The 502,481-nt window shown below is 30.8% G+C and overlaps 32 protein-coding genes and 5 long non-coding RNA genes across 88 annotated transcripts; 18 read left to right on the top strand and 19 right to left on the bottom strand.

The window, feature by feature from the left end:
• Positions 1-4,594: 4,594 nt before the first annotated feature.
• LOC116778149 (fork head domain-containing protein crocodile-like) lies at positions 4,595-8,956 on the top strand. 2 transcript variants are annotated; one of them, XR_004354109.2, is made up of 3 exons: positions 4,595-5,841; positions 6,001-6,178; positions 7,871-8,956. XR_004354109.2 is itself a non-coding variant. In XM_032672060.2 (2 exons), the coding sequence occupies exon 1, from the start codon at positions 4,820-4,822 to the stop codon at positions 5,825-5,827; it is 1,008 nt and encodes a 335-aa protein (XP_032527951.1). In that variant the 5' UTR covers positions 4,595-4,819; the 3' UTR covers positions 5,828-5,841; positions 7,871-8,956. The 2 variants fall into 2 exon arrangements, 1 of the variants encoding a protein (XP_032527951.1); XM_032672060.2 differs by lacking the exon at positions 6,001-6,178.
• Positions 8,957-24,165: 15,209 nt separating this feature from the next.
• Positions 24,166-27,022, bottom strand: LOC116777637 (uncharacterized). Its single transcript, XM_032671300.2, has 3 exons — positions 26,908-27,022; positions 25,627-25,895; positions 24,166-25,466 (listed from the first exon to the last, which is right to left on the bottom strand). The coding sequence occupies exons 1-3, from the start codon at positions 26,942-26,944 to the stop codon at positions 25,167-25,169; spliced, it is 606 nt and encodes a 201-aa protein (XP_032527191.2). The 5' UTR covers positions 26,945-27,022; the 3' UTR covers positions 24,166-25,166.
• Positions 27,023-33,732: 6,710 nt separating this feature from the next.
• Positions 33,733-63,441, top strand: LOC116777694 (intraflagellar transport protein 122 homolog). Of its 4 annotated transcripts, none has more exons than XM_061526423.1 (24): positions 33,733-34,036; positions 34,142-34,372; positions 34,691-34,901; positions 35,213-35,360; positions 35,465-35,619; positions 36,152-36,349; positions 37,496-37,633; positions 37,997-38,125; positions 39,058-39,222; positions 39,683-39,823; positions 40,194-40,291; positions 42,599-42,752; positions 43,493-43,651; positions 44,593-44,753; positions 45,122-45,250; positions 45,932-46,077; positions 46,731-46,881; positions 47,253-47,441; positions 48,035-48,143; positions 48,385-48,544; positions 49,577-49,752; positions 49,913-50,065; positions 60,569-60,747; positions 62,937-63,441. In XM_061526423.1, exons 1-23 carry the CDS (start codon positions 33,975-33,977, stop codon positions 60,740-60,742), a joined length of 3,537 nt encoding a protein of 1,178 aa, XP_061382407.1. In that variant the 5' UTR covers positions 33,733-33,974; the 3' UTR covers positions 60,743-60,747; positions 62,937-63,441. The 4 variants fall into 4 exon arrangements, with proteins under 4 accessions (XP_061382407.1, XP_061382406.1, XP_061382408.1 ...); XM_061526422.1 differs by lacking the exon at positions 62,937-63,441 and adding an exon at positions 61,041-62,370 and having other exon boundaries at positions 33,734-34,036; XM_061526424.1 differs by lacking the exon at positions 62,937-63,441 and having other exon boundaries at positions 33,734-34,036; positions 47,256-47,441; positions 60,569-62,370.
• A 6,968-nt stretch (positions 63,442-70,409) lies between these two features.
• On the top strand, positions 70,410-82,075 carry LOC116777813 (protein scabrous). Its single transcript, XM_032671542.2, has 6 exons — positions 70,410-70,636; positions 75,017-75,182; positions 75,617-75,784; positions 79,337-79,789; positions 79,957-80,157; positions 80,623-82,075. Exons 1-6 carry the CDS (start codon positions 70,470-70,472, stop codon positions 81,334-81,336), a joined length of 1,869 nt encoding a protein of 622 aa, XP_032527433.1. The 5' UTR covers positions 70,410-70,469; the 3' UTR covers positions 81,337-82,075.
• A 41-nt stretch (positions 82,076-82,116) lies between these two features.
• LOC116777691 (trypsin alpha-like) lies at positions 82,117-91,712 on the bottom strand. Of its 2 annotated transcripts, XM_032671369.2 has the most exons (8): positions 91,551-91,707; positions 91,277-91,416; positions 90,719-90,852; positions 89,857-90,018; positions 86,894-86,987; positions 86,485-86,607; positions 83,323-83,519; positions 82,117-83,120 (listed from the first exon to the last, which is right to left on the bottom strand). In XM_032671369.2, the coding sequence occupies exons 1-8, from the start codon at positions 91,573-91,575 to the stop codon at positions 82,685-82,687; spliced, it is 1,311 nt and encodes a 436-aa protein (XP_032527260.2). In that variant the 5' UTR covers positions 91,576-91,707; the 3' UTR covers positions 82,117-82,684. The 2 variants fall into 2 exon arrangements, with proteins under 2 accessions (XP_032527260.2, XP_061382327.1); XM_061526343.1 differs by lacking the exon at positions 82,117-83,120 and having other exon boundaries at positions 83,357-83,440; positions 91,551-91,712.
• A 958-nt stretch (positions 91,713-92,670) lies between these two features.
• Positions 92,671-109,939, bottom strand: LOC116777324 (solute carrier family 15 member 1-like). The gene is made up of 15 exons (XM_032670806.2): positions 109,803-109,939; positions 109,583-109,724; positions 105,968-106,054; positions 105,369-105,453; positions 105,088-105,277; positions 104,883-104,965; positions 98,549-98,728; positions 97,671-97,907; positions 96,616-96,861; positions 96,283-96,386; positions 96,056-96,202; positions 94,978-95,221; positions 94,484-94,591; positions 94,230-94,373; positions 92,671-92,985 (listed from the first exon to the last, which is right to left on the bottom strand). The coding sequence occupies exons 1-15, from the start codon at positions 109,882-109,884 to the stop codon at positions 92,803-92,805; spliced, it is 2,262 nt and encodes a 753-aa protein (XP_032526697.2). The 5' UTR covers positions 109,885-109,939; the 3' UTR covers positions 92,671-92,802.
• Positions 109,940-113,744: 3,805 nt separating this feature from the next.
• Positions 113,745-120,248, bottom strand: LOC116777325 (ribosome quality control complex subunit TCF25). Of its 2 annotated transcripts, XR_009753389.1 has the most exons (15): positions 120,080-120,244; positions 119,276-119,400; positions 118,903-119,055; positions 118,638-118,834; positions 118,478-118,557; positions 118,290-118,401; positions 118,143-118,209; positions 117,665-117,775; positions 117,172-117,487; positions 116,949-117,093; positions 116,682-116,823; positions 116,340-116,453; positions 115,554-115,726; positions 115,166-115,252; positions 114,546-114,684 (listed from the first exon to the last, which is right to left on the bottom strand). XR_009753389.1 is itself a non-coding variant. In XM_032670807.2 (14 exons), the coding sequence occupies exons 2-14, from the start codon at positions 119,396-119,398 to the stop codon at positions 114,384-114,386; spliced, it is 2,034 nt and encodes a 677-aa protein (XP_032526698.2). In that variant the 5' UTR covers positions 119,399-119,400; positions 120,080-120,248; the 3' UTR covers positions 113,745-114,383. The 2 variants fall into 2 exon arrangements, 1 of the variants encoding a protein (XP_032526698.2); XM_032670807.2 differs by lacking the exon at positions 115,166-115,252 and having other exon boundaries at positions 113,745-114,684; positions 120,080-120,248.
• A 1,101-nt stretch (positions 120,249-121,349) lies between these two features.
• Positions 121,350-126,726, top strand: LOC116778117 (sulfhydryl oxidase 1-like). 2 transcript variants are annotated; one of them, XM_032671998.2, is made up of 3 exons: positions 121,350-123,242; positions 126,003-126,057; positions 126,500-126,726. In XM_032671998.2, exons 1-2 carry the CDS (start codon positions 121,558-121,560, stop codon positions 126,046-126,048), a joined length of 1,731 nt encoding a protein of 576 aa, XP_032527889.1. In that variant the 5' UTR covers positions 121,350-121,557; the 3' UTR covers positions 126,049-126,057; positions 126,500-126,726. The 2 variants fall into 2 exon arrangements, with proteins under 2 accessions (XP_032527889.1, XP_032527890.1); XM_032671999.2 differs by lacking the exon at positions 126,003-126,057 and having other exon boundaries at positions 121,351-123,242.
• A 159-nt stretch (positions 126,727-126,885) lies between these two features.
• Positions 126,886-139,804, bottom strand: LOC116778118 (flotillin-1). 2 transcript variants are annotated; one of them, XM_032672002.2, is made up of 11 exons: positions 139,600-139,804; positions 138,353-138,519; positions 138,016-138,195; positions 137,815-137,898; positions 136,298-136,516; positions 135,651-135,811; positions 134,382-134,490; positions 133,787-133,912; positions 130,548-130,718; positions 129,250-129,328; positions 126,886-128,863 (listed from the first exon to the last, which is right to left on the bottom strand). In XM_032672002.2, exons 1-10 carry the CDS (start codon positions 139,649-139,651, stop codon positions 129,260-129,262), a joined length of 1,338 nt encoding a protein of 445 aa, XP_032527893.1. In that variant the 5' UTR covers positions 139,652-139,804; the 3' UTR covers positions 126,886-128,863; positions 129,250-129,259. The 2 variants fall into 2 exon arrangements, with proteins under 2 accessions (XP_032527893.1, XP_032527894.1); XM_032672003.2 differs by lacking the exon at positions 129,250-129,328 and having other exon boundaries at positions 139,600-139,803.
• Positions 139,805-160,123: 20,319 nt separating this feature from the next.
• On the top strand, positions 160,124-182,617 carry LOC116778021 (uncharacterized). Of its 3 annotated transcripts, none has more exons than XR_004354098.2 (7): positions 160,124-160,375; positions 164,202-164,318; positions 168,093-168,138; positions 168,349-168,435; positions 168,714-168,773; positions 179,896-180,028; positions 182,477-182,617. It is a non-coding gene; the product is annotated as an uncharacterized LOC116778021 (long non-coding RNA). The 3 variants fall into 3 exon arrangements; XR_009753380.1 differs by lacking the exon at positions 160,124-160,375 and adding an exon at positions 160,480-160,756; XR_004354099.2 differs by lacking the exon at positions 179,896-180,028 and having other exon boundaries at positions 160,125-160,375.
• Positions 182,618-184,076: 1,459 nt separating this feature from the next.
• LOC116777996 (RING finger and SPRY domain-containing protein 1-like) lies at positions 184,077-199,416 on the bottom strand. Of its 4 annotated transcripts, none has more exons than XM_032671834.2 (11): positions 199,226-199,416; positions 198,433-198,571; positions 196,413-196,594; positions 194,348-194,528; positions 191,247-191,417; positions 189,415-189,622; positions 188,933-189,192; positions 188,183-188,400; positions 187,891-188,035; positions 187,351-187,466; positions 184,077-187,214 (listed from the first exon to the last, which is right to left on the bottom strand). In XM_032671834.2, exons 3-11 carry the CDS (start codon positions 196,589-196,591, stop codon positions 187,127-187,129), a joined length of 1,566 nt encoding a protein of 521 aa, XP_032527725.1. In that variant the 5' UTR covers positions 196,592-196,594; positions 198,433-198,571; positions 199,226-199,416; the 3' UTR covers positions 184,077-187,126. The 4 variants fall into 4 exon arrangements, with proteins under 4 accessions (XP_032527725.1, XP_061382008.1, XP_032527724.1 ...); XM_061526024.1 differs by having other exon boundaries at positions 198,433-198,557; XM_032671833.2 differs by lacking the exon at positions 198,433-198,571 and having other exon boundaries at positions 199,226-199,415.
• On the top strand, positions 198,937-202,778 carry LOC116777998 (transmembrane protein 9B-like). Of its 2 annotated transcripts, XM_061526025.1 has the most exons (7): positions 198,937-199,036; positions 199,872-199,910; positions 199,995-200,122; positions 200,190-200,311; positions 200,448-200,562; positions 201,247-201,375; positions 201,529-202,778. In XM_061526025.1, exons 3-7 carry the CDS (start codon positions 200,072-200,074, stop codon positions 201,568-201,570), a joined length of 459 nt encoding a protein of 152 aa, XP_061382009.1. In that variant the 5' UTR covers positions 198,937-199,036; positions 199,872-199,910; positions 199,995-200,071; the 3' UTR covers positions 201,571-202,778. The 2 variants fall into 2 exon arrangements, with proteins under 2 accessions (XP_061382009.1, XP_032527727.1); XM_032671836.2 differs by lacking the exon at positions 198,937-199,036 and having other exon boundaries at positions 199,581-199,910.
• On the bottom strand, positions 200,710-204,694 carry LOC116777997 (uncharacterized protein CG1161-like). Its single transcript, XM_032671835.2, has 5 exons — positions 204,539-204,694; positions 204,200-204,315; positions 203,631-203,745; positions 203,087-203,212; positions 200,710-202,664 (listed from the first exon to the last, which is right to left on the bottom strand). The coding sequence occupies exons 1-5, from the start codon at positions 204,593-204,595 to the stop codon at positions 202,518-202,520; spliced, it is 561 nt and encodes a 186-aa protein (XP_032527726.1). The 5' UTR covers positions 204,596-204,694; the 3' UTR covers positions 200,710-202,517.
• A 19,819-nt stretch (positions 204,695-224,513) lies between these two features.
• LOC116777469 (inhibitory POU protein) lies at positions 224,514-253,945 on the top strand. Its single transcript, XM_061526471.1, has 4 exons — positions 224,514-224,524; positions 224,937-225,120; positions 245,986-246,168; positions 250,682-253,945. The coding sequence occupies exons 1-4, from the start codon at positions 224,514-224,516 to the stop codon at positions 251,402-251,404; spliced, it is 1,101 nt and encodes a 366-aa protein (XP_061382455.1). The 3' UTR covers positions 251,405-253,945.
• Positions 253,946-264,583: 10,638 nt separating this feature from the next.
• LOC116777182 (laminin subunit gamma-1) lies at positions 264,584-276,825 on the bottom strand. Its single transcript, XM_032670577.2, has 29 exons — positions 276,648-276,825; positions 274,592-274,710; positions 274,374-274,522; positions 274,180-274,297; positions 273,914-274,097; positions 273,608-273,813; positions 273,433-273,536; positions 271,594-271,779; positions 271,291-271,516; positions 270,870-271,084; positions 270,547-270,761; positions 270,000-270,363; positions 269,741-269,926; positions 269,408-269,605; positions 269,134-269,303; positions 268,835-268,959; positions 268,602-268,757; positions 268,378-268,498; positions 268,099-268,283; positions 267,858-267,975; positions 267,515-267,756; positions 267,242-267,446; positions 266,880-267,117; positions 266,392-266,594; positions 266,222-266,303; positions 266,058-266,146; positions 265,860-265,989; positions 265,685-265,778; positions 264,584-265,583 (listed from the first exon to the last, which is right to left on the bottom strand). The coding sequence occupies exons 1-29, from the start codon at positions 276,774-276,776 to the stop codon at positions 265,433-265,435; spliced, it is 4,908 nt and encodes a 1,635-aa protein (XP_032526468.1). The 5' UTR covers positions 276,777-276,825; the 3' UTR covers positions 264,584-265,432.
• A 3,333-nt stretch (positions 276,826-280,158) lies between these two features.
• On the top strand, positions 280,159-293,205 carry LOC116777916 (transmembrane channel-like protein). The gene is made up of 15 exons (XM_032671722.2): positions 280,159-280,178; positions 281,056-281,127; positions 284,510-284,672; positions 284,749-284,917; positions 286,791-286,929; positions 286,998-287,102; positions 287,181-287,369; positions 287,506-287,738; positions 287,813-288,004; positions 288,078-288,326; positions 288,413-289,787; positions 289,870-290,466; positions 290,535-290,754; positions 290,819-292,177; positions 292,441-293,205. Exons 1-14 carry the CDS (start codon positions 280,167-280,169, stop codon positions 291,478-291,480), a joined length of 4,377 nt encoding a protein of 1,458 aa, XP_032527613.2. The 5' UTR covers positions 280,159-280,166; the 3' UTR covers positions 291,481-292,177; positions 292,441-293,205.
• A 518-nt stretch (positions 293,206-293,723) lies between these two features.
• On the top strand, positions 293,724-316,784 carry LOC116778116 (laminin subunit alpha). The gene is made up of 62 exons (XM_032671997.2): positions 293,724-293,948; positions 295,546-295,692; positions 297,921-298,048; positions 298,565-298,673; positions 298,812-298,982; positions 299,059-299,275; positions 299,420-299,629; positions 299,718-299,911; positions 300,150-300,225; positions 300,379-300,516; positions 301,320-301,431; positions 301,506-301,681; positions 301,827-302,003; positions 302,080-302,202; positions 302,281-302,439; positions 302,791-303,044; positions 303,122-303,258; positions 303,328-303,466; positions 303,549-303,737; positions 303,814-304,182; positions 304,261-304,413; positions 304,512-304,686; positions 304,773-304,933; positions 305,048-305,207; positions 305,316-305,549; positions 305,665-305,827; positions 305,910-306,072; positions 306,155-306,277; positions 306,356-306,533; positions 306,610-306,913; positions 307,118-307,346; positions 307,461-307,588; positions 307,669-307,793; positions 307,890-308,063; positions 308,166-308,367; positions 308,568-308,647; positions 308,716-308,824; positions 308,942-309,056; positions 309,161-309,322; positions 309,400-309,619; positions 309,693-309,802; positions 309,920-310,041; positions 310,126-310,399; positions 310,487-310,648; positions 310,962-311,149; positions 311,226-311,422; positions 311,496-311,629; positions 311,704-311,901; positions 312,098-312,246; positions 312,348-312,626; positions 312,701-312,914; positions 312,998-313,321; positions 313,400-313,583; positions 313,655-313,793; positions 314,155-314,387; positions 314,457-314,534; positions 314,610-314,840; positions 314,926-315,098; positions 315,261-315,500; positions 315,616-315,777; positions 315,858-316,089; positions 316,332-316,784. The coding sequence occupies exons 1-62, from the start codon at positions 293,754-293,756 to the stop codon at positions 316,592-316,594; spliced, it is 11,064 nt and encodes a 3,687-aa protein (XP_032527888.2). The 5' UTR covers positions 293,724-293,753; the 3' UTR covers positions 316,595-316,784.
• A 1,813-nt stretch (positions 316,785-318,597) lies between these two features.
• LOC116777578 (deformed epidermal autoregulatory factor 1) lies at positions 318,598-325,904 on the bottom strand. 6 transcript variants are annotated; one of them, XM_032671203.2, is made up of 6 exons: positions 324,853-325,899; positions 324,511-324,588; positions 324,249-324,446; positions 322,469-322,701; positions 321,487-321,688; positions 318,598-321,391 (listed from the first exon to the last, which is right to left on the bottom strand). In XM_032671203.2, the coding sequence occupies exons 1-5, from the start codon at positions 325,571-325,573 to the stop codon at positions 321,497-321,499; spliced, it is 1,422 nt and encodes a 473-aa protein (XP_032527094.1). In that variant the 5' UTR covers positions 325,574-325,899; the 3' UTR covers positions 318,598-321,391; positions 321,487-321,496. The 6 variants fall into 6 exon arrangements, 4 of the variants coding, with proteins under 4 accessions (XP_032527094.1, XP_032527095.1, XP_032527096.1 ...); XM_032671204.2 differs by having other exon boundaries at positions 324,249-324,437; positions 324,853-325,898; XM_032671205.2 differs by having other exon boundaries at positions 324,511-324,567; positions 324,853-325,898.
• An 811-nt stretch (positions 325,905-326,715) lies between these two features.
• LOC116777493 (uncharacterized) lies at positions 326,716-333,102 on the top strand. 7 transcript variants are annotated; one of them, XM_032671062.2, is made up of 11 exons: positions 326,716-327,041; positions 327,241-327,360; positions 327,434-327,651; positions 327,741-327,850; positions 328,423-328,525; positions 328,597-328,817; positions 328,891-329,092; positions 329,872-329,976; positions 330,704-330,817; positions 331,011-331,199; positions 331,998-333,102. In XM_032671062.2, exons 1-11 carry the CDS (start codon positions 326,964-326,966, stop codon positions 332,017-332,019), a joined length of 1,482 nt encoding a protein of 493 aa, XP_032526953.2. In that variant the 5' UTR covers positions 326,716-326,963; the 3' UTR covers positions 332,020-333,102. The 7 variants fall into 7 exon arrangements, with proteins under 7 accessions (XP_032526953.2, XP_032526952.2, XP_032526951.2 ...); XM_032671061.2 differs by having other exon boundaries at positions 327,741-327,859; XM_032671060.2 differs by having other exon boundaries at positions 326,717-327,041; positions 327,741-327,949; positions 329,905-329,976; positions 331,998-333,101.
• A 145-nt stretch (positions 333,103-333,247) lies between these two features.
• LOC116777494 (enkurin) lies at positions 333,248-339,708 on the bottom strand. Of its 2 annotated transcripts, XM_061526433.1 has the most exons (5): positions 339,571-339,708; positions 334,843-334,915; positions 334,449-334,739; positions 333,893-334,109; positions 333,248-333,821 (listed from the first exon to the last, which is right to left on the bottom strand). In XM_061526433.1, exons 1-5 carry the CDS (start codon positions 339,629-339,631, stop codon positions 333,651-333,653), a joined length of 813 nt encoding a protein of 270 aa, XP_061382417.1. In that variant the 5' UTR covers positions 339,632-339,708; the 3' UTR covers positions 333,248-333,650. The 2 variants fall into 2 exon arrangements, with proteins under 2 accessions (XP_061382417.1, XP_032526955.1); XM_032671064.2 differs by lacking the exon at positions 339,571-339,708 and having other exon boundaries at positions 334,843-335,111.
• On the top strand, positions 339,608-345,798 carry LOC116777345 (pyruvate dehydrogenase phosphatase regulatory subunit, mitochondrial). The gene is made up of 16 exons (XM_032670844.2): positions 339,608-339,855; positions 340,303-340,515; positions 340,586-340,749; positions 340,826-340,959; positions 341,038-341,140; positions 341,212-341,313; positions 341,467-341,639; positions 342,485-342,677; positions 342,749-342,898; positions 342,983-343,143; positions 343,214-343,362; positions 343,434-343,731; positions 343,812-343,991; positions 344,211-344,411; positions 344,624-344,730; positions 345,029-345,798. Exons 1-16 carry the CDS (start codon positions 339,608-339,610, stop codon positions 345,156-345,158), a joined length of 2,706 nt encoding a protein of 901 aa, XP_032526735.1. The 3' UTR covers positions 345,159-345,798.
• On the bottom strand, positions 345,632-348,258 carry LOC116778008 (uncharacterized). The gene is made up of 2 exons (XM_061526434.1): positions 347,351-348,258; positions 345,632-347,143 (listed from the first exon to the last, which is right to left on the bottom strand). Exons 1-2 carry the CDS (start codon positions 348,080-348,082, stop codon positions 347,066-347,068), a joined length of 810 nt encoding a protein of 269 aa, XP_061382418.1. The 5' UTR covers positions 348,083-348,258; the 3' UTR covers positions 345,632-347,065.
• Positions 348,259-348,458: 200 nt separating this feature from the next.
• Positions 348,459-358,678, top strand: LOC133319975 (uncharacterized). 21 transcript variants are annotated; one of them, XR_009753439.1, is made up of 13 exons: positions 348,461-348,902; positions 349,319-349,432; positions 350,191-350,376; positions 350,966-351,194; positions 352,007-352,120; positions 352,880-353,065; positions 353,140-353,883; positions 354,696-354,809; positions 355,569-355,754; positions 355,829-356,156; positions 356,247-356,326; positions 356,417-356,453; positions 356,656-357,454. It is a non-coding gene; the product is annotated as an uncharacterized LOC133319975 (long non-coding RNA). The 21 variants fall into 21 exon arrangements; XR_009753444.1 differs by having other exon boundaries at positions 348,462-348,902; positions 355,829-355,970; XR_009753438.1 differs by lacking the exons at positions 356,247-356,326; positions 356,417-356,453 and adding an exon at positions 358,664-358,678 and having other exon boundaries at positions 348,459-348,902; positions 356,656-358,446.
• LOC133319977 (uncharacterized) lies at positions 351,042-351,629 on the bottom strand. The gene is made up of 2 exons (XR_009753459.1): positions 351,497-351,629; positions 351,042-351,101 (listed from the first exon to the last, which is right to left on the bottom strand). It is a non-coding gene; the product is annotated as an uncharacterized LOC133319977 (long non-coding RNA).
• Positions 353,645-354,318, bottom strand: LOC133319976 (uncharacterized). The gene is made up of 2 exons (XR_009753458.1): positions 354,186-354,318; positions 353,645-353,792 (listed from the first exon to the last, which is right to left on the bottom strand). It is a non-coding gene; the product is annotated as an uncharacterized LOC133319976 (long non-coding RNA).
• Positions 358,679-359,013: 335 nt separating the features above from the next.
• On the top strand, positions 359,014-366,310 carry LOC116777597 (solute carrier family 35 member C2). The gene is made up of 5 exons (XM_032671231.2): positions 359,014-359,420; positions 360,122-360,409; positions 361,547-361,799; positions 362,428-362,594; positions 362,944-366,310. Exons 1-5 carry the CDS (start codon positions 359,235-359,237, stop codon positions 363,259-363,261), a joined length of 1,212 nt encoding a protein of 403 aa, XP_032527122.1. The 5' UTR covers positions 359,014-359,234; the 3' UTR covers positions 363,262-366,310.
• A 259-nt stretch (positions 366,311-366,569) lies between these two features.
• On the bottom strand, positions 366,570-368,382 carry LOC116778162 (KIF-binding protein-like). The gene has a single exon (XM_032672076.2). The coding sequence runs from the start codon at positions 368,308-368,310 to the stop codon at positions 366,649-366,651; it is 1,662 nt and encodes a 553-aa protein (XP_032527967.1). The 5' UTR covers positions 368,311-368,382; the 3' UTR covers positions 366,570-366,648.
• A 2,663-nt stretch (positions 368,383-371,045) lies between these two features.
• On the top strand, positions 371,046-384,379 carry LOC116777302 (muscle M-line assembly protein unc-89-like). 2 transcript variants are annotated; one of them, XM_032670772.2, is made up of 11 exons: positions 371,052-371,246; positions 375,604-376,753; positions 376,848-377,026; positions 378,845-379,132; positions 379,598-379,665; positions 380,007-380,150; positions 380,228-380,427; positions 381,029-381,332; positions 382,887-383,225; positions 383,307-383,598; positions 383,678-384,379. In XM_032670772.2, the coding sequence occupies exons 2-11, from the start codon at positions 375,778-375,780 to the stop codon at positions 383,759-383,761; spliced, it is 2,874 nt and encodes a 957-aa protein (XP_032526663.1). In that variant the 5' UTR covers positions 371,052-371,246; positions 375,604-375,777; the 3' UTR covers positions 383,762-384,379. The 2 variants fall into 2 exon arrangements, with proteins under 2 accessions (XP_061382288.1, XP_032526663.1); XM_061526304.1 differs by having other exon boundaries at positions 371,046-371,246; positions 383,307-384,379.
• On the bottom strand, positions 384,365-418,487 carry LOC116777301 (titin homolog). Of its 2 annotated transcripts, none has more exons than XM_032670770.2 (30): positions 418,360-418,487; positions 410,645-410,759; positions 409,492-409,665; positions 408,107-408,287; positions 407,742-407,866; positions 407,283-407,461; positions 406,633-406,791; positions 406,419-406,561; positions 405,890-406,270; positions 400,284-405,821; positions 399,625-400,188; positions 398,850-399,533; positions 397,566-398,168; positions 391,030-397,434; positions 390,697-390,948; positions 390,145-390,621; positions 389,661-389,833; positions 389,341-389,434; positions 388,522-389,155; positions 388,129-388,295; positions 387,517-387,726; positions 387,026-387,329; positions 386,825-386,957; positions 386,565-386,733; positions 386,435-386,474; positions 386,220-386,352; positions 385,985-386,141; positions 385,676-385,798; positions 384,924-385,392; positions 384,365-384,787 (listed from the first exon to the last, which is right to left on the bottom strand). In XM_032670770.2, exons 1-29 carry the CDS (start codon positions 418,470-418,472, stop codon positions 384,965-384,967), a joined length of 18,858 nt encoding a protein of 6,285 aa, XP_032526661.2. In that variant the 5' UTR covers positions 418,473-418,487; the 3' UTR covers positions 384,365-384,787; positions 384,924-384,964. The 2 variants fall into 2 exon arrangements, with proteins under 2 accessions (XP_032526661.2, XP_032526662.2); XM_032670771.2 differs by lacking the exon at positions 418,360-418,487 and adding an exon at positions 417,042-417,154.
• Positions 418,488-418,592: 105 nt separating this feature from the next.
• On the top strand, positions 418,593-427,586 carry LOC133319950 (uncharacterized). The gene is made up of 3 exons (XR_009753411.1): positions 418,593-418,872; positions 424,268-424,427; positions 427,368-427,586. It is a non-coding gene; the product is annotated as an uncharacterized LOC133319950 (long non-coding RNA).
• On the bottom strand, positions 421,339-427,400 carry LOC116777461 (mitogen-activated protein kinase kinase kinase 12-like). The gene is made up of 7 exons (XM_032671016.2): positions 427,054-427,400; positions 425,992-426,168; positions 425,713-425,914; positions 425,300-425,638; positions 425,091-425,228; positions 424,824-424,991; positions 421,339-424,410 (listed from the first exon to the last, which is right to left on the bottom strand). Exons 1-7 carry the CDS (start codon positions 427,235-427,237, stop codon positions 424,029-424,031), a joined length of 1,590 nt encoding a protein of 529 aa, XP_032526907.1. The 5' UTR covers positions 427,238-427,400; the 3' UTR covers positions 421,339-424,028.
• A 578-nt stretch (positions 427,587-428,164) lies between the features above and the next one.
• LOC116777363 (peroxisomal membrane protein PEX16) lies at positions 428,165-430,012 on the top strand. Its single transcript, XM_032670870.2, has one exon. It carries the CDS (start codon positions 428,387-428,389, stop codon positions 429,374-429,376), a length of 990 nt encoding a protein of 329 aa, XP_032526761.1. The 5' UTR covers positions 428,165-428,386; the 3' UTR covers positions 429,377-430,012.
• On the bottom strand, positions 430,002-439,575 carry LOC116777361 (ADP-ribosylation factor GTPase-activating protein 1). Its single transcript, XM_032670869.2, has 9 exons — positions 439,359-439,575; positions 439,120-439,287; positions 438,880-438,993; positions 436,832-436,986; positions 436,640-436,766; positions 436,424-436,546; positions 434,347-434,480; positions 433,493-433,660; positions 430,002-431,682 (listed from the first exon to the last, which is right to left on the bottom strand). The coding sequence occupies exons 1-8, from the start codon at positions 439,416-439,418 to the stop codon at positions 433,498-433,500; spliced, it is 1,044 nt and encodes a 347-aa protein (XP_032526760.1). The 5' UTR covers positions 439,419-439,575; the 3' UTR covers positions 430,002-431,682; positions 433,493-433,497.
• Positions 439,576-440,112: 537 nt separating this feature from the next.
• Positions 440,113-452,991, top strand: LOC116777304 (tyrosine-protein phosphatase non-receptor type 61F-like). Of its 2 annotated transcripts, none has more exons than XM_032670775.2 (9): positions 440,113-440,491; positions 440,944-441,105; positions 443,370-443,632; positions 444,991-445,216; positions 445,353-445,502; positions 445,787-445,928; positions 446,757-446,952; positions 449,294-449,407; positions 451,048-452,991. In XM_032670775.2, the coding sequence occupies exons 1-9, from the start codon at positions 440,420-440,422 to the stop codon at positions 451,091-451,093; spliced, it is 1,371 nt and encodes a 456-aa protein (XP_032526666.1). In that variant the 5' UTR covers positions 440,113-440,419; the 3' UTR covers positions 451,094-452,991. The 2 variants fall into 2 exon arrangements, with proteins under 2 accessions (XP_032526666.1, XP_061382145.1); XM_061526161.1 differs by having other exon boundaries at positions 440,120-440,260; positions 440,334-440,491; positions 449,294-452,991.
• A 1,381-nt stretch (positions 452,992-454,372) lies between these two features.
• On the bottom strand, positions 454,373-467,191 carry LOC116777424 (longitudinals lacking protein, isoforms H/M/V-like). 2 transcript variants are annotated; one of them, XM_032670959.2, is made up of 10 exons: positions 467,080-467,191; positions 465,951-466,045; positions 465,801-465,866; positions 465,507-465,674; positions 465,153-465,284; positions 464,899-465,065; positions 464,568-464,712; positions 463,802-463,871; positions 457,725-457,900; positions 454,373-456,997 (listed from the first exon to the last, which is right to left on the bottom strand). In XM_032670959.2, the coding sequence occupies exons 4-10, from the start codon at positions 465,672-465,674 to the stop codon at positions 456,605-456,607; spliced, it is 1,251 nt and encodes a 416-aa protein (XP_032526850.2). In that variant the 5' UTR covers positions 465,801-465,866; positions 465,951-466,045; positions 467,080-467,191; the 3' UTR covers positions 454,373-456,604. The 2 variants fall into 2 exon arrangements, with proteins under 2 accessions (XP_032526850.2, XP_032526849.1); XM_032670958.2 differs by lacking the exons at positions 454,373-456,997; positions 457,725-457,900 and adding an exon at positions 458,494-462,356.
• Positions 467,192-467,952: 761 nt separating this feature from the next.
• Positions 467,953-474,134, top strand: LOC116777463 (uncharacterized). Of its 2 annotated transcripts, XM_061526582.1 has the most exons (6): positions 467,953-468,165; positions 469,062-469,154; positions 469,771-470,511; positions 471,500-471,647; positions 471,728-471,880; positions 472,651-474,134. In XM_061526582.1, the coding sequence occupies exons 3-6, from the start codon at positions 469,784-469,786 to the stop codon at positions 472,765-472,767; spliced, it is 1,146 nt and encodes a 381-aa protein (XP_061382566.1). In that variant the 5' UTR covers positions 467,953-468,165; positions 469,062-469,154; positions 469,771-469,783; the 3' UTR covers positions 472,768-474,134. The 2 variants fall into 2 exon arrangements, with proteins under 2 accessions (XP_061382566.1, XP_032526908.1); XM_032671017.2 differs by lacking the exon at positions 469,062-469,154 and having other exon boundaries at positions 467,959-468,165.
• A 1,279-nt stretch (positions 474,135-475,413) lies between these two features.
• Positions 475,414-490,118, bottom strand: LOC116777344 (plexin domain-containing protein 2). Its single transcript, XM_032670843.2, has 12 exons — positions 489,681-490,118; positions 487,719-487,931; positions 482,223-482,348; positions 481,393-481,463; positions 481,129-481,257; positions 480,635-480,827; positions 479,644-479,850; positions 478,804-478,955; positions 478,586-478,658; positions 478,330-478,464; positions 477,715-477,896; positions 475,414-476,965 (listed from the first exon to the last, which is right to left on the bottom strand). Exons 1-12 carry the CDS (start codon positions 489,763-489,765, stop codon positions 476,897-476,899), a joined length of 1,635 nt encoding a protein of 544 aa, XP_032526734.2. The 5' UTR covers positions 489,766-490,118; the 3' UTR covers positions 475,414-476,896.
• Between the last annotated feature and the right edge of the window lie 12,363 nt (positions 490,119-502,481).

The raw sequence follows: 502,481 nt of genomic DNA, 5'->3' as shown, positions 1-502,481 counted from the left end.
ATTGAATTATTTGTCGCAATAAGTCTTTTCAAGTGCTAAGTGTAAATTTTATGGTCGATTACATTAGGTAGGTACCTAAAATGCAACGTAATTAAAGGTGCCAAAAATATGTAAAGTTATATGTATGTAATCTTTATATAGCTATACGAGATGGACAAAAAAATATGTGATATGAAACCCATAGAAGACAAACTACCTGTACCTAATACCTATCTCCTACATATTATATAAATTAAAACTGGTTTCACTTCAAAACTTATCCCTTAAACTAAATAGTTTAATTTTTATTTAATCATCTTTGTACCTACACAATGTTGCATTCGTAAGAAATCGTAGGTACATTTATCCTTGCACTCGCGAAAGTTTTCTCGAGTGCATTGATTTTTATTCAATAATAGGGTTCCTTCATTATTTCATTATTTATGTTAGCATATATTTATTTATTAATAATATAATCCAATGTAAAGCACAAATATCTACATATTTATCTTGTGTGAAAAAAAATTATTGATAACCTAACTAAGTACCTTTGATGGCATTCATAGTGTCTGTCGTTTTCATATCCTCTAGTTGTGTTGGAAAATGAGAGGAAAACGTTCCTGAAACTCCACTGTTAAATATTGTGAAGCGACGTTGAATTTTTAGTGGGTTAGAACTTAGAACCTAACGTACCAATCCACCTCCCCGTTGAAGAGTATTCGTCTTATTCTCAAAATGTATAGATATAAATATTAGCTCAATTTTAAAATTGAATAGCCCATGTGCATATATGTACCTATCCCCGGCAGTAACCGTTTGAGTCAAGAATCAATATAACAAGAATAAGCCAATAATCATAATGGGCGGTTAATATATTTTTTTTTTTTTGTAATCTGGTGTTTCTGTGTATTCTTGTATTATAAATAACACCTTTCCCAACATATGTAACAATTATTCTTCACCACAGTAGATATAGTTTAAAGCATCTCGTTATACTTACGAACGAAATGTAGTACCTACCTAATCAGAAACTTTAACACTTCCACTTAATAAATGAATATTTAAAGTAATGATAGACTGGCTTCTGGAATGTGATCGAGAGAATAGACGAAAATTTAATAAGCTACAGCAGAACAATGTACCTACTAATTAAATAAAAAATACCAAGTAAAGTTCTGCATCAAAAATATGAAAAAGCAGACGGTAGGGTCTAGACATATACGTAAAAAAGAAACCTGATAATCGGTAGCTAAAATTTTCGCGAAGTCTTAACTATTATATATTTAAAATAAAGAGAAATGAAGGTCTTTCTTGTCTACTATTGATAACGGTTTAAGTAGAATAATCGAAATATCAGGAAAATATAATAAAAAAGCGTTGACTATCGGAAAAATATAACTTCATTTTAAAACAGTTTACAATAATAAATCACATTTGATTGAAGGTAGGGTATTTATATATGGATAATGGAAATTATATTATACAAATTAATAGAACATACTTCGCGTATTTTAAGAACGTAAAGTAGGTAGGTACCTACCTGTATAGGAAGAAAACACGGTGACTGATTTTTGACGATGATAATTAGGTTTATGTAAAGTTAGGATATTTCATACAAGAATTATAGCTGTATATTATTTTGGTTAACTTCTGAATCATTTTCGACATCACAGAAGTTGATGTATACTTTCAAAATAACATTCTGACGGTTAGAAATATAAAAATCTAAGTTTATAATTTAGAAAAAAAACGAAACAAACATAATAATAGTAGAGATAAAGTGAAAGGAACTCGGTAGAGCAGCCCAGGCCATGTGACGGCTGTTATAGCGCGTATTTTTTCACAGTACCTATACCTGGCATCTATATTTTCAATCATTCGAGTAAGTCCTCTGCAGCGTTTGTGTGATTTGATCGGTGATTTAAATTAATATTATGCTCGATTGTCAACATTTGAATATCTAATATGGCGCTTCCGTGCTTTAATAGGAAGATTAAATAAAAATGTATTATTGTATCTTACCTACCTCGTATTTGTCATTATAATTCACATAGTCAAATTGTTAAGAACTAAATAGAGATTTTAAAAACCTTAATCGGGTATTTTTTTTAACATTTTCAGTATCTAAAAAAAGTTTCACAGGTATCACTATCACGGTAGTTGTGTTTCGTTATTACATATATTATCACTTTAATAAATATTATATTTAACAAGCAGGGTAGGTATCATATATTATTAAGCAAGCCGCTGTAATCGGTAATTCACATGATAAGAATGGTTTAACGATAATGAAAAAAAAAATCTTAAGCTTCTAGTAAAATAAGGCGGTAGGTGGATAATTTGTCTAAAGGTTATGTTTTGTAAATTTGCCCTATTAATAACTGGTGTACCTACTTATAATCGTATTTGTGTTATTGTAGGTACGTGTTAATTGTAATACAGATAATCGATATCAGCGATTTTTAAACGCTAGTCCGTATTTAAATTCTTAAATGTTTGGTTCTACTTTCTATTTCCAACCAATATTACATCTAAAATAAATACCAACCCCGTAAAGATAGAGATCACAACATTTAATTCGTCCCGGAGCTGTAGCTTCAAAATCAATTAAATCCTATCTTACATAAAGTAGCTGCAATGGGAAATTACTGACTGTATTAGAATAAGTGTTTATTCAACTTCAATGAAAAAAGTTTCTGATAGGTCAATATGTGAAAATGAAATAAACTAAAGCAAACTAAAATATGTATTCGTCCTTCATTTATGTTATTCCCTTGTTTTTACTTTATCTGATACCTACTACAAATTTTACTAATATACGACCTTAACTGTTGCTATAAAATTAATAAGTAAAAAAATATAATTCAATCCTATTTAAAACATTTTAAATATTTTTAAGATAAAGTTACAAAAAATCATGACATTCTTTGTTGAAGGTAAAAATAATGGCGAATAATCCGACAAACGGAAATGCGCTAATCTGACGACGGTATTAACGTTTTTAAGTAATACGATGAATGTTAAATTTTTTGTTAGCTTTAAAACCTCCCGCACGTTGGCTTGTGTCAACTTAGATTTCCGGTGACCACCAATAATTAACTTAGTTTGTCTTGTATTATGTTGGTTTGCTCTTAGAGTTTTAATTAAAGATAAAAGTATTTTTATATAACATACCTACTAATGATTTCGGTTCAATTTTATTTCAATTGTAGGTATATAAAGCAAACTTGTCCAGTATATTTCTAAATTCATGTAGACATAAAATTCAATAAGACAAAAAAATATCCTGAGCTGAAATGAGTCGAATTACCTACAAAACGTAATTTTCTAAAATCCATTGTCATTTTCATATAACTAAAATGAACTTAATAATCTTTATCAAATTCATAGAATATAAGTATACTTATACATATTGCTGAGATTGAGTGAAGATATTATACATAAAGTATAAAAATGTATGTAAAAAAACGTGCTCATTAGTATAGATTTAGAAGTCGATAAAAAAAATCTTGTTATCGTAGATTACGAGAACTACGACTGAACTCTTAATGATGACGAAAAATAAAAACGGTCTCGTATAAAATAAGAAACGTAAATTATGTCACATGATCATACATGGGAAAATCAAAACAGTAGGTATAAACTAAATTTTTTATATTATTTAATAATAATATTATCAACTATCACACTTAGTTCTTTCAAGATTTTATATTTAATTGGTTTGCTAAGTCTACAAATATAAGAGCTATTAAAGGTTAAATAATTTATTGTTTATATAAATAACTTCATGGAAGAATAAAATAAACAATTTCCCATTTACATCCATCGGTCGTTACTATAATAATTATTTAAAAAAATCGAATACAAAAAAAAAATCTAAAGTAGGAATTTGAGCAAGTACGAACACAAGTGAGTACAAAATATTATAATAAGAAGGCAAAAATCTATTTTCTTTTCCTGTAGTTGAGAATTTTTCTTTTATTAGTCATCTACCTACCTAGCCACTGTGTTTTCCAATTGGACAAAAAAATTTAATTTTAGTTTCGTAAACTTCATTAAAATCCAAGCACTCGTATAGGTAAGACTTATAACATAGGTCCCTAGCTATCTACTGCAAAGGATCGGGCCATTTCCATTATATATTTATTAATCTATTTTATTTATTCATTTAACATTTGGAGTCACATGGTTAATTCATTTGTATTTATCCATATTTCTTATTTTGGATCGTTAATAATATAAATGATTACAAAAAATTAATGTATTTCCATAATTATGATAAACAATTGAATAAATACCTACTAATTTAATACGATAACAAATAAAAATATAGTGACGTAATGAGGTTTTAATTTAATAATGTTACCTCTTAAATTGCTAAATAGAATCGTCCGTCGAGATGGGCATGGTGGCAATAAGAATAATTGACATTTGTATCGAACAAAGGGTATTAAGGGCTCGACCGAAGGGGAGGATAAATTTCGAAAAGCAGTATTAAAACGAGTTTGCGCCGCCTTCAACAAAACCCTGCCTGGATAACATCCCACCTAACGAACATTGTCAATGACAGAGAGAGACAGTCCTATAGATGAAAGCTGCTGTCGAAACGAGACGAACATCACAGAAAGGAGGGCGGATCCTTGTGCGTTACGTCTCTCGTACAGTCGTCGCCCACACCCGCTCATTCGCTTTTCGTTTAGCGCTCGCTATGTAAACGTGTCTTGTTGTGAATCTAAACAAAATCAGTCAGTCGTCGTTTTGTATCCGTGAGAGAAGTGCGTCCAAGTGTCGCGGTTGAGTTTGAACATGTCGTGGCAGTGAACATACGATTCTTACCAAAATGCACGCTTTATTTGGAGAACAAAGCCATTACGCATACCGCAGCGGAGCTGCAGGAGGCTATTCTGCTGGAGTCACTCCTTACGCTTACGATCAATACAGATATGGATACGGACCGCCCTATCTTCACCCGCATCAACAGCATGTCGGAACACCGAAAGATATGGTCAAACCTCCCTATTCGTATATTGCACTGATAGCAATGGCGATTCAAAATGCACCCGATAGGCGAATAACCCTCAATGGTATATACCAATTCATCATGGAACGTTTTCCTTATTATAGAGAAAATAAACAAGGGTGGCAAAACTCAATACGACACAACTTGAGTCTTAACGAATGTTTTGTTAAGGTTGCAAGGGATGATAAAAAACCCGGCAAAGGAAGTTATTGGACGTTGGATCCAGATTCTTATAACATGTTTGATAACGGATCTTATTTGAGACGACGTCGCCGTTTCAAAAAAAAGGATGCGCTTAAAGAAAAAGAAGAAGCTTTGAAACGCCAGCAACAATTACAACAAGCGCAAGAACTGGCGGCACAGGAAGCTCTTAGCGCTGCTGATGCTTTAGGACAAGCGCGAGACGTCAAGCCAGACGTAAAGCCTAGAATATTTGAATGTAGACCAAAACGAGAACCCGGTGCGGATTGCACGCGGTATGACAAATTAAGTGAGCCTATAGACGAGTTTAGCGAGCCTCGATTACCGCCCTCCGCAGTTTACTGTTCGCCACAGCCATATTCTTTAGCAGCCGAGGAGTTTCGAGCAGCTACAAGCGGCTGGTATTCTGCACCCGAACCATCCGCTGACCAGCTTCCGCCAGCTTTTCGGGACCTCTTCGAACCGCCTAGTTGCCAGTTGGCGGGATACCGCGGCAGTTCACCGGCTCCCGACGCTTACCGCGCTTCACCTCCACCTCACCACCACTACCGTTCGCCAGCTCCATCCTACTACCATCATCAAGCTTGCGTAGCCGCCGCACCCGCCTCTGCTCATAAATCCTACTGAGACACCATCCTCAGGTGAGAGAATATTTTAATATACACCGCAAGCGCTTTGCGAAATATTCTTCTCTAGTTTTGTGACGCGAATGCCGCTGTGCGAGATACGTTCGACTACGACCCTGGCGGCCGCAGGGTAGGCGACGGACGGGTTGTTTCGTGACGTGGTTGTGGTTACAGGAGATCGACATCATATGGCGCCGAACGGATTTAGCCGTATTCGTCAGTTCCAGAGCGGATAAATATAGCCTCCTAGCCGGAGATGCTACAGAACCAATACAAGTGGCGGCGTGTCGATAACTACTGTTTACAGATCGTCGGTCAGCCCTGCCGCCTCCTGCTCCGTTCACACCTCTAGGTATGTCTTAACTTTACATGTGTTCCATTTAAGTCATAACTCTGAGTGCTTGTACGAGGAACCGTTATTGCAGCGAGCCGCATCATCTATGGACAAACCGATGTTTGGTTTCTATTCTTATTTAATTATTGTTTTTTTTATTGAATTGTTTGAGGTTTGGGTATTTGTGGTTGAGTCAAGGATCAGTGGAAAATATCCTTACTGTAGAACGTTAAGGTTTTTGAAATTATAATGTACATTTTCTTTTAATATTTGTAATTAGGGGAAAGGTGTGAAGTGTAAGTAAAATAAATTTAATATCATTAATTATCGACCTTGATTATATTTTAATGTAACTAATACCAAAGTATTTTAATCGGTGTAATAAAAATGTGCAAACGTTGACTCAAGTTAACATCTATTAATTTTAAATCTTTTCAATTCTGTTCGAGCCATAGACCATCTGGTGGCCAATTGTACTCATAAATAAATGAAACGACACCCAAATAGTGTCACTTGTTTGTGTTCTTATGCAGAGTCATTTTAATAAATTAGTTACTATGTTAAAGTTTAGAAACGTCCAACTTTCGATAAATATTAATAGTGATAGTTAGGTTGTTCATAATGAAAAAAGATTAAGATATCTGGTTTATAGGTTACTGCCTAAGAAAAATACTGTTTGACCTGAGAGCAATACAAATATGTAATACGTTGTCGTTTGTTCACGAGTCTACATATAAAATTATTCAAATATCTTAATTTAATATTCAATTAAACACCTATTTAAGACTGAGTAGTTTATAGTTCAAACTTAGACAGCATTACGCTTTTATTTCCTTTGGTGGCATTTTATGTTCACTTACCTAATAAACCTATTTGATGATGCACAAAACAGTGCTTACACTATTCAGTATTTGCCCAATCACTTAAAAGTAAACTACATGAAACAGTCGTAAAATTTTATGGCAAACGTTTACTAACATATAAAATAATGTTTTTATAAAAGGCAGTTAAATCTGCCGGCAAAAATAATATTTGGACTATATTTATTGCCACACATCTCTTAAACTACCTATAACTTACTTGTTACACGGTCTTTAATAAGATTCCCGATCTATTTTAATATGTATATTAAGTAGAAGCTATAGTAAAGCCAAACCAATATATAACATGTAGTTAGTGTTACAAATGAAACGTGGAAATATTTTATATCAACTTGTTGGATCTTGCTTCGTAACAAAAACAGTGTGGGTAATCCATTTACAATCACAGATGTAACAGTATTGTCGGGTATCAGCTATTGCTTATTTTGGATGATTGTATGAATTTTTATTCAAAATTAAAATGCTAGGTAGGTTTGGTTTAAATCAATTTCGTAAATATTCTTACTGTTCTCTGTCTTATGTTACAATTATATCTATTATATAATGTTTTTTTTCCATCCATAATTATTTTATAGACCACGTCTAACTAGAAATTAGCAGAAAATGCAAAACTTTGTCTCTCAGCTGATTGCTTCCACAAGAGTTTGATAAGATAAGTCTTTATGATCACAAAAAAAATCGTGAAAACATTTTCGTCAGTCAAAGAAACCTGCTTTCGATGGGTCGGTAGAGCTAAATTGTTGTATAGTCTTATCTATACTTGTTTCTTTTCACTTCTTTTTATCATCATCAACGTTTTCAAATAAATATATTTTATTTTTTGTCCTAGGTGACGGGAACGAAGAAAGCGGGAGGCGAATAGCAGGGAAACGAATTGTTCCGATAACCATCAAATAAATTGATACGAATACTTACAATATTTACTATTATTAATTAACACGTCTGATTAATAGTATTAATTTGTAGTGAAATGAACATGAATTATAGTAGTAGAGTTATCACAAAATTGTTCATTTTTCATAGAGATTCATAAAGGTCTTATAAAATTTTATAAAACAAAGTAGTCTGAATATTTGCAATATAGATACAATTTAAAATGTTTTAAAATTCTCAGTTAAATAATGTGAAAGCAAGGATTCTATTTTCATCACATGCTAGTGAAAGACCACATAGAATATTATGTAGCCCATACTTTAATGTATTTATGAGTTTTTATGTATATATTTAATTTAGAATTACATAGCTGTAAGGTAGGTTAGAGCATAGTAGACTAAATATCGTTTCTAGTCTTTACTTTGATACTTTCAGTTAAGATGTACGAATTATATAAGGTTCTAGCTATGAGGGTTCTTAGATTTGTTAATTGTTTTTCACATTTTAAGTGAAAATGTTAATAAATTTGGTAAACTAAGTATCATACAACCTTCAAAATCTTGAATAGAAAATTATTTTAGGTATATATAGTTCTTGTGCACACTCTTATTTTCATTTTGAATAATATTTGTATGGACGCATGAAAATTGTGAGAGATTGGATTAATTGTTTGAACACTTGTGGACAGTCTTTATGAATTATTGATAAACCAATTAGTATAATATATTACTTTGAAACAATTGTCATAGCCTTCTGTGAATCTGTTTTATGGCACTTTATGTACTATAGTAATTTAGAATAAAATAGCATAAATACTTGTAAGAGAAATAAATTCCGAATATATTAGAAATATTTAGAATAATTTTCGATCGCCTAATATTTAAAATATAACCAAACTATTTATTACATGCGTTCTATACAGATCATTTAGAATGTTTCATAAATAGAAATTGTTTCTGATGTAAAAATATGAATGTTCATCAAGCATTGATAATGTAGTTTTTTTTTTTAATAATAAAGTAGAGAAGTAGGTTCCATTTTAATAAAGGAAATACATATATCGAAAAACTATTTTTATTTAACGACTTTTCACGATGGCGTAGTCATATACCTACAGCACCAGAACCTACAGCACATTTAGAAAACTACTAGTTTTTGCCCTCGACTTCGTCCTCGTTAGTTTCAAAATTAGAAGTGTATAGATGATCGGACAAACACTCTTCCTCCTTAAAGAAAGTAGATAAAAAGATTTTGGATTTAATCAACTTATTTTATTTTCAATCTTTTCTTTTCCCTTGTTCTAAGCTATCTCTCCGCCAAACCCGTATAGCCGTTATTAAGTTATAAATGGTGTAAATAACAAGAATTTCTTTTATATAAAAAGATTAATATAATGAAATTTTAAAATTACATCATTTCATTCTTCAGCGACCCAAGTAACAATTTTATTGCTGCTTTAAGTGATTGATTATAATAAGGTAAGTTTTTTAATGAAAAAAATAAACATAAATAAAATTTTGATAAATTTAATTTTCACTAGTCTTTCATTATATAAATATGAGATGGTACGAGTAATGCACGTTTTAATGTATCCGGTCATACAGGTTGCCAAAAGTTTTCAGCCCAACTATTACATATAGGTCGATAAGGTTAAAAAGAAACAAATAATATATTACTTAATAGAATTAAATTTTTTTTGTAACATTCTTTATTATAATTAAAATTACAAATATTTTATATATAAAAAAATACCTATGTTTAATATTTTGTCTTACTAGACACTTAAATATATTTATATAGAATATGTAAGAAGGGTTTACAAAATAATAGGTCTCAACTTTTTTATTACAGTTTAATGTTAATATGAATTTGTCTTTTTCATACTTTTCTTGATATTCATTTCTCCACTCTAGATGGTAATGATATAATAGAGATACACAAACTTAACAAATCAATAATTTCTAAAAGCTTTTTATAATTTAAAACCGGTTTTCTATGGCAAAAAAAGAAAATCGAGCACAGTGAAAGTTTTGATTTAGAGATCTGCAAGTTAAGAAATAACTTTTCATTTATTTATTTATTTATAGTATCAACTCGAAAAATTATAAAAGTTAAATATTTTAGCCAACGAGGTATATCAAAGTAGTATAATATGGGGCCTGAGTAGATTTCACAATAAGCACTTCCACGATACTAATAAGCTGCTATATTTTAAAACAGTATATCCCACATTATAAAGAGACCTCGTCATCATCGGACATCGCAATCATTTCGATACATCGAGTAGTGGCACTTCACATCGATTTAGACCTCGCATTCCGATGCTAACTAAAAAATACAAGTGGCGATTCAAGGAGCCGAGGTACCTACATCACAACTATATAGGGCCACCACCATTTTTGTAGAACCGAGAATCTGGCTTATTTAATATGCGGTACCTGGTCCACGCAAGGCTCATAAGCGCTGGTGACTGAGATATTCAAGAGGGTCGTTTTGTCCGTTGTATGTTGACGTCTACCACCCACATCTTCATTGACATCTTGGACCTTACGTCAAAACTTATGATAAACTCTTATATTCAAGCTTTAAGGTATTATTATCCTATTGGAGTTGTAAGTACCGGTGACCCACCGGATTGTACCTACATAAAACAAGCCATTTGTTCCAAAAATATCTATAACTTTTAATAAAGATTATAAACACTTTATATATAAACCATTGTAGCACACTTTTCTTAAGCTTAAATCTAATGTAAAGATTGAAAATTAGAGTTTAGGATAAACCATTTTTTTTATTAATGTTAATTATAAGTAAAACCAAGAGGTGCTTACTTTGGCAGTATGCGTTACTGTAACGGTCAATGAACTGGTGCCCTGTTTATTGTTTTTCTGCAACGAATATGTTGATATTGGCACACTCACTATTTGTTTTAAATGGTAAGTCAGTCGGTCAGGTAAGATTATTTTACGTCACCTTGGCACATCTAGGAAAAATGGAGAGGTATTTGTACTTTTAAAATTAGAAACGGAAGTACAAATTTTTCATACATCTGTATTAATGTAATAAATACCATTTATCTCATTAAAATGTAAGAATATAAAAGATATTTTGTTTTCTTAGAATAAGCAAGTGTCTAAATTAAATAAACAACAAAGCCCAATGATCGTGTCTACAAACGTAACAGTAAACCTACGCACTCTACCGCTTTAGTTTACGACAATGTTGATGGTAATTTATTTTTTTCATGTGAAAACAATGTGTGAGTATGTAACCACTGGTAATTTATTGTATAGCACTTATTCAATTTATTTCAATGTTGTTTTCAACCTTGAATAAACTTCAAAGTGTTTGCGATACTAAAATCAGGAAATTAAATTAATTTCTTCGAACTAAATGTTAAATAATAGGAATAACTGAATGAAACTTTAATTGAGCTGGTATTGCAAGCAAAAATCATAAAACTAACTTAAAAAGGGAACAATTTGATATTATGAATTTAGATTTAATTTTCCGACGTAGCAAGAATGTGAAGATAAACAATCAGTACGTATGAATCAGCCAGCGTTTTGTGGAGGATCGAAGGTCAACAACCACCTCATCTGTATGGATTATCTCTGTCTTAACGCGATAATTTAATCCTTTGTTTATCCAATGCCTCTAATAGTCTCGGTGCACCGGAATGGAAAGCATCTGAGCGCAGTCATGTATCATACGTATAAGAAAATAATCCACGCTGTGAGTTACGACTGACGGTACAGTGATCATCACCAATATTTAAAGCGTTGAAATTTGGATCCTTACTAAAATTAAAAAGTAAAAACTTAAGTTTGGTTTTCTGTTTCATGTGAGATACGTGCTTTAAAAAAATATTTAATTGCTAGTGTTTATTCTATAAGCAGCTTGCCACTTGCCACTTATACCTATAAGGTTTGTGTAATTCACATTAATTTATAGTCAGGTAAAGTATAACACCTACTTTACTTTTAACAAGTTACAAAAAGATATAAGCTCATTTATCTTGTCCTCAAACAAATTATCACTTTTCAACATCATAATGTTTTAATCGTATTTGAGTTTTTGAAAGTTGTCAACGTTGTGTGATAATTATGTAGTTCCCATAGTTTCTTTTGGTGAAAAAATTTCATACAAAATGGTAAAGTTCTTGAAGATTATTTTCATTAAATTCTAAATTTTTTATTTCTATAACAAATTATTAATACCTAAATCTACTATTACCTACTAAGTATATATTTTTAGTGACGGATGGCACAAAAAAATAATAAAAAAATATTTTTCAGGAAAACCATAGGTATATCCGATGTTCTGTAATGGTTTTGGATAATTAAAATGTATATTTAATAGATACGAATTGAAAATCGAATCGAGTGACATAAAATAGAAAAGGGGCCCTAGAAAATAGTTAATGCGCCCCACTCCTATTTCCTGTAACCCCATGGATACGCCTCTATCGACTCCCATGGCTCCCCTATATTATGTCATTTCATGCTTACGATCGATCTTATACCAAAAGTTAAATTCACCTCTGTTTCCTGTTATAAAGCAACTGAAATATCAAACGCTTCAGATGATATGATATACGAATTGACTTCAGGGGTGATATTATTTTTCATAAAAGGTAAGTGCCTACGTAGTTATGTTATGGTTTAAGTACTTAGAAAATTTAAGTAAATGATTTTAGTTTTAAAATGTATTTCGAACGTTAAGACCCATAGGAATTAGAAATAAAATATTTCAAAATAATTTAAGCCCTCAACGTACAAAGTATTATTATGTCCGTAAAATATACTTTTTTATAATCGAATCAAGAGAAACATGTCATAAGAAAATTAATATCTCCCTAAATAACAAGTCATGAACATTATTATAAGTTGTTTGGGAAACTAGATTGGATTTGCCGGGAATAAGAAGTCTAATTGATATTTAATAATATGTGATCAACTTATTGAAATTATATTTTTTTTTAGAAATTAAAACCCTAAATTAGAAGACAACTAGATCCACAGAAAACGAATTAAGAACCAACTGTGTATTAATATTTTTTTTGTTAAGCAAAGCTGCTATTATATATTGGAATAATCACAGAAATTTTATTAGGAAATAACTAAAATGATTTAATATTAAGCCGTAAATTATTATTTTTAATAGTTTTTTATTGAACTTGCTGTAAACCATGTCAATATATACAAAAATGATATCAAAACATGATATGAATGATAGAACAGCAGACAGAATTCTTTTCTTTATTAATACAGATCTTCATTAGCAAAGTTTCTCTTCACTGCGTATAAGTCCGTCGTTCGTAGATTAAAACTTTAAAAGCTTATCGGAAATCCGAGAAACTACGTTACCACCCGCAGCCGATTCGAAAAAGCAATTTGATTTGACGGTTATCTCACCTCCTGCGTTTATATTGAAACTTAGATAAATATTTACTTTATCGAGTCTAATTTGGCACGAAACGGGCCACCGTCGTGCTTTGGATGCCTTCCTTTTGGCTGACGATGCTAATAGATAAAGAACAATGTCTATTTTCCATAATTGTTTTCCTTATTCCAGTTAGGAAATTTAAAAATTAAATTTAAAAAAATTTATTAAATTAAAAAAAAAACCATGGCAAAGAATTTATCAGATATTTTTTATTGGTACACAACATATGAAAGATCTAAATATCCTATTTTGTATTTGGGAGGTTGATTCCCGCGTTGGGTACCACCGCACACATTTTCGTTTGGTTCTAGTTTACGTTTTACTACTAAGCACTTGTTGAATAAATAAATAAAGACGATTTAAAATAAACTTCACCATTAATCTTGGACTTTGTATCGTTTACGGAACCGTGAGATCTTTGTACGACATTGATTTTTCAATAGGTATGAGTATGTATGTGGTTCAACGAGTGTATAATTTGTTTATATAAATATCTTTTTTATTTCAGGGCCATAGATAGTTCGTCACGTAACAATGAATGTTATTGATATATATTTTTTTCATATTTATTAGCAGTTCTTTATAAAATTTGTGTAATTATAAAATGTGTGTATCCTTTGAACAGGATTCAATGTGTTACGTTTTAAATTAGAAGAAATGTAAGAAAAATATATTGCTAAAATATCATACAATCGAACGATATTTACATAAAACTATACATCCGTAACCTTTCATATAAATCAAACAATTGGGTAAAGAAAATTGACTCGACGATGTATTGTGTTAACAGATTTATACTTCCTCGCTAATAAATCTGATAGATCGTTGGTATTACGCAATAGCTGTTTTAATATCGATTCATTCATCGAATTCAAACCGAGCGGCACAATTAGGTGTTTCCCGGGAATGGCCGGGACGCCCGCCTGCAAACTGTCATTACAAAAATAGTGGCCCCAGAAAGGGTAGGCCAAGACATGGCACATATGGACCTGAGCACGGCGCTCGTTATTTTAATTTCTTTCTACTCCTCTTCGAAACTCTTAACTGCTAAGCGATTGTGTAATGCTTCAAACGTTCCGTTTGTCTAATGGCGATCAGTTCGTTTATCCTCATTCTTTGTTTATGTGGATTTTGCTATTTAAACTTATTAAACAGAAACGATAATTTAATTTTTTTACTATAAAATTTATTAACTACCAATTAACTAGATACTTATTTGACTTTTACATTTGAGTTCATAAATCTAAAAACTTGTTTCGATTTATGATAACGTCGTTATCGAATAAAGAACGACAAAACTTTATCCGATGTGTAACAATAAATCTTTACTTCAACATGAACACAAATTAGACACGAGTGACAAATAGAGGCGGCAGAAATAGAAACGCTGACAGTGAAACAAACGTCGATCAGCCCGACCAGCCCGACCTAATGGTTTCACATTCCATTTTTCATGTTAATTTAAAAATAGTACTCCGCTTTTATAACATTATTGTAAGCAGAACAGTTTTATGGATCAGACAAATACAGGTAATACCGTGTGATTTATTTGTGTTCGATGGAACGGAGCACTTTAACCTAGTTTTGTGGTTTAAAAAATCATGTTATTTGCTATTTTAGTAGTTTTACTACTGGATTTTAGATATAAGTTATTTATTTGCACGTTTCCACCCTTACTTCATAAAGGATTTTTAAATTACTCGGCAATAAAATAAGACTTTTCGTTCGTTTGCATTTCATGTTCACTCTTAGCTGGTAAAGTAATTATTGCATTTTGTGATAGGTACGTACTTATAACTACATTATTATTTGACAGATATTCAAGAACTTACATTCCATAATGATTTGTCACCAAATACAGAAACTGGTAACTCCGGTAAATTAATTTTGAAAATGTTTGTTGAAGGGTGGACCTGAGGTATTTAAAGAACAATTAGTCGGCTGCTTCTCAGCCCTTAGGGCAAATATTAGCCTATTCCCGCCAACCCTCTTTCGGAACAATGCCGCTCTGGGCGTTCGTTGGAAATGGTTTATAACTTAATGTTTGCTCGCTCTCCCCTATGTACCTACCAATATATAACATTCCCTTCCTGACATCGCCGGCAATTATCTTGTTTGAGAGGGAAAAAGTTGTTTGGAAAAAAGACAGTTGTTTTGGGATCACAGTGTTCTGTGAAACCAGTTGAGTGAAGAGCATATTGCTGAATTCAGATGCTAAGTATAAATTTCTCAGCGATATCTGTAGCCTCTGCACGAAACCATCAAGTTTTGGTTTTGTTATATTACTAATTAATATAAATAAAGAGTACGTCATATTTGTATATATTTGTTTTAAATCCGTACAAAAGTATAAACCAAATAAACAGACAAACACCTAATATTGTACTTACCACTTAAAATTAAGTATAAAAATATTTTATCATATTGTGATGAAACTGAAAGAGTTAAATGAAAATGAAATGAGTTAATTTACGATATTCCTCAATTATTACAGAGAAGTAAAAAGTCAAAATAATGATATATTAGCCTGGCATTAAAAATTAGAGTTATTGTTCAAATCTCTAACGCAGTTTGGGTCATGAAAAGTTTCGATTACTTACATTAATGTTTTGATAGGTAGTATATATAATTTTTCATTAGAATTCACACACAACATATTAAGGCAATATTTAAATTCTTAGTTAATATAGGATATTTGTGTGAGCGTTAGCCACATCATTCAGTTGCGGATTGACTTTATGAAAACCGCAATTTTGTAGCGGAAGGTGACCACCAAAGCTTACGTCGCTGGCGGTCCCATCTATACTTACAAAAATACCGAATGTAATTAAATGTAGATAACTTGCGCTTTATAGACGGCTGCGCGCGCGCCTGTGTTTGTTTAGTTTGTTATAGACGTGTTTTTACGCAATCTGGAAGTCGTAAATCGTATACACCGAATTATGTCGTTTACCGAAGTGAAGATACCTACACCTCTCTGTTTTTATAATTCTCAATGACATTTGTAATGGATTTGGTTTGTGATTGATCATTCAATCTAAGTCAGTCATTCTTATATATAGCATACGTTGATATACAATTGTTACTAAATTTCGCAGTTCAGCACCAATGTTACTTTAAAACAATTGCTTCGAAAAAATATTTAGCAAACACTTCAGCGTGTGTGATATTGGTTTTAGATAATTACTTAAATTGCGGTGTGCTGTTGCCGCGCTTTTCAAAACAAACATGTACCCGGCTCCCGAGTAACCGCTAACGACTGTTCAATTTACCACTACACTTCGTTTTTGTTTACACATTCAAACACCCAGTTAAACATATGTTTAAGTAACAATATTATAGGAAGATATTTATTATATTATGAGTTGTATATCTTTTTTACACCCAGTAAATGTCCAAACCTCAACAATTGAAAATTAATTGGTCATAAGGGAGCAACATCGAAATGCGCAACAATTGTCAGGATCGGCTAATCTTCTGGTTGAATGAAATCCGCAGCGAAGGCTAATGTGGCGAATAATCCACCTCGCGCTTCACTGTGCCCCGGGCTGCAGCCAGCCAGTACAATGGCCAGCTCAATATAATCCGCAAAAACTAACAATATTACAATTACTCACACACAATAGTTGATGGCCGACTTCAGTCTCGCATTGTCCGCCTTAAAACATAGATACAAACATAAAAATGAAGTAACAAAACTACGAATACCCCAGTTTTTTAAGTCTTGAGGTATGTTACGATTTAATTCAATATTGTAAGAATAATGTACCGATTTTAAGCTTTTGTTGGTGGTCTTTCAGGTAGCTTTGGTCGCGTCGTGAGAGTCTTGTCATTCTTTTTCTTATAATATATCTTTTTATTAAACAATAATTTGATGATAAAATACTTTAATGTTACATAATCTGTAACTAACCAATTAAAATCATGCGTCATTTTGTCAACAAAAATAATTTTAAATTATGATATAATTAGATTTTTTTGACCTGAATATCTTTTGATATACATATATGGAAGAGATTATGTATAAGATATTTTGCAATACATTAAATATTTAATTGATAGTAGTTTGAATGAAATTTTTATTCATACATATTAAACAGTAATTTTAATATAAATTTCGGATATAGATCCAAATTGTTCATGTCAACGAGGTGGAGTTGTCAAAAAAATTGCAAAAAATTCAAACTAACATGTCATTTTGACACCATTCATCCCGTCCGCTCGACGAACCTTTTTATTTAAGAATTAAGTAACATACAAACATTAAAGTATTCTATAACAAGACAATAAAGTTCAAATTTCTAAAACATCTATTGGTGAGATTTTTTCTTGACTGTGTTTCTTAATGAATCCCCATGGACACCATTCATGTCATTTGAAAAGTAAACAATCAGTTTTGCTTATTAAAAATATAAATATTTTTACACTATCTACACATGAATTCCAGGATGGTTTGTGTATGTTTGGTAAGGATTTAACAAGAATTGTAATTATAATAATTACAATTATTTTATGTGAAATTAAAATTTATTTATTTTAATTGTATTGAAATATATAGTTTTCAATAAATTAATTAAAAACTTATTTAAATAAATCGGTGTATGTAGCCCTACGACAAGTGTCGTTCCAGTCGGTGGTAGGTCGTGGCGTTCCACAATACAGGAATTATAGCAGGTTTGTTCGTCCTGTTCGCATTGTTAGTAATTCACGGTTTGTTCAAAGCACATGCAACTGCGGATCAATGCTCACGCATCGCCGGCACGTCGTTATCGCGCCTCGCCATAACTCGCAACCCCTTTCGTTTTTATTTTCGCTGCGATTTTAATACGAAACTGTCTGCGGATCAACATATTTTACACAGCCGCTATTGTAATGATGTACAATTGAGTCTGCTATCAATAAATGAGATGGGGATGAGCTGTCTATTCAGTTTGATCTTATAGAATAATAACTAGGCGGTACTATATTCGTTTTATATTCATATTATCTTCTTATTTTATTATCACAAATGGATGATTTAGTTATAGTTATATACCTTTTTATGAATAAGTTACCTACTCCGACTTACTTCACGGATAAAAATATTATCTAATATCTCAGCTTACGCTATCTTATACTTGGACTTGAAAAATACTAGGATAAATATAAGCAAAATATTCTTTAATTGATAATAATTATTTATACAACATTTAATCCGTGAATAAAAATTCAGCGAATTCGCAATATGCCCGTCATCGTCTTGCATTGATCAAAAGACTATCACGACTACTTAATTTATGACAACTGACTTAAAGGCTACCAATCTGTGGAAAAAAAACGATTTGGCTCGATTTCAAGTGAATCGAATCGACGTCTGACTAAGAATACGTTTTATTTAGACGTATCCTTTTTATTGAGCTATTACGAGGAAGTGCGAGCGGTTTGCGTTGACATCTTAAGCGACTCAAAAGCGCGACCGGAACCTGAAATAATAACTTCAAAGGCGTTGTAATTAATCGAGCGACTCGTCAGAATAAAAATCAAATTTTGCCATCTGAAGTCTTCCATATATTGATTGACGTCAAAGCATACAAGTCAGAGTGGCACTTTAATTTTAAATTTTCACAATATATATGTTTCGTTTATTATAATTAAAATTTACTGCAAGAAGCAAAAGAAAAATACATATATATATTTCTTTTTATGTGTACCTATTCGATAGTGACAAATAAAACGGAATAGAGGTGGTACTCAAATCAATCCTTTGAATTTAATTTTATTCGGAAACGGTCTTTGGTTTTTCTCTCTTTTCATTATTTTTATAGTAGAAATGTCTTTTACATTTAATCGATACGCCATCGGCTCTAAACAAACAGCTGCAATTTGGATTATACTCCACGCCTAATTTCGGTCGGTAGACTTATTTTAACATTAAATACACACACACAAATAACCCTTACGTAAACAAGTCTCCCCTAATATAGAAATCGGTGAAAAGAACAGCTTATCTATTTCAAAGTTTATTGAAATAGCGCCTCAACAGTACGCATTTAAAGTAATTTTTCTTTGAGATTTGAATATAGAAATGCAATTAATTAATTTTGATAATTATTATAATCTATCGCAAAATATAAAATAAAATGGATTAATACCTTCGTTCCATGGGACAACATTAAAAGCTATATCCGAAATTTGAGATAACTCAGGACTTAACATATCTAAAACAACAAAAGATAAATATTGGTATTGTATAAAACCGCAGCGGTACAATGTGGCAAGCACATGGATGGTCCTTTACAATGTTTAACATTTGACGAGCCTTAAGTTTTTAACCCACTCGTTAAAACGCTTTCATTAATATTTGTTAACCTTGAATGAGAACAATTATATTAATATTATTGTATAATTAAACACATTTCTATGCCAATGCCTGCTGCGACTAAACGTGTAACGACCTTATTGAAATAGATGGATATTTAATGCGAGAATTATAGCTATTTGCACGTATTTATAAAGTTATACATGAACAAAAAAAAAATAACTTCAATAAAAACATTAACATTTCTCATACCTATATTACACAGTTTTGGATTTGAAACTTAGGAAGGATTTCCTAGACGTCACGTATAATATACAAAACAAACAGAACGGTGTCGACTCGCTCTCTGGCGACATAAGTTTATTTGTTTAACTACTTTCAGATAAATAATATATTTATTTATTTGATACCCTAGATATATTGACAAATTGCTAAGTTTATAAATCTCTTCTGTTTTTTGAACTGATTTTAAAAACATTGGTACTAAAAGTTGGTATGACAATTAGAAAATATTTGTGTAATGTAATAGAAAATATGTTATGAAATATTATTAATATGCCTTAAAAATATTTACATATAAATATTTTATTATGAAATATTCATTCAATATTGTATCTTAATGTTCATATTGAATTAAGAATCGAGTGGATCGGAGAGAGGTGAAGTGCGGTCGATGATTATCGCCTTTTCTTGGCTCAAGATTTGGTAAATTATTATATTCAATAGCATAGAGTTAGAATCAAGTATAATATAAACTTAATAGGTATCAAGTAACAAAGTTTTATTATAAAGTTTCAAAAGTCTTCCATGATATTTAACATATTAAAGAAGTAAATGTGAAAGACTATATTATACTAGCTGAATATATAAGGGCCGAACGTTTATAAAGTGGCTGTAATCAGACTTTCTTTGTTATGAAAGTAAAAAGTTCCTTGGCATTACTACCACTTGAAAGCAGCTCTCATTTAGAAAACGGACAAAAATTTCATAATAATTTTGTATTGAAACCTAAAAAGTGAACCTAAATTATATTTTAAACTTTTATACTTTAATAATTTTCATATTATAATTCTTTCTAATTTTTTATTATCTTTTAAATTATTAAGAATAACGTAACATTGTTGTCTCTTATGACTTGCGTTATGCCACAGAAGAGGAGCTTCTAACTATAAATCAGTAATTAGCCGCGACACTGCAATAACATAGCCACGTGCGCCGGCGCCGCTCTCCCTCAATATGCATCGTATACTTTAGTGTCTTAAACTTGGATCAGATCATAATCTTTAATTAAAATAATTACTTTCTGGCATTACGATCATAAACAGTTACTTTTTATTATTAATTAAGTCTTAATCCTATTGTACTTTCAAACTGAACTAGATGGCATCTGCATTTAATTCTTACATGAAATCTCAAATATTAGAATAGACCTATACAAAAAAGAGTTAAAGTTTCTATAATATAATTAGACAACTATTAAATTCCACGTTCCCATCGCTTTACTTTAAACATTTCATGAATGGTAGGCGTGCTTCATTTTAAGGTTCCACGATTATATCAGACAATCCGTAGCGCAAACACAGTCACAGTATTCAAGCCGTCTGCGACCACGACGTAGGTGTCGAGGAGCCCACACTGAATTCAATGGCCCAATAACAATGATCATCACTTGTCGCCTACTAAATCTGGTCAGTTTTGACATGTCGTCATGTTTTTATTAACGCCCGCTGTCAGTAATTCCTCGGTGATCTTAGAGACGAGGGACTGTCCAATTTGCGACAATGGCCTGTACTTCTAATTCCTATTGTAGTCATGAATTAACAAATAGGTGTTATTGCGACGCACCACAACAATAAAGATTAAGATTTATTTTTACAAATGACTTTTGTGTTCCGGTTATAAAAAAATATCTATGTATGCTCCTCCTAATCTTGACTTCCCCTTATCTTACATAATTAGTAACTCATTCATGCTTATACATTATTACAAATTTCATTTCATGAATTTGATTTTATATTTTTTTAGCTTAGTGCTTAGTTTTAAATAAATGTTATTATAAATATAAATATTTATAATTATAAAACTAAGCAGAAATACATTTATCACCTTGATGTTATTTTATAATCGATTTTAGATTTGATAAAAGTTAATTATTAATTTCTTAGTTATAAAATTCTCTTTAATTATATGAATACTCGTAACTATATAAATTTTTATATGGAACCTTTTATGTTCTTAATTTTAAATGTTTACTCAGCCGATAGGGGATGACTACACGTTTCGTGGCAGTTTCTGATCTACAAAACGGCCAATAAAATCCTCCTTTGTTGTGCTCTATAAAAATAAAAATATATATTTGCTTAGGCATACTCTAAGTCCCTAAAATATAAGGAATTTATTATTTTATTTCAAACGAATAAGGTTTATATTTTAACAAATGGTAAGAAAAGTAGCAAATTATGAATTGAATGTGAATGACGTGAAGTACTACCAAAATTATTGTGAACAGACCCCCCGGATGTGTTAAAGGAATCAACAATTGACAAATGAAGTGAACAAAAGTGTTTTATATACTTATATACATTTAATTTATATGAATATTTTTCTTTTTTGTGTTTATATATCTCGGTTCGTAATATTTTTAGACAATAATAAGGTTTAGGTTAAAAAATAATCATGAAATATTTTTTGATTGCAAACCATATATAGACGGGAAAGTTATAAATACGCATATCGAGTTTTAGAACTCATATTATTTGAAGTAACACAGTATATAATAGCTATTACTTAGAAGTCGTAACACGCATGGGTAGGCTTTGAGGTAGTTTTTCAAGGAAACAGCGCATGCGTTTTCCAGCCGACATTATTGAACGGTTTCCTTCCCTTGTTCTAAGGTAAAGTATTATTGTACCTATATATGGCAGCCAATCGTGTACTGTGTATATAGTCGATTTTAACTACCTTCAATGTTTATACTAAATTATAACTAAGCTTTTGGGAGTTTAATTAAAGTTACCTTTCTCCATATACTTTATTGTCTAGGTTCTGTAGTTGGTTCAAGACCTATAACAAAAAACGAAGTAGCAACAAATAGTAGCAAGTCTAAAGTTATTTCATATAGTTATGTATTTAATGTATTTCAGGCAACTGACAAGCATACAAGGTTCAAGGTAATTTAATAAAATAACAGCTGTCAAAGGTGCTTTGTCATGGAATCTACATGTCCGTCACTAGCCGTCGCAAGACACAATTAAAGAGTAAATGTAAAGTAAATACTCCACATTTATTGTCGATTTGATCCACGTCATTCGTAATAGAGTACCTACCGATGGTATGTTTGGGACAATTTGATACTTATTGTACTCATGTTAAGGTTGTTTTATAAATGGTCGCAATGTCGCTGCGTCACGCCACGGCCCACGTAAAACTCTATCAAAATGAGTTGTTGCTAAATATTTTTAACTTAGGGATACTGCTTCCTTATATCTGCGACAAAATTACTTCATATGGAATTCTGAATTATCTGACGTATTTGACTGAACGAACGAAATAAATGTAAGTTTTATATATTTATTCAAAAGCCTTTTCTAGATAAGTAAACAAAAAGCCTCGTCCATTTCATAATACCCTATAAAATAGAACAATATTTAATCGGGCTGAAGAAGTATTGAGTATAATTAGTTATCGATTCTTCGCTAAGTGGATTCCTTAAGGCGAAGTTGAGTTGAGCCGCCGATGACCGCAGGCAATTTCCCCCGGTATATTGATAATACGATATCCAATAAATGCTTTCCAAATTTTACCTCGGCTTCGTAAGGATTATACTCTTCTTAAAAAGCTGATTAATTTTACAAATAATATCAATAACAACGTGATTGAAAATGTAGCTGAAGCGTTATAAAAATTTTGAGGACGACTTAATTCTACTTAGCGATTTATGTTATATTATAAACTACCAGGAAAGAAATTCAATAATTTGTTGTATTGAATAATTACAGAAAATTATCTAAAATATAGAATAGGTACAAGATACTTTAGAAGACTATAAATATTGGTGGAATTATTTTCGCCCTCTTAGATAAATACATATAAAGCTAGTCTTTATTTTTCATACCTATAACAAGCATTAGACATAGACTTGCTAAACAATAACTCAATAGCACCTTATCCTATTTTTGTATGTGTCGTTTACAACTGTCTGCGTTTTGAATATCATATTCCATATTTCTACTTTACAACGACATAGCCACTATAGGATAATTATATTGACCGTCAATTTAATCCTTATATTTCCTGAAAGCAGATTAAATAATATAGTATTATATTTATATTTTAAAAAATCATTATTTATATAAATATATAAATTATTATTTTTGTAAGCAAAGTCATAATAAGAAAATCTTTTAAAATTATTATTAGAAATAAATTTTTCTTAGTATATTTTGATTTAGTTAAAAAAGTCTTACAAAAAGGGATAAAAAATCCTATACAACAAATGATTTTAATGTAATGTATAATGTAATATTTAATATATGTACTGTAACAGAGTCGCTTATTCTAGTTTATCTTATTACATCCAAGGCACTATTATTATTAAAATAAAATAAACTGGCTTTTTTTAACGAAGTTAAAAGACAAAATTTTGATATTGGTACTTCTCTTTTTAATCGCCATTTTAGTGTGTTCTAAAATATAATTCATTTCGAGTAGGTACATAATTTAAGGGTATATATATTTATATATAATTCTCTTATATGATATTAACATTTCTTACAAACTTAAATAAAGTATTTTAAGCTTGTCGAGTCATATTATAATCAATACCACTAGAATCAACAGCGACGTGACCTGACAATAGCCTCGAAGGTTATATACGTCACAGATGGACACGACATCAGCATGTGTCCTATTGTTTAACGTTTGCTGTAAATTCGTCGTAACAGAAAAAATCCTACACCGCCCTGCACCCATATGGCTTACAATAACAAATTCTTAACCAAAAGTAAACCAATGTATCCCCGCGTTCCGTTTTTAGTGAGTGTCTGTAGGCAGGCGAAATGGTATAAAGCCGTTTGAGTGCTTTTGTTTCCTCCAGGTTTGGAGAGCTACGACTAAGTTCGTTTCATTCGCTGAGTTTAAATAAACAATTAAAAATTAAATGTGTGCTAGGCTATAATTGTGTTAAAAGATTTAAGTTAGTGTTATCTAAGCGCACATTAATAATAAGTAGATAGCTTTTTGAAATAAAATAAAAAATTGAATCCCAACGAAAACATTACAAAAAGATAATTTATATTTTAACAGTGAAATATTAAATAATATTATTTAATACAGTTAATATAAAGGATTCGACCTTCCTATTTGACTTTAAATTTATTTTTAAAATAAACTATGCAAAACATCGTTTCCGAAACATGACCTGAAATTTAAGAAGTTTGTTTTTAGGTTTCCACTTATTTTCCATATATATAAAATACTTGATATTTAAAATTTTGTAAAATCGTTTTTATTGTTCTACATCCGAGTCAAAGCCGCCACCATCAAAATGACCAGTTTGATACATATCACTGCGATATCTTTTATACTGTTTGTTTTTCCGTGTTATTGCCCTTGGATGTAGTTTATTTGAATAATTAGCTTTTATTGCCTCTATAGTCTTATTTGAAAGAGTAAAATTTTGTGGAAAATTGAATTTGAACATTTTATTCATTCGTTTCTCCCCAAGTGATTCATACTCCTCCATCATTTCAACTAAATTATAAATTTCCATGGCCAACTTTTGAATTTCCGCTAAATGTGGCACGTGCTGAAAAATACACAATACACATTTATAGTATACATAACTAAAATCATCGCCGTCTTATTTTGAAATAATGGTTTAAAAATATATCGATATTTTTATGTTGAATTTTTAAAGATAAATCTTAAAGAAAATAAATCATAGTCAGACCTAATTCGTTACTTACTTTGTAAGGATAATGGTAATTTTTATTATAATCAATCGCTATCGTAAACACACGAATCATTCTAGCGTATTTGCTTCTAATCATATATATCATTTGGCCGACATCATATGCGAACGAATATGTATAGTATTCTTTCAAGTGATCAATACGCATTACGTTTCGTATAGCATCACTCACAAGGTCTCTGTCACTAGTTAATATTTTCATTTTCATCCGATAACTTTGATACCAATCATAGTGATAGTAATTATGACCAAAGTTTGAAATATCTGGAAATTATTCAATTCTTTTGAGTACCTTATGTCACTTGCGAATATAACCTGATTTTTAATTATTGTGAGGCTTTATAGTCAACACAACTTTTTCTAAATAAATCCATATAAATTTTATCAGCACAGATTAAACAAATAAATAATGTCTATGATATATAGATATCTATCATAGGCATTATTAGTCATACTTCCTAAAGGGATAACAGTATTTTCCGTTTTCAATAGAGTACAAAATTTATTACTGTTGGACATAATTCGTAATCAATCCTATTATGGACTAGTTTATTATATTTATGGAATGTCCATATAACATGATATAGATTTTAGTTGCACAATTAATACTATGAATTTAATGATTTTAATTTTAATTTCTGGATAGCTATAGATAGATGAAATTAAACTCTATAATGTCTATTCTAGAAAACCGTTGAATAGTTTGCACTTCAATTTAAAACTTTCTACGTCTATCTAAAAATTACTTCTATCAAAATCATACTTCTGTTTCCTATTGGGAATTGTATCAATAAACTGATGTCTATGAAATGGTAACACCTCTGTCCAAATGAACAATAATGATTTTTCTGGTTTATTCTTTGTCTTAAAATTTTGCTACGTTTTTAAAGTCCAGCAAAGGATGTTGGTCAGAACACAATGTAATGTCAATACATACATATGTACATATATAATTAGTGGGACGTACTATGTGCATCAAAATTGATTACTTGTCATTATAAAACTAAAAGTACATTTCTTTTGTTAACTGATTTGTATCTTATATTCAATTTTGAGTAGGTATATATTAAGCTATTTGAGGTCTTCTGTTCAGAGTTCCTGAACTGAATCAATGATAAGTTAATTAAGCATATAATTGGCCATCGTTAGTTTCCTTAAAGTAATGTCATAAAAAATATTTTTGAGTAATTTAATTATTGCATTTGTGATATGCTCTCTCCAACACATTACTTTCCACTCGAGAATAAAAATCAGTTCTTATATAACGGATACTTACATAGCAATATAAGAACAAATAATATCAGATTCGCCATCGCTGAGTATGTACGTTTCTTCAAAAAAATTTTTACATCGAGAAACAAATGCACTTAATTAATTAAAATTTTAATTACTCGAGTTTATAGTTGGCTATTACATTATAACGAAGTACTTACCTGCATGTTGATAGTCATGATACCTCTATATGATTTAATGTCGGGATTACAATTTTTATATTTATTTATTCCTACGATCACAGTTATTCTAATAAGTTGTCATCAAAATTAACACTTATAAATTGCTTCGCAATATTAATTAATTTATTTCTAAAATACCATTTAAATAAATGTTGCTTTATTTTTTACCTTTTTTGTATATTGATAAGCAGGGACTTATCTCAATTATTTAGAAATGATGACGTTGTCGTTGATGATGTTTTCATATTTAAAGTTTATGTTTATGAATCGAGTAACACATTTCAACTTATTACAGTCTTAAACACAATGAAACTTTACAAAAATATAATTAGGTACCTTAGGAAATAAAGTTTCAAAAGAGGTCAGCTTTAATTTTGAATTTGATTCATATTATGGGATAGCACTAAAATGTTTTTTTTATTTCTCTAAATGTGCGATGCCCAAACAGGAGAATGAAATTTGTAAATAAAAATAAGCTAATATTAGGAGGTAAAGAAAGATGAAGATAGAGGAGTAAGAAATTAGAACTTCTGTTACTGTTCTGGTCATTCCGGACCATACATCTACCGTTCTTTTTGATTCTAAACAGTAACCATGATCTTCACACAACACTCTGTTGTTAAAGTTGATTATTTTATTTATAAAGTAATTACTTTAATTAATTGAAATAATCCACAATAAGGTCTAGGTCTAACGTTTGCACATATAAGTGTGAATGTAAAGTACTTCACAGGTAAATGACATCGTACAGATACACCAATATAGCTATGCTGGCCCCCTTTATTGAATAGTTAAATACGTTGCGGTTAGAAGCCAGGGGTTGTTGTTATGTTGTGAGAGGCGGAGAGCATTCTGAGCCGCCCCCTGATGCCACTCTGTCCCTTTCTGACTCTTGGAGAAACATTGTATTGATTTGGGGCTACGAGTCCATATAGTAAGCTTCGGGATGAACTTTTAACCACAACAGATAATTGAATTGTTTATTTTTTCTTAAATTAACTCTCTACTTTATTTTTAACAAAATAAATATAAAAGCCAGATATATATTTAAAGAAGATGTATTTCTTCAAAATAATTTCGAAATCAATCTGCATCCCATTTTTAAAAACACATATGTTTATTAAATAAAACGATTTTTTTCGGATAAGTACTCACGTTTTTTATTATTTTATATCTCCATAATCCCGACATTTCGGTTCCTTTACAGTGACCGTGGTTCGTGATCACGGGCGTACGAGATGGAAGTGCAGACATAATACTTATGTTAATATTTTTGACATCTTTTAATGAAGATAATAATTAAAATTTTGGTCCACACTTTATAGGACAATTTCAATTCATAAATTCAGCTAGCCGTTTTCCGAGTTAAATTTCAAGCGGCCCATGTTCATGTGATATTCACCCTTAAAAAAGCGGACCACCATTTACATTTTAATTAAAGCCGGAGGGGATGCACCGGATAATTTCCAAATGGATTGTGTTTTGGGACACGGAACGTGAGAGATAATGTTAACCGTGCATATTATTAAACCTGGTTACTTTTTTTTAACCAACAGATATAGGAGTTGTAGGAAGTTTAATTTCTTATTAGAATGTTTTATACAATTCAATTGGTTTCATAAATCAAGAAGCGAACTCTTAAAACCTTTATTAACTTAACAGTTTACTAAATTTTCTCGATGCTGACAGTGGTTATACCAAGGTGTTACTTGCCAAAATGTATATTCCTAATTTAACGAAAAATATGCAAAAAATTTTGTTTTTTTGCAAGCGTCGTATACATACTGTTACGATTTGCTAGAAATAAAGAATCTTGATGGCCAGAATGACGAACGAACGGCCGAATAACAAAATGATCCTATTAGGGTTCTGTTCTTTCCTTTTTTTTTATAGACTCCTTAAAGTAACGATTAAGAGGAGTACAGAATCGTAAACAACTCTTGAAAATAACAAATCTTTTTCATATATATTAATTAAATAAATTATTTCGATAGGGATTGGGGGAGAATTAAAATAAATGCAATAAATTTTTCTTAATTGAATAAAAGTTTAAACTATTTTGATCCCGACCATGTTAAATCTACATTTCATCGAAGATAACGCATAAAGTTAAAAGAAGATATTGAGAAAAGTCCATTATTATTATCAGATTATAAATTTTTTTGTTTAACTTTTTGTTTCATAATAGTTAAAATATTATAATTAGGTGACATACGTTTGTCAAACATTTTGAACCTAATCCAACAGATACCTACATAATTTTTCATTTATGTTTATAGTTATTTTTTTATAATGAATAAGTCTATTGTAAAGTAAAATATGCAATTAGAGATGAGGAGATTAACACTTGAATCTTAAAAGATTTAGCAGATTGTCTTAGAGAGAAATAATCTAGTCTTAAAACTGGCTACCTGCCTATTCCGCATCCGGCGACGGCGACACGCTGTCTGTCGTATGATGGGAAAAAAGGTGCCGGCGGAAACTTGGAAGCAAACTACAAACGTCTTTCGAAAGACAAAACCCATTAAAGATGGCTTTGAAAAGTTTGAATATGTATCTTATGTTGATATAATCAAAATCGTTCTGAGGATCGTTTGAATCTTTGCAACTTTTAATTTATGGATAAACGGAACGATGGGGCGGACAGTAGCGTTTCAAATGTCACACATCATTAATTAAAGTTTTAATAGTTGACGTTTTTTCGGTTAGGACAGATTTATCAACAAATATATACCGTATGCAAGCCACGTAAGATCCATAACTGATGCATTTTTGTTGGAGAAAATTATTCTCAAATCTTTCATCATATAATTAATTTCCTTACTTATGTCATGCACATTTGCAACCAATAGACAATTTGACCTGAGAATAAAATCAAATGGCCGGAAGTGAAAAAAAATTGCGTCAACAAACACAAATATTTTTCTGTGTTTGTTCAGTCAAAATTTAAACATGTAATTATAGTTAGGTACATTAAATAATTTTCAGCAGTAAGGTGAAACTAATTGGAAATTAAACAGATAAATAGAAATAATAATAAAAAATAATATTTTTAATACTAGAAATATATCGCCGAAACAGTTGATGATAACTAGAGAAAAAATCAAACTGTATCAAAAAGACTAAACTGATTCATTAGCATGTATGTTTCTCGTAATATTTTTATGGTAAGATTTGAAGTAAAGCGTTATTTGACCAAAAAATGATTTATTTTAAATTCGATACAAAATTTATTTTAAAGCGCTAGAACGTCGAAACAGTTTAGTATTCTTACGGTAAAATAAAACGTAAATCAAAACTTAAGCACATATATAACTTAGACTTACGTTTATCCAATAATAATAATAAAGTAATTTCCCAAAGCAGACGACTCTTCTTGGCAATGAGGTATAGCTTTTACTAGAATTAGAATGTAACTTCGCCCGCGGTTACACTTAGAATGAAATGTATAAAGTGTGTTCAAATAATAGATATTATGCGAAGCGATCTTCAGCGACATCCATAATCTGTGCCACGTGACATACAACTGTTATGACATGATCGAGGAAACCAAACGAAGTGAAGGGATAATTGCAGCCTATATCTGATAGTGATGTTTTATTTACATTACTACAAAGTTTAATCAAAACGATTGTAAGCAGTTTTTCCGTAAAAGAGCAAGAAATATTTCACAAACTTTCTTTGATTAATATTATTTATAAATTTTTTATTACTCCGAAAAAAAATACAGTAATCGTATCGCCTAATAAAATATTTAAAGCAATTCAACAACAGCTAAATATTTTGCGTCTACTGAATCTTCATTAAGTTGTCTTTTTAAGAACAACCACAACAATTTTAGAAACTTTTATATAAGTAGGATCTTGAAATCTTTTCAAAATTAACATTCGGTATGACTAAAGCAACTAGATCTTAGATGTACCGCTTATAGTCTGAGTCCTAGGTACTGATACCACAGATTTTATTAAGCATAAACTGTACATTTAAAAAAAATACTTAAAAACTAGAGATATGAACAACATTACCAACAACTCAAGACCAACATTTATTATAAAATAAGATAACTATTTACATTTTCTTAACACGTAATGCGTAGGTACTGGTATGAAAATAAGCAATTATTCTGATTAAGATTCTTTAGTAAGGTTTCATTTTCTTGCTGTTATGAAAGTCTTAGTAAATAATAATATAACTAAGGGCAAAAATATTAAGTAGTTTCAGTCATACTAATTGTTGGGTCGATTAACATGGGAAATTGGAATTAGATTCCTTTCTGTATCTGCCATTAAGCAGACGGTGCATCTGATGGCGAGTGGTCGCCGTTGCTTAAGGATATTGCATTGTGATGCACTCACGATGTCAAACAATTCTACAAAACATTTTCTACAGTACTGACAATAGGAGGCACAAAAGGAGCCAGCGTCCTTCCAGAGGCTTAAGTCTTGTATATCGTCTGCGACCGTAGATTCACCGATAATAAGAACTGCTTCAAGTCGTATGAAGTCCAATGGAAGAAATGGGTATAGTAGGGTACCAAACCACAGGTGAGACCAATACTCCGTGTGGGGATGAACATGTCGGTTATATTGCCTTGCTATTCTCAAGATCCCCAGTTTTTTCTCGTCTTTACTCTATAAATGACTTCGAAATTGAACGTTATACGAAATTCCCTATACTCTTAATACTCTTTGGAATGCCATGGAATGTTGGAGCTAAATTAAACGGCATAACTTAGGTGTTTGGCGCACAGACTTAGCTTCAAAGAATAGAACTGGACTACATTTTTCCGACCAATTTATAAAACCTCATCAATACTGTCATCCGCGTAGCAATGTATGTTGTCGGTTTATAACATGTCGTTGATATTTGAGACAAACAATGTTGTCGATAGCGATTTCGGGCGTGAATCGTTAACAATGATCTCTATTCTGATATTAAAAAGAATGCTAGGTTCAAACTGCACAATTCCTCGAGTAGACATTAAGATGGTTACCCCGGTAGACGAGCGTTGTACTTAACGTGAACCAAGGTGTAAACTTCGACATCACTTTCAACAGCAAGGAGGTACTCGCGATAGACCTGTACTTGGATGGATCTGTCGGATCAGTTTATTGTGTAACGAGCAAATGTTTGCTACCTTCCACGAAGACGGAAGTAGTCTTTAGGTATGGGAGATTAAGTATAGTTGAGTTAAAAAGAAAATAAACACTGGTTTACACGTCTTTAAAACTATATCAAGAATTTCATCCGGACCGCTGCACTTCTTAACATCGTGAGAGTTTAAGGTAATACGCATGGGGCTTCGTGTAACACACACAGCCCTCATAGTGTGCATTCGCCGAGGGATGTTCGGAAAAACTTCTCTCTCGCAATAAAAGTTGAATTCGATGATATGAGAGTGCAAAGAAGTTCAGTTTTAACTCCGAATAATGCCCCAGCAAGACATCAGGTTTGTACAACAGTTGTGAAGAAGGCATACAGTAATTTCCTTCTACTTCTTTGTGGAGAAAACCGAAAGAAAAGGTTTCTCTAGTATAGCTCAATAGTAATCTGTCAATTCTTTAGACGTGCACCTACTTTTGTTCTGGCATGAATACATACGGATGCTTTGTAGCTGATACAGCAACCCAGTCTTGATATTTCAGCTTTTTCCAACTTGATGCTTATACATTGCTATTTGGCATTATCAAAGCGATAAATGTCAGTTTCTAGAAATATGATGATTCAATCGCTGTTAATAGTTGTAACGAAAACTTCTATATAATAAACCATAGTCATTAACTAGAGACTAACAAGTTGTCGGGTTAGGTTAGTTGTTGTTGTATGTGACAAATTACAAACCTAAAAATGAAAAATAAAAAGCTTTATCGTTTTAATGCTTCCTATCTGTATGTCATAAATTATTTATCGTTGACAAATAAGTATAATAATACCAACCAATTAATGCTACATGGTTAACTCAATCTAATGAGATGAAGAAAAATTTAGGAAATTAATAGTTATGCTTTTGGCTGTAGAATATAAAAATTGAAAAGGGGTGGTTTTAAGGTGAAAATGAATTTTCACCATGTAGCTTTCTTTAAACTTATACAAGCATGGGCGAAATGAATTAATTTATGGAGATATATTTTACACAAAAGAATGTGTAAGGAAATTATTAGTTTTAAGTATTTCATTTTAATAATTTTAAATTAAAGTACTGACATACGTTATTTTACAATTTGCATTTAGTATACATGGTAAAAGTTGAAACGATTGTAGATTTAATTTCAAACTGAAAATTTCAATTACTTTCGAATGATACAAACTATACACTGGAACCACTGCGTGTGGATACAAAAACAAAACTTATTTTTAGAAGTAAAATAAAATTATTATAGATACTTTTATTTCTATTTATGTTTCTAGTGACACATCATTCTAAGTTATAAAAAATACTTTAGTAAAAAAATATCAGAAATTAGAGTTAATATTATTTCTTTTCGGAAAAAGACTGTGACTGAACCTTTTACGCTCAGTTTTTTGTCTGCCTGGTTTGACTGTTGTCTATGGTGTCTCTACTCTTTTGACTAGCGAATGTCAAATTATAAATGTCAATGTCTTCTATTACAATTTAAATTTGAATAATTTTTGTTGTTTATATAAAAAAGGATATAAAAATGTGTTTGCATCATTTCTTTTGCATTGAACACTCGTTAAATGCTTATTGGTGCAAGATTTTTACTTAGAAGATTACGTTTCAGTTATAACCATAGATATTTGTTTGTGCTTTATTTGTTTACACTTTTTAAGAAGCCGTTGCCAACCAAATTATACACTTTTCTATGAATGTTCAGTACTCTTTAATTATATTTTTTAAAAATACGATTGAAATCAGAATATAATCAAAATGAGAACTGTTCCGAAGTGGGTAAATAAAATTCATGAAGCTGATAAAATTGAGTTTTCGAGGTGTGCAGCGAAATTATTTTACTCAGTTAATTTAAATTAAATCTTTCCAAAGAACCACTAATAAAGCAATTTTATTATCTTAATATTTGTAAGTCGTTATTTCAGTGTACACGCAATATGCTTCAGTCCAGATGGCACTCAATTAGTAGTAGGTGCTGGAGAAAAGGTCATGGTTTATGACCCAAGAGATGGTTCACTGTTACAACTTCTGCAGGCCCATAAAGGAATGGTTCATACTGTAGCTTATTGCAGTGATGGCAAAAAGTTTGCTAGTGGTAGTGCAGACAAAAATGTAATCATATGGACATCTAAAATGGAAGGTGTTCTTAAATATTCGTAAGTGTCCTATAAATTGTAATTGATTGAAACCTGGGTTTTTTGGATAGCTTTACATTTTTAGACCTTATTTTTAATCTTATTAATTATTTACTAATACTTAAATGTTTATACAAGGTATTTTTTATTAAATAGAATTTAAATAATATATCATATTATGATAGAACACTTGTATTAATTATGGTTTAGCAAAAGCATTCAATCTAATAATTACCAATATCTCGGGAATGAAAAAAAAGGAAACACAAAAACATTATGATTATTAAATATTGACATTTATCTTATATTAATTTGTTTTAAAATAATACTTGATTTCAGACACAGTGAAGCAATCCAATGTGTAGCATATAATCCGGTCACTTATCACTTAGCTTCATGCGCACTCTCTGATTTTGCATTCTGGTCAGCCGATGTCAAAGCTGTTCAGAAATATCGAGTGGCAGGTCGGATTACTAGTTGTGCTTGGGCAGCAACAGGTCAATACCTAGCTATTGGACTTGCTAGTGGCATAGTTTCAATTCGCAATAAGGTAATAATTAAGCGGATAGTGGTCATTCTACAATTAACAAAATCATAGTATGTCATAGTTAAAAAAAAATTGTTAAATTAGTTTTAACACTCAATGTAGTTTTCTCAAAAATAATTTTGTTGTGATAAATAAAAAATGCTATTAATACTATCTACTATACATGTGATACTACTAAAGAAATTTTTATTGTCTGTGCATTTTTACAATATCCTAAGAAATAGTAATTTTTTAGGAAACTTTTTCAACATTGAAGTGATTTGAATAGCCTCTATTAACTTATATAAAATTGACTCTTAAACATTTGATTACAGGTTGGTGATGAAATTACCAGAATAACAAGAGATGCTGCAGTGTGGGCTGTAGCATTCTATAAGAACACATTATTGGTTACAGACTGGAATGATACCCTATCATTTTATGATATGATGGGACAACCTCTTTTGAAAGAAAGAAATATAGGTTTGACTGAAATATATGTTATTTTATATATGTCAATTACAATTTTTATAAGCTAAATTATTTGATTTGTATAATATCTTATTCTAACATAACATTATTAACAGAAATTTCGGCTGTTTCAATGACAATTTTGGGTGCCTTGATATTAGTTGGTGGCTTGGGGGGTTGGGCCATACTTACCTCAGAAGGAGTATCAATATTAAATACATCACTGGACTGGGTATGGTCTATTGCACCATCACCAATTACAAACACTATGGTAACTATCATTTTATTTATTTTGATGCATTGTTTTGCAAATAATCATAGGTTTTTAGTTTTTACTTCTTTGGTTTAGTGTTTGTAACTAAAAATGTTTTAAATATAACTTAATTTAGTTTCATAAATTAGATTTATTTTTGAAATGACAAGTCTTTTAAGACATCAGAGGTGATAATTTACCAATTAAAATGAATGATAAATCATTTCAAAGTCTAAAACTGATAGTGAAATGGTTTTAATATTATAAAAAGTCATACTACACATAGGTTCACTTTGTCTTTTCTTATAAATTAAATTTCGGATTTCAGTTTCCAACAAAAACTGTAGACTAGAAATTAAAAGTCACAATGAATGCTTTATGTATTACTTAGCACTAAAATATGTTTTTTTATGAAGAGTGCATTCCTCATATTATAGGAAACAACTCCTATTTAGGAATCTTAACAAATTGTAATATAATAAAAACTTTATAATAATCATACTCCACAAGTTTCTGATACATTGTAAAAATCCTGCAACACTTATTACAGGCAGTTGCATGTCAAGACGGAACTCTCTGGTGTTACCAAGTTGTCTTCAACACAGTTCATGGGCTATTTCGAGAGAGATATGCTTATAGAGAAAATATGACAGATGTTATTATACAGCACCTAACAACGGGCAATAAGGTTCGGATTAAATGTCATGATAGAGTGCAAAAGATTGCTATTTACAAACATCGTTTGGCGGTAAGTATCACTCAAATATAATTATTTTGGTACCAACCATATATGTGTTACTTTGCTACCATAATACTTTAACCCACTGATGACTTTTGTTGAAATAAAATACTTTGTGTCGTCCTAATCTGAAATGTGCATATTTTAATATGCAAAAAATAAGAAAAATATTATCAATACTATATATGTAGTATATACAATTGTGTAGAACTGTTATATTTGATTAGAAATAAATTATGAGAACTCTCCAATAAGATGCTAAATTTTATGAAATTGTCATATTATGTATTTATTAAAAACTAGGTACCAGCCCCTGCTTCGCAAGGGCTCTTTACAAAAAATACAAAATAGCCTATTTAATTTTGAGAATTAACAAACTTATATTATAATAACTTTCACATGAAACACCCGATTTAAATTATTTAAAAAGTAATTTACAGATACTGATGTAGGCTTCAAAACGAAGTAATATATTTTGATAAGACTTAATGCCGTATTTATGTAAAAGGCTTTCAAATACACGCTTTAGGAATGCCAATTTTTAGAAGTTGTAAAATGAATATATAGTATGTTATCTTTAAGTTATAGACATATGCCACCGCGGACTTTTCTGTAGACTTATATAAAATACACAATTCCACCATATATCATTTTGTTATATCTCAAAGACTTTAGGTAGCGTCTTCGTTAAAAACTCTCGGACGGCTCATGTTTTCCCGACATCTTCAACAAATATCATTAATGTATACACAAGTAAATACAAAAACTAAACAAATTATATAATAAAACCTTCCTCGAGGATGACGCTATTGAGTGGTGATACCTGTTTGACCATCGGAGCAGTAGTTTTTCCGTTTATCGCGAATAGACAGACAGACAGACGCGGCGAGGGACTTTGTTTAATAATATGTATTGAAGTCTGTCACAATGTCTTCTTGCTATTTTTATGTTATACATTCTGTAGTTAAACCTTAAGTAATAATATATTAGGTGATTTATAAAAGATTGTGTGTATTGCAGTTACAAATGAAATACAATTAAAATTCTTCCCCTAGTACACATGGAAAACAAGTTAACATATATTTGAATGGTACCTATTCAACCCAAAAAATACATTTTGTTGGTTTTAATAAATCCTTTATAAATGTGTTGCAGGTTCAACTCCCCGAAAGGGTAGTGGTTTATGAACAAGGTGATCCTGAGGGCATGTTATATCGCGTCAAGGAGAAGTTGGTTCAGAAATCTGAATGTTCGTTGTTGGTAGCCACCAGCGAATCCCTGTTACTATGTCAGGTAGACATCTATTTATATAATATCATTACCTTCTCGCCACAAAACGAGTTACAGCATTGTATACTGATGATATATAATTTTAATTATTTTGCTACTCTTTTAGCGACTTGGTCTGTTGTGAGAACGAGAATATGATTAATTCTAAAACATAAATACATGGCCCGATTTAAGCTTCAAGGTTTTACTTTTGTACGGTGTCCATGATAATAAAAAAAAGTTGTGTGATTTTTACATTTCTCTAAATAGCTGATGCGTATTTTGTTTTAAATCAAGAACACCAGTTGCATGAACCATCGTTTAGTCCATTATTTATTCTTTTTTTTTATAAATTTAACTGATTAAGTATTTTTCATTATATCGCAGGACACAAAACTGGTAATGATCGGTTTGAAGATACCAAAATCATGGACCGTCCCATCACCGATACGTTACGTCAAAGTTACTAGTTTATACTTTGAAGAAGTATTACTCTTAGGATTGCTTAATGGACAGGTATATATATACAATATAATAAATATTTTTATAATTTTAAATAAGCAATATTTGTTACTATAACTTTGGGTATATTTTAAGTGTACCGGGGCCATTTGAAATGCCAGTCAAATATGCTTGCGTAAATTCCAAACTGATAATATTATTAGTTGTTTTATTAAGTATATAAAAAAATTGTATTTAATTTTTGCTCTAAGCGAATTTTGTTTTATAATTAACATTGCTTATTAGAAATCACAAAGAAGCTATGCTTTCATAATGCCTAAGCGATGGTGATAATATATATAAAAAAATGCAATTATTTTAATATCACAAATGGACCCTAAATTTCTATTTGACTCTTATATAATCAGTATGAATGGAAAAAATGAAATTTATTTGTACTTGGTTTTTTAATTAATTACAAAATTGTGATTCTTGTTGTTTTTGGCCCCTCTATGTAATATAGTTTCCATTGCACTGTCCTGTCTTTGCTAAAAATGATATGTACATATTTTTTATGGTAATCATTAATGATTAAATTAGAAACTATTTGTTAATAAATATAAGCACTGCGATTATCCCATCAGAAGCATTGCGCTAAGCATTTGTAAATAAGCATGAAATTTATATGACCTCATATTTCCAGATCTCCACCGTTTGTGCTTTCAATTGTAAATTATGTTAAAATTTATCGTTTCAATATTAACCACTACGAATTGCGTACTTATGACATAAAATACACATTGCCACAATAATAAAAAAATTGGTAATTCTTTTTTGATGTAAATTACCAAAATAAAAGTCTATTGGCGAATAAATCTAAACTTGTATAAATGGTGCAGGAACATCAATAAAAACGTCCAGCAAAGCGCAATAAATTATTGCAATTGTACATTTGATGATAATAAATTAAAAAGCTTTCTATATATTAACGTACAAGATATACGCAGATATGGCAGGTGGAGCCTAACAAAGGTACGGCTAGGATGGTTGTGCAGACTGCGGGTAGTGTCCGTTGTTTGGACGTGAGCGCCTCACGTGGCCGGCTAGCTGTCGTGGATGAGAACTCAGTCTGCCGCGTGTACAGCCTCCCAGCTGGGGATCTCCAATATACGGTAGAATAAACTCAATACTATAATTAAGCTTTTGAATAAATTAGCTTAGATGCATGACTTATAATTTATCTTGATATTCACTGTAACCAACGCGAACCAAGGAATTACAGTTGTATTATGTACGACGTTACGTGACGCACACTTTAAATGTAGGTGCCGGTTAGTTACCATATCTATTGTTTAAAAAGTTTCGAGCCTAATGTCCAAGTCTATCCTGATGAAGTCGCATGGAAAACACTGTATACACTATTTTTACCTCTCTCTACAGATAAACCGTATAGTAATTTTTGAATTATCCCCTCCTATATGACAATAAGTAATCGTCTACTTTTGAATTTAAGGCGTTAATAGGATCTTGTTCCTTATTCGTCATAAGTTAGTATCAGCTGTTATATCTTACAGATCCCCAATCATCGTCTTGTGTGTATATTACTTATAGTATTAATAATTATTCAATCAGGAGGAGAACGTGTCATCAGCTTCGTGGAATTCATGGTGCGAGGAACTTCTCTGTCTCTCTGGTAACGGCTTGTTGTCAATCAAGGCGGGACAATTTCCACCAGCAACACAACCACTGGCCGGCTCCGTTGTCGGCTTCCAGGTATGATGCGATAATTCCATTCAGTGTAACAAAGAATTTACATTTACTTGTTTAGAATATGTATAGATTCACCCTTAAAACTTCCTTGATCGTGTAGTGTAATCCTAATTTATTAATATTTTTATATAAATATTAACTTAATTAATAAAGGTCATATCAGAACACACGAAATCGTAGCTAATAATATTTTAATGTATAGTTACTTCTAACACATTGATCTACAAATCAATAAATATGTTGTTAGTTTATATTTGTGAATCTTATTATATAAGGTACCATATTTAAAAAAAACTGTTTTTTAACAGCGTACTGAAAATGGGATTTTTATTAATTCATTATCCATATCATATACTATTTTTTTAATTTTCAGGGTGGTCGTGTTTTTTGTCTGCAAGCCAATTTGATGCAGACTATCAATGTTCCTCTATCTCACGCTGTCCATCAGTACGTACAACAAAAGATGTTCAAGTAAGCATTTTTAACTTATTTTAAATGAATAAAAAATTTATCATATAATATAAAATAAGAAATAAATATTTATATCATTCCTACAAAAATATCTAAAGCGTAAGCTTTTGAATAAAACTAATATTTTCGGATTTACTGCGTGTTTTTTAAATTATTTTAGCAACTTATTATGCCACATACTCCCTTTTTCACCTTATCTTTGCGAGATCACGCTTGCTGCAAAGTAACCGAAACGTGAGTTGGTAAAAGAATAAAAATACGCGCAGTAAATCGGAAAATATTAGTTTGATTTAAATGAATACTCGTGAAAGTCTTAGATCGCATTTAGTTTTTGAAGTTAAAATAAATCATTGTCAGTGTAAAAATTTTCACATTTAATAAATTAAGAAATACGTTAAGTATAAAATGTTAGTATCAAATAAAAACTTTACGTTTATTCAAATTAATGCAAATATTCCGATTATTAATCAAATACATAAAAGTACTCAAACGCCAGAAGGATTCCGGTTTATCTTCAGATAATTTTCTTGATATCTTATGTAATATCAAATAAATAAATCTAAAATAACTTATTTTGTATGAACTACATTAAAAAAGTAATAATAATACGCTACTAAGTAAAAAATATATTTTTACACAGCCAACTGGAAATAGTAAAATACATATTTTTAAATTTAAAGAAAAAAAAAGGTGTTATTTCAAAACAACACCACTCGGTGTAGAACGACCTGAATAAGTTTCAATAATACTCAAAATAATTATTTATATGTTTAATGAATTAGCAGCTATAGATATAACAGAGTTATAACAAACATTTATGAACGACATTGAGTAAAGATTTGTTTCCTTCATCTAGGGAAATCGGAAATGATAATTTTTGACGACTGACAATCTTATTAAATGTATCAAAACGAATTTAAACTTGAAGTAATATTTTTAAATGTTGGCAAATATGACATTTAATGTCAAAATCTTCAAAATGAATTTTAAATAAACTCAGATACGAAGTATATTTTATACATATCAATCCAAAACCTATGTCTCGGAATAAAACAGACAGAAAGCTTGTAAATCTTATATAAATATTATAAAAATCATCATTTGCAATAACTACACCATTTATAAATGATGCTGGTACCTGCAACGTTGTTCGGATATGCCCAATAAAAAAAACACATAATGTTCATTCAGTCGGCACAGAAGAGAAATTGCGTCGACCAACCAAGCAGTTATATTTAACAATAAGGTCCTTAAAAGGTTCTCAGGTAACAGGAATTTGAAGAGTTAGTGTCAATAAAGTATAAGTGAAATAAATTTTCCTTATGTTACTTCATTTTATTATAACACATCGAAAATAATAAGGTTTTGCTGCTCGCAAATGCTAGTCATCTCCTGGGATATTTACCCATCGGGGGTATATACGCTCATATGAGCGGTGAGATATCCTCAGATGCACTGCCCACATAGCTCAGAAGCTAAATAGTAATTGCGCAGGCACATTTCCTTAATCATTCGTGGGATAACGTCAGGTCAATGTTGTATTATCATATGGATTTAGAATGATAACGATAAAGAGAACGGGCTCGTATAAATTAGTAAATCCAATAAAGAAGTAAATAATAAGTCTTCGAATCTTATTGAGTCTTTTAACTAATGGGTGGAATCTATTAACAATTGATCAAATTGTTTTATAAGTTGAAAGAACCCAGTATTTGTACAATTCCGAATTCAATAATGGCTCTATTGTTATTATTTTAAAATTCACTACTTTAATGCAGGAGTACCACCAAAATCCATATTTTAAAACCTCTGTTGACATAAAAAAATATTCTAGTCATTTTGTACTCCATTTAAATGATACTAACAAATTTAAGAACATCGACACACATAGAATGAATGATCAATCAATAATCGTTATTTATTTTTACACAATTTAAAAATAAATAAACGTGAAGTAGAACATTCACGCTTATAATTAATCAGACATAGTTACAGAGATTACTTTCCTAGAAACAATCTACACTGGACACATTATTTTGTAGCTCAATATTCTAGTTGTATAAGAAGTAATTTATGTTAATATAACATTAATAAGCACTTTCTACAAATGTTATCTTAGGAGTGAAGTCAAACATGAGAATATTTATATAGTTTCAATTTCTAGTATGAAGATAAATGTGTGTTTTTGTATTTTATTATCTTATACATGGCGCCACAAAAAGAGGGGTCCAACGTCGACGATATTCTTCCCGGTACAAGATTTAATTTAAGTTAAAAATAAAGTTAATTGTAATTTGTACATTACAGCGAAGCGTATGCAGTCGCTTGTATGGGAGTGACAGCATTGGACTGGGAGCGTCTTGGAACCGCTGCCTTAGAAGAGCTCTCCTTCGAAGTGGCTCGCAAGGCCTTCCAGAGGAGCGAGAATATTGTCTTATTATCGCTCATTGATCACTTACAGGTTATACTCTGTGAATTATTATTCCACCATTATTATTATAATTCCACTATTTATTGTTAAATAAAACAATTATGTTATACATTTTATTTCATATCTTTATTATAAGGAGAATTTATTTTAAGCTTTACTGATATTAAGCTGTCGTCATGTGTTCTACTCAGTATAATTTAGGATTCTATTATATAGGGTATTTAAAAATTCAATAAAAACGCTAGTAAATAGTTTTTGAGCAGAAACAACTACAATGTATTTAAATGAAACTAATATATTTCGGATAAACTACGCGTGATTTATTTTTGTAAAAAAGTACATACTCTCGACGTTTCGGTTACTTTGCAGCAACCGTGATCACGGGCAGACGAGATGTGAGTGTCTGTCAGTTGGTCCTGTTATTTAACTATGTAGTTATGTAGAACTCGCGAAAATCTTGGGTCTAACTACAGTGTAATTTCTCTAAAAAGGTTCTTAAAGTAATCAAAATTCACAATTAATTAGTATGAGTAAAACTGAAGTAGACCTTTGTAATAAAGAAATATATTTGTTTTATTAACTCTTAAATTCATTCTTCATTTGCTTGTACTTTAAAAGCAATGTAGAAAATATATTAAAATCGGTAAAAACATAATATAAATGTCTATGTATTTTTCTATTCTTTAAATATTGGAGAACCTAAATAAATAGTTTCAAAAAATATTGTTATACATTATCATATTTAACTGTAATTTTAATTATATTTTAAGGAACGCTTGGAGAGCGGTGAGAAGAGGCAGGTTATAATAGGCGAGGTGTTGGCTTACCGCGGACGATACAACGAGGCGGCGAGGGCGTTCCAAACAGCTGCGAGGAATGACAAGGCACTGGCGCTCTATCTAGACCTTCGCATGTTTAATAAGGCACAAGTATGTAGTATAATACATAGATATCGGTTGAAAAGCAACAAAAATATCTTATGATTTTTTTTAGATACGCGTATCTGTGTATCTACGCGTATCTAATCAGTTTACTTATATACTAATTACTATAAATAGCACTTCATTAGGGATCTCTCTCATTTTTTCGCATTTGTATATATATGTTAGTTTAGCATAATATTAAAAGCTCTATATTACGTTTATGAAAAATATAAATAGCAGTCTCATAATTTAGAGTCGCAGTTTACCACAACTCTAAGTAGAATTTTAAATTGTTAAAAATAAGAATCCTTTTTTATTGAAGGAATGCTTCTCATAAAAGTGTCAGATGGTATGATATACATAGTTTAGATGTTGATTTTCTATGACCCTAGTGACATCAATTAAATTAATACTGATCTGTTCCTGATATACGTTAAATATGAATTTAAGTCCATTGAAATTTTTTTTCTTTTTATAAATTCATACCTCTCATTGTTGTTTTTTTGTATTAATTATACTCTTTAACGGCCATGATCAAACATGTTTGTATGATATATATTAATATTTAAAATAAAATAAATCCTTGCATATTTCTTCGATATCATTATAACTATGTATTCATAAAAAATATCTTTATGATATAACCCACTGACACTGACATTGGCAGCTTTTAATTTAGTTTTTGTTCAGAGCCATAAAACATTTAGAAAAATAATTTATTTTGGGTTATTTTTTTAATTAATAACCCAAATTTAATATTTAAAAATGCAAGTCTGTGCCGTAAAAAGGACTAACATATGAATTATTTAAAAAAATATTTGATAAAGAGATCCTTTTATTAGTAACATTTATAAATCGAAAAAAATATCGAATCACTATCTCATACATGAGTACTTCAATGTTTAATCATAAATTTGAAAATTAAAACAAATTTACGAATATTTTAGGAATATGTAGGCGAGGGCGAGGGTGTGACCAAACTAGCACGTCAAAGGGCGGAGTGGGCTCGAAGAGTCAATGAACCCAGAGCAGCGGCGGAGATGTACCTCGCGGCAGGAGATGTGCGCAGTGCTGCCACCATACTAGCAGAGAGCGGCCGACGGGATATGTTAGTGTTATATTTATGTTAGTTTAGCAGTAGAATACATGTGGTATACTGTATGTCGCAAACATTAACGATAATACCTTATTATAAAGTCGACTGGACTGGTGTAGTGGAATCTTGCTTACTTATTAGGCTACATCGATCTTAAAAAGTGCTTACATCCCTTAAAGTGAATTCATAAAACAATCCCCTTACTTCATATTATAATAGCTACAATTCTCATCATTTCGTACAGACCACAAAAGGACTTCAGCGACCGACAATGGACGACTTTTTTTTGTACCTTATAATGAATTTTAAAGATTCTTAAATAACTTGATTATATTATTTGCTAATGAATTTCAGATTTTTTGTTGTTGTTGTTTTTGCAGGCTAATAGAACTAGCTCGCAAAATGGACAAAGGTTCCAGTGAATCTTTACGTCATCTGGCAGAGGCGCTCGTAACTGCTGGTGAATACCCCACAGCTGGAGATGTCTATCACCGACTAGGAGATTACAAGTGAGATGTTATTAAATTACCAATATTATATTTTTTTTCATATTAACTGTATAGTGCTTGACTATTATTCCACCCCTTGGAAGGTGAAAATGAAGTCGTAGGTGGTGAACGCGCTATCTCAGTGTCAGCCTATTCACCCTTTTTTTTGAAGACACTTAAATTATAACTCGAAGGCAACACAGAAGCAGGCAAACTGTTTCAATGCCAAACTATTCATTAACATAAATATTACATATTTATATCCATTAAAAAATTGATTTTTCCATATATACACCAAACACAAGAAATATAATACCAGATATTTCAAATACTTTACAGTAATGGCCTTAAAGAAAATACATGTTTAAAGTGTATCTCTTTTACAACATTACTTACAAAATAAAATTTTAGATTGTGGTTTTCTTGTTATCTATAAAAAAATGCATTATCTTGTCGAAGTATTAGCAGAAGTAATAAATATATACATAGATACGTACAAAAATAGCTGAAATAAAATAACTTTGTTATTGCTTCAACATACCGATTACTGAAATTTGTTCGTTGTTTTTAATTTAGACAACATTATTATAACTTTTTTTTATTAAATTGCACGCGGGTGAAGTCGTGTCCAAGCACAAGCACAAAGCCAGCACTGACACTACCTCTAAGAGCTAGTCTTATATAAGTGTATTGTTTATAAAGGAAAATGGCTCAGTTAGCTGTGACAGCTGGCGATTGGGTACGTGCGTTCTCTTTGGCACGCGAGCACGAGGAATGCAGGCGTGATGTTTATCTGCCTCATGCGCACCGTATGGCCAGAGAGAACAAATTTGTTGAAGCCCAAAAAGGTAACTTTAAGCCGTTAAAAATTACCATTGATACTGCATTTTATACAATTTAAGGCAAAAACACTGCCTTTCTGTTTAAACCATTACGAACTAACTCACTCGGTCATAAAAAAATATTGAATCGCTTAACTACATAATTTATTTAAACTTAACTACATAATTTATTTAAATTGATTTAGGAGAGATGTGTTTTGTTTCGATTGATATTTAGTATTTGGCTCAAAATGATCTCTAAAATGAAATTAGACACTTCCGTTTTTTTAACGTTATTAGGTAGAACGATAACTTACTGCTTAATTTATCACATGAGTAAGAAGCCACAAAGATCTGAGAAGTTTATTCTTTGCAATACATCGTATAGAGATCCCCATAAAACAAATGAGTGAAGAATAATAAATAAAAACAAGGAGATTCTTGAACCTCTTGGACTAAGAAAAATTGGACAAATTCGATCACCATACATCTATCATTTGTCATATCAATTCTACAGACTTTTATTTTACTTTACGGAACACTAAGTCCTAAGAGAGTGAAACATCTTCAACTGATATAACACAAATTTAATTCACAATTTTTTGTAATAAATAATAATTTGTATGCTAATGATGGCTAAAATTAAAGATTCACTTATAACATTTTTAATTTTCTTGCAGCATATCATATGGCGGGTGAAACAGAAACAGCTATGCGTGTTTTCAGTATTCTTGTAAATAATGCTGTGGCAGAGGAAAGATTCAATGATGCCGGATACTTACATTACTTGCTAGCAACACAGTGCTTAGAATCAGCAACTGCAGCACAGAAGTTTGTATAGTTTTAACAAATAAAAAATTATGCAATTCCATATTAAATTTAATAATCATTCTACTTTGATACACAACAATAATGTAGTTAATAGAAGTTAAAACTTAAATGCCACTAATACTAATTTATTTTATTCTAGAGCAGTTGACACAAAATCGTACATAAAAATTAATATATAGTAGGATAATATTTAGTAGGATTTCTTACAATTAAAATGAAATATTTCTTCATTTTTGAAATTTTAATAGAAAAGGATGTACTTATACCTTGTAGCCAGTAGAACAGCTCACTCGACAAGCTGGCTCGGACACAATCCTTAACGTGACCTGCACACATCTCTTAATGAGGATTCTAAATTAATGTAACTTTAGCAGGGATAGAGCTACATTGCTGCATCAGTACGCTCACAACGAGCGTCTGTCCCGTGTGTATAACGCATACGACTCGGTACATCATTGTGTTCACGAGCCCTTTTCGTTGTCTCAACCGGACGTCCTATTGAACGCCGCCAGGTACGTCCTCGCACTCTTGGAGGAAGCCCCGCCCGGACTCTCCATGTTGTATCCTTTTATCAATTTGATTTTGTTAGGCGCGTTACAAATATTCAAGTTATAAGAATTACCTATGGCTTGAGGACACTTCCCGCTTTAGGGCACTTCGTTCTCCGGTTTCTCGTTCATTATTTCTCGATCATTCTTTGCAATCGATGCCTAAATTAAATAACCAAAGAGTTTACCTCTGTTTTGGTATGGTTTTGTATGCAGAAACTTTTGTTAAGATTCATTAAACAATTTTCAGTATCGTATATGTAATCTTGTCGTATATGTATATGGTATGTCATACTTAGTAGCATTTTAAAGCTATTACCACTTTATATGAATCTATGTCACTTTCATTTAAAAATTTAATTCTTTACAATGCAAAGATGTCTTAATATACATAAAAATTTTTAGATTAAAAACTAAACGAGACAACAATCATTATAAGTGAACTGTTTAAAAAAAATTGTTGAGCCAAAAATAAAGTCTCATTGCAAATTTCAATTTACTAGTTTAACTGGTTTAATCTATGTCTCTAGTTACTTAGCTAACCTTAAGCGATAGATCGATATTTATATAACATTTTGTCATTACTTCCTTGACTCCCACTCCAGTTGTTTATACTTATGCTTGGCGAAACAAGCTAAAGTGCTCAATGCAAACACGCTGGCTCGTCAGATGCTCAATAAGATACACGGTCTTCAAGTGCCACCCAAGTTTCAGGTACATTATTTATATATGATCTATTATATAAGTGACCATTTGTTTTCAATGTACATCTTTTTTATTTTATATTATTTAATATATACATTGGTATTTTTAATAACCAATACGTTTATTTTTTAAATATCTGTCTAAGCGTTTTCGTTTTACAGTTGATGAAACTCGCTCACTATATCTAGCCCTAACGAACGAAATTTTATAAGTGCTTTAAATTCTTTTCGCAATATTATGTTTTTTTTAGGAAGGAGTCGAGTTACTAATGCTGAACAGCGGAGCTAGTAGCTCGTCTGAATCAGAAGACATTTTGCCACTATGTTGGCGGTGTCGTAGCCACGTGCCAGCGCTGGCTACCACTTGTCCAAGATGCAGACATGTGTTGGCCCATTCGCTGGCAACTCACGGTTGGTAAACTAACATAGTGGTATACATTGGTTTAAGTTTTACTATATTTTGTGTAGTAAACAACCGATTAAAAGAAAGTTTTTTTTACAATTTATTCACAATAATACGACATGGTGCTAGTTATGGGGACGATCCTTGAAGGAAGTAGATAGAAAAATTTTAATAATAGCTAACATATTTTTTGTCTCTCTAAATTATGTTGATTTAGTGATCATACCAAATATATCTATGGTCCATACTTAGAAATTAAATAGATACAAAGAAATAATACATATTATGAAAATTGTTATTCGAAATACTTATCGTAGAAATAAAATATGTGAATTTTTTTATGTAAAAGTGAATTCTAAAAATTCTTATTTTTTTTATTTTTATAATGGTTTTTGATCATACATAGGTACATATTTACATACTTACATATATTAAGTATCAATACGTAAATTTTGTAGTCGACTCTTTTGCGAAATTGATTTTTATGTAATTATATTATTTTTGAGTTTTATTTTTAAAATAAATTAAAAAGTAACAAAAAATGTTATTCCTATCCTATAAAGTGTCCCTCTTGCCAAATATAAAAAGACCCATCGTAATCAGATGTTATTGTAAAGAAAAATTACACAGTATTGATAGACTTTAAACAAGATATCCCTAAGGCTATTAAAATATAATGCCTGAAGCTTTCCTTTAAAAATCATGAAAAATACAAGGTCATGTCTGAAGTAATAAACAGCATATGATTTCAAATGGGATCGTTAATCAATAAGGGAGTAAACTGAAAAAACAAATTACCTTTAGGTGTAAAAAAGCCAATGATGATAATATTAATGGAATTCTATGTTGTAATTTTAAATACTTAAACTTTAAAATAGGTTTCTTAAATATTTTAGTACAATAGGTCAACTTTATAAAATGTTTTCGCTAAGTTTTATCGTTTTTTTTTTATATATATCTCTATTTACATTTTTTTTAAATTATAAGCTATATTGACCTATTAACTTAGGAAATTGATTAATATAGTAATTATTTGTTAGAGGTGCTGCCGCTAGTTCAGTTCGAGCCGGCTGAAGGAATCACGTTTGAAGAGGCGATGGATCTTATAGAACGCACTCCGATACCGGAGATTGAAGGAGCTAATGAAGGCGCTGACATACTTAAGATAGATAACGACATAGACTACGCTGATCCGTTCCTTGATAAGGTCGATGAGGTACGGAGGTATTAGCAGACGTCCTTTGTTCAAATCAAGTATCTCTCATGACTCCCTAATTACAATTCGTAGTATATATACATTGCGTGACGAGATTCTTTATATTTTACTGGCGTTGTAACATTTAAAAAAATTACATCTTCTTTCTCTTCTGCCCTAGGAGGACAAAGGCGTAGTAGTTTGCAGTCGTTTAGCTCTACTGAGATTGAATCCAGCCAGTCTAGTGATAGTGAACCGTCCCCCTCTTAAACCAGTCTTTTACCGTAACATGTTGCCCGAACTGCCAGTCACCACCTGCCCAGCCTGCTATAATGTGAGTACATATGTAATACAAATCACAAAAACAAGGCCATTTAAAGGAAATCTATTTTTTAAATTTCAGTAACAATTAGACAACTATTAAAAAGTTGTATGTATGTTGCTGTGACATATAATTTGGACACTATTTTAAAAAGCTGTACTACAAAAAATTACAAAGTCAATCAAATCAATGTTATGCATATTATAAATTCTTCAATTCTATAATTACCTTTATTTAATAGTACAATGAATGCTTTTAGGAAGTTTAAATCGTTCCAGCGGTAGATTTAATTTGCGTTAAATATCTCGCAGTTGTTTATTACATGAATAGCTGTTATTTTGGGCATCATATTTAATTTTGCAAACAACCTCCTCAGCTTTTTAAATTATAGACACGACTTTGTCCTCGTCAATTTCTGTTACTATTTAGACAATTTTGTTTTTTAGTTTTTAAAAGAATATAATTATTTTAAATTTCTTCTGCTTAAATTACATTTTTAGTTTTGTTTTCTTGTGACAGAAGAATATATTGGTTTTCTCCGCAACCCGATTTTAACAACGTGACATATAGTTGACCGTGCGAAAAGCAGTCTTGACTTAAATCGATTTCTACGTGTTTAAATGTTTGCCCCTGTGATTTATTAATCGTAACGGCGAAAGATAGCTTATCGGCAAATTGAATTCTTTTAAAATTAAAAGCTAAATCATTTGAAATCATTGTGATGCGAGATAAGCACTGTTTGACCAACTGCTGGACCAGTCGAAACTATTGCAACGATCACGTTATTGCGTAGTAATTTGATTTTAAGTCCCTTTACATAAATTTGGTGGGTTAAGATTTTTAAGTAAAATTATTGCAGCCACCTATTTTTAACTTGAGAGAATATGGGGGAAGGCCACTTGGGCTTAAAGAATTAAGAAACTCCTGTGGGTAATGGACCGCATCTTCACATTATCAATAGATGTGTAGGTAATGTCTCCTGGAAGTCTACTTTTAGGTCGTTAATTTCGTCCAAGCTACTGTTTCTCGCCTCCAATATTGCCATTTGACACATCCATTAATGATCTTTATTTTCTATTTCTTTGATTTCAAGGTAAACTTTCGATATTAAGTCCACAATGTTACTCACTCTTTATCCTAAATCGCGATCAATTTCAATTTTATTTTCAAAGTGAGGTACCTTCCCGTCTCCTACTAAAAGTAATTTGAAGAAAAAGTTATACTACCTCCCCCCAAATGTGCTCTCATATTTGTAGTTTATTTTAAGATTTTAACAAACTTCTATAATGGGGAACTTAAAAGACAAGACTTTACAATGTCTGCTCTGGTTCCCCTTACTATTACTGGTAAAATTGTCGAAAGTCCCCAGCAAACATAACAGTAATCCCACCCATGATTTTATCTCATAGCTTCTAATATCTCTAAGAATCCTATCTAGAGCCTCTACATGAGGTCTATGGATTATGGTACAGTCGCCCTAGTTTATTAAACTGACATCTTGAAAAACTTTTCCCAAAGGACCATTTTTATGTATAGACCACACGCTATCCTTCTATAAAGAAACAGTTAGGAGCAGTTTAAATGTGGAATGGGATTTTGCGTCCACCTGCTAATAAAGTTGTAGCGATCCCTGACGACGCTACTGCCAAAGCTAGCATTTCCTGAGACCTTACTGTTGCTTATATAAGATTAGTAATTAAGGTCTTGCCGCTTTCATCGGGAGCATCCAAAAAAATACTTTTCCTTCACTAAAACGAACACTTCGCATAACACAACTATACGCGGTCACCTGGTCATTAACTAATTTTGGTTCATTTTGAGTAATATAGTCACTTGATTCATTTAGATCATACGGTTTTCGAAATGCTTCTTCTAAAGAATCCAGATGATTAAGTAAATTAATCCTTTTCGGTACAGGAAGCCCAAAAATCGGTTAGTGATTTATCGTAAATCTCATGAATTATATCTTTAATTATGATTATTCCATGATTGTATATATCATCATTATATGCTTATGTCATATCCTGACTCTCATTACGGATTCTGTTTAATATATCTTCACATCCCCGCTTTGATCCAGAGGGTGTCCTGCTAAGTATTTTTCCGATATTTAGCCTCGGGCATACGGGTACGCGACCCCAGATCCTCGACCACCACTTTCATACCTTTATCCTCAGTCCATGAAGGTGGTGTCCTGTACCTCCCCCCATTCCCCTTCCTAACCTCTTTCCCCCATTCTCTATCTTTTTCTTTCCTGGTTTTACCCATAAAACGGGGTTTTGGAAGTCAGACGTCAGTCGCTCCGTTAAAACCACTCCTCGCCACTCAAATGGTTGACAACGTTAATGGACTGGGCACGGCTAGGGCATCGTCGATAAACGACGCGCAGGCACATCGCCCTACACCTGCGATAAGTGGGCAAGGGATACCGTGTCAAGTACGGGCACGGCTAAAGACGTCAGTACCCCAACGGAAACTCCGCTTTGCAATGTGGAATATTGGCTCTCTAACCGGACAATGCAGAGAACTCGCAGATGTACTCATGAGACGTCGGATCCAGTGTGCGTTCCTCCAGGAAACTCGCTGGAAGGGCAATAAGATTCGGAACATCGGACAGGTCGCCGCAATGCAGAGGGGAAAATATTCTCAGAAACTGTATTGCGTCTGACTTAGCCGTCGTGAACACGTTCTTCCAAAAGACTCCGCAGCACCTCAACTCAACCCAAATAGATTATCTGCTGACCAGACGTTGTCATATCGACAAGGTGACTAACTGTAAAGTCATTCCTGGTGTAAGCCTGACGGCCCATCAACATCATCTTCTTGTCATGGACTATGCCGTTACCCCGAAAAAGAAAGTAGCCGAGAAACGTAAGCCTCGGATCAGGCGGTGGTTGCTGAATAGAACGATGCAGACCAGCTTTCGGGCAGAGGTTGAGAGTCAAAATCTGTCGACTAATACCGAAACTGCCCAGGAAGTTTGGAATCGAGCCCAGTCAGTAATTATCACAGCAGGTAAACGAGTTCTAGGCCTTTCTAAGGGAGGACGGGTCATTGACAAGGATACATGGTGGTGGAATGACGAAGTGCAGGAGGTGATTCGTGAAAAGAAGACAGACACATAGCAGCGAAACGTGCCAGTGAAAGGGCTGTTGCCAGAGCCCGAAGTGATAGGTTATCACCGTTATATGATACACTTGAAACTGCGGAGAGGCAGAAGCTCATTTACAAATTGGCACGAGCTCGGGATAAGGCGATGCAAGATATCGTAAAATGTCTTTGCGTCAAAGATTCCCAGGGCACGCTGCTGTGTAATCATGCCTCTGTGAAGGAGTGATGGAGATACTACTTCAAGGAGTTGCTAAATACTTAGCACCCATGCAGTCTTCTAACCGAACCACCTCTTAATCTTGAACTTATTGCCCCGATGACACTTGACGAAATTCGGAATTGTCTTCGACGCATGAAGAATCGGAAAGCGGTGGGACCTGACGATATTCCGATCGAAGCGTAGAAATCATTGGGCTCTCTTGGTGTGCTTATACTGACGGACCTTTTCAACCGCGTCTCGAACACTGGGACTATGCCACATCAGTGACATTATAGTTATATTACCCCTATATACAAAGACAGGGGCAGTGTTCAATATTGTGGTAGTTTTAGGGGCGTTAAGATCATGAGTCACACCATGAAGCTCTTTGAGCGCATGATCGACCTCAGGCTCCGCCGACAGTGTACTGTCTCAGAATGTCAAAATGGATTTCAGCCAGGATCGGGCACCTTGGACGCCATCAGAACTCTGATAGAGGTATACAGGGAAAAAAGGAGAGCTCTGCATGTCGCATTCCTAGATCTGCAGAAGGCCTTTGCGTGCCTCGTCAATGTATCTGGTAGGCATTGCGATTCAAAGGGATCCCTGAGGCCTATATTGACATCATCAGAGACATGTACCGCGATTCCGTTTCAATGGTTAGGACTGCTGTTGGCGATACAAAAACCTTTCCGATCTCAGTAGGGGTTCACCAAGGCTCGGCTCGTAGTCCCTTGTTGTTCAATTAGTGCTGGACACTGTCTCGGCTAACATCCAGGACCAGCCTCCATGGCTGATGATGTATGCCGATGACATAGCGCTCATTGATGAGAGCAGTTTGACGCTGGAGCTAAGAGTGAACCTCTGGAAGGGTACGCTTGAAAACGGCGGTCTTAAACTAAATGTGACGAAGACCAAGTATATGGCTTGCGGAAGCCCGGACTTTTGCACTATCCATATAGGTCCTGAACCAGCCGTTAAGTCGGAAAAGTTCAGGTATCTTGGATCTATTCTGCATGAGTCCGGAAGCATCGATCACGATGTCCAAGCCCAGATCAGCGCTGCCCGGGCGAAATGGCGTGAGGTCACAGGTGTGGTCTGCGACCGCAGAATACCGCCCAAGCTCAAGGGACTAATATACAAGAGCATAATCCTACCGGATCTCTTGTATGGCAACGAATGTTGGCCAGCACTGTCAAGGCACACTCAGGCTTCACGTCACGGAGATGAAGATGCTGAGGTGGATGTGTGGCATTACGCGGGCTGACCGTATACGTAACACATTTATCCGAGGTAGTCTTGGAGTCCGTGACGTAGCGGATAAGCTTCAAGAGAGTCGCCTGAGATGGTATGGCTACGTTGCATGACGGCCTGAGAACTACGTCGGAAAAATTTGTCTTGATATGTCGGTCCCTGGAGCAAGACCCCCAGGACGCCCAAGAAAGCGATGGCTGGACATCGTGAAGCAAGATGGGTGGACTGAATGAATGGACTTACCACCAAGGATGCCAAAGACCGTGCAAAGTGAAGGAGTTTGAGCAGGAAGGCAGACCCTGGCTAATGCTGGGATAAATTGCCAGGAAGAAGAAGAAGATCCTCGGTTTGTGTTTCAGAAATAAAATGCCTAGGGTACTTTTTAAAACAAATGTTTTCTTACATATATGGTGACGCAGGATTATGAAATCCGCAAGCACCATGTATCACATTTTTTATGACAATATTGTGAAGAATGGGATCTAATTGTTTGTTTGGTATTTAAGCCGATATTATTGCATCTATAGAATCTGGTTGTACTTTGTTAGCCAGCCACAATAAAATGTGGGCGTGACATGACAGAATGAGTTTATATTGATTTGTGTTTACCTCCACCGTCCTACCATTCTCTTATGTAACTTAGGAGTTAACTAGTTTTAGGACGAGAAACATAACCGATTATCATATATTTTACATGTTCTCGATTATCTCGTATGTCTAATCAATCGCGCCCTGCCCATTTTAGCGCTCATTTGCTTCAGGCGGTGACTGTGAAAAATAATGCCTATAATAATGATTTTCAAAAATTTTACGATTTAAGATATATTACTTTCAAAGTACACAGTACAGTATCAATACTCTTTGAAAATTAAGAAGGGACGAACACTTTTCTTTCAGCTTCCAGAGAACGGAGTTGTGATAACGTAACCGAATAGTTATGTTAAAAATTATAATAAAAACAATAATTTAGAAACCATAACCACTAGTCAAATTATAAAATATAGATTTAGATAAAATAATGTATAAATAATAGATAAAATAGATAGACAAAAACTGAAAAAGCGCGTTTTTCTTCGTTGTAGCAAAGTCAACTAATTGTGAGAACTCATTATCTTACAGTTCTGTATATAATACAAACTAATTAAATGCAAAGATATTTTTCAATCAAAATTACCTAGATGGAAGTATCGAATATTATTATAACTTTATAAACTACCAAATGATTTTACGTTATTTATTTTAATCTTCATCCCTCATTTCTAGAATATAAAATTGTAAGAGAAATTTTTTCCTTCACAACGGCTTATACCAGGAAAATACACTTGACAAAGAAAATATTTTCCTCTTCATATAATTTATGTCGGAATTTTTAATTTTATAGTTGGAAGCCAGGAAAAAAATTGTTTAAACTAATGTTAAGTTATACATATCTTCACGGCATTTTATTTTATAAATTTTAATTTCGTGTCGATATGTTTAAATTACTATTTTTCAATACGTAAAGCCGAGTTTATTGTATTTTATCTTTTCAAATCTATTCTATTTATTTCTCGTACAATTTGCATTTATGTATGACGAACGATGACAAAAATGTCTTGATAGTAACAATTTTCAAAATCTCTTTAACGGATGTGATTTGAATGTTATTATTTTATCTTTATTTTTTAAATCGTACACTCATAAATAAGTTAATTTTACTTAGACATAATATACGTTTATTATGAAATTAGGGCAAATTTAAAACATTACAGTGCTTTGTTAAATTCTTAACATGCTAGGTTTTGACTTTAAACGGAACAGTACCTCATTTTTTAATCATAAAACCCGAACCAATCATTTCTCTTGTTAATCGATTTTTTAATTCTGTGCCGCGTTATTCGTTATTGAAAGCGTGCATATTTTAATCATTAATGTGGCACAGCGTCCGAAAGATTTAATTAGTGTCGATTTTGAAATGTTTATTATAGTATATAATAGATTGAAATCCTTAATACGCTGAGATATCATATATGGTTCAGTATACCTTTAATCAATATAATTAAAAACAAAATTGAAAGTCATAAAAAGTGAAAAAATATAAAAATCTTATAGACTAAGATAAATTTTCTCTTTTACGTCACCGACAGAAAATCTTACAATCTACATGCTTTATTGCCAATAAGGAAAAAACTCAAGATTTGAACAAGACAAAACCCTAAATATTTTTGGTGGTGCCAAAGGTGTCTACGCGATAAAAGAGGAGAATATCCTAAAACTATGATTCTCTCAGGGGCACAGTTTAGCAATATTCACGACATTTGTTTTGGATTTAATAAATTTTCGATAACACCTTTTTTAAAACTACAGCAAAATGCGATAGTGTCAACTCATCCGTCTCAGATTCTAAAGAACACATTACTAACATTACAATCACAACTAATTCTATTTTATCAATAATAAGAAATATAGATCCCTCAAAAGGTTGTAGGAGTGATAAAATTCCTCCGATATTCTATATTCCCTGCACTGAAAATTTTGTTGTACCCTTGTCAATTATATTTCATAAATCTCTTAACGTGTTTGCTTCCTTTCCTTCCAAGTGGAAAGAGGCTTTGATAACACCACTTCATAAAAAAGGATTAAAAAACAATATAAAAAAAATATAGACCTATATCTACCCTTAATGCAATAAGCAAAATCTTCGAAAAAGCAGTAATCAACCAAATTGCAGCTGCTATTCATAAATCAATTCCGCTCGAGCAACATTATGTTTTATAGTCAATGGATAAAAAGCATCAAGTTGACGCATTTAATATTGACTTCGAAAAAGCTTTCGACCGTGTAGACCACATTATATTACTGCAGAAGCTACAAGCTCTTGGCATACGTGGTGACTTGCACAGATGATTTTGTTCCTATGTAACACAACTAATGCAAGCAGGTTTTGGGAGGTGAATGCAGTGATTTCGTTTCTGCAAGCTCTGGTGTACCTCAAGGTTCAATACTAGGGCCACTGCTATATAATGTATGTATATGTTTATGATATACATACGCCATATTATACATATTCTATACAGCAATCCCAATTTCTCATGTTTGACATGACACCTAAATTTTTTAAAGATAAAATCTCTTCTCGATGGCCACTTAGTTCAACGGGACCTGGATATTTTGTGAAAAATATTGCGATAGGTAATAAATATTGCGATAGCAATATAATTATAATTAATATATTAAAGTACGCTCACATAACCTTTTCTCGCAAAATAAATAAATTTAATTATGTATACAAAATTAATAACATTGAAATTCCGAAAATCAATTTAATGAATGAGCAGATACAAATCGGAACTGATAAAGCTTTTAGACAATTGGGATAATAAAATTTTATACTTTGCATATGTTAAAAACTTGTTAGAATACGCATGCACAGTTTGGTCACCGCAGTACAAAAGTTATTAGGAAAGAGTAGAAAACATTTATGTAAACAAAATTTTCGGAGTTGGTTACAAGGACCATAAGATATTCGATGACTATACTGAGCTTTGCCGTCATTACCACATGAATACGTTAGAGACACGTCGCAAACACTATGATATGATGATGCTTTATTCGATTTTGTCCAACAAAGTAGACTGCAACGAACTGTTATCCTCGTTACAATTTCGCATACCAAATCGAAGTACTCGTCGGACAGCATTATTTAATACACTGCCGATGAGCACAAAATATGAAAGCAACTGATTAGTAAATCGTTTAGCCACTACCTATAATGACTTATTTTCTTACTTAGATATAATCAATATTAAGAAAACAGAATTTAAAAAGGCTTTAAAAAAAAGCTTCATCTTAATTTATTATTAAAACTCACAAACCTACACCCGTAAACTCCCACAGACACTCACACATTCGCACACACATAACAAACAGTTGCTAATTAGTATTGTGATCCGTGATTAATTGATTCTCAAGTTACGTTTAAATTTATACTTTTACTGTAACTGTGTAATCCTGTATTGATCTTAGTATTGTTTATAACGTCATTATTATAAGCACTGTTGGATTAATGAAATAAATAAATGTAACGTAATACCTGTTTAATATATATACACATAAAAAATAATATTAATATAAAAATAATATATACACATAAAAAATAATATTTCTTCATAGCATTCAATTATTCTATTTTTAAGTCTAAATATATTTAATTTATTACTTGTGTCAAATTAATACAAAATAACAGAATTAAAAAAAAATATTGTGTTTATTTAAGGATGTGTTTAAAAATATACTTTTGAGGATTTTTTTTATTAAAATATTTATCTGAATGTAACTTACTAACAATTAAAGGTGCACACGATATATGTTCGTCAGCTTGCAAGTTTGGTAAAATGTTCAAAGGCAGTGAAAGTGATATTATATACGGACTACAATAACTACGATTTAAAGAACAAATGTTTACCGTGCCTTTCTTGTGCTTTAGGGTGCTGATAGGCACCTTTAGGGTGCTGGTAAGGCTGCAACTTTTTTGTAACGCTTCTCTTATGTTTGAAGAGGCACGTGTCAACTGCTCTCGGTATACTATACGAATAGGAGCAATGTAGTATACAATATGAACGGCCGTAAGAGTACCTTTTGTTTATATTGAATTTAATAATTTACTCTTGGTAAAAATAAAAAACAGCATTTTAAAGGCGTTTCATGCGGGTCACTCCAAGCTATACATAGTTTGAATAACAAATTACGCAAGCTCGTTCTATTCGTTTATTAAATTTATATTCTTGAAAAAACACTTTTGCTAACAATTGTATAATGTAAAAAATATAAGATTTTTATACTTTTTCAATTTTTATGACTTCCAATTTTGTTTTTAATTATATTAATTAAAGGTATACTGTACCATATAGGATATCTCTGTGTATTAGGAACTTTTGTCTGTGTATAAACTAAAATATTTCTTTAAAAGTGAAATAACAATATTTGGTTAAATTTATCGCTTCTTAAATTATAAACATAATTAATCATAATATTTTGTGACTATTAAAGGTAAAATTAGTAGACGTATAATATTTACATTTTCTTAGCGTCTTTATATAATATTTTATATAGGTTTTAGAATTTGTATTCGTATGATAAATTGCATTAAATTAAATAAGTTAAATGAAAAACGACAAAGGTGGAAAACAGAGATGAGAGAGTTTATAATTTTCTGAGTGATTATGGTTTAAGACGTTTTATACTTGATTTTATTCTGATTGCAAATCAATTAAGAATATAAATTTTATGAACAATATTGTGTTATTAGGTGATATGTCTTAATTTACAGTATTATGGACCAAAAATGATAAACAATATAAATTATAAAAAACGGAAAAATATTAATCGAGATACAATTTTTTCACTTCAGATGCAAGCCGGATATAATGAATGATATATTTATTATTTGATTGTTCTAAATAAATCTATATTTAGTCTAAGTTAATATTGATGTGTCTACTAAGTTTTTGTTTATTTAGATATTTGATGTTTAATGTTTGCTTCGCCCGCATGTGATTCAAAGGAAATAAATGTTTTATGTTTTGTACATCACCTGCTGAAATCAACAGTAAATACTTAAATAGGTAGATAGATTTCATTTGATTACAGAGTACTTTTGTACACTAAAAAATGCTTATTATTAAGTAAATAAGCTTTTAAATTAAGTTAGTGTTCAACGTTTGTTCTAAGTAAAATGTTTTCAACGATTATTGCAATTGGCGAAAGAAGTTAAATAACAGCTTGCGGTTTAACACTTTAGTTTAATGATTTCGAAACTGTATTTATTACAACCACAACCGCACAGATGGCTAAGAATTAGTCGTATATGTCATCTCGTTACCCTTACAGAGATACTTAATGCCAAAATCAACCAACATTTAAAATTAAAACAAAGAAATATAAATTGGTATTATCACAATTTATTGTTACAGCTATTCTACATGGAAGATTACGAGGTCCAAATCATCTCCAAGGGGCACTGTCCCTTTTGTAGACACAGTGCTGAAGTTGCATCAAATGAAGACGGTATAAACGACTCGATATTTAACGATTCGGGAACGTCTAGCCCTAACAGTGCCAGCAATGAGCAATCATCATGGCACTAGTTATGGTAGGTATTTCATTTGAAGAAATTGTGTTTAATAAGCCACGTAAAGTGACCATTTCATTCGCCACAATAACATTTTTAATAAAAGTCGTCACATCCTTGATCTAATATTTATATTCATTAGGTGTCTTTCAACTCATTACAATGTACGTATAATGTGTTAGAGACCGGTATTATAACGAACACATAAAAAAAATTATTCCCTAAAATTAAACATCCCACTATTTACGGCGAAGGCTTTCTGTCTCGTAATCAATAACGATCTAAAAAATAACCCCAAAACTGTTTATTTATAGTTCACTGCGGCGCGATGTAACTGACCACCTGTCACTACGGCCCAATCGTTTTTACTTCCTATACAGTTTTAGATATTTAGTAAGATAGGGTAACTTTAATTTAAATATATTATAATCGCAGCACTATATATGTCTTCTGTAATTTTACACATATGTTACAAATAGTAGCCAAAGTGCTGTTTCGGCAATCAAGCTGCCTGAATAAAAATATATCAAAATTAACTCAAAAAAGTTAACGTACGTTTTATAGGTGTAAAGCTACAGCTATCACAAGCCCTCAAATATAATAACGTTTGTAGAACATAATTAAAGAGCAAATTATAATCGTAATAAAAAAATATTTCCATTGTATAACGACATCAGATCAAACAACGAATTTTTGTTAAGATATGTACTTTATTTTATAGTTAAGTAAAAAAAAATTATGCTTGCTACCAAACGAAACGGAAATATTTAACAAATAACTAGCTCAAGCAAATACTAGAAATAGGTTCACAAACAAACTATTTTGTTAGTTTTTGTCTTATGTCACTTTAAATATTAAGCTAAATTATACTATTACACCTTCTATCTGATGTCTGAATTGACTTGAAATATAAATTTTAATGTAAACAATATAATAAAAATGCGCATTGTTGTGTATGGCTCTTCGTTTTTCTTTATTTTTATTAACGGTCATAATTAATGGGCACTCCTAGTGAGAATTTAACTGATTTTTGTTTCTTAAAAAGTGATTTTGATGCAACTAATTTTACTTGCCGAGAGAGTGTTTGTATTACTCCAAACAAAAATTGCCCGACTAATTATGCATACAATCATTGCATTTCCTTAAAAATCCAACCAACTTATGTATATAAAATAAATATAATGTAGCCTTCATTACGTGACGTAATAATCAGATTATATTGTCTTTTCAACGATACGTCGGCAGATGGTCGCACATTCGACTCGATTACAACAGCTGTCTCGGCTGCTTAGGATGATTGCTTAAATAAAACTAGAGAAATCTGTGCCTTTAATATTATCTTAATATAATATAATATGATTTCTAAATATGAAATGTTATTGTAAGTTATACATTTTTCATAAAAATATTACCATGTTTCAAATCTAAAAACGGATCGTCTATTTTTAAATAATCTTTTAATACTGTATAAATCTTGAATGAAGTTAGTGATTAAGTAAAATACAAAAATGTTCATGTTAAAGGTTTTTTTTTACATTTTATGATTTGTACATATTGAAAATTGTAATTTAAGTAATTCGATTTAATTCTAATTAATAATATTGTAACACTTGTGATATGAACCACCGTCCTTATAAATAAAAAGACGACACGATTTTGCAATTGGTTTTATTTTGATATATTGTAGTTCTCTTTGTTAGTATTCTTCGGTGATTTAAATTAAATAAGAGGTGAATATATCGTGTCTTGCTATCTATTAATTCCCATATAATATAAGTAAGAAAGTAAGTTCACAACACTAACACAATACAACCTTTAAATTTCCCGACATCGAACGATTTAGCAAAAAGTAATTATAAAATAATATTTCTTGACGCTTGATACGAATAATTTAAACTCTAGTCACCACCTTAAAAGTCAAAAAGAAAGTCGGAATTATACCCACAAATATTTACCGCACAACTTAATATCCATACGTTAATATATACATACAAACTAAACATATAGGTAGTGGTGTGACCTTCAACTTAATAAAATATAAATCATCATTCATACATTTACATTTTATTTACCAAGAAGTCCTTGCTACGGGTACTGGATTAAATTTATGATCAAACTCAAGTCGTTAATTGTAACCATTACTTGAATCACTTAAATTCTTTATAAATGTTTTGAAGATATACCTATTATATATGTATTAATACTGATAGCTGGTATTCATCGAACAAGAATATCGATGTGCTGCAGGTGAAGACTCCGACTGTTCGTTTTTGGCGAATCAAAGGCGGGCAGGTGCGTACGCGCAGGTGTCGCCGTGATCTCGGCCGATATCGATATACAGGTTGCGCTACTTTGATAAGACTAGGTCTTAAGATCATCGCTGGCATCTTTAATAGTCATATGAAAATATAAATTATATTCTTTTTATATATATTATGTTCCTTTTTATATAATTTAAATCAAAATACTAATATAGTTAATACCAGAAAATATATTCTATTAATGTACTTAAATTAAATGTGCACGGAAAAATATAATGAAAATTATTTTTGTATACAAAATCTCAACTTGATGGAAAAAACGACACCCTGTTGTAAAAAAAATGACTCGTGTGCTACTTTGTTAACGTGCACGAGATAGGACAGATGCGTTCAGCATATGCGCTCGCGCCACCGTCGCACCTCCAGATACTTCGGAAGAGGCGGCTAAAAGAAGCCATTTAAAATTTGTAAATAAGGCATAACCCACAATACTCCTAAAATACATTTTTTTTCTTAAAATTTCCATACTTTTTATTGAGACATTTATTTGAAGGTACTTCTGCACAATGTATTTTAATATTTGAAAAGAGAAAATTTTAGTTTTACCTGTGTTAACTGTTTTTAATTAGATTATAAAGTATTAGATTCGATTTTATTACAAAATTTCGTAAATAAGTTTATGTCGTGAACTAAAATAGATCGTAATAATATTCTGTTTATTAATAGTTCTTAGCTGGCAGTTACTTCGCTGTTTTTAAAAAACTATTTAATATGAAAATTATTCATGAACAATTTTGACATCTGTTTTTAATGGAATATGATACAGTGCCAAGGTAAATTTGCTATCTAGATGCTGTTTATTTTAATTTAATATTGAACGAATCAGTGAGCTGAAGTTTAAAAGTCTGTTTATACTGGTTTCCAATAATATTAACTTGTAAATTCAAAATAAAATATATGTTAAATTTCAGAAGTTATAAACAGTTATATGTCTGATAAAGTCACTTTCTTCATGTAAAAAAATATGTCGGATAAATGGTAAATGTTTAGAAGTGGTGTCCCTACAACTTCTATTTGAAATCAAAAAAATATATAATATTTTATTATTTTTTCGTTGTTTTAAGATAAAAATAAGACTACAATTTTTACACATTTTTAGGCCAGTATAAAATCGAAACATCCTAAAATTATATCCGAATACTGAAATAATATTTATTCTAAAAATGATTTCGTTCTTCGTAATGAACAATAAAAAACAAAACAAAATGAACTATTGAGAAACAAAACAATATGGCAACTTCACAAATTATTATAATATTTGAAAAAAAAAATTTTTCTCATATTCTCTACTATGTAAGTGTAGGTGTATCTTTTTTTAAAATTCTAATCTAGGTTCTTTAATCTTAAAACATTTGATTTATCATTTGATAAAGTAATTAACGCATATTTCCAATTTCCAAACATGGACCATATATGTAGTACGTACATGTACATGACGTATAGAAATTATCTTGTAACAAATGTAGTCACAACATCCATGACGAAATTGTTAAATGTAATATTTATGACAAAGATATTAATCTCCGTATGACCCACCAGTTTTAATAGATAGTAATTCCTAAAGTTATCTATATTTTCAAGAATAATAAGGGGCACACAAAGAAGTCTGGAAGATGATTTTCTGTGATTACCGGGGATCGGGAGAGCTATGAAGGTTGTCTGAGACATACTCGGACATAATTGAGCTCTTAGTAAAAGCCGTCCTTTTATACGGAAACCAGCATAGAGAAAGAAGGAATCACAACTCAGAATCGCGTTTTACTCTTAAAATATTCAACTACTTTTATGTTTTCAGTAATGAATAACCGGTTATATAGCAGTTTTTTGAAACTTTGTATTGTTAGTAAGATGCAAACGAAGTCGCGGGCAACAGCTGGTACTTCATATTAATAATGAAAGCGTATTTTTGTCATTTAGACCTTTTATCTAAATTGTCATAAATATTATAAGTGTCAAGAATAAACTTAAATTTTTACTGGTGTACTTTGAAGAGAGACTACAATATTGTAAAGCAATTAAAATTGAGTTTTCAAAATACTTTTGAGCGCTACTGTATATGTCTTTATTAAGTCATTTTATATTAAATTTTGAAGGTACATTATTTAAAGTTTATGTTGGAGATATACGCATAGAAAATAATATAGTTTGTATCATTTAGGATACATGCACATAACTCTCAAATTGTACTGATTTCTGATATAAAATTAAATTAACTATTTGATTATTACTTAACAGCGAGATCTATCATGCGCCGCATCGCATGGTGAACTAGTGGTTGTAAGGAAACCAAAAAACTGTTCTCAGGTAGACGTATACAGTTGTGCTTATTTTTTAGTAGGAGCGTGTCTTGCAGCTGTCACTAATAACAATGTGTTTGGGCCTTAATATCCACGCGCACGAGGCTCCCACTAATCTATTACTTTTGAATTTAAAAACAGCTGCACGCTTATGAACATTCAAAACAATTTTGAAGCACTTTAACAATTATTTAAATAAAGTTTGACTTCAAAATGTTCTGTTCGCTAAACGTTTCAAGGCTGAAAACTTGTTTGGCCTGATTAACTCATTACTACTGTTTAGTAACATGTGTACGAGCTACAATTTATTAGATATTATTTTCATTCAACAACTTAACTACTACGTTAACTATCAAAAGTTATATTAAGCAATACAAGTTGCATTGGAAATTTTGCGGACACATTCCTCTTTAATTGATTGACGCGATAGTACAACACCAGCGAAACACTGTTATAATTAATTAGATTTAAAAAGTTTTATATATATAATGTATGGGAATGTAATTATTACAATGATTAATCGTATTTTTGAAATGGATTTTTTTTTTAAATTGAACTGTATTTAGAAATCTCGATTGAAAATGCATAAATAATAAAATAATGATTTGCAAAATTTTACAAATAATGATAAAGAAGATGAACTAGGAATGTAATTCTTCCAGGTAGAAAGAGTTCCTATTGTTTTACTAACCTTGACGGTTTTATTTGCATTATAAAATAGCATTTAGATTAAGAACACACAAAAAATGTCCAATCTAATATCACAACAAACAATGTACATGATTGCTGAGTCTTTTTAATTTTTGCGTATGGATGGCAAAACAAGTTTTTCGTATTCCTCAAACTCTGTGAAAATGAAATTTTATTGGAGACTCTTCATAGTAATTCCGAACGAATTTTTATCTTCATATATACAAATCTTATTCCTTGAAATTTCATCACGACTGCATCTGAAAATATGTGATATATCTAGGAGTTTCTTTTTTAATACTTTATTGCATGACGCAAGTAGGAAACCCTGGCAATAAATAAATATTTTTCCGTCTACTGTGTACTGAAAGCATCTAAAACAAACTTATAGTGAATGTTTCATATTTACACATATATCTAGTTTGTACAGAAAAAAGCGAAGGAAAATAAAGGCATAATCAAATGCATCTTTTAAATTTATACTGGTTACTAAATCTCAGTAATATGCGTTATATAGTCATATTTGTTTAGTTATAACTATTATGTCGAAAAATAACTAACTTCTATGTTAAATATCCCAAAAATCAAAGATATCAAAATACTTTTGACCTATTTCTTTTAGATAAAACGTTTTGTTAACTTGTATTAGCATCATCATAAACAAGTAAAAATAATATTACTAAAACAAAAATAGTAATCTACAAAACAAATAATGCTTCTTCAAAATGCGATTCGGAATTCTAAACAGAAATCCTGTTTATCTCGAAAGCTATATTCGTTTCGAATATTAATTGGAAATATTAATTATATACCGACATGAATCACGTGTTTTAATTTTCATCGAATCGTAATAAAATATTACGAAAGCTATATCACCTATATCGCCTACATATGCTTCCATGTTTTAATCCGCTTTATATTATTAAAAAGCTTATCTTGGCTAATGTAACTAAAAAAACAATTATTGTAAGTATCAATTAGTATCAATGGTTTTATTCATATAAATTGTGTGATATTTCTTCTTGAAAAAAAATGGTCTTCTTTGTTCGTATCCCTTTATTTATGTTTTTAAAACTTTCATAAAAATAGGCTCATGACATTGTTATGAACAATTGTAAAATGTAATTCAATACATTTTTGATAACCTTAATTTTACAAATTATTTTTTATATCAACATTTTGATAAATAAACGAGATTTTATTCCCTGGCAAGTTCACCTGTTCCTTTATAGTTTCCATCTGTTGCAACATTTGAGATGTTGGGATTACAACTCTTTTATGTGTTCCTCTAATGTATTAATTTAAAACACAATTAAATAAATAATAATTCATTATATTGTTTTGCAAATTTTCTTTCGTCTTAAATATATAAAAGATCTCAATTGCAGTTATTTATGAATTAACAGAATTACTGCTATAACAATAAGAATGAATTTTTTAAAATAATGATTAATGTAAATAAAATTTTCACCAATCAAAAACAAATTATAGACAATTATTATATAACAAATTTTTATTTTTAGTGACCACTGTTTATATATTTTGATAACACTTTCTTTATATCTATAAACTCATTTTAAGGTGTGATAATTCATATTTAACTAATCTCTAAGAATTGTTTTCAGAGTAAAGAGATGTAACTAAAAGTTAAAAGAGTTTAAAATTTAAATTTATTTAAGCATGACGCAGTACATATAGTTAGTCATCGCAGCCGAAAAGATTCTCAAAGGTATTAGGTGAAAATAGCGTAAAAGCTTTAGCTTTAAGTTTATATCACATTGGTTTTATATAAACACTGTGAAAACATACAAAACAAGATTCTGGCTATCCTGCCTGTTTGTGGGACAAAAATTAGAAAGCTAATATTTTCCCTTCCGAATTTATGCTATTGAGTTGTCTTTTATGATAGTGAGTGAATTTTTTTAAAACGCTTACAGCACACATTATTGTTATTGGTAAAAATACTTAAATATTAATTTAAAAGGACTTAACGATTATTGTCTTTGCAATAAGACTCACTTTCATGCGTAGAAAGAATGTAAATAATATTTGTAAAACATTTACTTCGTTGTTTTCAGAAAGGTTTTTAGTACTTGGTTTTACTTGCCTAACAAAGACAAATATAATCAGAGTAATTCAGCACTAATGCCAACAGTGGAAGAAGCAACGTATGCAAAGATACAAACGTATTCGAACAAACCTTTCTTCAACTGGCATATAGGATTTCACAAACAAACGTGTTCTCGCGTAAATTTCTCACTATCAAAATTATCAGGACAGAAGAGAAAAAATTACAAATTAATGTGAAAAACGCAGTTCAACTTACCATTACTAAAAATAATTTAGGCCAATCTTCAAATATAGTAAAGTGAATTAAGTATTTTTTGGTGCAATGATTCGACAGAGAGTCGGTGTCACGACCCATTTTTCGGGAAAGTAGAAGACAATTTACATTAAAATACATATACTTTTAAATTGATATTGATTATAGATACATAATAATCAAACTAAAAAGGTAATAGAATTCAATATAAATCTAAAAATAGCGTTGTGTTTGTTAAGACAAAGACTTGATGCTGGTACTGAATTAAAATAATATCAATGCTTTGAAGTGAAACACATACATAAAATAAAACAGGTAGCTAGGTAGGATCACTTGCATAATAAATGACAACCCAACGTATTATTTCTCACAACTGTTTGATACATCAACCAAACCCGTTATGACTTTTAGAATACTGCAATTATTATTTGTTTAAATAAAAGCTCTTATCGAAGGCCAGGAAATGTATTTATCATAATTATTCCTACCATAATAATTTAAGTTCAGATTGCAGGCGGTATTTTTACAAGGGCTGCAGTTTTTAAGTGGGAACCACCATACAATTTACAAAATCGCTGCAAATATGTTGCACCGAAACGTAACATTCAACAGAATATCTGTGGTACCGACGAACTTTCTTTTCATGACTCTAACAATGAGAACAAAGTTTAATAATACTTCCGAGGATAATGATATATATCTTGAGTTTCTTAAACCTAACTTGAAAACTAATTAATTAAGTCTTATATCACTCTTTATCTTATTTTTTATGAACGTATAATATTTAGTGAGAATTAATGCGCCTATTTCCTGGAATATTTAAGATATTTTAAAAATATACATCAATTACGGCCTCCAAATATACCTCAATAAGTTAAACTTACGGTTTCGTCGGTACGTAATATATAATTAGTTATAGTCTCACAATGACTTCTTTAAACAATTACTAATGATCTGTGAGTTTAAAGTTAAATGCAAAAACAGTGCATATTTTACAGGTTGCCTACCATATTGTTTTCGCATTTAAACCAATGAGGTGGAACATTAAGGCCGCATATTCACAAGTTTAAAAGGTTTCATATCATATTGCTTCTCGTAACTTAAGCTCGATGAGAATTTTAATCAACATTTTAAGGAATAATGAAATAAAATTATTAATTAATATTGATCATAAAATATGTAATAAAACAAATGAGATGAAAATTTATAAACACGCATCTTTAACTGTGTACAATAAGTATAATATAATATATAACTATATTATTTATAATCGAATGTTTATGGATACATTAAAAATAAACTGGTCTTGTTAATAGATGAAACAATTAACACGGAAGATTCTAGACTGTATATATAAAAATATTTAGAGGCTAATCCTCTTTATAATTTTATATCTTATCTTTAAGGAGAAGCGGCCAGCGGCCAAATCTGGAAGCCGTTACTTTTTTATACACATTACTGATATGGGATAACTAAAAATTTTTGATTTTATTCCTTATCATTTAATAAATCCTTTTTGTAGTAGTAACAATAGTTTGTATAGTTTAACACAAACAATTATATTCTACAATATAAAGTTTAAATGATTACATATATCGAGTTCTGACCTGATTTACACTTTCCTAGAACTGGCAACTTCACTTTAGAAGTAACTTCAAAATTTATCAAATTAGCCTCCTCTAGCGTGCGCTACAATTCAATATTAAACCTGTGGGATATTATGAACCTTCGTCAATATTTCGATTTTTACAAATATTTACATAAATTTATAAAGCATTAAATAAATTATTAATAAAGTAAAAAAAAACACTCACGGACCACTTCAACGGACTTTAAACTTTTTTCGCCCTTTTTATGAATTGACAGGTACAACCAAAACCTTTTTTTTTAATGGTGGACAACAGCTCATGATATAGGTGTAGGTACAAACTCATTGCGGGTTTCGGTTCAGAACAACTGTTGAACGCATCTGCGCTTACTTAACACACCCTGCACTCTGTATAATAAAGCTGAGGGCTCCGACAAGCCGCGGCTCATTCCTGTCGTGACCACGGAGCGACGCAGACGTTCGGTTCGCGAAATTAAATATATCCGCCGCTCAATTTGGTTGCCATGGAGTTCGTTAAACTTTGGGCGCTAATTATTTGTTTGTGTTCGGTGAACGCTCGCGAAATTGACATTAAAAATGAATTGCTATCCCTGACCGAACAATTCAAGGCTCTGAAGACCGTGCATCTGGCTGATGTTTCCCGCCTCAAAGAAGAGATTAAGGAACTCAAGTAAGTTTTTTAAATTCATATTAACTTTTACATTCAAGTCTTTTATTTTATTTTCCAGCTTTATTATTGATACTTTTGTATGAAATAGATTTGGATTTTCATAAATTTATACAACCAAGTTAAAATTGAGTAAATCTCGATCAGTTGGGTTTTTAAAAGGTAAATTTTATATTTATAAGAATAATATCGTACTACTCTGCATAGAGCGCGATTAATTAATAGCCCATGCGAAATTTATAAGTTTTTTGGCCGATAGCGATAATATACTCTACTAAAACTAAGTCAAGTAAACTTTAAATGATTTCTCCAGCGCCATTTGGTTTAAGTCATCGAAATTATTAGAATGAAAGTTGTTGAAGTTTTATTTTAAGCTACAAAAAAAATAATTATTTAAACCAACTTCGTTTATTTATCCTATTGACTGTAACGTATATTTTCCATGTCGAATCTTAATTTAAGTGTATAATTAAATTTGGCTTTAATATAGTTTACAACCATAACGAAGTACAATATCAAAAGCATTTCAAAGATTTATCCTATAATTCAAGCCGGTCAAGTTATGTTTCGAAAGTAAAACTCCCCCCTTTGTCATTTTTTTACGAACTAATAATGACCCAACTTTAGTTACAATTTCTTGAAGCAGCTATGAAGGTGTCATTTAAACTAACTTTTGGAATATCACAAGTTTTCATAGAATAATGTTCAGACGTTTCAAGTGGTGAAAAGCACTAAGAAAATGAGAGCCTCTTACTAAAAACCAGGTCATTTGATTGGCTTAGTTTTTTAAGACGGAAATTGACGAATCTTAACAAATATGATAGCATTTACAAAACCTAAAGTTGTAATATAGCTATGTAATGTATTCCCGAACATTCTGTATACTTACTTACTTTAATATTGTTTGTGTATAAAAAAGCTTTTATGCGAACTCGTAATTATATTATGTAAACGAAACACAATAAGTTTACTGCTTAAAACCTCTTTAAACATTTACCGCAAAATAAATCTGCTGAGAATTGATAACAACACACATTTTCGCATCTATAAAAAAGTGTGTTTCAAATTCAAATAAAATAACTACTTCACTTATATAATTTGCTTTATTTAAAAAATAATAAAGAAAACAATTTTATAAAAACAAAATAACATACATACAATATATTTTATTTATACATACATCAAATGTATCAACTACCATATAAAACAAAATAGATGAAAAAATATCGTGATTTCAAACCAGGTGCATATTTTAATCAATGTTAATATCGATTGTATAACATACGGTTTTTCGAACACCTGCCTAAGTTGACGCAGCAACTTCGAATCGAGCGCAGCCTTCTTGCAAATTCCGACCTTATATAAAGTATACTATACTTGCCTAGTTATACGAAGATACGCGAGACAGACTTCCCAGTTTTAATCTGCGAGATCCTGAACTCGGCCTTATAACAAGTTTTGTTTAAAAAAATATTCCAAAGGATTAGTAACCGAATGGCTTTGCGTACTGGAATATAATGCCAGCTGTTTAATTAAGTTTTGTTGATCGATTTTCGCTAGGTTTATTTTTATCTGGACTTAAACATGAGTCTTGCGAAGATCATAGTATTATCATTTTCCCTCTAGGGGTACAATTTCTTCTTGTTTGCAGGGACACCTGCTCGGATCAGTAATAAAAAGATTGTGCTATTTGCTCATGTTTTCATAAGTGCAAGTAAATTATATCTATTGAGTAAAATATGTTTATTTTCATATAATTCAAGGATTAAAAAAATTCTATAATAAGTTCTGAACGTTTTGTTATAAATAGATTTTTTAAATAATGACCAATGAAAAAATAATTCGTACTAAAGTTTTGTACAAATATATTTATTTTAAGGAATAAAAGATTTTAGACCAGCAATGTTTCTGGTGAAAAAATATGTATAAAAGTAATTTGGTTTAGTAACAATATTTTAATAATAAAACATGACATTGCAGACTCGAAAAGTTTATATCTTAAGTAAAGAACATTCTGCCTTTATCTCGATTTCAATCAAAAAAGTTGATATATCGTCTTTGACTCAAGAATTGTAAATAAATTGACACGTTCATTATAATTGCTTGAACTTTATATATGTAACACTTTAAATGCTAATGAATGCTTTTAATACTATGAAATAAATAGTAGGTGAATTTCTTGTGATTACTCAATTTATCTTTATTCATATCGATGGAAAATTAACCTTTTTAATATAAAAAAGTTTCTATGCTGTTATACGCTATGAGGGCGAAACGAGATGGGGGTTACTTTTTTAGTCAGTGATGGGGGTGAACATCTGGCTGTATTATGTTTATTTATATTCCGACCGGAAGTAATGTGCTGCCAGCCCACATCCGGATACCCACAACTACAAAAGCGGCAAAATCTTAAAACAAAAGTATATTTAGATAGACATTACAACTCCGTCACTTAACAAAAATAATCAAAAAAATTTAAATCATCCTTATTACTACTGTAGGAATAATTTGGGGTTTTGATATTTATCTTATTATAAAAGTAACAAATTTTGATTCGTTGTAATTAGATTTTATTTAAAAAAAAAAATTAATGAAACCTCAATTTCTATTATTCCTAAATTTTACTATAGTAATAAAGGAAAACTTTGTGATTCATACTTCATGTCTAACAATGATTGTGAAATTAAAAATGAGAAATTTTATTCCGAAAGATCTTGAGAAATACAAGTAGTTTTATATCAATATTTAGTTAAAAATGGATCGAAAAATCGAGTGTTTAAGATCTATTAACAATCCTTGTATTGTGTACGCCGCTCAATATTTTATGAGTTATAAATAATTTCACTTTACTCTGATATTTTTTCTTCACACTATAGAAAGATATCTTAGATAAATTCCATCCCGTTACTTACAATATTTACATGAGTAAACATGTCTTATTTCAAACAGCCACTACGTCTTCTACTTCTGCAAAGTTGAAACATTCATAAACAAATCAATTAAATACCTAGCAATATTTGATCATGACTGCTATCCTCCAAAGCTTGCAATAGATATCTACTCGCCGTAGTAAATACAAAATTGATTAAAATCGATAATTGCACCACCTTTTATTACTGTTTATTCAATAATAAACAAGATAATACTTGTTCTCTGTATATTGAAAAAAAGGCACTATTTTATGAATACTTAATTGTCTCGCACACTCAAAGTACTAAATATCTCAAAAGTATAATTTTGAAGAGGCTTATTTATTAATTTGATAAACAATATATACCTTAGTTTTTTTTTTGTAAAATATAAGCATGGACGTATTTTATAAATTTACAATTATATTGCAAGATCCAACAACGTAAGTCTAGCTGAAAAGCATATTATGATAAACATTTCTTTCTCTCAAACTGAAATATTTGTAATTAATCGTCAATAAATACTCTGAGCTTTCTCTAGGACGTTATGATAAGAAATAAATTCATAGGTGTGGCGCGCTTGTTAAATAACAATCAGAAAGTATATCATTCGATCGTTTTATCAAACTTTATCATAAAACACACAGAGATAAGCTAAGTTAAGGAACCCGGCTGCTCTAATTGTATTACATTAATGTTATAGAAAGTAAATATTTTCGTTATAAAACACTTTTCACGATTTAATGTCACTGCGAGTAAGAAACGAACATTAAAACTAAAATATTATATGTTAAATAATATGAATCGTCGGTTAAAAACGTTCCCTTTTTTAATGTATACTGAGAGTATCGTGGTGTTTAATTATATTTAATATTAATGCATAGCAAAGGGGTGCAGAGGAGATACGGTTGGTGCGCTCTTGCGTAAAACATCCTGTTCGCTTAAACCTTTGATACAAAGCAAACTCATAATGGTTGATTAAAGACTTCTAGCGAATGCGTATGGTTTTTATGCAATTTCTGGTGAAATATGCAATCAACAATGTTATTAGCATGTGATTAATAAAATAATGAATTTTTTATACAAACTGGGTCTCCTCCTTAATGAACAATATTTTATACAAATTTTATCAAACATTATTTGAAAAATATATTCTTTTTTTTAGTTGATAATAATCGATATTTTTACAATGAAAAGTTAATTTGGTATTCCAATAATGCTTTTGCAATGTATATGTATGTGTACATATATTTTATAAGACAATGTAGAAAAATGATCGAAAGTAAGTTTAAATGCTTATAAACTTTAGTGATGAATTTATGATATATAAGATACACATGTTAAACAAACTAACATTTTGTTCTCTTGATTAAGACAAAATTAAGGATTTGCTCCTCAAAATCGTTCACAAAACTTTATTAAAAGTCAAATAGAATTCTTGTTCGATTCTAAATGGATGTACATCTTTCAACAGGAAGCACGCTGCTAATACGTTCACTGAGAACTACACTCGCAATGAACAAGCAACTCTGCAATGGGCGAAGAGTTCCATGAGGGAACTTCGAATTGAAATGCGTGAACTAAGTCAAAGTATTAACAGCTCGGTACTGCTGCGACAATTGCAAAACATCCGCAACGAGGTACGTATCATCATAATTTTACAACTAAATGACTGTTACTCTGTGGGAATACATTTATCAGTTCACTTCACATTTAGAAATTCAGCGAAGCGTCAAATGCACTCGAAATACACAAATACAAAAAGTCTGCTTTATTGGGTTGAATTCACCAGAATTGCTGGCTTATTACATGATATTCGTCAGAAATTGGAGCCGAACTAAAAAATTTAATTTAGTTTAAATAATTGAATGTTTGTTGTTAAACTTTTCGAGAGGTACATATATTGTAGTATCGGAATGCAATTTAAAAAATCTTACTAAGAATTTATTACCTGCCATTGTATTGTCATCCGACCTGGATAGTTAAATGGAATGTATATTACCTAGCTTAAATTTTACCTTATGATTTTTGGATTCTAATTGACTTTATAATTTCATTAAAAAAAAATTAACAGTTAAAACGGGCATTGTCTGAGAACACGGACCTGGCTCAGTTAGCTCGTACTCAGGAGGCGCGAGTGGACAAATTGGATAGCGAAGTCGGCCGGCTCAAATACGACAGCCAAGAAATAAGAGGCATGGTCGCTGAGATACGCAGTCAAGTCGCGAAACTCTCAAAGGAGGTAAGTACTTGCCGTTGAAATTGGTGATAATCCTTATTAACTGGCATAAGTTTATATAAAAAATTGATATTTGATTTCAAATAAAACTTGATCTTCAAATAATAATAATAATTTTGTGAACTTTATTAAAAAAAACTTGCAAACACAAATTAATTGTAAAATATTTACAAGCAATTTACATTTATAAAGAGAAGGCGTAAATTTATGTATTTATATATTTTTACAATTGTTAGAATCTCTAAAATATTTCTAATTTAATATCTCTAAAATGATTTTTTCATTCATGAATTAAAAGTCTAATAAAAATTATAAAGGAATTATAGCAAGAGTCGTAATCGTATTAGTTAATATTTAAATAAACTTTTCATTCCCCGTAGAGAAGAATATCTTGTTATTTGGCTGTTCTGAAACACAACACAATCTGTAGTTACATTACTAATGAATGCTTCTTAAACTTCAAGAATGAAACAAAACGTGAATAGTGTGTTATACACATGCATAAGTGTGTTAAAGGACACATTTAGTGTTCATATATTATATTACAATATTATAAAGTTTCCAGAGTTAAATGCGTTAATGTAATGTAATGTTAGTATGTTGGTTAAAGGAGCTTATGTACGTATGTATCTCCTTTGATCTGTTTAAGTACACAGTACACAAGTAGATTCTTATACGATAGTTAATATAATAAAAATAGTAATACATAATAAAATATTTCATTATTGCTTTGCAAAATATTTGTACCATTAAAGTTCATTGCCGTATTTGATGTGCTTATATTTTATTAATCCATGTGAGGTTGGATATTAAAGGTTTTAACATTTTATTGAGTTCATACAAGGAGTTTTATATGAATACATACAATAACGTATGAACTTTGGTTTAAAATATGATAAAAATGGAATTCTCGGCTACATAACATTATTAATTGCCCACGGTAGATCCCAATAACAGGTGCTGACCCTCTTCACGCTTAGTAAACATAACCGTCGTTAACCGTTGCTCCTGCGACTTTTTACCATTCTATACGTACTGGGACTTTACTTCATGCAGGTCTTTAAAACACTGCTTACCGTTCTTAAAGGTAAAGATTGTAGGTTTTTGAAATATCTCCTCAATCTGAATACCGTGCACCTGCGTTGTTCGTTACGAGGAAATTCCATTGAGCTGGTTTACAATAGTATGATGGGAAAAAATGGACGATCAAACACGTCAGATGAAAGGGCGCGTCACATGAAATGCCTTTGTCGATTTTAAACGCTTTACACAATGTAACGGCGAATATATTTTAAAAGAAGGTTGTATTCTTGAAATCGAATATTTGTTTGTTGATAATGACCTTTCGGTGGAAATTGATGTGCTCTTTTATTATTCCTCTGCCTTACTAAGTGTAATTTGCATTACATTTCTAAAGAACCTCATTAATATATAAAAAAAAATGTAAAATCGAACCGGGGCAACAGAAATGACAACTATGGTGTAAAATTTTAGTTTAATTATTAGTAATATAAAACCTTAAACATTTGAGACACGTGAGAAATCATTTAACCAGTTTATAAGAAACTGCTTAGTGCTCAATCGATCCCTTTAATGCTCACAAAAACCCTGTGGACCGCACACAGTACGAAACAATTTACACGAAAGTTGATCCCGGCCCGTCGTTAATCAAGCTGCTGTGATTCAGTTTTTGTCTCACGGTCTAACTAAATATGTAGTTTTATATGCAATAAAACTTATATACATATGTAAAATATTTATTACAATTACTGTTTCTATTGTCAAAAAAAATATAATATTGCTTACTTACATTGGATAATAGCTACAAATTCAGAGTATTGTTATTTGCACACTATGCATTTGTTGGTCTCTTCCTTAAATTTTCAATACGTAAAAATTAAAATAACTGTATCGGTGCCGGTATACTATACCTTAAAAAAAATAGACCTTTGTGGCGTATGTGCAAATATGAATGTTGGAGAAAGGAAACAGCACCATGCTTAGTGATTGCCTTTCAAATCAATGCATTGATACTAATTAAGTTCCGTTGCATCAAATTACGGAAGCTCAATCACAAGCTAATACCGAAGTGCCTTTCTCAATAAATAGAAGAAATACGTTTCAAAGAAAGATTAAAATAAAAAACATTTTTTTAATATCAGCTTTCATTGTGATTATGAGTTATTATATCTATTTATAAATTGTATATACTTCGATCAAGAATTTCTAACGTAATAAAACAATGGACAACAATATATGATGGCTTCATGTTTATCTAACCTCCACACAATCCCTATTCAAAAGATACACCTTATCAATCTGATCGTGGGAAAAGTTTACTCGTAGGTAGGTATATCAAATTACCTGTATATAAATCCATATTGTCGTAAACTTAAAATGGTTGAACAAGATTGAGAGCATATCAAATGTAGATTACAATTTCATCGAGTGAATATTTAACCCGTGGTAATGTTTCGATTTTTAACATCTGATAAAGTTATACGGAATTTATTTAAAAGAGATTGACGATTTTAAATACAATAGTCTTATAATTAAAAAATAAATAAATAACTATCATCTATTCCGGTATGACATACTGAGATGTGGGATTCGAAAACTGGTTTTGCTTCCGTATCATGAATAAGTTTTCATTTCACAGAAATGTTTTTATATAAGAATTTTAAAGTATAAAAACGAAGCATGGCTCTACAATATAACTAATACGAAACTTTCAAATAAAAATATTTTTATTTAAATACTATCTTCTGTTAAGTTATGGATAATATTATCAATTATAAAAAATAAGCAATATAACAATAGTTTGTTATGTCAAAGCAGCTACCTACCCACGTACGAGTACACAAGTTACTCATTATTGCTTAGGACTAACTATATCCGGGTCAGAGTTAACTTGCAATTAACACTCTTTGTCTTGACTGCACGTGCAATCATAACTCGCTACGTGAAACCTATTCAAAACAAGTAACGTATACAATTTATGAAGTACGGCTAATAATTTCAGCTTTTGCATATATGCAAGCAAAACTTTGACAATGTTGTTTAATAAAACACGGTTTTTCCACATTCTTGTTCTATTTTTTTTTATCATCGTTCACTACGTCATGTTTCTAGCTCACATCGTATTTGCATACGTAATTTTATAGTCACATCCCGAATCCATATAACATGAAAAAAATATAATAACATTTACCTTGCTTTAAGCATACTTAGATAACCTTATATAATAATATTTAAGGTGCATTTTGTAAAAGACGAAGTGCAGTTTCATAGTGACATTCGCCATTACTACAACGGTTGAGATTTACTACTCTCTTCTCCATAATGTATTGTATAAGTCCTAGGATTATAAATGGTGAATTTAAACAGAATAAAGAAATTGTCTTAATATAAAAAATAATATTTCCCAAACTTGCAATGAAGTTAACATAATGTTAACACAATATTACTTGATTACAGTTTTATTATTAAACAGTAATTTACATGACACGTCATGTCGTATCAGAGACATAACTCAAACGTATCTTTTGGTTATAGATTAAATTGAAGACACTCAATGAAGATAGCTTCAATGATGTCCTAGAGCCATACGAAAAACATGCTTCAGACTCGCATCCTAAGCATGGACACAAAATACGCCACAACAAAATGGTGCACGCCCAAATATCCCGTTTGGCCCGCAGCCAAAATCAGTTGGATGAATACCAACAGCACTTGCAGACTCAACTCCTCGATGTGCTTCGTCGCCTCGACCGCATTGAAGAAGCTAACTGGAATCTGGTCTCAACTCGAGTAGATTACCTTGCAACTGAAACTAACACAATCAAAAATGAACTGAACAATGTAACCCAACGAGTGGCCGACTTTGATAAAGTCCATGCCTCTATGCTTGAACTGCGCGAGGACGTTGAAAGCATTGAGAACAAAGCTGACAAAACAATTCCCGAGTTTAGAAAAGAGATATCTAAACTGGATCTTAGCTTCGCCCAGGTACGTTTTTACTCATTTCTAGTTTATTTAATTAATTAGTTTATATATTTTAGTTACTTTTTGAGCACACAAAGGATCTGCATATCTCACAAGATGCCTTGGTCAGATAAAATCATACTCTTATTGCTTTGTTATATTTCTGATTTTTATTTTTTTTATTTATATAGCTCAACGCTCAATCTTCTTATCTAAAAGAGGACCAAGAGAATCTCCGTCAATCTGTTAAGGCCATCGCAGTCAGCGTGAGCAACACCATTGATCGTGCCGAAATGGATCGTCTCGTTATCAAAGCTCTCAATGACTCTGTGATCGGTCTCGAAAATATAAGCAAGCAACACTACTACCGCCTTAACGATCACATTCTCAAGGTAAAAAAAATGCATCTTAAATATTTGTCAAGATTATCAATACAAATAATAATAATTAAAATATGATATTTTCATTAATTATAAGTTTAGCAAAAAAAGAATTCTTTGTGACATTTGAATAAGTTTTTTTATATTTTACAACATGCATCTCAACCATAGCTTATGAAATTTAGCCTTAAATATACAAATGTAATATTTATTTTAATAGACATGTACATTCCGATCGAACCAGTCTCTTTTTGCAATTAACATTTTCAAATCACTGCTTCAATATCACAATTTACTTTCTCAATGCATCTGTTATATAAATACAATCATAATATACAGATTCTTGAACTTACCACCGCCAAAGGAAATATAAATGACTTGTAACCATTTTGAATATAAAATATAGAGTATTTATGAATAAACCTTTTTCATACGTCCGTGTGACATACCACCACTTTCATATTGTGTTTGTTATAGAGTGAAGCCAATAAGACAACAATGATTAGTCAATATATTCCGCTCCCTGAACTTATTGATGAAGTTAAAGAGCTTCAACCCCTGGAACGTGAGTATGAAAATCTGGTTGTTCAATTACCTAAGGATTGCTCAAGCGTGACTGGACCTGACCAAGTTTATTTAATAAACCCTGGCCATTCTCCGATTGAGACCTTTTGTACCAATGGAAGTACCCTTATTCAACGACGTTACAACGGATCCGTAGAATTTAATAGGAAATTTGCTCAATACGTGCAAGGTTTTGGTAACGCAGCCTCCGAATTTTGGCTTGGCTTGGAATCGATGCACCAATTGACCGCTGATAACTGCTCTTCTATGAGGATCGAGATGACCGATATTTATGGAAGCTCTTGGCATGCTGAATATGATCATTTCTCCGTTGGAAGCGCTGATACTGGATATGTTTTGACTGTGAGCGGTTTCAGAGGCAATGCTAGTGACGCTTTTGAGTACCAAAACCATATGGAATTTTCTGCCATCGACCACGACAGAGACATCTCGAATACTCATTGCGCTGCCAACTATGAAGGAGGTTGGTGGTTCTCTCATTGCCAGCACGTGAATATCAATGGCAAGTACACTCTTGGTTTGACCTGGTTTGACTCTCTAAGGAATGAGTGGATAGCGGTTGCAACCAGTGAGATGCGCCTATTCCGTAACAAACGCTGTACTTAAATTACAAGATACTGCGTTTTCAATTCATATTATTTAAACATCTACATTTAAATTATTGTAACTATTATTATGAGTAATCATGCCAAAGATATCCTAGTAATCAATTAAAATATATAATCTTTAAAAGTTCATTGTAGTGCATAGATTTTTGCTTAATATACTCTATAGGTGTCTATTATAGTATATTAATCTCCCTGACTAGGTAATCAAATTATTAAATATTTCGGTTATTAAGATTTAAAAGTAATTTGTTGTAAAAGAAACTGTCTTAGTTTGCGACAACAAGTATTGAATGAAGTGCTTGTAATAATTTTGTAACGCTATAAAAATGTTAATTTTAAGATTTCTTAGCATCACATCGCAATTATTGTAGGATATAATATTATTTATTTTTCAATTTTGTAAATATATAGTTTAAGTTAAAACGCTAATTTACTTGTATATAATTTCATAATAAGATTTCTTAATTTTTATTAAATGATTTTTGTTAATATTTCCTTATTTGCAAAATTAGCTACAGTAATCAATTTAATCTAAAATTCATTAAGTAGAATATTTTTTTACAGTATGATATTATGTTATTGTTCTCTGATATAGCAATTTGTTAAAATGTATAATGCACCATAGCTTTTTCAAAATCACTGAGTTTTTAATAAGGTAACATATTATCATCAGTTTTGTAATTTAGTTATACGATTGTTTATCGATTACCATAGTACCAAGGGATTTAAACCAAATAAAGTAGCTCGTGAAAAGTATAGTGTTTTATTACCCATTTTTAAAAAACAAATAAAAAATTGCTACATCACATTAATTTTTTACTTTCTTTTTATTCTTAGTACTTTTTAACGGTCAGTAAACTATTTTTTGAAGAATTTTAATTCTTATCAAAATAAAATATTGTGAGGTATATAAAGTAAATAAATTTAATAATAAGTATTCTTTTTATTTATTCAAAGTTAAATAACTATATATATATATATATGTGTGTGTGTGTGTGTGTGTGTGTAGGTATTGATTCGACAAAAATTTGGTTAATACAGTTTATTATACATATGTTAAATTAACTTCTTAATGTAATTAATTCCTCAATAATAATTATAATATTTAACATAAACTATATATATCACTGAGTCTGTAAGCAAATTAATATGAAATTGATTCAAAGGTATTAATTTTCAAACTATTTGGTGTGGTCAATAATTAATGTTGTAACTGCGGCGAACTACTGAGAACCATTATGTGCGGTTTGTGAATAAAGCCGCGATTTAAAGTAATATTCATTAAAATATTTCAACTAATTGATATTATTTTTTATGAAAAAATTTTTTTATTAACAGAACATTTCTTAATTCTTTTCATCTTCATTAGAACTACTGAAGTCATCGTAATTGGAAGCTATTTCTAATAAAGACTTATTACTGAAGAAAGGAAGTGGTTTTCCCGTATATGAAAGAAGTTTCATTTTTTCTATAAGATGTTTTGTATTATTTCCTTCTTTTGCTGAATTTTGGATTTCTTTATACATTGTCAGCTTTTTTTCTTTATATTGTCTGTTAAAAATAAAATCTCTTAAATCAAAAATCTGCCCTCGGAGGTTACTTAGACTTTGGTCTAGATTAATTAGTTGTAGCTCCCTGTTTCTGTGATAGTGGCGTTTTGGTTTCACTATTCTTGATTTTGTAAACCATTCCAAGAGAACCCATGATTTAGTTGCGTCGAATAGTGGCTTAAAATCTTTTTTAGCAATCTTTCGTATTTTTGCCACGTTTTGAGTTATCCAACTAAAACAAAAGCAAATAATATATAATTTTTTAGTTAACGACTTCGCTTAAATTAATTTAATAGTTCCTTATATAAACTGGTCTTACATAAAGCAATCAATAGTTATTAATAAATAAATCGTAAATTTATAGTGATGATCTCATATAAAAACATTTCTAATATACAAAAGCTTTTGAAAAAATAAAATAAAGTCATATTCACTTTATGTAATATTTGATGTCAGTATATACGAGAGGGAGATCGTTCTGATAACCACATCCAAAGCCCCAAGACAAGATGGCCGCCAATTTTCCCTTCACCACTAACGGGGCCCCGGGCACTGCCAGACAGGGAAAAGTTGGATGATCCTCACGAGCCATGCCAGTACAAAACATACCTCTGCGGACTGGAGTCTCGTGCTGATGAAAATCGGATACAATGTCATTAAAATCATGTCATCGTTGTCATATTTACGGTTAAAACCTTAAGGTTTGACCGATAATACAGCTATATAAAATGTATTTTTGCTATCCTAGGAAGAATTTTCCTTTTTTATATGAAAATATTTTATCTTCAACATTATTTTGATTTATTCACATTTATTTTTAATTTGAAATGCAGAAACTAACATAAACAAATTTAAAGAAAATAATATAAAAAATCTTTGTGAAAATGTTTATTAAAAATATGTAGTGATAAGTTTTATGTAAGTTTTTTAATATGATAAAAGTAGTGTAACAACGACAATAAACAGATTTATTTGTACTTTTTCAAACTCTAATATGACTAAAGTATAATAAGTTCAAGATGTTTTTATACAAAATGTGTACAGTAAGCATTTTCCACCCACAACAACTATATTTAAAACTAACTTTTGCCCGCGACCGTCCATATTTTTAAGTAAGAAAAAGCGTTTTGAGTACGTTCGTGAATGTAGCGTGGACGGGCAGTAAAAGAAAAGGGTAAAATAACTAAACGGCCCATATTCACAGTATCAGTATCTTGGTGTATCGTGTCGCGACGGTGCACGTATTCTTCAGCTGCAGCTGCCTTTGATTAGACGAATATAAACTAATGTTTCGGTTTTACTTTTTGCGTACATGTCAACAATAAACTGATTAAATAAGCCACGAAAACGTTGAAAGTATACAAATCTATTCCGTCTCACTTGGAAGTGGTAACAATAAAATTGTAGGCTTGACACCATTTTATTACAATTAGGTGCGACTGTGCGCGGATCGGTTTTGTATACAGGAAAATTATAACCATCTTTCCCTCGACAGTATATCAAAGGATATTGCAAACTGTCGTTAACTCTGTGGGTTTCGAAAATACGTTGCAAACGATTGTCTCTGAAACGTATAACGATATCAGGCCTATCACATTCCTGGTCAATCAATACTATAGCAACTTCATTAGTGGATGGAACGTTATAACGCCCAGAGTGTTTCTGAGTTGGACGCCTATCGGCATTTACTACAATTTTATAATTGTTATCACCATCTTGAGAAGAGCTTCTAATGCCGATTCAAAACTGCACATATACGAATTAACCTGATGCAACATGTTCTGAAGTTGTGAAATAAGTTCAGTATTGAAATTCGGAAAATATTGATTTCTTATAGTCGACTGTTCGTTGTAGTCGGATACAAAATATATTTGGAATAATTAAATGAAAACTATTAATAATTTGGAATTTGAACGATTTTTATACACTAGCAAAACAACTAAACCTATTTTATAATATAACAACAAAAGGAATTAAAATAAACTATTTAAAGACTAAAAGTCGCGCTGATAAGCACGGTTTATAAGATCAATTATTGTCTGTCAATAAGGTCTAACGCTCTGAACGCATCAACAGCACGATTCAGTATTCACACGCGATGTCTTCTTAGCGTATTTCATGTATAAGTTTGGTGTTTCTATACCGATTTCTATGACTCTTTTTTTATTGATTAGGTAATAATGATATATTTTTTTAAATTAAGGATGAGAGACAATTAAGAGAGAGAGTATTATAAACGTAACAAATATATTCAGAAAGCTCCGAACTGCTAAGTTATCGGGAGTTAAACGTGTTATTGTTAGTCAACCATAAAAGATATATGTACATATGCTGTTCTGGGATATTTTGATATAGAATATTTCCGTGGTTGTACATGCTTTGTATGTAGCTTTAACCATTGAGGCTGCACGCGCGACGGAAGCTAAAAAACGAAGACATTTCTCCCGTTTTCCCAATATTTTCCTTCACCGCTCTGCTCCGTTTAATTGTAGCGTCAGGAAAAGTAAACTATAACCTGCCCGGGAGTATGAAGAATAATAATGTACCAAGTTTTGTTAAAATTTGTCGAGTAGTTTTTGTTTCTATAAGGAACATACAGACAGACAGACAGACAAAAAAATTTACTGATTGGATTTTTTGCATCAGTATCGATCACTAATCACCACTAATAGTTATTTAGAAAATATATTTCATGTACAGTATTGACCTCTCTACAGATTTATTATAAGTATCATCATCATCATCATCAGCCTATAGGCGCCCACTGCTGAGCAAAGGCCTCTTCTCACATGGAGAAGGTTAGAGCATTAATTTCCACGCTTGCTCAAGACGGGTTGGCGAATTCAATCTTATAATTTGAAATTAGACCAGGTTTCCTCACGATGTTTTCCTTCACCGTCCGTCAGTGGTGTCTAAATACTCTTAGAAAGTATATATGACTCGGAAAAGATCACATTGGTACTTGCCAGGTTTCGAACCTGCGCCTTCACGTATGAGAGGCGAGCCTTTTAACCTCCAGACCACCACGACTTTTTTTATAAGTATAGATGTTGTTAATTTTAGTATAGGTACGTTATTTTTTTTCCTCCGAGGCGACCCAAAAATTATAATAGGCGAAATAAACACACATACTGCAACAATCGAAAAGTTATAAGATAGGTTTTGTAACTTCTTTACCATAAATTTTATACGGCAAATTTGTAACTGCTAAGCATACTTGACTATTTGTCAGTTTAAAATGGATAACCAACCTTACTTTTGACTAAACTTGGTATGTAAAGCAATTAACGTCAAGTCTCATATTACTTGCCGTTTCATGCATCTAAATGGTTTTGAATATTTAATGTGCCTGCTACTGTTAAGGGCTACATTTATTTTAGGATCTAGTTTATATAATTCACTTCATATATATCTCTTAATAGATGTTTTTTTTTAACTTTTTTGTTCGTCATGCTTCGGTTTTACATATGACGACAAGTATTGATTTAACAGTAAAGTTACTAGCAATTTACAGTGAATATATTTTAAAATTGCTTCTTTATTATTCCTTGAATAGAAGATATCCATGACCTAAAATAACTAAAAAATTAACTCACCTTTCTGTATCCCTGGCAATAATAATTAGGTGAAGTAATAGTTAATGAAATAGTTCTCAGCATAGGGTCCAACATCTCGCCTGGATAATATTGTGACCCGCGTGGCAGACACAACTCTTTTCCCTGCATTAAAAAGTTTTAATATTTAAATAGCTGCAGCTCTTAAACTTTCCCCATAGGTCTGGAAGTAAATTTGTAACCTGAGTGGTGCTATCAAACAAACTATTATGTTTTATTAAGAACGGATCATAAAAAAATCTACAACGATAATTTTTCTTATTTCCAGCTTAGGTAACTTAATATAAGTATTAAATAATCTGTAAACTTCTGAGAATTTTAACTGCTATAAATCTACTATAGATCTTATAAGCGTCTAGGCAGTGGTAATTAGATACTTTAGATTACTCACAGTTAGATCGCATCTACCCCATCCAGTAACAAAAGCAGTGCTATTCACGATATTCACATAAGGTGCGACCAGTGAAATGCTCTTTACGTTGGATCTGAAAATATACTTGGTTATTGATATGATAATTAACAGTTTATCATGTACTTCTAAAATCTATCAAACAGTTCACCCGATTGTTAATGTATGTTCGGGTTTAATTAACAATTTTATATAAAAAATACATATCTTACCTATAACAAAAAAGTTGAATCTTTTTTGTGTGAAATGTTCTTAGCTACTACTTATATACATATCTTACATAAAGTTAAAGTGAATAGTCTACAACCTATTGCAAAGAAGCAAGTGTACAATATGAAATAAACCAAAAAAAAACTATGCGAAACTACATAAATTCCCAAATAAAAATTTTAATAACCGTAATACAATATTGATAAAATGATCAAATGAAATAATGAAGAAAGGAAATTTCAACCTTTTTAAAATAAAATGAAAATAATAATCTATGAAGTAATAACTATTGTAAAAAATAACATCAGTTAAAAATAAACAATTTTATATCAAAACAAAATCCCTCTCTTATTTTTTTCTAATAACGAGAGAAAAACAGCAAACAAATAAGCAATTTAAATTGTTATCGTCTTATTTATATAAACTATGTTTAAGCATTTTTTTATTTAAGCGATACACAAGTATTTCATTTTTTTACGAGCTAGGGTTTGATTAACAATATAAACACGGTAAGTACAGAAAACACAAATATTTAATTTATTATGATCGCAGGTAATATCGCTCGTATGTCTTACTCAAAACCGACCTAGCAGCTTTTTATACACAATAATCCGATTACAAGGACATTCCCAAACATTCTCGTTTATATTTTTAATTGTTAACCAAAGGAATTTTCGAGTAAATGTATAGCTTCTCTTAGATCACTTTTCTGTTTATTTTAAAAACTCATTTTATCCTGACTGTGACAAAAGTTCCTAACGTTTCTACACGGATATACGCATTTACATTACATGAACATATTGATTTTAATATAATATTTAAAAACATTTCTTAATCAGGTACTTAATTTCGAAAATTATTCGCTAGTTTATCCCGACTTTTTGTTGCCCGGGTAACTTTTTCAATAATATTCACTAATAACATCCAAAGCCTATTATTTTATTATAAGTTGCTAATACTGTTATTTTACTAAAAAGTATTTCCAGCAAAACATGAACTTTTATCTTTTTATTTGTACAAACTTGCCACTATCTACTGAATATAGCTTAGGTAAGCAAGAGTTAAATAATGGTATATCGGAAACATTTTTGTTGGATTTATTATATTTATAATAAAAGTAGGTTACACATCGGTCTACTGTTAATAATATTCCTGTCTCCATGCCTGTCAGAAAAGCATTGAAATGTTGATATATTTTTAGTAAATTGATTATATTTAAAAAATTTCCAACTGTTTTATCTCAAAAAAGTTTAATACAAAATTTGTAAGTCCGGAACCATAATTAAGCACTAGTATTAATTTCCTATTTATTGAAATAACTTACAAAAAGATTAGGACTTCAACGTAGCAAGTTAGTAGTTGGGTTGATCATAACCATCTTTGGCAACCTCACAGTTGTGAACTTTAGATACTCACTTGTTTTCAAAATTTACTTTTGTAATTGAAATACTTTTCATATTTTTTTAACTTGGTGTTTGTTAAATGAACATGTATTTTTAATGTCACAAGAGTGTTTTTCAGGAAAACACGTCATATACAAAAATGTTAAAATATTATTAAATATTGTAAGAATATCCTCACTATACGAAATCCAGAGAGACACTCCAATTAACTTTTCATAAGCATGAATAACCTATGAAATAGTAATATTTGATGACATTCCCGCAATATTACTTTTTACGTTGTTTTATTTCATTTCAATCAAAATTACTGGCTATATTCTGATAAAAACATTAATTAATAAAAAAAAAATATTGGAAAAAGAGTCCTTTATTTTAAAAGTTTTTTACTCTAATATGTACCTAACGTCCAGAATATCTAAAAGTTTCTAATACGTATCTATATGATTAAAGAAAAGTAATTACTTTTTATAAATCATATCTCTTACTTTTACAGAAATCTCTGATACAATTTTCGTAATTGAAAAGTATTTCTGATGAAACATTTTCCAATAACAGCTTATAAATTGAAGAAATATTTTATTACAGTTTTTTATAATAATATCTGACTGTAACGGTCAAGTGGGAGGTGGATATTCCCCCCAGCCACCCCTTTGTCTGGTGCTAAGAGGCAATATTCGTAAATTTTAATTTGTTCAATGTTTCATTTACTTTAAACTACTCGCACTCCGCGACTTTTCGCATTTTTTTTAACATAGCGTAAGATTTCATTTCGCAAACGTGCATATTATATGCATAAGTAGCCTTATGAATTTTTCTATCATAAAGTTATCGCATTGTTAAATTACCTCCAGGCTCCGGCCTATCTTAAATAACCCCACATAATCACATTTACCAATAAACAAAATTTAATAAAATAATATTGTTTATTAATACACAGTTAGCTACCTAAAAACGAAAGGAAACGGTATGTACTCACTATGGGGAAAAAAGTTATTTTAAAACACAAACAGACACCTGAAAATTTATTTATAAAAATCGAAACTCCCACCTTCCAATAATCATTTTATCATAAACGTTTTATTATTTTATGTTGCAGATTGAAAATAAATTAAAAGCTTTTAAATTTCAGATTATATTACAATCTTTCCAATGATCCTTATTTTGCAACAATAAATTAAAAAATATATATATTCAGAACAAAAACATTTTTGCATGTTTTAAGTATATATATTTATATAAATACTCAATAAGATTATTCCAATATTCAAAATTACATATTAAATACTTAAGTCTTCTACAAGTAAAGATTTAAAAAAATTAATAAACGCTTACTTGAAAATAATATCTTCATAAAAGCGGATAATAGCGAGATCTCCGACAAGCGTGTATTTGTCAAAGTCCTGATGTATAATCACTAATATGACTGTCAACAGTATAGTGCCCCTGTCTGCATAGTTTTCCCCCATTACAACTCTTAACTCGTTCACTGGCACTCTACAATATTAGGACCGAATTCAGGTCTATTAAACCTTATATGAGAATAGATTTGCTACATAAATATTTTAAACGGTTTTGTGTTTAAATACTCGCCATGTAGTTTTTGATGTTTAAATAAATTATATAGTTTTGTAATAAAGGAATAAGAAATGTAATCATTAAATAAAGTTTTCAATATTCTAATTTAATTTAACTGAAAGTTTCACAATTCGTAATTAATAAATTTGTTGTACATCCGTATGAACACACAGTACATAGAAAATGCAACATCATGTTGCCACGTGTGCATGGAACAGGAAAAATTCAGCATAATTTATGAATTGTAAACGGGAAGTAGATTTGTTTCTTGTATACTAGCTACGAGTTTGTAAAAAAAGTCTTTGTCTACTTATCATACCATAAAGGTTATAGGAAAAATAGTCACCGGGTCTAATAAAAAAAAAATTAAATTGTAAATATTATGATTAAACATAAGTCAAAATTCGCTTAAGTTTAGTTGATTTATTTAGACTTAAGAAGTATTTTTAGTAAATAATATTAGTAAAATATATTCATTCGATAAAGGTACTTTATTAAGCGAACTTTCATAATAAGTTGGTAAAGTTAGTAATTCTATATTCCACGATCTTTGTGCAAAGTTCCTAACTTTACTTATTAATCAAGGTTTTTGCAAGTACTTTAAACTACTTTCACTCACCCGTATAAAGGATGAGCAACGGTTAGGATCAAATTTTTCGTAATTAAGGTCCCAGTTAAATAATGTGAGTAAAGTCTACGAATGCTTACAATGTACGGATGTTCCCTTATATTGACTCGTGTTCCCTTAAAAATCTGTAACATGATTGTTTTGTATTGAAATAAATAAAATAAATAGTCTTCATTTAAAATTTCCTTATATTATGCTTCCTATTACGGCTAATCACTTAAACATACATTGTAAACCAATTTTTGTGAGTATTCTTTAATCACAATACATATCACTAAATGATAGCAGTGATTAATAACTGCTCGTTGTTCAAGAATTGATGATCAGAAATCAGTGGTATTATAAACAAAAAGGATTGTTCACGTTGAGTTATAATTGCATTTATTTATTCAGGCCTCGTTTGAACTTGTTCCAAAAATTTAAATGCATATTCTGGCCAGTACTCTTGTTTTTATTTATAAATATTATTCCCGTTCAATTTGCACATAACTCCCTCATATTGCCGGGGGGAGGGAGGTTTAAACATATATCAAATATTAAGATTGTTACCTTTCTATTCAATATAGGGACGTCACCAGTCATTGGATAACCAGTCACTTCAAATAATGATTCCGAAGATTCATCAGTCGTATTCGACGACCAATAATTCTCCTCGATTTCCTGGCTTTCACATTTAGACGTCAAAAGAACTGCAAAATTTTTAATTTCGTCGAATAAATACATATTTTGTACACATGAATATCATAATATTTGATATCAGAGTTACTAATATGATATCAATTAAATTATAATTTAATTTGATATAATGGATTTAATTACGTACGCAGAATTAATAAAATTGTGTTCATAGCTGATTGAATAATTAAATTATTCGTTGTTATAAATCTATATGGCTTTATACATGTCAAAATAAATGGACTATGGATGTATCAGCAAATTTTCATTTGATATAATCCAAAATCGTATTATGGCAAGAGATCGTTACAGTTTCTGTTACTCTACAAAAAATATATATAGACTTCTTTTAGAGTGCTCCTGAAATTCTTAAAAATTATTATTTTATTGAAATAAATATGAATTATTGTACCTTCTCAGAATACCTATAGCTGCCAATATTAGTAATGCCAATTAAATATATGAAATGTTACGAAGAAACCAACTAAAGCAAAAGAATTAAGACGTACGTGTTGAAAGACTCAAAATTATATTTATGAAATTTTTTTTCTACTGCTCAATTTTAGATTTTATATATGAACATCGAACGCCTTTAACCAAAAATTTTTACGTATTAAATTCATTGATGAATTCAATGTAAAAAAAATTATTCAAGAGTGTTATGTATTGAATATGAAAAGATAGTTATAGTTGAAAATAATAAAATATAGTATGCAATCACTATCATTTAGGATCAACAAGCTGCAAATCAAACAACTTGAATTCAGTGAATTCAAGTTGTAGTTTGCACTAAGCCGGATGGTATAGGAATTTTCTGAGAATAAATAAATGAGCCGAGTGCTTATGACTTCGACTGAATGTACGTCAAAGGTGACTCTATCAATATTTCTTGTTGTGAAAATTCTAGTTGTCTCTTAAAAATACATAAGAATTTAAAATTTATAAAATACAAATAAAGAATGAAAGATATTACCATTTTTTTTTAATGTAAAACTACGTTTAATATTATTTAGTTCGTGTCATCCATCAAACATCAGTACTATGAGATCTCATGTCTTGAAGATTTAATTTCATCATTTTAAACATGCAAAAAAAATGTTTCATGGCTAAATATATATTGTGACCTCACTATTGAAAAAAGTTGTATCGCTACAAAGCGATAGTACAATTCATTTCGAAAAGCACGCTCGAAATATTAATAAAAATTTGTATTATTCTTTTCGCCATAACGTAATATGGAATAAAATAAATATATTTCGTATGTTTATTAAAAATTTATTTATTTCTGTTTTTAAGTCTAATGAATACTTTGTTTTATTCGAAAGTACAAACAAAATTCATCTAAAAACTACTGTGATAAACAAAATATTCTTAAAATCAAAATTGTCAAGTGTGAGTTGTTAATCTTTCGCAAGAGTTGTTGCTTTGATGTCGCTGGTGCTGGGTGTTGCCACGTGTATAAGGCCATGAGAAGGCCACGCAGCAGCTTCTGTTTTCTCCATGAGCCCCAAACAAGATGCTGCACTACTTCCAGGAGCACTGTACGCTGTACTTCTTGTAGACATAGAGTGTATTGATATTACCTAAAAAGAAATACAAAGTATGCAATTTTAATGTAATTAATGAGAATAAGAAAGCTGCTTCTTTCCACGTAATAAGAAGTTACGTCGTTAAAGTAAAAATTCTCCCACTCACAAGTACCTTTTTATTATCTACTAAACTTTGCGACGCATGATTCAATTAAGTATATTGAATAACTATTTACTATGCGAATCGTTTGTAAAAAAAAGTAAAAATAAATCAACAAACATTAATGAAGAAACATAAAAGCTGAGTAAATTAGAACTTAAAAAAAGATTTTATTTATTTTGATTCGAAAAATTGATTACATATCTAGTAAATGTAACCGAAATTTTGAAATTAATGTTTTTCTACAACAATTTATTAAAACAAGCTACTCTTGCTGCTTTGATAGTGTATGACTAGTTAAAATATATATATAAAATACTTTATAACGTTTTTATGTTATTTTCTTTTAAAGTTTAATGAATAAATTTAAAAAAAATTTTGTTTAAATTCTGTACTTTTGCACCTAATTTTGCAACTACCAACTGCAAAAAAAAATTAATTTAAGTACAAATTTTATAAAATCCTTGGTTATATTTTATGTAACTTTACATGGTAGTGATATATGTATATATATATACACATATGTATAGGTAACAGAATGGAAAATGAAAATAATTTTAACATATAATCAGTATTACAGTAATGTTTTTTATTGCGGAGAACATGAGAACGAAATCGTAGCTAAAGGTTTCACGTAATAAAGATTTCAAGCGTTCAGAGGTGCCCTCTGCGTTCAGTAACCAGACATTTTAAAATCATAAAATAGAATACAGGGTAATTACAATTTGGGTTGTGGCATTTATACTCAGCTTGCTTTTGAACGAAAGGACACTGATTACGTTACGTACATTTACTTTTCATTTCTATTTACAGTTTTATAATAATAAAGTATGAGAAACCTAAATAAAATAAAATATCAATCTTAGTTGTTTTCTTGTATATATTATACGAGTGGTAGTTAATCTTGATTTAATATTTCCGTGATTTAAAAACTAAGTATGTACATTTAGAATTTATCAAATATGCGTGAAGCTTAATATTTATTCAATTAAAATAAATGTAGACAAAAGACGAAGTATATGCAATCTAATAGAGAAAATCAAAATGCACATTTAAAAGTTTTAGTAATGAGATGAAACTTAAAGTAAAAATTGAGACTAGCTGTCCCTATTATAGGATAGTGAAAAAACTAATCAACCCTGGAATGCTTTTGTAATAAAGGGCGGCTCTCAGTGGAGGATCCGTCTTCTTCCATTGTTCTAGAACAATAGCCTTGTGCCATCCATAGGAATATCAACATAGCGCCCGTTAGCACGCCTGCATATACAAAGAATTCGGTAGCCTGCAAAAGATAAGTAAACGATTCAAACTCTTCGATTTCCACAAAATTAACTTTCTCTTGATATATTATATAAATTGATAGATATATTTGTATCTTTAGAACTCACATACCCTTGATTCAAAAACTTTTGTTTGAGCCACTAGAATGACAATTAGATTACCAATAGCCACTGACATATACCAAGTTGCGATTGTAATCGTCTTCATACTTTTCGGAGCCTTTAAAAAAAGCCTTTAATGTCATATTCTTATAAAACGTAGCTTAATTTATGAGTCGGTCTCGAAGTTTTGAAAATATTAAACCATTTTAAATGAAATCAGAGTTTTATAACGTCTACATTTTGTAAAGCTTTTATAAATGTTGTTGTTTATAAACCTAAGATGAGCTGTATGATAAATAAATTTCGAGGAATAATTTATTACAGCAAAAGCCTTTGAAAGCACGTTTTCTCAATGGCTTTGAAAACATCTAACTAAAAGCAGACGTGCCTTTGATTCAGGCTAAAATAAAGTAATTTTCCTTGCGAAGCAAAAGGTAATCAGTATTTTTCATGGTAATAAGTAATTTCTTAGTTGGAAAAATAATTTTAAATTTAAAAACATACTTGTGTAAAAGAAAACTCAAGACCGGAAACCGCGAACATGATCTCCGCCATAGACACAAGCAAGTATTGGGGAACGATCCACGCCAGGTGCAGTTCATTAGGAGGATTTGGTGCATGGAGCACAGCTGTATCCAACCGGCCTAGTCGCTCCCTCAGACATAAAACATAAACTCCTCCGGTTCGCAAATAGCCTTCACCCGCACCCGATACTTCACCCCCTGTACTATCAGCACGCCAAGTAAACCTAAAACATAAAAATTAGTACAATTACATATTTTTAACTATAAATATTCCTGTTGGACAACTATAGAAATACTAATTAATACTTAAGTTATATTTATTGTGTAAAAAGGGCAGTATTGGTGTTTATTTAAACGTCTTGAAAAGTTTTTAGTTACCCCGATTAACAATTAATACTGTATGGAGTTTTAATATAAAACCATTTTTTGGCTAAAAGATTTTGAAATATTAATGTGACACATTGAACATATTTTTTAAAAGTAGTATGAGATAATAATGTTTTCTTAGCACATACAGATTGTTTGATCATATCAAAATATACGTAATTTAAAAATATATATATATTATTTTAAAGAACAATTTTTATTGTTACTGTTACAATTCGTTATTATTTGTAGTGTTCTTAAAGTGTAAGCACCGCATTAATCTTGAAATTCAATAAATGTGCAATGAACACACATGAATGAAGCGAGACTAGAAATAATAAAAAGGATGGCTTGTTTTTACAATCGATTAATAATTGAAAATATAGATTTTTTATTAGTATTTAATTGCATAATCGTAGTAACAAATACGTAATGTACATAGCACCAACACATTTCATCGCTATTAAAATGAAACGATAACAAGAAATTTTAAAGATTTTTTTTTAAATATTTAGCCTTCAAATAAAGGCCAGTGAAGGTTTAAATACATTTCTCTTTTGCCGAGCCATCAAAAGAAATTTCGTTAGTAACCACAGCTTGTCGACTAATAAATAATATTACAGGTTCGTAAAGAGTCGCTTAAATGAGTTATCTTGACTTCTGATACTGTAATGCATTTAAAAATTACTTACTTTCCTGTTTGAAGGCACATGTAAGCCGACTCTCCGATGTGATCGATAGGGGAGTCTGATACGTAATAAATATCATTCAAACGTTTTTCCGTTTCAACGCATATCGAAACATTCTTATTAGGACCTGTATCTCCAACATACACGACCCTTAAATTTGATTTAGTTTTATTGGTTTAAACCGTCATATATAAAAATATTATTATAACACATTCATTCAAAGGGTGTACTTTAATTTCGGTTTCCCTGTCATTGATTTTATGTACGGTCCGGGATCCATAAAATATAAGGATATTTCATCATCTGAATTCTGACCGACAATTATTGGCATAAACTACAAGAGAAAAAAAAACACATTAAACGTTATAGAAAAAGCTGGAAATACATATGAAATTTCTTAAGATGAAGTGGTGAACTTAATTTTAAGACATTAGTTGCTCTTTCAGACTTCGCAAGTTTCATATGATAAACTGTTTATTTTCTCAAAAGACATTTTTATTATTACCATCAATAATGTTAGTAGGAAATTACTATCGTGAATAAAACCTTCTCTTACTAGTTACCATTTCGGAAACGGTCTTTAATTTAGTTTCAAAATTATGTTTCTTCATTATTCTGCCGGCACAATCACGAGGGCAGGACACTACAATACCATAAGTCCGACTTGGTAGCGGTGTCATCAGCGCTGTACCGTGAATATCAACACGAGCCATACCCTCTCCACTGACGGCGATATCAACAGGACAATCGAGAGTGTTCATAATGATTATCCCAGTCTGCTGGTGTCCTGGTACTTGAAGTGTAGAACGCTATAAATTTCAAGCAACAAAATATTATATTATATTATTACTCTACTTACTTTAGTAAATATTAACTATACATATTTTATTAGTAATTATATCTAATTTTAAACAGTTTTCCACCGTTAAAATACCTCCTGTATCAAAATCAAAAATGTAACTTTTGTTGCATATAGCATTTCTATAAAACAAGGGATTCGTTCCAGTACCATCCTAATATTGATTATAAAATATGACAACATTGCACAACTGAACTCAGATGACCGGATATTTAAACTTCAGTTGCATCATACGAGTGTCCGATAGCCACGAGCGTTGGAATTTGATGAAATCCACGTATAAATACACACATATGTATATAAATTGTATTTAAACAGCAAGATCTAGCAAAATCGTTTTTAAATGTTGCCTCAATGTTCTGTTATAATATTTTATATGAATAACTTAACTTCAAAAATTCTTTTTACTCAATAAATTATATTATATACACTAACCGTTTTTTTAGAATCTAATATTAAACTTAAAGCTTCCCTTCCATTTATTTTCGGTACACTCTACTAAAAATATATAAAATACCAACCTCAACTTTTTATTTATAGTGCAACTTATTTGTAAACCTTTTAGTCATTCATAACAAAATTAGGAATATGGAGTGTATATAAGTATATAATATTGCATAAAATTAATGACATATTTGTTCAACATCACGTAATTTTGATGGAATATTGACTTCATTTCATACTTTTATAACTTTTACTGACAGCCTGATTCTTAAAATAGGCATAAAGTAAAAAAAAAAGTATTAATATACAACGAACCTCAATACTTATTTGCAAAATACCAGCACACACAAAGGCCATTGCAGCCAGAATGCCGCCAGCAAACATCTTATGTAAAGGCCCCAGATCTGGCAATAAGGGCCAGGCTCCACCGGGACATACGGGGATCATCAGTAACACCATGGCAGGGTTCATTACTTGCAATTGATCAGGCATCAGAGTTATTCCGAGTACTTCGCTTTTTAATCTCGAAGCTTGGAAAGTCCAACGCGAACCCTTGTGAAACATTGTTTGTTTCAGAACATTTGTCTCTTCCTTATTATTTATATGTTAATGTAAAGGGTAGATACACATTAATATATTAATATTATTTATTGCATATATCTATTACATATATTATATCTTATATTTAATCCATAATAGTTAAAATTATTAAATTATAAGGTTTATATTAAAATTATTCCTGTAATACGCTCTTTAAAAATGGTTTGATATAATTTCCTTGTATACTTATTACAAAAAAGGCAGATATTTTTTGTTTGTAACACATTTAATTACTGTTCTGCAGAAGTAATTTACTTTATCAACTTTGTACAGAATTCCATATGCAAGACAGTAATTTATGAAAGCTTGTCTGATTTGCAATATAAAGAGCATTTGTTTCCCCCTTTTTTTAGATAGCTGCAGTCCGACAGAAGTTTTAGAACGCCGATCTTGGTTTTGTAATTATGTACCACCAAAATAAATCCTTTTTTTAATATGTCCACCTACTTTAATTATTACCTGTGAGTTATATTCTCGATTTTAGAAACTCTATTTCTATCATGAGTACTCTTTCTGCCTTTTTCAAAAAAAGCTATTACAATTGTTTTGAAAATATGGAAGCGTAATTAAAAAAAAAAGTTCAGCGCACTTACTTGTTGATCAAATAAAGACCAATAAATTGGCACAGGGAGATATAAATACAAAATAGAGAACACCACCTTCATATCAGAAACTAGCTTGGCACCATACTTATCGATAGAATAATCCAACCAATGCTTGTGAGGGGGACCATCTATATTTTTATCGTATCTTAAACGCCTTTTGAAAGCGTACTGAAATGAAAAGTATCATATATACCAAATAATTTTAAATAAGTTTATAATTCCAACGTATATTAAAACAGTTAATACTTTTTATTTCTATGATTAAATAAAATTTCATAATAATAGCAATAGCTCATTGTGTTAATAGTGGATATAAATTATCTTATTAAATTCACATCAATTAAATATTAATATTAAATAATAATTGAAAAAATTACCACTACATGCGATGTTATTGTGAATTCTATTTAATAATTTCAGAAATTGCAATGCGGTTAATGTATACGTTGAAACAGTATCGAATTATAATTTCATTTGAAACAATCTTCCTACGCGAAAGAGATAATTAATAAATGCCTTACAAGTATAACTACTACATAAAAAACAATTAAATAAAAATGGAGAGCATTTGTGTAAGCAATTTGTGGGTCTTAAATTTTATATCTTACATACTGCAACACCAGATTTTTCATTCAAGATGTATATCGCTTAAGTAATAATTTATTGTACAATGTATATTTTTAAAGTTTCAAATATAACTTTTATGGTATTTGATCATGACTTCGTAATGAGTTCAGGGAGACCATTTGTTTATAATTGTGAAATAGAATGATACCATTTTCCTATTGTACTGAAGTGATGGATGTATACCAGCACTGTTTCCAATTCAAAAATTTGACTCATCAATAATATGTACAATAAAATTTATAATAGAATGAATCGTCTTCGATTTTTTTTAGGTAAGTTACTGACTTTTCGTTAAATTTAAATAGGCCGTAGGCCAACTCTTTGTTGATAGAATTTGCTTGAAGTAGATGATCGATATAAAATTACTGTACTGTACATTCATATCTCGTATATACTATACCTCATTACTTTCGCTCATTCGCACCGACACAAAATAATATCCTGTAGCGATTCCTATCTTCTGCCAAACATTTTCAATAATTTCAAAGCAGAACTTCTACACTCACTTTTCGATTCCCTCAATAACTTTTTCTTTCTTCAGCTTTAACTATTATATACGACGTAAACACAACATAGCAAAAACTTTTGTATATACGAGTATATTAATTATTACCTTAAAAACAACTTTAGGAATATAATTGCCACAATGAGAAAGTTTATTCACAAGTATCAGGCAGTTATATGAATATTTATTACGAATCAGGACATCGAGAAAATTGATTCATCTACTTATAGATAAAAAAAAATGCTTTTTAATAAAAAATATAATATATTAGATATTAAAGTAATATTTGAAAAACTAATATTTTACGATCTTTATATTAATTTTTTCGTTTAGTTCATTTCTTTTCATTCTTACTGTTAGTTAATTTATCTCGGAGTATACGAATCTTTACATAATTCATATTTTTTCTTTCGATTAATTACTGAAATATAAACGGTGAATAAAACAATAAATGAAAGATAGAAACTTTACTTTCGGAGCTATCTCCATTAAAATATTATGTTACAGTAAACTGTACAGTACAGTTAAATGAAGCTAGTATTTTCGGATTATTACGCGCTTTTTGTTATTTTTAAAAACTACATACTCCCGACGTTCCGGTTACTTTACAGCAACCCTGATCGCGGGCAGACGAGATGTGGAAGGTTCATTTAAATGAATACTTGTGAAAGTATCAGATCTCATTATGTTATAGAGTATAAATTTTATTTGCTGGTGCGAGAGTCATAACATACACAAATATTTTCTTTCTTTAAACTAGCTTCAAAGAAAATTTTTTAAATATAAAAGGAAATATAATTTTTTAGAGCAGTCTCATAACTTCTATTCCCTTCACAGTTTAGGAAAATTTCGATTCAGTTTCGTTTTAATATTACGGCTTCTTTAATAAAGAATGGTATGATTTCTACTTACGCAACCTCGTACACTGGGAGAACTATCAAATGCAATTGCAGTGAAGACGGATATACTGAAGCGACACAAACAGAAATACAACCTTCACCATCTGCTATCAACCATTTCGTTTAATATAAAATGAAAAATTTATGACTTTTATCCTAAGAGTATTTACATTTTATTAAAATGTGGCTTAGTTCTATCTATAATAAAAAAAAATATACAGCAAAATTTATAACTAGAGCAATTTTAAAGTAGTTAAAAAATAAACATATATAATATTTTTGACGTCATAAAGCTGTTCTTGTTCGTTATATAATCATCACCGCCGCTTGCTATTATTTATTTAGAGACGAAACTGCCCGTTTTCAAATTTCACAAAAGCCCCAAGAAGTGTAAATATGTTAGATACTTAATCTCATCATAACGCAAATTGAAAATTTATAGACAAACCTACCAATATTGATTTTTTGAAGCTACCTCTGCTATCTATATTTATGAAAACTAGGTATTCAAAAATAATCGGTGTAAGAATGTAAACAGGAGTTATTTAAACTTGATTCAAGGGCCGTGCATTTAAACGTCTGCTTAGTCGCTCTTGGAATACTAGAGGCACGTATACACTAAGATGTGATGAGAGGTATCTAGTCCTATTAACATAAGTTAGTCTACGTGTTCTCTACGAAGATATAATGTTATATATTTAGTATACAGTGTGAGGCTATTTTAAGAATTTAAAGGACAAACAGTGGCCCATATATTATGCTAGCTCAGTATGTAACGATACAACTGTCCTTCCATTTTCTAGTATAATTGTCGCGAAAAAACCTTTTTTCCTTGACTTCTTCCTTTCTTTATCTTAGTTGGCCGATTCCGAAAGGGAACACCCTGTCTTTTGGTTCCGAATTGGTAGCAATACATCCAGCTTTCAACACCTGTGACGATTTCAAATACAACATTTCAGTCACCGCCGTTGAATTGATCTAACATTTGCCGACACCTATCCATGCGAAGGTGTTTCTAAAGGTCCATTATAGTATGGGGAATCCATCTGGTACAAAGCTTCCTGACGCCTGAATGTACTTGTAATATTTTTTGAACTTGACTCATACCAATCCCTAAACTTGCCCGTTTCTTCTGATAGGTCACTCTCTTATCTTCCTCTATAATGCGTCGCACAGCACTGATGTTATCTTCAGTAGTCGCTATTAAAGGACGTCCCTCACGCGGATCAACATTGAGATTGCTGGGTTCACGCTTAAACTCGTTAAACGAATTGTAAATCACTATTTACATGCCCCATCTTGTGCAATGGCACGAGATGGGGCTTCATTAAGAATTGCTAATCTCAGCCTATCATAGCTTTATTGTTGAGTAAGGCCGCAACAAAACTCATAATAAATTATTGACCAAAAATTTTCTCGCGTGAGGTAAATTTTAGATTTGCCAACAATCACAAAAACAAATGATAAATGAATGCAATTTACTACATTAGGTTACCAAACAGCCCTAAAATTGAAATTAAAAAAAAATTGTAACAAAAGTTTTTAACTGCCCATTCTAAATATTTTCAGTGTTACCAATGTATAAAATATAATCAACATCGTTTCGACTATTTTTAATAAATGCAACGTTGGTAGATCGCTACTTTCAAATTTAAGTAATTAGAAGCATTAGTGGAAATAACAATTTATTCTTTAGTTTATTATCCCCAATCTAACTAAGTTTAAGTATTGAACTTTAGACAATTTACTAAATAAATCTTAAAACTTCATATTACCATTAAATTGCATAATTGTCACTGAGATGTCTCTACAAGACTGTCCATTTGGAAAAGTATAGCACGTGTATTACCATTACTACTTAATGAGCATTGCGCTACTTTAAAAGTGTGGCCTAAAATTTATCACTACAGATATGATTCCCACTCAATTAATATGAAAGCATTGAGCGTTAAATTTTCCTGGGAGAAATTATAATCCCCTACGCTCAAGCCTTACCCCACAATAAAGCTTGCGTGGGTATATAATTCTAGTGGCCGTCAGAGTTGTTTTTCAATCTAAATCTCTAGTCCAGATACAATAATTCAATATATCAAAGAATATAATTACCCTTAAACCTTTATTTTAAGAAGTCTCTCGTTAAATTATTTATTTTGCGCCTAGATATAAAATCAAGTCTTATATGGTTTTTATCAGAAGTCAGTTCTTCATGCTTATAATAATAGACATTTTAAATGTGACATTTTCATTTTTTTCTGTTAATTTCCGTAGTAAGAAAAAATCAAGAGAGATACGTTACGTTTTAAAATATAAAATCGGATATATTATTTTCAAGTCACAGCATATTTGATATATTATAAACCTCATTTCTACAATTCGTGAAAAGATTTCGTGAAAAGAAAAGAATTTGTAATTCTTTCGGAGAGTTCGATTTAAAAAAAGTCAAGAAAGACCCGACAAGTAAAGTTTTAACAAATACAAAAATTCTTCATAAATAAACATAGTTCTAAACTTAATTCAGATATCAAATCACTCGTACCATCGTGTGCAAACCCACCGAAATTGTATGGGTTACCTAAAGTCCATAAACAAGATATTCCCTTACGTCCAACATATAATCTGGCTAAATATCTTTCAAAGATATTATCACCATTCCGGGTCCATACAAAGTCATTTGTTAGGGATTCGTACCAGTTCGTCAATGTTATAAAACACCTAAAATTTCGATGTTTCGATGTACAGTCATTATTCACTAATCTACCTGTTCTTGTATTGTATTCGAGATTGTAAGAGGTAAGTTAAAGGATAACAATATGCCTATAGAATATGCAGAACTATTAAAGCATTGCCTAACATCTGGCTACCTCATGTGGAAGGATGAATTCTACATACAAGTAAATGGAATTGTAATGGGTTCGCCGGTCTCCCCCGTTGTTGCTGATATAGTACAGCGTTTCCTAAAATGACCACGTCCCAGTGACACAGGAGTTAGATGAGCTCGCGATCTATCAGAAAATCACAATTTGACCTCAGTAAAAATATCACGGATATCGAGTATTCGCACTTTTTTAATTTTTTTAAAAATCGCTACCTTTTGTTGGATTTTCTGCTATTGTTGCCTGGAATGGCTTCAGTTTGTATTTTTTTTATTGTTCTGACATTTTGTATAGCTTTTCCAAATATTAAAATTATTATTTTACCGAGAAATACTTTAATTTCAAACAAAATAAATTGTTTTACTGTGACTCGTGACCTTGTGAAAAGACAAACATTAACTTTGACTAGCTGGTGTGAAAAAAAAACTATGCGACACCGAGTTTGCAAATAATTTTAAAAAGTGGTCTACTTTATGCTGATTCAGGAATGGTAGAACGCTAGTTAGTTTTTGGCAAAAACTTGGCATTTCATTTTTTTTTCTCATTAGATCCCTATCAGTACTAAGTGCGGAATAAAACAATAAAATTGTTATTGTTGTCGCCTTTGCCGGCATCCAGATTCCAGAGCGGTATGGCAGAAAATTAAGAAATCGATGGCGGTAGATGATGAATAACAGGACTGACTGACAGACATTCACATCTCGTCTGCCCGTCATCACGGTGGATGAAAAGTGACAGAAACGTCGGGATTATGTAGTTTTAAAATAATAAAATTCGCATAGTAAATCCGACAAAAATATTAGTTTTATGAAAAGAATTCGTGAAAAGATTTAATTAAAAATTAATCGTATTTTGTTAAAAAATATACACTGTAATTGTAGTGTTTCTTTGTTATATTTTACCTGTAAAACGTGATTTTTGGAAGCAAAGATGACTGACATTTCTCATTTTGAAAATCAATACCACACTAAATATATGATTTTAAAGATATAAAATTTTAAATGTTTACTTTCATAGAAGCCTTCTTTTAATATTGTAGGGAAAAAGACTGCACATTCTTAACATGAAAAGTTAAAATGGAGCTTAAATAAAATTAACAATGTAACTCAATATTTCGTACTTAAAAATTGGGATGAATTTTGAATAATAAAAATATATACAAAAAACGCGAGGTATTGGCTGCAAAAATTCAAACATGTTTGTTTTTTTAATTTTTGTTTAACGTATAAAAGTTAAACAAAATAGATTTTAATTAGCTCTTCATGAAGCAGTATTGTCTTTCTTTTGAATTCACTACGCTTCGGTACACCTTTACAGACTAGACAACATTTTTTGACTCAATAACTAATGATTTTTGTCTTTTATTTACAAATAATGTAACGTATACTCTTAAATTTCCACATAATTTTAATACTTACCCAGGCACAAGAAACAAATTTTATGGTAATATTATCCCGTGGTTTTTTTATTCTATACCATGGTTTTCCCATCACAAATATAACTGGAAAAAAAAACAATATAAATATATATATATATGTATATATATATATAACACCAAAGTAATAATAATGACATGGAATATATTATAAATTACATAAAGATTTATGTATATAAATTATTTACTGATCGATAAGAGAACTAAAACAGCCGGAAAACCAAATCCAAGAGCGTAACAAGCATCGTCCCCAAAGCACATGTAGCTTCTGCGAAGAGCCGGAGTCACCACCATTCCCATAAAACCTCCAAAGTTAACGGTGCAGTAAAAAGTTGAGAAAAAACGCTGCAACCTTTCCGTATCTTTAGGCAAGCGAAACTAAAAGTATTTAATAAATATAATAAAAGTATAATTGTAAATAAACATTAACTATCATAAATGGTTTGTATTCCATTTCTCCTCTGAGTACCTGATCGCCACCAAATGCCGCAACACATGGTTTAATGCCACCAGTCCCAGTTGCTATAAGAGCCAAACCGATCATAGATGTTGACCTTCAACATTACAGATTCAGTGGTGAAAACATTTAGTTAACAGTCTCCATAAAATATACGTTTCTGTACTATGCTTTTATTTAAAATATTCAGAAATCCTGCAGTTTTTTTAATTCTTATGTGGCTTGAAAAAAATTACAGTTTATATAATAGATGCGTATTTCTAACTAAAATTCACACCAACAAAATAATTGCTTATCTTAACAGAGAATTAATTGGTTTTCATACTAGATCACAAATAGTTTTTAAAATAAATAAACATGTTAAAACAACAAACAACATAAACGGAACATGGATATAAATATTCCATTTTTTTTTTTTTGTATAAAAGTGCTATTATACGTCAGCAAACGATTTCATTGAATTTGTTTGTAGTTGATTTTTATACTGATACCATACAAGCTCTAGCGTCTACGGTAAAAAGTGAAACATAGATTGAAAAGAGTGCATTTTTTTAAATCGGAGTTATAAGTATCTACAGAATCCATAAGAATGAGTAATAAAAACTACTTACGTTGACGGAAGACAAAGCGGCGGGATCGCAGAACAGCATATTAATATTGTACCAATAAAATAAATTACAGAAAAATAAAGTATTACCCTGAAAATAAACAATTTTTTATAAGCTTACTGTTAGAAAAATTACAAAACTTTTTCATTTTTGTTTAATTTCATGGCAAAATCTAAAAATAAAGTCATTAAATAAAACAGGCTATTAGACACCTATCCTTACATTAATTTCAAAATAATATTTTTTGTGTTAGATACTGTATGAAGGGTACAGAATAAGTTACACAGCTCGTAATCTTATAATGCTTTCATATTGGCAACAATTAGGTAATATGATCATGTAGATCTGGATTGATGTGGAAGTTAAAAAGAGGTCCGTTAAACTGAAACTACAATGACACAATTCTAAAGAATTTGAGGTCCTTTGATTCGTCTTTGCAAGGATCTCAGCACTTAGTGCTTTTCATGTTACGATGATGACGCTAAAAGACATTCACAATAAATATAATATAATAAGCAAAATAGTCTCATTGTGTCCCGGTTCTGTTGTGGGTTTACAATCTATTACCAACAAAAAACAGGGCTAAAAGATAGAGTTGCATATTCATATGAAAGCAGATAAAAAATATAATATAATCTTCTTTTGAGAACTGAAGTTATTTTATTATTACAACTTATTGTCAATACTCTTTGTTGTGCAATACAGGCACTATTTATACATTATCAGTGAATCATTTATACATTATCAGTATTACCATCGAAAAACAGGAATTATAAAGATTTCTTCGTTTTATCTAAAATTATAGTCAGTAAGTCTCACTTTTATTTTAATTGGTTAAAATAAAGTTTAATAACAATGAAGCATGATTCAACTTTTTTTTAAATGTAGGATTTTTGTAAATCTGACTAATAAAACGAGTTTGAGTGAAACCGATCCGTCATGATATATAGATCCACGTTATACGAAGACTCGATACTGAGATGAAATGGTTTTATTTACATCGTTACTGAAAATAACGTGAAACCAGTCGAACTTGTTATATTATTGGCCAAAAAAAGTAAGCAACGGCTGGCTAAAACCGTAAAAATGTCATTAAGAGCCGATAAAAAATTATTTGAGGGTGAATTACAAACAAAAGATCACAGATAAATGATATGTTATTAAAACATATGTACAGACAAAATTTACATTTATCCATTAAAAAAATTATATTGAATATGCTTAACAACAATAATAATGAAAGGAAACGAATAAGCTAGATATGATATTCTTTAATCCTAATATATATAATTTCACGTCCTACGGTATGGAAACCCAACAAAAATTCAGAATTGATATGTAAAAAAATTGATATCCAATATTTCCGCATGCATTTATTTAAATAAAACTAAGGTTTTTGGATATCACTTCGTAAGTGTTTACCATGAATAGTCAGAAAGTAAATTAACATGTTTTTCTTTTATCTTGTTATGGTTTTTGGTTATAAATTTAAATTTTGGAAATATAACTATGATATTTATATCAAATATTATGGAATCATTTATTATAAGAAATATTTTTTTTAATTAATATAAACACAGTCACTGCACATAATTCTAATTAATGAAATATTTTCATTAAGACAAAAGCTAGATCAAATTTAATAAATACATACCTCTTCATCATTAATTGATGAGCGGATGATACGGCTTTGTATAATTATCAATAGTATTCGGAGTATGATTTTGATTATCTGTTCAAACGTACTCATATTAGAAGCACTTTACGCGATATATATAATATGTTGTACATAATAAAATGTCTAGTATGTAATCAAATATAAATAACAATGTATATTTTTATTAGTCTTACTAAAATAAATTAATAAAATAGAAGTGAAATCCTAATCAGTCCATGATGTTATTGAGAGTCGCTAAAATTTTTCTGTAAACGTTTAAAATATTTATAATTAGTGACATCACAAATAAATTTTACGATACAGACATTAACTTCGAGAACAGGTGCTTTGCTGACAAATTTTTCTAAAACAATTAAGCTAAGGACAAGATCGTTCATTGATCAAAGGCCAATTCTCAAGTAACTATTAAATTGGTTCAGCATACGTAATAATACTCCGAAACTAATAAATTATATTATGAAATAATCTCTGCAATTTTGCAAAGGCTCAAAGCAGCATCCATATTCTTAACACAATACAAGTCTATAACAGGATTATCTGCATGTTCCTGGTAGTTAGTAATTATTAAGCTGGAATAGGTTGAGCGTACCTAATGTAATGAGAATTATCAATACTAAACTACGTTAGTATTAAATATAAGTTATTTTAATTATATAATGACAACTATATTACATATTTAATTTATTAAAATTTCAATAACTTCTTGGAGGACCATTTGATAATTAAAATAAACTAAAAGTGTTGTATATCTAAAATAAATTTATTTGAGCCTTTAATAGTAGAGTTAGTGTCTTTTAGTGAAAAACGTAAATTAGCATTCTTTCAAACCTGTCAAATCAGAACTCGCTTAGTTTATAGCGTTTTAATCAACTATGAATAAAATAAAGCATAGCATATTCAAAAACACAATGAATGAAATAAAAATCGCGTATTGGCGTGGCGATTCAATTATACTACTAACACCCATTAGTAATTATCAATAGTATTTACTAAACAAAAAATCTTTCTTAATCATAGTATTTTCAGTTCAACGAATCGCAGAGTTGTGACTTACCGAACGACTTAAAGAAAGTTATGGTCAAAAAGATTCTGGGATCGATAAGAGCAATGAAAAATCAGAGCTAAGGAAGCGACATTAACGTTATTGCAGACTGATATTAATTTACTATCATCCAAATTAACCACAAATGGCTCTTAGCATTTCAAGCCCTTGACTTAGTCTTAGCTTACTAAGCTGGAAACCCGGCTTATTACTTAGCTAGAATTAATGTACATACACCATGTGAACAAAGAATGCACAAGTAGGTTTAGTAGTAGAATTCAAGATAAAATGCTAATATAATTATTAAGTTTATAAAAAAGTAGTGCAAATCATTAATATTCGACGGAAAACTCCTTAAATATTGAATTTTTTTTTGGTTTATTATTATAATATATTTTTTAAATGGTATATGTCATTCACACTTTTCCATGAAAAATCTTGAATCAATATCGACTCAAGCAACAATAATGGGAATTATCAACTTTATTTAAAAACCGATATATAATATTAAAAATATAAAATCTGTACGAAAAAAACTCAACAAAAAACTTGCAGAATGTCAAGCATTTTTTAATGAAATACCTTTCTTAGTTATAATTCAATATCAATTTTTAATCTAAGTTTATGAAACGTTAGTCTTCATTTTTATACGCAAGACGACTAATTGGACAATTTCTTTTGACTAGCAGCTATCTTACAATGTTCTTTTAACTTTTTAAGGTTTTTCTTTGATCTTAGCTAGCATACTAAAAGGTTAAAAATATTTTTTTTGAAAAAATTTTTTACCTTAGGCAAAATATTTATATTTGCAATGGTATATATTATATACCATAATGCACGGTAATTTTTCAACAACAAATTACAAAAATCAGTAATAAACACCTCTACCTATACTAACCGATATCTACCAATAAAATTATCTGCCAATACGGCTCCCATCAGCGGCATGGTATAACACATCATAATAAATATATGGTATACCACAGTAGCGGCATTCTCATGAAGACATAAAATGTTTCGTAAATATAATGATAATATAGCTGTAAGAATAAAAGACATTACACGAACTACAAAATACAACATGTCCAGTTTCATATGCATGAAATGCTTTCACTTACTTCTTAAACCACAAAAAGAAAATCTTTCACAAAACTCAGTAGCTATTATACAAAAGATAGACGTTGGTTGACCATATAACATAATTTATAATCTATTTTTAATCCTACTAATAACATTAAGATCTTATAAACGATTTCAATATGAAATCCAATTTTAACGACGCAACTGACTTTTCAGTCTACTTTTTAAACTAGTTTTGACGAAGAATAGAATTGGATTCTTGAAAGAGCTCAATTCCTTGTAAAGTTTTAAGAAAACGATAATGATTCTGAAAAAATAACCTTTTAAATTCCTTTTGATAATTTCTTGTTTAACTTTTTATATTTCGGGCTGTGTTTATTTAAAATTAAAAAAAATTCATTTTCATGTCATGTTATCTTATGTGTCCTCTTTTTATTTATTTTTTTTACTAACAATTTTTTTAATAAACATTGGATTATGATGATATCACTTTTTATTTACTTATGCAAGTTTCTATTACCAAGCATTAAAATACATAATAAATCTTCACCTAACTTATATCCTAAACCACTTTGATAACATTGTATAAAGCTTGTGTAAACGGAACTATGGATGTGTAATATTACATGAAGCGACGTGAAATATCCGAGAACAGCCGCAATATAGCCTATCAATAACTTTTTTTGTGAATTCGTTGACAGGCAAACAGCTTTTTTATAATTTTATGACCCAATTTTTGAAAGACGTGTTGGGTGTAACATTGTAGTATTAAACATTTTACTCACAAAAATTTATGCATGAAAAAAAGGAATACAATAAGTGGTTTCAATTACATGTCATAAAATTGCATAGATACATATAAATAGAATAATTTTTAATGTATTATTGTTCCCGATAGTTCAAATTATAGTACGTTAAACATATATAGCCCTTTAATGATGTGCGTGTAGTGTCTTAGGAGCATCAGAAAATCCCACTAATATACCTTTATTACTAACAAATTAATAACTAATGTCAACACTAAATCATTCAACTCAATACCAAACATATCAGCGGTAACCACAAGTAACATATTTTTCAGCAAAAATTTTCCTTTTCTACTTCGGAATCAGAAAATTTCTCCTCATGTACAGACAAGCGACACTTACTAACGACACGTCTATCACCGTCAATCGGGGGCATTCGACGGATGAAACGACTCAATTGATCAATTCTCAACAACATGTAATGTCAAGGTTGAGCCATTAATTAACGTAAAGTCTCGCTTTTCATTAGAAATTTAAGCTTTTGAATAATTTATAATCAGTTGGTTATTTATACATTTTAATTATTTTGATCTTATTGTTATAATAATACATATTTTTTCATTTTTTATTGACTTAGGATCTTAAATAATATACTGTACGTGTACTATTAGTCCAAATCAATTTATTGAATATTTCATAAGTCTTTTATTAAAATCAAATAATAGCGTGGCTTTATGAAACCACAATGCAAGTAGTTTTTATTCGAAAAATAGGCTTATCAAAAAAATAATTACAATAAGTGATTTAGGTGTTCTTAATCGTAATGTTTTGAAGATAAGTTTGAATGTGTAACATTAAATTTTAATTTCAATTACTTGTTGATTGATGAAATATCTAATGAATACAACCATTCCATTGATAAATGCTTATATTTTTAAACTGAGCACTTGACAAAGTCAGGCCGCCTACGGGTTCCGGTATGTTGTCTAATAAATCCATATAGACGATATCTCTGAACAGCTGCCTTGTGACTTGTGCCGAATACGATAAATCCAGATTTTCGTTTTCTCGTGTGATTGATGATTGAGAATAGCAATATATAATGACGGATGCTCCACTGGCCTTCCACAGTCAGTAAAGGACCTAGTTAGTAGTCTATCCATCAGTGAAAGACAGCCGAAATAAATGTGTCACTCCAGAGTGGTCCTATCGTTCCGCTTTGTGTACACATGAGAGGACCCGATGACAATCCCTAGGAGGATCCAGGGTCTCCCGCAGTCTCCGAATCTAGCCTTCCATGGTACAATAAATCTGACTGCACCACTTGGTCTTTTTAGGAGATTTTAATGTAAAACATCAAGACTGACTGTTTCCATGTGGACAGGCTGACTACACTGGGAAAGAAGAGGGAAATTTCGATTTGTCTGGTAAAAGAAGCTGCAAGAATAACGGATGTGGAATATCATATAGCCAATATTCTGAATTTTCTGCAGACAACAGACTCAGATAGATACATAATTGAAGTCTCGTCCCGTTGAGAATCTCTGGCAACTATCTGGATAAGTCTGTATCGACTTATCCTCCACCCGATCACAAGCTCCCCGGTGAAAACCGAATGTGGCCGCTTAAATCAGAATTTTGTTGTTTGTTTAGGTTTCCATCCTACCTTTGATGGCAAATTTTCTTCTCTACTGGAGATCCATCCAGATGGGCGAACCCCTCATGGCATGCTTATGGAAGACGATGATTTTGTCAGTGACTGACACAACGGGTTTCGCTGAAATCTGTTAACTGGAGAGTTGCTGATACGCTCCACACATTTATGGGGGAGAGCTCTACAGAACCTTCGTGAAGATTTCAATTTCACCTGATATTCAAAAACATTTGAGTGTCTGGCACGATATTCGTAGTAGCATTGGTCAGGTTTCTAATTTGTATGAATGCCTGGATTTCAGACTTTCTTATTTCTACGAGTCGTTGTTAATGGCTTCTCGTCGGAATCTGTATTTTCTGCAGAGGTCTGTTCTCTTATCAAGTCTTATTTTACGGCATTTAACGATCTGCTATATCAGATGGTTTTGGTTGCGAAATTGACATCACAACTGTGGAGTAGCATCAATCCAGATACCGATCTGTATCTGGCCACCGGGCCAGACGGGAACAAATAGTTTGAAAGAGAAGCCTTGTTAGATCGTCTTAATTTCATTTTTAATGTAGTCTCCGAATAAAGCGATACCAATCATGTTAAATTTAATTATAAGTAAATAATTTTATATGCCATATTAAAAACTGTTTACGAACAATATAATCTACGTCAAAAACTATCTAGACGTCTTATAATGGAAAACACTTGGTTTCCCTGCCGAAAGTAATGAGGAGTTGTTGGTGAGACCAGAGCATTGCAAGGACGAAATCGTCGTGGACAGCATTAAAAGCACTATCGTAATATGTGGTGTGCACACCATAGATGCAAATAAGCACTGCATACCCTACCCATATCACAATTAAACCTATATTGAGATCTAAGATTTTCGCGAGTATTCATTTAAACCTATATTGTTTAATTCTTATTTACATACTTTTAGTCATACATTACGAAATACAAATGTTTACAGACATTTTAAATGATATTTGATTCACGATTTGTTAAAAGTGCCATCTATAAAGTATATGAAACGAAACATTTTGTATCTGCCGCTGCTAAATGCTAGCGCCGCTATGCAGCCAGAGCGGCGGTTGGCACAACTACTCTGTGCTTATTTTCCATACAAATGATCTCAAGGAGGATCTACACATCCCATGTTGTATGCAGAAAATGTTTGCATTTGTGTGTGTAAAACTTACGCATGTGTGGTATTCGAGAGGCACTGCTTCCTTTTTTTTCGTTTAAAATTTCGTAGATAGTCCGTTTATTATCAAATGAAACGGGACTCTCTGATTGGTTGGTAAACGTTCATATGTTTTTTTCAATAATTAAGCAGTTTTAAGATATTTCGTCATTGCTCAAAGATCTTACTATTCTTTATATTAACACAGGACAAAAGAAATAAACTGAATAGTTTTTCTTTATTATAAGTTATGTTTATTAATCATCGAGTTAAACCAGTCTAAATTACAGGTGAACCAACACAAAATTTCATTAAAATTACAGCAAGATATTAAATTATTAACTTAGATGATTGCAAAAAATAAATCATTGAAAAAAAATATCACAAATAAAATAAACAAAATAGGTAATATCAACATATATATATTTAATTAAGATAAAAGACATAGTTCTAGGACATCCAATAGTACATCAAGTGACTATAGCTAACCTCTTTTCCCACTGTCAAACAGTCACTGTGTATTTAATACTCAATCCCAATACATTGAGGAGAAATAAAAAAAGTTCAACATTTATTTAATTCTCTTCAATAGCAATCCATTCACTAACTTAATCCTACGAAAACAGTATACGTTTCAGGCGATTATGATGCTACATCAGTGATGAGTAAAATACTTGAACTTTTAAGATATCAATAGCAACCAATAATTAGAATATCAAATAGAAAACAGAAATATTACTGAAGACTTTGGAAGATAGAATCGCCTAACAACTTAGGCCCATCTGTCAGTAAACTCCAGCGCAATCTCAGCGACAAAATCTATCGAAAGGACATACGTTGACAGCAGATGTTTCCCATCTCGCACCGATCCTATTAACTCAGTGAGAGAAATGCCCTTGCGTCCTTTTTATTTTCATAGACCTCAAAAGAACATATGAAGCGTAACGTGAAACACGATCTACGACATCAAATTCCAATAAATATTAATCTTTGAAACTACTGTTAAATAGATTATATATTTCGACACGTATTTATCGACGTTAATTTAATCGGATGTGTCACGTCCGTCGTCGTCGATGTCGTCGGAGTCATCGATATCGTCGGAGTCATCAATGTCGTCGGATTCGTCAGTGTCGTCGGAGTCGATGTTGGCAGAGTCTACGAAGACGCGCACAGCATTCACGATCTCTGGGTTATCGTTATTGTCGTCGTCGTCCAAATCAAAGTCGTCGTCTGAATCCGTCTGGCCGACGCCCTCGTCGTCGCCATCGTCGGAGTCAGCTGCTCTGTTCTCTTGCGGTAGACGGTAATCTAGTATGGATGGCCGGAAACGGTGGTTCAGATGTCTGAAAAATATTATCTAAGTATTTAGACTGTCCCAAAAGATTTTTTCTTTACATTTATTATTTACATATGATTAAATTAAATTTATGGACCACAATAACTCACAAAATGCATTTTTTATACTAATAATTATTTACATGAACTAAGTAATGCACTAAAGACGTAATGACTTCATACATTTCCGTCATTTTACTCACAAATTGTAATAACTATTAAACTAATATGATTCACATAGTTAACAGTGTCTAAACATACTTTAAGAACAAAATCGGAATACAATTATTAAATTAGTTTTTAAAAAATAAGGATAGAAGGATAATAATAAAAAATATGAGGAATAACTATATAATGTAAATCTCTGCGAAAGGACTATGTCATTGTATAACCAAATGGGGATGGCCATAAGGTTTCTGTTATTGTTAACTAGTTGATGAAAAAAAATACTTTATCAGACGATCTTTTCTGTCATTTAAAAATTCTTACCTTACTTTATATTTCCAAAATTACCTGATTCGTTAAAGTCAGGTAACTTTAGAAATAAATCCCAAAGAACGCCGAATATGTCAGAATCTGTAATTTGAGAAAATTAAAAATAAAAGAAATTAATACATATATATATATATACATATACATATATGAATACTATGTACATAAAATAAGGACTAATTAAACAAACATATAAAGTGAAATGACAGAAATGTTCGTATGTCATCACTTTTCACTAAAACCATATTATAAAAAAATCTACTAGGTAAATATTGAACATAATCAAATTAACTATGGATACATTGAAAAGCAAAAAACAAAACATTTATAGCTTATACAGTTTTTCAACAGTTATGATGTTATAATAACTATACTATATACGTACTCATCCTCGGGCGGTATGTCGTAGTTCGGTAACAGGGATGTGAAGAAGTCGGTGAGTATAGCGTTACCGAGGTTGATGTGTGTGTGCGGTATGAGAGTGTAGCCGTAACGGTTGACGCCGTCGCGAGGCGGGACAGGGTCGTAGCAGCGTGTAGCCGCTACACGTGGCACCGCCTACGAGCATACGTACTACGTGAAGCTATCTTATATACAATAACACCTTTATTTTGTTATATACCAATTAATAATTTTAATCGAATCATTTATATTTTCATTGTAAGCTGGCATCATTATTATGTTTCGTGTAATAATGCAATAATAAACTGTAAGCCCGTTTAGGGGACATTGAGAAACGCAAAAGACTTTAAGAAACACAAACTCTGATCGATCGGACTTTATTGTTTTATTTATTTTGTTCTCAATTGTGTTATGACCAAAATTTTCAATTATATTGGGATATTTTTGATATTCGTATATAGAAAATTATTTGCAAAGACGACGCCCTTTATCATGAATTCTAGGATTACAATCGTAGAGTTGTATAAATATTGAAACAACTAAATAGACATTTAAGATATCGACCTACAAGAAAGTGTTTTTTCATAAAGACTAGTTTTCAGTCTCAATTTAACATTGATAGGATTATTGCCTTCTAAAAAAATATCTTGAAATATTAAATAAGCTTTATGACAACGTATCAAGGAACAAAACTTATACATTTAAGGTCTTCTAATATAAGTAAGAAGTAGATTAATAATAGTAATTTTAATATGATTTCTCAACCAACCCCATCAACCAGAAGGTTGGAGAGTGTCTTGATGACACTGAGGTGACGATAAACTTGCTCCGGCCAGCCGCGGAATAGAACTTGACGCACCTGTTGCAGACCCTGGGTTTGCTCCTGTTAATAATTCATTATTTATCAGACAATCATATGTAGTATGTAACATAAAGATTATCCAATGATTAGAAACTCGTGACGTACAAGTATTTATCTTACACTTTTATGATTAAACGGACGGATGAAATGGGATATCACGGACTTATTTTAGAGTGACAAAGATTTAAAGGCCTTAAACATAATTAACATCAGGATATCTTGCTTTACATCGGGTCATAGAGGTCTTACCTTGATGGATGAGTCAACGTCATATCTATCAGCCAATTCGTTGGCGTTCCGTATTAGCCACTCCATAACTGGCGGTTCACGCCAGCGAGCTCCGGTGAAGGTGGCATAAAGAAGTATAAGGTCTTTGAGGTTCTTACATGTCCTATAATAGAAATAATACATGCATTTCGTTGGTAATATGAAAATAGTTTCAAATACAATTAATTGACCAAAGCGATCCATATAATCTTACTGACAGCACACAGTCTCATAAAAAAAAGTAATTACGTGGAAAAAGCGTAGCTGTTAAAGAGCGGATGAGCTCGTAGACGTTCATCGGGAGTGTAGTTGGCACTGTGCAGTATTTGCATTAAGGCCCACGGGAACCCTGCCATGGCCTTTTGTAGTAGCTCATCGGCTTTCTTGATACTTTCTGCAAAGAGGATAAAAAGACTCATCCGCATAACCCAACTATCCTAAATTTGTTTTGAATCTTCATAGTACAACTTACGCTTGTTCTTGGTAAGGACATGGAAATACGCAAGGGCGTATGAGAACTGAATATTAAACATGAATCCAGCCTCCCTTTCCTTGTTCAGATAATCTATGGCATCTATAAGCCATTGGTGTTCCCTAGCCCTGAGAGCAACAGTGTCAATAATGAAGATGACCGCCAAAGGATCGGAAGGGTCCAAGTTTAGCATCAGCTTTGCTATTTCAAGAGCTGTGCGATGGCAAGCCTTATTTGTAAGAAGATGTAAGTACTTTAGCAAAGCAATGTGGAACGGTCTGTTTTCCAAATATTTGTATTCGAGACGTACTCGCATCTGTAACAGAATATTTTTTTTGTTACTCTGCACCAACAAACTTTTCATAAAATATGTCTTCTCCTTTTTAATGCTAACATTGTAATTTTTAACGGACACACAAATACGTTAAACAGTTGTTGAATTTTAACGAGACTAAAATATGGCAATAATTTAATAATAATAAGTAATACTTACATCGGTGACATTGAATGATGGATGTGCAACAAACTGCATGTATGCTATTACTTGTTCCACGATTTTATTACCAGCAGAGTAATCTTCTAAGCGGAACATCACATCGGAAGCCTGAAATTGAGTAGTTATATCTATTCTATTAAAATATTTAAATGAAATTAATATCATTCGGATATACTACGCGAGCTTTATTTTTTGTTAAAAACTACATACTCCCGACGATTCGGTAACTTTTCAGCAACCATGATCACGGGCAGACGAGTTGTGCGCTTCTGTCACCTTTTAGGTTATTTAAGATAAAAAGGCTGCAACGCGGTTTACTACACATATTGTTTTAACACAATATATATTTCTCTCCGAGAGCAACTCTGATGTTCACACGGACGGAGTCGAGGCAAAATGTAGTACATAATACGACATATATATATATATATATATATATATATATATATATATATATTTATTTATTTAATCCTACCTCCAGCAATCCTTCAACATGCATGTTTTTCAAAGATGTCTCAAATGGTGTCATGAGGTGGGTAGCCCTGTTAGTAATTCATAAACATTAACTATATATCTTCATTTCATTAGGTATTTCTATTACTTAATAAACACATTTCAGTACCTCTGTGTAAGCATCACCATGAATTCTTTGTGAACACGTTGGTATTCCCTGCTGTGATCATAAACGAAATAGCTAATGCCATGATCACGGCGGTCAACAGACATTGACAAACCTGAAGACAACATGTTAATAAACAAAAGAAATATCCATTACTAATATACTAAGTATAATAAAACAACAAAACTGACCCAATTTCTTGAAATTAAATTCCTGAGGAATTATAGAATACTTCTGGATACGTTTCAAATTAGGTTGTCGGCCATGAACACTACAAGTTAAATTTAATGTCATAAGTGGTGAATGATACAAAGTTATTTAAACTTATTAATTAAATATAAGTTCATTTACACGCGTCGTGGTGTCTCCTCAGGTGTCTCGGGCCCAAACATTTTCAATAGTTCATTGGAGACATTAAGATGTTTATATTTGACCGAGAAAAGAATATGTAGTAAGTCTGGCTTAAATTTTGACTCCGATGAAGCCTCCAGCTCAGGTTCACCAAGCAGTGCATTGACTTCCATTAAGGATTTATCAATCTCATCCAACTAAAAAAATGTATGTTTGAAAAGTATTTAAAACCTTTATATTATAAGACCTATGTCTTAATGCTTACCTTGCCACCATTAAAAGAATTCTGTGGTGATCGTTTTATTTTATCTTGCCTCTTCTTCTTTTTCTTTTTTTTCTTTTTCATATCTTCAGCTCCAGAGTTATTTCCACTAACCAGTGGTGATTCATGATCTTCAGAACTTGAACTCAACAACAACTACAAAAAAGAGGCATATTTAGCCAATACATCTAATTCTAAATGACTTTAAACTAATTCGCAAATACCTTTAAAAATATTTCAAATAATAAAATATTCGCCAAGCGACACAATGCATGATTTGAAAATTCTAATTATACTTGAACTTAAAAATATTGAATAGAATATTGTTATTCATTCGCTAGAGCAACTTTTGTAAATTAATAAATATTTAACTTACCCCTGCATAAGCACTACGTGCAGAATTTTTTGCATAAAGGGGTTCATACTCTTCATCAGAACTTTCATTTGGAGGAGGGAGAGCTGTTGCACCATAAAGCTTACGTACATTGCGCAGGGACATGACTAAAAGTAAATTTCTATTATAGGTATTTAGCATTTTGATATACATCATCATTGCAAGAAACTATTTATAATTAACCCATTAATTATAACAAAACCAAGTCATAATTAGAAAAATAAAGGATTAAATTCACAATTAATCTTCTTGAAAAGCAATGCATAAAATGAGAATTAAGGCTCTGTACCACTTTGCTTAAATGAAAATTTTTTTTAGCAACTACATGTAAATTGGAAAGGATATTTTAAAAAGAAGAGTGTTCTGACATCAAGTATATTCTAGAAGCTTTGTCCTTAGGAACCTAGATTCAACTATATTTTTATCTGTGCCCTGCTTTCTAGTGAGCATGGCACATATTATTGATTTACCCTTTGATGCATCCAATTGATATATATAAGTTTCTTCTTGTCAAATAATTATGTTCTGATACTCATATTAAATTGTGCAAGCTATATACTAATATTTATTATTTGAAATTTTTGTTATGATTAGACATCTACTTACAATATGCTTAACTTGAAACAAAAATTTTACTAGGTTAAGGTTGTAGTTCATTTTGCCTCACTCAAACAATCATAAAAATAAATGCATCTGAATATTAAGATTCATAGAAAGATCTATTCGTTTTATGCTAAATACAAAATAATAATGTATTCATAAGTTATTATTATAATATTTACTTACCTGAAAAATTAACTTTGTAAAAGAATATACGAAACTAAACAATACACTTTTATTAATTTTAATCAATTAAAGAATAAATTGCAATTAGACTAAAAATATCCACATAAGGACGTAGTTCTCGGATTGCTGAGTGCAGCAAACAGCAATAGACAAACAACTACCTACAGTCTACGTCAACGCAGACCGGGGAGTATTCATTATTTGGTAGATATAATATACCTAATCTACTCTGTGGATGCCTCAAAGCGATCAATAGTATGGGCCAACCTAGGACTTACTTAATCTGTAGATTAAAAAAGACTTTGTATACAAATAGATTTATTTTAAAATCGTGGTAGGCGGAATATATTTCTTCAAAATTCTTTATAATTTAATAAAAGTATATTAGTGTCTCAAGAGTGTTTTCCAAGATGTTACAAGAGTGTTTTCCAAGATGTTCGAAGAGTGTTGTCCAAGATGTTCCAAGAGTGTTTTCCATAGATACGTACTATTCAAAGGAGAAAAAAGTTCATTGATGTCTTTTCAGTCTATAAGGAAGAGGTACTGAAACAAACTCTTCCGTTGTGACAAAATAAGTCAAAGGTACATCCGTCCAAAATATATACAATTATCTTACATTTTTACGGTTTGAAGTAAATATATGAAACGGCGTTTTATGATTACAAAGAATTACTACTTCTTAGTCCAATTAATTGTAGTAACTTTGATACTAATATTGGTTTAATAAAATTTAGAAATATTGTTAAAGATATAACATAAAGAAGTGCTGTTAGGGATGTCAAACGATAGAAAATCTAATTCTAGAAACGATTGCTGTTTTAAATTTAATTAACGTTTTATGTAGAGAAAATTAAAAAATATATATTTTTAATAACTAAAAATAATACTTTGATTGATAAATAAATGTAGATTTAGGAGTTTAGTTTATTTTTTTGTCATGGTTTTGCAACAAAAGTTTAAATAATGCTTGCATAACATAAATTGTATGTATTTCGAATATAAAGTTACACAAAAAAAATAAAAATTAATGTTTTTCTAATCGTGAAATTATTTTTTTTAATGATTGATAACCAAATAATAAAAAATATATGTTGAAGATACATTTTATTACTTTTTTATTGATTTGTAATTTTTTTTATGATATTGTTACCAATTATGGTAAAACTGTAAAGTACTGTAAAGTATGGTTTCTGAACGGTACTTTAAATGTTGGCAAAATATGCAAATGTCATGTAAATTCGTTAGTCTATTACTGACTTTGACATTTCTTTAAAAGTTTAAATAGTTTTACTAAGTAATGAGTTTATCAGGCGAGTACCTACGCACTCACCGCGAAGAATACTTTTATACCGTAATTCAACATCGTTATGACTTATGACGTATTTTTCCTGACGACTTTACGCGGATCAAATCAAGTAATTAAAATTGCTCACTTAAGGCCATACAATATATGATTAAAGTAGGATACATTTACAATAATGATCCGTTGGCAATATATTGTGATAAGTTTATGTATTTCCTACAATCTAGTAAACAGTGCCGTTATAGTCAGTGATGATGTTGATGAACAAGGATTATACAGTAAGTCCGACCATGTCGTGATATTAACGAATAAAAATTTTGATAAAAAAATTTATGGCCAAAAAAATGCTTTTATAGTACAGTTTTATAATAGTTACTGTGGCCATTGTAGAGCATTCGCACCAAAATTTAAGGCTTTAGCTAAAGAGATAAGGGCTTGGAGTGAAGTTATTAAGCTTGCAGTTCTAGATTGTTCTGTTGAAGAAAATAACGAGATATGCCGGCAGTTCGAGGTCATGGCTTATCCTTCTTTACGTTATTTACACGAAAACTATGTGAAGGGTAATTCCAATGTAGGTGAGAAGTTTCAATCTGCTGAAAGTGCTGCAAAATTAAAAGATCAAATGATATTCAAAATACAAAATGAACAGCAAGCTGGACAATTAAAACATGCCCCTTCTTTGGATATTGATTCTCCAGCCAACATTCAAACAATGCCCACTCCATCTGGAGTTACATACACATTTTTAATTTTTGAATCTCCCAATTCAACTATTGGCTCAGAAATAGTTTTGGATACCAGTGACTATACTAATATATTGATCAAAAGAGTATCTGATTCCAGTAAGTTGGCAGAAAGTATTGGTGTTAAAACTTTTCCTGCGGTGGCAGTTGTTGGACCTTCAAGAACTCCCAATATTCTCAACCCTGGAACTCCAACAAAATCTAATATACTCAAAACTATTAATACATATTTAAGGTCACAGAATTTTGTATTTCCTAAGCACCTTGAATTTGAAGATGTAGATGAATTGAATGCTTTAAAAAATAAGGATTTAAGTTCCATGTCTGCAGATGCTGTTTTCTATAGTGATCTGGAAAAAACTTTAAAAACTAGTTTGCATACTGAAATTACGAGGCATAAAGTTCTAGATGGTGAACCACTTGAGGCCCTATTGGATTTTTTAAATGTTTTAATAACAGCCTTCCCCTTTAGAGCCAATATGGAAGAGTATATACTTGAATTACACAACAAACTTAGCTCAAAAAGTTCATGGAACGGAAATGAAGTATATGAATTAGTAAAAAAGTTAGAAGCTTCTCATGCACCAGTTTTCTCAACCAATGCAGATTATATACGATGCAAGGGTAGTCAAAGTAAATATCGAGGCTATACTTGTGGATTATGGACTTTGTTCCATGTTCTAACTGTAAATGCAGCAAGAAAACCAGGATATGAAGCCCCACATGTTTTAAGAGCTATGCATGGTTATGTCAAACATTTCTTTGGTTGTACTGAATGTTCCCAACACTTCCAGGCCATGGCAGCTAGAAATAGGTTGTTTGATGTCAAAGAAAACGATAAAGCAGTTCTCTGGTTATGGATTTCTCACAATGAAGTCAACTTGAGATTGGCAGGAGATGTAACCGAAGACCCTGCTCATCCAAAAATACAGTATCCAAGTGTCACTAACTGTCCAGACTGTAGACTTTCACGAGGAGCTTGGAATTTGCCTGCAGTTTTTGAATATTTGCAAAAAATATATGGTGCTAACAACATTCATGATGCAAGATCAATAGCCTCAGCAGCCGCCTCTCCTGGGCCATTCTCCGACCTGGACATTGGAATGTTAAGCCTCTTGTACTTATTATCTTTCTTTTTGCTTATTTTAGTTATAAAATTTTATATAACTAGACATTTAGTTAGAAAACGTAGATACAAGCATGCATGGGGTAAAGTATAACAGCCATTTTTATTTGTTTACTTTATATTCAAATGGTTCTTCAATAGTAATGGTAACATTACTTTACTATTACTGCTAGTAAGATTTGATTGTGGACTCCATTTAAAAGATTTCCAACAACCAATATTTTTTTAAGTCGCATGTCAGTATTTCAATTTTGAAAATAATACTACTTCTTTAAATCGGTTCCACATTCAGTGCAAGTATTGCTTGATGTATTTTGTGTGTAGAATTTTTATTCCATTTTTTAAAAAAATATATCTCTTTCGGGAAGAAAGTAATGCGAGAATTCAAAAAGTAATTGTAATTTTCATTGCAATTGGTAATGCAGCTACCGTTGTAACGATAAATAGGAAACTAAATACACATAAGTATACGTACAAGTCAAAAATAAAAACATTAAAATTTTAACATACACTGGAAAATAAATACTAGCACGATCTACTACTACCGATACTAAAAACGAATCATTCTAAATATTTGCCTTTGCTATGAAATAAAAACCGTGCAAAACTTGGTCCTTCATAGCATTAAAATACATATAAAGCCCTTCTGTGAATGCCTTGATAACTCAAGAAAAATAAATTTTGAAGATAGTAAGTAGCTTATAGGTAAAAATGAAAGTATTTCAACATTCATATATAAAATGCTAATAGTTCAAGAGAATAGTGAAAGTCTACAAACTGTTTTATTTATAGCCTTATTAATATGTTCACGTTATAGATAAATAGTTTCATTTGCTTGCCTTAATACTGGAATGAGGCTAAAAACAGATTAAAGTACAACGTAAGCAACGAATCAATTGAAGTGTACTGTTATATTAATAGATGAAAGAAATTTTATATTTACAGGTTTATATTGGTTTAAGAGGGTAGCGAAAATAGAAAGTTAAAAAATAAAATAATAATCATCGCCTTTTCTTTAGAAAGGGTCGTACTACACAATGTTCTAAACGAAGGATGATCTCTTTTTCGTAAAAAGGATAATTCGTTTATCTCTTAGTGTGAAAGGACGTGGCTTCCTGCCATTTGCGGGCTTAGATAATTTAAACATCGCAACGGATATTAATGTAGCTTCAATCATGAGTAATTCGTGAGTAATTCGTGAGAAAATTTTATGTAAAATTCACCTATTTTATTAATTTTCTATGTTAATCCGAGAAAGTTGTAAAAAAATTGAAAGTTGTAAAAACCGTATTTTTAGCTTTTACATAGCGGAGCACTTTGGCCAAATTTTATGAGATTTATCAAAATAATGTTGTACGAAATAGCAGGTAGCAGGTATATCCTAAGAAGTTTTGCGAACAGGTTTCAGATAGTATACTTATTACATCGCAAAGATTTTTATCTCATACATTTTGGAAAAGCATATTGGTCTTTTTACGTAATATTAATAAAAAATAATATTATTGAGGATGTTTATACCATATTATGAATCACTTCACCTTGAAACGACTATATTATCAATGTTGAGTTCGTGTGTACTGTGAAGACGGAGCTGGTCTCTAGTAATTATATAGTTGTTAAGTGGCGGTGTCTATTAATAGAATATCGTTGTTGTTATGTAAGTGTTCGAAATATACGAATGAAAATTAATAATTCTCGGTCACAAAAAGACAATCATGAACATATTTTAGAAAACGAGGAATTTAAGTTTAAGCGATTTCTTCTTATAATCGGATTCGAGTCTTCCAAACGGAATAAAGATAACCAAAATTTTTAAACGACTAGTTACCTAAACATCATATAATTTAAAGAGTTTAAGAACATTTCTTGTATACTTTATAATTTTGTGAACCAGGCTGTGATCGGCATTAGATCAGTTACGATCGGGGACACAGCCAAACGTTAAAAAGGTGAGGTAACATCTAAGAGGTCGTTACTAAAATCAAAAACAAATCCCAAAAAATTAAAATCATAGACGCTTTAGTTAGATCGTTGAAGAGCTATCAAAATTTATATAAAACTTTGATAATGTTATTGTTATTTACAAAAGAAACAACAAGATTACAAAAGTTATTTAAATTAGTTTTCTATTTCAAGTAGAAAGATCAATCACATTTTGCATCTTAACTGCCGCTACATTTTTCCTAACTGTTTCGATTCCGTAACGGTTCTGTGTTGATAGCAATTTTTAGTGTACAGTAGATTCAACAGCTACGTCATTATAATACTAGGTTGTTTTAGTTAATAGTACATTTATATTAAATAAGCGATTTATATACAACGATAAACAATTTAACTTTTATACAACTTTTATAGCTAATTATTACAATAATTATTACTACATAAGACGCGTTTTTCATAGAATTTTTAAAATTTTAAAATGTATTATGTATAATTACGATTTAAAATAATTATTTTTATATAAAACGCCACCTCTGGTCAATGATCGTATTATATTGTTAAATAAGTAATTCTTAGAAATAAATTTACATAACATAATTATATCGGTACTTTTAGTAACAACGATTTTAAATTATTATTATCTTAATGACTGTTAACTGCTCATTAAACAAGTTTTGTTTATCTCTGACTTTCCTTTTAGAGTTGCTATTTCTAAATAATATATTATAACAAAACTCTAACATAATATTTAGATTATTATGTGGCATCGATTAGAATATTAATCAATATTTTTTGTATATATTCAAGCAGTTTCATGTTGATCCATCGCATCTGGAGTGAAAAATCGTCTTTTTAGTAGGCAAAGGTCAGTCAAAATTATTTTACGAGATTTTCGGTGGCGGTTATCGGTATGTGATAAATCGATTTTACCAATTTTTAACGCTCCGACTTGTTGATAAAACTTGCCAGCATTAGCAAATGCTAAGTGAAAGTGGCGAATTAGTTTTATTACAATGTTTTGTAAGTAATAAGTGGATCACCAATTAGCGTTTAAATTTGTTGCACTTTTAAGTTGGTTATGGTTGAGGTCCAGGTCGGCTTTGTTCATTGCGCTTCGTAGGTGTATTTTATTGCTGTTATCGTGAAATTAATTTCGTAAAATTGATTGTTGCAAACTTTATAGTTTTAGTATCTTAAATATACAATTCTGTAATAGTTTATAAGATTATATAATTAAAAATCACCTATTTATTTTATTCAAATGAATGGTAAGAAATAACTTCAAAATCATTATTTTTTTATTTCAGGTACATGTCGTAACACTTATGAAGTAACAGATAATCGTCGAACCAGTTAACGAGATGCCTTATATTACAAACGAATAATGTTATTTATATTATAAAATATTTTATAATTCTGATCGAATCTCGTATAAGTTATGTAATGTGAAACAACTTTTATTAACACCTACAGTGCCTAATAGATCTTGTTAAAGCTCTAATAGATTATTATTTTAATAAATCATTGTTTGATATTGTGTTTCATTTTTATTTTATGATAACAACACCCACTCGCCAGTCGCCACTTTTCTATAAAATAAATGATATATCGAATGAACAGATTGGAATAGAACTAAGATATAAACGACGATGTAATGTAAAAGCTTTACTTTGGGAGGAAATAAAACAAGAAATATAATTTGAAATTTTAATGAATATATATTAATAAAAACCACGTCAAATACACAGATACCAAAAAAATGTGATCCACACGAAAGATTCAATAACACTCTGAGTGCTCGTACTTAAAGTTATATTTTTACTATACTTTGGCAAAACCACAAGTAAATTCAAACCTAAGAAATTGGTATTTTTTCTATCAGTCACTGTCCTAAACCAGATAAGGAGCCAGAATTAGAAATTGTAAAAACGATATACGCTACAAATATATAATTAATTTCAAGTGATACATTTTTTAATAAATGTCATCTAAATTAATATAAAGGTAATTTGCATTATTAAAATTTAATTTTGTCAAAAAAATTGGTTTCTAAAACACATTTTTTTATGTTAAGGCTTCATTCGCATTGGAATCGTGTTCTAAAACACATTGGTAATACTGACTGCAGAGTAAATTCAAACATCACAGGTCACGAACCGTACACGCATTGAGGACAGTGAAAGATCTAAAAAGAATTTACATATGTATGTCCTATTTTAATAGAATTATTAACTAAATAATATACATATTTAGCAAAATTATACAAAAAAGCAACTAATATAATTGTGCTAGACAAACTAAACTTATCGTTTAATACACAGCACCCGCAAAATTTCAATAAACAATTACTAAAGAAAAACTGGAACTATCTTAATACTAATACATTTATATATCTCTTATAAATACGGGTAAAATGGAAAAAACCTAATCCTTACCAAATAATAATAGAAGGTATTAAATATTGCTTGTTATAAATATAGCACAGAGCCAGCGAGACGCTGAAACAAATAATGCTATTCTGTTGATTACAAGTTATATCAACTTTATGACTTGTGCGTTGAACGGTGATAACATGTCAGCGGCGTTGATAACACAATCTATCAGGGGATTTCGCCAACCTTATAGAACTGACAGCAGGAACGCACATGTTATATTAAAGATAATTTCACTTCACATCAACAGATCACAAGAAAGCCTATTAACACGTTTTAATGTACCGTCAAAATAATTATTTACTAGAAATATGTATAGTGAGGGCATGAACAGACAGACATCGATATAAAAATAGACATCAATATCGGCTTAACCGACTTTAATATAACATATTTACTTACAATTGTTGTGTAATACGAAAAAACTAATCAAAGAAAAACGCTATAAGGATAAGACGACATGAACTTCATCGGACGACGAAGTTACGCTATCCCTTAAGTCTTAAGTTGGTTTTTATTTACTTCAATAAATATATTTTAACGACAAAATATAATTTTGTTGGATCTATGACACTGCGGAGTGGACTACAGATCTATATCTCCGTTACAGCTGTTTGGTGTCTTCAATGGGTCATTTGTAAAACGTCATTGACTTTAACGGCGCGGTACTAAACGACGCATGTGGCCTTGATTATATTATATTATAGCTCTATGATCCATCCTCGCGTCTTAAAATGTTATTTTAAATACATATCATATGTCCGTTTTAGTCTGGCAGATAACGATGCGAATTCGACACAATTTACTTATGACCCACAGCTATAATATCTAAATTACAATTATAATTTTAACTGTACTCATGAACACCAAATATTTTTCATATACCCTAAGACAGTAGCTAAATAAAAAAATATAGGTATTATTTTATTAGTATAACAGTCGTTTGTAAACTACTTCGAGAATATTTAAGCGATTGGTCGAATTTCATACATTAGATCAACGCTCCGATTTGTCGCAAAGCTATATAAAATACTATAAATAAGGGATGGCACGCAGTTTAAACAAACAATAACTGTAACACTGTCTTGTATGCAAGATATGTGAACAGTATTAATACAGAAACTAAATAAACATCAATATATATATGTTTTTATTACTGTAAATAATTTTGGCAAAGATCTTAAAACACTGCTGGAGACTACCACCAGGTAAATTGCGGCTTTACACGGCGCGAAGACCCTGCAGAGGAGAGACGTGTGTTACACTTAGAGAGATATTGAGATTAAAAAATCTGTTTCATACATGACGTATATACATGGACTCAAAATCAGTGAAAAGTATTCAAAAACTTTAATTGTAAAAAGTTGTTGCTCAGCTGATTAGGAAATACTTTTATAACAATGAATACACGGAAAAGACTGAAATTAAACATACAGAATAAAATAAATATCATAAGCGTAGGATGAAGATAAAAAAAATTGTGCATGTTTATGAAAAGAAAAAACATTATGTTATAAAATATAAGAATGATAACTATTTGCGAAACATCACAGCGAGATGCAAATGAACATAAACGTATAATAACAAAGACATAGTTTCCAAATAACTTCTACTACGATACTCGCCTCTGTTGATCTATCGTAATTTCCTCGCCGAATCACCTCGTGCTGTGGGCGTTGGGATCGTCGAGACTTCCGCCACCGTCTAGCGTGGTACACGGTGAGTTAGTGTGATTAGTGAATAAAGCGTCCGTGGTAAGGTTAGTACTTAGTATAACTAGCAAAAGTGCAGCATAATGTATGGAGAGAATTAATGTTTTGTTGTACATAATATTGTACATAATACTACATTTATAGAAGATAAAGTTTGCAGATATGAAAATGATGAGTGAAAAAAACACAGAAGCGATAAAAAAAACGGCTGAAAATTAATAGTATTTGGATAATTAGGTAATACATAATTAAGATGGGTAAAGATTCCATGTGTAATATTATATACATATATACGTATATTTTATGACTATATGTACTATATACACAAGATTTACAACATTGAACCCAACTTGACCTGTATGACATATAACCCTTGATGAAAAAGAAATATACATATATGTATGTATTATAATATTATATTATTTTGCGTGTTTGTAAAGGTCGGTGCGAGCACGACCGGCACCATATGATAACGTTATCAACGACGAGCGTCATCTAAACGTTCCAGAGAAATTTTTCCTCTTAAACATTGAAACAGAACACCTCGTTTATGATATAATTACTTAGAACCGAAAATATTCAATAAGCATTAAATATAATCGATCAAATATAGAACCAAAGAAGAATGAGATTGTTCATAGTTCTTAATCTTTACATGAGTATACATAGGTATATATACTTACATAATATAATATACACATAATATTAAAGGTTGCAATAAATACCAAAGATGCATTGTGAATGGATATACATTATACATATGTACCTATATTCATATTTTTTTTTTCCCAATATTAAAAATACGCAACCATGTAGTATGTCACAGAAGATAACATGAAAAAAATATGTGTCCGTATTAATTTCATTCAAAATAAAACAGTTGAAAGTATGCGTTGTATTATGAAACACAAAAACATGAATCGAACAACGTAATTATATAAAGCCAACTAAACATATGAAGCGTTTGATAGTAATGGTATGTGGTTATAACTGTGGAGTCAATATTAATTTACAATAAAAATGTTATTGTATTAGTATATGCACCTAACAATACATTCGATACGCTCACCACAAGCTTCCATTGGCAACAAATCACGTTAGATTAATGAATGTCATACTGTTCGTATGTCAATAGTTATGGTGACACAGGGTAGGGTTGGTGAAGGTATTGTCATGTTCGTATTGTTATTTCGGCTGGTGTGTGGCGTTACCTTGATCTTAGCGATGTCGACGCCGGTGACTCCCTTCACAAGGTCCGGTATACACTGTACGATGCTGAGCACCTCCCCGGTCAGTTTGGCCGCTCCGACCTCACCGCCGCCGCACGACACCATAGTCACCTTGCGAGCCTGAGACAACGGCGCCGCAACCTCCGCTGCCACCTACCAACAATTATAACAATTGAACTCTTGGATAACAATATAACTGTTTATATATTAAAAACAATATTTAAATTTCTAATACTCTATATATGTAATTAACTCTCGTTAAAAATAATATCTGTTTGTTCTCATGATATGACATCTTGAATTTCGCCGACAAAATTATGACGAGTTTTTTTATCGTATAACTTGTAGGTACGTCAAGTTAATGGCCTAAGTTTTATATTATTTATTCATGCTTTAATAATTTATATTAAAAACCAAAAATTGTCATACATTAAGATGCATGGTTACATAATGTTATGTCAACACACATCACCATTCACAGTGCACGAACAATTAAACATAATCGTGGGTTATAATTCTCGGTCACGGCTCGTGTTTACATTTACACAGCATGAACTAGTTAATAATAATTAGTTGTTTGAATTTAAACGGATAATAACATTCAACATGGCTCATAAAAACGAAAAGAAATATTAAAACATAATGTTTATTTAACGCTTACTTGTGTATTTCAATATTCGCGTTAATGTATTAATGTAATTATGTAACTATAGCATCGATATTTTAAGTATATTATTTGTGTAATATTCAATGCAAAGAATCCCGTAGGATCGAGAGACGAATTCCGAGAATCTAGTAAATAAAATACAATAAAACGATTTTCTAGATTGACTACTAGTTATGTTTCACTCATAGTAATAAAATAAGTCATAATATAACTATACCATTGATTTTTTGATAAACATATACGTACATATTCTTTGAAACAGCCGTCATAAATTCTTAAGTAAATTGCATTCGAAATGATATATTTTTTTGCTTGTAAAGAAAGATTGAATTTGATAAGAATTTATAACTAAACGTATCATTAAATATATATATATATATATAAAATAAAATATATAAGAAATAATTTATTTTAAAGTATAGATTGATAAAAAAAAATATCGATAGAATTCATCGTTTTGTAGGTAATTTAAATCGTGTTTAACATATGTAAGCTCTGTGTGTTTATCACGAATATGTTCTTATCACTTATGGAAAGACAGTATTAAACATGTTAGATACACTTAATCCGTGTATTAAATTATATTAAAAAAATAATTATATCCGTCTACTATAACAAATATACATATGTTACATCTTTTAATTGACATTCCATTACGTATTTATTCACGTTAAAGTATAAGTAAAGTCGGCGACCATTGTAAGCAAGGTTTTAGAAAAAAAAACATTTAACAGCGTATCTTATTAGCGTAACAAAAGTATTTATTTCATCACATAAATATATAATAAATATATTTGTATAGTTCTGAATATGCCACGTATTGATGTATTCATTTGGAATCATTCTTATTGAATCGATTATTTACGATTTTTCATAATTACATATAATAAAGCATCAAAGAAATAGAAATACGAGACAAAATTGTATTCACTAATATTACGGGGTCAAAGATTCGTTGTTTTCGATCCCAGCGTTATCTTAACGACTACTGATAACAAAATGTACGAGTGATTGAAGAGTAAGAGTTATCTGAAGGGGGATTAAAATTAGTTTTATATAGAAACAAACTAATAATAATAACATTTTATAGATATGGAAATAGACTATCTATATACAGGAAGGAAAGATACTCTTATAGGGAAGAAAATACTACGGTAAAATTAACGACGCCTTTGAGTCGACCATCATTTAACAATAGCATTACACTGAACGTGATGCTATCAACTTTTGTTTCTCGTATGTTCTGGTGTGTTCTAATTTTAAATATGAAACATATTTAAGCAATCACATATTGCACAATTATTGAAATGTATAAAGATCTTAATATATATATGATAGCAAAAAACATATACATTTTTTAATGTATTGTTTTAAAAATTATTATGTATGTAGTAATTTAGACACGATCACAGTAGAATATATTTTCAAATATTAAGCTCCTTATTTTCTATGTGGGTAATATTTTTTTACATATTTCTGTCTAAGGTAAATAGTATGAGTTATCATTTTTATTATACGATTTAATAAACACCAATATGATCAATTACAATGTTGAAAAAGAGAAATATTATCTGATATAAGGTCAACGATGTTTGTATTTTCAAAACAACCGATAAAGCAACAAAATCGCCTTTTGATGGCAAGGTTGACCGATTGCGCGGCAAAAAGTTGCGAACCACATTGTAATTACCTTATATAAATAAATAACTACAGAACTTATGTTATATAGTTAAAAAAATCTGAATATAAAAAGTACATAGTATTTAATGTGGTTTTAGACAGATTTAGAAACGAGTGACTCTTCCAATAATACCAATGTTGTAGTTCTTTACACTGAAAACTCGGCCTTAATCATACTTACTTTATTCTGTAAATCGCTTACTAAGAAATAGTTTTCATAACGATGAATAAATTTATATGAAAACAATTATCAGATATAGCTGCAAGGAATTTTAAAATTTTAACAATCAATGGATAGACTTTCATTAAAATTATTCATGTATTGTATTTGTGTTCATTAATTCAATTGAAACTTCTTATGCGATTTACTATAAGATGCGTTAAAAGTTTGACACTCCAGGGAGGGGGGGGGGGGTAATAAAAAGAGACAGAGATAGAAGGAACGCGTAGCGCTCGAACGCATGCGAGCCATCTATTGGTCTTAAAGAAAAACTAAAAATTCCTTAAAAATAATTTTCCACCCCTTCCTGTTTACGTTCCAACATTACGAAGTTTCACTTCTTCCGCGCGAAGGGACTCCACGCAATATTAATTTTTTTTTGTTACGTGAGCCGTCACTCCAGCTGCTCTGAGAAGCCTCATTCATTGCAAGCGATTTCATTGATTATATAGATCACACGTTACAATATATCATCAACTAACAACTCTCTTATATATAATAATAACTCGATGCTAAACATATACATACACTTTCGCCTTACAGGTGCAATTGTATGAAAGTTCCATGTAAGTACTATGAATACTCTTTATTGATTTTAGATTTACAGATTTGCGTGTGTGTGTTTGTATGTGTATGTGTGTGTGTTTTGCGTACCTTGGGTAATGTCTCCAGCATCATATCAATCATAGCAGCCGAGCCGTACTCCTTCCAGGCTTCCGCTTTTTTCGCCATTTGCTCAGCATCAGCTGCAGCCTTTGCCTTAATAGCGTACGCTTCAGCCTTTAAAAAACATTATTATTTATATTTTATAATAAAAGTAGAGACGCAGACAATGATTTTTAACGAATTTACTAAGTCGTAACCGTAATATGTTTTGTATGAATGTATTAAAGAAAAATAATACAGTGATAATAACACATCTTTTATCGGAAACATTGATATCAAGTAATTTTAGAAATTAAACATTTTTCATATTCATTTGAAAATATATATACTTTAAAGAAGTAAAGAGTTATTATTATTAATAAAAAATATTAAAATATAAGAATTGATTACGTTTTACAATAAGTTTTATATAATTTAGCTGAGGTAACTTTGAAACAAAGTTAGAATTCTTATTAAAAAAATACAACTGATTGGTGAATTTCATATTATAAGAAACAAGTCAGTATATTACACAGTAAACGTCTTTGTTAAACTACGTCAGATATTACAATATAATTATTAATAATATATAATATTAGCTGACCTCCCCACGAACTTTGACAGCTTCAGCTTCGGCTTCAGCTTCCAAAACCGTCTTCAACCGATGAGCTTCTGCCAGTTTTTCCAATCTAAATTTCTCGGCTTCTGCTGGTCTGCAATGTAAGAAAGAAAATTTCAATTAAGGCATACACTATAATGGAAATTGCACTGATAAAAAAAGTTGTCATTTCTATAAGTATAATAAAATCCCTTTTTCACTATTACAGATTGCTGTATTCCTGAGATATTGATCCCAGGACTCCTAGACCTTATTTATTTTCTTACGGACGAAGAATATATAATAGGTTAGTATTAGTGACTACAGTAAACATATACATATCTGCTACCTTATACTAACCGCCATTCTCAGGTACCAGGTGCTACAGGTAAGTAAAAATTGTACTCCCTTTGCTTATTGTCTGAGGTCTGGTTTTTACGCATGTTGTAGGAAATATTGTAAACAATTAAAAATGAATACAGCCAGATGTCTTATGTTGACAGAATTTAATGCCAGACACATTAAATATCGAAAGCAAAAAACGCAATCTTACTTATATTCTGATACTTGATTTTCAAATTAAATGGAAATTTTTCCCAGATACCGTGATTTTTTCCGTATACCAAAACGTAGCTGTATTGTAATGTATAAAATATGAATGAATGAATAGTATTCGTACATTTTATACGATAGTGTACAATTAAAAAACACGCATCATATCTCGTTTCTTTCCTTTTATAAACTAACGGAAACTTATTATAATATTATTAATATATCAGTAAAAATATTTTCCTCATTGTCACAGAATAATCTTAGTGTATGTGACAGACTTATGTGTATGTGAGGAGAAAATTGTATAATAAACAGTGTTCACAATGTTATATTTGCCAGTTGTCCCTTCATATATACCACTAATATTATAAATAAATAACTACTAATATTATAAAAGCGAAAGTTTGTAAGGACGTAAGGATGTTTTTTATTCTTTCACGCAAAAACTACTTAACGTATTATGGATGAAATTCTATACTAAGGTAGCTTACAATTAGACATAATTATGCCTGAAATATAAATTACCCCGAAATGAATTGTACTTCTAACGGGAAAAAGGTTTAATAATTGTATTGTGTTAAGTGATTTAGACTGTAAATGTCGCTTCCATTTGGTTAGCATATCTATTATTTTAACACATTATGCATTTCTCTCTGAACCTAATTCCAAAGCCCAGGTAGACAAAGACAATGACAAGGACTAGTATATCCATATAAATGTAACCTGCGTATGGTTGCCTCCAATTCTCTTTCACGTCGCTGGACCTCCCACTTCTGAACACTGATCTCTTGTGTACGTTCCACTACAGCTATCTGCATTTGTTCTTCTTTTATGCGCTGCTTCGTCTTAGCGGCTTGCAACTCGTAGGCCATTTCGGCTTCAGCCTGAAATTTTTTTTATAAATCATTTAAAGGATCTATTTTAAATATGCGTGTGGTGCGTTTAATAAAATTTAATCTGTTACACTAACTGTTCAGTGACATCAAATACAGGGAAGCAGAGAAATGTATTAGATTAACGGTGTTGTTCGTATATCGTTACAACGGAATTCTGACGAAGCAGAGACTTATAGTCAGTATTAAAACTAATATGTAATGAGCTTTATTACCAAATTAAATGATTGTATATCGCGTCAAATTTTCATTAATTTTGCTTGTATTAACGGGTTTTGGTAGAAACTATTTTTAAGTAACCAGATAACTCTAAAACAGCATTCAAACTGATTTTAGCGAAAACTATATATCTTGCAAACAAATACCGGACAAAAGAGTGAAGATCACCAATTTCAAAACATCCGATAGCTTAATAACCATAACTCCAATTAAATAATAGATAATTTAAAGGACAATAACATGACAAATGCTATTTACCTTTTTAGTTTGTACTTCAACGTCATAAGCCGCTTTCTTTAGTTCAAAATCTCTCTGCGCCTTTGCTATTTCGGTATCGTTGAGAAATCTCGCCGCCATTCTTTGTTCTTCTGCCATAGCTTCTTTGATTTTCGCCTCCGCCTGAGCCTCTGCCTCTCCTATACGTGCATCTCGCTTTACTTCTGCTGTACGGGCCATACCCAACGCTTTTAGGTAGCCCTTAGAAAAAAAAAATATTTTGTCACTAACTGTTGCATAAACACATATCAATGTGCTGTGGCATCCCTTTTACTGGGCAAAACAATAAAGATACAATTAATTTTACGACCAAACAAATTTAGCTTTAGTGTAATTCAACACATATTATATAACCATTTTGTTTTACACTTCATCATTACAGCTCAAGTATACAATGCACTTGGAAAATATGCACATGAAAAAGCTACAGATTAATTTTAATATAATCAATTAATATTGAAAACTTCCAAATATGAACACAGTGCAATGTTAGTGTACAAACATATAAACAAGTGGACAAAAGCCTAATTAACACGCTGTGTCAAGGTGAGGCGGTCCCTGAGCGTTATTACCTCGTAAACATAGGCGGGGCCATGATTGCCTATCGGCTTTCAGTGAGCCTTGGAGCTAAAGGTCAAATGAAAATATACATATTGGAAGGTCTCTTTATAAATTAATAAAAACAGATAGACGAATATTCTTTTATTTATTTACATATATATTTTTATAAATCTTTATAGTATATTGTATTTATCGGATTTATGAATAAGCTTATTAACTTTTCAGGGAAAACGCGTGACTCACAAACATTGCGGAAACAGTCAATTGCCTACAATTCCGATAGCTTGTACGAACATACAAACGATAAATATATTGCACAGCAGTATATACGTACATATAAACCAAGATAGGCATCGATTACCATACATCAATATTTACTCACCTTTCCTAAACACTAAATAATGAAAGCCCTTACACAAAAAACATCATTATATAATAACCAATTTGTATGTCATACAAAATATTGATTATTATATACACCGAGTTCAGCAGAGAATGTTATTATTCTGTGTTTAAATTGGTTGATTTATTCATATAACACAAGCTAATGAAGTGCATTAATTCTGTTCACATACCTTAGCTCCCTGTTCAAGTAGGAAACAATAGATTCATTAAATACATGCATCCTATTTAGATGAGACATTATGTATGTACGACGAAATGTTAAATGTGTTAAGAATTTAGAATAAAATTACTGTTGCAAAACAATATGGGTGAGCTTTAATACATTGTGATATTACCAATATTATTCTTCAAAACATTACAATGATTGAAAGTGCAACGTTTTTAATAATAAATTTTATACATACCTTATTTATAGATATTTATATTTAAAAGTCACAAAGTATATACACAAAAAATGACTATCTATATGTAACTATTATCAAAATGACAAAAGTAATTACAAGGTAATCATGATATCTTATAAATTAACATACCTCCTCATCTCTGATGTCTTTCAGTGTGTATGAAACAACCGTAATTCCCATATTTATTAGATCACTAGAGGCCACTTCAAAGACCTGAAAGAAATTAGACATAATCCCATCCAACCTTACTTTTGTCATAGCATGGTACATAAAATGGATTTATCATAAGAATAATATTTAAATCTGAAAATTAATATATGGTATTTGTACCTTTTTTGAAAACACTTTCCTGTCCTTGTATATTTCTTCAACAGTCATAGACCCCATAATAGCCCTCTGATGGCCTTCAAGAGTAACAAGAGCTATATGTTGAATTTCTTGTTCTGATTTCCCAAGAAATTGTTCACAGGCTGAGAGTAACATTTCAGCATTTTGACCTTGAATCTTAACCTAAAACGAATATCATTATTTAAACATTTGTTCATTTTTAATCATTAATCCAATTTGCTTAATTATTCTTGTAGTTCATAGTCCCATTAAAGTAGCTTGATAGGACCAATTTAACATTTAATGGAACGAGATGATGTAATGCCTGAGTCATTTGTACCTGTGCTATTCCTGTGACAGATATTGGTACACCCTGGCTTGTGTACACAGTGGGTGACTCAACCTGGAGTGTCATAGTGTTCAGTGATATCCGCTGGACACGCTGTAGGGCGGGCCACACAAATGCTCGACCGCCCGGTACCAAAAGAGGCTTTGAGTAGCAACATCCTGATTACAAAACACAAAATTGTATATAAAATTATAAATTTTATTTTATATCGATAATACTGATTGAAAATGTCAATTACAACATTTATACATATATGAGACATTCTATCATGCTATGCTTGTTAGTTAATAATAAAGTATAGAAACACTCGCAGCCAGGATAATATATTAATTTGCAATGTATGTATATATATTCACAGCTCATAAATTAATAAAGTAAAATAGATACTTTCCAAGATATCTTAGAAAAATATTAAATTTTAGATTACACTTTTATTTTATACAGTATTCTCCTTGCTTTACCATTACCAGTTTAAGTAATTTAAATAAAGAATGTGTTAGATGTGCTCTCTTTTACAGAAACATTGAAGTGTGGGGGCAGTCAATATTAAAATTTATACAAGAATATGATCTCGAAGAGTATATGTATAAACTTTTCATAAGGCTGGACTGAGGCTTGAATATTGAGGAAAATACATTGGTTATTTTATCAACAACTGTAAATTGTATACATAATAATGCTATAAACACAAGAGAAAATAAGAGCACTTTCTTGATTTTATAACTGAAATATTATTTTTAATAAAGATTCTCATTGCAAAATGTCATATAGGCAGTAAATATCTTCTGTAATAGTTTGAAATTGGGCTAAGCTCAAAATATTAAAATATTTTTATTCAAATTAAACATATACATTATTATAGCACAAAGTACAAAAATACCTTTTATCTATATATTAGCTCAGCATATTACTAACATAAGCAATGTTTTATACAGAAAAATTATCATAATTTTAAAACCTTTATCCTGAAATATGGTACACATACAGTAAAAACTGATTTGTAATATTCTCTTATTCATGATATCATTCTTATGATTTATTTATAATATTTTTACACCGCAAGTAATTCTTATTAGGAAAAGTGGTCATTGGGAATGAAGAACAACTATTACAATAAAAAAGGGTGCTGAAATTGCTTCAAAATTATTCGCAAAACACATTTCAATTAAAAATTGCTATTATTTATGTTGTTTTCTGATACAAACTTATGTAGTAATTAGTATTTAAAGTCAGCTTACCAGATACCACTAAAGCTTCGTTTGGACCACAAGTAACAAAACCCCAGGTCATTTTTGTAGATAAATTTTCACTAGTATATATATTAAACAATTTATGTATATTTATTTATTTTTATAATTTCAGTAAATGAAATAAATAAAACTACGAAGTACATACACAATCAAAACATGAATTGGCTTCCCTGAATGGCAGGGTAACCACAGATTGTCACAGATTATATTACAGCTTGGTGATATCATGTGCTACAGACTAGCAATATTTGTTAGCTGTCTTTAAAACTACGCTAAAAATAAGATTCTTTTTATATATCTAAATCTTCTACAGAACTTACTTTATAAATATAAATATCTATTATACAGTATATAAATTATGATGAAAAAACATTTCATAAAAGGCAATTCACATTTACATAAAAGTGTATAAAAATTAAGACAATATAAGGGCATCTTTTTATGGTTTATTTTAAATTCGAATATAGATTCGAATATTAAATAAATATATTACAAAATTTAAATCTTAGTCCGAGAAATTCTTAAATTTATACCTAACTCTTTATAAACAAATGGTACAGGCTATATAATATCAGGGTTGAGAGGGAAAATCGATAAAAAAAGGAGCAAATTGTTAAAACAAGTGTTTGTATGTGTTAGTCTATTGTAAAAAAAAAACATTTAGTGAATGCAACTCATAAGAATCAAGTCCATGGATAAATCTGGTTCCCAAATTAAAAAAAAAGCCTCGAATATGTTAGTATCTATGTGCTTATAGTAATAAATAAAAACAAAGACTCTAGGCATGTCTGTATGTGCGTTTGTGGTATGTATGCCATATCATATATAAGATATCAATTATTATTTTTAATTTGGAATTAAGTAAATGAACAATTTTATTATTTTTAATATATTTCATGTTTTTAAATACCTATTTTTTAAATATGTCACTTTATTTTTTTCCATCCAGCGTATGTCAAATCATAGCCGCCCATGGATGAGATGTCAATATGAAAATCGTTTGGCAGAGCTGCTAAAGAGAGTAAATGGTGAAATAAATATTTTTTTAAATTTACTTATTTAAGAACTAGTGTTATTATGAATTCCGCATTCCAAAAGGCCAATTGAAATTAAAATTTATGATTGTCTACTAATTTCCAAATTTCACTCTCATTCTCAATTTATTAAATAAAGATCAATAATCCGATATTAACCCCCGTTGGAATAATGTTCCATATTTTTTTTATTTTTCATAGCAGACATTATACCTATACATATAAAAAATCATTTTTTTTATATAAATTACTTATATTTAGTCACAAAACATATTTTTAAAAAGAACGAACAATCTCCTCTGTATTTAAATAATTCATATTAAGTACACTGGTAATAGTTACGAATTCTACTACTTAATATTATAAGCGCACAAGCTTGTTTTAATGGAGAAATGGCGGATTTGGTTTTCTTACCATTTCACACAATCGTTATTGTATGAATTTTAATAAGCTTGCCAGTGATACATCTCAAACATCAGAATAAAATAATCCGTGTTGTTCCTGCCAGAAAAATGTTTGCATTCACTCATTCATCATCACACTACATACGAGGCCTTTCGATTTTTATTGTTATTCCGTTGTTTAATAATCTGCGTTCAAACTATGATGTGTGAAGATTTATGAATGAAAAATTATTAACTCTCCGTATGTAGTGTGATGATTGATGCAAACTTGGGGTAGACATATTGCTGTGACATGAACGATAGATGGCGCTGCCACTTAGTAACTGAAACGAATAGTTAGCAAAGTATAGATAGATATATAAAAATGTATGTTCATCTTATTTGTTCCTTCCTAAAATTGGGGAAAAACTAATACAGTTTTTAAATCTTTGATGTCTGTGCCACTTACAGATCAACAACTTTATTGGAATGCGAAAAGGTAACTAAGTTACCTTTAGATAAGACTTATCTATTGACTTGATGACAATCCTTTAACTCGTTCCCGTTTCAAACAATGTCTTAGTTATCGTATTAATTAAAAAAAGAAAAATTCAGAATCTTATATGGCTAATAAATTACTACTAGTAAATAGGAATCTACAATTTGCCATATTTTACAAGTTGTCAAAAATATGCACATTTTATTTTGAGAATGTATTTTTTTTGTATGTAGGTTTTCTTCATAAGTAGGTACATAATCAATAATAATACAAAGGTTGAAATGTTAAGCAGCAGAAGTTCAATAAGTGTACATAATTAAAAAATATTTATAATTTAAATTAATACCTATTTGATTTTAAAATAAATATTGTTGTTTGTTTTTTTGTAAAGAAAAATAAATTGCTCCCGATGGATGTTCGTTTTTGATCTGCATGTAGGTATCGAAACTTTTGTTAAATGGATTGATTATTTCATAAAATAAGCTGAAAATCGATGAGTTTAACGATATGTATTTTAGATATTGGCGAGATAATAATAATCTTAATGTAAAATAAGTAGGTATACGGTTTTTTTTAATCGATGTCTATGAGGGGGTGAATCATCGGAATGTTAAGTCTACATTCTAATAAGGTAAGATGCTATAACAGAACATTAACAACTAACAGTTTGTATTGAATTAATATACACGATGGAATTATGTTAAATAAAAGAAACAGAAACGGATAAAAACGACATGAAACCGATTTTACTAAAGAATTTTAAGTACATATTGGACAATAAGTATTGTATTTACATTTTCCGACTGCATGAATTTTATTAGTCATTTTACAACTTTTTCTATATAACCAAATTTAGATTTCTAAAACCGTGTCAAGAATTCTAACTCCTCAATACCTTAGAGTAATGATTAATTAAATTTCTGTTGCGAAAAACAGCACTATTCTCAAGTCTCAACAATTCTAAAGAAAATAATTTATATTTATCCCTGACTAGAATTTCAATTTAATAAATATCAATTTCGGAGAGGTATCACCAGTTCTAAATACGATTCATGAGTGACTAGACGCAAGTTTCGATCGCCGTTTAATTTAATAGAACACAATATTGTAATATCGCTGTTGCATCGCAATTCCGTAAGCTCCGACTAGAAATTGTATTTTGATTAGAAATCTAGTTTGGTCTAGTTATTTCTTATTTCTCTACATATATTTTAAAATCATTGGAGAATATCCATTTTCATCAAAGGGACAGATATGAAATTAAGATATTTATTTCCTCGGAAGAGTTTATATTCAGTACGAGATTACTTGTAGTCTGTTTATAAAATGGAGCAGGACCCGTGAATATTTCTTTCTCTTTCTTTAATTTTTTATTCATTATCCTATGTCTACTAATTATTGAGTTTATGACAGACGGAAAGATACAAAGTTTATATATGAAAAATCTAGGATTGAAAAAATAAGGGAGGCCAATAAATGGAAATATGAAAACATTTCAAAATTATACATGGGCACAGTACAACAATTTCATCTTTTTTGGATTAGTTGGATTACTTTCAATTAATATTTAGAATATAAAAGATTTATAATCAAATTTAAACATTTATTATGTAATATAAACAATTGTATAAATGTGCTGAAATCAAACAATTTCAAATTAAAATTCTGTATATTTTCAGAATCTTTATTGGTTCCATCAAAGTTATTAAACTCACAGCGGTCGAAACTGAAATGTAAAAGGAAAATATAAGTAGAATGCAGATGTTTAATTTAATATTTCTATCGAACCTTTGAATTATACAGTCTTCTTTCAGAACAGTTTAATGTCAAAGGAATTGCGAGCAATATAATATTGCATCCACTAATTGCTTTGAAATTGATGTTTATTATCAATTTGCTAGTATTCAATCCTAGCCGTGTTTGGCGTACACGTATACCTATTAATCTTCTAGTCTAGTCTATGGATTACAGACTTTAGAATGTATGCGGATTGAAAGACGGAGATTATATGCGATTAGTTAATAGCGAAGTGTACGTTCGACGAAATTGAATATGGATTAAGTATCAGTTACTACGTAGGCTCTTCCTGTTAAAGCTTTGAATAGAACATATTGCTAGTAAGTCTGTTCGGATAATTATGGCAGTTAAGTGATTTACTGAGAAATCCAATAAGTATTTACGTACATGATATTTCATTAGCACATTTCAACACCCGTTGATTTAAGTTTGCTCAAAATATTTAAGATATTATTTCTGGTAATAAATTAATAATTATATTTGGTCACTCAATATCGTGCACAAGAATTTGATACCTATCAGATTAATTTCTTGTGTTCTTATTACTCTGCACTCTGCATTATAATGAATAGTGTTGAAGAAAAAGGTTAATTTAAATTTCAGCTCAACAATAAATAAATATACTATATAGATATGAAATAAACGTCTTGGGTTCAAATAATGGAAAATTTTAAATACTTTTGAGAATTTTATTTTTGAAATAAATTAAAGTATCATATTGATCTAATAATAATAATAAAATTAATCATAGTAACAAAAGAATTTCATATATATGTATTTACTCGTTGAATAGAACTAAAAATATAGATATAATACTTATTGAAATACACAGCCATTGTGAAAATCTGTTTGCCACACCCTTAAATTATAAAAATGAGATATATAAATTACACATAATTTGGTATTTTGTCTAAGCCTTAGGAATTCTCATTTAATTTTATATGATAATATACCTTACAGTAATAGAACATTACTTAGTACATATTACACAGCAGAATTGAATTCAGTTGGTAAAAGTACTTTAATAAAAAAAAAAAAATTAAGTATTATTTGATTATTCTCCAGCTTTTTATACTGTTTAATGAGCCCCAAGCGAAATAAAAATGTCCTAGAATTAGATTTTGTAGCACGTGATCTATTTATTTGTTTAATAAAACATCTAAGCCAAATCAACGAAACAACATTTATAATAATGATTTATTCCGATATGATATATTTCTCATGACATCGGGAACATTTCTGTGAGTGGAAGATAGGTTTTCGCAATGTAATAATTATCAGGCCCACGAATCGATGCGAAGGGGGCTGCTTGAAGACGCGAGGAGGTGGTTTAGAGCGGTGGTTGAGGGGGACGGGAGGTAGTCGCGACGGCCGACAAGGGACGCCGCGGCAGCGCGCATGTCGCCGCCCGTATCGACCGGGCCGGATGTGCATTGCCGTCGGAGAGATCAGCCGACCCACCTACACACGGAACTCTTAGATTGCGTTCGATTCGAATGCCATTCGTTATAGCGGTCACCGCTACCTCCAGATGGCCGGCCTCAATTTAACGCGACTCTCGTTTGAGCCTCGAGCACGTGTACTCGTTTGCCACCTCATCCTTCTCCTTCATAACTTGATCCACTAGCTGATTTTCTGGATGACCGAGCTGACCGAAGTTTAAATCGAAGTAGGTCATCCATTTTCTTATTACGCTATAATAATTTGCGCTGACGCTTGATGTTTTTGTAGCAACTTCGCTGTCTATTTTCTTTTTGCCAGTTTTTTGCCTGTTGCATTATTTGTAGTTAAAAAGAACGCGTCAGCTGTTATAATAAAAATGCATAATTTAATTAATTTATTTTCTGTGAAGGGAAATTACGGTTACAGTTTGATTTTTTCTTATCTTTTTATTAAAAGGACAAAATGGATTTATTTTATAATTGTGTGACTAGTCCAAAATATAATTAGGGGTGTTAAATGCTAAAAAAATAACCATGTTAAATTAGATACGAATTAAAAATTTCAAGTGTATGATAATATAATTTATTCTTAACGTTATTCTAAAATGCAAGGTTACAAAATTTTAAATTCAATACGTGTTTTGTCTGTACCGGAAAAGTATGGGTATATCTATATCCGATGTTAGGTCAACGACTTCTTTTGGAAGCAGGCTTCAGCAAACTGATCATTTGTAATCATGAATACTTGTATACTTTTCCAAAGTAAACCGGCTAATAAGAGTAATGTATGGAGTATTTTTAGAATATTCAAATAGGTTCTAATAAGGCTCTTACTTAGGCATAATTTTATAACACTATAAAATTACTGTTAAATCTTACACAAATAACATAAAATAAAAATCAAAAAGAAGGCAGCTAATTTTGTTATATTCATCGATTCTCATGTCTCTAGCAAACGGATAGCTATACAGATGCTGAATAAAAACAATGCGTAACATGTATCAATGTTCTGTGCCCGTTGTAGGTATGAGTCTATACTGTCAACGTAAACACTGATCGTTTTAAGGTTTTTCATTCAGACGTCGTATAATAAATTCCTATCGCCGATGATTTATGAATGAAACACATTGAAATTGTCGGAATTGAGGTTATAAATGCAAACTTGTACTAAGAATATTGATCTGCTTTGTTGGGTGTTAACGTTATTTTATATCCCAATTATTGTGATATGGAATTATGGCTGGTTCCATTATTATATAGTAATTCAGTTAGATACAAACAGTGTCAATACTGTTACGCGTAATAATTAGTTAATACAATAATACAATATGTGAATAATTAAACACGTTTTCTGCTGTAATGAGACTGCTTAATTGCATTTGTGCAGATGTTAAATGCATTTATTTAATATATTTCTGTAGGGATATCTAAGTTTGTAACTCGAAGCGTTATTCCGAAGACAAATATAAATAGTTATTAATAATAGTGGTATTCGTTTGTAGTTATTTTTATCAATGTTCTTACATAAATGTTGTATTGAAGCAATATTTGTAATGGTCGTAAATACAGGGTGCTTATTAAGTTTTTGTTTCTTTTTTTTTTCTAAATCTAGGTGTCACCATTCGTTCGCTTTTATTGTTCGGAATGGAAGTTGATTTCTTATAAAGAATAATAAAATCGTAGCGAATGCTTATCACTATTAAGAAAAGAAAAATATATACTATTTACTTATCAATAACACAACGTATTATGAAATGATTAGACTTTAGAGTATTTTCAGTTACTATTTATTGCATAGCCTTTTAACGTACAATCTTCAATTTGGCGATTTTGCCGTTTTCATGAGTATTCGTCTTATCTATTGCGTTTTTTCTTTTAGAAATATCCTACACACCTTGTTCTAATAAAAAAACAGAGAGAGACCTATTCCCAATACAATATTTTAACAAGATAACTAGTTCACACTGTTAACTTATGATAATATTAGATTTATATAACTATATCTAATTAACACTGTCTTAAATAAAATTGCACATATTAAAAAAAAAAAGATGATAAATAATTTGGTGCCAGTTTCAGAGAAGAATACGAAAGATTATACGTACCTATTATATATGCGGTTAGAAATTAAATATCTTCTTTGTTTTATGAGTTGTAGGGTACTTACCTAAATAAAAATTTTAGAGTACTGTATATTTGTTTGAAAGCTTAAATATACTTATTGTCAACGGTATATTTTTACCCATATAAAAGTACAATAGTACAATTTGGTTTCAAAACAATTGTTAAGCAATTTTTTAGGGGAACATTTTTCTTCGTTAAAAGTATTTTAGTGTTAATAAATATATGTATATATACTTGTACATATATACACACAAATGGGGGAAGTTATTATGTATGTTACAAAAACTAATTACTTTCACTATATTATTTCACTCACCGGACACATAGGAGACATGTTTTCTTAATTTTGAATTTCACTTCAGCTAATATTACCTACGAAAAAGCTTTAGTGTTTTAAACTAATACATATCGAGTCTTGTGTGATATTTTTTCTATTCCATAAATCATTTTACTCTAATATAGCATAAAACTGTGAAGAACTAGTAAAATATTCACTCTTATTATTGATCATAATAAAAAAAATATATAAATAAAAAATACTATTTTGGATTTGTTGAATTTGGATAAAAAGCAAAAATATTTAACATTTCAACATTTTCAATTTTTTTAATTACTACACATATTTATTTAAAACTCATCATTTTACCTCTTCCTGGTCCCGTTTATCAATTCTTTACCAACCAGAAAGAAGTTTATTATTTAAAGTAAATACATTAATTATATATATTCTATAAAAAATATTGCTAACTTTATAATTTTGCGATTTGGGGTCAATGGCATAAAGGCTATGGGGAGTGGTCAACCCAAATTGCAAAAGGCAAAGGAAGATTTGGCCCCGGAATGCGGGACAACGTCGGTACTTATAATAAGAATTTAGCTCTTAAAATTTTACTTCCAAGAACACGTCACGCAAGAAAGCTTCTGAAATACAAAAACGTATGCAACATACGTACGTTAGGGATTATACTAAATGAAACATTTGTTCACCATGACTGAAATTAACATTTTATGTATATCGTAATAATTTTGTTTATAGTTATGACACACAGCTATCTTCTCGCCACGATCTTCTTTATTGTGGTAATTAATATATATAAAAGAAATAATTACCAAATAACACTTATGATTTGTGCTATACACGATTCAATTTGTTTTGTTTAAAAGAGGTACTAATGTATTTATGCAGTTATACTTAAAAATTTTGGCCCAGTAACGACTGCACTGTATTTCATAATGAAGTTTAATTTAACCTCAGATTTTACAAACGAACAGACAAGAAGTCGTATGAAGTAATTGAAGTATATGTTGGTATAATGTTATTTATATATATATTTTTTTTTTATTACAACAGACTAAAAAAAACTTCATTATAAAAAGTCTTAAGTTAAGATATTAGCTTAAAAGTTATGCTTAGATTACATTCAAAAGTTTAAATAAAAATCAATACTCCAAGACACATCAAAGCCTTTTTTGAAGCATTTAAGAGTCTAGCAACCTCAACTTTTTCTATTATGAGAAAAAAGGTTTCAAAAAGTAAGCCCTGTTATTAATAACAAAATCCACATTTGAAATAGACCAAAAGCAGACCCATGTTCCAAAATTACAGAACATAATAAAATTATGTAAGAAAATGTTCAAAACATAATTATGTTATACTAAGCAGTTAAACTTTAAGCGAAACCATAAAAACTCAGTTTTATGATTCTCACATTGCAAAAGAAAGTAACAGTTGTTATAAAGGTAAGCTACGTATTTAAGTACAAGGCTATTGTTTTCATTAAATTGTCGATAACAATCGTGCCAGAACTTTCATTGGCACGTTAGTTTTAGAATACCAGTATCAATAGCGTGACTTATAAGTTGATGCAGACTTAATGCACCAGACGTTTCTTCGGTAGTCGAGATGCGCAAAAGCGCAGGCGATGCGGGCGTTTCTTTTTTTGTCTCCCGCGGATTCCAATGCCCCATGTACATTGTACAACCTGTAAGTCCGGCAGTTTGCCGAGCGTTGACCGTGCCTTGCCACAAAACGGAAAGCCGTTGGACAACCTGTGGACGCTTTCGAAGGCTCCTGACACCCGTAAACCATTTACGATCGACCAACTACCATGTTTGACTTATCATCCATTTTGTATGACAATATTTCATTTATACTCACTACTTATTATTTAAAATAAAACACAATTATTAAAATCTCTCAACAATATATTTAAGCAGGATTGTTGTAATAAATAATGTAAGTATAAGAGTACAAAAATGTCTTGCTTTTGCTATGATAAGATAAAAATATATCTTTACTTTATCTTCAAACGTATAATTTGTATTGGTATAATTTAAAATTTGTCATTTAACGGTCAGCTTATTTCTCTTCTATGTGTGAATTGGATTTGAATTGAATTGTTCAAATACTATTACAATCATACTATATTCTTAAAATTTATCAAACACATCGTCCTGATAGTATAAAGATATATTTTAAGAGATAGACAAACGGTAATGAAGTTCAATTGCGAACACACCATTGCCTAGTTCGATCACCTTTCTCTTTATAGAACTAATAAGGGCTCCGTACACAATTCCTTGTTATTTAGAGTTATACATATGTAAAATTATAAACAATATATATACTATATATATTTGTATATATTTCCAAAGCATATCTGCCGCTAAGTTGAGCACAGTTATTAAATATTTCCAAATTTAAGAATATTTCAATCGATTGATTAGTTATTTGATTAAATTAAAATTAAATGTATTTCAAAAGATGCTGATTATTTTTAACTTATTTGCCGATCGCTTCAAAAGCCGACTTGAGAGTTGTAATTTATTAAATTTCAAGAAAACTGTTTTGTTATATATATGTATATAAAATACTATTCATTAGTCAAACAATGCAGCTTGGTAAACATGAATAAAAAAACTATGCTCTTAGTTCAATAAATGAACAACGTAACTTTGTAATAAAAAAGAGCAACTTTCTTTTCAGACCTATTGTAAAACTTTCATTTGTCTGTGTCCCAGTAAAGCTGTATTTTAAGTAAATATTATAATAAAGCCAGACCAATTTCTAAGTAATGGTTTTGTTATTGCAGTACATTTAAAAACCTTGACAATATCGCGTTTCTTGAAGCTAGAAATTATACCTTTTTATATTTTAATGTAAATAGAATTAAAATAATTTTGATATAACACTTTAGGATCAAAAATTGCCAGTCATGGAACACTAATATATAGTACTTAATATAAAGATTTTCGTGTTATATTATTCACTGTCCTGTCATTATAAACCTAAGTAATCTAATCTATTATGTCACTGTACTAATATAATAATGTATTGAAACAAATTAAAAGTATTTAAGAAAGATATGTTTTCAAATCTTATAAAAAACTGCATATTGTATTAATTATATTCTCAAGATATTGGAACTTTTTGGAAGATTTTATAACGATATTAGCCTTATTGATATCAAAAGTTAACATTTGGTTCATTGATCTCAATAAAATGCGCGCTCGCTGAATGCTTGCGAAGATAGATTCACATGTACCTAGAATTCTATAATTGGTGTTCGCTTAAACATGGGTAATCGATGATTAGTTATTAGTAAAGTAATATTTTTAGCCAACAATAATTCCAAACTAAGTTTTGACTACGACATTGATATATCTTATATTTTCTAATAAATGAACCTCAGTAGCATTGACTTAAATTTTTTTTATCATAGCTCTGGATACATTCTAATGGTGATTTAAAAATAGCTGAAAATCACTTTCCGTTCGATAACTACGAGTAGTTTTATTTAATAATACAAACAATGAGTAGGTCTAAATGATGAATTAAAATAATTATTTCGATGGGACAGGAAGGGCATAATCGGATTGCGGTTTGAAAGAGATAGCTGTTAGTGAAGGCGGGTATGCGCGCGCGCCGTTCATTGATGCGCAGGCGCCGCAGAGGGCCGACGGGGGGGAGGCGAGGAATGCGGCCGCGTCGAGCAATGACCGCGCCAGGGTCGCTTCCTTTACGAGAAACGCGGGCCGTCGTACTACAAGCGGCACCGTGCCCGCTCCCCCGCGATACTACATGGTCCTCACCGACGCGCGCTTTTCGACCCGCAATCCGTTAGAAAAATTAAGTGCGCCGCATTCCGCAATCGACTGTCTCTATCGCACGCGCAGTACTCGCTCTACTCGTCCCGTCTCACGTTATATAGCGTTGTTTCTAATCCAAAACAGAATCGTTCAAGACTACGCTATGACGCTCAAATGGTACGCTAAGCGGCCTAAAACATTTTGTAACGGTTGCAAATTTTAAACTGTGTAGCTATACATTTTTATCCTTATCTTAGTTTACCGGTCGAGGAGATAGTACTGTCAGCATGTATTTACATAGTACTGGTCTACAATACTTTTCTATAACTAGTAATAGGTTATAAAATAAAATAAGCATAATATTACATATAGAAATAGTGTTTGAATCAATAAATTTTAATATTACTGTTACCTAATTTGTCGTATACGTTTACTAGATTTCAATATCACATTTAATACTTAAGAAGAAATGACTGTGTTTATAAGCTCACTTGAAAATAAATAAATAAATATGCTGACAGCCTTAAATACTGATTTATAGTGACCTATTTATCTTATTTAAAAAAGTAATAGATATAAAGAATAATTGCCTGTGCAATAATAAACTACATAAATACTTACAATATCTACATCATTATTTTCTATATTATAAGAAATATATAGATTAGAAATTGTTTAAATAGCCTAAAATATTTCTTTTCATATAATAATTATAATATTTATAATATTTTGTGTTCTATTTAATTGTAAATGCTAGCAACATTCATAAAAACAAAATCATCAAACTGTTCCACTCTTTGGCGCCAACCAACTTCAATGGCTGCAGTAATAAAATACATAGTGCATATTATAAGTGGTTAAGGATCAGGATTCATAATAGGCGTTAAGAGTTCACTGCCATGAGGCATCGCTTGATCAAAACGCTACGTGGCGAACCGGACGCTGGCGGCGGCGTCCTGCATACTCGCCACAATGTATAGACAACATTAGCATCTTATATGTATGTAGGTTGTTTGTATGTTGTGTCCCTGACGCCTGCGACCGCTGCGACCGATGCGCCCGATGTAAACACCGAGCAAGGTCGACCGCCTCTACGCTATTATATTTGCTGCTAGCTACTTTATTGGTTTTCAACTACACTTTAAAGGCTTTTAGAGAAAGTTCCCATCTTACAGTTCTACATTCTTAGAATACTTTTGCTGTTGTTGATTTTTTATTTACATCGACTACATTTTGAACATAAAATTTTGACTATACCCATAACGCTCCTTGAATGACCCTATATTTAATTAATTATCGAAATAAATTTGTAACAATTTAAAATTATTTCACGAATTTTATAAATTATAGACGTTTAGGCCATACGATTGAATTGTATTAAGAAAAGGATCGTCCCATCTATTTCAGAAATATTGATGGAGAAAATTTTTTTATACTTACATAATACTCATAAGTCTTAAATAAAGCGTCAAAATTAGTGTAATAAAAATCGAATTTGTATTTGTTGACTGGAGGCTCACTTTTATTCAAAGGTAACAGTAAAGACTTGTTATTTTTACACAAGTTGTCCGTCTCCTTCGCACGGGCAACGTAAAACTGTAAAGATAAAACATTCATAAAGTCTTATTATTATTAGTTTCCAAGATGTAGGCTTGTACAAAACAAGTGAATTCTTTTAAACAACTTAAATTGAGGACAACAATATGTGTTTTTTTTACCAGACTGTGGCGAAGAAAAATAAAAAGGGTTTTGTTTTTAATCACTATATATGCATATACGTTTTTGTATGTATATATGACAGTATGTTTGTAATCAATATTGTAGCCAAGGTATATAAAGAGAGTGAGCGAAACATATATTTTTAACATACGTTCCTTAAATACTTATTCGCCATATTGCTGTCTACAATAAAGGCTTAAATTGAGTTCTTTTTATCTTCTTGCTGGTTCGTACGGTAATATGTATCTATTAGCATATATGTTAAATAATATATATATAAAACAGCGCTTTTTACAAAGTTTTCATAAACTTTATTTTGCGGCCATTGCGCACTGCAAACTTTGAATATAAGTATACCATCTTTAGAAAGTTTAAATATGACTGTTACATAACATTTATCCGTAAAGCAACTTTCGTCTGGTGTTTGAAATCTATTATTATTCCATTTTATTTCGTTTTCTTCCTTGAATGTATGTTTGTATGTATGTATGTATGTAATTTAAATTTGTTTAGTTTATTTTGTCCTAAAATAACCCATATAATTTGAAATGAATTATTTCTGCAATGCAATTTATAGACGGTTATCACTATATCAGTGTGGACTAAAAATCAATATCTTTATTTATTTATTGTTTTGGAATAGCTTCTTACATACGTACGGGAAGAGAAGTTCCTGATGTATTTTATACACATTCATTGTGTAGAAATAATAATAAAGTTGCGAGAAACACTTGTTTACTTAATTTTTCACACTACTCTAATTCGTGACTTTTTCATTAACAGTACGCTACACCAAGCTTCACATTCTATTAGTTAAATATCACAAATGGCCATGTTTAGGTAAATTATTCTAATTTTAACGATTTTTTAAATTTAGAAGTCATAGACAGACAGACAGACAGACAGAAAAAGCGAACTTCCTCGAATAAGTTAGGAAATACACGATGCAAGTATAATATATATCTATGATATGATTTTTATACCACCCTTCAGCTTATTAGATAATAATTACATTACCCGTGTATAAATACACTAAATAACGAACTCTTTATTGGTATAAGATGTCGATAAAAGTCAATATAGGCGCATACGAGTCATAAATAATTGCTACCACAAAAAAGGTCAATGTAACAGTCTTGAAAATGTAGCTTGTTTTCGAATCACTTGTGTAATTTCTTTTCGCCTGTATTAACTGGGACATATATGAGGGTAATTTGTTGTATTACAGCTACTAAACGTTTTGAAAGCTCTAGTGTAGGGGTTGGAGTGTTATCAAGTCTATCAACCTTTTTGCTGTTATTAATACGTGGTATCAGTGATTTTAAGCTTGTGGACTCCAAGGGAACTGTTTGCATTACTATAAAATCGTATATTATACATTATCAAGCCAGCATCAATACGGCCTCATTATTTTAATACAATGTTTCGCCATTATTGTCGAATCTTTTATTTAAACTTGAACATTACACTATCTTATAAGTTTTCTTATTACGGGTATTAACATAGTTTTATTAATATTATGTCATTGAAAATACTTATTTCAGCCAATTATTGGTTAGCATTTCCATGTGAAAATTTCTACAAGACACTCCTGCCTAAATTATCTCGGTGCAAGCAACCAATATTATAGGGCTCTGTTCCCACGCTCAACTCTCTTGTCTCAAAAACGTGCACATGCAAAGCCATGGACTGCTCGTATATATACTTATGTCATCGTGAGTGTAATTTATAATTTTTTTAAGGTAGTTTCAAAACATATGTAAAGACTAAATATATAGTACTACCGCGTGATGTGTTCAATAAGACAAGATTCGATTTTAGGCTTAAACATTTCAAAAGAATTTAGTTATATTTGTAGTTACAATAGTTTGAATAACTAAAATATATAGAAGATTAATTCGTATTATAGACTAAGTCCTAATTCATTAATTTATAGATACATACAAGCAATTTCGGTTGACGATATTAACGTTTTGACAGGTCGGTTCGGATTTAGCAACCGGAAACTCTCAATTTATATTGACTACTATGGCTCGTGCTGTTTGCAGACCTATATTAAACCCACTCGATGTTAAGTCCTTATTACTGTATAAGCTAATTTGCGGCTTTCAGCTAATAGCCAAAAATACGTTAAATGCAAATTAAACTTTATATTATAGATACTGTTTTGGATTTCGACAGTTTTTAATATTGTATGTGTTCTTTAAACGGATAAAGGCCATATTTAAAACAACCAACCAACCAATATTGAAGGTGTGTATATAACATTATCCATTTATCTTGATTATAGTACATTAACTATATAGTTTACTGGCCAACCTCTAAATTGCTTTGATGATTGTCTTAACTGTGATAAAGGATCCTGTTACACACAGCCTACTACTAGTATACCTATTTGAGGAATTGATATAATAACAACACAGGTGAATTGAGATCATACTTTACTATAACTAACTAGGTGAGAAACGAAAATAAATCCTTGTATTACTACGCAAACCGCCTGTTTATATTGGCCATGTATTATTTAAATAAAAATATTATAGTAATTTCTTCAATAAATTTAGTTTATAACTATAAAATATAAAGGCAGTAACAATTTGATGTTACTAGCTAACATGCCCAATAACTTCTCTGTTATACAATTCGTTTTACATTTTGGAAAGAACTCATTGACTTTTAATGTATTAATTGTTTATTTATATTGTTTTCACAACACACGAAATAATATAATGAAAAGGGATCAAATATCCATAACATTCGTTAAGAAAATACACCTAATATAAACAGTGTACATTAAAACCATTAGGGGAGTGGTTGTATCGGGAATGTTGTATGACCAGTCCCGTCGATGTTCAGTAATCAGTGTAAAATATTTATACTTTACATAGTAGCACTTATATAATTTGTTATTAACCTTAGTATGGATTTATTATAGCCAACTTATGATAGATATATCAGAAATATAACTTCAAATTGAGCAAAAGAAACAGGAATAACGAAGTATAAAGAGGGCTTAAAAATATATTGAGTTTCCGTTGCATTTATACTTATTATTATTATATTATAATAAATCTAAAAATTGAACAGGTTTTTCCTTGCAACCATGAAACTTTAATTTGTTCTCATTTTATTATAAACATGATAAAGGCTGTAGAATAGCTTAGCAAAGCGACAGGAATATTAGTGGCCCTAAAATATTAGGTATCATTCTAAAAGTGCGTCGGAGAAAAATGTTGCGTGGACAGACAATAAGGCTGGTATCAGTGATTTTTTTAACTACATATATGAAATTCTTGACATTTATAATTAAAATTGCAACCTTCTGTCGATTTTGTTATTTTACCACACATTCCGTTGTATAGATTTGGAATAAAATAATTGCTTAAAAATGTAACGCATAATTTTATTTTAAACATTTTGAATAGTTGTGTAGGTATTGTAATCTTTAAGAATTTGCCATGGTTAACAGTTAACCTTTTCTGATACTGTTTATTCTAAAACTATCGTCTCCAAATTGTTTTTCTTTGTCATTCTTGCAGACAAAGTGAGGTTGAAATAGTATTTTATAAAATTGTCAGGTAAATAGTATTTCCCTATTCATAGTTTATGTCTAGGAAAGAGTCAATTTTACTAAATCCAGTCCTTTGATATCTTTTATCTTTTGAGTCAGTATTTCCATATTTGTTGTTTATTCCTGTGAAAGACTTGTGAATTTAGATATCGAGTCTTTTAAAATGCTTTATGTGAAGGCTTGTAAGTTTAATATCTCTTGAATTTGACTTTTCTATCTATATTGTCTGATGTGTTTTACATAAAATATTCCGAATATGTATTTTCTACAAAGATTTTTGTATATTCAATGAGTTTGCAGTTTTGTGCTTGTCTTTCATCTAGTTTAATCACAATTCCCAGTTTCGATCGTTGTTCCAAAGGTAGGGTCTATAAAACGTTTCTTATTCATAACGTCACGATGTACAACTTACTTTTAATTTATTAATTCAGTAATCAATATCTTACAATTGAGTCTCTTATCAGCATGAAGAGGTCACCAAGGAAGCATGAGAGAATTGGATCCAACGACGTGTATCGTTAAGTCCTTGCGAGGCGAGTTGATTGATGTTTACAAATCCTGTTTCATTATTTTAATTACTTTCTATCTAGTGAAACAATACGTCTATTATTTATTAGTGATTCTTCGGAATAAATTTTCTTATTCTAAGCGATCGGGATCTGCCGTATACGGTAGGTATTTTAATAGTATTTTTATCATATAGTCTTTTAAGTTTGTTATAAATTTAAAGTATTACATTCCTATGTTAAAAATATATTTTGCAAACAATTTGTAAAAATTTCCACCATAGATACCATTCGCTTGCCAGGATAGCAAACAGTTCGCTTAACTGTTTTGTGTTAAATTCACATCCAAATTCAAAACTGTCTACTTCACATGTCTTTGGCATTGGCTTCCTTTCTTCGAAATTTCAAACCGTTACAAATTGAGAGCCTTAGTAGACTGCCAGCACAACGGAGCGTTCTCAAATTAATATGTGACGCGACGTAATAATTAGCATTCCATTAGTATGTGCCACTAGCTGTTTTCGCCTGACAGGACTGTTTAACTGGACTTGAACAAAATGGAGGCTCCTTTAATTTGAACCGTAGTTTTAAAGGTCTCAAGTAATTTAAGACTAATTCGGCATAACTTGTTAAACTAATAAAATATTAACAATAAGAAAACTAGCGTAAGAAAAGCAAGTAATCGGTATTTTAACAACGACCTCTTACCCGTCATCTCTTATTTCATTCTGTCTCACTATTATTATCATTATTAATTATAAAATGTATTGACAGTTAGCTCTACGTCATTAAATAATTAAATTTTTAATGGTTTTGTTTACCTCTTTTACCAGGTCAATAATTCTTAGACAACTTAGTTAATTCAGTAAAACTAATAAATATTAGATTTCATTGGGTACAATTGTAATTTTAAAACATCCTTTTTTTAAATTATAATAATAATGTTTAGTCTCTAAGCGGGTTAGGTTTGTTTGTCTATTAACATTTCGGGCTTAAGAGGCCGTTCCTCTTTATAACTCCAATAATATTGTAGATAGGTAATATTTGTAAAGTTGATGAGAAAAGATTTACCGAATGAGTTTGTTTATGGAGATTGCCTGATGGTAACTGCATTTAAATTCTATCCAAAAATTGTAGACCTCCAATAGAAAAGAAAAAAAAAATTATGAGACATTGTTATGGATGCCATCAAGCTACTTAGTACTTTTATTAAAAATCCTTTTTTTAGCGCTACTTTTTAAGGAAATAAGTAATTTATCGTAACGATTACCTTTATTTTATACTTTCAAATTGTACTTCAGGATATATAGTATTATTAATATCTAATCGAAGGTGAAGAGCCATTTGAATTGAGTAAATATAAGAACGCGTGACGACAATTCAAATATTGGTAAAAATAAAATTTGGTATGTGAAAAGTGAGTATCTCACTGTCATAGCCCAGATAAAAGTTTAGTGCGGATGAAGACCCAGGTAAAGCTAGTTTCAATATAAATTCATTGCGAGAGTTTACGATCGAAAACAGGTTTCTGGTAAAATTTTTATTTGACTATGTACCGAAAGAATGCGGTTCCCATGAAATACACACCATTCATCTCCAGTGTGTAACTCCAAACACTCAAGTCAAAAATATTTTATTTAATCGTGGATGCCGATAAAGATTCTTTTTATTTTATACAGAATTGACAGACAGTAGATAAGATTTTATTTGTTATTTTGGTTATTGTCGGTGACGTGAAGGTGTTGGCGAAAGTCGTCAAAGCGGGGACACTAGGTCCATTGTCTGTGCTGAGTCACTGTCGGCGCTCGCGCAGCTATTTCTGTGCGTTCTGCGTAGGCGATGTACGCTTATATCTCTTGCCTTTCAGACCGCATAGAGACTACGCGTTATGATAAAATAAAGTGTACAATATGCACCAAAATACCGCTATAAAGTTTAACACGTTTAATATTTGGAATACCAAAAACTATACTTTATTCTGAAGTTCTTAAAATACGCTAGTCTTATATAGACGAAAAAAACATGTTTTTTAAGAAACTAATGTACTTTCTATGTCATAAGTTATTTCTTCAAAAGCTTTGACCTATTATAGACAGTACCTTTGTAATAAAATAATCTATTGAGATGTGGAATACTACACTAATAGGATCTGTATTACATAATTTTGAAAAACGTTCCTTGCATTCTTATTAAAGTTCCCCCAGTTTTAATCTATGTACGTACGTGCTCATTGCAACGTTCACTTTATTCTTGCTATTATGAATCACCGGGATAAAACCCGTGTATTATGCCTTGAACAAATGTCAGACACACGTCGATTGCAAATAATTAAAGCTCAATCACTCTCTGTTTGTTTTATTTGATATCACTGAAAAGCTCACACTTTAAGTAACTGGTGGTAAGAGTTTATCATGAAAGAGTACGGTCAATTTATACCTGGTTATATTGATTGCATTTTGCTATTAAAATAATAAACCGTTTCCTTCTTTTAGTTAATTTGTATTTCCAAAACATATTATAATAAGTTTTGATACTAATTCCGTTCTAAGTAAAAAAATTTAGAGAACCAAAAATTTTTATTAATTTCAACAACAAGTATGGACACTTCGCGGTATTATTTAGGGTATTAAGTCTTAACAGTTAACCTAATGGCCGTAAAGGACGGTACAGGTGTCTACATCTTTTGCCCGCATGATTGTTGACACGTCGCATCGCTTCTAACATGTGAGTGCGGCGCGACAGGCGCGGCAGGCGCGGCCGTTTAACGGACCGACAACCGCTGGACGTTTCGATTCTGTGCATGCACGTTTATAGTACAATATAATTGCTGTGAAATATGGCGTTGTATCGATTTGCACCTATCCTTTCGCACAAATATAATTTTGTTGAAAGTGATATTTTTTGTTGGATTCGTCTGGATGTTTAGATCATACATATTATTTTGCATAGTTTTAATACTTTAATGAGTGCAATATATATCTATGAATTGACATTTAATAAATAATAATCATTAAAATTGTTTCTGTAAGCAATGGCATAAAAGTTTTGAGAAGTACTTATATTTCATTTCTAACATTCGAAAAATAGTCAGGCGTTCTGTGAAAGGCGATGGCAGATTCTGGGGACATGGTCGCAAAAACGTTTGGTACTATTCATTAGAGTATGACCGTACCTTGACAGCAGTACCGAGTACCGAGTTGTGGCATGCCGCGGCGACGAGGGCGAGAGCGGTCGATGAGCCCGACCTAGAGGGCAGCACCGAGCTGAGAAGTGTGGGGAGACGCTCCCTCGACCCCGCGTCCGCTATACCGCCCCGTTTACTTGCGCATACTGTAAAGCCGCGCCGCGCGCTCACTAATGCGTCATACGGCTATCTATCTAGACGTGTATCCGTACGCTCCGAAACAATACCTCGCGCGCGCCATGTGAACTACTGTGTTGACTTAACTATTATATATACTGAAATAATAAAGACGTGAACGCTCAATAAAATCTTTTGCTTGAATATTGACATCATGGACAGTGAAAAATGGTGCCTGTGCAGAGACATTACTAGTGGTTGCCGAGGTAGACCCACGTGTTCAGTACGGCTGAAATTGAGTAAGTTTAAGATGGCTTATTTTAAATATGACTCGTTACTGACGTAGGACGTCTAGCGAGATAGTTTTGGGTGCGTTATTTTAGCTGCGCCCGGCGGGCCCCAGCGCCGGTCGCCCGGAATGCGGCCTCCGCCCCGCCGCGCGACGCGTTGCCGGCGCCGAGCGCTCGCGTAGCGTAATAAATAAAGGCGGGGCACCGTTGCGTGCGCGCGCACCATCCCGCGCCCTTCATCCTCAGGTCATTGACTCGTACTCCCTCGCTACCGTCGCCATCACCGGTACTACTGCTTAGTGCCTAGTGCCGCCGCTGACGCTTCCCAACTCCACGATCTCGAAACCGATCCCACCACGCTCTTGGCCTCACAACTTTGACAGGGTCTCGGTACGTACTACGTATTACCAATGTCAATGCCGTTATCTTCGCGTCGCCACAGTGTGTGTACTTAACAGCGTGCGTGAGACATCTCGATGACGGCAGCGCTCAATTAAGAAGGTACTTGCTTGTACATGTTGCAGAAAGGTTGTTGACCCCAATGTTCATAAGTAACACCTGGCCTTTATTATAACTATGTACCTTATATAGGAAGGCTAAATAAGATGACGTTATAATATGTTTTTGTTTTACAATATAAGTACAGTATATATTTCTCTTATGTATTATCCTCTTAAAATTAACATGGTTTACTACAGTTGATGTAATTAGGTGAACAGACAAGAAGGTTTAAAATAATCATCCTAAAATCATCAAGCAATTCTTCCTGAATCAATACATTAAAAAAAATTACTTGTATTCATTTCAATTTGTTATTATAAGGAAATTCCGTTATATTTTATAGTACAACATAGCCCGCTTTATGAAACTAAAAATAAAGCGTGAACTTCCCGGTTGAATGGCGTCGTTGGAGCGACGAGCGCGGAGAGCGGTGGCAGCCATTGCCCTCGCCCGGTTTGTTTACAACTTGCGGGTCGGGAGTGGCGCATTAGTAACTGCACTCTGCACACCACTAATAGGGTATAAAATCGCTATCACGCATTGGGAGAGTGCGCTGCGCCCGCGCCATCTGCGCGCGCTTTATTAAAATAAACTACCACTGACAGATAGATAGCTCTACAAAAACGAATGTTGGTGTGGCGGCTAGGTAGTAGGTACAATGCGTCCCTCCGTTGTTTCGAAAATGTGTCTAGTGTTAGGTCAGTTATTGTAAGTTACCGTGCGGCCTTTCGCTACGTGCCAATGACTAGTTCTTCTAAAATAGGCCCAAATTAACAACAAAGATTTACTTGTTTTCTTTTAAGTATTATTATCTTGATGTAATGCATTTATAAATACAAAATTAGTGACTTAAAGTGTAAAATATTCGCTTTTATTTAAATATACACATCAACATTCCGGGATAGATATGTTAGTATAAAGATTCTCTACTCTTGAAATAAAGTTAGAACAATTTCATATTTAAATTTTATAAATAGTTGCATATTTTTTTCCATTTAGAATTAAAGAAGTTTAAAATATTCTTCACATTAGATCATTAAAGAAAAAGTAATTGTAAACAATAACAAGTTATAACGTATAAAAAATCTGTAAGAGGGCGTAGACACCGCTGTAATCGACTATCGTGTCCGGGGGCGATGTTGGCTGGGAGGGCAACAAGTTGCCCGTTCTATAGGATGCGTGCGCACGTTTTAACGATGAGGTCTCTTTCTCATCCGAAGAGACACATTGAGGCGGTGGCTTGAGTATAGTATATTGAATTTAAGAGGACAAAAGCTCACTGATATAGCTCGTAGGTCAGACTGTAATTGACCGTGTTCACTTTCATATTTTTTTCATCGCTATATTTAAACTTCTGTATTGTTACAAAAAATAAATATAACTGTATTTCTTTAAACTTTGATTATTAAGATTTTGGAAATAAAGAGCATTTTCAAAGATAATCATTATAGAGGATAAAGACGAAAGACACTATATCTATGATTACGGATGTGTGTGAAGTGGAGTGCATCACTGCGACACACGCAACTAACGGCATGTGAAGAAAGCTCATCTCTTCGCACTAGTGAATAGGAATATTTAATTAATTTAACAATAAGGAAAATATGAGATAGAGGTTTCATGTCCTTCCAACTTGTAACAATTAGGAACATATATTTTTTAAATATATGCTTTCTATCTCGTTGTTATTCAGAGAGCAAAAAATTAAACTGGTAATGGAATTCAGGGCGCCTACAAAATTCTTCCTAATTTATATGAATTGGAAGCATCCGACTTGATATATGTGTATATACAGAAGAGCTGTCACAGTTGTTTCTAAATATATTAACTACATATTATATCACTATAGAAAATTGCAAATAAAATTATTCTTTTGTTCCATAAAATTTACGCTTAGTCGCTAAAATTATTTCTGTCACGGTTATTAAATTGCTTGGTTCTAGTTTCACTTTCGGAACTATTTCAGTTATATACTTATAATCATTCCATACTTGATGTCTGATGACTTACAAAATTGTGATCTGAAATCTAAATCAAGCGCGATTGTTAGAAGAAATAAGATGTAATACATATTAATATATCACACTACATTCATAATAATTACCCTGATTTGATGTCTAGTTAATTAAGCTCTTGTATGCTTAACACAGGTAACCAACCATTCCATTTTGAATATGGTTTGATATTTACTGAGAATCACGGAAAATTACGTGACTTGGAACTGTACACAGACAGTTGCCCGTCTTAAGTTCTGTGACCATTTGAAGCCACCTCCGGTACATTGTAACGTGTGGAACAGACATTGCATAATATTTAAATAAAAAAGTATTTACTATCCATTTGAACATATCTTTATGGTACAAGAGAATAAAAATTAAAAAAAAAAAACACATTTTGAACAAACATTTGTAAATGTTCTACTGATCGTGCAAAACTATTTTTTTGAGAATAATCGGGTGAAAATAGTAATTAATCGATTTTATGGTATTCGTTGTGGATGCAAAAACTGTACGAAAAGTCACGCAGCGGTCTCGTTCCGTTACATCAAGTAGAGCGGCTCTGCACGCTACTACTATGGTTGACGTGACTGAACCCGAACCAGACGCAACGCATCGCTTTTATGTCTGTGCAACGGTTATTTATTACGACGTCATAAATTTCATACGCTTCAAAATCTATATTATATTCAGTATCAAAGATACTACATATAATAAGTTGATACATAGCTATATTTTCGGATTACATTTAGAGAATTAGAAATAAAATAATTAAACCAAATATAGTATTATGTCCTAAAATATATTTTTATTTAAATGACGTGTTCAACTTGTAAAAATGTTCAAAATCTTAGCTGTATTTTAATAATTCTAATATAGAAACGTTCTGTTACGTAAAGCGATATAATAAACCTATATAAAGCAAAACATTCGTTTCATACAGCTTGCCCGTTTTTTGTTCAAAAGCCAGTATTTTTTATAAAGCCGAGGACTTTAGGTTACCAAGCAAACGTGCACAGGTAGTCAAGACCCTTCCTCAAAAGTCATCCCCTCTCAGAGGCTAGAAAAAATGGGCCTACATTATGCAATACTATTATACTTTTTGTCATCCTTTACGTGTGCAGGCGTTGGAGCGTGATGAACTACTAATTTTACAAAAGAAAATCATTTCTTGTGAAAAGATGGCGTAATAACATATATTGAAATCAGTACGTATTTAAGAAGTATGTTAATTTATTTACTAATTCATCCTCTTTTCTTTATATTTAAAATTATTTTAATGAAAGTTTTGATAACAGTATTATAATTAATCACTTATCTATTTCTTCAATTTACAGACATGGCCTTCTGTGAGTTAACGTTGATCTTGAGGTGAAGTTCGGGAAAGAAGAATCAGCGACGCAGACTTTGGTGACAAAATGAACTCAAAACAACGAATTTGATCTGATTTACAGGTGAGAATTATTGTTTAATACACTTTTTATAGGCGCTTATAAAGTGAAATTGTACTAACATTTATTTATTATGGTTTTTATCGTAAAAGATTACTTAAATTTCCTTAGCGTCGGAATTATATTGATGCAACTATTCATCATTAACTATATTATTTATGGACATAAAATAATTCGGATCTTTATTTCGGCGTAACACAGCTTCTTAAAATTTGTATTGGAAACTTGAAATAATACAATTGTGAACGTTTCTGTTTATAAATTTGGACACATGCCAACACAGTTCCTCGTTCAATAACTACGTAGAAACTACCACATAGCAACTGCTTCGAGCAGTTTGATTACAATGGATTCAATCTTATTTATAATGGAGTCTTTAAAAAAATTACGATCGGATATTATGTGATTAGTATAAAGTAAAATTAAATATTGAGAGTTATTTACTTCTTTAGTGATTTAAATGCTTTATGGTATCATATATATAAAAAAAAATGTAAGCTCCTCTTCCAATGAGATAAAGTACCGTGTAACTATTAATCAATAATTTACTATTTATACATAACGAAAAACATGAATCACCGCTATAATTGTGATTGTAACTTACAATAATATTTTGGCAATGTGACTACTGTTGTTTAATGGTTAATCTTGATTTGGCTTTCCTACACTGGTGATAAGAGTGACGCCGCGCTGTTTCGCTAGCCCCGGTTGATAAGTATCGTGACGATGTCGTTTGTTGTATGCATTTATTTGTTTTCATCATTCAGCTCAGCTCTCGATACTTTCATAACGTTTAATCTACACCTTTTTTTTACTTTATTATTCATTTTCATAAGAATATTGCTGGTGTTATAAAATACAATTAAGTTAATTGAAATCTGTAATAGAATTTTAATATTTTTAATTGCTTTTGTTTTGGTCATGAAAAATTTCCTCAAAATTATAATAGTGTACAACACTATTAAAGTAAGATTAAATTAAAAGTTAATCTTGTTTTTATTTAAAATAAACATGATACACATTACACCTCGTGTCGTATCATATGACATCGTAGACGGTACAACGATACGTAATAAAGCTTCGATGACAAATAAATATATGAACACAAGAGTAAAATTTAATGATAACCGATAAGCCATTGACGCCGATAGTTATTTGAAATTTAGGATTCACTATAGAATTGTGTGTATGGCAGCCATGAGAGCACATAAGCACTGATTGAGGAGAAGTTCAGATAGACCCTGCCTGATAAAGTCCAAAGAAATCCTAATTGATTCAAACGATCAGATCACACTCCAAATCCTGCTATAGAACAGTTTTTACACGTACATTTTTAATTGTATCCATTCCGATAATAGCATTTTATCCAGAAAGGATAAAAAAAGAACCTTAAATTTTATTTTTATAAAGCTATTTAATTTTATCAACAAAACGGAGGTCACATAGGGCAGAACATCGCTCGGTTATGACGATAAAGTCAGACTACAATAACAGTTTCGACTGATACGGGACAACATTTGATTATTAGGTATCTTAATGGTTTATTAATAAAATAGTTCAAATAAATTTTTATTGTTGTTTTTAAAATAATCGCTTCCTTCTAGAAGGCTTCATATTTTTATTGATGTTTTTTGGTAACTGAAATACATCCAAACATATGTGCAGTAATATATGGAAGAATATAATTGAAAGCATCGTCTATTGCACTAGACTACACAGATTATGGTTTTCGGATATGGAATTTTTCTTAGTTGTATTCGTATACAAAGTACGGGTATTAAACATACCCGTAAAGATGAAGTTGATAGTTCATTCGAGGTTTTAATTATAATGAAAATTATTATTGATTAACGACCCTATAAATAGGTACAAAGTGTCGTTATTGTTTTCCGTTACCTCCTATAGAATGACGTTTGGTTTTACAAAAAATACCGTTATTAATAAAAATAAAACTCTTCTCTTTCTTTTACGAGACAAGTAACAATTGCTTATTAAACTAGAAATTATTTTTCAAATCTCAGCACATTTCATGTTATTTTTATTTTATCGAATCTGATACAGTGAAAGAAAATATATTTTGTGGAATGCTATCGGTTATTTATTATCTATTGGTTTTTGTGGCGCTATCGTTAACGTTAATTCGTTAACTAAATTAAAAAATACTTTCAATAATATATATTAGTAAGTGAAGTGAATTATATAATAATTAGTAATGAAGTATTCACTTTCGTAACTTTATAGCGGTTGTAAAGTTTTCGCTGTCGTCAATCGTGCCGCATGAAACGTTTCTTTTACAACCCCGGCCATTTAATCTCTGAACCGACAAGTTGAATGGCGCTGGTTGTAAGAGTTGGCGAAAAAAAAGTGCCATTGAACCTACAGTGAATGCACCGCGGCCGTTACCTTTATCCGAGGTCAGGTCGGATCGCGAATGAATAAGCACTCGTTACTAACAATTACCAATGGTTTGAGTTATGTGGACGATTTTTTTATTTTTCACGCAAGTAACAGACCGTTTCGTTCTCTGACGAGCTATGATCGCTATGCTCGCGATGAATGGTATTTTGTATGACGTTGAATGTACTAATAAAAATCGCACTCCTCCGTGTCAATGTACTTTCGGAAATCATCAACCCATTCATGAATGATCCGTGAATCTATATTGTTATTTCCAGTGACTTTACGTCTTCCGTTTTAAAAACATACACTAAGACTCGCCACTTTATTAACATTCAATAACGTTGATAGCACTTGAGACGTAAATTAATTTTTGGTAATTAAATTCCCGGCATCAGACTTCGAACATCAGGCGAACTGACTGGCGAATAGGAGAAGGCCGCGAGTGCGCATGCTCCAGTCGATCGATTTCTGTATATGGGAAGCTTTTACTGTGCATGCGTCAAAGCTACCAAGCGAACGAAACGCAACCCTATGATATATGTCACTCGAGATGTCTTTAGATTGCAAGCACGTTAACAGGTTGGTGCAAATAGAGTAATTGTGATTTTACTATTACTACGTTTAAAGGCCTCGTGAACGAGTACGTTAGGTTGGTGCTCTCGCTTTCTTTCATCAGAACTATATTGTATAACAATATATACATATTCAATAGTAGAAACCATAAATCTGTGTGTATAGTGATTGTAGTGACATATGTTATGAATGGCTAATTATTATTTGTTGATGCTTGTTTAAATTCTTCAGCTCATCGTCCCTATTACCTGAAATATAAATCACATAGTAAAGAAATAAATAAATTTTTATTCAATGCAATTCTAACAAATGTTACTATCTACATATCCTTGTTAAGTCAAAAAGTTTGATACAAGAATGAGCACTATTGTGTCAATCTGATACTTTTTGAAAAAATCTTTGACTCTTTTCTAAGTAGGTATAATTAAATTATTAAAAAAAATTTAAAATAAAATTTTACCTCATGTCACTGGTATTTTCTAATATATTATATAAAACCTGGTCCGATGCACATGACTGTATCATTGGAAATATTTTTTTAATTAAAGATATGATGACTCCTACGCCGCATTAATAGTAAAGAGTCCTGTAATGTGTTAACTGTCTGTATTACAAAGTACAGCTAGCATTTACATATTACATTACTTATTGGGTATCACAATGAATTGTCAGCCATTTTATGTGACTTCTATCAATCCTTGCAAATACAGACAACTAAACGAATTGGGCTTAACAAGTGTTGTTAATCGTTAATTTTTGTCGTACATTCCTGGGATTTTATTTAAGATTTTTCTTTAATTTCAGGTACATTCTTCTGGAATGATGACACAGTTGATATAGGACTGGATTGGTAAGTTTTATTATGCTTTCTTCATTGTAGTAAACCTGTATCATTAGTTTAAGTTGCTGCATCATGCGAATTGTTATTATATTTCACTGTGTGATATGCTGTCCATGCGAAAGAATATGCTGTGCCAAATGTTGCCATAAACAGTAATAGCGTACAAAAAGTTGGTGAAATTAATCACAGAGTTTAATAAGATTTTCTGTATTGTTGCAGTTAAAAACGCTCGACTGATAGTGCAGAACAGCACAAAATTCGTCATCCCCTGACAATCGATCGAAAAATTACCCTCAATTTTATCAGGTAATTAAATTAAGATAAAACCATAATTCCAATATAATAATAAGTTTCTTATTTTTACGTGTAATGCAAAGCTAATTTTATCTTTAAGCGTTAATTATTGCTCCGCGATTATCTAATGATAATTTCCATCAGGAAACTGGAGATTTTTATGAAATATCCAATGTTTCTTGAACCGTTGGGGGTACCGAAAAAACGAAGGCAATGCGATGATTTTATCTAATCCTAGTTTGTGTAATTTGAAAAAACTTTTGTATAGACTTTGTAATAAATTTTGACAGCATGGTGGGAAGCAGCAGAACTACAGAGCCCATGACTTACGGAGAGAGAACACTATTAAGGTAGGTGTTTGGAATGAGAAAAAATGTCTGAGTTTTAGTGAAAAGTTGTAAAACTTTTTCTCTCCCCTTTATTATGTTTATTTTATTTTTGTTTTGTTACCAATTATGTTGTATAGTTGATGTAATGCCGGCGACATTTTGTGCTACCGCGATTTATTCAGTACATAACATTAAACAATTTTTTAAAAATACCAACTGACTTTAACGTTTTAAATTCTTCTTTAAATTATTTACAATCATTGGAATATATGGAATTACTAATATTATGAACACACCTCTTAGGGCTGCTTCGTTTACAACACAATGTATTGCATGAGAGCATGTTATTTTTATTTCATTGTATCGTACAAATGTTTTGTACACTATATGTAGTACTAGTATTATTATTTCATATTGTATTCCCCGGTATTTTAATTTTTTATTCACTGTTTTTCTTCCTGTTTATTGTGTTACTGTCTATTTTTGTAATTAATCCCAACAACACACGGCAGTGTGCCAGCGAAGTTAGCGCAGGCGATATACAAAATTCTGATTATATTACTGAGACTATTACGCATAAAATGAAAACGATTTTAGATTTAAAAGCTACGTTGAAGTTTACGTATTGATTTTCGTTTTCAATATAAACTTGGTCACCCATCTGATTCTTTAAACATTTAGATATCAAAAATATTAAATAATTTTAGTGGAAATCATTGATTAATCAAATTACTGTTCTGTTCGTAAACATATTGTTTAAAATATAATAACACTTATTTCCTTTCTTTTTTTATATGGGATTTTATATACAGAAAAGAAAGTCGTTCTAGTACGTATCATTTAAACCTCGAGTACGGCTGAACTTATTTTCATGGTTTTGTATTTATTGTCCTTGCAGTACTTCCAAATAGCAGAATAACTAGTTCAAATATTAGAAAATAAAAAAAAATATTGAAACTGCCAAACATTTAATATAACATCCCAAAGATATACCAATTCTCCTCAAATTAAGGAACTTTTTGTAATAAGATTTCAAATCGATAACATTTGTATATCGTCAATTTAATGAAGTGCTCGTATTAAATTTTTAAAAAACGAGAATAGATACGGACAGTATTAAAAAAGGCCTCACATATATAGGAAGTGCCAATTTTTTTGCGCAGACATACAGAAATTTATAGGAAAATTATACATTTAGTTCATCTAATGTGTATCTCGACGATTATTGAATTTTACGCGGAACGAAGTTCGCCGCGTCCCCTAAGTTACTTAATAATATTAGAACACGTCACTAAACTTTGTATTTTCAAATAAAACCGTAAAATCGAGTTCCATATTGATTTTATCAAAATAGATGATATTAAAATATATTTTTTATATCTTTTTTTTATAAAGGAATCCTTTATCACATTTTTTCATACATGTAATATATAATAAATATATAAAGTCCAAACTGAATATATAAAATGTATGTATTAAAATACTGTTATGATGAATTGAATGCAATATTAGTCTTAAATTAAGATATTTTTTTGTTCTGTTCATGAGTGAATCTGAAAGGAATACTTTATAGAGAATTAATAAAAAAATATAAAATTTATTTTATAAACTCTTTATCTAAAATAAAAAATATATTTGTTTTCATATTGTGTAATTAGTTTGCGTGCGCGGTAATAATGTGTTAATTATTGTTGTATAATATAATCAGGATTTAGCCTTTAAAATATGGATATTTAATTTATTTGCTTAATTTTTTTTTTTATCATCCCCTTCACATTTTATCATTTATATAATATATGTACGTTTTAGTGACAAGCTCATAAACACGTTCCTTTATTATTATTTTTTTGACAAATTCTACCGTATAAGGGTTTGTCAAATATCGCTAGATAAAAATATGAGATGATAATGAAAAATTAACAACGAAAAGTTTAGCGACACTTAAAACCTTTAACTGCAATGATGGCAGTAGAATTATAATACGAAATAACCTTTTTGATTTTTTGATCAATTTAAAATAAAACCAAATTTATTTACAGAAAATAACAGAATTCACACTCCATAGTTCAAAGTCACACTGGAAGTTAACGGACAATAGCTATTTATTTAGTAATATACTTATAAAGCGAAACTAAAAGAAGTTATTAAGAAATACCTCAAAAACTCTTCACACCTGTTCCTTTAATTTTCACCCATAATTTATTTTTATGTAATAAAGAATTTCTCTTACAAAACTACATAATCAATAATGCTTATTAAGTCACATAATCTCATAAATTATTATAAAACAAAAAATGGCTAATGATGTTTACTTTAAAAAGCATGTCTCTGTTAATGCTTGTTTTGCGAAAATGTGTGATATAAAATTGAACTACCATTTTTGACGGACGTTATGAATCAATTTAGAAAACAGTGAATATTGTCAAAAGAAATGTAATTTTCTTAGAATAAATTGTATTATTTTGTTTCCATTCTCATAACGTACTTACTAATGTGAATAGCAATAAAATGTTAATCTTTACAATATCTTCTTAGAGGGCAAAAATATTTGGTCTTTATATGCTGAAGCATTGGTCAAAATCGATCGACAAAGTTATTTCACCTTTTGCTTCGGTCACTTAGGTTCGGTTACTTCGGTCACCAGTTCAAATAAATGCATACCTGATCAATTCCGCAACTCCACACATCCTCACCTCAATACACCTATTGCGATATATTACGTCTTGCAAAATCATTGAATTTGTTTGCAATAAATCTAGCATTAAACTGAAATTAGAAAAAGTAGCTCGTAGACTACAATCACGTTTTTTTTTTTGCTTTCTTAGTAGATAATTTATTACACTATAACACGTGATTTGTTGTATCTTAAAAGGCTCTTGATCGTAATAAAGACAAAAAGTTATTCCTTTTTGGACTGCCATGAAATTAAAATTAAATCTAAGCTATCGTTTGAGCCTTACCATAACACAAACACAAGAAAGGCATTCCGCCTATGTTTGTAAGCAAATCCATTATAATAAAAATAAACAAAACTATTTCAGTAGGCAAACTGTTATAACAAACGACTTATCTAATTTTGCATAATATAACTCTATAGCTTTGTTCTGCCGAGAGACTTTAAAATTTATCGATTTAGAATATAATATGTTCTTGATATGATTTTTTATTTTGTCTCCGAAGAATTTTATCTAAAATCTGCATCTCAAGTCGTCTTTTGTCGGAAACCTTGATGCTCGTTGCCACATAGTCTGGTAGATATAAAAGTCATGGCAAATGGTGTGTCCTAAGTAATAACTGCAGCGATAAGCCGATAAATTGGTCATGAAGGTTCCATATATATGCAGATAGCCCATTTTCTATCTCGGAGTTATAATACCGGCAAAAAAATGAGAAACAGACATAAAAATGTATATTACTTGGAGAGTAATGGGACATCTCATTGATATCAATGCCATTACACAAGTACAATATTCCAATATTAAGCTTAAAGCCACTACCTACTGCTATCATCTTTCTAGAGAGTTATTATCTCCCTGGACAGCTGATTTATTCACAAGGTAATCCCACTTTATTAACTGGAAGAGCAGTGAATAAATATATCAGAAACGTAACTCCCTTTAACAAGCTTCCATATCGGGTAGATAGTTTATTGTTTAGTGTAGACACAAGTTCGAGCGCTCAACCATATATCGGTAAACCGAGTTGATTGTAATTACATCACACTGGGGGAGATTCTCGTTCAGTTGAATTGTCAGGCTATTAAACTCTTGTGATATTAATAACATATCGAACAATCTTTAGTCATAGAGTAGGTATAAAAGAAAAAGTTTAAAAGATGTTTGTCTCCATATGAATGATAACTTCACCTCCTGTCGGATGTTCGGCAATAAAAAGATCTTTCACTTGAATCCGTTTAATACTAATGTAGTCTTTTTCCGTGATTTAGTTAGTTAGCTTAACAATTAAGGCTCGTTACAGCCGCTTGTTAATTTTACCCCTGCGGAAGATATAAAAATTCTATAATGACTACAGATATAATAGCTAAAACGGTACAGAAAACCGCTGCCGTTATAGGAACCGGTAAACTTAGAAGTGTGCTAATTAGAGGGAATACGTTCAAAATGAGCAACAGTAGCTGTATATAATAACATTGGTTTCAAGTCCTCCAAACAGATAAATATTTTCATGAACGAAATAGTCGACACAGTACTTAAGTGTTAGAGAGTAGTAAAATGAAGTCATGGCCTCCAAACATATATTTGAAATTGTAGAATATTATACATATTCCATCTGAACGAATGCAGTAGTACTTATTACTAAACATCTTAGATTTAATTCTAGAAAGAAGTACTACGTTCTCTTAATAAAGAATTGTCCATTTTGTTCAACTTTATTATTTAAAGTTGCAGATTAGGAAGAACTCTAATTTGATTCCAAAGTTAGGTCAGTTTTACAATATTTACACATCCTTAACTTGATTAAATAATGATTTTAGACTGAAATATTTCAAAAGGTTCTTTAGTAAGTGAATGATGAATAGTCGTGCTATCCAAATATATACATATTTAAACAGGGTTTGTACGTTGTCTAGACGTCTGTAAACAGAATTATAGATTATCGTGAATTAACAGATGAATGGTCTATGAAGCAATGTCAATGACGTCTGTAATTAGGTCATACGAGTGCGCCATTCATGTGAATTCTCTTACGTAATTTTAACGTTTACAATTTTTGCTTTAAAAATGTCGTTACTCAAGTTTCTTAAATGCATCGTACTATCATCTTTTGATTATTTTTTCTTAAAAAATTAGTATTAATTGATTTTCAATAATATTTGATTAAATCTCATGAAATGAAAATATTAATATAATATTATATTGTGATTATTATTTTTCTTAAACGTTAGATCACGGTTGAGGCGAAGGTCTAATTAACTATTCATTCGTGACTTTAGATCACCCGAAAGTTACTATCAGTAAAAACATATTTATTATTTTTTCTACAACAGTGGTTTATGAATATTTAAAAATAAAAAAAATAACCTAATAATAAAGGATTAAATAAGTTTTCCTCTTAACATCAGCTCACCTTTGAAGTTCCGTTAGAACAAATGAAACACTACAATGAGGTTATTTAATAAATTTGATTTATTATTTAATGTATAATAAATAATATTCTGTTATTATTATTCACGAACAAAAACTCGTTTAAAATTCCGAATATCCGACGTCGCAATAATTAATAATTATATATTGAAGAAAAAATTTTAAAACTACGCTGTTATAATTTTTCTCACACAAATATATATTTCACTAAACCCCTTTAGTTCGTACCTTGGCTTAATGGTGATGCTTGAAAAAATAAGTGGCCATCAGTATTGAATACATTGCCGTCTTTGGATAAGCCCTTATGCAAAACACCAAATGGATCATTTGAAGAAAAGAGCTGGAAACATCGATGTCACTAGTTATAAAAGCTTTGACCCAAATTAATCAATAAGAAATTGACAGTAAAATTTTAAAGTATTATTTCAAATTATTTGAATAATTTGTACCCTCAATTAAAATTTTTAAAAACAAAATTACTTTAGGCCTTTCGGTGAATATACGGAACGAACTGGTAAAAAGACATATTTTTTTATTTCTAAATTAACTCATAACGTTATTTAATTATTAAATAAACGGACGTTTCAATTTAATTTATATTTAGACATTTTCACATTTTGCGGTAGTATCCTTTCGAAGTTGCGACACTTATATCACATTGTTGTATAAAAAATATTAAAAAATTATTTTATACTACTTGAATAAATATTATAGTGGAAAAAACGATCTATTTGATGAAAGTTTAGATATGACTAATTATGCAATGTAATATACAAAACAATATTAAATATCTATCAATATTAAATATATATCTATATCTATTTATCGCATTCATATTTAATATCACAACAAAACATATTACGATAAACAGATACGCGAGTGTGCGTAACAGTGAGTAACGAATAGTAGATTTGATAAATACAGCACATCTGACGTACGTATGTACATAAAAAAAAAAATAAACCGTTGCAACAGGATTGTATAACTTAAGGGTTTTCAATCACTTCTCTTTCCTTTTCAAGATACGCTACAAAATTATATTCATAAATTAATTTCTCTTCCTTACACTTTATTTATTCATAATATTATGAAATTTACAAATTTTATATCAGAGTAATTTTCCAAGCTCCATAGATTAGATACTAAAAGTATTTTTTAATTGAACAACTTATTTTCTAACGTTTTACATAAATTTTTCATAATTTGTTACGTAAAATTTTATCGAGACGTTAAACTATAAATATAAATCTGATAACATCATTTTTTTCTAAGTAATTTTCAAAAGACTGGTTATGCACCTTTATTTATATGATCTACACAGGAGAGTTTTAAAATTGTAGTATTTCAATAAAAAAAATATAAATGTAAATTCTCAACATAGTCGCATTTAACCTATCCTGAGCTAAGAAGAGCTCTTAAATATTTGAAGTTATAATTCGTAACATCATTGAAGTGACCAAAGGAAATATTTTGGTTTACGGAAGCTAGGTCAAAGCTATCATATATGAAAGTGTTTCTATTTCACCACCCGACACTGTAACTCAATAAGTGTTATACATAATCTGTAGTACTATTTTGTTTACAAACAAAAATCTGATATCATTATAAATACCTCACAGAAATGCTTATATCCCTTAAAATTACTATTTATTATATTTATCGCGGACAATGAGATACAATATCTATTGTTAACTTATGTGCATCTTTAAAAAAAAATATTGCTGTGGTTGCTTCTGTAGTATTTTTTTTGTAAATAGAAATTATAAAAAAATATTATTCTATACATATTGAATAAATTTTCTTTATATAAATTGTGTCTATATTTGTTATGTAAACGTGTAATATATATATATATATATATAATATATTAAGTAGCAAGCTTGCTGGAGTCAAACGCTGTTGTCGTTGCATCATATATACCACCGAATGTTGCTCTTTACCTCATGAAAGACCTAGGTCGTGAGATGTCCACGACATCCAAATTCTCACTACCTTGTCTTTCATGCGGACTGAGCATAACTCTTCGGACCCCTGATTGCAGAAGATATCAAGATGGTCTAAGCGCATATTACCTGTTTTGTTTATTTCATTTGGTTAAGATATATATTCAAAAGTTATCATATTTTGTGATGTACATAATTGAATATTATATTATGTATTCGACATATTCTATTATTACTGGTCGTAATCAGACGCTTATATATAAATGTAAATATTTAAGACATAGGTATATAGTATATACACAAGTATATTACAAATGCTGCCCAAGAAAACATAAGTTAAATAAGTAGATATGTAAAATGATTGGTTACCTTTAACGATAGGAGTTTATAGAAGAGAGCTTGCTTAATCTTTCACACAGCGTAGACATCGCAGCTGAAATGTTACCTCCGTCAGAGTGTCACTTGAACAATTTTCCCTTATGTGAACCGTTTGAATGTTTATACAATATTAAGTATTACTGAGTAGTTTAAAGAGGCCTTAGTAAATAAATTAAATATGGGTTTAATACATCAATTTTAAGTTCATAATCATAACTCATCTCTTGATATATACTGTATTGAATTTATTTATTACATTAGATTATATTTACATTTTAGAGGAATTTTATTTTTATGTACTAATATGTACTTTTAATTAGGAAACAACATGAGCTCGTTCTCATGAAAACACAACTTAATGCTGTGTATAAATAATTCCTTATTACATAAATAACATTAGCAGAGTGCAGTGTTAAGTTATAATTCTGGAAACAATAATTTAAAAAAAATGCTAGTACGTGAACATGGAATCAAATAGAAATGTATTAAAAGGATAGCAACAAGATTAATTAGAATTGGCAGTCAAATACGTAGGAACACGAAGAGGGGAGCAAAAAAATTGTGCTGTCAACTCGTTATCCACTTCGGAACGAATATTTTAACACGATGACATTCTTACAAATATATACGACTATACATAAAAATTAAATACATACTAGCATACTTCTTACAACTTAATACATAATTTTTTTATACCACTTAACGTTTGAATTGATATTCTTAAAAAAAAAAGTTTAAACTTCAATAACCCTAACAGAATCACCATATGATTCTTCAAGTTGACCCTATATTTCTGACACTCAAACCAGCTCAATCCGGAATCACAACCTGTGGTCCTTAAATTTTTTTATCTTTCAAGTATTCTAATAAAGCACAAGTAAAGGAAAAAACAAAAAGTATTTATATATAAAAATTTAATTCAATTCTTGGTTTCCGCTTACTTCCTTCCTAAGTTTTAAATGTTTTAAAATAAAAGCTTTTCTGGTAGTAAGTAGAGTAACTGTAACGTATATCTAAAACCAGTTGGAATTTTCCCATAGTAAACTTGAATTTTCAACTCTCCAGTTAATCTTGGTTAGCCGAACGTTCGTTATGTTTTAAGATGACTACGTAATTCAAGTCGAACTTGCATCCGTTTGGATTTTTTTCGTTGTCACGTATTGTATAGGGGTGATTTTAAAGATCAAAAACCTAGTCGATTGTTAAATAGAATAATAAGATACGTCTGGAAAATCCTCTGTAAGACCAGTCCGTTCAGACATGGATTACTGTTAAACTAATGTTTTGCAATTGAATTGACTGTGGATAGTTGAAAGCTTTTAAAAGAGTATTTCAAACATACATTTTGCTTCAGGTTTTTAGATCTAGAATTGTCAAATAGTATTTAGTTGTGACTAAAATAAACACCCCATCTGACGCAAGTTGACGTTAAAATCCTTAAAAGCTTTTAGTGCTGAGCCATGTCTCTGTCAATTCTAAAGCTGATCAGACCCGAAAAGCTATTCGTGTTGTATGAAATAGTATGCTTCGTAACAGACTTAAAACCCTTTTTTAGTGCTTAGTTTTGTGGCCGTAAATACAATTAATTTTTTTTTTACATTATTTTAAAAACCACCTTTATGACACCAATTTTTATATAGAAAGGTAGATATGCTAGTTTCTTTTCCAAACATTTTATTCTTAATGACAATATTAGTCGCAGATATTGCTTTACTTTAAAATTTAAATCAAAACTTTCGTTTTCAGGCGACGTAAAAGAATTTATAGCGACTTTTTAATTAGTTGAAAATCAAGTAAATATGAATTTTATCTTACCAGCTTTTGTAGAATAGTGAAAAATTATTAATGATTTATGTCTTATTTATGTGTTTTCAGGACTGTGCTTAGATCTTTATGAATTTTCGTCGTCCTTACCTTAAACTTCCATTACCATAGAAGTTAATTAATGTTAAAAAGTCTAGACATGTGTAGTTAACAACACAATATATCTTAGCTCACCCTTATGTAAATTTTGCTCATGTGTTACCACTCATAATTTTATATTAGTTGCTATTCCTTAATAAATTTCTTATAAAATAAGTAACTACTTATCTATTTGTAAATATATATTTTTTAGATGTTCATTACATTTTATAAATCTCAACCTAAATGAAATTATAGAAATCATTTTCCATTTCCAATGTTTACGGGAAAAAATGCAGACAAGAAATAATTCAATATCACCGCAGCTCGTCGGTAAAACAGAATTGAATATCGCTGGAATAAATCAAATAAGAAACTGCAAATACTTATCTCAGAGACAACTTCCTCCGTCTTTAATCAAGATTCGAATTGCAGACGTGATTATATCAAGTTTATTATTTTTATAGGAAATAAAGCGAATTAACATTAAAGCAATATATAAATAGCAAATCACAATCCATTTAGGATTCATAGTCATAACCATATAGCAAAATCTATTTTATAAAAGTTTTAAATATTCTCGTGGATGCTGAATATATCAACGATGAAGAACACAGACGCACCCCAGTTATGGTGGGTGTTTTGTAGACAAAAGGGCGAGGGGGGGAGTAACGGATTCATGGATCAATAGCTCGTCTGAACTTTGGTCGTCGTTAACAGAAGTTACGACCAGTTGGAATTGTTTGAATTCCCCTTGTTACATAAAATTTAAATCAGCATTTAATAAGTTTTGTTTTTGTGAATTGCACATTCTTTACAGAATAAGTATTTTTAGTATTTTTAGCGTCGTACGTAGCCTTAATGTGTTTCTATAACGTTAACAGATTCGAACATTTTTCTTACATACAACAGCTTAGGAGACTGAACGCCTTGCCTTTTTGATGTTTATCGTAGCGCTGGTTCAGTGATCGATTCAGAATATACTACGTCGTTCGTTACCATCGTTTTATTTATAAACCGGTTGATCTGTTTACATTTATAATGATAACGTGACGTAACCTTAGGAACGTTAAAGCAAATACGCTAATAATACTTCATATCTGTATAAGTTCTAGGTTTAAATTAAACACGCTAGGTACTACTAATTATTTGTTTGTATTGCGAATGCTTCAAACTTCTACTATTATTTGCTGTTTCATTATAGCTTGGCTGTATTTAATTACGTTATATGTATTTCCGTGGCTAGTTTTAGTAGTTAGTTTTCGGTTTCCATTATTTTAAACCATTTCCATTTTGATTTGCAAGAAATGTTGAATATAAAGAAGAACCACATATCTCGTACTATTTAAACATGATTGGACAATGAATAGCTTTCAAAGTCCGAGCTTAAAACAATTAACGTATTCGATAATCCTTTAAGTGCTTGGTAATTTGGTGATTAGTAAACATTCCAGAGCTTTCTATTGTTCAATTGCAACCACAAAAGCCTTTGCATTCTCAATGATAAGACCGGCTTGATTACAAAATCATATAGAAACACTAACTCTTTTTAAATGTCTTTAGTCTATTTTATCCTAAAACCGATTACAGTTTATACAGAGAATTTAAATTGTTTTGTAAAAAATATACATAGAAATATTTTTAAATATAAATAAATGGAAAATAATCTTAATAATTTAAGAATGAGAAACATTACTCTGTTTGTTTTCATTTGATAAGCATATATATTTACTACATGACTTTTTTAAAATATTTATACAAAAAATACTATACCTAACTATAATTTAAACATGTACTTTTTATTTTTTTAAATAGCATCTACAATTACACGAGAATAATTGCAAATCGCCAACCTGCCACGAGGTTAATGAAGACCGAAGATGAGGGATTTAATATTCAAGAAATAAAAATATTGTACTTTAATTAATCAAAGCCAACTACAACAATGGTTAGTTCACACTTTCCTTCTAAATCCAGTTATTACCTGTTAAACACTGTAACAATATCAATAATCAGTCTACACTCGACTTTTAGAAGTACAATCATTGACTAAAGTAACCAAGTAAATAAAGTTCTATTATTGATTAATCGGTATATTTGTAGACTGCAACTGTATTTTTTCGTTTTCCGTCCAGAAATTCTGTATGAAACATGGATTTGCTTCAGACATCTGTCGCCTACATCCAACATTTTATTTCTCTCGACAGTTGAGGGATGACAGAATTCGTTATACAGCGAACCTGACCTGACTCATATATATACATGCTGTACATACACTCAGCTTGGTCTAAAATTTAAACAATCGTCTATTCATTCTAATATACTAATATACTTTTTACGAATTATTATGTATCTGAAAGAAATCTTCTGATCTCATCTTAATGGACAATTGGCAAAGTTATAAAATATTGGTAATACTTCTATTGGTTATTTTTTATTAAAATAATAATATAAAAAATAAACAATAGAAGTAAATGATATAACATTATAATTATATGGATAATCGGATTTCCTTACACCTCGGAAGTGATTAAAAAATAATATAGTTTGACATTTCGTGCCATTGACTGTTATGTTGAATATTTTTAAAATTTGTAATTATAATGTGATTTAAATAAATATATTTCAATTTAATCAATAAAATACTATTTCTTTGTTTTGTGACTAATTATATGAATTTCTTGTTGTTATTTGTTTTAAGGATGGTTCGACCTGCCTTATCTACGACACTGCTCTTCTCATTATAAAGTATTCTGTAATACTAAGATTGGGTATACGAAGAATAAGTGTTGGAAGACTAAATGCGGTCTTGTCATCAAAGTCGGTTTGTTATAGATCATTATGTAGCTATCACAGCCAGCTTTGATGAGCATGACTTCATTTGTATCAACCTGATAAACAACAACATCATCTAGACTGGACAAAGGTATTAGTTCTCTAATCTAACCCGTCAAAGCGGATGTGAAATGTCCTACGTCCTTCATATCACAGCCACTTTGATGTGGTCGGTTTAAGGAGACCATTAGCAGATCGACGATGGATATAATACACAAAAATGGTCTATGGCCCATTCGTAAAAATGACTGTGTAATGTTGTATAGTCATATCACAGCCATTTTTGACGAGTTGGGCTGTGTGACCGATCTCCGCAAGGGCAAGCTGTGGCGTCAGAAGACAGTGCAGACGAGTGTCGCTCTCGAAGTGGTTGTCGTATGTCTTACACCCATATCACAGCCAGCTTTGATGAGCGACAAATGTCTTATAGTCGTCAACCACCATGGACCAGAGCTGTTCGGGTGACTAGGAAGACGACAAAGAGGTTGTGAAATGTCTCCTAATCATATCACAGCCAGCTTTGTTGACTTCCTTTTGCCAGTTGACAGCGATTTTCCTGTTGCCATATCTAATAACAAGATCTATAACTACATTGGACTATCGTTTTAACCTTAAAATTTGACTGACTCTTCGAGCCGTTGAAGATTTGTATATTCAAACAACAATGATTTCGTAGTTATTAATTAATGACATTAAATTAAATACATTGAAATTTACCATAACATGGAAGCATTTGTTGTAATAAAATTAATTTAATAGATCGTATGTCCATCTCATGTTTTGTCTAAAATTTATGTTGCACGTTAGATACTTAATATATGTTTGTTTCGACCTTCTGGTCAAATAATGGTATTTTTTTCGTACTGGATTGTAATAACATTTTTATATTTAATGTACCCTCTTTAGATTTGGTCCATTTGCAAAAGAAGATATTTTGGCGCCTGCAACACGAGAGGAAAATATTGTTTAAAGTATAGGCTATAAATATTATCATCTAATGGTTTGCTAGTATTTACGCCCTGCATAACAAGTTTAATATTTATTTTGTTACTTTATGCGGTAATTTATAATACGAATAATACCCTGAATTTGATCAATTGGAAATCTTATGAATTTTTATGTTGATAAAGTGGTTATATGATTGCTAATTATAATGCGCGAGGCTTAAGCTGGGCTTTGCATTTGTGTGAGTGTACACAGATAGTATAGATGTTATGTCAAACTTGTGCGTGCCACGTGCTTTTCTAGGTTTGGACCAGTTTATATAATGCTTTTACTCCGCCCCGCACCTTTTGTACTGGTTGCAGAGTGACTTGATTTAATATTTAGAAAAATTTGATACTATGTTTAACATTATTATTTATTAATTATATGTTTTCATAATATTCATACTATTTACAACTGGCTTTTAACAAGTTTTTCTTATTTTTAATCTGTATCTATTTAAAACATAATAAAATTAAATTCTAAAAGTTTTTTGTCTAACTCTACTTTTACTTTCACTCACACAAATGCAAAGCTCAGCTTAAGCCTGGTGGACTATACATTCTTATGGTTTCAGGTAACTCTGAGGAGAAACTGGCGCCCGATCGTCAATTTTGTGGTTGATATAAAAAAATAAAAACAGCCCCAAAATATATACGTACTTTTATTTACAAAAACCTTTACCTCTTTTCTAAATAAATATGGATTTTAAAAATCATTTGATTTTATTTTCAAGATATTTCTATTCTTTTGTGAGGGAAGTCATATTGCAATCCTAGACTTTTTTATTATTAACGTGTGAATCGTGATATTAATTAATTTTCCTCTAATTAATTTAATAAATCTTTTAATACTAATAAAGTTAAGTCAGATCACCAAACACGACAATCAATTAATTCTTATTATCAGTCGCAATAAAAAAGTGCGCTTGTGTAAAGTACTTGTAACATATATTCCAAGACTTAGTAGATGACAATGTACACGTATCTAGTTCAACATAATTTAATGTTCAAGTAAATTGTGCGAACTGTGCAAGTTCCATATGACCATAAAAATAATTGCATTTTAAAAGATTCCCTTTTGAGATAATGATAGAACTTTGTTGAGACTAAACACAAGAATTTAATTTTTATAAAAAATTTTTTCTTTCTACGCACTTTAAAGATAAAATTAAAATTTTGACTGAATTTTCCTAAAATACTTTTCTTATACAGCCCATTTACCACCAAGGCCGCGACACGCCAAAGTCAATAGGATCGGGGTATCGTCGAAAACTTGTTGGAAAGAACGAAGTCGATTTAAATTTTAAAATATTGATTATTGGTAGTATCTTACATCTAAATCATAAGAATACAAATAATAAGATTGAGACACTTACATAAAAAGACTTACCGTAAATCTCTGATTATCTCCCACTGATAAAGTACCTTATACAGTTTTTTTTTATGGGGACGAGGCTTTCTATAAAGCTTACTATACTTTGATTTTAGCATTCAATTATAAAACAGAGATAAATCACATAGCAATATAAAAGTTAATAAATTTTATTCTCGTAATGAAAGTCGTTCATACTTAATTGTATGTAGACGTTATATACTCGCAATATGAAGAAAAATCTCATCTCAGTGGATTATAGTTAATAGTTCAAATTCTATTTGATATTTATGAATATTATAGAAACAGGTAACAATTTTTATATATGTATATTAAAGTCGCTACTTAGTAACACATTTTTTTATTTTTATTTGTACAAACTAAGGAAAATCTGTATTTGAATCATTCCTTGAGTAAAAATTGTAATATTTCGAAAATAAGCAATATCACTATTATAATCCATTGCGTGTAAACATTTGAATGGTAGTCGATTTAAAGGTGTAAATTGTTGTTTTAGGCGATTGCAGTCAATACACTTGTTCCATACAATGTTCTGGTGTTAGATTACTATGACAACTTCACGTAAGATTTATAATTACCGTTTGAGTAATTTATTTGTGTTTTCGTGATTGATTAAAACAATATATTATTAGAAGTTAATTAAAAAGAATAAAATTTTAAACGAAGCAACTTTATACATACTTCTGACACACATTATTTTTCTTAATTTATGATTTTAGACATGATTCTTTAAATGTACTTTAAGTAATATTTTTCATTATTAGGATTATGAATGAAAAGAGTTATTGCAGAAGAGTTTTAGAATACTTTATTCAAAAATATAACATTTATTAGGCAAAACATTGTTAATAAAATAAATTGCAGTAAACATTTGAGCATTATGCAAATCATTCTTAAATAGATATTCATTGTCGGTCGGTAGAGATAGTTTTTAACTCAAAGAGAGAAAACTTAAAGATACTAATATCGAACCTTAAAAGAATACACGATAGTTTAATTTTTTTTTAACATAATATGCCACATTGATATATGATAAACAAGCTAAACAATAACTACCGAAAATGTATAATTAAGAATTAATTTTAACATATACACCAATAAATGACACTGATTCAAATTTCAAGGAAGTCCTTACATTACTATTAAATCTACTACATATGTAGGTATATTATTTAATCATACACATGGAAACAACGAGAAGTAAATGCAGGAAAACATTGATATGGTGTGTTTATATATCATGGAATCGATAACTAACGTATTTTTTTTTTATTACAAACATTTATAACATCAAAAAGAGTTCATCATATATCCAGTATTCAGAAAAAAACCGAACTTATGTTAAGCACAACCTGAATCACCATCAAATTAGAGCTTCAGCTTCAAAAGGACAGCGCGTCTAGAAAAAAAAATTAACGCAAAGTACGCTCCGGATATGTTTAAAAGAAAATCTAATAAGCTTTTCATATATTTAGACTTTGTGAAACGAATTAAAGTAAAAGAAAATGACGGTTCATCAATTGAAACAATTACATGAATAACCTATCAAATATCCAGTCTAACCTAGTTACAATCAAGTTGTGACTAGAAAAAAAAATACCGAAATACAATATATAATTCCCAAATTAGAGTATTTAAGACTTAATTACAATCACAGTCACTCGTAACATACGACGAAGCCATACAGCTCGTTAAACATCATATAACTTATACTTTTATATTATTAGAACAAGAATTTAAAATCATCTTTCATTACATCAATGTTGTATACATTCATCGAACGGACGCGGAAATTGAGGGAGGGAAGAAGACTTGCTTAACTTTTAACATGTAATTTAGAACATTTAAATAATAGTCAATATAATTTACTAAATCTTACGAGAAACATTTATTTATATTATTAATTGATGAAAGGAGATCAGTTGTGATAGAATTGATAAAAAAATAATAGTGTTTTCAAATTATTCTTAAATCATGACCAATAATTACGTGAGCTGTGCCTGAACTACTAATAATAAAATTCGAATTTCGAAAATGTATGAGATCAAAATAAAAGTCCCTGTACATTAAAAACCGGTATTTGTAATTTGTGACCGATCTGTATTTGGCACTCAATATCTAATTAAATTGTAGGTTACAGTTTAAACACATGCTACTTTGATAAAGAGGAAACAAATCATGTATCTTTAAACGCTTAGGATTACGTATTTTTTTATTATACATTCACTGACACTTGAGATAAAAATCTAAAAGAAATCAAACAGTGTGTTTGATTTCTTTATCATAAATTCGGAAACTGGATGTACTTTCTATTCGGGGTGTAATATTATAAGTTTGAAGACGTATATTCAGCAACACTCAAGAAATATATATATATTTTTAAATAGTTGTAAATTACATTGTTTATTACAAGGTCTGGTCGAACTACTAGGAACAGAAAATATATTTTTTAATTTTTTTTTATGTTTAATAGGACATAAATATTCATAGATTTCTTTACATAATACTGCCTGATACTGATAAACTTAATACTTAAAATAGTTTTGGATGAAATCAGGTTTATATGAATATTAGATCAGAAAAAGTTTCGGTCCAATCTTTTGGAACATGTCACAAAATAATAAAAAAAAAAAAAAAACGTACCTTTAATATATATACTGACTATACTTAGTATAAAAGAGATAGGAGTTTGTTTGAACTATGAAATATAATTTTGTATGAACATAAAAATATTTTTCTTGTCTGATGTAAACTTTATTTTCTAATAAAAAGAGGGGCATAATTCCTTCAATACCCTGTATGGAATAGTAGAGTTTGATCTAGTATTTCAATAATATATACAAGTGTTATTGATTAATAAGCGTTAAGAAATATATGGATCTTCGATAATATTATGTTGTTAATAAAATAAAATTATCTATTTTGTTGCATTGGCAAACGATACATTATGTTGAAAAAGCCATTTATGTGTGACTCGTTTAAGCCAATATAGATATGTATCATCTAAATAAAATTAGCTGTCAAAGATGTAGAACGCATCATAATTAAGATTCTTACTATCTACGTACTGTGAAGGATAAACAATACATATTATCCAAACGAAATGCAATTTAAAGCTTAATTTCAAATAAAAATAAATGTAGACACATTCCATCTGATTCAAGAAACTTTAAGGAGTCTTTAAGACGTCAACTTTAAAATCCTATAATTAAAACTGAGATTTTTTTTTATTAATGTAAGGTATAGTCTTGTAATAGAATTGAATTCTACTTTATGTAAACATCGTGTAATATATATATTGAAAAGGGAATGCACAAAAATACATTTAATTCATATAAAGAGTAGAATCATTTTTACGTTTGTCAGATGGTCCGAGGACCAAGGTGCAGTCGCTGGGACGATCAAGCTCAGCGATGATATCTATAGGAGATGGAGACGATTTGGACATGGATAAGGACGATTTAGATGTGGATGAATGAGGACGTGTGGATGAACTGCTTCGAGGGTCTGATAATACGCTGCGATGCTCCGAAGAACTGCTTCTGGGTTCCGAAGAGCTGGAAAGCATCGATAAATATCGAGCCCTGGACGTACCTGGCTGGCCTACATAAGCGCTGGCAATAAAGGCCATCAATTCTTCAGTATAAGTCGTGGGATTTGGTATAGGAATGGACAAAGGAGGTATGTACGGTCGCGGGTTAGAGTGCATTAGGTGCTTAGATTTACTGTTCTTCTTAGTAGCCTTTTTTTTGTTCTTGCGTTGGGATTGATCGACTCTGTTCTGATGGGTTTTTCTCGATGCCTTGCCCAGTCTGAAGGGGCGGTTCAACGGTCATGTGTCTTGCCTCTTGATACTGATGATGTCGGCGCGGCACAGCGGACAGTCCTTCAGCTGGGACGTACACACGGAGCAGAAGCCGCTGGGAATAATATTTGTTAATGTTTTTGGTAATAATATGTTATTGATTCACTGGCTAGTGTTAGTGCATATTTTGTTAAATAAATCGTATTAGTTTATATGTAGGAGCAATAAATTTTTAACTATGCATAGCTTACCGATGTCCACATGGTTCCAAAACGCAAGATGCTGTCTCGTCAAAGCAGAGCTGGCACGAATCCTCTCGAACGCTTGAACATCTCAGTTGTTCGAGGTATATACGTCTCGGTATCACCTTAAACGGATCAAATATTTATCAAACATATAAGATAAAATAATAACGATTCATATTTAAAAGGCATAAACCGATTTTTTTTTTAATATATTGCCGTCCCGTAAGCCCTTCGCATGGTTTTCGTTTCACAAGTATTCATCAATCGACTCTTACAATACTATCAACAAAGTCATCATATGCACTCGTTTCAGAATTAAAAAATAAACCCTAACAATAATTCACTTTTAATAATGAAGTTAAGAAACACATGAAAGAAGTTTTAACAAAAAATAAACTTTTCATTTAAGATCACCGACTCCGTTAAATGCCAGAACAATAAGCAAAACGCACTAATATATAAATTTAGTCTAAACAGTTACACATACAATAATTAATATACAGTGGAATTGAGAACTTCGTTTCTAGAAGTCGCTTAAAGATTTACCTTCTTTTCGTCGTCAGTAAGATGTGCGTGATCATTGAAAGCGGAGAATTTCCTATCAGTTGGTGGATATTTGAATTTTTCTAATCCAAAATTGAACATACACTGCTGGTATGCCATGAAACTTGCGGCCGCGAAAAAACCATACCTAAAATTTATAAGAACACATGTGTACAACTTACAAGTATGCTGAATACTGAAGGGAAATTATCTAAATATACAAGCACCATCATATACAATGAAAAATATTTTTATTTGATATGAAAATCTTAATGAAAATTAGTAAAATACTCACCGCGTTGTATCAAATATCTCCTTGCAGGGGTATAGTTTTCGGCCGTTGAGGGAGAAAACGACCTCCTTGCGGTTCAGATCGATCAAGCAACCGAGTATGTCTCCAGGCTTCCAAGCCGGCAACTGTGAGATTGGCACAGGCTTGGCGTTGTACCACACTAACCTACGACAACCGTCGTAGGACAACGAGTACAGATCGTCACCGATACCGTAGCCCTCCTGTAGTTATATGAAATTAAATTACGCACTACTTTACAAAACTAACCTAACAATCTAACCTAACAGGTCACTCATCCCCTTCAGCTGTACTACAAACACTGCTGTGTTAAGAATTAAGACGTTGATCTACTATGTTAATTTTTTGTTTTTGTAAGTTACTTGCACAATGTACCTATAATCAGTATAGTTGGATTAAGATTGTTTATTTAATATTTCATAATCTCATAACATTTTCAATGAACCAAGCTTGTTAACACCAGTATTGTAAACATATATGGATAGTTTAATGTAGGAACTTTTATATTAAATTGAAGGGAGTTTTTCTAACGATTTAGACATCTCATTCTACTAAGTTTGCGTTTTAAAAGCTGTGATATTGTGAAACGAGAAACTCAAATGATACGTACATCCTACACTCAATGACGTTAGTATATAGATTTAATTCAACCATGATTTTTGTTCCCAAGTCATATAAAATCAATTAACATGGGAAAAACATATTTTATTTAGTAATAAATTATTATTAACTTACATCATTTAAGTAGTGGCTGTTCTTGGTCGCCCATCCGATCTGCATCACCCCGGAGGTGATGATCGTCGCCTCGTAGTACCAACAACCGTTGTCGACTTGGAAGGTGCATCTCACACTCTCGAAGGAATACGAGTCGCACCTCGCCTCAAGGCCGTTGCTCGACATCTGCAGGTACTCGCTGACGTCATGACAGTTCAGGAGCGCGTTGATCTGGGACATGTCCTCCAACATGTAGGACAACGTCCGACCCTCGATGGTAACTGTTGACAAAGTATCGTCACAATAACAATACATCTTATATGAAAGCTTATTTATTATGATCGCTGATAATTTCTTTCTTACTGGTTTAGTGATTATCAATTTGATATTATAATTGTTTTCTAAGAAAACTTCGTTAAAGTGACCGAGTGAAAAATTTTAACTGCATCTATTCAGCAGTTCAAATTGTTACAATACTATTAGTGAAATTTGACTCAACTCACAAAGGTTATCTAAAGCCCAGTTGGCACAGAAGCCAACCTGCCTCCATACGAAGTTGTCGCTGTGGTTGTGTTTTTCAAGCTTCAGTAAAGGATGTTCCTCGTTTTTCTCCAGACGGCTCTTAATTATCAATTTGTTTTCTGTCGTGTGAGCAAATTTCTCGAGCGCTATCAGAGCGAAAAGAACAATGCGCGGTTCTTCTTCGTTTGTCTGCAAATATTGTTATAATTAATTGCTACCAAGTATGATTTGCTTTAACATACTATTCGACTTGGTAACGCTTCGTAAATTTTAGCAAAATTATTATTAGCGTTTTGTTAAAAAAAAAATCTTGTTCTTATGAAAAAAGTTGGCTAAGTATACATATTTTTAAACTCATTTCCCTAGGAGTGAAACGATTCAAACATACAAAAATACAAAAGACGAATATTTTACAAATCTTGAGATATTTCTGTTATAATATTAAATCTGCCACCTTGCATCTTAGCCAATTATTTTATATAATGTAGGCGACGGAACAAATAAAAGTTTACGTTATATAAAAAATTTTACCAACAACCTCCAGTAAACAAATTCGCTTAAAATTACAAAACATATATTTATTATATTATTTAGTGAATAGACCGAATTTTTGTGAAAATAAAAAAAATACTTGTGTATTCAAAACGAAAGAAGAATATTTTCATCTGCAGTTATAAAAATCATTTCTGAAGTACGTAATGTGCGTTATATTATTTAGAATTAAAATTATCAATATTAAATTTAAATAATATTACTGAATAGTTTTAACACATTTTTTTATTTGCATTTATCAAACTGACTTATTTTCATATTATATTATATAAAAAACTAATTTTCTCTTTTTTTTTTCCTTAAAAAAATCAAGAACTGGTCAAGAGCTGGTCAATGAATCAGGAGAATATTGGAGTAGAAGAAAATAACTTAGTAATGAGATTAACGTTTGACACAGAAGGTAACCCCTCTTTGCTTAGAATAAACTTAAGGCTATTCCTGCAGTCTTATTATTCAAAGTAGGTAAATGCAATCAAATAAGATCTCCGCGGAACGTTTGTGACTATTTTTTATTATCATTTGTGTAATAGAAGCTGCAATCCAATTAACTATAGATCCTGTCTTTAAAAATTATGAAGTGCTATTTAAATATATTGATTTGTATATATATCAATAACAGTAACATATCGATTAAAAATAATTTTTCTTCAACATTAGTTGATGATAATAGCACAATCGGATACTTGGGCTTGTTTTTTTCGTGAAGCTGATTATTACAAACATTTCGTTATATCAGAAGTATCCACAGGCTGCCGTAAATTGATATTTTTGTTAATAGTCTACTTTCGTGCGGTACAAATTCACCCAAATTTAATATCTATAAAATGTCTCTTCATTCAATTATCATTATAGCCGACCTTATCGGTTGGAGTAACTGGCGTTTTTAATTTTTATTGATTGTAAAATCTAAGTATATAAAGCAATTAAAAAAATATGTCTGTTAACTTCGAGAATAACGTAAAGTTACTTTTGAAAAAAAATTTATATGTTTAACAAAACTCAAACAGTTTGACCCTGTCGATTATTCCACATAGTAGGACTAAATTAAGATAAAAAAAAACTTTAGTACCTTTATGAGCAGCATAGTTATATGCAATTAGAATTACCAAAGTTATAAATAAACCATGCGATATCAATAACTTTCATTATTTTTCTATTGTTTTATAAGAAACTCATTTGAAAGACTATTGTTATTTATATTTAATGGTTGCAAGTGAATATTATAATATAAGTTTCAAATGAAAAGTATGAATAAGCTTACCAGGAAAGCCAGTAGATATTGGAGTGTGTCCTCAGTAAGGATGGCCACACTGTTGGGGCCAACCAGTTTCTCGGCGATGCAGCCCAATATCACGCAAATATTACGCTCCGTACGGATGTTTAGATCCTCGGAGGTAGCGCGTTCGTGTGATAAATCGAATAGTTGAGTCACCTTTATACAATAAAAATAACTTATTACATAAAAAAGTTATAATAACAGTAATATTAAAAAAGATAAATATAGTCGATGCAAATAATTAAATTATTTTCCGTCATTTAAATTGCAGTGGAAATTACCATTAGCGAGTTCGTTTAAAACAGATTTTTTCAACAAATTCACATAGCTTATAGATTAAATACAGGGTATGGGTAATGGAAGTATAGACTGTTAAAGATTATATTCTCAATTTTCAATGTATTCTGTTTTTTTATTTTATTATATTTGGAACACCCATTTTTTATGTAGTTAGATGATGTAGTTTATGAGTTTGTCGAGAAGAGACAGACGGACGGATGAAGAGTAGCAGCGTGAGTTATTGTTACTGTTCCGGTCCACCCAGAAATATGAAGGTCCATTAACTCGCAACAAGATGAGTCAGTAAAATTATTCAAAATATAATAAAAAAATATTAATAATTTCCCCACCATTCTTATGTGAGAAATACTGGAGGTCAAAGGTAAAAAAAATCGTTTTAGTAGTAATAAGCATAAACCAGTAGCCTAAAACGACTTGCACAAGGGGGCCGTTCAAGTATTACGTAAGCATAAATCTGCTTACGTAATACTATTTTTTACCCCCCCATCCCCCTTGTCAGCAAAAGTAAACAAAGCTCTTACCCCCTCCCCCCATGCTTACGTAAACATTTTCAATTATTGTATTTTTTTTTTTAATATTATAATAATTATAATTTTAAAAATAAGAAAATAGATTTAGGATAAAGATTAGATTTTATTGATACGGTATTCAATATAGAGTAAGGTCCAAAAATATTATAATCTTACAAATAACAAACTTATTTATTTTTGGTACACGCATGAAATTAACAATCTTCAGTCCATGATACCCGTATCCATGATTCTAAGTTTTCGATGACATTGGATTGCTTGGATTGCTGCTCAGTATTGTGAGTCTGCTCCCTTTCATCCAATTTTGGAATGTCTACGTCGTTATCATCGAGCCATTCAACATCATGGTGCTCTAAATTTTGAATAATGCACATCAGTTCACTAGCACGACGAGCAGCGACTCTTACACGTCTTACTTTCCTATCAGTGTGCGTGTTTACTTTTTTATGGATCTCCTCGATGTGACCATTTAGTGACTTGACGGAAGCATGATATAGAACTTGAACGAAGTCAATAGTCTACTCGCTATAGTATCCGAACGAAACAATACACTGACAGAGAAAATTACGACAAGTGAATAGCGCGCGGTAATTCCCCTTCTTGGTTTTAAAACGAGTGCCTAAACGTCTGCATTTTTTACGGGAATCCCCGAAAATGCTTTTCGTTTTCAAGCTAAGACAATGTGAGGGTTCCCATTCGGTAAAAAAGTAAATAACTACCGATGACGTAATCATCGTCTAGATTCCCCTACCCCCCATGTCATCCAAAATAAGCAAAGCAAAGAAGTCCCCGCCCCCCCCCATAGTGCTTACGTAATACTTGAACGGCCCCAAGTCTTTGGAACAGAACCTATGATAAAAAAAAATGCGAGGATTAATTATAATTTAGACTTAAAATACGTTGGTCGCTTTTAGAATACAATAGCAAAAATGCTTTTTGTTATAACTAATGTTTATTTATATTTTTAGTACAAATTACAATGATCGATAGAAAAAAATGAACATACATATATATATAACAAATCGGGAGGTGTATGTATATATGTGGAGTACTCGTGCATACTTACAGCTTCTTGAATATTTTTATCTTAGAAAAGGTGGCTCATAGGAAAGAAATATTAAAATTACTGTTTTGTTGAAGATCGCGAAAACCTCATTTATTTGTCTTTGAATCTTGAGTCAATATTTTTCCTTACACGCAATGAAAAGAACTTAATTTTTTTATTTAAATTGTGTTTTGAAAAATTTTATTGATTTTCAGTTAGTTGTGAATATATACACCTTCAAGTGTCTGGATCAATACAGTCACATAATATCCATACATAGAGAAAATCCACTGAATCCCTTGTTACGAGTTGCGTAAACGAAAACAGAGTTAACGTTTAAAAAAGTAAAACTTAAGATTTCTACATTTTATTTTATGAAGTATTGCAATCGATATAAAGTGTAACTTATTAAACTGTCGGAAAATCTCTCACACCCTCATCCGGTCCAAACGACGCCGCCCGGCGAATTACGGCGGCACTAAATACATTTTGATTTTGCTATATCACCCAAGGTAATAATTTAATTTACTTCGTGTACAGGGAAAAAAATAATATTCATGAAGTACTCGAGTATATAATTAAATTTTTGAAAGTAATAAAATATATTCATTAAGTTTTCCTTAATAGGCTGTCTCGTTCTTTTCGGTAGTCCTATATGAGATAGACAATTCAACAATTAGTTTTTTTTATTTCCATAAGGATCCAACTAGCTTTTACTATGCCATCGCATAATATTTGTTTATTGCCATCACATTAGAAACCACTAACATCATTAATGGTTTCTTACTATATTATGGGTATATTATAAATATAAAACTTTCTCACGAATCATTCTATATTTTGAAATGAATCGCAGTTAAATCTGTTGTGTAGTTTTAAAGATCTAATCATACATAGGAACAGAAAACCAGAAGAAAAACCGTTTAGTATGTAGTGTTACTATACCTACTCGTAATTATAAATGATAAAAGTCACTGGAACAGGTTCTGAAAATGTGATAATATTGTTTTATAGAAAAGTGTTCGTCACAAAGCCTCTATATTATTATCACCGTATAAAACATTAATTGAAACAACTAAAAATTATATTAGTCATACACAAATATATAATTTATCTAGGTTTTAGATAAAACGAGACGACGGAAGACGGATACAGACGTATATATAAGGCACGACATAGTTTTGTTCTGTATATGTTCTTTGTTGACTAACCTTGATGACGGATTCCTTGGATGGAAGCGGGCAGTCATCTAGAAGTATGGATATAGCCGTGGGTCCGAATGGATCCTCGAGCGGTATAACGTTCACCATGGAGGAGACCATCTGTATCCAACCCTCTTCCTTGTCAGCTATGACGTGCAACTTAACGAGCGACACTGGCGACTCCTCGTCACTAAAACGTTTATAACAAAACTAATATTCATCCCTATACTTATATAAATTAACATTTTCTATTGAGTATATAACATCTTATTATTATTTAAGTTAAGAACTTAATGTTACAGAAAAATTCTAGACAAAAAGCGATGCGTTTAATTTATGTATATTCATCCATTCACAGTTAAGATTGGAGGAATATTAGTAAATGGATAATTCCATAAGGTCAGATACAAATTATAAATTTATATTGCGACGCCATATATTAAAATTCGCTTTCTATTTATAAATAAGATTGGTTAAGTCGCAATGTATTTGATAGAATAAACGAGAAACAGCAATAAAGCAATGCCAATTCTTCATATTATTTGTAAAGTAAATCAAATTTCCAAAACTTGGTGAAATCAAGTTTTTATAAGTGTTTTATAAATACTATTAGTTTATGACAACGACTCCGTCCGCGTAAACATCAGAGTTACGCTCAGAGAGAAATGTACCTATATTGTGTGAAATCAATACATCTAACAACCTACGTTGTAGTCTTTTCATTTTAAATAAACTAGATACCGACTGCAGCGCCAACTGCCGGGTGGATTTGAGTAACTAAACCATCTGAGGCACCACCCAAATGCATACAAAGTATCATTTAAATCGGTCCAGTGGAGTTCAGTGACATACACACGTACAGTTTAATTATGTATATTTATATAAAGATCTGCTTCTGATACTCTCAACTTCTTATGTAATTTTATTTTATTAGCCAAGATAAATCCCTATATAATTAATACAAACATTATTATCGCATATATTATATAAATAAGAAAAATAAAGACATAAAATTTTCATCGCATTGGGAATATAACCATTGCAAAAGCATATTTTTTTTTATATATCTATAGCGATTGACAAATGAACTCCTTTGCCAATGTGCGGTCAAACGTCTTCAATTCTCTAGGTATACAAAAATAAAAACTTACTAATAGACAATTGAAGCTAAGGATAAAAAACAATATTGAATATTAAAACATTATCATGAATATGACAGTTGCATTTGCTCCGCTATGCGGCACGTCTTTATACTTTAAAAGTTACGCACAGATTACAAAATCGATTTTAATAATGTCAAAGTCCACGAATACGGAGTTTGTATTAATTTCAATTATAACTTTGCAAAGTAATAATATATAACAGTATAATGCAATAAGGACATTTATTTCCGATTTATATATCTATAAAGGACAGCTGGAATCGATCTGTATTTCTTTATTATGCAATAATTTTTCCAAACATAATAAATTCTAGCCCAAAAATTGTACGATTGTTACAAATGCTACAAGATTAAATCGCATGACACATAGAGGACATAAGTCAGGACTAAAAATACTTTATTGATTAAATTATACCACAAAAGCACTTTAAAACTATTAAAAATAAACCACTATGACTCGCTACGACAACATTTGTAGGTTATAATAGATTTTAAAGAACCTGTCACAAAGATTTCTAGATAGAAAATATTTATATATTATAATTTAGGCTTTATTTTCTTAAATTTATCGAGGTTCGAAACTAAACTGTTTTGTGTAATAATATTTACTAACTTGTAAAAATTTTCGCTAAAGCGAGTTAGTCGAACTCAAGACTAAAGATCTACTGCGTTAATTTATGTATATACTTTGTACTTATTTAAAGTATTGAAATAGAAATAAAAGACAAAATTACTAATCATGAAACTTTAATTAAAAATAAAATTAAAATTAAATGTAAACAGAATTGGATATAATTATGTATTCCAAGATTAAAAGATTTTACAGCCAAAAATTATAACCAAGTAATTTATATATTTTTAGAATTCATAATTTCCTTAAATCTGTATCAAAAAAAATATTCAGGTACTTACGTATCCGTTCGCGAAGCTGCCACTGTAAGCATATCAAGGACGAGTTGATCTACAACCTTTGGATCAACGAATTTGGTTTGCCGAGTCTGCGTCTCAGTAACGGAGCCATTCGTCTCTTGCAGATCAGGAACATGGGCCGCCTCTTCTTGGACCTCCTTGCTACAGCAACACCCCCCCATTGTCTGAAATAACAAAAACTTCTTTAAAAAAAGCCATATAACAATAGCTAGCTAGAGTAATATGCTCTCAAACTAGCTGCAAAGAACTAATTGCTTTGAAAGTGTAACTTTAGCAAAGTATTAAACGGATAAACTTCTCAAGTATGATATGAGCCACTGAGTTCTTTTCTTGTTATGTTACAGCGTAAGTCATTCCAGTTGCAAATTGTATTGTCAATTGTATAATGTCTGTATCACAATCAACATAAAGAAACTTTAGTCATTCTCTTCAGGACTCTATATCATTATATCTGTAAAGATACTTCGTCTCTTTGCACAATTTTCATCCCTTGTAACATATATATATATTATCACATATGTTTTAGCAATCCATGGCAAATATCTTTAATAAAATGGTTTTTTATGTCACCTTTTAAAATTTAAAATAGGGGTATATTCAGGCATACATAGTTGTGATGAGGAATAACTTCTTATATAATGTTCTGTATCCAATGTTCAAAATATTTTTCTAGAAATCTATATTAGATTTATTTTGATAAACTCTTCTTTAAAGACTTACAAGCATTTTTTATATAGTGTAACATTCACTAATATTTATTGTAAGACTGGTAAAATTTAGTTTTTGGTGATTATTTGAAAAAAAAACAAACTGAAATTTGATCCAATGGTTTTGTTTAGCATTTTCAGTTCTTATAGTTCACAATAGTACACATTTAAATAAAAATCTTGCCTTATTTTGTTATTACTTGCAGGCTACCACTTACCATATAGACCATGAACACTTATCAAAAATCCTGTAACTTCTTGTCACTACAATTCATGATAAATAAGAAATCAATCAAAATTGTTAAAAAAATGTTCATTTGTAAAAAGTGCCCACAAAGCCAAAACCCCCTGTATTGTCACTCATATTGATATGATGATTACAAGTTACCTCTGTTGAATCATGTCCTTTTCTCAGTCTTCAATATTTACTGTGATTATTTCCACACCAATTTTATGCATATATTATGCTATTTACGGGTTCAAGTGAGGATATTGGACATATTCCCCAAAATAGCTATTTATCATTATAGCATTTGTACAATAAAATTTTTGGTGATCCATTAGAGCAAAAACTAATCAAAGGATAACACTTTTGTATTGATATGATATTGCATGTCATTATGCTGATTGTAAGATGTCTTATTCAACAGTTGAATTCATCGCACCAACAATTACAAGATAAATTTGGGTTAATTTGTTGTTCATACCTAATAATGCATTAAATTTATTTTCAATAGATAATAAGTATGAAATTATTATTATCATTGCAGGCTAAATTAACTTCTTACATAGATTGCAGTCTTGTCTGTATTTCTTAGTAAGGATAATGATTTCATCTCTAAAAATTTTAAAGGTTTTTAGGTGATGTTGACCCTTGACCTTTAATATTATCTCAAATGGTGATAGTAGCAAGATCTCATCCCTTTATATGTATGACTCTTTAAACATTGTTAATATTATTGGGTCTAATTTCAACTTAATTAGCACAACAGATAAACCATGCATTTAAAATAAAAAAAAAGGCCTTAAAAATACCCAAACCCAATAGAAAGTCAATAAAATTACCTTGAATTTCATTTCATTTCATTTCTATCACAAGATTTGATAACTACATAAATATTAAAATGATGGATAGGACATTGCAGGTGAAAAATCAATACTGATGTGAATATAAGTGTAAACCAATATTCCTCAAAAATAAACAACTCTACTAGTGAAATTGACAAGTTAGTAAACAATAATAACAACAACAACAACATTAACATTTAAAAAAACAAATTTGTTGCAATAATTACCAATTATGTAAGATGTTTCACAGGAGCACCAAAATTGTGAAGTGCATAATATGAACACTAAATCAATACAGCATTAACTTTTTAGTCTCAGGGATCTGTATCTAGGATCCTGCATTTAAGGGTTGCTACAATAATATACCTAAGATAAAAACATTTCAATATTTTATAAAAATATGTTTATAGTAAGCAGATAAATCATTATTTATTAATTATTTTAAAAGTAGTTTATTTTTAGTGTAAATAAAATGTTAATTTTGTATGTAACATGGTTAAGAAATCTCGTATATATAATTTTGTTTTTATAACTATTGTCGTCCAATTTTAAATAATCTTAAATAATTCTATACTTTTGACATTAAAATGGGTTTAATGTTATAATTTGTGCAATTACATTTAAATAAAAGATTAAAATGTTATATCTGTGTTACTAGTAACAGATAATAAATTATTGCATACATGTCAAAAGTGAATGACATATTTCATATAAACTAGCCAAAACAGTTTTAAATACTTAATTTTATATAATTACAAATACTTTCACGGTGTTTTATAGAGTTTGCTGTTTCGTTAAACATTTTGAATTAACCATTTAGTTATTTATTAGGTATTTAGTAGAAAAACTTGTGTTCTGATAAACATCAAACAATGTAGTCCGCGCTGTAAATATAGATACTAATATTTATAGTAATTGAAGAATAAAAATTTACAAAGTTTACACTGTAAAATTTTTTTAATAGGTTCTGGTTGCAAATGACAAAATAATGTGTTTTCTATTATAGTCTTTGTTACTTACCCGAAGATTTAACTCATTTCTTTTAATGAATTTTAACTTTAGCACAACACTATAGCTTTAAAGAACCTGTCTATACTTTGTTTTTATCAAACATCGTACTAAACGCCATACGTTTAAGAGTTTGGATCAAAGTCGTTCATGTCGCTTCGGAGTTCGGTGTTTAACCACAGACTACGGTTCAACTTTAGCGTACCATACAACTATGCAAGACCGCATTTAGGCCAAATTATACTTCATTTGAACCACTAACGCCACCTATACCTTGTTCCTTAAACTTATATTACAAAAAATGGTACCAAAGACTTACTTCGTCTATGATACAATGTAAATTGTAATCATTCCGGTAAATTTTAAAACTCTCCATAATAATATTATTTTCACAAAAAATAATGTAAATAATTTAGGTTTGTAATAATTTAAACATGTATAATTTTTGGTTACTTCATGTAGGCCTAGTTGTAAATATATTATATTGTAGTAGATATTTTTCTAGTTATAACTAGAAAATAATTTCCGTAATGAAATATATATATTTTTAAATTATTTGTGGAGTTTGGTAAACATTTGGTTAAACAGGTTCCAGGATTTTAGAATAGTGTTATATTATATTCCGATAATAAAATAACTTTATTTTAAACATAAATAGATACCTTCCAGTGTGAAAAATATTTTAATATAGCTAAGAGTAAGGAGATCTGTCATTTAATTTATTGACGTGTTATTGTTTACATTCGAGTGCCCTGTAAGGAGGTTTTTTTAATTCTTGCAGTTTTTATTAAGTACTGAAAAAAGTGAATGAGATATTAATTGAATTTAGATAGAGAGAGCTACACTCACACTTGCACCATGTCTCTTAAATTCCTATTTGTGCTTTTGGTTCTGAGTGTGGCTGTTAGGGTGAGTAAACATAAAGATAAATAGATAGATAGAAAAGATGTTTAAATTTTGTTTTACTGAATTACAGTCACAATTTTACGAGAATAAAAGATGTCGTTGTATTTGTCCTACACCAGCTTCAGTCAGCCTCAATAATAGCTCAAAATCGGACAGAACACTATATATTGCTTATGTTCCACCAAGCAAGTGGTAAGTTTCTTTAATTAAGTAAACTAATTATTAAGAAAAGCATAATTTATTAGTGTCTCTAGAAATTTAATATTTTAAATTTTTTAATAGCATTGTTTACCTAAAATCAAAGCTATCAACATTCTTTTCATTGTAGTAATTGTGACGGTGTTATCTTACCAAAGGTAACTGATGAGATAAAAGATAATGCACAAATGTTTTGCCCAAGATGTGACTGTCGATATGAAACACGAAATACTACAATTATCATGGTGAGTACATGCAACTATAATTGAATAAATGACCCATTTATCAAATTTTTGCAATTATGCTATTTTTTAATAGTTCAAAATAAAATGTTAGAAAGAGAAACAAGAGTCATGGTACATAATATACAAAGTTGATAAAAATACAAAACATTTACATATAAACAACTTTATTTCCATTTCTATGTTTTTAGAATCAATATCATAATTAGACCATGAGCAAAACTAGCAATTAAACCATGAGGAACTACGTAGTGCAGTTTTAAAATCAAATTTCCTACATTTGCACTTTCAAAGATAGGTTAATTACTCAATAAACTAACTTTATAACATAAAATGTAATTATTGTAACATAATTTGCTGAAATAAAATCACAATAATTATTAAAGGGTTTGAAAGTCCTAAGTGTCAAGTCTTATATTTTTTTCAAAGACACCATCATCATGATTTTGTAAAACTGTCTCACAATTGGAATGGAAAATATATAGGTTATTTGTTTTATGAGAAACTACATATTTTTATCATCTAGTAATACCACCAGTAGTGTACTGGTAATTTTTATTTAACCAATATCCTTTCCAAAAATAAGTTTTTTTTTCTAAATGGGGCATAAAATTATCCTATGCATTAATCAGCTAAGTAATCTCTGTATGCAAAGTTCATTTATATAAAACAAAATTTTGGTTCTAGGTTGTGGTTATATTAGTAGTTTGGATGGTGATGCTATTAGTAGGTTATTATATTTTTCTGGTGTTCCTGGAATTTTTAATAAGTAGGAAACAAACACAACATAATCAAAATAAGGGAGATATTGAGGAGGTGAGTAGAAAGCGATGAATATTTTTTTATTTTTAATTTATATTGTAAAATATTTCTCACTATCTAAGGAGTAAAATGCTGAAGTCTAACTCAAATCATTGTTACACAGTAACATTAGGACACTAAATAGACATTTTGTTTGTTTTCTTGCAGTCTGAAAATTTATTAATGATGGTTGTGGATCCTGATGAGTAAGTTAAAGAAAAGACTCATTAACTACTATATGGTGATTTATTTATTTAATGCTTACAAGATTAAATATTAATAAGATTCGTGAGTTTTTTAGTGATAAATGGCTGATTATTTATTTCTATTGATGTGTAATTGTTGGTGTCTTTGTTTTTATGTAATATTAAAGCTATAGGTCTAAGTGATTATAAATGAATAATCAAAAAGATCAGTGAAATTTATGACACTTAGAACTGTTTGGTTATTAATTTATTTATTAATATATTGTATGTTTAAATAACATCTATATATGATACTCAGTAAAGATAATGTTGTAGAGAAAGTATTTTAGTTTATTAAGGAATTAAAAATTCTTCTTAATTCGAATTTATTATGGCTAAACCACGGCTCTCAAACTATTTCACAAAATAATTTACTATAATGTTTCTATTTTACAATGTTTTATATGGAATCCTAATGTTTTATAAACTAAGTTAATTTGTAGATCTCAAAATGTTTCTTATTTTAACATGAAACATGTATATGTGGAATATAACATTTACATTTATTACATCTCAATGAACAATAACAGTTCCAGTGATTACCAAGCAATTTTTTTTGGCTTTTGCAATGCTATATAAGCTAAGGTGTATAATATGAACATGTAATATGTTTGTATAAAATCTTGATGAACATTCAAATTTACATAGCTTATTTCATTAATGGGCCCACATTGATTGACCAACCTAAATGAAGTTGTACCAATAAGGGACTTAGAGAGAGTGTCAATTGTAATTATCAGTTGAGTGATGATAATTGGTGTAAATTGGAATTGATAAACATTGTATTAATAAAGTAAATAATATAAATAATGACTGCATGATAAATAAATATTTCATTTATAAGTAAACAAAAAATGACAAATGTTATTCAGATTTCGGGTTGGTTAATCGACTCGTCACCATAGCTCTTTCCTAATTGAGCATAGTGTGCCTATCATAAATGTTACGGCGCTGTTCCCTGACCTGGCGCTTCCATTTGTCTTGCTGATGTGTGACGCGGTTCAGAACATTTCCTCGGGTACCCATGTGATGTGATGGCTCACTGATTGTACTTTCATCCTTAAAAGTAGTTAACATTATAAAATGGTGTAATCAAATAGTGATTTCAATGTTAATAAAGAAAATCATTAAAAACAATATGAAAACCATGACAATAAAAAGGTATACCATGAACCGATTGTTTCATTTTGCATAATGCCCATTGTATTCATATATAAATAATAAATCCTAAGAAGAACTCGGGCAATCAAATTTTTATTAAATGAACAATATGGCAACAATTACATTAGTATTCCTCATAATTAATGATTTTGAATCTCTTCAAAGAAGCATTTAAAGAGGAGAATCACATTATATATATATATTTCAGATAAATATGGATTTTTTTGTAAGTCTAATAGGTAATGTATAAAGTGAAATTTTCAAATAACTTTGTTAAATGTTGAAAACACTGTAGAATAATCAGAATTCTAAAATCTTACATCCTCATTAGTGTGCTCTTGGTATGAAGCTTTTGCACGTTTGTTGATGAGGGGATCCAGACATATGAGGAATCCCATGTATGCCACAAGAAGCATAATAACCCAAATTACAATTATGACTACAACCTAAAAAGGATTTAACAGAGATATAAATTAATGTCTTTACTCATCTTAACCGCTATTTCAGCTCAAAACATTTTAGGTACAAAAATAACATAAGATTAAGCAATAAAAGTGTTAGTATTATTTATTATATACCCAACCTGAAAAAGAAACAAGATTAACTTTTACAATTATGTAACACTAAATGTAATAACTAATATAAAATAAATAACATTTGGAGGCAAGCAATATTTTAAGGACCCCCTAATAAAACAAACTAGTTCAAAACAATAAAAAATAAAGTTGAAAATATTTCCTAAAGTTTTACTATAACTAATAAATACTAGTAAAATAAAAATCGATTTTATATATTTATAAGTTTAAATAGTATGAATGATACAACTTAGACTTAACATTGCCAGTGTAAACTCTTTAATTTTACCTTTATAATTGTGGTGTTCCTGTTTTCATATTTGCATTCACAGCGGGGACAAAATTCTTGCTCACGGCCTTTGATTAATTCACCTACTCGTGGAAGAATAACGCCATCACAGTTACTGTAATGAAATGTATATTCTATGGCACTCTATTGAATTTTAAATATTGGATGTTTATAACTTGTATAATTTGTTCTCTATATATAGAAATTCATCATGGAGATTATACAAATAGTAGTAATTTATAAAATCTAAGAAATTAATTGAAAATGAAAATAATTAGTATTACAACAACTTGGTCTCAGTTATGGTTTGTTAAAATTTTATTTCTAGGGTTTTACTGTGTGGAGGTAATTAATACATATAAAAGTTTAATAACAGAGTTAGATTAAAAATGTCTATATAGTGTGGTAAAAAGAATTGTTATTAATAAAAATGCTTTAGAAATAGTCTACATTAATAAACAGTAAGGCAACAGTTTAAATGAATGATTGGTGGTGACTTGTCCATTATTAAATGATTGAACCATTGCAGTTACTCTGCACCAAAGTGCAATGTAATACACTTTGCTAACCATTTATTGGGTGGGACATTGCCAATGTATAACTTCCGGTCTGAACCCACTGTGTTGTTGAGGACAGCGGCTGGACTGGGGCACACACATTTGCATCTTTTATCTTCATACGAAGCCTGTAATTAAATAAGGAATTTTTAAATTGAAAGATCCTTTACAATAATTGTACCATGAAAATGGTCGTTTATCATATTCAATATCGATATGTATATGACAAATATTAAAAAAATATTTTTTTATACTAAGGGTGTAACAAAAAAAAAATGTAATATATAAACAAAATGGATGTATTAAGAAAACATGTTTAAATCTGGTTAAGGTCGTCATAGTCATACTTACCGAGACTAAAGTTGAACATGTTATAACAAAGACGACATAAAACAATTTAATAATCATATCCGAATCTGATTTTATAATATTGTAAAATGTTCTATATAACTTGTACTTCACTAACGTTCCAGTTATCAAGTACAATTTATATAGCTGTTTTGTTAAAATGACAATTGCGTGTTGCCAGAATTCAAAATTCAGTGTATCTAGTATTTTTAATAATCATAGCAAATAAAAAAAAACACAAATCAAATGAAAAACTACAATAAAATATTGTTTTAATTTATATAAAAAATATTATTTTATTTCGTACCTTTTCTGTTTTAGTTTTTGATGGTCTTCAAGAGATGGCGCCATGTGTATCTTCCCACTTACAAATTAGCTAGGTACGTAATATTTAAAGTATTTTATTTAGTTTGTACACACTACACTTTAAACTCAAACAAACTATGTTGTTGTTACGTTGATATTAATAAATTCATGTCAGGTTGTTTATTGCTTACAGAAGCAAAGCAGTCGTTTAATATATTTATATCTTTACAAATAAATTAACTCGCTATTAGATACTAATAAAAATATATATGATCTTAAAATAATGCATTTAGGTCTATAAAATTATTTTTGTATGCCATAATTTTTCCTAAAAATTTGCACTTGCATCTGTTACATTGCGTATATCCAATGTCATTACTTATAGTTATGAGTGATGTTGCTTTGAAAAGAAGCATTGATCATATGACAAATGACGTAAAATAAATAAATAATTTATTGAAAGTTTTTAAGTTATACTCCCGTCTCGTCAAGTTTGCTGATACGAAACTTTTATAGCACTAATTTACGTTGAGATTAACGCAAAATCAAATTGTTCTTAAATATTTCTTAAATCTTTTGATTACACTTATAAAAACCATCTGTTATTATTGAATTTAAAGCTATATAATTTTAACCTATCTTTTCTAGTGAGTCAGTTTATATGTTCAACTTATTTAGTATTTATACATTGTAAACACTATACAAAGGAAGTGGTCACACAGGGGCAGGTCAGTACTGTTCAAACTCGGGTTCGTGTTTGGAAATATGACAATGTTTCAGTCTACACTGATGTGAACGTACCTTTAGTACATCGGCGCAGTGCTAAAATATAACTTTTTCTAATATTTTAATATTTTACCTCCAAAAAAACAGTAGATTTATATATTAGATAGATCTAAGTGATTATAAAAAATGTATTACACATAAATAAAAGATATCTTATAAAAATAATACCTGATGGTGCTGTGTACGAGGAAAAGGAATTTTAGTAACAAAAATATACAAATAAATATAAATAATTTACCCATTTTTTTTATTTATTATGTATTGTTTTGTGTTAGCTCTATTTAAAGATTATTTAAGTATATAAAAAATTCTTTACAGTTGATGTTAGTTGGTACAGCAACATTTTAGAGCTATCACAAACCGTTATTGTTCCCACAGGGGCGGGCGTGCGAAATTCAGCTCAAAGACTACCTACCTACACCTTCAAAGTTTATTGCGCACAAATTGTATGCATTATTTATTTAATTTAAAAGCGAAGAAACCCGAGCGCGATCATACGGCTCCTCGCTGAAATGAGATGGCGAAAGAATGCAAAATATAAATAAGTAGAGAGTATAGAAGTAAGATACTGAAAACGTTTTCTATCATACAAGTCAGAGGTATTGTTGTGATATACCAAATATACATCCTAAAAGATAGACCTATCTATAATGTATAAATTCAGATCCTATGAAAATTATATAAAAAAGGGTAATCGTAAGTACCTATCAGTACTACATTTCCTGTCACACGTTTTACATCTTTTTTTTTATTAAGTTTAATATTAAGAATAGTAAAAACCACTTCTTATATAATATATCATCAACATCAAATTGTTAAAAGTCCAACTTTACAATAAAAGAATATACGCTGTCTAGATGGATTACTTAGTTATTTAGAGACCATACGCAATTTGAACAAATTGAGTTTGAAGGGCCTACTTTAAATTGTGAGGCAACTTGTTTGGTTTTATGATTTTAAATTTATTATTGATAGAATTGTTGCTCGAATGATACACATTATTTTTAGTTACTTTTAATTTGGTATCAATAAAATATTCGGAACGTATTTTTATTATGTTTTTTTTTTCATATATAATATAAAATAAATAAATAATATATTGAAAACATGGAATTTCAAACCTTTAATGAACTTTCCTTCCCAGATTTTTACTTGTTTTTTATAATATTCAACTTCAGTACATTAAACTGATAGTATTTATAAATGTATTAAATTAAGCATGGATACAAACAATATTATAATTTACAATTTTTCATCACCTGTCACATTTTATTTATGTTTAAGAACGTATATTTATTTTATTTTCAAATGATTGTTCAGTTAAGTTACACTTGAATTATAGGTATTTAAGTTCTTTGATTAATCACGCTAAACTAAAAATGATTTACTCCTTTTTAAAGTTTGAAGTAATTAATAAATCATTGAAATGTACAAAATAAATTTTACCTTTGATAATTTTTGTGAATTGTGAAAAGTGTTTCTTTTTTCTAACATTTTCTCTTTCTAAAGATAAGAGATGTAACACAGATATTATTTATTTAAAAATTTATTTTTAAAATTTTATAAAAGTTTTATATGCAAAAATGTTCCAGTATTCGAATCGCTTTTCTCGAAATGTATAAGTAGACGAAAACATTGTAAGTTATTTGGCATTCTTCGAAGTTTACGCAATCCAACCACGTTTGCGAATGGGATGGCCAGATGACAAAATGTCGTATAAAATACAAAGAGTACGGCGACTGCTTTGCATGTTTCATGCACTATGCGAAATATGTGTTTAGGAGTATTATATACAAGATCATGAACGTGACAGACGCCGCATTTTCATACTTTTTATCTTTTAAAATTCGTCTGAAGTACTGACGAAAATGTTACACAAATATACAAAAAATGTTTTTTGTCTGTTGTTCCAAGATGTTCTCATTATTTTTGTTTTATATTACACAATACACGATATCACTGTGTTACTCGGGTGATTAAGTTCCTATCTCGTTGAAAAATAACTTATATGTATTTATACCTGGATTCAACAGAAATTTTTACAGATATGACAATATAGAGAGATGATTTTCTTGTTATAGGCAAATTTAATACTTCTTTTATCGAATTTCGAGAAAGAATGACCTTTATAAGCTAAAATACGAAAACTAAATAAAGCTAAAGCTTTTAAATTGGCACAGGCACTGCCGGCTATATATTTTTATAGTTATGAAGTTGTTTGATGAATTCTCTCCTACCTGTACTATCCAAATTTTGCCAAATGTTCTGGTTATCCAATAGAGGTCGTTACGTCAGAGCATATCGATAAAATTCATGAAACGAGACTGGACGTGTTGGCTACAGTTATAAAATATAAACGAGGCCGTCGATCTCCAAATATAGTTTAATCCTCTTGTACAATAAAAACTGTTTCGTAATTTCCTTTTTTAAGAGAAATCTAAGTCTCTTTCACTCATCTTCCTACATCTTCAAACCGTCTTATTTTCAAATGTATGTATATTTATTAAACAAAATTCTACTAACTGGGACACCTAAATATGTTGTTTTCCATCCAATAAATATTTTAATTAATGAAAAGCTTTTAAATCATAGTCCAATGACACTTTTTAAAGCTATTTTATATCACAATCCATCGCTTTGCTAAGGTGGCTTTCACGAATAAAGTGAACAATATTATAAATCATTAAATTCAAATACTCATACGCCTACACATCCAAACCCGCAAATTTAACAATGAAAATAATGTTAGGTCTATTAATTCCCTCGACAGCCTATTAACAAGGGTAGAGAGCGTATTAAAATGATAAATGATTCTAATCATCATTTCTATTTAACAAATGTAAATTGAACTTTTCTTCCCCTCAAATCGTGTAGATCGAAGGGCGTTGAAGGAGTATATTTGTAGACTAATGCAGTTCTTAATCGACTGGTTTGTTTTTACCCTACGGTTGTCGCTTCATGCGTTAACTTTAACAAATTACAGTGGCAATGAGAGTTGAGTTGCGCAACAGAGTTTCGTCTGGAGGTAGAGAAGATGAATTGTTCTTTTGACCCTTTTCAGAAATATTATAGCCATTAACAAGAAGTTACTCAATGGAGCTTTTAAGGTAAAATGTGCTATCAAAATTACTGTCACTTTTCCAACTTTTGCGTTATAAAGTCCCGATTAGTTTTCAACGTTAAGAACTTAAGGAAAGTTTTATTTAAAAAACTCACTTTTACGGTTTTAATAAAATATAAAAGTAAGTATTGTGTGAGAGGTAGCAAATTATGTAAAATAAAAAATTGAAAGAGTATAAATCTGATTGATATAAGCGGATAAATATATCACTATTGAAGAAACGTTATTTCAGCAGTTTATCTTAGGAGAAGTGATTGAAGTTGGTAAAAGTAAATTTTAGTAATTTCATAGTTAGTTCCACCAGTAATATATATCATAAATTAATTGCTATGGCTTTTGACACAAAACCAATGAAACCATTTAATACAGATTTTGGAACATTACTTTAATTATGTACGAATAGTGACCAATATAAATTAAACTTTAACTAAGTTTCTAGTAAATTTTTGGTCCTGAAATTGCCATTTCTCATTATATATTGTTTGAAAAGTCATTCGATGTTTTTAGTATGAACGTTTTTTACTTAGGTTTTACTTAGGATGATTTGTCAGAAGCTGTAATCCACACAGACGTTCTCTTGACAAACGCTAATAAAGGCAACCGCTAAAAACGGAAATTCAAAAGTTGTTCTCCCGAAAGGGTTACCATTATTAAAATTAAAATTAGATTACGTTTTTCGGTTAATGCTGTTGTTTTGCGGGTTAATTATCTTGAGGGAGTGAGGTGGGTGATTAACAGCGTACGATCTAATTCGATAGCTACTCTAATATTAACAAGTATCGCGTTGAAACAGTTTTTGGTACGTTTTTGATTGCAGTTTAGTCCCGATGATAATTACTTTTGGGAAAGGGTTATGCGAAAGCCTTATCTACAGGTTGCTTGAAGTAAAAAAACATATTTATTTTTTGAGATGTACAGATGTAACTGAACATTATTGATTCTTAATTAAATATATAAAAGAATTTTCGTCCTCTCAATTGTGACACATTTTTTGTTTTAAATTCCAGTCACATTATACATGGAGTGGGACCAATCACTTCTGAATATTAAAAAAATATATATTTTAGATTTAATGTAATGTCATTCATCCCAAATAAAATTTCTGAAATTTAAATATAAATTATCTTATTCACTGACATTTTGATTTATAAATTAAAAACATTTTAAAATTCAACTTCATATATAGAGTCACCGTTAAGTATATAAAGTAACACAATCATGCTGTAGGTAATCGCACGGTTACTGTTATTGTGATTATGTGAGGGGGCAAGTTAACCGGGTTGGCTGTGACAATGTTTCATCTTTGTACATTAATAATTATATTACTTACAACTTGCATGCTCTTGATAATGACTTCGTCTAAGACTCTAGGCGTATAAAGTATTTTAAATCTACCTTACACAAGAATGTAACTTTCTGATGAGATGCTTTATTATTGGTTCAAGTGGAAAAATTAGACCTACAAAATAGTTTAAATTAATGTATGGTTGCACATTAAAATCGGTATATTGATACCGTTCTGAAAATAATTAAAGCTGTTTTGTTATAAATAAAATCTTTCCTTGGACGTGTGCTTATTTAAAAAAACAAATAGACAAAAATAATTGCTATTGTAATGTCCATAATATTGAATTACATACAAGCTATGTACGTATAATATATATGAATAATGATATTGTTTAAATGAGAATTCTAAAATGTAAAATAATTTATTGTAACTGAAACTATCTGTGGATTATTTAAAAACAATTTTATTTTTCTACAATTGAATAAAGATTTATTTTTTGAATTCCATAGGATCTATCTTTCCACGGTTTCATGTTGTTTGTTTTAAATTAAATATTTTTATATGCTAGACAAAAATTTCGCTGGTGGATCCCACAATATTCATCTACATTTTGCGTCGATAGTACTAGTACTTATGAATAAGATAATCTATATCACTTTGGTACGATTATCAGCAGAGCTTGTTTGAAATTTCATATACATACTTCCTTTTAAATTTTGGTACATAAATAATTGTTACATTAGTCTTTTAAATATTTTGTCTGTTACAGTAATTGAAAATAATACAATATATAAAGTATTGTTAGCAGTAAGCTTTATAGTATTTTCGCTCCCAAGGTTATAATGGACATGGTGGAAACTTGATGTTACAGGCGGCAATAAATACAGCCATCACTATAGAATCTCAAAAATCCCACCTCGAAGGACCATTCGTGGGACAAAAAATCTAAATTTAAATGTACCCACTTATACCCTAATTATTTGTAACATCTAGATATCAAAACTGCAATTAAAAAACTAAATTATTAGTAGATAGTGGTCTAAGAAAAAATAAATCGTATAGCATCTTTTCTTTATCGTTACTCTACGGAGCCGAACTAAATCCGAGCACTTAGGCTGGTCTTTGATGGGATCAGGTGTAGATTTGAAAAGGGAGATATTACACTTTTAACTGGTGTAAATCCACCGTTTGTTCTATAACTTGACAAATGATGACAGTATGAGCTGATTCTACTTATCGTAGGAAGACATGTTTTCAAGAAATGTTTTAGAATAAATGAATTATACTAAGACAACCGTATCATATGTACGGGAACCATAAGATTCCCCTCTATAGCACCATCTAATCGGCATCCTATGGTCTCTATAAAATCACATTAGGGCCCACTGTATACGCCTCGGGGCGGCTGAGGGCTGATTTGAGTGAACTATACAATTTTATCTAGATGTGGTTTAAGAAAGTGAATTTAAAACTATAAAAATTCAAAGGTATTTGTTTTGAAATGTTAACTATGTAATATACGTAAGAATTTTTTTGTATTAAATATTCCGTTCTAATTGTAGAAATGTTTAATTTAATTTTTAATTCCAATTTCATGGAATAATTAAAAGACGTTTTGGAATTCCAAAATAATTAAGTTTCGAATAAAATGTCAGATTAAAAGTAAATAAACATTGAAATTTATTATTAAATTCCGCTTCTAGTGAATTTTATTTTGCGTCAGAACCTTCTGAGCACGCTTTTGTAGATTAAAAATGTAATTAATTTTTTATTGCCTCCTCTATTGGCTTGTGCAAATATTGTTTTTATATTTGGCCTCCAAATGGCCCTGGGCTTATTACTAGGATTATAAAGTTTGTTCTATCTTGAGGCTTCCGTTCAATACCTTAATTCCAAATATTTTATTTTTACATATAGTAATATTATCGGATAAATTAACTTAATCACCTACAATGATAAAATAAACAATAATATAATTTAACGTATTTTTTATGTATTCATTATTTCTTTTTACTGAGATGAAAAGAAGTATAAACATTTTGACAATATATTTTTAAGCTATTTCACAAAGCTACAAGAAATAAAAAAAACAGTATTGTGTCTCAGTTTATTTTCATATGTATACAGTTTGTATATTAATAGCTAAAAAATAATTTACGATCCAAGCAAAGAATAACCTGAAAAGAAAAAATAATAATAATAAAGTTAAATGAGTAATAAGGTGAATTAACAATTTGTAGTAGTGTCAGGTGCTATTAAAAATATATTTATAATAATAAAATTAAGTAAATGTAAATAAATAAAGAACTATAGATACAAACCAAATTGTCTTTAGCTGTAAAAGAAAACTTTGAAATAAACTTTATCACTTAGAAACAAGAATCATTTTATCATAAACAAGAAATATATCACATGTAAAAAAGGGTAATCCTGAAAAATACAGAGATAACCTTGAACTTCAAACATGTGGTATGCATTTATTTGTTATAAAATATGAATTAAATAATATTATAAAAAAATCTATTTTGTCTTAAAAAGATAATGGTTTAAAATGCATTTATTCGAGCAAACGTCACCCGCTGTAGCAAAAATAATAAGATTAGGGACACAAGTGGAAATTGAATTAGGGAAGACTTGACCCATTGACAGAAGCCGATAGTAGTTGACAGGCAAAAAGTATTCTTGCATGTACTATAGTAAGGTTAAGTATTGAATAAATTAAACAATCATTGAAAGTCATCCAAAAATGTGTCCTAGGTTGCCCAAGTAAAGTCCAATATGGAATGACTCTTCCTAAGTCTAAAAAGAGGGTGACTATCGAGATCAATGCTTATTTGTATCTAATAGCAAAAAAACCAACAGATGCAAGCATTTTACGGGTAAAATAATGTACTTAGTCGGATTTGGACTACCTCCCTTTGATCTCGGCTTTGCACTCGGGTGTTGGTAGCCTTTTGTCAGGTGAAGTTAGATAACTTTCTGTATTGGCTTACGATATCGGTCTCGGTGTGTTAATAATGAAGTGTGACATAATGCTATTTGTGCAAATATATCGGAGGAAAGGATTTAGCCACACAATCTTGTTTTACTATTGACCTGAGCTTTTTAAAGATAAAAGATTTAGAAATATCGGAATTTCAGTAAAGAAAACCTAAAATCACGCTATAATATATTTGTAGTTATAGCCACAATAATAAATTTTTTGACTGACACTATTCTTGTTGACTAATGTCAAGTAATGTAGTATTATGAACTCGTTATTACTTTACTTAGGCAAAGTAAAAAATCATTTATTTTATACAAACAATCGACATTATCCCCTCAAATAGTCCATGATCCCAATGGTAACGAGATGTATTATAACATTCGATTATACACCCCAAAATTTTTCTAACACTGTCTATAGAACATGCCTAGTGCCTGTGGTAATAAAACTTATATTCGTATATGTAATATTTTGGAGCTGAAAGTAGTTGCGTATCAAATGCCTTGTCAGAATATTTGTAAGAACTGCAGGGTGATAATTGAGCAGTAATTCCAAACTTTAATGCAACTGTATAAGGGCTTTTTTACACTAGCCCCATTCTTCTCGAGCTTTGAGCTCGTGTGATGTAGTGTGTATGGTTTGCTGGTCCATTTATCGCGTCGGACCCTTGCTAAGCACATGGGCGGAATGTTGTCGGTGTTCAAATCTAATTTTATTGTTATTTTAATTCCATTTGCCGAACCCTGCATTATAGGGAGCATTTTTTGCCCATAATTATAATTTGTATTGTTGATGTTTATTACTTTTTGATCGTCTATTATCGTTGGCCTTTTCGTTTTCGCATTAACTGTCGCCCTAAATAATTAGACATCTACACTCAATATTATTATGTAGTATTCTAAATCATACTTATAAATCTTCTTCAACTGTAAAGCCCAGCTATTTAGAAAAGGTTGGTGCATAGGGGATATTTTCAGATATAGCAAGGGAAAAGCGTATAGTCATTCATGTCTATGAACAATTATTTTTAGATAGATTTTGTGAACTTTTCGGTATAACTTATGCAAGCACCTTTTTTGGCGAAACAATATCAATTTCATCACACATAGGACTACTGATTTTATTACCCCCATCTTCGTAATATATATACAAATATTATAAATAACAAGTTAACTAAATATTTTTAAATTTCTAGATCTGTTACATTTAAACGGCTGGACTACTTGAGTAGTATTTCTTATTTGGATGTAATTTAAGTTATTAAGGAGTTACATAATACGTTACTTAACGCATAATTAAATAAATTACAGATTTCAGTATCAGAAAAATCAATTTAAATCTGATGTAATAATAAGCGACCGTCCACGAGCGGTTCTTAGCGTCTTCGGCAAAAACTCCCACTTTTCTCACAGCTATGGAACTTTGTCACATTGTTTTTATTTTAAATAAATAAATCCTCGAGCTCTAAAAGATCACTGTGACATTTCCTTCCTATACTCAATAGAAATACGTATGTTAGCATATTAGCCTCCATAATCTATACATCAATAACTTCACAAAAATTTCACTAATTTAAACGATGACAATTAGTAGGTACATTTGATATAATTCAAAACATGTTAAGACAGTTGAAAATATATTTTCGGGATTATGACCACATCTTCATATACACAGTCAAAACTTAAAGTTGCTCTCTACAAGTCACAAGAGGTATTTACAATATCTCGTGCTCCTGCTCGGAGTGTTATTAAATTTTAAGTAACCCTTATATCTGAGGAAAAAGTTGGAATTCTTTAAGTTGCCACACGATTCAAGTGATGTAAAATTATTAAGTTTATTTATTTCTAGCAAAACTATATGTTCATGTAGTCTAAAATCGAAACGTTTTGCTATTTTCTATGGTATATTTAAAATCTTTCCGATTTTTAAAAACACCATGTAGGAAATGACGTTTTCAACCGATATATACGAATATGTACACATTAGCGTGAGTCTTCAAAATATATATATATATATTTTAATAATTGGTTGTAGTATTTTCAGCTCATTTTTTTACTAATTATATTGTTTAGTAAATAGATTCCTATGTTTCTGTATATTTTTTTCTAAAATCCTTGCATTTCCCACAGATATATGATCCAATAATCTAAAAGATTTCTAAAGTTGTCGGCTAGAAAACGCCTCTCGTCATTAAGGCCCCACCTCTTATTCCTCCTGATATACTTCATGTATGTTAATATTATAATAATAAGGCGTGGCTGGTCTAAAAGATTTTATTTCTTTGGCTAGAGATTGTTTCACTTTACATTTATGATTAATATAAGACTCACATTTTTCACCTCTTTGTATCAGAACAAAAGTTTACGTCCATTTAAAAAAGTTTGAAATCCCAATGGCTCGTTTTAGTTGCTTTCTAGTCTGGCGATAATATACCTCTGTTTTATTTTGAATTTAAGTATCGAAAAAATATTTAAATTAACTTATTATCCTTTCTTCTTTGAAGTTATCGATTTCTATGAATTATAATTATATTAAGAATAGACCAAAAAATTTTCAATATTTCTTGACAATAGTATCTTTTTTGTTCCTTTTATTAATAATTTGTATTATAATAATTGAATTCCAAAATTTTAATAAGTGTCCGCTAGTGTTTAAGGTTTTGCTTTTATGTAAGTTCAACTCAAAAGACCGATTGATATGTATTAATAAAATTATATTTAATAAAATTATATTATAAGCGTCTTTTCACTTGTGCCTTGTAGTAAAATTCGAAGCTACTGGCATGCCACGTCTCTACGCAATTTGTCAGAAGTCCGATGTAAGCCGCAACATATAAAACTTAGAACTAGAAACAGGATAAAACCTTAATGTGGCTTTTTGAAAAATCAACAATATTCCATTAAGTTTGTAGATAAACTTAAGAACTAAACAACAAAGGGTTTCATATTTACCTCAGAAAGAGTGTTGAATCATAATGTACACAATAGAAAATGTATTCTTATAAAACAAATTATAATTGAATCTTTAAAACAGTTATTCGAAAATTGAGGTGTTGTTGATGACAGTCCCCCGACATAATTTTCACATTACGTCTTATTTATTGCTGAAACTTGTCGGACCCTCATTTGATAAAAAAAAAACATTTTCACAACTTCTCGCGGACCAACGTGGGACTGACAAGAATTTTATTCGCTTGTGAAAGTTGCCGTGCGAAATAGTATCATAAAGTGACGTAATGGACAAAAGAGGCTCTAACGATGCGCTGGCTGCGAGACCGGCTTAATCTCGTAAATAAAATATTAAGAAGAAATCACTGAGACCGAGGAGGGGAAATTTGTACAACTTTATACAATGGATATTATATAATTGCAACAATAAGATGCTCGCCTTTTCCGTAACAAATTTGAAATTATACTTTATAGTATTTATAAATTGTCCCCCGACGGTACTGTCGTTTATTTAGTTATTTTATTTTTGTTATTAATTAACAATACTATATTACTGTTAGCAATGTAGGTATTATTATATAATAAATTTAGAGATATTCAACAAAAAACTTTTAAAAACGATGCCGCGAAAACTGAACAGTCAACATACCTCCGTAAGTAACTTATACATTATTATAGGTATTCTGGTGCTTAAAGCTAATCTATAGAGTTCTTTAAAAATTTCCCGCAGGTTTTTTCCTCATGAATTATTCTCAAGCTTTTTTCTTTACAAAGAAATAATTAAACCCAACGGATAACAATTCGGTTAAACTGTCCTCTTATATGGTATTCCCTTTAGACTCCATTCGATTTGAATTTTAATGCGCACGAGTCTGATATCTTTGATATTAAAATGATTGCTAAGGACAGGCTATTTTCTTCACTTAATTGACAATTATAATAGAATTACAGTTAGATATTAAACATTTTAAAAGTTTTTTTCAACCACCACTGTAACACAAAAACAGGTATTGTAACTTTATAGCCTTGGGTGATACATGAAATTATAGTCTATTATTACATTAAAAGGGCAGACAATTTCATTTAAAATATATATATATTATTAAAAATTTTATAGAGTGCCGTATTGATCCAGAAGGGTCGACCTTCTTATCCTAGCTTTCATAAAAAATGTTGTAGTATCGTAATAATAGTCAAATGAATTAAACTAGAAGAATAGCTGTCAAAGAATGAAAAAATAAGATATTTCGTCCATTAACGTGATTTTCACTAATATTATTCGAATTATATAAATATATTTATAAATAAACTTGTAAATAATGCGTCAAGGTAACTGTTTCTATTTTAAGTTTAAACGTAATGCAACAGTCGTTATAAAAAGATTATACTTCTTCATTTGTAGCTATTTCAACGAAATGCGAGAACTTTTACAAGTTAAAGAAGTTCGTTTCAATCCAAAACATTTAAAAAGAGTAATAACAGTTCTCAGACATGAATAAAAAATGTTATAGTATCGTAATATTGAAGTAATATAGGAACGTTTACTTGCAGTTTCAAAACGAAATTATACACATACTAATATTGTTACAGCTAGAATCGTAATTTTTTTATATTTTCACGTTGACACTTTCGTAGCAATCCATAAAAATATCATACTTGTATAACCAATGAAAATACTTAACGTAATTACAACCAACATCACTTGGCATTGCCTCGGTGTGGTCAAATATGAAGTTTTGATGAAGAATCGGAGTTCAAAGTTAAATGGGAGACATGTATGGATTGTAACGGTTCACGGCTTACACGTGCCATTGAATATGACCCTCGATTCAGACAGAAATATACTGTCAAGTCGATAATTGTCCATTTTAATTCTTTTACATGTACATTATAATTGCTTATTATATTAATAATCAACGCCTTGCTTTTCACATGAACAGTAATATATTGTGCATATTTAAAAAAATAATTTTATGGTTTAATTTTTGTATTTCCTTATAAAATACTGTGTTCATTTTATATAACTTTTGTCTTGTATCGAATGTGTAATATTAGTACATGGCTAAACTAATCTATTTGCAGTAGGTCAGACACGCGCGGCAACACGCGTACTATCTCTCGAGACCAACTGACATTCATTTCACGTTTTATTTGATGTACTCTATTAGCCATTTACCTCGAAACCATCAATCGATGTTGGAACTATAAATTATATTGCTCTTTTATTTACTGCTTTGAAGAAAATTTAAAAGAAAAAATAAAAAAAAACAAAAATTTTCAATATATCATATTCAAGATAATCACGAATGTTGCATATTGGAAAAATGATATATTTTTCTATTTTTAATTTCAGCTAGACAAGGATCATTCAAAATCACAAATATCCGAGAAAGAGTCTGCTATATGACCACATAAATTGAATATGTAATAGATTAGACAACTTAAAGGTTTCCGCTATCATAATTAGCCTACGTTACATTAAAAAGTGAAATGATTCACGAAAACATTACACATACGATTAAGATATCAAGGTATTTATGAACATTTATGCAGCCGTGACTATATATATTGGAATAGAAATGACTTGTATTAACAGGATTCAGGAATATCTTTGAGACGTAAAGAATCGATACTCATTGAAGTTCGCCCTGTATCGTGTATGGGCATAGATCAAATCCTGCCCATCGCAAAACATAATGGCTTTGATAAACCATAGTATGTCAATATGTATATATATATACCACAATAATTTCCCAAGATTATTGACAAAATTTGTCTATAGAGATGGTCTATATATTTAAATGAATATTTCTGGCAGCCGTGTCATATCTATACCTCGTTTATATTGAACATAAATATAACTATGATATGTCTGTGACCACAGTGTGTGACGTCAAGGCGTCTCGTCAGCAACCTATTCCTAAAAAATCATTGCTTATAGATTTTCTTACAGTTATTCAATAACAAGGTATCCTGATAAAGACCCTCACCTCATTTTCATTGATATGGGAAAAATTGTGATAAACTGTATTTTTCTAATGTTTATTAAGTAAAATATTGATTCAGATTTAAAAAATAAGAAGAGTTTTTGCTTCTTTCCTTCTTCTTCATATTTTTTTTATAAGTGATAACATGCAAAACAACAAGTCTCTCATTAACTTTTTAAAATATTTATAACTATGATTTAAAAAAAATCTAACAAAGATTGCGAACACTGCGCTAATTTTAACTATACACGAAGATTCAGTTTAGAAGTTTTATAATTATTATAAGTTTATATTAAAATTTCCGTCGTTTCATGTTACCCCCAAATATCTTCACAGTAAGTGAATAAATTCGTTACAAGTGTCCCAATCGAGTACTAAAATGATTGTAACCCTCGCACGCGCCGGTCACGTGTCTAGTAATCATACAAATTGAGACACGCTCGCTTAACTTGTAGAGGAAAACTATTAAAAACAACATAACTTAAATACTTATTTATAACTAACATTTACTTCAATCCCTGAACTCAATGCCTAGTGAAAAGTAGGTTCTGTGGAAAACTTTGTAGAATATTTTTAGAAGATTGCTTTTAGCAAAATGGACTTTCTAAATACATATGTATATTGCCAAAAGTGTCTTCTTTATAAATATACTGGGACAAAACTGTTTGGTTCTTTATCTGTTTCCACTGTTTGTTCCTATTATTAACCTGGTTTTAACATATGTGCTTGAAAAAAGTGAAGCGTTGTAAAATTCAGACCAAGTAGAAATATGAAATGTAAGATTTTTGTTTATAATGTAATACAAAAATTATCCGAAAATATTACAAGAGTGAAAGTAAATATAATGAAGTATTGTATCTATTAGGTTTTCTGATGAGCTTCAGATAAAACATCAATCGCAGCGGTTGTAGAACAAAAAAAAATCGTGTCAAATTTCATTTATGTTGAGAAGGTATAACTTTTAATGTCACATTTGTGTTTAGTACGGAACATCCAGACAGAGACAAATAAAAATATAGTCAATGATTTAAAAACATAAAATCCGTGTATAATATACTTAACATTAATAACGTATGATCAATATTTAAATATGTTTTTTGTTGACGGATTCCAACGAGTCGGTTAGCGCTTCAAAAGAAAAGCGAAATGACATAATATTTATGTTAAAATAAATGTTAATCGGGCTTAACGGTTCGTCTGATATGAATTGCCCTATGAAATAATTTACGTAAATGTTAATGTATTTTCATAACGGTTAGGCATAATTCGTGGTCAGTTCACGGTTGTTTGTGCGTCCGGTACACAGTGCACGTGCACGTGCACGTGTCGCACGGTATCTCAGATCGCACGGCCGGCTCCTTGTATAACCGTTTACTTAAACATTTTTAGATTATCACCTCTTAACTTATTGTTTTTTAATAACTAAATTCAAATAAATATAATGTTTTCTATAAATGTCGTTTGCTAAGCTTTTAAACATTCTTACGGTATTATTTAAAACTTAATTGTTGTGACTATACGGGAAGGGTGGTGGGGGGGGGGGTTGGTGAAACTACGTGTATCGTTTTATATGGTAATATCTGGATTTTTTTATTGAATTGAATTTTTTTATTGGATTGAATTATTTGAGATAATATTACGTATGTTGTATTTCATTGGAAGATTTAATGACCATACTTGTTACATGCTAGATTTTACCCACGTCTTCATTTAAACACTTCGCTACACGTTTTATTTTAACTATCAGTTTCCGTTAACTTGTGCTTATATAAGCAGCGCTACAATAGGTTTATCAATTCGTTTGTGTGTTACGTTGTGCTTTACACGATTAATTAAAACTATCTCTATTTAAATATTACAAGATTATAAATTTGTTCTTACTTTTACATAAACCTTTTTTACGTATCCAGATCTTACATAACTTTAGTTTACATAATATTTTATTTATCTGATTGTTATTTGAACAAATTACGTAAATATATAAATACGAAATTTTTAAATCTTTTAACGAGAATCTGACACGTATCGCCTGTATACATAGAAATATCATTTCCAGCGAGGATGTTCAATTTCGCGCAACATAGAAAATCACTTTACTGTCAAATACAAAAGTGAGATATATATGAGATTAGGTCTCGCTTTTAATACAACGTTAATTAAGGTTTTAATTGAGGGAACGCGAATAACATATTTTCCCGTTTTCATGAGTTACGTACGGATAACAAAATTTTTTCACAATATAAAAATAAAACATACGTAAAACAACATTAAAATACCAAATACTTGAAAAATAAATGGCGAAGGAATAACAATTATAAAACTTTAACTTATGGTAAATAAATGAATTAGTGAGTAATGTTCGTTCCTTTGGTAAAATTCATAAATACTGTAATGTCTTGTATCGGTAATACTTAAAAATAAAATAGATATTGGGATAAAATTAATAATTCGTTTTTCAAATATTGCAAATGCTAATATTAACTATGAAATATAATAATAGCGTCATATGAATAAAAGTACTAGTAATAACATTTATATGTAAAATAACAGTATCTAAGCTTACAAAAAACTCGACGTATTTTTGACTTTGTAGGATGGTAATTAAAGATGGTCCATCGCTTGATGGGAAATATTTGCATACAATTTCTTCCTTATAAAATTTCATTTAAATTTTGGGAAGTTTTTTGCAATGAAATAAAAGGACTGACTCTGCTTAAAAAAGAAAAATCTCTTATACGATTTGAATCATATGTTGGATATTCAAAAAGAATGATACAGAGAGAAATCTGTGTGGTAAAGATAAATGTAAATGTTTGACTTGTTTCTTATTTAGGCAAGTAAGTAAACTATCTTTCTATTACATAGGGAGGGACTAGAGCTATAACATTGCATATACATATATTTTGACTATTTTTAATACTCCTATATTAATTTATTTTTTATTTAGTACCTACTTGATAATCTATGCCTTTTTTTGGTACAGTACACCGTCAGTCGTGAAAGCTCTTCTGATTCCGGCGTGGGGAGGCCACATCCGGAATCAGGAAGCTTCACCCTATGTAAACGTACGACTACTTTATGTTATGTAGGTTTACGTTTGGTTTCGTTTATGTATTTTCATCAATGTAACTGACGTGTAAAGCAGTATAAAGTTACAAATGCATCACATATTTCTGCTCAAAACGATCATATTGTATTAACAATGATGTATCGAAATTTACGAACATTACTGAAGCAAATAAATTTTATACAAGACTCCTACTACCTACAACCACGAAGAAAATGGACTAAACAAATTAAACACAACAAAACTATAGCGAATTACAAGCAATTTACGAGCTTGAAAAACTCTGAATAGCATCTTTATGTATCAAGGAGTGACAAATAGGTATTTTTTGGTTATTATTTTTTTAATCACAAAATTATAAACCAACAACTAAATACCGATTACTATAATTTTTTCTACGGTAATAAGTGTTTAGAATGGATATATTCAATTGATCAATCAAGGCAACACTCCTCAAATATATCTCTTAAAACAATGATGTATCACCTGACATACCATACATCATACAGACAAACAATGTAGTCAGGGCGAAGAAGAATCGTGAGCGAGAGACTTGTCAAGTTTTTATTTTAAAGCCACATAAGTACATACATATTGGTTAATTAAAAGTAAGACGATACATTAAAAAGCTTTCTTTATTTACAATACATATAAAATTTCATTATATGAATTGCTTGTTGTCAATTTTTTTTCTTAACACTGTCGGTGTCGATGTGACAAATTATATATAAATAAACAGACTGTGTTTGTTAGTTTTTATGAAACATCAATGCATCCGTCAGTCTACTTCTAGTAGTGGTTTCGCGCCGATATGTGAGACCCTAAAAAGGGTATGCGATTGTAGTTTGGTTTTTAGTACGAACTGAAAGCGATTTCTCTGTACTCTCTAACATTTAAAGATAGAAACTAATCGTTCTGCTTAAAACTTAAAGTTACATTTAAGACATAGATGAATCAATGAACATTAAATATTTGATAGTAATAAAGTAATAAGTAATTTTACTAAATAAGTAATTTCACTTGCATGTTTTTATATTAGAAGCTTAAACTACTTTGTGTTCGATGGCGTTTTGACTGTTATTTTTGAAACGAACAGTACTATTTGTTTACATGTACGGCTCACATACACGCTAAAACCCTTAGTTTGACACGAATATTATGAAGTCCCGAAGGAACCACAGCGAGCGATAAAAGCGTCATGCATAATGTACGCCAGTCCGAAATCGAAAAATTAAACTCCCGCCATCTGGCGGCGGGGCGGGTAATTACGGAGGGTTGCGTTGTTTTGACATGTACCCAGTTTGCAGGGTTATGATCTTCGCTAATTACGCATCGCATCATCACTGTTAGCTCTCCCGACGGAATCACTTTAAAACCCTTTTAGTTTTTTTGTTCCGATTACTAATTGTGTGCATGAATAATAATGAAATGAGAAATATGATGTACCTATTTCATTTGCAAAAAAAACCCTTTATCTTGTTTAAGATACCTTCTGTTATGATTATTAAACATTATGCTTTCATGTAAATATTTTTTATCGAGCTTATTTCATTTTATCTCTTCATTTATTTGGAGATATTAAACAATTTAAAAACGCTTGCAAAAATTTACATGCGAAGAGAAACACGATTCTTTGCAACATATCACGCTGCTTGTTTTCCATTGCCTTACAATTTATTTACTAGTCAGAACCAACATTTACTCATCTCCACTTGTGTGAATCACTTGAACTTTTACATTTTTGAAAGACGGTATACGAGTTCATTTATTAAAGATAATTTCACAGTGTGTACCGTAACTACGATAATGTCAACTCGGAAGCTTTGACAATATGTTGAATATAAAAGTAATTAAATTAATGAGTGGATATCTCAGGGTAGCTTGATTAAAATGACAGTTTTATAACAAGTCAATGGCACAGACGACAATGATGAAAAGTACGTCAGCGTTATTCGAATCATACCAATATATTCTCGCGTACATTACATTGTACGTACAAACTCATAACTAGTGTATTAATGTACATTCATTAACGGATTGATTACTTCATTTGAACGTCAAATCGTATGAAAGGATAAAAAATATATGTATTAAAAATATATGATATATACATTATACATAGCTGTTTACAAAATTTGAACCGATAATTGAAACATCAACATAGAGCTGTTGAGGTGACGTGTACTTAATAAAATATTGATGGATATATGACAACCGTCTTGGGCAACGTTCAATTGTTTGTGATATTTGATAGTGTTCCTATCTAATTATTACTTAATTTATTAAAGTCATAGTTGACAATTCTAATTGTGAAAATCATGTTCTCTAAGATTTTTTTGTTTTTTTTTTTTTGTAATTGAAATATTATTCCACAAAATCAGATGCCTATAACTGTTGTTAAAAATATAAATATACGATATATAATAAATAAAATATAAATATAAAAATATTTGCAAAATTTACAAACCGCCCGAAAAGAACGGAGCGAAATGACGTTTACGTAATTGTTCTGAAATTCAATACAGGTAGATTAAGGGTTAATTAGGATTGTGCCAATTGCGTCACCGGCGATCCGTCAACCTTTCCGAATTAGAAGCGTGAAAAGGTAACAGACAACAGAAGTGAATGGACCAATTAAATAATTCAGTTAATCGTGAAGCCGCCGCCGGCGACGTAAACATGCGTGCGAGATAGGGGGTGTTCGGAGTAGGGAAGAGAGAGAGAGAGACGGGGGAGGACGAGAAGGGGGTGCCGTGGCAGAGTAGCAGGGGTTGGTAGTGGGGAGAGGGCGTGGCCGGTGACGTCACGAGGCAACCGGATCAGTCGGTTATCACCCGGCGCGAGGAACGGTCGCGGCGACGCGTCGCCTTTTCACCCCCGAAGTACGATAAAGTCGCCAAAATTTTCGACAGGCAGTATCACTCACCCTCCAAGGTGTTGAAGTTGGAGGACGACCCTTGGGGGTCATGTGCCATGTACTCGCCGGACAAGATGAAGTCTGGCGGGGCACTCATGGCACCCCCGGGCTGTTTCCCGGGTCGGTACAGCCCCACGTACCGCAGTTCAGACCCTCGGCGCTGCGTGCCGAATCCTTCCGTGAGTATCTTACTATCATGTTACTATAGTAACATTCATACCAAAAAAACATCCCGCCACTACCATTATTACATCAATCTACGTTCTGAAAGCACTCCGTCACACATTTCACACACACTAATGATAAACAAATTTTTTTTCAGGATAATATTTGTATGCTAAGCGTTTATATTTTATGTATTGCTAGCTTGCGTTCGCGACTTCACATGGAGCTCCATTAATAATGTGTCTGTCTTAGCGAATTTCTCCTAAATATCAAGCTCTCGGTGTCAACAGACCCTCTGAAAGAAACTTAGTGAACAAATAACTAATACATCACAATACGTCGAAATAAATTAAAGTGATCAAGAGGAAAACAAATATGTTTATAAAAACATTAAAACAGTTACTACTATCTCGGTCACTGCCAAGACTATGATTAGATGAACCGGCGTCGGATGAGCTCCAACGTTTTTAAAGAAACTCTTCCGTGATTACAATGTAAATGTAAAAAAGAGTCTTGTATTATAAATCGGTCTTGTTTTGACTTATAACAATAAACAAAAATTAACACACAAATATTATGAAAAGGAAAAATCTTACTTCTTCAAAAGGATCTAATATGTACTTTATTTGTCTTTTTTTCTGCATAAGGAATTAATATTGACACTATGGGTTTTACACCAGCTGTTTGTATGGGTTATAACCAAGTCTACAATTATGCACTTTGATTACGCGCTATCTACGTAGCCGGCGGCTATGATTCGTAGCGGCGTAGTAGTGTAGCAGTTCTACGGACGGCTTTTATTTGTAATTCACATAAAAGTATATAATTTAAGTCATTAGGACGAACGGGCAGAAATATAAGAAGGTTTTAATAGGGAAAGAATCGGAAATTCTTACAGCAAACAGTAAAAGAAAACTATTTATAGCATCACAATTTTTTTTTAAATACAAAAATTAAATGTTAAGACTGAAAATAAATACTTTATTAAAAACAATAAATTTTTGAATTCATTAATTGTGTAAGATAAATAAATAAATCAATAATAAAAAAAAGGTTATTAAAATACACATGAGACGTCGAGAGCTTGGTAACTATTATTTATTTTTATTTTACAGCTTTTGTTACAGAAGTCATCCCTGCGTGGTGAAGATTACAAGCTTATAAGAAAAAACCCTTAACTTAAAAAAGAAAATGTTGTAGGGAACTAACAATATTCATTAAGAATTCGGTTCTTTTTTAAGTCGTCTCGTATCCTCGACTCTAGTATCATTTGTTAGCAATCGCCTATTCGTCCTCATTTATCTTATAAGATGAGAGTGTTAGTGAACTTCGTATCAAACTATACTCTATTACTTAAAAGTTACCACCACAAATACCTCGTTAGATGTCGCACAACTTTGATGCATTCTCTGATTTAAAACTTATTTAGGAATAAATACATAGACGTAGATATTTCACTTTATATATTTTTTATTATTACGTAAATTATAGTAATTGTCTTAATATAAAACTTACCTAATACTTCAATTGTCAAATAAATAAATAGATTTTTGATACTACTATATTTTAACTAAATTATCATGGTCCTTGCTAACAAGAATTTCTCATAAAATTTCTCGTTATAATTGAAAGTGCTATTACATATAAATAATTTAATGTTTAAATTTGGGAAGAAATTAAATACTAAATTAAAAAAATATTTATATGTATTTATTTTCTATAAATACTAAAGTTATTTTATTTTAATTAATATCTCTTGATATGATAATAACTAAAGTGAAAATTAAGTAAAGAAGAGGTCAAAGTACATTTTTAAATTCTTTATTCCAAATTTCTTTCGATATACATTTCGTCATAATGTTTTGAATTTTGTAAAAACTTAATGTGTTCATGTAATATTATGACATTAACGTTTCTGTCTCTAAAAATACCTACCTACTACTTACGATAAATTTGTATTACACAGACTATTCATTTATAGTATATATATATATATATGTATATATATATATATATATATATACATATATATACTATACCATTAAATAATTTTCTTTCGTTGCTAGTTTTTTTAAATTCTGAAAATTTTATACAATTTTTATTTTTTTATTTCTGTCACTGGTAGACATAATCTTCGGGATGAATGAATCTATCATATATAACATATTAAATAACTTGGTTTTACTTTCAATTCGTCTATTTTGAAGATAACAAACATGACGGGATTTATATTTACTTTTAGTATTTTATTATATTTCATAAATAAATTTATAAACATGGATACATTTTCTAAAATCCCAGCTTTTCATTTCGGACAATTCAGAAAAAGTAGGTACTTTCAAAATCGGTGCAATCGTTTCAGAGATAGGCCGTAACAAAGAGATAGACAAAAAATCGAAAACATATTACCTTGACGCGTTCCCTTATTTAAATATTTACTAAGAAATAAACCGATAAATATATTTCCTGAATATGGTTCAACTTTTATATATTTTAATTACGTAATATACCTATATTATTTTTAAAATGTTACGTAGATTATAATAACCAGGTAACTAGCTATTGATTATAATTCAATACATATATATTCATATTAACGCACACATACATAAATACGTAACATATGTAATTTAATTAAAAAACGAATATCTGACAACTACAAACAGACTATTAAATTTGATGTTTATTTGTAAATACATAACATATACGTATTTCATTCCGCGTATTACGAGTCTAAAACGTTTGATGATTTTGAATGATTAATAAATCCGCTTTATCGGTTGTCGTCGCTGATACGTGTTTTAATGCCTCATTACACATCACAAAGGTTCTACTTTCTTTATGACGACGCGTTTATTCAGTCGTTGTCTTATTAGTGCATATAAACGTTTTTAATGGCATCATAATTTATGTAACAGCTTTATTGCATTGCTTATTCATATTTTTCATGTTACAATATAATTAAGATATATATCTTTATAATATTTAATTTCTTTCTTCGAGTGGGACGTGTTAGTATCTAGATTTCTCTGGTTTTCAGAGGTAGGTAGGTAACTTCGGTTTGTACGGCGGGAGTTTTATTAAAAGGATTTTCTTGAATCGCGAGACGTTTGTGAACGTGGAACGTTTCTTTTAAGAAAATAATATTTATTCTTTGTAATATGAATTCAAGTAGTTTATATTGAATCAAGTAACGAGATCGAATTTATAGCGATATTTTGTTAAAATCATAGCTACAATTTTTTCTTTATTTTTTAATTCGATTCTTTTACGAATGTTCACGTCGGTGAAATTGTAACCCTACTATAGATATATAATAACGTTAACGATATTTTTACGGCTAAATAAAGTGTAATAATCATCAGTCGTTAAGTTTTAAAGTGGAACTCTTATATAAGTAATGGAATTTTATTTGGGGGTGTACATTTTCTCCTGTTAACAATTCTTACTTATTGTTGTAATGATGTTTGCCGTCGTCAATAATAATTGAATTCGAGGCGAGTGAACAAACAGTTGTAACGAAAACCAACATCCTAATATATGCTTTGGTAGTGTTCACGATCATTACTTATACTCATTTTCATACAAACGAATTCAATAGAGGTGAAGTCGATTACTCCCGAGTCAATAAACTCTGGTAGACTTACAATATTATTCAGGTAAAAAGCTGGATCGGTCATAGTAAACGATACTTAACAGCCCATTGGCGTGACCGAACTAATATGTATGTGCTGCGGACGCGGAACGAAGGCCGCACTCACATTCCCATATCGATACATAGAAGTAATATACAGTCGATATATACATTACAATATTAATTGGTGTTTAATTTATATTTGTAATGTGAATAATATATATTCAGAGTTTCCTTAATACACTATTTAAAATCACATAAGTTAATTATCATTGTAAGCCAAAGTTAAGCGGGAATTAACACGTGAGCGAACCGTCTGTTAAACAAATGAAACAACACGTCTACTTACTATACCTAACAAACTGTACGGGTCTATATAACAAATCACTCATGTAGGCTCGGGGTTTTATTGCATTTCTGTTCTACGTAGGTTATAACTTTCTCGTTTTCGCAAACGGCATAATTTGTTGGGTGGAGTGAGACAGGTAGAGTCTGCCATTGCTATCTTATTTTATTCATGGAAGCGAGAAACATACCGTGCGACGAGACAGGCTTATGTTAGCCGCTTTGCGAAAGGCAAGGACGGGCGATGCCTCTCATGACCGGCTGCAAACAAAACAACGATGAGGGTGAGCGGCCACGGACGATTGTTATTCGACTTATATAGTAACGTCTACGTTCATAAAAGGAGGAATGATAATAGTAATAAAATAATATACAAAAATGCATCCATTGGAAGGTCTTTTGCTGAACTATTTATTTTGATAGGTATTTTAAGCCGACTCCTGAAATCGCATCTCTGATTTAAAGGATTTCATGAAACCAACCTTACCTTCAAATTACTTTTAAAGATTGTAGAACATTTTTTTAATGTGTTTTTAGAACTCTTTTACTTTATATTCTTTTTTATAAACAATAGTTAATGTTTCTGTAATAAGAGTGCAAAATTAATAAGTTTCGACTATTAAAAAGAGAAACCCGATCAAATATTGAAGAACCTACTTATTATAAGTTTTTTCATAATTATAGGTATTTATTTAATCTATATATAAAAAGAATAATCCAGGTAGTGAATCATAAATTTAATATATGTGTTTTTAATAATAACGTGCGGAAATGTGTAACATTTGATATTATAAATATTTTTTTAAAAACTCATTTTTTTTATTACATTATTAATTATGAAGAATATATCAAAACTGTTCGATATTAGAAAAATAGAAATCGCTACAAGTAACGTCGGTCTAGTTATTTTCATCGCGGACCCCGTTCTCGCAAGTTACAATCTATTCTGAACCCTATTTTTGTAAAAGCAATACGGTGATACAACATAAAGGGGAAATAATAAAAATATTCTTACAGAAAGACATGGACTATAAATTATTCATGATATTTAGTTCCATATTTGAAAGAAAACTGACTTTACGATGTTTTTAAGGATACAAAGCCGGGATAAAATTATACCGTCCATAGAACATTTCGGTACGGAAAGAAAATTGTTGAATTAAAACTGATTTTTGAAAATTTATAAATAATTAAATAGAAATATAACCATGATTAATAATAATGTATAAACATAACTAACAGCGAACGGCCAAAGAAAATTGTAGGGGAGACAGGTCATTGATTTTTTTTTATATAACTTTATAATAATTTTACAACTGTAATTCTATGGAAGTACAAGAATAACTTGGTCTCATATAATAAATAAAGTCAGTTCCATACGAACAACAGCAATGTTTCCATCCAGTATTATAAACTTATTAGACAGAACGCGATTCTGGATGGGCACCCAACAATCTAACAATTCGGTTAGCATTGCACACTCAATTATGAGTTAACTGCACCACGAGTTAACTCGGAATGTGTCGCTAACTACGGGTTAAATATTAAACAGGCTGCCGTATTGTGCGGCGGCGGTATAGAGGAACGAATATGAGCTCAAACTGTTTGTGTTACGTTCTCTATTGTATCACGGCTCTTTCAACTAATTCTGAACTTTTGAACTTTTCTGTGCCGCTTCGAAGATAGAGCAAAAAAAATGTAACAGTAGCGTGGATGAAGTTGGTTCGGAATCCTCAAAGTATTTTCAATGAAGTCGGTGTATTTTGGTACTAAAATGATATTGTGATTTGGATTTTCCTTTTTCATTCGCGTGTATTTTTATTTTTTGCCATTTTAGATTCGTTACAGTCACTGCTTCGGTGTATACTATAAAACAATAAAGATCGTACATTGAACATTCATCATCAAAATAGTGGACAATACCTACTCTTGTGTTTATTGTAAACTATTTTCTATACAAAAGGTAGAAATTTTGTTTTATTTAAATTCGTTTGAAATAGAAGGCAATTGTTGCGGTTATTGAATGAAAATAAAAAGAGCTCTAATTGAAACAAACTTGCAGTTGATTTAAAAATTTTCAACATTTATAAATATTCAATTGGGGATCCTTACTATTACCGTTAACGACTGAGCTAGTTTTCGAATAATGTTCCGTATAAAATGTTTTCCTTTGTGTTGTTCATTCATTTAGCGTATCCGATAAGATCATTTAAATTCATGACACTGAATAACAATGTATCTAATCAGACATGTTTTTATATATGATAGCGGGAGGCTGATAGTTTTAAATGTAATTTGCTAAAAACCGTAGTAGATATAAAGCTGTTACTTCATTACTGATTCCCAGTGAAACTGGCGTGTTCACTAATATCCGACTATTGGCTGGGCTCGGTGATGCTCTCTCGCTATTGTGCCGGATTTGAAGCATTTGTAATGCGTTTTCCATTAAGCTATATGGTAGAATTATTTTTAAATTTGACTAGAGCTTAGTTCGCCGAATCCATTTATGGTCTGAAAATTTTAGAAGCTAGGTGATTACTGATTGGAAATTATTGTTAAACTTATTCTCGTTTAATAAAACGAGTACGTACCTACATTGTCTATCGACTGCCTTAAAATATCGTATTGATATTCTCTAAGGCTGCTTTTAGGAAAGTATAACAATGGTGACGTCAGAGATTTAAGTCGGAGATGTTATTAATATTATTATAAATTTATAAAATCTAATTGTTCAATAAAAGTAATTTATACAAGCATACTTAGGTAGGCACCTACTTCGTTGTATTGATAAACAATAAACAGATTTGTATGATGTTGAACTCAAACAAATATACCTACCTATTGAAATATATCATTACAATTCTCTAACATATTTATTGTTTATGAAACCTTATAATTATAAAAAATTGGTATAAATATAATTTATAATTGTAACCTAAACCATCATAGCATTGTTAAACTTTAGCAGATATTAAATACATTAATAACCAGATCAGTATAACATTGCAACCGGCTAAGAACAAACTGAAAGTAACATTTCAAATTTTCCTCAACAGAGTAGTTCCCAAAACCTATTAAGCTCTAAGATGTTGGTATTTTAATAACTGAGAGCACGTCGACGGTGCTTCGTAAACTTGGAATTAACTTGGTGCCCACGGGAGGGATATGCACTCTGCCATGAATATAGCTCCTACTTCTATTGTTACTTGTTATAATAAGGTTTTACGTACCTACTTTAACACTATACCAACGTGCATTCCTTCCCGCGGGAGAACGTTGTCGAAATTATTGAACATATAATTCTAGTACAGTCACATGATTTATTCATTATTCGATTTAATTCTAGTGACAGAATAAAGTTTATATTACATACCTACGTAAGTTACAAGAAAATATAAAGCTAAAAGTGAAAACTGTAAATGTGAGGGAATAATTCAACGTGTATCGGAATCACGAGGGCAGTTCAGATGAATATTATCATATCTATGTTTTACGACTGAATTTATGTGTATTATTATTTTTACGATGTACACTCGGAGCAGCGTCGTTACTTTACAGACCGTACCGACTTTCAGTTCGATTCGTTTTCATAGCTCTTATAAACTATTAATATAACAACGAATACAATACAGATAATAAAACATTAGAATAAAAAAATAGTAATATCTTAATATTATTATTCCAGCGTTTATATATACTTTTGAGTGACTATGATGAAAAAATGATTAAACTATTTTTTATTTATTTAAACTAATAAAACTCTGTGGAAAAATTCAAATGTTCTAGAAAAGCTCGGCTTTAAGTCTAAAAAATCATATACCTAGTATATGGAGTTTACTATTATTAGAGGTGGAAACTTTTCCTTATAAAATTTATTACGACCCGGTCAACCCTGTATTGATTGCTAACTAACCCTGAATTTAGTTGTCGGGTAATTTCGACTTATTATAGTTGTTTCACGAAATAACATGTGACGATTTCCAAGCTGTCTGTGTCATACATGGTATCAGTGAGTGCAAATTATTTATTTCCTAAAACATAGCATGCGCTATTAATATTTTCATTTTTTTTTAAAGCTTATAGTTTTGTAGAAATATGGAATTTTCTTTGGATTAAGTTATGAAATAATAAATTGTTTCGTTCGAACGTTTTTGGATTTCGCACTATGATTTGATTTTATGTAGATATAAGACGGAGAGGAGGAAATATGTTTCATATTATCACCCTTTTCGTTTACTGGTTCACAGTAAGGCGGCAGAGCCTCCCACAGCCCCTCGGGTTGTGTTCTTTGAGGGAAGGAAGACTTCTTCACTTAGATCGGCAACCCTTTTGCAATTATTTGCAGTCAATTCATTCAACGTTCGCATATTACCATATACTTTCAAAAATATTTCAAAAGACAAGTATATTAATAAAGGTTTTATATTAATATTTTGTGTATTATCTATTTATTTTTCTCTCGAGTTTGAGATGATTATATTAAATAATAACTAGTAAATTGTTAATTAATGAAGTGTATGTAGTAAATAGCCACATGTCATATATTATGATGATATTATGATTGTGTTGCTTGACCGTTTACTTTGCAAAAATATTATTAACATTTTAAATATCTTTAACTGTGTATGATCCCCTCTACAGTAGGTGCACATTGTGTAAATTGCCACTAAATAAAAAATAAAAATGTTAATAAAAAAAAAAGTTTATAAAAAAAGGTTTAACTTAATTTTTTTTACGAGTGGAATGATTTGATTTGGTGTAACATTTTAGCGCTGCGGGAAACATACTACATTAAAGTTATCAGGTTAGAGTTTTATATTTGCGGTATTCCAATTTAACACTGTAGGTGTAAAATTGTTAGACGTTAATTTCTACAAGGTATACATAATACATGTTGTATAACCAATATTCACGTACCCATATCTGACATTTTAAAAGAAAAATATAATCAAATAATACATATTTTGACATTTATAGTTTTTATTGAAGGTGATATGAAAAATCATAGGGTAGTTGTAATTAGTAACACGTGCACCACAGTACTCGCTACTTGGGAACGATTTGGGGACAGCGTTGTTTCCGGTCACCATCACGCGATTTTCACCGATTCCACTTATAGAGATTGTCAACATTTTTTTATAATTGTTCCATACTAAATAATAACATTTTGATTAACAATGAATCGAATAAAACATATTTATTTGATCACAGTGTATGTTTTGTTATAATGTGTCTTGTGTATTGTTATATATGTCAAGACTAACGACACGACCGCGATCACGGCGGGCTAAAGTTCAGCGACAATGTGTCAATAAGGCCAATAAACTTGTCAAAAGTTCCTCAAGACTGAACACAATTTATCGATTTAAGACGTCCTCTGCTACCCTAAATGTCACTTTACAGCCAATATTGATAGTCGGTTACAGGAACCTTACTGATTTCCCCCATATCAGCTTTAGAAGCTTTTTTGTTACATCCCAAGTTATAAAGCAACCTTAGTCCATTACTTTAAAGTCGAGAATGGCGAACTAACAGCATAGGGAAATGGAAACGTGAATTCGACCAAACTGTAGCGACATCTAAGGAAATATTTTTTTTGGCACAAAGTTCTGGGTTTTCTCTCGTTCAAGGGCTTATACGGATTTTCTTTTCCTCTCTTTTCAAGCAGCCTTTTCATAAATGTCGGAGATCGATTTGGTTTAAAGATTTGTTATATAAATCCTGTTTTATCCGTGTTTGTGATACGTATTCATAAACGAGTAGAGTAGCTGCGTTATCAAAAGACAAATTAGTAAGACGATTTGTTTACTTTCATTACATTAATTCTATGTTTTCTCGTTCAATAACCGACAGATTTTTATTTATTTCAATTATTAAAAGTTTCAATTATCTTGGTTTATAATTTCATTGGTGGATATCTAAAGTTTTATGGAATATAAATATTTTATTTGTTTTGAATAATATAGCATCCGTGTAACTTGAGTCTGTAATAAACCGAGGTATTTCAGTGAGCAGCGGAATAGCCTCCAGTCTTTGAAATTTGTTGGCAGTACGGATGTGGTCTGCACCTCGCAATAAAACTTTAATACAATTTGCCGACCGTTGACGACCGCTGCACTTTACGTGCACCGTAGCGGAAGCGTGTACTTAAACAAGATGGCGCCGGTCACGTGACCACGGATTCACCCTGGCTTCCGGCGCTCATTCACAAACATGTCAAGTGTATTGCGGGTAGTTTGATAATTATCAGCGTCATTACATCAACCCCTTATGTTTTTTATGAATTCAATATTATAGTGGTGCATCTGTTATGATTTTTACTTTCCTGTGTTACATTCGAATGTTACTTTTTGACCTATTATACTAAATTATTATAATTGAAATTATTACATATAGTCTAAATATGACAAAGATATTTAATATTGCTTATAACTATATTGACATAAAATCATAAAATGAAGATTCTTCTTTATATTCTAAAGACACACAATTTGTTTGATCTGTTGCCCAACAGACGATTAAATGAAAGATACATTGAAATAATATTTTTTATTATAACTTCATAATTATGTAAAGTGAAAAGAAGGTGTTATTTAGTCAATGAATAGCCAATACTCATATCAACACATGTTTATGTACACAACATTGTATGTAAAGTACTAAAATTGAATATGAAATTTATGTTAAAAATTAATTTACGTTTTAAACGCGTTTATAACGTTAAACGTTTGTTTGTATTGTATTTTTGTCACTTGTCTTATTGAAAGTTACTGAAAGAAATTTGGATTTAATCGGCCATGGTGATCAAGTGAGTAACTAGTTAGATTAGAGCTCAATAGTATTTTTTTAATTTGATTTAAATATAAAATGTATTATATGTATGTATTATTTCACGTTGTATCATAAAAATGTATCCTACAAATTACACGCCTAAAAACACCCTCTTACACATCTCAAGTTTGGCTGGTAGAGAATGATATTTTAGCATCAAGCCCTCCTTTTGTGCATTTATCAATAAAATATGAAATAAAGAAAAAATTCAATAAATAATGTATTTTCAAAGTCGCGAGCAAATATCTATTATACTCGTAAAATAATTGATATAGGTTATTTAATTTTAATAAAATAATTACATACTAAAAAAATACACGCAAAATTGAAATTAAGACATTATTAAATAATTATTTTTTTTGTTAAACATTCTCTTATTATAGTAAACTATATTTCCAGCTGAAGCTTCGACATAATAGAACCTATTCATATTATTTTAAGCCACGTCAGTGGTTTGTCTTGTAGGGTGAAAAATCAATAAGCCGACTGTATATGTCACGACTACTTTGGAGGTTCACAGATTATAGTAATTCGAGTTTGAATGTCCTATACGGATTTCAGAACGTATTTATTATTTAATTAATTTCAAAACCTGATACATATCAAGCAGTTTCGTGTCAAATTTCATTATCTCTAAAAAACACAAAGATTTTGATTTCTTTTGCAATTATGTATTGGTTTTTATCAAGAATATTATTTTTCATAGGATAGTACTTTTACTATATCTATCTATCTATCTATCTATCTATCTCTCTATCTATCTAACTTATACCATCTCTTTAGATGGTGTGAAAAACTGTACAAACTCTTGAATATTTAGTGAAGTGATTTATATTCAAAACTTTATTTGATCTTTTTATAGAATACGTTATGTTACTGTGACGATTACGTATGATAGGTTCTGGAATACTTAAATATACAAAAGCTCTCGAACGTCGGTACGGATAGGATGAAATTGGATATGTATACTATTTTAGTCATAGTTAATATAAATTATATTAATAGATTTTGTATTATGTGTCTTCCTATAGATAAAATAATAGATAATGTATGTGCTAAAGGAGAAATGGTATTATTCATACAAAAATTACCAAATATATAACATTGAAGTTCTCTTCAATACCTTTCTTTTGTAATGCCGATAATTTCCCTAAATCATTTGTTTTGTTATACTTCAAAACAATGTTAAGTACATTACAGTTTACAAAGTTGATCAGTTTTCAGCAACTCATAGTTATCATTCATAAGGTAACAACCGCCATTTATACAAATGCTTCATCACAATCAGAATATTTTAGTTACAAATAAAATAAATTACAGTTCGGAAAGGTATGCTAAAAATTTCCAGCGGTCTGGAGCCAATAATAACATAAAATTAATCACCTTTCCGATCGACCGGTAACCCCCTGTCACCCCTCAGAGGACACAATAAAAAGCCGTCAAAACGCTCTGAGTCCGGCTGTCAGTCCGTCTGTGTCAATCAAGTAGACAAGCGTAAAGCGCAGAACGCTACGCAACGTCAAATATCTGACTCCGCCCTATATTGATCAGGCCCGCCCAGTTGCGCTGAATTTCGTGGTGCGCGTTTTGCACAATCTACTCTTCCATAAGCTTCCAAGTTAGGAGGTGGCTGGTATTTAGGGTTCTCTAAAAACCTTTAACTGAATGGATTTTGTTGTATACAAACATGTTGAGGACATAAGATTTACTGTTAAGATCTACTGTTACCGGGAGATCATTTCAAACGATGTTGATGATTAAATTATTTTTATAGTAATAAAGCGTTTATAACATAAAAGAGATAATCAAAAATAAAAGACAAATTTAGTAGTATTTTGTAAGATGATAAAATGTCTAGAGAAGTTTTATTTACTCTGAAATCTTAATGTTAATGAAATGTCTTTTTAGTTTAAACTATGTAACAGCAAAATACTAAGAGAGACGTATACAAATACTTTCCCTAAAATACAACACGATTCTGAATTAATTTATAAATAATCAGGAGTGAAAATGGCTTCAGTGTTTGAAGTACCTACAGTAATGAGTTTCTTTCGGTAATTTTCTTAATTCAAGGAATGGGGAAGTTGCGCCACCTGGCGGTGATGTTAAAATCTTGCTTTCCTAAGTAACAAACCCATTGGCAATAACAATTAACTCTTAACGGTTATTGTTAGAGCCAACCGCTAATGCAGAGTGTTATTCGCCGTCGGGATCTTCTAGAAGCTTTACTGAGACAGTAATTTTATACATTAATAAATAATTGCCATCATACCACCAATTTTAAACGTGCAATAATAAGATAATAACATTAAGACGATGCTTACTAAAAGATCTTACAAAACAATTTATTTAAATTTATATAATAAAAAATTATTTAATTAGTTACTGTTACTTAATACTTGTATATAGCAAAGAAATAGATATCGTGGTGTGCTAGAAGGTTAAAAACATTTCAGTATCCCTATATACAAAAACAGAGTTTAAATACAAGAGAGAATTATTTAGAGAAAATAGGTATAAACTACAGCGGGTAACACATCAAGAACACATATTATAATAAATTCACACAAAGACATAGCCTTATTTGTGGCTATCACAAATGTAATTACACCGCTTTAAATAAAGCCTTCTTCGTATAAATGCATAACTAATGATTTCAGCAATTTCCGAACATTAACACTCAGATATACTTTGTAGGCGCATGAATGAAATACATTGATATCTATTTTGAAATAATAACGACATAAATACCACGTCGTAATTAACTTACGAACGACAGCATGCTTTGTCTTCTATTTGTAATTCTTCTTGTTTCTTTTTCTACTTCATTTAAGTATTGCCAGTGCATACCTAGTCTATTTAATAGGATTTTTCCATTATGTTAAGCCGTTCTTAGTTAATTTTTAAGTAAAAGAAAATACTGCATAATGATAATTTCACCCGTGTTTTTTTTATGTGTTTTTCTGCGAGAACTGGTACAAAGTTAGACAATAAAACTACTAAGTTTTTAGTAATTTTATTAGTAATAGAATCTCATGGAGATTGATTCATAGTTTGTTTAATTTCCAGCAGGATAATGGATATTATCTTCAAACTTTAATAATAATATATCTTTTAACCATGATATCGGGCTATGTCATTTAACAAAATTATAACGTTAAGTATTTTGTGACAGGTAGGTACTTAATAATTTTAGATGTATACATTTATCAGACCCTCTCCCAAAAACGCGTTTTAAAACGACCGATAGAGTGCACGTAATTATCAATTCACAAAATCCAGCTCGCATCCGAGTCTTTTACAAGCCCCCTCCAATCCCTCTAAGCTCCGATGACGCCCCTAAACAACTCTCTCCGAACATTAAATACAATATCTTTAAATTGCTTCTAAGTACCGCCACCCTCATTGGGTATTTTTATCGTGATTACCATAATCTCTATTTAGTTGTCTCGTTCGCTCTTTTGTAATTGCCGAATTTTCCTCTCATTTTATCATAGCTTTAAACTTGTACGTTAAATTTAAGGCTCATTCTTATGATTTACGTAAGATTGTTCGCAGCTCTTAGGCGCATGACATGATTATGTAAGTGTAATTGTGGGAATTAGTGGGAGTGTTTTGTACATATATTTTTGAAAAGTTTTAAACTTTCTGCTTCGTGTGAAATTGTTCAGGTGTTCAAAATACTCCTGCATGTGAATTAAATTGTCTGTCGCCAATAACAAGTAATTACACTGTAATGCTGAAGGAGGGTAGTGAAACTAAAGAATAAGTCCTGATAGTTTCACGACAAGCAACACCATTATATGTACAGACAAAATATTAAATGAAATAATTACAGTGCATTACGTACAGAAAAGTAGATAATTGAAATTCAGTAAAATTATTTAGTTTTGAGGTATTTAAAAAAAATATATTATCATTAATGATAATGCGGTTTATTATTTTAACTAGTTGTAATAAAAATATTTATAGTTAAATATCAGAAATACTTTAAACCAACGTTAAAAATTTTAAAAATCAGGTGGAGGGGAGGCGACTGGGGTGAACCCTACCTTATTTAGTCACGCCATTTAACAGGCGCGGCAAAGGGCTAAGAATTAATTATTAACACTGGTAGGAACGGAGTCGTGGAAGATGTCACAGGGTACTGGACTCTGTCGTGTTTCAAGTTTATCGGGTACAAAATTTAAATATCACTCGTTTACTTTATAAGCTATATTAATATTAAATATAAATGGAATAATTCAAATAAGCAACGCGCTATGATTGAGTGCGTTGATTTAAATAATGATATTAATATATTGACGTGATATTAAATTTTATTTACCTGATATTAAGAATATGTTTTGTTTATAATAAGTACTCGTCGGTGTTTTCATGTCTATACGACTAGATTTTTAGCGGAGGTTTATTTGTACTTTATATAGGGAAAAATCTTCGAAACTGCGTAAAACATTGCATCCATACATTTGCGTTTCTTATTTATGGATAGGATGCTTATATGTAACAGTAATACGAGATTCAAAGACACATCGAGAGACCAGAAAATCATCAACACACATGAACAAAATTTACGAACTGATAAATAAGACGAATCTCTAGAAATAATTACGTAAATTGAGATTGAAAATGTGTAATCAATAATGAAGTTTGTACCCATAATGTTTTACATTGAAATCATTTATTTCAAACTGCAATTAATTGGAACAATTACCCGAATGGAAAATAGTGATGATTTAAAGCGACTAAAGTAAGTTAAATCACCACGTGTTCCAGTGCATTTATTTTAATAAACCTGCATTTCCCACAAATAGGATTCTTTAAGAGGATTTAAAGCGGACTCACCGTTGATAACTATCCAATATATTTGTTTATGGTTAAATTCATTATTCTTTATCTCAAAAAATATATATCGTCAAAATATGATTTGAACTTTCTTATGAAAGTGCGATAAATAAAATATAGTTAAAAAAAAAAAACTAAAAAAACATGCTTTTCTAATTAATCCAACTAAAGAGTAAAAAATATTTTTTAACATTAACAATAACAGTGGGTGAAAAATACATACATACATACATACACGTGAAGCTAAATAAAAGCATGTAATTTATTTTAATTTCAGGAAGTCCATACATTCTAAGCCGATTATTTTAATGCAACTGTTACATCATAAATATCAAGCCTTTTCTCTACGAATAATATTTGCGGACCTAGATGGTATGCATTCGCAGACCGCGTTAGTCCAATCTCTCTGTGTTACGTATGGGATGTGGAAGAAATTATTATGGTGGCCATGTAAATAAGTATAACGGGATTTTCTTATAGAAAGTAATTAAAGTAAAGTTCTAAGATGTAAGGTATAAACAAATAAGCAAATATACAGGTATAAGATTAGTTAAAAAAAAAATAGTATGAAAGATATGGTATAAAGCGCCCCATACTTTTCTCATAACAATACTAATAATGTTCGCCCACTGTTATTGTTAATGTTAAAAATTATTTTTTACCTTTTAGTTGGGTTAATTAGAAAAGCATGTTTTTTAGTTTTTTTTTTTAACTATATTATATTTTTTACTTTTTAGTTCAATTTGCCTTCAACGCGGACGTGTTAATCTTCTAGACGACGAATGTTTGATTTTACTATCAAATAGCTACATTAATTTTTAATCTATTGACATTTAAAGCTGTGTTTACAGAGTTGCGTCTCGAATTCGTGTAAGTTCTAAGGTTTTTTTTTGTTGTTAGCATAAATAGGTACACTTGCGATCAATGTAGTAGTGTAACGATTTATGTAATAAGTTAGTATCAGCTCAGTCACTTAGAAATTAAATATAAAATTCTCCTTATCAAAAGTTTTTGATTTTTGGCTGTTGATAATGCAGCTATGTAGCTTACCAACAAATACAATAGCGCTTTAGCGAGCATGCTCTATCTCTTTTACTCTCATGTAAAGGATCTATGACATGATATGACGATCCTGGCAACCCTAATTATGAAATTGATATAATTTTTACGAGGTATTAATTTGCCACCGGTCCTTGATAAGCCTACAAAATTTGAGCGAAGTCGGTCCGATTAAAATGGGTCAAAATCGAGTTGGAAGAAGTCGGTAACAAACATACATACATACATACACGTGAAGCTAAAGAAAAGCATGTAAGAAGAGGGAACGCACTGATATTAATTGTATATTCATGTTAATATTAGCTATTGAAGAAGTTATGATTTATTAACTCTTATTTATTCCTTAGAAATTAAGGATACTTTATTATTCTAAAACGAATTAGAAGTAAGAATCGAGTGATTTTAACTTAACAACAAAAAATTTCAATCAAGATTTTTGCTGTAATTGTATTCTGCTAGATCTGATGTTTGTCATTTCTTTACTAATAATGAATAACTGCATAATTTGAAAGTAATTTTTAAAGGAATGCGTTAAACTTCGACTGCGGACCATTATGCTAACATAAAGTTAAACAAAATTATGTAAATCAACAAGTTCAAATTTAAAACATTCTTCAAATATTTTTCGGTTGAATATAAATATTTTATATTTTTTTTATAGGAATACCTAATATGACGTTTTGAATATATATTGTAGTACTTGATACTTTTAACTGAATACAGATATTAAGATTAAAAAATGTATTTGCATGAATGAACTTTGTCCTCTAAGATAGCTGAGATTTTTCTTTTGCAGAGTCGAATACTGGAGGATGCATCATTAATGTGCAACTCGTGGTCACCGCGTCACAATGTAAGTTTTATTAATTCAAACATTTTAATAAATTACTCTATTAGATCACTACTCTCTATAGCCTTGCGAAAAAAGCTTGCGGTTATCTTTGGCCAAAGATAAATTTGTTATTTAGTTTAATATGCTAAGCGAGTTTTATAACAGGTATGTATTAATAGAAGGTACGTAGTTTTTACTCTTATCATTTGCTTTAGTTATTGTAGATTATATAATATGGAAATACATATCACGATGGCAGGCACACCGACACAACATCTAATAATTATTAATTTAAATAATAAATAATCACTAAGTAGCAGTTAAAAGCACCTTGACGTAATATTAAATTTCCATCTAAACATTTTGTTGCGTAAAAAAATCGATTCATAACTCCATAAACGAAAAAATAAATTAATATATCAAAACAAATACCTATTCAAAATCATTTATATGTCATATATTACATAAAGTCTTGATAGTGATATCAAAATACGCCTCACTTTTGATGGTTGGTTGGTTGTTTGAAATGTGGCCTTCATCCGTGCAAAAACGTGCACAGTACATTCTGCCAGTGTCGTGTAGAATGGAGGAGACACGTTCCGGGATTAACTTATGAATGCAATAAAATTTAACAGCCTCGATTGGAGTCACAATTAGGAACTTTGTTAGCAGACCTTAAATAACACAAATTCAGTTAGATGCAAACATAGACGATATATACTGTATAAAAAATTTAAAACTAATACTAATATTCTCAGTTTTGATTCAGGTGCTATTAAACCCGCGTGTCGCTGTCAAATCGAATAAGAAATGAATACAACACACCGTAGATTGACATTTGGATTTTTCGATTATAAAAAAGGAAAGGTAAAATGTTAATTAATATACTCGCCAATATCGTGATATGTCAGAAAAATCAAAGCACTGATTTTTAAATTAATGTGAAACTGATTGTATTATTTCAATTAAATCTTAATGCGTCTATAATTGATAACTAGTTATCGACCTATTGGTATTTCAGACGGTTCATTACTCAAGGTTAGACCGTATATCTCGATCTTTAATGAAATTAAGTTACGTTTGTACTTCTTATAGTTTTTATTCTTTTTTTTTCACTTTTAATCTATAATTTTTTTTAAAGAAATTATTTAATGTAGTTGTTAAATTGTAGTTTTGATTTTGAAGAAAAGCACTTTCGTTTATTCAAAGTCATTGAAAGAAATATTAATCAACCAAAATAACCATTTTTTTTTTATTAGTTTTTGGTCTGAAAAATGTATTTATTTTTGAGACCAAAAACTATTCTGTTATAATTTAAAACTAAACTACAAAATTCCTAACAATTTTCATGGAGTATTTCTGCCAGAAACCTAATAAATCTTAATTAAACTTACTATAGCATTATCTAAATACAATTGTTTTACAAAAATCTTAAGCCGCGGAAACGACTAGTGATAATATTTAATTCAATCAGCGACCACTCATGCGTTCGTGTGCAGTGTAATCGGGCAGGGGTCGCACACCCCGCTTTTAGTTCTCTATGACACTTGATACCCACATTACGCGGCTCAGATGTATCTGGGGATGAGAAGATGTCGCCAGTTAACCCTAAAATGAGAACGTTGATGAGTAATAATAGTAATGGATTATTTCAGTGCTATAGGGATTGTTTGGATGTGCCTTTGTTCCTAGTTTATGTCTATGCTTTACAGCCTGAGTTGTAAATTGAGCAGTCACTTTGTTCCATTATGTGTAACGTTTAATGGACGAAACAATTATTCACAAACAGTTGATTGTTAGGCTTTGATTTGCTAAATAAGTTGGCTTCCAGATATTACACCAATATTTGATACATTTACATTTTCTCATCTATTTTATTAACATTAGTTTTATATCTTTCCTTGTACTTAAATCATTATAAAATTTATAAAATTATTATTACAATATCAATAATAGGATATTGTTTTTTTTGATAAAGCGTGATATTGTACACCAGTATTGAATGTAGTGTGATTATTATAAATGATTAAATCTTATAGTTTTCATTAAAATGATGTATTTTTTTTAAATATTTTTTTCATTTGTAAACAATAGTAAGTAAGAAAGTCTCACGTTAAGTAAAAAGGTAAGCAATGTACTTTAAATATATGATTCCCCGGGCACTTGAGAACAAATTACAACATTCATATAGAAGCGGGGTCAATTTGTTTAGCAATTACAATTTGAGAAGGGCATGCAGAATCACTTCAGTAACACGATGCTAATGTTTCGAGATTCGTGAAGGGTGTTGGGACAATTTTTATTCCCACGCTTAATTGTTGTATTTTATATCTCTTTTTCAGTGTGCTGTTCATTTAAATCCGATCTTATTATAATAATTACTTAATTAAAAAAAAATGTATTCTAAAATTGTTTATATTTTTGAAAATCTGAAGATTTATGTTTCTATTTAAAATGGTTTATGACAGACTAATAATGCGTTAAGTATTGCCCCATGTAATGCCTTAAAAAAATATTTGTCCAATGTTCATATTACACGGTATCTAAAATAAAATCATGATAAAAATCGAAAAAAAGAAAACAAGATATCTATTTACTTACATGTCTATGTGCGGAGAAGGCAATATAAAACCGTCTATTCAGATGCAAGGTTCGTCTTAAAACGGGATGGTAAAATAAAACCTGCAAACGGGTGTACCACCGGTAAATCGAAAAAAGGAACTATTACTTTAAAAGTGGTCCCTGGTTTTCTAAACTGCCTATTTGAAAGTCGGATCGCGCGCTAGGTATCTGTCGAGGAAAGAAGAGATCATGGAACCGAGTAACGAGTTACAAAGTAACTGGAGGTCAGAGTCACTCATAAATAATTTAAAGTAATCCGGGAAAAACCCCTGTCCGCGGGCCGACGGTTGAGCCGCCATGACTATTTGATGTGGCCAGCGTATTACGTCACGCGAATTAGTGTTGCCTCTTTGAACTAGCTACTTTAGTGTTGTACTTTATAGAAAATTTGTTTAATCTTCAGCTTAATCTCTGTGTACTTTGATGTTTTTGGAGTATGATATTATCTAAGAATTCACTTAGAGCATGTAGCATTTTGTCACATAGTTTTGAAGAAAGGTAAGTGTAAAACATAAAAAAATATTACAGTAACTATAATTATCTAAGCATTCATATATTATATAAGTAGTTTTAATTTAAAAATAAGACCTAATTCTGAAAGATATTTGTCAGAGGCCCCCAATTATTCTTTATTTTAGTCAATACTGAACTCTTAATTGTAACAGATATAACAATAATGATAATAAAAAGTAACGACATTATTATTGACAGGGTGACATATTCAGCGGTCTGAACGACGGGTTGCTGAGCAGGGCGGAGGCGTTGGCTGCGGTAGACATCGGCAAGCATCAGTCGGGACCTCAACCGGGCCCTCCGCTACCACAGCTGAAGCATGATATGGTGTATCACCACGGAGTGGGAGGTCCACCACCCCATAATGCAAGACCACATCAGGTACTATCGAATTCCTCTCGTAAGTTTCAAATTATAATTTTCTCAGAAAGTCGGAAAGCAAGAAATAAAAATGTGTAAGGTAAAAAATTAATAAACTGTCAAAATATTTATATGCTAAATTACGATTCTGATGTAATTAATGAAAAGTAAGAAATACACATGTACCTACTGTCTTTCCAACGTAGATAACGAATTCATCGTCTCAATATTAATACATTTGTTACATTTTGTTGTGATAAAATATTTTAACAAGGTCAAGGCTACAGAAAACAATAAAATTTATACTAAATTTTCGTGGTAACAATTTTACTTTTCTTGTTTTATTTAATAAAAAAAATACAAACATTTCATGCAATTAAAAATTGTGTTTAAGTTCTTTATATGTTGGAATAATTATCAACAATATAGTAAAAAAAACTCTAAAAATTGTTACTATGATTTACAGCAATTCAAATTTTATAGATGTAAAATAAAACAGGGAGAAATCATCACTTACCAATCATTTGAATCGAGTTCAAAGACGATAAAACTAAAGGGCACTCGTAAAATTGTTGGCAAATTGGTACACTCCGCGCCTTTGCCTTAACATAAATAATAATAATAAAAGTAAATGCATATCTCTATGTTCCATACACCTTGGAAAATCTTTTAGTCGTCCTATGTTGGACGAGGGTTTGATCCTCAGGGATTAGTACGGCGTGGGGTAGGACAGAGGGCTGTAACGTGTAAGAAATATACTCTCTCCTTTATAAAAATGAGGTAACTTTATGCACTGTTCGATATAATTTTGATAGAACTCATCCCTAGATTTTATATACTTCCACATTATATCCCCATATATTACCATTTTATTTGATAACAATTGTATTTATTGTAACATTAAATCAAAGATCAATTACCTTTTTTAAGTGTTTGCTATTTCAGTTTAACAATTTGGAGTGATTCAAATTAAATTAGTTTTTATAATTTTGTGCTGATATTTGAGTAGCAAACTATTGTAATTCCTCTTATCCAATTATTTCCTAGAATTAGTTTATAATTATGCATTTTGTTATTATCATAAACGTAGCTTGAGATAATAGAACACAAAAAAATGGGGTACCTTTTGGTCTTGAGACGGCTTTGTACAAAAAATACATATTAGTTATCTATTAAACTCTCGTACCTGTGTCTTTTACAGTTGACTATATTTGAATACATAACTATGTAATATAAACTATTTTATTTCAAGTTTTTAACACCTACAGTAGAATATTGGTTAACTATTAATGTAAAATGTTAACTGTATTGTGAAATTTATAAGTGCCTAATAAATAATTAATAAACAACATATTTCCATAACTAGGAAACATATCTTAGCGGTAAAGTTGTCTAAAGAACAAAATGCTGTTGTTTTCTTACATGGTAAGGGGATGAAATTTCGTCTTACATCTTTCCCCAATTTCCCCTCTATACTGGTTCTTAGCCTTCGTAATGTGTACTTTATAACCCACGGAACCCAAACACCATCGTCGTTTGGGGTCCCATATATGTCTCTAATCTCTATAAAAACAATTGTAGGGTCGACCTGTATATTGAAAGATGATCGAATTATTTTGAGATACATACATATATTTATTTTGGTAGAATATAATTCTCATAATGTTTTCAAGTAAAAAAATAGTAATATTTAAATATGAATGTAGTTTAGAAATATTATATAAACTGAAATATTATATATTCGTAATTCATGATAGCAAAACATAATTAAAAAAATATATATTATTTAATTATATTTATATTCAATAAATAATAAATCCCATACTTCGGTGTTATGCGTGAATTGTTTAATTTACATGCAGCTAGCAAATAGGCATAGGTAAAGCTAAAATACAAATTGTAGACTGGAAAGGGGAAGAAAAAACACGTTTACTCATGGGGATACAGGACATATGAGCATTTTTACTGCTGGCGAACAATTGTCACTACAGTCGCTAGGGACGAGGGCAGCCCGTTATATTAACGTACTTTTAGATGTAACTTGTTCATGCAACGTTTGTTTTTATATAATTTATTAGGTACATACTAATTATTAAAACTTAAATTTTTCAGCAGTTACACCTCCATAAAACAAAGATTATATAGAATTAAAATGATTTAGTTTTATATAAGTTTAACATCCGTTATATCTAAAGTATAATTTGAACATGCAAATTCTGCTTAAATAATAATGATTCGCATCGATACAACGAGTAACATAGGGTAACCAGTCAAAACACATCACAGCAATCATAACGCACTCTCACGTCCCATCAAACTCAAAACACATACGTATTATACACTTATGTACAGGGGTTACTTAGCGAGAGTATGGCCACTAGCACATCGCTTAATATCTTTGAAATTTAATAAAATTAATCTATAATGTCCCTGAATATATGTGTTTGTGAATTTTTTGGAGCCTCATTTTTATAGATGTTTTAAAAAAATAATTATAACGCATTTACAAATTACTATCTATAAGATTAGTTGAGCTGCTATGCTAGATTTAATTATTCATATACAGCGATAGGAAAAGCTTCATTTTACAACATTTATTAAAATTTTACACTTTAACTAATGCACTCTGACGCATACAATATATTCCGCGTGCGTTATGGCCACTTTTTACACCCCATATAAATTTGGCCACTTGTTCAAATCATAACTGTGCGATACAAATCACTATTAACGGTGTATAAATTATTTAATATCCACTTTAAATCGCATCGTGAAGGGGTGTTTGAATCGATACAAACTTGATGTTATGTTTAAAATAATTACATCGCATTTTCATTACACCAAATTTTGATGTACATTTATCTGTGGCTGGACTTTTAAAATTTATTGAGTTTTAAACTAAAGTTAAAATTATAAATGATACAAGTCCTAAAGTAAAAGGTATATTTTTAATTAATAAAATACTACTTTCTTGACAGTTTTAGTGTAAATGTAACATAACTTTGTTAACCTTAGTTAAATATTTATACGTGTGTTTACACTATAGAAGTGACCCTTCTTTGGGAAATTTTAAAGTAATTCATTGATGATAACTGGATTAAAAATTCATATATTTTGCAGGTGGTGCCAGAATTGAATCTATTGTAGGTGTATTTGTATTTAATATTTATGTTACCCTTCATTCGTCAGGAATAACAGTCAGCCGGCATTAAGCATCATTATGTAATGCTACTTAAATGGCTTATTGACATTATTCTGAAGCCTGTGATTGTTAAAAAAAACTACCACGTAATAGCCCTATTTGAATATCAAATCATGACATTTAACAATATTGTCGCCGTGTAATGTATAGTACGCTACCTTTCAGAATTAGCATCAAATTTTTCAGAATTACAAAGTAAGTTGTCTATTTTAAAAGTTGTGGGTTAACAATATATCGAGAATTGTTTGGTTAGTTATATAATAGTAAAATTTAAAAGGTTTTTTTGAAGAGAGTTAAGTTAGAGAATAATAATTAGTAATAAAATTATTTTTGTGACTCTCAACATGCTTTATAGACTCTAAGAAATATATATATATATTTCACTTTTGTAAAATTTATATTTTTTTCTTTTTTTATTTTTAGTCCAACATTTTATAAGTGATATCACAGGAACGGCAGAAGTATTGTTATACGTGTTATCTATCTATCTTATTGTATATAAAACTGATAACATGTTCCAAAAAACAATAACGTATGTGGCATGTAACATTACGTGCTACACGGACTAGTGCCGTATAATTGTGATCTACCGATCCCCCGGGAATAGAATTGGGACCCACTGCACCACCCCTTGAAGCGCAAAGGAAAAATTGTTAACGAAAGACTTACGGCCCGCTACTATACTAAGATAAATTACTTGATGTAGATTACCAATTGTTTATAAGGACTTAGTTTAAATTACTCATTTAAATAGAAAAAAATAGTTAATTAATTTTAAAGTTAAGATTAGATTTATTTTATTCGGTTTGTACAATTACAAGAATTTTTTTTTATGATTAATATACTTTAAGGAAAATTTATTCCGTATTCGTTATTGAATTAACTCAATCAAAGATTATTATAAAACTTTTAATAAAAAAATATTTAATATATTATCACAATAATTGTAACATATGAAAATGTTGGCATGGCATTCAAAACTTAACAAACATTAATTTTCGTTACAAAGCCGGTCAACAACGTAAGCATATTGGTAAAACACTTGCAACCAATCAACGTCACAACAGACTCACCCTACTATGAAAAAAACAAGTGTTTGCACTCATAAAGAATGAGAGCAAATCTGCACAAAGATGATTGTTTATGTTTCCATATCGTCCCCGAGTGAGGCTATTGTTACCACCCCCTTCTGCTTACAATAAAATGTCTGATTTAACATGAATACAGAAGTTAATTCGGCGAACAACAATAAAGATGACGTCACCCCCATAGCTATAGTAATCCTCTTAATAGCAGAGAATTTGACAGTATGATAAAAATGAATTACAAAAGCCATTCTTTCCACAGATGGGCCACCATGGCATGGAAGGGCTAGACATGCTTGATCCGCTCACATCCTCGTCAATGACTACCTTAGCACCTATGGGTGAAGCCGCACCACCGCATCATCAATTGCATGGCTATGGCGCTATGAACCATGTTATGAATCACCACCACCACACAGGAGGCCTTGGACATGCCCCACCAGCACACCTTGGACATCCGGCTGCGGCTTTACACCCAGATACAGATACAGATCCTCGTGAACTCGAGGCATTTGCCGAAAGGTTCAAACAAAGAAGAATAAAACTGGGAGTAACTCAAGCTGATGTTGGTAAGGCACTAGCTAATCTTAAGCTGCCAGGTGTTGGAGCGTTATCCCAAAGTACAATTTGTAGATTCGAAAGTTTGACTCTAAGTCATAACAACATGATAGCATTAAAACCTATTTTACAAGCCTGGTTAGAAGAAGCAGAAGCGCAGGCAAAAAATAAAAGAAGGGACCCAGATGCACCCAGCGTTTTGCCAGCCGGAGAAAAAAAAAGAAAGAGAACATCCATAGCGGCACCAGAAAAGAGAAGTCTTGAAGCTTATTTTGCTGTTCAGCCGCGTCCATCGGGTGAAAAAATTGCAGCGATTGCAGAAAAGTTAGATCTCAAGAAAAACGTAGTTCGGGTATGGTTCTGCAACCAGAGGCAAAAACAGAAACGTATGAAATTCGCTGCACAACACTGACCGACGGGTGGCGGCGCGGCCTTGTTGTATCCAGGTACTGGGTATGGGTACTGAGTGGGAAGCCGCGCCACCTCGGCCACGACCGTGGCCAACACAACCACATAAGTAACATCGGCGGCCCACCGCCACATTTGACTTTTATGTGAGCAATCATATGATCTCATTTTTATAGCATCTGAATATTTATTTTGATACTTTTTAAAACAAGCGCAATGTAGTCACTAGTGTAGATATATTTATACTTTACCGTTATTTAATTTCGATTACATGAAAAAAATTGACATATAATTATATTTTTCGTGACACAGGGTATATAATTGATTATATACATATCATTACGATATAGGTACAAATCGTACTTATCATATTATGTACTTAGTTTACCTTTAACGCGCCGAGTTTTGATGTTTCCCGAATATCGATATACATGAAATTTAATACCAGGATTTTTAAGAAAATGTGCCTTGCAAATAATCATATTCTGTGTTTAATATTAGTAACTGTATTTGGAGATACGATATGGATATAATAAAATGTCCCTTCGGAAGATTATGGAAAGATCTTGATATCAACTTTTCAATATTATTAGTTATGACTGCTACTAGATTAGGTGAAAATAAATAAATGAGAAATAATGAATATTAAAGTTTTCAAAATTACTTAGGTATTTATAAAATTGCTATCAAATAAAATTATTGTATCATAATCCGATCTAGGAGCAGTCAATGGGTACTTAGTTTTTGTTATTGTTATGTTGATCCTGTATGAATAAAACTTGTACAAAGTATCTTTAAGTGCCCCGTAATGGATAAATTGTAGATAGTACATATTCTTTATTATTAATTTAAATATACGATGAGTACATAAGTTTAACTATTTTATTTGGGCTTCATAACAGATTAATCAATACTTACCTACTTTAATCTCTAAACAAAACGGCACAATTTATAGTTAAGGTTGTTAGTGACATTTAGCCAAAATAGTATTTAAAGCCATTTGTAAATACATCACTTTTTAAATAATATTTAGACATTAGTGACACATAGTTACTAAATTGAAATTAGAACATCGCGGGTGAATTTGAATTTTATTTAGTAGTGTTTTAAAAGGTTTTGTAGGTACAATTCTATATAAAAGTATTATTTATTTATACCTTGAGAGCTTGCCTACAATTTTTTCTACCGCTCCTTTTACCTAGTAAGCGTAGCGATCATTTTAAATTTTCAAGCATCAAAGCTTAACAATAAAAAAAGCAAAATAATATATAAATAATATTTTTAAATGAAACTTTGTAAATATAGAATTAAGAAGAAACGTGCAATCTAGAACTTGGTAATTATTATTAATTAAATATGTCTTAAAATTAATATATAGGATCTTATTTATGTTTTACACTTATAATGCATAGGTTTTTAACGCTTGATCTTACAGAATCTAGTCATACATTTATTTTATGTCATCCTAACAATATTTACATTTAATTAAAAATAATAATTTATATGCTTTTCAATTCTTCATAAATCACAAAGTAAAAGTATAAATATTTTGTATAATTTATTGAAATGCACGGTCCTGTGAATACTGTAACTTGGAGGAAAATGTAAACACTAAACAACAATTTATAATACAAAATTGTAATATGATTTAACTGCTTACGTTAAATTTCAAATTATAACATAGATATTATTTTGATGTCTTGGAGCAATCTGAAATCCATAATTAAATGTAATAAATGAGTATATGTTTTAAATGCACAAACTTCGGGAAATTTATTGTTGTATCAATAAGTCTAAGTGGAATCAATAAGGCTAAATCTATATGGAATCGGTAAAACCATGCTAAAAGTAGTTTAATACTTACCAAGTGTTCATAATTATTATTTTTTATTTATGATGTGGCTTCAATCTCACTGGAGTAATAAATGGCGTCCCTTTCTACTTTTATATTAAATCTGCGTTATGTAATTGACCAACAACTACGTGTTTTAAATTAAAATTTACAAAAAGATAATTAATTAATGTATTTTTATATCCAAGTAGAATAATTACAAATTTAACGTAAGCAGCACTTTCAACATACTAGTCTTACGCATTTTTCTTTCAATAAAATAATAAATTTAAATTAATATAATAAGTTGTATCTTTGTCATATAATGCAGTAACATCGATGTTATGGGGGCCAATGAATTATCAAATAATATAGAGACCACTAATGAGCAATATGTGGCTAGCCTTGCAACGATGATAGTTTACAAAGTATTCAATAAACTGTTATTATAATATTCAGTTTAATACAAAATGTAACATGGTTTCCTTTGTGCAAATTAAATGGGCTGTTCGTAAATTTATGTTTTACAATAAAATTATAAAATGTGACTTAAAAGCTGTTACAATTTTTTTAATCAGCGCTAAGTTTAAGTAGACATTAGTAGATTCTCTTGCAATTTATTAATTCTTAATTACATTATTAATATATAATAAAAGGACAAAAAATTACTTGGAACGAATAAACAATAAAATAAATATAGAAATATTAGTAAAATCCTTGTTGTTTCATTGCACCCGATTAAACCGTTTATTGAAACTGATTTCATCCGGACACAAAAAGTCGTCTGATTTCTGGTCGCTAATTATACTTCGTAGTAAGTACATATTAGGAATTACTTTTTCAAAAGCCTTCAAGTCAAAAGGGACGATAAATTGAAAATTTATTTCGTCAAAAAGAAATTACTACGAATACTATATGACTTCAGACAAATACCTCTAAGAGGCTTTAAATAAAAATGTCTGGTAATCCACCCTGATTTACGCATTGTGAGATATACATTAATGTTAAAGCCAATAGATTTAATAGCACTGTATTGAATTTGTTATACGTTAATGTGGTTGTAAAAGTAATTGATTCTTTTGCTCTCACTTTAATATTTAAAACGTGGACATTTGCATCAAATGTTCTATAAAGAAATTGTTTTTATAGGTATATTATGATTTATGACGTAGTAAAGGCAGATTTTACCTTTTTATTCCATGATCGAAAAACAAAATATAAAATAGCAAGAAAAATCATTTTTTTTTACATTTCTACTTAGGCTGGTTATAGACAAGTTTGAATAAAATAGCTTAGATTATGATTATAAAGGGCCGTATAAGACTTTAGTTAACTGTGATAGATTGAAAAAGTAGTATCGCATATGTAAAAAGACAGAAAAATTGTATATCACGCCATGGTCACTGGTCAATGTTCGTGATGTTACTTGGATTCTTGAAAATATCGTTGAAACCACATTAGTAAGCTTTATTATTCACTTTTATTATTTTGTGGAAGGATCCGATTACAACGATGTATAAAAACATAACATAAAATATTTTTTTAAATATAAATGAATAAAATTAAAGTATTTCTTATTGACATAAAATTATTCACTAACTTTGCCTTTGAAGTGATAGTGAGTTGGAATTGCAAATAATTAATATATATAGGAAAAACAAAATGTAGGAATATAATAAAAATAGTGCTGATAACTTTACTCTAAAAGTTGTTATGATTCTTCTCCTACACAGTCTTTTTCAAGTACCTTATTTATTCTCATGTAGATCGACTGTAAACAAACATATATAAAAAGTAACTAAAAAAACGTACATTCTCTTTTGTAGGACAATTTTTGAGACGCTGTAGTCATTAGAGTGACATCCACTCATAACACTAACACCAACACAGAGACTTACTACACAGCAGTTATATCATAACTGTTAACCTATTTTTAAATTTAAAAAAAGGTCCTTATGTCTTTTTTCTTATAAAATTTAACTTTACACATATATCACGTTTTCACTTTTAACTGTAAAATCAGTAACAAAATACTGAAAGAATATCGATGTATGAACTGAGTTTATTTTTTAAAGCCCCCTGTTTAATTAGAGAAAACTGTAGTTTGAAACTTGAAAACGAGCTCTCAACGAATCCATCCTCCGTTTATTAATGTAATATATAAATTAGGCGTATTGTTAATTTACAAATCTTGTGCTCATCGACCGTAATGTTTTGTTTTCTATTTGATCTCTAGGGTTCCGTTACTGTAAAAAGGTAATGTTTCAATTAATATTATTGATAGCTACAACAAAAGATAACGTATAGCAAAATAAAATAAATATTCATCACAATGCTTATAAATAATCATTGAATTAAATACACCAAGTATTAGAACATTAAACCTAATAAGAACTTACTAAATTAAATTTGTATTAATCACATATTGCGATAAATTAATGGCCGCGAGATGTCTTTTTTATCCAATAAAGAGATATCCTTTAGAAAGTAAATAAACCTGTTGTATGAGAAATGTGACTAATTATTTACAGCTTATTACATCATAATTTATGATAAAGTTCGGTAGAAAATTTTTCGTGGTTGTTCTTTTAGTTTTAGTCAATGATTTTAAAGTTACATGGGAAACCGTCCCTACACAGGCAGTTTAAATTTTATCTAATGAATGCTTAGAAATATAAGGATAATGAATTTAGAATAAAAAAAACACATACATTTCGAATATATGTGGAAACAGCAATTGTACAATAGAAATATAATTTAATTAGTATAATTATGGTGTATATTAAATAATATTTCTATCGTACAATTGTACTTAGTTTTCATACAAGAAGCACCTTCATCTAAAAACATACCAAGAATCAATGGATGGACTTGAGCAAAATTTATAACCCTAAATTAATGAAAAACGATTAATACTGTATAGAAGTCTGCCAACTGTCAATATAAATTTTCTAATATCGTACTTATAATTGCGCACTTACTTTAGATGTAAAAGTACTATACTTTGTTTTTTATTTTTATTGTTTAATAAAATCTATTTATCTTCGAAACTATTAAACTAATTTGAAGTAATAGAATTAGTATTAGAATAGAAATTATAAGGAAGTGATTTATGTCCTTATTTACTATAAATTAAATAACAAATTTCGGAGTAGGGCCCTGCAGTGAAAATTGTTTACTTCGGCTCCGTAGTAATAGTGTTTCAAAATAAAAATAAGTGCATTTACTTATTGGAAAAGACAAAATTGAAGAAATAAACAAGTGATTTACGTCATATATTATGGATAATGTCTTACATTGTGCGAAAACTATAAAATCAGTGAAAAAGACTCGCGTGTGAAGTACTCGTATTGAGTGTTTGTACAGATATATCTCCCATACTTTTGACATTTCAACTGAGGGACTAACTTAAACTGAAGTGAATCGTGAGCTTTCGTGATGCCGGCAATCGCTTTTTTTTTTAAATAAAAGCGATATAAATAGCCCTATTCCTTCAATATCGAAATGACTTGCAATATTAAGAAGTGAGTGACATCACAATTGTACAAAGATATTAGCGACATTTGTTGAGAGCTACTCGTATCACTAACACAAACCAGAATCATCTTCGATCTATGATCGATCCTTCAACCGTGGCACTAATATACAAAGACACTAGCTACATCTGTGGAAATCTAACTGTATCACTAATTCAAGTCAGAACCATCTTCGATCTACCAGCGATCCTCTAATGAGCTAGTAATCTTAGCAAGTCAGAACAGAAACTCAACAGGCACAAGTAGCAACAAAACATTCACTGATTAAGATACAACAACCACTATCAGTAAATCAAACTCATCTTCTAAGCCGGCTGGTCACCGTGGAAGATAACGACCAAAACCCCCAAACATACCTCCAAAAAATTAAATACCACGAAAAACGTTATACATTCTGACATACAACGTTAGAACACTTTCATCATATGAACGTTTGATAAAGCTAAATGAAGCTCTCAAAGAAATTAAATACGACGTTTAAGGTTTAGCCGAATGCGATATAAAAATTAAAACCAAGTATTTAAGCCATCTATGTTTTGCCGACGTCTTGGTGCTGATATCAGAGAAAAGAAAAGAGCTACAGTACATGGTAGAGTCACTAAACAAAGCCAGTAAGCTTGCCGGGCTAGAAATGAACTTCACTTTGACTATGGTAATGACCAAAAGCACCAAGGTACCAATTTATTTCGACAACGTGCCTCTCCCATATACTGAAAATTAAATTTACCTACTGAAACAAATAAGCTTCGATAGACAAAATAGCTACCAGGAGCTTGAGCGCAGGACCCAGTTGACATAGAATAAATACTCCAGCTTTAAAAAAATATTTAAGAGCAACATGCCAATCAAACTGAAAACTAAAGTTATGAATTCCTGTCTTATATCATGCCTGACCTATGCTTGTCAGACATGGAAGCTTAACAATAATGTTAAAGATAAAATCATAAAGCGCCATTGAGGAATGGAGCGGAGTAGGCTAAACATAAAAAATAAACAAAATAAGACATACAATAATACTTCACATAACAAAAGCAACAGATGGTTTAGCACAATCTCTTGCATAAAATGGAAGTGGGCAGGACACTCACGTCTGCAAGATCAAAGATGGACAAGAAGAGTGTCAGAATGGACGGGGCCAGTGGGAAAAAGAAGGAAGGGGAGACCTTGCAACAGGTGGGAGGACGGAATTAAAAGCATAGCGGGTCCAAACTGGGTGCAAATAGCGTAATCCAGAGAAAACTGGCTCAAGTTGGAGGAGGCCTTTACCTGCGGAAGGGTTTCTGCAGAATAATATACTCATATGTTTACGTTTAATAAATAAAAAATAAGTTTAATAAAAAAATGTGCTACTAACAAACCAATTAATTTTGGAATCTTATATTTTCTGTAAGAAATAAAGGGTTTTTTATTTTTATTTGATTTATAAACAACAAATCTCAAAGGTTAAAAACAATGTTGTTATTCCACTTCAAGAATAATTGATGATAAAGTTCTAAGTTGAGTTGCAGTACATGATTTGATATTTTAAAATTCAACGGTGGGTTTTAAGTCACTGTTATTTCTAATACATTATGAACCAATGGCTAAAATTATCTCTGAACAATAATGTCAAAGTAACAGCTATGTAATGACATTTAAAAATTTGTGATAATAGAAAATAACATTTATATTTTTGATACATAAATAAATATACATGTGGAACTATTAAGAAAATTATGCTAACACGATAATTTGTTAACTGTATAAATGGGTGAGTTTGACGTAAAGAACTCGGAATGGATGGTAGTCGTTCTATACGTAAGAACGACTAGAGGAAAACTCATTCCAAACCATAAAACTTTATAACAATATAACTGTAAATTAAATATATATTACATGAACTCTTCTATACAGCTTTGGCATTAAGGGAAGCTCCTAGCAATAATTTATGTGTTATTATAACATTTCAAATGTGAAAACCTTCAAGAACTAGGTGAAATAGTATTGAGGCAGTAGGCTCATAAATATAAAATATGTAAATCTAAAAAAATTAACAGCAACTCATTAAAAATCACTACCTGTTCACCATCCTGCCGGATTCTATACGAATAAATGGTTTCGACTGGAATATATAGAATTTCTTACCGTAAGCCATATTTCAGTTATTACATATTTTGCAATTTAATAAATGCAAACGGATCTGTAGTGTGAACAATGTTGAGGTCAGCATTACTTAAGAGGCGATAATAAATTGCTAGACTAGATACCTCAGAATTTAATATAGTTTTACAAGCCCTTACGAAATATGTAACATTTATGATCCTAACCCTTGAATATGATAAACTCTAAAGACGAAAAAACACAGTAACAATATGCGAGTAATAAAATGGCTTTATCGACATCGTTGAAAGGGATTGATCGTTAAAAGAAATCATTGACAACAAGATAACAATGTGTAATGAATAAATTAATGACAAAATTTTATACAACAATCTGTTAGTAATGTAATAGTTACATATATTTAATATAAGCTTTATTTGTTTTTAATTTTTTTATTGTGTCAACATTGATATTTATTCTCATGTATGAACTTTAGTTAAATTAAATTTCTCTATCCTTAAGTTCAACATGTGGCATGTGCAATAAACTAATCAATTACAATGTTGAAATTAAAATACGGTGGGTTGGACGCTGCTCGCCTCAGGCGTTAACTCTATTCGGGCTCGACTTAGAATTACACACGTAAAGTAACATATTAATTTATGACCTCGTTGACAGATTTTATCTACGTCGCTCAGATTAACAACCAATTTAAAATTATTTCAAGAATTGTATTAAGCTTATATCATAATATCTAATGTTTTAAATATTCACTTTGTGTACTGTTTTCTATGCGTTAAGGAGATTTAAAATTCTAAATATTATTTATTATATGGATTGACCACTAAATTTGTGTTTTTTAGACAAAAAAAACCTTTTTAGTTTCATTAGTTTTTTAACATGGAATTATTGATGTAATAGATTTATTTGTATCAAGTCAAATTTGTGAATAATATAATAAGTGCCAAGTGGTGGAAACAAAGACTGTTATCTGATCGGCGTATTGATATCAGGCTCGTTTCAATCGCTTTTGCTTGCTCTGGTAATTCAGAGACGTAGGTGGGCTTTGAAAGTTCTGTTTGATCAAACCACTGCCCGAGGCGCAGACTCCCCTCAGTTCAATGATTGTTACTCCCTAATATTGTATGTATGGAGATTGGTCTTGTATTGTGTAACACAAACATTATTTGGCTAATCTAGCTGTTTGGTTTAACAGTCTAATTGGATGAATATTTACCAATGTTTGGCTTGATTCGGTCCGGTTATCAAGGGACTGAGATCAACTATAGCACGTCTAATTGAAACGGGAATTGTTAAAAAAACTTACAATAGTTCCAAGAATTATACTACTTTTTGTTTTTTAAAACGTTATTGTTACAAATGCAATATTCAAATTTGTTGTGTGTTGCTAGAAAAGACAGGATAGATGGCCGATATGCCTTTCCTGTCCCAAAGCATTTATCTGGTTATCTGTGGGTATTTTTACCGTAACACACATTGGTATGTAACACAAATTTATTGACGGTAAAATGAAGAAAAAATAATCCCACTTGTGTTACAAGTTGAATAAAAATTACAGATTAATATAAGAAATCTCTTTAAGAAATAATTATGAATACCACTTAAAAATCAATAAATTAGCATTTGCATTTATTGAAAGTTATTCTTTAATATATTTGTTTGGGAGAAAATATATATTTTGTCTTATAATAAACACCGTTATACGTTTTGTGCCTAATGATAAAGAAATATTTGTTACAATGTTAGCAGACAACAACCTTTGTTTTTTCCTTTCATTCGAATAACAAAATTGGATTTATATCTAGTATTTTTAGCTTACAATATTTTAAAGTTTTTATGTAATGAAAGGTTAGGGCACATGTATTAATTATGTAAAAAACAACCATTTGGTTATCCGAACCAATTTATTTATGCAACACAAGTATTATAAAGGTGTTTTAACGAATTTTCACATTAGTTTATTCTTTTTTTATACTTTTCTAAGCATGAAATCTCTTTTTACACTAAGTTCTTTTCTACTAAAATAGAACATTCGTTAAAGAGACACGATAGTTCAATAAATATCTCAGAAAGCCAAGTGCAAAATCCATTTGCCTAATATTTACCACCAAAAACATTTGCAAAGCCATCAGAAGTTTAATAGGTACATTTGGTAGAACGTAACGCAACATTTTATCAGTATTATGTGGTCAAGGACAATGGTCATGTGCTAGATAGTAAAATTAATAAAATTTCAAGAGAACATATATCTACCACTAAATTTGATCAATTATTTACTGAAAGTGACGGTTATTTTGTCATCAATGTAAATACCAAGAATTTTTTCACTTTTATTGACTGTGCGGCGAAATTAATTACTCTTTCTCATTCTCTACTACTTTTGTTTTCTTCGCTTAGTGTAGAATGACATTTTTTAACTAATTTTCTGAATTTTAATTATAGGAACTATTTAAAAATATAATATTATTTATTATAAGTAAAGGCAATAAACATTAATTTGTGCCATGTTAGTTACTACTACGTTATTGTTCTATGAATATTTTAGGGTTGGGTAGAGGTTAGCAAAATTTGAATTATGCAGGTCATACCTGACTACTTATTAAAGGGGAACATAAATAAGTTTACGAAAGCAAATTAAATATGATCTTTATAGAGTAATATCACCCAATATATTTTTTTTGTAATATTCATTTTCCTTCATTTTAGATAAAAAGGATCCTTAATAAATTTTCCGAACACATTATTTTCCTTATACCGAATAAATTTCTCTAAGTGTAAATTCGATACTTCCCCAGGAGAGGAAAAATCAAACCTGTTTAACCTTCTAAGTGGCATACCTGATACAGAACCAGAAAACTCACTGTGAGCTATAAATAAATCAATTTTCAACCGCGTGGGGTGTCCACATAGCCTGGGGAACCCTAAATTTCACTAGGGTGTCACTAAATCACAGTTATTGTTAAATACAATGTCCGAACAGCGGTAATATCGTAGGTATAGTTAAAGTGATTCGGTAAGTATAATTATATTAAATATTAACTAGTACAATTAGCTTTTATGAGATTTAAAATCATCATACCTAGACGATATGTAAAGGTCATGTTAAGAATATTTAAGACTATATATATACATATGTCTCTGGCTTCCAACGAAAATCAAAAATAGCCAAAAATTTAGCAATTTTTAAAGTTACTAAATAGTTATAAAACGCCATCCTAGAATATATGACCCTATGACACTTGAACAAATCTCTGTCTTTATATTTAAACTTTAGTACTTTATTTTATAGTACCGATAACTATCATTTTTCTGTGTATTTAAATGAAAATTTATTTTTGATAGTATTTTAAAGAAAATTGAACTTTCTCGTTACGTTCACCTTACTTTAAGACTAGTATAATATTTCTTTCTAAAGTTACGTCAATGAAATTTTAATTTGTCAAATTAAAATTTTTTCCCCTCAGCTACATTTTAAACTTTAATCTGAAGGAAAAAATTTTAACGTGGGGACGAATTTTATTACCGAAAAGTTAAAAAAATATATAAGTTACCATCTTTTTATAACACTTAAAGGTAACTTCGTTCCAAATTCCTCTGCGTTTGCCGATTTCATTAAGACGTAACTGACTAATTAATTTTTTGTAGTCTAAATTAAACTGGAAATGGACGATGAAAGATGTTCATTCGTGCGAAAATTTATATTTAATTTTATTTAAACAGTATTTTTAACGTCCAAAGCTAGTTAAAAAATTTATCAAGGTAAACGTATAACGTAAGGTATAATATTTAAGACTTTTGAGGGTATACATAAAGAATAATATGGGTTTCTGATTTGTATATTCTTATTCTGATATTTTTATTATTCTATATTTGACTATGTATGACTATACTATATATATGACTCGCAATATTATTGCAATTTACTTTCCGTTATATCGTCTGCCCGTGATGAAGGTTACGGTAAAGTACCTAATCTTATAATACGAAAAAATTCATGTTCCTCAACATTTAATTTATTATTAATGAAATGTTTCTCAGTATTTTTAATAAATTAAGATTTATTTATTACAAATAATAATATTCATCGAAAACAATTTAATCAAAAACTATTTAATTTTTAGTAAATTTATGTCTCATAATGTATTGAAATAATGTTAAGAGGATATAAATACCATTATGAAATCAAATTATAACTAATAGACAAAATAAATATCGCTTCCTATTCAAATTCACGTAATATTTATGTTCTCTTTATACAAAAGGCGTGAACACTCTTATATATTGAACTACGTACCTACGTAAACTACTTTTTCGTGATGAATTTTTATAATATTTTTGAAACTACCGTAATTTTGTCTACTTTTTTCTTCATCCTAACCACATTCATTCAGGGAGTTAGTTTGGTACGTATGTATGTAATTAAGAAAACTTTTCGGATTATCCCAGTTTTCCACTCGCAGTAACCAATGTAACGTGATCTTGTTCCCCCTTTTTGGTATTCATAAAACGGGACTCCGGCGAGTGATCAGCGCTAAATTGAGGGTCATAGTAAATTGGGCGCTTTATCCCATTTTTCGGCCACTTATTTAGTTTTAGTTTATCGTCGTATTTTGGAAGCAGTGAGCCCCCAGACAGTGAGAAATTTCCCAATTTTGTTGTTGCAAATTTGTTTTGTTAGTTACATGGTTTTACTGGGAGCTGAGAAATTCGCTAATTTCTTTCTTGTATATTCAGTATCATATATTCAGTAAATTAAAATAGTCTAACAAAAAAAATCAACATATCGTTTCACTTATAATATTAATAATAATTATATAAGTACATACATATTAATAGTAATTTAATTGAATATTTATATGTAATAAACACTTATGCCAAATAATGATAATAATAATAAGAAATAAGATAATTTTAAAGTAAAAGTGGACGATATTACGATACTACGAGCATAACGATATTGAAACAAGAAATGTTTAAGGGAACTGTAGCATAGATAAAGTAGCTATATGGATATAGAGCACTAAGGTACCTACCTATAACACTCCAGAAGATAGGTAGAGTAAGTGTTACATTTGAAAACAAAAAGAAAATTCAGTGAAATGCTTGCCATAAATTGTTTTTCTCGCGGGAGTTGTACCCGTTTGCATACCGACTTAGTAGGGTTACCAAAAATAACAGAATGAGTAATTCTATAATTTTTGTTAATTTAAATATGGTATGATTATGTAAAAGTATAAATAAAACTTATTGTTTTATGCCATAAGATTTGATTAAATAAATAACATACAAGTTGTAACGAGCACGGAATTTGTGTATTATTATGGATTTTTCATATTAACGGTCGTGAAGAGAATGTAAAGTAACGCTTACATACGCATACTCATTACGCATTTATCATGCAAAAATTCTGATTTTATATATTTATTTAATTTTAAGATTAAGTTGTATGCACACACTCTTTCAACTTACACCCTATACGGCCGCACTACGCACACAATCTTTTGTATGGGGTCACGCTTATACCGTGCTATTTTCACATTTGAATTACATTGTTATAGCCCCTGTATGTTGTTATAATTTCCCACGTGTCAGACTGAATACAGGCAATATGTTACATATCTCAACCATCGAAATGATCTTTAATATCAACAAGCAATTATTTTTATGCCTTAAAAATATGAGGTAGCGAGCTTTACGTGTAATGAAAAATGTATAGTATCTTAAATTTTTATTACAAATAAATAAACTAAAATTAAAATTAATTTTTTGTATATTTTTTTTTGTTCAGCAAATACAAATATTATAATAAAATTCTAAAATACACATCTCTTGTTATTCATCTTTGGCGAAATATGAGTCATAATAATTTTTTATCGATGTTTATCTGTACTGCAAATAATTATAGCAATAGTAACGCAACGTTTCGTTCAATACCTTAATCATATATATTTACAAACTGAAACAGTCAACTCAGTACACTACTTAGATATTTTTATGTGAATCAAACGAAACTTATCGCATTAAACAAAACCTTAAAAATTAAATAAATGGGTTTAGCTCTAATTAAGTATATAGATTAAAAATATAAATGCATTAGATAAGTACAAAAATATATAATCAAAACAAAACCAGTTACATATCAAGTTTAGCATTAAGGTGTTGGATTTTATACTTTAAATTATTTGTGTTTCTTTTAAATTATTACTAACATTTCATTTTATTTTATAATAAACTTTAGCATTAGAGTACAGAATATGAATATTAAAAAAAACGAAATATTAATCTAAAAGTTAAACTTTTATATTGTGAGAATATTCAAACTTAGGTTTTTTTTTTATAATGATATGAAAGAACACAAATGACAATATTTAGGTGTTATAAAAATATTTTTCCAAACATATATATTTTTAAAACAAATAAAACCATTTCATCAATTCTAAATATAAGTTAATATCAAAATACGACAAATTGAATTAAGATGTTGTTTTAGTGCATACTAATACATATTTAATATTCCCCTAATCGTTCGTATAAAGAGGAATGTAGTGTGCTAAATATGCTCTGCCTATCTAAAGCTTGCGGGTCTACTTGGACCTTCAGTCGGCTCGAGTACGATCCGTTTGTAGCAACCGTCCGGTAGCTGATCCAAGATATCCTTGATATTGTCCACTTCACTGCGAAGCTCATCATGTTCCTCCTGATATTGCTTCATCCACCTGGGGGAAATTGATACATAAAATTGTATGAAATGGTATAACATTTTATATTTATTTTGTATTAAAAAGTATAAATCACTACAAATAAAAGTATAAACTACCTTTGGTGGTTATTCTTAGCCTCGGTTAAGGATTTGATTTTGCCATCCAAATCAACTTCCAATAAGGCAGCTTCAGATTTGTCGAGACTTTCCTCTAAAAGGTTATTATAATTTATAACATAGGAAAACTTATCAATGTTGTCAATGTTATTTTATTTAAAGGAATATCACATACGTAATCTGTCGAGCGCAGCATCGTCTAGAGTTGGTAGATTCTGCAACTCGTCCATAATGACCTTCAAGTCTTCCAAACCTTTTGAGACTTGTTTTTCAGCCTCCCGAGCGTCAGTGTTGGCTTGGCCCACCTAATATTTTGATGATTAAATAACACTTTGAGGAATTTTACTAAACAAAATTTTCAATTATTGCTTACCTTCATTTTAGCATCCCTAGTAAGCTGCATATTTTCATCAGCTTGTTTTTCAAGTACTTGTATCTGCTTAGCCGTCCCCTTTACACGAGCTGAAAGAATGAAAAAAGTCATTATATATAACTTTAACATGTATATGTTTAAATTGACTTGAAAACAATACTGACTTGATAATTTATCAGCTTCATCCCGAAGCTTTCCAGCTTCCACTCGATATGATGAGGCTTTTTTTCGTATTTCGTGTGCTGCCTAAAATTGTATATAAAATATAATTTTTCATAACAAAGTTTATTGCAAATAAATTCTATTTCAGTATTATTTTTTAAGAAATAAAAACCTCAGAAGCCTTATCAGCATATTCTTTTTGTGCCTTCTGAGCTAAATCCCGAGCTTCTTTGGCCTTATCACTTGCAGTAGTGAGCTCTTCACTAATACTAGTGATGCTTTCTTCAGCCAGAGCTACTTTCTCCTGAACTCCGGGAACATCTAGTGCCGCTTGTTCTGCCTGCTGTCGCGATTCCGTCACTTGATCACTAAATTCTGCGGAATAATTTATGGAATCAAAAACTATTAAAATTTTCCTACAAAAGAGGTAAAGAGTTATTTTAGTCTGTAAACTAATGTAATAAACTAATCTAATAAAGTCAAATAGTGTCATATTTATAAATTGGTAAACATATCTATAAATTGTAAGCCAACATTTTTTTAAATATTTTATTACATTGATTGCTACACAATTTATTGCTATTTCTGAAATAAACGTCCTGGAAATAATAATTACTATTCAAACTTATATATTTTTTCTATAATAAATCCCTTTCATACCCTTTAAGGTCTTATATATTTCATTGGCATCTTTTAATGTAGCTTTAGTAAGTTCGACATCATTTTGTGCCTGAGCACGCAACTGGTCCAGTTTTGCCAGTAAATCATAAAGTTCATCTTGTCTGTCGTGACCCTGTTCTAAGAGGTCCTTGCCTCGTCGAATTTCATCATCCAAAGCCTGAAGAGTATCTTCAGTTACTGATATTAACTGTTCTAACTCTGCAGATTTTTCATCGATCTGTTATAAAATATAATATTTATTAATATACTTAAATAATATTCTTTAATTCGACAATAAATTTAAAAACACTGTTTAAAAGATTAGTTATAATTGCTCTATAATAAAATAATTTCATTCTTACTGTTCTATTCATTTCCATAGAGTCTTGACGTAATTTGCTGAGTTTAATGTCTGGCAATAATGTGGTATTGACTTCAGCATAGAGACCCAATGCCTCATCGTAGACAGTCTTTGCTCTTTTTAAAGCCTGTCCAGCAAGCTCAGACATACTACTTAGTTTACCAGATGCTGCATTTAGTTCAGTGGCTAAAATTTGCACTTCATTGCTACAAACAAAAAAAAAAACTCTCATTATCTAGTAAAGAAATGTATGCACTCCTTGTTAATTAGTTACCTTATATTTGCTTGTTTCTTTATACCATCCTTAGCAATTATATGAGCTGCCACAGATGTGTTTAATGCTTTTTCAGCTATGTCTCTAATATTTCTGGCATCCTTTTCTAATTTTTCTGCCAAAAGTCGCGACTCTTTAGCCAAAGCAGACATATCTACTGATTGTTTTCCAAATTGATCAGATCTATTGCGAGCTTTAGCTAAGGCAGCAGCTCCTTCACCGTCAAGATATTCTAATGCACTCTGTAAATTGGTAAGTCCAATATTGGTATTAAAAATTAACACCTTTCGGTAGTAAAGCAACTTTAATATATAAATATCGTCGCTCTTTGAGATAAACTTACATTAATTTCTTTTTGTGCGGCTTCAATAGTTTCTTCAGCTTTAGACACGTTGCCTTTACTTCTTTCTATAGATTCATTACCTTCATAGCTCTCATCCTCGATCTTGAACAACATGTTTCTGTAAAGAATACCTTATTACAATAATTATATACTTTAAATAAACATGATTTATTTCTTAATCTTACAAATATTGATTTAGACATTTAAACACCCTCCAAGTTATGAACTATGTATATAGTACCTGACATCAGCGAGTCGATCAGAAAGGTCAGCCAAATTGTTAGTTAAACTTGAACTAGGCCCATTACCAAGTTCTGCTTCTGCTTCTTGAACGAGTCTATCTATATCAGCTCTCACACGTTGTAACTCATTATCAAAGTCCGCATTTTCAATAACTGTCGGTGCTTTCGATATTTTTCCAAGTATCTGCAAGTATTAATGTGTATTAATAGCATAATGATAAAATGTCAAATCTGCGTAAGTGATAGTAATCATATTTTAAAAAATACTGATTCTCTACATTATCTAACTCCTTAAGCTCCTTTCTGTGCTGATTAACTGCATCTTGAACGAGGTTGTAACATGGCGGACAATCTTCACAGCCCTGTCCATCAGTGCGTGGTCTCTTATTTTCCATACACCTATAAAGCATTTCAGAGGTATGGAATTGACTTTTTTATATATATTCTTTGAAAAATGCCAGCTATATTCTTCAAAGGATTAAAAATTAATATTAAAACGTACCGATCACATCGCCGCCCTTCGACGTTTTGTTGGCAAGAACACTGTCCGAGCATGTCACACTGATAGTTAGTGGAACCCCACTCATCGCAATCACAATTATTACAGCCATCACTCGAAAACCCATAGTGATAAGCGAGGCAACGGTCGCAGTGAATCCTAAAATTATTGTTAAGTTGTTAAAATGATATTATATTTAAATATAATAAGGTCTTAATTTCATTCATATTTCCTACCCGTCTATTCCAGGTTTACAGTAACATTGTCCGGTGACAGAATTACAGGTACCATTGTAGGAGCCTTCTAAATTACAATCGCAAGCTCGGCATCCCTCGCCAGAACTGATGTCAAAGTATCCATCCTATTGATGACATAATTTGAAATACCATATTAACTAAACGTTTGATTTAAAAAAAAAACATTTAAAAGATTCTATTTTATTATATATCAACTCATATAAATTATTTACACCAAACAATGAAGGACTAACAAAATTAGGCGAATATAACGAAAGGCAAAGTTGTAAATATTTTACCTCACATTGGTCGCAATTCTTTCCGATAACATGAGGCATACATGAACAAAACCCTGTAAGACCGTCACATTGAGGAGGTCCCTCTGCACTCACTAAAGTACCAGCCTCATGGCACTGACAAGGCTTGCAATCGCCCTTCTTTTTTTGATCCAAGGCATCGCCAAAATAGCCTATAATAAACAGTGATCTCTAAATTACTCTTGAAATATTACTCGTCTTCTGAGGAAGATACCGATTTGATAACAAAAACCTAACGATTTGGAAATCTACCTACCGCTTAAACATTTATCGCAATGTTCTCCTGCTGTATTGTAAATACATTTAAGACATTCTCCAGTAGTTCTATTACAATTTCCAACTGCGTTAGGATCGACGTTTCCATTACATTGGCACTCTACACACTCTTGTGAATTTCCAAACTGACCAGTAGGATCACCAAAATGGCCGTCTGCGCATACCTCACATCTTGGGCCTAGGGATTAAAAATAATATTTTATATATGCATGTATTTAATTGTAAAATTATATGTTTCTTTTCCCATTTTTAAAATAGGCATTTGAATATCAAGTACATAATATTGTAGAATATTGAATAACTAAATTCTTACCGGCATATCCAGAAGGACAGTCTGTACAAACAATACTTTGATCCATGAGTTGTATACAACCGCTGTCTTTAGGACAGGGACACGGCTTGCAGTCGTCAGGTGTTCCAGCTATAGCATTTCCATAGAAGCCTTTTGCACACAACTCACAATTGCTGCCAGTGGTGTTATGCTTACAAATACAAAAGCCTGAAATTTAACATTTTATGTACAAGACTATTTAATTTAAAACCATGAAGTATATCAAAGTATTTTAACATACCAGTAGCTGTATCACATATGTGTGCATGACCATTACAATCGCAAGGAATACAAGTCGAGTAAGGACCTCCATTTGCTGGTTCATGCTTAAAACCTGGTGCACATTCTTCGCAATAATCACCAACGTACGCTTTTGGACAAGAACACTTTTCAACCCAGTTTGCCGGTGCAGATCCTTTTTCTCTACCGATCTTAGCCGTATCCAATTTGAAATTCATTAAGTATCCCTGTCCACCTTTGTTGTAAGTTCCTCTTATTTTAATAGCCGTTAAGTTTTGAAGAATAGATATAAACTCAAAGTTTGAAAGTGTGGGGGTCCACCCATACCGAGGATCCTCGTGAAGTCTAAATGCGTATTCTTGACCCTTAAATAATAATTACTTCAATAACATCTTTTAAATCTAATATTATTTATATAATAAATTGTATCCATAAAATTTTGAATACACGTTTTGTACGTTTAAATTCGCTTTCATAAAGTAGTTCGCAGGATAGCTCATTCGCTTATACGTCGCAATGCAATTAATTTACACAAAATGATAATATACCTGATCAGTAGGCTCGGGATTATTTTGACCGTATATATTCATCGATATTGAAGTGCGAGAGCCTTCAAGAATAATATCTTGAGAGGAAGGATAGCCCCGTTTTTCACCCAGACGTAGGTTAAATTTCAAGTCGTGATTATAAGACTGCCTTTGATCTCCAAGGAATTGGTTTGAAGCGAGGAAGTACACAACTTCGGTATCCTTTGAAGAAACAGCTAAAATATATATTATTTAATGAAAATCTCATTTTTCAAAAATGAAATTGCTAACTAAACTTAGGTAATTTTGGTTTGTATCATTTAAGTTACCACTATTAAACTTACCGATATTTTGGGTATTCGCATTAAATTGAAGAGTAGCTGGTTTGTGATTGCTGTCTTCAGCATTCCATTTTTCCGCATCTCTTATGAAATGTGCACTCAGCTCGTGGGCTTGGTACTTGGGCGCTGAAGTACATTGAGAAGAATGACCAAAACAGAAGCATGGCGTACATCCAAATTCATTTTCCAAGTCTAAATTAAAGAAACCGGGCTTGCACCTAAAATTTAAAAACAAAAAGTATGCCATTATATTAAGTGCTTTTGAATTAGATAAATCAGTTGTTATTAATTTCATAGTTTGGATTGATCTAGCGCTATTAACTAAATAATCATAAAATTTTTAACCATTTTGAACATGAAGTCATCTTACGTGAATATATTATTTTATAATTTATGTTGTTGAAAATAAAGTAAAGCAACTTACTCTCTACATTGCTTGCCTTCGACATTTTGTTTGCAGAAACAGCGTCCAGTAATAGGATCGCACTGTGGAGTGTTATCAAAAGATCCGGATTCATTACAGCCACAGGGCTTGCATCCCTGGTTTGTAAATTCATAATGATTAGGTGCACAAATGTCGCACTTATCACCTGTCACACCTGGTTTACATTGACATTTTCCTTCGGCATTACACTGTAGACTTCTCGAACCTAACAATATATTGATTGTAAATTATTTTTCACTACAAAATGAACAAGTATTATTACTACAATATATTTTGATTTACCTGTAGGGTTGCAATTACAAGGCATGCATATGTCCTGCATACTCTGGAAATAATTCTCCTTACAGCGTTCGCAGTTAGGACCGTCTCGATTTTCAGAACAGTCCATACAATGTCCTCCATGCCCCGTATTCTCATAAAGATCCTTATCAAAGTAACACTTATTGGAGAACCCGTTGCAATTACATGCTGTAGAAAAATATAAAGATTGTTACACCTTACAGTGTGGTTTTTATTTTTAAACCGCTCAGCACGCTCTTCTTAATTTTATAAATATATTTATGTATAACAAGATATGAGAAAATGGATGTTGTTATTCATTTATATCATTATTAAGATAGAAAATATAAATCAAAATTGTTTGTGACGTAATACACATGTACAATTTATATTTACATGAAATATTGAAAAAAATAATCAATAACAAATATTTTTAACGTAATATGTACGTCGCCTAGCAAATTAAATCAATTCCTAGTAAAGTTATTTTAATATTACGTTAGAATTATAAAAAATATATCTTGGAAACTGTTATTACCATTTAAATTTTACTCGAGGATTTGGATTAAAAAAATCAACATATACCTTTCTTCCTACCATTACTTTCCTACCACTCAAAAAACTTAGTTACATTGTTTTGTTCCAATGTCGTAGTTTTCTTCTAAAAATAATAGAAGAGAAGAATAAAGTTGTAGCTACCAAACAAGTGATTAATGCTATTGCTGACATTCTGATCAAAATGTAATAAATTATAAATTACTAATTTAGATAAGAAGTGAAGCCCATTCACTAATAATAATTGTCGGATTGGATATTAGAATAAATAAAAAAAACATCAAGTTAAAAAAACATCAATTTTTATAATAGTTTTCTTCATAATTAAGTAATTTTATTACAGCGTATCTTTATATTTCTTTATGTTTAAGCTATTTTGAAAATTATAACCTCCCTAGTGATCAGGGGTGGGGGGAAGGATCATGTGTTGGACTTTCTACAACTTCTTAATTATACCAACTAGCCACTAGTGTGCCCTTTATCTAGCCATTTTCCAAAACAAAAATTACGCAAGGTTTTACTGATGGCTGCTTTATTATTAACGGCGAAATCATTTAGCTACCTGTGTGGTCGAAATATTGAATGTCTCCTTTTATTTAATAAACTATTTAAAGGTTATCACGTTCTCCCAGAGCGAAACAACAAAACTCAACGTATTGTCACATCTAAACACAGCTTACATCGCAGCTGGGAGAGCGCAAACCTTTAAATCTCGACAAATAGAAGATTTGTTAGTACTACCCAAAACATAGTAATAATCTATGTAACTCGGAAAGTAAAGGAACTTTGCCTAAGCTTTACCAATCAATTCCCCGAAATAGTCTTTATTGCCGTTACAGTGTTTTTCCCTTCTGAGAAGGAAGGCCACTATGAGATCTTAGTGAATTTGTTCATCCTCCTGGCGGGTGTATTGTATTTAGGTAACTTGATTTCTTGCAATTATAAGTAAGTCTTGTGCTTAGGTACAAATACTGCTTAGGCTATTAAGCAGCTATTGCCTAGCAGAGCAAAGCTCTTCGAATGTTGGTCTACTGTTAGAGGTGTGACAGTACCTTTTTTTTCAAAATTCACATCATATCATAAATGGTGCGTTTTACAAATTGTTAAAAATATAAGAAAGAGCTTTTTGTTGGATTAACATTCTCATTGTTACGATTAGTCAGTTTTAATTCTTTTTTTATATATTTTTTTTTAGCAATTGCGTGTATCCAATACTTATGTACTAAAAATAAACAAAATTACGCAAGTCAATAAATTCGCAAAGTCTAACACGTTAAAGCAACTTACCCTTGCATTCATGTACATTAGTTGGTGAAGCGCGACCCCATGGAGCATCGTTGTAAAAATCTAAACATCTTTCACATTCCTTGCCTGCAGTATTGTGCTCGCATCTACAATCGTTCAAAGGGGTCAGTTTTATCTAAATCTTTTAATGGCATATGGATTTTTTTAATAGAACTACCTGCAATATCTAACTCGAGAACCATCAGGCATTTCCTGGTTTTCACAAACAGAAGCATGGCCATTACACTTGCATCGAGCGCCGACAGCTACATCAGCAATGGCGTACCAATAAGATTGCAATACTTGTACGTCGCCGAATATCTCGTCACCGAAGGTGTTAAGGCGATCAAGGGAAATACGCAAGTCAGTAGCAGTAACCCATTCCTGTTAAAATAAAATATATATGGCGTTTATAACATATATTACTTTGGCATACATGTGTATATTTACATATAATGTATACAATCAATAATAGTGTCATTACTTGTAACTCAGGACTGCTATCAAAAGTATAAGCCGAAGGTCTGCCTTCGAGAGTAGAAAATAAAACGTTTCCTCCAGACAATGGCGAAATATCTGAATACTCGCTAGTGCAAAGTGCTTTCGTCTCGGCTCCTATTTCCGCAGCGCGCTGTTCCAATACACCATATGTATCACGACATGAAGCACTGCAAAATATGGATAGTGTGAAACATATATATATATTCATAAGATTCCGGATAAGTTGTAAGGTTGATAATAAAAGCCTACCTAAAATACTGATAGGGTTCCCATTCTGAATCTTCGCTGGCCTTTTTATAAATTGCAAAACTTTGGGGCCTTGGAGAGTAGAAAACGATACGTACATAGGTGATATCATATGCCTTCCCTGTTTTTATAGTAATATAATTAAAAAATGTATAATGTTAATGTAAAAATCACATTAAGTAAAATAAGATAAGTACCTAAATGTAACGTTAAATTGACTTGATTTGGATACTGTATTCCTTCCTTCATTGTTTCTGACTGCCACCACGTCTGATTGTCTTGTTCGTAATGGAGATCAGTTAAATAATAACTTGAAAATTGTCCCGGCTGACAGAAGTCACAGGAACTGAAGAAGAGGAAATGATATTATAGATACAATATTTTAGCACGATTATATAATTATGTATAATATTACCGCATAGATGTTCCTGCCGAGGTTTGTATGCAATACATCTTTCCTCCGTTGTCTCCACATGTGTTCGTCGTCTCCATTTGTACCATGAAAGCGGCATTCTCAAATTCCGGTATACATCTCTGTAATTAATGAAGATATAAATTACGTATTTTTGAAATATTTAGAGTATAAAAAAGTAATATGATTATAACTCAAGAATATGCTTGAACCTAATGTAACATTATTAACTTTATCCTAAGAATTACTTTTTCATACTTCCTAATAAATGACTAAATATCATATTGTTATGTTTAGTGTACAACAATAAAGTGTTTAAGTCATAATAAATGTATTGTTTATTTTATAAGTCTTTAAGTTAACGAACTCTCGAACAAAAGTTAAAGAAGATTTATATATTCCGAGAAGGATCGCTCTTTTGGTGGTTAATAAAATAGAAAATACAAGGAAACTGATTTACGATTGTCTTCGCAGATGGTGATTTTGCCGCCAAAATAGTAAAACTATATTTAGAACTTGCTCAAAGCAACACGTCTAACGCAACAGTCTCATGTAACCATAATACAAATGAAATGTTAATGTAAATATTATATTAATATCATTATCAATCACAAACGAAGCAATACAATTTTAACATTGGGCATTAAATGGTAATATAAATAAGACTGTCATTTGTTTAAGACTTCTTATTTATTTTGAGGTCACGTATCCCGCAAGTAGTACAGTCAATGACTCCTTTGTTACATAGATTAAAGAATATCTCAGAATTATTAATGTATTTTTACTTTATACATTATTTAAATCACTCAACATATTACTAGTGACCTAGTATTATGTTGGTTAATTGTGTAACTCGATCATATTCTTTGTTTTCTATAAATTAACAACATAAACGAAAAATATGTTATATTTACAGAATTTAATATAATAATATAAAAAAATTAACGTTCGTTTCTAATGCACGTACTGTTATTAAATTGCTGTGATATAACAAATTAGTTCAATTGACTATTCATCCGCAAGAGATAAAACCAACCAGTTAGGATTTTACAATAATTTACGATTTTAAGATAAAAAAAATGACGTAGTCTTATAGAAGAACAGTGAAGTTACGAACATCTCATAATATTGAGATAGATATCTACATACATACTAATATACAAAAAAATATATATCTTTTATCAAAAGTTATTATTTCAACGCATAAATAGACTTTTCCTTCACAAGTAACTGTCTCGTTAGTAAGAGTGAGAAAAAATGACAATATAATGCTATATCATTAATTAATACGCTAAGGTACCACTAGAATTAAATATAACTAAAAAACATAATTATTAAAATTTCCTTTTAAATTATACAGTCTGATGACAAATTGTTGTAGTAGTTTAATAATTTAAATAAAAGCTGATAAATTAAAAAAGCTGTATGATATATCTGGGTACAACGGATGCAGCGATAAGTTCGTTCCGTTGGCCCCTGATAACGACACATTTGGCGTTGAGAGTAAACGAACTCGTGTCTCCACAGTATCAATTGACTTACAACATTTACTGGTATGTTCATTGATAACCTTTCGATAATCTGCCAAAACTAAAACTATACTAACGTCAATATTATCGACACATAACGAGACCGAGTTATTAGTTTTATGAATTAAAAATCAAGTCAACTATAAAATATGGATATGTAGAGAATAACTTATTAAAAGTTTAATATTATCTTCCTTGGAACTAATTTAGTACCTAAGTTACTGTATATTAATTAGTTATTGTTTTTCTCACAAAGAGATCTTGTTATTATCAGATATTCTATTTTAGTTCTTACATTCTTAAGATATAAAGTTTTATTAAAAACTTCACTGAATGTGTTTTTAAAAGGTACATGTTTTAAAACAATAGTAATATCTACAAATAGATATTTCCATTCATAACATTACAAAACATTACTGCAGCGACTCCACTTGAGTCATTAAATATAGATTATAAACAAAACTACGGAGATGTCAAAATTGACACAAACACAAAGTTTAAAAGCTCTGAAGCTAAAAAGGTGTACTTACTTGGGGTTGTCCATCATTTCTATAACAGGAAGCTAGTTTTTGTGATGTCCTATGTGTATGGAAGTTATCCTGTGCTGACGATATCGCCATAAACGTTAGAAAGTATGTGTAAATGAATGGGCGCGCCATTTTGTGTTAGCGCGTGGAGCTCGCGTCGACGCGCCTGCTGGTCGACCGAGTACTGACGCTCTTCTCGTTTCACAATATCATGCCAAAGACTACGGAAATAGAATCATACTTGAGAGTCGTTTGTCTCTCAGGGGACTCGAAATTCCGGAAATAATAAAAGGATTTAGATATTACACTATTCAAAAGTTTTAAAGTTAGTCTCAAGCAAATGTCTTTAAATAAAATGATGTAAAAATATATATTTAAGTAAGGCACATTACTGAAAAACATATAAAATTACTTTTTATCGTATTGAAAAAAACAGTTCGGTGAAATAATTTAAATTATAATTGCTTTAATTAAATATTTAAGTCTATAAAATATTTATTTTTCCCAAAATGAATTTATTCATTATTCAATTTAATTAATCACGTAAACATAATCTTTGAGGACTGGTGGAACATATTTCTAAGCGCGGCTCGGTGGCCTCATAGCGACTATTTTTTGTGAACGGACCTGAAAAGGTCTGAGCTTTTGTTTTCTGCCAGATTGCTACCATGTGCAGTCATTTAAGCAAAATTTACTAAACCGTGGAAATTTTGCTCGGTTCAGAGGAATTTAGGTTCTAAGCAATTATATTGTATAAAAACTATGCATACCATATGCGTATGTTCAGACATAATAGAAAGGTACTTAAAACTATTATAAAATAACTTTCATATTGAATAATTCTTCAAAAATATTATTCAAAGCTTTTGCAATTATGGCACTATGTTCAGCTTATGAACTATAACTCTGTCGATGATTGTCTCCTACTAGCTATAAATAAAATAACAGTTTATATTGTTAGGTGTAGTTTCTGAAATAGGTATTGTATGTGTTTTTGATTAAGTGTCGATAGATGCTGACGAAGTCGAATGCATTAGGTCATTGAGTAGTGCTATTTCATTCCTGATTCATTCTGTTTCACTCACACCAGGGCTTCAATGCGTCCTTTGATCTTTTCTCGGCTGTGCCCCTAAGGAAGTGGGCAATATTAAAGTTGCATCTGAGTTCGTGAAAATATAGATATTTTAAGGCACTTAGATTTTAGCAAATTGCAAAATATACCATCAAACATTCCATAAAATCTTCTATGATAGTATCACCTAACATAAAACTTCAATCAACGAAAATAAAACATTTTAATATTTTTAAAATTCTTAGTATAAAATAATGTTATTTAATAGCTTTTTTTTTGCTGCACTTTCGTTCGCATAAAATCAATTATAATATTCGGTTATTTTAAATATTCTTACATTCAATATTTGTCCGTAATTTTCTCAGGAACATGCGTCGTTAATTCATTTTAAATTCCAAAGCTTACATGTGGCAAACATCTGGTGAAACAACCTTTGGCTTAAATATATTTACATAGTTAATCAGGTCTATTATTTCATAATATAATATCCAATAGATAAGCCATGAATTTTGTGGATGAATTAAACACTTCTAGTAAGTAAAATTGTGTTGGCTCTTTATGAACATAATAGTTTGTTGGTACCCCAATGCTGCAGTACTTAAAATCCTCAGACAATATCTAATTTTAAAGTGTGAAGGAACTAAAGGAAGTTATTACTGCACGCAACAGTTCTAATCTTAAATAACTTGGATGGATGACGTTGACAAACTGAACCTAATTTTAGTGAACGCGGAAGCTGTGCTCGTTATAAGGTATGTATCATCCAAGGAAAGATAACGCGGTTCAAGGAACTCATAAAATACTTTTCAAGTAATAAAATTTTTTAATAATAAGATTTTTAACAACATTTAAATTTCCAAAACACCCTATTATTTAATATATGAAACTACATGAGATTTGATTTTATTTGTTAAATTTCAGTTGGTAGTTGACAATTAAAATTAACGACGATAACACGTATATCTAATGTGAACTATTTTGGTTCTAATTTTTAAACAAACTATTGATAAACATTTTTATCTGCATGACCTCCCTAGAGGTGATATTCGTTTTTATTTTATAAATTGTAGTATTCGTCAGCTTTACAGAGTTGTTAATGGACAAAAAAGATGTCATGAAAAATAAAATCCGTTGCGTGACCGACACTTGACAACACACAATACAAAATCCATTAAAAATGCTAACGAAATTTATAGGAGCAATAACATTACATTCAAAAGTATCCTTTAAATTCTGTTAAGAATTAAAACATTCTATAAAGTATTCTATTCTAAGATTCTATAAAGTAAGCTTTATTGATGAAGACAGAGTTCAATAACACCATAGTGTGTTTCATTTGTTTTTTAACATTAACATCACCATAAAGTGCTTGTTTTATATTATAAGTAAAAAGTAGATGTCTTTCCACTTAACTTTAATATACATTCAATATAATTATTTCATTAACATTGTTAGAATTTTCTTTTGAACCTTATCAGGTTATAAATTATTATTTACATTATTATATCTTACAGTAATAATCAAACACATTTCTACCCTACTTCTTTATACGATAATATGTAAAAAAATCAATTTGTGGTATGTTTCTCTTAAGGCCGATTACTCCTGATACACTGATTTCCTGAAATTGAGTCAAAATTTTAATATTTGCCAAGTATATTGAGTGTATGGAGATTTGGAGACACGGAAGTAATACGCAAATCACTATTTTGAACTTCGAACAATTTTTTAACACACACACACACAACTTCCATGTACCACAATCTCTCACCTTACCTTACATTATATAACAGAACTATTCAAATATTATTGATATAAGAAATAATCAGAACAGGTCGTTAAATGTGTAATTGCACTTTACAATTAATCTAATGCTTTGCAATTAAATCTGTTTTCCCATGATATTGCATTGTAACTAGATTCGCATTTTATATAGCTGGAGGTGTAAAGCGACCTGCGTCGTTTCACCCCTTTTGACAGCCCACCTCTGCGCAGCTTTTCACCCTAATTAGTGTCACATCTGAGGAAAAACAAAGTAACCCATAGAATACTATTTCTGAGCAAATCCAGTCTGATCCATTGATAAAAAAATATCTCTTTTATTTTATTAATTGATATAATGTTTTATTAATAGGAGTAATAACAACATGTCAAAATATTTGATATAATAAATAATGTCATAAAATAGTACTAAGGTAGACGTTCTACTTGATAATTTTATTGCTAACGCTAATCGTTATTTCCACGAATTGTGAGAATGAAAGTGAAAAATTACCAATTTTTGTACTCATGTAAATTACACTACAATTATGGTAGTGAGCTCATGTACTGATGTTGGTGCCTGATAATTAAAGTAAACTGCTATAGAGCATTTTCCCAACAGACTGCCATCACGCAATACAAGGTAACCCTAGTTATTGTCAACTGGCGGACGTAGTCGGTCCATCACCATGGATGCCAAGGTAACGTTGCATTTTGCTCATACATTTTTACCGTTGCCATCTCTTAATTATTTTTAGAGCTGTCTAAAGATTCTTTTACTTTGAATTTTTATTTTCTCTTCAAAATCACGTTTTTAAATCAAATAATCAACACAATTTAATATTACTTTTTACCATTTTCTTTTCCTTTTTATGTTTAGCCAAAAATAATAATTTTCAATAACTATTTTCAATGTTTTTTACTATATATGGACTTTCTCAAACTTATGGTGATATTGCACATATTTTTATTACGATAAAGTCTCTATATTTTAAGTAAGTAAAAGTTATTATTCTGGTAAAAAAAACATGAGATCACAATTATATGCAACCAAATTTTCAACGACTAGCTTTAAAAGGTCAACTTTAATAGAAGATATAAATAAATATCCGTATTATTTGACGAGTATAACATCCGGAGCATATGACATACTTCCTTTATCTTAAAAAACAACAGTTTGTGATAATACTCATTCGTAATAACGTAAAAAAATACACGATAAAAAAAATAAGTTCAAATTAATTATTAATTTGTTGTTACAGCTACATGTTTATAAGGTTTTTGAAGTAGTAAAGGATATGTTTCTCATAATAATTTAACAATCTAAGTAAGATGCAGGAAATTACGTTCTTATCTAGAAAGATGTTCAAATTATTTTATATAATATATTTGCTTTAAACAAATAAATGTAGGGGCCATGTAGACTTTAAGAACACAACTATTAGTCATTCCTGTAATATTTTCAAAACAATTAAGAGAAATTATGTTGCTATATTCCAATTAAACAAAAAGGAAAAAGTTAAAATTTGATAATATTGTTTTTTTTTTCACTAAACTATAATAAATATTATTATTTAGGTGAAGGAGAAAGGAATTCTTAAGCTGGAACCGAGACAGCGCACCGAAATCAAATTAGAATTAACGCCACAGGTTAGTGTCATGTTCTTGTTTTTCATTATTTTAACGAAAATATAAGGTAGTAAAATACAAACTTATAACATAAAATGAATTCAAGTCCAATTTTCGTATTGAGGGTACGCAATTGTTGCTCAATTATCTTATATTTAGATGCTCTCGTGATGTTTTGATAGGTCATCAATTTTAGTCAGGTTTTGGTTTCCGCAATGGAATTTAGACATACTAATCAGACAATATTCAGCCATATGTTTCCATAAAACTACTTCATTGAAAGTCTTATTGAATGCCGGTTAACTTAAAGATTACTAACTTACCGTTTGATGAAATGGATTTAATTTAGAAAGAAAGGTAAATATCATAGTAAGAAAAGTTGTATTTGAATACCAAATGTTTAACATTCTCTTCATTAAAATTTGAATGAGACTTTGTACTTTAATTAAACAGAGACACATTATAAATAATAATTTCTCTAAACCAAAAAAATTTTTAAATAGTTACATTCGAATCAAAGTAAGTTAAAAAAAAATCATTTTTGTAAGTAATGAAAACAAAACCAAATATTTTGTAATATGTAATATCTTCTAAGTTTTATTTTATTTAATAAGTCTACGTTTTTTATATAACATCAGATTTTTCTTTTAATTACAATTACAATGTTTATATTATAACAAATATAGACAAGAATTTTGAATTAGTTATCCACTTTTTTTGTGTCCCAAGAAATAAATATTGAAGGAAATTTACTAAACAATAGGTATCTAATTTGATAGAAATAACATATTTCACAAATGTTGAAATGAGATGATCTTGAAAAGTCTACAATATATTAAGATTAGCAAACCTTATATAAGAGACAGGCAATAATTTCCGATTTTATAAATTTATTAAAAAAAAATTAAGAATATTAGCAGTTTACATTTAAATACCTATACAATACAGATAAGAAATAAAAAGTCATTAAATAGTAAATTAGTAATACGTTTAACACTAGTAATACAATATAAAAGTTACACGTTGCTTACATATTTTTAAATAGTAGTTTTAAATTATATTTTCCCCCACCTTCCAACTGGTGGAATGGCAGTGGAGCAATATCCTGTTGAGATTAAAAAAAAATAGACAATTAAACTATTAACTTATAAAAGATATAAAAAATATATATTAGTAGAAATGAGTTACGCTAAAAACGGGATATATTCATAATTTTTATGTTAACTGTGTCATCAATGAAATGTGCGGCTAAAATTAATTTACACCTCAAATAATCTTTCTCCTGTCGTATGATACATTTCGTTATTAAAATAATGAATATGTGTATCATAGTAATTGAGCTTTCTGAAATAAAATCGCTCCGTAATTATGCTACTACAAAATAAAGGTTGGGAACTTCATTAATGGAATGAGCGGTCAGGGTTGGAGATCGTGTTACAAAAAATTTGATTTACCAACCTTTTCATTACACCTTTTGATTTTGACTCGACCAATTAGACTGGGCGCAGTTACTTTTTTACTTAAAATTATATGTATTATTTGGCTTGGTGTAATTATTTAGAGAAACTATTAATATTACCTACCTGATGTAATGAATAGAAATGTTTATAAAATCCAAAATATTTCATAATTTTTTTTTTAAATTTTACATAGTGTTTGCAGTACACGGCATACAATAACTTTAAATAATGTTTATTTTATTTAAAACTCTTAAATTGGAAATATCTGAATAAAAAATAAATATTTAGGCCATTTATCATTCACGAAGTCATAGTTAGATTCTTTTTTTAAGGCTATGTGTTAGTATAATACATATGTAAATTATTGGATAAGAACCTATAATAAAAACTTTAAATGAGTAGAACTATTTATATATAATTATTAGACTTATGGATAAAAAAAAAAACCCATATTTATGCAATAAATATAAAAACAGTTTTGTGTGAAAAAAGTCTTTTAAATGTGCATAAATTGGGATCAAATGTTTAGTTAAAATTTTATGTGAGTTGTATTTTCTTAATTCAAAATATCCTATTTTACACATAACGCACAAAATTCAGTACAACCCTGTATGGATTTGTTAATAAGTAGAAGCGATTGGTCGCTTTTTGTCAGCCGAAGACTGACTGCTTTCTGACACGGCACTTGTCAGGGATTTAATAAAAAAAAGTTTTAATATCTATCTAATTTAAATTAATGGTTAACTTAACGTTTTTAATGTTTGAAATAATAACATTTTATAAAAACTTTAAGAATTCTACATTAGGTTTTTTTTGTACCTATTGCATTTTGTAATATTATAATGTAAGAAAAAATCTCCGACGCAAAGCAATAATAGGTTTTGGTCGTAATCCAATAAATTATACCACACCTCACAATAATGGCCAAAGAATAGTTCTAATTTTTTCTTTGGTAAAGCTCACCTTACACTAAAAAAAATTAAAAACTGAGATTATTCGATATAATTAAATACCTCTGACAGTATTTTTTAAACAATTTTACTTTATCTCACACTTAAAACTAATTTGTGTATTCTAATTATAATCAAAACTTGATTACTTTTATTAATAAATTAATTACTTTTATTAAATATTTCCAGGTACGTCTTGTTTTGAATTATGTTAAAAATCATTTAGGAATTCCATACAATATAACAGTTTCTTAATAAAACTTAAAATGCCAGTGTTATATGGTAAATACTTTTTGTACAACGAGCGTGTAGTGTGATCGTTACGAGGCACAGTGTCGAATAGCGATGCTTCGGAAAATGAATGAGCAGTGTAATAAATCGTTTAATTAATTGCCTCCTGACGAACTTTATTTCTTCTACTGACTGCCGATACCAACAGTCCGACTGTTACCCTCAGATAGCGAAGTAGCTTTCTCTCGACCCCTGGTCAGATTATTCTACAGTCAACGGTCAGTCCTGGAATTTATCTATTTTCCTTTATGCTGATTTGTTTTATGGTGAATCAATTTTTTAAGACAATGAAAAAAAAATAATGGTTTCTGTTATAGTGAAATATTTTTTTCAAAACCTAACAATAAATACACATTTGTCCCTTATGAAGTGTGCTTTTATTTTTAAAAGTTAGTGTTATTACTAAATCACTATTTGACAAAAGTGCAAATAGAAATACCGGAAATTAAAACACTCCTCTGTAATAACGTTCCATTTATTAAGTATATTGCAGTCGTTTATTCATTTACAGAACTCGACAAACTAAAGACGTATAAAAAATGTCGACCAAACGTGTTACTAGCTTACAAATTTTTATTCCAAATAAAATGTATAATTTAGAAGTTTATTTTCACTGCTTAACTTTTCTGATATGAAGTAACTTAGTTAGACTATACAGAGGTGAGAGGATTTAACAATATCAAAATATCCATTTAATACTAGGGCTCCTATGACCGCCCTCCTGGTTCACCGCAACCGTCCGTTGATCGATGGTCAGTCACCTGGGCGGACCCTGGCAGTATGACTTCTTCGGGTGTCAATCTTTTTCACCTACCTGCCGACACACCAGCTAGTAATGAAGTCAAATTTTCGCCAACAGCGGCAGGTAACCGCATGAAATCTATAATTTTTAATGCTTTATTGGCCAAAAATTAATAAAAAATTTATATCTCTATATCCAGATGGCTCTGAAGATGAAGATTACTCAAGTTTGAGTGCCGTTCTGAAGCAACGTCGAGCTAGTGTGCGTCGATCTCGTAAGGGTCGGTCAAGACGCCCATCTTCTCCATTCTTGCCAGACGAAAATCGTTCAAGAAGAAGATCCTCCGTTTTTACTACCAGTTCTGGAGAGTGAGTACATATTCTCTTATAAAAATTATGATTATATATTTGTTCCTCTATCAATAAAAAGAAAATCGTATTATTTTTTTTTTGCGAAGATTATTCTCTAAAGCTAATACAAATTTCGATCCAATATAACTTGGTTTTTTCATTATCACACTCTAATATAAGGAAAAATAAAATAATCATTTATTATAATTCTTAGTGTTAGAATGCAGTAAGGCTCCAAAGCAAAAGCATTTTTGTGCAGAAGTATGTGCCATATATTCTGAACGACCAAAATGAAATGGAAAAATTACTGTAAACCAGACTTTTAAAAGCATCTAAAAATCATGCTGAAGTATGAAACCCAAATCAGATTTTTCATAGTCATTCCAAAAACAGACATACAAAAACAAGCCTGCTAACTTCTTGCACCACGTTATTTGTAAAGGTTATAATTTATAACTTCTAAATTAATACCTACACAGTAAACACAGAAAGTAAAAATGATTTTTGTGTTATTCATGTACAAAAATATATACAGTACCACATTATAGATCGATAACACCCCACAATGTTGACAAAAATTACCTCCTTTTCTTTAATTCGTATAAAGTATCAGAAATATAATTGTCTTAAATTGTATACACCTTACTTTAAGGCAACAATCAATCATATCTCCAGAGAAATTGGGTTGCTGAAGAGTTGTTGCAATTTAACCTAAATAAAAATAAATGTATGTAATATCTGAATAAACAATTAGTTTCCAAGCTCTTAAAACGTAAAACGCAGGTTGAAAAAACTAATTTTATTTAAAAATATTTAACCTAATATATCTAGCATATAATAATCACATTTCTTAGGTGACCTAGGGCAAATTAGAGTGATTTTTCAGTTGACAATAACAATTTGCAAGAAATAAATTGTCTATGAAGCATTCATTACGAGTTAACATTACATAGAAACGTACTAGTTAACATTACATAGGAATGTAATGTTAACTAGTAATGAACTCCTGTTCTAGAGAACCATAGTGAATCACTCAAAATGTTTGTGTTTATTTAACACAGTTTCTCTACAATAACTTGGACTGTGTCAATACCCATGTTTATCAATACTTGTAATATATAAACATAGATCTATTAACAGATCTCTTCTTCTTGGCTCAATCAGTAAGTTACCTTTAAATGCTAAATCTAATAACATCTTATTTGATACAATGTCTACTATAAAAACGAAATTTAGATTTACGATTTTGTATAAATGTATTTTTTCCAATTTTTACGCAAAAACAAAATAATCGTTTAAAAATGTAACATTTGATGATAAGCTATTACATTATTCTTACCATTAAATTCCCAAAAAATGCAATATAAAAATATTAACTCACCCTAACTTTTAACGTCTTCATTAAAAGTTTTAAAGGCGTAGCATAAATTATTGCGGGATAAATAAATCATTCCAAAAGATGGTAAAGAAACACAATAGGAACAAAGAGTGTGTCATGTGTTCATAGAAGCATTAGAAAATAGATAAGTTGTTTTATGTTTTTAAACGTTTAATTGGTTTACTAAAAATAAGTTCAGAACAAAAGGATTTTATCTATAGTTAGAAAGTTATTCCACAACTATTCGGTGCCTCTAACTAGTTATTCAGGTAGGCAAATTGTGATAGTTCCCTTCTGCGCCTAACAAGTTCTAATTATATAATATTTTTGGGTGAATTCTTAAAACATTTAACTGTGTTACAAACGTACCTACTTATACTAACGCAATTCACTCATAATTGAAAAAACATATGTTTATAAATATAAATACATATATATATGTGCAACCAAACATCGATTTCTTTTGATAGGTTCTTATTCCTCTACTTTCTGCTTATGGTTTCTCTTCAACAGCACTGCTATATCCATTGATGAGCAACCAGTTGTTACCCAGGAACAAATTTTTGAAAACATACATCTTCACAAGGAAGTTCTTGGTTCAGTCAAACAACAACCACTTGGAATGAGAAGGAAATTAAAAATTGTTCATCAGGTAATATATTTATGAAACGCCTTTAAAGTAGTTAGGACTACTCTATTTTAACCATAAATATTTAACAGGCAAAAGGTTATGTTAAACGACATGAAGGACAACTGCAAGAAAGACTTGCTCAATCCAAAAGTACGAGAGACATCTATGCGAGGTTTAATATACTTCTAGCAAGTGTAAGTTTAGAATACAAAAGAAATTCTCGTAGCAAAACAAAATATGTTATAATAATGAAGTGCTCTTATTCTCAATAGAAATGGCAACAAATGAAAAGGGAAGCTGCAAATACATCAAATCTACTCATTCCTTGGGAATTGCGCATAAAAGAAATTGAGTCGCATTTTGGCTCTGTCGTTGCATCTTATTTTACATTTTTGAGATGGCTGTTCTGGGTGAACTTAGTCATTGGTTTTATATTGCTCGTATTTGTAATAATACCTGAGGTACGGTTGGTTAATATGTTAGAGAAAAGTAATTATTGTGTCACAGATATCCATTTTGACTTAGTCATATCATAAATATTTTATTACTTTTACACTTAGAGCTTATTTTAAAATTTAATTCTTTATAATATTCTAGTACCTTACGGCAAATCCTCTTCAAGACGGAGAAAGAAAAATTATTATGGACGATGAGTATCGTAATGCAACAAATTTATTAACGCTTTGGGAATTCGAAGGTGTCCTTAAATACTCTCCTATATTTTATGGCTACTATAGCAACGTGGAACGAGACCAATATAGAATGCCACTCGCTTATTTTCTCACTGGTTTGGTCGTGTACATTTATAGTTTTGTCGCCATATTAAGAAAGTAAAATATTATTTCATTTCTTAAACTGTTTATTACTTTGACAGCAACATTTTGAAATACTACATTCATTTCAGAATGGCTGAAAACTCTCGAATGTCTAAGTTGTCGGAAAAAGAAGATGAATGTATTTTTTCTTGGAAGCTTTTTACTGGTTGGGACTTTATGATAGGTAATGCTGAAACCGCACATAATCGTATTGCATCAGTTATATTAGGATTCAAGGAAGCTCTTCTAGAAGAAGCCGAAAAGAAAAAGAACTTAAGAAAGTGCGATTCAATAAAGCTCATAAAAATTATAAATATTTTTTTGACAAATCAGTAATTTAATTGTTATTTTCAGTTGGCGAATAATATCCTTGAGAGCAGTCGTAAACATCTGCGTTATTATTCTTTTGGCGGTTTCAGCGTATGCCGTTGTGACAGTAGTGTATCGTTCAGACGATAACGCTAAGATACGCAGTTGGTGGCGTGAAAATGAAACCACTATAGTGGTTACTGTAATTTCAATTACATTTCCATTGTTATTTGAACTTCTTGGTCTTTTGGAACACTATCATCCAAGAAAACAACTCAGATTGCAACTAGCCAGGTAAACTTTTGTCCTCTATACCTATAATAATTCTATACAACAAACTTAATAAAAATAACGAAAAATTACTTTTTAATTTTTTTCAGAATTATGCTTCTTAATTTACTTAACTTATATTCACTTATATTTGCCTTATTTAGTAAGATTGAGGGCATGAGTAAAGAATTAATTTCATTACAACCAACTTTAAACTTGAATGCCACATTTTTTTCTGAAAATACTTTAAATATGAGCGAAACTCTAATAGGCACCTTACCAATAACATGTTTTGAAATAGCCGTTCCCTGTTTACCATGTCATATGTTAACTGTGCCAATTGATTTTACAAGCACAAATTCTAGTGTAAATGGAAAACGGAAAAAAATACCATTCGCCACAGGGAATACACCGACCTTTTTAAATATTTTACCGTTTACTAAAAAAGATGATAGGAAACACAACAAACCGAGGAGCGTATCTTTTTCAATAAATGCGAGAAGAGGAAAAAAAGATGTTGGTAAAGAAAATGAAGCAAATGTTGAAATAGCTAAAGAATTGGAAAAACTCAGAAATATTAGTAGATTTTCCGGTGTATTGGAATCTAATGAGAGCTTAGAAGTGGATGATAGTGATTCCGATGAAAATTATGATTTATATTCTGCACGGAAAATCGACATCACGTCGGAAGCTTATACTAACACCGAGAGTAATTTTTATACATCAAACTCGACCGCTTTTTCTTTTGATTACTCTGATTCATCTGCGGTGTACGAGGGTTTTATTAATGACAATATTTCAACTCAATCAAATAATATAAATTGGACAGATATCACTATACCTGATTATGTCTATGAAATAGATACCAGTGCCACTACAGAATCTGAAACAAATACAGCTAGTTCAAGTAATGAATATACGACTGTTTACACAGAAGAAACGACATATGTGTCTGAAGTAAATACAGAGAGCTCCTCCTCCTCCTATTTTCCTTTAACCGACGAATCAAATTATATTACAAATAAATTATATGACATAACAGTAGAAAACGAAATAAAATCTAGCCCAGAGATTTCTCAACAAGATATTACCACAGAAATGTCCTCGTATTATATATCGTCAGAAGATATGTTTACATCTACTACTAATTTACCAAGTACTTTTGAATATGTATATGTTTGCCCAAATATAAGTTTTAATTGTTCAGTAAGCTGTGGCGATAAAAATGTAACTCAAATTTTCTTCATGTCAAATTGCTCTGTTGTCAATGTTAAATGCTACATAACAAAATGTAATACATTACAAATGAGTACTGGTGCATATAATCACAACAAAACTAACGTCACAGTTTATGACACCGTATTTTTTGATAAATATCATAGAAAAATGTATAACTTGACCATGGGTACAAGAAAAAAATTATTGAAACTTTGTTGGGAAACCATGTTTGGTCAGGAATTGGTGAAATTAACAATGATGGATCTTGTAAGTAAAATTGTTAATCCTTAATGAAATTTAATAATAAAACGTTAACATTGTTAGCTAAGATATCCTTATCCTGTTTCAGGTTTTTGTTTTGTTAGGAACTTTATTTACAGATTTTTTCCGGGCATTATTTGTCAGATATATGAATAGATGTTGGTGTTGGGATTTGGAAAAGAAATGTCCTGAATATGGAGACTTTAAAATAGCCGAAAACATCTTACATCTTATTAACAATCAAGGGATGGTTTGGATGGGAATGTTTTTTTCGCCAGGACTCGTTGTATTGAATGTTGTAAAACTGATGATAATGATGTATTTAAGATCGTGGGCAGTCATGACCTGCAACGTACCACATGAAGTAGTGTTTAGAGTATCTAAGAGTAACAATTTTTATTTAGCATTGTTATTGACAATGTTATTTCTTTGCGTTCTACCAGTTGGCTATACCATTGTTTGGGTAACACCATCATGGCACTGTGGTCCTTTTTCAGAATATGACAAGATTTACAAGATATTGACAAATAATATCTATAAAATTTTACCAACCAGTCTTAATTTTACATTGGAGTATATTGCTTCGCCAGCAATAGTCATACCGTTGCTAGTTTTGTTAATATTAATTATTTACTACTTAACATCGTTGACCAATTCTCTAAGAGAAGCTAATAATGATTTAAAAGTAAGTAAAAATTTATTATTTATGAGATGGAATGTAAGACAAAGTATTTAATTATGAATTGTTTTTAGATTCAACTAAGAAGAGAACGCACTGAAGAACGTAGAAAGATGTTTCAATTAGCAGATACAAGAAGAAGGGGAGGATCTTCGTCAATAGACAACACACCTTTTTCAAGATGGAAAAAAGCTTTACCTTCTCTTCCTGTATCAAAATCAATCGATTCTGATGATAGAAAAACCACAAGTGATATTACTAAAGAACCTGCCAAAAAAACAATGAAAAAGAAAGGTAAAAACATATTTAATTTAATATTTATGTTGCTTTCGGAATTAAAAAGTGTTTTTTGCCCCAGGTGGAATATTTGCCAAAATTGTTAGCTTAGCAATCGATAGAAAAACTAACGAGGTAACTATCAGTGATACCTCACCAATCCCAAAAAATATTGAAGAAGAAACGGATAGCGATTTTCATGAGGTACTACCAAGAGAAATTTTAAACATGAACGATATGGATGTGTCTATAAAGGTTGAAAGTAAAAGGAAAACAATCGTGGATTTTAAAACTGAGGGAAATATAGATAAAGACCAATTTAATACTTATGATAATCTAAAAAAAACAGAGTCACTTCCAGAAAATGGAGTTGGCCTAGAAGAAAAAAATAACGATAAAAGAAAAGCAAGTCTCAGTGGTTCCGAAAGACATAAATTTAATTCTAGCAAACAATCTAAGCAAAATGATTCATTGGGGTCGGCTATACCAGTTATAACAATTAGCAATACAGAAAGCGATGACGAAGTATTGCAACCTCCAAATATAACTAATACCCAACATGAAATGAAAATACAGCACAGTAATAAAGGGGAAAAGGTGAAAGGTCACCTAAAAAGAAATAAAAAATGTTCCGATCTTAAATCCTTAAAACGTCAAAGTAGTGTCGATAGTATAAATGAAAACAAAAGTCCAAAGGAAAAGGATAATGAAAGCGCTGGACACAAGTATCAATATTCACTTTAATAAAATTTCTGAAGATTTTATAGTAACAAAATAGTTATCATCAATTAATTAGCTCAACTTATTTTTAGAACAACTAAGGTTTACAATTTTAGAGGATAGTTACTAACTTAGTAAAAGAAACTAAAAATAAGAATTTTTAAAAATTAAACTGTAAAACTATGTAGTTTTTATGTAGAAATTTCATATAGCATAAAGCCAACGCCTAAGAAATATTAAGAAATATTAAATGTCACTTTCACTATGGAAATTGTCATTCCAATATTTTTTTCTACTATTTTTATAAGTCTTTGGCAAACAATATTAGGTTCATTGTTGTCACGACTAAAAAATCGTTATGAATATCTACCAGAAGAAATAAACGCTGACTTAACAACGGAAGCTTTATATGATTTCGAATTCATAAGTGTAAGCCCTGAAGAAAGAGTTGAACGTTTTTTACATACAAATGAAGGCTTGGAAAATGTACAGTATGATAAGGAAACTCAAACTAATGAGTTTGAGACCACAAATTATATGAAAAATCCAGTAACCAATAATGACTTCCTATATAACACAAATTACATTTCAACTGATCCTTTCTTTATTTCGAGAGCGACAATCGCCTCTACTTTTGAATCAAGAGTAACCTCTATTAAAACTAGAAGGACTTTTCCAACTCATTTTCCTACATTACAAAAAAGCAAAAACAAGGTATTGGGTAAGCATTTTTGACTTCTATTTACCTATGTAGTGAATAAATTTAATGATGTACAGAATATGCATATCAATATTATATAATATTACATTCGGTTCGATTCCATTCAATCCATTCCATTAATATTTAAGCTATGAAATTACCTCTAGGGTAACCAGAAAGAAACCGTACAATAAAACGATATTTAAAAACAAATTATGAACTGTTAAAGATGTATTAATGGATAAAAGTGTTAATATAATTTAATTGATTCCTGATTCTTACAGATTTTTTTAAGACTATAACAGTTACCTCTTTCACAAGAATTCCTACTCGAAGTAAGCAAACGTTACCCTTTTATTTAAAAAGCAACCAAGAGCAACATAAACAGGAAGCTTTTAAAAATGATTTTACTGCTTCTAACTGGTGGAAAACTTCAGATGGCGTATCTACATCCGAAAACCTTACCAATATAACTAGTACGACAAAATCGCTTTTTACAATGAGTATCATAAGGCGGAAAAAGAAAAAACCGTCGTCTCTTTATAGACCGAAACAAAAGGCTTCATGTTATTATTGTGGTTTAGATGTTGGGAATCTTTCGACGCCATATTGTTATGATGTATTTGGAAATAGTGACAATAGGCTTCATCGACTACGAAATCGTCTGAAAATAAAATGTTTTCGAGGAACATCAAAACCCAAACTAGGGAACAAGTATTACAGCCCAGACTTTATTGGCGGGTGTTATAAAAGATACCTTGACATTGGCACTACGTATAATGAGAGAGGATGTCGCAAAAGCCCTCCTGAGACTGGAAACTCTTACGCTTCAGTACGATTAGCAAAGTTGGAGATATTACTTGATAACATTGAAGATGGTTGTGTCGCCAGTCCCCATGCATCGCTGACTCCATTTAGTCGCCCAATTTCTTTGTATGTTCGATATCATGTTTGTGTATGCAACACGAGATATTGTAATCATGCAAGTAATACAAACTGCTTATTTTTCCATTATTTGCTATTTTTGTCTTTAATAATATACAATTTAAAACACATTTATTAAATTAGTTTGATTTAATTTCATGTTTGTGTAAGTATGCATATTTATCTTTTATATTTATTATATTTTCAATTCGTTCATAATCTAACATAAAACTGAGAGCCCTGATGGTTATTGTTACATTTGTTCGATGCTGTTTATTATATACATATGTCTTGCATTATCCCAGGAATAAGCCTTTTTGGGGTAAACGATATTTTTGTGGAACCTCGATGGTTAATAAATTTTAATGACAAGCAGCTCATAGTTTAAATGTATAAACCAACAAACCCATTCACATTTAAAATATTTGTTGTTATAACACTACCCTGATCCAAACAAAAAAGATTACAAACTATACATTTATAACTACAACACAAACGTTGACTTTAAAAGCAGCACTGGAGATAATTGCATATAGGAAGAGGTCTGTTATGGGCGGCGCTTATCTTCTTTGAATTTGATTTAAAAAAATAATCTTTACCACCCTTTCCCCATGCCTTCCTGTGCTATCTCAGAGCTCGGCTTCATTCTACGAGTGGACGGCGCGCGCGCAACATGGCGCGTGTTGTCGCGCTTTTTTTATTGTACGTTAGCGTCGCGTGCGCAGAAATATTAAAACCCCCATACTTCAACTTGGCGCTTGGAAAAAGAATTACGGCAACAGCAACATGTGGTGATGAAGGACCGGAATTATATTGCAAACTAGTCGGCGCCAATGCAGATCATGATGAAAGAGTCATCCAAGGACAGGTGAATACATTCATTGCAAAAAATATATTATAATAACTTTGTAACTTCGTTATTTTAATGTCCATGTTATAGATTTAAAGTGAGCCTTTAAAAATTAATTTTTCTTGCAATAGTGTCATTTATATATTCAATAAATTGTGATCGTAACTCAACTAAACATTCTACAATTATTAGCAAAAAACCATACATGCACTCTTTTATTTTTTTACTATTATTATTCAATTGTTGTCAATATTTTCACAAACTCATCTTGTCTCAAGCGGGACGCTTCATTCAATGTGCATGTTCCATATGTATATATTATTTAATAATATGTTCCTATATTATTATTTAATAACAGTACCAAAAAGGATCACTATGTAATTCAAAATATATGTATAAAATATTGGTTCCTTCTGTCTCTGTTGATAAAGAGAACACGATAACTTATCAAGTTCGTCCTGTTTCCTCGCCATCCTGTGATAGCGAGATGACTTAATTGCTTTTGGTCCATTTTAATAGCGCTTAAAAATTTAATTTAATGCATTTTGAACGGACTTATTTTCTTAAAACAATTATGAAGCGTTTAACAACTAAAAAAAAGATTTTATTCTTTGCTTCATTAACAAAAATAATGATTGGAGATAAAAATTATTCTAAGTTTCTTTAAAGATATTGAGATCATAGGTCACCAGATTATTTGGAACATACCGAATAGGTCATTAGTCTTACTTTATCAACGCTAGCATACGTCCGTTATTATTATATACAATATAAAGTATATAAAGATTATATTATTATTAGAACCACTACCACGATTGTATTTTTTTTTAATTCACCCTGTACAAAAAATAGTTCAGCGGAAGCTTAAAATATTGTGCGGATTATTTAAATTATTTTATTAAAGTTTAATGAAAAATTACATTTAACCTTACTAAAACCGACACACAACTTTTAAGTCCATATTTTAGTACCATTCGTTTATTTTCGACAAAATTCGGCTCGTCTCGTTGCGTTTTTGTGGACATGTGGTAGCCAAATGCGTTTGGGCATCCCGACTCCAGGCGTTCTTTTGTTTCATTCGCAACGAACACAATGAATTCCAAATTTCAATATGTTTTTTGCGAGAGCATGCGAGCTTCTTCGCATGTTTTAAAAAAAAATTGTGAATGAACGGATTTGTTGGGTGTTTTAAATGGACCTTTGATGTCACGAATACCATTTACGATGTAACATGATACTTTTATTCAGTTTCTTTATAAAGAAATAGATATTATAAATCCGTCTTATTTAAAGATACTATAAACAATATTGCAGTCAGAAACTAGCTTCATTGTAGTCTTATTTATGATTAAATTTCTAGGAACAGATTACTAATTCTTAAAATTGACTACAATAATATAAGTAAAGGTTTTAGTAAGAACTAATTCTTTTGTGACTTGTAAAGTTAATCTATTTTGACTTCATTTAAATGTAAGATTTCTACTCTCGGTTTTCTTCTAAACTTATAATATCAAAACTTTAAAAAACTTAGCATGTAATTAATTAATTTACACTAAGGAAACTTAATGGATAAAAATTCTTGTGATGTTTATTAAAGATAACTTCTTTACTCCAGGTGTGTGACATGTGCGATGGTACAAACGAAGTCAAGAAGCATCCTCCAGAATTCGCTGTGGACGGCATGGAAACTTGGTGGCAGAGTCCGCCGCTGTCCAGGGGAATGAAGTACAACGAAGTCAATTTGACCATTGATCTCGGACAGGTAACGATAAAATAGAAATGATGTTATTCATTACACAGTTTACAAATTACCAAGTTTATCTTTCTAGCAAGATTTGGAACTCTTTCTGAATTCTGTCGTATGTTGTTATAAATATCTATAGGTACTTATATAGCGACTTTACAAACATAATCATTTTGATAATTAATATAAAAAGAAAAATATTATATATATATAAATATTACCTATGTATATATAAAGAGATTTACATGTATATACATAAACATTAAAAATATTATAAAATAATATCCCAAATACTTTACCAAATAATATGATAGTTTGTCTTCTTGACGACTTAAAATTAAAAACAAAAAAAAAAATATTTGAATTCTAAAAGACGAGAAATGAAAATAATTATTTGTTTGAATCGATTGTTTTTCTTTCCAGAAATTTTTAGAAATTTGAATAAATATTTAATAAGTTACCTAGATACTAATAAGTTTTTACAAAGCTACAAAGAAAATTAAATAATGTGATGACAAACTAAAAAACAATGGATCTGAATAACATTTTTGGATTTTTAATACAGACGTAAGAATTTCAATTATGATGAGCCAGTCTTCGCTTGTCGTGTCATGTCATTATATCATAAACAAATGCCGTCTCAACACTTAATAATAGTAAGCATTACTTCATGCAACATCTGATTGGGTGAATGTACCTTTGAATAGGAACTGATATTTAAAATATACATAGAAATTGTACGAAATCTTATTCGATATTCTATTGCTTTTAGCCTCTTTTAAACATTAAACTGAGAGAGTTTACTGAAGATAACATGCTTATTTTCTTGTATCCTAGTTCCCAAAATAGTCGAGTTATTACGAAACGTGCAACGACCTCCTCGTATTTCCGTTCTAGGACTACATGAAAAACATAAAATAATTAATTATAGACCTATAGTAAAATACCGTGTACAAAAAATTTACTGAGTCTTAAGGTTTCGAACTCCATTTTTCTTAAATGTTTAAGTAGTATATATTGTGTGTTTGTATGTATAACTGGCTTGCTTAAAACTGCTGTGTGTTTAATTATTTAAACATTTTTTATTCCATGTAAGCATTGATACTTACTCAAAGAAATACGCTGGGCGAATATAAAATGAATTAATAAAAAAACATATGTGTAACCTATGATACTGAATCATTACGGACTATGACTAAGTGTCGTCTTGGCGAAATATAATAATGTTGATTATAGATAGCGAAATGCTTTGCGATTGTAGCAAATTATTGTAATACTATATACTAAAAAGATTTCATTTGAGATGCACTGTTGTTTATTATTTTTTTACTTCTATATTACACACAAAATCTGTAGCGAATTTTCACTAACTGTTCGAAACCTTAAATTTTTTTTTGAGGCAAAAATATGTCAAATATTCACGCACGTATTTCGGGCCCTATTCCAAGTACACATTAAAATTTTTGTGTGTCCGATAGCGCAGGTCACAAAACACTGATAATAAAAAGTTTAATCTGAACCATGATGAAACAAGTTTCCGCTTTGACGCATGACTACTGAGCTATTTTAACTATCGTCATAAAATGGTCCAAATTTATCATTCAGAACAAAACCTAATAAATATAATTAAACGTGTATAATGTCATAAGACAAGATTCGAACTCAAGTAAAAAATAAGATCTAAAAGTAACCAAATAGACAGTACAAATTCAACACTCTTCTGAAATCTTGTCAACACAGAGTATTACACAGTGCAAAATGTCCGTTAGAACTTTAAATTCCAGTCTAAGCTGTAATAATTATAATTAAGCTTTAAAACATTAATTACACATTGAAATTTGCGAAAACTTGTAAATTAAACTCAAAATGCTCTAAAATAAAAAACTTTATAAGCAATATTTGTTGGAAATTAATTTTGTTAATATACACTATAAATAATTTAAAAGATTTGGTATCAATCACTATTATATACTACTACAATAAAATAGTTTATTTACCAAAAAAGTTAATACGTATACACAAAAAATAACAGATAAATTCCTAAATAAAACTATTTTTTAAAAATCTAACTCCAAAAGTACGTAATGATATCATTCATATCTATTTAGAATATACATAGATTTTTATAGAACCAATTTTCTATAGAATAGCAAGGTCCAAGACTTGTATTTTCATTATGTATATTGGTAACAACTAACAAGATTAATACTAAGGTTTGTTTAAAAAAAAGTTGTCATGCTTTTTAGGAATTTCATGTGGCCTATGTGTTCGTTCGTATGGGTAACTCTCCGCGACCTGGTCTCTGGGCTCTAGAAAAGTCTACAGACTACGGAAAAACCTTTAAGCCCTGGCAATATTTTTCGGACTCACCGCAGTAAGTAAATCTTTATTAATAAAATATTTTTATTCTTATTTAGGAAGGTAACAATATCAGGTATTTATTATCAAACACCTAATTGGTTTTTGAGTGGAAGTCTACGTATTCAAATAATATTTAAATTTAAAGAACGGCTTCCTAAGCAATTTACAATATTGTTTCTAAAAGATATATATGCATGTTTTGAGACAATTTTATTAAATTAAATATAAATTGTTAATCGTGTATTTCTATACAATGTGACCTTTAATAAATAGACTATTAAGTATTAGCTGGTTTTTTAAACCAAACTATATTTCAAGTTGATATTAACTCTCCCAAGAATGGAATTCACAGACTTCTAAATGGAAATTAATTGTTTGAAAGAATTTGAACATACTATTTAGACCGCGTGAGATATAAACTATTATTAAAAGTTGTTAATATACCTACTATTTATTATGAATCTTTCAACTGTCTATTTGTTAAATAAAATGTTATGGCACTTTGTTTTACAGTAAACTTTGTTCTCAGGGACTGTGAAAGATATTTTGGCCGAGAAAGTCTCCAGCCTATTACGAAAGATGACTCTGTTATTTGCAGTACTGAATACTCTAAAATCGTTCCTCTTGAAGGTGGAGAAGTAAGTTCGATGATAATAAGTTCAATCAAAATAGTTTTTTTTGCGTTAAAAACTTTGGTGATGTCATTTATTAATATAAATAAAATTATTATTTATTAGTTTTACTTATATTTATTATAATTTACCATATTTTTTCAGATACCAATATCGTTACTGAACTACCGGCCATCAGCAAACAAATATTTCAATTCATCTGTTCTGCAAGAATGGACTCGAGCTACGAATGTTCGTCTACGTTTGTTAAGAACTAAGAATTTATTGGGTCATCTTATGTCAGTTGCTAGACAAGACCCAACTGTTACAAGAAGGGTAAGTAAAAGTAACACACTATAATGCTGATATAAAAATATCAATATATTTGTTTACTAATATTTCTTCCAAACAGTATTTCTATAGTATTAAGGACATCAGTATTGGAGGTCGATGTATGTGCAACGGACATGCCGATACCTGCGATCCTGCCGAACCCGGCAGCGACACCAGTATTCTCGTCTGCCGCTGCCAACACAACACATGCGGACCTCAATGCGCTGCGTGCTGCCCCGGTTTTGAACAGAAGAAATGGAGAATATCGCAGAACTGGGATAGATTTGCATGTGAACGTAAGTTTTTATTTAATTTCAAGGATAACTAAAGATTTGCAGTCACGGGGCGGGTCTAAAGGTACAAATACAGCTTTTAAGGTAAATTACCTTAAGAACTAGGTTAAAGATAAATTTTATTCATTTATATCTAAAATTTTTCAGCCTGCAATTGTCACAATCATACCACCGAATGTGAGTACGATGCAGTTATTGACGAAAAACATTTATCGCTTGACATTCATGGTCTGTATGAAGGAGGCGGTGTTTGTAAGAATTGTCAACATAACACGGAAGGAATAAATTGTAACAAATGTAAGCCCACCTTCTACCGACCTTATGGCAAAACCTGGGACGAACTCGATGTATGCCAACGTGAGTATTATAGTTGTATATACTTGTTGTTCTCAAGATCACGATTTAAATAGTTTAATAAGATTAAATTATCAATTAAAATTTCTAGCTTGTAATTGCAACTTACATTACTCTACTGGCAATTGTGAGGAAGAGACCGGTCGATGCGAGTGCCGTTCGGAATTCAATCCGCCCAATTGCGATTCTTGCGCCTACGGTTACTTCGATTACCCAAACTGCAAGCCTTGTACTTGCAATCTTAATGGTACTGAGGGTCAACATTGTACGCCAACTGACGGAATGGTAAAATCTGAAATCTTCATATTACTGTACAAAGTTGAAAATTCTTTATTTATTACTATGATTCCATATGATTACTCTTTTTCATGCTGAATAATACATTACAAAAGCCGTCAATAATAATTTGGATAAAACATTATAAAAGATAAGTTTTAAAAGATAACAAGCTTTTAAAAGACGTAATTTATTATTTAAAATTATATGATAGCATTATTTGTATTTATTAATTATAATCTTCTAGTGTCCTTGTAAATACAACTACGCTGGCAAATCATGTGAAATGTGTGCAGATGGATATTATTCTCCTGAATGTAAAAGTAAGTGTTGCAACCTAACGAAACAGTAAAAATAAAAGATGTATTTTCAAAATGACTACAATAATGAAACTATTGCGAAAATTATAAAAAATAATGTGCAATTGTGCAATTTAAATACAATGTACTTAAAATATAAAAATATGTTGTTTTTAGATTGTGAATGTAATTCCGTTGGATCTGTATCCCAAGTGTGTGACAAAGAATCCGGTAACTGCACGTGTAAAAGTAAATATAGTGGTCGCACATGCAATCAATGTGAAGCCGGGTACTACGAATATCCAACCTGCAAGCGTAAGTCACTTATCAAATTAATATCAAGCTTTAAGTCTCATTTTGGTAGGAATTCAAATACCCTAAGTACCGTCGTTTAGTTTAATGTACCTCATTGTTTTATATTATAACACACACTAGTTAGCTATGCCTGTATAGCATTGGAACTTATATCGCTTGCATATTAACAATCAGTAGCATGTTACAACTACAAATTTAGCCTTTAAACCATCTTGGTATCACATCAAGTGAAATAAAATATATTGATTAAGCCTCTCTTAAAATGAAGTGCCACCTAGGATCGTTACTAGAATATATCACTATATATATCAATTCGATACATGCACGGGTAGAGTTGTTTCTTGCGCCCATATCCTTTTTCTAAAAGGGTGATATAGTTTTATAAGGTGACAACAAGTTGAACTGTTTTCGAGTCGTAGGCATTGTACTAACAATTATCGACAAAATATTTGAATTCAATCTACTGATTACATATTACCACGTATAAAAAGCGATACTTAAAAAAAATCAATTCAGAGGATAAATGCATATTAAAAATTGAGGACTATATTTATTGAAACCAAAAATCAGATTACAAATGCTGTGGAGGACTTAAAAGTGAAGATATAACTGGTACATAATTTGCACGCCATTGGAGCCATTTATAGGCTAATAAGCCTAGGCTACTCTGCCGAAGCCCTTCACTTTAAGCTCAGCCCACGGCGGGGTGCAATGCACAATGTGATAGATGGAAGAAAAAAAAACTAAAGAATATTTAAAAAAAGTTTACTTAAAATTATTATCATATAGCAAATATTTTGCAGAATGTAACTGTGACGTAAGTGGTACTGAGCCAAATGTATGCGATGACGTTACTGGCCAATGTGTCTGTAAACCAGGTTTTGGTGGTGTTCGCTGCGATCAATGTTTATCTGGGTATGTATTATATGATTTCTAAATTCCTGAAACGATAATCCATTTCACTAATACCCAGCTACTTTTGAATGCAGATACTTCATGGAAGTTAAAGGACGCGAACGTTCTTGCGTACCCTGTAACTGTTCTCCGACAGGTTCAACTTCAACAAGTTGCTCCGCCGATGGCAAATGCAACTGTTTAGTCAATTTTGGTGGAAAACAATGTGACCAATGCTCTCCTGGATATTATAAATTCCCAGAATGCCTACGTAATTATTATACCTTTCTTAAAACAAACATTAAATTATAATAGTAGTCAATAGCCAATTGTTTGGTCGATAAAAATTCAGATAATATGAAATTTTGAGTTTATTATAAAATATGTAACCTGTTATCGTAATATCTTTTTTTTAGCATGTAATTGTGACGAATCTGGTACATTTGGTTCCACTTGTGACGATAGCGGTCAATGTCATTGCAAACCTAACTTTGATGGAATCAAGTGTGATAAGTGTAAAGAACAATTCTACAACTTCCCGGCTTGCGAAGAATGCAACTGTGACCCTCGAGGTGTCATAGCTTCTTTTGCAGGTATTTTCAAATAATAATACAAAAAAACCCTTTCTATTGTTAAAAAATATTACCTAATAAAACACTTTTTGCGAAGGCTGTGGATCAGTACCCGCTGGAGAGCTCTGTCAATGCAAAGACCGAGTACAAGGAAGAATTTGCAATGACTGCAAACCATTGTTCTGGAATCTTCAAGAATATAATCCTTCGGGATGTCAAGGTACTTAATTTAGAGATTATTACAAAGACATTTACATAATGGTTAACACAAAACTATATATTGTTATAATTGTTTTAGAATGCAGCTGTAACTTGGCTGGAACCCTTGGTGGCCTTGGTGCTTGCAACACACGTAGTGGCCAGTGTACCTGCAAAATGAATGTTGGCGAAAGACAATGTGATGAATGTCAAGATGGATTTTATAAATTGGAATCTCAAAATCTATTTGGTTGTGCTGGTAAGTAATTACGAATATATATTGTTCTTCATTTTCTTTCTCCATTTATTTACTATTATAAAAATATCATACACTGTACATCTGTCATAATTTGAAACATAAAACAAAATACTACAATAAATCTATCTTGTAGTAATTAAATATAATAAATGAAGGAAATTATAACAAATAACTTTTCAAATACCATAAAGTTTTATTAAAACAAAAAAAATATTACTAAAAACCTTAACTCTCGGTTTTCCAATCACACATAAATCCGTATTCATTTGTAACCATCCTAAAAAGAATAAAGAATAAAAAGATAGTTTATGTATATAAATATATTCTAATAATTTCACTGTTGTTTTTTAGCTTGTGATTGCGATATTGGCGGTTCTATTGACAACAACTGCGATAAGCGTACCGGACAATGTCGTTGTCATTCGCGGGTAGAAGGCCGCCGCTGCGACCGACCTATCCGAGCTCATTACTTCCCCACACTGCATCAGTTCCAATACGAGGTGGAAGAAGGTCTTACTCAATCTGGACCTGTCAGATACAGAAATTCAGAGGATGTTTTTCCCGGATACTCATGGAAGGGTTATGTCGTTTTCTCACTTTTGCAGGTTAGTCGCTTTCTTTAAATGAATGCTGACCATCTCCTTGTTAAAAGGAAATAGTTATTAACACATTAAATTTTCAGAACGAGGTAATAAATGTGGTGCATATCGGAAAATCTTCATTATTCCGTATGGTCTTAAAATATGCAAACCCTCTACGAGATCCTGTTACTGCTACCATTATTGTCACACCGGAAAGTGTTATTGATACAAAACAAGGGTACGAAAAAAAAAATTGTAGAAATCTCACAGACACTTAACACTGACTTAATAAAAACGCTTTTTACAGGTTTAATGTACAATTAAGGCCTACTACGCAACCACAATTAGTAACAGTTTTAGTTGAGAAGGGTATTGCTCCAGCTCCATTTGTTATGAATGCTGGAACCTGGACTGTCACAATTAAAACCACTAAGGAAGTTATGATTGTAAGCAATGGAATATTAAATCTTGACTGTCTCCTAAAACTTCATTAACAAAAGTAATTTTTCAATTCTTTAACTTTTCTAGGATTACTTCGTGCTTATACCTGAAGCTTACTACGAGGCTACTGTTTTGACTAAGCTTGTTGATAAACCATGTATTATTGGTGAAAAGAAACTTTGCAGACATTTTGCTTATCCCAGCCTCAGCGGGTTTCCAACTGCTAATGTATCTGATATGGTATCTGACGTTACTGACTTTATAAACGATCCTGAGGTAAGTTATGTTGTAAGTACATCAAAAATGTTTTATTCTGCGCTTAAAGTTTTCAAACTAATGTATTTTATTACAGCAACTGCAAGAACACAATGCTGGTCCCAATGATATACCAATTATCAACAATGAACAAAATGAAATTGAGTACAATATCAAAATTGATCCTAGCGGCGCCTATGTTATAATAATTGAATACATTACTCCAATAAATAGAACAGCCTTAGCAGCAAGTGAAATAAATTCCGATCAAGGTGGAATGTATGATTTAGCTCCAAGAGGTGCAGTTGCCATAAGATTTCAATCTGGAGATGGTCCTGAAACTATTGCTTTCGCCAACCTCAATGACTGTCCATATACAGCACCATGTAGGCAAGTGGTCGTTGATGATTTATCAAAGATCTCAGTTTTTAATGTCCAGGAACCAAATAATGTAATTTATTTAGATGTAAGTACGACTCTATCCATTATTTATTGTGTTTTACTTAAATTGTATTGAAGCATAAAATGTGATGTACATTTCTAGGGAGATACTGACACTTTGGCCGCCATCAAATCAATTATCGTGATCCCAGAATCTCAATGGCATCTCGACTACATCACGCCACGACCATATTGCTTAAGACGAAACGGACGCTGCAGTCCGGCTGTTTTTTCAACTGCAGTAGATTCCAAAAAGGTTGCCTATAATCGATAATAAGACCACAATCGAAAATATTTACCACCTATGGCTTTCTATTATAAGAGTTAATCTAATTTTACATAATACTTTTAAAGGTTGAAATAGAAAGCGGTACTGGAGGAGATCGCGAGAGACGTCCACCAATCTTAGATAACTCAACCATGGTTGTTTATTTAGTACCTCAATCAGATCCAGTGAAAATTGAATCCAAAGTTCCTTCTCCCGGAGATTATATATTCGTTATACATTATTACCAACCAGATAACCCAGGTAGCTATCGTCATAAGAAATAACTGAATATTCCAAAAACACATTCCTAAAATTAATAATTAACGATATTTTTTTTTGAAAACTAGAATCCAATATTAGTATAAACATAACAACTGACGGGCAGCAACGCGATGCCACTCTTCCCATAGAACATTGTCCTTCTAATTCTGGATGTAGAGCAATAATAATCCAAGCAGGTGGTAATAAGCAATATGCAGTAAATGAAAATTTCACCATAACATTCCAGGTAACAATAACTAAATACTCATCGTTTTTGTTATCAATATTTTCATAAATATGGATTAGCTTTCTCAGTTAGCATTTTCAATGAAAATATAAATATTTGATTTCCGTGTTTTAGGGGAATACTAGTAAAGGAGTTTGGTTAGACTATGTGCTCGTCATAGCTAAATCAGATTTTATTGACTCAGCCCTAAAAGAAAATAATATGGTGGATTATACAAGAGAATTTATTGAAAAATGTGCTCTAAATCATTACCACATTAGTTCAAATGAAACAGGTGAAATATTATTTGTGAAAAAAATCATTTCTATATTTTATTTCAAGTCCTTTCATTTCCATTCGTGACGAATGAAATCAAAATAAATAATCTCATATTTTTATTCAGGTTTTTGTCACGATGCAATGTTTTCAATAACGTCAGAATACAACAGCGGCGCATTAAGTTGCTTCTGTGACTTTATGGGATCTACAGAATTAGAATGTAACACTTTCGGAGGCCAATGTCCCTGCAAAGAGAATGTAATTGGTAGAACATGTAGTGCTTGTAAAACTGGATACTACGGTTTCCCTAATTGCAGACCATGTCATTGTCCTTCTACCGCCATTTGTGACGACAATGGTACGAATAAAATATATTCAAATGAAACCTTAATTGTTTTGTTCGAATAAATAAAATATATCGATGTACATGTTTCCTTAATAAATATCTTAATTAACTCTCAGTACTGTTTCAGGAGAATGTATTTGTCCCAAGAACGTGGAAGGAGAGAACTGCGATCGTTGCAAGCCATATACATTTAACTTTGATGTGCAGCGCGGCTGTGATGATTGCAATTGCAACCCGATGGGAGTCATAAACGATCAGCTTCAATGTGAGGCTGACAGCGGAAACTGTCCGTAAGTAGAAGTAAATCGGATTTGGTTTTTATTGCTTAAAGCAACAATTTTTTTATTGTGTACATTGTAATGATTTTTAAAGATGCAAAGACAACATTATTGGACGAACTTGTGATCACTGTGAACCGGGACATTATGATTTTCCCGATTGTGTCCAATGTAGCTGTGATCTTAATGGTACTACTGATGATGTATGTGATCAAAATACTGCCCAATGTTATTGTAAGAAACATGTAAAAGGCCAAGTAAGAATAGACACACTTCTTTTATTTTGCTCTAGAAAATTAAATTACCTGATAAATAATACATTGAATCGTTATCTTATAGGCGTGTGACGTCTGCAAAGAAGAATATTTTAATCTTCAGTCAGACAATCCCGAAGGATGTACGAAATGTTATTGCTTTGGGAAAACTACAAGATGCAGCAGCTCTCACCTTTCATGGGCTGAGGTAAATATACATCATTTGTTCAAAGATGTTTAATACAAACATATACAAATACAAATTAAAAATATGTTTTTATTTCAGCTCAATGGAATGTCAGACTGGTATCTAGCAAATATTGAAGCTAATCGTACCCTGAGCATATTTCGTCTAGGCATTGATCCTACTTTATTTAATGACTCTGTAATTAGTGCTGATCTATCGGGTAGCGAGGAAGATTCACAAAAAGTTGTTTACTTTGGTGCCCCAGACTATTATCTGGGTGAGTAGTAGCCTAGGAAAACGTTAAACATATTGTATTTTCTGTTTGAAACTATTAAAATAAAACTCCATTCTAGGAAAACGTCTCAATTCGTATGGCGGATATCTTACCTATTCCATTTTCTATACAACCCGTGATGATGGGAGGGCCATCGCCGCTGCTGATGTCATTATTGGTGGTGCTAATGGATATATTGTACATAACAGTGTAGAACAACCGCCTTCTCAAATTAATTGGATGCATACTGTTCGTATTTCTGAAGACGAATTTACAAATTTAGATGGTACTGCAGTTACTAGAGATCAGTTCATGAATGTCTTGGTAAATGTCACTAGTATTTACATAAGAGCCACCTACTGGAATGAGGCAGTCACTACCAGGTGGGTACAGGCTCGATTTAGCAACTTTAAAGATTAACCCTTGAACACAAATAATTTTTAATAGAGCTGTAATATCTTCCTAGGTTTTTTATTAAAGGCCCTTTTTATTTCTCTGTACTTAAGACTATCAATTTAATTTGTTTTTACAACTATGCAATACCTTATCACTGTAATTATTACCATATTTTTTTTGAAATTTTACAGATTAATGGGTGTGACCTTAGATTTTGGCATTGAAGAGTATGCTGAATTAGACAAACAAGCCGCTTCCGTAGAAGATTGTCAGTGTCCCAAAGCGTATAAAGGACTTTCGTGTGAACAATGTGCAGAAGGTCACTACAGGCTTACTTCTGGTCCACATGCTGGATTTTGCGTACCTTGTCAGTGCAATGGTCATTCCAAGGAATGCGATGTTAACACTGGAATATGTTTGGTAAGTACTGACTCTATTATTTTGATAATGAAATAAATACACATACTCTGTTCTCTTAACTTTGCTATATGTTAATAGCATTAAAAAATCCATTGCTTCCAAAATATTTTCCAGGAATGCACAGATAACACAATGGGCGATCATTGCGAGCAATGTATTCCGGGATACCATGGTGATGCAACAGTTGGCACACCTAAAGACTGCCTCATTTGTGCATGTCCAATGCCTTATCCATCTAATAAGTCAGTGTATAGTTTAAATATAATTGATTTTGATTATTAAGTGATGTAGCACATACTGACCTGCTTATATTTTTCGACAGTTTTGCTGTCGGATGTGACCTTAGTGGAAATGGGTCCCTAATTTCATGTGTTTGTAAGCCCGGATATGGCGGAGCACGATGCGAATTTTGCGCAGCTGGATATTATGGAGTTCCTGAAGAAATAGGTTTGTTTTATATATATATATATATATATATATATATATATATATATATATATATATAATGCTTAAAATACAAATACAACACGAGTATTATTACAGGGGATTATTGTAAGCCCTGCAACTGCTCCGGTAACATAAATACGGATGACCCTGGATCTTGTGATAGTATTACTGGAGATTGCCTTAAATGTGTCAACAACACTTCTGGTGCCGCTTGCAACCTATGCGCTCCAGGATTCTTTGGTGACGCTGTATTCTCCAAAAACTGTACAGGTATTTTTAACAGTATAAAAACTTATGACCCTTTTAGCCATTAACTATTCCACGACAACGAAATCTATGGAAAGTTATTTAATATAAATCTTATTTGAACAGCTTGCGTTTGTGATGAATACGGTATGGAGCGATGTGATCCCAGTACTGGAACTTGTATTTGCCGTCCTGGAGTCATAGGCAGCAGTTGTAATCTCTGCAAGCCGGACCATTGGGGTCTGAACAGTGGACAAGGATGCACACCTTGTGACTGTGGAATCGCTTCTGAATCATCTCAATGTGATGACAATAATGGGAAATGCAAGTAGGTTGATAAATAGGGTATAACGATGTTTGACTTGAACCGCCAGGCTTTTTCTTGTTTAGTTCTTAATGCATTGAAAGAATTCATTATTAATATAAGCACAAGTTTTAAAAAATATGTTTTGGTAGCAAACAGATCTTTATGATCTTAGTATTGTGTATATATATATTTATTCTTAGAGATGTAATTATTCTTTTCAGATGTGCAAAAGGTGTAACAGGAATGCATTGCGATCAATGTGCGGCAGGATACTGGAATTACTCTAAAGACGGATGCGACCGTAAATAATAAATAATACAAATTTTAATAAATTATTTCACAGTAATAATATTTTATATATTTTCACAGGTTGCAACTGCAATAAAGGCTATTCCGTTGGATTTATGTGCAATGCTACTGGGCAATGCGAATGTCTTCCGGGAGTAGTCGGTGAAAAATGTGATCGTTGTCCAGAAAGGTCTTTTATCTTTTTTTCTAAAAGAACATATTGACCATGAGATATATAATATTTTTATCTTATGGTTTATCTTAAAAGAAAGCATTTATGCTAATGCAATAAATTAATTTGTTTTAGATGGGTATTGATACCTCAAGAAGGTTGCTTGGAATGTGATTCTTGTACTGATGCTCTCATTTTTACTGTTCAAAATCTAACTGAATTACTGCTCAACGAAACACTCGACTTTAAGGTAAGAATTAAAAAATAATTTAAAACTATGTGTCTTTTGTACCGTATTATTGCGATAAAATACTTTTACTTGTGTTAATTCAAAATTTACGTTTTGCTTTTCAGGATAAAGCCGATTCATTCTTTACAACTCAACGTCTTAATTACATAGCAAACCAAACTGAACTTTTGAAACCAAGAGTCTCTGAATTAAAGAACGTTGAACTAGAAACAGTTACGTCATCCGTTAAAACTCTTGAAACTAGTGCGAAAAATCTTCTTCGTTCGGTAAGCACTACTTAGTGACCATATAACTAAAATAAGAATAAAAAGTCTAAATAAATAATGTGTTAAAAAAATTTCAGGCCGAATTTGCTGCGACCGACAGTGATAAGCAAATATTACGAGCAGCGGATTTAGCCAATGTTGCCAACGATATTCTGGCTTCAGTACGAAAAAATAGTGAAAAGGCAAAAAAATCTGTGTCTCACGTGTCTGAACTAGCCACTGGTCTAGAACTAAGTCAGCAACCAAAAGTGGATAGTGCAGTGACAGAAGCAAGACAAATTAAAAATGATATTGCAGGTAGCTATAAAATTAACTAACTTTATGATAGTGAAATTAAATTATTTTTAAAATATATTTTGTTTCTTCTTAGAAAAAGATTTCAAAAACAAGGAAGTGCAGGCTTTTAATGCTTATACAAATAGCACAAAACAGATAGAACGAATGAATCTTTTTGTACAACCAGTTAACGAACAAGTAAAGGTAAGATAAAAACACCTTTTCTCTTATCTATATATAAAACGCCTTTTCTCTTATCTATTTATCTAAATAGGAGAGGTCCTACTGTCAATATTAAACGGAATCTTACTAAAATTGCAGAAATTTGAATCCCTACTTAATGATACACGCAAATTAAAGAAAAAACTAGATGACATGCTTGAATACACAGATCTTGCTCAACACACAGCAACGGAAGCAGAAAAACTAAACGAGATAAACAAGTACTGAAAAACTATTAAAATATTTTACATTCGTTTATAGTGACATTGACGATTTTCTTAAAAAAAAAAAACTATTTCTTTCAGAAAATCAAAGTTCGGAAATAAAGTTTTATCAGTTACTAAACTTAACGGTGCTGCTATGAAAGACTTAATTGACGCTGCTATCGACATTAATAATGCAACATTCTGGACTATAAAGGTTGGAAACATTGTGCAAAACGCATCAAAAGTCTTAGAAGAAGTTAACAATACCAACGGGAATGTTAAAGATAGCTTAGATATGATAGCAGACAAATTACCTGAACTAACGAATCTAACAGACGAAGCATTAAATCATGCACGTAACTTAAGAAATCGAGTAAGTATCTATAAAATAACACTTTAAAGACCCATGTTGTTAAATAATTTATATATATTAAATTGATTGTTTTTTTTTTATTTAAAGGCTGATAAACTAAGAGCACTAGCAGAACAGGAAAATAACAATACGCGTACCCAGCATGCTTATAGTGCAGCATCAGCTTATTCTTCAATAGTTCAAGAAATTCAAGATGCTAAAAGAGCAAGCGAAGAAGCCGAAGAAGCCGTAGCCACGGTTACGAATATTGTATGTTATTGTTATTGTTATTTAAAGGAACTTTTCTCTCTTGACACCGCTTTCACGAAAACATCATGAGGAGTTATCCAAATTATTTTTTAAACACCAAATTATACAAAAACAAAAATAGAATGACATAGTAACAAGTAAAAACAAATATATCAATTTAATATACAAAATAATAAAATTTTATTAATCTATTGAAATATTTCTAAAATAGAGTTAATGTTTTTTTATACCGTGATATTATTATTTATATGATTTCACCGTTTTCGGAATCGCATACATCAATTTGTTTACATCTATGTAATTTCACTTTCAGAACAATGAGCTAAATGAGCGTGTTATGCCCGCGAGAGATGGATCGCTAGCACTTTCTGATCGTGCTTTGAAGGCACTTGAAACTGTTGAACAAAAGCTTAGTCCTAACCTAACCCTTGCTAAAATAGGGCTACAAAATGCAACATCTACGCTTGGTTATGCAGATGATGAAAATAATGCCATACAATTGTAAGAAACTATCACTTTTTACTCTTTCTGTTGATTTAGAAATTATAAATGTTTTTTTTTATATTCAATAATACAGGTCGCTTCCAAGTTCACCGCAGACTTCTTTACATGATGAAACTGAAAAAGCTGAAAAAGTGGCAAAAACAGTCAAATCAACAAAGGGAATTATGTCTTCTCTTGGAAGTGAATTGGAAGTCAGCAAGGAATTCGCACAAACACTGCCAAAATTAGCGGACGACGCACAGAAAATGACCTCAAACATTGATAACTTATGTGAGCATTTTAATTCTAATTTAATAAAAAAAAATATTATATAGTAAGGTACTAATTATCTTAAATTTAACAGTAAACAAAATTAATCAAATGGATCCCACAATATCGTCCACATACCGAACTGTTAAACTGAAACAGGAAAATCTCGAGAGTCTTCGAAAAGAAGCCGACGAAAAACTTCAAAAGTTAAGGGAATTAATAGAACAGGTATCTAGAAAAGGGGCGTAATGAAGTGAAGATATATAAAAGAAGGTCTTTTCATAATATTTTTTATTCATCAGGCTCGCACCGTAGCAAACCGTATACAAGTAGGGGTAACATTTGACCGATGGTCAACTCTTCAGCCACGTCTACCAGACACAGTGGATGAAATGTCAACCTCAACACACGTTTCAGCCTATTTCCGAACTAAAGAAAAAAATGGATTCATTTTATACCTCGGAAATCCTAAAGACACGATGTTAAGAAGAACAAAATCGGTATGAATAGAAAATATTTTATAATATACATTTTTACCTCCAAAGAAAGTAATAACTTTGTGCCATTATATCAAAACCTATAAATTTTTGTTGAAGATTTTAATGAATGTAGGGTAATGTTATACCTAATAAGAAAAAACGTCATTTTTCTAAACATAAAATTGTAAACTTTATATACATGCACAAATTTTTGTAGGATGACTTTATGGTTATCGGAGTGCAAAATGGTTATCCTTATCTCGTCATGGATATTGGAGAGACCGCTGAATCTGGCCGTGAACCAGCTAGAATAGGAAGCGAAAAGTTTGTGGCTGATAATAGGTGGTATCAAGTTGTAGTTGACCGGTGAGTCCCAAATAAGTTAAACTGTTTAAAAAAACTAAAATGTAAATACAAAAAAATAATTATAACATAAATAAAAAACCATTTACTATATCTGTCAACAGAGTAGGAAGAAACGTAAAATTATCCATTCGGGAGAGTCTTGATAGCGGTTCAGACAAAATCCATGTTAAAGAAGCTGTTTTACCAGGCCAACATACCATCTTTAACTTAGATCGAGACAAATCCAAACTTTATGTTGGAGGAGTTCCATCAGATGCAAAACTTCAAGGCATAAGCTTCCCTGCATTTGAAGGACAAATTGAGGAATTAATGATTGGCGACACACCCGTTGGTTTATGGAATTTTGTCAGCTCGGATAATTTGAAAGGTGCCAGGCAAAGGTAAGATAAGTGGCACAAAATTTTCATTACTGTATCAAAAATAAAATGAAATAACCTTAAATTTTTATATCCAGAGATAAACTCATATCATCACAATCGGGTCCCCAAGAGTACCGATTCAATGGGCGTTCACACGTGACTATGCCTGGCCGAGGTTACCTTAGTCCACAGAAGAATCAGGTGCTCCTGTTCTTCAGAACTTATGCTCCAGATGGTCTGATCTACTTGGTAGGAGAAGGAAAACACTTCTTCTCGATACAAATGCAAGACGGTCACGTTTATTTACAAGTATGTCTCTATAAATCTATTTACGTGGGTATATTTATATATTTTAACATTGGGTCAATATTTTTGTTTTAACTTATTTTTAGGTGTCTCTTGGAAATACCAATGACATGGTTATTATTGGCACAACAAAAGCATATAATGATGGCAAATGGCATAGACTTGACGCTGGAAGGTACTTCAGCTCGTGTTCTCTTAGAGTGGACAATGAAATACTTAAAATGGTATCGACATCCGCAGCTAAAGAGATACCTTCGTTAGATACAATGAATTTCGGTGGAAATAATAAAGACATTATACAAGTTACAAACAAAGGTTTTGATGGTTGTATAAGACAAATAAGTATCGACGGTGTTAATATTGATTTAAGTGAAAATGTTGAATCGGTAGGAATAGCCTACGGATGCCAGGTAATCAAATTTATGAAGCCGCAAATGTTTTTATTAAAATGTAGCAAAACAAGCTAATTGTAATTCTAATTATTTTAGTTTGCATCACTAGTATCTTTATCTGGTGAGAACAGCTATTTGCGCTTCGTAGACATTTCAACAGAGAATCTCCAATTAACTCTCAAATTTAAAACAAATGAGCCTTCTGGCTTATTATTTGTTTATGTAAGTCGAACACAAACAACTTCAATGCCAGACAGTATTTCACTATCTCTTAACAAAGGTAAATATTTCTTTTTAAATATTAGTTTAAAACAATACCTACAGTCTTTTATAATATGTGTATATTTTTAGGAAAACTGGTATTAATGAGCCAGAGAGAATCACTAGACACTGGCCTCAGCACATATAACGATTCCCAGTGGCACGTAGTCACAGTTACTCATAACGACAAAGCTTTACGGCTAGTAGTGGATGATTTTGACTATTTCAGGTACGAAAAAGTATAATGGAACTGGTTTATAAAAAATTAAATTTTAATAATGATAAGTCAAACAGGTCGATATCATCAGTAACTGAAAAGTATCAAACAGCTAATTAACTTCTAATATTTTTCGTTTTCTAAGGGTGGATGGGGTTATATTAATAGCTGACAGGAAAAACATCATGAAAAAGTACATGATTTTAAAGGAAAACGACAAATATAGAAATTTTAATTTCTTATTTACCTATAAAATATCAATTTTTAACTTAGCCAATAACTGATAAAACTGGCCCTCAGCTGGATCTAAAATAGGGTCAATCTTTTTGACCCAAAACAAATTTTCTAATACTTAACTTACTATTTTCTGCAGCACTGACTCAGCTCCAGCACCATTACATATTATAAATGGCGTACTCTTTGTGGGTGGCGTCCAACCAGGTTATGTAGTGGGCGGAGAAGTAGGCTCTAAAACACCTTTCAAGGGTTGTATAGCTGACGCAACATTTAATGGACGAGTACTAAATCTATTAGAACCATTTAGCAATCACAGCGTCACATTTGGAAGATGTGGTAAAATTACAACCACCGGTGGCGTTCCTCCAGGTAAGGAGCATATTTATTTTAAAACAATTTTAAAGATGATCCTTTTATTTAAAGCTTTTATTTTTATAGATGTTAGTTTATGGCCTACTCCAACTCGCGATGACGTTCTTCCTACGCCAGTCCTGAATGTTCCCGTGGATGAAAAAGGTAAAAACTATAAAAATTAACTTAATAAAACATTTACATATCAAAATCTAAATAGAAATACAACTATCATTACAGAACCACCAACCTTAGTATTTAGCGCAGAAGAAACCACAACAGCAATGGCAGTGCCATCGACAGAATCTTTGCCTCCAACAACAACAACAACAATGGCACCCATTCCTTCCACTACCACTGCTCGAGCATCAACCACTACCAGAAGGCCCCCTCCAGCACCACAACCTGGATGTGCACTTGCTTTTGATCCACAATATGAAATTGGTGATCCGTTGGAAGGATACAGATTCGGTAATTCTATCCAAAAATTATAAACATGCGTATATGTACAAAACCATGATGCCATAATTTGTACCATAATTAATTTTGTATTTAGGTACGAAAGAGGATAGCCGCATAGAATACGCTAAATTACCCGGAAGACAATTAGAAGGTTTTGATTTAACTATAAGTTTCCGAACATTTGATCAACATGGCGGTTTAATATTTTATGCCGCTGCTGAAAGAGTCCCAACCCAGTTTTTGGCGTTATATATGAAAGATGCTAAGGTATGAATAGATATTTTTTTCAATATGAAATGTTATCTAAATGCAGTATCTACATTTTTATCGAGAAAACAGCTTAGACTAGACGCTTAAAATATAAGTTTTAACGTAAATATACTATTAGTATACTATTTATTTCATAAAGTTGATATAAATGTGTTTCAGCTACACTTCACGTTTAACTGCGGTGGAGAGACAGGACTAGTCACGTCATCAACAACATACAATGACACTGAATGGCATACAGTTACACTCGTAAGAAATAACGGTCACGGCAAACTAACTGTTAACTCTGAAAGAATCGGGGAAACTAGTGTGTCATGTTATGCACCAACAGTACTCGCTCCACCGTACTATTATGGTGGATTAAGAAATGTTACTAATACTATCAGTCAAAATCTAATGGTGAGTCAATGAAGTACTGTGCCAATGCATATTTCAATGTGGTCTAAATTCATTCTATTATATTTCTTAATGACTTTTTTTTTAAATCATTGTAATAATAAAATACAATGTCTAGGACTTCTACCAACCATTTAAAGGATGTCTAAAAGGTTTGATGATGAACGGGCAATATGTTACAAACATCTTAGACCGAGTAAATGCTCTACGCTGCACAGACAACGTCGAGCAAGGGGTCTACTTTGGTCCTTCAAATAACAATCACAGCAATTATTTGAAAGTAAGGCTATATTTGCTCGTTTTATATTAATATATTCAATCATTTTTCAGAGTAATACCAAATATTTTATTTTTTTTCAGTTGTTAGAAAACTTTAAGGTTGGGTATGAAATTTCTATAACTATGGAAATAAAGCCTCGCAATTCAACTGGTCTAATTTTAAGTGTCTATGGTAAAAAAGACTTCATGATTTTGGAACTTTTGGAGAACGAAGTCATTGCGAATGTAGAGAATGGAAAAGGTCCCTTCCATGCTAGTTACAAACTGGGCAACAAATTCTCCTTGTGCGATGGAAACTGGCACAGAATACACGGTAAAAGTCAATATAAATTCATAGGTCCCAAGAAATTCGTAATTCTATCCTCAATTATAATTAATTACAGATTCTCTCGGAAAGAGCATAAAATTATAGTAACTTAGATTTGCCCGAATCGATAGACTTCCTAAATGGGGTAGTCGGGTAGTGCAACAAGAACGAGAAATAGGGATATCATACCATAAAAGTAAACCTGCGAGTTCCATCACAAAATTAATTAACTATTCATTTATTTTCAGCTGTTAAGTCTCGCCACGTGGTGTCAGTGGGCGTTGATGGTCATTTCTCGGACGCTGGTCTCGGTCAATCCGGCTCCACGGACACCAGATCTGCATTGTACATTGGTGGGCACGTGCGTCCTATCTCAACCCTACGTGGTACCAGCTCCAAACGTGGTTTCACTGGCTGCATAAGAAACATAGTCATCAAAGAAACACCCGTACATATTCCACTGAGTGCTGCCCGAAGAGACACTCACGTAGGAGTGTGCCCCAGTGATTGAATGAAAATTTAAATTTGTACTTAAAATGATCATCACTGATTTCATCAGCTTTTTAACTTTAGTATTTATCGTGTTCTTTCTCTTAATTGCATTTATAGTATGTAATATTGTATTAGGAGCAATTCATATAGACCACCAAAGATTTATGTAAACTTTATACAATAAATAAATATTCTATTCATTTATCGAACATTGTATTTTGTTCTATTTTTAGAATTATCCCGAAAAATTCTTATTATAAAAATTGTTACAGACACCAAAACTAATAATTAGCCAAATTATTTAAGACAACTGAACTAGCAAGCCCATGTGAATAAAGTTAAATATAAAAACATTTTTACACTTATCCTAGTTTGAAGAAACTGCTTATTTAAATTGATTTTATAAAATTATAATGAGGTAGTTGAACAACAAATGATCAGGAATCGCCGTAACAAAAATTTATTAATTTTAAACCCGCTCTCTTACAATAAAATAATCCAACAAAACTGTTTACAATTATTACATTAAAATAAAACATCTTATCGGTATTTTAAAAACCAGTTATACAAAATACTAGAAAACCCACCAGAGTACTAATTATATCCGAAGAAAAAGCTCATGGTATTTGGTGCTATGTTTTAAAACCAGTTTTCTATTGTGTATCATAGTTAAAAATAATTGTTATAATGATAAACTGACAGCAAACTCGGCAACAACGACTATGTGTCTTGTGGCCGTTTGTTTTTTGTAAAGAACTATGTAATTAAAATATTTGTTTCTTTAAAATGTATTAATAATTATTGTAAAGTCAAGACAAGATAAATTCGGTCAAATTATATACAAGTAAAAGTACTGGCATACTACACTACTGAGTTAACGTTGACTTTTATGAGTTTTTTCAGAGATCCTGGTTATTAAAAAGTAAAATATCACTGAAACTCACAGACAAGCAACAAATCCATTTGTGTCATACTAGCAAATTTTATAGACGTTTGAATGATTCCTATCAATACGTTTTATCTATTGAGCAAGCACAAATTCCCTAAAAGGTAGAAACATGTATAGTGATTATATTTTTTAATTTTAACTCACTTTTTATTAAAATCACAAATATTTAAAATATTTGATTTTTATCTTTAAAAATAATTTATTGCAAAATGGCACATTAAGGTAATTTCACTTCTTTTATTATAAAAGTAACTACCAACAACTTAAATAAATATTTAGAAGACTCAAAACCATTTGCATGAAAGACGTATTTTTTAAATGTTGGAATTCATTAATTTATCCCAATAAACGCTTTATACAGAGAGCATAAACAAGTTCCAACTTTTGGCTTCTAATTTAAAATTTCATTCGCTTTTTAAAAACAGATACGTAAAAATTAAAGGGTGATCACAAGCCACGTAATGCAACATCAAGTCAATGTTTCTCCTATTTCGTTAATAAGAATACGTGAAGTTTTTGTAAATTAAGTAAGCGTATATAACGTTTTTATCATACGTTTACGTAACGTAGAGTTTACGTAACGTATCATGAAGTAAGACATAAAATAATCGTAAGGTAACTGGAATAATGACAAATTACTGGATTACAATTATAAAATGTGACACACATTCGTTTTATAAGAGTGATAAAGGAAAAAAGCTAAAGATCTACAATAAGTCTTTTTATGACCAGTATAATTCAGTGACCAAAAGAACAATCATAAATCAAATTTATTGTTTAAATGAACCTGGAAAGGGACCTTCAGACGTCCTAATAACTTATTCATCAAAACAAACAATGTTTTAGATATTAATTAATATAATTTGTTTTATGATAGAAAATAAGATACAGCCAGCTGGTAAGATTTTACAAGAGTTTTTTTAAGCTGGCAATAAATGGAATGATTTGGATAAATTGACTACTTGGCTTTCAGTTTCTTATTTAAAAATAATAAAATATAAATATTTCAAATAAAAATATAAAATAATTATTTTTATATTAATTGTATTCCGTCTTTGAATAATTGTATCAAATTTAGCGTATAACAAGAAAACTTTTTATTTCTTTAAGGACGATATGTTGAAACGACCTGAGATGAGAATAACTAAAAACAAGTAAAAGGTAAAAAATAGTCAACAATTTTAGTCCATTGTGCTGGTAGTCGATATAAATTTTGTAATGTATACCTTAAAAATAACGCTCCAATGTTCCAATGCCAAAATAAAATGGTTGTCTGAAATATCAATAAACAATTACCCTTACATAAATAATTAACTGGGGTACAAAATGAAATTTCTAATAATTTCAATAATTATGAACGGTCTAGTAGACAAATAGAATATAGCATCTATTAATATAAGTAAGTACTCACGCTATCAATACATATTTATTCTAATTAAATATATAACCAAAGTCAATCACGCCTACAACTTTAAACAAGCACAATACTTGAAGTCGTTACTTAATGGATGAGTAAAAATAGTACTCACTTATGTATATGAATATAAATATGATTTTATTTATACCAAAACTACGAATTACATAATATTCTTTGGATATTAAACTAGCATAGTCATGATTATTTGTTACCTTTTATTATTAACAGAGTTATTGTAACATATTAATATATCATGAAAGAGCAAAATATTTCACCTAATTCCTACACTGTCTATTTCTTACACACTTAAATTGCATGTTATTTATAAAAAGAATCATAAAACTTCTACACCTTCGTTGTGTGACAGATTCTTTTTATATTACAATAAAAATTGAGTAAAAAAGGCCATTAACATTGAGGTAAAGTTGATTAAAACTAATGTGCAGACTACCAAATTATATATGATTTCTTCAATGCTTTATTTATATAATACCAAGAATGATATTAATAAAAAGGTGAATATTACACTTACCTCAATCCTAAAAGTAAATTGCAAATTTTGAATTACATAATGGTAAGCAAACCTCTTTTAACAGTTACATTATGTGGGTTGTGGACCGAAGTTATCTTCAAAAACCGGTGTCATTTTAGAAAGTTAATTTTACTAATCCCTCTCATCCTTGAGTGGTCAAAAAGTAACAATTTAACTAATATCTCACTTTCAAGAACTTCCTCAAGAATCATCAATAGTCATATGTTAATTAAAAGATACAGAAGATACATACATTACATAAAACTAGTTAAGAGAACACTAGAAAAAGTGAAAAAGCTTGATACCCTTCAACAATACATAAACTAGTGGTGTGGAAAACTATTACCTAACAGCTAATAAGAGTTTTAAAATCAATTACTCAATACATTAACCACTATTCAACAATTGTCGGCTTTTGAAGACGGCTCATTTAAGACATGACAAAATGCCCTCCCTTTCCCTAATATAAAATGTAATCCCAAAAATTATTGTAAATATATCAATTTATATTAAAATTATTTGTCTAATTTATACAATAAATTGTAAATACACAACTAATTTATTAAAATACGTTTAGAAGTGATGCATTAAAAATACGTTATCAATTTCTAGAATTAATTATTCTTATTGCGAGATGTGTGTGTTTTTTTATTTGTGTTGTTAATATGCAACACATTTCATTCCAAAAATTTCACTTTATTTTTTAGTAGGTCCTTTCATCACACTCCTTATCATTGAATAATTTAAAAAAATATTAATCTTGATAAGGTAGGCATTTAAAATATAACGGTTTACAGATTACATATCAAGTTAGTTAGCTATCTTGGCCTATCAACAAAACAATTTATTCATTGTATTCATAAAAATTTACCTACAAGTTTCTATGTATAACAATGATTTACAAAATGTTTGTCAATACATATGTAAATGTTTTAAATAACATACAACAATCAATGGAATAACTTCAACTTGTATAGGTGGGAGCTGCTTTACAATTTTATTCTGTGTCTGAAAAGTGAATAAAATATAAAAGGCATTAAGTGTGAGATAATTGATATACATTTGTAAAATAACTCAACATGTGTTTAAATTACAACGATCCTTTTACACAACTCTCAAACCATGATCTATTACATCATTATCAGTAAATCGAATTTAGGGTGAAGATTGAGAAAAATTCGCTAAAAATATCTTTATAGTAAAAACTAACTTGGGTGTCATCAAAACGCTATTATACTAAAAATTGCTATTCAGTTTAAATTACACATCTTTAAATTGAGTTCATACGGAAAACTTGCCATTCTTAATTAATGAAGTGTAAATATAATGTAAATGTATAATATAACAATACTACATTTAATAGTAGTTCTCTCGTCATAATGGAAGATTGGTTGTCCTTACTAGACTAGCCTTAGTTTTTTATAAACAACGTCTTATATAATTCAATACATAGCTAAATATGTATACATTTTCAATAAGATGAGGCACGAGTTTAGTTATTAGATTTGATATAAACGGGTGTTAAAAAATAGTGAGTATCAAACAAAAAACATAATGATATACTGCAAGGTATAAAAAACAGTCATGTATCTCGAGACACTTCTTAGGAAACTATCTCTCTAGTAGAAACATAAATTACAAGTTTCTAAAATTTTATATCATTTATTTCTTTGCTTGATACCCGCCTTATTAGTTATATCAACAATATAAAATTATTCTACCACTGTTCACATATTTATTTTCTCATAAAATATATAATTTTTTATTGCTCTATGCTTTCGTTGACCCCAAAATATTCTTATGTCAAACACAGTATTACTTATCCATGTTTAACACGAAACCGGCACACAAAAACGAATAGTCCAGTTAGAGTTGAGACAGAGTCAGGCTCTTTTTATAACTGTTTCATGCGAAACGCCTGAAATACAGTACATTTTATTAATTTCTCATAAAGTTTTAATTAAAAGTAAAATATGCGTTCATATTGAATCGGTAATTATTATGAAGTATTACCATCTGTATACTATTGATGCGGGCTTTCTACAATTAACATAATGGACTGGTGCTGTTGTGCGTCTGTGTGTATTGTAGGCACCGATCGGAGACATTCAATCTGATGGGCAGCCCAGTCTTTTTTTTGGCAATATGTCGAGCAATATGGCGTCCGACGGCACAGTGAACATTCGGCGGAAGCTTCGCGGTTGCAGTTTGCGCACTAGAAGCAAAGATCGTTGTATGTGCTATATTAATATAACATACCATTAATGTGTACTGTATGACTTGATATAGCAATATATATATACGAATACAAAATCATAATTCAGCTCACAAACATAATATTTATTGAATTTCCAAACTGAATGAAACGGTATTTTATATTTAATTTGATTCCTACGGTTATGTTTAAGCAAAGACAAAAACGCAACAAATCCACAAGTATTTACCTCAGCGACAGTATTAATGGTATTCAAATTAATGTATACTATAAGTACGCAATTCCTAATGAATCCATTTTCCTCGTGTATAATTATATTATGTAATAATAATACTAATTCATTATCTTAGGAACAGTACGTTGTTATCCGGTTCACATATAATATGTATGTATCTGCCTATTCGCAAACTTCTTTTAAAGCTCACAACGATTTAAGGTAACAGAGCGAGATATAAGAAACGAGAAAGATCTGTATTTATTTATATCATATATGTAACTAGCTTTTGCCCGCGACTCCCTCCGGGTGAACATCAGAATTATTCTCTGCCACTACGGCCACTGAACCCGAACAGCGCTTCATGGTTCCATTCGTGTTGTTTTTGGATCGGAGTCGGGAACAGGATAAGAGGTAGACTACATCCTTTTCCAGGGTTCCATCTATCTCTATACCAAAATTCATCAAAATCGGTTAAGTGGTTTAGACGTGAAAACCTAGTAAACAGACAGACAGAATTACTTTCGCATTTCTATTATTAGTAGGGATAATACATATAAACCCACCTTCTTAGCTTCGGATTCGTCAACATTATGTAATGAGACCTGTTCGGCCTCTACATGAGCATCCATACTCGCTGCTAGTAAAGCGGAGGCACGCTCCTGCTCCAATCTCTCCATCTGTCTTGTGCTCATTATCTTAACGTCTTCAACACATTGCTTCAACTCTCCAGACAGCCGTGTAAGGTTCTGACCGATATCTTCGAGCCGTTTCAATACTTTTGTCATGTCCGGAATAGCTATAATAGTTTAAAAAATCTTTTTCAATACAATTAATATAGGATGAAAAAAAATAAAAGCACAAACTATATGTGGCTATACAGTAATAAAGATTTAAAGAGAAAAATTCGCTGCTGCTTAGTAACTCGCAAGTCTTAGAAGATCGTTACTATGACAACCAGTGAAGTGAAAGCTGAAAAGAGCATATGCAATAAAAGAAATACCATCATCACTATCACGGAACATTTCTTAAATAATTAATTAATTCTAAGTATTACCCTTAAAGAATTATTTAAATTTTAAAGTCCTTAATACTTTAAGTAAACACGTAAAAATATATATATGATAGGCATCTAATTCTCGCATCATAATTTTAATTATCTAACATACAAAACGATAAAATGAAAACCAGGAATTAACATAATGGTTACAAATGAATTGTAATACGCTTTTGAAACTAAATATTCATGTAAATATGTTTTAACTTATAAAAACAAGATAAATTTCGCCAGCATTTTTATAAGTTTTGTAAAATAAAAAAATTGGGAATCCCTTCAGTCGTTTTAGAAATTAAAAGCTCATATGAAAAAAATATCAATTAACTTTTTTATTATATAATTTTTATAAATTATAAACAAATATATAATAGAAAGCAATGCCATAAAATATCAATTTGCAATAGCCAATTTTGGAAGCATCTTCAAGGGTTGATAGCCAAGCAGTAATATAACAACAAAAAATATATGAAAAAGCAAGAACATACATAATCTCTGTATAAAAAATATTTATAGTCTGTCATTCATAAAGTGTTTTTGTTTTCAATAATTTAGTTTGTATATACAATATGGTATTCTCTTTTACCTAAATGTTTCTTTGAGATCACCCAAATGGTTTTACTTTCATATTAGTTTAGTCTATGAATAAGACAAATATAAGAAATGAGGTAGACATTTAGGAAAGATACAAATTCATAAACAACAAGAATAATGTATGATGCATAAAATGTATAAAGATTAGATAAGACAAACAAGCATTTATTAATCATTCTTACTTAGCATTTTGTTCTTTTAAAATATTCTTAATAGAAATTCCTATCGCAGCTGGCAACACTTTTAAATTAATTTATCATAAACAATAAATCAAACATCCTTAATAAATAAAACACGTTGAGCAAATAAATATATATAATGTTACATTTGCCATATTTCCCTAAAGCATTGCATAGCACAAAAGGATTAAAATTTATATAAATAATTTCAGTGGCATATTTTCATACCAGTGAAAAAACAGTTTAAAGGTTAAAAATCTCCAACAAATAATTTATGCTGAAGACAAATATAATAATTTATTTTTGCATAGCATTTTTTAAGAATCATCATTAAAAACATTAAATTCCTATTGATTCCAATTAAAGAGCTCAAATGACATTAGTTAATACAATAATAATTGCATAGTATAAATTATATATGAAGTATTTTATTACATTTCTTTTTAATTTATTTCAAGCAATACAACAAAATGATTATATGTAGTAAAATGGTGTTTCTTATGTATTTTAAGATCATACCTGCAGTTATATCTGGAGGCGGTTCAGGACTTGCTAACAAATGATAATCTGAGTTTGTGTCCAATCCCTCAGCTATTGTCTGCCACGCTTCTTTTGAATGACTATTGCTACTTGTCTGATGAATGCTGTCTACTTCAGCATCACTCAATGAAGTATCACGCTTTACTTTCACATTCTTCTCATCTGTTCCTGTAATATCTTAATATAAGATAATTTGTTAAATTTTAAACTCAAAATTAATATCAAGCAACACAATATTTACCATCTTGGTTTTTTCTCTTCCTCTTATATGGGGTAAATAGTCTTACAGGTCCCATTGCTGGAAAAGAATTTAAATTTCCTAAAATTGCAAAAAGTGATATAAGTCTAGAACTATTGCAGAGTGTAATAATATTGAAATAGGTCAGGAAGTACAGCATATTGAACCATAGTCATAGAACCATCTTCTATTAAAATCTTTAATTAGACCTGTCTTCATATTATTTTAATCGAGAAGTTGTTTAAAATCGTCAGATTCTATTCTATATACTGGGATCAAATATCTAATAGGAAATTATAAAAATATTAAAATGTCTTACAAATAAGTATAAATGATGAAATTTACCAGTTTGATCATCACAGCAGGCACCACAAGTGCAGCTAGTAGCATGGGGTGTCAATATTCCTTCATCAATTAAAGCCTGAATACTTCTCCCACCAAATCTTATAGATCTCTTCCAGTCCTTGCTTGATGCTCGCCCACAAAGAGCTTCAAATTCACTGGGAGTGTACCATTCACTTCCATATTTGATGCATCTTCCACGCCCTCCAGATCCTAACCTTTGCTTATGTAGTTCTGCTGAAGTGTTCTTACATCTAATGGGGAGAATAGGCATGTTGGCAGTTTCGACCCATGATCTATTGCTCATTGATCTATTACTAGTGGAATTAGAACCAGTTTCATGGCTCTTTTGTTCACGAGCAGCAGTTGTTGATGAAGTGTTTTGGATTACTATGTGAGTAGGCTTTATATCTTCCTGTACAGGACCACCTGATATAAAACCATTATCAACGCATATCATAGGTTTAAAGTGTTGCAATTGGTCAGAAGTTATGACATTAAATGTAGTGCCAGTAATGAGCGTGCCAACTGGCAGTGATACGGGGACCGTAACCACACCGTTTGAATCGCTTGAACGTCTTGTATCTTTGATACTTGCCGACAATACGGTATCGCCATCAGAACAATCGGTATCGTGCTCGGCAGCTGTCGACAGAGGATCGGGTTCGCTTACTTCGGTAATGTCCGGCATAACGACGTTTTCCGAACTTCTATTCTCCGCCATTGCTTTCTTCCACCCACCCCGAATGACCCCCTCGCGTAGCGACCGAATTTTGAATAAATTACATGACCTCTTAACTATTAAAATGACCAAAACTGTACCGAAAATGCAAAACCACAAATATCCGCCATGACATTAAAATCTGTCTTAACAGATAGTCTACGCATACGTTATGGCGGCGTATTCAAATTTTTCTTTATCGCCAGAATAGTCTTTAGACAAAGAATTTATACAATTTTTGTTTTACACTCTACGGAAAATATTTTAATTTTGATTTTAAGATTGGAGCGTTTTATAAAAATATACTTCTATTTGTTCAGTAATCACCGATTAAACAATCATAATAAACGTCATTTAATTCTAAAAATCTTTATTTGATAGCTATATCTAAAGGGCAATTATGTAATTTTTTTAATCTACTTCATAATTTAAATACCAAAATTTTCATTTAAGTGAAAATAAACAAAATTATATTACTCATAACGATGTATAACTTTATAAATATTAAATCACGAAGTACACGTTATACATATTTTTATCTTAATATATATTTAGTAAATCAGTTTAATTGTTAACAGATAAATAAAAAATGGGAATGTCATTCAGTCTTATTTTCTTCAAATAAATACCGTATACCTAGAAAGTCCCGAAATAAAAAGTAGGTAAGCAATAAATTCAGATACAATAGTTATTTAGAAAAAATATAACTTTTAAATCTCTGTAATTATACGCAGTGATGGATTTTATCATTTTTAAAGTATTTATCTATTATGTTATGAGTAAAATACGTATTATCTGTATAATAATAATAATAATATGTTAGTATTAAAAATATAGACGTTGCAAAATACTAATATTATTAGTAAATGGTTGCTCGATATCTAAATATCAAACAACCATTTACTTAAAACAGAAAATATCATAAAAAAATATAGGTAATTAAAACTTTTATTGTCATCTCCATAGATTACACGCCGAGACAATAAATATTTTTGTTTCAATCATTAAATTATTTATTTATTATTTTGATTTATTGAAATAGATAAAATATTTCATTTTTAATTTTAAAATAATTGTCTTGAGTTTATGAAACTACGTTCGGAAACCTTGTGACTTATTGATTTTTTGAAGTAGTTGCGCAATGTTAAGCGGCCAAATTAAATTTTGTTGTTGTCGTTGCTTACTGCACTTGTGGGCCTGTATAATAAGGTCTTCCAAAATAGTCACCTGTTTACTATATGCTTATAAGGTTTCCATTGTGGAGATCTTTCGAGTAAAAAGGAGGGAAATATTTAAACAAAATAAGATATTTGGCATTTTGCTTTTACTATTTTTATAAATTTGTATTCCTGATAATCAGTTGGATTGTACTCTTGTTTAAAAAGATAAGAAAATGGAAGATTATAGAAGTAAACATAAGACCATACAAAGTGCAGCTCACCATATCGCTTTAGATTGTATACATCCGCAGGTAATTTATTTAAAATTTCAAACTTAAAAATGTAAACTATGTGTGTGATAATTTTCATTTTTATTACAATATTTTGTTCTAATTTTATATTTGTATTATTTTGAATAGTTATCAAGCAGCTGCAAAATAAGTGGGTATCACGAAACAAAATTTAACTATGTGATTTTTTTATCCATGTCTGTACTATTGGATTGCACAGTCTACACATGGCTCACCCTATCATGTACATCCTTACCCCTCTCCAGTCCGTCTGCAACATGCTTTTCAGGCACAACAAAGTCCACAGATGTTTCATCCAAAAGGATTGAAACCATGCATTGTGAGTCAATTTTAGAAAAACCTATATAAGATTATCATTTTATTGCAAATATTATAATATTTATTTTTTATAGGATCCCAAAGCATTTTTGACTCCAAGTGATAGTCCAATATTGGGACGGGCCCTTTGTCTCACTCCACGAGGCAGTCCTCTACCTGGTTGTGTATCACATCTCAATGAAAAGTTTCAAGATTCATTAACTCTTAATTCTGATACAGAAGCACTAGTTGCAAAAATCAGTGCCATGTTTCCAACAGTCAGTGAAACACATATTAAAATTTTATTAAAAAAGTATGCATATTAGGTTTAAAAATATATATGTTGATACTTTATCTTCTTAATCTGCAGTTTGAAGAATTATTAATCTTTTACTTTGTTAGGTATTATAATCGAGAAGCTGTAGTCATCAGTGCTTTGCAAGTAGAGAAACATCCAATTACAACACCTGGCCCGCTGACCATGTCTCCGTCTTCCACACGCTTAACTAAAGGTGCCATGGGTGTGTATTCAGCACTGCAACTCGCTAAAGGGGTATCTGGTTCATTGCACAGTGCTAATCACTTTACTCCACTCACTGGAACCCCCCAGGGTAGGAATTGTATATTTATAATTATAAAGTGTGGGCCTTAATGTGAAATAACTGTTCATGTAAATGTTTATCTAATATAAATATTGTTATATAGAAACATCATGTAAAATGACTAAAGTCTATTTATAAAATGTGGTAATGGATGGATTTATATTATCGCATACTGCATGGCTTTAGCATGATTTCAATATTTTTTACTTAAATTTTATACTAAAATAAACCTTTTTATTTAATAAATTTATATATAATATGAACTCTTTATAACATTTAGTAGCACTTAAACTTTTTCTTATAAAAGTTTGACATTAGTTTAGTAATTATGTAACTATACATTTAATTAATGTAGTTTTAATTATTTTTTTTGTCAAGGTATATTTAATTAATCATATATTATTGTTTACTCATTAGATTTGCTATTGCTACAATAATAAAAGAATGAACTGATTTCTATATAACTCAAGTTAATTTTCTAGGTTCACCACAACTACTTCGGCCAGGCTCCTGTGCTTCTAGTTATTATGGAACAACAAAATCTGATCAAGCGCCAAGACATCAATCACCTAAAATGAAACTCAAGTATTAGATTGGTTACATATTGGAAGCCATTAATGATTATAGAAATTTTAAATTGTTATAAATATTTTCAGGTATTTAAAAAGTGTTTTTCCTAAGGCTGAGGAAACTTTAATCCTTGATGTTCTTGCTAACAAAGATAATAATGTACAAAAGGCAAGTGAAGAACTTATTTCCATGGGTTTCTCTAAAAAAGAGACAGTTTTCATACAGCAAAAAAAGAAAGAAAAAACCACACCACAGCCACCTAAGAAAGTAGTCACAATAGTGAAATCAATAGAGGAGAAAAAAGAATGTATGTGTGTGTTGTTTGATTGAGAAATTATTGATTATTTGATTTATATAATATATAAAAATTTATATTTTAGTAAAGGAGAAACTCCAAAAAAAATACTACAATAAAGTAGCTGAGAAAGTTGTAACTATAGCATTAGAGAGTGTTGATTACAATGAGGAAAGGGCAGAACAAATCTTAGCAGCTGTTGTTCAAGAAGAGGAAACACCTAAAGTTGCCCAAAAAACCGAAGTGAAAGATATGAGATGTCCAAATAATGTTGTTGTTATTAAAGAGTAAGTGTTCTAGATATATGAAAGGCAATACAGGGGATGTACAAGTTTACAATAATGATGGTGAATGTAGGTTAAAGTATTATTTAAAAATGACCTTCCAAGAGAAATCATGTAAGTTGCATAGCATGATGCTCTGTACAATTAAGTCTATTAAGCAAACACTTTCTCATACACCATTTATACTACTAAAACTCATATTCAGATCTGCATTGCACATTTTTCATACTACCCTTCAAACTATTTGGTCTGATAAAAATATTGCTCAAGATCTTAATATAAGTAGACATTTTCTTTGAAAGGAAATTGTAACTGTATATCTACATTAATTTACACAATCCCCTGCTTCTTAGCTTCTCATAAAGAGGATTGCTGAAATATAGATGTTTCTTTTATTATTTATGTTATTACTGACACTATATTTGTGCAAATCTTCTAAAATATATCTATAGAACGAGATTGGTTATGCAAACACTTTGTTATGATAAATCGAAATTTTCTAATTTTCCATTTCAAAGGTTTTATATGTTCAATATTTTAATTTGTAAAGGTTGATTAGCTACAAGTGGAAGAATCCCTTAATATGTATTTTAGTAACATCGTGTCAGCGAAAAATATATAATAAATATACTTTAAATCTGTACCCAATAAAACAATGGACATAATTCAATCTTGTGAATAGTAACAGTCCAACGTTCTATTTTCATATTCGTAGTAGGTTAGGTTATGTACACATGGTTTAACTTTACCATCCATAAAATAAAGAATGTTTGACTGTAAAGCATGGCCAATCTCGGTATCACATCACCCATTAGTTCGCCGAGCCCGCAGCGAGCTCCGAGTCCACCGCCACCACGCCGTCTCAAGATCTGGACTGAACATTTGAAGTACGTCTTGCATGTGTAGTCGGCGATATTTTAATTAAGTTCGTATACAATGTGTCGGAGGGGCGGACATGACGTCACGTCCCAGTTTTTTGACTGTAATGAAAGCTTTAGATTGTTTATGGGTTTTATCTTGATTATTATTTAATCTATGTGTTTCTTTATTAAAGTGAATATGTTATATATGAAGGGTTTTTTTGGAATTAGTGTTGTATTTCTTTATACTATGAGATATTTATTTCGCGTTGTTATATTAGTGGATATAAATTTTGTTATTATTTTAACGCACATGCTGTTCAAATTATATTCCTAATGGTGTGTGCTTTTTTTTAGAAAAAGGTTTGTTTATAATATACAAGTCTACTGTACATGTAAAAATAACATTATTTTTATTTTTATTCTTAGATTCTGATGATTTTTTATTATACATGAAAGAAATGTGCCTAATATCAAATAGTTTACATTAGAAATGAAGTTACATATTTAGGAATAATAGAAAATCATCTTTAAATATTCATATCCATTACCATATTTTAATTAGCAATTTTCTTATGATTTATTATCCTGTAGATAAAAATTATTTATACAACATACGTTAAACAAAATTATTTTATAGTGGTTTTGTTCTTTTATAAGTGTGTGCATGGTTTTTAGAGGTGATATTTGAATTTAAATCCAATATATTTTCCAAAAAAAAAAAAGATATCATTTCGTGAATACTTGTTTCTAGACCAATTTTGAAGCCAAGCCAAAACAACGAGAGTAAATTTAAATCTCAATACACCATTACTACCAATGGACCAAATGCTGCTCTGCGACAGGGGCCGAAGGACAGTCTACTTCTGTATGTTATAATCTATTTAGCCATACTAAAATTGAAGAGAAAGATATCGTTTTGTCGCTTGTAGATATTTTTTTTATTTGCTTATTTATTGAAACCAGTTTCAGTTTTAACATTTGTAGAAGAGCAATCAATATTTTTTGCATAATTTGTCCATAGAATGGAATTCGATAATGGGTTTTTATTCTCGCTATAGGGAGGATTATATGACTTGGAATGGCCCTAACCCTGAACTGAGATGCGGACCGGGAGCGAAGCAAGACGGTCCAGATACAAAGAGCAGTGCTGCGTCTATGGCGAGAGGAGCGGCGGGACTAGCTAAGGGACCAGCGGGTATTGCTAAAGGATCCATATATCAAAAGATTAAGAATAAAACGGCCAAAGTGTAAGTTTGCATACTAACTTTTGTACACAATTTTGGTGTTAGATGAATTTTTTTTTATTAATTTTATTATATAACATGTAACTAAATAAAAAGAACTCTACCACAATTATACTGATACAGACTAAAAAGAGCTGATATTCTTATACTGCTTAGCTGATATTAACCAAATGTAGCTAAGAACAACAACAGCAAGGAAATGAAGAAAAAAAAATGCTTTGAAATTGGTCGGTCCGATTGAGTGCTACGATGCCACAGACAGATACACACATACACCAACGTTAGACTTATAACACACCTCCTTTTGCTTCGGGTGTTTTAAAACACTAATAATGTTTAAAAAGTATTTGTTAAATAACGTTTCAGTTAAAAAAAACGATTTTGTAAATGAGGTCCTTAACTCTTTTTAGGGAAACATTAAAATTTTGTCAAATTTCTAGAAAGTTTATTGTAGTACAGCATTAAGGTCTTTGAAAGAAGATATTTTTATACATTTAAATGGATATGATTATTATATAAATAGAGAACATCTAAAAGTAAAGTTTTAAAAGTAAAATTTGTGTTTTAACAATTTAAATTTTCACCAAATTTATATAGGAAACAAAATCTCTAGGTCATCTCCTCTATAAGAAAGTAGAATTAAAAACTATTTATATTGCTAACAATATACAACTTCTTCATATTTTGATGGAGTTATTTACTAATGAAATGTTATATTAATCAAATTCTTTGTTCGATTGTTGTCGACTAGAAGGTCGCCATTTTGTAAAGCGTCTATTTTATATTTTTTTTCCAGAATAGTTTGAATCTCCTGAAAATTTAAGAAAATCGAATTTTGAAATCCAGTATCAGCAATAAAATAGTGGTGATTTATTATTTATATATTTTTTTGTTGGAACTTAGTTGAGTTTTTACATTTGGAATACTTTAGTTTTGACGAGTTTTTCTGATAACTCACTTATTGATTTAAACAAAAACACGTTTGACTTACCTCAGTGGTTCATTGTTATCTTCTATGTAAAATAACACATACAAGGTGTGATAGATCTCAGTTTTATTTGTTGTAATAATATTTCTTTAACCAGCTTTAAATAGTGTTTAAGTTTTTATAATGTTACGTTTATGTGTATTTAGACATACAGTTTTGTTCTTAAACTGTTGATAGCGTTTATATCATGTAATTAGAATGATATTTCTGTGCCAATTTTTATATTAAAAATTTTGATGTGTTATTTTGATCTTTTCACTTGCAACAGTTTTAGTGGTATATATAGATAAATGTGAATTAGAAAATAACTTGTCTTTATAGATTAATTATATCTATTTTGTTTATAAATAGTTTTAAATGTTAAGAAGCTAATTGAATAATGTTGCAAATGTCAGTCATTGACAATGAAGGTGGCTCTAATTTATTTTTACCTCACGTTCTTCCGATGTCTTGTATAGAAGAAGTAAATCTTTCCAATTATCAACGAAACTAGCCTTAGAATATCAACTAAATTAACGTCTGATGATCTTAAACATTCCATTTCGTATAGTTTTGGAGTATAGAAAAACTAAATTTTATAATTTTTATGTAGTACCTAGTCATTGTTAATATATTTTCATCTAGATTATGTTATAAAGCTATTTTTATAAATTGTAAAACGTTTTAACTTATTAATATGTTTTAACTTAATTCAAATTTTGTACATTCAAAGTCAGTGTTAAGAAAACATTCTTCCGGTAATATATCGATCTTATAGTGATGTGTTGATGCCAAATGATGAAATGGAGTTATAATTATTTTACTACAAAAATATATACGACATAATTCATTTAGTATAAGATTAGTTATTAATTGAAGCTCAATATCTAGTCAGCAATGTAGTCAATTAGGATTTATTTAGCTTAAAGAACATATTTTGTGAATCATTTCTTAATAAATTGTTATACTTGATCTATTAAATAATGTTTTATTTTATGAAGAAGTTTTACCCTTTCTTTATAACATCCCATTAATTAATACCCAACTTCGAAGTTATACAGTGTACCAATTTTACTTTCTACTAATAATTTGTTCTTATATCAAAATTACTTTAAAAAAAGATACTAACAAAAAAAATATCAATTATTTTTTCTTGTATATTCATTTTTATTTCATTTCATTCCTACTTCGGATAAATTTGTTTTGATAATAAAAGTTTTGCCGCTACTTCTAATGTAATGAAGCGTCGAAAAAAGCTTACATTCTATAACAAACAATATGCCTTTTAATAATAACACCTTTAGAAAAGATCGCTGGACAACAAAATAACATGTGTGTTTCTGCACACAAGTTTAATTACTGTTAATTTTAAATAATTTTGTTTAATTACTGTTAATTTTAAATAATAGACGTATATGTTATAAGCAATACTGATAATGGCAATGACATTGAAAAAATATTATTAATTTGCGTAAAGACAAATAAAATTAATCGTATACATAAATATATGGATTTGATTCTACAAGGGCTATGTCTTTTTCCAACTGTCGTAGCTCCTGTTCCATTTTCGTCTTTTTCAAAATCTTCGGAATTGTATCCGTTAGCATTGGCAATTGTAAAAATGCCTTCTGCATCAGTTGCCAATTATATTTTAAATCCTAAAACATATATTATATTGTATTAATACTCAGGAGATATGCATAAATAGGTCTCATTCAGAAACACTTACCTTCAATAACGCTTGTCTCTCTTGTTCATTGATGAGTTTACATAAACTTTCCTTATGTTCTTCTGCATATTTAATACGATCCAGGTCTCTCTGAATTTTTCTATTTCGTTTTACTAAATATGCTGGCATTTGACCAAAATCTTTTCTAAGACAATATTCTGGAACTTCCCCGGACCCTTTAATTTTTTTTATGTGTCCATCTCGTGTATCCACCAATCTGTAAAAGATATAGTATATGTGTTTGCTGCAATTAGTAATAAATAATGTCAACGAGATTCTTAATTATAATATTCTTAATATTTCTTAAAAAGATATTCTATCATTTAAAGATCTTTTCAGCATCATTTATTACTTGAAGCAACTGGTCTTATATTAATAAATAACATTAAAATTTTAATTATTGGAGAGATGGTAAAAGGCGAGCAGATGAATAATTTTTTTAATAAAAAAATTGTCCAAATACATGTTTACCTTAAATCATTAGATGAGTATAATCTACTATAAATACAAAAGTCAGCATTCGAAAGTTTATTATCTTTGCTTAAGTTTTACTTACCGGGGCTCTAAGGGCTTTGGTTTGGTTTTAATAGCCTTCTTTATGTTTAGTACTCTAAAGTTTACTTTGGGCTTCTCTTGTTTTTTGGGCATGGCTGAACGCTTCGGCACTGGAGGTAGATTGCCCGATACAAAACATTTGTGATCAGATGTTTTTATAGGCTGTCCAATGCCTTCCCCCTTTTTTAGGAAGTTGTCAGGGGGATTGAGCGGGGTTTCTGCATATCCAAATGTACGCCTCTGTTTCGGTATTTTCATTTCCTTTAGCTGTTTCTCCAATTGTGATTGATACCTTTTAGTTGAGATGAATTATTAAAATTATTTTTTTTATTAAGAAACCTGTCGTAGTCATTAACAATTTTTGATTTCACTATGAACGGATCACTGCATATTACCTCGGTGTTTTAGGCGGTTCTGGCGGTGGTTTATCCAAAATTGTATATATGACTTCATTGTGCTGAATAATTTCTACAATAGACATTTTATTTAATAATTGGATAAGTTTTTCTTTTATCCGTGGCACATATAAAAATTGTCAAAAAATCTAATAAACCATTTGCAATTTGTTGTCAAGGCAACAACGCTAGTCGTAACGTTCACAATTTACATATGACTGGTTATACTTGTTTATACGTGATTTTGTTTCAATTGTATTTATTTCAAATAGTGACAAAGCTATTCACAGGTAAAATCGGTAGTAATATTCGGTCAGCGTTAATAAAGTCTATGTAATGGCTATAGGTACTATTGGGATAAAATATCGCTAGAGTTATTTATGTATACAAGTGAATTAAAAAGGACAAGAATTAGAAGTTTTCCTTAGATGACTGAATGAGACTTGTTAAGAAATCATCAAAATTATTTTAACTTCTGTCGAATTAACTATAACAATGTTTATTTACTTATTAGAAAAAGTTTTTTTAAACAGTTATTACCTATAGGTATTACTTCCATATAGGTATAACCGATTGCAGGAGCAGCTTTGTCTTTGACTTTATCTTTATGATCACTGGACGAAGATAAAACGTTGCAAGGTCCTTATATAAAAATAATAACTCTCTTTTGTTCCACACAAAACTCATTTTGTGCTCTTAGTGCGATGCGGTATATAGAAAATTTTAAATCTTTTCCAATACTTTGAAATACACTAAAGTCTAGCTTTAGGCATGATTTATTTAACGGCTTATACGACACTAGTTATAGTATTATAATAAATTGCATGCCTGTATAAAGTCCGTATATAATATTATGTCTGTATAATTATTCTTTGGGTATAATATTTAAAAACTATTATATAAGAATTTCTGTTATTCGAAGTCACTTATTAAGTAGGCTAAGTTACTCCTAATGACATTACCTTCCAGTGAGGGAAATTCCCGTAACAATCGATCTAACCGTTCAAGATATTAAGATATTAAGTTCAAGATATTAGCGGGAACATGCTGACAGATAGATAAGCATTTAAAAAATTGCCTTTTTGATGTTGTTATCATACATACTTTCTTATAATTTTAGTACAATGGTTTTTATTTGAAATTCTAAATTAACACTTAAATTTCATTTATTAATATAAATTATTTAAAGCATATAAAAAACGAAGAAAGATTTGAAGATAAGTTCCTCATCTTCTTCTTCCTGGCAATTTATCCCAGCATTAGCCATGGTCTGCCTTTCTGCTCAAACTCCTCCACTTTGCACGGTCTTTAGCATCATCGGTGGTAAGTCCATTGGCTCTCATATCCTGCTTCTCGGTGTCCAGCCATCGCTTTCTTGGGCATCCTGGGGGTCTTGCTCCAGGGACCGACATATCAAGGCAAATTTTTTCGACGTAGTTCTCAGGCCGGCGTGCAACGTGGCCATACCATCTCAGGCGACTCTCCTGAAGCTTATCCGCTACGTCACGGACTCCAAGACTACCTCGGATAAATGTGTTACGTATACGGTCAGCCCGCGTTACGCCACACATCCACCTCAGCATCTTCGTCTCCGTGACGTGAAGCTCCTGAGTGTGCCTGGACAGTGTTGCCAACAATCGCTTCCATATAAGAGAACCGGTCGGATTATGCTCTTGTATATTAGTCCCTTGAACTTGGGCGGTATTCTGCGGTCGCAGACCACACCTGTGACCTCACGCCATTTCGCCCAAGCAGCGCTGATCCGGGCTTGGACATCGTGATCGATGCCTCCAGGCTCATGCAGAATAGACCCAAGGTACCCGAACTTTTCCGACTTAACGGCTGGTTCAGGACCTATATGGATAGTGCAAGAGTCCGGGCTTCCGCAAGCCATGTACTCGTTCTTCGTCACATTTAGTTTAAGACCACCGTTCTCAAGCGTACCCTTCCAGAGGTTCACTCTTCGCTCTAGTGTCAACCTGCTCTCATCAATGAGCGCTATATCATCGGCATACATCATCAGCCATGGAGGCTAGTCCTGGATGTTAGCCAAGACAGTGTCCAGCACTACATTGAACAAGAAGGGGCTAAGAGCCGAGCCTTGATGAACCCCTACTGAGATCGGAAAGGGTTTTGTATCGCCAACAGCAGTCCTAACCATTGAAACAGAATCGCGGTACATGTCTCTGATGATGTCAATATAGGCCTCAGGGATCCCTTTGAATCGCAATGCCCACCAGATACATTGACGAGGCACGCAGTCAAAGGCCTTCTGCAGATTTAGGAATGCGACATGCAGAGCTCTCCTTTTTTCCCTGTATGCCTCCATCAGAGTTCTGATGGCAGAAATGGCGTCCAAGGTGCCCGATCCTGGCTGAAATCCATATTTACATTCCGAGACAGTACACTCTCGGCGGAGCCTGAGGTCGATCATGCGCTCAAAGACCTTCATAGTGTGACTCATGATCTTAACGCCCCTATAACTACCACAATCTTGAACACTGCCCCTGTCTTTGTGTATAGGGGTAATGTAACTATAACGCCACTGATGTGGCATAATCCCAGTGTTCAAGACGCGGTTAAAAAGGTCCGTCAGTATGAGCACACCAAGAGAGCCCAATGATTTCCACGCTTCGATCGGAATATCGTCAGGTCCCACCGCTTTCCGATTCTTCATGCGTCGAAGACAATTCCGAGTTTCTTCAGGTGTTATCGGGGCAATAAGTCCAAGATTAGGAGGTATTTCGGTTGGAAGACTGTATGGGTGCTGAGTATTTAGCAACTCCTTGAAGTAGCATCTCCATCTCTCCTTCACAGAGGCATGATTACACAGCAGCGTGCCCTGGGAATCTTTGACGCTAAGACATTTTGCGATATCTTGCGTCGCCTTATCCCGAGCTCGTGCCAATTTGTAAATGAGCTTCTGCCCCTCCGCAGTTTCAAGTGTATCATATAACGGTGATAACCTATCACTGCGGGCTCTGGCAACAGCCCTTTTACTGGCACGTTTCGCTGCTATGTACTCTAGTCTGTCTTCAGGAGAGTTTGATTGCTGCCACTTCTTAAAGGGAGTCTTCTGTTCACGAATCACCTCCTGCACTTCGTAATTCCACCACCATGCCTCCTTGTCAATGGCCCGATCTCCCTTAGAAAGGCCTAGAACTCGTTTACCTGCTGTGATAATTGCTGACTAGGCTCGATCCCAAACTTCCTGAGCAGTTTCGGTATTAATCGACAGATTTTGACTCTCAACCTCTGCCCGAAAGCTGGTCTGCATCGTTCCATTCAGCAACCACCACCTGATCCGAGGCTTACGTTTCTCGGCCACTTTCTTTTTCGGGTTAACGACATAGTCCATGACAAGAAGACGATATTGGGCCGTCACGCCTTCACCAGGAATGACTTTACAGTTAGTCACCTTGCCGATATGACACCGTCTGGTCAGCAGATAATCTATTTGGGTTGAGTGGGACCCGCTCTTATACGTGATAAGGTACTGTGGACTCTTCTGGAAGAACGTGTTCACGGCTAAGTCAGACGCAATACAGGTTCTGAGAATATTTTCTCCCTCTGCATTACGGCGACCATAACCAAAACCACCGTGTACAAGATCAAACGTTTCCGCAGCCCTACCTTCGTGGCCATTTAAGTCCCCCCCCAACTATGATTACTTCAGCAGCTGGTATAGCACGTAGAACCTCTTCAAATTGCTCCCAGAATGACTCTTTTTCGGACCCACTACATCCCGCCTGAGGAGTATAAGCACTGATCAAGTTAGTAATCACTCCCTCGATCAGTACCCGCACCCGCATCAGGCGGTCGCAGCGGCGATCGACTTCAAGAAGACCGTTCCGAAGCTCTTCAGATAGCACTACCGCTACACCAGCTTTACCTGAAGGCGACCCAGTGTATATCAACCGGTAACCCTGTCCGACGTTCCGAGACTTATTGCCCTTCCAGCGAGTATCCTGGAAGAACGCACACTGGACCCGACGTCTCATGAGTACATCTGCGAGTTCTCTGCATCGTCCGTTTAGAGAGCCAATATTCCACGTTGCAAAGCGGAGTTTCCGTTGGGGTACTGACGTCTTTAGCCGTGCCCGTACTTGACACTGTAGCCCTTGCCCACTTATCGCAGGTGTAGGGCGATGTGCCTGCGCGTCGTTTATCGGCGACGCCCTAGCCGTACCCAGTCCATTAATGTCGTCAACCATGTGAGTGGCGAGGAGTGGTTTTAACGGAGCGACTGCCGTCTGACCTCCAAAACCCCGTTTTACGGGTAAAACCAAGAAAGGAAAAGATAGAGACGGGGGGAAAGAGATTAGGAAGGGGAATGGGGGGAGGAACAGGACACCACCTTCATGGACTGAGGATAAAGGTATGAAAGTGGTGGCTCGAGGATTCGGGTTCGCGTACCCGTATGCCCAGGGCTAAATATCGGAAAAATACTTAGTAGAACACCCTCTGGATACTAGTTCTTAGAAGATAAGTTCCTCATATGTATTAAATTTTATCCGAAAAACTTATATTTCTAAAGACTTTCAACTTGAAATATTTTTTAAATTTCAGTAAATTTTCGATAAATATATATAATAATGAGGTGTTCAAAGCCTTAGATATATTTTAAAAATGTTAGAGAGTTGTCAGAGAATTGTCAAACAAATGTCATTGCTGTTGCACCAAATATTTTTAGATATTAAAAATTATTGATGTACACTGTACTAATACCTTGCAGTGCAATTGCGTATGTGCGCAGTAGCCCATTATGTTTGTGAGTCGAGTTCGACATGGCGTCCAGAACTATACAAGATTTAAATGCATCAGGGATGGATCTAGGTCTTTATCAAGCCTTGATTCTCTTGATCACGAAGAAAGACTTCGTGATTGTTTGTCATCATTGCCCTCTAGCGCAAGGGTTGTAATATGCGGCGGCGGTGTTATGGGAGCTGCTGTTGCTTATCATCTTGCAAGAAGAGGATGGGGCCCCCATACTGTAGTTATAGAAAAAGAAAAGTAAGTAAGCCTCCAAAAAATTGGATAATGTTAATTGGTCATTATATAATAAACATTATTTTAATTTTGGGACATGACCTAGATTTTTAATCATTCTTTATTGATTTTGAAAGTGCAATCACTTTCTTCACTACTCTTCATAAGGTACTCTTCATTAATTTGGTAATGTCTCATCTACATTTTATTTTTATGAGTTATGAGAAATTCACTATACTCTTTTTCTATATTATGTTTTGCATTCTTTGTTTGGTATTGCTGTTTAATACATATACTTAACCAAAGACATTAATGTTGCTCCAAATGTGTTGTTTCGTATATTATTCATGATTTATTAATAAAATATTACTTTTACCTATAAAAAAGTAATAATAACTAAATATGTATATATAATTAGAATCTTATTATGCTGAACAACCATTTTTGATAGAATGAAACATTTTTGAACAGAGTTGGTGCAGGCAGTAGGTGGCATTCTTCAGGTCTTGTTGGAGCCTTTAAGCCCACTCTTGCTCAAGTTCGTATTGCTCAATCTTCTATAAGACTCCTAGCAGATTTGGAATCACAAGGAAGACCCACTGGTTGGAAACAATGTGGATCACTGCTATTGGCTCGAACCAGGGACCGCATGACTGTCTATAGAAGAATGAAGAGTCAATCAGTGTATGTAACAATTTTACTTCATAGAAAACTTTAGACAACTTTGATTTTAATACATTTTTTCCTTAGACAGCTCCTGGGGCATTGATTGTGAACTCGTCAGTCCTAAGAGATGTCAAGATATATGGCCAATGCTGAATGTTGATGATGTGCTTGGTGGTCTATGGATACCTGGGGATGGAGTGGGTGACACACATTTATTTTGCATGTCCCTAATGAGAGCTGCTGTGGAAAATGGTCAGATAATAAGGTTTTCTAAATATTTTACCTGATTTTTATTATTATATATTTCTATATTAATATATTTTATTAGGAGTTGGTGTTATGGAGGATTGTTCAATAAAGGCTGTACACTCTAAAGATGGTAAGGTATCTGGTGTGGATACCACAAGTGGTTCAATTGAATGCCAGTATTTTGTCAACTGTGCTGGTTTTTGGGCTAGACAGGTATGTTTAAATTTTTTTTTATCTCAAATCTGCGGTCTTCTGTAGATTTGTTGAATCATTTTCTCCTATCTTGTTCAGATTGGACAGCTAGCGAAGCCACAAGTTAAAGTTCCCTTGCTTCCGTGCGAACACTACTATTTGCATACAAAGCAGATTGAAAACTTGAGTCCTATGATGCCAGGTAATTTAAAAACATAATCAATATTTTTTTTTCCTGTTGTATAAAATATTATCACCTTTAAAATTTTTTAGTTGTCCGTGATCCAGATGGCTTCATTTACTTACGAGAGAGGAATGGCTGTATACTGGCTGGGGGTTTTGAACCAATTGCAAAACCAGTGTATGAAGAAGAAAGTAAGAAAAGTCGTTTTTAAATGAAATTATGAATTTGGAATAAAATGTAAACTATTAATTAGTACCTCTTGTAAAATAAATTATAATCTGAACACTTCAAGCAAATACAGGCTTTTCTCAGAATTTGTAAAAGTTTGTACACTTTCTTTCAAGTTCTCAATGCAGCCCAACGGTGTGTCGCTGAAGATTGGGACCATTTCCACATTTTATTGCAAGAATTGCTGAAACGTGTTCCCAGTCTCAATCAGGCTGTTTTACACAAACTTTGCAATGGACTCGAGGCATTTTCACCGGATTGTAAATGGATCGTAGGGGAATCACCTGAGGTAATGACGGTAGTTTGTGTATTTAACATATTATTTTTATTGCAGTATTTAGAAAAAAAAAAAATTGTGTCAATCCTCTATGGAAGGTACATTGAAGAATAAAAATTGTTTCTCGCAGAACGCTCGATGTTGCGATTATAGCTGTTAGAAGGTGCTATTTACCCAGCATTGCTAAATTCGTTATATCGAGCGTTTTGAGAGAAGATACTACTACTTTAAGGGAAATAGTAGTAATGTTGTGTTATATGGCTATATAACAATAACTACGTAATAAAATATTATATTCATGTATAACTTCTTGAGTTTTAACTATTAGTTGAAGAGCAAAGGATTTTTATTACAACAAAAGATTACGCTTTAAAATAAATGTAAAGCTGGAAATACATTTAGATAATTGTCACTATAAGGATCGTTTTTTTAAATGAGACGTCCTTATAATACGTGTAATAATTTTAATGGAAGTATTATAGTAAGATATTTCGCCTTGAAGCTCGCCTTTACTCCGTATTAATGGAGAATGTGGCATGTGATTTTTATTGTACTTGACGTACAATCAGAAGTAGATTGATAAAAACGAAATCGATATCAAATTAAAAAGAACAGAGTCGTTTCTTCAGAAATAGAACACATACAATAAAAAATATTTATTAGAGAATGTTACTTTCAATTTGAGGCATACGAAGATTTTACTACCATCTCTCTATTTCTTATATCTCTGTTTGGAATGAAGATTAAAGGCTCATTCATATTGATGGGAAGTTGCCAACGACAGAATCAGATATTGTCATCGTCATTGTCATAACCGTTCATGTGAATGACCTTTAAAAGCAATTTTTATAACATAGATGGCAAACTACCATGTTGCTTGCGGCATGAAGACAGTTGGGATATCAGCAGCTGGAGGCGTCGCTGAAGCTACTGTAGATGAGATCGTTGATGGATATTCAAAGTATGATATGTACGAACTAGATATAAATAGATTTCTCGGTCTGCATAATAATAAACGGTTTCTGAGGGATAGGATGAAGGAAGTTCCAGGTCAGTACACATTTATCTAGATTTATGTATATAATTTTGTAGATAACTTTATACGTTTTGATTTATTATAGGTGTTCATTATGGATTACCGTATCCATTTTACGAATTCGAAACTGGGCGGAATCTTCGACTGTCTCCGATTTATCAAACCCTAAGGGATAAGGGTGCTACGTTTGGGCAAGTGATGGGATATGAAAGACCAACTTGGTTCGAACCAGTCGGTAAGACAAACTTAAATATTATAATACTTTATCAATGACGATATTTATAATTGTTCCGATAGTAAGACCTATATTGTTTAACAGATACAAGTACAGATTCTGATAAACCGAGACCGTTTAAAATAGCTCATACAAAAACATTTGGTAAACCGCATTGGTTCGATACGGTGCAAAGCGAATACTGGTCCTGTCGCGAGTCCGTAGGATTAGCTGATTATTCTTCGTTTACAAAAATAGACATACAGGTAAGCTCTTCAATATCTTATTTTCTTTATATTAAAAAGACGCTTAACTATGTTATTTACATGCATGCAGTCCCAAGGAACCGAAGTTGTGGATTTACTTCAATATTTATGTTCAAATGACGTGAATGTTCAAATCGGCAGCATCATTCATACTGGAATGCAAAATGAACGTGGGGGTTACGAGAACGATTGCAGCCTTGCTAGAATTGCAGAAAATCAGTAAGCAGTATGATATAAGTCTTAACAGTGATGAGTATATTTTATTGTATCGCTGTCTTTTATTTTTACAGTTACATGATGATAGCACCAACAATCCAACAAACTAGGTGTAAAGTTTGGCTTCAAAGACATTTACCTAAAAATGGTAGTGTGACTTTATCGGATGTCACTTCAATGTATACAGCTATTTGCATATTAGGACCGTTCACTAGAAGTCTCCTGTCTGAATTGACGGATACAGATTTATCGCCATCAAATTTTCCATTCTTCACGTTTAAAGAGTTGGACGTAGGTCTAGCTAATGGTATCCGAGCGATGAATTTGACCCACACTGGGGAATTGGGTTATGTTCTATATATTCCAAATGAGGTACATTACACAAGTTGATTATGAATTCTCTTTTATGATCGTGCACAATCAACCTATTCATATTAATTTTACGTGTGTAGTTCGCTCTCCACGTTTATCATCGTTTGTTGACCGTTGGCGAGAAATTTGGTATAAGACATGTTGGACACTACGCAACAAGGGCGCTGCGTGTAGAGAAGTTTTTTGCCTTCTGGGGACAAGACCTCGACACTATGACCACGCCATTAGAATGTGGACGAACTTGGCGCGTCAAATTCGATGTTAGTAGCTTAATGTATTAAGTATTTTAATTTACATGTGACATTAATATAATTTATGTATTTTTGTTGAATTTTTTCATTTTTCGCCATGGAATTGTAGTAAATTATTTCATTTGCAGCCTGATATATAATTTCTGTATTATTATTCATAGTTCTCGTTTTTTTATACAAATAGCATAGATTTAACTAATAACACACACTGTTTTCATAACATTCCAGAAAAATATACCATTCATCGGCCGTGACGCCTTGCTACGTCAGAAAGAAGAAGGTATAAGGAGACAATACGTTCAGCTCCTGCTGACAGATCACGACCACGAGATGGATCTGTGGTCGTGGGGCGGTGAGCCGATATACAGGGACGGTGACTATTGCGGCCAAACTACAACCACCAGCTACGGATATACCTTTAAGAAACAGGTGATGAATTGTTAACTTGAATCATTCTAAAACTGCAAATGTATATAATGATTCCTAAGTGTTTTGTTTGGTGTGTAACGAGCTAGATGATTTGTAAAGAATATTGGTACCTTCTCAGTGATCCATTATTCAAGTTAAAAATATATGAAAAAAGTTAAATACCTATAATAAAACATGGTTCATATCGTTTACTCATTGTACGTATTTAATAGGTCTGCCTCGGCTTCATACAAAACTTGGATAAAAATGGTACAGAACAAAGGGTTACTAACGATTACGTTCTCAGTGGACACTACGAAATTGATATCGCTGGCATACGGTAACGTTATATTTTTTCTTTGTCTTCGCTAATAATATGAAAATTTATTTAGCAATTTCATTTTTAGTAAGCTCTCATTTGTTATTACATGCTATATTATAAAAAAATATAGTATTAACATTTGCTCTTCATTAATTATTAAATTTCTAAAAATCGATACATTTAGACCATACTGAAAAATTGTAAATAAACAAACAAACGCAGTAGTTGGCACGTAAGGACATTCTAAGTTACGTAACATTACTGCCATCAATACTGTATTAATGTGAATTTTATAAAAGTTGTTTTTGTACTACAGTTATGCAGCGAAAGTGAACCTACATTCACCAAATCTACCTACCAAATATCCAGACAAAGAGCGAGACGTTTACCAAGCAACGAGAAAACAACACGAACATCAATATATGGGGCGTCATTATCAACCTTAATACTATTCAAAATTTATCAAAAGTTATAGGTTATAACCACTTGTATGAACTTAGAACTTGTAATAGTTTTCGTGTATGTTTAAAATTTTGTAGTATCCAACATTTTTATTTAGGTATAACTAGATATGGGCTGTTTTGCCTATATAAAGACAGTGCCTGTTTTAGTCAACAGTAGTCAATTAGTATTCATCTCATACACCTAATTATTTAATACTAAACATTACGGCTCATTTCATGTAAGGTCATAATGGCTTTGATTCAGATATAATTTTTTTGTAAAAGTGCTTACATTACTCTAGAAACTTTCAGGTATGATATTGATGGGCATGAATGATCTTTGAAACAATAAAGTTAAATAAAATTGGAAAGAAAACTGATTCCTGAAAGCTTTATGAATTTTTCATAACATTAATGTATTATCTTTAAGAATGAAGTGAAATCAGTATGATATGTATATATAAAAACAATATCCATAGTCGAGATCGGATCTGCATTTCAGATTCCTTTATTTTTAGTCATTAGAAATGTCTACATAGGAAGCCATTTCTTTATACATTTAGAAAGTATATTATTTAACCTTGAGAATCAAATAACCACAATGTATGTCTTAATATTGTCAATATAAAACTCAACACTATAAGGCGTTTATATTTTATTTGTATCTTCACATGTCAGTGTCTAATTTATTTGAATACAGTTGCGATTAATAAAAAAAAACCTTAATAACATTTTATTTGTATTGTTGACATATCCGAAATTATTAATAATTTTTTAAATACCATAAATTTTAAATAACATTAAACATATAATTTTGTAATAAAAATATTTTCTACCATTAATACATAATATTAAAATTTCTTAACTAATTCTAATTATATCTAAACTTAATTATTTTTAAGCTCAATTTATATTAAATGTATAAAAAATTTCAAAATTAAAATTCACTATCCAGATATCCAGAAGTATATCATTCAATATACAGATTAATTTGTCTTAAAAAAAATTGTCCCACCTATCAACAACACAAAATAAGGTAATTATAAAAACAAGTACCTTGGAGGTTGCAATTCAGCTTGTCTTATAAAATAATTAATAATGTAATGTTAAATAAAATCTCAAAACTATTTACAATTTAACACACACTTTTTGGACAATGGATTTAAAATAAAAACAGTATTTCCTCTAATTTGGACCTTAATTCAATTATTTATTATGCATTGTTATTAAAGCTCTACTCGGTCTAGTTCTATTCTGATGTTTCTACCTTTATATTTTCATCTCTAACCACCACCATAAAGTAATACTATATTAGCTATTTCAATAAAATATTTAAGACATATATGTACTAAAAAATTGCTGTTTATAAGCGAGGTAGAATTTTTGAGCCATTTTGAAACCTACAGAACTAATGGTTTTAATGGAACTTTTTGATCTATAACATAATTTTTTTTAAATTTAACTTTGTTAATCCTCTACTTATTTCTAAAGAGGTCCATGTTTTAACTTATGGAATAAACCTTTCAACTCTAGGCAATTTTGAGCCATTTTGGAAGCTATAGATGATTTCTGATTTTATTGCATATTGTTAAACAATTAGTTTTCTATCCAACGTTTTTCTTGTGGGTGGACTTAAATAAGAGAATCTTTTGTAGACTTTTAAATGAACATTTTAGATTTATACATTTTCATTTTTATGTTGATCTTGGGTTTAACTGTTTCTATGTAAAAGTATAGGAGTAAACAGTTTCAGTTAATGTAGTTAGAAGGCACTTGTCTGATATGTTAGTTAAAGAGAGTGCTTGTGAGAAAGGTCTTATATGTCTTAGGTTAGGTCTAATGTCTTTTTTTTTTTAAATGGATAATTTTGTTCATTATGACATTTATCTATAATGTAACAAAATATTATTTTATTGCAGGCAAGTACTTACATAAATTTCTTCTGTCATGTATGCATCAATGTGATCAGAGGCAGGGATCTCTGTTGTCTAAATTTTTAAATACTCTTTATATAATTTTTATACCTTGTTTAACATTTTTTTTTATCATATTTACATTATTCAATTGACAAACTTTTGGCTTATTAAATCTTATCTTACTTATAAAATTATTGTCAACAATTCATATTTCAATGGTAATAATTTGTCAAATTGAATGGATGAATTATAAAGTAACCATTACATTGTGTTACTTACAGTATAAGTGCAAGATATTGTTGGTCTTCTTAATTTTTCTTTAATGGCATCACAAGGTGATGTGGTATCAAATCTAAATCTAGTAATATTTGTATCAATATTTTCCCTTAGGTAAACTAAAGCAACAGGACATAATTTGGATGCAACCACTTTTCCAAATTTAGAACATTTGGCTTTTCTAACTTTATTTTTCAAGACATGTGACAGGTCTGTAGTACAAGGTAGCAATGGCTCTGGAGTCTTGGTTTTTTCAGGTTCTTTATCACAGTCTGTAAATTTTAGCTCAAAAAGGGATTCAAAGGAGCTGCTGCTACTCAAAATATCTTGAGAATGAGACATGGTTTCCGGATGGTATGAAGTTTGTAAAGCCTTCATTAAATCAATAACAGAGTTCTTTTCATCCTCAATTTTAAGTTTTTTCAATTCTTCTTCTAATTTTTGTTTCTTTTCTTCTTCTTGCTTTTTTTCTTTAGCTTTAAGCATATTTGCCACTTGTTCAGCTAAAACATTTGTTATTGGACTTTCACCAGAATTGAGAGTTGGTATTGGTAGTCTTTGAGTAGGGGGCAGCGATAGCCATGTCTCGGAAACACTACCATTCCGCAATCCATTAAGAGATGGTATTTGTATTTCATTATGAGAACCAACACTATCACTTTCGTTAACACTTGTTTTTGATAAGTGACTATCTACCAACGCAAATAATGATGAATATGCTTTAGATTCATTCATCTTTATTGGGTAGAAATAATGTCATTCGCTCAGTTAAAATTATGGTTTATGAAGAATATTTATGTATAATATGTTTTATAATATAAATTCTTAATTCGGATAAACTGTATTGCTTGTTTCTTATATTTCTAAAATTAGTTAAAAACAAAACAAAGAGACCCTGAGTGACATATGACAATTATAGCCTTTTTTTTTTGGTTAAATTCGTTCCATTCAGAACAGGCAAGGTGAACAAAGCCCATACAGCCATGTCTTTTGTATTTTGTGACTTAAATATTTTTATATATCAGGCCGGAGCCTTGTCTTATTCTTATTTTTTTTCATTGAGTCATGTTTTTAAATTAGGCCGAAGCCATGTCTTCTTTTAAAATATTTTTTTTTGTCAAATTCTTGTATTATCACATTCCATCTTTTTCCAATGTCAAATCCTTGTAATGTCATTTTTGGTACATTTCATTTATCAAGATCAATATACTTAACGGTCAAATCCTGAATATAGCTGAAATAGCTGAAAAACAAATATCTCAAACAAAACAAACAAATTAGTATTATATACATATGTACAAATAACAATTAGATTTCATTTATAGTAGAAACAATAAAGCCATAAACTGCCGAGAAGCATTCTTGAATGCTTAATATTTGCTGAAGGGAGCGCGGGATATCTTCAGCAGTTTTAAAAATACTTAAAAGTTGATCTACAAGGACCATCCTTTGAATACTAAACATTCACACCAATGTGGGCTGGTGTCCAGAAGAGGACTATTTGCTTGTTTTGTGACAGCAAGTGATACAACTCCCTTAATTTATATATAATATAGTTAGTTTTTGAATTTAATTGTGGATTTTGTAATGCCATTAATAAGCTTAAACTGTCCGTTATTATAATCCACTTTTGGTGAGTCTGTGTTTGAATGTGCTCCATAGCTGTGTATACAGCTATGGATTCAGCTGAGTATATGCTTGTGAGTGGATTCAGCCTATGCCCAAATCCACTTTTGACCTGACTATCATAGACAGCTATAGAGACTGCTTCATTATTCCTAGACCCATCTGTGTATATCTGATGATATCCCTGCCACCTATCAAGTTCCCTATAAATGTCTTCCTTATACTTTAAAAATTTTTTAACTACAATTTTAATCTGAATAAATTTAGATTTGTATGACCCAGAGTAACAAGGCCATACTATGCTGGAAAAAATGTTGTGTTCATTAAAAATTTGTTCTGTTTCAGAAAAACCTTGCAACAGATAAGAATTAATATTGGCAGTCCTGTTATTAGTGTGCCTCAGTTTAACAAGAAGTGGATGATTACTAATGGAGAGCAACCTTGCAAAAAATTTTGATTGTAAGTATTTAAACCTAAGTGCCAATGGAGGTATATTACATTCCACCTGCATTGACACTATGGGAGTAGTTCGCATCGCACCCATTATAATACGCAAACATTTGTTTTGTATCTTTTCTAATTTATCCACTATAGTACCTACTCCTGCAAAACAAAAGTAAGCATATTCAAAATGACTCCTTACTAACGATTTATACAATGTTAATAAAATCCTTGGATCAGCACCCCAATATGTGCCTGTCAAAGATTTTAAAACATTACAAGCATTTAAAGCACGAGCTTCTAGGATTTCAGCATACTTATTCCATCTAGAATTGTTTGAAAAAATAACACCTAAAAACTTTACAGACCTATCTACAGACATTACATTATTATTGAACAAAATATTGACATTCCTATTTCTAATAGCCTTTTTGAAAAGACAACAACTTTACTTTTGTCAATGCTGACCTCTAGCCCAAGGCTATCAAAATAGTTCTTTAGTTTCTGGAGTGCAACGTTGAGGACTGATTGTACATGTAACAGACTAGTATCAGAACAATAAACAACTAAATCATCTGCAAACTGCAGATTAGAAACTTCACTCCCCAGTATTGAATTTAGCTGATGTATGAATAGGATAAAGAGTAGAGGGCTCAATACACCACCCTGTGATACACCCCTACAAGAATACCTTGGACCAAATAACCGATTGTTAACCTTAACAAACACTTTTCTGTAGTTCAAAAAATTAAAAATCCAATTTACAACTTTTCCAGGTACCTGTAGTGATAATAAAATTGAGGATAGTTTTTCCAGATTTACATTATTGAATGCCCCTACAATGTCTAAAAAAACTCCAACTAATACTTTATTCTCGGAATGAGCATCATGGATATCCAGACAGAGATGACGTAAACTCTCACAAGCAGAACGACCACAACGAAAGCCGAACTGATTGTAAGGTAAAAGATTATTACTTTCTATGTGAAAAATTAGTCTCTGTTTTATTATTTGTTCGAAAATTTTTCCAACGCAGGAACTAAGCGTAATGGGACGATAAGAATCAGCCAAATTTGAGTCTTTGCCAGGTTTTAATATTGGTACCAGACAATCAGTTTTCCAATCCTCTGGGATAATAGAAGACGACCATAGACTTTTTTTTTTTGGTTAAATTCGTTCCATTCAGAACAGGCAAAGAGAACAAAGCCCATACAGCCATGTCTTTTGTATTTTGTGTCTTAAATATTTTTATATATCAGGCCGGAGCCATGTCTTATTCTTATTTTTTTTCATTGAGTCATGTTTTTTAAGTTAGGCCGAAGCCATGTCTTCTTTTAAAATATTTTTTTTTGTCAAATTCTTGTATTATCACATTCCATCTTTTTCCAATGTCAAATCCTTGTAATGTCATTTTTGGTACATTTCATTTGTCAAGATCAATATACTTAACGGTCAAATTCTGAATATAGCTGAAAAACAAATATCTCAAACAAAACAAACAAATTAGTATTATATACATATGTACAAATAACAATTAGATTTCATTTATAGTAGAAACAATAAAGCCATAAACTGCCGAGAAGCATTCTTGAATGCTTAATATTTGCTGAAGGGAGCGTGGGATATCTTCAGCAGTTTTAAAAATACTTAAAAGTTGATCTACAAGGACCATCCTTTGAATACTAAACTGTGGACAATCAAAAAATATATGTTCAAGGGTTTCATCAGCACTATTGCAATATCTACAAGTTGAAGAGTCAAAAACACCAATCCTAAAAAGGTGAGCACCAAAACTACAATGTCCTAGACGCAAACGACAGATTGTGGTATAATACTTTCTATTGATATAGTTGTTACCCCGGGTAAACCAGGGGGAAGAGATCTTTTTCTTTATTGTAGCTAGCCATTTTCCTTTTACCTTTACGACCTGATGCCATAAGTTATAAAATTCTTCCTGTAATGTGAGTTTGAAAAGAGATAGAGCGTCTGAAGAAGGAATTGGGAAATTTAAAAAGCTATTACTTAATTGATTGTGGGCCGGGTTTGTAATAAATTTTGCTAAATAATCTGCTTGCTCATTACCATTCACACCAATGTGGGCTGGTGTCCAGAAGAGGACTATTTGCTTGTTTTGTGACAGCAAGTGATACAACTCCCTTAATTTATATATAATATAGTTAGTTTTTGAATTTAATTGTGGATTTTGTAATGCCATTAATAAGCTTAAACTGTCCGTTATTATAATCCACTTTTGGTGAGTCTGTGTTTGAATGTGCTCCATAGCTGTGTATACAGCTATGGATTCAGCTGAGTATATGCTTGTGAGTGGATTCAGCCTATGCCCAAATCCACTTTTGACCTGACTATCATAGACAGCTATAGAGACTGCTTCATTATTCCTAGACCCATCTGTGTATATCTGATGATATCCCTGCCACCTATCAAGTTCCCTATAAATGTCTTCCTTATACTTTAAAAATTTTTTAACTACAATTTTAATCTGAATAAATTTAGATTTGTATGACCCAGAGTAACAAGGCCATACTATGCTGGAAAAAATGTTGTGTTCATTAAAAATTTGTTCTGTTTCAGAAAAACCTTGCAACAGATAAGAATTAATATTGGCAGTCCTGTTATTAGTGTGCCTCAGTTTAACAAGAAGTGGATGATTACTAATGGAGAGCAACCTTGCAAAAAATTTTGATTGTAAGTATTTAAACCTAAGTGCCAATGGAGGTATATTACATTCCACCTGCATTGACACTATGGGAGTAGTTCGCATCGCACCCATTATAATACGCAAACATTTGTTTTGTATCTTTTCTAATTTATCCACTATAGTACCTACTCCTGCAAAACAAAAGTAAGCATATTCAAAATGACTCCTTACTAACGATTTATACAATGTTAATAAAATCCTTGGATCAGCACCCCAATATGTGCCTGTCAAAGATTTTAAAACATTACAAGCATTTAAAGCACGAGCTTCTAGGATTTCAGCATACTTATTCCATCTAGAATTGTTTGAAAAAATAACACCTAAAAACTTTACAGACCTATCTACAGACATTACATTATTATTGAACAAAATATTGACATTCCTATTTCTAATAGCCTTTTTTGAAAAGACAACAACTTTACTTTTGTCAATGCTGACCTCTAGCCCAAGGCTATCAAAATAGTTCTTTAGTTTCTGGAGTGCAACGTTGAGGACTGATTGTACATGTAACAGACTAGTATCAGAACAATAAACAACTAAATCATCTGCAAACTGCAGATTAGAAACTTCACTCCCCAGTATTGAATTTAGCTGATGTATGAATAGGATAAAGAGTAGAGGGCTCAATACACCACCCTGTGATACACCCCTACAAGAATACCTTGGACCAAATAACCGATTGTTAACCTTAACAAACACTTTTCTGTAGTTCAAAAAATTAAAAATCCAATTTACAACTTTTCCAGGTACCTGTAGTGATAATAAAATTGAGGATAGTTTTTCCAGATTTACATTATTGAATGCCCCTACAATGTCTAAAAAAACTCCAACTAATACTTTATTCTCGGAATGAGCATCATGGATATCCAGACAGAGATGACGTAAACTCTCACAAGCAGAACGACCACAACGAAAGCCGAACTGATTGTAAGGTAAAAGATTATTACTTTCTATGTGAAAAATTAGTCTCTGTTTTATTATTTGTTCGAAAATTTTTCCAACGCAGGAACTAAGCGTAATGGGACGATAAGAATCAGCCAAATTTGAGTCTTTGCCAGGTTTTAATATTGGTACCAGACAATCAGTTTTCCAATCCTCTGGGATAATAGAAGACGACCATAGACTTTTTTTTTTTTTGGTTAAATTCGTTCCATTCAGAACAGGCAAAGAGAACAAAGCCCATACAGCCATGTCTTTTGTATTTTGTGTCTTAAATATTTTTATATATCAGGCCGGAGCCATGTCTTATTCTTATTTTTTTTCATTGAGTCATGTTTTTTAAGTTAGGCCGAAGCCATGTCTTCTTTTAAAATATTTTTTTTTGTCAAATTCTTGTATTATCACATTCCATCTTTTTCCAATGTCAAATCCTTGTAATGTCATTTTTGGTACATTTCATTTGTCAAGATCAATATACTTAACGGTCAAATTCTGAATATAGCTGAAAAACAAATATCTCAAACAAAACAAACAAATTAGTATTATATACATATGTACAAATAACAATTAGATTTCATTTATAGTAGAAACAATAAAGCCATAAACTGCCGAGAAGCATTCTTGAATGCTTAATATTTGCTGAAGGGAGCGCGGGATATCTTCAGCAGTTTTAAAAATACTTAAAAGTTGATCTACAAGGACCATCCTTTGAATACTAAACTGTGGACAATCAAAAAATATGTTCAAGGGTTTCATCAGCACTATTGCAATATCTACAAGTTGAAGAGTCAAAAACACCAATCCTAAAAAGGTGAGCACCAAAACTACAATGTCCTAGACGCAAACGACAGATTGTGGTATAATACTTTCTATTGATATAGTTGTTACCCCGGGTAAACCAGGGGGAAGAGATCTTTTTCTTTATTGTAGCTAGCCATTTTCCTTTTACCTTTACGACCTGATGCCATAAGTTATAAAATTCTTCCTGTAATGTGAGTTTGAAAAGAGATAGAGCGTCTGAAGAAGGAATTGGGAAATTTAAAAAGCTATTACTTAATTGATTGTGGGCCGGGTTTGTAATAAATTTTGCTAAATAATCTGCTTGCTCATTACCATTCACACCAATGTGGGCTGGTGTCCAGAAGAGGACTATTTGCTTGTTTTGTGACAGCAAGTGATACAACTCCCTTAATTTATATATAATATAGTTAGTTTTTGAATTTAATTGTGGATTTTGTAATGCCATTAATAAGCTTAAACTGTCCGTTATTATAATCCACTTTTGGTGAGTCTGTGTTTGAATGTGCTCCATAGCTGTGTATACAGCTATGGATTCAGCTGAGTATATGCTTGTGAGTGGATTCAGCCTATGCCCAAATCCACTTTTGACCTGACTATCATAGACAGCTATAGAGACTGCTTCATTATTCCTAGACCCATCTGTGTATATCTGATGATATCCCTGCCACCTATCAAGTTCCCTATAAATGTCTTCCTTATACTTTAAAAATTTTTTAACTACAATTTTAATCTGAATAAATTTAGATTTGTATGACCCAGAGTAACAAGGCCATACTATGCTGGAAAAAATGTTGTGTTCATTAAAAATTTGTTCTGTTTCAGAAAAACCTTGCAACAGATAAGAATTAATATTGGCAGTCCTGTTATTAGTGTGCCTCAGTTTAACAAGAAGTGGATGATTACTAATGGAGAGCAACCTTGCAAAAAATTTTGATTGTAAGTATTTAAACCTAAGTGCCAATGGAGGTATATTACATTCCACCTGCATTGACACTATGGGAGTAGTTCGCATCGCACCCATTATAATACGCAAACATTTGTTTTGTATCTTTTCTAATTTATCCACTATAGTACCTACTCCTGCAAAACAAAAGTAAGCATATTCAAAATGACTCCTTACTAACGATTTATACAATGTTAATAAAATCCTTGGATCAGCACCCCAATATGTGCCTGTCAAAGATTTTAAAACATTACAAGCATTTAAAGCACGAGCTTCTAGGATTTCAGCATACTTATTCCATCTAGAATTGTTTGAAAAAATAACACCTAAAAACTTTACAGACCTATCTACAGACATTACATTATTATTGAACAAAATATTGACATTCCTATTTCTAATAGCCTTTTTTGAAAAGACAACAACTTTACTTTTGTCAATGCTGACCTCTAGCCCAAGGCTATCAAAATAGTTCTTTAGTTTCTGGAGTGCAACGTTGAGGACTGATTGTACATGTAACAGACTAGTATCAGAACAATAAACAACTAAATCATCTGCAAACTGCAGATTAGAAACTTCACTCCCCATTATTGAATTTAGCTGATGTATGAATAGGATAAAGAGTAGAGGGCTCAATACACCACCCTGTGATACACCCCTACAAGAATACCTTGGACCAAATAACCGATTGTTAACCTTAACAAACACTTTTCTGTAGTTCAAAAAATTAAAAATCCAATTTACAACTTTTCCAGGTACCTGTAGTGATAATAAAATTGAGGATAGTTTTTCCAGATTTACATTATTGAATGCCCCTACAATGTCTAAAAAAACTCCAACTAATACTTTATTCTCGGAATGAGCATCATGGATATCCAGACAGAGATGACGTAAACTCTCACAAGCAGAACGACCACAACGAAAGCCGAACTGATTGTAAGGTAAAAGATTATTACTTTCTATGTGAAAAATTAGTCTCTGTTTTATTAATTGTTCGAAAATTTTTCCAACGCAGGAACTAAGCGTAATGGGACGATAAGAATCAGCCAAATTTGAGTCTTTGCCAGGTTTTAATATTGGTACCAGACAATCAGTTTTCCAATCCTCTGGGATAATAGAAGACGACCATAGACTATTTAACAAACTTAGGAAAATAGGTAGATTTTGAACATTTAAAAGTTTAAACATTCTATAGGAAAGCCAATCCAGGCCACATGAGGAATCTTTTCTAGAAGCTAATGCAGACTTTAACTCTTGTAAAGTAAAACGACCAATCATGTATGAATTATCACTATTTACTCCAAGAACATTATCTATACTTATCTGTTGTGAAACAGTATCAGGTGTGTATTTATATAAAAATGTCTGAACCCAATTGAGGTCAGAAAATAGATTAAAACTTGAGAAGCTTTTTTTGAATTTTCTCATTTTAGTCCAAATGCGACTTATTGATGTCAAACGATTTATTGAGGAGCAAAATTCAGACCAACTTTTGCGACGTTCTTCTTTTAGAGTACGTTTTTTGAAGGCTTGTGCACGTTTGAAAATAATGTAATTTTGACTATTAAGACTAGCTTTGAAATTAATGTACGCGTTCTTGCAGTCTTCTACTACTTTTGAACATTTGGCATTCCACCAAGGTACTTGACGCCTCTTTCTAGGACGGTTATTACTACTATCAGTTGTATTATGGTTTAAGCTAGGTCCAGAAAATTCGATTGCCGATAGAATAATTGCACAAAACTTTCTGTATGAATCGAGCAGATCACAGTTGTCAATCTCAAAGTTCATTAACATTTCATTAACAATTTGTTCATAATTATCCCAATTTACTAATTTCAGGTTGCTGTGAAAAGGAATGTTGTTCGAGGAAATAGAGGGTTCATGTTCGTCTCTTACGAGAGTAAATCTTGTGATAGTGGGCAGATGATAACTGCCTAAAGATTCCTGATGAACTTGCCATTCACAAGAAAGAAACAAAGAAGAAGATACCATAGTTAAATCTAGACTGTTCGGTTTCCAAATATGAGAGCCTATAGTTGTTGGTTGACCATTATTTAAAAGTATTAAGTCATTGTCATCCATGGAATCCATAATAGCTCTGCCCCGAGAATCTATACGACTACAACCCCAGAAAGTATGATGGGCATTAAAATCGCCTGCAATTATTAACGGTTTCGGAATAGTATACAATAAACGATCTAACTTCGCCTTTTCAAAACCAGGAAAACTATTACCAGGACTATAAAAACTAACCAAAGAAATGGATTTACGTTTTAGTTTAATAACAATTACTACATTTTGTAACGAATCATCGTAAAAAGTATCGAGCTTAGAGAAATTTATACCATTTTTAATTAATATTGCTACGCCGTTATGGTCATTACCGCAGTCATTCCTAATAATGGTATAACCACGTATATTAAATTGAATGCTTGGCTTGAGCCAAGTTTCTGAAATAAGAGCAACATGTATATTATTTTGGTATAAAAAATTTTGGAACTCAAGTCTTTTACTTAACAGACTTTGAGCGTTCCACTGTACAATATTTAAGATTCGATGGTTGAATGTGACGATTTGCTATTTTTATTCTGAATGGTTTCTTTAATAGCTGAGCTAATAAATTGTGAACTTATACTAATATTTTGAGTTTTATTTAAAGTAATAACTTTTACTATAGATTCAGTTAGTAGAGTCATTGCTTCAGAGTTTGAAAGTATGGCTTGGATTACTTCTTGAGTATTCAGATGTTTGTTTAATGATGGAAAATTTAATGGATTTTTTAAGGTGTCAGCGTAAGACTTGGGTTTACTGTTTGCAATTTTCTTTTGTCTTATAGGGCACTGGCCAGAGATGGCAATGTGATTGCCATTGCAATTAATGCACTTAGCTTTTTCAATATTAACCTTGCATTCTTTGAAAGAATGCCCCTCTGTGCATATGGAGCATCGTGCTGAGTTCTTACAAAATTTAGCTAAATGATCATACCGTAAACATTTAAAACACTGCTTTATCGGTGGGACATATGCAGAGACGGGCAGACGCCACATCTTTATATGCACATAGTCCGGCAGTGACGTAGCTGACGCAAAAGTTATTACAACACTCTGAGTAGGTTGCAGGGTGAAGGTGTTATTTTCTTGTCTGACTTTACGCATTATGCGTCGGACAGAAATTACTTTTTTTGTTGTAGAAATAGCTTTATATATTTTTTGATTGGATAAATGAGTGGGTACCGAAGAGATAACTCCTGCAAGTTCGGTGGCCCCTGCTGGTATTGAAGCCTTAAGGCGTTGCTCTTTAAGGAATGTAGCATTGTCTAAAAATGCATTTGCTAAATTCGCACGTTGGAACACAACACCGACCTTATATTTGTTGATTTTCTTTAAGTATTGTATGCCTTTTACAGAGCGTATGAAACTAGTACTTAGAGACATCATGTCCCTATTGCCGAGTGGAACTTCATTAGTACTTTCAACAAATACAATGAATTCGTACTTGGCTTCCGCATCTTCAGGGTATCGTCGACAATAATCAGCGACCCTAAAGGGAGCGAAGGCATCTGCATCCTGCAATGCTGGCGATTCTTCATAATCAGAATCGCTGCTTGTACTGGAAAGCAAGGACTCACCCGTATCCTTTTTTTTGCGTTTTTTCACCATCTTTCACTAATAATCACCTATATAATACCTAAATTTTACTTCTGTACAAAAAAATTAAATAAATATTTCCAAATTATATTATAAAACTATTTAATATAATTAAAATTTTCAAAAGCCCGCGTCTACTTTTGAATTCCCGCGCTTTTTTCCAATTATAGCCTTTATTGATATCTTCTACAACCTGACAGATAATAGAACACAGAGTCCAGAGAGCAAAATTCAGAAAAAGTACGAACTGGTTTCTGGTAATTTTGTGAAAATTAAATATGTAAAGTAATGGGAAAAAGGAGGATTATGTTTCAATAAACAAAATAAAATAAGGTTTTATATTTTTATATTATCAAGTTCTATAAAATAAAGAGTTTAAATAAAATTTTTGACAAACCAATATTTTTTTTTTAAATATGGAGTCATCATTTTACAATAACTAAATTTTCAGTATCATATATTTAATTACATGTTTAGAGATTTTAGAATTCATTTATGTGTTAGTTCCATAAGATGAGTTCGACTTAAAATTGACAATTGACAAGATTCGAGGGCGCAACTCGAATAGGTAGGCATTTATAGTATCGGAATTGGCATTTCGCGATACGTCCTTCTCTAATGTAACTAGTTTTATCTGTTATTACTTTTTTCTTATTATTTTACATTAACATACTTTTATTTTGTAAATAATATTTTCCAAATTACTTCATCATTAAGCTGATATGCAATTGTGTGATATTATAAAAGATTACAAAACATATTGCGCTCGCGATGCCAGGCGCAAAATATGAACAGCTGTCGTTGAATGCCGACGCCGATGAAGATGTTTTATCGAATAAAACTAAGGCAAAATGGTCTGACGTGTGTTTCCAAAAAAGTCTTCTGTCTCTAGGATTAATACTTCTATATTTTTCTCTGTCTATCGGATTGACCTTCTATCAAAGATGGCTTTTGAAGGTTTGTATAATAAATATACTACATTGCTCGTTTAGTTAGTTAGGTATAATAGTTATGTACACAAATATAGAAGTAAACATTACTTATAATGGTATTTAGCACTTATTATCACCATGACATTAGTAAAATGATAATTAAGTACTTATGTCTCTACTTTTTCATCTTATACACACTAATACTCAACTATTCTATAAAAATAAATTTATCTCATGTAATAGAAAACCATTTTATTAAAAATCATTAACCGTAAAATAAATATTTATTGCTATGTAAACATGTATTTAATGAATTTCACTTGTTAATATCATATCATTAGCATAGAAAAGTTACATATAGGTATAATAAAGATTACAAGAAATTGTATAAAATGTTGTCGGCTAATATTATCTCAAAACTAATTTAGATTTTCCTGGAATGTAATTAATTATAAAAGGTATTGTTTTAAATTTGATTTAATAACATCAATTTTTTTTAATTACCCCAAAATTAATCTAGATTTTTATTGGACATGTTTTAACAGATACGTTAATTATTTATTAACCTAAAAGGAATTGTATCCTTAAGTTCTAAATTGTAGGTCTGCGCAATGTCAAACATTTTAGGCCTATATATTAAGGTTTATGTATTGTCAGGCTGATTTTGTTAGAATAAAAGATTCCTCAAGGCTTAATTAATAATATAAATGAACATTCTTATTCCAGGATTTTCACTATCCTTTGACAGTGGTGATGTACCACCTAATTGTCAAATGGGTGCTCTCAGTTTTTGTCAGGATGATTATGCGCTTGATAACTGGTATGCCTCAACTCTTGTTGCCATTTATGACCTGTTTGAAATCGGTTGGCCCTACGGGTTTGGCTAGCGGCATTGATGTTGGATTCTCTAATTGGGGCCTTGAACTTGTAACCATATCTCTGTACACCATGACTAAATCTACCACTATCATATTTATTCTCGGATTTGCTATTCTTCTGGGATTAGAAAAGAAGGTATGCTACATCTATTATATATTTTTTATAAATGTTTTATAGATGTTTGATACTGGAAACACCATTCTATCATCAACAAAGAATAAAAGAAATTACTTTGCTATAATAGAGCAATTACCACGGAAAATTGTTTATACCACTATAAACAACCTTCAATAATGATGTAATTATACACTTACAACTATTCTATAAAATAACCTTGAATATCTAACAATTGTTATTTTATTGTTAATTTTCTTTTTCATATAATTTATAGGGTAGGAAGCTACAAGGTCATTTCGAGGTGTTTTATAACAGATAACAAAACAATTGAAATTTATTTTTTTGGTTGAGTTAGAATATTAATATAGTGAAAATATGTGTGTTTTTATATATGTGTGTAACTATATCATATATACATAAATGTGTTGCTAAAGGCGAATTTGTTATTTAATTATGACACCAAAATTCTTCCAAAGTTGAACAAATGTTTAATCAAGTATGCAATATGATTTGCATATGACACAACATTCATGCAAATTCATGTTACTGTTGTTATCTGAGGCGGAAAATTTTTGTAGTAGTTGAACAGTCTTCTAAGAGCTGTTTATAAAATAGAAATCAATGAGTTAAGTCAAGGTCCACCTGATCTTACATAATATTTTATGCTTAGCTGTGTTTTTTTAGCAATGAATCAACACCCAATATTTTATTTAAAAAGAATGTGTTTCAATAATTGTGGATTTTGGACTACATTCATTGTATTTTTGTTATATAATTTGTTTACCTGCCGTTTCTTTTTTTGCCAATATTTCTTGTAATTGTAAAATATATTAATGATAATTCTGTCAAAACCATGTTATGATTTTGGTAATTATTAAAACAACATCATTATATCATCTAAATATTTAGTGACATTAACCATCATATTTGAACATTATCGTCAACAATTTTTACCTTATTATGATAACATCAAAATGTATAATCTCTATAATTTGAATGCCATAAAAAGTCTTATACATATATAGATATATATTTCGTATATGTTTTTGTGATAATTGTCTATGCGAAATAATTTAAAAATTTTATTTAATTTAGTGATTGTTATGAAAAGATTTAGAATTAATTTTTAAAAAGTCAAATATATTTTGGTTTTAGTCATGGTCATTAGTCGGCATTGTCCTGATGATAGCAGCTGGTCTGATTATGTTCACATATAAAGCAACCCAGTTCAATTTGTTGGGTTTTAATTTCCTACTTTTGGCTTCATTCGCTGCGGGGCTAAGATGGACTTTTGCTCAGTTGTTAATGCAGAAATCGAAACTTGGACTCCACAACCCTGTGGATATGGTGTTCCATGTTCAACCCTGGATGTTCCTATCCTTGCTTCCGTTTACTATTATGTTTGAAGGTATGTTGTACAATAATAAGTTTAAATTATATGTAAACCTTCAAAACGTAAATACTCAATCACAACATTTTCAAACTTCGAAAGGGGTGACACATTCAGATACTGAAATCGACACACCTTACAGATTCATAATCGTTTGGTATTCAGAATTTTGATTGAAAGCAAGACACTTGTAGTATTGGATAATCATTTATTAATAAACTGTGGGGTGGAGATGTAGACAATTCGCCTTGCGTAAGAGATCTACTATTAAGAAATACTGGTTATAGTTAACGTTTTTGATAAATTATACCCTTCCTTCTCTTGGTAATGACTTATTTGGATAATACCTAAAAAATCCTGATACTGTATATTTTTTAAGCGAGTTATAATATTTACATAATCGAATGATAGACTTCATTCAACAAGTATGTTAATAAATTTGACTTTATAGTTCTTTAAAGATTTTCTTACTCATAATTTTATCTAAACTCGAAAGTATGTTTCAAAATATGTTTTTGTTGATATCTAAATTCTGTCGAGGAGTTTTTGTGATAGTTAACGCAGTTCTTCAGCCCCTAAGACTTCAGTTTTAACTCAACTATAAATTTTATTTCAAATTCATATTTATCTTAATATAATATTGCAGGTATGAACTGCCTTCAGTACATGTATGAGTTGCCACCATCGGAACTGTTGCCATCAGTGCTGAAGGTATCTGTGGGAGCCACTATAGCCTTCGCCATGGAGATCAGCGAATTCCTCGTGGTCACATACACGTCTAGTCTTACTTTGTCTATAGCGGGAATATTTAAGGTACTGTTATTATTGATAGGATGGTTGCTTTTCCCACTTCGTCCTTTTGATCATATAAAAAAATATCTAGCCCAATTTCATAAAGTTTCTCAAAAATAATAATCAATTAACACTGATAAGGAATGTGGTTTCAAAAAATATTAAGATAGGCTATGTTTAGCCTACTCTGATATTTTTATCTAATATTTCATAGTTTATTTATATACTGGCTGAATAATAAATTTAATTTAGATTTACACATACAGACAGTATTTATCCTCTGTGTAGACAGACAGTATTTATCCTCAGTATTTATCCTTTTTGATATATTATTTAGAGAAGCATAATAAATAAAAATGTTTATTTTCAGGAAATGTGCATTCTAGTCCTAGCAGTTGAAGTGAGTGGAGATCTCCTTAGTCCCATCAATGTTGTGGGGCTGGCTGTGTGTTTGTTGGGTATAAGCGGCCACATAATCCACAAAATATTGGTTATTAAATCGGTTACCGGTTCAGTGCGGGCCATTCACTACAATAATATGAGAAGTCGGCTTGAAAAGTCCAAAGAAGACCATGGTGAACCTCTGTTAGTAGATGATAACAAATGGCAGAATGTTGCAAGCGAAGAAAGTGACATAGACTCCAATGTTGTCATATATGAAGTACTACAGAGAAGGGATGGTAGATAGAATAATGTCAAGTTTTTCACTTATTTTTTACATCGATGAAATTTATATATCTTATAAGAGAATATATTTTCTCTAAAGGGAAGGGACACAGTATATAACACAATGCATTTCAACAGCATCATTAATCCTGTTTACATATCAAATAGAAAAAAATATTTTTATACAAAACTTTGATGCATACTAAGAAAAATTCAATTTCAACAATTAAAAATATGAATTTTTTACATAGTATATATTAAATCAATTTGATATCCAAGCGCCTTACAATGATTGACAAGTGATATATTTTATACATGATATTGTTATACAGATGATACATTTGAATTATAATATATTGATGTTCAACCATCAGGATTTAAACACTTGATGATCTCCATTTGGTATTAAGAAGTTCTGAGTCTTGTTAGTCAAATTATATATAACTAACCTCCCACATTAAACTGAACTGATTACATTGATTACATATATGGAACTTTAAACCAACCCAAAATGTTGTTAATTTAAGTAAGAGTTTATTGTTTTTTTGTTAAAAATATTTGTTTTTACATTCCATATATATTGAAGTATTTTTTAAATTATTCTAATTTATAATTAGTGTGAATATATTCTAATTTCGATAGCAAATTAATTCACTTAGATTAAGTTTTATTTTGAGAATAGTTACTTCATATAATGTTATAATATTTATTGTAGAACCGGAATTTAACCAGTGGTTTCATGAATTGAAGTATTTCGAATTAAATTTACCAGATATACATAACTTATGACCTGAGAATGAACGGAATTGATTTCATGTAAAATATGATGTTATATCATATTTGACACGAGTTCTGCACCAATACTTACATGTGATAGCTAAATTTCATCTCTGCAATTATCTCGCCTTAGATGTTATAAATTTTTTTAAACATTTACAGTTTTATATAGCGACTGTTTAAAAATGCATTGCTTTTTGTAATCTTAGAATATAATCCATTAAGTGTCTGTTTGGAAAGTACATTTCACACATAACATAAGGTCTTATAACATTTTAGTGTAATTTATGATAATTATTTCGATTAAATTGTATGGATCACAGCCGTTTGAGTGCATTTTGAGGCGAAAGTAGGTTTTTTTCGTTAACTGCTATTTAATTTAATTTTAAGCTGTTATTAAAGTATAGTTATTTTTACTATTCCTATATAATTTTTGTCAGCATAAAATAGATTTAAAACTTTATTAACTAGCAGTAATATAGTTATTTAATTTTTTAGGTAGACTAAGTTATGCTATGTGTTGAAATGAGCAAAAAATATATAAATAATCTCCTTACTTGTCACTTTTAATTAAACTATAGGACCAATAAAAAAACATATTATAAGATTAAAGTTTTTAAAAAGGATTTAAAAGAAAATAAATGTAAAGAGGAGAATTGAGATTGTTACAGAATATTGGATTTGCTTTGCAGTAATCCGTTCTTCCTCCACTTTGAGACAATAACATTGCTTTTCAAAATAGTACAACCAGTGAAGACTAGAATTTCCATTGACTAAAAGTTTGATACCTATTTAGTCGCTAGTTTCGAGCTATTAGGTAGTATAGAGCGTTCAGACCTCTACAGCTATTAGGCTGGCCTGTCGACGATAGTCGATAAAAAAATATTGCAGTTTTGGAAAAAAATACGATTTTTTTTTTGATACGTGCACATTGCATTTAACTTTATAATCCATAGCTACGCACAGCGAGCTGCCAAATTACTGCTTAACGATTTTTTAATAAAAAAAAACAACACAATATTTTCATATAAATCTTATAAATTAATTATGTAATAATAATATGAGTTATGACGACAACAGAAAATTAAGCCGAATAGTTTATGTAGTGCCGATCACTGTTGGTTGTATACTGTTTCATAAATATAATATTTTTATACATAAAGTATATTAACGTTGTGTAACTGTTTTATATATTAATTTTCTACAAAATACAATATACCAAGGTACGAACGATGATCGCCATTACATAAAAATGATGACGTAGCATTATTTATATTTAGAATACAATAAACGAAAAAGTGCTAAATCCTTATTTACCTTAATCAAAACTGATCTCAGATCGTATCAAAAACGTTGCTTCTTATAAATTTAAAGATAAAGCTTTATAATGTATATGTTAGGAAATAAGTATGGCTATGTTAATGTTTCATGTTGCATTTTTGTTACTGTATTTAATATTTAGTTTTATTAATAATAAATTTTAAAAATAGAATTCAAATTGATTGATAGTTTTTAGGTTTCCAAAAGAAAAATTATTAAATTATTCTTATTTACTATCACGTTATGTAATAAATGTTTATTTAAGCATCAGTCTTAAAATGGCTAAGAAATATTTTTAGAATAATATAATATGACATATATTTGAAATAACGAAACAATTATTTTATGACAACTTATACATTTGTCGGTTAAATCAATCAAAGTTATTATGAAATTTATAACAATTTTACATGCGACTCCATCTGTAACTAAATTACTTATCTTTTCCTATAATATTTTTAGTATCTACTTTAAATGTTGTATTTCTTCTAGGTGCATGTTTATTAATATGATGACTTTTAATTTTTAAGTATTATTCAAAACGTGCACAATAATTTTTAAAATTTTGGCTTGAAAACAACCCATTTTGTACTGATGTCTTTTATAACTCGTGGTAGTTATACTATGTAATTTAGTTACACTAAATTTAACGAAAATAGCGATGTCCTTAGTTATTCTTCCCAATTGACAATCGCTTTCTGATAAGAAAAAAATTCTCGTTTAATTTAAAGGCCTTCCTTTTAATTATTAACCTTTGTCTGTAAAAAGATATTCCACAAAAAACATCCAGTCATGGAGGACGTCTTGGGGAAAATTCCTAGTGTTTGCCATTTCTGTTTTTAAACAACACTTACCAAAGAAATATTCTTCAGCATGATCTTGAATTAATTGAAATGTTTTGATAACAATTTCGAAGAGCGAGGAACACTTGTCAAATATGTATTTTAATTCCATAATAATAAAATCTCTCAACAGTTGTTAGTTTTATTAGTAGTAGTAGTAGTACTTAGCAATTTTCTAAAAGTCCGGATGAGAGAAAATTATTAACATTTTAAATAAATCTACGACGTAACCAGGAGATTTACAGAATTCTTTTATCTTTTATTTTAATTTATCTTTGTTGTGACCTGATTTAATTATTCAAGAGGGTTTCTTTATAGTGGTAATTTTTTTCTTATGTAAAGTAGGATATAATTTGGATGAAAACATTTAATTTTTGTTACAAAGTGTTACAAGGAAAATATATGCACACGTCTTTTTTAATCAGGCTTTTTTTTAACACAAACTATCTCGCAAGATATACTATAAAAAATCAAACTTTCATTGAACTGAATTCAAAGCTTAATTCAGATGGAGTTTGAGGCACTAGTTGTCCGCTCAGTCTAAACAATTTGCCATTAATAGATGTGGCAGCCTCCATCCGCCTTAAAAACATATTTTTGGAGCTGGCATGCAAAGTTTTTTCAGTTAAAGTCTTATTAGATTCGGAATCTAAAGAATTGATAATAGAATCTGCATCACTATCTATATTAAATACGTTAGTCTGAGATTCTTCCCTCCATAACTTTTGTAAATTCAAAGCCATCAGCTCGAGTTGGACTTGAGATAGTTCTCTTATTATATCTATCTGTATTGTCATATCATTATCACATGTTTTGAGTAAAGAATTTAATGTTTCTAGAATGTCTGCTCTTCTTTTTTGTATGCTATATTGGTTGTCAATATTCTTCTCAAAGAAAGCCAAGTGTTCATACAATTCAGCCTGTTGTAGCGAGCAAGATATGTATTGAGCCGAATGGTGTTCAAAATCATAATAGTGCTTAGCTCGCATCAACCACTTATGAGTAAACGTAAAAAGTTTTCTTGCATCTTCTACTGTACGAATAATATCTACCGGTACTCGGCTTTCCATTTCTTTTAAATCTAAAGAGGGAAAATTATATACATTCTCAGATGTAAAATCGCCTTTGCCCCCTTTCTCCGCCCCAAGATCTTTTGAATTTTCCTCATCGATCTTTTCTGGATTTTCTAGAACTTCGCTTAAAACATCTAAAGGTCTCCATAAATCAGGTCCAGAACTGGGCTGTGAAAAGTACCGTGTCAAGATTGTTTTCCGAGATAACTTATAGAGTGTTAATCCATATTTGACCCAGTGGTGACTCAACTCGAGAAAATGCATTTCGAAATCAGCTTTTTGTAACACAAATTCCTCTGGCATAAGTTTACAATTATCGTGACAGGTTTTCAAGATATGATATGCTGCGCAAAGATGGTGTCTGGCGTTCCCGATTTGGTTTAGGTAAGTGAAATAGTTACCTAGTCTAGAAGTCCGTAATGCCCAATCTTGAGGAGTGCCTTCTTTCATTTCAAGTTGTCGTCTTAATGCTGTATGATTGTACAAAGCATATTTTTGCGGCAAATTCAATTTGTTATATAAAAAGGCTAACATCTGAACGTTATTTGTAATCACTTTATCAATTTTTTCTGGATTTAATCGTTTAATATTTTCTATGGGTTCGGTTGTAAATAAATCCTCAGCATCTAAATACATTTCTGCTTTTGATTTACTTATCTTGTCGTAGAGTTCTTCCATATTTTCTAGAATGTCCCTTGCTACGTTTATTTCATTAAGTTGCAACAAATAATAACAGAGTAAGTTTTGAATTCTAAGAAATATGAAAAGGCATTCCTCACGCAAGGAAAATTGCTTTATTTTTTCAAATGCCAGTGTTAGGATGTTCTTTTTCTCTAAAAGGGATATTGGTAATGTTTTTGCAGAGAGTAAAGCTAAGTAACCTTCCATTGCAATGGATCTGATGTACTGATCATGGTTTTCTTTTCCAAGCACGAGCAGTTCTGTCTGGAGAAATAGAATATCCTTTTTTAAGTTTTGCAGACGGTTTGCAGAACTCTTTTCTCTTATAGTGCTTTTAAGATTTTCAAAAGTATTACTTATTACATTTAAAGTATTCATAGTAAAACACGACGAATTTCTCTTGAAATACAAATTTAATGTCACAATAATTTTATTCTTTATCTAATGTGATTTTCTGTATTTAAATTTTTAATCAATATTTTACGTTCTAGAGACTGTAATAAAATAAAAAGTATTAATATAATAAAATTTTAACTTACGGAACTTATCTGTTTAACCCTTATTTCTATGACAAGGGTATGAAGAAGGACAGAAAATAATATTAACTGCCCTTCTTAAATAGTAATATAACTGTATTGCATTGTCTTCTTAATCTTTATTTATGAACCAATCTTTTCAATGCAAGACTATGTAGTTGTTATATTCAATTAAAATTATTATCTGGTTTTTATACCATTTTAGGCATAATAATCCATATTTACTGGTTAAGTTATACCTAAACAGTAACAAAAAGTAAACTTTGTTTAACATTGATATAGTTTAAATTTTACATTTTTATGATTTTTTTTATTATATCCCTTGAAAATGAAAATGGATTGCGAAGGTTAATTTTGGAATCACACTTACTACTTATCGATTAAATAATAAAAACTGTACTCGGTGAAACTTGTGTTATTAAATTTGTTCAATATTTTGAACAGGAAAATCCCGTGTTGTCACAATACGAAGAAGCTTTATGGCCTGTGGAGTACAATGAAATGTTCGTGACCAATAAAAAAGTACAATCTAAATAAAGAATTGTGAAAGTATTCAGACTTATATATTACTAGGATCTCGTAGACGGATTATATCCATTTATTATATATTATTGCTTTTATGTATGCCATTAATTCATTTTAACAGTTTAGTATAGAATACATTGTAAAAGTATCATTATTTGTGGGGAAAAATAGGGCCACGCGTGTATGAACTTATTCATCTTTGCTGAGCGTAATATTTTACCATTCAGAAACATGCATGTTGTTATATAAACTTGAAACTATAGGTATCCATAGCTTCTGCTTAAAATCATTCGTATATATATATTTGAGAATCCACAGCAGATCAAAGTTTCTTCCAAAGAGGCCAGGCGCTTAGTTTTTCCATTGAATTCCAAATGGGCTTACAGCTGTAATTTTATATGTTGCAAATAATGTGACAAATAAATAAAATGTTTACCGACGAAATTAAATCTACAAACTTGAAAATAAATTAAGTAAAAAAGAAAAGTATCACTTTTTTAATTCTCTATAGTCGTCAATTTATATGAAACAAACGGTGAATAGACATTTATTTCTTAATTGACTTGGAAATAGGTACATATGATAGTTTCACTATTTCAAAAGCTCCCAGGTGCTAGTCATAAATATTGATTTCCATTTGATACCGCTCAAAAGAGTCCTGTCTAATTAACAGGAATACTTACATATACGTGCCTACAACAAAGTTATCTATACATATAATAAGACAGTAAAAATCAAATGTCTGTACATTAAATATTTTTTCAAAAAACTGATAGGAGGCAATTAAAGAAGAGCCATAGAAACCAAAAAAACAATTTTTGGAATTGTTTTCTGTCTGTCTGTCCGGTACGTTATAACTTCAAAACTACACAACGGATTTGAACACGGTTTTCACAGTTGAATTACATATAATTAGGAGCATTGTCAAAACTTTGTTTCGTCAAAATCGTTTAAGGGAAAAAGAAGTTATGGTCAACTGAAAATTTACTTCAAGCACCGCTTCAAAACTTTTAGACACTACAACTTAATATAGATTAGTTATATATTATATATTAATTGATAGTTAATTAGTTATATTAGTTACTACAAAAATATGTTCTAATATGTGTTAAAATTAAAACTTAATACTAAAATATTAAAACTTATGAGAGGTAACAAAAATAACAAATAATGTAGTGCGCGCGGGCGCGGTTGAAGTGTTGAACACTGTGCTCGATAGATGGCTTTAATAAAATAAGTCATCAACCTAGATCGCGGTGTTAAGATTCTCCGTTGTGTAATGACTACCATGAGGTTCGAAAATTCAATGTTGATAGTTGGTTGTGATTGTCTATTTATCATCTCTTTTCTGTATGTTATTGTTTTAAGTCTGATATATATATATATATATATATATATATGGTTATGCGAAAAGCTACCAATCCACGGGCGGAGCCGCGGGCAGCAGCTAGTCTCATATAAGTATATATTTTTTATTTTCCTTCGATTTATATAACTCTTAAAACGAAATAGCTTTGAAACTGTTAGGTATATATGTACATTTTAAATTATTTTCAAATCATTGCTGACCGTTATCCGGATTACAACAAATTATAAGAATTGTTTTTGTAAAGATAGTTCCTTATTAATTTGGAATAAGATTTTTTTTTTTTTATCAAACACCTATCTTTCATTTATTGAGAAGCATAAGTTTGAAGTAATTTATGTTGAAAATTATTTAAAAGTCGTATGTATAAAAAACTATTGCTCTTAAGAGCGTAAGTAATGTTTGATTTGTATTCACGAGATATTTCACTTAAAGGAAACATCATAAACATACTAAAAGCATTACCATGTATCATGTCGTAAATACTTAGTAAAGAATTGTTAAAAAAATCTGGTATCCTAAAAAGAAGTTTCACTTTCAATAATGGAAAAGAATAAAACTATAGAAAATAGTTTTCCACGTTTAATTTAATGCATTAGCAACTTTTCCAATAAGAACTAGTTTTTTTTCACACAGCTATTAGTCTAGCCGCACTAGTTTTACCAATTCAACGTCAGTAGCGAGGAGAGTACAATGTAGCGATCGGTTAACTAGTACTTGGTTGCACGGCCGACGGCGGGCGGCGGGCACGTACGTCGTACGTCTCATTGCCGTTTATCAACGCCACATAGCGCATGCGCATTCCCGTGTCGAGTCTCGCACCGAGAGAACTGCGTCCGCAACCTCTTCGGAAATCAATTAGACCCTTGCCCTTACCTATTACCCATGTAAGTATTATAAACATAATATTTATTTTTATGTGTCATTTATAACATTCGTTTGTTTGTTGTTGTCTTTAACAAATTTGATAAGTTGCATTTTTATATATTGTCGTATACTAAAATTTGTAAAAAAAATTATATGTAAATATTTTTATTATTTTCAATGATATGTTCAAGCTGATTTAAGAGTCTACATATCGAGAGGGTTGTAAAAAAATCTAGGTCATGGAATTAGTTTTAAAAATGTATAAAGGAATATTTATCAACACAGATAATAATTTGTACTAATATTTATAATGAAAGTTGAATTTAAAATTAACATACGTATCACATAATTTTTCAATTAAATATACGTTTTTTATTACGCACAATCAATTAGTGTCGAAACTTATATAGGTATTCTTTAACTCTGATTCAGCAAAACGGATTCAAGCTAGGATGTCACACATCTTGTGTAAGGTGTTTGCATAACATTCATTTCGAAACGTGCATATAGAATAACCGTTGAGAATTCATTTCCGATGTCCCGCAATCGCCATCACTAAACAATGCTTTTCTTCTAAGGAATTCCTTTTGAAATGTCCCCATTATTATCTACACTTTCGTATTTTACATACAAATAATGTTAAAAACATCTCCATAGTAATGTTACATCGTTAATTCGTGACAATATTGAATAAATCAATTCGGAATAAATAACAAATCCTTAATATCAGTAATCTTTTATGGAAAATATAAAAAAAATTGTTAAGAAATATTTAAAATTATATTATTAAGTACCTAATTATAAAAAAAAGTTATTGGAGCAAAACAGTTATATTTGATTAAATTTTGCATTTCAACCCGCTTGATATTTAAAATATTCATTTAAAACCTTATAAATATTCAATTTTGAACCAACTATATATCACTTTTTAAGTATAGGTATTTCCTTTTGGATTTGTTCAAACATATAATAAGAAATAAAAATACTAGTACCATACAAAATATGAATGGTATGAACAATGCAGGTTTATATTTCTAAGTATTTAGGTTATAACCTGTTCAAAAAGTAAATATTTCTGTTCCATTTCTTAGTGTGAAAAGGGAAAAAGTCTATAAAAACGTTTATTATAAGATTAAAGAACCGTACTTGTCCTAACTTTCTTAAACAAGTTTAGTGGACAATAAATAACATTTTTTATGTTTAAAACGTGGGAAGGGAACTATATAACTCTAAAACCCTTTTAACATATTACACAGACTGATAAAAGGTGTCTGCATCCGGCGTATCTTTGAGGCTTAGAATGATAAATGTAAATTTATTTTAAAAGCCCTTTCCAAACGCATATAGCATTTTAAATGAAAATAAGTTTTGTATATGTATTGCCCTCGGTCCTGCGTATGGATAAGTCCTATCGATTCAAAATACAACTCATTTAAATTAATTCAGTGCTGTTTTTTAATTTTAAACAGTTCTTTGCATTTCTAATATTGATATATGCTTGCATATTAAATACCCTATCCCTCATACAAACCTTGGCGATAGTATTTAGATTCTTCATCGTACACTTTTACTTTTTTATTCTCCGGATGTGTTACTGTCATAAGAAATATAAAGATAAAATCTGCGTAATTTTAAGAATATTAAATTTCAATGTTTGCGGTAAGGCTTTATATTTCAATTGTGTTTAATGCTAATAAAGATGTAGTCTTTATTTACTTCCAAGGATCGTAAGTCAATACTAATTCTGTACTAAAACTTTACTGCGGCTTCATCTGCCTCTTGTTGATAATATTTTACTATAATTTTGTTATAAAGCTTATTAAAACTTAATTAAGTATGAAAGAAAGTGAAGGGACTAGCAAATTTGTATTCTGTTTTTATTTTATTTTTTGTGCTATTAACTTTTATATATTTACTTTGTTCGAGCCACTGTCTTGTTTAAAATTAAAAATAATTATAGCACGGATTTTAGTTAAGTTTAATTTTTTTTAAAGATATTTAATAGGATTTGTTATTTTAGGGATTCGAGTCATAGGTGGCTTATAATTTTTGCTTTTCTGCAGAAAAATACTGAATAAATAATAAACAATGTAAATAAAAGAGAAAACACGAAAAATACATAATGAGTGATATAACCTCACAATCTCTGTGGACAGTCTACTACCTTCCATATATGTACAGCTATTTGCTTCAACAGGGAAATGGTCTAAGTGATTAGAAGACGCGAATTTTAAAATAAACCTGATTCCACAGTATGAACTTTAGAACTGAGGCAATCACGGATTGGGTATGAATAGAACTATTTAAGTAATACATCAGTAATTATATGTGGAAACTGCAATAATATATATTGATATTTAGACAAAAATGGAAACGTATTAATCGTTCTATTTTTAACTTATTACATAATTATATCACTAGGTCTCTTTGGCAATATCTCTTTCATTGTTCCTATTAATTAAGCCATCTTTACCTTCGCAATATGTGGGCAAACCGCTCGTGCTTTTCACTTGACATGAGTTGACCTCGGCTGTGTCACCATAAGTTTGCACTTGAAAGCTGCCAACTGAATTAATTGATGGTGGCGAGTTTTAATTACTAAGAGACTCGCAAAACATAATTTATTTATAAATCATTATATTTTCTATGTTATAAATATTCAAGACTGCATCATGCTAAAATTAAATTGAAATACAAGTCTGGGTTTCGTATTTAACGTAAGAGGAATTAAACCAGCGAATATAATTTAGCAACCACGTGCGTTCCCCAGTAACGTAATTGCAACGATTAAAACGTCAACCTTTTTAACACCAGTGGCAAGCCATTAAAATCACGCCTTATTAACGGAGAGGTAGCCTCATTAAAACTTTAGAGATGTGGTTGTATGGTTCGGGTATTTAAATACTTTTAAATTACGTGTTTTTGATAAGTTATTTTTGTTTACATTATATTATATATATATATATATATTGTTTTATATTATAAGGATATAAAAAAGTAATATGTTATAAGTAATACACAATCAACTATGTTGTTTATTAAGGTGATGCTTACTTACATTCTTCTGGGCTCGTAAAACGTACCTACTCATAATTAAATTGCCTAAACAAGACATTACACAGTTAAAACGCTCGATTTACTCCTCTTTAGGCGAAAAATGGAGAAAATAAATCACGGTCTCTTAGGATATTATGCTAAGCTCGTTTTACCGTACATATATTATCAATGCTGATTACCATTTACGTTAATATACTTCATGTTAAGGCTTCATAATAATTAATAGTAAATATTTATACAACGTGTATTATTTAAAATTGGTTGTTCATAGGAATTAATGAAAACTTCATAAGTCTTATATTTGGATGAAATGATATATTTTTTTATCCAATTAAATTTTAATGGATCTGCCATGTAATTTTCAAGTCCTTAGATGCAGTTTATCATAGTAATACGATTATATTTCGACCCCATTTTAAACGTACTCGTATACTACATTGAGTTTGATAACGATCAAATGTCATATACTCGGTATTAGTTCCGGATTTCTTTTCTCAAACGAAATCTTTATATTGTATAAATAAATTAAATATAAAGATATTTTAAATATAATGTTAACGGTTACAGCCAAGAAATTTAGCTATCTACATCTACATATTTATTATGGCAGGGTGTGTTAACGTGTGTTTTTGGAGTTGACCGGTGTCAATACGTCACCTTGTACGACCTTATTGTAGGCATGACTCACATCAAGTACCGCGACACACATATGACATTATGGTGCCTATCTTTCGTGATATTGAGACAGAAATAGTATTTTTTTATAAAATATTTTTATAGTATGCTTTGACGACATACAGAAATAAATCTAAAGAGTTAATGCAAATGATGTAATTATTTTACAAACAATAACCGCTCCTTTTTTGTAAGCAGTAATAATTAACGTGTAACTGACTAAGAGTAATTCATCTGAATACTTTTCACTTAAAATTGTTTCGTAAATAGTTATTACGTTCAACATTTAAATAAACTTTCAAGGTATCTTTGACAAAGAGATAATAAAAGCGAAGACATTTTGTGTTATAATTTTAAGATCAAAATTAAAATAAAATAAACTGTATAGTGTTTGCTTTGATGTATTTGTTATTTCCTCCATTTCGAACAAACCTTCTTCTATTCAAGTTAAATATTACCAAATATGACTCAATAAATCACTTTTTTAGTATAGCATTAATTAACTTATCACATGAACAAGTTCCTATATTAAATTTTTTTCTTTATGGTTTTTCCAGCTTCATTGTAAATGGTCGGATGGAAGGTTTTTCTAAATATACAGTACATATTATTTATAATAATACATATTACTTATTTTCTTTACAGAAGACTGAATTCCTGTAACCAGAGACTGGAAAAGAAAAAACCTAAGCCAATTATTTATTATTAACCATATTTATTATTTTTACTTATATAGAAGAAGAATTTTCGCATTTACATATATATATATATATATATATATATATATATATATATATATATAATACCAAACGTTTGAGAATGGCGATTGAGAAAAATAAATGTATGTTAACATATTTGGAGATAGAAGAGCCTTTAGAAGACATAGTCACAGATGAATTTACACATATTATTTTCAAATGTAAAATAAGTGACAGTTCAGAAGAATGTGTGTCTTACAAATGGTACCATGATGGGAAATGTCTAGAACAATCTCGTAAACATACGATGAGTTGTAATGAAAAATGGCATCAACTTGAGATTACATCAATTAAAGCTTACGACCAGGGTGTTTATAGCGTTATACTAAAAAGTAGTTCGCACGAAACGTATTCTAAAGCAAATTTGTATGTACGGCCAATTAAAGATAGATATTATAACAACAACAACGATGTTGTATACATGAACGTAATTCCTAAAATGATTGGTGTAGTCAGACACTTGAAATGTTCTAGGCTGTTAGTAGGGAGCACCATAGAACTAGAAGCTGAATTTGATGAAGATTGTCTTGAAGATTACATATGGTACAAGAGTAATAAACCGTTTATACCGCATGATCGAACTATAATTTTAAATGATAAGAGATCGACTACATTGTCTATATTGCACGCAAAGGAAACAGATAGTGGAATATATCACGTAGTATCAAAATCTGAATATGGTATAGCATCCACATATGCAAGCGTGGCAGTAATAAATACCGACTTTAACGTTTTGAGTAACAGTGAAGATGTGCCAACTGTAGAAGACCTGCCAGATGAAATTGAAGTTAGTAAGGGAGAAGAGGTGAGAATTGTTTGCAAAGCGACTTGTGATATAAATACTCTAGTGTTTTGGTCAAAGGACGGATCAGATTTGGAGAATAATGATAAAGTGACTTCAGAATACATTAATAATAGCTGTATATGTCTTAGAATAAAAAGTGCAAATTCAGATGACAGTGGCGAATATACTGTTACTGTACAAGATGATATTACAGGACATTTGGAATCATCGTCTTTCTTCTTAAACGTTATCAGTGAGTTTTTATACAGATAAAATTAATTACATTCTACACCTTCAATACATTTATATCTCTTAATATGAGTTCTTATTTAAAATTTCTTTTTTAGGGCGGCCTAACAGTATACTAAGGCCAATAACATTAAAATCATCCCTCACTCCAACTATGGCCTGCTTCGGATCGAGTATAAGTTTCACGTGTAGTTTTGTTATAGAGGATCCAAGGTTTCATTTTTCGGTATGGTACATCGGTAATTACAGAGTTGAACGTTCCAATCATCGGTTCCATGTAAGTATTTATAATAAGCAAAAATAAAAATGAGTTTTTCAAAATTTAGTATTGGTATATAACGTTTAATATTGACTTGTTTTTATTGTAACTAAAGAATTAAATTCAATTACTACACTGATGATTTTACAAAATCTAAAGTCATAATTGTTACTAGGACTAATATTAGGTTATAAACATTTATAATTACGCTTTTTACTACGCTACGCTTTATTAGTTTTAAATTTTAATATTCTCTGTATCAAAAAAACAGAAATTATTATCTTGTAAAGTGAAAGTACAAATACCCTTTCAGAATATATGATATACTTGCATTTTTAAATCAAATTATATCTTAAATATGTATTTGCGACCTCGGATAATTGAATATACGAGGGTGGGTCAAAAGTTAAAGGAAAAGGATGGTTAAAAAGTAAGAAATAAAACTCAAAATTATTTTTCCTTTTCTATATATTCTCCTTTAACTCTAATACATTTATTAGATTAATCAAGTAATTTTTTTGGAAAAAAAAAATGTTTTTTCTTTGTGGTTAAAAAAGTCCGAAATTGCGCTCTTCATTTCTTTATCTCTGGAAAATTTCTTTCATCGAAGCTCTTTTTAATTTTTTTGAAATAAGTAATAATTACTTGGGGCTAAATCTGCACCAAAGGGAGGATGATCCAAGATTTCGAAACCCACACATTGTACAACACCTATCGCAACTCGAGTCCTGTTCACGGGTGCATTGTCGTACAAAAAGAGCACCCCTTTCGTCAATTTTTCCCGCCTTTTCTCCCTCACACTATCTTGCTGACTTTCTAATAATGTAACGTATTTTTTTTTGTAATGTTTATTGCTGTTAGCCCTACGACTTTTACAGCATCACACGAAGAGTGGGCCAGTACTGAGACCGGCCCAACAGTATAGCATAGTACCCTCCGGTTATAGAGGTACCCTTTTCTTTGTAGTCAATAAGAAGAATTCCCCCTGTATCCCACAAAATAGTGGCTATGATTTTTGCAGACGACGGAGACACTTTGAATTTCTTTAGGGGTGGTTTGCCCTTTTTGTGTCACTGCAAGGAGTCCTGTTTGGACTCAGGCTCATAATGATGAACCGAAGTTTCATCTCCAGTCACTAGCCGGCATAAAATTTCGTTCTTGTTTTCACCACAGGGAGACAAAAACAACACTCAACTCGCCGCTGTTTCTGATGTGTCGTGAGAATTCCAGGCACCTTGCGCTCCCTTTTGACCACACGGTCACGTTGGCAAGTCAAAAGTTGGATGGATGTTCAAAATGGTTGTAGCTGACACTCCTATCATTTCTTCAAGGTTCTTTAAACGGGCATCTTCCAATGTGAATTTTTTAAGTTTTTCGACGTTCTTTGCCGTGGTCGCCTTGACAGGCTACCCCGGCCTCGGATCATCTTTATCGACTCTCTGCCTTGCTTGAAGAAGTTATGACACCATGGTTTTGCTAGGGCAAGAGTCCCCATAAACAAAATATATCTCTTCCAAATTAACTGAGAAGTTTTTCCTTGCACTGTAAGGAATTTAATAACTGCGCGAAACTCAATTTTCTCCATATTTCAAATTTTGTTCCGGATTTACTTGTTTTGTTTGATTTACTTGTTTATTGAATAACGATCAGATTTTTATGAAACTTGGTATTTATACTCTTAATGAGCGTGACAAGTAGTACAGGTAAAAAAGCGAACCCTTTGCCTCTACCATACCTCCTATTCCGCGAACTTTTTGACCTACAAATATGTGTGTATTGGAAGTGTATATTGTATTTTTGGTATAAGTATATGTATATATTGATATAATGTTTCAGGTTTTGGTAAAGGGTGGAAATTTCATTTTTGTTGTTAAACAAGTTGAACCTGGAATGGAAGGTGAAGTTATATGTGAAGTACGTAGAGTGCTACCTAACGGAAAATCATTTTTTATCGATAAGACAACTACAAAACTAGTAATAGTCCCACAAGCAATCATGGAGGAAGTAATTCAAAATGTCTGTATCAAAAGAAGCATCTACTACTATGTCAATTCCAAGATAACCATCATGTTAGTGAATTCTTTTAAAGGAATCAAAAATGGCAGTGGAATCATGCAAGAAAACGTAAGTATTAATTCAAGGTCGTATTAAAAAAAAATTAAGTATTCTTTAGAGAGATATCTTTAGTTTTTTATATAAGTTTTGTCTGCTATGCGAATATTTTGTAATTAAAATGCGATTTTTATCTTATCGCAATCTATTCAATAATCATAATACATAATAGCGAAACAAATACATATACTGCTAGCCATTATTACCTTATTGTTGATTGTCACATATGCGTAAACGCGATCCAAGTTTTCACAGAGATTCATTGCATTTTGTATTTCAAAAACATTAGGTTCGTCAAAAAAATTGCATTGCGAATGCTTTATCACATAAATTATTTTTGGTATAACAATATCCCGAACAATTTGAGTATATGTATTAGTTTTATAAATAAAAAAGCTACTGATGGACAACCGTGTAAAAAGAATTAATTTCTAACGTTCACATTTATGGAAATGTATTCATTAAATCTTATTACAGTTTTCCGACGACGAAATTACGGACAGATCTCGTGACACAACTGGCAGTTTCATGATTACCTATTGCAGGTGATTACAATGCTAGGTGATTACTATAAGTTCAAATTTCAAAAACGATATCAAAAAAACTTTATGTGAATTCATACTCTATTTAATTTTATATATTTTTTTAAATTACTTGTTAAGTAACATATGTCAGATATAATACGATACTATATAAAATACGATATAAAACTAAAGGGACATAGGATGGAATAAGACTCTAACATGTCAAAAATATAAGCAGAAAATTATAAACGAAATTGTTTTTTTTGCTGTTGCTATTTTTGCGGAACTGTTTATAATTAATAAAATGTAGTATTTTATTTCTATGTTCTTTTTCGACTAAAAAGATAATATTATTATTTCAGTTTAGACGATGAAAGCTTTTATTTAGACGTCGATAACAATGATGTAGAAATAGCCGCTGAGAAATTATATATATACAAAAGGTGTTTACAAAGTCATGAAGCTAGCTCAAATATATCATCTAAAAGTGTTACAGTCATAGAATGGTAAGTATATTTCACAACTATTTATGTAACAAGTAACAACAGCTGTGTATGTAAATCAAAAATATTATATTTATAAGGGAAGTGGCAGAGTTTCAAAAAACGAATGAAAAATGGTACATGATAGAAGTCGGTAAAAGCAATGATAATTTTGTGCAAGCTGGAGTATCAAGTAAGCCGATGTTTGAATTAGAAGATCCAGTACAAGAGCAAATTATGATATTTCGGGTGTCCGCTGTGACTTCCCCAAGCATGACGGACGAATCAACAGTTCGGATAGGTAAGATTTTTGTTACATTGTACAATAATAATGTTTTTCTAGACACCTCGAGCCAGTTGTTTTGCTCGTCAAGAATGATGTGGGGGTTGATTGACATGATCGTATGTTTATGTATAGTAATATAGGTAACTTTCTATTTTATAAACAATAAAACAGTAAAAGTATAGAACAATAGGAAGTTCGCGCCTTATAATATAAAATTTTAGCTTATGAACGTAGTTCTATCTGGATGTTGCCACTTTATACGGCATTAAAATAGTTTACGTATTGATAAATTTACAAAGACTTTTTGAATCAACCTGTTTTTCCATAATATGGAACAAAAGTTTCACAAAAACACAAAATTAAAATCATTTTTGGGGCTACAATGTTATAAGAATCTCTTTTTTTAGCATTTTTTAAATAGCTTTACATACCATTTTATATCTACTTATGGCTTAATGGAGACTAAATCATAATGTAATAGTTAAAATTAATATAAGTTTATTTCAGACATGTGTAAGTCTTTCGGACATTTTCTTTTTATTTACTCTTCGAATATGATCCTGAAGGTAAACTAGATGAAGTTTTAAATTACTAACATACTGTTCACTTTATTTAGTACCAGCGCCAAAAAATACGCTATCAACAAGCAAGATTTGCGAGCTTCAAACAATGGAAGATTTCGAAAAGGCATATACTAAAACCGGTTCATTGATTGGCTGCGGTGCGTTTGGTAGCGTCGTTCTTGTTAAAGGTACAGACGGAGAATATTATGCCGCAAAGGTGTTAAAAACAAGAACTCAGAAAAAGAGGGAACTCGGAATAAGAGAATATGAAATGATGAAGCAGTTAAGACATCCAAAACTTATTCATCTCTTCGGCGCTTACATTTCAAAAGATTCCTTTGTACTTGTAATGGACTAGTGAGTATTTTAATATATACTAAATAAGAAAAAACTACAATTAGTAGGATTCTTTTTCTATATGCTTAAACAGATGGAGCATCTTCATAAATAAATATGGTTTTAGGAAAAAGAAAAATGAACCAAAATACATATGGTCATTTTGTTTCCTCCTGTTTGAGTCAAGGCTTTATGTCTTCTTAATGCATTAAGGTATCGAATTAAATTAGCACCATAATATTGTAGGTCCGTGTTCTCTTGAACGTGTACCTTGAAAAAAATGCACTTTTTATCTAATATTAGTATATTTCGCCAAAAAAAAATCGAAATTGCAACGCTGTTTTTAGCTCCATTATTGTTTGTGAGCGTAGTAACGAAATAAAATTCTTTTAATTCATTTGTTTTTAACTATTCATACGCTATGACTTCCACAATATATGATAAATTTATAAAATTTGCGTTTCCTTGCCTTAAAATCATTATATTTAAATATTTTTTTAAGTAGGCTATACGGTTTTAATTTATCTTGTTGGCTTGAAATTTTACCAAAACAAAAAAAAAATACATTATTTTAATTAGTGTTAGTTCTATGAAATTATTAATAATTAATACATACTTCTACAAAAGTTTTTTCACAATGTCTTATTAGATTTAATCTTATGTAAACATTTAATTTGGTGTTATTAAAAATAGCTGGAAAGTTATAAAAATATAAAAAGGCACTAAATTATATGGGCATAAGTAAGAAATAAACAAAACAAGTTTATCCCCACTTTAAGTTACCCACGTAAATCTGAAGGCAGGCCATTACAGTTTATTTTTATTATTAAATAATGTATTTGGTTTCATTTCACTTTATATCAATTTAATTTTCAAACAATTATAATAAATTATCTTAAAAAGGAATGTCATGTGTAATATATATTTATTGTTGTTTTAGATTAATCATAATAATTAGATTGAGTTGAAATTTGATATTTATTTTTTCTTTTCGATATATTATTATCAGTTCTTTTCTGAAACATTATTGGTTTTAATGTTGCATACAAAATACATATATTATTATTAAAAAAGCGTATATTTAGTTATAAAAAATACAAGTATCGTTGAAAACATGAATAATATATAAATAAGATTTTTTTAATTTTAGTTACATTATCACAATATCATTTCATAGATATTGTTTTTAATGAAACTAAAGTTTTCAGATAATTCTACTCGTTTTCATTATTTGACGTTTCGGTTCCTTTGCAGCAGCCGTAATCACGGGCAGACGAGATGAAAGTGTCAATCTTTCGGGAAACGTCGGGATTATGTAGTCATAAAATAATAAAAACGCGTAGTGTTATCCGAAAACTTAAGTTTCATTTTAATAAGTCACTACCAAAAACTTAGATAACATTTATTTATTTTTTTACTTAAAAGTAAAGCTTGCTTATTATTTTTTCAAACTACGCTTTACTGTGAAACATCTTAACAATCATTTTGTTTTACATGTTGTACAGTTCAGGGGAAAAAGGCACTTGTAACTTTAAATGTACATTATTAATATTATAAGATTTTATTCGCTTTCAGTTTATGGGGTAACGAGTTATTTGACAGGATCGTGGATGAAGAACATATTAAAGAAGTGGACGTTGTTCCATACGTGCGCCAAATTTGTGAAGCTCTGCTTTATTTGCATGAACTAAAAATAGCGCATTTGGATTTGAAACCAGAAAATATTATTTGCTTAAGTCCTAACTCTCTACAAGTTAAAATCATAGATTTCGGCTTAGCTAGATATTTGGACGACAGTCAACAAACCAGAGCAATATATGGTACTAGAGACTATGTAGCTCCAGAAGTATTAAATTTTGATCGACTGACCTTAGCATGTGACATGTGGAGTTTGGGCGTGGTTACATACATGTTGTAAGCAATAAAATGAGTTAATAAAGTCTAAGGTACTTTTTCTGTCATTGTATTATACAAAATTTTATTGCACTTTTTTAGATTGTCTGGGGTCATGCCTTTTGTTGGTGAAAATTGGGCGCAAAGATCGGCAAACATCACCAGGGCTAAATATAATTACCATGAGTCAGCATTTAAGGAAATATCAGATTTAGCAAAAGACTTTGTTGATCATCTACTTCTTTTAAAACCGGAATATCGAATGAATGCATCTCAAGCATTAAATCATAGATGGGTACGGGAAGGTCCACCTTGTGGTGCTAAAGCAGGTCATATGAAACGAACTAGAGAAAATTTGAAGTCCTACCTAGCAAACTATAGAGCTAGGTGGCAGGTTTGTAATGAATATCAAATGTATTATTGCTGTGTTTACAATGAAAATAGACTTTTATTACTCGTTATTTTATTAATAGAGGGCTGGAAATGTCTTGATTGCGGCTCATCGTCTACGCACGCATCGCTCTACAAACGAACCAGGGGCGCCTACGGTCACTTAATTAGTTAATCGACAATGTGTTTTATTTTAAGCGGGTTATAAAAAAAAAACATATCTAAAAAAATTATGGTAATATCAATATGGCGATATGAAATCTAAATGTTTATGAACAATGAATTTATATTTATTCTCGTTTTATTTTAATGGATCTCTGAGCGCAATGCTCTTACACATTTTGTTTAAGGGTTCATAGTTTTAAAGTATTGTATTAAAATAGTAATTTATTAGACTAAATATATGTATTTTACTCTTACCGTTCCCTGAACTAAAAATAACATTTATTTAAAAATATAAATGGACGCCAGCAATAAACCATAGCTATACATCTCACAACAAATCGCTTTGACAGAGTAAGTGAAATCGCGGTGTTCCTTGTTTGGTCGCTTATATTTCTAATTTGTAATTCGTTTCAGCAACAAGATTTGAGAAATATTGTTAGTAATAGTAATAGTTGAATGTTAGTACATAAATTTTAAAATGGTCTGATGAAAATAAAAATCATTGAAAAATAGCTATAGCTCAGTAAAATAAAAGTCCACTTGATGTAAATTTGGAATGTGAAAATGTAAACTCAGAAACGTAATATTAAATAATAAAACATAAAGCAATTAGTAATTTATTTATTGTTTAATGACATAAAATCTTTGAAAATAAATCTAAAATTTTTCTAGAGGAGCTAAGAAAACAAAAATCACACTTGCTGCATAATTAGAAGTGTCCCGTTATCTTGGGAATATTTGTCGTACATCTAAACTAAATAAACAAATACTAAACCAAACAATTAAACATTCATATATTGGCAAATTCAAGTGTTACATTGATAAATAAGTTTTATAAAACAGTAAAACAGTCTAGCATAAATTGCCTAATGAATTTTTATCTACACTAAGCGATATACGAGTATGTAAAAATATTTTTGTTGTCGTTATTTATTGAAACCTATTATTCATTTCTGATTTTAAAAATGCACGGAAACAAACTTGAGAAAATAAACACAAATTGTTCATCTTCTCCTGCTAATTTTAACCTGTAAGAAAACAGTTTTTATTAATATAAAAGTCAAGAACAAATATGAAAATAAATCCTTCGCTTCGCAATCTGTGTTAAAATAGGGTACCCGAATCGCATTGCGTTTTCTATTGTATACAAATATTATAAAATACCTTTTTCGTCACTTTGTGTTCATATTTTCTAAAGACAGTTCTTAGTCCAATCTAGAAAATGATGGAGTTCTCCTTCTGTAGGTCAAAGGTCTCCTGCTCGGAGAAGCGCTAAATGATCTCGTAGTTCCGTGGAATTTCCCTTTTCCTGTTATAATTTCAAGCCTAGCTGAGGCTTCCGCTCTACCGTAATCATTCTCTAATGTTATTCTGTATAGACCAACATCCTCTATTGTTACTTCCTCAATTTCTAAAATTCTAAACATTTCGTCTTTTTCTTTTATATTTATTCTTGGAGAGGCAGTAATTATTATTCCGTCTTTGTCCCATGTAGCCCAAGGTGGAGGAAGGCCTTTAACAGCACATTGGAATACAACAGTGTCACCTTCTTCGGCTACTCTATTGAAAGGATAGGTGTAAAATTTCGGTGCTATTTCCCGAGTCGGACTACACAACCGTCGAGAATCTCGACCTGTTACAACAAATATTATGATGAAAATGTTTAACATTAGCTTCAAGATAATTAATCACAATAATCAATAATATATAAAATAAATAATATAGAAATTAATTAATAATTAGCTAACTGAGAGGTTCGTGAGGAATGATACAGTTTCTAGATATAATATATTGGCGTTAAATTAATTATTTATACTCTAGTTTCTGTATAGTACACATATTTAAAAGCATTTGTGAAATTATTTCCCACTTAGACTATTGAAATGCTTTAGAGGTACATATATATTGTTACGCACATGGTGTGGTTGACAACGACCGCGCGGGTGTAGTGCGTGGTGTGGAGCGTGGAGTGGAGGCAGCTGACAGCAGTGCCGGTGGCCGCCGCAGATTCTGGCTTAAGGTGTTTGGCTCCCCAGGTGCTGACGAATTACATAAACCTTATTAAATTACCATTACACGGACCTATAAAGTAACTTCTACCAAAACTCTTTATCGTACTGACATTGTATCATCTTAAATTTTTATGAATGTAATATATGTTTTTTTTTTACTTTCCGGGCATATATATATATATATATATATATATATATATATCGTTTACTTACGGTATACAACTAAGCACGCACTGGAAGTTGCTTTTCCTAAACTATTGGAGGCTTCACACTTGTAAGTGCCTTCGTCTTCAGCGGTAACTTGATTTATCTTAAGTCGTGCGGTACCGCGATCATAAGAAGTAACGAAATCTGGACAGTCTGGGACCACCTTAATAAAATAAAACACTTTGGATTAAATAAGACTGTAGCAAATGGACTTGTTGAAATTATAAAAAAAAAATATTACCTCGGTATAATGGTACCATCTTATGAAAGGATCCGGGTTTGCTGCGATACGACACTCGAACTCAATCGCATCTCCGTCATAGCATAGTAGGTCAGTTAATTCTTTTTCAAAACGAGGAATTTCTTCGACAAGCCTACAACACATAATTTGAAGTAGTTTTTCATTTTAAGTTAAAATGGAAAACCAAGTAAAGCAATGATTGGTTGTTCAATTACCCATATCTAATGTTGTGGACGTCTTCTTTTGAATTGGGATCTATAAAGTAAGGAATAATATAATAACGTAATATGTGTGTCAAACAAGACTTAGCAATTCAAAAGTTATCCTAAACTAATACCCATTTACCTCTCGCTAGTATTTGCAATGATATAATAGCTTTTGCTTCTCCATGTATATTCTTGGCCACTACAGAGTATGTGCCTGTATAATCGAATTTTGCATGCGGAATTTCGAATCTATACTCGGGTCCGGCGCCAATCCGTTTGAAATGTTTTGCGTCTCGATAGTAATCCGGCTAAAAGGTTTTTGTTACAGGGTTTTAATATGATTGTTATCAATTCGGGGCTGAAATATTAGCTACCACGACGGAAGTATAATAAGCATACCTTTAAAAAGTCTCGTAGCCAGTAAACTTCAGGCTTAGGATCTCCTATAACTTCACAAACTATAATTACGGTGTCACCTTCTCGTGCCTCACTAGACCTAGGTTTTCTTAGAAATCTCGGCTCGTTAGAGTAACTGCAAATATAATCTAATTCATAATAATATTCACATAAACAAGTCATATAAATAAATAAAAAACTCACAGAGCTCGCGATGTTTCATCGCTCACAAAAATCGGCGGTGCATTCATGTTATCATCTTTATTTTCTTCCGCTATGATTTCCACTTTACCCGAAGTGGAAACCCGGCCTACTTCATTGGAAGCAGTACACGTATATACGCCAGCATCTCGGGCAGTTACGGCGGCAAGAGCCAGTTCAATTTGTCCGTCTCGATCTAAGGTCATGACCGCCCGACGACTCGGCCGTAACCTAACGCCGTCTCGATACCAACATACACCGACAGAAGGATACGCTTCTACTATTGCTGAAATTCTCAGTTCTTCGCCTAAAGAACAGGAACAAAAAATCAATCTTAATTAATTTTGTTCAGATAGCGACCAAGTCTACCTTTTTAGATTACGAATTTTAACCACATAAGCTACAATAAGGCTCATTCGCTTAATAAATATCCCAATATTACAAAACTATTAATTGTCTTTTACATACTATGAGAGTTAAAGAAATACTTTCACCTTCTCTTAACTGATACAATGGTTCCAGGCCGCAACAAAATTCAGGGGCGACATATGCTCTGATGCCTTTATCTACGACCAAACTACAGCGGCAACTAATCGCTCCACTGTTATTTCTAGCCATTACTTCATATACACCGCCATCGTCCAACGTCGTTGGTGCTATCTCAAGTGTATAGAAAAACTCATCTTGGGACATGCTATGGCGATCTGCACATTTGGAACATTGCTGTTTTTATTCATATATTAATAATATATTCTTATTAATTTCTAATGGTGCACAAACAAACTGTCTAATAAAAAAACTTCATTGACTTTTTTTTACTATTTTACAAATAACAATAATATTTTTATCATAAATTTCTATGTTTCTTAATTTATCAAGATGAAAGTGCGGAACACAAACAAAATAGCAAGATATTAAACAAATTATTTTTATTTTACAAATGCATAATATACTATTTTGCATCGATATTACGTATTGCGGAAGCTTTGGCACGTGTCAACTGTAAACGACATCTCACTTGGCACATATTCTATTTTCGAATACAAAAAGATATGATTGTAATGAATTAATAATATAATTAGTATGGTTATGTCTATGTAACTTACCGTCAGTTGTGATTTCTTCTCCATTTTTAAACCATGCAATTGTGGGCGCAGGACTGCCCACAACTTGGCACGTGAGACGCACGGGATATGTTACTTGAACGCGTCGATCACGCAATCGCATAGTAAACTGTGGAGGATACTCGCCATCTAAGCCCGCCGACCTCTCTCTGTAATGAACCAATTGACATTTTAAAATAATAAAAACCTAATAAAAATCAAAGTCATAATTGTTTTGTTGAATAAAATACACGAATCCCAGATTTATCAAACAATGAAATAGTTAGGTTCTCTGTTTATTAATCTAATAAAATTAGAGTGATAATCTTACATTATTTAAAAATATATAATATGAAGAGACTTATAACCACATTGCCGGATACTAAAACAACAAACCTTTTTAATTTGGCGTCAGCCTCCCAAATATTTCGATCAGTTATGACAGTCATTCTTGCGTATGTTGAAGATCGTCCGTGAATATTCGTCGCCTCACAACTATATCTGCCCTCATCTTCTATATTAACATTTTCTATAATTAAACATGCCTTAAAATTATTTTGTGTTATTTTAATTCGATTCGTATTTTCTTCTATTTCGTGACCATTTTTCATCCATACTATTTCTGGAGTAGGTTTTCCCTTGAAGCTACAACATAATGTTGCTGTTTCGCCTACAAGAACTTTACTTTGACCAGGAAGAATTTCAATGAACTCCGGCCTTTCACCACTAAGACCGATTCCAATGGGTGTTGACGTTTGTACGGATTCACCCCAACCGTAGCGGTTTCTGGGTGTAATTCTAAAATGATACTCTTCTTCTTGTTTTAGATTGAAGGCGTCAAAAGAATTTCGTGGTGTAATTCCCAGTTCAGTCCACCGCGCACCTCCTTCTTTTCCTATCAACCAACTTTCTACCTTGTAAGCCAAAATTGGAGCCCGTGTTTGACAATCAGGTTTGGGCCAGGCAAGTGACACCCAGTTCTTGCCGCCTTCGATGACGCTCGGTTCACTCGGTATGCGATCGGGAACAACTACAATACATACATCATTACCGTATCTCTAATAACAATTTATACTTGAAGTATTGCCAATTCTAATATATGCTCCTCCAATATTAGATTTAAAATGAAAGTTGTGATCAATTTTAAAAGCACAAGCATAAAAGAATTTACTGACTACACATAACCTGTTTAACGTTGTAATTAATTCTAATTACCTTTATAATTACGATCAAGAGGCGAGATGGCTAAATCATCCATTGGATATGTCCAATCTGAAACAAGGTTTTCTGATGTCGCCCGTTGTCTTATCTGTTAAAAAGATAAGTCGTTTTAGTACATATTACCTCGATTTAGTATAGTAGCATTTAAGTTTGAGCATAATTTTAAGTAGATCGTACATAGACAATTTATTAATTTAAAACCTGCCTGGGTCATTAATTAGGATTACTAAGCAATCTCGTGCATTGGAAAATAAAAATAGATTTAAAAAATCTGTTTCAATCAACATTTGTTAAAGCTGCGGGAAATTACTTACCACGACAGTAACGAAGGCTCTATCACAGCCATACGCATTACGGGCAAGTATACAGTAAGTTCCAGCATCAGATATCACTGATCTTTTCAATGTAAACTTCATATAATCATCAGATGTCATTTTGCAAACTCGCTGACTGTAAGTAACATCTCTTAAGCCCTTCATGAAAAACACTAAAATAAAATAATACACTTATTAATCATCATCATCATCATCATCGCTTATTAATCGCTGCCTTATAAATATTCTACTACAATACGTTGCGTTTACTGTTTCGTTAGCAAGAGTTTGCATCGTCAATTTAAACACCTATCTTATAATATTAGTCTTATTCATTTAATGATATCATCATCGTCGTTGTCTAATGTACAAGTATATATGTCTTATCATTTATAAACATTAAAAGTGTGTAAGTCAAATGTGAAACTTTTGCTAAGTGTAGACGTATTTGTAGATTTTAATTAAATAAGTTAAATGTATGTACCTTTTGGTTTTGGTTCTCCTTGTACTCTAAATGAAATATTAATATCTTCGCCTACAGATATAAGTATATCTTTTGCTGGTCTACTGACTATTACTGCAGGTTTTCCATCAACCTGATTTGGTTGAACTACGGTTATGGCCGCATTCATATCAACATTTCCGTGTCTACTCCATGCCCTACAGGTATACAAGCCCGTTTCTCTTTCTGTTACATCGGAAAGAGCTAAAGTGTAAATACCGCGATCAAAGTAAGTTTGGGCGTTTCTGTAAGTTTCAAGTACAGAGAACCCATCTCGCAACCATTCTACTCTTGTTGGTGACCCTTTAATTTCTACTTGCAAGCCAATTGTGCCGCCACTGACTACTTTATAGTCTGATATGACATTTGTAAAATGAGGTTTCCGTGATTCTATTGTCTGCCGGGCCAAATTTACCTTTTCCAACGTAACAATATTTCGGTTCATATTAGTTTCTTTACCTGTTACAAAAAATATTCGTTATTAATATCATCTAAAACCCTAATTACGAAAATAACGTATACAAATTTACTTACCATTAAATTGAACATTATGAGAAATTTCGTCAGACCATATAGAGCTTTCAGCATGACATGTATACTTTCCTGAATCTTCTTGAGTTGGACAGTTAATAGTTAGTCTACAGACTCCATCAGCTAGGTAATGTGCTTGATATCGTTCAGATAACGTAATTGGTTTATCATTTTTATACCAAGTTATAGATGGAAGTGGTTGACCACGAATTCGACACTCCAACACTAGTTCATTTTCAAATGAATGATAAACCTCTGTAAAATCACATATGACAATAGTTAATTGTTAAAAAAATAATTCAAGTTGCATAATTAATAGCATTTTTTTAGACACACCTCGAATAGAACGCGTAAATGTTGGGGGTATAGGTGACGATTCAAAACTTGGGTATACTTTAAGATTTGCCGTAGACGTAACTGTTCCATTCTCATTCTCAACGGTGCAACTATATTCTCCAGAGTCACTGGGGACTGCATTCAAAACCTCCAAAGTAATTAAACCATCAACGCATTTAGATCGAAACTTTTGTTTATCATCCAAAAGTATCCCATTTTTATACCATGTAATTAAAGGATCACTTAACGATAATATGCTGCAAGTGAGTTTTACTCGAGAACTTTCTACAGCTGTACGATCTGTCAGAAACGTCGAGAAAACAGGTTTTCTCTTCAGATCACGAACTGGCCGTTTCTCCGATGTTATACTCCTAGGCTCACTTGCAGCCATGGATCTGGCACGACTCCATTCTCTTTGAGTTTCTGCGAGACCATTTGAGCTTTCATCGGTTTGATCGAGGTTTGAAGTGTACGACGTTCGTGATTGATATTCATGTAGTAAAGTTTGAGCTTTATAAATCGTCGGGTTCTTGGTTTGAATACTGGTTTCAGAAACTTTAAATTCGTTTATATCGTAAGATTTTGGTATGTAATTTGGTGGTCTAGAAAAATATAATGAATTGTCCACATTGCTGTGATCAATAAATATAGGAGCCACTTTTGTATTATTTTCATCTCTTCCTGGATATAGTGTGCCTTCTTGTGGATGGTTGAAGTTTCTTTTAAAGTCTATCCTTTCTCCATCTTGTTCTTGTATTGCTTGACATATTTCAGTAGTGCTCTTGTTAAATTCTGTACTGTAGTTAGTAGTTTCAGCCTTTAAAGTCGGTTTATTTTCATCATCTGTCCCATATGTGACATTTGTTGCAAATATATCTTGATTTTGGTTATCATGAACTGATAAATTTAGATTCTTATCAAATCCAGTATCCTTTACTTCAACGTTAGTATCTTCTTTTGTAATTTTTCTTTCAGTAAGTGCATCTTTATTTGTTTCAACGTTAGAATCGATTACCTTTTCATTTGTCTGGTTTCTTTCCATTTTTGATTTATTTTTAATTACTTTAAGTTTTTTTTCTCGATCATTTGAAGATTTTAATTCATCAGAATTTTTACCCATATCATTGTCTTCACAACTTTTATTATTAGTTTTTATTCCATTTCCTTCAATCTCATCTTTAATTAAAACTACTTTCTCCTTTTTGTTTTCTAGACCTGAAAGTTCGTCACAAATATTTGTTGTATCTTGTTTTACAAGATTAAAATTTTCAGAAACTTCTTTATCGTCATATTTATCATCACCTTCAACGACTTGCTCAAGTGTATATTCTTTAATCATGTTCTGAGAATTATCTGTAGCTCCTACATTACTTTCATGCTTAAAATTATTTTTTGGAACATGCGAAGTATTCCCATCTTTTTCCTTTTCTGTTTCTTCTTGATTTCTATCAAAGGGCTCGTTGTTTAATTCCACCAATTTTGTATCAGATGAAGGCTGATATTTATTTTCTAATTCGTCATAATCTACTGGCTTTAGGTATTTACTGTTGTCTTTTTCTTCAATGACCACTTTTTGCGAATGATTTTTGTCACTTGTGTCTTCCTTGATGTCCTTTATTAATTCTTTCTCCGTCATGTGACTCTCGTCATCAGTACAAATTTCGTTACTTCTATGAGATTGTTCAATTTTTGAGGGAAACACTTCTTTTGAAGATTGAGCTTTTGTATCTCGTATCTGGGTATTTGTGTCATTTTCATTGATAGCACTTTTTTTCGTTTTTATTTCCTGTACGAATGGATAATTTTTTTCAGTAATATCTATATTTTCATCTGCATTTGAATCAAAACCCATGTTTGGGGTATCTAATTGTGTTTCTGGCTCTTCAGAAATAATTTTGTCTCTTATTTCATTCATCTCTGCCTCTGAATTTTTTTCCTTCAGAATAAATTGTTCCTGATGTTTAAGTTTTTTTGAGTCACTTTCTTTTTTATTAGAAGCGAGCTCTAGTTGCTCTTCAGTTTTAACAATATCTTTCTTATCGTCCAGACATGTCACAACATCTTCAAAAGTACTTCTATCACAAATATTACTTTGTTCATGGTCGATTAATTCTACACATAAATTTTGCTTTTCATCGCTTTTTATACACATATTTTCTTCAGGTTCATTATTTTCTTTTATTAATTGATCAGAACTAAAAGCTTCTGTTTCAAGAGCTATCTTAAACATATCTTGTTTGTTTATTTCTGTTTGTTCATTATCCGCTAACAATTTTTGATTTTCGTTAACAAAATCGCTGTTACCATCTTCATTTATAATATTGTCTTTAATAATTGGTTGTTCTATTATATCACTTACATTAATTTTGTCATGTGATTTGTTTGTTGCAATTTCGTGTTCAGAATCTAAATACTTTTCATTTGCAGATGTTACTTCCTGATTTTGTATTTCATCTGTAAAGTTATTTTTATTCTGACTATCTAATTCATTATCATGATCTTCTTCTACAGAAGCATTTTTAACATCTGGGTAAGCTCTTTGATTTATGTTTTCAGGTTCTGATTCAAAATTAACGAACATATTTGTAGACAATGCTTGATATTCTTTTTCTAAGGCTTCATTTGGCTTCTTTAGTTGACCAGTTTCTATGAAAACACTTTCTATTAATTCTTTCTCTTCAACTTTATCCATAGCTTTATAGTCACTTAAGTCTTCGTTATTTGCTGTTATTGTTTTTTGTTCAATTTTTTTGTTAATTTTATCGTTCATCGCTTCGTTATATGAGTGGCAGTTTGTATTATTCGTTACATTTTCTTCTTCTACATCTGTTATGTGTTTTTCGATGACATGTATGTCAGAAGTTTCGTCAGATATCTGTTTTGGTTGCATTTCCTCAGAGATCTCCTCAGAGGCAGTTTTAGCAGTTGAATAATAATCCACAAAATGTGTATCTTTGTTTTGTTCTGAATTATCATTAATGAAAGTATTTTCTTCATTCTCATCTACTTTCTCACTAAGTATAACTTGATAATCAGTTGTCACATTCGGAATATCCAGTAAATCTTCCTGATTAGTTTGAGGGATCAAGATTACATCATCTTCATTCTTATTACTTACTTTAAGATCCATTTCATCCGATGTTACTGATATTTCGCTGAATACTGTTTTATATCCTGATTTTGAATTATCATTTTCCGAAATCAAATCCATAGCTAAATCTTGTTCCACTTCATTGATTTGCTGAATTTTATTACTATCAACGGTGTCATTAACCATATTAACTGATTCACTTTCAAGGCATTTAGTCAAAGAAGCTTGTTGATCAACTGGACAACGCACAATGTATTCTTTTTGTTCAGTATCTTTATTTGATAGAAGATCTCCAGAAACTTCTTCATCGTGAGTGCTAATACTTGTTCCATTTATGTTTATATTTGAACAATTTAAATTAATTGCTTCCAAAGTTGAAATATTGGTATTAATGTCTTCTGGTAACATTTGCTTTTTAAGAGAATTATCACTTGAATTATTATTATCATTATTTTTAACGTTTTCATTTCTTTCTTTATCCTCTATTGTGTTTTTCTTGAAATCGTCTTCGACCTTATAATCACTTACCTCTTCTAAGGCTTTATCTTCAACAATATGTTGTTTGTGTGTAATTAATTCTTCTTCATATTTGTTCATATTTTTAGTATCATCTTCACTTGAGCAAACTTCCACTTTAACTTGTGTAATTGATAGACTATCCTCACATGCGTTGTCAACTACTGTAGCAACTTTTATATGAGAATTTTCATTATCGTCTAGTAATTCACAAAATTGAAGGACATCTTGTTGTAGAGAACATTCAATTCCTTTATTTAATTTTACATGATCCTCCTTTAAAATGTTTTCTTCCCCTCTGCTTTGATTATTGTTTAATTCATCACACATTAGCTCTAAGTTATTATTAATAATATCAACAATATTTTCATTCTCATTTAAACTTTGATTTTTATTTGTATCAATATTGTTCGTAACTGCTATTATTTTCTGCGAGTTATCATTAGATTTATCCTCTACTTTTATTAAAGTTTGACTTAAGTTGACGTCATGAATATCTTGTTTTAAAGTATCGGGTTCATTTCCATGAATATCTTTGTTATCATCTTTAACTAACAAAGCTGAAGCCTCATCAGATCTGCATATGGTATCCTTTTCCGTTGTGACTGTTTTTAATGTGCTATTTTTTTCTGCCTCGTGCAATAAATTAACTTCTTGAAATTTATTATATCCGTCATCTTTTACTATAGAGGAATCCAAGAAATTTTCTACGTCAGTAATATCGTGCTGATTTTTCAATTCTTTTCGGGGCTTTTCCCCTAAGTTTGAATCGTCGTCATCAATAGTTTTTTCTTCAATATCATTTAAAAGACCCGCTTCATCAGTTTCTTTAAGAATTTCATGTGTCTCTACCTGTTCGTTAAGAACAGATTTTTCAGAAGGAATTTGGCTTTGTAGATGTTTTTCGTTTTCTTTATCGTCTTTACTAATGTAATTAATACTGTTATCTTTTTCTAATTCATTTGTAGTATTCATTTTGTATTCAGCGTTTTCGGATTTAGATATCGATGCCATATCATTCTCCATATTAGTTAAACTCTCACCTATCGGATGGTCACTACTGACACAACTATTTTTATTTTCGTTTTCTAGGACATTTTCTAAAATGGACACTTTAGAAGTATCCTCATACGGTAATTCGTCTTCATTTGCACTCGATAGGCATACATCCATATTTGCCGCATCAGTCAAACAGCTTTGTATTTCTCGAATTTTATCAATAGTTTCTTCATTTTTATCTTCTAAAACTACAACCTCATCGTATTCTAAAACTGGTCGATTTAAATCATCCTCACTAGAAGTAACTTCATGAGTGTTTCTGGTTTCGGTGTCAATCGATTTAATATCCTGTACGGTCTCTGTAGTATGATCATCGTTATGTTTTTCACACTCATTAGATGATTCAAGTACTTGTTTCTCTTCATTTTGAGACATTTTTTCATCCACAATTTTCTCGTTATCTTCAAAAAGAACTGATATGGTATTTGATGAAGCCATTTGTAACGTCTCTTCTTGTATTATCGCTTGTATCGGTTTTTCGTCTTTTTTCGCGTTATCGACACATAATGTGTCAGTATTTTCCGAATTAATTTCAACAATGTCTTGTTCAAGATTGTTTGATTGTACTGTTTTTAAATCTTGGAGTTGTAGTTTTATATCTTCGGTGGCTTTCAGTATAGCTATAGATAAGTCTTTAAAAATCGGTATTTTTTCCTTTACCTCTAATGTGGTCTTTTCTTCAATAAGCAATCTCCTTTCTTTAACGAAATTTGACAAAGTTTCAATAGTATTGTATACCTGAGCGTTAATAAAGTTTAAATTTTGAACCTCGTCCAAAGCAGTAACAATTTCTTGAAGAATAATTTTTGTGAACGCTGCATCATTTGGGATTCTTGCTGTTCTATCAAAGTTTATGTAAAACTTGATGTCTTCAAAATGATTTAAAACTTTGCGAAATATGTTTGCACTTTGCTTCCAGCTAGAAACATTACTTACTTGTTGCTTAGATATAATGCCAATGTTTTTTAAAGATTTTAACATATTTTGTGTTGGTTTTCCATAATTTTCATACATATAATGCTTCTGTACGCTCGAAACAGCGCCTCTCATGTTTGAAATAGTACCATAGACAGAATGCATAGCCGATATGATATTATCCTTAGCATCAGTGTCTATAAATTCCAATTTATCAACGTCTTTTTCTAAGGAGAAAATTTTTTCTTCGATTTGATCTAATTGCTGCATTACTTCTATACCTTCAACAATTAATTTTTCGGCGTTACCTACAAAACTATTTCGCAGCGACTTTATTGTGTTTTTTATATTATCCATGCACAAGAAAACATGTTCATATTCCAAAGTTTTCTCTAAAAGGCACGCCTTATCGAGCAAATCTATTGTTTGATCAGAATCATTCTGACAGTTTTGCATAACGTTGTTGATTTGTGATGTCAAGGCCATTTCCTTTTTGGGTATTAATTCGTTTTCATTTAAAGAAGAAACAATAACCTGCAAGTTTAAACAAGCTTCCTTTAAAAGTGCAGGAGCACTTTGTTCGTTTATTTGGAGTTGAACGCTTCTCACATTGCACTCTAAATCTTCAAGAGTTTCATTGAGAGTTTCATTTGTAGTTCCATCAAAGTCACATTTGAGTTTTATGATGACCGATTGAATCTCGTCAAGATCATTTTCCAATATTTCAGAATGTTCAACATTTGTTAAAGAGAGATCTATGCAGTCATTTACTTCTTGTAAAAGAGTTTCTAACATCTGTATTGAACTGAGTTCCCGTTCAGGATCTGAAAATTAAAATGTATGTTATAGTAATAAATTGAAAAATATAATAACTTCAATGAATTTCAAATCATTTATTAAATCTTTGACACTTCAAATTTTATTATATTTTGCTAAAAAAGAAATAATAATTCACCTGTATTAGGAGTCAAAGGTTCTAGTACGCTGACTAAAGGATTTGTGAGAGAATCCTCGCATTTTTTTATTTCCTGGACAGCTATTTCATTAATATTTTCTCTACATAAATTAAAAGTTTCTTGACTTTCAACTTGTCCAATAGAATTAATATTTTCAATAGATGGGTTAGATTTGATAGAGTTAACATCTTGCGAATCGATATTTGATGATTCTCTATCTAATTCAGTTACTTGTTCCAAGAGAACGCACTTTCCAGAAATTACATTTGTCTGAAGAGCTTCATTAAGATTCTTGATTGATGAAATAGCTTTTTCGAATGCGTCCTGCTTAACTAATGTTTGTAAAATTTCGGCATGACCACATATTTCTTCATATATTAAAATTAACCCTTCACGTAATTGATAACTCATATCAATTTTTCTTTCTGTAACATCTTGATATTTTGGGTCATCACTATTTGTCACTATACTCAATCCGAATAACTGATTTGCAATTTCATGACTTTTCTCGAGATTTTCTATGGTTAAATATGGCATCATTTTTTTCAATGTTTCTGTTACTTCTTCACTGATATAATCACTGATACATAAAGCAAGTTGTTCTGAAAAACATCATTTGTATTTAAAATAGTTGGATCAGCTTAAAAACAATTGACTTATATGAATAAACCACTTTATAAATGGAGATGAATTGTTTACCGTTAGGTATTATTTTATTCAAATACATTTAAAAACGAATTTTATCTTTTTTGGTTTATTTGGCTATTATTTTTGTTTTTGAAATATCTAAATAATTACAGATATTTTGGATGTTTCAAGTTATGGCGTTGTTATATACTACCATAAATATTCTAAAAGTGGGGTGATAAATTATCTCTGAACTAATAGATATCCACAACTGGAAACGTAAACTTTTAGGTAGGTAAAAATAATATATCTCTTAATGTCTCTATGAACTATTCTGAAAATATCCACTGGCAACTGTGTGACCCATAGGTATATATTTATAGTTAAACATTTTATAAAGAAAATCAAAACAAACCATTTGGTAAGTTAAGATGACTTCATCGTTAAAATATGAATTTTCAGAAGCCCCAAATGATAATTTATAATGAAAAAATAATGGCTTGAAGGAAAACTTCTTAAAATGAATACAAAAAATTAGATTTTTTAGATTTGCTCCATAAATTATTTTTCAAAAAAAGTGATCATAGGACGATGTGATAAAAAATTTTAAATACTTTAATTAGGGTAGTGATATGGCATTTTAAATGGGAAAATACCTTCTTTTTGTACAATTGATTCCTTGATTTCGTCTATTCCTAAAGAAGTATGTTCAGGGTCATCTTTTTTAAAAGTAGTATCATCATAAATAAGTTCCTTTAATTCTAGTGAAGATTTTGTATCTTGTTTCTTTAATAATTTTTCATGGTTTAACTGATTGTTTTTAACGTCTCTAGATTTTTCATCCGGTTCGCAAGTAATCGTTTCTGTTTCACTGATAGTATGAGAAGGGTCATCAACCTGACAGCTTTTTAATAGGTTTGATTGTAAATCATTTGAAATGTCTTCACATAGAATGTTACTTTCAACAGTACTTGTCATAGCAACATTCCTTAAATTTTGTACGCTCTCAATGGCTGTACATAAATTATGTACAACATTTTTAAATTCTTGTAGTTTATCTTCGACAACCACTTCATTTAATAATTTGGCTGGTTCATATGTAAATACATTTTGTAGACTATTATATAAATCGGAAAGGACTTTTTGTTTTTTGTCTGATATAAAAAAGCATTCTGCGGTGTTCATACTAATAATTTCATTTAAGTCGGTTTCCTGGCAAAATTGTTGAATCATGTCTTGGGTAATCTTGATGGCTTCATAATTTAATAAAGATGTGAATTCTTGTTCTATTTCACTAAAATCATGGCGTAAATATTCTTGAACATTTTGCATCAGCATTTCTGTAACAATTTACATATATTTTACCTCAAATTATCAAAATTAGCTATCTTATTGACAAGGAATATGTATAAATTTTTATTGATTCATTACCTAAAGTTTTTTCTTTGGGGGGCATATCTTCAAGAATACATGTTTGTTTGTCGCATTCATCCTTGACTTGACTCACCGACTGTAATTTATCAGTAAAAACAGCGTCATTTGTGGTTTTGTCAGAATTATCCGCGACAATTATTTCATTTCCATGTTCCATAACTTGAGTGGTTTCTCTGGCATGCTGGGCCAAATTTTCTACTGATATATAATTTAAATGATCTAAATCTTGTTGCAGATCAGATACAACATCTATAATTTGTTGACGAATATCTGCCTTAACAGTTGTCGTATCTTGTGTGGAATCGAAAACCTGGCTCTGCAAACATGTCAAAGCCTTTTGCAATTTGTCAGTCAATTGTGTTTGATCAGAATTCATTAAACAGCATTTTTCGCTGTCACCCTCCGTAGCAGTTTCTGTCCCCGCAATGCTATCTCTTAATTCTCGAACTATACTTGCTGTCTCCTTCAAATCATCAATTTTTATGACTGCACTTACTTCTTCAACAATTTCTATTATTTCAATATGTTGTTCCATTTGTTTTAAAAGAGCATCCACTTTTGCTGCAATTAAACAATCCGTTAAATTTTGAGGAATAAGGAATTATCATTAATTTTTACTGGTATAACTGTACCAATTTAACTGATATACTACTTACACTTATTATTAAGACTTTTTTTATCGATAACATCTTTATAAGAAGATATAATTAGACATAGACTTTTTTCAATTTCTTCTAGTGGCTGAACTAATGATTTAATAAATTCAAAACATGGTGTATTTTCTAAATTCTTAACATTATTAAAAATTAACCGTATTTTTTCATTAAGTTCAACAGCAAGGTGTAAATCATTAGTTTCAATTAAAATGTTTTCTTTCTCAGGACATATTTTAATCTCTTCATTTATTTTTTGAATTTCATTTATACTACTTTGTATTAAATTCACATCTGTTGCATCAGTATCGTTTCTTGTCGATAATAATAATTTGTTACGAATATTCATTATATGTGTGTTAATAAATTCAAGAGGATTGGAGATTTTCATTAAAATTTCAACCATATTAAATTCTTTTGCCATTAATAATTCAGGACTCTCTTTTTCTCGACTTTCTGAGAAATATTGTTTTAAAATATCTAAGCAATCACACAAACTGTTTATGAATATTATTCTGCTTCCAATACCTAAAATATCTTGAAGATCTTCTTGCTTTTGCAGACGAGCCACAATTTTCTCATACACTTCTTCTAGTGGAGCTCCCAAAGAATTTTTAGCTTGTTCTATAAAAAAACTAGTGAGCCGCTCGTTTATGTCGATAACGTCTATTTTGTCTTTAGGTAATATTATAGGATCAAATGCACTCAATTCTTCAATCAGATTAGACTTCAATTCGTCTTGAAAAGGTTTTAATGTTCCTATAACTTTCAAAATAGTGATATACGTTTCACGTAATGTAAAGTCACATTCAGACTGTAAAATATTTTTTAAAAATTGTTCTCCGTCTTTCATTTTAGTAAACGGAATATCGAAAAGCAATTCTGATTGGTTGCTTACATTTTGAATTAAAGTTGTTTGTACAATTTTTAAATAATCTTGTATATTAAGTACAAAGGATTGTAGATGTCTTTCGCTTTCGTTCGATAGGTTATTATGAAAACGAGCTTTAAATTCATCGAATCTTCTGTTTAAATCATAAAACACTTGAAGTGATTTGATAATGTTTTTAAGGCTAGTAGGATTTTTATATAAGTAATCCAATAACGATAACTCCTTTGTAAACCTACTGATAAATTCGTCCACCAATTTCATATCTTTTTGAGTACTTTCTTTTAATTCGTTGTTAACTGGTGTAACTAAATCACTACCAATTTGGTTTAACACAATAACAGAATCAACTTTTGTTGAATTGGCACTTTGATATATCTGGTCAGTGTGCGATTTCTGGGTTGCGTGTTTTTCATCAAAGTGTTCTAATGTGACAACATTCTGTTCTATCTCACTTAATAATTCTGCTATCTTCGCTTCGTGTGATAAATTATGAACGGTGAAATTGAAAACCTCTTCTTGAATTTTTGGTAAAGTTTGATTAAGTTTTTCAGTGATCTCATTGAGATTTTCTGCAATTTTATTATCAGTATTAATAACATCACTAATGTTTGTATGCAAATTTATTACCTCTCTCTTTAAGAATGGATCAACTGAACCAACGTTGCTTTCAATCAATAAATTCTCTAGCTTCATAGATATTTGCACTAAAGCCACTTTCTTAGTGGCTTTATGAAAAGCGTTATCAACAATTTCCACTGCCGCTTGCAAAACATTTAAAAAGTTATTTAAGTCGCATTTAAGATTAAAAAGAATATCATAAAAATGGCTTGCTTGGCTATGCGTTTCTGTTACTTCTTTATAAATTGTTATGTCTTTTATATTAAGATTAGACAAAGTATCTTGAATATTTATGAATGGCTGAACCAATAAAGCCAATCGTGAAGGGCTTACTTGTGTCTGTCGATGTATGTTTATGTCGATCTCAAAAGGATGCAATATGCCCATAATAATTGAATCAATTAATTCTAAATCTGACAGAAGCAATTTAAAGTCTATTGTTTTATTATCCTCACAAACTTTCTTAAAATCTTGTTCAATGTTCAATGCTTTTATATTTATAATATGTTTGTGTAGTGCCTGCAAAGCTTGGAACAAAACAGCTTGTGATCCAATACAACAAATGTCAGAAATCTCCTCAATTTTAACCTTTTCAATTGTTGGTACCATATATTCTTCAATAGGCATCACAATATCGGCAGTTGTTTTAATAGCTGATATATCAGCTAATGTGGACATATCGTCAGCAACTTCGACAAGATCATGTTCTTGGATTATAACAATACAACTTTGAAGATTATCAACGCTATTAGCTACGTTACCCATTATTTCACTATTTGAAGTCAGTTCATCATATTGTGAAATTAAATCATTTTGTAAAATTTCTAATGTCGTTTGTAAATGTATGAGAGGCTCAGCAAAAACCGTCAATTGATTGATCTCCAGATTTCTTGCACTTTCACATATAACTTCATTAAGAACAGAAATGTTATGTTGTAATTCATAAAGTGGATGTGCAATGTTTTCTGAAAATGAGGATACACTAATATCGCACACATTTTCAGGACTTTCCAGTGTATTAATATTAAAGGATGCTAAACAGCACTGAATCTCTGTTAACGTGGGATGGATATTTTGTAGGACATGTGTAATATTCAAATGGCCAACATTTTCAAATGTATTCACTTTACTTATTTCTGCAATACTTCTTTGTAGATGTTCCAAAATAACGTTTAATTTGTCCTTTTCAAACTGTTTTATTGATAAATCAACAACTTTTTCAGATTCTATATTTATTGAGGTTTCTTCAATCAAGTTTATACTCTCCTCTATATGAAGCAGTAGATCATTAATATTATTTAAGACAGAACCTTTGAGAAAATCATCAAATACAAATAAATGGGAACTGTTTTTTATCATTTTTAACGTGTTACTAATAACAGCAAGAGACAATACTTGTCGAGATTCCATGTTATTCAGAGAAGTATTTATTCTATTAACAGCGTTACAAATTTCCAACAAAGAGAAATATTTTCTTGAATCATTACTTTCTATAACATTCTCTAACAATTTTGTTAGATTCTTATGAAAATCAGACATATGTGTTTTTATCATAGGTATTGGGTCCAAGATAGATAAACTATTTTCAAGAGATATTAATATCTGAGCCATAGTTTGCAATACTTCTAATTTGTTATCGCTATTTAAAATATCAAATTTGCCATTCCTTTCTTCGAATGATATTAATTGAGAAGATATATCATCTATGTATTCTTTTATATCCACTAAAACTTCTTTTATTTTATTTTCTTTTTCATCTGATAATTTTTCGAAGGCTGTTCGTAGCTCTAAGATGGAACTCATTACTGTTTCTATAATTTCGGTATTGTAATGAGGCAAATTTGAACTCGCTTCAGATACAGACAATAATTCTATTTGTTCAAGGGAATTTTGTAATTCTTGAATAGGTGTTGATATTTCGTCAAGAATAATTTCCGAATTCCTAATACCAGCAAAATTTATAGGTATGTTATCCGAACCTTCTATAATTAATAGTACAGACTTTAAAGAACTTTTTAAAGCATACAAAACTCTCTGAGTATGATTTAAATGTTTACTCTCTAAGTTTGCCTCTTGCATGCTAGTATCACTTGTTTCATTTAAAATTTTATCCTGCATACTAGCATCCATAGATAATTTAAGAGACTTTAGTATATTTTCCGATGCTGCCTTTATGTTATAATTACATATATCATCAATCAAAGCACATTCTTCATAATTTATTGTATTTACAGTAGTTATCAAGTCTTTTAAAGTCTCACCACATTTTTCGATTAATAGTAAACACGTTTTCTTTACAAGAGTCTTATTTTCATTTTCAAAGTCAATACATTTCTCAATTATAGTCAATGACTGTTCAAGCATCCTAAGAGACTGAGGTAATCGATTAAAAAGAGAGGAAATAATTTCAGAAGGTTCGTTTACTAACTCTAATACCGCATCAGTGATACTGTGTATCTCAGATAAAGGTGTAATGAGGCTGTTTATTATTTCTAAACTTTTAGTAGCTGTAGCAGCAACAGCCATTAATTCGGATTTAAGAATAATATCTCTCTCAATAATTTGAATAGCATTCATCACCTTTGTTAAAGATGAACTCATAGCCATCATATTTAATTTAATGTTTTCGGTAATTAAACTGGATTTCTCAACTGTTTCTGAAGCTGCTGTTTCTTTTACAGCAGACTTTTCACTGAATATTGATTTTGGTAATCCCTTACTGCTGTTACTATCTATCTGTCCTTCAGCAGTATTTTCAGGCAACTGGCCTTTTATATCTTCTCTAAGCAAAACTGTTTTTGTAAAGTCTGAGGATTCCTGACCATCTTCCAATGATGGTTTCGACGACTTTGACTTGGGTTTTGCGGTACTGTGTGCACTAGCAAAACTTTGTAACTCACTTTCAGACAAAATTTGAGTATCATCATCCTTTTTATCGGCTGAAAGAGATCGATCATGAGATAAACTGAAGTAATCATCTGCACTCTTCTGGGAATCAGACTTTTTTCTTTCTATTTTTTTAGGTATATCCACATATTCTTCTGATAATAAAGCTATAGTCTTCTCTAGATAATCCTCTCCATTAACGTCTTGATCTAGTGAAAGTTGTAGCTGTCCATTCTCATCTGCAATAGAAATATCTTCTATATCAGCTTCAGTCCTAAGATCTTCTTCAGGAGATGTAAAGTATTCTGGAGAAACGTCAATTATTATAGCTTCCATTAGTAAGTTACCCGAAGTTGAAGTTTCTTTTACGAATCTCAAAGGTGGAAGCTCAACCACATTATGTTCCGTAACATTTTCCGATAATTGGTCAGCATACATCTCTACTATTTGCAAAGCTTCTTCCTCAGTTAAATCCGGAGTTTCATATAAGGAAACGGAAACTTCTTTTCCGTCAAACGAAAACGATATCTCTCCTTTGTCATCTAATGTGATGTCACCTACTGGTGTATCGTACATTTGTGAGGTGCGTTCTTCATGAATAGTACTCAATGATAAATTCCTTTGTAGTGCTTGATCGTCGACCTGCTTTTTATTTTTAGCTTTTACGGAATCTTCAAAGCCTAGCAAAGATGCCGAACTTGCTGCGATTCCCATACAATTTTGCGCTTCACATGTATATGTTCCAAGACAACAAGTCCCATCTTGACCAGAAATAATTCTATGAATGTCCCCTGGCTTAAGCTCTTCTCCATCTTTATACCATTTTAAAACTGGTTGAGGAACCCCAATTACTTTGCATTCTAAATTAACAGCTCCTTCGTCTGATAGTATTGCTTGTAGATTTTCTAAGAATCGAGGTTTCTTGTAGTGTCGGGGTATAACTAACTTAAGAAAACATGATGTAACACTTTGTCCATAATCATTCATTGCTACACATTTCCACTCAGCTTGGTCCATAAACTCTAAATTTTGTATATCTAAAACGAAAACACCACGTTCTTCATGTCCGAGATGACAACGAGATGATTCATCTACAGGTTGTTCATCTCTATACCAAAGAACTTTAGGTTCAGGCGGAATAGCAACTGGAAATAAATACGAAAAATTAAATTGTGTTAAACAAGTAAATATTAATCAAGAATAAGTATTTTACTTTTTATCATAAATCGGAATGGTTCATCAATTTTTGCTTCTACACTTTTTAAGCCTTTCAAAAATTTAGGTGCTTGATTTTTGGAAAACAATTGCAGTTTTTCCTCTTCGTTTAACTGATTTTGTATATCTTCTACTGTCAGCTCTGCAGAACTACTTGCTTGGCCCATGAAATTTTTAGCTATGCAACAATACGACCCTAAAGAGTTAGTGCCTGTTAATTGATAAACATCTCCTGGCTTTAACTCTTGGCCATCCTTAAACCAGCTCAGCACTGGAGTGGGAAAACCGACCACTTTGCACTCAAAAGAAACTAAACCCTCTTCAGTAAGCACTGCTTGTAAATTCTCCATAAAACGTGGTTTCCGATAGTTTTTGGGCACTGAAATAAAAAAAAAATTAGATCTCTGCAAAATTTATAGTGCTATTACTTTATATATCCACATAATTAAAAAAAAAAGGAAGTACATAGACAAAATGCCTACTGTTCTTTTTGTACATACGTTTAATTTAATTTCAAACATATTTACCATCCATCGAAACGTAACATGTTGAAATACCAACTCTTCCGCCTGCACTTGTTGCTACGCATTTCCATTCACCTTCGTCTGCAAATTCTGATGTCTGTATTTCTATGATATAACCACCTACACCGTCTTCTAGTATGTGGTACCTACGTAATGTTTAATATTATTAACACAATTCAACTTATTTATAAAGCGATTTTACTTTTTTGTTTCATACTTATCACTAGCTTCGACTTTTCCTTCTTTGTTGTACCACACAACGCTTCTTGGCCAAGGTGGTACCACGATTTGACAACTCAACGTTAGAGGTTCACAAATTCTTACAAACTGGTCCTCAAGTTCCTTTGTGAAAATTGGAGGAGGCTCTATTATTCCTCTAGAAAAAATATTGTAAATTAAAATTCTTATAAACTACCTACATAACTAATTACCAGACAAGAGAGAAAGTTTTAAACCATTTTTCCCCAGGAGCCCTTTATCTACATTTACTAAAACGATTTTTTTTTGTAAAATATCTGCAAAAAACACAATCCGGAAAACAACGCATTCCCATGGGAAAACTTACTTTTCTGGCCAAGGAAGGAAAAACAAAAAACTTCGTATATAAAAATGTATTGCAGTAACCTATCTTCTTCCTAAAATTTATTAACCTAACCTAACCCATGACAATCACACTTAGTATGGCCACATCTCATCTCGGCACGATTCAAACATACGTACAAAAAAGTACAGGTTTTTTCATTCTACTAAACAAAAAAACTATCCAATACGGACGAGGTCACGGGTAAAAGATATATATTACTAATTCTGAAATTTACGCGGACGAAGTCGCGGGCAAAAACTATCTTGAATAAATGAGAATATTACCCTGTGGCAGGTCTAGATGACCCCTCCCTGCTAGCACGGCCTACAACCTGGACCTTTGAGGAGGAATATGCTCTTCCCATACAATTCACCGCTTCGCAAGTGTATGTGCCGAGTGACGTCGGATCTTCTGCGTTAGCAGTCAGCGCAAAAACATCACCAGCTTTGATTTCACGACTGTCCTATAATATATTATGATGGTGACATTAACAACAAAAAGTGACCGAGATTTAATTTAATCTATTTACACATTTTCGAACATCATTTATAAATTCAAAATTTAAAGAAGGATTTCTATCGTATGCATGTTTGCCGTTAATATTTACTGCGCTTATTAGTGGTTATATCTATTTTATTGGCATTCATATTTACTAGGAATAGGACTTTCGTCTACTTGAGATGTTTACTTTTGATCTTTGTTCGACTTAAGATCTTTTTTTACAAATAATTCCATGTCAGTACCTTAAACCAGCGTAGTACAGGTGTCGGGACTCCCACTACCTTGCACTCCAGCGACACGGTGCCCTGCTCCGTTAGCAAAGCACGGAGCTCTTCAACAAATTCCGGCCGTTTGTATGCTTTCGGTACTATGAACGAAATTAAAATAGTCCTTGAACAAATTTAAGCCACAAGTTATAGTTGGTAAATACTATAAATTATAACTAGATAGATATAAGGCAACATTTACAATAAAAACAAAATTTAAGAAAAATGGTGATCATAATGAGGGTTTATTGGTCATACCATCCGTTAAAATAACTCTAAAAGTTTTAAACTTGTATTATGGATATCATAATTTGAAGATATTTCTTTAAGAATTCCCTCACCGAGTACATTTAGATGAGCGGAACAGCTGGCACGGCCTCCTATGTTTTCTGCGGTGCAGGTCCACCGGCCCGCATCCTCCACACTTACAGCTGAAACATCCGCGCACCAGAAGTTACCATCACGCACCAACGCAATACGCTCAGCCTCCATTAAGCGACGGTCGTTGCGGTACCACGTCACCTGAACAAAATCGTGGATTACGTTTCATATCCATTAGTTCCATTAGAGATCTAATTCTAAAGATAATATAAATTAAAAACAGTCAATTTCGAACTGCTTTTGGCTTAATTAAAATCTCTATAAAGGATAAAGATTAAAAAAAATATTATCATCGACACGGTAGTATACTAACTAGCCTCATTTTTTTCTATTTTGCAGAAAGTCAACATTGTGTTAATAATAAAACAGATAAATTGTGTAAATAAGAGGAATTTTCACAACGCCTCATTAATTTAAATTTTAAGTATGTACTATGCTTCACATTTCGAATGTTTTATTTAAAGCAATTTATTGAAAAATAAGCCTAAAGCCTGTAGGCATATATTTTAACAAATTTCATACTTGTTTCTATATTGTGCAATCTGTATAAATAGACTAGAGAAGATAACTCTACATCACAAAGTAGATTTTCTAATACTTTGATTTTTGTTATTTTTTAACCTATCAAAGTTATATTAGAGATCATTCAAAAATTGGTAAAATTTTTGTATACTAATATCCAGCCTTTATTTAGTTTTGTATTTTATCAAACTTCTTGTTTCCAAAATAATAGAACGTTACATCAAAAAGTACCCAGATATTTGAGACATTACACTAATCACTATTCCCATACACAAGAAACCATAAGCAATATATCAGTGGATAAAACTTATTTATCATTCTACGTAAATATCGTTTTGCTTAAAGAATCTGCCTCTGCCGTAAAAAAAAATATTTCCTTTAAATTAAAATAATAAAAATGGAAAATAAAAATACCTCTCCTCATAGATGTCTTTTATTAATAAAGCGACGGATGTAAAGATTTAAAATAGAGAAATTATGTCATTAGGTCTGACGTACGCATTCCCGAAAAAATTTCAAGGTCTTTTTCACTCCCCGTGTTTATTGGTGTTTACAGTTAAGGTTACTATTCTTTAGATTACTTTTATGCTTTCACAAAAGGAGACGATTTTTTTATTTTTACATAAAAAAATATAATAAAATTCAAGTTTTCCGTTTTTGAAATTGTAATACGTGAAAATCAACTATCCTTAAAACTTGCATTCGAATAGCATAAAATATAACGTTTTTAGGTAACTTTGTCTAAATATAGCGTGCAGCAGAAATAACTTATATTGGAAGTAACATCCTGGATACAAGATAGCGTACTGTAAAATTTACTTACCCTACATTCTGTCGCACTGACAATCTCCACAAGAAACCTGGTTCTTGTCCCCACCTTCACGGTGAGGTCCTGAAGACGCCTCAAAAATGTAGGGGGATTGTCGCCGGTGGGCATTTCGTCCGGGGATACCTCCACACGTACCCGGGTCGTGTCCTTACCGGCAGCATTGCTCGCCTACAAAAGTTTATACTGAAGAACCACGGGTACTAGAGGTAATACTTAAATACCTTTAGCATAAACTTTAATTATATATTTGGAACTTCAAAATATAAACATTATTTCATTCTTATTTTTATAAACATGAAACACTTTACAAATGGTTTTTTATAGGCGACCTTTAATTCAAAGAAGTTTATTTATGAGGCAAACATTAAAGGTTCAAAAAATTTAAAAACCTTTTTCTCGAAAAATTATCTGGTGTTGTGAGTAACGTTCGATATACATGTATTTAGGAAAGCCTTGAGTCGTAAAATATATTTTTCAATGTTAGTTTAGGTAAATGTTAAAAACAAAATATGTATTGCTAATTACATTTTGGTTCTATTCTTTAAAATTATACTAAAGGTCACATGTTCAAAACGTCTCTTTCATCTCAAACATATAATTACAAAAATACATAATTTCATATATTATTGAAATGTCAAATATATAAGCTTTATGAAATAAAAAAGTAATCATTTTTAATCATAAAAGTTAAAAGTTATTACAAATAGTCAATTGGGAATGATTCAATTGCATAAGCTATAAATGCTTGCAAATAGTCCTTTGTTATACTTTTCCAGTAGTCATATAACTTAAGACCGATATTGGATTCAAAGTTTATAGACAATTATATTATTTTGATTTTGATATCAAAAATATTATTATTTATTATGTACTGCCTGATCAGTGTCCATTTTGAACACCATAAACGTCATAAAAATGTTTTGACATTTGGAAGAAATGTAAATACGCTGAAATGAAAAACATCGTAAACCATTTGTTAAAGATGATTTTATTCGGCGAGTCCAAGTGTTCCAATTGATCTTAAAGATATTTTTATGGGTTTGTTTTCACAAACTCTTTAAACTTCATCAACAAAGTAGAAGTAACATCGATAAAAGTATGTTACTAGTCTAATAGAGAATAACATACTGGTTTAGAAACTACTCACTTGCAGGGTGTATACACCGCTGTCCCCGGATCTCGCAGCGGTGATTGAAAGACGAACGCCACCTGCGCTTTGTAAAGTAGTAAAGCGTTCGTTTAGTTTCGCTCCCGCACGACTCCTGTAACGTAATGTGAAGAATAAAATTAAAGTGAAATCTAAAACATACGTAATTACATTTACAAATAAACACAACATAATAATTCGTTTAGGCCTTCACGCGAAACAAGTTTCTGAAAACCTAGTTTCATGTGTTTGAGCATGCATACAGAGACAAAGGGTACATATTACGTTACAAAAACTCGCTTTGCTGTTGAGATATGTAAGACATACGGCTTAGGACAACGTAAGATATGTTTGAATGTTTTAACATGTTAACCTAATTTATAAAACACTTAAAAACAGGAGATATGTTTTATTAGCGCTGTCCCACAAATCTATTGATACATATATATAGACGTAATTTCTTTGTCTATTCAAAAATAATTTTAGTTACAGACTTTTTGCTGTTGTTATATTTTTTACATATAAATTTAATTGACAATCGTTTCATAGGTTAAAAAATACACACTCTGACGGGTTCATGATGACTTAAATACAGATGATGCAAGCTACAGTGATGAATGGAAACAGTTGGCATGTCACAAGTTTTCCTGATGGAGCCAATATTACTAGTGTATGTAGCCCTAAACACCGATACAAAGGATTTTAAACCAAAAAAAAAAAAAAAACAAAATAAAGGTATAAATCACGATAATAATATTATGAATAGATGACTGGTACATAGGGTAGTCAATAATTTATTGATTATATAAGTTATTTAAATAGGAACTGGGACAGAATGAATTTTGCACCAGTTGGATGCTTCTAATAATAGTATATCTGATCTGGTAAAAATAGATAAGTTTATCACGTATCTTTGTAACTGGGAAATAGATAATGCAAATTCTTCATAACAATATTACTATAATAACTCAATAAGGTTTAATTTTTAATAACAAAACTGAGGTTAAAACTCATGATATAAAGGTACATAAAAATATCAAAAAAAAGAAATGAGATGTCATATATTCTAATATTCTTAACAATATTTGCTACCTCGCGACCCTTGATTTCATAATTCGCCGCCGCCCGCCCGTCACCAAAGTTCTTAGTCTAAAAATAATTGCATTTGAGACGTCAATGCCGCGGCCAAACGCGTAGCACAATTACTTTGTTCCTATTCGCGTACATTTACTCATTTTAAATTAATCGAATCTGTTTCAAATATATAATCGATACTTGAACCAAAAAAATGTTGAACATTTCTGTCATCGCTGAACGCTCAATTATTTTAATCTCAGCAACGACAAGACCTTTTAAACATTCTTGTGTTAAATATTTAGTAACATAAAAAGTTCGTCGAACTCTCCTTAAATAGAATTTCTAAGTAGTTGAAGGAAGAATATAATGAAATAGCAAGTTAACTTAATTTATTGGTCGTTACAGACAACAAAAGAAAAACAGATACAGAGGATTATTTTAGTTAAATTTAGTCATAACATTATTTGATGGAACCATAAACGTCTTTAATATTTATCAGCATTGGAATATAATCGCAATATTTCTGGTTGATTCAAATTATACATTGCATTATAATGTGTATTCAATATTCTACATTTGATTAAATATTTTTGAGTAGACCTGTACCATTAAATTATAATAAGATAGTTTTGAAGATACTTACTTATATAAAAAATAAATAACAAAAGTACTTAAGGTTACAGAAAAAAAAGAATGTCAATTCACATGAAATTAATTAAACTATTTATAAGATTGTTAAAATTATATTACTGAGATGGAGACCCGTTTGCCAGTTACATGTTTTTAATGACATGATAATAATGCCTACATATAATCATTAAGATATATATTAATATTATAAATTATTTTATGATATTTGTTAACAATTTTTGAAATTTAAATTACACACTTTTTATAATCAGATTTTCATAAATAAAAGTCTTTCATTTGATATTGCAACTAACGAATAACGATCATTTTAGTTTCAAAGCTGTTAGAGCTGAATATTTGAAAATTTATAGCTTGTTATAGGTCTAAAATCAACCTCATTTATAGTGCATCCTCCTCTCAGTTTATAGATCTATGCAATAGTTCCTCTTCCGTGACCTACATACAGAATGATTGTTTATCCTACGTCGTAATAATAACTGTAATAAGAAACATGTGGCCTTTAAAGAAAATTAGGCTATGCGAATACAGATAAAAGTATCATAATAAAACATATTTCTGTCTATGAATTATATTCAATCTGAGGGAATGCCGACTATTTAGCGGTTGTGCTATGTGAGTAAAGTATAGTTGAAATTTACTAGGTCATTCATTTCACCCACACGTTATTTAAGTTATATTTATATTAATGGCAACTATAATTAATAGTATTAGTTAGTAATAAATAATATTAGTATAATTATTCATATTATTTTTGTTACAAACACAATAACCTCATAAATAAGGTACCAAAGAACTTTAGCTGTATAGTAAAGTTATTTCTAACGGTCCGGACGCAGGGATAAAGTGAGATGATTATAAATAGAGAACAATCAATACTGACTACGCCGAAATGAATGACAATTTCTTAAAATTGTTTATTTCAATTTATTGTAATGTCTGAAGCGATACTGTAAACAAATTAATGTATATATATTTGTAAACACTTTAAACAGATAGTATTAAAGTCATAATTTCGTTTCACAACACCTAGCACCAGTTTTGGTTACACCAAATATAAACCGTTTCCCCTTTTCTGTTCAATAACCTACGAAAATTTATGAATGAGAAACTGTTACCTCTCCATATGTAGTGGGATGACGTAAATTTGGTATAAGCGTACACGTAACGATTATTAAATTCGTTTAATTGGATTTGGAAAAAATTTGTGTATCTTTTAATATTTATAGGAAACAGTACTTGGTTTTTGATACATTTACTGTATGTTATACTTTTTATTTATTGCAAAATATATTTTAAATTCTGCATAGTATGAAATTTTGAAGAACTAAGTGGAATAGTGATCATACAAACTTATCTTTGCATTGATGACGTTTGTAAAGTTATTTTGTAACGATAGTTATCGAAATTTACATATTGAATGATAGATACTAGCGAAGCGAACGGAACGCTATCCTGGCCACCCAGGTCATTCATGCACGAAGGTGATCTCGGGAACAGAATGTCTGATGGAGTCGAGGTTTTCTTGTTCAATAGCTAAACTGGGTTTGTTTTCATAAAAGAAAATTTAGATCTGACTACCAATTTCAATTTTAGGGTCGGAAAACAGAAAGATATTGAAAAATAACGGTCCGATAACAAAACGCTGAGGTACCGAAACATTTTTTTTTAAAGGAAATTTAGATCTGACTACCAATTTCAATTTTAGGGTCGGAAAACAGAAAGATATTTAAAAAAAACGGTCCGATAACAAAACGCTGAGGTACCGAAACCTTTATCGTTGAGCGAAGCTAGGAAAAATGCGAAGGTGCATCTCCTGGTTTTCTTTTTTAGGTTTATGGTTTGAACAACGACAATAAATATTTAAATGGACCTGGCGACTGTAAAATGTAAAATAATGTGTTGTAAATCTTTTATTTAGGTCTTAATTTTTTTAATTGATCATCACCCCAACATACAGACAAGTTTACTTCTACTGATGACGTATAATTGGCTGCGAATATGGCATTTGCAAGATTCGCAATACAATTGGATATACGCCAAGTAGTTTATGATTAAAAAACATTTTTTTATTACCGACTTAAGAAATACGATGTTCTTAAATTGACGCAATTGATAAAAATTCAATTTTACGCACGTTCGGTCACTATAGCTACGTCTACAATCAGATTTGTTAATTCTCTTCTGTATCTCGATATTACAATGGATAGGGTTGGGATAAGGGTGAAATAATAATTTTTTTCAATCAAAAGAATTTAATACTCTTAAATTTAGTGTCCGTGTCAGAAAATACATTACGTTAAAATTATATATTTTTGAGCAAAAACCAAGTAGATGGCTTCGATTTATGTGTAGCACATTATAAAACTGTAGACGAATGTCTGTAAAACGAGGAAAAAAATGCTAGCAACCGATTCACGTTACATAATAAGAAGTCAAATAGAAATCTTTTAGGCGTTTTTTATTTTTATTTTCTATTGCTCTGTCTGTTTGTACGGGCTAATAAACAAAACAAATGTTGTCAATTTAAATATATTTTTATGTGGTGGTTTCAATTGTCAAAGTATATACTTAATATCCAGTAAAATAAAAAGATCCCGTTGCATTGTTAAAGACTTTAATTATTTAAAGAGTTTCGTGTACAAAAACTTATGAATTTAAATCAATAAATTTGTTATAGTACTTTTTTATGTGGCCAGTTACACAATGTGAATTATACATTTTTATATCTAAGATTATAATTCCGGGAGTACAGGTACACATTCATATAAAAATTTCTTATTTGCCAATAATCACGGTTACTGCAAAAGTACTATAAACGTCGGAAAAAATTAAAATAATAAAATTCGGAGTAAATCTGAAAACATAGTTTTATTCATTTATTTGTGGTTTCAGACGAGGATTTGGAGATAATTTAAAGAAAATCATATATCTGATAAGAAAGATTGAAGTGTCTATTTGTAATTGAAAATTAATAGTTTTTCACAAAAAAAAAATATACATCAAAATTATTTTTTATTTGTCTTTGTTCCGACTAATTTCTTAAACAGCTAAATCTAATTTGACTTGAATTTTACTCGCAAATAAGTAACGTCATAAGGAACAAGTTAGGCCACTTTTTAACCGATTTCAAACAAGACGAATTTCCCAATTCGAAAGTGACTGTTACGCTATTAAAACTTCAATTTAAGGTTAATATTATTTTTAAAAGCATTGTCCCATAGCACTTCTATTGTCATCAAGTTAGAATCTGATATAGGGATCCAAGAAAAATCATTGAAACCTCATGAAGTGAAAAGTCATTGAAACGAATGTCTCAAAGCGGATAGCATTTGCAGGCAAAGCCGCAGTCAACAGCTAGTAATTAAAAAACAGAGCGATGAATAAGAATGACTAAAAAATTTTTTTTTCCACGATATATAAAAACAAAGTTTGTAAAATAAGAAAGTAGTTGTACACTTACCTATCTCAATAACGCTCGCAATTTTATATTGCTACTCTTCCAAAAGTATATTTTTAGTAAGTCTTGAGATTTATAATTTCTTTGATCTCAAAGAATGTGTAACATGTAATATATATATATATATTTGTATATTAATTTTGTTACTTTAAACTATTGAATTTAGAAAAGTACAAAAGTTCAATAAGTGCAAACATGCACTTCATTGCTTTAAGTTTTGTATTTTTGATAGCCTTTAAAGTTTAACTCTTCATTATTATCAATGAGAAGAAACCGTCACAAAAAACAATTTCATTATAAATTGCATAAGAAAAAAAAACAATACTTTATATTATTCCTAGAAACTTGTCAAAAAAAGAGTAGAATTAAAAATCGTCGCGACCTACATGTGAAACATTTCAGGGTGAAGAGTAAACAAAAATATCTTCTATTTTACATTCATTCTACGATACGTAGCAAGCTACACTATTATTTTTACGATTCTGATGTCACATACACTTTTTAATTGATTGTTTACTAGATGAAACTGTAAAATAGAAATCAATATATTTACAGCATGATATTAATAAAAGCGTCCTAATTTTTTTAGTAACCGATTAAAGTGTGCTATAGGTACACTTATTTCTTAATCTCGAACTTTTTATGGCACATGTATGTATACATTGTCAAAAACAAATCTAACTACAACAAAGTATAGTTATCTGTAAAATTTATTAAAAAAAACTAAGTTTGAGTAAAATTAATAAATATTCTTCTTTAATAGATTTTAGAGTAAACCTTATGAATCCTTTTTAAATGCAGTTTATTACGGTTAGATATAATGAAATTAAGAATAGTTGAAACCTAATTATTTTCACAAAGATTTTAAAAAAGATCTATGTCGTTACTTTTTTTAATTCATTAATTAATTTATGAATTACAATCACTACGTTATTTTATTTTTATAATATTTGTCCCTAAAAATCAGTTATAGAACTACAATAATTATTTAACAACCAACTTTGATATAAAAAAAAATTCCTGCAGTTTTTCGAATTATATAAAAATAGCGAAATTAATTAAAAAAATAGCTATATAATAGTAATAAATATTAATAAACATTTTTCATATAATACACACTACGTGGGCACTAACACCGTACACTAGCCTATTTGATTTTACTGGAGGGAACCCTTGAGAGGAAATACTCTGCTTTATCAGTCAGACAAATACCTGCTGTAAACAGAGGATCCCGACCTCACGACGGGTTTCCCTGAAGCATCACCCTTGCAACAATTGCTGCCCATGGCGGGAGCACATCTCGTTTCGAATCGAGTTCGCGATAGCTAGGCGCGTACTGCGCCAGCGGCAAGATATTTTTGTATAAGCGCTACTAGCGCCGCTATTTGTTTACCGTTTTCGCCTCAAGAATTTGGGGGCTATCGGAGTGGCTTATAAATTACTTAAAATTCTTTTAAAACAAATATTTTCATTAAATTAGAATCTTTAAAGATCTTGAAGAATAATGAAAAGTTAGATAAACTTCGAAAACATTTTCCGTTAGGCTGTCGTTGTTATCTATCCATAAGCACGAGATGGCATAAGTACTATATCCAGAGGACCAATATAGGGCAACAATTGTAAAGCGTATGCTCCAGATGGCGCTGTTATAAATTTTAAACAAAATACGCATAGAGTTTTATATACTTAACATCGTCAATGCTTGATTTACAGGGAAAATATGATCAAAACTTTAAAAATTAAATGATAATAATGTTACATATATTATATTCGCAATTGATATTGATATTTTAATATTTTATCTAATTGTAGTGATAGAAAAAAGAAGTCCCTTCAACGACATGAAAACATAAAAAAATATATTTGAACAAAACCTTTAAAAATCAACACTTTATAAAATTTAAACAAAAAATATTTGGATATTATCCAACAGAATGCCAAAAAAATCTTAAAATTTTATTTTTTTACAATATTGTTATGTATACTTACATTTATATCAAAAACATTATATGGCTAATATTTCGTTTCAAGGATGCGCATTCGACCGAATTTTATTTTTACTCCCGCTGCATGATGCATTCAAGCATTATAATCCGATAGACGTAGGTCGGTAAGTACTTGTACATATTTAATACGTCTGTTTCACATTATAGGTGGCAAAGGAAATGGTCGGCCTTGGGAAGCTTTTTAGTAATTAACAATAATTTTCCCTGTACAAATCGTGCAACTGAACAAGTGTCGAATGTCTCCAACACAGCTTCCTGGTCTGTATTTATACATCGACATGTGAAAAACAAACAACGCTTGCCGGCGAGACAGCCGCAATATGTACTTACTTCAATATCATGCTCTGTATGACGGTGAGTTAGGGCTCATTATCATAATCATATCACTTTTATAAGTCGATATGAAAACTTTTGAGCGTAAAAATCCGCTCGTATGCATATTCATTTAAAGGAATCTCATTAAACACATTGTAATATTTTAGTGCGTGCTGGATGGTATAACTTTAGCTGAAAATAGCACATACCATTCGAATTGGAAAGGTGACGAGCCGGAGGGCAGTGGGAGGTCGAGGCTGGCGTCGGCTCCGAGGGCCGCCCTCAGGACGTGGGGATCTGCGGAGAACGATGGCGGCTCCATAGACTCCAGTCCTCTCGGTCCGCGCGCGCCGCACCGTGTGCGCGAACACTCCCGTTCGCTTTCTATAAATAATACCAAAAAATGTAACACGCGCGGAGCGAATTTCGTACGAATATTTTGCTAACATCACCTTTGTCGTCTAACCTAAACAGCTGATTCGGATTATTATCAATATCATTAAGACAAATTAGAATTACATAATAGCTATAACTAGACAATATAATGTTAATACCTATTATTACAGCTCCATTTTAATTTATGTTTTTTTACCTACATCATGGTTAATAGCATACGGCGCCCAAGTATCAAGACGAGTTTAACCATCTGGTTCGTGTTTAACATGAGGAATAGTTATTAGTATTTTATGTACAACGTCTGATTGCGATTTTTCTCGTTTTAGGTTTGTATCTCGAGAAACCAAAGTAGAAAATTTTTAAATTGCTTATAACAATGTACAATTCTTACATTCCTAAATGAAACGCTTTCTTATGTGGCGACCATCACACGAAAATATGGAATACATGTTAACATTTCAAAACGAAATATAATGTACGTTTTTGTAAGAAGTAATTATATAAAATTACTTAAATAAATATCACTAACATGCCTAAAAATCTCTCCTATGCCACTTCACTTCTAAAGCATTTAATTTTTTAATCAAAAATTTAAATCAAAATTTATCTCGAATTGTCACTTTAAGAAGTAATTCGCAATTCACTGTTCAATCCTCGAATAAGGCTTGGGCACAGCACGAGAATTATAAGTAAATTGTGAAATACCTATTAGGAAGTTTTATATATCTAAAATTATTTAAATTGGCTATATAAATGTAGAAATGCATTTTTAACTAACGACTGTAAAATATGAAGTCGTAGGTGGTGAACGCTTTACCTTTTTTTTTTACTGGGGAAAAGTCCGACGAACAGTCACTCCCTGGGGGGCAAGGAGCGATGTGTGGGAGTTGAACCCACTAAAATCCCCCGGTAGTCCTCATCGCCTGTAGGACGATGCTGTGGGATACTGGCAACTAGGGCTACCTCAGCAGCGCTTATGGGACGCCAGCTCTAACTCTGAGGGGGGCCCTACGGGCAGCTCCCCTATAATATCTCCATATTATAGGGTCTCCACGAACAGGAGCAGGGGGATACGCAACCAGGCTCCCGTCAGTTAGTGCTGAGGCCGAGTGCAATGCCGACCCGGATGTCTCCACACCGAGACCCAGCTGGCCACCACCAAAAAGGGCGGCGAGGCGGAGGTAGATCCTCCTCGCATATTCCTTATTCGTCTGCCGGGTGACGATTTTCCGTCTCTCCCTCCTCCTTTTCCTGCTGCCTTATGACATCCTCACAGAAGGAGGCAATTGCCACCCAGGCCTCCTCTCTCCAAGCATCACGTCAAAGACGATCGGAAGCGAGAAATTGGGAGCCACCAATAATTGGGAGTAATTGGAATTGGAATTGTAAGAAAAAGACATTGAATTGTAATTGGAACCAAAACCAGACTCAAAGACGGAACATCGAGTGGAAGGAGGAAGTTTATCACTTCAAGCGGATGTGTGTTTTCCGGTCCTAAAAAGGCATTGCAGGGATTAAAAGTCCAATTCCTACGCACATTTTCCAAAGTGTATCCTTTCTTCCTTTCTCCTTTACGGTATGAATTAATGTCCTATCAGGTTTAGCCTAACTTACAGAAGTTTGTCTCGACTGCTTTAGCTAAAAATCAGGACACTGCCGAAAGATTGAGCAAAGCTTTTTCCATTATGGTGAATACGATCGAAGAGCAGCTTTGTTTAATGCCCTTTTTGTTGACTTGATGTAATCTCTCTTTTTTAGAAGTAATATTCGCTTTGCGGTTCCGAAGATCTACTCATAAAAGATACGCCAAATACTTGTGCATTTCATCTTCACCACATTCCGGCGAAAACATTCGATCAGAAAAGGCCAGCTTTTCCATCAATAGGCATGTCGGTAAAGAATATATTGTATGGCATGGCATGGATTCAATTAAAGCATCACGGATCTCCAGTAGAGAAGCAAACCTACCAACAAGAATAAGATTTAAAGAAATGTCGCCTTTTATCTCAATCTGCTAGCTTACATTCGCCTTTCACCGTGAAGCTTGTGAACAGGCAGAGGATATGTCATTTCAGATTTAACCAAACGGTCCGAGGTTTGCCAATAGGGTTGAAAATTTGAGGGTTTATCCGCCTGGATTTTTTGTAAGCTGAACATGCACTCCTTTTACCAGCTGAAAAGACTTATCAACAGGTCGGAATTACGTGCTTCTCTCCATGTGCAGTTGGTCAGGTTATATTATAATGCAATAAGTTATTATCATCTAATTGTCCAAACGATTGCAGAATAGTGCCAAAATCATAAGAGTTGTTGTTTTCTTTCCTGTCTATAATTAAAGTGTCTGGTCAAAATTCTGCCGGCAGAAGTTGTCTGGCAGTATCCCTTTGAAATTGTTTACAATATTTCCTACAACATATGTACATAAAAATCAGACCTCAGATTATAAGTAAAGCGAGTACAATTTTTACTTGTAGCACCTGGTACCTGATAATGGCTGTCAGTTTACGCTAGCAGATAAATATACGTTTACTGTAGTCACTAATACTAACCTATTATGTGCTTTGCCCATCAGAAAATAAATAAGGTCTGGCAGCCCTGGGATCTTTCTCTATTATGTATATCGACTTAAAATACTTTTCTCTTTGATATTTTTTTTTTAATACAATGTCTATGTAATGTAGTATGAGCGCATTTTTAATAACCTCGGTAAAAAAATTATCACTAAACATACAAAGTAATTTTCTGTTTCGATTGCTAATAAATACAACTTAGGTGTGAAATTAAATTAAAAATAGAAGTCACAGTTATTTATTTTTCATACTACAATTAAAGTTATATATAATATATTTTTAAGATGACTATAATCCATGCTGAGATAAAACGAAATTTAGAGACTAGATCGTTACTAAAACTAAAGTATTCAAGAATTAAAGTACTAGAAGATTGAATTAAGAGTAAAATTGTTAATTTAATATAAATCTATAAACACACGTAAAATATTATCAATAAAGATTTTTTTTAAGGCTTCATTCACACTGGAATAGTGGAATATTTTGCCAATGTCAAAGTTCTTATTTTTTGTTATAATCTTGAGTACAGTGTAGGAAACACTAAGACATTTATATAGAGATATTTCAAATTTAACGAAAAAATCATCTGTATGAAAATGATAAACTAAATGACACTGACATTTTAACATCAACTGGTCTACATTTACACCATAAATGACAAATTTAAATGAATTTTAATATAAATTACATTCGTCGTAAGTATCCAAAATAATACTGTATAATTAATTTTAATGAGTGATAATCCAAGACTTCCTACTTTAAATTTCGGTTTTAATGACTTTGGGTATTACTAATTAGATGTTATATTTATTATTTGTTTTATAAATAGATTGTAACATATCAAATTAACATACTCAGTTTGTTGTACGACTGTCCAACATTAAGTACCTATCGGTAAAGTATTTTAATCACAATATCAGACAAACATCAAGTTGATCTAAGGTATTAGCAAAATATTTGTAGAAAGAGTAAAGATACATCAAAAAGTCGTGTGCAGTCTATAATTTACGATTAAGGAATAACACTTAACAATTACAGGGAATGTCCTAAAACATGCACTTTAAATATTACATACTGTTTGTGCCAACTATAATTTTTCTTAGACAAAGACATATAATTGAAATCATGTTATAATTTAACATCAATGTACTTTTCAAGCGAACGATGAAAAATCGATTCTATATATATTTTAGTGTTTGTAAATCTAGTTCGAAGCCGCGTTAACTATTCTACTATTCTAATATCAATAATTATTTACTTTATACGCATATTGAACATACATGCTCACAATCTAAGTCTTATTAGATAAATCTTGCACAATATTTGAAATAATCTACAAATTACACTTAATTTCTAATAAAATGGGAAAATATTATATGTTTTATAGAAATAGCAGTTATAAAGGTTAACTTTTGTTTGTAACATATTAAATGCTTTCCTTTAAACATCTAAGTAACTATAACTATAAAACTTCTAAGAACATATATCAATGCAAGTGCAAATTCGAGAAAAAATATTACGAAATTTTTTTTTTTTACATCATAAAGCAGGTATATAAGTTACTATGAAATCTTATTTTTTCTAATACAATCTACAGTATATCAAAGCTTCTATAAGAATATATAATCTACCAAACACTCATATCGCAGCTGCACGTTCATTTGAATTCGTCATCACAACGGCTATCGTCAGCCTACCCTCATTGAAATCACTAAGCAGCAACACTTAGGCAATATCTATACTAAAATATATTAATAGAATTTATCATATAGCACATACATTTTTTGAATATAGAATGACAGTAGATGAATTCATATATATTTATGAGGAAATAAGGTTAAAAATATAAAAATAGGGATTAATATGTATAAAATTCTATAAAATTTTCCATAATCATCATCTTTGATCCCAAGGAGGAATAAATATTCGAAAAAAAAATCATATTTACAAATTTTTAGAAGTGATGTAAATTAATTCTAGTAATCTTAAGGCGTACGTGCATGCATAATATAATACAATAATAAAACGTTTGTCAACTTTCGCGAATTTACTATCAAATTCTAATAAGCGTCCACGAAAACTATCGGTCGACATTTATTTTTTACTACATTGTCTTTATAGTAACCTCTCACCCCAGTGACTAACGGCCGAGTGAAAGTTTCTTATATTCGCGGACTTTATTAAATTCAAGACAGAAATCGATACATTACATGAATCAAAGACAATGTATACTTCTAAAATATGAATCTATATCTATGACATCTACATTTAAATTTATTTTTATTTCGAATTAAACTTTTATAATAATTTGAAACACTTCATACATACATATGAATTAATGATGTCAGTGGAGTTCCAACAGGGCGTAGATTTTAAGTAACTTTAGAGGAAATCCAAGTGACTGTTTGAAAAGATAGGTTAAGAGATAGAGAAGGTTTGAAAAAGGTATTTAAAATAATATTAATTATAGAGTTGATGAAAAGAAACATTTTTTTTTTGTCTTCTTTGACTATGTAAAAAAGACAAATAAAGTAAAAGAACTACTTACACGCTGTTAGAACTTCATTGAAAGAAATTTAAATTCTTATCAACTACAAAGATGGTCTTTTAATAATATTTTTGTGATTTAGATTGAACTTTAAAAGTTTATTGTAATTGGTGATAACAACTACAATTGCATTTTTTTTTAATTTTCCATTGCTAATTCACTACAGCAACTAAAATATACCTAATATAGTTTTATAAGATAAAAATCAATACTGAGATCCTTTAGGCCAGTCCTTTAAAAGGCGAGAGATCAAAAGGTTATAATTAAATAATCGCTAATAAGCAATCACTTAGTCTCGATATACTACATACATAATTATAATATCATAATCCGCTTTACACGTACTGAGATTTTAATGAGATATTTAAACATGTGCCATATCAGGCATGTAGTTATCGTTGAGTGCGAGTGTATCCTTGTGGAGCGTGTTATCAGTTACAACGACGTTTCCATTGTCCTCGATGACGGTGTCTTTGATGGAGACGGTAACGTTTCCATTCTCCTCGCACAAGCACGACACGCTGTCGTCCACTGCGACGGTCACAGTCTGTCCGTCATCCTTGGAGTAGTTTACCATCATTTGTGATAAGTTCTTCTTTTCAGCCTCGATCTTCCTCCTTCTGCGGCGGCTGTCGAAGTTGGCCGGAAGATTCCTCATGCTGTCGGACGAGGACGACGTCTGACGATGGAAATATTTGAACGTCTTGCGAATGCCGCAACGGCAACTGCTCAAAGCATTCTCACGCCTACGAAACAACAACAGGTACTGGTAATAAACATTAAATATTACGTCAACGTATTGTTAACAAACAATATAGTTAGATTTTTAAGAAATGGTACAACGCATTTTCCAGGTCGTAAAATAACAACAATACATCTGTACACATACACAAGTGAAAAAAATAAACAAAATTATGAGATCTAAGACTTTCGCGAGTTTTATTCATTTAAATGAAACTAATATGTTTCGGATATACTGACGGGCAGAGGAGATGTCTGCCCGTGATCACGGTTGCTGAAAGTCACCTCAACGTCGGGATTATGTAGTTTTAAAATAATAAAAATTTGCGTAGTATATATTTGTTTCATTTAAATAAATAACCATAATTTTTCTGTCTGCTGCTGGCTAATAATATTAATTGGTTAATAATATACGTACTCAGCAATGACCCTCTCGCGCTGTTCTAACTGAAGGCGCACAGCACACACCTCCATATAGAGCTCGTTGGCTCGTGACAGTTGCTGCTCGTATACATAACGAACGTCACGAGCGTGTTTCAAATGCTCACGACGTTGTGCGACAGAATCTGGTGCTGTTTTGTCATGTCTGAAATATAACACCATTATTTTATATTGTCATATAATAATAATTATTATTATTAATAAGATATAATATTTATCTTAGTAATATATGGATGAAACCTACTTAGCGTAGAGCCTTTCCATAGCCTGATGAACTTCTTGGCGCCAGCGAGCTTGAGTGTTATTAAAACTTTCCATGTCCATAGAGCACAAATCTTCACCCGCCATATCCAGATGAGCGGCAATTATCTTGAATGGTGGTCTACAATGAAATGAACATATAGTTTGAAGAATATATTAAAAAGTATAATATAAGTATAGCCCTGAATATACCTGCTGCGAGGTGTACGATTCCAGCATTGATTTATCAGCAATTGCAAACTGCTGGGGCAAGTAGTTGGTATTGGAAGGGTTATAGTATCAGTTCCCACGCCCCACATTATAGCATGAGTTTCAAGATTTTTATAAGGAACTTCCTGTGTTAGAAGTTCCCACAAGACAACCCCATAAGACCAAACATCAACCCTCTCAGAACAGGGCTCATGACGGATTACTTCTGGAGCCATCCAGGCTACAGTTCCAGTGAAACTCATTATAGCACTGACATCATTCCATTCACGACTAGTACCAAAATCACTTACTTTGACCACCAGATTGTCTGCAATCAATATACTGAAAAATAAATTAATATTAGTTCAAGATAACAAAACAACACAGAAATATTTCAAAATATATTTATTTCTTACTTGGGACTTTTCAGATCACGATGAATGATCTTATGTGTGTGAAGATAGCTCATGCCAAGAGCAATATCCCTCCCCCATCTGATTATTTGCTTAGGTGTGAAAGAAACTCCACTATGGAGAAAGTCAAATAGGGGCCCATACTGACAATACTCCATTACAATACAGTAGAATGGAGCCACTGTACACACGCCCCTAAACCTCACTGTAAACAGACAAAAAATATGATTCTACATAATAGGAAACAAAAATTGAAAATGTTCATTTAAGATAATACCTTACCAATATTATCATGATTTAGTTTCCTCAGATGTTTTATATTAGCTTCACTTTTATCTCTTAATTTTTTCACTGCCACCATTTCTCCTTTTAAATTTCCACCAAATACCACACCCTGTGCTCCAGATCCAAGATATACCATATCAGTAATAGCCTCGAAGGGTACTTCCCAGTCATCCTCTATGACAAAAAAATAAACATTTAAAAAAAAATCTATTAACATTTTCTTGTTTTTGTCTAAATTGAAATTAATAATGGCTGCTCAAAACAAATAGAAATGATAACCAGCTAGTATGTGTCATATGATTTCTTCAAATACAACTGTTAGTATTGAGTTCCACAGAAACTAATATAAAATTTTAAGGAAATTTTACAAACTATCATTTATTATTCTTATATTTAAGCTGCCTAACCATAAAATTTCGTGAAAATCCTTTCAGTAGTTTTTGAGTAATGGAGTAATAAAATTCCATTAGGATAAATCAATCTCACATCTCAAGTAGGTTAATACCAAGGGTCACAAAGTCAGATAAACTTCGCTAAAGCAGTTTTGCATAATACACATAATTTTATAAATAAATCTCTTTTATACAAAATAGCAACTTTAAAGAGTAAATTTTTTATACTAATTTCATAATAGCATTTCTTATACTAAAGTATTGTAAAACAATAAAGAAATCAGCACAGCAATATGTAATTAATAAATTAAATTTAAAACTAAAATTACTATTTTTTTTTTATTCATTTCATAAATATTTCTAGCAAACATCACAAAATAATATTTGCATTAAATTTTTTATAAATTTTTACAATTTTCTATAAAAATATCAAATAATATACAAACAGAAAAGTTACATATAAAATAGGTAAGGCATAAGTAGATATTATATAGATATGTATGCAACAGCTCTACAAGAAAAATCAATCACTCCCTCTTCCTCCCTCTCAACCTGCGTGGCGCATCGACCTTGGATGCGTCCCTGTAATTGCATCTAAGTGAGCCCCGGGAATATTTACGTAATGCACAAATTTATACGCCGTACATGTCATACAGAAAAAACTTACCTTGAGATACATCAAATTCAGAAGTCTTGAACAAGGATACAACGGTAGAAAAACAATCGAGTACACCACTCATCCAAAACATAGTCTTTTTATCACGCTCCAAAGCTGGAGATCCATAGCCCTGATAATCGTCCTTCATTGTGTAGCGAGCAGCATTAAACTCAAATTGAGCTAATTGATCCATTGTTTACAGGATACCACAAATGTTCAAATAAAAGCAATCACTGATTTTAATCAAATAATAGTTAATTAGACTCTAAACTCATATTTTTAATTTAATTTCATCGCAATACACCTTCCCCCTTCGATAACAGATATATGAATGAAGCATATCATCGAACAGCGGAAGTACAAGATGAAGTGACTGTGAGAAAAGGATCAAAGATTTGATTTGCGTCTATAAATGAAAAGGATGCCATAAATAGGGACGCCTTAAAAATATGAAGGGACGCGGGACAATTCCGTTTGTAAAAAAAAACCATTTCTAGTGTATGTTGAATAATTTTAATGAATATATAATAATATTCTAAGTATTTTGTTGCTATCTTTTTTTTATTTACTTCATTAGATTACAAAAATGCACCACGTATTAGAATAGGCTGTTGGCAATACATTAACAACCCAATAAAACAAAATGAAATTTTATGAAAAAATTTCTTCTTTACATTTAGCCATTCTGTAGTATATTTGTTATGCTTAGCAAACTAGACACGCTTATTTTAATGTTTCAGTACATCGTATTCTTTGTATGTGCTTAAATTTCTAGAAAAAGTTAAAAATTAAGTTAAAAATATGAATTTTAAAACCCACCAACCAAGAAACCAACATCATTATTGTTTTCTGCCATACTATTTTCTTGATTAAATTGATAATAATAAACCAAGCACTATAAGGAAAAGATATAAATAGTTAAATATATTTATATTTATTTTACCCTAGGCTTAAATGCATAATTGTATATTTATTGTTTACAAATTCAGTGTACTACGGCAATATTTTTAGTACTGTAACAATGACAGGCTCAAAAGGACTCGTATCCAGAGCCGTAAAAACCTTTACATAGAAGATATATGTAACAATGACATTTTCCGGGGAACACATCATGACAGCAAAATAAAATGTCAGAAATACTTTTAGAATTTAGACGCTAATGTAATTGACTCTCTTTTGGCTTTTAATATTTTATAATTGAATAATAAGAACATTTATAAACTATACTGTATAAATTAAGTGAAAAGGTAAAAATACTTTTAGTAAATCAAAGTTTTTATACATCTAGTGTACTTTTCAACAATTCTATTTCGACTAAATCAAATAAGGACTTCGAACTGTGATGGATAAGAAGATATCTTTAGCCGGATTGTATTCGGCATATAAACGATGGGTTATAAACAATCCAGGAGCCGCTACCGATGTAGAAACTGTCGCTACATGGTCTTCATACTTTGTTGCCGGAAAAATAAACAAATCTCCTATTGTCTCTGAACTTGTTTATTCATTATCAAAGTTACTGTCATTGTTCAATGACCGCTTAATAAAAGAAGCTTACGGAAGTGACATACTCCACTATAGTTTACAAGAACAAATTAAATTATGGCTGACAATCATTCACTACTGTGAAGTCTTTGTAGAATTAGTTGTAAAAAACAGATGGGGTACACGCGGAAAATGGACTATTGCAACTATTCTGCAATTATTTAAATGTTCTTCAGCTCTTGTTTTGCTGTATAAATATAATGACATGCCAATACATCATCCTCCTATACCCATCTTGCAGAGAAAAAAAATAACAGAGGCAAAAGGTATTGACGATAATTTAAATACTTTCTTCACCTTAAAACGGTCTGGTAGAGTAGTACGTTGTGTAGATGGAGCACCACCAATTGCTTTACGTGACTGGCAACCAGTGAAAATCAAGGATGACATAGCCTCACATAATCCAAAGGTTCAAGAATTAATTCAAGCTGAATTAATACATATTTTGAAACCAATAGTTCATCTCGCTGCAATGAGAGTTTTTGGCACCCAGTCATGGAAACAATGGCTTATAGCCCTGGGAATGGATGTAGCAAGTTTCAAAATGTATAATCGACATATGAATGATTTGTCATATGAGCAAAGATTAGAAATAAGTCGTCGTAAGTTAGGGCTAATTCTGTATTTGTTACGTAGCCCTATGTACAGAGGTTATTCAAAGAAAGTGATAGAGGGAGCATTACAGAGTGCTGCAAATTCAATACCGCTGATGTCATTTGTTAGTGGTCCAGTTATTCAATATTTAAGTCACTGGCAAGATATTTACTTTTATATGTGGGCATCATAGTTTTTTTGGTAACCTACTTATATGTACATTATAAAATTTTAAACAAATATGTATATTGATTTTCATACAGTAATGGGCTTGGTAACAGTTATTGTTAAGTAATTCATTTTATGGTTTTAATAACACTAAAACATTATCATTGAAACTCAACTAAAATTGTGTTAACAAAACAGTCATTGAAATAAACTTTTATATTGACATTAAAGGTTATCATGTTAGGACATGTGTTAATAAAAACTTAACCATTTAGATGTGTTGTACATGTTTAGTTTTATGTAAATTTGCAAAGGAATAAAAAAATATATTTTTATTTGATTAATTATAACTGTCTTCTGAAAGGGTTGTGGGTATAAAATTTTTTTTTTACTTTTGTTTTGTATCAAATGTTAGTCAATCACAGAAAAAGACTTAGAAAACTAAACTTAATATTAAGGTTGGAAGTGATGGTTTTGCATTCCTCATTTTAAAATAATATAGTATAACTTCATATTAACATCATACTGTAAAAATGGGTTCTGTTTATATATGGTGGATTTGTGTTATTTGAAATATAACATGCCATTATCAAGTTTATAATGTAAACAAATATGAATGTAAAATAATGTAATCCAATAAAAATAATATACTATTAACTAAGATGGTTTATTTTTCAGAATAATCATTAACTTTATTTTGTAAGATGACACATATTTATCTAACATACTTATATTCTTAACATAAATTGTATGAATAAATAAGGAAATAGTTATAGATTCCGCTAAGGAAAATGTCACAAATATACTATTGATATAGCAAGTGGCCCATAGTGAATCATTGAAGAACAAATCTTAAAAATTATTATAATGATACCTATATAGGCTAAAAAACCAGTGACGGGTATTCAAAACTGCACAATAATTTACAGGCTAAGGGTTAGGAGTAGTTTAACAGATACATGGTTAATGAAGAAAATACAATTCAACTACTTAGATTTTTAGAAAATTATGCTTACATACATATCAAATTGAATTTCTAAGACTTAATATGCAGTAACACATGTTTCAGTTTTTAATGATACTAAATATCTCTTTGGGCAATAAAAAATAATTTACACATGTTTTGTGCTTTATTAATGAATTGTCTGAATGAAACACAGCAACATAATAACTGATTACATATAATGTTAATAATAAAAAGGCTTAAAAAGCAATATTATTCAAATAATAGGCCCTCAAATTAATATAAACTGTATATAAGTAGTTGTAAAATACATTTGTAACAAAAATACTATTAAGAATAATTCTTATTGTAGTCATAAGTTTTGTATCAGGCGAGGCAAGAAGCTTTTTAAATTGATACTCTTAATATACCATGTTAAATGTTTTTTTTTTTGTGTTATTGAATTAAATCTATTATTTTATTTAAACACGACGGATATGCTTATAGAAAGTTATTATCCTAGAGTGGACGCTGAAGGATAGCCTTTTCGAGAGTCACTCTGAGCAAACATTTGTATCATAAACGATATTTATTACACAACAGTTTCCCAATAAAAAATATTATCCGTAAAAATAATTCTGCACTCTTGTATTGTACAAGACTATTTTCACAAATAATATTAGTAAATAATACTGTCTGGAATATATTCTTTTAAACACTATAGTAAAGCGCAAAAATTTGTACACTTAGCTCAACAATTTGTCCATTAAAAAATACACCTCTATTTTAAATTCTCTTTAAATGAGCTACCTTTTGCGAATTAAAGTCATATATATATATATATATATAGTTTCCAATTTAAAATTCATATTATACAGTATCAGTGCTAATTTCAACGATGATTCAATAAAATATTTTTATTTACACAACAGTAATGACATGTCAAAAAATACAAATACAAGATATTTTCATAAGCGTAGTACAGTATTATATTAATAGCGTTTATAACATTGTAATATTAAAGACCTGTAGTGAAATTTCCAAGGAGTTCCTAGTTATTATTATAATATGTTAGTATAACATAAGATATATACGGCTATAAACCATCGATATCATAATCACGGTAGTCAAAAATTGTTTTTAATAAGACGAAATATTTAAAGCATAAATTTCAGCAAAAAAAATATATATATTTTATATATATTTCATTAATGATAACCTTAGTAACTATGAAAGCACTTAGATATTTAAATGGAATCATTAAAATAAACATTATTTTTTTTCTACTTTGATTGCGAGACTATTTGTACCAAATTGTAAACAGATAAGTCAGAGCACGACCTAAGATGGCGGTGATTGCACATTCGCTTGTAGATTCTCGAAGAATTCTGAAAACAAAAAATCGTCTATAAAACAAAATATATAGAACATTTCACTGTGACTTGCATACTTTATATAGATGTACACACACATAATTATCAACCGACTTCAAAAAAGGAGGAGGTTTTCAATTTGTCAATTATTTTTGCAAATTAGATTACACACACACTGTGGATATAAATTTCAAGAAAAGGTCCCGTCTTTAGGTGATTTTTTTATAAGTCGCCAAGTTGTAATTGTTGAATTGAAGATAAAAAGTTGCTAAGAAATATCGTGTGGTAATTCAAATAAGAAAGTTTTACGTAGATATTTACAGTAAAAAGCAATTTAACCTATCTAATTTTTTTTGCGTAAAACTGTACGTTTCCTGAGCATCGCAGTAAATTTTCAGCTTGGTGCAGATTTATTTTATACAATTATTTAATAAATAACCATTTGACGTATGAATTTACTTTCTGTATTTGAAATATATATATATACATTTAATTTTATGACCAACATTATAGAGAAGAATGAAAACTGATTTCAAATAAATAAGATGCACAAAATACGGGAAGGCTAACGGTTTAATAAAATCGTTTTATGTAAAATTTTATGGAGTTGGATATAAGTTACATATCTTGCAAGTTTTCTTATTAATTCATAAATATATTCATAAGTATATGTTATGACTGGTTTCGAACATTAATAAATTATAATAAGAAACATGCATATAAAATATTGTGTATGTTTCTAGAAATCATAACATAGGAATAATATATACTTTCTAGGATATATGTATAATATAAAAGATTATATTTGATTAGTTTTGTCTTCGAACAATGAGTAAATAGTGCAAGCAACCCAAACAATCTATTAAACTAGTCTCTCTATATGTATATGTACTTTAATATAAACTTTTACACACTCCGTTGCTCTTGTAGCGATTTGCAATTAGACGAGCCAGATAACAGGCAGCATTGTAACATGTTCAAGGAATTCACAAATTGAAGCTACGGATTGTAAATTGCTATTCTATTTCAGGAAAAGCAATATGGAAATCTTTGAAACGCCACGTTACATATACACTTATTACATTTCCCCACATAAGTTACATGTTATAAAATTTCGCTTAGCAGATAATTGAGTATTTTCACACTACAATTAAAATATTTGTATACATTCGCATTTGCTATACATAAAATTTCATTTAATGATAGCCACATATAATTAAGTCATCTAAAAATCGCTTTAAAAATAAATGGTACCTTGAGAACATCATCTAAAATATTTAAAAGACATTATAATCAATATAAAAGCATTTGCTGTAGACCAACGTGATCACTGGATGACTATGTTTGTTTTAAGGCAGGGTAGTAGGTAGGTAGTAGGCAGGGCATGTATAATGGAGTTGTATTTATAATTTGTAATCGTGAATATTAAAAATCATGTTGTTGTTTTAAATAAGCGATATTTTTTTCTCTATATTTCTTGGTATAGTATGAAAAGACAGAAAATATATAATATAAATCTTGTATCACGATATTTTGTACATGAAACATTGACAGAGGTAGTTACGCTAACAAGTTTCGAATAACTGAATTACGTTCGATGCAGGATAGCCACTTATTCAACGCCAATTAATTTCCCTCGCTCCGATGATGTTAACACCAATTTTCCATGCTATGAAAGATCGACTAGAACTAGTTGCGAGGACGAAAACCTCACTCGTCAATCAGATCAAATAACATTAAAACAGTGAGATATTATTTGTGTAAGTGAGGGTAGTTGTTATTTTTGTTACTTGTTACGTAACAATACACAAGTATTATTTCTCACCAGATCTAGTTGTTCAGCCAGTCCCAGGAGTCGTCGCTTGACCGTTTCTTGATGTTGATATTCTTTATGTCTGGAGGAGGGCTTGATACTCCGACCTGGGAGAGATCTCGGGAGTCCAAGTTATTACGAGCAGCCACCGACTGAATGCCTGGCTGGACCTGCTCATTCCTAGGTAACAAACAATTGTCATATCTACATTAAGACGACTGTCTGGGTAATATTCATCGTCACCGTTGCGATAGACGTGCACCACCACCACACCATGTCAATGGTATCATAAATGAAATTGAAATTTAGCTAAGCGGATCCTTGAGCTCAGCGTCTAATGAAATGACTTTTATTTTCAAATCAATAACACAGTTAGTAGCAAAATAAAAAATTTGTTATTAAATATATTTATTAAAATGAGAACATATTTATACTTTAATGGCTAAAACTGAATCGATTGTGTTTATCCTACTTGTACACAAACATTATTTTTTTTTATCCGAAAAAGAGACAATACTGTCATTTCACAGAAATCGATAATTATTAATAGATTTTTGGAACGACGTAAATTATCACTAACGAACATTTTTTCTGTGACATAATATGATAGTAATTTGCAAAAAATTTAATTTCAACATAGTAAATAATTATCGAGTGATTGCTAACAAAAATATACACGCTCAAACACAAACCGACTTACATACGCACTTGGCTTTTCCTAACGCATTTTCGAACGTGCCATATCATAGAATTATCTCATACAACATAGTTTTCTTCACATTCTTTTTCACCAACCGATCTCACAGAACATCCTTACAAATGTGTTTATATACATATTATTCCTAGTATTTTTTTTTGTACATTACCATTGAGAGTACGGCTCAGATGTTGAGTTCTTCATGGCTCCATAGCTAGGTGACTGGAAGTGGGCACTAGAGTTGCTTGAACGACGCATCTCATTGGCACCACTGAGACTACTCCAGCCGCCGCGATTGTTAACCTACGTACATTTTACTACATATATAATAAAAATTGCAAAGATAGACTGCACTTTTATGGAACAGACACACGAACGAAAATGGACAACAGCAATATAAATCTTTTTTAGGTAGTGAGTTACGATTTGGAACTATTTGCTTGTTTCTATAGAATTCCTATTGAATAATAAAAATATAAATATAATGACGAAACATTGTTACAATACATAAAATATTGAGAGGCGTCACTAGGCTTCTTAATTTATATAATATAGAAAAAAAGTTACAACTTGCGAAACGACGAAAAAGATGTTTGTTTTCATTTAAAGAAAATGATTTACGCAACTTAAGAATTACATTTTTTTTCCTTTGTTGCACGTGTAAAGTTTCCTTTCAACGGAATCCTTATGAAGAATTAAGAATACAAAATTTTACGAATTGACACAATAAAGTTTAAGTAAGCCTTGAATTATATTGTGTAGATAGTTTTTACTACCCACCAAATCGCTCCGGGAAAGTTTCAATTCAAACAATTTATCTTATAAAAGAAACACAAAAATCACATAAACAATTTAATTTACGAAGAAAATTAACATAAAGGACCAATATAACACGTAGAGTAGCTTAAAATAACAATATAATTGTTCTATCGCAAAAAAAAACAAATTTAAAAATTGACTTGGACTATTATAAAAATTAAGTTTCGAGATTTCAGATCACATTTTTACGGTTTTGCTTTCCTATATTTAATTATTTAAGTCAACAAAGAAATATTGCTCAAAGAATAGTACTAAAAGAAGAGAAAGGAACGAAAGAATTTATCAGAAATATATTTTTATTTTAAAATTCCTTCATAGTTCACGTTTCGCTAAGTCCCGTTTCATGTCAAAGGATGCAATGTAGCTCGTAATATAAAATATAAAAATAAAATTCTCGTTATGATATTACCAGTACTACAAAGGAAATTTTTGAAATAGTCTCATAGAAAAAGTCTTATAGTAAAAAATAAAAATATATAGACTCGTTACTGAAATGTTAATGTTAAAATGTAATCATTTACTTTATAATATGAGTACGTTGTTTTTGCGCAGATTAAATTATTTTTTTAATTTAAGTCCTACATATTAAAAGCCCATCTCACGAAAGCGTTTCAAATTACACGCCCACCCTATTCGACAATCAATAATGGGATGTGGTAGGAGTTATAAGTTCGAAATATGTAGGTATCACAAATATGTGAAATTGATTATCATTATACTATTTTTTAAAAGTATTAAACAATGTTGCACTCGTTCGTTTCACATGGAACCAGTAATTTTTATAACAACAATCGTATTATTACGAAAGGCAATGACAATTAAGGTGCAAGATAATTATTGTATCGATTAGTTATAAACAACTAACGTTTTTAGTAAACAGAAGCTAATTATTTAAATATTTAGGAAGTAAATTTACCGAGACCGTCCATGGTGATGATATCAGTAAATTTCACATCTATAAATGAGAATGATCTACACAAAATTAATCCAAACTATTTATAACTGAACGCGGATACAGAATTAATATCTTAGTTTCACATGTTACAAGGGAAATGTGCACTAGTTATTTTTTATGTGCTATCATTGTAACGTATGATAGTTGCATAGATTTTTCGAATCGAATGGTTTTTAATAACAGACAGTAAGGCAGACAGTTTATATGTATTTTAGGTCAAAAATAATAAATATCAATTGTAACAGAAATGGGTTACAATCAATAAATAGACAATACCATACATAACCAACATTTGTATATGTATATTGTATTCATAAAATGAATCTTTTCTAAATATTGTTTAAATAAATATGTGCTAAATATTTTTTATTAACTATACAATATCCAGCCGTTTCGAATATTAACTGTAAGTAACAGATGAACGTGCAATAAAGGAATCATTAATTACTTTATAACTTTGTGCATAGATTACCTTCTCAGTGACGGTGGAAGCCATTTCGGAGACCTTCTGCGAGGCGATCCCTCCATACTTGACCGCACTCTCGGTGGCCGTACGAGCAGCCTTAGAAAGGGATGACGCGAATATTGACCAGCCCTTGACGGTCAATATAATATATTAATATTATCACGATACCGAAGTCTAAATAAAGTTATTAAGAGATTCAGTCAATTTAATTTTGAAACATACAGAGGCTAATGAAGATAGTGTATTGTCAACGATCTCATGCCCGCTGTGGATGGGAGACATAGGAGTTGACTGGGACTGCTTCGGAGTATTCCCGAATCCTGTATAGCGTCCGCTACCGTACTCGCTACTGTAAAATCGATTGTATAAATCAAATACATTTAAACCTAATTCCTATATCTAATGTTAACTTACTGGTAACTGATGTTGTTATCTGAACCGCTGGTGTGGAATGTGTTATCACCAGAGGAGTAGAACGACTGTGATTGGCTCCAATCCGACGGTCTCTCGACTACATCCGGTTTGTAATCTGATGGACTCCAATCACGACCCTCAGCGAGAGCTGCTATCTGTTATGAAAATTTAAGTTCCCATTCTGGCAATTAAAATTACAATATACCATATTTTAAACATGTAATACTAAAAATAAATCATAAATTGTGGCAGTTAATTGAGTAATCCGCCTTCTATTCAACATACAAGAAGAGGATCCGGATTATTCGACCATTATTCAATTAAACGAACTCGTCTTCGATGCTAAATATAATGATTAATGATTTTCTACTAAGGACGATGTATGAATACATTTTCAACACAACTTATACAGACGACAAAATCTTTCATTCATATTATGACATACGTACGTTCATCTTATCTGCTATATAGAGTAATACAACTATTTATATATAAATTATATGGAAATGTTGATCTTTGATGATATTAATAGAATTAGGCCCATTCGTAAACCAATATAGGATCGTCGGCATGCCACAAACACATCTCCGTTAATACACAATACCTCAAATATTACATGTAACTAGAACAACCACAATCCGGATTCAATTTTATCTATTCTGGTAAAATATCCTGAGAGATTTGTTTCAAAGGTGTGTTATATCAATTCACAATAACAATTGCTACATTTTGATAACTATGTAGAGATTATAAGATAATAATTATGTTATTCAAAGAGAACCTTCTTAGTTCTAAATCTCAGTGTTGATTTTAAAGTTACCTTAGTGTTAACATCACAAAGCTTAAACTTATTCAGTCTATTCCCCGCAGTTGATTCTTTCAATATCGGTATGTTTGTTATATTTCTTAAGTAATTGTTATGTTAAGAGAAATAATTATAGCCACGAATCTTTCAGAATCATAGGATAATTATCTTGAAAATTATCTCCCATTAGTTTAATAACTATTTTAATGTCAATTATCCCAAAAAAAATTATTTAATAGTTCTTTTATTAATCACAACAACTCTATACAGCTACTCAACATCTATTTTCTAATTCTACTATTAAATTATAAACACTATAATTTTTCCTTTTCCATATAATTTTTCCACCATCTCTATTCTGGAGTTATATAGCACTGTAGATGTATATTAAATTTTTATTTACTAACTGAAAAGGTCCTGAATATGCTGATATCAATTTTTAATTTCATTTTAGTAGATAATCTTTATTGTGAACTAATTCATTATTTATAATATATAAAAATAATTATTATGAAAGAGCCTGATTAATTTGAATGGTACCAGACACCCCTTTTAGCTTCTACTATATAACTTAAGCATATACAGCAATCTTTTGTATATACTTTTAAATATACATACTCAGATTTTAAATCGTCACCAAATCGATTACTATTTATGTTGTTCATTTTCAACTCATCCTCTATATTTTCTCGAGGTTGGACACATCAAAGTCCAGTTATTCCACTAACTTAGCTTGTTGCTGTGATTTATAATCATAAAACTTTTAAACAAAATACATTTCTCATTCCTTAATGAAACTTCATAGAAGCGAGGCTATGTTTACCATTTCATTTAAATGAATAAAACTCACAAAAGTCTTAGATCTCATTATGTTTACAAACCTTTATATGATACAGATATAAAGGTTACTCTTTGTTATTTATATTTACATATCCCTATTAGTAACAACGTAAATTTAAAATGGCAATTTCAAATTCAGACAAATACTAGTTTCCATACTATGTTTGGCTTTTTAATTACAAGACCTATGTCCATTAATTAATTATTGTAAATGAGTTTGAGGCATTGATTGAGAATTATAAATTCGACTTAAAACATTCTTCCTCCTTTTGTCTGTAATTTTGTAATGCGTAAGAATTAAATCTTTATTGCCTTACAGAGCAACCCTAGGTGACAGTAATTATAATCAAGTAGATGCTTTCTCCATCTAAGTCTTTTTTTTAAATAATAAAATGCAGCTTACCTTTTGCCTGTACATGGCTGCAGCCTTAGTGTTATATTTTTGCTGTATTTTCATATCTGGTTTATAATCAGGTTGACTTTCAAAAAATGTACGAGCTTTAAGGTTTCCCCCCACCTGTATGAACATTAAAATAATATTGCCATGTTTTTCTGATATATAAACCGAACTCAAATTAATTAAAAACATTAATGTAAAGAGACTATATAAACAAAGTTCTATTACAATCTGAGTGTTACCAACCATCATTTTCTCCAGCTCAATATCCTTCCATTTGTCCATTGTAACTGATCTAACAAAAGAAAGATGAACCCCAAGGCTTCTATGAACACCTGAACACTCCAGACAAATCCAAATTCCATATGTGACTGAGACCCATTGCGGATTAAGAGTACCGCATTCAAAACATTTCTGCCAGAAAAAAATATACTTTTATTATTTATTACCACATATAAATTTCTAGAGTGACAAAATCTACATACGTGGTTCTCTTCTTGAGTGCGGACAAAGTTTAATTTACGTCGGGTACGCGGTGATGCCATTTTTCTAGCCTAAGTTTTTTTGTTATACGTAAGATTTATTATAAAATAAGCTTTTATGTTAAAATTTAATAAAAACCTCCAGATATGTTTAACAAGTCTGTGGCAATAACAACCTCGGTCATTTCAACACAAATGAAGATTGGGGACATTGAACGTCAAACTTATAAATTTTCTTCCACTTTGGCAACCATAGACAAAATGTTTATATTTTTTTTAGATTTCAGTGTATGAAAATAAGTATATTTCAGTGTATGAAAATAAGTATATTTTCATACACTTATTTTCTAAGAATAATCATCTTCTTAAGTAAAATTATTATTATTCTATGAGGGATACAAAAATTGAAGTAATACCTAAAATAATTTTTTTGCCATCAATCATAATGATATAAATATAAATCTCTAAATAATTTATAATGCTATCAAGGTCGGGATATAATAAAACTTTGTACTTTTTCTAAAAAAAGTATCATAACAAATTGCATAGTAGCAATAACGGCCAATGAGCTTATCTGAGCTTAGGTTTTTCTGTGAATATATAATAGTGGTTTAATTTATTTGAAGATTGTTCTTCTATGGAATATTTTGCAGATGTCAACGTTTTTATTTGTTGGAAAGATTTTGTCATGAACTGTCTGCAACATGGCATGGCAACTTATATAGAATAGACAGTAGTGGTAGTGGTGTATAGACTATAGATATTTTAATTTCCATTCTAGTACTGTACTCGTTTTGGGACGGAGGTTTATGGGCTTGTTATTCAGGACAATACGACAAAGCGTTCATCCTTAATTTTCGTTTAATTGATGCTTTCCGTAACCCAAATTAAATAATTTTTCATAAGTATAACTTGACGGTACGATTAAATATATTTGATACGTGTTAAATAATTAATAATATAAGTTAAACCCGTCAGACTTGCGGCTTTCGCTGGCGGTTTCAGCCGAATACTTTGTTAGTGGTTGTTTGAAATGATATAATTGTAACGTGAATGAAGAAAAAATGAATTCGAATAATATTGAAGCGGAATATATGGACATTGCAAATAGAGATGCCTGGCCTATCATCTATCATGTATGTATGACGCGTTGGTTTGTGTGTGCCACGCACGAGTAACTGAGTTCTATGAGCGTCTTACTCAACTAATAACATTAAGTCGTTGTTGTAGTAAAGCGAAAGCTTGCACTTAATACGAAAGATCATATCTACTAACATTGAATATTACATTTTGCATACTTGCATTTTTATAACATTCAAAGAGAAAAGATAATACAGTAAGAATGTGTATATAATAAATGTTAATGTATTTTTAAGTATTTTTCATTCTATACTTACGATGTACTTACATCTCGAAATTTCTTGTTTTTATTATAATTTAAATAAGCTAGAATTTTTTCATAACTATAATTACAAATACCAAATTAACAAAAACATAATATTAAACAACATAAATTAAATTATCATAAATTTCTTACTGCTTTCTTGTATAAAACAACTTTGTTATACATAATGTAATGAAATTACAGAAAATTGGTCGGCAATGTCAAGCATATCCATACACTTGTATTGAAGCCAAGAAACCTCAAAACAAGGCGCTAAACAGATATCGGGATGTAAACCCATATGATCATAGCAGAATTGTTTTAAAGAGATGTGAACAAGATTACATAAATGCAAATCTAGTGAGGGTAAGTTTATTATTTACTAATTATTTTTGGACAGTTATTGCAAATTTCTATAGAGAAATATTATGAAAGGACAATGATATCAAATACAATGTGATTTAAAATGGATGGTCGTGTTTTGAGACCAAAATAACAAACAAAATGATTTATGTGACTATGATAATGTCTCAAATATATACTATTAATTTGCACTGAATTGTATAAATATATTTTATATAAGATCATAAACATCTAAGAAGTAAAATATTAATATTGTGATAGCTATCACTAACAGTTTTCTTGAAGATTTCAAATGAAATTTATACTTGTATATGGTGGTGTAGTAGATTGCATAACTCTAAAGACTAGCTTGTGAAGGACTATAACTAATTAGAGATGTGTTTCTACAAAAAAATCTAGAAATTGTATTTTAGAGGATGCTTATAAAAATTTAATATGTAACTGTAAAAATATATGCATGTTAAAAGTTATAATATTTAAAAATCTGAGTATATTATAAATTATATTTTCTATAAACATAACCTGCAAGGTCCCTGATTACAGTTATGAGTATTTTGTTTTTATTTTTTTTTGCTGAAATTAATGTTTAATGTCCAATTATAATTTTTTCATTTTGAAATATAACACCCTAATATGACCTTAAATATACATCCTGTGTTTGAAATTGCCTCTAAAGTGATGTTAATTTTAATATACTGATCATCATGATTACACCATCCATCAGCTGCCTTAAATTAAAACAAAGACGAGCACCAGAAGTGTGTATTTAAAGCAGCCTGTGAACCTATCATACAGAGAGATTGCCAGTGGATTTTATATTTGAAATTTAATTTGTACAATTGGATTTACTCTAAGATAACTATTAGCTATCAATACTAAAAAATTCTTCTAAAATACCCTACTAAAATTGTGTTAGCTGAAGATAAATAAATTACTGAATATGATACCTTTTTCAGGCAATAAAGTGATAGCAGGATCACCTTTTTTTTCATAACAAAATATAATATTTATCCTTAACTGATAATATGTATTGATACTTTCAAAAGAGAAAAAAATTTTAGTGTTTGGATATGCATTACAACGACATTTACAGTACTAAAACAAACAATATAAGCTTCCATACTTTAAAATAATACCTGCAATAAAGACAGTTATTCTATTTATTTTTAGATACAACAACATTTCAATATACTTTCAAAATGGTTATTTAAAATATATTATTAAATTTAGTATATAAATCTATAAAACATTACTCGACAGTACGTTTTAAGTCAGAAGTGCCTTGAAGAGTATTATGTGTGTAATACAGTTTTAATATAAAAAATAGTAAATTAAATGTTTCAATAAAATTACTGCGATTCATATCTTTTTCCGGGATTGTATACGATGATTACTGTTATGTGGAAGGTCGGATTAAACTCGAGCCGTATACTCCACTACCTATTGGAATATCGAAAGTGCACTTAAACAATACTATTTAAATCAATTTAATCCATTGATTTAATTCACAAATCTGAGTTACGTAAAAATTTTGTAAATGTAAGTAGGCGTTGGTTATTTATATTTAATTTCTCAAGTAGCTTTCATTTATAAATGCCTTATATTTATTTATAGTATTAGCCACGCCTATATCTTGAAATGTCTTTTTTATTACTTTTCTTCTTTGTTTTATTGTTCCATATAAGGACAAAGGCATGCTATCGGTAGGTCTCTCGTTTCACGGTCACTTTGTGAATGAGTTGCATATGAGATACATCGTTATCTTACTCTCCAACGGGCTAAATGAACACAAATCTATTTGAATACTGTATGCGACCAAATTATGTATCTCTAACACGACCTAATAACAATTGATTTAATAAATAGAAAAGAATATTGATATTGTTTTTGTTGAGAATACATCAACCCTAAAAGCTTTTGAGATTGCTAATGTTATTGATGTGTATTAAGCTTTATTCCTTGTATTCTATAAGTAGTAAGTAACATGAAAGACAATAAAATACAACGACATGAGTATACGTTCTGTTTAGTTTTTTAAGTTCTGTTAAACTAAGTTTTTAAGTTTTTTATGATAAATTACGCATTTACTATAAGCAAGTGTTGGTACACTGCACTTTGTCGGGTACAATGACTTTCAGTTTATATTTAAATTATGATACCGGTCATAAAAAATAAATAAACACATCATCAGCGTATCTGAATATTGTGATGGTTTAGAAGAATATTTATTGATTTATAATATGTAATTATATATTTTTTTATCATAGATGGATCGTGCAAACAGAAAATATATCCTAACGCAGGGACCCCTGGCGTTCACAGTCGGCCATTTCTGGTTAATGGTGTGGGAGCAAAACAGTCGCGCGATTCTGATGCTTAACAAAATTATCGAAAAAAACGAAATTAAATGTCACTGGTACTGGCCTCACGAGGTTGGGGCTGAACAGAAATTTGTTCTCTCCGACGTCAAATTGAACGTCGAGCAAATAAGCGAAGAGGACTGCAAGTATTACATCACAAGAGTATTCAGGTAACAATATTAATATTATACCAAATATATAAGATCACATGTATTGAAGCTAGGAAATAAATTCCTCGCATATTAATAATTTTAATATAGGTACGTTCTAAGAATGAAAATATGATTTTATGATGTTGGTATATGATTTGTGCCGGCGAATGTAATGCATGCACAAAGCGGAGGTTTCCCGGAAGCCGATTATTGAATGCCTGCAATTCCGCAAGTCAGACGCAGTGGATCTCATTCTATAGCATTGACATCCATACATATAGAACTCTTGAATATTTTACATTTGACAACTTCATATTATTAATTTTGTAGATATAGGTCTAAGATTTATAGCTGTACGATGATGATATTAAAAAGTTTTTCGTATTCTCAAGTTATAATTGTTTTTCAAATGTCGTATATTATTTAGATGTTGATTATTGTGTGTTATGTATATTTTATTTCTTCTTTTGTCAGTAAATGTGACATTTACGTAAGAAATTATAAAAGTGTTGGTAATTACTAATTAGCAACTTTTTTTAAGGCTGCCTTTGTTAATTGTTTTTATAAATTCCTTGAAACTTCTATTTTAGAAACAAAAGTAGCCTAGTTTCTCGAAAAGTCAACTTTATTATATTCATATGTTTATCAAAGTTATATTCATTAATGTTTTGCTTTGCGCCAATATTATAAAAGATCTCTATATCGACTGCCAATAAGCGATGTCTACTATAAAGTAGTAATTTATTTATTTTAGGTATTTTAGTAAATGTTATAAAGTGCTTGTTTGTATTGGTACGATTTGAACTTTACATTTTAAATTGGTCTTAATCAAATTTTATTTACCTTGTACAAAGAATAAAACAAAAAAAGCAAATAAAAAAATGAACAAAATCTAGACTGTTTCTGATAGTTTCTTTAAAGCTAGCGTGTTATAGTGATTTAAGCGATTGAAGTTTATTACATTTCGTAAATGAGAATAGATGTATCTTTTCCACTCTTAACAATAGTAAGGATTTATAGAAAAATCTTTAAAACCGATATGTACATATCTAGAAAAGAACAACATATTCTGGGAAATTGGTATTAATGAAAATTTAATGAAACTGGCCATAATGAAATGAATTGGTTTTAATATTGGTCATAATGTTAATATTACATATTTAATTTCCTGTTTCATACTGATCTCGTACAGTAGCATCACGTTTTATTTGTTAATATTGCATTGCTTTGTGCGATTATATTTTCGAATAGCCAAGTTATAAAATTTACGTGTCATTGCTTAGCCCACCTATGAATAAATGATTGAGACCGTAGAACTGGTGTTTTAATTTTGTTAGGAATTAAGAAAGGTTGATAATTATTTTATTAATTTTCAGGATCACAGATATCGAGAGCTCTGAGAGTCGTGAGGTCATTCAGTTTCATTACACGACCTGGCCGGATTTCGGTGTGCCGACGTCCCCGGTGGCTTTCCTGGAATTTCTGAGGCGCGTGCGTGATTCGGGAGCGTTGGCGCCCGACGTGGGACCGCCCATTGTACATTGCAGCGCAGGCATCGGGCGTTCTGGAACATTCTGTCTTGTTGATTCCTGTCTTGTTATTGTTAGTATATATAATTGAATATATTTCGTTGTTTCTGTTCATTATTAGAGCAAGATCAATTTTCTATAGATCTTGTCTTTTTTTTCATATAGCTATAGTTCTAGTTATTAAAAAAAATCATCGTTTTTCCCTGCAGATTGAGAAAGAAGGCTTGGAGAGTGTTAATGTTCAAGAAATCTTATTAGAAATGCGCAAAGATCGTATGGGTTTGATACAAACACCAGGGCAGCTCCGCTTTTCTTACCAGGCCATCATAGAAGGTGCAAAACGATTCAGTCCCGACTTCGTAAGTATAACATTTGTATATGGAATTATGTAAACAAAAAGTTACTAAGTATCGTGTTACAATTTATTTATTGTATATTATAATATATACAATACATATTTATTTGTTGTATATTATAATTATGACATCTCATACACTGATATAAACCAACTAACCAAGACTATGAATATAAAGAACTCCTATTCTCCTATTATCTCACACCTCACATACGATACTAATCCACTTTAATAAACAACATAGACTATTTTTTTATAATGATAAATGTGAACGAATTTTTTTTATAGAAAGAGGATCAGAATAATATGGAGGAGAGTATATATTCGTCGGTCGCTGAGGAAGAAGCTCCCCCTCCACCGCCTCGGGCTGAGAGTCTTACAAGAGCGCCAGTCCGACCTCTGCCAGCCATACCTACTAGTGCATCGCTAGGTAACAGACATAAAATATACTAAAGCATAGCAAAATCTTTTACCAGAGTCCTTGCTCACATATCGTGGTGATAATTAACCGAATTTAGGTTTTTTTTTTCTATTATGTTGGTACACGTTATATTTTATTCTGCTTGGATTAATATTGGCAAAACAAGTTGCTTTCATCTTGTATATGTTAATGCATAAATTATGGTGAAACGTCAGTTAGAGAGTAGATCAATATATAATTATTTATTTATTTATTCATGTACCAAGATTAGAAATAGTTACATAATTATAAAATAAATGTGATGCACAAAAGATAACTTATCTCTTAAAAGAGATCTCTACCAGAAACCCTTTCTATAGAGGAAACTAGATAAGAAATGTGGTGTAGGTAAAATAAAAAGAGAGAAGGAAATATAAAGAGATTTATATGTAAGCATACAAAAAAATTATAATAATAGAAAATTTAGATATTATACATACATAAATATATACAAATATAAATAAATAAACATTACATATCAGTATATATATATATATATATATATATATATATATATATATATATATAATATAATTTGGCGGTGAGTACAATATGCTAGGAATGTACAAAGTAATTTTGATTGTTTTATAATAATCTTGAACCATCGTCAAGATTGTGCGAAATTTTTATAACACAGGTAGTAAAACTTACATATAAAGTTGCTTACAAATATTCTATGTAGTATACTATGTAGTTTATAAACAGTATTATTTTAATTATACACCAATGGAGATAATGTTGCCAGAGTAAATAATGCAGATTAAAGGATATCTATAATTAGTGTTGTCTTACTTGCAGGCAACCTCAACTACACGTGCTCAGCGGAGAGCTCCAGTTCTGACGAGGGCGCCCCCACTCCTCCTGCCCGAGACCACTCCCCTTGCCCCTCCCAATCTCCCTCCCCCTCTCCCTCTCCTACTCGCTCTCACACGTCGCCGGCATCCTCCGCCGACGACGAAGACGACGAGCCCCCGCCAGCACCTATTGTTGAAAGGTAATCTAATTATTGTTTACATAAACATTCTCTTATAACCCATAAAATATGACTATACCATTACAAATTATAAAGTATAACCTCTGAAGATAATTAAATAATATTAGTGTTATATAAAGCTATTTTCGTAATCACTACGCCGTGTCGAGATGTTTGTGTGTAGGTGTGTATATGTCACTGATTCCCTTGAATTTATTAACTTGTGTAAATAGAATGGTGTTATCATATATAAGTACAGTGTATCGAGCAACACTTATTTATGGGTATGGTACATGAAATGTTTGGGCCAATTTTGATTTGAACTTAATGTACTCCAGATATAGTCCTGTAAAATTTTGTCAAAATCAAGACGTTGACTCTTGTCTAGAAACAACTAACAAACAGCATTGAAATCAATTTGCTTTCTATTTACTTATAATAATATTATCTGTAATTACTCAACTACGAGTGTTCCAAGATTGTTATGTTTATAGAGTGTATGTACATTTGTTTATCCAACTAGATTAGAAATGCGACAGTTTGTGAGGATGTATGCATGTGTGTATGTTTATTTTTCTGTTACGCAAAAACTGGGTAACGGATTTTAATTACATTTAACAGTAATGTATGTTATGCATCAGAATAAGAAATAGGCAAAAATTTATACCTCAATTCTTTAACCGATATTGGTTGGTTATAACATATTTTATAAAAAATCACCTTTGACAAAGTCCCAGGCAAAAAATAGTATGTTTGTTTTTTGCCTAGCCTTTTTGGTCGGAAAGTATCAATGCATTCGTTTTTACTTGTGAGACTAAAACTGTTTACCTACTTCAAAGCTATAAAAATTAAATGACGTATTTATATGATATGTTAAAATCTTGTCGGGTCTGGAAACGAAGATTTAAAATGTGTACTAATACATACATAGCTTATGAGTAAAAATATAATATACGTATTTAAATACGTTGATAACATCAAAATACTTTGATAACCTCATAATATCATGTGATAAAAGTAAGAAGATTGAGAAAGATATTCATGAATGAAAAACTGAATTGATTAAGTTACTAGATAATATGGAACTTTGTCGTGTTTATTCTAGTTTGTAGGTTTCCTTATTTTCAATTCTGATTTTTATCTTATTGATTTCCTATTACTTTGTCAGAAGATCAAAATTTTCGATATATTAAAGACCTTTATTCGGTAATACGAGAATTGTAAACACAAGATCCATGCAATGAGCTTAGAAATGCAGAATGACTGGCTCCACATAGTGGATTTTTGCGGTAGCAGAAGCGGTAGTCTTTCGGTAGCAAGAGCGCAAAAAGAAATAACCACAAACCAGCGGTCAATAGGTTTTGTGAAAGAAGGCACTAGGGCTACAAAATCAAACGTCAAGCGTTACTCTAGCATTAAAGCGGCTTTGGATTAAACTATAATGATAGATGCGTATGAGAAGCAATTTAAAATTCCAGAGGATATTTGTGCGACGGCGTCCAGACTGGACATATTTTTATATTAGCGAATTTTAAAGCGCGTTGTGATAATGGAGCTCACGGTTCCTTGGGAAACCAACATCTCCAAAGATCATGCCATCAAGGTCAATAAATATTACGAGCTCACAAACGAACTCACTAAGAATATGTTCGTTGTAAATCTGTAAGCTGTAGAAGTAGGAGCGAGAGGTATAACACACAAATCTCTCTACAACGTGCGTCGAAGGCAGCCTTTGCAGATTCGTTTCACATTTGGTTAGGTAGGGAGAGGAGCTTGGACAGTGGAGGTGAGGGTTTAGACCTAGGTCGAAAGTCCCAGGCACTGTTGAAGCTTCTCTCACTGAAACGCGATGGACCCGGCACCTGCACGGTGAATCCATGGAATGCTGAGAGGTTTCTTCTCATTGTTTTTACCTCATAATAGAAAAGACAAATTTAATATGAATTTTTACTTTTGACGTTCATAGTATCAAATAAATTTCTGCTATAAAATAGATTTTCAGCGTAATTTTATATTTTTTTTAATAAAAAAAAGTTAAATATATATAAATGGTTAACATTGCACCTTCGTGTAAGTATGTAAATCTTCTAAATAAATTTTTAAGTTTTAGATAACCAGAATCAATTGCACTAATGTACTTTTAACAATCATATTAAAATTCCTACTATTTCCTACAGATTCATCAGCCCTAATTTCACTTATGATTTTGAAACTAAACGTGCATCCGAAGTAACAACGGAGATTAATATTTATTAACATATAAATTAGAAGATGAACAAATGTATGCAGAGTTTAATTTATTTGGATGTTCTATATAATAGTTGTATTATAGATATATGTATTAATCGTGGTATTGTATCAGTTGCAGCGAGGTCGTGGAGACGGTGAGGCGACGTCGCACTCGCGAGCTGGCGGAGCGCGTCTCCGGTATGAAGAAACGTGCGAGACACCACGAACGATGGACGACACTCAAGAGGTCCCTGTACACACCACTCACCATCACCTTCGGATTCATACTAGCCGGCATACTTATATACACATACGTCAAACATTAACAATACCATTTATATATTAAATGTATTTATTATAATTATTATCGAACGGTTCGGCGTCACTCGAATCAATGTAAATTAGTTAATAACCCTTAAAGGACTAACTATAGACGGTTTGAATTATAATTTGTATTTAATCTTGTTTACTTTTTAAATAACCGAGTAAATGATGATAACCCACCTTATGTAATGTCAATTAATGATATACACCATGGCATATCCGACTGGACTATGATCCCATCTCGATCATTCATATATGCATACGTTCCATATGCATTTGCATAATAAATTAATTGTGATTCAAGTATTTGTAAATTTAGATATTTTTTTTTAATTAATTGATTGGTAAAAATATTTTTTTTACAATTGCAAATATTCTAAATATACTTCTAAGTGATTATTATAACGTTAATTTATTTTATAAAATCCATTTCGGACAATTTTGTCCAATGTTTAATTAGATGAATAAATTTATTTTATGATTTTATTTTATTTTCTTTTGTGCGACAGCGACAGTGTAACAGTATGGGTTATACTTATTTAAAGTATCGAACATTTTTTAATCATATGAGCTTATTTTCGTATGGTGTACAAAATAGATAATAGTGATTTTGTAGTTGAATTTACCTTATTGATAATCACCGAAGATGCATCGAGAGAAAAAAACTTTAATGCCACTAGATTATAAATGATAATTGTTCTTATGACATGACCATATTATGTGATGGGGATTCCAATATACAATGTTCAATGGAATCAGGATGTAAGCTAGGATTGTGACTGTTTTATTATAGGGCAGCTAATAATATTAAAAATATCAATGTGAATAATGTTGTCCAAAGAAAAATATCACGGAACTTATAATTTTTTTACAAGCTATTTCCACTCCAATCATCAGACTGAATCTTCTAAAATTATAAGTTCTTAGGACGAGTCTTTGCTGTTACTATGAATTTTTCATTTATAACTGTAATGTAAGGGAAAACGTTTGAGCGTAAATTTTTTTACGGATGTACTAGGGAATGTATTGATATAGTCAATTATAATTCGTGCTGTGACTATAAAATGTACTCCGGAGAAAACTACGTCTTTGACGGCCCGTGCCTCTGTTTTTTGTAAAGGAACAACGATTTACTATTATTCGTTATAATAACGATTAAAGACTTTCAATTTATTGATAAAAGTTTTCGCAGCATTTATTAAAACATGTATTTTATTCTGTGATAAAACATCGTAAAAACAGACGGTATCATATCTAGTGTAATGGAAGTTTTTGTAATGAAAATGACTATATTGTTCTCCCACTCCACTCTTTATGAACATTGCACTGTCATAGAATAGTTATTTGTTGATTATTGATACCATCTAAAGGCCTTTGACGTGCATATAGCTATGAATATGCTTGCAACTGTTAACACCAATTAATATAAAATTACAATAGCTTAGGACGTTATTATAAGTAACAGTAAGGAGGATGTAGTGAAGTAGATATTCACGTTAGTTTAACAGCGTGCACTAAATTTAGAGGGGTTAGTAAATTTGAACAGCGGTTTATTAATTTCAGGTTAAAATCGGAGAATTCCCCTCCAACCGAACCACGCGAAGACTGAAGAGCTTAGGTAACATTTTTCGAAAAGCTTATTTTTAATGTTGAGAAAAGATAAACATATCTTAATAATTTGAATGTCTGTTTACTCTAAAAAAATTGGTATTGAATGAAAAGCGTAACATGGTGGTTGATCTTGAAGTACTTTTTAAGATTACGAGAACTATAATTACTTACAAATAGTACATAGATTTCCGTCCCAGAACATTTTATTTTGAGAACATAAAAATCCGAATGCACTTCATAGCGTTAAGTATTAAAGAAAATAACTATACAGTTCGCAACACAATACCCACAATACGTATGTAAGGCTAATGGTAAATAATAGATAAAAAAAAAATCTCACAATATTGTATCAACAACAGCGACAATACATCACATAATCAACCAAATAATTCTTGTCATTTAAGAAGTTTTCGAAACACAAATATGTTTATTGTTGATCAGGTTTGACAAACCATCGGTAGCAAAAGAAAAGTAATCTCTTATGCCGTCAAACTAACGCGTTAAATTTATGTGACAAAAACAATAATACGTGGCTATTATTTATATCAATGAATTTTTATATTGAAATTTGTGTAAATCACTAAGTTAATTAAGTTAATGTTTCATGTCATTATTATTTACGTATTTACTATCACAATAAAACTTGTCACTTGAAAACTAAGTAGCTTAATTACAATGATATATATGTAAGTTACAATATTTATGTATACTAGCTATACTATACTTTTATATAAATACCTTAAATAATTTACTTAATTTGTTGCTGTATATCCATCTTACATTTTCACAGTACTACCAAAGTACCATCATCAAAAACTATAGCAAGTAATAAAATTGTTAAGAAACCATCTCGTCTTTAACAAAACGAATAAGAAATGTTTTCTTTTGCAAAACTGGACTTGATGCATTTACGCTTAGTATGTCAGATTCTTTAAACAAAACATGCCATTTTAACATGGATTTCGTCACTTGATCTGTCATGAAATATAAAGTTTAACTCCTTACCTTCAACTGTAACCCTAATACTATAATCATAAAACCTATGATAATTAACAAGAAGAGGAATTATAATAATATTATATCACTATTTCTTCCTGTATATGTCAAACGTGTAAATTATTATAAACAGAAGGTATTCTTTAATTTGAGAAGTCATAGTTGTAAAGGATTATATAAAATGTTATATCAACTTATGAATTATTGTCTATCAGATTTTTACAACATACATACACATAGTAGTTGGATATCATTTCACCTTAATAATTTATAACTAGTTAATAATAAAAACATTCAGATGTATTAATGTTCCAATTTAACATTGATTCATGTCTTGTTTGGATTTTATCTTTTCTGTTTTATTCGATAAATCCTAATTTTTGTTTAATGTATTTTTTACAGAACATGTATAACGCCTTAAAATCCTAATGAAGATATCATTATAGGTCGAACATAGAGTACTAAATATTTTTTGAGGTGCGTTGTCTTGTCTTACTCTTGATTAAAAAAATAAGTGAACTGCGTATACAGTTTACTAGTTTGGGGTTTTTCGTATGCCAGCTTAATTAGAAAATTACACATCAGCATCTCAAAAGGATTTCCAGAATAACCAAAGTAACCTGAGAGGGGATTTCTGGCGTCCGACCAGTACGTCAGCTTTTACAGTACTTTAACGTAAAAGAAATCTAGCTACTTTATGTATAAGACATAGACTCCTAACTGAACTGTTCTGCAAGATGCACCTTAAATAACCTTGATAAAAGTTCGATACCATGATTACCTAAAATGATTCCTTCATTATTTGCTAACTAATTAATATGTACATTTTTGTAAGACGAATGTAACGGACTAGAACCTTAGGTTATTATAATAATAAAATTGTAATCTACACGAAAAAAACTGCAGTATTATTTCTTATATTATCCTATTTCCCAACTGTCCTATACTGCAAATCTAATCAATGTCATATATAGGTATATCTAACTAGGTACCAGCCCCGGCTTCGCACGGACTCTACAAAAAATATAAAATAACCTATTTAATTATGAGAATTATAATTATTAATAATTAATTATTAAACTTATATTATGATATTTTTCAAACGGTACGCCCGATTTAAATGACTTGAAAAGTAATTAACAGATATTGATATAGGTTTGAAAACGAAGCAATTTATTTGAATAAGACTTAATACCGTATTTATGTAAATAGCTTTCTAATAAACGCTTTAGGAATGCCAATTTTTAAAAGTTGTAAAATGGATATAGTATGTTATCCTTAAGGTACAGACATATGCCACCGCGGACTTTTCTGTAGACCTATATAAGATACACAATTCCCCCATATATCATTTTGTTATATCTCAAAGACTTTAGGTAGCGTTTTCGTCAAAAGCTCTCAGACGGTTCATGTTTTTCCGAAATCTTCAAAAAAATATCATTAATGTACACTCAAGTAACTACAAAAACTTAACAAATTATATACTAAAACTTTCCTCGAGAATCACGCTATCGAGTGGTGATAACTGTTTGATAATCGGTGCAGTAGTTTTTCCGTTTATCGCGAACAGACAGACGCGGCGAGGGACTTTGTTTTATAATATGTATATTGATTTTGACAGTATTCATGTGTATTTGAGTTGCATTCATTAGTGAAAAAATATGGAGCAGGGAAATAAGGAACATTTTATTGAGTTATAAATTGTGACATTTTTATTGACTGTAAGATTTTATTCAATTTATTACGATAATAAAAAATCAAGGGTTTTAGACATGTGATTCGGAAATAATAACAAGGGCACTTAAAGAATTTTACAAAATAACAGGACCTTACTACTTATATAATTTGATGGACGTAGTGTTTACTACCTAATAGTTGACGGATATTTGACATAATTTCAATTGAGGCTTCTTTGTATTTTTAAAAAGTGGTATTACGAACCCAGACACTTATATGCCCAAAATTATTTATCTGAATTATTGAAGCAAATAGTAAAAAAAAACATTAGTGCGTGGAGGAAATGAAACGTCGTAATATGGAAATAGAAATAGATTTTTAGTATCTTATATTGTCTCTATGAGACTAACTTTTTGACATATCTTAAACAACAGACAAACCATCCATCCACAAGGAGTACCACTCTTTTTATTCCCCCTCCCCAAGAGCGTCTAACGTTTAACACAACCTTGCTGGAAGTCATGTTAGAATTTTCACTTCAAAAGCTAACACAGTGCCGAGCAAAACAGACATTTGTCAAGAAAGGGATAACTAAAATAAGTAAAAGTTTTCATAATTTATTTAAAACAGAAATATAGCTCTGAAGACATTTGTAGATTCACATTAATCCTTGTAGGTATTTCCGTTAATTTATTCTAACTAAATACATTATAATGGCACAGATAACAACAGCTACTTATATTAATGTTATTAAAAATAATCTTCGTAAACTTTTAGGGTATAAGGAATAAGAATTGACGAGTTAACATTATTATTATTTTCTACAAATATATTTTGACAATTCGTTTGAAAGACCGTGTAAGCGAACCGGGCTGTTCTATCAATTTTCTTTTGAGCACGCGACAAATGAGTGTTTTTTATTGAAATATTAAAATCTTAACTATTTTTCTGCAGTGTCTGAAAATTTCTAATGACACTATACATATCTAAATTTTTATTCTGTTACATTCAACATCTAACAAAACGTACAAAAATACAACAACATTTAGATAAGGACTACAGAGATAGGTTTTGATTACTACAAAACATTAATAATTAGGTTTATAGAGTATTAAGTACATATATTATTAAAGACGTGTACTTAAAATCTGTCCTAATTTTATCAAACGGTTTCATCGAAAAGTTTAAATTTACTAGTTCAAAACTTGTCAGACCGTTAATTCAAACTATGAACTTGTCACTTCTACAGATAAAATTTAAACGCTTCTTGAGACTTACATGTCTTGATAGAAAAACATGCACTTCTGAAACCTACCATTACATATACTAGTTGTTATTCTAATTTTTTCGATTAAATAAAGATTTACAATTTCAAATATTTAGTCTACAATCAAGTGATGATTATGGTTTAGACGCAAGTCGAACGATAAAGCCACAGTTTTTATATTGTTTTTTAATAACCTCTACTACAACAAACACGATCAAGAAGACGACAATCATTGTAATGTGTTTTATTACGTTTTGTACATACACTAAGTATTAATTGTATAGAGATTACAAAATTTCGTATAAATATAAATTTTCTTTAAAGTAATTAGTTTAAAAGCATATTACGACTGGTTTTTTACAAAATAAAATATCCTTAACACGGATACATATAGTTAACATCTTTTTTATTTACAATAAAAAAATATTGAATATTATTAGTGATTTAGTAAATAGATTTCGAAAAGTAGATTTTTTTATTGTAATAGTTGTAGTCTGTTCACTATCTAAATATCTAACCGCAAGTGTAATTACGAATTGTTTCAAAAGCCATCTTTCAAAATTCGTAGTGACGGTTTTTACAAAAAAATCTGATAGTTTAAACAGTCATAATAGGGTTGTCTGCCAAGAACGAAATGGACGGTGGAAATTTAATGCTCGTTGTATGCTGCTGAGCTGTTAAAGTATTAACGGATCTTAAAACATTATAACAAGATTTAAAATTTAATTTCAACATCTAAACGGCTGCACTACTATAATTATATCGAATTTAGCGTCAATGACAATACTCTTATAAAAATAAACCCGACATCAAATATTGCTTTCTTTTTATAATATAATAACTATGCAGAAAGAACAATGTAATAAAATATATATATATTTAGACATAATATATAAATACTACTCGTCGTTTTAATAGAACCATTATTAAATATTCGTTACTCATTAATTCGCCATTTTATTTACACTTTTTTACAAATAACATACGAATACTTTTTTTTTAATTTACCAAATTTATCAATTTTTTTGTCTATTCAAAGCTTTTTTAAAGCATTATTTTAGCCTACTTTTATAGTTTGCTTTAATGACAATGTTATAATCACAATAGTTAGGAGTCATGACCTCATCCTTATTTACAATAAGTATTAATGAAGCAATCTACATATAAACTTTTGGACATTTATTAATTTTTCGACTACGTTTATTACATTTACATAAATATACTTAGATGAATAAAGCTCATACATTACAAATCTAAACAATATTTACTTAAACTAATATTTTACGTAAGTATCTAATATTACAAATATGTGAGAAATGTGAGCAATTGAATAAATATTGACACTTTGAAACAGGAAAATTTTGTGTTCTTGTAACAAGATAAGATTTAAACTTAAAGTTCTTATATTGTTTTTTGAAATTTTAAATGTACACAGTTTTAAAAGTAAATGATGTAATACATTTAACTGTATACATACTTTGCAATCATAACAATATATTCAGCTTTAAGCCGATACATCGCGCTGTGTTAGCGGGCCGGGGAAAAGTCTCACAAATGTCGCCAGTGCATTCACCTGGCGCTGGCCGCCACGTCTCCGTTACTGTCGTGATACTCATGGAAGCATGGGACTATACAGAGATTGGTGCGACATTCCGGACAGTGGTATTGTGTTTTGCGTCGTAGTATTCTACCGCATTCGTCGACCGTGTTCCAGCAGAAGTTGCATGAGAGAGGGGGTCCGGAACGCACTGCGGGCGTGTGTGAAGCTCGCTGCGTGTGTGTCCCGTCTATGCTGTCCGTGAGTGATGCTCGCTGCGTCTGGCCTGTCTCCGCATTGTCTGTATGTGTTGCTGTGGATGTGCTGCCTGTAGTGCTGCTGGTCGACGTCTGACGATCCACCACTGCCACTGCTCGGATCAACAGTGACCCCACCGCGTGCTCCGTCCTTGGTTTGCGATTTGTCTGTGAAATTAATTTTATAATTTTGTTGATGATAATAATAAAAGAACAGAATATTACATAAACTACTTTGAATACGAAAAAAACTATGTTTTTTAACGAATTAACTTAGCGTATTTAGTTATTCCAAAGTTTTACCGAACTCTGCATTAACCATAATAATGAGTGGACAATAAAAGTGGTCAATTACGCAAAGTAAATCCGAAAAACATGGTATGATAGTGTTTTGAAATGTGTGCTGGCGAAAGTATTATCATTCTTGAACATTTTGATTGTAAACTTTTTATAAGATAACCAGCACTCTGTAATATATACTAACAGCTGTGTTGTTTTGTTGCAGCCCTATAAATTACAAAGGAATAAACACAATGGGTACATCAGATAGATGTAAAGGTTGGCAGGTTATCACTTAACGAAATTCTTCTTTGATGACACGTTGTTCACCTACTGATAAATCATACTAACAAAGTAACCATAAACACCATTGTGAAAGTACATTAGTCAACATCTTATAGTGATTAAGAACTTTTCCTAATTATTTTTTCTTTTTATTACAAAGAACTTGCCAATTCATATTTACCAACTTTTACTCCTCTACTTACACTAAAATATAAAACTAGACAAAATGATTATTTCCATGGACTATTTTGCGAATATGGAAAAATATTTAAAATTTACATAATTTATAGTCTAAATCATAATCTTAATTTAAATATTTAGCGAACCAAACCTTTGAAGCTGAATACTGTGGATAGGACTCGTGTTTCTGTAAAATGTGTGCGCCGGTTGAGGGGGTCGGTTCCGACACCTGTTTCCTGACCTCCCTTTCTTCCGGTTGAACTCTATTTTGCCTCTTGAAGTATTTTGAACGTCGTAGACGTCCCCCACACGGTGAAGCCAAATTACCTAAAACAATATCAGATAATACATAAATAAGAATTAGTAACATTAACTTTAGTAAAAAAAGCTATTTTAAATATTTTAATATATGAATAATCAAAAAATTATTTATTAGTATACTAGAAATAAAACTACACAAAATAATACCTAGTCAATTTTCAATGTAAGTTTAATGACTTTTAACTGATAATTTGTTATTTTGTGAGCGGATGACGGTTATAGTAGCAAAGAACCAGTACATGTGTTTGTTACGTACCAAGGTTCACTTAATTGGTTAAGTCTTCAAAACGTAACACAAAGTTTAAGGGATTTAAGATTCAGCTGTTGTTTAGAGATGTTACACTCATATATATATGGACTATACTTCAATTACGAGATACTCTTCTATATTTTTGTTGGTTTACACAAAATACAATAGGGTAAATAATTTTTCAATTATGGAAACAGATTCCTTAAAAGAACTTGTCAAGTATATTTTAATTTATTACAACAGTACTAAATTCATTGTTACAACCACATTTTTGTAATTTCATCATCAAAAGGATAGCACCGACTCAATTAAAAAAATACAAGGATAAAATATAAATAAAATATTCATCTCTGCAAAATTATTTATTATTTCTTACTTAAACCGATTTTTAATTCAGTAAAGAACTTTTGCGCTGTCATTTAAATAAAAAATAAACATATCTGATTTACAACGCATCAAGAAGGTAATTTATGCATATATCACGGCTACATCGAGGTATAGTGTCAGTTTGGTAGACCGACTTAGCAGTCCCTTATTGTATATTATAAGCCTTACATTAATCTCCAGAATGTTAATTTTACAATAGGTTAATATTTCCATCGAGACGTATGTAAAGCAATTCTCGCTATAGACTGGTTAACAATACCATTTTTTGAACATTAACTTAATATTCTGTTATATAATATACACTATGTATTGATTGTCTTTATATTTAAAAACTTGCAGACTACACCTAGTAGCAGCCGTAACGATAGGTGTGTACACTGTACATTGATTTATAATCTTACTTATTATGAAATAAAATTAACAATTTTGAATAATTGTCACAGTACTCATCTGTTTCATACTTGTCAAATGCACATTTATTAAAACTTTAATTAAGTACAAAAGAACTTATACAGTTAAAGACACATTATATACAATCTCTAAGTAAATCGCAAACTCCTAAACATATTTTTACAATACATTACAAAATTTTTACAATATAATAAAAAATCTGATATTTAAAAGATGGTACTCAATTTAGTAACGAAAGATCATGGCCCATATAAAGTAAATAAAGTTAATGTTTCAAGAGTTTAATACTGAGTTTCTTATGAACTAAATTCCGGGAAGACCTTGTGGTTTTCTCAAAGATATTCACTTATCACGCGATCATTATGATCGGATCATTTCAGCTAAAAAATTGACAGCTTTAATTGAACAGACGTCCAGCATCTGACATACAAAAAGAAAATATTTTAAGTTATTAACCTGTCCACATTTAGGTCTACCATTAAAAAAAATTGAGACACTGATTTACTTAGTTGCTTTCTTCGTAATGAATCGTGAGAGTTTGTCTTAGTAGAAACTTTAGTATTGTATATAAATTTAAATAAAGCGCATGGAGTTATTGCTGGGCACATTTTGGACATTCTACAGTAGACTTATTAAATGAAATCAATGTTAACTTAAATATCGTTCAACTAAGTAAAAGCGGATCAGTAGTTATATTACAAACCGATCTATTCAATAAATACTGGCTACATGAATAGATTTTTACGTCATGACTAATATGGCAACCATATCGAGATAACACTAATTTAACTTATATTAAACTAAGACAAGTATAGACTAATATTTATAAATGCAATGTATAGAAAATATTAACATAAACCTTATTTTGCAGTCACCTGTATGTTAATAGCTTTAAAACATACTACAAGAGATCGCTCTGTTGTGATAATATTTTTACACATTCATCTTATATAAACGTAAACGGTGCCACTATTGAGACTCTAAAAATCAAAACATACAATCTATAGTTATTTGTTTTGTTACAGGTCAAAACGTATGGTGTTTAATTTATTAATTATATATACATTAATTCAAATAGTATTGAGTAAGAACAAGGGCCAAATTTTTAAGGAAATAGTATTAAATAAATATTCAATTATTAAAAAAAGAATTGCCTCTTTGATATAATCGTAGACAGTTAGCTCTACCGTATACATACTGGATACAATGATAGAACACATCGGCGTTGTTAATAAATAAAGTCATACGAAGATTCAGTGTTTGAGGTCATTTTGACTTCTTATTAAAATTCCCGACATTCATATGTTACAAATATTAAGTATAAGAAGAAAATGTCGTAAAAATCACACGGATTACAATTTTACAGCTTATTCTCATCGAAGTTGTTTACTATGTTTCTCTAGTGAATACTTCTAAAGTAAATGCACATATAATTGGTACTTTTATACACAACATGTATTTTAATGTGAACTGTTTCTCTGTCTCTTTCTTTCATTATACATAAATAGCACTCATATACCAGTGCTGCTCAGATGTATATTAATCATCTACTAAAGGAATTAGGAAATCAAGTATAATTTCAAAGTATGATATATACAAAAAGAATTCCCTTCCAAAAAAAATTATAATATTTTAACAGATTTTGTTCACCGAGGTCTTCCATATATTCTAATAACATTAAATGCTATTTGATCATTTTATAAAATTAAAAACAGTACACAATAAAGAAGTTAGGTACTTATTAAAATTGAAATAATTGAATTATATAAAAGAAAATCTAATTTATAACATACCATTTGTATAATAAATGTGTATATGCATATATATATATTACTTTTATTGTTAATTATTGCTCTTAATTCACAAATTTGTATTCAAAAATATGTATTAGATATTTAGAAGGCTAATTGATATGGTATAAAAATATTGTAGCAAAAAAAGTTTCAACTTGTATTTATACATCAATTTAAAAAACTGTCCTTTCATTATATCAAACCGAAATTTCTCTAAAAGTAACCTATAAAATATTCAAACAACCCACAACTTGCGGTTTCAACTATCCTTATATACGCTCCAAGAAAAATTGTTGTGTGCGATTTTTGTTTTGTCAACAAGTGCGTCCTGTGAAGCTTTACATATACAGTGAATAGGTAATCTTATAATTCAATTTTATTAACTGCCAACTCCTTCATATCCACCAAACTGGCTTTATATTTATCGAAATCGACCCAGCGACAAAATTATGCTAATCACCTACATTAATCATAATTTACTCTTATATTAAAGAAACTGGTCATGACGTTTAAGACCTTAATAAAAAAAATGCTTAATAAATTCGCTATCACATGATTTTTACATAATACTAACAATAAATGCAGTTCTTTCAATAATAAAAAAAGCAGATACCAAACAGGTATTTATGAATAAAAGTCTTATCGTTCTACTGAGATCTATCTACTTTATGGACGCCTGCCGCTATACGCCCATTCAAATACTTAATATTATCTACAAATACAGTCGTTTTTACTAAGCGAGTAATACTGGACACAGTGGTAACTGATATTTACAGGGGTACATGCATGTAAACGTCGTAGTGCATATGAGGGCGTGGCGCCGGCGGATGCTGGGCGTGCACGTGCGCGTGATGCGGCGCGGGGCGCAGGGACACCGGCAGGCCCGGGGGACAGACGGAGCTGGTGTGGTCACCAGTCACCAAGGGTGGCGGAGGGTGATGACCCCCGCCGCCCTGCCACTCGGGTCACAACGAGTACGACTCGGTACCTTGCACCCCGCAAGCCGCGTTCTATTGCATCGTGAAATTAACATTGTTTATAATGCTCAAGGAAGAGCTGTTGATCTGTGGGAAATCCATCGGTCGAGGATCTATAAAGCTGACCGGGACGGGAGGTGGTTGACAGAGAAGTGCCATCTGCTGTTCCAATTGTGGAGGATCTTCCTTTATTTCGGGAGGTGGTGTGATATGTTCTCTCTTTATGCGATTCTTGATACTTGGTCTGTTATTCGGATAACCCTTCTTTTTATATTCGAGCCACAATGTTCGATTATTGACACCAAACATTCGCGCTGCTTTGCAGAAACCAATCCCACCAACGCGGACCGCTTCCAGGGCTTTTTGAAAATTTTCTTCTGCCTGAGGGTTAGTGGTGCGTCGTCTCTTTACAGGCATACCCGAACTGTGAGCCTGACCAACTTGATCATTCATCCCTTGGAGTACACTGGGTCCCGGCACCGGCCCCGTAGATCCCAGCGTGTGTCCGTAGTGGCTCATGTCGTCTCCATGTTGATGTATCACGTTATTCACATACATGGCCTGTTCCGGTTGTAAACCGCCGCCACCAATACCCGCGTTCGTATACCGGGGATATGGATGCTCCATCATATTCCACTGGGCTCCTGGGAAGAGAGATAAATGATTTTGTAATACAATAAATTCATAAACATAATAAATATACTAAAAAAAACGACTATTTCATTGATCTCCCTTCCCTGAAAAACGAGTCATTTTTAAATGAATAATTTCAATGCAGTATCTTAATTTTGTTAAACATTCAGTTACTTTCTACTCAGTATGCAAATGAAATAGTAGTGAGAACTATGTTTACAATTTTAGTTAAAATGGAAAAAGAAATAAACCCATATAGAGATAAAAGTATTAGTATATTAATATCATTTACTATAGAATGCATGTGACACTTTTACTACTTTTTTGAATTAGCAAGTATAGATAAAAAAGAATTTAAATAGTGATGTTTAATAAAATAACTAAATTATTGACGAAATCAAACTTTCACATCTACAATTTATGTACTTTTATAAGGATAATATATCATAATATCTAATAGTCCAAAATTGGAAAAATATTTTTAATTATGAATTTGTATTGATAACACTGTTCAACCTTACAATAGCCCTTAGAACGTAGATACTTATTCATGATCAAATTAAATCATTGCTTTAGTAGGTGAGACTCCCACACACTAAATAATGTGTAATTGTCAACAATAGAAATCTTGTATTCCAGTATTCTCATATATAATGAAATTTTTTATTTTATGTATTTATTTAATAACCTGCTATGGAAGACATGATCAATAAATATTATAAAACAAAGTCCCTCGCCGCGTCCGTCTGTCTGTCTATTCGCGATAAACGGAAAAACTACTGCACCGATGATCAAACAATTATCAACACTCGATAGCGTGATTCTCGAGGAAAGTTTAAGTATATAATTTGTTAAGTTTTTGTATTTACTTGTGTGTATATTAACGATATTTGTTGAAGATATGGGGACAACGTGAGCCGGTTGAGAGCTTTTAACGAAAACGTTGCCTTAAGGTCTTTGAGATATAACAAAATAATATATGGTGGAATTGTGTATCTTATATAGGTCTACAGAAAAGTCCGCGGTGGCATATGTCTGTACCTTAAGGATAACATACTATATCCATTTTACAACTTTTAAAAATTGGCATTCCTAAAGCGTTTATTAGAAAGCTATTTACATAAATACGGTATTAAGTCTTATCAAAACAAATTACTTCGTTTTCAAGCCTACATCAGTATCTGTAAATTACTTTTTAAATTTTTTAAATGGGGTGTATCATGTAAAAATTATCATAATATAAGTTTAATAATTCTCAAAATTAAATAGGCTACTTTATATTTTTTGTAAAGAACACGTGTGAAGCAGGGGCTGGTACCTAGTTTGTTATAAAAACATTAAAATCTAAGACAAACATAAATGATGCTAATAGAGTTTAAAAGCTTTAAAACAAAAATAAAAATCATGGGTGAAAATATACAAAGAATCTATAGTGTGAATAAATTTTAATACTAACCTTGAGACATCCCAACAGCATTCGTGTCTATTGCAAGTTGATCAATGTTAATTGCTGATGCATCCTCGGTCTGAAATTAAAATATTATTACTGTAATAAACACAAAAAAAATAACTATATCAATGAAAAAGTTATAAATTACATAAGCTACTTTAAAATTTGGTTTAAATAAAAAATAATACTATATAATTCAACCTCAATCTGAATTGCATAATATTGTAAATTATTATTTCAGAAACTTTAAGTTGCAGGGAACTGTGCTATTAAAAGTGTTCACCCTATTTTCTTCTTTTTATAAGAACTGAATCAGTTATTCTAATATTTTATATAAAAAGTTTAATACAAATCTAATCTAACATACATTCATACAAATATATTATTAAATTTGGTATAAAGCCTGTGGGAGTTTGGTTAATTATAAAAAAAAATATGTTTATAATACATAAACTAATATTTGGTATATAAGCAGCAACTTTCTGTGCTCTAGAGGTGTGATCAGTTAAATTATATTCCCATATATACATTAAACACAACTGTTGTATATTATCATATACTAAGACTAAGAATCAAATGTTATAAAAATATATTCAGCACTTTTTAATTTAAACAGTGTTCATTGAACAAATTAGGTCCATATAGAGTTGTAGGAGTCCTATTTCTATTTAGGAAGTGTATTCTCAAGTTTGTGTTAAGCCACAAAATATGTCATAGAAATAAACACTTTTCAAATTAATTAGTAAATAATCATGTTACACAGTTTATGTACCTGTTGTGCAGTTTCGATTCTCTCATCCATTTCCCGTTTCTTTTGTATGTTTAGGCTGCCTAAGGTTACTGCATCACGCATCATATCAACATTCTGCATGAGCTCTTCAGGATTTGCCAGTGAACCGGATGAACTCTTTCTCTGCCTGGGAAACCAAATTTCTTTACGTATTATTATCATCTTATAAAAGCAAAAGAGCAATTATTTACCAAATTATGTAGAGTTTCGTTCAAATTGATTCATTTATACATAATTTAATGCTAAGTTTAAATGCTAGATTTTGTATATATATATTCAATCAATAATATAAAATTCATTATTATGAGTTTACCTTTTCTTTCTAATAGGAGATGAGGGTGACACTGAAGGCCTTTGTGTATCACTTGAAGTTTCTGTTGTTGGGAAATCTGTGGGAATTCCCTGAGATCTAGTTAAGGAAGTAGAGTCAGGCATTTCTGTCAGCCCCTTTATTTTTAATATTTTTGCTGTTTCCAAAACCTATAAAAAAAAATGAAATCCCAATGTTTTTGCAAGATTTACAATACCTATGAATAAATCATTTTAAAGATCAAATGTTATATTTACCTGTGCTAGTTGCTGCTCTGTGACATTCACTTCACCATAATACATAAAATCTACCATTGTGCGTAAATCATTAAATGTGATGTCTTTAAGAATAACTATTGGATGGTGAGTTGGATTATCCACAAAGAGTGACTGAAAAAAAAAATCTAATTAGATAAATACATAATGCCGATTAAAACAGGAAACGTTACACAAAGATTGTAACTATTAGTTACAAGATAAAATATAACATAATATTCATTTTAATGATGAGAAAATAATTAATTATTTAGAATTAGAACGCAGAGTTGTAAATTAAAAATACTACAAATCCCAGATTGATATTGACATTAAAATAACAGTGAAAAAACTTACATGAAAGTATGTACTACATGCTGAAAGGACAACTTTGTGTGCAACCAAGTGTTGGCCTTCAGCTGCCAAAGTCACATCCACAAGATCTTTGGTAGCAAGTAAATTACCAAACATTGAAATGAAGTTTGGCTGGTGGTTATTCCACCGAAGACTGTACTGTTGAGACATCTGGAAAGTAAATTTTTACTTGTTACATATCATGCATATTTGTTTAGAATATTTAAAATGGTTTTGGATGTCTATATAATTTTGTTTAATTGAAGACAAATATATAATTTTCTTTTAGAGTTTTACCTTGGCATCAATTTGGAGGAAATTATTAGTAATGTTGGCAGCTTTGAATAGCAGTGTCAGTTTATCCTACAAAAATTAAAAACCCAATGAACATTAATCATAAAACCATTTTTGTAATAATTATTTTTCGTTAACATTTAAAATTCTTACCTTTTTGGAGATTTATTGTTAAACCAAATAGAAAAACATTTTTTCACTTGTCTTCATATCCTTTCCTGGGAATAAATTTTCTTTAAACCAGGTTTCTGAAATGCAGAACACGCATTTTACTATTTGAAAAACTAAACAAATATAGTTATAAATTGCAAGGCAGTTAAATATATAGCAAATAGTCTTCAAAGAAACCAAATAAAAAGTTGTTTAAAACTATTGATGTATTTAATTCAAAAATAGATAAAAACATTTGTAAAAATATTTTCATAATCGCATGGCAGAAATAGCAGATAATAAATAAAATTCACATTTCGCATGTAGCATTATTTAATTATTTAGTTGTGGGTTTATTTGGAGATTGTCATCAGAGTAAAAATTAAAATTATATATAATAGATTAATGAAATAATTTAAAAAGAAAAAATTGTAATTAAAACCTTACAAAATAAGAAATCTTCTAACTTTTAGAATTATAAATATGACATCTTTATATAAAATTTTAATTTATAAACATTTTGTTTTAGTCACATCCTTTAAATAGTTTTAAGATTCATTAATTTTCTAAACTATATAAAAACAATTTAAAAATATTAAGTTTGGACCCACATTGTTTCCTTGGAGGGCAAATTGCTTAACTAAATTACCAAGCCTTAAATATAAACACTGTTTTATTTATAGTTTTGATTTGAACTGCTAAATGTATCATAATACTATAGATGTATAAAATATATAATCATGGATCAAATCTGGACCATAAAAACATATTATTATAATTTAAACACTTGTTCTCTAACAAAGCCGCAATCATTCTTATTGTCGAAATTTAAACAAGTGAACAATGTTATGACAGTACGGCATCAAATTTTATTGAAGACTTATAGATAAAACTTACTAGTCTCAAACGTATTAGAATATAATATTAAAACATATAATTTATAGATATTTCACTATAAAATTATTGCGCATTTAAGAGTCCAAACAAAAAATATATCTATACTAAAATTTTCACCAGCACAGTTGCCGTGCAGTATGTTAAGTTATCTAAAACAGTTTGATCTTCCTTATCCTTTAACAGAAAGATTGCACGGCTTGTAAAAATTATATTGTATTGTTTAAAATACACTCACCGATGATTATATTTTATTATTCTTAACCCACGCCACAATCGCCAACAATGACGACCAAAGTAGAAAGAACCCACGCCAACAAGTGTTGCCATTAAATTATATTAATATTAATTTTGATGTTATGAATATTTTATCAATTTAGAACTACTGAAATCCCTTATGAAAGATGCTATTTTAATTGAAATCACACTAGAAATAGATATCTGTAAAACAAATATAATCCATAATTTTAATTATAATTACAGTAAAAAGCCCTTTTCTGTAGCCCTCGGGAAAATTTTTAATACATATTTCATTGTATTAGTTAAACTGAGTCACTTTTAAATTTCTAATTATTTATTGGATAATTCCTATAATTGATTAGAAATTAACGAGCCCTGAAAAACATTCAGTCAGGAAAACTTTCAAAATTAAAATATAAGTGACATTAAGTTATATTTAAATATGGAATGGTACATTCTTATATATTCACAAGACGTAATAATTCGAAACCAAAAAACATTTTTATATAATTCTGTAGAAGGTATTCATATTCATCTATGCAAGCAACACATTCTCTTAAAATTTTAATAGACATTGCAAATTGCAAATGTAGAAAAATACCAGAAAACCTTTAACGTTGCAATGATTTACTTGACAATGTAATAACATTTCGTAAGAAACCATAAGAACCAAGTAATGACTAAACCTGATATCGAAGTCATTCTTCTTGTCTTGGCCATAGGGCGCTTTCAGTGCTAATTTGAACTTTAAGAATTTAGTTTGACTTGACATGGAGATTTTAAGACAAGAAATGTCAAAAGCATAATCTTATAATAACTTGGTTTTGATACAAAATAAATAAAAAACATGTCCCCTAAATAATCACTTTAGATTTTAGAATATCTAGTTACATAATACATAGTGACAATGGTTATAGTGAAATTTTATGAAAATAGGGTGTTTGAAGTAAATAGTTGCTGGTAACACAGGTTTTTAAGCGAATTTTGACGATACAACCATAACAGTCTGTAGTTCATAATATTATACACAACAACAAAAGAAAATCATAATTTTATCAATAAAACAACGAAGTTACTTAAACAGGTATTTGATATTTTAATAGTCTTTCCTTAAAATAATATCAGAAGGTGGCAGTGAGGTATTCATTTAAAAATTATTTAAATGCATATTTTTACGCAGATTTAATAATAAGGTTTTGTAGCTATTTTTAGATCTACTTTACTATTTTTTAGCATGCATTTGTTATTTATGTAGGGTATTATTCATGTGGTGTGACCTTCATAGTAAAGAAAGGTCATAACTCATACTTACTATTTATGTAATGTCCTTTTAGAGATCCACTAAATTGAAATTATTTGATTATTTAATCGTTGTTTTCTTTGAGTATTATTGTATCCTTTATGACCAGAGATGAAAATGCTATTTTTAGTTTCTATATTAATTATGTTGATATAACATTTTCCTGTGTATGGCTTTGAACATTGTGTCTTAGAGCAAAATTTTATATCAATGTAATCAGTAATTTCAATTCCTTCAATTCCAATATTTTAGATAATATTATAAGTTGTTATAAACAAAGATTAATTAATACTAAATTTCCTGTATTGAAACAGTTTATATCGTTGCATAAAGTATTTTTGAAAAACAGTTTGTTAATTATTCCTCTAAAAGTGATAGGATTTAAATATACAATAGAAAAACGTCATACATGAACTTTTAAGTAATAATAAATGCTTAATGCAGAACCACTTAAAAAAATTTGCTTAATGTGTATCAGAGTAAAATTTATAATGTAATTGCTAGGCATGAAACAATAAAATCTAAATTGGTTTTAGATATATGAAGTACAAATTTTGTTTTAAAGACATATAAATTGTACATATTATGGCTTTGTTTTACTTGTAGGACAAACTGATTAAATATAATACATAAAGTGACTTTTGTGTGACCTTGTATTTAACTATATCAACATTCAACAGATTCTGTTTTGACGACTGTTCAATTGATGAGTCTTATTGAAATTATAAACCAGAGCAGTTGTTTACATCCAAGAAAAACCTTTTGCAGTGAAGGTCTTGAACTTTCTTTCACTGTGATCATACATAAATTAGAAATGCAAAATATAAGTATTAAATACATGTAAATCAAGTTTCAGTCTGCTTAAATAATTATCTCTTTATAAATGTTAGGCTGCCATTGATGTTTATAATGACATTAGCTACTCCTTTATGCTTAATAAGCTTGATTGATTTTGATTACATAGAAATTCTATTATGAAACACTTGTATCTTGTGATAAGAGACCTATGATAACATTAGCAATACAAAATTAATTTTTGTAATTTTATTTGTCTATAAGAAGGGATTTATGTGCGTAGTGGAGTTATTAAAAACTCTTATAAATGAAATCATAACATATACATACATCCTATTGTTAATATTTTTTCCTTCCATTAATAATTACATGGAATATGTAGCAGTGTTATAGTTATAAAAATAGTTATCACTTTGTTTATTCAAGTAATGACTTTATATTGTTTGTTTTCTGCTATCCATTGTTGTTTATAATGTAACAGTTACTGGACTTTCATTATTCCTACTTCATTCCTCCAACAAACAGTTCCTGAACTTTTTGCATTTAGTAGTACCATTGTAATTTATTTTAAATATTATTATTGTATCTTTGCAGGCAGTAGTACAAGATGAGTAAACTTTGTAGACAAGTGTCAATAGAATCCCCAGGGCCCACTCTTAAAGAATGTGTATTTAGTTTTGATGTACCTGTGCCAGATGTTCCAATGTATGGTGCAAGAATAAGAGTTGTTTACGCTGGTGCTTGCTATAGAGCTAACAGAACTCGATCAGCATCAGTTTGCAGTACTTCCTCCATTTCCTCTATTGGGAGTTTGACAGGGGAGATGGAAAGCTTTGGCATACATACATCAACACCAGCTCATGTTGGCCTACGCGATGGTGCTTTGTTTCCTGGGTATGAAGTTGCTGGTATTGTGGATGAAATTGGTAAAGCGGCAGAATGTACAGATGGTATTAAAATAGGAACAAGAATAGTTCTCTACCCAAATGATGGTGTTCCGCATGGATATGCTGATTACATTGTTGTCCCAGATTTCCATTGCCTAGTGAAAGTACCAGAGAATTTGCCACTGAGTATTGCGGCTATGTTGCCAACTGGAGCTTTACTTGCCATGAATACTGTTAATACTGCTATTGAGTGTCTCAACACTATTATTGAAGGACCTGGCAAAAAGGAAAAAGCAACTGTATTGATTGTTGGAACTGGTGGACTAGCTCTTTGGGCGCTTCGTATTGCGTCTTTCTATTTCCAAAGATTACCCTATCATGAACGAATTCGTATATCAGTGGCAACATTGAAAGATGAGGGAATTGTTTGGGCTCAAGAAGATGAAGAGTAAGTATTTCATGTTAAAAATTTCTTCTAAAATAAAATATATATAATTATTTATAAATATTTCTAATCGCTAAGACTTCTTTTCTTTAAATAGATTTATTCAGATAAATGCACTAAATTAATAAAATTTTCATATATATTAATTTTCATTAAGCTGGTTTTCTCAATTTTTTTTCTTCTTACCTAATATTTCTAGCAAGGTATTGGATCAGTATGTTGGTTTACAATCCATTAATTTCACAGATATTTTTTGTTGTTCTAGAGAAAAGTGTTTAATAAAAATTAATAGTAGTAGTAGTACAGAGAAAATTAAGAAAGAAATAGAAAACCGAAATAATGATCCATGGCTGTTAAAATCTTCCGAATCCATAGGATGCAATGGTTCGAATAATTTATATCTCTGATTGGAAATATATGTATGACCTGGTAGAACAGGAAACTTTATATAAGTAAATTATTAGTTTATTTTTGTTCATGGGATGCTTCTCTGGAATGGATATATATTTTGATGCATTTATTCTTATTTCTACTAATATAATTCTATGTGAGAATATTATAAATTGATAGTTGTAATAATTCAATATACTAATTTGTTTATAGGTGCGGTTATTTATAGATATCGTTTGTATACGTAACCATTGTAAGATCCGTATGTTTAGCTGAATCTTCCATTGTCACGAAATTATATCCGTTTAGCATTCAATAACCTTTGTTCATACCGTAATGGGCGAAGATTTTGCGTACCAACGCACCTTTTGTAGTGTGACGATGCAAGTCTGCTAGACGTACAAATCAGTTTCCTAAAGAATTTGTATCATCACACCAAATAAGAATCGTTTCTGATTTATAATTCAATAACCTACACTAATACTATCATGTGCGGGATTTATTGACGATATTCAATTATGCAAGTCACTAGTCAGGGGACTGTTGCTGTAAATACTGTGTGTTGATGTTGTTTTGATCTAAACTACTGTTGTGTCGTTAGTGTTTCCGTGGTGCAGTGGTCGGAGGATCTTTACGAGCGTCAGTTGGTGGAGCGTACTATAGACGCGTGCGGCGGTTTTGTCGACGTCGTGCTTAATTTTGGGACCACCTCGCGTTCGCTGCATCGCTCCTTACAGTGTCTTGCCCCGGTATGAATTGCTAGACCTCACTTTACATGTTATTAATTCTGATTTTATAAAAATATATATTAACATTATCATTTATCCAGGGCGGTATGGTACTTGTGACGGAAGATGTGGGCGATAAACTTCTACCTAAATTTGCTAAGAAAGCCGATGAAATGAACGTCAACATCGTTGCTGTTCAGAACGGTACCATCGAACAACTCAGGGAACTGGTTGAACTTGTCGCCAACGGGACTGTGAGTATATTGTATAAATTACTCCAGTATTTTGGTTAATGCCATATAGTTAGTGTCATGTAATTGTAGGAACTCCGCAACTGAATGCCATGTCCATTTAAAGTTAAAGTATTGACTTTATATTCGAAAAGAACATTGTTTCTATGTACCTGTATGAACCTTTTGGTTTCCACAACTCGTTTCATCTTTTTTTTCCTACTTTTTTGATTATTACAGTTAACCCTATTGGATTAGACAGCTCCATTGGGGAGGGTAGTTTTTGATGCTCACGTTTTGCGTGATACAAAGTAACACTATTGCAATTGTCTCATCCATTCTTTAAAAACATTAACTGTCAATAGAAAAAACAGTAAATAAATGTAAAATTAATTATCAATGAAAAACTATAATGATATATTATCTGTTGAAAAGTAGTACAGAAGTAATCAACAAATCGTGATTAATGGTTGATTTGTTATAAAAAACTAGTTTTGTAGATTGGTCTCAGAGAGAAATTTATAAAGCAATAGATATGTATGTCTATTCCACGTCTTTTCATAAAAAATGAAATTATTTTTATACCTTGAATCTGCGGGAACTATAAATTATATCCCATAGGTTATTCTAATGTCTAAACTAACTGTAAAGATTCATCAAGATCCCTTTAGTAGTTCTCCCGTGGAAGAGTAACAAATATGTATACAAGCTCAGGAACTTTACTTTTATATACCTCAGTAGATACACATGTGTCAAGTGGTACAATTAATAAGAATGATGTTATTTTATATCAGATCAAACCTCCTCCACATTCGGTGTTCCCCGCTGAGGAGGCGCAGGAGGTTGTCAGGAAGCTTTGCAACTCAGAGATCAAAGGACGTGCTATTCTTAAGTTCCACGACATCGACTAATTGTATGCCAAAGACATGTTTTGTAGCTCAGGGCCAATATCACCGATGGAAGATTCATCCCAAATGTTATTTTAGATTTCGACTTGAACTTATATTCATAAATAAAATTTTATTTAATCTGATTCTTTTCACCAGTAACTTTTTTATGTTAATAATTAAGCTTAGTCCGTAACCACTTGGCTTGGTAAATCTGATCCATTATGGGATAGCTCCCATCCATCGTTATAGTTGATTTACTTTATATTTAGATTGCATTTGCAATCGATCATCCATTCTCATAAAAACTTTTGCCACTAGTAGCGGTACAAAGTAACGAACTAGTCGCATTTATTCATATAGTACGTAGATAATATGCCATAATAGTTGTAACCAATATGGAACTTATTTTGTACTCCTTTAATAAAAATATTTACAATACTCAATCACTAGGTTAATCTTAGTTTAAAATGCCATTTATATGTTTATCGGTTGTGCATCGTTTTTAAAAATTTGGGTACATTTTTAAAATGAACTTCCATATTTTATACAACGGTAAAGTATAATCGTTTAGAAATTAAGGTCAATTGAGTGTCTATTATGGCGTCGCACAAACGGCGTTAGATTATAACATTGATATTTGTCGTCTTCAAGGATATGTGATGTTTGAGAAACGTATATAAATCGTATATCGTGTTTGTACCTCTATATTATTATTAACTTCCTGATATAAATTCTACTGATATTGAAATATTTTTGTACAACAGTTGTACATGTGGAATTAATTATGTAATGTTTTAAGCCGTCCTTCAAATTATGTTTTTTTTTTTAATTATAATCAAATGGATTTTCTATGGGATGAAACTCAAAAAGCTTTCAATATATTTTTATTCTGTCTCTACAACTTCTCTTGTAACTTTAACGGATTCTCGAGACGACATTCTCATAAAATATGTCAATCGTTTTATACGTCTATTGGGATTTAAGACGTTTTTAAAAACGAAGTTAAATCATGTTTAAGTAAAAAGTAATTTTTAAATGTGTATTGCTTTTTGATTTTCTTATATGTTCGCACAAGGAATTCTTTATATTGTTGTAAGTAAGGCTTCCTTCCGAAGGGATTTAAAGTTACTTTTTCAAATGTTATTGGATTTCATAAAGAACGTACATATTATGTGATAATTATTGTTATTCATATTAATGTGTTTGATATATTTTAGTCCGGCCACAAAAAGTCTAGGTTTCAGACTTGTTTTTTTTTTTGTAACGTATGTAATTGTCTAGTCATTTAACATTCTGAACATATTTTCGTGTAACATATGCAATAGTATTACCTGTTTTAGAATAGCTCCTTTTTTAAACTTTCATTGTAATAAATGTTTAATACCATAGATTCGTTTTTAATTCTAATCACCATGAAATACAACTTTTTATTTATTAGTTTTATAATTTATAAAAAATGTATAATAATTAACTTTATTTATATAAAACAGTCGAATTTCTCCCTTTGTTATGATTCACCGCTCGAAGTTTCTGAAACAGATACAACGATTTCATATTGTCAAAGTGTTCGTCGAGGATCACCGGCTTCGTGGCTTTCTTTGCCGCCATGCTCTTTATCCCCCATATATCTATTACAGATCGTATTTCTTCGTTGGTGGCAGCATGCAGTACTATGAGTACAGAGGATGAACCCACTCCGCCTTTCTTTATATCAGCGCTGGCTCCGCACGACCGTATGGCGACGTTGTCCACGTGGATGTATTTAATAATATAACCCGGGAAATTGTTCTCGTAAACATATATTTGTCCTTCATTAATGGAAACCGGTCGATTTTCGACAACTGCCGAGTCCATGCGCTTCATTTGATGACTCCACTCTCCAACTTCCAGGGGCATCTTAGTCTTCTCACAGAAAAGTCTCGCTTTAGCGAAATTTAAAATAAGCAATATAACTAATCGATACATTTATGCGAGCTGTCGTGTTTGAAGTGAACATTTGCATTGCACCTGCTTCGTTCCTATTGTTGTTTTAGAACAATGACCATTTAGACTGTGATAAGTGACAGAGTTTACCTTACTGTGCATTCTTATCAAGTTACTAAAAAAATTGTAAATTAAGGTTTACGGAGAAATGTTTTAAAGGAAATTCTAATTAATTGAGAATTATAATTGTTTCGTTTTCACTTTTTGTTTATAACATCCATATTGCAAAGAACACAACCGAATAATCATTATTGATTTTTCGACGGTTTATAACAACCAGAAGTTAGCGCCTTTGAATGTTCTTGTTTTTCTTAAATATCAAGAAAAAGTGAATTAAACAAGTGAGTAGTTTAAATTGAACGTTACAATATTGATGCAGTTTATAGATATTGAACTCTCGCATGAATAAAATTTCACTAGCCTTAACGATATCAGCAATATTTTTAATTTTTAATATATTTTTAATTGACGTTGAAGTTAATCAGATGTTTTTGTTTTTACATCATAAGAGTTAAAAGGTTCGTTTACGTTTTATAAAAATCGCGAAAAAGATAATCGATATTTCATGTTAAAAAAACATATTATTTACTTTTTAATTCCGTCTTTTGTGATTTTAATTTTTGTTAAATAGAAAGGATGAACTTTTTTAACAGTAATGTTACGAGATAATAAATAAAATACAAATTGATTTAACGGCACATTTTTTATTAAGAAATCATAATTGGTCCCTAAGGTATAAGCATTTAGGGTATGTATACATATATATATATGTTTAAATTGATTTAAAATATAAATTTAAGTAAGGACCACGTTTATCTTGAAAATACGATCGAAAAAAATAAAATACAAAAGCCAAACATTATAATTTGGACCATTAAAGTATATATGCTATTAAAAAAGTGCATTTTGATGAATTTTTTAACATTCGTCTAAGGTTCTTTGGCGTGCTTTGTTATTACTGATATATTATGCTGCTAATATATAAAGTGCACCCCAAGTAAAATACAGTTACAATATCCATAATAATATATTTAACACATAATATCACTCTAATATTCATTCATTTTTTTATTAACTTAAGTATTAATGATATCGTTTAAGAATTTAAGTGATTATATAGTGTGTCGAGTTCCGTAAGACGTTGTGGAGATTCCATGTAAACATCCATTAAATGGATATTTTAAAATATATATTTATATCTTAATATTAAAACTATAGTCTTCACAAGTAAGCGGAGCCGAATGTATCTTAATAGATATGTTCCTATATATATCACTGATAGTTTTTAACATTTTTATTCTTTAAAACTGGAAGATAAAATGGAATTAGTTTTTTTTTTAATCACACAGACAAAAACGTCATACAATTTTGTCAACTTACGCTATATTTCACTTAAATATTTTTTTTTCTCTATACTACGGTAAACAGGGACGGAGATTTAGACACGTCTTACGGAATATCTAAGGCACTTCGGTGCAATATAGCGGTGCCAATTTACAAATTCATTTGTTACATTTTTTTTTACCTTGTCTATGTAAAATATATATATTTTTTAACAAATTGAGCAAGATCTAAACAATTTCTCGTTATTCGCACTACGTCCCGAACGTCTTAAGTAATGTGTTACATATGTTACAGAAATTACAATTCTTTTTAACTAGTATAAAACATTGTAAAATTATAAAAATACATTCTCTTATAAAATATGTTTTAAATTTTTTATACTGCCATTTAAGTTACATAAAGTTTTTATATTAAAGTACATAATGCTGCCAATACGAAGCACCAAAACACATATATAAGTGTAAGCGAGCGGCAACAGTGCAGCAATTTTTCTTAAGCATACTTATATATAATATATGGACAATATTGATGATTATAAGGCTTATAAGAATACCAAGTGGCAAAGCTTGGTCTTCGGACGATTCATTACCAACAACCTTCAATAAGTAAGTTAAAATACACAGCAACAATGATATAGTTACGTAACAACCCCCCGACTATTAACAGTTAAATTTTTGTAAGTCCCAACATTTGTAAAAATAATTTCTAAAACATTATTATTTTTATATATCAATAGATGTAATGTGGTTGTATGTATACCTTCTCACATTATTTGTATGGGAAGTAGTGTTAAGGTTGTGTAGTTAGCGTTACTCTGTTCATGTTACATGTGTATTGTAGCGGCGGTGTAGCGAGCCTCACCCCTGCGCCAGTTCCATTGCGAGGGACGATACTGTAAAACAAACAACAATTATATTATGAAAATAAACCATACAATATGTAGTAATCACATTTTTCTACGTTTCTAATAACAAAATAAAAGCATATTTACAATTATGTATTACTCAGATAGATTATGTAATTCAGAGTAACTTAGGTTGCTAGTTGCATACGACATTCATTTTTTTATATAAAAAAGACGACTAATCTTCGCGAACAAAGTCTCTTGTATAGCTATATGAAATAAAATTATAAAAGAAAAAAATATATATAAGAAAATATTATTATCTGTTATATAAAATTCACTGCCATGTACGTCTTTTTGTTTTAGCTATATATTGAATGGATTTAAAGGAATGGAACAATGAGATTTTAATGAAAGGGAAAGGTTTCACAGAATCTTGTTAAACGAAAAGAGGGCAGCTAATTAAGATTAAAAACCATATTTTATTATTACCTTCATTGAAAATTTGCAAGTACATATATTATTATCTGCTGTTGTACCTTAACGGTTTCTAAGCCCCGATAACAACTGCTAGATTATTTTACACACACATGTTAAACGTATCTATCACTTATATTTGAGACGTTAATAAAAAAATTCACTACGTTAACGACCGACAATAAAGCGAATATCCGAAAACAGACATTGAAATCGAATTGCTATTGTTGGCGTTTCGACTTTTAGTAACGAGCACTTAAAGTTTTTACAGATATATGGCATAACTTTCTGCTGTAAATTCATTAGAAAATAACGTGTACCTTGATGAGGAGTTGTCCGGAACGTGTGTGGGGATTCTTGAAGGCGTACAAGGCCCAGCTCACGAGACTGCAGACTAAGGCCACGGCGAGGAAAGCTGCCACCACCCCGCCCACGGGCGACCTCGCCTCTGTAGTATGAACCTCCTGGGCCCTCCGCGCCGTCACACGAGCCTCGGTATTATCTACAAAAACACATCATTAGTCAATGTATAGTATTATCATATTTATTACCGATTACTATCTCAATATAATATGTACAAATAACTTAGTTTTTTATTACGTGAGATGCTACCGCCTTTATAGTTGGTGAATCGTTACAAGAACAGTTAAGGTAGTATAAGTATAGCTGTTGTTGATATGGTCATTCAAATATCTATGTAAGTTATTCTAAAAGTAACTGTATACGATATATTGATTAAAATAAACGACAAGTGCTTATCTGCCCTTTTTTTTATTTTAAAACATCAATAACTCACTGTTGACCACCCTGTGTATTAAATGTATATGAAATCAACCCCTGTATATAATATAACCTACACATCTTTATAACAGATATACAACCCTGTATCTAACTCATTTTCATGACTAATACATCACCCTGTATATGTAACTTACCGTCGGTTAGTACAGCGGTGTCTGTATTATTATCTTTTGAATCAGTCTCGTAAGCCGTGTTACTACCCGCGGGCTGGTCTACATGAGGGCTGGCTGGACAGGATTGCACCGAAGATATATTGAACTTTTCACAATCTGAAAGTATTTGTTATTGTATAATTTGCATTTTAAAAATTAAAACTAATGTTTTATGAAGAGCTAGTGGAAGTGATGTTATATTTAAGAATGTCCAAAATATATTGCAACAATAACTTACTTCTTAGCAGCCAATCTTGTTTATTCCGATCTGTACCACTGGAACACTTCTGGAGTTTTTCGCACCATAGACACTTAAAAAAATATTAAAGTTTTAAAAAAGGTTATATAAATATTGTATATCTAGTTTATTATGTGGAATAAACCATTATTATTATTTATATAAATAGTAACTGTTCAGAAGGAGATTTGAGATATTAACTACTATAAATAACGTACATTGAATCCGGTGTTGTGGTTGAGACAGTCGCTGCAAGTGTTGTACTCGAGGCACGTTGGTAACGCTATCAGCTTCAATATAGTGTTGTTTGTTATCTCGTGGGTCATGAACGATATTCTGTGATACTCGTAGATGGTCTTACGGCGGACGTCTGTTTTGATATAGATATAAAAGATTTGATATTAAGATATTCAGTAAACTATCACAAGTGTCTGTGGTCAAACCATCATTTATAAAGCGACATTTATGATATATTGGGAAAAGATTTATGGATGAAAAGTTCTAAGCGGTCCATATTAAATTTGGCAAAACAAAATTTGTGATAAAGCTTCTTTACTAATAATATCTAAAAATACAACTCTTGATTAATTAAACGGTGCGTTTATAGCAAATAATATAATTTATTTCAATAAAACTAATATTTTTAAATACACAATCGTAACGTTTCGGTTACTTCCCAGCAACCGTTATCATTGGCAGACGAGATGAAAATGTCGCATGTATTATATCCGAAAATCATAGTTTGAAAATTAATGAAGAGAGTGCGCTTTGTGAAGTTAGATGAAATAAATATCCATGGGTAATAGATATTTTTATTAAAAAAAAAAAAGGTTTCTTAGTATAATAAATTTCGTATGCCCGTCTACTACTGCATTGGAAACTATTATTCTCTAAGCCAGTTTCACTCACGCTAATATAATATATAAACTCGTATATATTATGTTCAACAAACAATTGCACATTTGACAATTTCAGCACACAACATTTGACGGGCATTATTGAAATTTCCTACACATTTATTTAGTTAATAAATTATCAGAATCATTGTTAATACTCACAGAATAATATTTTATCGTTGAGGTAAGCATCACTTATTCCGACTTTAACTGGATGTTCCACATCGTTTATTTTCTGTACGGGTATCGGTATGTCTTTGTAAGCAAATATGATGTCACCGTTATTATAAAGTGTAACAGCGAAAGTGAATTTCTTTGTATGATCCTCTTGAAGTGTCGCCTTTTCCCAGAACACGCTGAACTTCTCACCTTCAAATTAAAATTATTATCATTAATATCATGTAACAAGTTATGTAGCGTTAAATGGAAAATACAAATAAAAATAACAAAGGAAAAAGTGGTACAATTACAGACACTTTAATGATATGGTGAAGGAGACATTGTATCATTACTTTCCACCGATGTTTCGTTGTTAACTCAAGTAAATTATAAGTTAAAAAAATATAAATGGCTTATATTGATTTCATGTTTTCTTAAATTGGCGAGTAACTGTAACATTATTTCCTATAACCACTTATTATAAACAACATGTGTACGGTTCACAGATGTTACATTACATGTCAAGTCTTATTTCGAAAGAAAATTGTTTAATAAACAAATGCACAACTCTTTTTTCCGTCGAAGCCTCATATAAGTATGTTTTAATTGTACGTGATTTCATTTTAGTATTTTTATATCAAACTTATATTTGTAAATAAAAAAAAAGTATACTTGTTAATAGAATTTATCATTCTTTGCCGTTTTAATTGAACATGCATATTAAAATTTATGTTACTTTGTCTAAACATAAAAATTAGGGCCAGAGAGAATTCTAAATACAGTATTAAAACGACAAGGTAATTGACAGATAGTAACATCTATATTCTGAATAACTTAAACCGTTATAAATTATAAACAGTCTGTTATCCTGACGTTTAAGCCACGATTTAAAGCTTCATCAAAATCGGTTAAGCAGTTTCTCAGTTATAGAAACTTTAGCATGTATAATGTAAGGGCATATTCTAAGCAATGCGCGGTGTTATTGTTTGCTCACCGTCGTCATGCATCTTGACGAGGCTGTCGTTGGTGATGGTTGTGTCGAAGTTAGCCATCAGCGGCGCTATGTACTGTGTCGCGGCCAGCCAGTTGTGTACGTGGTCCCCGGTGTACAGGAAACCGCCCGTAGCAACTGTTATATTGCGAACGACGTGACCGTAGAACGGAAAATCGAAACTCAGCTTTATAGTCTGGAATGTATAACGTATATATTATATATATTATTATGTCTGTCACTTTGTTTCATTACAACTAACTCATTATAACCAAACTTTTTTTTTATTATATATATATACAGTATGTTGAGAATAAGTTTACTCTTTCCTATTAATTCAATATAAAGGTTACGTGATTTTTAAAAGTATATTGGAATGTACATTTATAAACGGTATGGATTGAACTTTGAAAGTTGTCTATGTGTCGTATGACAGCTGTATAATGTGTTACATGTCTGTGGGTATATAATACATTTTTTATTTAATGTATACTCACAGTTGCCCGCCGATGTGAGTCGCTAAGGACGCTGTGTACCTCCGACTTGGGTTCTGTGATATTTGCCCAGTATTCTTGGAAATACGTCACGTTTCCGATAAAAGAACTGTTGTAGAAGGCGTGATTGTCCTGTAAATTATTATCATATATAAAAACAAATGTTAAAAACTCTGCGTCCTCAGATTGTTATTTATCTTCCAAGCACGTTATAATTATAACAATCTTATAAGATAAATATATAGTATAATGAAGATATTAACTTACATAGTTTAATGATGTCAAGTTCTGTTCGGCCTTGATAGTTTCGGGTGTTTCTTTGAAGATATTCGGGAAATCTTAAAAAAATATATTTGTGTCTATGAAATAAACACTAAGAAAAAAATGTCATGACATACAAACTGACTATTACTAAATTTTTTATGTTTGTTGCGTCCAAAATCCACATAATAATATATACTATTTATCTATCTATTACTATCGTCTATGAATGTTTCTTTACTGTTAATGGACGTACGGACGGATGAGCCCCATAAAACCTTGACTATAGACACAATAGTAACATTGTCTTTATACTTTTTTTAAATATCATTTTTATGAAATGTACTCATTTTAATGAATGTAAAGAAGGTATAAATATTTATAGTAAATATTCAGAGTCTTTATTAACACCTCCTTGCTTAACTTGACATATTAAATTTAATTTGAAACAAAAGATTTAATTGGTAAGATTTTTTCTATATCGGCTCAGTACTTTTACAGTACATTGTTTTAAGTATTTCACATATAGTTAAACCTACTGGGAAACATAAATTATTTAAATAACCATCGTTTAGTTGCTTAGCACGTAATATTTTTCTCCTAAGTACTATTATTTAAATATAGCATCAGTTATCGGTGACATAGTTCATTACATTAACCTTTTACATTTTATATCATGAGATAATAATTTGTACAGCATACATTTGTTAAATTTAAAACAGATATAATATCTGAATGACTGTATAATTGCTATAGTTTATTATTAAACATGGAAAAAGAGCGACAGATTACGTTGTAAGCGTGTATGTTTCATATGAATGCATTGTAGAACTCACTGTCATCTGGGAGTATGGGGTCGCTAACTTTGGGCGTGTTACCGGTTACGTTCACATGTAGTACACCAGAACCGTTGACCCCGAGTAGCGGTATCTTTGTCACCACAACCGACGGCGCGGAGGTAGCTGTAACATGTGCGTTTGTTTCGTTTATAATACAAACATACACATTATAACTATAATATATGGATATGTATAATCTTCAAATAAAATTACAAAAAAAAACGAATCAGTCTTATAGAATTGACGGAATCGAGGACGTTATAGTCTTTGTAATTGGTAAAAGGAAACTGCGTCCTTAAACTCTCAACAATTGCGAACAGAATAGTCCATCTAATTGTCTTCAATAAACAAAACTAGCACGACACGTTTATCGGATATATCATTATTAATAAAACGGAACGTTATATCTTCCTCTATTAACAATTCATAATTTTTAAATGCTATTAATATTTTTTATATTTAAAATCGCAAAAGCTAAACTATTATACTTTGATAAGATATAAGATTTCATCGCCGCACATTGCTGAGACGTATGCATTTCAAACAATATTGTTGAACTTCTAGAAAATGGAATACAATAAGTTTGTTTATAAATACACTTGATTGCGCAGTGCTAATATTTTCTGGTACCATTATTGTCATATATTTATGAATCAGTCTCATATAAAATATATATAAACTATAAAGTTTGGATAAGCAGAGCATGGGTACATATGATTGTTTATAATTAAACGCACGAATGATTATTTATTTAAAATCAGTACAATAACAAACTGTATCAATACCTATTAAAATCGCAGAGCATAAAAGAATATTTATCATATTATATTATAAATGCTGAGCATTGTGTAAGTAATATGAATAACTGTTCACTGTTTGACATTAAATTTCGTTACTGTCAGCTAAATATACAAATATTATACAAATATATTATAACTAAGGTATTAGTTTATTCGCAAGCACAGTAAATTATATACATATATATCATGTTATAATGAAGGTCATTCAAAGTTTCTCTTCGCGTTGTCCAAACAAAGACGTTATCAATGGCAGTGGTCATAGTTATACATGTTGGGTTTTTAAGCTTTTTTTTTTAAATATTTATGCATGTTATGATTCATTAACCTTAAATAATTCTTAACAGAAACATATTTACCAATTGAGATCAGGTTTTTTTTATCGAATGTTTCGCGTATTCCTGTTCGGTATCATCTCGTTGTTAATACTCTTATTAACATGAGAGTTCATCAGTAGCATGGGTTTTTCCCGATAGCTAAGTTGGTATTTCAATTATTATTAATTGAGTTTATACGGAACTCAAATGAAATAAAATTTAAGACACGTTATTTATTTTAATTGGTTATTGATCTATTATCCTGAGTAATTTATTTTTACCTGAGTAATTTATTTTGCCTTTTATTGTAAATGTAAGAAAGTGAATAGATGAAGAGACATGTGTCAATTACCATCACCATACATTTTGCTAGCTACCTATCGAAACTTATACTCTAAGATAAGGAGCGAGTGATTTTAATTATTTATAACCAGTTACTAGATTTTTTTTTTGGTTTTGGAACAAATTTATTAAACACATTTTTTATGACATACAGGTTTTACGTTCATGTTTACCTGTTGACATGTTTTGGAACACATCGGTATTAACAATTTCGTTGTATGCATAACCTTCGAATAAAATGCTTTATTCTATAATAATTTTATCGGATCTTTTTTTTCTATATTAAGCTAATACTAAGGGAACTAATAGGTACCATGTGTGCACATTACTAGAACGAAAGTCTGCCATTAATTTGAAGTTACTAATTAGTCGTATTTTTAATCTAATCTAAACTAAACTATTACAAATTGCAATGAGCACGCTAAAAAATTAAATAACGCTTTATTCTCCAGCATTTTCGAACAGGTTTCGAACATGCTGGAAAGGGTTATTTACATGCATTCAATTACTTTCAATTTTACATTTACATGTCCATAAAATTCTGCATCTTTTTTATCGCATTAATCTGTACGTGTGTGTGTTATAGCATATTATTGAGAGAAATATCAAATTCGTATAGAAACAAAACCTATAACAATATTCGTTAGCTCCAATTTGGAGGTATATAGTTTTATATTTATCGATTTAACATCAAGGTAAGGTCGTCACGAGAACTCTGTTCAAAATCTTGAACATTTTGTCATCGAAAAAATCGCCTTAAGCTAGAGGTACGGACCCCTGTGGAATGTTTTGGTTATTAAAGATAGCTAATTAAACTATAGCTTCTACTATGATCTTAATTTATGTTCAATGAATAATATATGTAAAGTGTTCTTACAAATGTTAGTATGCAGCTGGATCTTGGTTTACAGTTACGATAGTTGTTTCTCTCGGCACTTCTGTAGATTCATATTACATCCTCAATATCATAACTTTAAGCTTCACTATCTATGCACAAATTTTACAAATTGCTCCGTTTTTATAACATTATTCCTCTAAAGTCTAAATATTTATTTCTTTATAAACTGTTAGGCAAAACAATATTCATGTACTCACTTTCAGTAAATGTTTCTACTAACTTTTCCTCTTAATTTAGACGAAATAAAGTCGAGATACTTTAATCCCATTGTTATTTTGTTTTTTTTTTATTATATTGACTTAAATGTAAAAATATTATTTTGGTGCATATGATGCTAATGTTTTTCTAAAAAAACCTAAGAATTCTTTTAGTTTTTTTTTGTCAACTCGCTAAATTATAAGCTAAAGAACACTGAAGTTATCATCAATATAGTGAATAACGTTGTTTTTAATGTATTGTCACATTAAAACCATCTATCTCAAAGAATCTTTAAGAGCCTCATAATTTTTTCTTCGTCAGTAACCGCTTTATATTTATTTATTAATCAAATTTACTTCGTTTGGGTTATTGAGATGACAATTAAGAAATTACTGATCAATTATTATTTATATCAATAACAATGAAATAAGTTAAAGAATAATCCGTAACTATCATTATACGTAAAAGTTAGTTTTGTTTATTATTTAATAGTTATGTATTTAATTATATTTATCAATTACAAACTATTTTACACCAACGTCTTTCAAACATTCTTTTATCTGTCCTTGAATAAGTTTGTCTATAAGAAAGAGTTATTTAACTCATTGCAGCTGCCTCAACAATAGGCCTTTGATACCTCATTATTTGGTTTGTGTTGTACGTTTATGAGTTAAATTTAGTATAAATTAATTATGTACAATTTTAACATGACTTGAATTATATTTCGGAGTATTTCTGAATATCTTATTTCTTAGTCCAAAATTTGTTATGACTATACAACTGGTGACATACGTCAAAACTAATATAGAAATAAGTAGTTTTGTTTATACCGCACTCGCGTTAAGGTATTCGTAAAGAATATTTTCAAATTAAAATAAATCAATTCATACTTGCTTATCAACACCATATAAAACTTGCGACATTTTTGAGGCACATTATATAAGGTGTGTTTAGTGTAACGGCGTCAAAGGTTAATAGTGAACTTTGTTACTTAACTATATTTCTTCCTATATAGAAAGACAAAATAAAAAAAAAATACTGTTTGCTTTATTTTTAATGCTGCAACCTGATTCGTGACCTTGAATGTTTTTATTGAATGAAATATAATCGTATTATAATAATTTGAATGCTGGTTAAGTGACCATAAAAGTGGTTTGGTTTGGAAATCAATAAAGACGGATTACAAGAGATTACTTTAACATCCGCAGTGAAGGAGTTGTTTTCCAACTTTTTATATTGAATGTTGCGCAAGACAGATTATAATTACTCTCAATAATTGTGGTCTTTAAATGGACGACCAAATACTATCTATATCTTTGTAACTTTATTTTTTTAATATGAGCACGTTAAAACCGTTCAGTGAACATTCTGCAAAGACATAGTTTTTACTGTGACGTATGTGGTTTCAAAACTAGATACTAGAATGATCTCGAATGCTCCTTTGTGTGTCACGTGTGTACAAGTCGTGAATAAATGAATAGCGTATGTTTATACCAACATAAGCGATGAAACAGTACCCTTAGTAAAAGATTGCATCCTCCTACATAATTTTACGTTTACAACTATTATATACCGCTATTTATATATGAAAATCAGAGGAACTTTCTGTATATGCATATAAGAGCATAGATATAATTTAATGAATTTATTATTTGCAATTGAAAGGTCCAACAAAATTACTAGTATTTCTTCAACACCGTCGTTTAATATCTTATTATGTTATTTTAAGTGATAAATTTTCAAAGACATTCTTATAAAAATGTCTTAAAAAAAATTGTAACCAAAAGAAATATGTAAATTCAATTTATTATTGAGGAAAACACAAAGACTTTACTCTTTATGACGCCTTATTTATATGATGACATCATTGTTTTTATGTTCAAATATAACTTATAAAATTAGATAAAAGTAAAGACTTTAACATCACATAACATTAGATATATATCAATTCAATTATAGAAATTTTAATTGTACAAAGTCACCTTAAATTGTCATCTTCTTTTTTCATCTAGAAAAGGATAATTAATATAACGTAATAACATGATCTTTAAATTACTTTTTGGTTATAGCGATGTTTTTAATCTAGTTTTTTTATATTTCAGTGCTCAATACCTTACAATTTTTAGTACTATTAGCTGAAAATTACAGACTGAAGGAAACTTTTCGATTTATATCGAGTTGATTTTTTTAAAGATTCTAACTGTTAATAAAAACGGACCTTATCTCCAGTGAAATACGATGACCTTGAAGGATGACAGAATACATTAATACCTATTAGAATCCTGAACATATCACAATTCCATACATTCAATGAACGCTATTGTGTTTGTTTAAATAGAATGTTAAAAATGTGTACACCAACATCTTCGCATTGTGAAAAGCATACGTATATGATCACGTTTTAAAATACATTTGAAAAGGCTTGTATAGTCGGAGGCAAAATAAAAGGAATTTCCAAACGTATTTTCCTTATTGAAGTTATATTGTCCGTATAACTAGTAATACATGCCTTTCAGGTGATTGAACGCTATTTGACCTAAATTAACAGATTGTCTTTATTGGAAAATAACCAAATTATAGTTGTAATATATAAAAAATATAAAACTGAAGGTTTTTTTTACCTATAATAGGTATATTATTTAAAGAATTAATCATCACATCATTAATTCAAATCACTGTTGCGATATTGACAGAAGCAGTAGGGTAGAATAAAGAAATATTGCATATTTTTTTTTTATATATAAAATTAATGAAAGTAATAATTACAAATATCGTCTATTAGTGATTTTTTGTTCTAGAATCGCTATAGCAACGATCTGCACGCAAATATAAAATAACAATTATGAGACAAGCAAACACATATTAAGAAGGTATTTCGTTATCATTATAATTCAAAATTTTCTATATATCTGTACCAATATATATTTAGTCAATTACTAACCTTCAGTTGCATTGGTTGTGGCAGCGGTAACATTCGGTACATAATTGGATTCGCTAGTTACCGTACTGAGGGTACTAGTAACGAGAGCTGCTTCAGATGAGACGGCGTAGGTACTAGCATCTCGACGGAGCCGATGTTGTTGAAATGGCAAAATTTCGGGTTTTACGCCATCGTATTTAATGGATCCTCTGTGTACAGTGTACTCTGGTTCGGCTGCAACAATTATGATCTCTTTATATTCATACTACACCTGCCTTATGTACGTTAAACTAATAAAATAACTATATCGCACACATAAACAACAAACCATAAATGATTAACATTTTAGTGAAAAATGTGTTATAAATAGAAAATTGGTTCATGTAACTGGTGACAGTTCAAACCAATTGTTATATAATTGCTGCTTCAACTACATTTTAGATTACTAAGATTAGTTTTAATTAAAATGACAGGAAGTGTCTGTTTATATCGAGGTCTCTAATTTGAAGAGATAAAAAATATATTTATATTATCTATCTGTCTCCGATTAATTTGTCTAAACGACCATATGATGTTAGAAGAGACATGTAAATGTTAAGATGTGCAAAATAAATTAAAATGAACAAGAATAGTTTGTAAATGGTTTCATTAAGGTTTAGTTAACTGGCAAAAGCAATACTTCGTATGACTTAATTAATATTAAAATTAAAAAGTTTGATACATAGCCTTCTCTACAAGCTAACAAAAGATATATATATATATATATATATATATATATATATGACTTATATAATATGACAGTCAAATAATTTACCTCAACATCGGAAACACATAATTCATAAATGTTACAAATAGTGAATTTGCCATATTCCCTTTTATTTAATATACTCTTTAAGATAATGAAACAGAATATATAATTTAGTTATTATTAAGAACTCATGCTTAAGATTTTCAATTGCAGGATATAGAAAAGTATTTTTTATTATGTAGATTGTAAATGCAGTTTTAACTTCAGTGAAAAGAAATAATATAATATAAGAAATAAATTACTCATGTACCGGCAAATTGTTCCTGTTGGCTATGGGCATACAAAACTTAGTGGTTATTGAAGATGTGTGATTTAACCTGGTTAAGGATGTAAATCACACAACTCTAGGGAAATACTACATTAGCTTTTTGGAACAAATATCTAAATAGACACAGATGTAAACACACAATTTATAAGTGTAGAGGTACATTTGTAGCATGTTGTTTTGACTGCTGCCAATTGTATATTTATTTGAAATAATACTGTCATATTAAAATTTATTTTATAATTAGAATTATTCTATTAATTCAATTAAGCAGTTTTCACTTTAATGGTTATTAAGTTTCTCTTTTCAATCAATCATGAAGGGAAAAAGGAAATATTTATAAGACACAAGGTTCTATCATATCATATTAAAACAACAAAATAAGTGATAATAAGATTTAAAGCGACATAGCTTGTGAGCAACAACTTAAAAACTTGTAAGTATGCTCTAAGTTGACAATTGGATGAGTCATTTCAAAGCATTCTTTATCTAACCAATGATGGATACATTAAAGTGATAAGATGTTTATTTTGTGATGAAAAATTTAAAAAAATAATGTAAATACAATAGATATCCAAAATATATAATAATAATTACTTAATTTTTTATAAATGAATAGAAAGTATCCTTAAATAATGCGGATTATTTGCGTCTTTGTTTCTTTACAAATTTTGTTTTTTTTTTTTTAATTCTATGGCTTCATTCGCTCTGGAATCGTGAAATATTTTGCCAATGTCAACGTTTTATTTCTTGGACGAATTATAATCTTGAGTACGGTTTAGAGGAAACACGAAGGAGTTTGTCGAATGGAATAAAGACGTCATGTCGTTGTTTCTTAAATCCGCAGAATAGTCACAATGATATGCGGATGGTAAAAGTAAAATATAATGTTATAACCAAACTAACTTACCTGTTACAACGTAATGAAGCGATAAACATATAACGAAAATTGTCTTTAGAAAAATCATTTTAATTTTCAATTGCATAAAATCCATTTGAGAACCTGTGTTATGTTATTGTTATATAATTGTCATTTAGTTTGACGTTATCCACGGTGGCACCTTTGAAGGTATTTTTCGTTTTTTTCTAGTGCGCAACCTGAATCAACAAAGCGAAAAATGCTTGTTGGTTCTGTCTAGTATTGCGCAGTGTTAGCAATATTTTTTGTTACCACACTTTATTTTTAATAATTTATATTAATTAAAAAAATTATTTTAGTAAATACGCGAAATTTAAAAGGATCGCGAAAAGATTCTTTAAATTATGTTATTTATAGTCTTGTTCTTGAGAAAGTGTGTTAGATTCTGTACACAGCACAGATGTCCAACCACAGAGTGCAGAATCAAGTAACAGACTGTGGCTAAATTATACAGTTGGAGTATAGACTATAGAAGGTAAGGATATCTATGCTCCGTTTCTTTTTGGTTTCAAATCTAAATGAGAATAGACAATCCAATTACTTTTTTATTTGTCTGAGGATTAATAATCTTGAGGACTGTTTGGAGAAAACACGAATACATACTCTTTTAAAGACACCTATATTTTATTAACTTATGGCTTTTGTATATCATACAAACTTTTAAATGAGCTGAGGTATTACGATAGGCTTATTGGCTTTTGACACTCATCAAAGGAAAAAAAATTAATTTATTGTTAGATATACATCTGAGGCGTCTTGTCTTTAAGAAATTACGTAAAGATAAATATTTAATATATTTTAAAATGTTATAAATTTAATTATTTCTTAAGATGCTTCTTTGAAAAGCATAGTTACAAATATCTAAAAGAACCCTTCATATAAAAAATAAATAAATTTGTGAATATATTTTTTTTGCTGATTCCTCAGGAACAACTAGAGGAAAAGACAACAATATTCAGGTTATCTTTAAGTTGTCTGGTTTATATTTAATCGCAGATTTAATATGTCGAGAGACAGTTCTCTGAGGAAGTCTATTGTATTGACCACAGAATCTGTACTTTTAAAGTTAATTTAGGTAGTTATCATTATTTGTGTATGCCTACAAAAGCTTCCTGAAAAACCTTTATCTTTAATAGGATTTTTATATTTTCTCAAGCTATCTACTGGATTTGACCGATCCTATATTGATATATATTGATATATTGGGATTGATATCCCTGAGGACATTAATAACTCCTTAATATGTTTCACATTATTTTTATACCTGTCTCGCATAATATATATAATCTGTCCTGAGATCAATTATATAATGCAAATATAATAAAACCAAGTCAAAGAAACAGTTTCAAACAGAAAATTCAAATATTATTTCCAAAAATTCGTAACAGATTAAAAAAATATTCAATAAGTCAATTAAACTATAGCTATACTAACACGATTTATGCTCTTTAATCATAACTAAGAGATCAAAGTTGTGGTCATATAGTGATAAGTCGTTTAGATATGATAATAAAAATATTTGCTTGTATAACCTTTGACACATTATGAACTTATTGACAAGTTTTTACCATTGCACTTCTCTGAATATTGAAGTTAGTATTTTTGTGCTCTTGTTACGTAAGGCCATCATAGATGGCATATTTATAATTTATAGATTTATCACAACTGATTTCAGTTTTCAACAATATAAACGACATAAAGGTATTAATTCTATTCGTTTTTGGTTACAAAATTGTTATTTATTTATTATTAATTACTATTTAACTGCAATACTAATATAATAATAAACGAGATTCGGTCCAATAATTTTTAAACTGTGTGTATCGCCCATTGTCAATAATTTTATATTTAAGTTGAAACAAATTCAGATTCTGGTGAGTTTAAATTTTGTGAAGACTATTAACAAGTCAGGAACTTCGACCCGCAGTGTGAAGATTTTAGAATAAATGTTTCCTTTACGGAAAACTGCACAATAAGGCTGACTAAAAGCCTGCTACTTTGTAATAAAACATTGTCTAGTCTTAAGATTGTCTGTACGTACCTTATTTCGATGTCTATTTATAGTAATTTTGTTTTTATATTACTTAGCGGAATAAATAAATTTAAGAAATAGGATACCAAAATTTAATCTCATGATATTTATAGTGAACTATTTATTATATCGCCTCTTTTATTCAAAGTCGTCTATAGCAGGTCGCATTACAGTCGGCCAGCGAAGTAATCCAATGCAATAAACAGAGCAGCCAAGGATAATATTGCAGCAACGGCTTGCATCCGTTGTCCGTGTTGATTATTATCTGATAGGTCTGAATATCTTTTTGATATTTCTGTCTCGATTAATGATTTAAATAAACTTTTTGCTTAGGTTTTAACATGGGTGTAGGTATCATCTAAATGATTACGTATGTTTTGTTTAAAGTAGATACCTTTATGAACAAATTGGAATTAACTATTGTTTTTTAAATTACGACTGGATACTGATTGACATGTCATCTCATGTCACCTCTTGGTTGATTGGTTGGAAATGAAGTCATAAGCCGCGAACGTACTATCTCAGTAGCAGCCCATTCATATTTTATTTGAAGATGCCTAAATTAGAAATTAATCGAAACAAAGACACAGGCAAACTATAAGTTTAGTATAGATTTTAAATTACCATATTCATTTTGTAATTATTAACTACAAAAGCGGTTAATATTAGATAAAAGGTGTTAAGTTTTACGTTTTCACCTAAAATAAAATAATTTTTGCAATATTTTTCAATTATGCCTACGATCTCAAACAGTTGCATAAAACCATAACATAAAAATAAGGCAGTTTATCCTCTCGTTCCAGGTTTTGTCATTTAATTTATTTCTTTAAAAGTCACATAGATACAGGATTTTAATTAACGATATACCAATAGATCATTAAAACGTGGTTGTGTGCAAAAGATGGAAAAACAACAAAATAACCAAATTATCGAAAAGTATTCAACTGAAACCAGTAGAATAAATTTTTCTGTCAAAAATCATTGATTTTGTTATTTACGCTCCAAATTAAACTTCAAAATTTAACGTAGGGTACAGATGCAAGAGTGCGCTAAGTATACTGACCGTGATAAACTTTGAGTATCTTAAGAAAATTCTTAACACATAACACAAAACACTGTTATTTATTTTTTATAGCAGTCTATGTTAATCATGACTTTGCATGTTTATATAGGGAAGAAAGATTTAATCTCAAGATATACTAATATTTTAATATTAGGGACTTGGAACATCTTAAATTATTTATTTTATGCTTAACGTTGTATAAATGTGATAGTTTTAGTAAATATTTTTTGCTGAATTATAAGAAAAACTAGCATAAGGAATTGCTACTCAAAAACTTGGGTTTAAACATAACAATTTATGTTTTACCTCAGAAACGGGCAAAGGAGCGAGCAAACTAGTTTTAAAATAAATATATATATTATAAATCAAGAATGAAATATAATATTATAACAGCATTTTTTGTAAAAAAAATTGTATGTTTATTTAAACTAAATTCTATTCAGAATAAATGTGAAAGGATGAAATCACATAAGATCAATCATTGTGATAACTAACTAATAAATAATCACGTGAAACAAATCATAACGACTGATGTATGCTGCAGTTGTCAATTGCATTTTTAAAAAAACATTTTTGTTTTGATGTAGATTGAAAGAGCGTCCTGCACGTAAAAAGTGTGAGTATTAATTGAAATTAAGACTTAATTTTTTTTAAATAGAAGTATTTAGATCATCGCAATTGAGTCATGCATTAACAGTTACATGCAGTGAATTATGAAGCAAAACATTTATTTATGTGTAGGGAATATTTTTCAAGTTTTTGGTGGTGTGTCAGTCAAACAGGAACCCATATCAGGTATCTAAGTATCGTTTCCCTGGGTGTCATGCAGTTTTTGCAGCCGCGGGAAAAGACTTAATGCTTGTGTTTTGCTCGAGTTAAATTTTGAATTCATACTATTCCACACCTGTGCTGTCGTTAGCGTAACCAAAACCACCGATAATAACAGGTTGTCAATGTGCAGCATAAATAGAGCTGTATAAAGGGCAAACCACAGAGGAAATGATGGGGTGACCTCCATTGGGTCAATAAATTAAGTTTCTAATTGATTATTCTTTACTCGGAACTCAGAGGTTCGTAGTAAGTAAAAAGACATTTTATTATAGACGTATCTATTATATGTGAATCACAATAAAACTGAAGAATGCACTGGGACCACATTTTTGTAAAGCTCCTAAGAAATTAATTGTACTTTTCAGAGAAGTATCTAGATTTATGCTTAAAAATCAGTAGTCAACACCTAAATAAACATACATTCAATAACTATAAATTTAATTCCTCGCTCTAAACAACTAACTTCAACTTTTTAGTTTTACCATGCAACATGAGATCTAACTTTTTATTTATTTTCGCTTGTGTACAACATTTTTTCACACTAACATTTTATACTTAGTTGCATTTTATTTTGCTTAAACTTTTGTCGCTTAAATGTATTTTAGAAACATTTTTAATATGCAGATACAAGTTGCTGAAGTTGGTACCTTGTTATTTACTTTTCACGTTGTGCCTTTGAAAATGCAGCAACTGAGACAAGTTTTTTTTTTCAAATATTTACTATTATACGGATGCTCAGTTTTCTCATTCCTCATCGAGTTTGCCTTCATAAGTCTTTTTAAAAAGTTTCTGTCCCGTTGCGTATTTACACTTGTAGCCTCCATGGCAGTTGTGAACTTTTATGGCCTTTTTGCAATAGTTTCTAGTTTTTCACTTCGATTTTATTTTTACTGTTGTTTTCTATTTCATAATTTCTTTACTTTTAATTTGAGTCTAGAAGTACTAACTTCTTTAGTTTATGAATTAACCATTAAATTTAGATATTTAACTTTTATTTAGCATTTATACAATTATTTATTAATATAAATGCAAATTTCTTTTTTTTTGTGTAATTATAGCTCATAGTTCTTTTATATCGCACCGGAATCGCCGGTTATTTTAACTGCACATGAATTTACATATCATGTAACTTTATAATGTTTATATTTTTCATTATTTATAAATGAAAACATAAATAATACATTATTAAATAGATGTTACTTTCATATGATACTATATAATTTTTGTATTTGCTATAAGTGTTCCCAAAATTTATTTTTATTATTTTATTTAATGGGTTTTGTACTTGCTATTCTTTTTTATTTAAGTGTTTATAGATAATTATTATAATAAACACCTAAATCATATTAGCGAGCACATCTTACGAGTTCTGGTTTGGTTTAGTGTTTAGTCGGTAATTATTTACGTTAGTTTACATATTTTCTAATATATATACTAAGGATTACAGTCTTTACTAAATACTTAAGTATTTCATACAACACATTGTATTTTATTATTTATTTAATTTATTTCTCGATTTTAATGTCTACTTGATATGTTAGAAGTTAAACAACAGATAATTTGTTTATTTATTCATTAACGTATAATGATTATCATGCAATATTTTTAAATCGGTTGTATCTAGTTTGTTGTCATAATAACTTAAAGGTGAATCAATTGCTTTATTTATAAAAAAAATTAATTTATTAGGTATTTAATTCCTTATTTAAGTTTTACTTTAGTCTTTTAGATATCTTGGCACGGTAAAATAATTAGAGTCTCTCTTTTATTTCGAAGTAGTCGTTCTGATTGTTATTTCCAAGGATACACATTGTAAAACCTAAGTTTGTAATATAATTTTGTAGGTAAATAAATAAATAAAAAATAAAAAGTAATTGTTTCGTGGAGCATTGTTTAAAAATTATAAACATTTATTCCTGTCTGTGAGTATATCTATGTTTTTTATTTGTGATTTTGATTTTTTTCAATACATTTGGGACCGTTTTGTATGTTGAATAAATATTATATAAATAGGTCCTTACATCATGTGAATTTCGCGTTTTGTCGTATTGGCAACTTTGATCTCAAACATCTCTTTGGTTAGGAATTCGAATTTCAAATTTATACAGCTATTTGCTCAGGCATGTGGTTTTGAAAACCGTAATTCATATGTTTCATCCATCTTTGATTTATTCTTTACATAACTCAGTTTACAATATAGAAAACTTAAAATATTGCTTTATTTACAAATACAAGTTCCGCCGTGGCACTAGTGCTGCAAAAATGTTCGAAGAATTAATGATGTGTATGGCGGTGGTGTCGCAAAAGAAAACACAGTACGTTTTGGATTCCAAAGTTTTCGTTCCGGAAATTTCGACCTGCAAAAAAAGCTCAGTGAGCTCCTGGATTTCAAGGTTGATAATGAAGAATTTAACTCTGTTATGGAAGCGGACCCATCGCAAACCATGTCGGAGCTAGCTGCAGGCTGCAGTCTTAGAAACAAAACTAATATAAACCACTAGAAGCAAATTGGGATGGTGAATGAGGTTGAAAGGTAGATATCCATTAATTGAATGCAGCAAATCGGAAGACGCGTGGAGACTGGTACGTTACATTAGTCAATTGACATAATAATGAAAGGATTTTAAATGTAATCATTATCTGTGATGAAAAGTGGATCTTGTACGATTAAAATTGACTCTTAAAGAGTTACTTGTGAGATTTTGGTGGACTAGCGTCTTTGTTGTCAGTTTTGTTAAATCTGGCCAGACGATTACGGCAGCTGTGTTGAGACCAAGTTGAGACCAATTGAGACCAAGCGTAAACCATGATGGAAAAGATAGCTACTCACCAACCTAGTTTGATCGATCGACATAGGCCACTGCCTCAGGACAATGCTAGACCACACGCTGCACAAAAGACAGTTAAGAAATTAGAAGTGCTTCAATTGTTATGTCTAACACATCCATCGTGTTCCCAGACCTTGCTCCAACAGATGACCACTTTTTTGATATTTGGATAACCTACTTCTTTCAAAGGAAAAAACTGGGTTGGGGCAGAATGAAGCGCCTTCGGAGATTTTATTGATATTGATATAATGTCTTTTTTAGTAAAGGGATCAATGAGATAAAACTATGAGATGGCAAAAATGCATAAACAGCAATGGTACATACTTTGATTAAATAAATATATTATATTTTGAAATAATTGAAGTTAGTTTACTCCTTTACAAAACGCTAAAATCAAATATTAGCACCTAATAATTCACAGAAATTGTAATGTTATAGACATGACTTTCTTTCTAACGCTAGACCGCGAGATCACCAATTTAATTGTTGTTCTCAATGAGTAATATTTATAAAATTATCACATAATGTTAATCATAATGCGGCGCCGATTAAATCGCAGGAAATCTTTAGTGCAAAATAAAAATATTTCAATCATTTGGATATTTCATTGGTCGGTTATAAAAATGCCGCAGTTTTAAAAAAAAAGTACGTCCCATATTCAAATATTTGACTGAGGGTGGTTAGAAAAAAACTTTTTGTTAAATTGTGTAACGTGAATTTTTAAAGTTCAATATCTGCTCTATACTCTTTTTACAAATTTTATGAAATACGAGAATTTTGTAACGTGTCTTTGGTCATCTGATTTTGCCTCGTTGCGGTTATAAAAATCTATTGATTCACTAGGTCTTCAAAGTATTCTTACATATACAAAGAAAAATAAAGCGTTCTTATTTGATACTATATTACTTACATTATATTTTAAAATTTAAGAATTACAGTTCTAAATCTAAACTTGGTATGTAACCATAATTCTTTCCAATTTCTTCTTGAGATTTTTTGATAGATTTCAGAAACATTTTTTTAGTAAATTTTATTTAATTTTTTTTTTATATAAAAATTGATAACATGTCATTGAAAATCATAAGAACGAAATCAAGGGGTAGATTCTAGCTGTGCTTTTTTATTGTAGATTTTTTTATTTTTGTCGTATAGACCATTTATATTTTTTAAAAGACTTACAAACCAAGCTATAGGATTATTCACAATATTTATCAAAGTTATTTGAAAAAATTATCAACGAATTTTATTTTAATACATATTTTAAAATGGAAACTGTCCCAAAAACTTTTAATTTAACGGAGGTTTTAGAGAATGTTTTGTTTTGTAATATTTTTTATGGTTAACTAAAGTTTTTCTCTTCAACAAAGCAATAGATACCTATAGCAAACGTGTGTGAAATGCTTATTCGAATATTGAATCAGCATGTTAGTCAACTGTTTACTCAGTTATCGCGGTGGGGCCACGGTTAGCACTTTAGTCATGCTTACGTTGTATTTCCGCTAAACTAACTACACTGCATCATGCAAAATGTGGGTGCAATTTTTCGATACATCTATTGATCTTTTTCAAATGTACTGGACTTTCCAAGCTTTACAGTCGAGTATTTTGTATTGGTCAGCTTAAGTTGCATTTAATAAATATACCTACACATGATAAACAAAACTTTAGAAGCACTTTAAGAATATTTAAAATCATGAGTTATAATTATAACTCTTGACATTGAACTAAAATTAAAATTTAAAACAATGATAAAAAATCTTATCACGAGGTATTCATAGAAACAAAAAACAGTCCATAGATTACATCATCAGTAGACACTTTTGGCTGGTCTTCCCGCGAACAAAAGATTTCTGAAAAGTAGGTGACATTCGTAAAAACGTTCGGGGCGCAACGGGAAACTCCTAATGTGCCTTCTTTTTATCATATTCCGAAGAAATAGACCCATCAGGCTATTTCTTCAGGTGTTAAATGGTGCTCCTATATTAATAACTGTCAAAGTGGTCGGTTAATCATAATTTTCAGACGATACTTGTAAGTCTTGTTAGGCGGCTGATTATATCGATCAGAGGAATGAACCGCTGAAATTGGTTCTTGAATTATGGTGAAAAATTTGTTACATCTCTTTTTTAATAAGAATGAAAGTATACAGCCCGAGTTCCGAATCAGATAGTTAGATTACACTGGCTTTTGAGGAATTCTTACAATTTGTTTCAGTGATAGTTCCAAATCACTTTTCAAATACCCGGATGAATAACTCTGTGTATTTTTATCGGTGTTCGGTGAAACTTAGGGGGTATTCCATAAATACATGGCAATTTTTTGTTGCGTTCGGAAACTAATAGAGAGATTGGAAAGGTTTATTATTAACAATGAGATGATTTTAGTGTACAATAAAAGGACTAATTTAATAAAGACTATGACATATCTGGAATTCGACAAAGTTTTTACACTATGGACGCTATTTTGATATCAATTACGGATTTATTTTAAAAAGCAATCAATGACGGCCACGTTAGTAGAAATAATATTATGTTAATAAAACTACATGTCATAATTTTAATTTGGAACAGGTTTTTTTTTATTGTTACTGAAATTATTTTTTCTTTGTATGTTTATTAATTTGTTACCTATACGTTACGTTAAAATAAATTGTGGACATATTTTAACAAAAAGTTTATTCATTTTCTATATCTCTTCCTAAAAACCACCATAACCTGTTTTGTTATTTAAGTGTGTGGAATAAGTGTGTCAAACAATATAAAAAAAAAACAATGTTAAAAAGCAAACAGCTACATTTATGATCGGCAAAATTAAGAAAAGAATTTGACAATTATAAAAATTAATTATATACAAGGATATATAATGATCCAATGCCGTATTCAAGTGGTTTATATTACTTTAAATGAAATATATCCCAGTGGGTGTTTGGCAGCAGTGCAAATAGGACATTTGGGTGTTGCAGTGCAGGATGCTGCATTGTCCCCTAGCTACTCTTAGAGTTACCACATCTTGTTAAAACCGCTTCCTGCAGTGCGTCGATGTTTTTTTTTTTATATATAACAAAATAACTGAATGAATTTCTAATTAATAAAAATAGTAGTTTTAAAATATATTAACAATATATAATTTATAATAAACTATTTACGGTTAATTTCTAGACATGGATATCTAGACTTTTTTCATTATAGGTAATAAAATGTTATGAAAATTTAATAAGTTTTATATAATACATATAAATAAATAAATAATTGTATTTAAGTCATATTGATGAATTTAAACCATTTGAAGTAATTAAGTTTAGGCCTATTGTTTATTGTTATATAATGTTTACTTATATTCGGATCTTAAAAAATATATATATAAGAAATTTAAAAATGGACAACGAGTAACTATACATAATTTTTTTGTTTATATTGAATGTTAGTAACCACAGTTTGTAAAAGTTACATTTTGTGTTATTATGAATAGTGAATCTTACTCAAAATAAATAACACTGACATAAACCAATGCGAGTTGGCCCTCGGGAACAGTTCTTTTCGCAGCTCGAAATGTATTCCGTGCGGTTGACAATAATTAATTCTACATATAACTATAGGAAAATGAAAATATAAAAACGTTTATTAATTACAGAATTTGCTCATATCATTTAGGATCTCTTTACTTTTCAAAACATTGAAAATTGTGCCTTATTGATTTTGAATTATTATTCTAGTATTTTAATCTTTCTATTTAAGTTAAAAAAATGTGAGCAATTGTGAGGTTGTATGAATGTGTGTGGCGATGTTGTTGACTTTCACACAAAAACTACTTAATGGATTTTGATGAAACTTTACAGATATATCAGAAACCAACAAAGACTATAATTTAAACCGAAATTCCGTATGGTTACCGCAGAACACGTCATAATATGAAGTATTCTGTATGAAGCTACTTGATGCAGATTATAGATGTCGCTACTGGTTACCGATCTATTGTTTTAGCACACTTTATACATTTCTCTCTGACCCTAATTTCGGAGGTCTAAGGTCGAAGCCGAAGTGAAAAACATGTTGTTTTTAATATATTTTAATTATCAATGAAAACAACGTTGGAATAAAAATAATATCATCTTATCAGCAACAAAATAAGAAAGATTAAGCGAATGCGCTACACATTCACAGCTTTAGGAAAATGGTTTAATTGGTTATTACTGAGAAAGTATAGTGAGTACTACATAGATGTATTACTTTTATTTATTTATCTAGAATATGACCTTACTTGAGAGAAAGATTAAATAAAAGTGTTATATTATTTTTTGTTTAATTGCGACTAAGATATAATTAAATAAAATAATCATATATAATTGTTGTTTAAAGTTCTTACATTGGCTTATTTGATTACAAAACAAATGTTGCAAGTCAAAACACAAATTTCTTTAAGGTTAGAAGTTGCAAGACACAAATCCGGGTATGTGTAAAACCTAGCACTCTTTGTATACTACTACTGCAATTGAATCCGTATCCATTAATCAAGTAGGATACTTAGATGTTTAGCTTTTGTAAATCTAGAAAAGTTCACATATATCCTAAGCAAACTGTTAGAAGGGATCAATAACAATAGGAATGGCAAACAGATTATATATTCTGCTTATCATATTAACTATGGTTAATACACAAACTACTTAATATAGTAACGTTATGATACTAGCTATTTCAGTAATAAAAATATAAATTTATTCATGTAAAACTACTAAACATATTTTCTATGCAACGGATACAACTTTTTTGCTTCGGTGCTGTTAAGTGTAGAAGATGGTAGTAGTATATTAAAAATATGTTTTCTTTAAAACTATTTTTATAGTTATTCAGGGCTCGGCGTTTTATTCTCGGGATTTTAAATAAAGTAATTATGTTTCTTTTGTCGTCTTCAAACGTACTGATCTGGCGTCTCACACGCATTTTTTTGTCGGTAATAATAAAACGATTAAGTCGTCAATAATTGCAGCTACATGCCATCGATAACAGCATTGAAAAGCGTAGGACGAGACAACATCTCTAATTATTATTTAGTTATGCTTTATTAAGTTATTCAGTACTCCACTTTTGTAATTTGATTTACTACTACTTGAATGGTTTAAAAGTTCCTTAATAAAAAATAAGTAATGGCATAGTGGTATATTTTTTTTTATTAAAATAAGATAGGAAACGGCAAAGTAAAAATAATAATTAGTCACGCACATGTTGTGGTGGGTAAAATTTATTCATGATTTCTTATTGACTTCATTGGATCGATAAAATATTTTGATCGAGAAATAACATTCTTTAATTAAAAATATACCAAGCTCTGTCTCTATTGGCTTAACTTAATTATAATTTTACATCATCAGCGGAGGTACGGAAAGATATTTTATTGTATTTTAGCAAACTTATTTCGAACTTCCAATACTAATAATTTAAGAATTTTATTTTGGAGTGAACATATCTCAGATCAGTATTTGTTATTTATTGCGGTCGTTCTATCTGGAGTTTGATCGGTATAACATATTCTAGTCTCGTCTAATATAATAATTCTTGAAATCTGTCAAAAGCGTTGAACTCCCAATATTAGTAACAGACGACGAGACGTTGTGGTTTTAAAATAATTTCAATCCAGTTATAGATTTGTCTATGCAGGTTAGTGCTTTGACTAAGTTCAAAATCTTAAACTAAATTTGATAAACTCTGAAGCTACATTCACACGACTTTAAGATAGTAAGGAATATAAAAGAATTTTCTTTTAATAAAATATGTATTGAGTTTTAAATTTATATAGTGATTGATTTAAAAGACACACATTGTTATTAATAAGCATATCGAGCTAAGCGTTGCACTGCTCAGAAACAAGCTTTGAAGATTATTCTGTTTGTTGGACAAATTCGATGACTACGACTAAGTACTTTGGTTCAAAATTGTGTGATCCTTATACAATTAAAAATTGAATGTCTATTATATTTCTAAAGGTGAAATTTGATATGAAGATTATGTGAAGCGTACCTAATTGTAATCCAAATAATTGATTTA

Source organism: Danaus plexippus, chromosome Z (genome assembly GCF_018135715.1).
Source record: "Danaus plexippus chromosome Z, MEX_DaPlex, whole genome shotgun sequence".
Lineage (NCBI taxonomy): Eukaryota > Metazoa > Arthropoda > Insecta > Lepidoptera > Nymphalidae > Danaus > Danaus plexippus.
Note: the sequence above shows the minus strand (reverse complement) of the source record. Positions and strands in the feature narration are given on the sequence as shown.

Excerpts from the sequence above, each read along its gene's own strand:
- LOC116777301 (XM_032670770.2), bottom strand. The coding sequence starts at position 418,472 with ATGGAGCCGCCATCGTTCTCCGCAGATCCCCACGTCCTGAGGGCGGCC. Across the intron at positions 407,867-408,106 it reads CGCTCATCTAAATGTACTCG|TACCGAAAGCATACAAACGG; the intron begins GTGAGGGAATTC and ends TTTCGTTCATAG. Across the intron at positions 390,949-391,029 it reads ATTTACGCGTTCTATTCGAG|AGGTTTATCATTCATTTGAA; the intron begins GTGTGTCTAAAA and ends GTGATTTTACAG.
- LOC116777998 (XM_061526025.1), top strand. The coding sequence starts at position 200,072 with ATGTCTCTTAAATTCCTATTTGTGCTTTTGGTTCTGAGTGTGGCTGTT. Across the intron at positions 200,123-200,189 it reads TTCTGAGTGTGGCTGTTAGG|TCACAATTTTACGAGAATAA; the intron begins GTGAGTAAACAT and ends ACTGAATTACAG. Across the intron at positions 200,563-201,246 it reads GAAATACTACAATTATCATG|GTTGTGGTTATATTAGTAGT; the intron begins GTGAGTACATGC and ends TTTTGGTTCTAG.
- LOC116777691 (XM_032671369.2), bottom strand. The coding sequence starts at position 91,575 with ATGAACACAATTTTATTAATTCTGC. Across the intron at positions 90,019-90,718 it reads GTTGCTCATCCTTTATACGG|AGTGCCAGTGAACGAGTTAA; the intron begins GTGAGTGAAAGT and ends CTAATATTGTAG. Across the intron at positions 86,608-86,893 it reads GGGGTAGATGCGATCTAACT|GGAAAAGAGTTGTGTCTGCC; the intron begins GTGAGTAATCTA and ends TTTTTAATGCAG.
- LOC116778116 (XM_032671997.2), top strand. The coding sequence starts at position 293,754 with ATGGCGCGTGTTGTCGCGCTTTTTTTATTGTACGTTAGCGTCGCGTGC. Across the intron at positions 314,388-314,456 it reads CACCGGTGGCGTTCCTCCAG|ATGTTAGTTTATGGCCTACT; the intron begins GTAAGGAGCATA and ends TTATTTTTATAG. Across the intron at positions 315,778-315,857 it reads ATCACAGCAATTATTTGAAA|TTGTTAGAAAACTTTAAGGT; the intron begins GTAAGGCTATAT and ends ATTTTTTTTCAG.
- LOC116777324 (XM_032670806.2), bottom strand. The coding sequence starts at position 109,884 with ATGTTATATGGTCAACCAACGTCTATCTTTTGTATAATAGCTACTGAG. Across the intron at positions 109,725-109,802 it reads TTCTTTTTGTGGTTTAAGAA|CTATATTATCATTATATTTA; the intron begins GTAAGTGAAAGC and ends TTATTCTTACAG. Across the intron at positions 97,908-98,548 it reads GGTCTTTATTTGATCAACAA|GGTTCGCGTTGGACTTTCCA; the intron begins GTAAGTGCGCTG and ends ATGTTTCACAAG.
- LOC116777694 (XM_061526423.1), top strand. The coding sequence starts at position 33,975 with ATGAGAACTGTTCCGAAGTGGGTAAATAAAATTCATGAAGCTGATAAA. Across the intron at positions 34,902-35,212 it reads TAGTTTCAATTCGCAATAAG|GTTGGTGATGAAATTACCAG; the intron begins GTAATAATTAAG and ends ATTTGATTACAG. Across the intron at positions 40,292-42,598 it reads GTACAACAAAAGATGTTCAA|CGAAGCGTATGCAGTCGCTT; the intron begins GTAAGCATTTTT and ends TGTACATTACAG.
- LOC116777463 (XM_061526582.1), top strand. The coding sequence starts at position 469,784 with ATGAGTAAACTTTGTAGACAAGTGTCAATAGAATCCCCAGGGCCCACT. Across the intron at positions 470,512-471,499 it reads TGGGCTCAAGAAGATGAAGA|TGTTTCCGTGGTGCAGTGGT; the intron begins GTAAGTATTTCA and ends TTGTGTCGTTAG. Across the intron at positions 471,881-472,650 it reads AACTTGTCGCCAACGGGACT|ATCAAACCTCCTCCACATTC; the intron begins GTGAGTATATTG and ends ATTTTATATCAG.
- LOC116778162 (XM_032672076.2), bottom strand. The coding sequence starts at position 368,310 with ATGAATACTTTAAATGTAATAAGTAATACTTTTGAAAATCTTAAAAGC.
- LOC116778008 (XM_061526434.1), bottom strand. The coding sequence starts at position 348,082 with ATGAATGAATCTAAAGCATATTCATCATTATTTGCGTTGGTAGATAGT. Across the intron at positions 347,144-347,350 it reads CAATATCTTGCACTTATACT|ACAACAGAGATCCCTGCCTC; the intron begins GTAAGTAACACA and ends TTAAAAATTTAG.
- LOC116777637 (XM_032671300.2), bottom strand. The coding sequence starts at position 26,944 with ATGGCGAATCTGATATTATTTGTTCTTATATTGCTAT. Across the intron at positions 25,896-26,907 it reads ATTTGTTCTTATATTGCTAT|ATATTTCAAACTTTGGTCAT; the intron begins GTAAGTATCCGT and ends AATAATTTCCAG. Across the intron at positions 25,467-25,626 it reads ATTACCATTATCCTTACAAA|CACGTGCCACATTTAGCGGA; the intron begins GTAAGTAACGAA and ends TGTATTTTTCAG.
- LOC116777182 (XM_032670577.2), bottom strand. The coding sequence starts at position 276,776 with ATGGCGCGCCCATTCATTTACACATACTTTCTAACGTTTATGGCGATA. Across the intron at positions 268,758-268,834 it reads TGTAAACCTGGAATAGACGG|GATTCACTGCGACCGTTGCC; the intron begins GTAGGAAATATG and ends CAATAATTTTAG. Across the intron at positions 267,118-267,241 it reads CTATGGAAATGAATAGAACA|ATCGATGAAAAATCTGCAGA; the intron begins GTAAGAATGAAA and ends ATTTTATAACAG.
- LOC116777361 (XM_032670869.2), bottom strand. The coding sequence starts at position 439,418 with ATGGCATCACCGCGTACCCGACGTAAATTAAACTTTGTCCGCACTCAA. Across the intron at positions 438,994-439,119 it reads TTGAGCTGGAGAAAATGATG|GTGGGGGGAAACCTTAAAGC; the intron begins GTTGGTAACACT and ends ATGTTCATACAG. Across the intron at positions 436,767-436,831 it reads GATAACAACATCAGTTACCA|TAGCGAGTACGGTAGCGGAC; the intron begins GTAAGTTAACAT and ends TCGATTTTACAG.
- LOC116777461 (XM_032671016.2), bottom strand. The coding sequence starts at position 427,237 with ATGGATCAATTAGCTCAATTTGAGTTTAATGCTGCTCGCTACACAATG. Across the intron at positions 425,229-425,299 it reads AATCGTACACCTCGCAGCAG|ACCACCATTCAAGATAATTG; the intron begins GTATATTCAGGG and ends ATTTCATTGTAG. Across the intron at positions 424,992-425,090 it reads ATGGAAAGGCTCTACGCTAA|ACATGACAAAACAGCACCAG; the intron begins GTAGGTTTCATC and ends GTTATATTTCAG.
- LOC116777996 (XM_061526023.1), bottom strand. Across the intron at positions 189,623-191,246 it reads AATATCTACTGGCTTTCCTG|ACAAACGAAGAAGAACCGCG; the intron begins GTAAGCTTATTC and ends CAATATTTGCAG. Across the intron at positions 187,467-187,890 it reads TTACTGACGACGAAAAGAAG|GTGATACCGAGACGTATATA; the intron begins GTAAATCTTTAA and ends GATCCGTTTAAG.
- LOC116777345 (XM_032670844.2), top strand. The coding sequence starts at position 339,608 with ATGTTTGTGAGTCGAGTTCGACATGGCGTCCAGAACTATACAAGATTT. Across the intron at positions 341,314-341,466 it reads ACCAGTGTATGAAGAAGAAA|TTCTCAATGCAGCCCAACGG; the intron begins GTAAGAAAAGTC and ends CTTTCTTTCAAG. Across the intron at positions 343,992-344,210 it reads CTTGGCGCGTCAAATTCGAT|AAAAATATACCATTCATCGG; the intron begins GTTAGTAGCTTA and ends ATAACATTCCAG.
- LOC116777344 (XM_032670843.2), bottom strand. The coding sequence starts at position 489,765 with ATGGATTTTATGCAATTGAAAATTAAAATGATTTTTCTAAAGACAATT. Across the intron at positions 481,464-482,222 it reads CCCCATACTCCCAGATGACA|ATTTCCCGAATATCTTCAAA; the intron begins GTGAGTTCTACA and ends TATTTTTTTAAG. Across the intron at positions 478,465-478,585 it reads ACAAGATTGGCTGCTAAGAA|ATTGTGAAAAGTTCAATATA; the intron begins GTAAGTTATTGT and ends AAATACTTTCAG.
- LOC116778117 (XM_032671998.2), top strand. The coding sequence starts at position 121,558 with ATGATCCGTTGGCAATATATTGTGATAAGTTTATGTATTTCCTACAAT. Across the intron at positions 123,243-126,002 it reads ATTGGAATGTTAAGCCTCTT|TTTCATGTTGATCCATCGCA; the intron begins GTACTTATTATC and ends ATATTCAAGCAG.
- LOC116777424 (XM_032670958.2), bottom strand. The coding sequence starts at position 465,674 with ATGTCTCAACAGTACAGTCTTCGGTGGAATAACCACCAGCCAAACTTC. Across the intron at positions 464,713-464,898 it reads TCTCCTATTAGAAAGAAAAG|GCAGAGAAAGAGTTCATCCG; the intron begins GTAAACTCATAA and ends TTGGTTTCCCAG. Across the intron at positions 462,357-463,801 it reads TGCTGTTGGGATGTCTCAAG|GAGCCCAGTGGAATATGATG; the intron begins GTTAGTATTAAA and ends CTCTCTTCCCAG.
- LOC116777302 (XM_061526304.1), top strand. The coding sequence starts at position 375,778 with ATGGCGATTGAGAAAAATAAATGTATGTTAACATATTTGGAGATAGAA. Across the intron at positions 379,666-380,006 it reads TTCATGATTACCTATTGCAG|TTTAGACGATGAAAGCTTTT; the intron begins GTGATTACAATG and ends TTATTATTTCAG. Across the intron at positions 381,333-382,886 it reads TTTGTACTTGTAATGGACTA|TTTATGGGGTAACGAGTTAT; the intron begins GTGAGTATTTTA and ends ATTCGCTTTCAG.
- LOC116777469 (XM_061526471.1), top strand. Across the intron at positions 225,121-245,985 it reads GCTGCGTGCCGAATCCTTCC|GGTGACATATTCAGCGGTCT; the intron begins GTGAGTATCTTA and ends TATTATTGACAG. Across the intron at positions 246,169-250,681 it reads ATAATGCAAGACCACATCAG|CCATTCTTTCCACAGATGGG; the intron begins GTACTATCGAAT and ends GAATTACAAAAG.
- LOC116777304 (XM_061526161.1), top strand. The coding sequence starts at position 440,420 with ATGAATTCGAATAATATTGAAGCGGAATATATGGACATTGCAAATAGA. Across the intron at positions 441,106-443,369 it reads TAAATGCAAATCTAGTGAGG|ATGGATCGTGCAAACAGAAA; the intron begins GTAAGTTTATTA and ends TTTTTATCATAG. Across the intron at positions 445,217-445,352 it reads TTGATTCCTGTCTTGTTATT|ATTGAGAAAGAAGGCTTGGA; the intron begins GTTAGTATATAT and ends TTTTCCCTGCAG.
- LOC116777916 (XM_032671722.2), top strand. Across the intron at positions 284,673-284,748 it reads ATTTTCGCCAACAGCGGCAG|ATGGCTCTGAAGATGAAGAT; the intron begins GTAACCGCATGA and ends CTCTATATCCAG. Across the intron at positions 288,005-288,077 it reads AAGAAAAAGAACTTAAGAAA|TTGGCGAATAATATCCTTGA; the intron begins GTGCGATTCAAT and ends TGTTATTTTCAG.
- LOC116777325 (XM_032670807.2), bottom strand. The coding sequence starts at position 119,398 with ATGTCCCTGCGCAATGTACGTAAGCTTTATGGTGCAACAGCTCTCCCT. Across the intron at positions 118,558-118,637 it reads GAGGAGACACCACGACGCGT|TGTTCATGGCCGACAACCTA; the intron begins GTAAATGAACTT and ends TTTAACTTGTAG. Across the intron at positions 117,776-118,142 it reads ATGTTGAAGGATTGCTGGAG|GCTTCCGATGTGATGTTCCG; the intron begins GTAGGATTAAAT and ends ACTCAATTTCAG.
- LOC116777363 (XM_032670870.2), top strand. The coding sequence starts at position 428,387 with ATGGATAAGAAGATATCTTTAGCCGGATTGTATTCGGCATATAAACGA.
- LOC116777493 (XM_032671058.2), top strand. The coding sequence starts at position 326,964 with ATGGAAGATTATAGAAGTAAACATAAGACCATACAAAGTGCAGCTCAC. Across the intron at positions 327,042-327,240 it reads TAGATTGTATACATCCGCAG|TCTACACATGGCTCACCCTA; the intron begins GTAATTTATTTA and ends TGGATTGCACAG. Across the intron at positions 327,950-328,422 it reads ACTCACTGGAACCCCCCAGG|GTTCACCACAACTACTTCGG; the intron begins GTAGGAATTGTA and ends TTAATTTTCTAG.
- LOC116777494 (XM_061526433.1), bottom strand. The coding sequence starts at position 339,631 with ATGTCGAACTCGACTCACAAACATAATGGGCTACTGCGCACATACGCA. Across the intron at positions 334,110-334,448 it reads CCAAAGCCCTTAGAGCCCCG|ATTGGTGGATACACGAGATG; the intron begins GTAAGTAAAACT and ends TATCTTTTACAG. Across the intron at positions 333,822-333,892 it reads AGAGACAAGCGTTATTGAAG|GATTTAAAATATAATTGGCA; the intron begins GTAAGTGTTTCT and ends TATATGTTTTAG.
- LOC116778149 (XM_032672060.2), top strand. The coding sequence starts at position 4,820 with ATGCACGCTTTATTTGGAGAACAAAGCCATTACGCATACCGCAGCGGA.
- LOC116777813 (XM_032671542.2), top strand. The coding sequence starts at position 70,470 with ATGGAGTTCGTTAAACTTTGGGCGCTAATTATTTGTTTGTGTTCGGTG. Across the intron at positions 75,183-75,616 it reads TGCAAAACATCCGCAACGAG|TTAAAACGGGCATTGTCTGA; the intron begins GTACGTATCATC and ends AAAAATTAACAG. Across the intron at positions 79,790-79,956 it reads TGGATCTTAGCTTCGCCCAG|CTCAACGCTCAATCTTCTTA; the intron begins GTACGTTTTTAC and ends TTATTTATATAG.
- LOC116777597 (XM_032671231.2), top strand. The coding sequence starts at position 359,235 with ATGCCAGGCGCAAAATATGAACAGCTGTCGTTGAATGCCGACGCCGAT. Across the intron at positions 359,421-360,121 it reads ATCAAAGATGGCTTTTGAAG|GATTTTCACTATCCTTTGAC; the intron begins GTTTGTATAATA and ends TTCTTATTCCAG. Across the intron at positions 360,410-361,546 it reads TTCTGGGATTAGAAAAGAAG|TCATGGTCATTAGTCGGCAT; the intron begins GTATGCTACATC and ends TTTTGGTTTTAG.
- LOC116777578 (XM_032671203.2), bottom strand. The coding sequence starts at position 325,573 with ATGGCGGAGAATAGAAGTTCGGAAAACGTCGTTATGCCGGACATTACC. Across the intron at positions 324,589-324,852 it reads CTGCTGTGATGATCAAACTG|GAAATTTAAATTCTTTTCCA; the intron begins GTAAATTTCATC and ends TTGCAATTTTAG. Across the intron at positions 324,447-324,510 it reads GAAGAGAAAAAACCAAGATG|ATATTACAGGAACAGATGAG; the intron begins GTAAATATTGTG and ends TCTTATATTAAG.
- LOC116778118 (XM_032672002.2), bottom strand. The coding sequence starts at position 139,651 with ATGACCTGGGGTTTTGTTACTTGTGGTCCAAACGAAGCTTTAGTGGTA. Across the intron at positions 138,196-138,352 it reads CTGTCACAGGAATAGCACAG|GTTAAGATTCAAGGTCAAAA; the intron begins GTACAAATGACT and ends TATTCGTTTTAG. Across the intron at positions 134,491-135,650 it reads TTGGAGGCAACCATACGCAG|ACCAGCAGAAGCCGAGAAAT; the intron begins GTTACATTTATA and ends CTTACATTGCAG.
- LOC116777997 (XM_032671835.2), bottom strand. The coding sequence starts at position 204,595 with ATGATTATTAAATTGTTTTATGTCGTCTTTGTTATAACATGTTCAACT. Across the intron at positions 204,316-204,538 it reads CATGTTCAACTTTAGTCTCG|GCTTCGTATGAAGATAAAAG; the intron begins GTAAGTATGACT and ends ATTTAATTACAG. Across the intron at positions 203,213-203,630 it reads GGAACACCACAATTATAAAG|GTTGTAGTCATAATTGTAAT; the intron begins GTAAAATTAAAG and ends AATCCTTTTTAG.